The following is a 461249-nucleotide window of genomic DNA, read 5'->3' as shown; positions in this document are numbered from 1 at the left end:
CAATCCAAAACTCTTTTGTTTCATTATGTCGAAAACCAATACTTATTGATAAAATATATAGGTCATAAAACGTGTCTCATGTTTCTCCTCCACTTTTATTCGAAATATGTTTCGCCCCCGATAAATGTGTAAACAGTAAAACTCGAAGATGTTTGCAGAAACGCAAGTACATCGTCTTGAAAACAGTCGGTTTTTACTGCAGGATATCAACAGAAATTGGAATGTGTAGACAAATTTTAGTAGAATTGTCCAATGTCAGATATTACGTAAATCCTTTCTGCGGTTCCAGAGGTATAATATGCTTACTGACATACGCATAGCGAAGCTAATAAGCAATTTTTTTTGCAACTGCTTGTACACTCGCCTAAAATGCACGTGACAGCGTGACATTAGATTACGTATTTATGAACGTTTTCTTTGCATTGTTACATTTGAACTGCTAATGTTCTGAAAACAAAATATCTAGACTATAAAAAAAGCTATTCGTCCGCGCGTTTCTGCTCAGCCGCTAGCAGGAGGCGACCAGATTCAAATAACAACTTTATACAATAATGGACTCGAAACTGAAAACAAAGTGACGCCTCGGAACGGTAAGTCAGTTATCGCTCAACTTTTGTAGGGAGTGGTTGTGTTTGTAAGTGAAATATCAATTCTTATTTCAAGACAACTTTCATAGTAATTCAATAAGTACTATAATTATCAAGATTTGAATAAGTTAATTGATATAAATAATACGAAGAAAATGGAGCCTGTACCTAAAAGTCGAAATGGAAATCGATCGGCATCAGTGGGGAAATCACAACATGTCTTTGACTCTAGTTTAAAAAAAACTACAGAACGTCTGGTTAAATTAATGGAGAAAACAGGATATCAGTTGGTGCAAATAAATGGTCAGCGTCGATATGGAGGTCCACCTCCTAAGTGGGAAGGACCACCCCCACCAAGGGGAAGTGAAGTTTTCGTAGGAAAAATTCCTCGTGACTGTTTCGAAGATGAACTTGTGCCCACTTTCGAAGTGGTTGGTGAGATCTATGAATTAAGACTCATGATGGACTTTAGCGGTTCTAACCGCGGATTTGGCTTTGTGATGTATTCGTCACCCGAAATTGCTGATTTTGCTGTCAAGAAATTGAATAACTATGAAATCAGGGAAGGATGGCGAATTGGTGTCGCTAAATCTGCAAACAACTGCAGGCTTTATATTTGGGGGCTTCCTACCGATAAAAATATAACCGACATCAGATCTGTAAGTATCTCATTCAGAAATAAAACCACTCTTCAATAAATTTCTATAACGATCAAGTGTTAATACCATGTCGTAAATTGTTTAAGATAATTACGTATATTGTCTCAACGTGCAGGTGTTGTGTCGTCTCACGGAAGGGCTCTCGGATTTGTGGCTGTACAAGAGCACGGATTGTGGACCAGACAATACAGTTCATCCTCAGACAAGTGGGCAGTACGCTCTTGTAGAATATGAGAGCCACCATGCAGCTGCTATGGCGAGAAGGCGCCTTATTCCCGACAGAGTCCAGCTGTGGGGAAGGGAGATCATTGTTGAATGGGCCACACCACACATTTCCATGAAGGTAAGCTCCCCCCCACTTAAGCCACTAACACACGAAATAGTGATAGGTACTTGTTATTCATAATTATGGGGGAAAATATTAAAGTTGACCAAAATTCTGTTCGAATTTTTTTTTATTTTGGCTCGAAAACAGACATAAAATTGATTACTCTAGATTATGTTCGATTTAAAATTTTGTGCAGTAAACACGAAAAGTGAAACTGAGTGCATTTTTTATAAAATTAGACGTAATTAGGTTAGATTATGATAGATTTACGTGCAATAATAATTTTTGTATTGGAAACCGTAAGGCCGGGTTAGTTTTAAAAAGAAGTGAACAAATGGCATTTTGTGTATTTGTCTTATTAAATCATATTATTACACGAAATTGAATTGAATTGAATAATACTATCCACCGGCCGGAAGAAAATCCCTGCGAGGGGAAGTCGTTTCTGGGGCGGTACAGGGGGAATGTTTACTACCAGGTGGACAAGAGGGCTGCTATTGGTGGGAAGTGTGACACGCTACACTTTTACACTACTACACACACTGAAAACATCATGCAGTTAAGTGTAGTGTGTAGTGAGTGCATCTGTACTGGATTTGAGACTTTCGCGGCCAGTACAATCAATAAAATCTTCTCGGGCAATCAACCGCGTTAACTGGTTACCGTAGTAAACCGACGTTTCGGGAACAAACTGTCCCTATCTTCAGGATTTTGATGTGACTGGATCCTCGGAAGTCGCCTGTGTAAATGCCTGCTCGGGATCAGTGCACATCAGAATCCTGAAGATGGGGACAGTTTGTTCCCGAAACGTCGGTTTACTACGGTAACCAGTTAACGCGGTTGATTGCCCGAGAAGATTTTATTGCATGTGTATTCTTTTGTGTGGTGTTGTGATAATATTCTAGATTAAATCGCTGTGCCACTGTGAGATAATCTTAAAGCTGTATCCATTAGAACATACGAAATCCTGTTGTCTGTTGTTCGTTCAGTGGTTGTGGAACGAATGCGCGTGTATTGAATTCCTAGCAGGGATTTTCTCCTGGTCGGTGGATAGTACATTTCCCCTGTATTCCAAATCCAAGTGGTCGTCTTTGAGTGAAAGGATAAATATTATCTTGTTTTGTTTATAACATATCCAACTGACGTCTTGGGCAATAATATTACAAATATGAGTTTAAAATAATTCTCTATTTCAACGGTTACGCAATGTTTACCAGTAATACCTGCATTTGAATAATGACCTAATTTACACTTAGACTGATTCTCGAAAGCCTGATTCAGTTTTATATTAAATCCTCGCATTTTTAAGCCATAAAAAGATGCAATTTTACTTTTTAACAGTTACGTGTTTTATGCTTAGTTCTGATCGAATAATTGTTGCAAAGTTCACATAGAAACAAAATTGATTGAATATAAGTCATCATAAAACGATATTAAACATACATATTACGTCTTTTGTTGTTTGAAATGTTTTCGTCATAATATTTTGGAGCTCTTGTTAGGTTATGTTGCCACTGCGAGCAGACATGCTCAGCTGTCCACCACAACACCTGCGTGCGCTATCTTATCTCTCATTCTCCTTCTGCACGGGAATTCCGGGAACTTCTTGACTGCCCTACGTATGTCATAAGATATTTCTTCCAAATTATTCGTTGCTTCGAAAAAGAGAAGGGTACAACTAAGCAGAAATTTCTTTTGGAGAGACAAGCCTGTAGATCTCGAATTTTACAGTTTGATAATTGTTTTAAAATGAAAATCTCATTAAACTTACTTTTTTTTCTACGTATGTCAAAATAAGAGTTCATGCCGTATTCTGTTCGTGTTACGACGTTTTTAAAATTAATTTAGTTCTATAATGTCTTTGAAAGTTTTAGTACACTTAAATTATCTTCGCTGTCATATCCTCATACTAATTCCCAATTAATTATTTGCCTAATAAATTTAGCATCAGCAAGCCTGTGAAGGATTGGACAAAATGAATCAGGAAATACCAACATCACAACAACAAAATAACCAAATACAACAGAGCAGTGCCAATAATGGGACCATTTCTTCGCAGAGTTCTGACACTTGGTGTCTAGAACGAGCAATTGATGAATTTATTTATGACAACTCCTGCACAGGTCCAATCCCTCTTTCTTGTACACAGCATACCGACAATCCTATACAACTTGTCGAATCAGTCCGGCCCAATGCAAATAACATCTCACCTGACATCCAGATAGCAGATTCTGCGTCAACAAAGAATTACAGAGGCAATTCAAAGCCACTTGTAGCTGCTGATGTTAACAGAGAGCTGGTTCCGTCCGGAGCTGAAGTTACGTCAACAATGGAAAATGGAAGACGTATAACAAATTATAGTGTTCAGCTGGTAAAGCAACACACAGTTTACCAACAATGGAAAGGAAATTACATTCGTGGCAATGCTTCTGGTTCAGGAAATAATTCTGATACCGTATTTGGTATGCAAAATACACAACTACCGAACTATTCAGGCATAGATTACAGACCACAGAGGCAGGTATGTCTTAACGGGGTAGCTCACACCGAGATGTTAAACTCAGATTACATCGAAACTAATAAAGACGAGCTAAACACAAAAATGCCGTTATGTGGAACAGCTGGCCTGACCAAATTTTCTTACGACCAGATTCTTAGAAACTTTAACAAGCTTAAGTTTGGTAGAGCTGTAAGGGGACGTGTTCCAATGACAAGCGGTATCAAAACAGAACTTGCAAGCACAGGAAATCAAAATATCTCTCCTGAAGAATACGTAGGATCTTCTAAACCTGTAGAAAATTCAGCATCACCCAATGACAAAACAGGTATAAATGTTCGTGTTGGAGGTAAACAGAAATTGTCACTTGGAAAATGTTTGCCAAATATAAGATGTGGTCCAGCATCAGATGTAAATTCATCCTCGTGCGCCTCTGGTAATGCAGAAACCGACACAAATGACCACAGCCACGTCTTCAACCCAGCCCCAGGCGGTCCAGTTTATGTTCACGAAAGGAATGATATTGTGAGCGATGGAGACAAAATGAATCATGCTACTTATCCTTTTTGGAAAATACTCTAATGGGAGCGTAAGTTTTCCATCATCGGGTCAGTGCACCTGATTTTCATTTATTTTTAATTTTTTTTTTACAATTTTCACAGTTCTAAATCAATAAATGTTAAGCAAACAGTGTCTTTCTTTATATAACATTAAATAATGTAATTGTAGGTACGCATTATATATTGGCATGTCTCAATTAAGAAACTTTTTCATTTTATTATGGATTATAATAAGCAATTTTTCTTTTTCCTAAAATTACATGTGAGGTTATGTTGATAATATTATCTTTAATTTTTGTTTTTAATACATATTCACAGGTTATATGATATTTATTATGTTCTTGCGCATGGTCCTGGTATTATTAAATATTTAAAAATACCATTCATAACGAAATTGTTGACATTCTGACCAAAAGTAATTTGATAGGCATTTTTAAATACTGCGTATATGTTATGAAATTCGTATTTTTAAAGACATAATTTGACTTGTATGGCACGCAGTTTTGTGAAAGCAGCAATACTTAATGGAATTCTGCATTATATAAATACATTTCAGCGGATACTGTATTTTATTTTATGCCATCTCTTTGTTGTCTCTTTCAGTCTGATTACGGAATTTCTCTCCTAATGTTTATGTACCTATATTCTGTTGTATATCTGATAATGTGCAAATGTTGAATTACAGTAGAAGTTTGACTAGTTTCTTTTTGATATTGTCTGTACTTATTACGTTCAGAATTAAAAAAGTAAACCTAACCTAAATGGCAGTTCTGAATACGAACAAATATTTGTATTTTCTAAGTACAGTGCAACATAAGTTTGGAGAATATGAAATGAATAAATATTTAGCTTGAAAATAAAATGTTATTTTGTTAACATTTATTAATTTTGTTACCACAGCATGGATCTTTTTCAGGTTGTGGACAGATAAAAAGGTCTACAGGTGTTGAAGGGAGCTGTGAATAAAGTAACTTCGTAAAACATGAAAATATAAATTCGCTTGCAGATTCCAGAAAGAAGTATGAAACATCGGCAAACTTTTTACCATAACTAGAGCAGAGCGCTCCTTTCGGAGCTCTTCGGGGGTTTGGTCAAGTTTTTAAAATCTTGTGTAAGAGACTAAACAAGACGCAACCAACCCCCCTTTGGGGTTTAATCAAGCTTTTAAAACGCAAAAACCCCCCCTTCGGGGTGGTTGGTTGCGTTTTAAAATCTTGAGTAAGAGACTAAACCAACCCCCCCGAATGGGGGGCTAAAACACTTGACCAACCCCCCTTCAGGTGGGTTGGTCAAGTTTTCAAAACGCAACCAACCCCCCCTTTGGGGGTTTAATCAATCTTTAGAAACGCAACAAACTCCCCCTTCGGGGTGGTTGGTTGCGTTTTAAAATCTTGAGTTAGACACTAAACTTCGGGGGGGGGGGGGGGTTAGTTTAGTGTCTTACTCTAGCAGTTTATCAAGTCATTTGTTGTGTTGGTACAACAATGCCGAGTAAACAAATATAACTTAACATTGTTCGATGACGTCATTTCTTGACGACGACAAATCACAAATTTTAATAGTAAAAAAAAAAGATTCGCAGTGCAATAACCCAAAATGCAGCCATCTTCAGACTAAAACTTGAAATATGACATAAACTCATGTGATTTTTATACTGTAAGCGGAATAAATGTAGGCCTAATTAATGCTGACGTCCTCATTCTCACAATAACATTCGTCTAGCATACACGCAAATATGTCTTAACATCACGTTAAAATATTAAAGTAGTACATGTTTTGGAAAAAATCACCTTTTCCCTTTTCAGGCTGAGAGATTTTGAGACTACTGAATTTAAACGTAAAGCAAGGTTGAAACAGGTAATTTTGTTGCTCATTGGTTATGGCTTTATTAAACTAGCATAGTGCGTGGGCATGAGATTTAGACTGTAATGTACTCGCAACGTGTAACTTGCCGGTAGCTCATGTCCAACTTGTTTATTAGGTGCTTGTTTCCTCGCTAGACTATATAATGACTCGCTGCATTTACACAGTGTACACGTGTATTCACACACGGGTTAACATCTGGGTCCACCGACATTAAAAAAATCTTTTAACTATATAGGCTATAATTGCATTCACGTGCACATAGAAGACTTATTTCACGTTGTAAGTTTACACGAAACATTTTTAAAAAAACTGATGGATCAGTGAACCACGTGCTATGGGCCTACCTACAAACGAATCGTACACTAATACAATAATCAGCACTTAACCAACTTCACACAGTGTGTTAGCTGCACACGTACCACCAACGGACAACACAACACAGGGGTACGCACGATTTAAGTGCTTCATAACTATTTTTTTCCAGAATGGTGGCATAATAGAATATAGTTAACAACTTCGCCACATAAAAAAGGCCTATATTTTGTACAGTTGTGGTGTGCATGCATAGTGTCCTCATATTTTTCGTTATTTAGTTATTACTTTCATTCGTACAGTTCCTGTTTCTTATAATATATATCACAGTTCGTAAAAATATTTTATAAAGTAACAACACATTCAGAATAAGCGGGAAATAAAATATTCATGTTAATACGGGTGTCTTTTAAAATCTAAACTAACAGTAAATATTATACGAAGGCGACAGGAAATCAAAATCATCAACGAAGAAATACAATAAATAATTTCGGATTATTTACAATTTTAAGTAACTGGAAACAATACTAACATAAAGATTTCTATCTTCTAGGTTGTTGCGCTGTGTAGTCTGGTAATGTTTTCATCGCCCTGATGACTGAGGCAGTATGACCTCTGAAACGTTGGTAAACATCGACCAGACTACACGGCGCAACAACCCAAAGACAGAAATCTTCATCCCCCTGATGATGGAGGCAGTATGACCTCTGAAACGTTGGTTAACATCGACCAGACTACACAGCGCAACAACCCAGAAGAGAGAAATCTTCATACTCATCGCCCTGATGATGGAGGCAGTATGACCTCTGAAACGTTGGTAAACATCTACCAGACTACACAGCGCAACAACCCAGAAGACGGAAATCTTCATACTCATCGCCCTGATGACGGAAGCAGTATGACCTCTGAAACGTTGATTAACATTGACCAGACTACACAGCGCAACAACCCAGAAGACAGAATCTTCATACTCATCGCCCTGATGACGGAGGAAGTATGGCCTCTGAAACGTTGGTTAACATCGACCAGACTACACAGCGCAACAACCCAGAAGACAGAAATCTTCATACTCTGATTACGGAGGCAGTATGAACTCCGAAACGTTGGTAAACATCGACCAGACTACACAGCGCAACAACCCAGAAGACAGAAATCTTCATACTCATCGCCCTGATGACGGAGGCAGTATGACCTCTGAAACGTTGGTTAACATCGACCAGACTACACAGCGCAACAACCCAGAAGACAGAAATCTTCATACTCATCGCCCTGATGACAGAGGAGTATGACCTCTGAAACGTAGGCAGTATGAACTCCGAAACGTTGGTAAACATCGACCAAACTACACAGCGCAACAACCCAGAAGACAGAAATCTTCATCGCCCTGATGACGGAGGCAGTATGACCTCCGAAACGTTGGTAAACATTGACCAGACTACACAGCACAACAACCCAGAAGAGAGAAATCTTCATACTCTGATGACGGAGGCAGTATGAACTCCGAAACGTTGGTAAACATCGACCAGACTACACAGCGCAACAACCCAGAAGACAGAAATCTTCATACTCATCGCCCTGATGACGGAGGAGTATGACCTCTGAAACGTTGGTTAATATCGACCAGACTACACAGCGCAACAACCTAGAAGACAGGAATCTTCAAACTCACCGCCGTGAAAACCTCAAATCTTACACAATACTAACATACGTAACATTGTTTACGATCAGATACAGTGCGGACAAAAGTAAATTCCAGAAGTTAAAACATGAATTATTCATTTACTGCCTTAGGTACAGTAAGAATCAAGACAAAAGTAGGCTCAGATTTTTAGATTTCACTCAATCGATTCTTTTTCTGAACTAATACACATAACAGTTGTTTTGGACTTCGTCCACCGTCTAAAATATAAATTTATATTTCTAGAACGTTCGAAATGTGATAAGAAGTGGGGATGACGACAAACTTCCCATCTGTTGCTTCACGTGGTTAACTATCCTCAGACCAGCCAACTTTTTTACCTGAAGACGAATGCAGAATCCAACTTTCGGAACGTTGTAGTTTTATTATTTAGACGACGAACGAAGTTCGAAAGAACAAATTAACATATTATAACGCACCATAATAAGAAAACCTTCAAATTTACATTTTATTCAATTTAAAATTTGGTATAACTATGGTGCAGTAGTGGCTATTTCTTAATAATTACCTTATGACTTAATTATGTCACACGAGCTGGCAAATGGTTAAAGGTAACACACACATACACGTACATTCATGTTGGGACCTGCCAATTTTCAGTTCCCTATTGCATATTTGAGGAAACATGGGTACATTAAAGAAAGAAACAGGGTATTTCTGAAGAGGAAATAACTGTATATTTATTTTACACCAGAACATTACACAACATAATAATTAATTTACTTTCATGAAAAGGCAAAGTTAATCTTGCGTAATATGTAATAATATGAGTGACTAGTGTTTGATATTGTATTAAACTGTAGTCTTCTTTATACAAATACGAAACCTGGCAGAATTCTGATGTCAAGGATATAAGCCTGTGACAATATAACCACGCTATAATGTATATGAAGCCATAAGACTTGTCAACTAATTAATAAAACACGCCATACATTTAATCTGCACGTGTACTTTAAGCACATCAAAGTTCTGCCGTATTTTGTAGGACCAGGCACCGAAACACATCATTAAGTATAGCTCACTGGGTGGTAATATTCAGCATGCGAAAATCCTAAGCAAAAACGTAGAGATCACAAACTAACTGCAATAAATTATTTATTTTAAAATATAACACTCAATCATACCAATTTTATTTTTATAAATTTTAAAAAAAGGCTCGATTTATTAATGTTCTTGCTAATTAGGAATTCAGGGGATATGAAGGGGAAGGATTATGGGAGAAATCGCGTAATGGTAAGTTCCACAATTTGTAAACTCCACAAAATATCATGATCATGGGGCATAGATGGAAGGATATTGTTAAAATTGATCTTAATGAAATAGTGTGCAAAGATGATAAAAGGGACAGGTGGCGAGCTCTTGTGAGCACGATAACAATCTTCCGCCTCCATAAAAGGCGGGGAGTGGTTGAACTTCTCAAGGAGGGTTCAGCTTCATTGAGTTAGTTATCAGTAATTAATGCAGAAATCACGAGTGATATCTAATAGCTGATCATTGATTTTACATAGAGTATTTCATCAGGTGATATAAATATTATTTTTAATCTAATTTATCACTTCATTATATGATCAGACACCTACAATATCTTTGCAATGTCAACTACCTCCTCCTTTCGGACATTTCATCACGGTAGTCACTTGAGCCTCCTTCACTGTCAATTAAACAAATTAATTGTAAAAAGTGTTTAGAAACGTACTCCTGCCAAAAGTTTACTTTGTTATCACGTTTTCACAATTAAAACAACAAAATAAGTCAGAATTTGAGACAGAGTGAGGAATAAAGAATTTTTCAGCTTTAATTTATAAGAATACCTTTTGGCACTTTTTTAAAAAAAAGCCTACCGATTACTTTACAAAAGTAAGACCAGGACCTCTTCCGAAAAGTAAATGAAAGTAGAAGTTTACTGAATTCTGGGAAACACAAGAATACATTCATTTTTTGTTGTTGATATTTTGCTTATATACCCGGTTTCTGAGCGATTTAATATACTGTTACATAATGTTACTATAGGATATTAAGAAGAATTGCTCCAGGCGTGTGTGAATTTTCCGACTTCAATCAAAATGTAATAATGTTAATTTGGAATTAATAAACACTTTCTATTTCCTAAATTATCAGCTTCTGTGTACATATCATAAAAAATATGAATTTCTTTTTAATTTAACCGCTTAATTTAGCATTTAATAATGAACTTAAATTTAGATAATGTACAATTATGGAAAATTGTGCTGTTCCTAACACTATCATTTGTTATAAATTACAAATAAATTGCAAGATAGTATTATTATAAAATAAGTAAACAAATAAAAGTAGCTTCAAGGGCAAATTGATATACCACTTTTTGTTTTAACTTTATAAATGAATTGGCTCAATTATAGTTTGAAGTTCCATAAGTACATGTCAGGGATACGGAACCAAATTAACTTCATTAAAACCTGAAAGTTATTGTTTAAATATCATTCTCGAAGATAATGATTTATGCCAAATATATGTTCGTGGATTTGACGCTAGATAATTCAAATATGGAAATTTTTTTTAAAAAATATGCTTACACATTAGGCCGCAGTAAATCCTGAAATTATTTATATCTGTTAATTTTCTTTCGCGTTATTTTTGGCAATGTTAAAACCTATTTTTAACCTACAACAGTCTCGGTAATACTGCTGCAAAACACTTTACTACGCGTCCCGCGATACACTTCATACGCGATCAATAGTGCGCGCACATATTCAGCAAGAAGCAGGCTTGTGATATGTAATGACTCGGGGCTTACATGATTCGACAAAAGCACACAGAAATTCTGCATTGAAATTAAAGTCTAGTGTGTTAATACACTATTTTAAAATTACCATGAAATATACAGAATATTCGGCCCAATACTTTTCTTTAACCAGAACCAAATATTATTGAAACTGGACACTTTTCATGAATAAAACATTTAATATCTAAATTTCACTCAGTCGATAACATTGTGCGAGATTGCGTAAATTCAGTCCGTGAAGAATAACAAATTAATAGATAATTACGAACTCCAGAAAAATTTTGTAATAACTTTTATGGAACTATAGCTGCAGACGAGCTGTATATACAGTGGATTCCGATTGATTTGGACACATCGGGAATAGAAAACTTTGCCCCAATTAAGCGAAGTTCCACGTAAAGAGTTAAAAAAATTTGTTCTTTAAGATGTGTCCCAAGTAATCGGCTACCCCGATTAACCGATGGCCCAATTAACCCGAAAATACTGTATACAGAGGCTGTCTTAATTGACCAAAGACGACTCAACAAGAAAGCAAACTTCCGTGTGAGAAGCGTCTAAAGCCCAAACACTTAAATTACACTTTACGAAATACAAAGTAAGTTTTATGTTTTCAATTAATTTCCACAAATTACCTAATGCATGAAAAGAACACTACATATTTCAACTAGTGAAAATATGTGCATGAACTTAACCTGTTTCCTATGTAATGAAGTGACAACGTGGATTTAAATACTCTGGAGATAAGAGTTTTTAATTTGATGAAATTACAAATTTTAAATATTTTTAAGTTCATTTCAATCTTCAAGTTCTCATTATAAACTGGATATTTGGTTAACATTTTATTCATTATTAAACAAGTAAATTAAAAATATGTGAATTAACACCTGTTCACACGTTTCAGTGTTCCTAGAGTTTTATATATATAATTTTTAACGGACAGAAGTGACGAAAAAAAAATCGAATGTCTGCTGGACACTGAGAAGGAATGCGTCATACTCACACCCGAAACATATCGATCTGTTTATAATTATATATATTTGTCCACGTTTTGTGACGCCTGCATACAATTCACAAATTTATTGAAGTGGATATTGTGATGTCACTAGTCCATAATAAAAAATTCAAACATTAATTTTACATCAAGAGAGAATTGATCAGTTTCCTGGAGATTAATTAAATAAAAACCACGTCACTGACCTATAACAAAAGGTCAAAGGAACGTTATTTACGGTGTAAAATAAATACATTATGTAGAGATATTTTAATATAAAATGTATTAGAGAAGATAATTTCAGAATTTATTTTTAACTACAGAAAAAACATACCCCTTTGTTATATACTAGATACATGGCTTTAATTCGAGAAGATCACAAAGCAATGCAAGCGTTAATACTGCATTCAAAACCTGAATGCCACGCCTACACAATGACATCGACTGAGTTTACAATACATCATATTCGAAACAATCAAATCGCCCTTTTTTCACAGACAACAGTTTAAATTGTATGATTTGTGTTATATATTCTATGTTTTTCATCGAGGAAACTATAAACATATATTTTCATAAATTCATTTTTCGTAAGAGAAACCGATAAGCACCTTACATTTTATACCAACTATTTAAAATTATAAAGTGTATGCCACCATAAATTAATATCGTATGTTGAAATACGTTGGATTTCGTATGAAAGGGGCACACAGATAATTTAATTATAGATAGTTTAAACTGAGGTAAAAATTTATATGAAATGTGATCATAATCAACCGCCTCGTAAATCTTCCATAAATTGAGTTACTTTACGCTGCAGTCGATGAAATGGGCGAGGACTGGAATCTTCAGCTAACATTTCTTAGTATGATATAACAGCAAGACAAAGTGGACAAGTGTAGTATGGCGGAATATAGTGTTCATAATATTTATATAGAATACGTATTAAGCTCATTTCTTGAATGCATCTCGTCATATGATAACGCATCATCACAGTCACTTTCTTCGTCCTTCAAAATAAATTCAGGTTGTACAGATGTAATAAAGCATTACTACGTACACTGTGCACAATTCCTCTACTTATTCTTATTTTCACAGACTTCAGTGTGAATGCGTACACAAAATTTCGAATTTGTCGGTAGCAATATAAGCAAATATAACCGGATAATAATATTTACGTTACACTACGCTCGTGCACAGAAGCAGATAGCACACTTCCCGGAATGTAAACACAGAAGACAGAGTTGACTCTTTCAAATATAAAAAAAATGTTCTTTTTACAATAAACTTTCCAACTTCACACAAAATGACACAAAATTTTCGTAATCACAAAATGTCTGTTTTGTTAAAGAGTGAGTTTATATTACAGCACAGGAAACTACATTCCACAGACAGTTCATTCGTACATAAAAGAATCAGTAGTTTCAAATTAATTATAATTCTATACATATTTACAAGTCAGTACTTATTGGAATGTTTTATGTGTAAGGAAACTTTTAATATTCTTTTCAAGTCGTTTGAAAACTTTAGAATGTTCACGTGTTTTAATTCTAAAGGACAATGGTATTGTTAATTGATAAACTGGACGTGTTCCCTGGAGAAAGGCTGCCTTTTTTTTCTTTTTCGTTGAGACAAAACAAATTTATTTCTTTTTAACTACCATATTCTGTAACTTCGCTTCAGAGTGAAACACCGCGATTTAATCGTATTGAAGTCAAAAGGTTTGCTGTATACAACAAAACGCAGAGAATCTCTCTTATAAATATAAACAAATCTCTTTTGTTTTGGCCCCCAAATTAATGTCTGAATTTTCTCAACCTTTTTCCAAGTCCCTCGAAGGGGCTTATTTTGTGTATGCGCGAGCCCCTTGGAAATTAAAAGATCTCATCACCTAACCCTACTGAGTACCAATTCGCCTGACCTGTGTTTATCAAAATGTTTCGTAAATAGATACGTACGATTCCCGGAAATTTTGATATCTGGAATATCTCGGACTACCGGATCCAATAGAAGTTCTCTCCCTCCTATTTTTTACCTAAATACGAAACAAGATCAATCCTTTGAAAAGTAGCATTTTTTAGAATACTGAAACTAAAAAAACCAGACAATGGAATGGGCAAGTCCAAAAGAATTAAATCAGTAACTTCGTTTCTGTCGTGTCTGGATCATAAAACGCGAGATTGTTCTTGCCCTCCCAGCGAATACAAATCTGTAACACAACAACACTGACTTACACACCGTTTCTAAAATCTGAATTGTTAACTCAGTGAATTGACTTGCTACGACTGAAAGGCCTTGGTTCAATTCCAAGAAGGAATGAGATTTCTGTTGCCCTCATGAAGTCCAGACCGACTTTGAAACTCGCCAGCCTGTTAGTCAGAAACTGCTGTTTGTTTTTCGGTGGTAGAACGGCCGAACCAGAACTACTATTTCCATCTAGTGTCCAGATTAAGAAATGGGTTACGTCTACCCCCTCCCTCTTATAAGCATTGATGGTGAGTTGATTAGTCACGCGGACAAATATGATTTTTATTTACTTTGCGAAATTAGAAATTATTTCCATGAAAACACCTCCAGTTACAAACGCCCTCTACAGGAACCAAATCAACAAAAATTCTCTCTAAGTGGAATGTGCGGAATTACATCAGCCGCGTACCTTCTCCTTTGTTTTCTGAAGCACTTTGCACAATAAATACGTAACTGCAGACACAAGTTCCTTGTTCGTTGCCTTTGTTTAGAGCGGTCTTTCTTGAAAATAAACAAAAAAAGAGGACATTGTTCATCTTGACAGTTGAGTTCGTTTTTCAGGTCGTCTGCCCGAAGCCCGAGTACCAAGCGGTTGTTGTAGCCACCTCATTATAACACTTGGGGAGGGGGGGGGGGTTAAACCTGCTTGAACTCAACAGTTCGCACATAACCAAAACACTGTACGTAGTTGTGTTTTATTCAGAAAGTATATTCGAAATAATTCACCTCTGACAAGACTGGCCGGACATCATATTACCAAACACGTACCTCTAAAGTCGTTTTTGAAAACGCTATCTTCGTTTTATTTCCCGCATTGTTTCTGACGGAACATTTACTGAATTGTAATTGTAAATTCGTTACCCATGTGCCTCCTGTTTCGTTAATCCTCATTGTGTGTCTGTTCTTACACTTTTTAGGCGGAATCTTCACCGCTCGCTTCTTGTAGGTCACTAGTCCAGACATGGCGTCCGGTAATCACATGGTAGTACACACTTCTTTCCAGCGGCAACGGCCATTCCACGTCACGTGACCGCAGCTTACGACTGCAACAAAAGAAAGGAGAGACGTTATAATGACTGAATGGAGGTTGGTGTTATGATAAGTGGGGGGGGGGGGTTCTGATTCAGACGCCTGCAGAGGTAATGATTATCACTTCTCTGTTATGATTATTATGATTCTCACCTCATTTTCTACCCCTGCTCGCCACAGTATTGTGTAGGTCTACACTTAAGTGGCTGCCATTTCGATTTCAAAAGGGACAATTCTATGTGACGTCATAACAAGGTACATTTCTTACTATTAAAAATGCAACACATTCATCAGAACCGTACGGAATAAAATAACGTCCTAAAGGTGATATTATGTAAATAATTATATTCCTGTGTTGTAGCGTTTGCCACTTTTCGTACAGAAATATTTTTGATTTAAAATGTGTTTATATTCATTCTGAATAAAGTGTCAATAACATTGCGGTATTGTTCAGCCCTGTTGCTATCTCCCAGATATTTTTAAAATTTCTTTGTGTTTATAATATAAATACTTCTTTCTCAGTAGCTATTTATGTCTATTTAACTGCCATATTATTCTTGTCATTCACAGACTCGTAACTTTACTGATTAATGTTGTTATAAATCATGTCTTTTAGTATACGGGAAAACAAACTAAATGTGTTCAAAAATAACGTTCTGATACGAATATCTACAAAGCAGAAAGTAAAACGAGGGAAAAAACAATTAGAAAATAAGGAGCTTCATAACTGACACTTCTCACCAACTCTACCCATTAGGCCTGTTAGGAATAATAGATAGACAAGCATCTAGCATGCATGGGGTAGACAAGTACTTTAGTCTTAAAACATTAACAGAGTTATTCTAGCATAGATGGGAGGATAATATTAAAAACGATCTTACACTAAATAGGATATGAGGGTGGGTTGGAATAATCTCGCCCAGAAGAGTGTCTTAGGGTGGCGTGTTGTAAAAACTACAATAAACTTTCGGTTTTCATACAAAGCGTTTACAAGCTTCACCAGGTTTTAAGTAATGACTGCTTCACCGAATTAGTTACTTGGACATCACCGCTATCACGTTACCTGTTCTTAAAATATTTATTAATGAGTTAATTTTTGCGTAAACTGCAATGCACGTTACAAAGTATTAGACAATATAAATAAATAAAAAAGGAAATACAAAACATTGCATATAAAATACATATATGCATACATGTATATATTTTTTATTTATTTAGTGTTCTGTCTGACGACAGGTCCATATGAACAGGATCCTTCCATCCTTTTCTCGGACTGGGACCTGTTCATATACGTTCTTGGCAGATGATCCAGAAGTGGTTTGCCATTGCCTTCTTCTGTGTGAGTGTGAATGGAGTAATTGTTGGGATGCCACGGAGAAACCGGGGAAGCCCCCGGAGGAAAACTCCGTGTTGCCTAGACCACGGCCTTGCCCAACACAAGTTATAAATTCGGGCACCGCCGGGAATCGAACCCGACACTCCAGGATTACAGGGCCGGCGTTCTAACCGCTAGACCACCGTGGCTGTTTATATATATATATATATATATATATATATATATATATATATAATAAAAGCATACAACATATTTGCACAGACACGGTTATACGAAAACTCATCATTTGGTGTGTGACAGATAGTAACTATATTTCAGTGTCAGTATGCCGCCCTGTTGGAAAACTCGAAAAAAATGTTTCATTTCATTGTAAATCTGACACTATGAAGCTGTTCAGTGTGCTACGTGGCTTTCAACTGCGAATACGTATTTTCAAATTACAACATACCGCGCACAGAGGTGAGTGAAGATGATGGCAGACATCCTTGCAGCTTCCTGGTTCTGTCGAGTCTCCGGTAGTCCATAACCAAAGCGAAATGCCCATAAAACATCGTCTTATCTGATATTAGCTTCTACGCTTAGTGTCGCTTAGCAGTGAAGTCCACACAGCATAAGCATATTGCTTCTTCGCATACTAGAGGCATTGATTAGTAATAGATTGATAGACGACGTGCCTGATTCGTCACTTCACTTTAAGTTAGACCTATATTAACAATGATGAATAAACAGGTAGGTCTAAATGGCTTTATGCCTTCGAGTGCCTAAACTCAGTAAAATACACAACGATACATACGATACATACACACATATTTCGTGTATATATTATGCTAATTGAAGTACCCGTTCTTAAATATCACTTTAAATAAACTGTAGAGGTAAAACAACGAAACAACTTACTTCTTGAATATTTCTGTCTTCGCCCTGATGACGGAGGCAGTATGACCTCCGAAACGTTGGTAAACATCGACCAGACTACACAGCGCAACAACCCAGAAGACAGAAATCTTCATACTCATCGCCCTGATGACGGAGGCAGTATGACCTCTGAAACGTTGGTAAACATCGACCAGACTACACAGCGCAACAACCCAGAAGACAGAAATCTTCATACTCATCGCCCTGATGATGGAGGCAGTATGACCTCCGAAACGTTGGTAAACATCGACCAGACTACACAGCGCAACAACCCAGAAGACAGAAATCTTCAGACTCATCGCCCTGATGATGGAGGCAGTATGACCTCTGAAACGTTGGTAATAATCGACCAGACTACACAGCGCAACAACCCAGAAGACAGAAATCTTCATACTCATCGCCCTGATGACGGAGGCAGTATGACCTCTGAAACGTTGGTAAACATCGACCAGACTACACAGCGCAACAACCCAGAAGACAGAAATCTTCATACTCATCGCCCTGATGATGGAGGCAGTATGACCTCCGAAACGTTGGTAAACATCGACCAGACTACACAGCGCAACAACCCAGAAGACAGAAATCTTCAGACTCATCGCCCTGATGATGGAGGCAGTATGACCTCTGAAACGTTGGTAATAATCGACCAGACTACACAGCGCAACAACCCAGAAGACAGAAATCTTCATACTCATCGCCCTGATGACGGAGGCAGTATGACCTCTGAAACGTTGGTAAACATCGACCAGACTATACAGCGCAACAACCCAGAAGACAGAAATCTTCATATTCATCGCCCTGATGATGGAGGCAGTATGACCTCTGAAACGTTGGTAAACATCGACCAGACTACACAGCGCAACAACCCAGAAGACAGAAATCTTCATACTCACCGCTGTGAAAACCTCACATCAAACAACTTACTTCTTATATCATAAATATTTAATAAATACACCACGCAACAAAGAACTTACCGAGTTAAATACAGATTTAGCTCAACTCAAGGGTTTCAGGGGTCGCGACAACCCAGAAGACCACATTCTGAACAAACTGCTTAGTAAGGACGCAGAGAGACTTCTGGTGCAGTTTAATTCCTGTTATTTTTCTGTCTCTAACTTTTCCATTCACCTGGTCTACACTTGCAGGTTTACAATCATGCATATTGCACGTACTCCATAAAGCCTACTGCTACATACAGACAGTTCATTACATGACTACACACTGCACTTAAAAGCTCCCGGGTTATTCATTATTTCGTTGACACACATGATAAAAGTATCAAAAACATCCAGCAGCGAACATATCAGGGCCAAAGAGTACAAGCAATGCAATCGACTATAGCGGATAAACACATACGTCAGTGTACACACACAGTTGACATTTTTTAGATAGAGATTTTTTGTATGCAGGTGTAGTCATGAAACCACATAAAATACCTATCTTCTGGTAAAAAAGAAGATTGTTTCAGTTGATACAGTAATCCCTTTAAAATTCATTCGTAATTGAATGAGGCATGAAAAACAAAAGTCCTCTTTAATGAAAACTTGGATGTAAACTGTCTAAAAACTATTAGTCAGAAATAAAATACTTTTATTCTATGAGTGCATCACAACGTCTGCGGAATTGAAGACATTTCACGAGATTCGAAGTTGTAAATACGGAGCTCCGAGTTCTAATGTTGTGTAAACGTGTAGGTTTACCGACGTTTCGGAGAAACTTACGTCTCCGTAGTCAGGGTAAAAGTGATGGAGGTGATACCTTCCTCCGAAATCTGGTAACTACCTACAAAACTATTTGGTGTCAAAGCCTAAGGACCACGATTTAAGTGGTAGTCTACCAGCAAAAAATTAGCCTATTATGTATATCTGTTTGTCTGTAAGTAACAGGTGGCTCAAGAAAACTGCTAATGAATAAATCAAAATTCTTTATTCTTCAGGACGTATCATTACGGAGATCAAATTTTATCGAATCTGATTTAAATAATGGAAGATTACGGATAGGATATGTAGCACGAATCTGACAAATGTGAAATGCATACAAGGTTGTGGTCTGAAATCCCGAAGAGAAGAGACCAAGTTGAATGCAGAATAATATTAAAAATATCTTAAACAGAATGTGGATAAGGACCACTGACAGGTTCACGTGAACACGATAATAGACTTTCGGTTTCTATAAGAAACTATTTTTGACTAGCTGAGAGATTGGTCGGTTCTCAGTAAGCACTGTTACCTGATGTTAGTTATAGTATCCTATTGTGTCCGCATATAAAACCAGTTTCTGCCCATGTTTACTGAACATGAGTTAAATAAATGGCGTTTTAGATTCCTGTGGGGCGTACAAACCAGAAACTACCAACAGCTTGACCGGCGACCGAGAAACGCCACAGAGAATTCCTGTCGTGAAGGTTTGGAGAGATTTGTGGGTCCAGCGAATGGACAATCGAAGCCACGAGGCCTTACGCCAGAAAAGCACGATCCCAAACAAAACAATAGGAGGTATTTTGAATACTCAGTACGTTGTTAAAAGAGTAACCAGTGCTGTTGTTTGTTTTAACGAAACGCAAACATTGAACAGACGGGTTAGTTGATGTAACTCATTTGAATTGGATGGATTTGTTTTAGTTAACAGTGAACTCTAAAGAAATTCGTATAAAAGTAATGAGATTTTGAAATCGGGTAGGATAAAAGTGCTCCGTTACAATAATTTGGCTTGATAATAAGAACAGGAAAATTCACCTTTTCATCCTAGGCATAGTCTTACCACAACGCAACAATGTCAATGAAAAACATGAAAAGTTTTTATAATTTTGAATGGATTTTTTACCAACTATAAACTACCTGATATTTATCCGACATTTCAACACACCGCACTCAAGCTTTGCCTACAACACTTAACTGTAGTATTGTAACTGTTTTCAAAATATAGAAGTCTTTCACTTTTACGTTAGTTTATGGATTCCGATCCAGCCTCATGATACATTAAGCAGAACGAATGGAAAGGGCCCCATGCTAAAAGGAATTCGCTGTGAATAGCGAAAACTTGAATGTAGCAACATTCCACTATATGAAGCAGAATGTGGATATTCTGGCTAATATAAATGTTTGAGAGGGTAAGATATTTTGGTGCTGAAGCTTGTAAAGGAAATGTGCAGTGAACCTGACTTATATTGGGGCTTACACGTAGCAAAACCAAGTTCGTTTCCTGCCGACGACAAAATAATCATAACCCCATTTTTACATAAGACAGATTTAGAAATACGGTACGCAAAACTGAATCCATGGAGGAGAGTCCTTCTTGAGAAGCTGATAATCTTTTACGTGGTCAAGATATTCCCGAATGTTTATCAGAGACCCTATCCCCAGCCTATCGAGTGCAGTTCATATTCCAAAAATATTTCTTTTAGATCCGTATCATCATTCTACCATCTGTGCTTAGTTTAATCAGGTTGTCTCTTCCCTTCAGATTTTTAAACTGGAATTGTGTATATACTGTTTTTGGCTAACTCTGTACCTAATGGCAGAATGCTTTATTCTAAAAATGATTTTATAATTAGACAGCTTTTACAGGTACTTCTAAAGGAGATAAACATGCGAAATACTGTCTATTATAATCTCTGTACCAAATGGAAAAATGTTTTATATTAAAAATGATTTTGTTCTTATGCAGCTTTTAAAGACACTGTTAAAGAAAATAACGCAACAAAAAAAATATAGTAAAGAAAGTGATAAGGAAAGAAGATACATAAGAAAATATTCCTTGTTAAAGTTAAAGTAGCCTTTATAACTAATATGTTCTATTGCAATCACGCTATGAACAATTAGATCTGCCTATAACAGCTACATGTGACTGGCGGGACCCGTATTTTTAATTTATTTCAAATATTAAATGAATTCACCCTGCAAGAGTGAGTGAATTTAAGCAGGATATGGTGTGTAAAGCTTAGTGAGCGTTAAATGCAAACTGTGTTTCACACGAACAAGAAGGCGAATTATCCTAAGACCCTGCTCGCCCTGTTTTCTATTTTCCTTCTGACGCAGACATCTGCGTCCTCGGAATGACATGGTCCTTTTTAGTATGTGTCCTGTATGCGTGGAAGTGCTTCGATGGTTGTCTGTTCAGACGGGGATAAAAATGGGAAGTTGTCGATATTCAAACCCCGTATATTCATGCACTCCTCGGTATGAGGGAGGAAAAATGTGAGTAAGTAAGAAGGAGGTAACGGAGGAGTGAGTGAGGTTGGGGAAAAGAGGTCGGTCAAAGCCAAAAACCGGGTGAGAGTTAGAGGCTGTGCTAAAGGAAGATCAAAGTTGGGAAAGGGGGGTGATTCTTGGGGGAGGGGGTGGAATTCCAGGGCTTGGTAGGAGGAGGGTGGAGACGACTGCATCAGCCATCATGAAAGCAATTCCGGGGTACCATGAGCGCACGCACGAACTGCAGCCAGAAGAGCCCCTGGAATCTCTGTCTTTCTTACCCTATCCACTCCTTTGTTATAACCGCTTCCTACATCCACCCAACCCATCTCCGTGGCCACGACTAGTTCGTGGTTTGGAATACAGACTTGGGAGATTCTGTCTCCGAGAGAGGTGCACCAAACAGCAGACTTGCATTTACAAATTAAAAGGAATTATTCTATTAGAGTAACTTCTGTTACGAACCGTCCCATTGCGGATAGGATATTTTGTTTCCATAAAGTAAATTAAAGACGTGAACAGATACCCGTCGTATTTAAAACTACTGAGAATACATCAATCTCACTTTGATTTTAGGAATTTTTAACGAACTATTGTCCGGTGGATTTAAATATTGGATCGTATCGGTATAATACCGTCCTTAATTTACAAGACGCTGATGTTTAACTTAATTAATTAATTAAATAAACTTACGAAATGTACATACAATGCAACAAATCTGATTCTTTCGCCACATACTGACCTCTGACCTATAAAGCAGACAAACAAGGATGCCTGGTGATTCCGCTCCCAGTCAATTCGGTGCGCAAAAACGCATGTAAATCTTCGTGTAAAGTGTCCCTTTTTGTTATCTGGTTTTAACGTAAACTGGAATTCATCGACAAATTATAACGAAACTCCACAGTATTAAATTCCACCAGTTCTCGAGTTGTTTCATCCTTACGGACGGACAGAGAGACGGATGAAAAATATTTTAATATCCCCTACACAGTTACGTGGACGCAGCAGAAAACAAGTTGTCGTTCAACGTGTAAGAAATTGTTGTATGATATAATATAAATCTCGCCGAGATAAGTTTCTCAATTCTCAACAAAAAACGTATCTATACATGAGAGAAATTTTTACTCTTATTTGTGCCACAAGAGTGCAGAGTAAGGAAAGAGTATTTAAACACAAGTTGTACTTTTATGTAATCGGAGCTTTCTAAAAAGTTACCTATTTCTGGTATCTTTTTTCCGACATGTTTTATGAAACGCAATAACAACAATATCTTTACATATTATTGATCATTTTAATTTGCGGTACAATCTTTTGCGTTATGAATCCCTCCTTTGCACTGTGTTCTGTCAAAATGACTGTGACGAAAGACGAGCATACATTAATTTATTTCTGAAATAATGTCACATCAAAACACGAAACAAATTGGATTTCTTAACGAACGCATTTTTAAACTACGTGTATTCCAATGAAGGACACATTTCCACTTTTGTTCTGCTTTTGAAACTAATATCTCGCTGCCAGCTGGTGCAAGAGAAGAGAAGGTTTGCGATTGCATAAATAACTAATTGCTCTGGGTTGGCAGAACTATAATAACATGGCGGAATGTTCTGCCGACTTTACAAATGTTTTCTATTGCTGCTATGTGTGAGAATTGCATCGTAATGGCTCGCCTGAAATTTTCACGAGGAACGTTCTTGAATAATAAATACATCAGTCTCTTACTGCCTCAAATAAAAACGGGCGCACTGTCAAATTAAGGGCTTTATGGTGGACATACGGACGAGAATGAAATCTATGCGCTAACTATGCCAATATAATCGCATAAGTACTGGAATCAGGTATTCTAATGACACCTTTCGTATGTGACATACAATTGCTTAGTGCAATGTTTCTGAATCTTGACACATGGTGTCACACATCAGTACATTTCAGTGTGTGGCACATCTATGTATGGTCATAAAGTCTGTGAGTGTATAGTGCGTTTTCCTTTAACTATACGAGGCTTTAATTATAAGATTACTTATACTTATTTATACATGAGCCGGGATAGCTCAGTCAGTATAGTGACTAGCTACGGGCTGGACGACCGGGGTTCAATCCCCGATGGGGGCAGAGGATTTTTCCTCTAGCCTCTGCGTCCAGACCGGCTCTGGGGCCCACCCAGCCTCCTCTACAATGGGTACCAGGGTCCTTTCCTGGGAGTAAAACCAGCCGGGGCGTGATGCTGACCACTCACCCCCATCTAGTGCCGAGGTCAAGGAAGAGAGGAGCTATACCTCCACTCACCCCAAACGCCTACAAGGCGTATAGTGGGACAAACTTTACTTTACTTACTTATTTATACTGTAAATAATTCCGTAAGAGTACACGCTTAGTTTAACACAGAACTTCTGGAAGATACTTACATTAGAGACGCTCTGTGTGGTAAAATGTGTTTATGGTTGTAATGGCTAAATTGTGGGGGGAGGACCCAAGATCTCGTTACAGCGGCTGCTCCCCCCCCCCCCCGATCAATGATAGACCAGAGATTCACGAGAGGGGATATGCACCCCTATTTTTACCAACTGATGGAAGGAAAATGTGGAGAAATTGTAATCTTTACTGTCAATCTCGAGATATATCGGCGTGTCCAATGACATAGCCAGCTTCAAGCACGAGATAAATTAGTGTGTTATTACTCAGTTACACTTTGGTGTCAAACATTAACAAATGTCGAACATTTATATAGAATGGCCAAAAAGTCATGCAATCCCTATTAAAACATTTATTCATGACTGCATTTCAGTATAACTCGACTGGATTAACAAACGCATAATATCTCTTTAACTACAGTTCATCAATTGTTTTCAAACAGTTGAAGTGCAAGGACGTATCGAGTCGTCCAACACTAACCGCCATCTCGTTTTCTCTCTTAAGAATAAGTTTAGAGACGCGTTTCCAGCTTCTCCTGTGCTAAACAAACAGTATCACGTCTGACGAACCGTTTCCGTGTACAGGAGCCGTTTCGGTCGATCGTCTGCGTTAATGCACGCATCGGTGAGGGCGGTGGTCATTTAACATTCCTTTATGTTTTCCGATTTCGATGTCATTTATTTTTTGACAAATATAACATGTGTCAGGAATGGGTTGCGTGACTTTTCTATCAACCTATATTTATTTTGTCTTGAGATGACTCTTTTATTTACTGAAATCAAATTAATTTAGCGGGCATAGTTACTTTTAAATAAATGTTTCTTCCAAAACAAAAGAAAGATTATTTAAAAGTGTCAGACACATTATATTACGAGACAAACATAAAATTTCTTTATGCAACTCTGATGTTAAGGGCATCTGGATATTTATTTCCAAGTCTATTACGTATATGGTTAAACGGCGTTGAACGTGTGCAGAGAAATTACACTGCGAATAACATTAACTGAAAATAATGGTTGAACTTATATGTCTATGTTAAGAAATCACGTTCCTTGTACTTCTTTTGACAATGGAGAATTCCAGAAGACCTTATAAGCTACCATTGCCCGCCGCCTGGGTTTAGCGCTAGTTTGATAGCTTTTCTTTCTGCAACCCCGTCCACTCCTTTCAAATTGAATAAAGCAGTGGAAGAAAGAAAGAAAGAAAGAAAGAAAGAAAGAAAGAAAGAAAGAAAGAAAGAAATACAAGAGAGAAGGAGGAGGTTATTTGTTGTTGAGTGAAGTTTAAAACATTGGTAAGGTTCCTTTGGGTATCGGTGGCAGAAATAAAAATAAACTGATAGCATTTAAGTGATGACGTGGAAAGAGAGAGAGAGAAAAGACGAAAAGTATTTCCTTACAACAAACAAAAAATAAAACACACTAACAAAAGAAACATCAAAAGCTTTTTATAAAGCAAAGGTGAAACAATAGACATTATCTACTGCGCCTGAAAGAAAACATCACTTTAAGGACAACAAAAGGGGAGAGAGAGAAAGAGAGAGGTCTGACAGTAAGCTTCTCTCTTAGTCTATCGACAACCGATAGACTCAGCGTTACAAGGTACGCGAGAAAATGTACCGGTGCTATTGAACGCCAATGATAATAAAATGTACCCATTCAGATTCCGGGTAAAACATAAATATCCGACCGTGACCACGTTGAATCGTCCTGACTGGGTGTATAGAAATCGAAGATACCTTTCGCCTGCAATTTCAGTCTGGCGTAAAAGCAACATAATCATCACAGGTTTGTTCCCACGACGACGGCTCTAGTTCCGGTAGACTTGAGGCGAAGTGCGGTTATCAGCTGCGTGAATACGGAATAAAATTCCGAAGTTTAGAAAACTGCCAGCCTCTACCATCAGATGATGATGCGTGCGCACCGAGAGGGCCTTGCCAACAGGAAAATAATGATCGCGGTCATGCTGTCACCAACACAGAACTGGGCTAATTTAATATTGCTCAATATTTACCTTATGAGGAGACAGGCTAAAGAAGCGGTAACGTGTCCACTAGGCGGGAGGGACGATATTTGATTTCATTTCTTGGCGGAGGAAATTTCAGATAATGTGGGTCATCTCATGATTCGCTGATCGTAGCTCTTTTCTATTTAAGATTTGAGGTTTTCACAGCGGTGAGTATGAAGATTTCTGTTTTCTGGGTTGTTGCGCTGTGTAGTATGAAATCATCGCCATGATGACGGAGGCAGTATGACCTCTGAAACGTTGGTAAACATCGACCAGACTACACAGCGTAACCACCCAGAAGACGGAAATCTTCATACTCATCGCCCTGATGATGGAGGCAATATGACTTCCGAAACTTTGTAAACATCAACCAGACTACACAGCGCAACAACCCAGAAGACAGAAATCTTAATACTCATCGCCCTGATAACGGAGGCAGTATGACCTCTGAAACGCTGGTCAACATCGACCAGACTACACGGCGCAACAACCCAGAAGACAGAAATCTTCATACTCATCGCCCTGATGACGGAGGCGGTATGACCTCTGAAACGTTGGTTAACATCGACTAGACTACACAGCGCAACAACCCAGAAGACAGAAATTTTGATACTCATCGCCCTGATGATGGAGGCAGTATGACCTCTGAAACGTTGGTTAACATCGACTAGACTACACAGCGCAACAACCCAGAAGACAGAAATCTTCATACTCATCGCCCTGATGACGGAGGCAGTATGACCTCTGAAACGTTGGTTAACATCGACTAGACTACACAGCGCAACAACCCAGAAGACAGAAATTTTGATACTCATCGCCCTGATGATGGAGGCAGTATGACCTCTGAAACGTTGGTTAACATCGACCAGACTACACGGCGCAACAACCCAGAAGACAGAAATCTTCATACTCATCGCCCTGATGACGGAGGCAGTATGACCTCTGAAACGTTGGTTAACATCGACTAGACTACTCAGCGCAACAACCCAGAAGACAGAAATCTTCATACTCATCGCCCTGATGACGGAGGCAGTATAACCTCTGAAACGTTGGTTAACATCGACTAGACAACACAGCGCAACAACCCAGAAGACAGAAATCTTCATACTCATCGCCCTGATGACGGAGGCAGTATGACCTCTGAAACGTTGGTTAACATCGACTAGACTACACAGCGCAACAACCCAGAAGACAGAAATCTTCATACTCATCGCCCTGATGACGGAGGCAGTATAACCTCTGAAACGTTGGTTATCATCGACCAGACTACACAGCGCAACAACCCAGAAGACAGAAATTTTGATACTCATCGCCCTGATGATGGAGGCAGTATGACCTCTGAAACGTTGGTTAACATCGACCAGACTACACAGCGCAACAACCCAGAAGACAGAAATCTTCATACTCATCGCCGTGATGACGGAGGCAGTATGACCTCTGAAACGTTGGTTATCATCGACCAGACTACACAGCGCAACAACCCAGAAGACAGAAATTTTGATACTCATCGCCCTGATGATGGAGGCAGTATGACCTCTGAAACGTTGGTTAACATCGACCAGACTACACAGCGCAACAACCCAGAAGACAGAAATCTTCATACTCATCGCCCTGATGACGGAGGCAGTATGACCTCTGAAACGTTGGTTATCATCGACCAGACTGCACAGCGCGACAACCCAGAAGACAGAAATTTTGATACTGATCGCCCTGATGATGGAGGCAGTATGACCTCTGAAACGTTGGTTAACATCGACCAGACTACACAGCGCAACAACCCAGAAGACAGAAATCTTCATACTCATCGCCCTGATGACGGAGGCAGTATGACCTCTGAAACGTTGGTTATCATCGACCAGACTACACAGCGCAACAACCCAGAAGACAGAAATTTTGATACTCATCGCCCTGATGATGGAGGCAGTATGACCTCTGAAACGTTGGTTAACATCGACCAGACTACACAGCGCAACAACCCAGAAGACAGAAATCTTCATACTCATCGCCCTGATGACGGAGGCAGTATGACCTCTGAAACGTTGGTTAACATCGACTAGACTACACAGCGCAACAACCCAGAAGACAGAAATCTTCATACTCATCGCCCTGATGACGGAGGCAGTATAACCTCTGAAACGTTGGTTATCATCGACCAGACTACACAGCGCAACAACCCAGAAGACAGAAATTTTGATACTCATCGCCCTGATGATGGAGGCAGTATGACCTCTGAAACGTTGGTTAACATCGACCAGACTACACAGCGCAACAACCCAGAAGACAGAAATCTTCATACTCATCGCCCTGATGACGGAGGCAGTATGACCTCTGAAACGTTGGTTAACATCGACTAGACTACACAGCGCAACAACCCAGAAGACAGAAGTCTTCATACTCATCGCCCTGATGACGGAGGCAGTATGACCTCTGAAATGTTGGTTAACATTGACCAGTCAGTTTTCTATTGTTCTAAACTAATTTTGTTTCTTAATTTCCTGATAACTCGCTACTTTCTTAATCAACGAATCTGCATTCAGCAGAAAATCGTAGAAATAGGTTAAAGTACACAAAACTAATACTGTAAACACCCCCACCTGTTGCTTTAGATGGAAGTGAAACTTACTCTTCACTTCAATAAAAAGAAATACAGATGAAGGGTGAGTAGTATCTGAAATGCCGCAGATAACATTCGGACGTAAGAGAGGTAAAACAAGGTAAGGCCGTAAATAATTTCATAACGACAAGCCTCATAATTCCTGATCAGAAATAGTACGAACTTCGAGTGTAAACCTATATTTCAGATCTGTTATTCATATTGATCGTTAAATAATTCTCTGAGCGTCACAATAATAGAACATAAGCCATAAATAGTAGAGAAATTATAAAGCTGCAGTACATGAAAATGAACTTTAGGTAGACCAAGGGGGAAGAACCACAGTCAAGGGCAACACGGGATACAGGTCAATAATTAAGCAGAGGCAAGATGAAAATGCTTTCGGACACACACATTGGAGAAACGTAGGTACAGTCATTTTTGACAACGGAGTGCCAGAAACTGTCTTGAGCTGTACATGTGAAAACGAAGAGTAAACGAGACAACCTATTGTTATTATACCGCACACTATCGAATTGTGGTGAGAAAAAAGTGTATCATTCGAAACGGAACATCTGAAGAAAAGTTATAATGGCGAGTCACTTGATTGGATACAAACAAGATGCCTCCTAACGAGAACACGCGTTACCACTGTGCCAACCCGCCTTAATAATTATAAATATCAATTAAGCTACTCACAAGGAAGTGGCGCTACAGCAATCTCCAATTCTGTTTTTAACGAAGATTTTTCAGTAGCTCAGACTATACAGAGTCATATGAGAGGACGACAGTTAATAATGAATTGGAAAGGACCTGGAAGGAAGCGGCCGTGGACAAATTTAAGGTACTGGAGTGACTCAGGAAAACTACGAAAAAATGCAGTCGGGATAGCCGGCCTCCAGGCCGAGACTTTAACCCGGACCTCCCACATACGAAGCAGGAGTCTTAACCACTCGACCATGACGTTCGGTTTCCGATTTTGAACTGACTATTTACGTGATATGTAATTAGATTATTTAAATTTAAAAACAGGAACGCCAAATTCCCGCTCGCACGTATTATATATAGCCAGACATAACAGAACCATTTCATTCACCAAAAAATTCAAATTTATCAGTCCCTTTGAATTACATACAAACTAGGCTAAATTCATCTCGAAATGTGACAGTGCGGTGACAAATCAGTTTTCACGTGACCGTTTTAAGATGGATAATTTCGAGATGCACTCTTTATCTAAGCACAGTTGTAATCATTTGAAACCGATTTTCCTTGTATTTAGTTAAGTATTCGACATATCGAAACGTGTTTCAAATAAGAACATAAAAGACTTTATATTGGGTCCTTTTTTTTAATTAACCGTTTTTAAGAACTTTGATGAAGATACAAAGTAGAGGTTTTAATTGGTTGGTGAGCACCAAAATTAAATTAGTCGGCTTGATTCAGTGTGTAAACTCCCTCCCCATCAATAAAAAATAGTGGAAATCTCATCAAATAATTTCGGGTATTGGACATTCAGGCATGAGGGAATTCGGAATTTGGCCTTAACGTTATGCTTTTCATGTTCAGCAGGAACACATAATGAAACATATGTCTGCATTCGGGAACCGCAATTTGGGAAACAGCAAAGCTCAGTTCAGCTGGCGAACAGACATTCATCATCACTTCCCCTCTGGTCCTTTATTATGGAAATAGCCTGGATGTTATGAGCTGGCTAACACGGGACCAAGTGTCGCCTCCAGCGCCAGGATGTGTCCGAGGCCACATATAACATTCTGAATGTCCTCTGTATCTACTGCGCGTTTTTACTACACCGCCATGTTCATTCTTTAACACGTGACGTTGGTCAGTGGTTTTATAGGAGTCTCGGATTGTGGTCCACGACCATCGTTTCACGAACGCAGGCAAAACATCTCAAACCTTCATGCTTCCGGAAACTTGAATCTGTGGTGATTAAAAACGTGTGGATACAGTGGTAAAACACACAAATGTGTTTTAACACAGAGCTGACTTGCCTCGCCTCTCGGCCACCATCAAGCACGCACAAACTGTGTTTTATAGCCCAATTTAGACCGCTGCTTCCAAGAATTCTCATGATCTGTCGATGGGTATTTTCAAATCGACTCTTTAATCGATTAGGCTAACCAGAGAAGATTTACCAACAAACTCAGAGTGAAATATTTAGATTAAAATAATATGTACAGATGGCTCTTATTATACAAGTGAGCCGCGTTTCTGAGAATCGCCGCGTATAACGAAAACACGTAAAATGGGAAATGTATAACCACCATCTTGTAGTTAAACTGGCACCAGAATTATCTGACGCAACGCTTATCATTTGCATCACATTTACCGACAAGTCTGGAGGAAGTTCGACACAGGTTAGAGGCTTTAAAATTCTGCCGCAGATGGCAAAAGCGCGGTCATTTTCTGTGCTCATGTTTTGTTGCCATATGTTAACAATTATTAATATTTAACATCAGAGCGTGCCCGTATTACAAGCACTACATAATTAAAACGTGTTCTGAAATGTATTTTGGTTTATATTTCAGATTACACATGTTACTATTATATAAATAAACAGGTAAAAGTATTTTTCGTAGTGCCTTCCTAATAATCATGTGATTTAATTGTTAATGGCAGTAGATCAAGTTTTAATCCACTGCAAAAGTTCATGAAATAAATAAACTAAGAATGGGAATGAATAATGTTTTGTGTTGAACACGTCTGCCTCACAGGGAATAAAACGAAATTTATATTTATTCCAACAAATTTTATGGTCACCTTTCGATCTACAAACAGACACCACAGTTTCTTAGAACATGATTGGTGAATATAAACTTTACATATGGATTGGGGCTCTCTGCCCTGTTTCGTCTTAATATTAATTTTCGTGTATAATAGACATGCGGTACGACTTCTTAAATGGCGCATAAGAGCAATACATGACCAAAACGAATAATAAAACCTAACAAACACAGCGACGAAGGTTAAAACCATTATAACCGGTCTGGAATCGTATAATATTTGAATTTAGTTTGATTACACATGTAGGTTAGACATATGGCAACGGCGTAACAGAACAAATGCGGTGGACGTAAACAGTTGTACAACGAATCTGGCGTACTGACCAAGTAATCATGTAACAGCTGTAATAATGGGAAGTTCTGACTAAGGAAGGTCGTAAGGGAGTAAAACAACAGACCTATCGATTCGGACGTTAATTATTGTTTAAGGACATTTCCATCCCAAGGACAGAGTATTCTGGCCACCAAAATATCTTAAAATTAAGGATTCTTCATACTATGAAACAGGAATCGATCAGGTCATTTTAGACAAAATAAAAAAAAGTCCTTTCAACACTGATCCTATGGGTAGCTCGAAAAGCATTCACACTGGAAGGACTGGTCCCTGGTCAGGTCAAGGACATACCACACTGGATTACTCAAGAAGACAACTTTTATCCATGTCCCACGTCTCTCGGCTGCGGTAATGAAGATTATAACTGTCGCCTTGACGATGGAAGTAGAAACCATCGCTGAAACGTCGGCAAACTTCTATTACACTACATGACGCAACAACTCAGAAGACAAGTCATTTGGATCTCTAAAGTCAGAATTACTTAAAATAAATTCATTATTTGGCCAGACAAAATAACCGCCAACTTATCAAGAAAAAATACTGAGCCTTAAGCTATTCTTATTCTCTTATGTATTAACAAGAAAATCGTAAGTAATATTTCGTGTTTTCTAATCTGAATTTGGATACAGTGTGGATGTCTTATCTCCTCATACCTGGCGTATCGATAACAAGGGAAAACTTGTATCATGTGTTGGTTACTTTATAGGTTACTGCCTTACATTTAAACAAATATTTAATTTCATCCGTACGAGTAAATTAGCTTCCTAATAACTAACTTACTAATTAATTAACTCCAAGGAGAAGAGTCTTTCTTGAATAAATAATACTCGCTCAGATAATGACGAAATTTTCCACGTTTTAAGGAACATATGTTCATTACCGTGTTCACAAGAGCTCCTCAGCCAGTTAACACCTTTCCATCCTACTTTCGTAAGATAAAAAAACATAGCTGCAGAACTAAAATCCCGACACCTCTACAGCCTTATCCGCTTCTGAAAAAAGAGATTGAATTGTGGAAAGGAATGATTCTTCTGTTTGCACTTTCATATCAGTGACACTCCAACACAGTTTCCTTCCAAAAGGAACCACTATCTATTTTCGAGAAAAATCAGACATTACTTTCTGATGTTCTTTCGACGGTCTAAACATTTCGGGCAAGTACAGAAAGAAACTAAACAGTGCTATTTCTTAGTGAAAGAACGTTCAACCCAAAACTTTGATAAGCGAAGTTGTTGTTTTGTTTTGTAGGCCTATAAGAAGTCAGATCCAAATAGTTTAATTAACGAGTCACTAAGGTTTCATCTAGTAGGCCTATGTTCTTTCTCATTCAATAATGCAGATTCAGTTTTAGACATGAAATAATGCAAAATTATGAGTAGGCCTATGGCCATGCGGAAAAGTGCTCTATTATTAACACTCCTGACACTAACTGCAACATGGTAACACGGCCAGTGCTTCTGTGGGACACACGGGTTGTAACAATACGTGCCGCCATCAGATGAGTGGGGTTTCCCACCTGTACAAAACAGAATTTGTAATCCCAGGGTTACGAACACTCGCACAGGATCTACACAGTTGAAAAGAGGGGATAGATAATTTCCTTTAAATTTCAACGGAAACTTTTTACACCAGTTAAGATGTGAGGTGAATTATAGGGCAGCTGATATTTTACGACACGTAACACGAAATGATAATAAAGTTTCTTGTTCTTCATTTGCAGTTCCAGTGACATCAATTTTGTTTTCGCCAAATAGTGCGTAACTCTGAGTGTAATGTTCTCCTCTCTGTGATCTCATACGAAACATATCAGGTTTATAGGTACGAACAGCAACAAATCTGTGGTCCCCTGAGTACCGCTGTTCTATACTGTAAGTTTGATCTTCAAAGATGTTAATACTGTTGCAGTGCAATGAAGTGTTTCCCACTTGGACAGCCTGAGAGCGACTCCTATATGAATTATCAATTACGACTTTGTATAATTAACGTGATTTAGTGTCAGCGGGTCAGTATATGTTCCTCTCTGATGACATTTGAACTGACGGATTTTAATGAAACTATGTATTAACATCGTGCCAATAACAGCCAGGAAACATGAGTACTTAACAATTTTCTATCATAAATATTATTGTCGTGTCGGAAAGGCAAACGTTTAAGGTGAATGCGACATCACCGTATAATTTGGGGCCCTGAAGTCTGGTGTTGTAATTTATCTGTTAATGTCTTTTTAGGTTATATAATGTATAAAAAATATGGATGTACAAAAGTTATACACAGCTTTCGTTATGAGGGAAAAAATTAATGAAGCATCAGATGGAATTTTGTATGCAGATTATAAAATGCATAGATTTATTAGATATGTCAAAAGTACAAACAGGATACGGTTCGACGGTTTGAGGTTATATACAATTTAACATAGCCATTATACTGATAAAAATTTTGCACGAAAATCCATAACACCTTATCTTGGTGTCATTTTACAATAGTATCAGAAATATATAAACACAGATGATAAATAACATTTTTTCCTTAATATACACTGTTTGATACGTAGTTAAGTCATCAGAAGAGGTTAGACAAAACGTTAGAGAGGAGAATAGGGTAAGAGCTCGTTTTTCAGAAGGTTCCAGGTTAGATCTAAACGTTGTCAATAATATTTAAAAAAACTAGAATATTTATCTGTATAATGATAATAAATCAACTGAAAACTGAGTAGAACAAAGCTCTGAAATGTGATTACCAAATATACCTCACACAGTGGGTAATATTTAATATAATATTCACATAATCAATCAACCATTTTCACAGAATAAAACAATTATTATGCGATGAATTAGTAAACGATACAAAATATAAATTTATGGATCAATTTTAAGATCTAAAATCTGTATTTAAAACTTTTTCGATGTGGTGTATAGGGGTATATAGAGGAATGAAGAAAGAAAATAGACCTCCACTCTATTGCTAGTTTTAGTTATCAATATTTTCTTTAAATACGTCAGCATTTTATTCTTGTATTAATATTCAAAATTCTATACGCGGCGCTACTATAAAATTGGCCATCTCTGTGATGAGTAAAAAACAGAATATGAACATAAACAGTTTGGCACACACGCACATTGCAAACTTTAATGGCTGCACGGATTTTATCAATGTGTCCTCTGCAACACGGAATTTCAACGCTGGTATATCACTCTCTTTCAATGAACTGCCACCATATTCAGGGGTTTGGTTTCTATAAATCGATTCACTGCCCGACACCCCAATCTAAAACACAGTCATTTCATATCTCGTACTCCCACCTATATCATAGAAATACATTGTATAATTGTATACTGGCCACCATTACATGTTTTCAAAATTAAATTCTCGCTCTCAAAAAAATTCTGCGTTATGAATTATTTATAAACGAACATTTAAAAGTCTGTGGATAAAGGGCACAACAGAGCCATAAACTGGCATTGATATTTGTTATTAATCGAGTCAGTGCTTGGACCGTCATAAAACTCACATCAATGGTCCGTTGATTTATGATAGAGAAGCCAAGTAATCACAAAGCCAACAAATTTAACTTATATCTTAAGCATTAACAATTAATTATGAATCACGAATACGCAGAATGATTCTCCTGGTTTCTCTGCCTGATCAAACGCTTTCAGTTACAACCTACCAACAGTACATAACCTAACGATGCTGTGTAATGTGTATGGTAATAGACCGATTGCGAGATCAAAACATTATATGCCAAAGGAGGATAATATTAAAATTGATCTAAGAAATATGGTGGGGAGATGTGAAATGGGCTGAAATTGCTCAGATTATGGTACAATGTTGTGCTTATATCAATGCAGTGATAAACCTTAGCGGTCTGTAACAGATACCGATAATAAATTGCACAAGGAAAGAAATGGGCGTGGCCTACATAAAGGTAGGAAGGACCTAGGAAAAATGTCTTCTGATCTGTTAGATCTACCTTCATGTTGCACTCGAGTACTATCGATTATCGTAACGAGAAAGAATTTGCTGAGTGAAATATTGTAATATTTTGCTTCTCCCCCTAGGCATATCTGCATCAGATCAGTGAAACTATTTTTAAGACTGATTACAAGAGCCAAAGTTTTGAGATTTAATTAACACACTGCATCTGGTTCTATCGTAATAAGTTAATAGGCTCATATAGTCAAGACATTCGCCACCTTTTACTGAATGCCGAGAATCAATTCCGTGTTAACTAGAGCCCCCCCCCCCCACACACATAAATCGTGTCCTAAGTCAGAAGAATCCGAAAAACTTAAACCAAATTTGAAAGATACAGTTTAATTACAATTTAAGCTACATTAACTTGCGAGTTCTCGTAGGGGGGCAAATGCACTGTACCTCTGCAACGGACAGACCAAGGCCGTGTTCATCCTAACAAATGAGCCTTCTGTACCCATTTGGTTCTAGAATCGATCTGTATATGGGACCGAAAGAAATTTTTCTGATCCTCCCCATTTCTACCTCTCTCAGAATGACAGCTCAATTTACATACAAAATACGTATAAGAGTGGATACACACGTATACACAAACAGAAATGCATTCATATATACAAATTTTCTACATGCATTCTTTGTGAATTTGCATATATCATTGGCCTTTTTTGTTCGCTGCAGATTCTTGGAGGTCTATATCAGCGAACATAAAATACTCTATTTAAAACTCTCAAGGGTTATGGTCATGTATTACTCGTTCGTATTCCGTTAAATATTCTCCACTTATAATAATGTTACAAATAACTGTATCTTACATTTCAAGTCTTCTATATTTGATATCTTGAATTTTTTTTGTACGATGAGCTTTTCATCTGTTGATACATTTGATATAGCCAAATTTTGGCTTTATGTATTACAACTCACCCGTAAGCACTATATTAGCATCCGTCAGATAATTTATAGAAAATACCCACAATACGAAATATAATCGAAATCAGATTGATACATCAGAGATAAGTTTGACATTTTGGCTGCTCTACCCCGAGAAAGAAAGTCGAAACATTTGCTAGGTGCGCGCCAGAATCGGTCTAGACGTCGTGGTTTGTTTGTACATTCGAGTATAGAAACGGGAAAAGATCATAAGAGTTCTCCTTTTATGTGTTCCTTTAAACTCGACAGAATTTCTCCCTTAGGAAATGAATAGCAACATATGACGGACCGGGATAGCTCAGTCAGTATGGCAGCTGACAATGGGATAAAGAACTGGGATTTGATCCTCAACAGAGACCTCTGGGGAAAACTTCTGATGTGCTTAATGAAATGCATAAAATAGAAACCATAATGGCCTTTCACACGATTCTATACTTGAATAGACAAATTATAACCGTAGGATGTGAAATGACCCCTGTTATCGCAATCTCTCTGAATTTAATCGAAGTCAAACAACAGAAACGAAAGATGGCCTCAGGTCTATAGCAACAAGCTATTTGTGGATGGTTACACAGGCATACATTATTTCAGGACAACAGTAGTTACCACATCATTACGAGGGAGGCTGAATAATGTACCGGTACACCTGACTAATGTGTATGCGTGGTGCGTGCAGCAGGGTCATTTGACAGCCTTGGGTCTCAACTTGTCCCTTGTCACTCAGTAACTTCTCACACCCACACCGAAACGAAACTAATCTGTACTAATCCTATGCATCCAGTATCCTACTTTGACTATAAACACTCTATCGATCGACGATCAAGTATTCTATTCAGAACTTTAAAACAACAAATTGCTCAGGAAGGTATACGAGGTGCTATGAATTTAATACCTGAGATAAGTGTACGGGTTTTTATAGGCGCAGTCTGAAAGCTTTCCGCCCCACACACACACACAGACACAGAAAATATTTCTTAGTATTTTAACCTGCGTATTTTGATCTACTAAAAGACCATTTCTGGGTTATTCTTAAATATAACGGAAATAATGTGATGTTTGTTGTTACACTCTTAAAGTCTACCAAGATACTGAAATTGTACAATCATCTGTGTGGATATAAAATATTTTCTGGTTACATTTTAAAATAAGAGGTTGTTGCGAGATGAAATATTGTATCTAGTTTACAGTACCTGTAAAACGGGTGAGAATATTTATTGTACTTTTATTTTGTTCGCGGAGTGACTTTTATTCTACACACGGAAGGAACAAGAAGGGCCCTAGTTCCGATGTCCAGTTGGTAATATCGTGGAATGCAGAAAATGGAGGTATATTCGGGCGGAGGACTACAAAATTAAACATATTATTATTACTTAGGAGACCTATTATATGTTATGGAAATCATTGAATGATAACATTCCTATAACGGATAATAGTTCATCGGAAAGGAGTACGACTAATTTAAATTATTGTATAAATACACTCCATAGAATCATTACGTAGGAAATGCAACTCGCTCCATAGGTTAGGAACGTAATAGAAAACTTGATAATCAGACGACGATGTTCACTAAACCTCAGAGAAATAAGCCCAGTTCTCAGTCAATGCCTTGTGAACTCAGCTACCAAGTCGATCAAACATGTTTCCTTCTTCGTCTTCACTTTCCCAAACTTTCAAGTCGACCTTTTTCAAGAGGCTTCCCTACAAAATTTCTGTATGATTTTCTAGCCTTCCCCGTGTCAGGTAAGTGTCCAGCCCATCTAAGCCCCATAAATTTCAAAGTCTTCTTTAATATACAGCAATATACGTCATAGTTGGCCAACAAATCACACAGCCCCAAGAGTGTGCGGTAGAATGAAAGATTAACAGAAGAAAAAAGACAAAGAACTAACCACTTTTCCCACCAGGTTCCAAAACTCGCACAGAAGCGGCACTTTCTTTGTTGGCCGAATTAATTACAATTTTTGCCACCCTCCGAAGCCGCGACAATTAATATTCGATTCGCGGTGAAAGTATTCCTGTTAAACTACACTGTTTCCTTATTGCTTTATCTAATGATTCTTAGGTTTTTTAACAGTGGTTTGTCTGGGGGTTGAACTCAGAAAGGTCGAGATCGCATTTGCCTAGGGCCTCTGTGACTGGGGATAAGGAAAAATAGTTTTGAAGGCATCCATGACTTGACGAAACGGATCGTATCCCTTCCATATATTCTGGCCTTACAGCAGAAAATACCAATTACAGGCAACTCTCGGTTTACGAACGAGCTCCGTTCCATGACGACGTTCGTTACACGTTTTTGTTCGTTACGTATATCTTGAATTCCTGAGCTTTTACGATACGTATCATATACATTAGCAGCCATTTTAAAGCATTGAAATCAGGTACTAAACATCGAATGGTCTATACAACACGTTTTATTATAATGTATGTATGCGTTATGGTTTATCGTAACCAAACCGTATCGTATCGAAAACTTTCTACGCGGCCTGGCATGTAAACAAACGTTTCTTTTACTGACTAGATTAGTTTTATTAACTATGAACAGTTCAGTATAATTATCATACAATAATTTTGTGATAATTATTGTAATAAATCCATTTTTTAAAAGTTTATTTATTTCAATCTTACAATTATGGCATTTCGTTTTATAAGAAACTCTATCTATTGGCGACTTTAAGAAATTTTGAGTGAATTGTGACGTTCGTTATAGGGAATGTTCGTAAATCGAACGTTCGTAAACCGAGAGTTGCCAAACAATATTTGTTGCTTCTACTTGGCCGCCTTATTAGGGGAAGTCTCGACTGATCTGCTAAGGATCATTCATCCTAGCTTAACCGTGGGTATATGCTTAGAATTACACAAAGACTTGCTAGTTTATGATTTTGCAACGAAAATCGATTCAACTCGCTTACAACACTGTTTCGAGCGGATAGACGCTACGGGATTCCAAGCGGTTGCTTTTATCTTTTTTATAGCGACTAATGACCTCCCCGCGCACGCCTTCTATTTTTAGTTGGCACACGCTCATTTTATAACGACCCAATCTACTCTGGAAGGGACAGTAGGAATGGTAAGCCTTTCTGCTGGTATCACCTTATTACACTTTCCGTTATAACTTTTAAACACAAATAATGTATTCGTCGGTATATGGTTCTAACCAGACCAGACGTCAGATGATTGACTGTACCATAGTGAGAGAGAGAAAGACAGCTATAAGATGGCGGCGTTGAGAATAGGATTCCACTTAAACGTCGTGAAAATTATCATATTATTAATTATCAAGAGGCACTTTATTATGATTATCACAACTTATCACTACGTGAAGATTTCTGTCTTCTAGGTTGTTGCGCTGTGTAGTCTGGTCGATGTTTACCAACGTTTCAGAGGTCATACTGCCTCCGTCATCAGGGCGATGAAGATTTCTGTCTTCTGGGTTGTTGCGCTGTGTAGTATGGTCGATGTTTACCAACGTTTCAGAGGTCATACTGCCTCCGTCATCAGGGCGATGACTACACAGCGCAACCCAGAAATCTTCATAATCGCCGCTGTGAAAACCTCAAATCTTACTTATCACTGCGTGTTTATTCCAGTTACATTGACCCTCACTAATAATACCTTGCATCGCCCTAGGTCCAACATCACTTGCTTCAATCGTTTGACATGGAAAATTGATGCGATAGCGAGAGGGACTTACAGTATCGATAGCAAAGGCTGACTGACACAGAGTTGTGTAGTTCTCACCAGGTGACAATAAGCTCTGCTTCGCTACTGTCGCCCTCTAGCTTGTGCGATTTTTAGTAAACGTAAAAAAATGACACTCGGCAATTTGTGAAAAGGAAGTGTAGTCTGTTGACCCCACGTGTCTGGAGACAATGAATTATTCTGATGGTGGCGAATGATTTCGTACTGGCGTATATCAGACCCTTTCACAAAAACGCTTTCTGCTATTAACCCGAAAATGTATGTTACCGTCGGAGTGTAGATAAATTAGTCATTAAAGGAGTCCCAGTAACACACCTAAAAAAACCCCACATGTTTCACGTACGCACGCCAACCGATTAGATAACTACAGTGATGTGTCATCTAAGTAAAATTTGAAATATATTCGATTCGAATAATTTCGTCGATGAAGCGGCCATCTTGGCTGAGGTGCTCGTAATGCCCCTCAGTACCTGCATTCGGTTTCCGTGATGGCACCTTAAACAACGACCGATCTGTCTTACATCCCACCTGGGTTGTCATCTAATTATACAACCTTCTTTCATTCGAAACTACATAAACGCAGAAGCTGATACTGCGTCGTTAAATAACAGATCCATCGATAATATCGATACTATGACCTCCCAGAATATTGACCTTTCCTTCTGGGACACTGCATTATATTGGCCACTGCTGCCCGTTCTGAAAAAGTCGTTTGTTTATTCGAAAATGAATTGGTTCGCAGTTCGGTTTATAACAGGAGAGAAGTCTTGAGGGCTCATTCATTAATATTAGTCATTGCTGAAGGTGGATCTGTACGAACCGACGAAGAGGAAGTTTACGAGCAGCCGAAATTGCATTTCTCTTTCCCTTTTTATATTCCTTGTATTTCAGAGTGGAACGCAAAGTAGATTCTCAATAGTGATCATTAGGGAAAAGGGTTTTCCACTGACTGGAAATGGAATTCTTCTGTCGATCTGGAAGGCAGCGGAAGGGATCAATCACGAGGGCTCAAAATGTACGAGTATATGACAATAGGTCTCCCCTAAACGAACACGCACACAGCGAGACCATAAATTTCGACCTTCCCACAAATAAGAACGGAGGTATTAATTAGTAAGAATCCAGTGTGAACATTATAGTACCTTTACGTCATATTACTACAGCAGAATTTTTAATCGGTTTCAGCAAATAAAAAACATAAACTGTTTCAACTTTGCTGCCAGAATGGTTTATTTATTCACGTCATATTTTATCATGTTTGTTTCTACTACACTACTGTAAAGATACACACAGAACCAGAAATATACAATACGTAGGATTTTTGTCTATAAACGCAGGACAAATCTGGAAGGACTTCAGATTTTCGTGTTCTGGGTTGTTGCCATCTAGTATCTAAGAGTTTCGGAGGATTATGCTGTCTCCACCGTCAGGGTTGTAAGATATAAACACTTTCATATCTCGTTAACAGAATGAAATCATAACATAAAGAAGGTAAATCTGTTCATTCAAGTATGTACACACTTGTCCCATTGACTGAAATTACTTTAAAAATGATACTGATCCAAATTGTTGTTGACAAAGGCAATAATTTCAGGTCACATGAAATGGTCTTGTTCTTGTACACCTTATTCGACTTTGGTAACTTTTTGGATCATGGTTTATCGTTGTGCGAACTTCTCTTATCCCCTTAAAGCCTTCGGATATAAAGCCCGAGGTCATTGGGGCCAAGAATCCTCAAAACCAAGTCCAATGGACTATATGTATCGATAAATGCGATAGTGTATAAATGACTGTCTTCTGAGTTGTTTCTCTGTGTAGTCTGGTGCAATGTTGTAAAATCAGTGAAAAGAAGACATGTCCACATAAAAATACACTCATGACAGAACGGCAACAATGCTGAAATGCTTTCCACTTAGCGCATGGTTTTGCTTTGAGAAACAATTGCGTAATTATTTATTTGCAGAACATTGTAGATCATGCCATAGTACTGAAACTAAATATTGTTTAAAACTTCAGTTCTTACTTAAATAAAGTACAACGCATTTCGATTACAAATATCAAATGGTCATTGTTGTTTAGAGAAACTGATTACTCTGATATCTGTGGAAAAACAATTCTTAGTTTTATTTATTTATTTATTTAGTGTTCTGTCTGACGACAGGTCCATATGAACAGGATCCTTCCATCCTTTTCTCGGACTGGGACCTGTTCATATACGTTCTTGGCAGATGATCCAGAAATGGTTTGCCATTGCCTTCTTCTGTGTGTGAATGGAGTAATTGTTGGGATGCCATGGAGAAACCGGGGAAGCCCCCGGAGGAAAACTCCGTGTTTCCTAGACAACGGCTTTGCCTAACACAAGTTATAAATTCGGGCACCGCCTGGAATCGAACCCGGGACCCCAGGATTACAAGGCCAGCGTTCTAACCGCTAGGTAATAATTCTTAGTTGTTAAAGCAAGTGGTAAATATAGTTCCTGCTGTGTTTTATATTCTTAATTAGCAGCACATATTTCAGCTTGGTTTATTTTTCTTCAACTTCTTTCCTTTTCATTTACGTCCCTTTTTCGTTTGTCTTCCTCTCTTTCCTACTTCCTTTTACCAGCAGCCCGTTAACATGTTCTGCACGTATAGTTGACAGACGAACTTAGCCTTTTAGGATGTAGGGCCCGCCATTTCAACACGAGAATTTCTGCCTACGGTCATATAAGTCCGCGCTGCACGGCCTGTTTATGTGGTGAATTCTTTTCCCATCACGTAAAGGGGTGATCTCGCTATCCTAAAAAGAGGAGTCTATCATACATCTATGACCTAGAAGGATTCCCGAAACATACATCCTAGCCCTCTGTATTATTATCTCGAGTTGTCTGAGCAGAGCGCTTCTTTTTTGAACACTGTTTTCGAATATTTATTCAGTTTTATTATTATTCATTTGCTACTTATACAACATTTACTGCGGAAAAACAGATACATGTTTCGTCACACACGTACCATTATCAGGGCACAATGTTTCCTTTCTTTAGCTACCATTTGCACTGCTATAGTTGAAATAGACCATGTTGATACTGCTTGTAATCTAGTCAAACTGATCTATTTTTATATTTTATTTTATGTTGCTGTATGTAGTATTTCATACTGTTCTAAGTGTTTTATAAATACATATACATGATGTTTTAATTACTTTAAACTGGTAAATTTACTATATTAATAAATATCTTAATTACGTAGGCGTATTTCAATAGGCTACTATTAATTTCTATTTGAAATTCCTTACAATTACAACCAAGTTTTTTCTTAAAAAGCATTTCCCTTTATTTGTATTATTACATGTACACAGTGTGTTGAATATTTGGCGTCGACATGATTTGTTTTTGTGTTTTCTTCTATCTCGGATCTGATGTCCTTTAATGTGTCTATGTTGTGTGTGTGTCTGATACTCGCTCAGTTAACTGAGATATTCTCCGCCTTTTGGGTACCTTAGGGTTCATCACAGTCTTCACAAGAGCCCGCCAATGGTCCCTATATCCAGTCACACGAACCATTGCACACACTACCACCAGATTTCCTTAAGATCCATTTTGCTCTTATCTACGCTTAGGTCTTTCGAGTTGTCGCTTTCCTTCAGGCTTTCCAAAAAAGAATTTTGCAAATTCCCTGCATATCAGACCCTACGTCTTAATGATTCTTATCATAATGAGTCCATGAAGCATAAAAATTAGATAAATCGTAAACAAACATAGCAACAATTGCAAGTAAATATGTATTTCTCTTCCGTGTTTACGATAAAGATTTCTAATTTATTATTAATAGTAGGAATATTAGAAGCTGCAATTTCGGATACTAAATGTATTTTTGCGCTAGAGCGAACATTAAGCTTACGACGTAATTACAGGTTCGATGTGTGCCGACGTACAAAAGGAGTTCATATCTAAACAGTGGACCCACAATAAAAATATTGTTATTATTAATCATACTTTTACAATACCTTCATGTTCAGCATTAAGATATTTAAATGTTAAATTATGTAATTTTTTACCACCGTGAAAACGTCGGATTTCATAGTCGCTCACGTGTTATATTGTTTCTTTTAGTACACCATTGGCGAACATGTAACTTCCTTTGCTGTTAAACGTGTTAACAAATTCCGGAGGTATATTTTTAGAACATTACCCACTTTAAGTTCACATTGTTTTGGATAATGTGTAAGCCTGTAGTCTGGAGAATATGATGTGCCGACCTGGGGAATTTGTTTCGGGTCTGTGTGGAGGGTCGACTGGGAGAGGGGAGGTGCTTTGAGTCGCATAAATCCGTGGCCAGCAACACGATAATGTATGCAACATTACACAAAGACAAATGAGATCCATTTGTATTCTGTGACAACATTGACGATGGAATCAACAAAAGGTCTGGCGGGTGGGTGGAGGTGAAAGCACGCCCCTCATCGCCGACCTTCTCCTGCCTAATGAGCAGTCCGCTCATCATTTCTCTAAAGTTTCTGCATCTCAGTTTTTTATGGCCTTTCTCTTCTGACTAGCTCGATCTATACCCATGACTGTAACTCAATTGAGTAAGGAAAAGATTGGATCCCAGCTTCATCTCACTTGTTTCCGGAGTATGATGAATGTAGGGATGTCAAGGGTGAAATAAAGTCTGTTCTGGAAGGAAGTCGAAAGACTCTATCCAAACGGTTAACCAAATGACCTGAATTTTCCCTTGAGAACTTTTGGATTAGCCTGACGTAAACGAATTATATGACAAATTGATCAGGGTCTCTTGTGACGTAATGGATTACAGGTTGTATTTTCAACCCATGAAGTAATTAATCTCCTTGTCATTGACATATTTTATTTTAGTGCTATTGTATTTTGGATTATATTAATATATTCTGTTGTAGTGTTCGTAATAGCATCAAAAGTTGTTTTAAATACCAGTGCCCTACAAAATACATTTTTATATCAAATTTTAACTACTAGGGATGTGGCACTTCTACGAACCTGTCCTATGATATAAATAATATATAGGCCTACTTATATGTCATAGGACCGAAAACTATGGTGAATAGACGTATTTAGATTTGAGGGTTTGAAATTTACGTTATTCCCGAACTGAAATATGTTGCATTTCATATCCATGCAACAAAGTGGCAAAATTTTTATTTTAAAATCAAATTCTTCTGTGACTCCACCCCCTCCCCCGTTTGGGGTTGCTACGAAACCAACCAAACGATTAATGCAGTAAGGTTTCTATGGTTATCCCTTTTTCATTATTACGCATACGTAAATGGTTCATTGTAAAAACCGATCTGACAAACGAGTTAAAGTTAATACATCGTTCAATTTCCTCTCTTATAGTATAGTAAAACTGTCCCACTATACGTCATGTAGGCGCTTGGGGGGAGAGGGGTATAGCTAAATGCTATCAAAACCTTACAAACGTTTCTTGCTAAAGTATGAAGAAACTAAAATTATTTGATTCGTAAGTCTTCATTCGTAAATGCATGTGTTTGTGAAGCAATTAGTATCATGATTATATTTAGTGGTGAACACTAAGCCACTTATCTAGCGCACGCTTCTTTGCTTTGTTGGGAAGTTTAGTAGAGAATCAGCTTCATTAGCGTGGGAGGGGTTGGCAACACTGGGACGTAGCCAAAGATGCTTGTTTGAAGATAAAGTCAAAACACGATAACGCCGCAGGAAAGTTCAGTAAAACAGAAGAAGAAGGAGAAGGAATGAACAGCGTCTCTTCATAAGAGACCGAATTAGGAACAATGCTATAATTACTATAGAAGGTCTGCTTGAGATTGTAGAGATTACGTCCCTTGTCGTAAAAAGTACAGTTACTTAAGACTAAGGAAAGAATACGAAACGCTAATTTCTTTGCTGCTACAATAATAATGGAAGCCTGAAATAACGGAAACCCGTGTTTATTGGGAAATTTCTGTGGATCAGAGAATATTGACTGAAGACTAGTGGAAAATTATCTTTAACTGTTAAAGAGACGTCATTTTTGGGAGCCACACTTTGTTTTAAACACACACACACCTTTAATAATGTCTGACAGACTGCGGTTAGGTGAACGGGGAGGCCAACAAATCGATCTCACTTCCTTAGAATTACATCAGCTGTGAAGTAGAAGTTTATGGGGCGTCGTGTAAATACACATTTCCTTATGCACTTCAGTACACAGATTCTGTGTATTGTTATTTGCAAAAGTACAAGCCGGGTAACATTACAGCGAAAAACAAACGTTTCAAAGCCACAAATCCTAGTAAAAATATGCCTCTTGATGTATCTTTCCGCTTCTACCACCCCTTTGCATTTCCTTGTACGTACAACACACTCAGAGCCTACTGCTTTGGCCTCTCTTCAAGTTATTTGGTATTTTCATCCTTTATTTCTTATGTTGCACGGAATAGTTTTATTGGATATCGTGATGTGGAGTGAAAAGAGGAGCTGATTTACAACAAGGAAAACATTTCCAACTGAGATGTCTGTGTGATTTCGGGTCCCAGTTCCGACAGCTTGGGAAATGGAGCGTGGATAATATCCACTTCGAAAACTTCGATCTTTACTCAAGTCTTGACTTCTCAAAATTGTTTAGAACGTCGAGCAAAGTGATACTTTTTTGTGCAATCACGAAAGAGTGTGTGTATGTGTGTGTATATATATATATATATATATATAGAGAGAGAGAGAGAGAGAGAGATGCTATATCATGCTGTGTCATGAAGACATTAAAGAAAATAACCGGTGATAACCTGCTGTTTTAACTTTAGATATATCGTAGAAATATAAACACAAAAAGACGAAACACGAACTTATTCGAATACTTCTTGGAATAATATACTTTCCTGACGATTTTCTCTTTATCTTCTTTCTGATAATTTTACCCATGACATTAACATAATCAACACAGAACAGAAGCTGTTGTGTCCCATTAAGTTCCTGGTGGCATATACTATGCAAAGTTGAAAAGCATATTTTTTTTTCAGATCATTATAAACACAAAATACATTAGACAAAAGCATATCTACGACAGCTTTCATTTAAGCACATTTTGATTAGTCTAATGTCGTTAGTATACAGAATTAAATGAGAATGTTCTGAAATATTTTCCTCCTAAACGAATAATAGGATTTCTTGAAGTCTATATATTGATCAGGCACTGTCTCACTGTAGTCCCATATTTTCTCCAATATGTGACAAATGCAGAATATCTCATCAGTAGCTGATCTATTACGGCGAAATCAAGACTGATCAATAATTGAATCTACGAATGGTGTCAAACTTCACAGAAGAATATTGTATACAATTTTGTACCTAGTTGGTGACCTGTGACTTTACTCGATAACTTATTTAAATGACCTTTCTTATAAACATGTACAACAATAAATTCATTTCACTACACCAGAAATTCTTTATGCCAGATACATTAAATATATTTCTGATCTGCGAACTTAATGTATTACACCCTGCTTGAATCTATTCTGCCTCAATATGATTCATACTTCGCAAAATTTACTAGTTAATTCCATTATCATTAATAGTTTCGTGTCAACTCACATTAATAACTGTCGGTTTGAAAATATCTTCCCTACCCACATCTGCATCGAAATATCATAACAAAATGTTCACGTGATATTTTGAAAATTGATCAAATACACGCTCCAGTTCCTCATAAAAGCTGTCCTTTGTACCAACGTATTTGTCCTCTGATGGTGAATGCACATTTATAACAACTGTATCAAACAAACGGCCTCTTAGTACCACTGACAGATTCTAAACTCGTGACCGCTGACGCCATCACCTTGTTTAAAAAAAAGACTGTCTCTGAGTTATGATCAGCATTCACAAACCCACCTTAGAATGTATAATAGTTCGCTGGTTCAGTATCACAACTGCCCCATCTGACTTCACGTACTCCCACAAAATCTGACATATTTTGTTAATTCACCGATTTCAATGAAACGACCTACAGAGACCCTTGACATGCCAAGTTTCAAATCTGATGTCCATTTTCCGTTTCTTAGGTTATTCCAAAGAATCCAAACAGTTTACAAACAGCATTCATTTCCAACAAAAATCCTTTTACCTAATACATATCAAATTTTTGCAGCAAGACTTAATTAATTTTCATTAATCAAAGCTTATTTTGTATCTATATCGAATTATCATCCTTTAAATGACACGACTGTTTAAACGAAAATTAATATAAATGTCACAATTTATTTCGCTTATTAATTTATATAACCGACGGTACTGACAAAGGCATTCATTAACAAAATTTAAAGCTTATAAAATCAGATGCATAAATAAAAAAATAATTAAAAATTCAAAGACAAATTCATTTTAAATGTCTGTCAGTGTAATAACATACAGGAATCATCGTAATATATTGAGAAACTGATTGACAGCTTGTTACGAAGAACTGTAATCCATGCAGACAGAATTGGACAGACGTACTCCTTCTAGGTTCGTAGCAAATGACCATTAATTTGGGCCAACAAATTTAACATTTTACAGCTGAGTACTGTTAAGAACTGTTAAGTCTATAATGAAAATGTGTAACATAATCTCACATCGGATGGAATCAATCAAGATAAAGTGTGTGAACTCTCGAAATTGAAATTGTAATTACGAACTTGAGTAAGACAGCAGTAATTTACATAGTTGCCATGATTTGCAGACTCTGAGGAAATAAGGAGCTTTGTAAATTGTTCACTGACCGTGTGCAATTACGTTGTTGCACTCGGTTCACAGTTCACTTCGCTCTCAGCACTCGCTCGTTTGCGTTTTGGACATGCTTAGAACAAACAGTTGGTGTAGATGTGGAATGTTACGACCACACTGTGCGGACGGAATCACAAACTGATTTTACCAAGTAGTCTCCGACTTGCCAGTATTCTAAAGCAGTTCAAATGGAAAGTAGCAAAGTTAATTTCATAAACTGGACAATAAGTCCAGCGTAGAGTTTGTAATACACTTTGCTTCAAACAGCTGCAGTCTCCATTTTGAATTTAATTGAAATATTAATGGTTACTTAACTGTTCAATGAATTTCTGTGTAAATATGTCAAGTTTAATTTACGTTTTCACAAAACCCTGTAATTTTACCTCTATAATCTCACTCAACAATTTCATACAGCTTCTGATAACCAGTTTTAATGTAAACCTCCGATCTACAGTAAGGTTTCCCAAGTGACTTCTTCCATGAAGTTTTCAAATAACATTTTTTGTATGCATGAATGAACTCTCCCTCTTATGCGTGCTACATGTCCGTTCCGTATTACCCTCCTTGTTTAATCAGTGTAATAATAATTGCAGGGTAGAATTTAAGCATCATCTCATTATTTATCTAACAGTCCTCCTATTATACAAGATCCAAATATTCTTTGTAGTACCCTGGTCTCAAAAGCCATCACACACCAAGATGACTGTCTTCTGGGTTGTTGCGCCGTGTTGTCTGGCAGAAATTTACCGACGTTTCAGATGCTGCTGGTTCCATCAATATCGCCCCTGATGATGAAGGCAGCAAGGACCTCTGAAACGTAGGGAACCTTATACCAAACTACACGACAGAAAAACCCAGAAGACAGCCATCTTCATAATCGCCGCCGTGAGACCCTAAAACGTTCCCTCATCTATGTCTTTCGAATAGGGTGAAAGACCATGTTCCCCACTCGTATTAATTTTGAGCAATTTAAGTGTGTTGGGGTAAAGATAACGTACGTGAATACGCAATGACAGCTCTGTCGTTGGAACGGGTGTCATTTAAATCAGTGTTTTACAAAGGGGGGTCCTCAAGTTGTGCTGGGTGAGTTGAATAGATTATACTCAAAATTATTTTGTGCATTTCATTGAAAAAGTTTCAAGCTTTATTCAATCATGTTTCTTACTTGTACGTTGGAATAAAAAATATGACGAAACAATTATGACTTTTATCTATATTTTAGTTGGTCTATTCTGTTTAATTAAAATATAGATATTTTAGGGAGGGGGTAAACGGTATCAGAAACACTGAGAAAATTTTTTATATGACAGACATGGCCATTTTCAAGTATAAAACAAAGTATTGCACATTTTCAATGAATAGTCGTTTAACAGGGGCATATGAAGGTGAAAACGAATATATATAAATACAAATCATATATAAGTTCCGCAGCCTAAAATATTAACTGATCACAATGTTTAAACTTTTACAACATCTAATGAGACAGGAAAAAGTCCATGAAATGCGAAAATATATAAATCCTTAAGGTCGCAGTAGTGGCCTATTTAAAGATACTGGACAGACTTGAGGAAACTACTAAAATTCTGTCAGGATATCCTGTGCTTCGCCCGGGATATGAGCCGGTTTGAACCTAAATTAAAACCTAAAGCATTTACCGCCATACCAACCTACATGGTAACTAAAAAACAGTAACAATTTATGTATTTAAGATATCTGTCGATGAAGTTCCTAAGAGTAATACCATCACAATATTAAATCAACTGAAGATGGAAGTACAGTCAGCTCGCGAAACGTCGGTTTTTAAAAATACCACAGATGATGGACAATGTCCAAATGACGCTCTTGTGATGAACAAACCATTGTCACAAACCGTTAGAGAATCATTAAGTTCTTCGAGGATGAAACGGTCAGACATCTACTTCGTACGTTCATTTTATGGACGTCGTACACGTACAGACTTGTGTCGAAAATGGATTGGGTCGTGGACTCCGAGACGACCACAGAATCTGGTTCTCCTACGTTTCCCTTTTCTTATATCTCGGTATCTCCACTGTGAACTGATATCTGCTCTGTTAGCTACATGCGAGTTTTATTTGTTATATTTGTGGGGACGTAACGTTACAAATGCAACTCTTTTATTAACATAGCTTTAATTAACAAAAGTGAAAAGTAAAACTAGGGGTTTCGTAACCCTGCTATATGGATTTAGCCAAACCGCATCTGGCATTCGAGGGGGGAGGTTAACACTAGCCATATTCGTAATGAAAATTCAATATAAATGTACTTCCCCGTTCTCATCCCAGGAGTGTGTTCATAAAAACCGCCAAAGTATCGGTTTTTAGTATTTTGTTCAATCGATAATTGAAATGAAAGTGTGGCAGGGATAATGTTTTTATATTTAATTGAAGATACTTCTTCTCATTGTAAAAAATATTAATACGATAATATTTCAAAGGACACTTATGTGTATGAATATTGGTACGATAATAATGTTGAACGCTTATTTCATTTTAAGATGCAACAATGTAAACGATTCCTCGAAATTATTACATAAATATTAAATAACCCTTTTCGTACTATACATGGGACATCTATTTTAAAAGCAACTGGATTTAAGTGAGAGAAACTTATCTTGTCATCTCTCTCGAAAGTTAATGCTTACTATTCGTGGCGTTTCAGAATTACGAATAATGAAAGTAGGAATAGTTTTGGTTAATATTTTGGGAATTATCCATCGTCTGTTGTTTCTCATAACACAACGTTTCGGGGACTGGATATGTCTCCAACTTCAGGTAAAATAAGAGTGGCAAGGGATTGGTACTCTGTGGGGTCCCTTATAAGGAGCTAATCTCCATAACTGGGCAACCTATGAAGTCCTTATGCCACATTTTATCCGCGGCATAAAGTGTCGACGCTTGATTGGAAGAATGCGATTTAAAAAAAAAACAAATTGGCACAGAAATATTTAATTTATTTTAGGAATAATGAATCACATCAACAAATTTTACAGGCGGAACCTCAAGAACGGGTAAGCGACATTAATGGTTAATTAATGAAACTTACAAACCTAATGATTTAGATTACATTAATGGAACGTACAGCCAGAAAATATGATTTCGTGGCGTAATAGTCACAATCCTACAATTTTCTCGTAAGTTAACTGGGCACACATGAGAAGCCTTGATGTCTACTATAGTCGGCATGAAACTTTAAAACAGACATACATTAAATTCTGTAATAAACACAATATAAACATCTCGCTGATGTGGGCTAACCGACAGTTGTAAAATATATTAGAACTAATATTTTGAAATTATATCGAGCTTGCATGCGTTCTGGCGAAAACACGAGATTTATGTTAACACCGAATACTGCAATTCTGTCGGAGAACTGACAAGCAAATTCTCCCTCTCCAAACTACGCGGCACATGTAGAATAACTAATGTTTGTCGACTGTCAGCACCAGTCACATATTCCTTTGAGGTAACTGACAGCTGTATAGCTAAAGTATTGAGAATCATACTCACCTGGTTTAGTGACTATTGTTGGCACCACACACCAATCAAATAATGAGCTACTTGATGAACGAAACAAACAAAAAATATTGAAACCCACAAAATTAAATATATACCATGATACAGAATTTCAGGTCCTGGAACGTTCGTCTAGATTTGTCGTAAACTAGGAACAGAAATTGTTGTACGTTACGTATTGGTACGTTTAAGGGGCCACATGAAGAGGTGCCCTGTGCCGCATCCGACCCGCTGACCGTAAACTGATTACCCCTATGGTATATAATGTAGAACAATTACAATGCACTATATTCAGTATCATGTACTCATCTATTATGTAAACTTCCTCAAAAAATTAAAAATGCAGAATTTTTATTCTTACTAGTGCACATTATTAATTTTCGGATATTACTTGAGACGGGGGGCGGAGGGGTGGCGGCTTATGGTTCGCCTGGGATGCCAAACACCACTGCAACGGCCCTGTGTGTTGTAAATGTATAAGTGAATTGATTTGAGGAGCATACTTAAACGCTGTAAAGAATATTCTGATTCTACAGGAGCGATAATTTATTAACCAAATCATTAACTATAAATCATTATAAAATTATCGACATAGGTGAAGAAGAGACGTTAGTGAATATTTTATTCAAATTAGTTGCTTGTGTTCATGGTGGGCATTTTTTGAAATTCCCAATGCTTTCACATATAACGCATACCGATATAAGAACTGGGGTCACAGCCGACTAGCGTCACTGCTAGTCTGAACCAGACCTTATCTAGAAGCTCTTGAAAACAGACACGGTGGAGGTGTCCTTTGGGATTAACGTCAGTCCTGACTTGTTCCACGGAATCTCTGCAAGTGAAACTTGACTCTCGGCACAGTGTTAAAAAAAAAAACAGAAAACAGCAAGGCTTTTCTTAACCTTTTACAGTTAACTTTTTTTATTTATATTTCCTTTTTCATTCCTTTTCAGTATAACATTTCGTAAACACGCCGTTTCATTTTTATCAAGAATTCGTTATAAAGGCAAACATGAAACCCTAGGGACTGCGTCTGACCCTAGGGTTTACCATTGCTTATTCATACGCAAAGAACATAAAAAGTAGCTGTACGAAATGCCACCGTTTTATATTCCTGCGTGATGTGCTATTTTTTATGTCTACTCCCATGGAATTTTGGGTCGAGATTTCGTTTTGCATATATACTCATATACAGGTGTGCGATACCTTATTTTTCTTGCAGAACATGTATGGTTAAAACCGATGCATTATTGATGTGATTTAGTAAACTTTAAAGTTGGTGCAGTTTCTATTCCAGAATTGTGGTCTACAAACACTGGACCATGTATTTGGTATGATGAGGAGTCACTACAGAAAACCAGACTTGCCTCTAGTTCAAACATGTACTGCTTTTGGAAGCTTCCTCCGTGTTGCCATTGAAAGATGGAGGTAACATTTACAGCCTGCAGGTCCAATTTACGCTAAATAATAACGTTATCGTTTCACTGTGCGCATGCTCAATACTGGAGGATTTTAGAGGACTTAGAGTTTAATTTATCTCTGAGTGGCAAGTCCAGTTTGATAAATTGCAAAACATTTGAGAAAAACCACCAACATTAAATAGAAAGATTTCAAAGTGTCGTGCTTCAGGGAAGTGCGAATTTAATCGTTTCAAAGCTGCAAAAGAGAATTTCTTGTCACAACCAGAAGCTATTTATCGTTTGAAAACTTTAGGTACTCCATAATATGGCTAAAAATAAAATTCCCTTCTATATTCTGACTCTTCAGACTATCAGTTTAAGATTAACTTGTTTTTGCTATTTTCTCCTTAATGTGAGTATTATACAAAACGTATAAAATACAAAATTCCTAAATGTTGAAGAAGGCGATGCACATAAATACCATTGCACTTTAAGGGTCAGGTACGTGGACAACTTTAGCCTTGTTAATGATGAATAAACTTCTACCCAGGTCGTAACTTTAAATTTGATTATAAATGTGGATCTTTTACATAAAATCAGACCATCCAGACGGCTAGTACGCTCTGTAGGAATTTGTAGTTCTCGTCAGGTTTTTCTTTTGAGGCGCCGACAGCGCTACTTCACACTTCTACCTTCGACTGTTAAGAATCTGCATTTCCCTAGGGTCACCGATAGGAGGAGGGATGCGAATATCCTCGCACAGCTACCAGGTGGCAATGCTGTAGATTTGTGATTCATACATATCAGCAGATGTATGATCACACGGGTTCAACCCAGATTTAGAGATAAATGCAGATTCTTAGTGACAACCGATTTCCATTTATAGGTACAAAATTACATCCAGGAACATATTACCAAAACATTAATATCGTTAAATTTTTATTACAATTCATTTCAACAATTTTAATTTTCCATTTTCCTAAACAGACATCTAAATATTAAAAGATAGAAAAAAGTTTATTAATGTAAAACTTGGTTGACCACCCTTAGGACAAATACGTATTGTGGTAATGTCTCTAGGGTAATTTTGAGCCTGGTGGAAGTATAGGGGATAATACTAACGCCCATTAAAAAGTGTATAATTTGTACTTTTCACCAAATTTTAGAGTAAAGAAATGAAGGATGATGAGATAAGCGGGGCTTGTAGCACGAATGGAGAAGATAAGTCATGCAAAAGAAATATTAATCTGGATATCTGAAGGGCAAATACGACTCGCCTGATATACACATACGTGTGTGGCTAATATTAATATATATTTTAAAAACTTGTGAAGGATATTTTAACTGGACTCATCTGGTTGAAGACAAGGTCCCGTAGCGGGGTCTTGCACATCCAATGATTAGTCCTCGGACTGCATAAGGGAATGAGCGACTATCGATTTCTGAAGAATGACTCTGTTCATTGACTTCATATCTATAGTGAGACCTACTGTTCATAATATGCTTGGCGAGAAAATAATGCTGTTGAAGCAATTACGCATTAATTATTTATTTGGTCGAGCTCTGTAGATATAGAAAATTGTGTGTAACACTGTTTTTGTGGACCGCAGACTAATCTCCTATCTTTAATGGCGTTATACACTTACACAGACATTATTAGCACAACCAGAAACCTACCTCCCCCTTTCACCAACCCCTGTGATATCTTGCTAATTTTGTTCTTTCCTTTAACAGAGATTTACATAAGTATTTTGAGAAATTATAGATAATGAACTAAACAGAATTATGAAGAAATCGATTGTGGATAAATGCAACGAATGATACCGGAATGTTTATGGACAAAGACCGTGGACAGTGACTAGAAGGCTTTCAGGTTAAGAGTTTGGACAGCCTTTGACAAAATTTAGGCCAGTGATCATTCAAAGCAAATCTCTATGCATTATTTAAAACTTCGAAATACATGGGTTTTAGCATGTCACTGCTTTTGTCAGTCACAAAACAGACTTAAGCCTGCAATCAGGACACTGATTACATGTTCAACCCATTGAAAGTTCCATGCAATCAGAACGAGTAGCGTTGAACTCTTGTCACAGAAAACTGGAACCGTGTTGATATAACAGGCCTATCCAGTCCGTGTACATTTTTGTGGTTTCAATGATTGTAAAACTCAAACTTCATCTTATAGACAAAGGAAACATTTATGTGTTTGTCGTTTATGTGTGTTTCTGGAAATTCTGTTCTTCATTTTAGTACAGAACCCACAAAAGTACTTTTAAAACTAATATAAATAGTATAATAATTCTCCGTATCTATAAAGTGGTTTTATAATAGGCCTTCATTTTTAAGAAATCTTGAATGTCGTCAATGCAAAAGCACATCACAAATTGTATATGACTTTCAGATATTATGGCTTCAAATACTGATGATTACAGTTTTATATTAAACATGGAGAGTATAACAGAATAAGTGTAATTATGTTCTAAATGTCCTTAATATAAACGTATTATTTATTTACATTTTCGGTTTCCGCAATTCTACTTCCGTTTCAATGTACACAAAAATAACGCAATGTATTTATAAAATATATCTCACGCTTCGGGCCGGTGCGCCATAGAGACAGTCAGCTGCGTAATACATTACTTTACTTACAGACTGGACCCAGCGTACTCACAAATTCAAAAACTGCAATTAATTATTAATTTCAGAAAAGAAAAAGTAATTAGAGGAAATTTGTGAACGTCAAAGTAAAGATACATAAATTACATATATTTTTTCTGCTTTGATTGTGTTGTTTTATACCGCTGTATAATTTCCTATACCAGATGCGTATAGTACGGTATAAACATATCAAATTTTACCTGTTGTATGCATGAGTGTGAATCTTGGTCTCTTATCAAAGGGAGAGGACAGATTGAGAGTGTATGAGAACGAAGTACTACGAAAATATTCGAAATCAAGAGTGAGGAAATGATTACAGGATGCAGAAAATGACATGTGGAGGCCATTATTTGTAGTTTCAGATTCTCACGATGACAAGTGTAAATATTTAGTAAAATTTTTGGTTATCACGGCGGTGAATACAAATACAGCTGTCTCGTGGATTGTAGTACCTTGTAGTCTCGTAGAAGTAGACAGACGTTTCAGAGGTGCTTATTGCCTTCATCAAGGTGATGGGCTTACACGGAGCAAAACCCCACAAGACCGTCATCTTCATAATTGTCAGTTTTCACTATTATTAATAGATTATACATGACTTGAAGCATTCGCGCCGACTAAATGTGACAAAATCTTCTCGGGCGACTGGCCGCATCAGTAGGAACGTTGGACTAAGGATCGAAATTGACGCGGCTAGTCTCCCGAGAAAATGTTATCGTATTATTACGTTCATCGCATAAAGGAGACTGAGATGAACAGGTAGCAAACATGGGACAGAAAAAAATGCACATAAAATATTAGTCAGAAAAGGACGACTTTGAACATCTAGACATAAATATGAGAAGAGTCTAGTATTAAAATTGCTCTCAAAAACAACACAACGTAAGACTGTTGTGGATTAAAATAGCTCATGACAAGTGTCAACTAACGATCTCTTGTGAACCATCTGTTTCTATTAAAGACGTACATTTCTTGACCAGGTGAACGATTATCGGTTTTTCAAGAATACACAATGACTGGGGTCTAACCTGTGGCATTTTAGATTTCTTTTTATTCCTCTTGAAACTGGGCAGATTGTTGGCTATCTCATGTCTAGTTCAGACAGCCTTAGCATTATCCTAGCGTAACACGTGGTGTAACCGACCGCATTACTCTTAATGATGACTACAGCTGTTCAGTTTAATAAAAGGGGACAGACATTAGTTGGAAAATTTAATTAAAATTGAACATCTATTACGTCGTTTAAATATGAACTAAAGAATGGAAGAACCCTGCAACACCACAATGACTACTACGCCTTCATAAATAGATCACATTGTTATTAAAACTAACCTAAATGCATTTCCCGGGACATGGTTTATATATCATACATTTTTGCAATTCAATAGCCTATGCTGGAAATATAAATAATGCGTTCCATCAATAGTAATACCCCATAATGTCACGCCAAATGGACTCGTAAGTATATGGCTCCATTAATCCTGTGGGATTCGTTATTGACAGCAGGTCTCTGAAGGCATCTACCATGAAATTAACTTTTTGACGAAGTTCCTTTATAGTTTGAATCAAGTTCACTATCATTTTGTGGTTAGGATCTTGTATTTTGTATTTTTGGGCGTATGTGGTTAAAACCAGTAGTTAATTACGAGGCTCGTCCACAAAGTAAGTTTCCCTGGGGCCGTTTACAGAAACAAAACACAATTTCATGGAAATATTTATTGCAACAGATACAGCAAGTGTCCAGCTATTTTTCAACATATTCGCCACCGGAATTGAGACATTTGTCATACCGTGGGACCAACTTTTGAATACCTGTGTCGTAGAAGTCTGCCGCCTGGGATTGGAACCACTGTGTGACAACCATCTCCGCCTCTCTGTCATTCTCAAAACGCTGACGCTGACCGGACAGGAATTTCTTGAGGTGTAGGAAAAGATGGAAATCACTGGGAGCGAGGTCCGGGCTGTAGGGTGAATGATTAAACACCTCCCAGCTGAACTCCTGCAGGAGACTTGCTGTCCGTCGAGCCGTGTGCGGCCTAGCGTTATCGTGCAGGAAGACAATACCGGCACTAAGCATCCCGCGCCGCTTGTTCTGAATGGCCCGTCGCAATTTCTGCAGTGTTTCGCAGTAACGCTCAGCATTCACCGTCTCACCTCTGGTCAGGAAGTCGACGTGGAGAACGCCCCGTCTGTCCCAGAACACCGTGCACATCACTTTCCGCGCCGACAACGTCTGCTTAAATTTCGTCTTACAGGGAGATCCACTGTGACGCCAATGCATTGACTGCTGCTTGGTTTCTGGGGTAATGTGTGCAATCCACGTTTCATCACCTGTGATGATCCGGTCCAGAAACTCGTCGCCGTCATCATGGTACCGCTGCAGAAATGTCAATGCTGACTCCATGCGCTTTGTTTTGTGTTCTGGTGTCAGTTGCTTCGGCACCCACCTGGAGCACAATTTCCTGAACAACAGGTGCTCTGTGACAATTTCGTGCAACAAGGAGCGGGAAATGACTGCTGAGTTCCGTAATTGTGAATTTCGATCGGCGCTATGCTCTGTGCATTCAAAAACTTTATCACTGACCGCACTTCACAGTCGGCGGGAGCTGGAATAAGAACCTCCATCTTCAACAGCTGCAACGATGCTACTGTGAGAACGCGGGAAGTGCCGTTAGTGCATGCGCCATGTTACGTCATTGCTCTATCACGTACGCACAGTCGCTTCGCGCAATATAAGGTTTGCTAGCTGTGGGACGAGTGGGAAACTTACTTTGTGGACGCGCACAAATAATGAAAAACTTTATTAGTATTTAAAGTATTAAATCTTCCTTTGTCCAATTGTTTCATTCGTAATGAACCACTGTAACCACAAAAAGCGTGGCAGGGTATATTATAAATCATATTACTTTTCACAACCTTGGTATCCGCGTGAGAATATTTTAGGTACGCCATAAACTTAACCAAAGATGTAGAATGTTTACCGTCGCAGATTTTTAGATGCAGATGCCAGCACAACCAGCTGAGATTATTAATATTATTCAATTTCAAAATCACAATTTACAAAAAATATGAGGAAAAATGGTCAGTAGGTTGCCGACACTTAACATTTCGCATGTACAAAATGTCTCAGGGCACAATACTAGAATGAGATAATTGTTAAAATGAAATTAAAGATATTTCAACAGTTTCGTCGACTTCTAACAATAAGATGTACAATAACAAAGAAATGCCTGAAAGGAATAGTACAAATAGAAACTTAATAAATAAAGTACCGATGGTTTAAAATTATCCATATCTTGGACGTTAACGAAAGAACAAATGAGATGAACTGAGGCGGTAGAAATGCGTTTCCTCGAAGCGGTTGTAGGAGAGAAAATGAATTACAAATTTCATTAAGATTTTAGAGAAGAAAGAGGAATGGCAGACATAAACTCAGTAACAAAAGAAACCATCAAAAGAAATAGTAATTCAAATAACTGGATGGAATTCAGAAGCTGTTAAGCCAATATAAACCAAAAAGAGTAAAAGACGCCAAGGACATAGGCGCAAGATTCCAGGGAAGTCCGAATTATAAACCGAAGGGAGAAAGCTAAAAGGGACATCCGACTTACAGAGGAAGGGTGGAAGATACCAAGAACAAGCGACTAAATGAAGGAAGACACATTTTTAATGTGAAATATCGGAACAGGAATAGAGATTTTGATGAAGACCAGGCCCATTAATTTAAAGAAAACAATGATTCTGAATACTGTTTTATATTCATGACATCAATTCTACCACAGAAAACAAAAAAATAACTGTAGGTCAGATCACGCACATAGTAGTTGGATGTAGCCCAGTTTGTACAGGAGCCAAGCTGAGTGGGGGTTGTTTATGGCATTTACTCGTAATTAAAAATAATAATATCCACTTCAAAATGTAATGTTACCCTATAATCACCGCCCTCGCATAAACCCACTCGATATCGCATTGCAATAAAAAAGTATAAGTAATGAAATATTAATTCACTGTATTGCGAACTGGATTTAACAGACTCAGGAGTCTTACGAACATGGAAATCAATTATAAATTTCCGTAAACACCTCCTGACCGGATTAGCGATTATCAGCTTCTCAATAATGACTACTTCACGGAGTTAAATGGAAACCACAGTTTAATGGTTCTGTGTCGAAAGTAAACAGAACGGAGTTAATGAAATTCAGCAAATGAGAATTCTTTTGTTTCAATGGACACCCGTTTTACAATTATTTGTCCATTACATTTTCGTAAATCGATATGATAAAAGGCGGTATTCTGTGTTACATTAAACCTAAGATGTTTCGGTATAGAAGGAAACTGCAACGTTCAAGAAGTAGGCGCTGTCTGCCATAAGAAGGTGGCGTATAAAGCAGGAACTAGATATTCTGTTCAAGCCTTCAGATTAGTGAAAGTGGTTTTCTTATCGGTGCTTGCAGATCTCTGCAAATTTATGGCCCGTGGTAGACTGCGCTGTGTAAAATCGAAGTTTTAGTACAGCGCCCTCTACAAACTCCGGCGCCAGTGTCGCACGTCTGTACCAACTACTCCTAACCACATTCCCCTAAAATACGCGCGTCCTAACATTTGACTCCAAATTCAACAGTAATCTCGTTATTGCTGAAGGACAGAAAAGCTGACCGTTGCAGTCGAGTGTTTAGGAATTCTTCTTCGTATTAGGAATGTCCAACGTCCAAAATTAAAACCGGATATCGATTATTGTGAGGATTTTCTCAAACTTTTCTCAGTCACTGCAGGCAAATATTACGAAACTACACACAATACACTACTGTCTCCTTCTTATAACTCGGAAATAAACCTATCATTCGAAACTTAAAACCTAGAGAGTTAAACAGTGTCCTTAAATAAATCAATAATTATTTTATAGTATAACCTAAGCTACACTGAAGATATTAATTTATCTATTAGCCCATTGTTTAATACAGCTGAAAAATCTTGGAAATCAAGTATGACACACTATTCACGTTTTTAAATCAAAATTCAGTATACGCTCTAGGCGTAGAATGGATGGGAATATGAAAATTGTGAATGTGAGCTGCACTCATCTGTCTCAGAATATGAATCAGTACTCGTTAACACAAGAATGAAAGTTAGAGTTTCACAAAAGGCGAAAACTTTTCTGACTAGCTGAGCGACTATCGGATTCTTAATAAGGACTCAGCTCCATGGAGTTAGTACAAGACTTAAACATAATTTTTCACAATAGATTGTCAGGATCATACTTGAAAACTGGACACAAGTAAGCTTAGTTTGATTTGCATCTTTAAATAAACGTATGTATCTAATACAGTTTTAAACTGTTCAGATGATACAGCGTTGAATGACAAAATGATTAGTGAAAACTGGAAATTAAAGAATGCAGAAGAAACAGTAGTGTAAATTCTATTGCAATTCTGGGCAGACACGAGAACTGAGCTTTTCTGTTTTAAGAAATACTATTTCCCTCTTACAAATCTTACCCAGTTCTCACTACAGTTTAAATAATTCATAAACTCATGCATCTTGCATACGGAAGTAAGAAGTGGGATATTGTACTGAAAATCGGAGACAAAAGTTTGTGCAAGAAAAGGCATATAGGAGTATTCCAAGTAGCTTTTAGTATGGCCAGATAACAGATGTATTAACTTAGTGACTAATTAACATCATGCATAACCTCCTACAAGATCACATGGCGCGGCGTCACAACCCAAAAAACCACAACCCACATGTTACAAATGTATAAGGCTTGGAGGGGCATAACGCCTCCTTGACACGTGCCTCCAAAACCGACAATAAAACATGGCGTCACAACCTAGAAGACCATAATTCACAGATAATACAGAGATGAAGACTTTTGCCTCATGCAACCCAAAGGATCATCGTAATGTTCGTAGAAGCCTGTTATTAGAACTCTCTTGAACCACCAGAATCCTTTATACTCAAAATCATTTGTATCAAAACTACTTTAATATTATCCTTTCATATACGACTAAGAGACTCATATAGTTTGTGCGTGTGTGCGCATATATTTTGTGGTAAGAAATTCTATTAATAAACATGTCCAAAAATTCACATAAAAATAGGGCATATTTAATACACATCCGATTAATTTGATAGGTGCATAATAAAAAGTTCTTGATAAAACACAGCTCTTACGTTCTTCAAATGTTTCAGCCTATACGCTGAGGCTAAGAAGCACAAAACGTTAATAATTAAACAATTTAGGGATCCATATATGTACATAATTTACAGTCGTAGAGATTACCACTAGGGAAAGTTTGTCAGATATAATGCAAAATTTCGTAAAGTTGCCATGTTTGTAATTTTAATTTAAGACGAATGTTTTTTACAAAGCTTGTAAATATATTTAATTTCTATCTTCCACTTCCACTTCCCTTCAAATTCAAAATTCATAACTTACCCTACTATTCGACGCTACGTGAATTACGTGGTTAAATAACGTCGGTAAAGAAACCAAGATTCAATAGTGTGCTACACAAACTATGATACGGTATAATATGTGCCACGTCAGAAAATGTTAAATTTGAAGGGCAACGGATGACCAAGGATTTGCACCAAGGACCGGCAACATTAATGACCAGTCTTGCAGAAATTTCCGCAGTACTTCACACTCGCACTCACTTCGCTATAACAAACGGCTTTGTTCGTATTTGACTACCAATTGTCGATGGAGTTTACCCCCTTCATTCCTTCGCAAACCACCATGTTGTTTGTCCTTGGTTCAAACCTCTGATGGAGCAGCTTTTCGCCATGCTCACTCAATAAGAACGGACAAATGAACCACACTCGCAGCAAGCCACAGTCTGGACTTTACCTTCAGCATGAACTGGTGTCCGCAATGTTGCCAACCACACAACGAAAATGTCACAGTACCGCCCTTAATTCCTTAATATCCCTCGTAATATAGCACAATCATGTGAGAAGATAGTGTGTTATATGAGAAAATATTTTTAGTAAAACGTATCTACAAATATAAAAATTCTATGTAGGATTTGAGGTTTTCACAGCGGTGAGTATGAAGATTTCTGTCTTCTGGGTTGTTGCGCTGTGTAGTCTGGTCGATGTTTACCAACGTTTCAGAGGTCATACTGCCTCCGTCATCAGGGCGATGAGTATGAAGATTTCTGTCTTCTGGGTTGTTGTGCAGTGTAGTCTGGTCGGTGTTAACCAACGTTTCAGAGGTCATACTGCCTCCGTCATCAGGGATATTTATCACCCTGATGACGGAGGCAGTATGACCTCTGAAACGTTGGTTAACATCGACCAGACTACACAGTGCAACAACCCAGAAGACGGAAATCTTCATAAAAATTCTATTTAATACAAATAAATTTCGTTTAAGTTATTTTAGAATTATGATAAAAATTAGTGACTTGGCTTGAGTTAGCTGTAATATTCGTAATAACTAAAATAAAAATATTATGTAGGCAAGGCTTCTAGTATATTAAATACGCACTAAAATATAGAAATCTAGAAAGTTAAATCTAAATCTGAAGGCTGCTGGTAATAGTCCTTAAAAGTGATATTTTGTGATTTCTTTATCGTATATATTTCAATGGAATTACAAATTAAAATTACAGGTCTGAGGCTAGCTCAAACACGGGGTCCAAGTACTCATGTTTCTATCCTTCCTATTTTTATCTGAATACAGAAGAAGATCGTCTTCCGAAACGCTGTAATTTTATTGAAACAGAGAAAATGTAAAAAGTCCAAAATAACACTTTTATAGACTAATTATCATTCTAAAGCCTGTGACACTTTCTATATTGGTTTGAACAACAGAACAATTATATTTTATTGGCCAATAGACTCTAGACATAAAAGAGAGGGAAGCAATTCTGTTTGAATTGCTCCTTTGTTTCTTCAATGGGTAATCGTAAATGTAGGTGTGAGAAATGGGGTATCTCCTTGAAGTGTATACTACCCTGAATTACATGGAACTTTTATGTTAAAAACAGTCAATAAAACCCAACTGACGATCACAGTAAGAACATGTAAACCTATATGAACGCATAAAGAGTCTCTTGGAAACTTGAGCAATAAAAGTCTTCGGTCTCTTATAATTCTCTGTCCCCATAACATTGTCTGAAGATGAACATAATAAAAGATAAAGGCCAATTCTTGCTGCGGTGGGTTGTAAAAACTCAGAGTCACTATTCAGTGTTCAAAAACAATAAACATATACCATAATGTTTAACAGCAACAGTACAGAATCGCATATATATCTAAAGATTTTACGGATCGAGCAGCGATTTAATTATTTGAAACCGAATTTCGTTTAAATAATGTATAATTACATCAAACACGACACTTCACCGTTACAAATATCAGATGGTTAATGCTGTTTGAGAAAAAAATATCTGTTCACATTGAGAATAATACAAAATGCATAATTACAGATTGTTAAAGCAGCTGGTTTTAAATAGTGAAGTTTAGGTGGAGTGTTCTGATGGATATTGATGACGGTGTATTGAATTAGTTTGAGCCAAAATGTTGTCCAGCGATGTGGACTAACTCCTTCTAAGGGAACCCACAGAGTAGAAACCCTCTTATCCATCTCATTTTACCTGATAACGGAGACAGATCCAATCCCCAAAACGACGTGTTATAAGGAACAACACCATGAATAATGTCCAATATATTAGCCGAACTCTATAGTGAAGTGATAATTTTTAACTGAAAAATTGTACTATATGATGAGGGTAGAGACGGTCGTCGCCTAATTTAAGGCACCAAAACCGTATATTATTTGAGAGTGAGGTAGAAGACACTACTACCTTGGTCAGGGTAACCGGTGTCCAGGAAGAGATTTGAACCCGGAATCACGGCTACGAAACGCAAATCACGAGGTTCCACATATAAAATCCGCAACAGTTCTTGTTACATTACAACGCATCTGCGCTGGAAAGTGTCTAGCTTATCACGTGTATTTGATACACACTATTCTACATTTATATTACACGCTTCGAATGATAAGCAGCCATCATCAAGGCTAAAAACTATACAGAAGTTAATGCACGGTTTTTAATTTTACACAAAAAAAAAACGCGTACAGTAAATCCAATAACGGATGTAGAGCCATCGTCAGACACAATTAAGCTTTTTAACCAGTATTCGAAGAGAACTGTTCAAGAACATGAAACACTTTTTACGGGAGAGAGGTTTAAACAATTATCATAAATTTAATTAATCAATTAATCGGCGTAATATGAGTTATTAATGGGATTACTTTTCGAATTGGTCGTTTCTTCCTGTTTATAGTCTACCATCCTTCTATTAGGCGCCTTGGAAATAAGAACAGTAAACAAAACATAAAATGTTCAACCTACAAAAGAGAACTGGTGATCTTCTCTTCGTACAAAATTCGTCTAGAAGCAGACTTGTATGTCTTTCTTAATCTCAAGAAAAGAGAACTTTTCGAGCTACTGCGCAAATTACCAACACATTAAACTACAAAGCTGCTAATAAAAGCATATTAACGTTCTTATATGCACTGAGTAAAAGTAAGAGAAGGGTGAAACGGATGGATATTGCAGTATAATGACAACAAATTGTTGCATTCATTACACGAGTTCTGCCAAGAAGTACGTAATTAGAGCCATATAAATTAATGTATTTAACAAAGATTTGTGAATCTTTCTGTTACGCGATTTCTACCACACTGTTACTTCTTTATAAGGAGTTTGACCAAGGCCATGTGTTTGGATTTATATCAATGAAAAAACATACAGTACCTAAATGAAGGTATAGTTATTTCATGTCCGCACTGCTGTATAGTTTAATACCAATATCTGCGTAAGCAGCTCTATCACACTCACCTGGAAAGAAAAGAACATTATGTTTAATTGAAACGTATTAAAGCTCTAAAGAATTTAAATGACACGATCGATCGTAGTTTGCAACTACACAACTTCATGGTGTGTTCCGTTTACTGGATTAAAAAATATTTGTCTAGAAGATGCTTATTAATATTATAATTCAAGTCACATGTTGCAAATAGATTTAAAACTGACTGAATATGCATGACAACAAAATGAAGAGAATCTGAGGTTCTCTGTCTTCTGGGTTGTTGCGTCGTGTAGTCTGGTCGAAGTTTAGCCTGGAGCAGACGGCTCAAACTAACGAGAGTGGTACATCTTTTTTATAAATGCATTTATTTGCGAATTTACAGACGTAACTAGCCTCAGATATAAAACTACAGATGCACAATTATTTTTTTATATTTTATTTATTTAGTGTTCTGTCTGACGACAGGTCCATATGAACAGGATCCTTCCATCCTTTTCTCGGACTGAGGCCTGCTCATATACGTTCTTGGCAGATGATCTAGAAGTGGTTTGCCATTGCCTTCTTCTGTGTGTGAATGGAGTAATTATTGGTATGCCACGGAGAAACCGGGGAAGCTCCCGGAGGAAAACTCCGTGTTGCCTAGACCACGGCCTTGCCCAACACAAGTTATAAATTCGGTCACCGCCGGGAATTGAACCCGGGACCCCAGGATTACAATAACACAGCATTTTTCTCTACATTTCGGCACGTATTAACTTCTGCGAAAAATGCCTGAAGGCATTCGTAGGCAACAAACAGATCTGTAGCGTGTTTTAAATTATATGCCAATTATCGTGTAGATGAAATTTTTTTATAAACAAATGTAAAGATGAGCTTTGTGTAAAATAGAACATTACATCTGTCAAATAAATTTTACTCTGAACACTTAATACCAAATTTTAAAGATGTTACATACGGACGAATGAAATAGAAACATTTTTCCATGGTGATTTTATTTTACGCACTTTGGCCAATAAACTAATGAGAATACACTTTTCTGAAAACCGTAAATTATTTGCCAATTCGCCAGAAAGGTAAATAATTTCGCTGAGTGCTAACAGTGAGTTACTACAAACGTGCTGTCCAATAAATTATCGGGTACCAAACACTTGATCTTTTTTATTTAAATTCCGGATTTGAACATACAATCGTCCTGACAAGAAGCAAGCAGCTACTGTATTAAACAAGCGGCGACAGACAATGTGCTAGCGAAGCAGGTTAAACACTGAAGCATCACTATCGCCGTGGCAATCAGACAAGTCCCAATGAAGAAATAAAACTGGAAACACCAGTAAACTCCTCCCAATATTTATACTCTTTCGACAGAAAGCACTCCGGTCAAATGGAGTCCTTCAGCTATGTATGCCATTTGTCGCCTGAATCTCATTTCAAATAAAATACAACGAAAGACAGTAAATGTCCCTAGAACCAGTCTTTAAGGAGAAGGAATCAGAGGAGTGTTGACAGTTTCCAGCCTGTAAGAGACTTGTTACCCATACAGGAAATCAAAATAAAACTAGGAAAAAGTCCGAATTTAATTACTTTACTCGGGAGAGATGTTTATCCATCACGTTTCTCAATTATAACTGTAATATTTATTGACTTCACTGTCTATATAGGTTGCACACTCTGCACTGTATTCTGAGGCACAAGACAAGAAGAATAAGAGGAATTAAAGCTAAATGCAAAAGCAGTGAAGTTAGTGTTGATAAGAAATCAGCAGCGATAAATAAGATTTATGAGACAGCTATTTTTTTTTAAACCACTTGTCCTCTACGGATCTAAAATATCTTTTTTTTCGTGCAAAAAGTTAAGGGCACATTCATCATTTTCCTTTTCTTTGTTAAATCTCTCTACCCAATCTAGAGCAGTTACAACAGCGATCACACAATACTGCAAGGGTGAGCCTAGAAGCAGTAAAAGCTTAGATCGAAACCCAGCTACACTGTGTGAGGGAGTCCATGCCACACCCCAGGGCAAAATCAGCCTCAGATATAAAATGTGAACAGGCGAAACGAAGTTCGATACACTTCCCAATTTTTGTCTGCCGGACTCCATTTTTGTGACGAAGTTATATCGCTGGAGTTACTTCTTTTCCTACACAACGCGACTTTCAGATTAGACACAAGTCGCTATTTCGGTGAATCAGATTCTATTAAAATTCCTTTACCTAACATCAAAATATTTTGTACTACCGGACTCGAAAAATCCGTTCCTGTCCTCAATGCCTTAACAAATAGCAATAATTTTGTTCTGCATGCCATTAAAGTGAACAGTAATTTTATCCATCAAAACAAAGTATTAATTGTTTGCTGAAAACAGCCATTTCAATAAAACAATCCACTCCCATCCGTCGTTCAATCATTTCGTTGTTACTCACTTCAAGTGTCCTTTGTGCAGCCTCTAAGGATTATATTTTAAATATGGGGAGGATTATTAACGTGTTTCTTAGTTTTTATATGTATGTAGTAGTATATTATTACACATATTGTATTGAAATGATTATAGTTAAATTCTTACTATTCATCATTTTAGCCGTGGTGTTAATAATACATCATTCTTAAACCATTAATATACACAGTCAACCGCGCATACAATTTTAATTTCGTACGTTACTGAATGTTTTGACGTGTGAATGGTTTTATTCAGGTGACCACAATAGCATTTCATGTACACTGCTAGAATAATATTCAACTGTGAAAGTGACAGTTTATTGAACCAGCAGCCCATAGGAAACAGAACAGTGTGTCGCGTTTGTAAGGCCGTGTAATAATAATGATTTAGGAATCAAAATTATGCTCTTGAAGTGGAATGGTGCATACATTTACTAGCCTAACCACATAAAATAGTGACATGAATTAACAATAACAAAACATGAATAAACTAGATAAGACTCAAAACATTTCATTCTGAGTGGAATAATTTGCATTATCTGTAAATTAGTTTCAAGACTGTGTGATCTAAAGTCGTCATGATTACTAACAATAATAAAAACCTCCTGGGTTATATATAAGTGGTCATTTAGTCAAAATCACCAACGCTTCAGGGACCATGTCAGTCATAACAATGGCTCAATATTTTATTTATTACGAGAAGATTATATAAAACACTGGTAAACATTGGTAAATTATGATAACGATATTAAGATGAAAAAATTACAGAAATGGCTATAACATGAAATACAAAATATATCACTGCATAAAATAAGCAATGAAAGGATCCTAAAATCCATAACGAGTAATTTCGTGGTTTAAATATAGTAGATTACCGAAAATACTGAGTTCTGGGAGGCGCCGATGGTGTGGGTACGTGGTTAGGATAGGGGGAAATAAGAGCATCGGAGGGCAAGTGTTTTGGTGGTCAAGATGGAGAAAGTGCGATACATTTAAGGTGCATTCTAGGGGAACAAGTTTTGATAGGAGATGACTTTCGGTGGTGTCCAGTTGCGTGCTTTGATTCTGAACATTTTGGGGTCTAATCCCAGAGAAGCAGGGTACAATAAGTACAGAAACGTACGGAAATGGAAGAAATAGTCGAATTTGTGTCATTTAACTGATAATGTTTTTGGACATATTTCTTTGTCTTAGTTTAAATACAATATTTCGGTAGCTGTCTTTGCTTCCGTGTTCAGGTGAGCAACATAGGTATGGTCTATTAAAAAAAAAATCTTGAACCCCAACTGATTAGGTGTCTCACCTAAAGATGGAAGCAGTGCCAACTTCCGAAACGCTGTGTGGTTTTTAAACCAAGACAATATAAATAAAATGTCCAAAAACATGCATCATCTTGGATAAGAAATATTTCGTTCAATCTGGGTACTATAATACCACATATTATGACTAGAATAATCACAAACCACGTATCTACTGAATGTGAACGTCTCAGTGTGTTCTCTGCAAACAAGTTCATATCCGCTACATGCGAAATTGTTCTGTGATTTCCATACCATCGCATTTCTAGCCAAGTGATGACATCCTTTTAAATTATTAATAAGTTGTAAAGTTCTGTTTTCATCAAGTTGTGCGGACTGCATAAAACATTCATCAGGTAGTCGTGTTTGACTTGTACTCTGTTCCTGCGACACAGTCTGATGCCACGTTACGACTCTCTCTGAATTTAACTCTTCTTGTATTCTATTTTCAGCCATACACGACTCAGTTATTTCCTCTAACATGGTGACATGAGACACAGATCTGTACTTCAATGATTAATAAGATCGGAATAAAGCTCTGTCTATAACGTATAGTGCTCAGTAAGTTAGCAATAACTGTGGGCAAACCGACGGACCTACGGGTGAAGACATTCACTGGTTAGAGAGTTAACATCGCGCTAATATCTGTAAAAATCAGGGTTTTGCCTTCAACTGCTAAATTACGCTATGTCGGATTAAAACAGATAAGCGTTAACACTTTACTTGATTATAATTAAAGAATCTGTTTTGCGCATTGTGTAAGAGCATTTAAAGAGCGAACAGTTTTTTCTTCCAGTGTAATATCCAAATTCTGTGATAGCTGATATTCGAAAGTAAAGCCACTGTTTTATCGTGATAGATGAATTGGCTGAAAGATTTGGAAGATTTTTCTCTTCAAAACAGGTACATAGAATATATCCACACGGTTCACTAAAAATCGTCTAAACTGAAACTAATAGGATAGCCTAAATAAATGTGGTTATACCTAGGCCAAAAACTTCTGGAGTAAACATATATATAAATATCGTATGTCCGGTCTCTGTTCCTCCGTGTCTGTTGCTATTTCAAATGTGATGCATAAAAAAAAAGATCGAGTTTTGAATGCGTATACAGTGGCATTATCACCTAGATGCAACTACGGTATTAATTCGTAGGCATATATTCGGAATTCCTTTACTGTGTACATAATATGAAAAAAATATATAAACAGGATCTTTCCAGCATCATCAGTAGTGAGGCAATACGTACAAGTTGTTCTGGATCGGAAATTATATGAAACAGTGTTGATAAAACTCTAAAAGTTATGTTCATAATGTCTCTTTGTTATAGACCAATGTAAATGTATGATATATTTGTGGTTACCATTATTCTGTTCTGTCAACCATGACAACAATTACGAGGCAGTCTGAAAATTCATCAGTTACCATTGCTAATAGCAATAGTAACATCGCGTATGTAAACACACAAAAATTTCATATCGTACAACCTACCAAACATTTGCTGAAACATGGGAATTAAAATTGTTTTACAGATTTGATACTCACAGCGTAATATTTACATGACGGTTGTCGGTTAATTACAACTACATAAACAGAAAGTTTTAGTATAACATGTTATGGAATGGATTAACTCACAGAGCCTACTTACTTCATGGGGAAAAAATTCCTCCTTAAAAGAGTGTGATAGTCACTTATCTGATTAATGAAATGTCGGCCTTTTCTGGAATCACAGAGCTTACAAAGTGTTCATAAAACAAAGTCACTGTACCGAACTGTAAACCAGATTAATTCAGGAAATGAAGATCGCTATCTTTTGGGTTGTTGCGATGTGTAGTCTGGTAGAAATTTACGGACGCTTCAGAGATGCTTGCTGTAACTGATAAAGTCAGCAGGCACTTCTAAAACTTCGGTAAACGTCTACGAGACTGCAAGGGACAAAAACCCAGAAGACAACCAGTAATCTCCACACTCAAAGCCGTGAGAACCTCAGATCGCACAGATAAATTCAGTCCACAGCCTGACACCGTACATAACGAACCACAAAGAAATATTTTAACAATGGCCCTATTAAAGAGCAGGTGAAGTTATCTCAAAACATACAGCTGCCCATCTAAGGTCTTATACACGATTTTAATGCTAAAAGTATTACAGATATTTCACCCTGATGGCCTGTACAGAAATATGAGTTTTTTTATTTTTGTTGTAACCTATCTACTTTAGCGGTCTATTCTATTTATGACCATTAAAATTCTAACGTAGGCTATATATATATATATATAATGGATGTACGAATTCTAGCAAAGAAGTCGTCTCTCCGGCTTTGATGGAAGCCAAAGGTGCATTATCGTGTTTAGAACTAATTCTAATCCAGCTAAACACACTCTTACACCTTATTTATTTACAATCCACTGCAAAACCACTCCTACGCCTCGGTCTCCCAAACAGCCTCTTTACGGATTACGAACCTGGGGTTGGGCGATTTGTTTATCCAGTTAAGTTTCATAGCCAATGCCCACTGTTTGAAATTCGCCCCGATGGACACAATATGTCTGCTTCACCATACGTGTGGACTGATGCGGATACCACTGTATCGACAGAGGCGATGTTTGGAGGGTAGATTGGATGTTCGCTTGGTACAGACACCTTCTCTGCGCGTGAGGGGGCGAATGTGGGAGGTGGGACTTGCATGGTTCTCGTATAAATCATCAACAACTGTGCTGTGGCAAAGAGAGCTAATTACTGGTATTCGTTCCGTTCAGTTCAGCCACCGAGGCACACCAACAGTCACATGCAAAAATGACGTACATCGTGGAAAGAATTATGACGTCTGACATCAGAGTAGCCCTAACAAAATGAATAACCGCTTTTACATTATAACAGTGGTATTAAACCTGGGGTACGCGTACCCCCGGGGGTACGTGAATTTTTTAAAAAAATATATTATTTTATGATAAACACTGAATAATCAGTAACGTAATGTATTTAATTTATTTTAGATGTAGATTATATACCATGTATAACTTGAATTATACACCAACAACTTTGAGGGGTACAAAGTTGAAGAGAAATTATATCTGGGGGTACGCGAACAAAAAAGGTTGAATACCACTGCATTATAAGACCAGTTACGATCACATACTAGATAAGAGACTGAAAGAAATGGAGGAATCGGATGGCAGTGTAACAAAGGATCTTCTATAAAATGGCTAAATAACAATAACACATTGTTAGTATACAACATTATCCAGCACTAAGATTTCTTATTGTTTAATAAGTTGTCTGACGTAAAAATCTGTTTGTATGGTGTTATCTGTGATATTTCAAAGATATCTGTAATGTTAATAGTAAATTTTGGTATGTTACAGCGTTGTAATATATACTGTGGTACAGGTTCTAAGCTCTTGTTCACTTATACTTCCATATCAACATCATTAGTCATTGTCTATCCACACTCATTTAATTTCACTGTTATAACACAGATAACACAGAGAATCGTTTGTAGCACGAGAGAAGACACGTAACAATGGAAAATGGTGTTCTGCTAAGAGTCCTCATAATCTAAATTAGAAATACATAATTTTTTAAAGTATATCTAAAATTAAAATGGCTGTCAGGGGGATGATGAATGTAGTAGGGACCTCTGAAACGTTGGTAAACTTCTATCACATTACATAACGGTACAACCCAGAAGGCAGACGTTTTAGGACTCACCGCAGTGAAAACCTTAAATCTTACTAAATTTAAAATATTTACCAAAGGGAATATTGCTTTGATCTAAGGTAGCAAACATAATTAAAATTGCATTTCAGTGTAGTAAAACTGAAATGGGGAATTTAACTTCGCACAGGTGATGGAATTGATAGTTAAAGCCCAGAACACGGCCCAGTCTTCTTACCGGATACAGGCGCATTGTACTTTAACACAACAACGCAATATAATAACGAATGCGTAAATGTGTACGTTATTATTAATACAGTAACCGGCACTTACTTGCGTAATTCAGAATTCTAAACCTGAGGGAGAGATTAATTCATTCCTCAGATAGAAACAAGGCCTTATTTGGATGCTGGATTTGAAAGCAATGGGAGTAATTACTACTAAATCTAAAGTTTACAGAAGAGTGTTGTGATTGTTAACGTTTACTATGCTAACTACGACTTTCCTACACCGTTAGGTAATTCATAGTTAAATGAATTTATGATACAGAATAAATAAACATTTGCATTGAGAACCCTTGTACTCGTGAGATATGTCGATCTATTATCGGTTGGATTTGCAAATGCACACAAAGAATTATGCCTAGTTACATTGCAGACAGAGAGACAGACACAATAATAATTCGTTAATAAAACAGACTTGAGCATTCGACATGGCAGGTAATATCTGTATTCTGTACTGCATTGCCATGTTGTGCTATAACTTTATTTATCTTAGGTGATTTACTATACAACATTTTCAATTGTCTATTGTGCTTATGTATACTGGGCTCAGTATAACTAGAAATGTATATTACGTCAGTCTAACCGCAGCACGCATGCTCAGAACAATTCTGCTTTCAATGGCGCGAAGTTTTGTAACGGTTATGATACGCACTTATCGTCCTGATGGTAGATACAGCAAGGACCTCTGAAACGTCGGTAAAATTCTATCAAATTACAAATGTTGAACAAACCATAAGAGACAGGCACTTCATACTTGCCGCCATCAATAATACTCTTTAGTTTCGCACACCGCGTTACACGCTAGTGAATATTGTAGTAAAATATGTAAATTTTTCGTTCCTGAACATTGTAACTGTTGTATTATTAACAAAAGGGAAATTAATAATATTGTAAACGAGTTGTGAAGTTAATTGACGGAACTCTGGAAAGCACTAAATACAATTTAATCGCTTATTTAAAATCACACGAGTCCATATTTTGACCTAATTGAACTATTACTATGATGAAAGTCACTGGGGAAATATGCGTCGTTTTTTTACAACAATCACATCGGTCCAAGCCCTTATTGCACGTGGGACGCTGTTTCTATAGACTGTTTCACTTAAATGACACGAGTCCTGGACTCATGTTAATTCATTTCTAAACTAACTCTGCTTTCTCACAATAAAACTCACAGCGACTAAACTTGTCACCCGTGAGTGACAATAGACAAATAACAAAATGAGTTACGTAATATTACTTCAGTATTATATGAATAACTATATAAAGAAAGTGAGTCCAAATAACTTTATATTACACCTCTACACGCAAAAGATTTTTGTGGAAGAACTATAACTGTATAAAAAATCAGATACTTGCCAATTATTCTTGTCTGCTCAAAAGAGACTTGTGAAGACTCGTGTGGTTTTGCAAATGACCGATTCAATTCCACTAAACATGATATTGCGGTTTACACTCGAAATAGGTTAATTGTGTCATAATAATCGTAATATCTGGTATATAATACTGTAATCAATAACGTTTTAGTGCCTGAAACCACGTTTGGAGGTCGTGACAACCATAAGCCCATGCGTAAAACGACCTACACTATTAGGACTATTACTGAAGCAGTCTGTGGGCTCCCAACGACAAGATTCAGCTTTCATTACAAGACACAGGATATCCTTTCGCCATGACAGGCAACAACACAGTGATGGATGTACAGGAAACCTTTGTCAGGGTGATTAAGCCGGTGATTGACAGTCGTGTTGCCTGCCGCAAGGAGCATCCACAACACGCACTGCGGTGTGGAAACTAAACAACATGACAGATGGGTAATATCACGTATGGATAAAGGAACCTCCCGTGGGGTTTACTGCTCTTTACGTAACGGGCTGTTTCTTGCATCCAACAAGATTAGAAAAGTCTACTCTTAGGAGAACACTGACATTCCAAAGCTGTTTTAACACGTCACTGGTGGTGACAGTAGGGCAACCGATAACAATGATATCACGGGGGAAATTTGTATCCAAGGTCACTGTTGTAATAATGCCAACCAAGGAGTAACAATTTGATGAGAGATGCGAGTGTCACACACGTGCGCGTTAACAAGGTGTTATTCTCCTACGCAAAAACGTAAGGAACTTCATCATTACCATCACCGCCGTCAAAACCTCAAATATCACGTAATAAATTGGGTTTATAATATGTCCCTTTAACATTTTGAAAACAAGGTCCTCAGGAACATAATTCGTCCTAGTTAGGATAAAGTAAGTGGGGAATTTAAAATATTATATAACAAGAAGATGCATGAATTGTACAGGTCACCTAGCATAGTGAGGATAGTGAAATGTATGAGGCTGTGATGGGCTTGGCATGCAGAACGAATGCGGGGGGGTGCATGCAGAATTTTTGGTGGGAAATCATTCTGGGAAAAATCCACTGGGCAGACGACGAAGAAAATGGGTAGACAATACCAAGATGGAGGTGGTCTCTGAGAGGGGTAAATGAATGGAGTTGGGTCAGGATTGTGTCCGGTGACGGTCTTTCGTGTTGTCGCTGTTGGACCTGCTGGTTATTCTACCAGGGAGTTAGTTCGTTATTTTGTTAGTCCCTATAACATACGGTCACAGCCTCCTGCAAAGTATTTTAACACCCCTGGTAGGCCTCATGTTTTATGTCGGGCTCAAGACCAAAATCTACATCAGAGTGATCAAATTAACGAAAATGCGATGGACAAACCTTGTAACACGTATGGGAGGGATAAAAAATACAAAATAAATGGACAAACTGAAAGAAAGAGACCACTTGGGACGCCTATTACTAATGTAAAGTACAATATTAAAAAAGATTGCTTAGAATTATGGTGTGACAGTGTGGACTGGATTCATTTGACTACGATGAGATTCAGCGGTGGATTTTGTGAACGCGGTAATGAAACTTCGGTTTCTGTATAAGGCTAGGAGTTACTTGGTGTAATCGACTGTTAGCTTCTCAAGAAGGAATCTTCCACACAACAACCACAATTCGCCATTAACTGTCTAATCAACCATATTCATAAGACAAACTTTTGGGCCATCGTGTGAGTTATATAAAACGCAGAACAAGAGTAGAAATTGTGTAGAGGCAGTGGGCTTGTCACTCATCACTCAAAAATACACTCTTCAAAGATTAATAAGGACAATAGCCTTGAGCAACTGTCCTGGTACAGGCTAATGAGCCTAATCCATGAAGATAAGAAGAAGAAGAACAAGACGCCTGGTCATCCGCCCTTCATATCCACGAAACAGCATCCTTCTTAAAAAAACTGATAATCACTTAGGTTGTCAAAAGCTTCAGCGTCTTTTGTGTAAACAGTTTTCCCAAGAATGCATCATTTGAACCTTATTCTGTGCCAACTGAATCCAGTCCACATACATTATAATAATTTAAGATAAAGTTTAATATCATCCTCCCATTAATCATCAAATCTATCAGGTATTCACTTCATTTCACATGTTATGACCAAAACTCTGTACCCACATCCCATCTCCCATTCGTGCTACATATTCGGCCCATTCCATACTTCTTGGTTCTTTCAACGCAATAAAATTTGGTGATAGTAAGAGATTAAGAACTGAACCGCAGGAATCATTCTTGAATGAATCTTATTAATTTGTTCGTGATATAATTTCGATTTTTACCATCGTTCCAAAATAGTTGAACTTTGCTACATTTAGGAAGAATTTATTATGTACCCTCAGAGAATAATATTTCCCTGCATTCTGGTGACGAGACATGCACACAAACGCCTACTCAATTTTTAACTGTTTTATTCTTTGTCCAGCCTCTTTGGAAATATAAATGTTCCTGGTATCCTGATCAACATGGTGTACTCGTGGGAATTTGCAGTAGATTGTGTATGAACGTGTTAGGACTAGCGTTCAGAGCTGGATCCATTATGTTAGCACACCATGCTCGACAGTGTTTGAACAATATTGTTTGAAGGTCTGTAATGTATGCAGATTTTGATGGCGTTACTGCAGTGGAAGGGAGAGTTTGTATTGATTTAGGGAAGATGTACAACGCCAGCACAGCACAAAACAATCAAACAGAATAGAGAATTATGTAGGGATATCGTAGGGGCAAATTTAAGATGATATCGTGGGCCTATAATATTATGTTATGTAATGTAACCTGCACTTTGCTTGTCAGGTAATGTTCGCCGGGGTATGGACACAGCAAACAGGTACTCAGGCTATAGCAAATGGTAAGGACGTCGAAACAGGAAGAACAGCAAGAGTACAGCTGAACCATGTATGCCTCCGGCAGTAATGTTAATGTTGACGACCAAAGGAGGCAGTAGGTCGAGGGGTAGAAAGTGATAGGTAGACCATAAAGCTAGTTAAGAAACTACTAACCTAGTATGAAACCAAAAGTTTCATGTCGTGTTCACAACAGCTCACCATTGATCCCTAACCTGAGCTAATAGGGTAACACATAGGCATAAAGCGATCTATACCTACCGCTATTTTGTCTCTACACACCCTTATACGATACCTAAAGGAATCTACTGTGTAATTACAAGATTTATAAACACGACGTACCACAGCATTAGATAATAAAATCTATGTATGATTGTATACGCTTTCGTTTTTAGAGCTTATCTTTAATCATAAACAAGAGTGGGTTTAATTTAAGTCTGTTCCTTGTAGTGAACTTTAATATGCCAGTTACGAGATTAAAATTTCTTGTTATTTTATTTGTCATCTTCAGGGTAAATATCTAGTGATTGCGCGAAAGGAAGACATAAGCATTAAGCAGGAATTTATTGCAGGTGTGATGAAATAAATAATTGCATTATTTCAATAAAATGTATCGTAAGAAAATCACTGACGTAAAATGGGTACTTCAGCTAGTTACATTATAAGGAAAGCACGCTCTACCCAAAACCTATGAAACATCTGTGGTCAGCTGAAACCAATCATTATTCAACATTACTTACACAGTTCCTACGACATCTGTCTTTACTTGAGTCTAATCATATTTTGCTTTCATTTCCTACCCTAAATCAACTCTTTACTCCATTTCCCAATTCCGTATACGCCAAAAATTGCAGTCTTGTTTTTGAGGAAAATGTATCTCAAACATCTTCAGTCTCAAGAAATACACAGAATACAATTTGAATTACAAAGCGCACAGCATTAAACTTGTATACTGTTAACAATTACATCAACTTCCTTGCATATATATTTACCATATAAGCCTACAACCATCACGACTGTATGTAATTTGCATTCAGTAGTAAAGCAAGTCTGGTTTAGAAACAGCATTTGGATGCTAATGTTACAGTACTGCGAGCGTTAGTGCATTGGCTTCATTCAGAAATCATCTGATTCTAATCACGGCCTTAGGGCCGTTATAGTTAGAAGCTATGACGTGAGTTTCCTCAATCAACCAAATATTAAGAAAAACTTCGGTTATGTTTTCAGGAGTTCCCTCACTGTGAGATGGACTAAATTGCATTATTGTCAGACGCAGTCTACATTCTAATGATACTGTTCTCCATGTCGCCCTTACGTGCTCCTTTCATCATGACACTTTGAAGCAAAGTGACTATATGACAGCTGTGTGCAGCGGCTAAGTAGAGAGTAAGCAGAAGTAGTATCACGATATTAGTGTTTAAATTTTCGTCGTCTGTGTCGTATCTGAGATGTTTGGAGAAAAATTTACGTACTCGAAAACCTGCCAGAAACACTTTCTCTCTGAAATTTTTGAGTTATGAAAAGAACAGAAAAATTTCTGTAACATCGGCAACTGAAATATGTGAGAAGAATTTGAAAAATGTATCTTGCAACTTGGAAAGAATGGTTCACTTACGGTTCATTATAACGAAGATTTTAACAAATTACACTGATGAATAGTGAATAATGAAAAAGAATGGCTGTGGAAGGAAGAAGTCGTGGCAGATAATATTCTGACATTTATCTGGAGAGACTGAAGTAAACACAAGAAATCAGGATAGCTGATCTTCAAGACGAGATCTGAACCTTATATTTTCTGAATTTCTAACCACTCCTCCACGACGTTTGGTCCAATTTGTCGCACTTATAATCTATGTGATTGCAAAGAAACTCTTGGATTAACCAAATTACTTCACAAGTAGGCCACTTGATCAGTAAACTCTATGATTGACCCTTTGTAATGTTGGTATAAATCCGGGCTGTTTTAATCTTAAAAGTTAGGGTAAATTACGATTATTCCTGATTATTTTCTAATATGTCCAGTTTGATATTTTTTTCACCGGACATGAATCCTAATTAGACATAAACAGATGGTAGGCTCTATGGGTAAATACGATTATATACTTCGTTGCACATCATTCGAATTTATAGGTACTTGATTTATCGAAACTGTAATTCCTGACCGCCTTTCTTGTTATATACATTAAGAAAACCATTCTGAGTAAAAACATTGAAGACTTGTTTCAGGTTCGAGAGCCGTACATAGGACAGCCCAAATCCAACACTGTAATTAGATTCGTCAAATTTTTACAAACAGAAACAACTTGGGGCAGTAATAACTATTGGTGTTCTTGTTGCGAGAAAGGTTATTGACCCTAATGAGGTTAGCTGAGCGGATTTGAAATAAGCTATTTCAGTTTCGACTGTTAAATTATAGGTTTGGCTGTCTGTTAGTCCTACTGTTAGTTAGTGTACACTTGTTATCCGGTTCTATAACAACGTATACGATGACTGTCTGAAGGCCTGTGACACTGATTGATTGCACATCCCAGCTCCAGAGTGAAGAGTACTCACTTCTGCCCGTGAACACGCAGCGCCTTTGTAAGTGATGTTCACCATCAAATGAACATTAGTAATGTGACTGACAATGAAGAATGTTCATATTCCCTTTACGTATTTGTCATATGCTTCTACTGTGTGACAAATGTTTTGTTTTGCATTTTTCAGGAACAAGTAATCAGGAATAATATTTTTAGGTAGTAAAATTTACAGAACAAGAATAGTAACAAGGTAATGTTATTAAATAAAACTGTCCCACTATAAGGCATTTAAGCGCTTGGGGGAGAGGGGATATAGATCCCACACTTTCTTGACCTCGGCACTAGATGGGGGTGAGTGGTCAGCATCACGCCCCGGCCGGCTTTACCCCCGGGAAAGGACCCCCGGTACCCATTGGATAGGACGCCGGGTGGACCCCAGAGCCGGTCTGGACGCAGAGGCTAGAGGAAAAATTCTATACCCCTGTCGAGGATCGAACCCCCGGCTCATATTATTAAATGTGAAACTAAATAAATTGACGCTACATTGTCGTAGGGTTAAATAAACCACAAACATAGTCCCATATAATGCCAGATACACTAGCACAAAATGCATTCTGGATGTCGCAAACAAACACTGCAAGCCCATCCTACCTTCTAATACCGAACGTACGATAAGATGTTAGCATAAACGAAGATTATTATTAATTATTTAAATTAATGCAGAACGGTATGATTTAATTTAGAGGCTGACTCGTTAATAATTCTGCTTCGTATTTGGAAGGTTTGAAATTCAAATCTCGGTATGGAGTATGGCTAAAGACGAACAGACAGACGCGTTTCGGGGATTTTATAAGTTTCTCCGGATACATTTTGTGATACTGCTTTGAACACTTTATTGCCGTCTATTTCACAAATAATCCTAACATTCCACGTTAAACAGCGCAGTTTCAAATCGCAAGAATCGATCAAAAAGCATCTAGAACACACTTCATCATTCTCATGCGACTAAACTCCACTTGGGAACAGAAATGGCCCGGTTTTCCAGACAGACATTAATTTTGGATATGTATGTCACGTAATTCAGCCACCAGGGTTAGGAGCCTTGGTAGGATGGTAAGCCAGGCAAAGCCCTGCGATGTGATAAGTTGTTAAAACATTTATCAAAACTGTACACCATACTACTAAGAGTGTAGTACATACATTTTTTAAAATTAGTTTAATTTAATCAAACTCTTCTTAACCTAAATGGTCATCGAGTTAATTTATTTCAAATACCAACTCCAATGACCCTACAAAAATCACGTTGCACAACAATAAATTATTTTCCCTTGCAGATTCTTAAACATTCACCACTTTAATGAACGTTTCTAAGAAAAGGCTTAGACTTAAGAACATCATATTGTATGTAGCTAAAGGAGTGGTTTTCTTCTACGTTGGGCCATGTTTTAGAAACTCAAATTTAAGTTTTATTTAATTTTGATTAATAAGCGCTAAAATTAAATCAGTTCGATAACTATTAACATCTACTTAAGAGTCAAATTTAATCCAAATTCATTAAGTGTTTCGGAGATGAAATGTGCAAACAGCCGAACACACGGATTTTCCATCACGCGTTAACTGCGTGCAAAGAACTCATAAATATTGAGCGTCGAAGTTCACAGTAGAAATCCCAAATCTGGTTCTCCTTTGATGTAGTGTCAAAAGTTTTATTCATGTATTGGGTTACTTGTGCGTATCTCAACGACTGACGTGTGCGTTCGCATGTGTGCGTAGGCAACACAAGAAGAAACTATTTCATTCTGTCATCTGACTAACGTATGAATCCATGGAATGTGATATATATGCATGTATGAACCACCTGTGTGTATGTAAGATCTTCAGCCAGAAATTGGTTGAAGGAAGAGTATTAAATGAACATGGTGTTTACTGTGATTGCTGCTTTCCTTAAATTCCACTGCTGGAGTACATTCTTCAAAGGTTGCAGTTGAAACTGTTTTTTTCAGGCAGCATTCAAAGGACTCTGAAAACAAGAATTTCCAATGACAAAGAGTTACTGGGAAAAGTAAGTGTCTTGTGATGAAATTTGTTCGACAAGATGGCAAAGTTTCCGTTTTAAAGTGGATGGACGACTGATCTGTTATGGAAACTTACACATCTGTTGGTGCTTATCCTACAAATCTTGTGAGGTGTGGCAAAATGGAAAAGAAGTACACGTGTGTGGCAGCCAATATCCATTTCTACCTACGATACAACGGGTGGAGTGGACTCGAATGATAGATTGATTTCATTCCATCATATTTCCATGAGTAACAGAAAGTGGCCTGTCCAAGTCTTCTTCCACTTCATTGACTTGGTTATTTTAAATTCATGGACAGAATACAGGCTGGTTAAAAAAGCTTTGGGTTAGAGAAGAAGGCATATCATCGATCTCTTTGAGTTCGAGGTATATATTGGTGAGTCTCTGAAGTTTGCTGCAACAGCTAAGAGGCAGGCTGTTTACACATCCTCTGGTTGTAAGGCTGGTAATATGAAGCCAAGACCCATAAGAAAAGAACAAGTACAAATCTCGACCAGGATGCAGAAGGAAATGGCAGCAGGTACCTCCCACTGTGTGCAATCAACGTGATGCAACAAAATTGAATGAAATGCAAAAACAAGAATTGCAACACAAGGTCAAAGTTAAAGAGCACTATGTGTAATGAATTTCTCTGCATAACGAGTGAAAGACAATGTTTCGTAGAGATTCATATACCTAGTGAGGTCTACATGGGAATTTTTTGTTTCGTGAGAAATCTGTCATCTTTGGTTCGTATCAAATTGTTTTCTTTTCGTAGTAATTCAGTCAAATATTCACACCCAAAGAACAAATATTTCGATAACACTGATTTATTTTTGATTTGTCTATTTATATAGATGCACTTTTCTAATTATCAGTTCAGCACCAAAATATTCTAATATTTAGACCGTTAATTTTTTTTAATTTCTATCAATATTTTTTTCCACATTTGTGTAGTCATAATCAACTTGTTCAGCTTGGAAATGTAATGTAAGAAATAAATTTTATTACAGTTTCCACATACGGTGTTTATCTTTAGAGCGCCTATTTAGCGCACTTTAGACCTGAAGTCGAGACTGCTGTACCTCTAATTGAATTATAAAGAACCAAATTAAACAAACTGCGATTAACGGCATTTCGCTTGCCGACTGACAGAACACATCATCAACCGCTTTCCATTGATTAAAACAACTTAAAGAGCACATTAAAGCAGTCGGTGCAACTGAGAGAAAAGAAAATACGAAGGTTGCAAGGAAAAAATGGGTTTTGACGGCACAGACCAAGTAGGCGATAATTCATAGCACGAAAACCTTTGCTCCGAAGGAGAGACGTGTTCGCCTCACGCCTCATCGGAGCGGCGGGAGGTGGCGTATGAGTTCGCATACTTCTGGAATGAACACACACACACATATATATCGGAAAGTGTCGGGTTATTTCGTATGCACAAAGCATACAAGAAAGTATAATTCAACTTCTTTAATAATATCCTTACTACTGGAGGTTATTACAGACACAGGCAGTTTATGTCATTGAGAAGGTTCATTAGAATATTTAGTTCCCTTAACTCAGAAATTACAGTATTTGGCCAAAAATGGGAGAAAGATTTTGTGATGGTTCTACTTCTTCCAAACGACATCCATATCTTTTGAATACCCTTTCAATAGCCTATCCACAACTTAAATCTTTGAAAATGATGTTTAAAATACATTTCAGGTCAGTACGAATGTGAGGAAACATATAAACACTCGTAAGCTTATCACTCTAGTCTAATCTGTTACGTCACAACATCTATACGTCATTAATTTTGGTGTAGTTTAAAGCCATAATTGACATGTCATTAGTCACAGGGGTTCTTTCGTTTTGTACTGAATATAAGCTAGAACATAATCTACTCTATGAGAAACTTTATATTTACGTCACTAACAGTAAATATGTGAAGACAGTCGTCTTTTTAGATGTTGAATCGTAGAGGATGTAAATTTTTTACAGATGTTTCAGAGGTGCTTAATCACCCTGATGATGGAGGTAGCAAGAACCACGAATACAGCTATTTCATACTTGTAGCTGTGAGAACCGCAAATCTCACTAAAAATGTCTTGTTCCAGTGTTCATAATAATCCTGTATTAGTAAGTTAAAACTAATATTTGTACTGTGCACGTAATTCTTATAACCTGCTACTACTTACGACAAATTTCGGAGAGAAAAAAAACAGAATGGTTCGCCTCGTTTTACCCGACGAGAAAATGTAAGGTTAGGTTCTCTTACAGCGATTGAGGCTGCTACGAGGAAATAAGGATATGGGGAGATTGTGAACGGGGTGTATTACTACCCCCAACTCATACGGAACACACTCTGAATGAAAATGGCGTTTCCTTCCTGTGACGTGGCACTGTCTTGGACAGACAAACCTCTTTTTTCCTGTGAAGTCAGTAGGCACGGCTTGGCACATGCCAGCTTCTCGAAGCAGCAAGGCGAAGAGCCAAGAAATAATATGCAAATGGACGTTATAAAAGTCTGAAAGAGCTAGAGAATAAAGAACAGAGGTGGACCCTTGTTGACGTAAGACGTAAAATGAAAGGGGTACATCATTTAACAACACGGAAAGACTTCTATTAACTTGTAGGCCCCGATTATTTGTTTTATAATGTTTACACGAAGTCAAAGGCTTCGTTTTAAGTGTAGCGTTGGCATGCTTTGCAAAAAGGCTGCAAATAATCAATTTTGATCTTACCCGGTACAGTGAGAGTGGTCAAAGAGGCTGGCCTAATGCCACTAGAAGAACAAGCCACAGACGTCTGACGATGGATAACAGTCTTACGTAATATACAATAGGCTACATGTTATACGAGTATTTACTATAGAATATGTGATTACAGGCCTGTATATTCACAGAAATTCGCAGTCATTGCCAGCACAACGGAAACCTCGAGTAGTGATGTCCTTTTTGTAAAAGAAAGAAAATCAAAACTAATATAAAACTGTTAAACTTTAAATATGATCTTTTATAAAAATCCTAAAAGATATGACCCAAATGACCGGTGTAATAAAAAGACTGTTTTCGTATATTGATTAATTTAAATTTAAAAAATCTGTATTATTTCAACAATGGCAGGAAAATCGATTCTCCCTTTCTCTGAAAATTTTCGATGTACTCTGTAACTTCACGAGTGGAGCCACACAAATATAATAGTGATCTCAGCTCAGTCACTGCGTAACATAAAATTATGTTTCTGAAAGTAATTATTATGTTTATTAACCTGATAATGATCCCAGAAACCTGAATTAATACAGAACGTATAATAAATTAAATGGTTTCCCAACATATGTTAATTCATAATTAAATAAATATGTTATAGTAAAAGTGAAACTACGAAACTGGATGAGAATTAACTGGGGACACGGGGAAATGAGAAGACGAATTTCATTCTTCCGTACGAAAAGTCGACTTAATTTTTCTTTCTACGTACGCCTTGTAAAAAGACGGTGGGTACCGAACGAAATGATAATGAAAATGTCTCTTCTGGAATATTGCGCTGTGTAGTCTGGTACTTTAACGACGTTTCAGAGGTGCTTACTGCCTCCATCATTATGGCAATGAGTATTCATGACGGAGGTGTCTACATTTCTGTACAGTAATCGACATAACTTTGTTTTATATCGATCCAAATGTTGGACGTAGACAAACTCACAAATTATAAGAATACAGGCCGCAGAAATGGGGGTTCTCATAGCGGTTGCAACATACAGAATGGCGGATCATGAGCTCAATAATAAACGTAAATAAAAGAGATATCATTGCAGTAACACATCACTCATATAAGAAGTAACTAAAACACTGAAGACCAAATCTGGAAAATGTTCTGTCATAAAGTATTTGAATGCTAATGACGTCCAAAACGCAGATGGAACAGTGATTAGTCTTTGTAATGTATGATTTGAGGTTTTCTCAGCGGTGAGTATGAAGATTACTGTCTTCTGGGTTGTTGCGCTGAAGACGGAGGCAGTATGACCTCTGAAACGTTGGTAAACCTCTACCATACTATACAACGCAACAACCCATAAGACAGAAATCTAGTCTTTGTAACTTTGTAACAGAACAACAGCGTAATCCGCAAAGTTTCTGTTGACGATAACTACGAAATATAACATGGAAATTTCTGCTGGACTTAAAACTCTGTTAATAAAATAAGTAATTGAGGTAACTTGCAGTAGTTACCTGTATCTTAGCTTTATGTGTGTTCTACGGTGAGAGAAAAGGGTGTAATGTTCCTGCAGAGGCCAACTGGCTGCAGACTTCATAATATATGCTATTAACGTTACAATCGGTTGTTACACTTCATTACATTGCAATTCCGAGATTTACATACTTATAACAAATTAATTTAATTCTTTCTGTAGCTGTGTTTTGTTCTGTCATACTAAGTTTCGTAACTTCCTCAAGTATGCTTGAAATTGATGGTATCAAAATTAGAAACGTACCTTGTACTCCAATACTTCCTCAATCCTGGTCCATAGTTTATTTACCACTAATTTTGCGAAGAGAGTCATTCACTCACCTGGAAAGAAAATTGTATCAATTTTAATAATTTCTCTAAACTCTGACAACTGTAAGTTCATGACCAACTTCAAAGAAGGTCTACATAGTTCTATGATATAGGAATTGCGTATTTATTAATAGTCTACAATAGTCTGCCTTCTTGCAAATAAAATAAAAAGCTCATATTCACATGGAAGATAGAACTCTGTAGATATACGACACGTAGGCCTAGCTATAAAGTTAAGAATAACAAAAACAAACATAATAATATTAAAAATACAGCAAAACCCGAAATGAATAGAAAACGCGGGCGAGATGAGAAGATAACATTGAAGAGTGTCTGAAGGACAAAGCGTGTGAAGTCGATTTAGGATACGCCGATAAAGATTCTATCCGATGGCGGGCTCTTGTGAACCTCGTAATGAAAGTCTCAATTCCGTAAAAGATGGCTGGGAAATTCATTTTTCAGTTTAAATACTCTAAGCTTTTAATAAAGAATTTCTGGATTAATTTTACAATAATAAACAAATTAGAAAAAGTACCAATTCGTTCTAGGAAGCACTTCTAATATCAAATGTTATTCAAATTCTTTTAATACGTTTACCTCTTTAATTAAATGCAAGGGAAACATTCTTCGGAAGCTAAATAGCTGACTCGATCAGCTAGTTCGCCAATTACAGACCAAGAAAGTTTATGGTCCGTGTTCACAAGGCCCCACCAACGTTGAGTAAGATGAATCCAATCCATATCACACCATATTTCTCTAGCATGCATTTTAATATTATCCTCCGATCTACGCTTAGGTTTTATGTTCAGATATTCTAAATAAAATTTTGCATATTTTCGCTTCTGGTGTATCATTTATGTGGGCTGAAAATAACGAAATATTAATGTGAATGATTAATAAACTGAGGGGAACAATTTAATAAATCCCATATACTCACTCAGACCTAACACATTTTGAGATTCCCAACTGAAATCCTAAGGTTTAAAAAGTCATTGTAAACAGATTCTACTACCAGGAGGGTACCACTTTAATGATTAGGTTTACTTAAAGATGACTTACTGGCCCGTGGCATTGAAAGTGACAAACAGTTCATAATATTGCAGGAGTGCAATATGAATAAAACGAGAGTCAGTGTCACAGTCCAACACGACAGCTTTGTATCTTCTCTTTCATGCGCTGTTTCAGAACACATTAATTAATCTCTGAACAAAAGAGAATCTAGTATGGGGAGACAGGAATAAAAGCAATTATATCTGTCTGACCTTCATTTAACCTTCCTCTTTCACGCTGCATTACCAGGTCCCGGGGTCTTAATATTTACTAACCACTTCTGGAATTCATTCTTCCTTCGGTGTACAACTGCCGACGTTGGTCTCCTTGGTTGTAAAGCCGTTTGTACGTTGAAGGTGGGTACGAACGTTTCAGAGAAAAATACTGCCACCACATTCAGGGATGACGATGAAGACTGGTTTCTACCTACAAGTCCATGCGGTTTTACAACCCAGAAGATGAAGATCCGCATCTTTACCACTGAGAGACCATCTACTCATATACATAACTGCTTCCACAAGCGTGTTCGTACAAGTTCAAGATGACTGTCTTCTGAGTTTTAGGGCCTTGTAGTCTGGTTTACCAAAGTTTCAGGGGTCTCTCCTGCCTCCATCATCATGGCGATGATCACTTTCCTGACGGTAAACTTCTACCAGACTACACGGCCCTAAAACTCAGAAGAGAGTCATCTTCGGACTCACCGTCGTGAAAACCTCAAATCCTGAAACGAACTTCTTCCAGCGAAATCTAAATCTCCAGTTTGGCGTAATTACGAATCACCCTATATCAGACTTTAAAGACTATATTTTAACATGCCTGTTTGTTGTAAATAAAAAAAATAACTGTTAGGATCTTAAATGTACATATAGGGCAGGGATCACAACCGATGGTTCGCGAACTGCATGGGTCTCTTCAAGGAATACCTGGTGTTCTATATTAGTAAGAGACGGATCAAATGACAGTCTGTACATGTGTGTTCAATAACCCCACTAACGATCAAACGTGTGTCGTACCACGATGTGTAATTTTAATACATAATACAGTATGAAATGTAGGACTATATTTAACTAATTAGATTACGACATTGTTTCATGTACGGTATATGAAACAAATAGGATTAATAATTATCTGGTCATTCTATTCAGCACTTCATAGTTCATTGCGATGGTTTTGCTTGGACATTATAATAAACGGCACTCTTTTTTCAAAAGGTTGCCAACCCTGGTAAAGGGCTTCATAGCGTATTTCACGTGTCAAATGGCACGAATATTCTCAAGTATGACGACAAAATACATTTGAATTTAGTGGTTAATACACTATCATGAAGTTCAGTGATATATGCTGTCCAGATGTCAAGTGGTTTAAAATACAGTTTAATTTTTTATTGCACGTTCCATTTTCTAAACTGAAAGTGGTACAGTTGAAATGAAACAACAATGCATTCAACTTTCCACTTTATTTGGTGCTGACAACGATTTATGGACGCAGTTCCATCACTATTTCGGGGAACTGTTTTAAATTAACTTTACGATTCTGGGCTACTTTATTAACTATAACATCCTGTTATGGTCATAACATTAGCTTTAAACATAGTGTTTAGTTTTTAAATTCATCTATTTTTTTTAGGGTTTTGGTTGTGTAGTTCGTTATAAAACCACAAGCGACACTAAAATTGTTGTAGTTTAAAATTGGACGTTCCATATTGCAGTATTTTGCTACTAGCCTACGCCAGTAAACTATTTTATATAGTTTAATAAGTTATAACAAACTCCGTACAGAATAATCCTTTTTAAGGATCTTTCAGTCGCTGAGCTGGTCAAAATATTCCACTCCTTTTGTGCAGTCGAATGTTCATAATGTAAATGTGTAAAAGATTTTAAAATTAGTGATAATGACCAATTTTAAGTAGGAAGGAGGTGCTGAGTAATATCACAAAATACGTTAGGATGCCTGGTATTCGTCTCACGATTACGAAGCGTGTGCACTAACAACACGCAGACAGATAAAACAACTGAAGAATGTAAAAGAAAGATGAATTTTAATCACATAATTCACACAATTCCTTTCCTGTAATGTTTGAGGTATTGTTTCTCGGAATGCAGCTCAAGATATTAGGTCCATACAATTGGAGTGGCCGAGAGGAGAACACAGAATTCTCTGCGCTTGACAGAGCACATGACTTGAGTGATTGATGACCATTCAGAGAATCAGAATTACGAGAGACTAATTGAATCACAGTGCAAAGAACAGCAGTTACTTTCATTTTTCGGTTCTTCCTACACACATTTCAGTCAAAATGCTTAAATTTTACTTTCCACAAATTGTGAGGAGGAAAAATCACAATTAACTAATTCTCTCGTACTGAACGCTTAGATTCAACATCATTCATACCAAAATCCGCCATTGAACACAACCCAGAGTCACCCATGCACAACATATCTATCTAAAATGAATCGAAATGTTATCATCCTACATCCTCATAGGTCAACCAAATGGTAGGATAATTCTTTTTCGATACGGCAGGTTTTCGATTAACTAACTGTCCCGGGTTCAATTCCCGGTGGTGCTCAAATTTATAACTTGTGTTGGGCAAGGCCGTGGTCTAGGCATCACGGAGTTTTCCTCCGGGGGCTTCCCCGGTTTCTCCGTGGCATCCCAACAATTACTCCACTCACACACAGAAGAAGGCAATGGCAAACCACTTCTGATCATCTCTGCCAAGAATGTATATATGTATGAGCAGGTCCCTGACAACCTGAAGAGGTTGGAAGGATCCTGTTCATAATATATGGACCTGTCGTCAGACAGAACACTACAAATAAAAATAAATGGACCAAGATAGTTTCATGAGAAGCTGATAGTCATTGAGATAATCAAGAAATCCCTTTCTTCTTATATAACACAAAGGTATTTTAGTAAGTTCATAACAGCTAGCCACCAGATCCTAACCTGAACCAGCCAAATCCAATCCATACGTCCTCACACAATTTCCCACAAGATCGAAGTAGTCTATACTTATCAGGCTTAAAAAATGTAAGAATTTATAATTTCCAGGAAGCACACTACATCTTCCGCCCATTTAACCCTCCTTTACGTGACAAACCATCTATAAATATTTTGGAAAGAGTACCTATAAAACTGCTCGTTGTACATTTTTATAAAACGTTGGTAAACATCGACCAGACTACACAGCGCAACAACCCAGAAGACAGAAATCTTCATACTCATCGCCCTGATGACGGAGGCAGTATGACCTCTGAAACGTTGGTTAACATCGACCATACTACACAGCGCAACAACCCAGAAGACAGAAATCTTCATACTCATCGCCCTGATGACGGAGGCAGTATGACCTCGGAAACGTTGGTTAACATCGACCATACTACACAGCGCAACAACCCAGAAGAGGGAAATCTTCATATTTGAACACGTTTCCGTTTTACTCGAATTGTTTCATTCAAGCACTGTGGATGCGTGGTCTACAGATAATGATAATGCATATCGCGGACGAAGCGTGAACACTACCGCCCACTCACTACGAAGGCGTGGAATTCCAGTGAATTTTCTTCCAATCTTTCAACATTTTTATTACTAGCAGGTTACGCCTTAAGCAAATCGCCTTGATGTCGTTTCAACATTACTCTTAATTTACAGTCCATTTCGTATGATGGCGCTGCGTGCCAAGCTAACATATGTAACGATGTCTGTGTCGAAATGCCACACACACAGAATTTCCCAAAAATATGCATACTCCTAAGGTTAATATTCCGAATTATTGGAACAGTGTACACATGTTCATAAATCTAGAAAATTAATTTCGAAACTTTGACGTGAGGTCGTTAGAGCTCACAGCGGTTCTATTGATACTGGCTTATAGTTTAGTCCAATGTAAACCTTGTATAAGGACTATCATATGGAGTATTTCAACGTAATGTTAGTCACCGCTGTTTCATACCCTATATGTCGGAGGATGAATATGGTGTAATAAATATTACATTTCTGCTCAAGATATATGAGCTTCTTCATATAGTTATTTATTTTCATCCGTCTTATCACAATATTTAAAATTTCATATAATTAAGATAATAAAATATTATTGATGTTCCATATCGATTGATCGATTTACATTTTGGAACATCCTTTACACAACATGTTTCAGTTTTTATAAAACCATCTTCAGGTGTATAAGATTTACGAACTTAAAACTCAAATATTATTCCATTTGGTGATGTTTTATGCCATTTGTTTTTCGAATTTGGGTGAGGTGTTGTCTTTTCTTAAATTTGATCAGATGTACATATCGGTCTTAGATGTAGGATTGATTGTTTGTTCCGATATATCCAGAAGTACGACTGTACGATGACAGTCGTACTTCTGGATATATCGGAACAAACAATCAATCCTACATCTAAGACCGATATGTACATCTGATCAAATTTAAGAAAAGACAACACCTCACCCAAATTCGAAAAACAAATGGCATAAAACATCACCAAATGGAATAATATTTGAGTTTTAAGTTCGTAAATCTTATACACCTGAAGATGGTTTTATAAAAACTGAAACATGTTGTGTAAAGGATGTTCCAAAATGTAAATCGATCAATCGATATGGAACATCAATAATATTTTATTATCTTAATTATAAGAAATTTTAAATATTGTGATAAGACGGATGAAAAGAAATAATTGTTAGAATATTCACAATATGACGCAATTACACTATCTTCTTCATATAGATCGAATTCGATTAGAATCTGAAAGGTGCATTCCAGTCAAGGCCTACATAGTATACAGCGTGGGAAGTGAGAATGTGAAGTATTTCACATCGCTAGCCTACGGAAAATCATCTGTTTTTTATGCCCCACTCTGTATCTTCCAAATGCTTACTTTACGAGTTTACAAACCTCATTAACTTAAAGCTAATTTACTGGAGATAGAAATTTACTGTAGTAAAATAAATCACATTACAGATATCACAATGAACAGGCCAAGAAATTACTTTTCATTTCATTTCGTTAAACATTCACTAGACCAAAATAAATTTCCGTGAACATATGTATTATATATCCATCAGACTTTCAACAAGGCGAGTTGCTCTTGAGAGAATGGATTAAGTTTGATGTGCTTCATGAAAATCAAGGGTTATAAGAAACGAAATCATATTCAACCGAAAACTTCAAGTACAAAGTCCCAAATGGCGAATGCTGAATTTCCTCTGGTTCCGGATACACTGACTGAACTCATCCTTTACTTAAACACATTTTACAGTCGACAGGTTTTCAGAACGCGCAATATCAAAGACTCGGCAATCACTTTCAGCCTCCCATCTATTGTAAAGCTTAATCTGGCTTTTAGATTCGTCGTCATACTAACTTTGTAATTAAAATTTTGCAAATTCCACTAGTATTCGGATCACAGATTCTTTCTTCTTTTGTGTATTTTGTCAATTAAGTACTAACGATAAATGCACCATATTATTATCACTACTGAAAAGGCAACGAAAATCAAATATGATAAACTCAGACAAGTTCATGTTCGTATTCTTCATAACCAATAATTTCTTTGTTACTTGCAACATCACCATTGAGAGAATAAAAATATTATTTTTAATTTTTGTCGTAATATAAACGTAAATAATTAAACAATAATTATTCGTTATGTGACTTCGTCTCCAAATTGTGCAATTACGGTTTTGGTCATTAAGTTTAAAAAAAATTCACTTCACAGTGTAAGAAATAAAAGTACGATTGAATAATTTTATGCCAGGCCTAATGATATTCGCGATGCATTTCTTTAAATCTACACGAGACAACGTCTTACGAAGCAACTCGGATACGACGTACGATAACAATTCTGACGCTGCGTTGACGGTACTTTGATGACGCACGATGAGAAGTATTCCGAAATATAAACAGGTTTATCAATTCCACCTTATTTAATACCTTTCAGCCGTGAAAAAACATATTTTACTCTTCACAGCTATATAATGTCATTCACATGCTTTGTTAACATATATGTTTGTATTTTTCTAGAAACTAGACCCAAGAGAATTTTTTCTTGTGTCATACATACTACCTTAAGCTTTTCTAGAAATATCATAAATAAGAAACTTTTAGTAGATTTATATGCCAATGATATCATCTGGATTTTTTTATTAGTGGGGGGGAAAAGTGCTGTAAACATTTTTAACTTCAACTATCAAACTTTCAGCTGTAATCATTTATCATCAGATTCGTAAAGTAACGCACGGTAAACCCACCGTATTATTTAACTGACTACAGCGCTAGCTACTGGTCTTGGGACAAATTGATCAATACTTTTTATACGCAAACATAAAACAGTCTACTGCTTGAGGGAATATGTGTGGTTTGTCCAGACGTTATTGCTTTAGAGAGAGAGACATTCCTACTGAATGACCACAAACCACGCCAGTGGGACTCTGTTTACTTAAGCATGTTCTAGGCCATAAAATTATACGTAACATTCTATTCTGGTACGACTTTAACATAGCCTAGCCGACGAGGCGCCAACAGAGGAAATATTCTTTTATTAGATTTTTCATTTTGCTTCCGACAAACTATTTGTTTTGGCAAAAGTTTCATCAATATAACTAATAATATTGTAATAATATTATAAGATTTGTCTTATTCTTATCAGCCGTACAGTTCTGAATGAAGATTACCACATAAACAAAAAAATACTGGTACAACATATAAAAACAAATGAATATCTGTGGTATATTATCAATAAGTATTAAACTACTATAACAAAAGTACAATAACAAATAAAAATTACACATCGTTTGTCCACAGGTTGCGATGGAAAAGACGATTTCTAGGTACACAAAGCAGTTAAGAATATATTAAACAAGCCTGGAAAGTACCATATTCCATACCGGAACACACATAGTATCCTCCTTTGCAATATTCATTCAGAGGTATCAAATCGATAGTTCGTACCAGATCTCAGCACATCAATGTCTACTTCACGACTTTTCTAATCCATAATTTTGTTATAACCATTCGAAGGATATTCAAAAGTAAGACTTTGAGGTCGTATAGAATATGCAGAACAGCGCATAAAAAGCAGTCATAGACAGCCGATAGTGGGTAGTCATCAAGTTTATGTGCTGAGAGGGATGGACTAAGTACTCAACGTAAACAACAGACATGTTACGAAGTTTTGTCGGATTCTTTGGAAAGGCCCCAGCAACGAGAAGTCGGACTTCATTAATTTGACTCACGATATGGACCAGTGGCAGGCTCTGCTGAATACATTAATTAACCTTTAATTTTAATGAAAGACGGCGAACGTCTTGACAAGCATTCTGCTTCATAAAGTTAGTATTGCACGTCATCACATTTAATATAAATCCATGTCCAACATGGCATCCAAACATTTAAAGCCTTACTTTCATAGGTTCATTATCTTACTGAGCGTTTGTGAGTGTGACGAGATCTTAACAAATAACCAAGCAAATGGGTGTAGTTCTACTTTAGCAAACTCGGGCAAGAGATGATGCGTTTAAACCTCATCTATAATACCGGCATATCCTGACTTATATTCTTCGTGGTTTACTCTCTACAGCAAATGCTTGGAATGTCTCTAGTCGAAAATGATAAGTCACAGCCATATCTATGCTTTCTCCGTATACATTTTCATCTTCATCTTATCCGACATGACATGTTCGACGTTAATAACCTAAATTTGCTCTCATGGAAATAGAGTGACAACGTTTAGCGAGATAATGCAACACGTCCAGTTACAGTACACAACACAAATTAAGCGCATGGTTAATAAGCAGCCACGAGTCTTATTATACACATAAAATAGTAAATTTGCTCTTACGTGAGGAAACATAAATACATAAATCATACGTATGCACCACAAAGATATTACCACTTTCACTCAAATTAAATATCTGGAAATGAATACAGCTTCCTTGGTTTCAATAGCAATGCAACTTATAATTTTATCCGCATTTTTACGTTTAATACGATTTAATAAAATTAAAAAGAAAATGTTGCTTTTTGCTCCTTGCTTCACAGAAGCAGTATCAGCAATTCTCTGCCTAAAGCACTGTCAAACAGAAAGAAAATGTTAAATGTACTGGAATGACCCTGTAAGCTACGGCTAGAGTGGCGAAAGCTGATTGGTGGGGCGACCATGATGACAACAGGTTTAGTATATACGCACAGACATTTTGGAATTGAGAGATCTATGCTCATATTCTACGAGACTGTTGAGGAAATAATTTGGAGCAGCAAATGTTTGTACACTGTTGTTCGATTCATCACCATTTTCAAGTTGTAGCGTTTTACCAGCTCCCAAGATTATTAAATAATTGTAAATTCGTATATGCATTCAAATAAAACGAATGAGAAACAATGATTCCGAACATAGCTCTTTCAGTTTGAATGTTACATCACGCTTAAAACATATGTCTGATCGTGTAGTGGGGACTTGCTGCTATCACTACTTTGCTGTCGGAAGTAATGCGAGCCATAACCGAATGTTCTTTGGCCTCCGCGTTGCGAGGTTATGAAGGCTCCACCACACGAACGTGCAAAAAATATAAAGACCAAACATTCAAAACAGTAACTCTGAAACGATGGTGATTCGGGAGACTGTTTGTTTTTCATCTTTCTGCTACCAACAACCTCCTAAATTGCTACCACACTAGTCTCATGTGTACACACAAGATGGAAATTCATTGCCTCGGACCTTCTTATGTTACGAAGTCTCGCAGAACCTATTCAAGTCTTCTAAGCTGGTCTATTACGAAGCTCTTGGCATACAAATAAAGCGGTACCACGATGTATGATGTGCATTAACCGACTACTAGCCAGTTGATGATTTCACTGTGTGCAGTCTCTGTAAAAACATTTTAAAGGTGTGCAGTTATCGTCAAAATAAATGTATGAATAAGGCACAGAATATAAGAAAGAAAGCGATCATAAGGAAAGAAAAAAGAAAGAAAGAAAAATAAAACAAGACCTGCTCTTAAGGAAATAAATACATGTATTCAAAGTAAGAATGTATTATACAATGACTGTCGTGCGGGACTGCATAACTTTAAAAAATTCGAAGGCAGTATATAATATAAAATGTTGGAGCAAATATAATGTTAGTCTGAACTAGTTAATTAAGATAGAAATTTTGTTACAATTTTGTTTTGGGGAGAAACAGAAATCTTTGCTTCTCTTGGATACTGACGTCGAATGTGAGGCCCATACGACAACGTATCCTTTTCTCAAAATTACGTATAAGTAATTTAAAATCATTAATACGGAAACGCGAAGTCAGAGTAGTAAGTACAATATTCTGATTGAATATTTATTTCTAGCAGTGTTTTATTCTGTCGGTACCGACCAATGAACAGAACTACCACTTCTGAACAAAGAAACCATGATTAAAAAAATTGCTTTCTTAGAAAATAATATCATATCGATCGCTTAAATTAAACGTTTTATTTTCAAAACTCATAATTATTACACGAGTACAGAATTTATGTAAATATTGTTGAAAACAACCTCAAAGCACAGCCATCATTCTTTAGTGAAAGATCACTACCGTTTGCTGTCCATGCAACTCTGTTCCGAAATGTAATTCCTGGAATTTATCAAACAGGCCAAGTTCTCGTAACAAGTACTTATCAAGTAACTACATAATGTGTGCGTAGTAGCTGCTTTAATAGGTTACAGTAAAACAGCGAAAAAGGAAGAATTGACGGAACAAAGAAAACAAAGAAGACACAAAGGAAACAGAAATTGTGTAGTCTACTCTCTGGTAGCAACGTAAGGCAGGCAGGCAGGCAGTTTCCAAACCGGGCAGCAAATAAACCTACAACTCAGCATTGCACTCACACACAAATATAGTCTATTGCTAAAACAGAAAAAAAATGCATTTTTCAATTAGCGACTCTTTGCTTGTCCTTCCCTTTTAGCGACTAATGTGTCTCGAAATTTCTACTTTTCTTCATCCATCCATTTGGCAGCGTTTAACGATCTGATGAAGTGACTCACAAAAGAAATCAGATCTTTTCAGAACTTGACGTATACACCTACCGCAAAGAAATAATTTTTTTTTCACATCGCATTTAGTGCACAGAATAAAGATTCGTTCCATGTCTACTCCAGATAGCTTTCCATCCGATACACAATGCTCGCATCGCTTCAAGGTAAGTGATATTGGATTCAACGTCCTTTCCGTGGCATTCGAGCAGGTTTCTGCCACAGAAAGTGAGTTAGTTTCGTCGGTCCTTCGGCCCCGAAGCCTTGTGTGGCTCGTCCTATATCGACCACGGCACATTTCTACCTCAATGTTAGCTAAGCCGACCAGTCGGTCCAGTTCCATATTAAATTGTACGCTCTATGGACTTAGCCTGAGTAAACAAAAGTGGTGGGGGGGGGGGGGGGCGTAAGGCAGAAAGGGACAAAAGGTACAGTACTAAACGCAATGAAAGAGGGTTGTTAAAGGAGGTTTATAGTCTCGCTGCTTGGAAAACAGAAAGATACAGGGGGGGGGGGGGGGGGAAAGAAATGAAATGCATAAAGCAAAGGACTGGGGAAGCGGGGGGAGGGGAGTATACCACGTTCACAAATCCGTGCATTTTTAACATTCACTTGCTCCAGTGAGCACAAGTTACAATACAGACCACTGACCCATTACACAGAGATTACTGCGACATCTTCTGACATTTTTATACATTTCCAAGCTACCGCCCGACAAAACATATACGGTAGGCAGTAAGTTTCCCAGGAATAAAAAAAGATAATAATAACTACTATTATAGAATGAACATAGACAAAAAACAATGAAACTTGATATCCACAGAGACCAACAAATGTGAATAGTTTTACTGTTCCACTAATATGAACAATATTGTTGTTACATTTAACGTAGTACCACTGCGTTCTCATGTTTCTTTTATTGGAACTTTAACTTTGCTCCTACATTTGGAATTACGTCACAAAATGCATGAGAGAATGGACTAATTATAAACCCAGGAACCACATACATTTCAGTACTCAGATTCACGTCCCGGCCGCTTTATCCCCAGGGAAAGATCCTCCTGAGTGGACTTTGTGGCGAGGAAAAAATCTCCACCCCAGTCGTCCAGACCACGGTCCAGTAATTATACTGAATGAGCTACGTCGACTACCAAACTATGGTAACATTTTAAATAAACTCCAAAAATCATGGCACATTTAGTATGTAGTCTCCTTGGGCATATTTTTTTTTAAATTACACAATCTGACCCCAAACGGAAGTGTTATGAAACAAAGTTTCAAAACGAAAACAGCAGTCGATTAGCCTGAAGTCTTATCTCCTGCAATAACTTAACCTCTTAATATATGCCAAAGACAGGAGATCTGATAAATACTTGGTCTATACGTCATAATGCAAAATTATGTTCCACAATAATTTCATTAGCGTATAGTAAAAAAGTGAGATAAATTGTATGAAGTTGATAAAAGTTAGGTATACCAAAAAAAAAAAATATATATATATATACACGTACAATTTTGCGCATTTTGAAACGTATTGGTTTTCTTCTTGCTTAGATTAAACAGTATTCTGGAATTTAATTAATGCTAGACGATTATGTATTTTTTAATTTTTTAGAGCCATATCAACTTAGTTACAGCGATTCCATTCATCCATAATATTTCGAGAATTAGCAGGTAATATATCATTCATCCTTACCAAGTAATATATTCTAGGTTGATGCCTCTTCTTAAATTCTTTGTTTCTACAAAGGCTTCTTCACATATTCGTTGCAATCGGCTGTTTGTTTGAAGCTCATTAACTCTCTTTCTAATATTCCCTTTCTATTTCAAACACTTCACAGTAATTGCCTCGTGATAAACTGTTGTTATATTCATCGGCTGTAATTACAAAGTTCACCGAAGACATAACCGAATCTCCTTCCAGCAGAAGTCAGAATATTTAGACCTTACTAGACTCCCTTCATCAACTCTAATTAATGACAAGTGCTAATTTAAAGGTAATGTTATTTTAAAATTACAGGATAAAAGATATTTTGTTGCAGGATTAAAAATAGGCGAATAACGTGATTATATTAAATTTATGAAGCTATATAAACAGCAAGGAAAGGAAAAATATTGGCGGGACATACAGCACACAAAATGTAATCGAAAACAAATTGTTTGTCAGAAAATTCAAAGGAAATGTACCACTCGGAATAACTAGGTATAGATGGTGAAAATATTCAAACAAAACTTGATCATGGATAAATAGGGTGTGTAAGAGTGAACTGGGTTCATCTGAGCCCAATGGCGGGTTTCTGTGAAAACCATGAAACATTGGATCCCATAAAGCAGTACATTTCTTGATCAACTCAACAACCCAAGCAAAAATCCTTTACAACGGAGTTCATAGACCAGGTTTAATGGTCTTTTAATAATGAGATTTTCTGACATTCATAATATTAATGTAAAACAATGCGTGCTGAATCATAACAATCGCTTACCATATCTGCAGGTAGCACAGTTGGCCACAAAGCATTTGCCGTTCATGTCAGCAACGGGTTCTAAAACGCTGACCATAAGAGACCCACAGCATCATAATGACCACGACCAAAATAGCAATGGAAATTTCATACATGTTTCATTTCAAATTAAGTGTCAAGTCGTTTGCTCTAGTAGGCTATATGTTGCAGGTTCTTTCAATATTCAAGAACAAGTGTAACAATGCGATCGTCTGGGCACACCATAGAGTCGACACGAGACTACACGAGACATCAGAGCTTTATTACGAGAACAGAAGACAAGTTCTGTGCTGCAGAGGACACATAAAGGACTTCATTTGAAAGTTAAATGACGGGATATGTAGTAGCTTAAATGTTTAGAAGCTTCTAGACGGAAACAGAAATTCTAACAGAGGTGCCAGGGGAATTTCTTGACAAAGATTGTACTTACCTACCATGGAGTTTAGAGGTCAAATGACTATGTCATTTTCATTACACTTCCGCGAGATTGCATTTAAAACACGGTTTAATACTACGATCACGATGTAAGTAAAATACGAGCTGTTTAAGTGTCAGGACTCCTGAGTCATATCTGGGAAGTCCTGGGTTACAATTACGAAACGTAAGTTAAAGTTCTATCGTAAGCGATAAGAATAGCGTAGGGCCTGTCCTGTCCGTCCGTCTTGAAACCGAGTTCCTGCTGCCATCTATCTACGACCCTAGAAACACATGGTCTGCCATGAGAACTCATGATCGGATTTTTATGATGCCAGTATCGAAGTTATGCCATTAGAGGCCATCTCAAAATCATTCCTTTTTAAATTTCTTATTAATCTTTGTTATTTTCGCCAGTCGCTGCAGGTAAATATTAGGATGCTGTCTTCGAATACTCATTGGCCTCTACATTCCAGTTTTTAGAATACATCGGCATTTATACGAAAAATCATGACATGAGAATCACACAAATGTCTTCCATCATTTAATCTTCTACATTCTATGAATGAAATGTCACGCTCAGAAGCTGTGGTCTGTATTTGATGTGTGCAAATATCAGGGAAATAAATAAATTAATTTCGTCTCCATTTGATGGCTATAAACACGCTAACAATTTCTGCGTTGTGGATGTTAATCGTCTGGGTTGTAACGCCATTTGGACTTTCCGGTAGGAAGCGATGTTTTGGAGAAGCATACAATCTATGAGCACCGAAGATGCAGACGTGTTTTTGCGAAACGTTGATATGTAAGTGCAAGTCCAAACGGCGTTTTAACCCTAATTACCAACATCAACATCTTAACCGCTGTCAGAACCTCAAGCCTCTTTATGACCTTTTATCACAAATTACTAGTGGAAACAGCCTATTGATATTAACCGGCGAATGATTTTATTCGTATTTCATCCCTCGCCCATTTTTCCTCTTTTACATTCTTCGTCTCTCTATATTTTTCTCCATTCTCCCGTGTTTCTTTCTCATCTCTCCTGTTTCAGTGTTTTCGACACCCACATTAGAAGTGCTTCTAAAAGCTGGCTAACGGCAATAACACTTGTTAAACAGATCAGTTTGCCATCTACCGTCATTACCGGAAACTTTTCAGCCCTGTTAGCAGACAACATACACAGCCAATTACAAATAGTATCCTAAGATATGTTATCAGTGAAAGAACCCTACTAAGAAAGAGGGTTTCTTTAAATAAATATCAGAACGGAAAGGGCAAATCTTCCGTTCAACTGCTACACCGAAGAATTCAGATCCAGATGCATGCGTTACAATGCTAAGAATATACATACTCATTATTTTGAACATAACTGTATTGCGAATAGCTTCGTGAAGAATTTTTGAGAGGGGGGGGGGAGTTTATTCGGATTCCCCAGTTGTCGCCAAGGGGGTTTCGCATAGACCCATTTCATTTCTTTATACAGAGCTCAATAAGAACTATAAGGTCGTTTGTTTGTTTGGAAAGAGAGGGAGGTAAGACACCGAGAAAGCGAAATGCGCAGACAAAATAAGTTAGGTTTTGTGCAATGCAGCTTCTAGTTAGATTTAGTCTAACACTAAGGCGAACCCCAGTCCCAGCTCTTGAACAATATATTAGGCCTAACTGCAAGTTATGAAATATGGTGTGTGTTCTGTGCTTTTAGAACAATCTAAATAACAAAGTAACCAACTAACTTACTTTGTAGTAACACCAGGAGATTCAACACTTGCAAGTAAAAGTTAATTCAACTTCCTTCATTTACTCAGTGTGTTAATTATGGCTTGGAGGGATTGTACAAACCCCATAAAAATTCATACAGATTTTTGTGCGGTCACGTGTAGCAAATACAATGAAAATAATTATAATCACGAAAAATACACATTATGAGCATGGACACAAACACCTACTTAACTTAACAACTGCCAACTTGTAACTGCTTGTAATAGTTAACCGTGTGTCTGTGATAAAATCCAGTAGCCATCGTCGATTTAAAAAAAAGAGTAATTTCCTCTTTCCTGAGCCAGTTAAAACCAGTAAATTAATTATAAACCCATTTTAATATTGTTATCTTAATTAGTCAGTTGCCAGGTCTGTAAGTAAAGTAAGCAGTCCATTACGCACGCCTAATTTAAGAAAGGGAGCAACTATTTCTTAAAGTACTGTTGTAGAATAATGTGGTAATTTCATCTTTATGACCACCTTTCTAAGAAGCTGGTTATTATTATTGTCTGGTATGGAAACGCAAATATAAGTCGCCTGCGAAGTGCTGTCACTCAACTGCCTTGGCCCCTCGCAGGCGGCGTACTTGAAACAAACGAAGCTCACGAATCCAATTTTCTTCAACGACGAAAGCAATTTGAAGAGACTGCTCGCTCGTCACAGCCACTACATAAGTTTCATACAAATAGGTGTGAAATTTATGATAATTTTCACTACAGTGCATAAGACTCGTTTTCAACAGATAGACTCCATCATTACTAAGGCAGTCCGTGCAGACCCGGTCGTTAACTGCTTGCGATTCTAATAACTGAAGTCATTTGCCTCCAGGTTTAAGATGAAAGGATAATATGTTTTAAAATAAAACGCGTTTGAAACTTTGTATAAGTACTGCTAATAATATGACTAACAGACGAATCAACTTGATGAAGCAAGTGTATTTTAGAAGCTCATAGTAGCTCAGCTAGGAAATAAATTTCAAGACTTTTACAGAACTCGATGACTGCCTTATTCGCAAGAACCCAAACTGGGAAATTGAATCCTGTCTACTCTGAAACTCTTATTCCTTCAATATTCATCTTAATATCCTGTCTTCCAAGAGGTATTTCTCTTTCAGGATTCCCGATTAAAAATGTACGACTATTTCTCATCTCTCTGTCTCTGTCGTACGTTAACAGGTACATTTCATCCTTAACTTGATTATCTTATTATCAGACTTCTGGTTTACACTATGATAACACTATGTAAATCCGGTCGAAACGTCAGTAAAATAGCCCGCATGTATACGTTGCCATCATACCAAAACAGTATAAACATTATCGTCCAAGTAATATTCACTGGCAAGTACCAAGTTGCTAAACTCTTCATTATGAAATTTTCATTTTTATCTTCCTGTAGATGAAGAAGAAACTAGTGAAGTGTTACGTATGGAGTGTCGCGCTGTATGGAGCAGAGACTTGGACACTCAGGAAGAAGGAACAGAAATACCTGGATAGTTTCGAAATGTGGTGTTGGAGAAGAATAGAGAAGATCAGGTGGACGGATCGAGTGACCAACGAAGAAGTATTGAGGAGAGTCAACGAGCAAAGAAACATTCTGCAGGCGATTACACGAAGGAAAGCTAACTGGCTGGGACATATTATGAGAAGGAATGGGTTACTGAGTGATATCATCGAAGACCATGTTGAAGGAAAGCGAGGACTGGGAAGAAGACTGATACAGCTAACCGACGACCTTAAACAAGGAAAGAAGATGACGTTCCAGGAATTAAAACGAGAAGCCGAGAATAGGGAAAACTGGAGAGCTCTTTTTGGGCAGAGCAATGGACCTGTCGTAAGACAGAACACTGAATAATAATAATAATAATAATCTTCCTCTCTTATATCCAGCCTTATTTTAATGAGCATCATATTCTCAAGAATCTTTAATATACGAGTAAAAACACAAAATTTCACATACAAACCAACAGGAAGAAATACATTTATATAGTGGTCGTCTGAGTTAAAATTCAAAATAGAAAAATGAAACTAGTAAAAATAATTGACACACGATTTACAACCTAAGATAATTACAAGTATTATAACACGTATTCCAAATGTCGTGACCATCCGATCAGGTACCAGCTCTTTAAGGAGAACTCTATAGAATATGGAGTTCGCTCACTATAAGCACTAACTGTATCAGTATAATAGCATTAGTAACCCTTTCCACTTTAATCACTTATCTACGTACGGAAGGCTTCATATCTCTCTCACACTTGCCTGATCTGGTAGGCCTAATTTTATTGATCTATGTATTAAAACCTTCCTAATAGCGTTATTCACTACTACCCTAGCGGTTTAGTCGAATAACACCGAACACACAGCAGGTAATCGCTTCACTAATATTAGGTGAAGTTATTGAACATGCCTTCTGCATGTGGGTTCGTATAAATAGCAATGGAATATTTCCTGATACAACAACAATTGTTGTCCAAGTGAAAAACATATGAATAAACCCGAAGAACGAATTAAAATAACAACAAACATTTAAAAATGCAATAAACAAATGAAAGAGACAAATCACAGATTTTATTAGCCATTAACCCTTTCCACGCTTCCTTTCAGTTGATAAACTATATTCTGTTTCTAAATTTGATGTTCTCACAGCGGAAAATATGTCCTTTGGTCTTCTGGGTTTCAATGCAGGTACGTTTTCGAGAAAAATTTGGTCTCCATCTTCTACTAATTTTTTTTTTTGGGGGGGGGGGCAGTGTGCTCCTCCGAAACGTCGGTATTTACATACAAGTCCACATCGCATTGGAACCGAAAAGACCATTATGGATATCTTCTGTTAGTATACATTCATAGTAGTTCATAATTTCTGCTGTTGACAAAGTCACAAACTATTATCTTTGAATACTGAAAGAAAGAGGGAGAAGTTTCTATCATTTTTATTTTAAAAACCGTGTCTAACCCAATGTGAAGCATTAAGGGATTATGGTGATATTTTCAAATTAGAAATCATCACGTCGCAGACAAGAAACTTATGTTTCGATCTCATGCCCTGTTTTACTGCGAAACAGCAATGATATTACAAAAATTACATATGAATTCAGAAATATTGAGAAAAATTTCTCAATATACCGCAGTTGGCATAGAATATAATTGTCATTATAACAGTATAAAACAGAAGCAACACGACCATTCCGTAGGTCTGAAACTATCTCCGGCTCCAAATGTCGTCATTTTACTCCTAAGTTGTTAAGCAATTATCGTTCAGGCATTTTAATAACAAAAGCATAAGCCATGAGGAAAGTTTCTCTGGAAATAATGGTATGATGTATAACTACACATCCTGGGTGACGGATTTGATTATAGTTAAGTCTACCCCGACACTTCCCAGACGCCGGGGCCCCATGAAACAAATTCGTATACAAACGACCCTCACGAATCCAATTTTCTACAGAGACGCAAGCAATTTAGACGCAGGAGACAGATGATACGCAGCTGCAGCAGGGAAGCTGGCCAGGACATGTTGTGCGGCATAAAGCCGGTTTCCCTCTAGCGAGATGCTTCATTCATTTGAAAAGTGATGGAGGAGTGTTAAGCAACTTGTGATGCACGTACCTCTGACTTATAACAGATGGCTGCTTTCGCGGCCGTGAGAACCTCAGATCACACTTACTAAAGCTGACTAAGAACTAATTAAATCAATGTCTGACTAAACGATTTACTAGGATGTTTATTTTTGAAATGTATTTTTCTCAGTTTTGATAAACAGCAAGCGAGTCTTGTGTTCGAGTTTTCTTTCTCGCAGAACTAAATGCAAACCATAATTACTAATTTGAAAAATTTTAGGACGAACTCTGAGAACAGAAAATCTACGTGTTTAAAAGACCTCGCCAGTGGTTGCTATTTTCATTCATACAAATCCATGTAGGATTTGAGGTTTCTCACGGTGGTGAGTCTGATGATGGCTGTATTCTGGGTTGTTGCGCCGTGTAGTCTGGTAGATATCTACAACGTTTCAGTTGTCCAAGCTGCCTCCATCATCAGGGCGATGATATCAGACTATACAGCGCAACAACCCAGAAGACAGCAATCAATCTTCATATAAATCTAGTTTACATCCTCAACCTATTCTTTTGAGATCAAGTGGTCTCTTCTATTCAGATTGTATGAACAAATGTAGGTATTAATCATCACCTCTCTTATGCGTGTTACATACTCCGCCCATCTCATATTTATTGATCTGATTAACCTAACAATATCTGGCGAATATTAAAAGCTTCGAAAAGTGCCATTATGCAGTTTTCTCCACGGATTAGAATCCTACGGCCTCCAGAAATGTATCACTTTAAGAAGACACATGACTGTGAACGCGAATCCGCGTAAGAAACATAGCAATTTACCTCTGAGTTAATGGCAAACGAAATAAATGGAGAAAGTACCGAACAAAATTACATTGAAGTCAACTGCGTAAACTAATAATCATACTATTGCAGTGCCCCAGAAAACATATTTCTTAATGCTACAAATCCCAACTGCTTACCGCCCTTACGCTACAACAGCAGTTTCCATTCGATTGTAATTAGAAACAACTAAATACAATCTGCATTATCGTAGTCAGTAGAAGTATTTTTGACGTCACATCGAATAGTATTAGAACGATTTAATCACAGAATTTAAATCAACATAACAGTTGAATTTAAATGACTTATAGAGCAGAAATACAAGACCCATAACTCCTAAACAAGTTAATAAGATAGTGTAATTGCGTCATATTGTGAATATTATATCAATTATTTATTTTAATCCGTCTGATCACAATATAATTTTATTTAAAATTTCTTATAATTAAGATAATAAAATATCATTCATGTTCCTTATTTATTGATCGATTTACATTTCGGAACATTTACACAACATGTTTCAGTTTTTATAAAACCATCATCAGGTGTAAAATATATCTAAGAGCTTAAAACTCAATTATGATTTCTGTAATTTTTTGGTGATGTTTCATTACATTTGTTTTTCCATATTTGGGCGAAGGTGTTGTTTTTCTTAAATGTTATTAGATGTACATATCGGCCTGTAAGTAAATGATTGAAAGAAACACTAAAGAATTTGAAAGAATTTATAGAATTATAGAGAATAAAATGCAAAATATATAAATTATAGTTAGAAAATATCAATATAAAAATAAATATAAAACATACCAAAGATGTAGGAGTGATTGTGATCAGACGGATTAAAATAAATAATTAAACAAGTTAAATGAAACAGAGAATATTTGGACATTTAAAAGTAGACGAATGTATATTTCGATATAACATTTTACCTGATAAAAAATGTTCATAATTTATAATTTAATATTATCACATCTCATATGACACGACTTTTAAGAAGCACTAATATAAATTTGGTGCGAAAAATAACGTAGCAAAAGCTTAACAGGTCAGAATATATATTTTCTTGAACTGTGACACTAGCTTTGTTCCACCTTCGCAACTAGAAGTCATTATTATTTTACGTTCATTATTATATACATTTCTGAGAAGAAGCTGGGCAGAGAGACACAGAGTTTTAATAAAAGCAACGTTTTAATTTTTAAAAGAGTTGTCTCTTAGGGCAGCGTCTTGACGGCTGAAGTAGTAAACCGTCATGGAGAGGCTTAGGTCATCATTCGAACGGTCCATTACTGTCGGTAAAAAAATATTGATGTAGGGTTAAAAGCTAAAACAGATGGCGCATTGCAGTTGGTTAGAGGACGATAGTCAATGGCGAGTCCTGGATTAGAATTAATGCCATGTGGAAGTGCATTATTAAATTCAACTAAATTTGTACCAAAATGCTAAGGTATTATTTAAATAATAATAATATTCCGCCATTCTGTTATATACACATTACTTTTCTCTCATATTCATACAAACACGGCGTGTTTCTTGTATTAAAAATAACAAATCATTAGAAAGAAAGTTACGAAGTAAACTTGGCGATACATTACACACGTTTTATGTTTTACAAGCCGATGACAGTGGCCACGCGGTCTGGAACTCGTATCGTTTTGAACATCTCGTGTCCTGGAATATCGAATTCGAATTACTCTCGGGGTGTTGATGCTACCTACGTCTTTCATTGCAGGTAGAGGTCTTCGATGAGCAGATTACCCTTCCAAGGAGTGTTGCCAAATATCTGAAGGAGTTAATTACTTCATAACTTGTGAATCTGAACAAACAATGTTTTTTATTATTATTATTTAGTGTTCTGTGTGACGACAGGTCCATATGAACAGGATCCTTCCGTCCTTTTCTCGGACTGGGACCTCTTCATATACGTTCTTGGCAGATGATCCAGAAGTGGTTTGCCATTGCCTTCTTCTGTGTGTGAATGTAGTAATTGTTGGGATGCCACGGAGAAACCGGGGAAGCCCCCGGAGGAAAACTCCGTGTTGCCTAGACCACGGCCTTGCCCAACACAAGTTATAAATTCGGGCACCGCCGGGAATCGAACCCGAGACCCCAGGTTTACAAGGCCAGCGTTCTTACCGCTAGACCACCGTGGCTTCTAATGAATATAATATTTCTTCATAACTCGAGAAAGACTGTCATTTAGAAAATGATTTATGAACAGTTTGCGACAGATAGCGTTCTGAATTTCGGAATTCTTTTGTTGCAACTTTCGGCTCATTGTGAACTAGGTTTTACGCTTGTCGGCGACCCTAACGCTTTGTTCGTGTTCGGAATATATAGTTCAAAAGGCATCGTGAACGAAGTATAATGATCTTCTTAGAGTTATCCTATTCGGTAACGCGTATGTTATGGCTGCAATAAATTCAAAAAAGCATTCATAAAAGGTTACTGTCCGACATGAAGTCCGTTTCTTCTGCTTAGTAAAGACGTTCATTTGAAGTCCATCATCAGCTTCAATGTATTCACGGTGTAAGAGTGACAGACAGGTCGGCCTTCAACTACGACTGCAATCCATTTCACACGAACCGAATGTGAGGATTCTCATGCGTTTACCAATGGACGTGAATGCTAACATCCATATACAATAGTCCATAGTTTAACATCTCGATCATTTCAGCCAGATGTATACGACTGAGAACGTAGAAATGGACACGAAATGAAATACAGGATCATCATTATTACTGCTTCTCAACTGGTGACCCGAGGATCGCTGCAGGTCCGAAAAAAATCTAACATTAAATAGGCACAGAGACAAACAGGTAGACAGATGGACAGACCTTGTTAAATAAATTAACAGACAGTCACAATTTAGATAATACCTTCCTAGTAGAGAATGTTTTCATGTTTAATTTACTTCTAACAATCACATACCTTTTTGCAGAGAGGTCTTACTCAGTAAGAAAAACACAATTATTCCTTTTTTTGACGTTATAAAACGTTTATATAAAACATATTTGCCCTCACGCAAGAATTTTAATTCTATATATTCGCTGTAGAACAAGACTTGACTATAATACTAAATAAAAAATATAATTCTAATACTATAAATAAACAGGCGAAGACGTGTTGGTCATAATTACACATTCAGATTATAATTTGTACTGTGCAATTCGAGATATATAGGATATCATGAGCTTCTTTCTCAGCAGTAAAGCGGTCGGAGCGTGAAGCTAATTGCTTGCGTCCATGTACCACCTAATGCCTACATTAAAAAAATGCACGGAATTATAGTCCTTCTCTCCATTACGTCTTTATGGCGTCGCGTAATTAAACACAGAGAAATGTCTTCTAAGTGGGATGCTTTTTTAAGCACGGCGACTACTTTAGGTTTTAGACCTTACAAATTATGAAACTCGAAACAAACGGCTCGCTGAAACGTTAAGCAAGTCCTACCATAGTGTGCCTTTATGTATATTTAAAGCTTGATCTCACACGATACAAAAATCACGGTACACAGCGCGATTAATGTATACGTGGGAGTTTTGTGAACTATCTTCTTTAAATACAATCATCTCCATCCTTTTCACTTTCGTTCTGGAATCGTAAGCTCCAGTGTCGACGATAGATCACGGTGGTCGACAGGCGAACTACCTCCACACAACATTTTACACCGAACTACAGCTCCTTTGCCTCTGGCTAAATGAGACTTCTGGACTACTGGTTCGTGTTCAAATTTAGTACTGTCAGGCAGTGACAGTTGCCTGGGGGGGGGGGGGGGAGAGACTGATTGTCAAGTTCTTGGTTATCACTTTACCATAACAGACGTAAATATAGTGAGAAAATAATTCGTAATTTTATTTGCAGGTATCTAAAATATGGGATCAAATTTCTCTTCGAAACACAGCAACTTCGGGTCTTGTGTTTTTTTAAACAAAGTATTGGTTCGCGACATGATAGTCGGTTGTGTGTAAGAGCCCATACGCCGCGTTTTAAGGAACTCGGTAGGTTTAAACTGTGTTCACAAGAGCCCGCCACGTCACTCTGTTCTGAATTATAAGAATTTAGTTAGCATCCTCACAACCCGTTCTTTTAAGACTGTTACAAGAAACGTCCCTACGGGAATACGGGACAAAGCAGTCTATGTCGGGGCCCCTCCTTAAGATTTCAAGGTTCAAAACAAATAAATATAAAATTAAAAACAATGTCGGTAACTTGTGCGTTTAATATTATTGTGACAAAGCTGCAGATTTATTAAAGAGCATATTCTTAGCTCTGTTATGGGATTACAATGCTATTAATAGGCTTTAACATACTTTGTGTTACACTTTTACTTCTCGAGCGCTTAAGGTGTCGCTGTGCATGAGGTAAGTGGTACATCGTAATGTCGATGTGTGAGGCCACCCCGAATACATCGACTTTCTAAATGATCTACTGTCTTCAGTGTCTCAGTCTAAGGTTTTTTTTTTACATTTAACGTCTCACGTGTCTGTACTACATGTCGTATTCATCACATACTCCTTGGTCTGTTTATCCCAATAATACGGCGTTTGACAAAGAGTACAAAATATGAAATTCCTCATGAAATCTGTCCAGTCTCTCGTTACTTCGCCTCTGTCGCTTATGTCCAGAGCTGTAATACGCGGATTTCATTCGCATAGGGGCAGCTACGAACTGAATATCATCTAAAAGGTTCGAGTTCGACCCCCGGCAGTAAAGACAGTATTTTAACCTCGCAATAACGTCCAGATTGATTCTTTGATACACCCAACATCCTGTCAAATTGTATAAAGTGAAGCTTTCGCGGCGACTGAATTTGACGAAAGATTCTCGCATCAACGAGCGCGCAACAAAGGAACAGATTTGTTACATAGCAGCCCTGAGGATGAGAACAGAGATTGTTCTCGAAACGTTGGCAGAAGATATGGTTTATTCACCGTTCAGCCACGTGACGCGGCTTGTAACCCGAGAAACTTTCATCAATCCAATCAAATTGCTACAGGCTAAAACGAATTTAAATTCGATCCCCGACGGGGGCAGAGGATTTTTCCTCTAGCCTCTGCGTCCAGACCGACTCTGGGGCCCACCCAGCCTCCTCTACAATGGGTACCGGGGTCCTTTCCCGGGGGTAAAGCCGGCCGGGGCGTGATGCTGACCACTCACCCCCATCTAGTGCCGGGGTCAAGGAAGAGAGGAGCTATACCTCCACTCCCCCCAAGCGCCTACATGGCGTATAGTGGGACAAACTTTACTTACTTATAGGAGAACACGTATTTGTCTCTAGGAAATGAGAATAATTACGAGACGCCTCGCGTATTAAAGCCAGCATCCGAGCTGAGATCTGAAGCCCGGACGCCCAGAATAAAAATTAAAAGTCGTAATATTTGAACCTTCACATTCTACCAATGTGTAACGACAGCAATGCAAGATATTCCACAAAATGAGGAACGTATTATGTGAAGCAGATCTGTTAACGCGGCTACTTGCTATTGTGAGGCTCAGAATTTATGAGACTTTAATATGGCGACATATATAACGATAAGAGACGTGACTCTGCGACGTATAACACATAAAAGTTAGCTGGTGGCATTAATTATACGAGGACTTCGATACACAAAGAAGGGGTAATTCAAGTTCTCATTAAGCCGCTTTTGTGGGATCGGGTCATTTACGAGGCCTAGAACACGTTAATTTCATGTTGATGGGACAGGCTTCAGCTTGTGGTGGCTGCAGCCCTGCACCCAGCGCATCGATTCTCCTCCTCCCCTGTGCCTTCTCACACACTGCAATGGAGTTTAATTATGGTCGTACAGTGGGACAAAATTACTCGCATTCAGTTCCATATAAGCTGTTTCATATGTATTAACGAAATGTGCTTTGCCGGTTTGGTGCTTCAGAATATACGAAACGCTATATTACTCTCCGAGCTCAAAACCTTGGTGTTATAAAAACACTTTTAGTTACAGGGCGAGAATAATCATGTAGGATAAGAACTTCCCTTTGAATAATATTAGAACATTCGTGATATCTTTGTTTCTCACGGCAGCGACTAAAAAAATTACTGTCTTCTGGAATGTGTACTTTGGTGGACGTTTACAGACGTTTCGGAGCCGCTTGTTGGCTCTATCATCATAAATCATGACCCTGATGATGGAAGCACCTCTTAAGCGTAGGCCAACTTTTACTGGACTACATAAAACAAGAACCCAGAAGGCAGCTATCTGGTTTGGAATGGGACAGAATCGTATCGATATGGCAAATTCAGGCACTGAAGGTATTGAATTTCCGAATTCTGTTATCAAAAATATTTTAGTTAATTAGACATTGGAAATTAATTAGATACAAATTGTAACATAATACGAGGAAATGAGATTCTACTAAAAGGGGAGTTTGTGTTTTCAATGTCCATTCCGGATCATATTAACCCTTTAAAGGCCAGTAATAACTGTAACTATAATACATGTACTGCCTGCTTTTTTAAATCAATAGGCCTGCATTGTGTATTTTTGGGGTTTCGTAAGATTCTCAGAATAAACAGCGATTATTTCCTTAAACGGTTAAAACAACTGCTCTCTGTAATGGAGACGAACTGTGTCTTCTTTCAAATACGTTCTAAATTCTTAAACATTTACACGCATTTAGGCTTCAGAGGGTTTAGAAATATTTTTTAACATTCTACATTATTTTCTAATAGCGAAAAGGTACGTAGTATTTCACATACCGTATTTTACGACGTATCTATTCCAGTTACATTTCAATGCCGTGTGTCTAACAACGCATCTGTTCTGAAGAATCACAAATACTGCTTAATTTATATTATGATGTGGTATTAGGTTAGTGGTTCTATTTTCCTATTGACTGCAGACTGTCTGTGACGATTTCCCTTACGCCGTTTTAAGTCTCTTTGACGTCCAACTCCTTTGGAGGTCGTGCACAAAATTCTGTCTTTAACGTATATGTCTCCTTTGTAGCCAAATGTTTCAAGACAAAGGAAAACTCTGCATAAAAACTAAGTTTCATAATTCGTATGAACTCCTCACAGAATATTTTTAGGATAATCAAGTCAAGGACTAGCAGATGGATGGAGCGTGCAGCACGCATTGGAAAGATAAGTAACCTTAAAATGTTAGCTCAGTATATGAGGAAATGTTTAGATGAAGAGTAATATTAAGGAAATTGGGTACGACGTTTTGAACTGGATTTTTATCGTATAAAATAGGGTACAGTCGGGGTTCCTTGTAATTATGTTTATAAATTTTCGGGTTTCATAAAAGGAGGGAAATTTATTGACCAGGCACTATCAGCTTCTCAACAGAGTTAGTAAAAGTTTTCAGCATTTCAATGCATGGAAATAAAATATTTTTTATTCTGTCACAATACATTATGTGATACAGCACCGGGCACATTTACCATTGTTTAGTGCATTAAAAACTTAGAAAATGTACATATAGCATAAAATTGTCATTTCGCCAGATTCTGACCTCTGAACTTTCGGAATGGCGACCGTGAAGTCAGACTTGTAGCCAGACCGCCTGGTTGGATGATGGCGTCATCACAGACGATTCCCCAACTAGGGATTCCCGACACGTATATTCTCCTTCTTATCGCTTCTGCGCGCATATAAATGTTCGTGTCACATGCCCGTAATTTTTTTTAGATTTTTATCAAATTTGAATATTGTCGATAAATTTGAGTAACATTTCTCAATGTCGAACTCAGTTAAAATCCGTTCAGCTGTTATGTATTTGGTTGTGTATAGACAGATATGACGGAGATAATACGCATTTTTGAAATTTCTGGCTGCAAACGCGAGCGTACAAGATATTTTATTGCCGTTGTGGTCTATAACGAATAAAGTCCTGTCGCCCAGAAACTTTTGATTACTATTCCAGCGATGCTTTTTCAATGGAAATTCTCTGTGGGTGTGTGTTATTAATTTTGAAACTATGTATGCAGAGGAATCAACTTCATTCTCTTGTCTCCAACCATTACAAAACCTTTAAACCACGGTATACGCTATGCAAATTTAAGTCTCTCGGAGTTGAGTTGGCAGCCACGGAAAATAATATTAGCAAAGGCATTATGAATACATAGGCCTGTATCACAAACGAGGTCAGTTCGCATTAGTCACATAGCGGAATTATTAATAACTTCAGCTACAGACCGAGCACTCATTCGTGTGCCAGTTTTTTATTCAGGAAGCACACTGTTCGAAACTCGGCCAGGCTATCAGCTATATTGAGAAATATTTCTCTGAAAGGTGATCTATCGCACATTAAATGTATTTGTCAATTAAATCAATTAAATTGATACTGAAATTGAGATATCTTGTGTACGAGAAATTTTTTCATCCAAGCACCATTCATCATCTAAACATGGATAAACTGTTAAGCCAATATTAACATAAATCATAGTACTTCACTGAGTTATGGTTCCTACATTTTATTTAGTTCGTAAAGTTTCAACTTTTATTCTCCTGGCATCTACACAGAAGCGTTTTGTGACTTTAAAACTGCCTAACTAAATTTATCAGAAACCTATTCAGAAGCCAATAACCGTCCAGCCGATCAGCAAATTTCCCTCCTTTTATTTAAACTAAAGGTCGGTTTCCGTGTTTACAAGGACCTACCACTGGATCCTACTCTTAGTCAGATCAAACCAGTCCACATCTTCATTTAATATTCGCTTAAGATATATTTTAATATTATCTTAGTCTCCCTAGAACGGTCTTCAGTTTAATTTGTACTGTCAGAATTATGCATGAACTTCTCATCTCTCCTATGCGTGCTACATGTCTTACTCATCTCTTCGTCCTTTCGACTGCCCTAATAATAATAAAAACAATATGAAGAAGAATAATTTCTTAACGAGTACCAATTAAGAATTTCCTCGTATGCTAGAATGCTTCGGGACAACCTACTTACTGCACGCCAAGTTAGCCTTGCCTATGCAGAGAATTTAATCTGTTTGCTTCCTTAGGAACGTCTCTAATAGGCTACACGTCAGTAGCGTAGAAACGATATTTCTGTTTAAAATTGGTTTGTTGTGTTATATAGCCTTTAATCAAAAAGATAGTTTACATAGCACGGAATTTCGAAATTGATACATGTTTTCAACTTAAAACGTTTGACTTAAGGGACTGACGAAAACCTTAATTAAGAACAGCTAATTTCTGAATCAAAATTCTAACCCAGAATCTCCCGAATGCAAAAAAAGAAAAAGAATGTTTATTACTCAATTGTATGACTGTTATACAGTGATTAATTAAGGAAAGTGTCTGGATAATGCTAGGATAAAAGAAACTGTTGCTTGTTAGAGATTATACTGTATACAGCCTACAATTAATAAGAACTACAAGCTTTAAATCCAAATCCTAATTTTCCAGTTCATCTTGTACAAAATTAAACGTACGACAGAGTGTATGGACCTCTTTTAATGGAATTAAACTCAGTTTCCTACCTTCTTAAACTATAAAAGCGAATGAAAATGACTTTCCTTGTTTGCTACCAAATCCGTTGGAGCTTTGAATACGTTAATAAGAGGTAAAAAAGAGGAACGTTCATCGTCTACCCCACCCGGAAGGAGAAAACAGTAAAACGTAAATTTGTCAGGTTTCACTCAAAATCATGATGAAATTCAGGCTTACCAAAACTTCCACTTCAGTCGAAACCTCCATAGTTCCTTTTTCCTAAGCAACGTTTTATTTTTCGGAACAGCGGGGGGTCCTTCCAGCACAAGACCTCGCCAAATAGCCTTGTTATATTTGCCTCTGAGGGGAAATACTGAGTACGCGGAGGGTTTGTAGTGGAACCGTTTAAAGACCAACCTCTTCCTCCTCATTGTATTCTCGACACCTCAACTGGACTGACACTTTACTCATTTGTCCTCTGACCCTCTGCTTATATTTCTATCGTTCTACTATTTCCATTCTTTAATTCAGTTCTTTTGTAACGTCCGAGGAAGGAGATGGAAATTGAAAGAGACGCGGCTTATCTCGTATTTCGTTCACCTGCTGGCAAGTAGCACAAAACAGTTGTGACGAGAAAGTACATCCTTACCTTTCTGTGTGTACCAGCGCTGTCATAAGCAAGAAGGCGGTTTCTGCGAACAAGACCAATTGAAAACAGTCTGTGGTCTTTCTCATTGAGAGAAGTGGACAGAAACCGAATTGAGGATGTCAAATACATCAAATCTAACAAAAATAGCTACATTTCAAGGGCAGACAATCGATACCAAATTTAATCTGAATCCACTGAGTAATTTCGGGGACGAAACGCGAAGAGTTTAAAGAAAAACATAATTGCCTCATCGCCCGTTATTTTGAACAGACTCCGCAAGGTACGTAACCAGTGTAATAGATCCCATGAAAACTGTCATGAATATCAACACGAAATTTCCGTGTAGGTTGGCGCCATGTTTATTAGTGTTGCACTGAACAACGCTTTCCGTTTTCCTTTGTTACTTTAATGACAACAAGACATCAGTACGGATTCCGCTATTAAATTAAATATAAAGGGGCATTTAATTTGTTTTAGAGTGGCACTCCTGTTTGTACAAAGAAACTGCGTGCCCGGAACTCGTTGATGCACGTGAAATATTTTGCTGTAAACAGATTACATCAATAAATTATATTAATAAAATAATTTTATCTGACAATGTGGGATCAATTACAAAGACGTGCTAATGTAACGAGGAACTTAAAAACTGTGTTTAAAGAGACGACAAGAAAATTTCCACCTTTGGAAACTGTACTTCACAGAAAAAAATCAAAGTTAACAACAACAAAAATCTACACTGCGCTCCTGTAAATTTGAAACAATTTCATGAGTGCGTACACTCACTACAACCCTCGCCTTCCTCTTCTTCCAGCTCTTTGGCTAATTCTTTCCTTTCTCTTTACTTTCTTTTTGTGTTTCTCTACTTCTCCGTGCTCCCTTTTTTCCTTCGTAGAAGACCTGATAACATGTTTGTTGCCTTTGCAACCCTAGAGTACCGGAATACGTGTATCTGCATGCAAGGAATAATTATGTCAAAAATTGTAGGCCCCACAAGAAAAAAGAACGCAGGACAGCCCAAAAGTAAAAACTAATATAAATATATATATTCAAAAGTTTCACGTTCTTTTACGGAATCCAAAGGGTAGTTGCCCTGCTCACAACAGCCCGCCACGTAAGACTATTCTAAACGGTCATACCCTGTTTCTTTAACATCTATTTTAACACACAAGATAAAACGAAAAGTGTTAATTGTAAATAAATTGCAGTACTGATTTTGGACACTCCTGTGTGTAGACCATCTCCTTAAATAAAGGTCAAAATTTAGCTTTATTCTGCAGTTAAAAGGGAGTAGTCGTATTTCTTGTTAGTACCTGCGCTGCAGTCTCGTTCTTTGTTTTGAAAAAGTGTGACATGGGAAGGAGTGTGTGCACAGAAACAGGTGGCGGGCGCGTCGCAGCCACATCACAGGCCTGTTGTTATGTGCCATTCTGCGAGATTTAGTATCACGCAATGTGTCGGTTTGAGAAGCCTCAAGCTTCTCTGGGCGGCACCTCCGAACACAAGAAACACGCGTTATTATTAAACCCACAGACATACGTACAGGAACCTCATCTCCAAAACAACATTAACCACCGCCTTAGGTGGTTTACGTAATTTTTTCCTCAGTTTTCTTTCATGACGATTTTGAGTGTGCAAGAGGCTGGTTGTTTCAGCCATCGGATATGGTTGAGTCCACGCACCAGTGCAGACAAAAGAACCTTTGGTCTCGTTACTCCAACTCGTCAAAACGTGTTTAATTTGCCGATCTATTCGTTCCATACTTATCGTGTCTTTTCCTTCACATGCTTCACCCTGTTGTCGTTTCTATTCCTCACGAGCTATAATTGCGACAGCAAAACAAAGATGAAAGGAAAAAAAAAGTATTCATTTACCGGTAGACGGCTGCATGTGCAGATACCAGACACATGAATAGACACACTAAATTTCACTGTTCTGCTCACCTAATATGCATCCTCGTGATATGTTCTTTCGAAGGTTATTTCACCACTCTGTATCAACAGCAGAGATTATTTATCGAATAATAAAACAATATGAGTTCTACCTGCAAATCCTTGTTGCCTCCGTCATCAGGACGAGTTTACTAACGTTTCAGGAGTACCTGCTTGTTCCTCCATAAGGCCTAATCGCTACAACCCATAACACAGCCATTTTCAGCTTTGTGCAGAAATTAAGTTACTAGTCCTAACGTTAATTTCAAATTTCTCCAGAAATACAAAATATGCATTACAAGCTCTATAAATTTACGAACTATTTCATTCTTAAAGAGGGTTAGATGGGGTGGGATAAAGCAGCGCGAATGGGGGAGATAAGAAATGGAAAAAGAATGTTTGGGTGGAGAATCTGAAGTAAATACACGTAACTTAGAAGACATTCCGATGTAGGATGTGACGGTCTGAACTTATATTGGTTACATAAAGACAGGGGAAATAACGGTCTTTTGCAAATAAGTTAATAAAAATTATGTGAGGAATTTAATGAACAACTCAGTGCCTACCAATGATTCTAGAAAAAATCCAGCAGCAAAGAGTTAGTTGGTTATCTCATAAGAATTCCTGTAGGTAAATAAAACCGAAAATAAAGTTTTAGTTACCTACAGGAAGATGTGATAACCATAGTTATTTCCTTATTAAAACCATTAGCTCTTTGTAATTTCACTGAATTATCCCAAAGAATAGACGCATAGGAAGGAATTGTTTACCCTTTTAGTAATAAAACAAGACATACAGTGAAACCAGAAAGTAACTAATAGTCCTAACTGGCGGGTGTCCCTTGTAGGTAGACGTCCTGAAACACTACCAGATACTTACGTTTTTCAAGTTTAATTAAATTAAATAGCTTGACTAGTTTTTATAATACAAAGCTTTGTGAATGCTTTGAGAGACTGGCTAATATATTAAACCGGCAAATCGTTTGTTTCTAGATTCCAGCTCTAAAAAAGGAACACATTCTTGTAGGCGGCATCCTTCTTGTAACTTCACAGCACCGCGTTTAAAAAAAACCTGTATACAACAGACTAACTCAATGATTTTAGAACACCACATAGATACAAAAAGTTCAGTTTTTATTCTAAAAAGTTAACAACTTCTATTGTTTTCGTTTATTGACAACACTCATTAGAGTTCACTGATATTGTGGTTTCCAGACAAGGCATTTTCTACGACAAAAATAAAGAAACAGCAGCATAGAACAAAAAAGATCTGACAACAATTTCCTTGGCATCGATAACACCATCTGGTGTTTCTACGACTCTGCAACAATCTCTCTGCGGCAATAATAGAGATGGTTTACAACAATACTAAACTTACGCTTTTCATATATATACATTATAACCACGCACTACGTCCTTGTGTTTACGAGGGGCATTCTGACTCAGTTCGTGGGTAGTGTCAGTCGGGTCTCACATTGCGAAACCTGGGAATATGAGCATGACAGAAACACGTATGTGTGGCTTGTGCGTGTGTGTATACACACAAAACACATACACAAAAAAAAAACACGCGCACACAGGAAGTTCCATGAAACCTGTGTCAAACTCCGACATGATAGTATGAGACATGCATGAATCGACAGGGCCTATTTAAAAGAAAACAAACATGGTCGTTTGTAAAACATCAGAAAATGTTATTTTGTGACAGAACGTTTTCTAAAATCGAAATTAATGTACAGATCTGCTCTGAAGTACCAATAATTCGCATTGTCATTAGCATAGCAGAATTAATTAAACATATCAGCTCATTTACTTATTCATAAAATAGCATACAAATACATTAAAATAAACAGTGTATCTTCAAACACCCAGAGGTGTTGGTTTTCTGATGGTAATAAAACTGTCTCCAGGGCATCCAATTTATTTTACTCTCCGGTACGATTCGAGAACATTGTTTGTGAGGGATCGACGATTCTCAGCGGTTGTCGGAAGTTTAATGCGCTTCTCCGTTTGAGTTTTGAAAAATTCAAACACGGTGATGAGTTTTCACTGAGCTCGTGATCCTTCCAATTAGCAATTAGTACGTTTTGTCTGGAACAAAACTGTAATCAAGTTAGTTCATGTGGTTGCCCAGGAAGAAGCGAAGCTCTTGTCGCAATTGAAACCGATCTAACGGTGAAAACTACATTTGGCAGTGCGACACAAACGGAAAACTGTTTCAAAATTAGCTACATTTAAAAATCATATTTACCTTAACATGATTTAAACTGTATAAACAGAATAATACAAGCCTAAATTATGTACTTAACAGTAAAAGTCTGTATATCAATCTCATTTGATTTTCCGTTATCCCTTTCGTACGTTTATCAAATTCCTTGCGTTCCCTGTACTTCTTTCTTTCTTTATCTTTTCCACGTCTTATCCTATCTCACATTTTCTGCTGTAAGTATATTTTCAGGCCCCTTTTACATATCAACATCCTAGGCCTTTATCGCCCTCATAACTGACAGATGATATTCTATATTTTTATTCTGTAAAATTATGTACATAAGCACTTGTTGAATTTCAATATCAACCACGAAGAACTTATAGGAATGAAACTATTTTTACTTAATGTCTTGTAAAAGTCTCATGAAAACAAATATCATAATTACAAAGTACTTTTTGTACCCAAATATCGAACACGTTACCATCTAGTGTCATTACTGAGAACGCCGAGGAGCCCCCCCCCCCCCCCCCCCCGGGCCGGATTATGAGAGTTAATAAATGTAAAATTTTGTTCTTCGTAGCAGACGAGTGTCAATGGAAGAAGAAAGGAGTTTTATAGACAACTTAATTATATCAGGAGCTAACAATCTGACAGCTATTTGTCATGACGAAAGGACAGGGCTTTCAAGTCATCTTAAGCCGAACGGATTAATGAGAGATGCATTTCATCTTTCTTGCAAGAATTTTACAGCAAGGGGATTACCTAAGTTAGAGCCAACTCGTTCATTAATTCACCCTTAATCTTAAGGTTACATAACCTGAATTTTCGGAATATCGTTAACACAATTAAGAGGAGTGACCAAGTCGAAGGCAATTTCAGGATGATATAAATTAGGGTCAGAGATGAAGACATTGAAAGTAACTCAGTATTGAAGGAAAGGCTTGTAACGATGGTCTAGTACATACACAGAGCGAATGTTCAATGCCTTCGAATAGTTTATATCATTCAGTCCCACGAAACCTATTAAAATCTCTTGTACCCAGGGGTAGGTTTCACGCTAATCGTGTTACCCTTGTTAGCCCGGCTAACACTATCTTACCTTCGTGGTGGAGTTTGAGGCTAGCTAAGCTTCAACCACCTGGATAACAGCGCCTGGTTGGCTGAAGCTGCCTAAATATTGCATTTTATCTCATCGGTTCTGCTGTGTGCCGTTGTACATGGGACGCCACTGAATGACGAAAGTAAGATAGAAGTCTTTTATAAGTGTTAGCCGGCGTAACACTGCTAACACAGTTGAAAGGAAAGCTCCTCCCCCATGCTGGTCGTCTTTCAACACCTGGCATAGAATATAACGCTACCTCAGTTCATGTCGTGCATTAAGCGACTAAGAGTCAGTTGCTGGTATGATTGTTCACAGCCTTTGTAATGGAGTAGTCACATTCAGAAATTAGAGTATGGAGTAAGGCACAGAACGAATGAAAATAAAAAGAAAGGAAAGAAGGCAGAGAGAAAGAATGCGAAGTGAAGACGAAGTTCTCAAGCAAACGTGTGCAAGTGAGCTTGTTTCGCGGGACAGAACATAAAATAAATGTTAAGGCAATGAACATTCCCCCTTGACAGATGTCTTCGGACACTGCCATTTCATGTGAATCAGTGTTCTCCATCTCTTTCAAGTTCCTTCACCGTCTACAGTTTTCCCTGTTTCCAGTTATTTCATTTCGCTCGGCGTCATATTCCTACTGCATTTCCCAGAATACTTTACGCCTACTTATAAATAGGAAATAACTGATTCCATGTACTTTCTAATTAACCAACTCGGAAAAAGATCAGGAAGCAGAACATTTAAATATTAATGTTATAAATAAGGATTTTTTAATAAACAGGAGTTTCGTGGAAGAACTAAAAGTTTACTTTCTTATAGTAGAAATTTCTCGTTACACAGATCGCATTCTGTTGCTTACATGTAGGTAGTACGTAAGCTTAAAATCTAGCAATGAAATGCAATGTCGCTCATGAGTTAGCGTCCTGGGTTTAATCGTAGTTGGTCAGAATGTCAAATTCCTCTCGGGATCATATTTTGTATTGTTCCTTGCAATTGTAAATATATTGCAAAATATTATTTATATTATAAGCAGGTTACTACACACTTTTTTTAAAATAACTTTTAATTTGCCTCTAGATCCATCAAGATTGTGTGTGTTAAATTTATTGGACATGAGTTGATGAGTCGATAGTTACCAATTACTCTTTGAATTAATGTAAGTTAACCAAGAAATTCGAAATCACAGATTTCAAACCTAAAGAAATTGTGCTTCAGAAACTCAATTGAATCCTGTAAGGCCAAAGCTGACTAACATTTAACGATTTAGTCCGTGCCGCAAAGAAAACGCCACACTTCACCGTTACAAAGGGACAATTTTTAACACTCTTTAAGAAAATAATTTATTTTTACAGTGAGAATCGTACGAAACAAGTTACTAAATAATATAAACATACTGATTGTTAAATCAAGTGCTATATATAATTGCCACGTGGCTTTAAAGGACAAGCACAGCCGTTCGTTTTAATAATTTTAATTGATTAATCAGAGATAATAAGAAGGGCAGAAAATTTAACAGGATTAGTGAAGTAAGGAATATAACAGAATTTTGAAATGAAATATTAAATTAAATAAAATGTACTCGTAGAAGAAATAAAATCAAGTGAGAGTATAATAATGTACACATAGCCAACTGTTTTTACAGAGAAATGGTATGAAGCTAATGAAAATTCTGCTGGTTTAGTACAGACTCGTAAGAGGAATTTGTTATAAATAGGGATTCATACCAAAATAGAATAACTTGTATAGCTGAGAGACTATCAACATTTGATGTATAACTCTGGCCACGAACATTACTAAGTGATGAAATTACCTGCAGCTCAACGTAACAAATTCGTAGGCCAACTAAATATTTAATTTTACGGATGATACTTACTCTGTTCAGTTCTTTAATCAGAACAAGCAGTTTTGATGGGTGTAACATAAGACCAACTTTAGTAAAGTGGAACGTTAATTAAATTAATTAAAACAAGTAATTTGAATAATAAAATTCACAGTGTTTACTCTGAAACAAAAGTAAGCGTAATTAACCAAACATAAAATGCCTTATAATTATATAAACAATTTTTTAAAAAAAGCCTTACTTGGCTTTCGTTGTGTAGTACGTTTAGCTGACATTAATACCACAGAATGAATTGTAAGGATTTAAAATTTATACCTTATTTCAGGCGATAATTAATTTTCTACCCCGATGTTGCTTACGTGGAGATAAAATGCTCAATCAGTCGACGTGGATAGGCAGAAACCTATCTTAAATAACGGATAAAATAACTAACTTAGAAATATTTTTATTCAGATTCCAATAACTTTAATTACACGCCTGTTTATCATAGATACTGACATTGACAAACAAGCAGTTGTCCTCTAATAGACATCGTTGGTACCAACATTCACAAATGCGTCAAATTTGTTTTAAAATTGTACACATTATATATGGATTTTGATATTTTATGTTTTAATAAAATATAGATACTGAACTGATTTTGTGCGTGTATGTGGAGTGTATGTCTTTGGAGACAGGAACCAAATCATCAAATATATAGTCGAGGCTCATGCTGTAACATTTTAAGGATTAAATTTTTGGGATAAACTTCGATTGCTTTAACGTTTATATCAACGCTGCAGAGTATATTCATTGCAAATCAACAAATGATTAACGTAATCACTGGCGGATATAATATACGGCATTATCTCCGTTTGTTGTAAGTATGCCACGCAAAAATATTTCTAATAAAGGCTACTGATATTGGTCAAGCGATGAATTTATCACGTGGGGGAGAGAAATGTGTAAACATACTTATTACAAGAACTGCATAGAAGAGATTACTGGAAAAGCCTAAGCGTAGAGGTAAGCATAATATTAAAATTTGCCATAAAAAATATGGCGCCAGGTTGTCGACTTGATTCATCTGGATCAGGACGGGGAATATTTTGGCGATTTTCTCAGAGTACCCATCACATAGCCGACCTACATGATGGACACACCGACGAAATCATGGCATGTACATATTTCCTACAGTAGCCGCCACTAAATTTCATGCTTCAACGTCACGCCAAAATCGTACAACGTTTCAAAACGAACAACGGAGCCCAGAACTCGCAGTGCAACAAAGGTACACTACCTGTGGCCTTAAGGCATGCAATCTGGTTACGGCTATTACAACTTCCCTTCAATAGCAATTTATTTAACGACGCTTTTTATAGCTTATATTTCATAGGGTCAAATAACAAATTAGATTAGATGTTGAAGAAAGTGCGTCGACATACACTAGAATTGAATGGAATGAGAAATATCAGGAAGAAGCTAAATCACGAAATCTGGTCTCCGGGCCGTGGAATCTCATTGTGGGATTTGTAATTAAACATGCGGATGGAATATCGGACGGGCATTGCCACCCTACAAGACCTTGTACGAGGAGAGCAGAAGGGATTAGGCATGTCAGTTTCACTGGGTAAAACCAGCAGTTATTTCTGTATCTGTTGTCAACAAACGCCTTCATTCCCATGGGGAATTGACCTAGTTCCAGGGTAGGAAAGTTGCAATGGAGAAGTTTATTATCGTTCGCTACACCAACAGGGATTTATATTTTATTAAGTGTGACTGATGTCTGATAAAAGTTTGAAATGTAGTATCTGAAACGTTATAACATTTTAAAGCCCTTGCTAAATAAAAATGAACACTCCAATGTAAAAAGCATGACATAGACAGCAAAAACTGATCATATTCCATGTCAGAGACGAAAGACGGAAATAAACGCCAGAGGCCCATTTCGTGTTCCGGTACATTGGTTCCTACAGCAGCGAGTAAGCCGGGCAGACTGCTTGCCAGGGACTAACATCAAGAACCACGTTCATTTGCTTTCATCTCTCTTCATTTCGGTTCTTTCATCTTTATCTCCTGCGCCTTTGAGTTTATGGGGGCATACCTTCCTCGTCTCTTAACTTCTCTGACAATCCTGGAAGTTCTTTTTTGTTAACTGTTATACCCTCTGGCCATGTTCACCCGTTGTAAACTAGCATGCATGCATTTTCTCCGTTAAAGTACGTATGATCCACCTCACAAGACCTGAAGGTTATTGTTTTGTGGGCTTAAATTTTACGGTCATTTAGCTACATGAGACCGCTGGCTACTTAATGCCTACCACCCCGTTTCACATACAAACTTAGAGTTTAACCTCCAGTAATAATGTTGAAAGGACAAAAGGCTTGCAAAATACTTTCTAACTTTTACCAAATTGTGTAAAACACAGATGTTTACACACCACGGAACACAAGGGCGAATTGCCGGCAGTCAGAAGCTGTACTACCTCACGTTGCACTTTGATATTTACAAATATAGTTACGAACTTTTATAAATAATACTTTCATGACGACGTTATATTTTCTTGTTAGGACATTATTTTAATCTGCTTTCAATGTGCAAATACCTGTGGACAATTTTAAAGACGTGAAGTTACATCATTTTACAAAGGACCTACTGGAGAAACCACACAATATATTTGCGATTATTTCATTTTGGTTAACAAATGAAAACTTTCCAAAAACGTTTATGTAAATATGTTGACAGTAATCATCCTGTGGACAGAGCAGTAACGTCAATAGTAGTAGTAGTAGTAGTTGCTGTTGTAACAGCAGTGGAGCCTTACTATCTTAGTCAGCAGTTTATAGTAAGTAGACTACGTACGAGTTTTACGATGGAGGATGGATTGTCATCAGCTTATTTCGATCTTCCCCACAACGTCCAGACCATCTCTTTAATTCACCCAGCTCAAAAAATTGGTACCGGGATACTTCCCTCTGGGATAAACCGGCCGGGGCATGAATCTAACCACACACACACCTCCATTTACATCCGAAATTAAGAATTCGTGAAGGTAAACCTCCAACTCCCTCTAGTAATACGCATTTTACGAACAATAGTTTTATTTCACACTAATTGTAACGTCTTGTGGGTCTCGAAATGGTAAAAATTATTGAAGTTTTGTATGAATTTGCTGGTTCCTCATTTTTCAGAGTTATGAGACTCAAATTTATTGGCTTTGATAATGAAGAAGAGGACAGTAAGCTTCTCCGAAACAATTTAATTTACTATCGATACTAAGCAAGCTGGTGGTGACTCGTTATTAATCCCTAACGTATCTTCAATAATTACCATCCTTGCTGAATTTCTATGAGTGACTGACTCACTGTTATTATTCCCTTATCCCCCCCCCCCCCCTGTAACTTCCAGAGACTGCGGTCACTTGATACTATCTGTCCTTTCACCCCCGACCGTCCATCTTCACCCCTAGCGGTTTGTCAACTGGTTGGATGTTGCTTACATCAAACTCCGGCGTCTGTACTGACACCCCAAAATTTTGCGAGTACTAAACAGTAGGGCTATATGCAACGCATTCTAAATCCAGCTCACAGAAAATAAAGTCTGAGGTTATCCATAGCGAATACTCATCTGCGGTTTGAGGTTCTCTCAGCGGTGAATATGTCGATTGTGGTCTTCTGGACTTTGACGCTGTGTAGTCGTGCAAGTGGTTACAAACGTTACGGAGGAACGTATCGAATGAATCTTAACTTTAACCACATACCCATTATAATAATAAGTTATATATATGCAAATAAAATCGAAACTCAACAATGGAACATAGAAGTTACTAGACAGATAAATAAATTAAAATATAATTACAGCTTGCAAACGCAAGAGCAAATATTAACCGTTGACGAGCTTGGGCAGTAAATTGATGAGTACAGAAAGCATAAAACATCTAAATTAAAATAAAAAACAAAACAAATCGTCATGTTTTAAAGTATTCTAAAAGATATTTATAAATGTAAAAAGAACCAATGTCTGTATCTTCAAGACGCATTTTAAAAGAATACAGACCTCATATACGAAAAACCTTATAACATAGATCCCTGAAAATGTGTGATACACAAACGAAACATGTAGGAACTAGAGTGGAAAGTGGATAATGATTTAGAACATCAAATGTATCAGGTCGTAGGCCGACCTATCGGTTAACAGTTATTCCGCGTTGGAAAATACAAAATGTAGCAAATTAAATAAAACATTTATATCGCCATTTTAAAAGTTTGTTACGTAAATTCCTACCTGTCGGCCTGCAAAAATTAATGAAAATGACGAAATTTACGTTGTGTATTCAAGAAGTTTGGTTATGTCGCTTTTACTGCCAATGCGTCACTCCACGGAGTTCGGTCTTATTGCCAGTGTTTAAATTCCTGACTGATTAATATTCTCCCTACATTCGCATTTTTATGCTTTACATTGTCAATAAACCGTTTATAAATTTCCATGTCATTTCAAAAATATAGCAACAATGAGGTAACCGCGAAAGCTTAGTTAAACAAGAAAGAAAAACTCCCCTGCTCTCTAATGTTCAAAAGGGATGCGAATATTCTCCTTTGGGAAATAACCCTCCTCATTCTTATATAGGGAGAGTTTCCCCCCACTAACGAACTTTTCTGTTGCAGACAGGTCGAACTCTTCAGAAGGAAAAATGTGTTTACTGTCAAAATTGCTACTCGATGACGCAACCACCAAATATTCCACCATAGGGAACTTTCACAAAGAGACCATAAGGCTACATTACGCATATGGCATCAGAAAACTAATTCAGAATTCTCCCCCTGTCGGGAGGGAGAGGCCGAATTCAGGAGAAATTAAGTAAATAATGCAAGCTTACACAAATAAGAAAAATAATTCGTGAATGCTGTGAATGAGATCTCTTAACTTTTTTTGTTTTCTCCTTCAGTTGTCCTGCAGAAAATTTATTTTATAATGCACAATGCAGGGAAAAATTGAGTGCACACTGCAGATGGTAGTAAAGTGAAAATATGTTTGTATGCGCATTTAAATATGAGCATGAATTGTAACATATAACATGCTGGCGAAGTCTCCGTTTATAAACGATCTGCTCTAAAGGCGAAGCCTATCATAAAACACCGAATTCAAGTCCTGATAAACGTCATGCGTGCTGTTTCCCAAACATTCTTACTCGGCAGTGTAGGACATCGTAAGATATTTCTCAGAGAGAACTACCCGTGTCCTCAGGTAACGCCTTGGTCTATTGGACCATCAGTTTCGTAAAGTGGGAAAAAGTGACACCTTAAGGGTGCTAAGGCGGCACGTAACGGAGAGAGAGAAGCAGTAAGAAGGAAATGGAACAGAACAGGGAGACGGGAAAGAAGAGCTGATATAAGAACCATGGGAGTAACAGCATTCACCAGCCTGCACGTGCTCATGTTTTGTAGTTCAACACTGCAGATAAAGAAACCGTGGATGATGATGATGATTATTATTATTATTATAATTGGCCACCAGGCTGTTGATACAGCACACAAATAATAAAGAATTGAATTATCAGTCTTCCGGAAGTTCTCAACTTCAATTTAACATTTACAGTCACGTATTCATGTTATATCAATGAACAATATAACTTATTAAAACTGACTATTCCGAAGTTAATTTTGTAAATACGATGATAAATATGATGATAAATACGTATGATGAATAATTATCTAGTAATTCTCTGGCCCTATGAAGCTGAAACTCGTCTGAACAGCACGTAAGATTGCAGACCATACCGCAAAGAAAACGCAACTCTTCACCATTACAAATATTAACTAGAAGAACTGTTTAATGTAATTATCACTATTTATTAAGAAAATCTTACGAAACCAACACATTCAAAATTCAAAGTTAGTTTCTTAAGCAGGTAGACACACAATTAACAGGCTTTAGTAAGTTAGTTTATAACTAAATTTATTTGCAAGCAAATAAAATTATTTAAACCAAATGCTTATAAAATGTCTCAAAGAATAAATTAATTCATTTGCGTTAACATTAGTTTCATAAATAAATAATATTATATATTTCAAACATAAATATTAACACTATAGATACACAACCATTCTGGTAGCATCAAAAAAACTGAGAGGCACAATTGTTTTACTACATAAAATAATAAAATTTGGAAAAGTTCTCAACATGACCACAGAAATACGTGTGGCGCCAACCAATCGATGGTGACTGAAAGTAGCATTATGCGAATTCTCTTCGCCGCTAGCATTCTTCGCATTTTAAACGAGCTCTGCCCCCATGATGCTCCCTAACGAAGAATTCATTTAGAACCGGCAGCTCCACGGAGTAGTGGGTAACGAACGTTGAATACGCCGCTATCGAGTCGGCTATAAAACAAATATCCAGTCTAAATATAAGCAACTGTTCCCTCAACTACTGAACAGAAATTCAAGCATGCTAAAACATTCGCGTTCCTGGAATACACAAGCCTGTATAAAGAATGAACACAAATGATCCGAGCGGTTTCGAATATTTATTTAACAAAAACGGAAAGATATAGAGAAATGAGACTAGCACCAACGGAAGTAGAACTTCGGAAAACAAATTCTGACGTAACTCCAACTGTAGCCAAGGCACTTAGTGACAAATCCAAAAGGCGTTTTGTGTACCAAAGTTCCACTCCTCAAAATATGAGTGCACATTTCAACGGGATTTTCGCTTTCTCTGCTTCAGTCGCCATTTACTGCCGTGTCAACACATGCGCTCCTGGCGGTCATCGCTGGAGTTACGCTCTTTTCCCGCCTGCTACAAAAATAATGAAGTTCTCATTCCAACGCTTTTAATTTCCATTTGATGTTTACTTTTTAAGTAAATATTTGAAACGAACAGATCATTTGTGTTCAGCTTACATTTTATCCGACAGGTTTGTTCAAATCATTCCTTGCACGTTCAAAATGAAAACGTTAACAATGATACTCATATTTATTTTCTGCAAAGACATTGGAGAGACCGAGATAGGGACACTATAATATAATTTCCCCTCCCTCCTGTCCATAAATGTCACTCTTTTTTTTTTAATTATAGTTTAACTGATGTTTCGCCATCATATTATCTGCAGACTACCGAATCTTGCTTGAGCGCTGACAACATATGAACAATGTTTGAAAGGCCACTACGGAAGTATAATTATTAGTATAATCTCATAAATTAAAAATAAAATAAAACAAGACGCCGATTAGTTGACAACTCTTATCTTTTTGGAAGTTCTTGATTTTGTAATAAGCCATTTGAAGGTTGTAAAAATCTTATACGTATTTATAGTACCCCATTTGTAGGTTCCTAATTAGGAATTCCTTGTGGTTTAACGTATATTTATTCAGGGAAAGGAAAACATAAAGTGGAATTTTGGAGGCCAACACGGATACTCTCATAAAATACATAAAACACTAAAATGCCAATCAATCAATCATTTTAGATCTGGTAAGTCTACTGACCCCCATTTGAAGGATGCGAAAATCCAGAAGGATCTTCACTCCCTTAAATATTGTACTGTTACTGTCACTGAAGTCCTTCCACTGTAAGTTTCTGACTGACGCCTGTGAAGCTCGTACTACACATTCTGGCTGACACAGCAGCCGAAGTTCATACTTCGACATTCAATATAAGTTGTCTCCCAGGACCATCGTTAGTTTAAATGCTTCTTGTTACACTACAAAGCTTTAATACGAAGTGGACTTAACCTGGTTTAAGCAACTGCGTGCTACGTGAGAATTGGAACTACTAAGCAGAGGATGGTGGTCGTGTGTTGTAGTACCCACTGAAAGGATCAGGAAAGCTCTTATGTAACGCATAAGGGGCATTGAATTTCAGCTGTTCGTATGCCTAAGTTGAGTAGTAATCCATGCCTGGTATGTGTGTGACGCATTTTTCCTTGTTGAGGTAAATGCTTTTAGGTGGTGAAACATCATGTTTGTCACATTCACAACAGAAGGGCTCCAAATGTGTTTGTATGACAAAGGAGTGGGGAATATTTGCTTCTGAAAAATGCACATATTTCTAGTAGAGGGATACCCTGCGAAGAATAAAGTGACCAAAATGGTTCTTGACAAAACATTTATAGGACTGAAGAAAATTCTGAACTTACATTCGTCCTTCTTCAGGGCTTCTCGTGGTAATATTTATTTTCTCGAGTTGTGCCTGAACAAAGCAACACGGTACTGATACATTTTATGAATGTGTTCTCAAACGTGACAATTACTCTTCAGTGTTTTGGATCTGGAAAGCCAGTAGGTCTGTATACTCAAATTTCGGAGCTGTATATGCTTCTGTAATCATTCTATTAGAAGCACTATTTTTGTTGGCTCCCTTGTTTTAAGTTATTACGTGCGTAAAATGGTAACGTACATCATATGACGAACGTGAATGTTTATTTTCCATTTGCAATATTTCTGACTGACTATTCATACGTTTTAACAATAACATTTAGGCAAAGAATATTTGACGCATGGCGATTCTTTCACGTACAGCCTCACGCAGATACATCCACATAGGAAGTGACTACGCAGCGCATTGCCAAGAACACGCCCAGCCAAATACGCTGCCAAATCCTTTTAAAATCACGGCTTAGCCTTTTAATAATCAAGTCAGAAATTTAGTAGCAACACGAATTAATGCTCTTTAGATTTTTACATAAATAAATTTTTAAACAACACACTACAATTAGCTTACTTTAACTTTTCAGCCCAAGCATTATAATTAGAGCACATTATTATTTTAATTATTATATACTTAGGCATATTATTCAGCTCATTTACTGATAATTATTTTGTAACAAATTAATGAATTGATATATTATCATTATTATATTGTACATTTATATATTTAGTTTATTGTTTGTTTGTTTGTTTTTGTATTGTTATTTTTAGTGCTTGGCTGTTATTGGCCTCTTTTGGCTGTTGTCAAGCACTCTAATAAATTAATTGAATTATTATTATTATTATTATTACAATGAATTGAACTGAATTATTATCCTCGCTGTTGGCAAACACTTTAATAAACGAATTAAATTATTTCATCTATTCACCATTTTATAGGATATTTACTTGTATGTACCTGAGACAAACCTTGCTCCTGAGGTACATAGAGCAGCAGCTATTTCTGAAATACATTTTGTTTTTAATACGTCACATGTATTATACAGATTTATTGTGAGGTATGACCTATATATTTTGAATCATGTATGATGTTTCTAGAATGGCGGTTTTCTGAAGTTCCTTAAGATCGTGTTGGCTTATTATTTTATATTATTATTATTGACGCTGCTATTACGGTTGTACGGCCAATACATTTGAGCAAATCTTTACGGTCTGTGTGAACTGGACCACATCTCTTCCCTGCAACATCCACGCTAGTGCGAAAGATCGATTGTGACGTCACCACTGGAGCGAGATGAGGGCAGAGAAAGAGATGGCCACACGAGAGATAAAAGGACCGAAACGGTGCTAGAAGTGAACCGGGGTTGACCGGGCGGAAAGTACTACCAAGAAGAAGGGGGAGAACCGCGATGGATGTAGGAGGAAGGAAGTCGGAAGGAAGTTTCAAAAGAAACAACCAGCATAAAAAGTCAAGGAGTTTCAAACGTAGCCAAAGTTTTAACGACCACGACTCTGTAAGGGAACAGTGTGATTTAAAACAGTGGCAAGCGGGCAACAGTTGAGTTATGCAGCTCACACAAATCTTTGGACGATATGTGATTATTTCACAACACAGATTTGTCCTTTTAAAGTCCGAAACAATCATGCCCTGCCAAAGCAGAACGCTCACAGAAAGAACTCCCCTTCGACACGTATCCATATCAGTAAAACTGCGATAACCAAACCCCTAGGAACACGAATTTATTTCTCACTTCGAAAACTTTCCGTTTGAGCTAGAAGCCACAAGCCGGAAATTCATGCAGCAGGAATATATTACGCTGTTTTCTATTACAGTATATGATCGATTTTAAGATGCAGTTTTAACATTTAAAAATTTCTTAAATCAAGGCGCGTCTTACATTTGACGGCGTCTAAGAAACGATATAGCGTTTATCTTTCTTAAAAGTCTATTACTAAATCAACGGTGTATCTTACAATCGATGGCATCTTGAAATCGAGGAAATAAAGAATTTCCTTCTCTCCTCCCGTTTCTCATTTTTTTTTTTTCATTCTCACTTCCTCCACGCTTCGCTGTATTTTCCAATAGGATACGTTAAAGTATTCTGAACATGTTCTGTAGACGTCCATTCTTAATTCTATTCAGTTTGTGAGAGGAATGTACCCTGTCAGAGAAATACCAAGAAATACAGCCAGAAACAAAAGTTATAAGAACAGATAACAATACGTACAGAAGAAGAATAACGCAACAAAAATATTAACATAAAATAGAACAGTTCCCATGTGCGAGATATAATTTTGCCTGGGTTTTCATTTTATAATTACAGTAAGACAATTTTTTTTACACCGAAAGTATGGCAATAAATCCAGCTTCAATTTTAAATATGTCTAATTTGTTATGGTCTATATAATCCTATTCATGATTACGAAGTAGAATGACTACACAGGGGTGAACAAATGTAACTAAAATAAGGAAATCGGTGAGTGAGATATGTAATGCTAAGCAAGAAGATGGTAAATTGCAGGAAAGCCCATATTAACAGCCATTTAACAAGAGTCTGGAAATAATATCCTTCAACACGTACAGCGTATCTACCCGTTACAGAATTCAGCGACTCTACATGCCTGCATACTCATACTAAAAAAAATTCCGTCTAAGTTAAATTTAAAATTATTTATACATAAAAAATACTCATGTTAGATTTGTAGGTTCATTCATTAGCCCACAAAAGCCACACAAAACTTCACATGTCTTTCTCCAATTTTTCATTAGTTAACGTCATCAAACAGTCATCATGTTCTTATTTTACACAGTCTTAACAAAGTTTCACATCCTTTAAAGAACAGTTAACCTAGCCTAACATTTCGGAGTCTTATGCATTCGTGCCAGCGGTGGCGTTAGTGGCGCAACCATCTCACAAGTTAGAAACATTGCCGTATCTGTAAGTTGATAAGTACAGAAGTAAAAAAAGTAGGCTAAAAAGTAAGCCTGAGCAGATGGCATAAAACCAAACGCAACCGAACTTAAAACTCGTGAATATTTCGGTCTAAGAAAGACGAAGTAACAACTGGTTTAAGGGCAATACATAGGTAAATCTGGAGTTTCGTAATTTGTGCTATTATCCTAACACTAGTAGGATAATTAAATCAACAAAGACGAGATAAACACGGTATATAGCACGCATGGAGACGAAAAATGAGCATTCTAATTACGAAATCTATTAGGAAGAGGCTGTTGTGAGACCTAGTATTACAAAACTCTGGTGTGGGACCAGCTGAGTGATTATAAAGCATTCCAAGAAGAACCTCGCATAAGGAAAGCAATCAGTCATTCGGTCAGTCAGACTGAGAATACTGTCACATCGCAAAAATAGGCCTATAACTAAAAACATTACGAAACGAAACATCAGAATTAACAGTTTTACCAAAATCGTAACCCAAAATATTTAAACATGTTTCGAACGTAAAAATATAACTATTACATTCGAAGAGTATAAACATCTTTTCTGCAAGACATCGTATGTTTGCAGAGGCATTATTACATAAGCGGTATTAAGCCTGGTCTAAGGTCATGAAGCCTATACTAGGTGTAAACCGATAATACTCCTGAGTGAGTCTACGCGTGATTTCCTTCACACACAGGTCTACACTGCGGCAGAACTATATTAAAATGAACCATGGCCGCTTCTTTCCATATCCGTTCCGCTTTATAATGCCAGTCGAAGCACACTCGTTCTGTTAAAGATGTTGAAACCTTCCTCGCCTGGAACCTGATGAGTACAACAGACAGGCATGCAGTTTCTGTAACGTGTTTAAAAATTATCATGATTAAGGATAATATTCGATATAATTTTCATATTTACGTCACGACGTCGTCAAAAACATTTGGACGTAACACCACAACTCCTAAGAGAAATCGGCCAAACGTCACAGCCAGGTCCTCTGACTGCCAGGTGTTCTAAACGACACTACAATATGCTGCAAACATTTTCAGCGTATGTCCTCCCGTCCCCTTTTGAAATTAGAAAGCAATTTATGGTTTTTAAATATAAGTGATTGATATGAAAATAAATCTAATTTTCAGGCATGGTTATTTATTTTCGTCAATGATTTAAAATTTTACCCTGCGAAATATGTGTTAGAGAAGGGATGTAAAATAATAAATCACGAATATAAACACTGATAAATTGCATACATCACTGTTCTCATACCAGTACACGCAAACCCATTGTGTTTGTGAACTAGTTTGATATGGAAGGAAATGAAAACGAAGCGGAAAGCGTGTGACCAACAATTTTAACAATAAATCACAGGAAAGAACACACAACAGGATTCATATACAAATGCCATATTTGTAGGTATTATGGAATTTGTTTTATAGATCAATTACTTTCTTACCGCAAACTTCATAATCGGTAAACAAGGAAATGTATTTCAATATCAAACACAGTATGTTTGCTCACTGAAGTTAGTAAAAATAGTCATTATAAAAAAGGGTGCAAATGTAAATGTGTCCCAACATACGTTGCTAAAGCCAGTATTTTACTGTTCTTTATACCGCGACTCGTTCGCCCTTATGTTTGTTTCTGACTATTCAAAGTGGCAATATATCCCAATTATTTTATGAAATAAACTATACTGAAATAATGAAATTACGTACTTATTATAACGATCATATAAACGCATAATGACGTTCAAAAGTGTTCTCTTATTTACCGCCGTGGTAACACATAGCCATTATTAATGCATTCAATTGATGACAAGCGATTGATACCATATAAAGCAAGTTTACGTAATAATCAGCCGGAATTACAGGAAAGGGAACCAATGAACACAAGACATAAAATGGCCTATAAAGTACCCATCGATTTTAATCGTGGCGTTTCTTAAAATAAATTTTACCTCTATGGCCCATAGTCTTGAGAAAGTTACAGGTATTTAGGTTCTGAAAAATAAAATTAATTACTTCCTATAGGTCCTACTACACTATTTAATAATCATGTTTTATGTCAGTGTTCTATGTGCATGCGTGGTACATTTCATAACCAATGTAAATAACATGTGATATTTTTACCCTAATGATGGACTCAGCAAGTATCTCTGAAACTTCAGTTAACTTCTACCACACTATACGGCATAACAACCCAGAAGACAGCCATCTTCAATGTAATTAATGTTTTAACACCTCAACAGACACATGAATGTTAGTACACTAAAAGGAACAGTCTTAATTTCGTTACATTTGCATTTAAATTACGAAGGGGTATGACACATCTTTTCTAGTATTTACTGTCGTAAGTCAGAATGGTAATAAACCTTAGAATTATCAAATACGTCGCTTTATGTATCAAGCAACATATTATTTCCTAGAAGCAAAATACATCCAATGCTGCAAGGCTAAAATCACTAGAGAAATTTCACTGCAGATATATTATCACGTTTTCAGTATTTCGTTAAATATTAATATTTTAAAAAATGTGACAAATAACATTTTTATTTCATACCAAGATCAACTGAAATGTGTCCCCAATGGCTGCCCGTCCCAAAAAACATGTAAGAATTAATGTCATAATCTGGTAAATATGGGATTCGAACTGAAATTAACTTCACACACAGGCCTATTATTATTCCAATAAATTAGTTGATCTGCCTGTGTACGCGGGTGACTGCGGAGTGTAATCAGGGTCTGCACCCGGCTTTTTGTGTGCGCGACAGGATAAACAGCTGTGGTGGTTCCCCACATTCATCTGTCTGATTCTGACAGAGACTGCAAATGAAGTGCAGCGCTGGCCCTCGATTGTGCTGCAGATTGCAGAACGCTGACGTGCTCCCAGTGACCCTTAACGACATGACAGTGTGTAGCCCATTTGATGCGCATTTTTATACCAGATTGGGTTGCTGCTCCGGTATTTCGTTGACACGAAAATGATGAATTGCCCCTGAACTTTCCACATACACACACACTAAACGCCACTCCACCCTCTGCATTTGATCATCGTATTCCTATATTTTGTAACAATACTGAAACGAGTATGAACAGCTTTGGAACTCTAAAATTCTACCTGGAACAATTCAACACATAACACTAAACTTCGCAAAGTCAATGGTTCGTCCAAGCAATATAATTATGATGAAATACAGATACGTCACTCCCTTATCACTGTTTGGGTTAATGAGTTACTTAAGTAAAATTAACCCTTTGAAGGAGGAGAAGAAGACAAAGAAGAGAAGAGAAAGTGAGGGGAAAGTTAGTGAGAGTAACTAAATTTTGATGTCAACTCAGAGTTATTTTAATATGGAAATTTGATATTAAATTTGGAGGGTACTCGAGAGGCATGCAGTGCAACGTTAAACTTTGGTACCAACTCAACATCTGCACTAGGACCGAGGAAAACCACGGGAAAACCTTGATCGAGTTGGCCACTTGCAGGACCTACCAGAGTCAGTCGTCTAGAATATTTAGGAGTTTATTCCCTGCCGCAGACAATACAGAACTTGTCTCCATTACGAAGAAGAACTTCTTCCTGCTGTTCAAAAAATTATCATTGTTTGTGCTGAGAGTCGTAAAAATCCCAAAACGCAGAGTGAGAGATTATTGAACCAGGTACAAGTTACAGTTATCACTAGATTCAAAGGGTTAATTGAACTGGCCCAAAAATTTATCTTGGACAAATAACCTTTTGCTACGTCGAGCATATATTTATAATACTGTGGCAATATTAGTCCCAACTAACTCCATGGAGTACAGTCCTTGAGAAGCTAATAGTACACAGTTTCTCTGCTTTTAAAGACTCACGAAAGATTATAACCATGTTTACAAGAGCCTGCCGTCAGTCTCTATCCTGAGCCAGATGAATCCAATCAAAATTTTCCCATTCTGTCTAGGATCCAAGTTTAATATTATCCCCCGACCTACATTAGAGTTTTCAAGTAATCTCTTCCACTTCAGGTTATCAGACTGTTGAGCGTATTTCAAATCATAGCCATCTCATTCCTCCCATTGAAAGTAATATTAGGCAAAGAGTGAAAGCAACGAAGATCCTCATTACAAGTGAACTTCAACACTGAAGGTGAGGGCAGTATTTTCCTCCAAAATGGTGGTATCTACGTACAAGTCCACAAGGCGTTAGAACGTATAAGACCTAAATCGACATTTTTAGCTCCGTGACAAATTAATCTCTTTTACCTCATTCTCTAAAAGAGAATTCTCAGTTTTTGTTCAAACATTGTTGAATATATAACTATTTTTTAATGAATATCACGTTATTATATTACGGAAAAATCGTTAAATATAGGTTGATGGTTCTCCCGTTATTTTCAGGGGGATGGTGAACGAATAAGGCAATGAAAGCATTGGTACTCCATCCACGTGTCATTCGGGATAAAATGGCGTGCGGTGTGTAATTCTTTGGCACACTCAATAAATTTCATCAGTATTTATCAGGGGAATTGAGTAAAATGCTTTTTAGATATATTTTCGGAAAATTTCATCTTTAACTTACCGGACAATTATGAACCCAAAACATGTGGAATTTAGCGATAATTGATAATTTTGAAACAATTTTTCGTAACCAAACATTTTTCATTAGTCTTCTAAAACTTACATAAGACAGCCCGCAGCCTATGCAGATTATTTATATTTCTCCCATTCTACAGAGAATACAAGATTTAATCATCTCTGTAACATTAACAGTACATTCATGTGCACGACGTAATTAAGAATCTTAAGTTCTCACTCCATCATACTTATCAAATGCTTAGGTACGCAAATCAAAATAGTTTAGAGGACATATGTTTAAAGTTATAAACATTAATATTTCGTTTGCAAACATCGCGAATAACAAATACAACAGACACACAATAAATTGAAAATCAAATAATAAACAATAAAATGTTTACATCAATTTATAATCTAAAATATAAACAGATAAAATATTTCAGCTACTCTTATTGACAGATCGTTGTAATTTGATAACAAACAATCATTAAAAGTATTTAATCGGTTAATTGTCATGACGTGTGTATTAGGCTAATAAATCACCCTACAGGTTATAAACAAAAAATTAAAATTAGGGAGAACAAAATAGTTATTATATTAATGTATAAATACGGCAATGGAAAGTTGAAATATTTGTGAAAAGTTCCACATTTTATGTAGACTAGACCCGATATCGGTAATGGCCGAATCCATAAGTAAGAACGTAAGCATATACTGACGTTCTTATCTCTCATACTTTGAATACTGACACCTCCATATAGGTTCATCATAAACAGGTATGTTGTGTGAACTCGTCTCAAATCTGGCTGTAATTTTGGTTTAAAAATAAAAAAAGGGTTTCATTTAAAAATCAGAAGGTAACCGTGATAACTTTATTGACAACGAGTCAGTAATATTTTACCGCATAACGAATACCCATTATACACTGTGTACATTTTATTTGAAACATTTAATATGAACCGTGTTTAACTTCGAGGCCGCGTATTTCACAGTGCAGGTAACACATAGCAGCATTCGTTTTGAATCCACGTCTTTCAAAAATCTACTATTTAATCTTTGTTTATAAAGCGTGGTTGAGTTAATCTGAAGCTTGGCTGAGTTAGAACCAAGGATCCTGTGGACAAGCATTAACAAAATATTCCCTAATCCGAAGTACCGCGTCCATTTGGGACACCACTCTCGACAGCTTATTTAACTAGTGCAATTTCAGACGGACTGAAGCACGTGCCTACAACTTGCGATCACCATCGTTACATAAACAGTGGTTATACTGTTCAAAGTCTGGGCCTCTAGCACGAGGACAATCCTACATTTCTCTCGAGTTTTACCAGAGGACTGCGCGTGCATCCTTACAATAACGAGGACATTCCCCCAAATGAACGTTTCTGCAATTTACATTCACATAAATCAAGTCATTTACAGGCCAGTATGCGATATGCATGTTAACTGTATCTTACGATATGAACATGACTACCGATAAAATATTATTTTTATACAGAAGAGGGAAATTGTGGGGGGGGGGGGGGGGGTTGGCGAAGGGGTCCTGAACCTGCCATTTACGCATCGCTCCAATCTGTTTTTCTAGTGTGAATTATGGGTCCATAATATTCCTCAACAGCAAAGAGAGACAGACAGGGAGCCCCACAGCTATTAATCGAACGATTGCACATTGGACACTCGAAAGCCCACGTGAGGCTCTGCTCTGTATTCCGTTTGGCCACTGCATGCAAATGTCGCGCATTCATCGTGTGACACCATTCAGTCTACGACCTAACATTAACCGCCACTTTGTTTAATTTATACCATATGGCAAATGATTTTTCTGTTCAGTTCTATTCAAAGTACAGGCTGCTTTCCATTTCAAATTCTCTGTGTAACAAAAGGTTTGAGAAATGGAGGGATGTACAGTTTCTACCTGTAGTTAAGTGCTATGTGTGAAAGCATTCCCATACACAGTAGTTCGGCATTGTGAAATATTCTGTCAATCTAACTTTATATTGTGTCATTTAAATCGAAATGAAGCAGAGGTAACCTCTTTCATAAACAGCGTTAATTTACTCACAGGGGGCTCTGTCGCCATGAAACACAGATCTGAACGACCATTCTTCTTGGAAGGCAGGGGGAATTTTAAACATAAAAATCCACTCTACTGCCACAGCAATATATTATTAAGCAAGAGGAACTGAATTAAATTTCCTGACTTATTATGAAACAGTTCAACAGCAAGTAACTAACTTCCATAGCTCTAGTAACATAATCGGGAGTTTCTGTATTTAGGTCTCAACCGGAAATCTGAGGTTTTTCCAGATTATCCTAAATCCTCTGAAGCAAATGCCGATAAAATAACTTAAATTAACTGTAACTGATCTCTTATACAGTAATCTAAATTATTATGCATTCCTTGCACGATGTGAATAGCAAAAATGAATTATGGCGTGGTCATATCTGTTCGTCCGTCTGTCTAATCGATTGAACTCGAGAACTACTGGACGACTTTGGATAAAATTTGATGCTGGTGTGCTATTCTGCACGACCTCACAAACGGATCTTGAATATAATATTAGCGGTGATAAAAAATGAAGGTGATGAAAGTCGTGATGTAGATATTACGCTGCTGGAGTCTGGTGACCAAAGTGGGAACTATCGAACAACGATAATTTATTACCTCTAAATGCACGCTGTAAAGAACGCATGAGAATTTTTTTGTGTATTCCGGCACAAAATACATTTTCTGAACTTGTTCAACAATCATCTTCATATTCGATGCTATACAATTGTAGTAATGATGTCGTTAAATGGACTACGTGTAAGGAATAAGGAAGCAATTACAAAGGTATTTTAAAAGAAGAAGTCTCGTCTGCTGCAACGAACACGACACAAAAATCACGTGACAGTTAACTTAATATAAAATTACTGAGTTGTTTCTAATCCGTTACTTTTACAAACACGTGTTACAGAACATCGTAAAAACCTAATGATTTTTGTTAACAAAACGCTCTTCTGCTTTCTCTGTCTACGTACGTATAAAAGGTGGTGTGAGTGAGCTGGTACGTAGAGGTTTATATAGCTAATTCCATTACAGAAAGTGATATATCACTTGAAGCTGCGCGTGAAGAAACACCTTAATTGAAACTGTAAAGAGGACGGGGCGGATTGTGAACAAGCGTACAATTTAGACATCGGTCTGACAAATAAGTCTGATCTTTCTCTTCAACAACCAGCAAGACTGCTGAGTTGCGCGTGTAGTCTAATCATGTAACTACACGACTCGACAAATTCCTACCAAACAGTTGTCAGGATACAGTTTGTTCCGTGGTTAGTGTTTTGTTTAGAAGAAACAAGTTAAGAAACAAAACAGACATGGCTAGTAGGCATAGTTCTGCAACTTTCAGTTGCTAACGTAAAAAAATTTTACTAAAACTATTCAACGATCTTGTCTGGAAAACCGGACCATTTGGATAAACGTAATGGAATCGATCTCTAGGTATGACCCGGAAACAATGACAAAATGTTCAATGAAAAATTACAGAGAACGCCAGACCTAAAAAGAGCGAATGCGAAGACCATTCAGATTTTATTTCTTCCACGTCAAAGGAATTTTCGATTCCAAACTTTTTGTCAAAAAGTCAACGAAGAATTTTACCTTTAAAATTTGAAACATTTCTTCTAAAACATTACATCCTTAGCTGAACGAGCGAGGTGTTTATCATGACAGTGCATATTCTAACACATTTTCAAAAAAATATATAATTTTGTTCAAAGAAAGAAAATACTGGTTTTGGAACTTCCGTCGTACTCCCGTGATTAATTTGGGTGTTGTATCATATTTCCGAATCTAAAAATCTCCTTGAAACTATATTATTCATAATTACTTTAAAACATTCAGAAGTAATGTGACAAACTGTAGAAAACAGTTTCGGAAAATGACTTGAAATATTTCCAGATAAAATATCAGAAGCCGACAGATCAGAAGGTGAAAGCACTTATTACAAGTCAGAAAAAAATATGTCTACTTCTACCAGAAATCAGCGTGATTAACTAATAATCAGATCTCGTACATATCTAGAAAATTTTCGTGAAATTGAAGTTGTTTTCGAGAAAAAAGACAAGGTGATGAATTGCTTTAGAATATAATCGATCGGCTGGATGTCGACTTCATGTTTTCAAGCAGTATAATATCGTAGATTTAAAGTTCCTTCTATGTGGTAATCTAGCACAACAAATGTGTGAGTAGGATGTGCTTTATACCAAAACAGAGAGCCTATCAGTGTATCCAACTAAACTCCAAAATGAAATCACGCAACTTTGCCGTGTTCTACAGGGCTGCCACTGTATATAGTGGTAGGCTAACCCGCCAACCTCTAACTTCGTATGACGCCTTGTTGTATGAACTGCCTGCTATACTCTGGTTTAGTAACAAGATTATCCCTTGTCTTGTTACAAGGCGGAAAGCTAATATAGTTCGAGAATAATTCAAAATGGCGACGTTATGAAATTAATAAGATTTCATTGCATGAAACCAGAATCATTATTAACATCAAAGACATTTTCTAAAATATTATGACATACATATCAAAATTGGGATTTATTAATACTTTATTCGATCGCGGATCTTAAACTAGACGCGTAAAAATATATCAATACAATTTATTACAACTTTCTGAGAAGAATATCATCACCTAAGGCAGAATTAACAGGATAATGGATAAAATTAAATGCCGAGCAGTTACACATTTGAAGTCTTCTTCAGCTTTAAGCGGACACAGTGGGCATTTCATACAGCACGTATAATGACGATGATAAATCCACCTAAAACACGAGTTGCACAAAAAAGAAAGCAGATTAGATGAAAACTATTGACATTAAGTACCTTTACTTAAATCTGTATAAATTATATTATATTTATTTAGTGTTCTGTCTGACGACAGGTCCATATGAACAGGATCCTTCCATCCTTTTCTCGGACTGGGACCTGTTCATATACGTTCTTGGCAGATGATCCAGAAGTGGTTTGTCATTGCCTTCTTCTGTGTGTAATTGTTGGGATGCCACGGAGAAACCGGGGAAGCCCCCGGAGGAAAAATCCGTGTTTCCTAGAGCACGGCCTTGCCCAACACAAGTTATAAATTCGGGCACCGCCGGTAATCGAACCCGAGACCTCAGGATTACAAGGCCAGCGTTCTAACCGCTAGACCACCGTGGCTGCTTCTGTATAAATTACCTTAAATTAATTCGCATTTCTGAAACTCGCATATAACAATTAGTATCTGTATCAGACAGGCCTAGAAAAACAAATGAGTGCTATGTCATTCATCCTGCGCAACAATACGGAAATATAAATATAAAACTGCTCTGCTTTTGTTTTACCATTTGTGGTGCATAAAGCAAGCGATAAATAGCAACAAACAGATCGAATGTCCCATTTACGCTATTCTGTACTTGCGTTATTCACATGTCAGCTAAAGCTATTATCAGGCACAGAGGTCATGGTGCAAACGGGCAGGATAATTGGTCAGAACGCTGCAGATTTAATACACGAGTCCAGCATTAATGCACAGGATGAAAACAAAGGACCTAGACGGATCCGAACCACACAACTCGTGTGGACGACAGGAACCTCAAGAGTACTCGGTTAAATAACAAAAGTTGTAATACAACGGCAAGTTAAAAAAAATCGTGTCTTAATACTATGACCACAAAGCAGATACACATATTTCATTTTCTACATAATCACCCTGTTTCTCAAAGCACGTAGTCAAAATTCCCAAATATGCGCAAAATTGTGACCATATTGCGCGAACAAAATTGTTATTAATGGTGGTTTATGCTAGTAACTTCAGATATTACATATTACTGTCATGTAACTGCGATTAAATTACTGATATCAAGTATTTAAAATGAAATTAACGCACCCAGAGTCATATCAAAACCTCTGCTTTGCCTGATATATAAAAGACAGCAGTTTGTGTCCATTATTTTGTCCGTAAAAGCATTCAAAACGTGGGCTTAGTTATATTAATTATCACACGCCATTCTATCACTTACCCTGCATCAACAGTTAAAACTAGACGTACAGGCGGTGCATAAAAGTGTGTATACATTTTTAGATTCAATGGAAAAACAGAATACATCAGTAAAATCTCGGTAATAAAGTTATCCTTTGTAATCTTGCCACATATATCGGTGTGCTGACCGAGGTTTTGATATTTTAAAATATTTTCCGTTGAGAAATGCATATGAAATCTTAGAAAACCTACAGGGAAGAGCTCTTTAAAATAACTAGGCAGACGGGATAATATTAAATAGATCTTAAATAAATAAGATGTTATGTTGTAGACTAGATTCATTTGGCTGAGGACAGGGGCCAATTATATGCTCTTGTGTACACGGTAATAAATTTTCGAAGTTCATAAAAAGGGGGAATTTGACTGAGGGACTTGAGGTCTTTAAGGACTGAACTCCAAGGAGTTAGTCCCCCGAAATACGTCTTGATGTATTTCTTCTTAATCCTCACCCAGTAGTATTCCATTACCATTTCCCATTTCATACGAGGATTATCACGAACGAAATACTTCAGATAAAAATAATATATTTGAAATAATCGCGAGACTGAATATTGCCAATAGAATAAGTTGAAACGCGTACACAATGAAGAGAAACATAATATAAAAACAAGCAAACAAACTGTGGTGGCAAATACCTAGGATAACCGACCCTAAAGTAAATGACAGATCAACTAAGCTTGAAGAGTTTAAAGCATGGAATTAGGCGTAATTCAGTGGAAGTCACGGAGAATTTGAGAATATAAAATAATTAATGTTAATTTTCATTTTTATTGTCAGCTATAACATTATTTATTGTATTAGATGAGACTTCAGGTTCTCACGGTGACGAATACTAAGATGGCTGTCTTCTAGGTTGTAGCGCCTGGTAGTCTGTTAAAAGCATGCCGGCGATTAAGAGGTGCTTGCTGCCTGCACCATCATAACGATAAACCCTGATTATGGAGACTTCAAGCAACTCTGAAACGACGTTAAACTTCTACCAGACGACATGTTACAAGAACCCAGAAGACAGCCATTATTTGTCGTACTAGTCCAGTCCTGTTTAAAGATACAGTGTGGGAAACGTTATTGAAGTTGTAATAATGTTGGATGTATATAAAATATTTTATAGGAAAATGCTTGTACAAGCTTACATGTGGATGAATGAAAAATTACTTATCAGTAAAATATAATTTGAAGGTGGGAGCGAACAGAATTACAGATACAAAAGAAGAGAAATTCTATAGCAGGAGAAAGACATTATCAAGAATACAAGCGGAGTAGTGTGGACTGCAAAAACTAGGTGTTAAGCAGAAGCGGTCTTTTGTATAAGAGAACTTTCTTTTTAAAAACATTTTTGCCAAACGTCCTCAAATTAAATCTGTTTTGAATTGTATCATTTACAATTAGAAATTAGAATGAGACTGACCGCCGTTAAACAAATATTTTCACTACTGAAAGTACTAATAAAGTAAGAGCATTTAATTTAACATTGCTTAGAAGTTCTCGGTAAAACCATCTCACTTCTGGTTACATCTACAAAACGCTTCTCAGAACACAAACAGTCGGACCGAAGTCCACCTTTGGGACGCCTTGGTGAATATTTTAATGGCTGAAAGGGATTCGAGGCTGCGGAGACGAGGCTGCTTTATTACAGGAATTGGACAGACTGTGACGACAACGCACTGCACCGGGTTTAATTAATCCGAATTAAAGCCACTACCGTCGAAATTTAGCTTCCCCTGAAGATGTATGAGAGAGGGAAGACAGACAGACAGACCTAGTATACAGCGCCGCGCATAAATAAGAGAACATAGCATTACCACCAGTTGCAAGCATCATAGGTCGTTATAATTACACGTACATGTTACATCTATAAAAATATGTTTCTAATTTTATTTTGTTTATTTATAGTTCCAAAATGCATATTTACCTGCTTAGCTTTAAGTTAAGAGCATATATTGCACCTGCGTACTATTTGTGACGATTTCAACGGTTTCAAAATCTGAACCTTACATACGGATTATAAAATAAATAAATCGCGGAATATATATAAAATACGATACTGCGTTTTATTCTAATCTATGCGGTGCGACGTTGCATTTTTGATACTTCTGAATTATCTATAATATTGGCTCACTCATTTAGAATAAAAGTAAAGTAAAGTTTGTCCCACTATACGCCATGTATGCGTTTGGGGTGAGTGGAGGTATAGCTCCTCTCTTCCTTGACCGCGGCACTAGATGGGGGTGAGTGGTCAGCATCACGCCCCGGCCGGATTTACCCCCGGGAAAGGACCCCGGTACCCATTATAGAGGAGGCTGGGTGGGCCCCAGAGCCGGTCTGGACGCAGAGGCTAGAGGAAAAATCCTGTGCCCCCGTCGGAGATCGAACCCCGGTCGTCCAGCCCGTAGCTAGTCACTATACTGACTGAGCTATCCCGGCTCATACTCATTTAGAATATCGTGTTAAAATTCTCGAAATCTTTTATTAATAATCATTGTTCTTTGCTGGAAATGGTTAAACTTACGGCTTAATGGGGGGATATATTTGTCAGTGGAGCCACATGTTTCATCTTCAAAATTAGTAAGATTAAATTTAGTACGCAGGCTTTGTCAGAAGCAAAGGCCCACGTCAGACTGGATAACACTTGAAAACAAAAATAAAAAGTCTTATGTTCGTAATTCAATGGTACTACACACACTGGGACACAACAGAACCAATCAGATGCAATGTTTCGTTGGTCAGATGCAACCAGCCAGGAAGATGTTAGCCAAACTTCGACTGTCAACACACTAGCATACTTGCGTGCTCGTGATGTTGTATCGAATTTCTCTCGATTTTAATTACATAAACTTTGTTATAAGCGTGTGCCGAATAGTGACCGTGCTTCATGGAAGATCAAAATGACAAATATTTCACGGACTCACAATTGTTATAGAGCACATTGGATTTTGTTTTCCAACAACCCAATAATCCTTCATTAACATGAAGTTAAAATACTAGTTTGTTTTCAAAATGGTTCATCATTAAAGTTGTGGTACAACCGTGTCAAAATATACATACAAATAAACTTTACAAAGCTTTCTTTATATTTTTATGTGATCTATATTTAACAAAATACGATAAAATTAATGTATTATTCTAATTAGTGTTGCCATTAACATACTTGCACAGCGTTACGAATTCTTGGTGATCATTTCTGTCACAAGAGTTCACAGCAAGATGGATGAGACAATTTAATTGAGCATATGAAATTGCAACTGTAATAAATGAACACGAAGACCAAACAGAAATGTAAATTCACACAGTACGCTTTTACAAAATATTATTCTGTTGCATCCTTAGAACTTTAATAGTAAAATTTCTGTATTTAAAAAAGAGTTGGTATTCTTACGTGATTTAGTGCAGCGGTTGCAAAATGGTTCCATACTTACATTTTGTTATCTCTCACTCGGCTGCCTTACACACCATTGTTTTATTATACGTTTAGTTCCTAATAAAATGACAGACCGGATAAACAGTCATTTCTTACTCTATTATACGTCTATATAGGGACTGATTCAAATTACACAGGTCAATATTACATATTCTTTGTGGATATGAAACATGGTCTCTCAGCCGGACGTAAGAATAAGGTTGAAAAAGTGTGAAAAAAGGTGGGGAAAAGAATATATGGACTTAGGGAAATTGAAGTAAAACTGCAAATAAGCCAATGCATAATTCAATAGGCCTACTTCACTAAATCTTGAAGGCGATAATATATAAACGAGGATGGGATGAGTGGAACATGGTCCTATGGAAATATGAAAAGATAATATTAAAATGTTTCTTAAAGAAATAGTGTGCGAAGATGAGTACTGTCTAAGGACATGATCCAACAATATATTTTTGTGAACGCGGTAATGAACATTCGGGAAGTTACTGACCCGCTGAGTGACATTTTAAGTACGTTTAAGTCGATGCGCCATGGTGATAATCACTTAGTTGATAAAGACTTCAGTCGAAACTAAGCCGAGCTATCAACAAGGTTTTGGTACGTGGTAGCAGTGTTAAGTTGATTCTAGACGTGAGAGAATAAGTCTTCTCGTAATTCACGTCAAATTCATAAAACTGTTTTAAAGTGTGCTCCAAAGTTCATAATTCACGTCCGCACAAAGATAGTCGAGGTAATTAACACAGAAGAGATAAGTACGCTCTGAGTGACACGCTGATTATGAAGAATTAAACGCTCTTTCGTTGTCTGCTATAAACCTACGGGACACGTGTTTCAGCAGCAGGAAGTTGACTGGATGAAAGATTTGGTAGACGAGAACGGAAAAACGTAAAAGCAGCATCAAACAAATATTTAAATTTATTCTGTAAGGTTAGCAGGGACTACAAATACACAATTCTAATATTTAATGGTCCACTTAGCCTATGTACATACCTTCCAATACAGCAGATACCAACTGCGTTAAATTTATTGCATCGAGGCCATGTTTACAAATATTAATATTTAAACAAAATATAATATTGAATTTGTATGTTTATGACTTACAAGTTACCCATACAACATTGTAAATACCTTAATCTAATTATTCATTAATTATAGCTCTCAAATCGAAAGAAAATATAGACTTTGCGAGGCCGAAATATTTACAATTACAATAACTATAACAACAAATTATGTATAATTATTTTAGATCCGTTATTACACATTTCGGGATCGTGCGTTTAATAACCCTTGTGTCGCACCCAGCTCAAAAGTTCACATATCTCCAATGTTGGAATTATTATCGGTAGTTCTATGATGCTCGCACAAAAAGTAATGCAAAGTGAAATCCGCCCACTTGATGCAGAAGTTATTAGGAAAATACACATAGACACTTTAATTCTTATAACATTATGAAAATAGGTTAATCACAATAGTATCCCATTGGGTGCACTGCTTACACGTTTATAAAAAATAGTTGAATATGAACATTTACGTTAGAATCTACTAGAAATTCTAATCGATAGAAGAACAACTGAAGCCAAATGAAAACCACATGGAACCAACGTAATGTCTCGTTTGAGAGCTGTAGAATCGAGACATGACCGAGATATATCACTGATTGTGAGTTTGCACCCAGTAACACGATCTCAATAATTACCAAAATAGAAGTGTAGTAGGAAATTATTTCCACTGGGGGGGGGGGGGGAGAGGAGGCTGGCTATTTTGTAACCAACATTTCATTAACGTCAGACTGTTACCCTGTTGATGGCTTGGTAACAAGCTGAAATATTCAGGCAATTAGTAAACTTAAGCATAATAAATATAACAATTTATTTATTGTGTATTGCATTGGGCGGTATCAAATAAACAACAGTAAAAACAAAATAAATAAATAAACAAACTAATATTTAGGGACAAATGTTTGTTAATTTAACTACAATGTTTTCTAGCACAAAATAAGCTAAAATTTGAATCATTAATCTCTATTGATTAAACTGATTTCCTTCATCAATAGCAAAACTCGCCTATAACAAGGCGTTGAGCTTTATTGGAAAACCTACAAATGTGCAGATGATAAAAAAATTCACTGCTTTCATAAAACCTGAAATTCATTATTACGGTTACAAAATCCGACAATGGGCCACACCCTGAGCCACTTGAATCCAGTTCATACTCTCGAATTATGATTCTCTAAAATAAAATTTAATATTACTCTACCATCTATTACAAGGTCTCTTACGCTGAGGTTTTCCGACTTTTTTTTTTGTATTTCTCAACTCAGGCACACGATCAAATTTAATCACGTTTCATTTTAGTAACAAATTGGTTTTGATTTTACTTCTGAACCGCTTATGAACATACTAAGTTACGCATACGATTAGAAAGATTTTGTTATGTTTTGCCACATATCTGAAAATCGCCATACGATGACACACTTTCTTATTTAGTTATAAAAAAACGACATTACTTTGTACGTGATGGAAGAGGTGCGATATTGATCCTGTCCACTGTCTCTGCCACTGGTCACTGATTTATGAACCTCATTTTATATAGGCTCAGACCTCCCCTAAAGTGCTCTGGAAAATACCATACCTTCAGATGAGTGCAACTTCCAACGGATGATGAAATTTATTTACTCGTGGACCATGAAAAATCAGAATCTTTTAATAACGCTAAGGCTGATATCAACTGAGGTATAATTTACATAGACGACGTTTCGGTAGTCGGCTATAATTACGTGTTTAGGTGGTTGATTATTATAATACTGACATACTTATTACTGTTTAATTAATATTACTGAAGACGGTGGGAATCAAAGCCGTTTCTATTTGAATAATCTACTGGCAGACCCACGCTCAACACTAACGCTACAGTGACTCAGGAATGAACCAATAACCTATGACAGAATCAGAGACGAAATGACAGAACAAGGAATGCAGAGCTCAGTCTGAGTGGATAATGAAATCCAGACAAGTGAGATGGATTTGCGCATATGACTAAGACGGAAACTCAAAAGAACTGGTAGGGAAATACCTTGGAAAACGACCGTTTGGAAGATCGAAAACTAGATGGTATGGTACATTAAAATTATGATTACATGCAGATAGCTTATGGGGACTGGAGGTGGGTGAAATTAACACAAGGTTGTATTTAATCCCACATGTTGGCATTAAATTCCGGATTTAGCTAATGTTGTTTATATATTCTAAAGCAAGTACAAAAACCAGCCATGTAATCATAATATAATCGTGAAGGAACAGATTCAAAATATTACTCGAAAGTTTTATTAAATAGTCATCAAAACAAATAATTCAGAATTTTCGACGTTTAATTTATATTCATAAATTATGGATAAGATATCTTTATTTTGGTGATATATTCTTAGAACATAATGCTCACACAATACTGGTCTGTAAGAGAAGGTAATTTCGTTGAACTGTGTTATATCGTTTCTATGAATACAAAAGAAATGGAAACACGGTATGTTCGAACTCTTTTGTGCCATGAAATTTCGTTCTTTGGGACTAATCATTCATAAGCGGGTAAGACCTACAACGCAGTGGCTTACTCTCTTCTTCATTATTCATTACCATGTGAAATATATTTTTATATTTCATCATTTGATACGACGTTTTCATATAAAATTACTAGACAGGTTTGTTTCATCAGTGTATGACAACATGTAGCACATTGTAGTAGATCACTTCTTCTACACATAATACCCACCCACCTCATACATCCCTACGGTTCATTTGAGCTAATATTAATTATTAATTTACCCTTCATAGCCTGCGTTATGTCCATTATGAACTAACTTGTAGGGAGTCGAGTGAGAGAGAAATGTAGGGCACAAGAGACCGGTTGAGGGAACAGAGAGCTGAAAGGGTTGGAGTGAGAGAGAAAGTTAAGGCTAGGTTTACAGCGTCTATCTCATTATTTAGGGGCCGAGATGACGTCACGAGGTCACAGGTCTGCTAAGGAGGGTGGGATGAAATGATAATACCGTCACCGCTGTATTTCCAATGGCTTTACTGAAGCGAGCGATTGTAACCTATGATCCTGTTAAAAGGACTGAGACAATGCAAGCACGTGTAGATTAAAACTTGCGATTTACAATAATCTTAGTAATTAGTGTGGAAACACAAAGGTTAGTGGTGTTTCATGGGCTACTTACACAGAACATAAATTCAAAAAAAAAAGTATTAGCCTAGATCTGGTTTAATGTCAAAAATATAACCCATTCCGAAGTCAGAAATTCAACATAAGAACAACATGGCAGTTTCAGCTAACATTTAACTATTCCAAGTGTAAGTTTATCGTAGATGTCATATTGTACTAAAGGATTAGAGAATTTTGGATTCTTATTTCTGTACGAATCCTTGTAAAGTCTGGGCTTCGAGATGGTCATGGCAAATCAGATCCTAGTCCAATTAATCATCCACTGAATGTTATTGAAATATTCTCGAACTTTGGGATCACAATGTGTTCGTTCAGAGTATTGCTGCAGGATGCATACTCATTCAATATCCCTCTTGAACAGTTGCAAAACGAATCGTGTCTAAATCATGTTCATATTTGTGATTGACATTTCCGCTAGAAAAGAAGTGCGGACCAATTAAGTCATCTGCTGAAATTCCTGCAAATTCTGCCACTGTTGGGACCTCACACAGGAACTTTTTGGACAACTTCTGGTTGATTCTTTCACGAAATTTATTGTTTCTGAAATCCAAGCCTATCACAACATTGTTTTTTTCCTGTTTTACTACTGGAACCTTATACGTAGTATGACCTCTGAAACGTTGGTTAACTTCGACCAGACTACACAGCGCAACAACCCAGAAGACGGAAATCTTCTTATACGTAGTTACTCGCTACTGTCATATTCGTGTAACGACCTAACAGACTGTCGGTAAACATGGCGCTTGTTTGAGCTCTTATTTAACTCTAAACCAAACATCTCTTATAATGGTAAGCAGTATTATTTTTCAACAGCCTTCACTATGTAACTAGAGACCCAATTAAATTTGTTGTATTATGTTCTATAGAACAGAATAGTTTCAAACAGATATTAACAGAGAGAATTTACCTTCTACAACTTTACAATGCACAAAATATAGATAAAGTGCAGATTATACATTCAATACATACAATTCAACACTGCACAATGTACTTATGTTTTAAAAACTGATTAACTTTCCGAGTTTAGTAAGTTCTTACTTGAAATATAAGTATGTGTCAATAGAAATATAACACTACATCGTAAAAGAAAGTGATTTTGAATATGGCTGTCTTCTGGATTATTGCACCGTGTAGTCTGGTGGAAATTTACCGACGTTTCGGAGGCACTTGCTGCCTGCAGCATCAGTCAAATCACTCTGTAACTTTTGTGTTAAATGTTACAAAATATAACACAACAATTAACTACCAAGTTATGTGCCTAATGTTTCTCATATTTAAGATATACCATTTATTAATAGATACATATATAATAATGAGAATTACGATGTAAAAGGGATTGCACATAACACTATTAGTTAATTCCGTCACTGACGATTATATTATAACATCTAAACGCTGAGTAATGAGAGTTAAAAGCTGCTGGTATATTAGTACGAATAAATGTTCTGCATATAAGCCTGTTTTTTGCTACTACTAATAATTAGTACCTACCTCATTAACACATGAATTTGCCTCACACGTAAGGACCTAATACATTGTCTATTTCCTTTTATCTCCACAACGGCAATTACAAGTACAGACTGTCGTAAAACCACGCCACAGACACACCGAACTTCACTGTCGAGTGGTTAGAATTCCTGTGTACTCTGAATGCTTCGCATTCAAATCTAAGCCCGGAGGCTGGCTACTCTTACCGAGAAATTTCTTGGATTTCCTCAGTTCCTCCATACAAATTCCGAGAGAACACCTTAAAACAGGTCACAACCAAATCACAAGCATATTTCACATTTTTTTACAAAACTTAATTGACAAATCATACTAAAATTGAATACTAATAACCTCTACAGTTGAGAAGCACATTTAATAACGCAATTAACAGTAAATAAAATAAAACATTATCTTGTTTTAAATATGAAACATTGGAGTACATAAAAGTATCCACGTTAAAATCAATGATGAGCATCTTTTCTGGTAACAAACTTACTTAATTTTAGTCGAGACTGTATGTAGGGGTCAAGAATCCCAAAGGGACTCTGAGGGAAACGTTCGCTGAAGTCAGTGAAAGGAGAAATAGATAATGAGATGAGCGGTTGGTCGCGTCATCCTAGCCCTCATTTTATACAGTTTGAAAATTAGGGGCGGATGTTGGCAGAGGTTGGGGGTGCTGATGGCGGCGCAGGGAACAGGAACATGTGTCTGTGTGTCTGCCTGAGCCAACCGTGACGCACAGCGTGGTCCTGTGCTACAACACTGCCGCATCCGACTTACTTTCCATCAACTGCCTGACCCATGTAAGGGTGCCGAGAAACCCAGCCGTTACATATTCACCCTGAAGATGTCAACTGTGACGTAAGCCGAAACGTAGGATAATTTTCAACATTAGACGCGGCTCATCAACGAAAACCGAAATTTTATCGGAAAACTACACAAAACGAAATACAGCAAAGCGAACACTAGATTAAAATAAGAAAGAAGCAAGCAAGGAAAGAAGAAAAAATGTTGGACTACTTTCGACATTTCGAATAGCTAGAAGAAACTTAAGTATATTTACAGAACTCATCAGCGGAGTAAACTTTATATCATTTCATAATTTGACCATTTTCGAGTTATTCTAGTTTTGCATCAGTCTTCAAATATCGACATATCTTCAAAGAGATCTGCTTAAGTTGTAACTCGACACATTCTTGATTTAATGACACTCCCTCAGACACACACTGCAGGTCAAAACAGCATTACACTGAACGACAATTTCAATTATTCTCTGAAGTGCGAAAAACTTCCAACTTCCAAGTGCGATACTGACGTAGTAGGAATGAGGTGTGTAGAATTACCACTGGAATATTGTGAACACATACCGACCTATATCACTTGTCGCAAACTGTATAGTTATTATTCAAAAATTATTGCTAATAATATTGTGTTAAATAAAGCATTTGAAAGGAAACTTTAAGATATTTCCAGAATTCCTTGTTATTTTTCATAAAACAATTTATTTTCTCATTCGGTCACATAAACATGCTTATTATGTACTATATAGAACATGAGATTTCAACATATGGTATGTCTGATATTATTTTAAGCGTAGCAGATTTTCGAAAAAAATATTTTATAATCCGATTTGTCTAGAACGTTTGTATATACTGATTTTAATCTGAATAATTCCAAGCATGATATGCAATATTAATATACTATATATAAACTACTGATGACTACATGGAATTAGTTGATGTAAGCGAGCTTAATTGTATTCTTTACCCAAATGTAAATATTTTGATTACGATGGGACAGAGTTTGGACTGAACTAATCCTGAACTCAATGAACTTTCAACTTTTAAAAGCTTAGCTACATCTCTCCCCACAAATATACATTATCGCCGCTTAGATTTTTTTCCTAAAATGAAATGCTTCAAACGAAAACAGCGTTTTCTTCTCAGTAATAGAAGTAAATCTGCTACAACACAATCTCGCTTAGTATAAAGAGAAATTCTCAACTCTAGGCCTACATAAATGCAGAGTAATATAGCATATAAAATCAGAAATAGCTTCTTTACCCAATATTATTTGTGATATATATACCTGTATGATTTTTTTAACCCAGCTTAAATGCATTACAATATTTAAATATATTTTCTTGCACAACAAAACGCAAAATATATCACCCGATTGATGTATTTAAAACCTTTTCATACTATAATGTTACCAAGTTTATAGCAATGATGGTAAATGAAAAACCGATGTTTGCTGCGTTCACTTTATCAGTAATTACCACTCTTCCACCCCACCCACCCCCCATTTCTCGGTTTTTTCAGGGAGTTACGTACAAGAAATACAGTGAGAGAGTAACATGTTGTGTGTAGCCATTTCTAATATCGTGTTATTAAAATTAAAGCCAAATTAGCTACAGTTCTCTCGTGGACGGACAGAGCTAATATTCGCTCCAATTTCACTACATATTTGTAACAGACACAAACGAACAACAGTGGCAGGGATGTATGAAAATTTGAAATGCAATATAAAGTTTCACCCTTGTATTTTTATTTGAGAAAGAAATAGATTATTCACAAGGGCATCATTTCGATGTTGATACTCTGTAGATACGCTGTTTCACCCTATCATACACACGTGTACAATTTCTTGACGGTAGTAAAGAATCTAATTAATGTCATCAGTCGGCTATTGTCCGTCCACGACCATTAAGAACTCATGTTGCGAGTTTATCTATCTTGTAACAGGTATGTTAATATTACATCAAAACCATCTTAATAATAATATAATACATTTTGTCACGTGTATTAAAGCTATAAATGCAAAATAAACTCAAAGAAGGCTCTAATACCAGTTCAGAAGGTTAATTTACCTTAAGAAACCTTCAACAGTAGTTATAAAAGACGTTATATACAGACTCTTAAACGTTATACTGAATATATGACAAGATGAATAATTCCAGGGATTCTACTGGAAAGAATTCAGTATTTTATCTGTGGCTTTGCAGACTCAGTAGGTGGTAAACTGCCCAATACATCAAGTGGCAGCTCGCAAGACGACGAGAAAGGGGGACGGAAAGAAATACACAGCAAATAACAGAGCGCTGGGGATCACAGTGGTAACAGTACGAACTTTTGCTTCGTATAAACACGTGTATTTCTAAATTACAGAAACTAACATGGCGGTTATGAGACCGCGTACTCCAGGTAAAATAACGCTTCCGTTGTACAGTAAAATGTTGGATATTGCCTAATGTCTCAGACCCATTGAAACTAAATTGGAAGAATTGTCTTCTTATTTTCATTCCTTACTTATAAAACGTCGTGTTTGTTTATTATGCCTTAAGACATGCAACCAAAAGCAACGAATTTATATAAATCCAATACAGTACCGCCAATCATGTAAATTATTGAAATCTGATCAAATTATCTTTAAAGAATCGATCAGTACGACCATCACATACCGTCAGATTATCACAATAGTCCTAATTTCAAGACAATTTTACAAATACTTTTAATCCTAGCGTGTTTAATGAAGAAAAAGAATAAGGTTCTTGTGCTTATTTCACTGATGCCTAAGATAAAATTAAATTTACAGTCATTAATATTGAATGTCACGACTGAGTGTGTAACAATGCAGTTTAGCTTTCGGAAGATTTCAGGTTCTAATCTTAAGAACAAACTAGTCAAATCCAAGAGAAAATGGTATGTTACTTACCCAAACATTTTGAATATCAGGTTCAACAGTCTCTGTAAGAAACGCACAACGGACCGATTTGAACACGACAAACATCCTCACTCCACCCCGAACGTACTGACCTACTCCTACAACAGTTTCTACCTGAAAACCAAAGAGGTTACTTATACAATTCCGCAGGGAGTGAACACAAGGCCGTCTATAGAGAGAGCTTACGTTGACTTCAAGTTTGATATCTTTCTTCAAAAGTAATTAATTTCAATATCGAAAAGAAAAAAGCTGAATAAATATCTTAGCGCATAATTTATTTAAGCTTAGGCTTAAGCGATATCAAACCTGATCCTTGAATGTCATTAAAAAACTTGGGGTGTAGGAGGTGGAGATTAAAAGAAAAGACCATCTCTAAAATCCATCTGAATGCTAACAAAACCTTCTATAACGATTTCATAGGCAGACCAATTTCTCTCCCTTGAGGTTGTGCTCATTTTCATATTTCATTTTTTGAAGCGAAACGCTTCTGGACCGAGGCTTAGAGGAGGGTGAAATGTTTGTGTGCTAATATGCATATGTGGTTTAATGTAGTATAAACCTCAGCACCGTATCTTCCGCCCTGTACTACAGCTGTTAAGTCCAGTCACAAAAGCCAATGGCATATACAATGGTACACTCAGTGCAACAAAAACTGATAGCTTAAAATTTTCCATGTCCGAAACCAGAAACCATGTACGCGTATCGGTAATGGAAGGATCAGAAAAGTCACATATGAACAAATGCAAGGAAATAATTAATGACTTGAATTACGACGCCAGTTGTACGCTAACATTGCTTCAGCTTCGGACTTAGAAAATCTAGAGTCGTTGATATTTGTTGCACAGACTGTACTCTAGGGTCAGCTCTGTTTAATTCTGTACTTCCTAGTCTCGCGAAGTTCGAAACGATTCCTGTCTTATTTTGGTGTTGTTTGTTTGCTTTCTTGCTTCATTCTTTCTTTCTTTCTTTGACTGTATCTTTTCCTTTGTACACAGAATGTCCATTCACCTACCAAGCAGAAGCTAGCCGAAGAGCGTGAATCGAACTAGCCAACCGTGTTAATACCACAAAACTAAATTGTGTCCGAAGGTATAATCTAAGAAACCACGCGGTTAAAATTGTTAAAGGATACTAAAGAACACTTTACAGGGCATACATTGACGATCATTCATATTACTTAGAATTTGTATGTCACGTTTAAGTCTGGATTCAACTGCCCTAGGACAGAGTCCATAGTAGAAACCCTGAGCGGTATTCGGGAGATCCCGGGTTCAAATTTGGCCCTGAGACTGGCTATACCACTTGATGGTGATTTTCCCCAGTCGCCTCATGCAACTACTACCATATCTCAAATTAGGCCACGACCATTTCCATTTCATTAATCGTCCTGTCGTTCTACACCAAAGTTAAATCAAACACAAACAAAATAAGACAGTGTGAAGTGAACAGCTTGGCGACTACCAGCTTCGTAGTTTGGTTTTTACTTCATGTATTTAATTCTGTTTTTAATGTTGATCGGTAAATAAACAATTACATGTGATCGAGCGGCAGAACTGTGGCCAGAATTTCCTTGAGTGTACGAACAGATTTATTTATTAGACAATGGTTTCACAGCCGTGCTTTAGGGTTGGTTCACGCTATCTGCACTACATCGTTTTTCCACCGAACAAATACACTGATACGGTTATTCTAATATTTGCGTCCAACATGATATAGGCATATTTAGTTTTCAGCAATACAGTACAATTATAATTTTCATGTAACGCACCAATCGACATCAAAGTCATTTTTGTTACTTGATGTTTGAAAATTTCTCGGTTGCCATGTTTTCAGCAACCACTGAAAGGAGTCAACCATGGAATACAAGTATTTTCAAAATATTTACGTTTATTAGTTGCAGACATAAATATATCATATTATTGCGAAACTATCAGCAAGATAGACACCACACTGCAGAGTCACGGTATTTTTTGTTGATGTTTCTCATTACAAAATAAACTCTAGTCTATCGGGACCCAAAGGTTCAACATCGCAGATACCAAATTCCGCCTTCAAATACGATTCTGATCTAAGTCCATCCAATTCCGATCTTCGAAGCAGTATGATCCATATTAATATCGTCGAATACTAGATGTAAGCCTTAAGATCTGTAATTCGTATAATTTACAAAGCATGATGCGTGCGAAATGTCGTTTTGTAGCAATGTATCAAGTCAAATATGAGTAAAGTAGAGATTATATCTATCCAACAAAAAACTGACAATCTCCAAGTAGAAAGTCTTTCTTGAGAAGACAATAAGTAATAAAATAATCCCCATCTCTTGTGGAATTTAGTGTTTCATAATCGTGCTCACAAAAGCCAGATTAACACGTCTTATAACCTTCTACTACATTTTCTTGGAAACCATAATATTATTATTGTCCGATCTATAAATGTCCCTTTCATTGACACTTTATAAAAATAAATTTTCCCGACTCAATATAAACTCCAAATGCCAAATATAAATTAAATTCATTCAACGGGTTACAATAGACTTTAAAAAATCCTCCCCATTCCGCGTCCATAGTAAAATCCACGTAATATAAATAATCTAAAATGCGTAAGTCTATCAATAAATATGACTTGTTACAGCCGTCACCGAAACGGGTGTGGATTGTGGACTCTCCTGTATTCCCAGTGTAAAAGCACAGGAAGTAGTGACTGATGAACCTATCCGATAAAACGTGAAGCTGTTAAAATTTTCCAAAGACCGGAATGCCGGTTCCCATATATTTTATTCAGGTGACAGAACACGACAGCTTCTGTTAAATTCAAACTAGCCATACATTTCCGTTACTTTCACACTGAATAAAAGTCTTATTAGACACGTTTAATTAGCTATATATATAGGCCTATAATAATTATTACAATTTGTAACTTAATATAAAATGTTATCGTACCGTAACTAAATACTCGAAATAATGATAAGCGTTTGTTACGAAATAATTTGTAATGTGATATTATCTAGAAATGGCGAGGCGTTTTTTGTAATTTTAGAGTGACTAAGTAGCCCACAAGCAAAGGTAAATCCAAGCGTGTGTTCATATTCCATCGTCGGAATCCACAGTGAAGTCGAATCAAAAATATCGATAATAAATCCGCAGATGATGTGTGAAAAACTGGGTCGACAGTATAACATATAAAAGTCGCATTCACGAAGAATTTAAGGACATGAAGTTGACTGTCTTCTGGGATGTTGTGCAGTGAACTCTCGTAGGAATTTACAGACATTTCACGGAGACATTCCTCCACTACTTCATACGCCTGTATGACGTGGTGCTAAGTTAATTACCGGAGGAAATACATTAGGTAGTGAGTCTCGAATACAAAATCATACTCCAATAGAGTACACTAACTAACTTAATAACTCCATTGAATCGGGGCGTTAATGAAACTTAAATAAACACATTCTTTAATGTATTTTTATTAAAGTATCAAAACATTTCCTGCAATAGGTGGCGGCTTTGGGATTCCAGATGACCAGAAGACGAGGGAGGCACGAGACAGAAAATAATATTTAGAAACACTGACTTCGGGGCCATGTTGCCTGACAAGTGTGCTTGTAACTTCTACAGTAATATATTACACAACGTTAAGAGTTTTCTAAGACGTTTAAACGAGTTCTTATGTAAAGGAGGGTGATTGCTGTAGTTTCAGTAAGCTATGATAACATGCAAAACTGTAGGACGGAAAAAAAATATGTAAGACATTAAAATAAAGCAGGTAAAAGATACATCTTCCCTGTTACACGAATTCATTTCTTGATACATAAATAAAGCATGAAGAAGCCTTTTGCTTCACGAAGTATCAACAATGCAACATAATACTTACAGCAGAATGTTCGAGTCGTTGTACATTAAAATTTTCATGAAGGAAGAAACAATATAAAAATGAACATGAGAGTTTTACAATATAAAACACGATGTCTTATCTCCTCAAAGCACTTTCGATGATGTCGGATTGTTTGTTGGATTCCAAGTTCAACTAAGACATGTTCAAGTAGAAACAAAGCTTCTAGTTAGTCCAGTCCATTGTTTTGTAAACATTTAGATGCTTATCTACCTCATACAGTTGGCTCAGGGGTCGCAAAACTTGCACTGAGTGCCAGGTACGTCTTCAGTTATTTCATTATTAAGCGAGGCTTTCTCAATGCCATCAGTGATACAGCATCGAACAGAAGGGTGATTATGAACGATGAATAATTAATAACGAGAGATGTGGACGGGAATGGTGAGGTACTGAGGAAAATTAGCAACAACGCAGGATAGCCAACTGCCGGACCGAGAATTGAAATGTTATAAATGTGAAGTACCAATCACTACAATGAGGAACTCCATGCTACTGAAATGATGTTAAGTAAGGTGCACTATCATTTGTAATCAGGGCTTATTTAAATCAAACAAACTCTTGTATTAATTAATGGTTTTATCAATTATAAATATAGAATTAATTAATCATGGAAAAACGCCAACTTAAAGAATTTAAAAAACGTGCCACAACGATTTGTGACCCTCGAGCCGGAATTTTGTGAACCCTACAGTAGATGTAAGATGCGCTAACTTCAAACACAATGAAGTTCATCTAAGGTGCTCGAGTATAACACAAACCAGCATCAGTAACAACGATTCTTTGACATGGAAACTGCAGCATCCGGCTGTTTCTACTTCGAATTCATTATGAGTAATGTTTGTTCCTTTTCGAATCCGGCTAGACTGCCTAACAGCCACTAGCATACAGTAAATTCCCTCAATAAGAATCACGAATTCTATTAACATAGTTTAATAGTTTATTAGTAAAGCCAGGTTTCTCACAGCTACAAGAACAGTCACTAGTTTGTATCCTTCACACGAGTTCAGAACTTCACGCCACTTACGACTAGGCTAGACTAGACTAGACTAGACTAGACTAGACTAAACTAGGCTAGACTAGGCTAGACTAGGCTAGACTAGGCTAGACTAGGCTAGACTAGGCTAGAGTAGACTAGACTAGGCTAGACTAGACTATTCTAGACTAGACTAGGCTAGATTAGACTAGGCTAGACTAGACTATGCTAGAGTAGACTGCATCCTGCGATAGATTTCTTCTTCTTTCGTATTAATTTATAGTGAACATCATCCTTGAAACAAAAGCGTATAATATGGAAAGAAAAACAAACAGTTTTAGTTTAAGTGAAGTTGGCATAACTGAAAATGTGGACAATATAAATATGAATTATTCTCTGAATTCCACTAACTTTAAGTTTTTATGGAGTTCAATTAAAATGAACAGACAATATTTAAAAAATAATTAAATGCGTATATTATAAAACATACAATTTAAATATAGCTTATATTAAAACATGCTATTTGAGAAGTGTCTTGTCCGACTACATGTTACAATTCTTATAAAAAAGTAGAATCTACCAAACTTGTACGCTAATCACTAGAACACTGCTGTAAGTATGACTTCAGGTTTTCTGAACTCACAAAATGTGCTGAAATTGTGTATATTTTAACGAACAATGTGCGATATTAGTCCTATTACACTTCAATTCCCAATAATTACTACAATGTGAGTGTATTTTAAGTACAAAACCCTTCAGTAAATACTCATCAGTACCGTTAATGGATCCTGCCTCTGTTATGCGCCATACAACAATTCTGTCGGATAAAAGTGCGAAACTTGGAAAGTGTGTGGTTCATACGTTTACTTTCGATTTTGGAATACTATGAGAGTGGGAGGGTAATCAATCAAGCACGTCACGCCTCTGACCCAGCGCCCCGCCTGACAATTCTATACTATACAATAGCTTCTAAACCATTTTTCTTGCGAGCCTATTTCCTGTTTGTGACAGTTTGGTGCATCGTCAGTGTTCCTGCCTCTTGAATGGTGACGTATATCAGTCCTGTGTTACTCGCAAGTAGCAAAGAATGTAACCATACCAGAAGGGAAGTCCCAAATGCCAGCCATTGTGCTGCGAGAAAAAGGTAGACCACTTCAGCCACAGATTCCCTAGTAGGTTTCACAAACGCGAACTGAATTTTGACAACTGAGTTCCTGTGGTATAGGAAATAAAGAGAAATAACGCAGAAGTATACCGATTAAACCTAAGCATTTTCCAAATATTTCTACTGCACAAGACAGTTGAATGAACTCCAGGCTTTCACATTTTATTTATGATAGCTTCATTTTAGTAATATCCTCTATCCACAGCAGTCTTCTAACTGACTTAATTCAATTTTCTTAAGATTCATATTACATGTTATCACACCTCCTCCTCTGATTCAAAAGTCTCCTTACATAAGAAAAAATTGCCACTATTTAACAAACTTTCACTTTATTCACAAAACATGCTCTACATGGTTGCCATTCCTTTGAAAACACATACAGATGAGTCTCTCCACTCATGGTGAACTCGCGTTAACACACCTGGTGTTATGAGCGTAATTGCATTTCGAATTCTAAAGAAACATTATTCCCTATAAATGGAGAGTTTTGAATCAGCCTGTAGATGCTGTCCAACAAGTTTCGCCATCATAATTCTGTAGGACTATATATATATTCATTGTTTATCCATCCTAAATAAATGCTCAGCCACGGTAGCCTCTTTTGATTTCACTATCCTAACAACAGTGGTGATAATTTGTTTGTTTACTCATACAGAAAACACGCGCATGTCAAAGTTACGAAGCATCTCAAAAATTAATTCCTTTCGTGGGCGACATAATTGTTTCATTCACACACAAAATTTAACCACAACACGTTAAAACAGTGGCTTATACCTACTGACTAACAAAATACTTCAGTCTTCAGAAGTTTACTAGTTGTTCCTCTTTTACAAAATTGTATTCAATTTATTCACTGAAATAAATGAAAACACATTTGTACTGCAGCTAATAGCATTTTCTAATAAGTACACCCCATTACAAACACATTCTACATTTAATATTAACGAAAAACCTCATTTTATACAACATTAAGAGAATACGGCTTATGCCACTTTAGCTTTAAGGAATTTAACTATTACCATGACAACCTCAGCGACGTGACAACTATGTGAGTCGTGCAATGAATAAGCCTGGCTCACAGACCGGACTCGACATAGTTCCCGTCGCCCCAGAAACGAACCCAGAATACAATTATGCCCTATAATCTCGTACACCAATTTCTTATATTCAGTGTATTGTTTAGCATTTATTGACATGGTCAGGGCAGAATGTAAGACGTAACGAAAGTGTAAAAGGAAAGTCAATGTGAACTATATTCGTATCAGTGCAACGTAGTTGGAAAGCGAACAACGCATTTGCCAATAGGACTGATCCCTGGAAGGAAGTCTTAATAAAAATAATGTAACAATTTAGCAGGCAACTCATATCGCAGGCAGAACTCAAGACACAATTTATATATATTCCAAGTACACCGTTCGTACTCGATTTATGACTTCGAAGCAACGCATCCCGATCAGGCCTAATATTATAAATACATTATTAAGGAAATATTTTAAAAAATTCTACTCACACAAAACCGTAAATAGGTAAGTACACATGCTTTGCATAGACTACACACATAATCAACTCAACGGAAATCATACTCTCTTAACAAGCTTGTCAATTCCTGGTCTTTCATACAATCATAAATTTCTTTGCTGTATTCACAGACGCCCACCGATGTATAATACCCTGAGCCCGTTGAATCCAGTCTACAACGTAACGTCCTATTTCTTTAACTTACATCCTTACATCCATGCCTAGATTTTGAAAATACCAAATTCCTTTCAGATTTTCAGCGAAATTTTATACTGCACACACATGTATGTATGAAACATGTTGCTTCATCCACACAACAATTTATTCATACCAAATTTGTATTTATCATACCAGACGCATTTTAGCTGAGCTCGCTTAGAACACCATAAGGCATATACATTCACGGACAGAGTTTACCGAAATATGTCACATGATCTTCACAACTAACTAGATGGCTTAGGGAACCAGAAGGTTCATCACCGAATTAACCAATGCCCTTCTGTATGTACTTAAATAACCCCTTAAACATAATATCTTCTGAGGATTGAAGGCGGGATGCGGAAAACAAGGGGTTATGAAACGAAAAAAATTAAAAAACACATCACCGTGAATGTCCAATAATTAGGCCTATAAAGGATGAATATGTACATAAGAGTTTTAGTCCACTCTTACGTAAAGTTTGTATGCTTGTATGCAACTGATACCAAGGCTCTGTCGACAACACATATCCTGTTTGAAGTAAGGGGGAGATTCTACGTTTGTCCGAGTTTAACTTCACATAAATCATTGAATGTCCAACACAAATCCATAATTCATGTATGTAATATGCCATCTGTTGCTGATGGGGGACGTTCCAAAATCTCTGTGGTAGAACCGGGATTCGAACAAATCACCATCAGATTGTATTTCCTGCATCAATGCTACACCAAGAGCGAAATGGCTGACTTTTTCTTGTTTCGCCCACACTTTGAATATACTACTTATTCTCTCTTCGTTTGTGACGCTGCAGTTGGAAACTCCAGAGGATCTTCTGGATGAAAATCTAAGGGTTCCTATTAGCATTTATACATAAATGTCGCTAACGTCACTAACCCTTTGAAACCGAACTCAGTCCGTACCGTAAAGTAAACACAACACTTCACCTTTACAGAGATCAATTTGTTAGACAAATAATGTTCAATGATATAATCCCTGTTTACACTGAGAATGATATGAAACCCATACATACAAAATAAAGAAAAACTAATTCTTGAATCAGGTAAGTCACATAGTCTCCATTGGGCTTTAAAGGGATTATCCAATGTTATACAATATTTTTTTAAACGCTGATAGTTAAAACCTACCTCGCCCTTGCTAAACGGAGTGCAGGAAAGCATTCTATAAAGCCGTGCCCTGAAAGAGTCCAATTAGCTCCATAACTTTATATATTTTTCTGTAATATGTGTAAAGACACACATAACGGATAAATTTTATAAACACTTGAAGTGACGCATAATAATTGGAAAAAACAGGTACTGATACTAAAAAGAAGAAAACTCAAGAAAAAGCAGGGTCAACTCACTACTCACCGATACTCTTTAAAAAAGCAGAGAGTATATATATATATATATAATTTTATTAAAATAATACGCATAATTTAACAGCATTTTAATAACTTTCCATTACGTTTTAATAAAATGTCCTCATTTATAATCTTGTGACACGCCAGTCGACAATAAAAAGTGATTTAGTTCCAGGTCTGGAAAGAGTTGACATGTCAAGCTCTAAAGCCAAGGTACTCGATTTAGCACCAGTTATCTTAAAATGAACTAACTACACGTACGAGGTGCGATCGGAAAGTTTCAAGACTGCGCCTATAAAAACCCGTACACTTATCTCAGGTATTAAATTCATCCATCACCCTCGAAGTAGTTCCGCTGGGAGTGAACACAACGATCCCAGCGCCGCTGCCAAGCCTGGAAGCATCCCTGGAAATCTTTCTTTGTCAGCCTGTCAAGCACCATCTGCGATTCTGCCTGAATCTCTTCTATTGTCTCAAATCTCCTTCCCTTTAGCTGAATTTTCATCTTTGGGAAGAGGAAGAAGTCACACGGCGAATAAGGAGGGTGCGGGATGACGGCCATGGTGTTTGAGGCCAAAAACTGCCGAACTTTGAGGGCGGTGTGCGCTGGCGCGTTGTCATGATGGGTCGCATGTGGAGTTCTTCCTTTAGAATCAGCTGACAGGTCCCATAGCCTATCCCAACAATGTCGCACAAGTCGTTGATGGTACGACGTCGATCTTCGTGAATGGCCTGCCGAATCTTCGTAACATTTTCGGGCGTTGTGCTCGAAGATGGTCGTCCAGAACGCTCGTCATCATCGACAGAGGTTCGGCCATTTTTAAAACGTGAATGCCACACAAAAGTTTGTGCACGACCCATTGCGGACTCCCCAAATGCTTGCTTTAGCATTTCATAGGTTTCCGTTTTGGCGAGTCTTTGGCAAAATTTGATGCACACGCCATTCCGAAATCGCAGGAGGGTCGGTGTAATGCACTACCAAAACGCCCGTAACTAAGAAACAAATGCTAATTCGATGATGCCGGCTGGCACACTGATTCACTATGAATGTAGGCCGCACCCCCTAGCGGCAGAAGCTCGTACTACATCCGGTTCGCCGTCTATTGACACAGTCTTGAAACTTTCCGATCGCACCTCGTATCTAAGTATGTATCAGACACATGAATCACTAATGAAACTTCATGAACAGTGCAAACAACCACAGGGCATGTGGGATTTGAGGTTTTCACGACGGTGAGTCTGAAGACTGCTGTCTTCTGGGTTGCTGAACCGTGTACTCTGGTAGATGTTTACCGAAGTTTCATCACCCTGATGATGAAGGCAGCAAGGACCTCTGATGAAACGTCGGTAACATCCACCAGACTACACGGTATAATAATCCATAAGACAGCAGTCTTCAACCACAGGGCACTTTAACTTCTTGGAATACAAAGTAGTCTACAAGGCAAGAAGTAAATACATAATTATTCTCGTTACTGGGTTCTGATTCTAAGAGCATAAGGCCGACACAAACTTCTTTTGTGCCTTTAATTGTCTCCATTTGTCCGTCTCTGACTGAGCTACTAAGCGGCCATAGGCGACTTTTCATTGTACACAAAACGATGTGTCTACTGCTCTTTCGATGCTTGGCAGCCGTTTAACGTATAAAGCAATTATTATACAAAGGGACGGTAGATCAGACAACAGGAATGTATATTATTTGGAATGACGTAATAAATAAGAAATTTTAATTCGTTATAATTGTCTTTATGAGAAATACGAATGAAGATTTGGCTCTTTCGCAAGTGTTTCTTATTATTTACCGCAGAGACCAGAAAGTTTGTAAATATAAACTACATCGCTTTTGTATGAAACAGTAGACAATTTGATTTATATAACGACGAAGTCGGTCAGATCGCTTTAAGCAGCAAATCGTGTCTTCTATCAGTAACCATGCAGACTGAACATCGTTTTATGCACTGAACGGTACATGGTTAGACAGCGACTTCTGTTACCAGAGATAGCTTCATGCATAAAATCTTTTATGGTCTCCTAGCAACCACGAAAAATACAGAACGGAAGGAAAGTGGGAACACGGAATGATCTTATACTGTATACTTGCAGACACTTCAAATATTGAATCATGATGGTCAAATTATTGTAATGAGTATAGGTAGGTACATTTGCTACATTCAGCTGAAAGATGGTTTCATCTTTGAATCCAACAGACCTAACTTGTGTTGGTATTCAAACTGCCTGTCTGTAAACGGGATGTCCTCGTCACAGTAGTTAATTAATTTTCTAGTTGAACGTTATATGCAGACTCAAGTCATGCCCACGTACAGCCTGAACTGTAGATAAACTAAGATGCCATTTAATTAAATTAGAAGGCTTTGATAGTTCTGCCGGTAGGAGTCTATATTTACATAGCCTATGGACACGGAAAGCACAGGCAACAAACTTATTTGGTAATGGATAGATGAACAGTCTTTACCCTTAATGATGTTGACATGAAAGGTAATTAAAAATTGAGGTCTGAAGTGGAGTTGCCCAAGTGGCATTATCGAAATTGGAAATATCTCGTATGCCTGTTTCAGATACCAACGCCATGAAATTTAAAGATTTTCATCAATATCCTGATGAAGAGGTTGAATATAATTTAAAAACATCGCGCAATTCATGTTAATTAAAGGAATAGCTATAGCGTATTAGTCTAATGAAAACGTAATTTTGAAGCAGATACTAAAACTTAACAAAACTGTGCAGAACCCTTTGGGCGGAGAGTCGCCACATTGCAAGGCATCTGCTTACACAGAATATGCATCCATGTCTCAAGCAAGATTCGAACCCGCGACTTTAGTGTTCGAAAATTATAGTGCAGGGAAGTCACTATGTAACGTTTATTTTTTTTAAATGTGCTTATGTTTAATTTTATTGTTATTTTAATGTTAAATCTTGCGGAAGTATCGAAAGGCATCCAGCAGCTGCCCAGAATAGGAAAATAATTGAAATACTCGTACTGAATCCGAAGGAACACGGAAAACAGATTTCAGAAAAGTATAATAATACATAGAGAACAGAACTGATCGTTATTTCCTACATCACGTATTTAATAAACACATTTGAAGAAAGTGATACTGTCTACGTCGATAACATAAGGTCCTGTGTTCTAAATAAAAGCTTTCGGAATTGAAATGCATTATTTTCGAAACTTTACTGAAGTAAAAAAAAAAAAAAAAAAAAAAAAACTTTGACAAGTTTCAGATTCTGTAAACAAATTATCTATAACCATACTTCATTTAATTTTACTGCAACACCTTTAAAACAAACCCACACACTCACTCAAATTTCCTTTATATATAATGACATATATTCAATAATAATTTTAATCCAAATATTCCACGAATTGGCATCAGCACTGGGCATAACAACGTTTAGCATGCACTGTACTCATCACTGAAAGTAGACAATCATTTTTTCGTGCAATTGGTTAAGAGTGTAAGCGACACAGTTTAAGATACGTACACTGTATGTAACATGTTACATCAGTGTCATTCGTGAACTAAGAAGCAATAAGGACCCACTCAACCTTCATTTTACAGTGCGTTGTGTTCGTTGGATCTGAACCCACTATCATGAACCCTATTCAACTGAACTCCCAAATTGCAGGGTTACAGAATGCTGGGAGGAAGGTTTTTTCAGTGGTTTTTTTCTGAAATGGGGTCCAATAGTGGGGGATATATGCAGTGACAAAAGAGGGTTAACTTGCTCTTTGCACTCCCCGTTCACCTCCCAACACCATTCTGGGCAAAAAATAATGTCTGGCCGGTACTGCTCAGAGCAGCTGCATAGAATAACGTACCCCCTCCTAACAGCAGCCCTTGTCCCTTTGACACAGCCGACTAATTTCTATTATGCAGAATCATGGAATGCAGAATATTGTACACTGTTACTGGCCAGACGTGAAGATAAAATTATTCAAGACACACGCACCATCTACAATCTGTGATATTAACACATGTTCTGGTGACACATGTTATTCAGTTTAAAAACTCTTTATCATCTTCCATGATGTGAGACAATCGATACGTTCCTTCAAAACGTTTCTAACCAGCTTCAAGACAACACGGCTTCACAACCCACATTTTTAGCGACGTGAGACCTTCATAAATTTATTATTCCATATGGTACACCTTACAACACGTAGGAGCTCAGGATGTATAAAACAATAATTCTGTCTGTTGGTTTGTATGGGTGTGAAATATTAGTATCTTGCATTGAAGTATGAATACCTAAAAACAAAAGCCGTTCGACAGGTAGGTGGGTGGACTCAACGTGAGTCTGAAGGAAGTTGTGAAAAGGAATCTGCTGCCCCTAAAAGACACAGCTTCTTAAGTGCGATCAGAGGTTCACAGCGGATTTATACTCCACTGGATGCCATACGGCGAGGTTTGAATCCCCAAGTTCAGTGCTTGACGAGTAGCTAAATCTCTGTATCTCAGTGTGAAATTCTTGGAGGAAGTCCATAAATGAACGGATATCACGGAGTCGTGTCTGTTCAAATCTTCAATATCCTAAACTACAAGACGGATTTCAATAAAATTTGGTATTGAAGGTCTCAACTAAAATTCAACGAAAGAACATTCTAAAATTGAAACGCTGCATTCAAAAAGAAGTCATTCCAAATTTCCTAAACCCGATAAAACCACAAAAACAGTTTACTTTACTTATTCTGCGTTATTAATATTCACAATTAACAATTACTACAAGAAATGCAGTGAATATTCTCATCATATCAATTCTTAATTTTATGGATTTATAAGTGCCCTGTGCACTTTAATTTAAATGAGAAGTGATACGAACATTTGGAACAGTTCCCTTCATCCACTCAGAGACTCAATTATTTTATCTGACATATCTCTCCACCCTGCTGAACTATATGGCAAGCCTTTGTTGTTTGCACCTTTGCATACAACATTAGCTCGGAGAACATGAAATTGGCAAAGGTTCCAAACTTTGACACGAAGTTGACGTGGAAACAGATCAACCAGCATAACGCATGGTTTCTCTGAACTTTGCGTCAACTGTTTCCACTTTCTGGTACTGTCATGTTCATCACTTCACAAACAAGAAGTCTGCCGAATCTTGACATTTAATTCATCGATTATTTTAGTATAATTACTAATTCCACTAAGAAGATTCTTCCTTAAAAAGCTGTCACCCAAGATTATATCGGAGCGTCACGCTGTGGAAGAAATTAATTTGTATTCGTATTACTAAACAACCGTCTGCGCATAAAAGGTTTTTTTTTATAAATTCGTGCACTTGAGCGTGTCTACTCATCCTTACGATATAATTTATGATTTTTTGGATATATAAGTGTGTATGATGACAATATATTTTAAGACATGATGTCCGAAATATGTCGTCATGAGTCCAAGTCTTCTTCACTCACGATAGAGAGTGAACACCACCTAAAAACAATAATTTTTAGCCTAACAGTCCTTATATGTTGAAAATTATTAATATCGAATTCTCATTTTGTTAATAGATTGACAACCTTTACTGAATCGAGCTGTTTCAATCAAACAGGTTTTATTAGAACCCCCACCTCTCTATCCCAGAAGAAGAGATTTAGGTTCCTAATGAGTGCGATCCCAATTCCAGTTAAGGATTCATTCATGTAGAAACACTAAAGAGAACTTAAGCACTTGGCACTGTGCTAAATCGTTTCCAATTAATTTTCGCTTATGAGATCGCACCGGTCGGGACCAAACTTTAGTTATTCACCAGAACACAAAGCGATAAGCTTCAGGGACCAAAGGTTAAGACGTGGCTACAGACATAAAAGTTATTAAACGCAATTTCTGAAATCAAATTGAACTATATATTCTTCCTTAGCTGTCACGGATTAATATCTTCAGAATGTTACGATGTTTATTGATTTCGAAAAGATTATTTTTTTCTGTCACTTTGAATTACTTTTTCGACCAATCTCATCATTAATCCATTCTATATGGGAAAACACACACATGTGCACACACAACGAGGCCGAACACGACATTTGTGACACGTGGAAGTCGTCATAACATTATTTAATGACGCTCAGACATTGTAGAAGTTCGTTTGCACAACAGTTATAAAAGGAAAGACAAGGCAGTGATTCATACAACAAACCCACGACGTAGCGGTTGTCGTGGAAATGTTAACACTTTCTGAGGTCGTCAAGAAATTCTGTGCGTTAATTAAATCAGAAGGAGCATCATTACAGTGTTTACAAAAGTCCGTCACTGAATCACAGGCTTATCTTGAGCCATGTAAATTTAGTCCACTACAAATGTCTCCACATATTCTCATCTCATCAGGTTTTCGGACTAAAGCTTGTATTTCTCATCTATCCCGTAGGTACTACACGTCTTATCAACTTAGAACTCCTTAGGGGTTTAATAACCCTAATAATATCAGATGCAGAGTATCAAATTGTAAAGTTTTCATCACGCAATTTTCTCCATTTCTTCCCCCTCAGATCTATATATTTTCATGAGCACTCTGATCTCTGACACCCTCAGACTATGTTTATCGCTTATTCTCAGGGCGAGAATTCAAATCTCCACATAATCTATAAGGTTTTAAGTTTGTCTAAAGCGGATTTAACCGACGTGCCTTTATCGAGGAACGTAAACCCCGCGTTGAACGAGGGTTTAGTGTATATAGAAACATATTAACAAGGTACCAGATGCGTACTCACGGCGGTGAAGATTTAAGGGCTTGTAACGCCTGTGAATTTGTACGTAAGTTGTAAGGTCTCAGGGAAAATACTGTTTCAACCTTCAGAACTGATGATGGAGGCAGAATATTTGTCCCAAACATCGGTATATTCCACAGAATTACAACCCAGAAGAGCAAAATCGACATATTTTCAAGACATTTCCTTCTACCGTTACAATTCTGTGCTAACATATCTTCTTACCAATAATTTATTTAACAAAGCTGTCCGTTTACATGCTTATAATTTAGCTACGACTTATGGTAGATAAGAAGTACACATCACAGCATTCCATAACACTAACATTTTCAAATGTTCAGCCACTTTGCAATTTCTGTTTATAAAACAAATTTAAAACGCGAAAAGTGATCCCCATTACACAAATTGATTCTTAGATTACTAAAGTGAGCTATTTCAACTGCAGAGATTATGTAGCGTGGCATCAAATGGGAAGATTCAGAGTAGCTAACGATATGAAAGAAGACACCCCATTTCTGTTTCGAAGTAATTCCATGACGTAACAAAGCATCTGGTGTAGCCGAATGCGTTAACTGCTGATAGAAAAGTCAAAATTTAAAGGTTACGGAGAACAGAGATTACGTGAATGTATCATCATTCATAGAGAACAAACACACCTCCATTCGGATAGCTAATTAACGATGATGTTTCAATTAAATAGGTCTGTCACGTCAAATTATTTCGGAATCTGATTTTGAAAGATGAATAAGCAAGGATTTGTAAACATGAGATTGGAGCTTATTTGAACCTACCTGGAGAGACTGAGAATAATTATGGATATCAGTGAGGATAGCTGGTAACACGGCCGAGATCTGAGTGAATTTCCTTCATAATACAAGCAGGTAACTATTAAAGTTTTCCAGGGCTCCTTCAATTCAGATGAAACGAACGCTACCTAAGCAAAACGTTTACATCTAACACTGGGGTTAATAAGGCGTGAAGATTTCCTCCACTTATTCCATACGCCTTCCTGGTGTAATGAATAGGCTCTAAGACAAATTTACTTTCACATTTGAATTTTAATATTTTTCATTGTCCGTACCAAAAACCGCAAATATTAAAACATGCAAAACTATAACTATAAATGTTGTTTTATATGAATGTGAATCTTGGTTTCTCATATTAAGGACTAAAAGGGGCTCTAAAAACAGGGTGCTAAGGAGAACGTGTGGACCTAAGAGAGACGAAGTGCCAGGAGGCTGAAGAAAATTGTGCAATTATGAGTTTCATAATTTCTATCCTACATCAAATATTATTACGATTATCAAATCGAGGACGATGATAATCAGGTGATGTAGCGCGCATGGAAAATCTGGAGGAAAACACCATTCCAAAGACATGGCAATATGAGGGGTGGACAATATTAAGAGGGTAGTTAGGGGAACAGGATGGGCAGGGTCAGATTGTGGCCAACTGTTCCACGATGGAGCCCAATGGCGGGCTTTTATGATCACGGCAATGGACCTCCGGATTCAACAAAAAGGTGACATATTTCTTCACGAAGTCGGGCCCCCAAAACACATCGGAGGGCTGCGATTTGATCACTCCTCTGATACAAAAATCTCACATCTAATAGGAATCAATCCCCGGTCTTCTAATCCGTAGCAAGTAACTCAAATGACTAAGCTGTCCCTACTAATGCGATATAAAATTCTTTCAGATCCAGACAGAGACATCGCTCCCCGCCGGAATAATTCGGTCTATTAGAGCTGGGCGCTCTGGTTGCATCAGCGGGCGCAGAATTCCATTCTTTCTAGCACGTCGGAGCAGTCGCCCGGAGGTCACGCTGGAAATACTCGCCGAAGGCAATGGAAACGTAATTTTCTGCTCCACATAAGCCAAGCTGAACGCAAATCCGAGGTTCGCTTTTATTTTCTATTAAAGGTTTTGATAAAATAACTACATTCATCAGTTTATTTGCAATTTTACCACATGTACGCTTATTTCGTACGTCTTTTTTTATTGATGTTACTCTTTCAGTCTACCGCATGCTTTTCAAACTCTTTGAAGTTTTGTAGTTTTAAAACAGCCAAATGGCGCCACGTACTATAAACTTTGGGTTAGTAGAAATCATTGGCTTACAAGGCCTCTCTCCCCCTCTCGTTCTTATACATACAATTCGTTCCACGTGGACTACGCACAGTTAGGAGGACTCCGGACTACATGAGCATTTCTATACTAGCCAAATAATTTTTCCATTATCACACGAAACATGTAACTACTGAATAGTCAGCTTAGGCCACCATACTGTCCATGAACGATAGTCCAGCCATTTTAATCTCCTTTAACATAATCCAAGGTAGATGAACTGCTGTAGCTGCCATGGGAATAGAAAAAAAGGTAAGTACAAAAATTGCTGATTTTCAGCCCTAAAGATGGAGTCAGATAGCTTCTCCGAAACGCTGGCATCTACTGACCAGACAACATGGTTCAAGAACCCAGAAGAACATAATCGTCATCATAGTGAAAAACTCAAATTTCACAAAACAACAAACAAAAACAGATGGTGTTAATATTTAGAAATTCAATAAAATTATTCAACAACACGATACTATGTTCTGTTTCGAATAACAGACTAATGTGGGAATAATATATTAGGGAGCTGTTTTAAGTAACTGCATAAATAAAAGTACTTGACAATCTAATGGTCGTTTAACAGATCAAGAAATTATGCGTCTTTCATGCAACCCGAAGGTATATCAACGCTTCTTATATATATATATATAAAAAAAAAACTTAGTCCCTATCCTGAGTCAAATAAAATAAAATACAATACAGTTAAAATCGTCATATGCCGTTTCTCTAAAATCCATTTTAATATTATTCTTCCATCTATTCCCGTGTCTTGTAAGAGGCATCTTAGCTACATGCGTTCCGAATAAAATTCTGTTGGCATTCCTCATGAGGTACTTGTGAATCTAAGCTTTAAGACACTTGCACAAAGCTTACATAGGCCCACACAAAAATATCCCCCAAACAATAAGTAAGTGTGAGAGTTGCACAATTTGTATCTGGCAAGGATACAGAAATCCTCGCTGACATTTAGGAAATTTTCTTCACCGGGCCGGGATAGTCCACGGTCACCTGGTTCTATAAACACCACATCACGTTGAATTTTACGCAACGTCAAATGTTAACACCGGTCCAAGTTGCGGGGTAAGACTTGGACCTTCGGAAACTGCAATCTGTATTCGAATCCCGCTCAAGGCACGGGTGTTTTTTCATCTTCTTTCTGTAGTGTGTTGTCCTGTGTCCTTCCAAAGGGCTGATCTCGTCCTCCGGGTACTGAAGTCAGTGCCCTGAGGACGAGGACGGAGATGGTTCTCGAAACTTTGGAACTTACACCTTTCAACCACGTGACACAGATGGTAGCCCGAGAAGAATTCATTTATTGTATATTTCAGTTTCGATACAGAACATTCTTACGATTTCAGTGTATTTTTAAGATTTTGTCCATTTGCGGATTTGTATTTGTTTCAATTACAGTATCATTCGATTTCATGGAAATAAAATAATCTTGCTTTTTTACTCGTTTACAAAACTTTCATTAAGGATATTCTTGTAATTTCCTGGACGACAAATATATTCAAAATTTTGTCCACTTGCCAACTTGTGGATTTGTATTTCAGCTTCGATAAAATGAAAGACATTGTCCTTATTTCAGAGGCGATAAATATTCTTATAATTTAGTCCATTTACGAATATGAAGCTTTCAGACAAAATAAGTACACTGTTACGATTTCATAAGTAATGAATTTTTTTTTCTATATTTGCAGATTTATTACGTTTCAGTTTCGATAAGAATACATTAACAATTTCAACACTATAAAGTATTATCACGACTTTACCCACGAAATATTATGAGCCGGGATAGCTCAGTCAGTATAGTGACTAGCTACGGGCTGGACGGCCGGGGTTCGATCCCCGACGGGGGCAGAGGATTTTTCCTCTAGCCTCTGCGTCCAGACCGGCTCTGGGCCCCACCCAGCCTCCTCTACGATGGGTACCGGGGTCCTTTCCCGGGGGTAAAGCCGGCCGGGGCGTGATGCTGACCACTCACCCCCATCTAGTGCCGGGGTCAAGGAAGAGAGGAGCTATACCTCCACTCACCCCAAACGCCTACATGGCGTATAGTGGGACAAACTTTACTTTACTTTACTTTACTTAATTTATCCACGAAATATTTGCATGCTTCAGTTTCCATAGGAATATTCTTACGACTTTATGGGCGATTTAAATGTTCATATAATCCTGTGGATTTAAAGATTTACTTTCATTTACGATGTTTGATACTGTGAAATATTAATAGCTGTCTTTCCGGTTCAAAATTTCGCTTCGTCGATGCGAGATCAATAAACACAGAAATGAAAACGACGAGAAACGAATTTCGAATATATAAAGTCGATGTCAAGCTCAGTTTCCAAGGTTACGAAAAAAAAAGTTGGTTGATACAGGGCATGTGTAATGTGGTAGACCCGTGGGTGCCATCCACCCATTTCTCAGGGCGTACCGTCTCTCGTCTGCCACTGTAATCTAGGTTTTAGGTAGAAGGAGGTAAGACAGCGTAAAGCTAATGACGCGTCGTACCGAATGTTCCAACAAGATAAGAACAGGACCTCTCTCGAAAAGGAAACTGACTCCGAGAATTATGTCTTTTCCCGCCCCACCGTGCTAAGAATCTCGTTTCGTAGTTTGGAATCCACTCTTTTAACACCTAGCTTCTACGTGCACAGACAGAAAACGCTCAACAGTTATCATAAAAAGTAAATTTAGCGTGATATTCCTTTTGTACACTGAAAATAAAGCCTACAGCAAAATCTTTTAAATATATTTCATGTAGCTGTTGCAATCCTCTGACAATGTAGTTTCTGTAAGTAAATATTTATCTAATATTCTGCGGAGACTGTACATCAGCTTTGAGTTGGGGCCGTGGAGATACTGACATGGGATCAAAGGACATCTTCTCTTGAACTGCACTAACTAAAGTTGTATAATTATTTCCTCTCGAAGTGGACTTCAAAAGAGCCTGTGAACACCTATATAGAAACGAATTTTCGCCTCAGTAGATTCTGCGTCCTTACAAATAGCCATCAAACTATCATTTCTTAATTGTAAAGAATCTGACAGCCGGTTTCTGTCAATACTGTCAGAGCAACCAATACTGTAGTACCCGATTCTTAATTGTTACTGCCGTGATAAATTTTCGAACTGCGTTTAAATTATAACATAGATTTTAGAGAAGGATTCTTTATGACAAGCTAGGCATGTCGTTAACATGGTGGACATAAGAAATACATACAGAAACTGGCGTGAAAACGTGTTACATTACCCACTTGGAAGTCCAAAAAGTGGATGGGACTATTATATTGCGATGGATCTTAGGAAGATGGATTGTGAGGAGATGGATGGAACTAAGAATCATGTAAAATGGAGGGCTTTTGTACTAGCGGCGATGAATATTTGGATTATGTTACCATAATGGATTATTTCGTCGTAACGACTGAGTTGAGCTCGTAATAATTTGTTAGTAAAATCGGGCAAAACTTTGACCTACTTTATAAAATTTATTTCGCCATAATAAATATGGGATAATGTATGCAAATGTAAATACAAGCTGTAATATCTCGTTTATTTATTTATTTATTTAGTGTTCTGTCTGACGACAGGTCCATATGAACAGGATCCTTCCATCCTTTTCTCGGACTGGGACCTGTTCATATACGTTCTTGGCAGATGATCCAGAAGTGGTTTGCCATTGCCTTCTTCTGTGTGTGAATGGAGTAATTGTTGGGATGCCACGGAAAACTCCGTGTTGCCTAGACCACGGCCTTGCCCAACACAAGTTATAAATTCGGGCACCGCCGGGAATCGAATCCGAGACCCCAGATTACAAGGCCAGCGTTCTAACCGCTAGACCACCGTGGCTTAATATCTCGTACATGTTAATAATTCTAACTGTAATGACAGGTTGTTTGCAGAACAAGAACCATGAGTCGATTCCGTATATTTTTGTTTCGTATAGAATTCGTAACTGCAATTCGTAATGAAGTTAGAATAATATTTCAAAACATTTATTAAAACCCTTATGCTAATAAAAACAATTGTTGGGGTAGAGGTCTCTTATATTTTTTATAGATTAAAATAAGTTTATGTACCTAAGCTAAAGTACCTAAACTGGCTTCTTGCTAATGGCCAGCGACAAACCCCCCGGCGCCCCCTCTGTCCAAGGAATTCACAAAATGACGAAAAAAGAATATGAAGTCCGGTAGAAAAATTTCCCATCAAGGTTAAATCTCAGAGTGAGTTATAATAATTGCAGGACGCATGCACTCAGGCAAACATACACAACGTTTCCGATAAATAAGATAAATAATAGAACCGCATGCAGAATCCAGTAACTAGCACAAAACAGCAAGCTTGGTAAGTGAACTAGTCAACCATATGACGAACAGCTGACAAATATCAACGTTTACGATTCAATATTTTTGCTTCTTTTTCAATCACTACCTACAAAAATTCATATAAAAATACAGTTTTCTAAAACACAACATCCGACAAAGTTCTGGCTGTTGTAAAGCCTAAGACAAAAAGTGTTCCCATTACCAGACATTCAACACAGATTAAGTCGGCGAGAAGAGCTTACCTGCGGCGGAATAGCCGCTACGCCCACAACGGCTGGGGAAGGCGCCGAGGTAACTCTCGCTCTGCACTCTGCAGGTTGTTCTGGTGGCTGTGCACGAACGGCGTTAGCAACTTCCCAGGAGAACGTTGAGGTGGCAAGGGCAGGGACCTTTGCAGACCTAGACTCCTGTCAAAACTCGGCAGCCCTGCAGACGCCGCTGAGTACACGTTCACCGACGACCTGTTGTGATGGTGTCCCCGATTGGAGCTACACGAGTCCCTCTTTTCATCCGGCATGGCGAACTTCAGCTTCTGCCAGAAAAGCCTATCTCCCCACTCAATACACGTATTTGTCTTGAGGTATAACCTCAGATCGGGGTCTAAGTCTCTCTGTGGTAACTCCCCTAATATGATAATAATTAGGCGACGTCGTCTGTTTTTAAGTACCTCATGTAGAGCCGATTTAAATTCGAAACGGCACCATTCGGAACGCAGGAAATTTTTGGACAGTACTATTATGGTTCTTCGCGATGATTCCACTGCTTCGACTATAGTATCTGCTACATAAGCATTCATGTTAAAATCACGGTAATGGAGACAGAGCCGGTAGGCGGGGTCACCTTGCTCGAGACCCGTTGCTAGTACCTGGCTTACAAAAGCATCGTCCTTAACACTGTAACTGACGTAAGCGTCGAACAACCTGTCTCGGTCTTGCTCCTCTTCGAAAGCTGTCGTCTTGTAACACATCCGTAGCCCATACCGAGAATATACCCAAACGCGAAGATCCCGTCGGTAACAGTACACCCCACAAACCACAGAGGCAGAGGCTAGAAATACACACAACGTAATCAGGAGCACGGGGAGATACCTGTTAAGAAATTGATTCCGCACAACTGAAGTAGAATCACCAGTAAACGCGGCACAAGAACTGGCGTTGAAGTCTGCAAGCGGCGGTCCCACGATGTTTGAAATATTGTTAAGTATGCAGACTATCTTATTGGCATCTACGACCTTGACAAAATTGCCCTGTAACCAGGTACGAAATCTGTGGAGAAACTGACAATCGCACGACCATTGGTTTTCGCCAAGGCCTATTTCAACGAGATACGGATTAAAAGTGAACTGCCACACTGGAAAAGTTGAAAGGCGATTTCCGTCAAGGCGCAAGACTTCAAGGTGTTCCAGATGCATGAATGTTCGGTTGTCTATAACGTGGATTTGGTTACCTTGCAGGTATAATTCACGGAGACTCGCCAGGCTGTCGAGAACAAATCCACGCAACTCCGCAATTCGATTGTTCTCCAGATGCAAAACTGCCAGTCGTTTCAGACCGCTAAACGTGTGGTTATAGATTGCCGCAATATTGGAATTATTTGCGTACAGGATTTTCAGATTTTTCCGCCCAATAAAAGAGTGACTAGAGAGTTCGCCAAAGTTGTTTCCGTCCAAGTAGACCTCGGTAGCATCCATCGGAATGCCACTCGGCATTTCCGTGTATTCTACACCAGAGCACTCGACGATATTGGCCGTCCAAGTCTGGTCGTGATAACACGTGCAGTTGGTTGGACACGTCATCTCGCAGTCACAAGCATCGAAGTCACAGCAGTGACACAAGGCAAAGCAATGCGTTTTATAGGTGCATAGGAACTGGGACGGCTCGGCTTCTATCAGAGGTATATAAGTGTGGTAGCGGTTGTGTATAAGCTTACAGTAAATGCTGTCTAGGTCCATAACTTGTGGGTGTTGACGAAGATGTCCCAGCTTATTTATCCGCTGTAGCCACTCCATGATGCAGTCGCATTGAAACGGATTTCCGCCGATGTAGAAGCTAGGCAATGGGCGACCCTCGTCAACAGCGGTTAATCTCAGGGCATTGAGGTCCATGCTGACTATCTGATTTGCATACAGATCCACACGAGTGAGGTTTGTTTTCTTCAAAAACGTTTGCTGTTCCACTGTAGTGATGAGGTTGTCATTCAGGAATAGCAGCTCCACGCTGTCGGGGATTGAAACGGCGGATACACAAGTCAACTTATTGAAACTCGCGTCCAGTGTTTGGATTCTGAGCTCCGACCCCAACTCATTGTGATTTCTCAGTTCTTTTATGTAGTTTTTGTGTAAATCCAACCACTGTAAGCCTGGTGGTACCAGCGCATAGTCAAACCTTTCTAACTGGTTGTCAGAGATGTTAAGCCAGAGTAAACTAGGTATGTCAACAAACAAGCCATTGATGTCTGTCAACAAATTATCGTCCAAACGAATAGCCTGCAAATCTGAATTCGCACTAAATGCACCATGGTCCACATTCTGAATTCTATTGCGAGCTAAATTTATTATCTGCAGGGATGGGAGGTCAGAAAATGTAGTTTTACTTATATTAGTTATCTGATTACCTATCAAGCGTAGCCCATACAAATTAGTCATGCCTTTGAAACCTGGATCTATCAGGTCGGTAATTGCATTCTCACCCAGATCCACTGTCCTAAGCAATCGCATGTCCTTCAGGGCGGACGGGACGGTGGTCAAAGCATTTCCGTTTAGGTTAAGGTCCTGCAAGCTGCTACAGTTTCTGAACGCGTCTGGATGGACGGTTTCCATCAAGTTATTGTCTAGAGACAGGAGACTCAGTACATACAAGCCGTTAAGTGAGTAAGCATCCAAGCGGCTAATTTTATTGTAAGACAAGATAAGTGTGTGTAGGTTATTCATAGGCGCGAATGTGTCCGCCAGAATGGTTTCGAGCTGGTTGCGTTTCAGGTTTAGGATCTGCAGCGTATAAAGGTCATGAAAAAATGTTGGATCCAGTTTTGAGATTCGGTTATGTGAAAGATTGAGAAGTACAAGGCGAATGAGCCCAGAGAACGTACCACTGTTGAACCACGCACTTGTCAATTGGTTGCGTGACAGATCCAAAGCCAAGAGGTGCCCTAAGTTCGCGAACAGGCCTGGTGATAAAATGCTAATAGAATTATTCTGCAGATATATTTCTTTCATAACAGGGGCAGAGTCCCGGAATAGCTCTGGTGGGAGAGCCACTACTTTGTTGTTAGACAAGTCAAATACTTGCAGATATCTGAGACTTCCTAGGGCGCGATCTGCCACCATGGATATTTCATTGTTATGCAGACGAAGTTCACGCAATCTACGCAACGTGCTAAATCCGTTGCTGGGCATCAGAACGAAATGATTCCACGAAGCGTCTAGCACCTGGATATCCAAATTGCAAGGCGAGGAAGCCGGAGATGACACGTCAGGAGCAACGTCTTCGTCGTCGTCCTGTGTACTGATCATCGGCTGAGGAGGTGGAATCGCTTTCTCACGGAAACCAATCTCGCTGATATCCTGAAGACGGTTGCGACTGATGTTTAGACTGACAAGGTTCGTTAGCTTACAAAACAGGCTTTCAGGAAAGGACCACATGTTATTGTAGCTGAGGTCCAGTCTCTCAAGTTGCCTTACGGGAGAGAAACTTTCAGGAGATAGCTCCAGACTCATGGCAGGCCAGTCCGTGTTCCAAGTACGCACCGTTAGGTTCCGAAGATCTCGGAGTCCCGTAAGAGTTCCGGCTGGCCATCGTCCTAGCTTACAGTGATCTAGGATCAACTCGCGAAGACGAGTCAAGTGCACAAAACTCCGATCATCTAATGAACTTCGAGACATCAGTATGTTGTTACATTCTATTCTCAGCGAGGTCGTATGTTCAGATGGGATCACGCTGAAGTTGGTTGTATCAAACTCACTGTTGACAGTACGAAGCTTACATGTGAGAGCCACTTCATCACCGCCGGAACTTGAAGTTTCCCGGATCCACCACTGACAGTCATCCGGGGCTTCGTACCGGAGTAGCGAAGCGGTCGGTGTCTGACGCTCCGAGGCACACCACGCGCTGTGACACAGGGTCACGCACAAAATTAGCGTTAAGGCTCGACCTAACAGGGGATCTTCCATATTCTGTCCAAAAAGATTGTAATCTGGGCCAATATGAATCGTAGCTAACTATCATAAATGCGTCGGTAAAACACAAGTTGTAGTATTAAGACACTGCTGTGATGGCATAGCTCACTCATCACACGCTATTCGAAAACCCGGTAATAAGCGAAATGCTGTTGGGTCTCCTCGTTCCTTATGCCAGAACACAACCTGCATGGACGACGTCTAGCGACGCTCTGACACAAGCCGTCACCAATCGACCCCTCATATACCACCCACCACCACAACCACTAGATACTGTAACGACTGTAAGCACATCACATCACCCGCGGAATTCAAAATATCTGCGTGAAGCGAGCGACTCGGTAGCTTTATAAACTGCAGTGACCTAGCGACACAACGCGGGTTGCAGATGCAGCAACCAGCACATCCGATGCGCACAGCGGTCGGCCCGCAACTAAGGACACATCTAAACGCGCCTCGCGTGCCAACCGGAGCACAAGACTCGCCCGACTGGAGGCGACTGGAGCCGAAACCACCGTCGGGGCGAACGAATGTTCCTTCTCTTCCCCTCTACTTGCCAGAATAGACTCTTTTTGGGTTCTGAGCCAATGAGCTCTCTTTCACAAATCGCCGACTGTGAAATACGGTCTTGGTATTGACGTGTGCAAACAAACTGCATAAAGATTTAATTGGTAAACCATAAAAACAGAGCAGAGGCGAAACTGCAGTGTCAATAACAGAACACTAAATATTTCGGTGAAGGTTTCAAATAAAAATCTAAATTAATACGCATGTTTATGTTATATGATGACTTTTATATGACGCGCCTTTTATTAAATTAGAAAATTAAACTTCAGCTTCAGTTTAATCGATATTCACCAAAACCAAACTCTCTCGACATATTTTAGCGTAGAGGAAACAGAAAAAAAAACCTTCCAAATATTTCTGGATAAATTTTTCATCGTTTAACTGTTATCGTACAACGACCCCACTACATCGGCGACTGATGGACAGGCAATAATGCTCCGTTCCATAAAAGTAGAGCCTGTGTCCCGGAAAATCGGAGCATTGTACGTCCTTCCAGCAGGGTTGCGAAATATTTTGCAACAGCAGCTACAACAGCTGCTTGGATTCAGAATCGATTACACGGCGTATACAATTAACGGTCGATACACCTGTACGCAAACCTTCACATTGACGACACACGAACCAAATGGAACTAATTAGCTGCTAACAAGCATGGTGGTGCAACTTCTCTTTTGAAGTAGAAGACCAACATGGCGAAGCTAAAGTATGTTACACGCTTAAAGAAAGATTTCGCGTTTTAATTACGCTACCGATGTTCTTATGTTTCTTATTTATTGCCCTTTTTAGAAGCCCGGGGTGCGTCGTCTTGAATCTCTTGAGATATTCGTTCTTGGTTCCCTACAGGCCTACTCTTTCACGGATACAAATCACATTTTTTAACATGTTCCAACCCTTGTGGTCTACCGACAAAATTCCTATGAATTATAGTAATTTCGTATGTGTTTACACACGATTGTGCAACCATCTTAGCGTGTCCTGGACCTACAGATATTAATAGATTCTCTATTTATTTAATTACTCTTTCCAAATTAAGCTGTTCATAGACCTATACAGTCTAATGGGAGAATGTTTCCGAATGATGAACTGGAAATGGCGGAATAAAGTGGTCGGAGCCTACTTAATATATTATCCTAGCATTTGTCTGTTAAGACTGAAGGTGGCCATGAAAAATGCGAGTTATTATGCGAATCGACACTAAAACCCAGGCCCTTTGAAAAAGGAGGCCTGGTCACTACTTCTAATAAAGTTTAAGGTAGCTTTGTCCTATACAAAGGACTTACTGTGATTTTTCTTAGTACTTCTAGGAAAATACCGGCAGTGACTAGAATGAGGTAATCATCGCTTCCTAATACATGCCCTTTCCCCTTCCAAACCATAATGTATTAATGACTCTGTCCTTCGAGGATAAATAATTAATAATTAGACGTGAAAATGCGTTTTTTTCCCGGACGAATGTTGACATTCGCTACCTTACTATTGTGCGTCCATTTCATAACTTCGAGAAGAACCAAATTTTTCGGTCCAATTGCCACAGAACTGATCTACGACGATTATAATAATCGTGTCTGTCTGGCTTATAACCCAAAATTTGAACTGAAAACTAACATCAATCTTGAGATTCACACGTCATTCACGGCTTTACAAATCGTTTCTCCTGCTGTGATTTCAGTCAGCCCCGACGTAATAATATTCCTTGTGCCTGCTCCACACAAAACAGCAGGGCAGTCATTGAGGATGTGGAACGACGGAGGCATTAAATTATTATCAAGTCGGCTGCAGTTATATTCGAAATTGGCTTTAGTTGAAGAACATCCTTCCCGTCAGCGGCGTTAGAATGGCACCCGTACACTGTGATTCTGTGATTAATTATTACGAGTTTTTTATGAGTCTTGTGAATTCTGGTGCCCTCTTTTCCTGTGAACACGCCGCTCCTTACTGGATGTACAAATTCGTGGAGCGTAACAAATGGTGTATACAAGAATATTGTTCGAAATAGAGAAGTCATCTTTTCTGGCTTAGCTACCTCCTCCAACCGCCATGACTGTAATTAGTTACGATACAACGGTGTTTTTTTTGTGTCGTTAGCCAGAGACATTTGATTCAATCGCTGAAGTCCTACAGTCTCCGTTTCTTTCATCATCTTCTGCTGGCACGATCATGCTGATAGTGTTTTATATCATACCACCACACTTCTCGCGTACTTACATTTCAGAAGGAAATTCAGTCTTATATTATCGACATATTCCACTACCATCAACTCTGTATATTTCACCATAAACACATTTGCGATGTAACTAATGAGCTTTCATAAAACTCCGTATAAACACTAATCTAATACATTCCACACCAAATATTACGTTTAATTCCCTTAATTACATCAACCTGAACATCTGAGACCCGAAAGATGCTACCCCCAACCACACAGGGTGTTGTAATTTTGTTTAGGAATGATATTCGAAAAAAAAAATTGCAATTCGTTTTAAAGTGCTTATTGTAGAACATAAATTAACAACATGGCAGCAATGCGAAATCAATGTTTAGCTTCCACTTTGCACAAGTAATTATTGTGAAACATTTCGTAGTAGACAATATCAAATTGTATGAAACAAATTTACAAACATAATTATAAATTCTGTATAAATAGTGTTTAAATGTCAACAATAGCAAATATGACGACAATGTGAAACGCTGAAGTTATCCCCATCAATTTAAGGTCCTGTCAGGACCAAAGCGACTTTTAGATGGTTTCTCGCAGAACAAGGACCGAGCGACGTCAATTAAGATTCGTGGTGGGGGAAGTTAATCAATGCAAATTACTAATATTTATTTAACAAGTTTTCTGTACATAAAGACTTATCGCGAGGGTCTGAAGCAGGTGAGAACTTTAAAATATTTCATCCAGCCCACCCGTGATCCATTTCGAAAATGTAAGTGTCAAAAAATATATTATTACTTTTTGGGACACACTGTACCTATATGTTACTGGATTTTTTTTATCAGCACTTATTTGAGGCTACGCCCGGTAGCGTAATGAACACAGCACTATAATACAAAGCGTAATTCTGTCGAACTGTTTATTTAGTAATTTTATAATGTTATATCATCTGCTAAGTTTCTGTAATGTTGTATAACACGAAATATTAAACTAAATGACGAGCTGGAAGGTACTGGATGGTATTAGGTGTTTGGTCGATTTTATGAAAGAAAATGATGAGAAGCTACAGACACGATTCTCAGCCTCTGGTTGGAATTCGCATCGAATACTTCTGCATGCTAGTCTGACGCATTGCCTCCGGTGAAATCAGCCGGGCGGACTCTCGAAGGCCAAAACCTGATCAGCGAATAAGCCTATAGGATTTGAATTCGGTATAATTCTCAGTTCTCTCGTGTTCTGTAATTTTTCTACGAGTTACACATTTATACATAACAGGTTACATTTGATGCTGATAACTTCAAAAGATAATACGGCGTTTGCAATATTGCGAGCGAATCAATCGTTCGTGAAAAAATAAAAGCCCTACACAGAAATATTAAAATACTGACAACTGAAATATCGGCTTATTAAAGTGGACATAACCAATGCTAGTATTTCACAACGATAAATATATCTATAATTACACAGAGGAGTAATAAATGTACATGTTATTATACATAACGAAAGCAGAAAAACAAACAAACGTGTACAGTAAAACTCATCCTCGTATTAAAACTCGGTATCTTTAAACCTCCACAACAATGTTATCACAAAGCTAGAATAGTCTAATAACAATATTAACAACAACAATATTATTATTTTTCGCTGATGTGCTATGTAGTAAAATATTTATTTTACATTTCTCTAATTTTATTAGTCTGGTGGTGCGCTACTAACCCGACACACGATTTCTACGTACCTAGATTCCCAATGTCCCATACCTAGGTTAATTTGTTACTGTTACTGGAATCTCATTTTATTTCTTTACTCCAAGGGATTTGAAAAAAAAATCATAATTCTTATCTCGTCTGCTGCTTTACGTACAAATGCCAAACGTGCTATTGATTTGAAACCGTATAGTAAAACCTAAGTTTTGCATATAAAAATGGTATCAGAAATAATCTATTGCATAAAAATAATATTTATCTGAACAGTAATCTGAGCATATTTTACCACACTGATTTAATTAATATACGTTTCTCTCTCTATCAGTCACCATTATTTAAAATAATGGCATTCTTATTATGGTCTTACCATCTAAAACCCCACAAGTTTAAACGTTATTTTATACAACATTCAATATTACTACATTTTGTAATCAACCAGCTCGGAACAAATTCATTCTCTACACATTTATATTCAAGAACATTTAAAACAGGGTGCACATATCCGATCTTAATTGCCTTTCATGTTATCGCAAGAAACTATCTAACTCACTGTCACTGCAGAGAAGCCTCACTTTATCCAGCACGCATCAGGTGTAGCAATAACATAATTTATTCAGAGAATTCTACGTTTAAAGAAAATTCATGTAAAAGTTAAAAATTAATACACCACGTTTAATCTTCTGATAATACTGATATAAATGATGCTTTCCCATAAATTATCCTGACATTTCAAGATCAAATTTAATTTATGTTTTCCTTTAAATGTGTCGTACCAAATATTCTCAATTTGTATGAGGACCCTTGTGATATTTAGCCGAATGTTAGTTTTAAACAATGGAAAGTTTCAGCCCCAAGTACAAATCTCAAGTCCGAGCAAAACCCAATGACTGCTCACTGTTTTAAATATTTGCAGCCACCCTCTACATATGAAGCCTGCTCCTTATGGTCACAGCGTAAGCTCGCATTATGCCGTGGTAATAAGGGAACCACTTAAAAGGTTAGGCGTAAGGCCATCAAATCAACTAGGATAAAATATCATACGTGAATAACGATTCGGGGAGCTGAGAAATAACGCAAGAAATTTTACTCACATAACCTCAAGGGATGGGGTAACTTAAGATATCGAAGATTAAATTTAGATTACAAAAACAGGCGAGAGTTCTGGCCTAATCATAGATCGAAATTTCCGTGGAAATAGAAGAATTCTGTACGCAAGATAATGAATCGATTTCTTAAAAGCAGAGAATTTCTTACCACTTGAGGAACCATCAACTTTATAAGATACCACAACATGAATTTTGATAGGTCAGACTGGAGCAGAAGTATTTAAATACTTGAGTGTCTAATGAACCACTTCACAGAGCCATTAATTAGTTCATAAGTAGTTTCCTCCTTTGTGTCTTTCTACACTGTGACTTTCTTACACTGAACGTGCCCACTTTCTTGTAACTTTAGTGACGGTTGCTGGATTCCTTGGCTGTAAGCTTCCTTCCTTGATGCCCCGCCATTTGTCTCGATTAGTCCGGGTTCTCCGTAGCCACCGCTGCTGCAGTCTCTCAGTGATTTGATGGCCCACCTGGGGTTAAGCCAGCGCTGGCTCCTATGAACAGCACTCTACAGACAGACAGACAGACAGACAGACAGACCTACATACATACACCTGGTCCAAGTCTGAATCCTACACGCAAGGCTGAATGCAACTAACACGACATAAGCAACGGAAGAAGGAAATTTAAGAGTGTCAGACGTCTCCACAACAAACAATCATTACACAAATAAGTTATGTGTGGACTGGTTCCAGAAGCCGGAGGGACAGTCGGTGTACTAAGTAAGCTGTGGGCTAAACGACCGCCCGGGTTTCGATTCCCGACAGGTGCAGTCGTTTCTCTCTTTGCCACAGCATACATATCGAATATCTGGAACTCACCCCCCACCACCAACACAAGCCCCCTATCCTCCTGTGCACTGGGGGTCTTAAAAATGTACAGTCATTCTTGTCCTAGAATGAGAAATGCAAGATGTGTAGAAATCACGTGAGAGTCGGAAAATACGTCACATTTCAGTGTGAAAATCTGAAAGTACCATTTCGCTAGAAACACATGCGTAGATTAGATAATAATATTAAATGTAATAATAAACAGGACTAAGATGTTAGTGTTCACTCTTGAACCTTCTGGTTCCATAAAATGCAGAGAATTTCTCAATCAACTATAAGTTTTATTAAAATGACTCTGCTTCATATATTTAGCCAGCGACTATTAATCTCTCGTTCGGATCCAAGATCCTCCACTGAACATCACAGAAACATATGAAATTAAAAACACCATCGACCAATCGCAAGTGTGAAATTTCATAATAGTTCACTGCTTCTAGAATATTAATGAGGACACTGAAATGCGTGTAGAAAATGTCGGGCCTCGGGGTAGAAACATTATCTGATCTGTCAACTCAAGCACTGATTGCAGTTAGGCGTACACCCAAAAATATATCACTATGAAAATTAATTTCAGTTATAACAGTCGCTAAGGGAATTAATTTAATCAGCACATCATACATTGCGGATTGCTCTTATTATGGAGTCGTATCATTTCGTATTGGACAAACTGGACGAGAATTATTCCGTTCGTGGTTTTTACGAAGCGAATACAATGATAATAACTGGCAATAATTACAGGTAAACACTATTAACTAATTAGATCAAATTGTTTATATCAACAGTTACTCATTTTTAGAAATTAATCGATTGGTATCAGCTACAGGCTGTAGTATTTTCTTGTTTAAAAACATATCTATCATCAATCTGTATTCATGACTGTACAATCATATTTAATTATAATGCTTATAGTGAAGGCCTAAATTAATTTATTATACATACTGCAGGCCTGTGTCCACAGGAGCATAGCACGAGTAGGACATTCAATTAACTGACGACAGATGCAACAATACAGAAAGACAAATTTGTTTGCAAACACGAAGGAGATTAGAAAAGCAACGGCAATACTGGAATATTTTCGTTGTGTGATGAGACCTGGTCATCCTGTTGACAGGGTCAGTCGGTGATATTCTGCGAGCGTGGTTCAGCTGTCGACTTGAGCCCGGTGAAAGATGTCCCACTACAGCTTTGAACCAAGGACAAGCAACATGCAAAAGTATTTTTGCGCCTTAATTAATGAAAGGAGCAGAAAAATCCATCGACAATCGGCTGTGAAGTATGGACAGAATTTTTTGCTACAAGGAAATGTGTAGGTTTGGATTAAAAGCAGCCGAACCAGTGTTGATGTGGACAGGTAAGGCCGCGTATCCACATCACAGATGAACAATACATGAAGTGTACTGAAGCAATGATTCTTGAATAAATAAAGCGTAAATTACTGAAAGATTGGTAACTAATGTAGCACGTCCCTGGAGCTAACCTGGAGTGCAGAAACCACCTTTACGCCACACTCAGTCGATACAGATAGACTACAAGTAAACTACACTCGCAACAAATCACTGTCCGACCCTGAGCTACATTATTAAAAATTGTCGTGTGACTTGGAAAAGTTTTACCACATGTGATTTTAATTTGTGAGATGTTAGGTTTGACTTCCGATCATGGAACACCTATCCTGACTGATAGCGTGTTTTTCTGCATCCCTCCGAGAATATATCAGAATTGTACATTAAAATAAGCCACATCCACTTGAATCAGCATCCTTCACGAGTCAACAATCTTAATAGTGCCGATGACACATAATCTCAGCAGTGAAACGACGTCGGTAAATAAATGACGGTCGAAACAAAGAATATCCCAAGAAGACGGTCTCCACCGTGTTTAATACAGAGTAAAACTAACTCTGGCTTCTTAAGAGGATGTAAAACACGTTTTGCGTTATAATATTTCTTCTCTGATTAATCACGCAGATCTTTATGTGCAGATCCTGTAAGTATTCATAAGCTATCTGGGGAATACGTACGCTTAACGTGCAGGTAGTAAGTAGCCTACAGAGTGAAGACCTACAGATACAGAATAAAGGAACAAGCCAAGGCACAGCTGCTAAAGGCGCAGGTGATTTACTGCGTTCCACTGTAGGGACATTGTAAGAAGAGAACTTCTTTACGGGACAGAATTTTAATGAGCATCACAGTTCCTTCGATAGAGAAAAAAAACCCAGGCCATTCAACACTATTGAATTCTCTAAATTTGATAGTTTTCTCTGTGCAAACCCGGAGTTTTCAGATACGTATCCACAGAAACATGAACGCAAAGCATTAAATGAAAACTCAGTTGTCAATTATCACATCTAATATCAAATACCCCTGCTTAGACTATCACGCTCAACTGTCATATTGAATTTAAGTAGGCTCATTTTATTTATTGTTGTCCCTGCTAAATGTGACTAAATTATTGTTATTATTATTATTATCTACTATTATTGTCATTTATTCTTCTTGTCCTGATTCTCTAAATGGTTCCTGTAGTTACTGAGTCACTACTTTAAAATAAAGAATTGAACTGAATTATTATTTGCTGAGATACGCAGAACGTAATATAATACATTATTATTTCGGTAGAAACATGTTTTTTTTCTGTTTCAAATGGTGGCATAAACACCAATTAATAATTCTACATGTTTGTTAGAGAGGACCACGACGCTCAGGCGCTCTGAAAACTGAAAAATCTCGGAACATCTAATGCCACAACTAATGACAAAATAAATTCTACTACACATAACTTTAAATACTTCGTCGGGCGTGAAACGGTAATGAAAATTATTTGACATTACACATGTTTTTTATATGTACATCTGAGATACAGTATACCAAACCATTCTCTATATAAATGTGTGAAACGTCCCTAAAACTTGATATGCAGTACTTGTATGACATATGTCATGTCCATACATTTTCATATAGGCCTAAACGACCTAAGGACTAAGTGGTCGTTTCAAAATTTTGTCAGGTGGTACCTTTCAGCTTTGACTGGACAAAGCAGATATCCATTTATATTTTCAGTTTGCAATAGTGGGCTCAATGTCTCCATTACAGCATTACTGAGTACAAAGTAGGCGAAACATTCAAATTCTATATTTAGATTTTCCCCCGAATTCAATAAACAACGAACCACTTGAAAAAAGATATCATTAAATGTTTACCTTCATTAATTTTCAACACAAAAACAGTTTATTTCCGTCCACTTCAACAGACCATACGACGCTAACAGAACATTAGAAGCCCGCAAAATATTCTAAAAGGTTAAAGGCTGATGGAGACACGGTGTTTTACCTTTCCTCATGTCTCGTTTCAGCAACTGTTACATTTGTATTTCAAAAATACTAACGGATGGGCTACGTTTAACAGCAACTCACCATTTCCGAGCGGCGAACTGGGTCACGGTCTCTACAATTCCTTTAGCCTCCACCCAGCACCTGCCCTCTTGGTGGTCGGATGTGCAAATTCACCAGAAAAACTGCTCATTCCGCAAAGGGATACTGTGAATCAAATAATTGAGTGTTCGTTTTAGTAAAACAAACAAGAAGCATAAAGTTTTTTAAATAAGCTTAATTCGACGTTAAGAACTGATAATATAAGTTTAAAAATGTGTCACTGTGACCGTCGCCAGCCATTTTTGGTCGCTTTTAAAGGCAGGTGAAAGGTGATTGGACACACGAAACAGGGGAGGAAATAAAAGAGAGGTTGTGTGATTCGAACGCGTACCGGAAGTCATTCGTGACTGTGATGGGCGCACGAAAACACTCCCAAGATCGTACGAAAAATAACAAGCATGATTCATTGTCGGCCATGAAACATATAGGGAGTCAGGTCTTGCGTGCTGCTTGGTGGCGAAAGTGACAAGAAAACAACAACAACAACAATAATAATAATAATAATAAATAACATAAAAACGCAATGCGTGTTTTCAAATTCACAATTAATGTTCATAAAATACATGTAATGAAGTCAGTTAGCTAATGTGAACACACTAATTACGCCCTCAAAAAAGACTTTCGAATAAACAATTCATAGTCTCAATATCAATTGAAAATAATTATTTAATTCAACTTAGGTTAGGTAAACAAAAGTAATATTTAATGTAGAACTTCGACTATCGAATACAAAACGCATTGAATGTTGAATGCATTTGCAACGTTTCGACAAACAATACAGTTGACACTTTCTATGTGAAATATTTATCGTGTTACACACTACAGGATAAAGGCGTATTGAAGGGCCTCCGTCATTAGGGCGAGAATTCGCTCATCGCCCTGATGATTGAGGCAGCAAGGACCTCTGGAACATTGGCACACTTTTACCAGAATATATGGCGCCACAACCCAGAAGACAGAGATTTTTAATTGTTTAAAATTAATATTTTCAAAGGACCAGTGAAGTAATGATAACTTTATAATTCATACCTAAGTCTGGGATGTCTAAAAACTGGGCGGGTCACATAGAAATAGAACTTTTAACAAAATAAAAAACCCACTGAACCATAAATGTAGTACACTTCCGTTGAGATTACTGTTTCTGTTTTATTTTAATGAAGAATGCTCATACGCGATGATGACTGTAACAATAGTCACTGAATTAAACAGGAGCTTACTGCAAATAGTCCCTATTGTTTACGGTTGAATAATTCTAGATTGAAATGTGAAAAATAACTATAAATACCTAAAGAATGCTATAAAGTACGTCTACTGAAAGAAATTGCATTTACTGGGCGATTAAAATATCAACTTTCAGTGTTATTCAACACAAACAAATTTCAGTAGGCAGATATCTTACACATTCTTGTACTAAATTGAAAGATTAATATTAATTATAGCCACGGTGGTCTAGCGGTTAGAACGCTGGCCTTGTAAGTCTGGGGTCTCGGGTTTGATTCCCGGCGGTGCCCGAATTTATAACTTGTGTTGGGCAAGGCCGTGTTCTAGGCAACACGGAGTTTTCCTCCGGGGGCTTCCCCGGTTTCTCCGTGGCATCCCAACAATTACTCCATTCACACACAGAAGAAGGCAATGGCAAACCACTTCTGGATCATCTGCCAAGTACAGGTCCCAGTCCGAGAAAAGGATGGAAGGACCCTGTTCATATGGACCTGTCGTCAGACAGAACAATAAATAATAATAAATAAACTCAAAAAGGTTTATGAAATACTTCAGAAAAAGTGGACAGGCGAAACATATGTTTTCTAAATGCGTTTTTTGCGACAATGATTACCTCACTGAACTTCGTGTTTATTTATTGGAGACACAAACTTAATATTGCAACGTTCATCACATTCCAGAGAACCTGCTACACGACAAAGAGCCAGAAATTATTTGTATCTTATATTTTTTAAATATTCACTCATTTATTAAATTAGCTCTGTTTTTTGTGTTACGCGCTAATCTTTCTAAGACTGAGAACAAAGGAGAAAATTCATGAATCTCCATAAACACTTTATGGTGCGCAAAGTAGTCTGGTAGTAGTTTGCCGACTTTCAGAGGTCCTTGCAGCCTCCATCATCACGGCGCGACAACCCAGAAGACAGCCATCTTGGTACAGACGCTCAATACCAACATTATTCGAAATGTGTTTAGCATTTCCGTAGATAAGAAATGGGGACACGTTCTGACTCCTCGTCCTGGACTCATCCACATTCAAAGAGTGTGCTGACGTATTCTTTATCACTTGATCTGTGGGTATTTAATGCTTTAGACACAAGATTCACGCACACTTGATAGCTAGTCTCTCACGGTTCAGCCAAACGCCTGGCTTAAATGAAATCGTCAAATATCACTACACATTCTGCATGCACCATGTCGATATTTTAATTTTCCTACAAGCACAGTGCCAGAAGTTTGAGTATTCTAAACTGGATCTGTCTATTAGTATTCATACTTTCTATACTAAATAACAAAAAAAAGTCGAAAAGAAGTTGACAACGGGTATTTCACTTAGTCGACCATTCTGTTACAGGTAAAACTGTTCGTCGGTTTTAAAGTGTATAGGCCCTCTCAAATACAAACACATAAAACAGACATTTACATTAAATATTCCTCCCATGTATCGTATTACGACAAGCTCTATGCTTTCATATGATTATGTAACTTGAAAGACATTTCTGAACTCTAAAATTTTGAATTATAACGCCGTTAAGTCTCGCAGGCGGTTACCAAATCTTCGTAGGAACTTATTGCTTCCATCTTCAAAGCAGGAGTGATAACAACGACCACGCTGGCAAGACAACATGGCGTCACCTTTTATCTATATCCTCGATAACACATAAAATTATTTTCCCACAGACAGTTCTGTTCAAAAGACTTTCTTGAAACAAATTGCAAATATAAAATTTTCCATTACTCCAATTATCCCTTTGAAGCCGATGCTCAGATTATGTATTCAGTCCCTACCGAAAAGAAAACACACCTCACCACTACAAAAATTGAATAATTAAAGCAGTTTAAAGGAATACTCCCTGTTTATTGTGAATATCATGCAAAGCCAACCAATACAAAATGAAGACTTATTGACTGTAGAGGCAGATGGGAGATACAGTTACCACTGAGCTGTAAAGTGTTAAAATTTCGAATTCCTTCTCAATTATGCGTCATACATGTATGTATGCATGTATACAGGATGAGTCAGAAGTATGTTTACAAACTTCGTGTGCGTTTTCCAAGATCAAAAATAGGAAAAATTGTTCCGATGAAAATGGGGTCTAATCTAATCTAACCAAACTTAACCTAATGTACATTTAAAAAATGGGCCTTTGGGACATTTAGACACTTTAGCCCATTTACGTGTTACGACGGTTTCACGTTCATTTCGCTTTGAATATTTTTATCGTATAACAGGGACTCCGCGTTGAGATTTCATGGAAGTTACGTGCAGGTATCAGACAGAAGTACCGGTAACCATTCTGAAAAGTCGCCACAACACGAACAGAAACGTACTCAAAATGGAATTTAAAATTTTACAAAGGATAGGATTTTTTTCTATTGCAAGGAGAAAATCAATTGGCATGTTATCTTAAACTAAACGTTTCGATTTTTTACAAATCGACAATAACAATATTAAAAGCGACATTAACGCAAATACTCAGAAAAGCGATTAAGGATTAATTTTTTCTTTTACAATTTTTGCATGAACGTATTTATGTAATTATAAATAAATGCGTGTTAAATTTGCACATTCTCCCTTCACGACCTGCTAACAGATAAACAAACCATTTAGCAACAAATTTGATGGTTCCGCCATATATCAGACCAGACAGTCCACCCCCTCACATCAAAGCATTCTGCTCTAAAACCCCTCGAAGGGGCATCAAGATCAGCCACTCGAATTACTCTCATGCACTTTAAATAATACTAACTGTGTTCCTCAACGTACGCATCTACACTTCGTTCTGAAAGCCATTAGAATAATGAGTTCTTTGTATGTAGTTTGTACAAACTGACGAGATTTTGTGTGATTCAAAAATATCATCGGTATAAAGTAGCCAGGGGAAAAGCGGTCATATGTGTAATGAGTGCTGGGATGATTAAAGTGGATACTCTTGTATCCCCAGGACCCATGCAACCAGCTCTGCGAAATATTTTTCCCAATTAGTAAACCGCTAAGAGCAATTCATTAGCATGTTTCCCCTGTAACAGATTTAAAACTACATTCAGTGGCCACAACTTGAATTTCATGCTTGAGTTCAGTACACAATTACGATATTTGTAATTCTAAATATTGTTATGTGAATTAAATACCATAGACAAACTAACTTAAGTCCTTGAACTAAACAAGGCGAGCGAAGCGTACTCAATTACAGAGTAGTATACTTTTCAATTCGTTCTTTGTAAATTTGTCATTGACCCAGTCGTACATTTGGTGCAGATAGAAATGCATATTGCAGATAAAAAAAAACCCAATGTTACAAAGCTATTTACACTACAGATGTCAGAATGCAATGTAAGACGATTTCTTAATTTGATTTCGTTCAAAATTTCCATGTCGAAAAATGTTTCGACTATACAAATAAATGTTTGTGTGCCAATCTTTCGTACAACGAGCAATACTTTTCGCAACACCGATAATTGAAGTACCCCCCTCCCACACCCCACCTTTCTCAATATCAGATTTATATGAAGGTGTCATACAGTTCTGAAGATTGAATGCATTATATCAGCATTTTTGTACATCTCATGGAAACTAATTTATGTACCACATGTAACTTGATCAGTGATTTATGATAAGTATGTGTCACAACAGAAAATAATAAACCGGTTATTATGATAATTACCGAAATCATATGCAGGAATAACACATAATAGCCTGCTATTATTCATATCTGCCAATTAATCACTATTTCTGTACAAGCATCAAGCATTCATAGGTACATACATACATACACACTTCACATTCCGGACACTTTAACTCCCATAAAAGAGACTTGGGTATTAAATTGATAAAAGTCTGTATGGACCCCAAGGGATGTAATTTAATGTCGTTGTGAATAGAAAAATCTGACTGCCAGTAACTGATTCCTGCTCGTCCAGATAAAAGGAAATTTTTTTTCGGATTCTATTTGCATTATAAGAACAAAAATCATATCAATGTGTTCCGCGTTTCCTCAAAAGTTCCATGTGTTTCTGACCAGGACACAATTTGAAAACTTCTACTGGTTATTTGGAGTGCCATAACTTCTACGTCACTATATACTTTAATGAAGTGATCTTAAGTAGACTTTTCCTAAGAAGAAAAACTCTGTAAAACACGGGCTTCTACATTTCTCCCCAGCCCATTCATAATTGGATTTATGATCTTGCTTCAGAACATTATCAGCCACGCCCTACCTTACACTAACTTGCGGTCGTCTAATAACTTTCGTTGTGTTACAACTTCTATTTTAAAACTTAAGTAGCTCACGAGGTCTTACGGCAATTTTCCACAACCTACACGCATCGACATTCTAAATGCATAGGCTATGCCTTTCCACACGTTCTCAACTACTAAGATAACTGTCTTCTATGGTGTTTCGGTGTGTAGTCTCTTTACCGACGTTTCAGAGGCGCTTGCTACATCCACTAGAACTTTCTCTCATCTCTATTCAGTACGCTTTCTCGGAATATCAGATTTAATCTTTATTTAGTAATCGTGCTTGATTTTAGTCATTCAATAATCATACCAAATACGATGTTACACACCAGGCTTATGTGTTTAAAAGAAATTATAATGCTAGACATAAAATATATTATGAAAAACCGTGTTCAAAATCGCGAGACTTCAAGTGAAATTCGTGGTACAAGAAGTGGCACTTAAGCAGGTTTTCCTCTGCTAATTATCATTCCAACACTTCTCCAGTCTCATCGATTATCGCCCCATGAGGTGTGTGATAGCCGTGACCAAGCAGCACATTATCACACCCCGGATCTTAAGTTGGGGGCTTCATTTCTGGCCAGGCATTTTGCTGCTGTCAGAGAAAATATAGTTCAGTTAATCATATTGAATTATGAAACACACATAACTTTATTTATTTTCCAGGAATGCCTTTGTACACAAACACAAAATATATAAAAAAAATTATATTCAGCATTTATGCATGCATACATTTCAGACATTGACACTCAACAATAATGGGCTACGCGGCGGATGTGCTGTTCGCGTTTCGCCACAGACGCCCGTCTAACGACTCCGTCGTCTTTGTTAGAAAGCACCAAGCCACACTTTTCTATTCTCCGCTTTCCTGAACACAGGAGTGATACAATTTGTAACAACTGTAACTATGTCATTATGAAGAATTGGCCTCAATGCGCAGTGTTTAAAAGATCCACACAGCATGTAAGAATAATGACATAACACTCAAAATATAAAAGTTAAAAATATAAACTTCTCACACGAAATACATCTTTTCACGTATCATATGCTTATGGTCTGTAAATGTGCCATAATTAAATGCCGTCCATCATTTGTCAGAGTTTAAATTATAAACATTAATCTATGTCTTCCAATTTTCAAAGTAAATTACTTCTTATTGGTTCTGCTACAGTTAAATAAAGGTGGAATTAGAAGCCATTGGTCTAATACGCTCCAAAAGCATAAACACAATAGTGTATGCTATACATGTATTGTAAATTCGTGCATCTAAACTGCTGGCCATGAAAAAGGAACTAATTTAAAAAAAAAATACATCACATGAATAAAACATTGATAACAGATCTAGAATATATTAAATCCCAGTTACAAGTTTCATAAAGGAAATCCCACAGAGGAAGCCATAAATAAAGTACTTGAAAACATGATTCGCAGTTTTGGATGTGAAAAACATACGGATTTCTGCAATCATAATTTTTATTTTTTTATTATAAACTTTGTAACCAATATATTTTAATGTATCTCTTAGTTTCGAGTCATCACTTTTTAGTCCATGTCTCGTGAGAATAAAAGACGAAGAAATGGTTTTATGCGTAGGTCTAATAAATCTCGAGTTATAGAGAAATATAAATTCACCAAGAATTCATTAGTAAAATGAGTACTCAATTTTCAGTCATAACCAAAGTAAACTGTGGGTACTTTGGGCTTACAGGTATAAAGGAAGACAGGGCTGGGCTGCAATTTCTGTTCACAATTCCGCAGTGAGTGTTTGTACACGAATGCACGGACACAGTGTACATCACGACTACGGTTTGGTGGCCCAAAGGGATTATTCCGCATGGAAATGGGTAATAGGAGCGCGTGAAGCTTTGTCTCTGCTAGAGGGATATTGACAAGTTGTTTATATCAGGGCTGAAATTGAGCCCAGGGATTTCAAAGTTTAATGGGTAGAAAACGCGGATGTGAAAATTGTCCATTCCGCGGTAAAGTTCATTGCGTGTATGAGAAGCGATGCCAGAGGATCAGACAACACAATGAGACAGCAATAAAAGAGAGTTTCCGCAGGCTCAATAAAACGGATGATTATGAAGAAGAACAAAAACGAGAGAGATAAAATGTGAACAGAAAGAAAACGGATTATGGAAATGAGAGAATGATCAACTTTATGGACAACATGAACAAAAAAATTTCAGAACAGCAGCACAGTATAAAGCGAGACATAACGCTTCAAAACGTACGAATGTTCGTGTATTAATCTTTGTTCACAACTGGACCTGAAGCGTTTAACTTTTTTCAGGTTATGCACGAGATGAAAAGATTATGGACGATGAGTAGGTAAGGATTTGTGAGGAGATAGTTGTGGCCTTTTTTTTACTCTCTATTACAGGCATTACCATGGGGGACTGACGAAAATTACAAAAAGTCTCATTATAATAGACGGTAGGTAAGTTCATGTCGATGAGACTAGAAACTATGGTTCCGAATGCAGGTCTAAAGCTTTGCTACTAGATCAGCCTCACGCTACATATAAAAATAAATAACTATATATATATATATATATATATATATATATATATACCCATATATGTACACAAAGCGACGTAAAAATAATGATGTGATGAAGAACACTTCAGTCCAGTTAAAAGGAATTATTTCTATACGCTGTTTGTATAAAATATATTATTAAGACGCCCAACCGTCCGAGGGCTTATTTCGTTTTGAAAAAAAATAATGAACTGATTTCGATTTACACATTTCGAGACATTTTCCCAAAATGGCCAATCGTACAAAAAATATTAAACCTGTTGCATGTCCTAAAATAGCAGAGCTCATTAAGATTTTGCATTAGTGTTTCAGATATTTCGGCGATTTATATAATGATATCAGAATCTGCAGTATGATTAGTGTCATTATGTATACAACAATGGCTTTGTATATGTGATAATAATTTTGTTCTTTCAGCAAACGAACAGTATTGCAACCGAAACATAAACAACGTGTAGCCGATTTGGAAAATATATTTAACCTAGGTATACTGAGAATTTGAATTTTTGGTATCTAAATGTTTCCACATTTTACAGCATAATTTGTGCCAAGGAACCATGACAAGGGGTCAAAATGTATGATTAAATCAATATCTAAAGATCGTCCGCCATTTTTAAATATTCCGTGGCAACATATAATTTGTACTGAAAAAAGTGAAATGCAGAAATGTAATTACTCTATTGACACGTTAAACGGTCCTGTGGTGGACTCTTGTGAACGTTGAAGTAAAACTCCGAGTTTTTAAAAGAATATAAATTTCTTGATCACCTAATCCACTATCAGCTTCTCAAGCACAACTATGCTTCATGGTGTCAATTAACTAGTTGCTGACAAAACTCACAAATTGTGACATACAAACCTTTGATTACAGAATTTATAAACTATCAATTATGTTTCAGTGTATATTATTAACTTTTTACTTACAAAAGTAAGTGTCTGAAGCTTTATTACTGATATTCTTTCTAACTTCATTGAAACAGCTGAGAATACGAACTTTTGTTTTAAAGTACATACATTAATCCACTTTTCTTGGCACTGGCTTAGAGTCCTCATTTACATACCAGAAGTCTATGGCTTCGAAATATAGTGTATAAAAATAGGATTTATGCAACAGACGCTTCCAAATAATTGGGCCTAACCATATTTGAACAAAGTCAAAGATAAAGAAACCGCTTGGGACTTCTAGACATCCACGAGAGGATATTTCAATGTGTCTTAAAGAAAGGATATGAGGATATCAATCTGACTCATCTTACTCAGGACTGAGGTAATTGACGGACTGTTATAAGCACTGTAATATATAATGAATGCGCTGTGTAAGATGATTATATTTTACCTTGGGTTTGGGACAAAACTAAATGAGACAGAAGTGGAGAGAAAAATATAAATGGGAAAGTTTGAGAAGCGGAAACAACTGCTGGTTCTTGGTGCTCCGCCCTCCTGCTTTCCTACAACAGTGGAACACGCAAAGGCTGAAGTTTACGTAAGCCAACAGCAAGGCTGAATGATACTTATCTTACCAGAACTACACGCGGTAACTCCTCCTTTTTCTAACTAACTAACTAACTAGATGGCTTACCGAACCCGAAGGTTCATCACCGAATTAACCAAAGCCCTCCACCGGACCCTGTCCTGGGCCAACAAAATCCAGTTTCCTTCAACTCCTATCTCGGATAGATCCCGCCTGAGATTATCCTCCCATCTACGTCTAGGTCTCCCCAGCGGTCTCTTCCCTTCAGGTTTCCCAACCAGTACCCGGTGCACACCTCTTGTCCCATCCATGCGCGCTACATGTCCCGCCCATCTCACTCTTCTCGACTTAATCACCCTCACAATACTGGGGGAGCAGTACAGATTTTTAAGCTCGTCATTGTGCAGTTTTCTCCACGCCCCATCGTCTTCCCTCTTAGGCCCAAATATCCTCCTCAACACCCGATTCTCAAACACCTGCAATCTGTGTTCCTCCCTCTGAGTGAGAGACCATGTTTCGCACCCATACAAAACAACAGGCAAGATTATTGTTTTGTATACTTTAATTTTCAGGTTCTTAGGAATCAGACGGGAAGACAAAATATTTTGGACTGAGAAGTAGCAAGCATTTCCGGAATTTAGTCTCCTCCTAACTTCCTCACAAGTATCATTTTGATTTGTTATTGTTGTTCCCAAATATTTGAACTTTGTAACCCTTTCAAAGGATTTATTAGCTACCCTAAGATAATTTTGCCCGCCTGTCTTCTGATGACGAGATACTAACATGTACTTAGTTTTTTCTGAATTTACTTCCAGCCCCACTTGTCTACCAGCCTCTAGTAAAACTTCTGCGTTCCTCTTTATTGTATTTATATCGTCCCCCAATAAATTAACATCATCAGCATATGCCAATAGCTGATGTGTCCCGTTCAATTGCAAACCCTCCTGCCTACCTTGGACCTTCCTGATGGCGTATTCTAGCGCAAAGTTAAAGAGCAAGGGAGACAAAGCATCTCCTTGTTTTAGACCGTTCTTGATGAGGAATGTCTCAGATACATATTTACCTACTCGAATTTTGCTGCAGGTTTCATTTAAGCACATTTTTATTAGACCCACTAGCTTCTTTGGTATACCAAATTCAATAAGAATATTATATAGCACTTCTCTCTTCACAGAGTCATAGGCTTTTTTGAAATCTATAAATAACTGATGTACAGTCCCACCGAACTCCCATTTTTTCTCTAGTATCTGACGAATGCAAAAGATCTGATCAATCGTTGATCTGTTTCGTCTGAACCCACACTGATGATCCCCAATAGTTTCATTCGCATATGGGGTTAATCTTGCCAAAAGAATGTTGGATAGAATTTTGTATGAGGTTGATAGCAGCGATATTCCTCGGTAATTACCACACTCAGTCTTGTCCCCCTTCTTATAAATAGGAATAATTATGGATTCCTTCCATTGATGTGGCATCTCTTCCTTATCCCAAATTAACTGAATAAGCTTATGGATCCTCATATGCAACCCTTTGCCACCTGCTTTAATTAATTCGGCCGGAATCTGATCAATTCCTGAAGATTTATAACTTTTCAACTTCCCAATGGCTAGTTCCACTTCATCTAAGCTAGGTTCTGGCACCAACAGTTCAGCTGTATGCATTTTAATCTGTCTAATATCACCAGTATTATGAACATTTAAGAGCTCGCTAAAGAAATTTTTCCACCTATTCACAATTTTTATTGGATCTGCAAGCAAATTGCCACTATCATCCTTTACCAAATTAGTCTGGGGTTGATATCCTTTCTTAAAGTTATTAATGCCTCTGTACAGGTCTCTGATGTTTTTTTCCTTATTATTTGTCTCAAGTTCAGCAATTTTGCCCTTCAGGTATTCCCTTTTCTTAGTCCTAAAGGTTCTACTAGCCTCACGTCTCACGTTACATAGATTATCCGCATTTGTTTTGTTTGGGTTCTGCAACCATTGAAATTTTGTTTGCTTCCTTCGATCTATTAATTTTGAACATTCTTCATCAAACCACGGTTTATTTTGCTTTCTCCTGTAGTATCCTAGTTTCTCTTTTGCTGAAATTTTGATGCAGTTTCTGACATTTTCCCACTCCCTGTTGATGTCCACACTTTCATTATCCTCATTTGTCTCTAAAATTTGAAACCTATTCGAAATTTCAACTTGATATTGTTCCTTTGCCTCTCCCTCACTTAATTTTTTCAAATCAAATCTTTCTGTGTCAAAATTTTGTTTAGTTCGTCTACTTACTGAAAGCCGCTCCCTCACTTTTGCTACCACCAGATAATGATCAGTGTCGCAATCTGCTCCTCTGAATGATCTCACATCAATTACATTTGTCTGCCTTCTCTTATCTACTAAAACATGATCTATTTGATTGTGTGTTCTGCCATCTGGGGAAGTCCAAGTGTATTTATGAACATCACGGTGTGGAAATTTTGTACTTTTTACAATTAAATCTTTTGACGTAGCGAAGGTCACTGCTCTGACGCCATTATCATTACTAAGTGCATGGAGACTCTCGCTGCCTATTGTGGGTTTGAAGACATCCTCCCTCCCAATTTTTGCATTGAAATCTCCTAGCAGAATTTTCATGTGATACTTGCCAAATGTATCAAATACTGATTCCAATAACTTGTAAAAATGTCGCTTGCATTACAAAATTAGTTTCACCACAGGAATGAAATCGCGTTTGCTATTACAGGTTTTATTTATTCCTATTTCTTCACAATGTGGCATGTAAATGCAGATCAGCTCGTAGCAGAACATTCTAGCTTGATTTACCTGTTTCCTTACGCTTGGGTAAATATTGTAACACAGGTTCTATGTTACAAATGGATTCCAATGATGTGCACTGAATGTACCATGTCACTCACAAAGATATGTAAAAAATTACAAATACACCTATGCAATTATTTTTACGAATTTCATTACGTTCAATTTGATTCAATGTAAAATACAAGAACGTAAATACTAATAGGATAATGTCATTTAAAAGTGTTAATTTATTATAACATACCACTACTACTATAAACATGCGTGTATTCCTTATATTATATATAATTTTATTTTCTAGAAAGCTTAATTATTTAATATAATGTTGTAATTAGGCCAAATCTAGAGTATGCCTCTGTGTTATGGAATAAACGTACAATGATTAACACTAATAAAATAGAAACTATATACATACAAAGAAATTTTACCAATTTCTTTTATCGTCTTTTTCGTTTGATATTTTACGTGATTAAATTTTATTTTTTAAAAATTTGTAACATTTTATTCCAGAAGACGACAACTTTATAACTTATTACTCATTAATTCTTTTAAATTCAGAACAAACTTCCATTCCATTATGAACACTGTTAGTATTCACGTGTCTACGCCACAAGTAAGAGAAATGTCTACTTTCTGCGTGAGCAGTGCGTGAAGGCAGTTCTTCAGCTAAATTCGTTATAGCTGCAAATGCATTATCTAGATTTTCTGTCTCTTAAAAATATTTCAAACACGTTCTCCAATTACCTCCTTCACTTTGAATTCTTACTACGTTGGCTACCATCGACGAGTATCATGAGAATTAATTTCATCACCATGAAAGACACAGGTGGGTCACATGACTGCATCCGTAGAGTGAAATGATGTTTTTCTAACACCACAGCTGTGACAGGGAAAATACGTGAAATCTGTGACAGTCACCGAAGTGACACAAACGGTTTATGCAGTACGACTTCTGATCTATTTTAGGGTCACCGGTTGGTCCAGGAAAAACTTGTACCTGCCTAAAAATCGCTTGAGACACACCGTGTTAAATGCATGTGGTGAGGCTAGTAAGATATAAAAATATTAATAATAAATCTGTATAATGCATGTAGCGCGCATTAAAAAAATTTATTTCCGAAATAGCTGCCGCACTACCATCTCAGGGGCAAGGTTTGTCTCAGGTACATAGAAGTTAATACCCTGTAAAATGGTGAATAAATTAAATAATAAAAAAATAAACTGTTCGATGTAGTGACCCATTCGTGTTCGTAATTTTCATTACCATACATTTTAACCATGTTAATTTTGTAAGACATAATATAAAATTTTCGGGCACTCAAATTTGGCAACGTTTTAGATAATTTTTAAACAATATTTCATACACAATTTCCAGGTTTTTTATTATTTATTTCCATACTTACAACCCAGTCCCTATGAGCCGGGATAGCTCAGTCAGTATAGTGACTAGCTACGGGCTGGACGACCGGGGTTCGATCCCCGACGGGGGCAGAGGATTTTTCCTCTAGCCTCTGCGTCCAGACCGGCTCTGGGGCCCACCCAGCCTCCTCTACAATGGGTACCGGGGTCCTTTCCCGGGGGTAAAGCTGGCCGGGGCGTGATGCTGACCACTCACCCATCTAGTGCCGAGGTCAAGGAAGAGAGGAGCTATACCTCCTCTCACCCCAAACGCCTACATGGCGTATAGTGGGACAAACTTTACTTTACTTTTACAACCCAGTCCCTACATACAACGGTGCATCAAATTTTGGGTGAAACCGGCAAAACGAAATGTAGATTTCGTGAGGCAGATAAGCTGCTTTAATTTCTACACAAAAACTACCTTACCAAACCTTTCATATTTTGCTAATGTTTAGTGTCACGCAAAGTCTGACGGCCTCAACATTAAGTATCAATAATATTGTTCCCTCTAAATTTAAGATGGCTGTCTTCTGGGTTGTTGCGCGGTGGTCTGGTAGAAGTTTCCTTACGTTTCAGAGGCCCTTACTGCCTCTGTCATCAGGGATATGTTGGTGATGATCACCCCACATACGGAAGCAGAAAACACATTTGAAACGTCGATAAACGTCTAGCAGCCTACATAGCGCAACAACCCAGAAGACAACCATCTTTATACTGATCGCAGAGATTAACTCAAATATCGCCCAGAAACCGTGTTCATATCAGTAACAATTAAAAAAAGATAGTCTGGTGGCGTCTATTAACATGATGTTCATACCAAATTTAATGAAAATCCATGAAAATTATTGTGAACAGACATATGGACATAATGATACCATAAGTCTGCCTTTAATTCTGAGTTGTGATAAGTGAAGATCTGTAATTGTTTATCAACGTTTACACTACAGATGGAGATAGTATGGTCCTCAGAAAAGTTCGTAACCACCTTCAATAACAGTGTTACAGCTCAAAAGACCATGATCTGAATTCTGTCCACAGCGCAAAATAATAATCTCAGAAAAAAATATATTCCAAATTTTGAAATATTTACTTGGAGGTCAGTCAGTAAATTCTTGCTATGCGGTCTAATAACTGAAATACGATAATGTATACATGGGTATTTGTCTACATTTCAACTCTAGACCTAACAAGGGGCTTCAGTTTCGTCAGTTCAGGTTCAAGTATTGCTGGTTTTGTATTGGACAGATATAAACCATTTGGGGTTTTCCCTGGAACGTTTAGTGTACACAAAAAGACCAAATTCAGTAGAAATAAATTACATAGTTTCGGAAACTTAACATTCGGACACTATCTCAAGAGTTATCTCTCATTTCCAGTACTTTATGCAAAGAATGCGTAACGAGTTTCAGATTCAAATTCGTAAATTATAGGCTGATTGGATTCATTAAACTCTTAAGTAACTAAATATTAATAAACAGCTTTGTTCTGACGACATTCTATGTTTGTCAATGTTACGAATTAGAAGCAACGATAAAATATAAATCAATGTGTTGCATAGATATTTATGTTAAACCATTAAGGTTATAATATCAATATAAAGAAAGCCGCCTTCAGTTTATCATCCATCAATAAGATGATAGAATATTTCAAATCTTAAACAAGGTCCATCCAATGTAATATTTATGAGTTAAACTACTACTTGTCATTCTCTGCATATAAAACTCCACACTTAAATTATGTGTTTTATTTTCAAAATTCAATTTTAGAGCAAAATAACCTCTTGTAGAGAATATTATCTTCAAATAAAATCACATATTTTATTTTCTCATTCAATTTATCAGGCTGAAAAACTGGAATAAACGCAATATGAAAAAATGCTGTAACATCCAACGAAAATGATCCTTATTTAAATTCAGAGATTATGAGCCAGATATTTCCTCTGTTTTTTTCTCTTTTCATGCATATATCTATGCAAAGTCACAGAACATGTAATCAAGTTTTTCTTGAACAAATTTATGTCCTTGAATGCTGACCGCACTCGGTGTCAGCCGCTCCGAGTCGGCAGTTATCAGACGTTATAATATCTCTGCTTCTTGTACTAATAATATTAATGCTAGCTGTAAATGTCTTACCTAGTTACAGGTTAATTTGAAACACGAAAGGAATTCATAAACATTTCATGGTATAATCTTCATGTTTTGAGAAAGAAGAATTCAGAACGCGGCAAACGAAAATATTTGTTTTATACCTGGCGGCAGAACCCGAATGCTCAACGCTGTTAATACAGAGGACAGCCACTAGATACGATCCTACGCCAGTTCCATTGACCTCTTATTTTCACAAAATATTTCTAGTATTGGTCTTAATGTTATCTTCCATCTCCTCCCCATTCCAAGAGGTTTCATCATCAAAAATCTGTCTGTATTTCTGGTCCACCCTACCCTAACCCCATATGAAGCCCTAGCCCCTATATTTCACTGTTCTGACAATCCTATGCGCCTGTAGGCTATAAACCGTGAGTTTGTCTGTTATGTAATATCATAAATTGCTCACGTACCATTTCATTCTTCCTACGCACAAATATTTTCCTGGGTAATGTGAATTCATTTTACTTCCTGGCCCTTTGACAAACACGGACTTTTGTCGTTTCATAAAATGTATTGCATGTCTTCAGCAGCTGAGTGACTGGAATCAATTCAGAAAGGCTCTGCTCGATGGACTTGCATTTAGTTGACAAAGGACAATCAGTTAATTCGTATATTTATGTTCAATGTCGCTCATATAAGTGTTAATATATAAGCCTATACACTTATTCCGTTATGGACGTTAAGCCTATATGTGTAGTTAGTTAAAATAGACTACTATAAAACTACTGATAAGTACATGTCGAACGATATGAAGAGATGGGGCTATAGACTGGATTTGTATAAATGAAATGGTACACGTTTCCAGAATAAAATCACTTTTGCTTCTACTTACAGCCTGTAGCAGGTAAACCTGACAGCACTACAAGGTATCTACTGGCTATGTTGTAGTGAGTTACGACCTCGTTAAATGTACACCAATTACAAATAAAGAGACGAGAAAGAAAGATGAAGGCGAGTGGCCAGTGATTTTCGAAAAAGAAACGAATATTCTATGATCAGTATTTGTCTTTGAACTTATTCGCGTCACTGATGAGTTAACACGTTATTATCGAGGAAGTTTGGACGCGTCTCAATTCAGTTAGAAGTATCTAATACACATCTTTGCTTAACTCTCAGTTACTTATTGTCAGCTGTTGACGTTGTAGGTCCGAATCATTGACGATGATAGTTTTCTGAGATTATGAGTCATGCTGTCGCTTAGAAATTAACAAACGTTTCGGAGGTGCTCATCATCGCCCTGATGATAGAAGCAGTAATTAACTCCGAAACGTCGGTATACTTCTGTAAGACTACACGGCGCAACAACTCAAAAGACAGCTATCTTCATATTAGTTCCCGTGAGAAACTTAATTAAAATTTTGTAAACTATTTCTATTTAATTTCATACACAGTTTAATTACACATGTGTTTCTCATCTACCGAAATTGATTTGCACATTAATAGTATTTAGACCTGACTTATGGCACGGGGCGGAAAACCATAATCATAAGCCCTTGAGAGAACTTACGCTCCTGGGCAAGGATTTAATTGGCGGGATTTGGAATAATGGCCTTAAAACACCCCCAGTTTTAATTTTCTCTCCTTTAATTAGAAACTTGCAAAATTATTTCACAATTAAATGAAACAACTCAACTGTAATGAGTCGTTACTTGCAGACCCAGTAGTTCTACGCCGATATTAATATGTCTGCGTAGTTTCAGTGACTGCAAGCCTTTTTTTAACGAAGGGCAGGCAGAAGTAAGTTTACTAGTCACGCAAACTACTGATTTCTCACCGCAGGGACCACTTTCAATCATGGGTGACTACGAGTGATTTTCGCAGTAGACAAAGTAGCGATGGACCAGGTTTTATCCAAGTTCTTCGGTTTCACCCTGGTATTATTAATATTTGTCTATATTCGACTATCACCGTCCCACCAGGCGGGCAAGCAAAACATTGAGGTATTCCTCGTCCAAAACCAGAGCTTTGGTCTGTTGTCAGACTCTTGGCTGCTTTAGAAGTAAAAGTGGGATACTTTATTCATATGATTTGTAAACCAAATTGTCAGTACATACTTCTTTAATTGTGATTTTCACTTTATTACGAGCTGACTAGTGACAATTAATTAATCTTTCTAATATAAGATATCGTATCATATTTTATATCGCATATAATTTATTGAGATCTCTTTACAGAATATTTTATCCGCCTACTACAATGAATTTAAGATTCACAACTCTAATAGAACTACATATAAAAGTGGTAGTCTCCCACTGTAAAACAGAAACATAATTTAATAAATATGTCCCTACTGAATGTGATTTGAGGTTTGTTGAATGTTATGGTTTGGTTTTATTGTTATTAAATTATAATCATCTGCATATCTAGCCGAAGGCTAAAGTTTTGCAAGATCATAATGACTGTAAATTCGATTCATAAAGAATGTTGCATGTTATATAATTTAAATGAATGTTTATGATCTGTCTTCATACAAAATTTCATATCGCTAGCTCCAACGGTCTTTTAGTTATCGCTGTCAAACTGAAAGTTAAATTAAAATTTCTACACGGCTGACATACAGTGTACTTATATTGTAAAAAAAAAATTACCTTAACAAGAGACGGACGCAATTTCAGAACCGTACATTACATGATGCTAGTGGAGTGCCCACCTACAATGTTCGCATAACCGCGATATTCATGTTATAGACTGTAAGAAATTAAGAATTACAAGGTTCAGACGGCCATAACATGGACGTACCGTTCATGTTAAATTTTGTCAAAATCGATCATTTTGCCTAAACTTTGAAACGGAGAAACGTACGGCATTGCGATCCATGAAATGCAAGCTATTTCCGCTTAACGAAGTAAAGTGCGCTAATAATAATTAAACTAATTGAATATTTAGTAAGCTTTGAAACATATTTCACATAAACATATTTTTTGACTTCGCTCGTAAGTTTCAGAAATGATTTTACCACACAAATAACAGTATTGTACTATGTATGTTATCATCAGCAGCGGCATATTTCCTATTTTAGCTTTACAATACCCCATGGACAGTGATTGGCTGCTAGTGTGTCAAGGGATAAAGAATGATCAAATTAAATTTGTGGACACATATTTGTAATTTTTAATCTACACTTACATTCTGCGTATGCTGGAAACACAAAATAATCGTACGGTATTTCAAGATATGTTTATATACCACACATTGTTTAGCAGTCCACGACATTTATTAGGGATTTTCAAATATCTCTGAGTGTGTGTTTGAAAGGAATTTCTGTTCTTTGTTCTAAGTTGAAGATAATAAATTATATTCATACAGGCTTATAAACGAATGTGAATATTACATGCCTTCATTGTAGAGTTTTCCTGAGCTATCTAATTTCCCTGCAAACTTTCATAACTGACAAAATAACCAACAACATCTATAGAACAAGAAGGTTCAACATCGAGACCAAAACACGTCATTGGACAAGACTATAAATCATTTTTATCCAGCTCCATTTCTAGGGACCTATTTTTAACATCCATCTTAATATTATTCTCTGATCTATTCTCTAATCTTGGTCTTCCAAATGGTCACTTTCCAAGCAGTCTAAATATCAATATTAATTTTAGAGATACAGAAGCCCCCCCCCCCCCCAATCAGGTTACAGATTTAACTAATTCGGCCCAACAACTCTGCTATTGAATTATACTTCTAAATTGGTTCAAAATGTCATCCAACCTGAAAATTAATAAAATGGTATTTATTTAAATATATTTCGCTTCTAGACTCAGCATAGATCACCTTGTCTAAGAGGATGAAACAATAAATTATACATTTTGAAATGTTTAATTTAGGCCTGTAAGATATTAATTAAAACGTTTGGTCTATTATTTGTCATTTTTAAATAACTTTTCCGGGCATATTATGTTACATTTTAATTTAACATAATATTAATTATAAAACGTTATTTTTGTATCTGGTTTTATCACTTGCACTGTAATTGTGAAGTGCGCTAGAACAAAGAACTCACAAATGGAATTTCAAGTAATTACTGCTGAAAATAGTCGCTGATCCCAATTAAGTTTATTTAGCTCGAATGCCAATCACAGTGGCCGCACTGTGTAGGTAATGGCTATGCGACGGACTGAGTTTAAGCAGTGCTACCAACAGTCGAAATTACGGTTTCAAACCTTTCGCAGGCAGACTGTCTCGGTTTCAACAACTACACAGCCACGAGGTAGGTGAGAGAGTAGTTCCAGTGCAGTAGAGTCACTTCGTAGGCAACTAGGCAACTAATTTAGTTAAACATCTTTAGGTTATCTTTAAATACACAAACCTCGCAAAAAGTTACTTGGAACATGTGTGGCTGAGTGCGAATGAGAATCTATTATGTCTAAGACAAAACTAAACGCTGAAATATAGATGTGGTATTCCGCTAAAAGAAAGACAAGTTGTGATTGTAAAAGGAAGACGGAACAAGACACTATATTTTACTTTCCATTCTGTACTTCGAGTGGGGTGCCCAGAAGACCCTCTGCACAATTGTGTTGGTTGAAAGTGATTGCAGAGTGGTCTGGCCTCGACTTGAAATAACGCCAAGGCTCTTAAATTGAAATGTGTGTGCCGTTAGATTCGTAGCGAACTGTGATTGGATTTTCGTGACTCCGTTTCGTTCTGCAACTTTCGCCTTCTTGCGCAGATACCAGTGACAACGGTGCAATGATAATTTCATACATCGAAAAAAGAAGTGTGTAGCTGTTTGACGGCACTTGTAAATCAATTAATGAACTGTTGGAGTAACCGCGATTCATGAAGATGTCTATCTTCCTGGGTTTTTGGGCCGTGTAATCTGGTATATATTTACCGACGTTTCGCAGATATTTGCTACCTCCATCATCACGGCGATCCTCATATACGCCACCGTGAGAACCTCAAAGATGTATGATTCTAGAAAGCTCCACAATGGCTGGGTATAACTGCTGAGAATGGTGGAACAGTTGACACAAAATTCCGTGCGCATTACTGATTGTATCAAACACAAAATGAACAGAGATATTCGTACTGAGTTTCACCGAAATCAACCAATCAGTGTCTATAATATTCAGAAATACAAATGGTAAAATTAAATTAATGAGAACTTTAAAATACACTTCGATGGGCTATAAAAAGAAAATAAATAAAATAAAATTTTAAAGGAATATAAAATCAGGCTGATTCAGGATATCGACAGAATACAGAATGTTAACAAATTATACACCACATGGATTTATGATCCGAATTACGACCTTCACTCTGGACGATTGGGGTCGGAACGGTCTGTTACTGCTATGATGATAAATACTGATGTTTGTAACTGAGTTAGGGGACAGATGGACAGACACAGACAGGCAGCTCACTAATTGGGCCCCCGAGGAAGAAACCGTTTATTCCTTGTGATCCCCAACAAACATGAAAACATTTTTCTGATAACTGCAACGTAAAACATTTTCCGAAATTTTATAGAAAGCATGTTATGCAGGTATCATATCTACTAAAGAGTTGGGAACAAGTTTAATAACTTAGTTCTAGTATATAATACAGGGGTGTAATTTATCTGCGTTATACGATATTAAGTTAATATTGCTTCTGTAAAACTTTGCTTCATAGGAATCATTTTAACAAAAGAATTCCGGCACATCTCACTGTTATGTTGTGAAGTGCACCGCATCTTAAAAGGAACATTCATATTTGAAAGGAAGGCAAGGTCATGTCCTCTTTTCCTATTGAAGTCCTTGCTAAAATGTCGTATGCAAAAAATAGGAGTGAATAAGATGTCAGAAGGGACATGACCGAAAGGAAATTCCAAGCACATACAGCGAGAATGGAATGTTACCTTTGTGGTTATCGCGGAAACAGACACTTCTTCCACCATTTTGAGTGCACCACTGTTCTGAAAACCATTTCGTTTGTATAATAACATTGCTTTATGACGTGTTAAAATGCCCTTTCTGCGTTCCTCACATACTGTATACATAATAAAATAATCATGCAGTTATGAGCCAAATTCTGCATCAATACGTACTGTCGTTATTTCTACAGTTTCATGAGATGCAAATTTACGTCTTTACACAAGGCAGTAGAAAATCAACTTTGTAAAGGCATAAAAATTCCTTTTTCAAGAACCTTATCCGTGTACCTTCCGCGCTTTCAATCTGTGCGCGAATAAATCTTCATCGAAAGGTAGACGAAAACAAACAGGTGTCAGGCCGAGACAGCATCTTTTCGCCAAAATCTAAGCTCTTTCACAGACAGGATCATCAACCTATTTTCGTACAGCATGAAACAACGTGACTGTGACAAAATTCATTCTTGGTGAGCTGCAACACAACTCGTCTGCTGAGGATTCATGGATCCAATCTAAGGAAGATCATTTTCGTTATATTTCATCAGTTTCTCCACGCGAATGATCCACGAAAAGTCTCTATCGCAAACATACCAGTATTATGGGGCACATTCCCTATTGTGAAGCTGACAATCGCACACCTGGTAAAGAAATTAATCGTCTTTTTGTAAAACGTTCATTAACTAGTTTACGCCAACGGAACCTTTTCCCAGCTATTGATTACATTCCACAACTTCATCACGCACCACTAATTTAATATCAATATTAATCTTATCATACCATCTACGAATAGGTATATCTCAGATAATCAATGTCCTTCAGGTATTTCACACCTTGCGCATTCTACATGTCCGCTTACATCATTCTTCCTAATTTGACTAGAGTACATATTATCAGACTCTTCGTTGTTTAATTTCCTTTGTCTTTGTGTCACATCATCCTCTCTTATGTCCAGATATTTTCTTCATCATCTTGTTCTCAAACATTTAAATCTTAACGCGAACAGACCAGGTTTGATATCCATTTTTCGCCGCATGTATACCATACAATATAAATGACAAAAACGTTATAAATTAAACAGGTACAAATTATCGTACACAAACATTGAAAACTCCATCACTGCAAGGAAATATAAAATAAAAATCTCTGCAATTTTAAATTACTCTCTGGGAATGGATAATAACAATATTTAAGGAGTAAAAATGGGATGCAAGCCACTGGGCCCAAGGGATTTTCGATGCTAGAAGAAAATACGGCGAGACCCCAGTGGGTTTTGGTACAGACAATTAGGTATAACATTGCACAGTTCACGATGAAAGTGGATGATGAACTATTGAGCATTTTCGTTCGGAAACTGAAATCAGCAGATAAACACTTGAAGTTTTCTATATGTAAAAAACGGAACCATTCAGAAATTTCGCAAGAGAACCCGACAGTAGCTTCGGAAGAAGGTAGAGTTGCCCTCAAGTGTTTTCATAGGGATCTTGTTACTATGCGAAGTTAGGTTCATGTTTCCTACGTTTAATATTTAAAGTGACGTTGAGCTGCAACTCATGTGGGTCTGAGTAGGCCATTAGGATAACAACTGCAAAGCGATACGCGTACAGAATCCAGACTCGCTGCTCTGTACTTGTTAGTCTGTGAATTACTGATAAGGGACAAGAGCTGCTACACGCCCTTGTCGGAATTTAAAGCGCCTGTCGTTAAGAGGCATTGACGTCACTTTGTAGTCACTATAAATCGCTGTATGTCCATTAGGGAATTTTTTTTAAAAAAAATATTTTTTAGCTATTCGAATGCTGACGTTCATGAAAGTTCAGATGAGAACAATGAAAAATATAGGACTAAGTTTCCTCAAAGCGGTCAATGTGTACAGAATGTTTAATCGTAAATGTAACGAAGATATTATAAAATATTAAGAATAATACTTTTATGTACAACAAAAATACGCAAAACATTTGCGTTTCAAAGGTAAAAAACCGCATAAAACACAGGGATCTAACCGCATCACATGACATATTGACATTACTGAACTACAAAATTAGATGAAGAACTGACTTCTAGAGTCAATAAACGTCCACGGTAATCCGTGACTGGCTAAGAGATTACAGCACAGAGAAATCAATGATAGTAGAGTATACAGATTATTGAACTGTAAAGAACAGAAGGAAAATAATAAGCTGGACAGTGATAAAAGTGAACATTGACCGATCCTTGAATAAGGGTCCACGTCCTTGCAAGCCTTGATCGAAACAGTTGACACTGCCAGGTTGAAAAAGTTTCGTAGCAATCATAAATCATGTGTGAAGTGTCAGACGTAGCTGACGATAAGTGACGTGACCCTTGTAACGATTATATGTAATTTAATGGACTATGTTTCATCAAACGTCCTGCCTCCTCAAGACCATGAGGTGACACGTCAGGCTACTTGCCATTCGGAGCGTCGTCATTCATACAAAACCGACTGTAAATAGAAGGACAAAAGGAATTACAAGGGTTCAGTTATAGTTTGGCTATTCACGTTTGAATAAGAACTTGCACACAGAATATTTTTTGAGAGGGGAGTACTCTAGAAAACAGATACTTGGAAGATCAGGAAGGAAAATTGGAGGACAACATTAAGATAAATGTTAGAACGTTTGACTACATCAGGAAAAATGTGTGTGTTTTGAGAAGGCTTTGCCTTACACATTATATATGAAAATAACTGAACCTTTTTAAACGCCACTTTTGAATTATGAAGCAAGAGAATCCATTTTTGAAATCACTGTTATTCCCTTCTTCCATTCGTCTAAAAGATTCAGAATATTCCTCAAATTAGGCGCCTGTGATACAAGCTACTTGCTCAGAACAATGTCCATGACTTGGTTTGGAATTAGTGCTGTAGAAAATTTGCTTTATATTTTATATATCCACATGTATATACAAATTTATGAGGTGAGTTTCCATAAAAAGAAAGCTAGAAGTTAAATACTATTCAAAACAAAATAATGAAATTAGCAAATATGTTACAAGTAATTTTTATTTAATAAATGTGTTACTATAAATTTAACAGTTTCATTGTCACTGTTGGACGTTAAAGCAGGGTGATTATGTTGCGTGCCATTAATTTGCATTAGATCACACTCTATAAGAGAAAAGAAGATGGTAAAGTATACATGGATCCAAGACCTCACAAATTGGCTAGTCAGTTGATCAGTTGTGTCTATGTCTGTAAATAGCGTATTTGGTAAATATGTGTAATCCAACATGAGCAGAGCTTTGCGCCATGATGCCATAATAATTAGGATACTGACATTCGCTACTTCACTACAATAAACAGTTCTGTGGTCTGTTGGTCGGAAGCTCAGGCGAATCATGACGTGTAGAAAAACCAGGAACTAGCTACTACTAGTAATGCCTGTTGGCGTAGTACTGGCGTAGCGAAGGAAGATAGAGTGCTGTAGTTGAGGGTAATCAATTCCCATTAGCCAAGAAGCAACGAAGGAGGAAGGCAGGAAAAGAAGAAAGAGGAAACTAGCCTGAAGAGGATTCCGCAGTACGAAATCTTGTACAGGAATTGAGGTCGTTTCTTCGTCTTCTGATTTGTAATTCAAGTCCCGCGCTACACGATACGCCTAGTGAAGTTGCAACTACGAGACTTCGGGAAAGTCACTAGAAGGAAAAAGTAGGAAACGGTGATAACAAATTCTTCTTGGTTTCTTTAACAAAGCTTTCACAACCGCACAGACTACATATACAGCATCAATAGAAGGGTGATTGTGAAAGGAATTGGAAAGGATGTGGAAGAAAGAAGTGTTGGTATGTTTGTACCATTCTATTTTACGAAATAATACCTTACCGTTTCGGAAATTACTATTAACTTTTTGTTTATTTTAGATCTAAAATAAATTTCTTGAATTTTAATTGTTCGTGAATTACACGTTTATATTTTCCGCCACCGGTGGCGTGGTTTTCCTCTTTACCGCCAGGGGGCAGTAATTAACTACACAAAATGTGCAATACATGTGTCAAGACGTAGTTTTCCGACTGATAATGGCATTCAGTTCATGTTTTGCCATTAATCACGTTGATTTCAGCGCTATAATAATTCAGACTATGACGGAATTTGCCTGTAGGAACTAAAATATCCCACAAGATATGTAGTCAGGATAGCAAACACAGGGGCCTCCACAGTACGAATATCCAGTTAACTCACATGACACTAACAAATTAATATCAAGAGGATTTACATAAGAAAACTCGAAATTAGCGGTTTTGGAGTTAATCTGTACACATGGACTCAATAATTTCATTTCGGTTTCCGTAATTACATGTGGGGACTTTTTTTATTAACTGAGCGACTATCAGCTTCTCAAGAACGACCCTGCTCCATTATGCTATTTCAAAGGGAAACATAACTTCAAGTATAAACGTTGGTTCTGAGATTCGAAAGGACAATATTAAAATGCTACTATTACACAATTCATAAATACAAATATTTCAATAAATATAAAGAAGTTTATCCCGTATTTAAAATTACGTTATATCATTCTTTATAAACACACGATACGTTCTAATTAAAGTAAGCATACATGCGAGTATAACTATCTTACTTATTAACATTTCTGAACAAATTGTATTTATTTACCTATAACAATTTAAAATACGATTTGTCTTGGACCCGCCTGTTGTAGAGTGACACAATGAAAATTCTTTTGCAAGTGTAATTATAAATTGTGTGTTGCCGCACAAACAGCCTTTGTTGTTTTATTTCAGTTAGACTGAGAGTTAATTTATGGAAAATGTTTATTTTGTTTTCCTGTTTTACAAATGACTCGACGCTGCGTTTGTGCTTTAATTAGTCCTGTGCTCAAATTAAGCCTTGGGCTACAAAAACGACACAAAAATCACATTAAATTACTGTTTGATCTCTCCTTTAGGGCGTTAGGCCTGTACACTCCAAAACTTTGAACTATAAATAGGATTTAACCGAATAAACCAGAGTTTTTAATGCCCTGTTCTTTCATTTACGAAACAATATTAATCATTTATTTTGATTACAAAGGTTATATCTGGTATATTACAAACACTGATCTTTTCAATAATAACAAAGTGCTTATTCACTCTGCACGTGGGCCTCTATCAGTTATTTATCAGCCATATTCTAACAATTATTTTTAATTTACATGTGCCATGATCACAAATCGCGAGAAAAAATATGATTTAAATTATAGAGAGATTCAGGATCTAACAGCGATGCAAGTTTCAGAGTTGTTACGTAGTTTGGTCACTTTGTTGTATACCACCGTTTCGGTGGAATGTTATGCTTTCAGCTTCATGATTTGCGTGAAGCACTTTTCTCTAAAACATCGTTATACAACCAGGAGACAGACTATAACAACACAATCTAAATTATTTAATTCTGGTGTTGAAAAAACTTTGTATTTTGTATAAATACGTATAATGTAAAACCTTTAACTCGTACACCAAGAAATAATCTTACAGAATATAATTATACTGAAATAATCTTAACTGATCTTTTCTTTTTGTGTGTGTGATGGCAGTTTTCAGATTATCCGGGCATTGACAACGATGGTGTTAAAATGTCTGTTATGAAGATAACTGTCTTCCAGGATGTTGAGTCGTGTAGTATATTAAAACTTTACCAACGTTTAAAAGGTAGGTTATGCCTATATCTTCAAGGCGATTGCCCTGATGATGGAGGCAGCAGAATTCTCGTAAAGTTTGATAGTTTTTAAATTCAGTGTTACATAAAAGTCACTGTCTTCGAACAAAGGCAGACTATGATAAATCTACTAGTATTCCAAGTTATCGATATTAAATATACCGAATAAGAATGAAATAATTAGTTTATCACGTTTCTTAAAATGTAGTAGGCCTATATTACATATCTGAAATTGAGGCTGATATTATTAAATGCACAAGCTAATTTGTACATTGTAGATTACAGCTGTGGTTCCTCAACATTTCCAGACCTACGGCCACATTAACTGTCGGTTAAAAACTCGCGAGTGACACGGTTATAAATGAAGACAATTCATTAAAACTTCATGGCAGTGTATTAAAAGTCGTAATGATTTACTATTGCAATAAGATTAGTATGTTACTCAAAATCAGCTACCAGTGAGATATCTGAAACTGAATTTTCTTGACTAACCGTTCTATATCAGGCTTAATTTCCAGTGATGTGATTCGCGTACCTTCAAATATTCTGTGATACGCGTCCTAGATATTGATCTGACGTTCTTCATGAATCTAGCCAATTGCTCAATGCAACAGTTACAGCCAAATATTGACGACATTTATAAGACCTGTTCTCTGATTTCAGGTAAATATTCGTATCATCACAGTGACCACATTTTTGCAACAAAGGTTTGTTGGCCGCGGAAAGTACGTTGGTGGGCCAAATGCGACCCGATTTCCGGGGACTGAGAATCCCTGCGTTACAAATTTATGGGACACGGATGTTTGTACGTGGATGTCCGTTTTGTTTAAAGCCATCACTCACAGTTGAAAGAACGTTTCGTGGATTGATTCTTAGGTTGTTTAAACTGCAGATGTTATACAGCGTAAAATAAATCCGAAGTATGAATTGTAAATAGGAAAAGATTTTTAAAAAAGACGGCTGTGATCCACTGTAAGTTACAATCCGGCTATTAGTTTAGATAGCCAAGGAAAGTATATGAGAAACTTTTCATGAAACCGGAATCACAATGTGAGTATAATTTGTATAAATGAGATTCGAGGTTCTCAAAACGGCGAGTATTAAAAATGGCTGTATTCTTTGTTGTTGCGTCGTGTAGTCTGGTAGACGTTTATCGACGTTTTAAAATGTTTGAAAAATGTATGTGTCCGCCCGAATGTTCAAGTTAAAAAAGCAAGACTACCTAAGAGGTTTTAATAAAATTTGGAGCTAGGGACTACACTAAAATTATCAGACGAATTTAATACTATTCCTGACATATTCATTATTATTCTCTCATTTTACAAAGCTCAAAACGAAATATCCAAATCAAGGAACTAAGAGGTAAGATAACATAAATCATACCTCTTTGAAATATATTTAGATTTGGTGTGGCACATATAACGAAATATAAAGTGAAATATTTTATAGATATACAGTTTTATTAGCTTCAAAGTAGTATTTTTGTTTCAGTATTGAATTATTATTAAAGGCAGTGTGAATTATTATGCAATACTACAAAGAACAAATTTGGATAACAACCATTCCACTCTTATTAAATACATAAATAATTATACTCTAAATATAAATGCTGCTTTCTTAATTTGGAATAATTCTTCTCATAAATTCTTTTTAAAACATGACCACACGATTTTAAGCTGTCTCACTCTTTTCAGAGAAGTCCTGAACGTTTAATCGATCCTCATAAAATAAAGATAACTGTCTCATGGATTGTCGAAACGTCTCTCTGAAGACAAAAAGCCCTTTCAAGTCTATATCACAGAAGACACTGACTGTGATGGAATAGCGATAAAGATTTGGAATTGTATTCGGGTGGTACCCAGTTTAAATCCAGTCTGAGTTACAAATTTTTCGTAAGTACGTTTATTTTTGGGTTTTTTCTGATTTTCCGAGCAAATTCTGGGATATTGTCTACAAGTAGGCAATTGCCGTCTTCATTCAAATCTTTATCCACTCATCACTACATCACTGAATACTACATAAAACTCTGAATTTGAATTAACGTCTTTACATCCTGATAATCACCTTTAGCTTTAGGTAGACACTGCATTTATAAATTCCTACGCATAGAGTGTGATTCTATTAAGTCATTTTAACAGCGATATTCCTAAAGCAATAGACAGAATGATTGGTATTTTGAGGAAACAAAAAATGCTTTAGTACAGGAGTCAACAATTTGAGTCCTGGAAACATGGCGGAGTAACAAGCAAGTGTCTTAAGGTAAGATAACATTTGAAGAGACTATCACACTGAGTCTCGAGGTCGATTTTTTTCTTTAAGTTGGCAGCAGTATAATTGCAGCCTACTACAATAGACAGGTTTCCCATCTCGCTCATTCCACACCTCATCTTTCAGCACCTGCTTGGAGCTTATTTCTCCATCAGGCTACCATTCTACGTCAACAACAGAAGAAATATACTGCAGGAATGGCTTAAGTCAAAGGTTTTATTCTTGCACAAGACATGATAAATGTAAACTGCCTCAATACAAGAATTCAAGCAGTGTTTATGGGTTCAATAAATGTCACTTCCGACATAAAGAAATTTAAAAAAGTAAATAAATGAGCAACATCGTCGGTATAATACGAATAATGATTTATACTAATACAATACAATACAATTATTTTATATCTCAATCTACATTTCGGATTATGTGCTCCAAATATTTTCGCTGGAATTATGCTTTCAATATGCCAAGACCACTACCAAATTAAAAGCTTCTCACCTCTTACAGAATCTACGCAGTGAAAAATAATGTTGAAATTATCTAATTATTTCGGATTGCGTAATGTTAAAATCCCGACATAAAGGCTTCTCTGATTTGAGAACCTAATATTTTGTTCATATGATACATAATTATAGTTGTATGGGATCAGAGACATCTTTGGAATCACTGCCCTGAAGCAACATATATTCGTGTTACAACACATTTAGTTTCTACTGCCACACTGACAAGTGAATGTTTAAGGTCTTACCACATATTATTAATAGCCGTCGACCACTCTGTGTTATAATCGGAAATAGAATTATGTAAAAAAAATGGTTAAATATTAGATAAGAGCCTCGCAAAAGTCTCTTTATTTAAAGTTATTAATTGAAAATCGATTTTTGCCACTGAATGTTTAAAGACTTGACCCCATTTTCCGTAACACCACAGAAGTTTTCATGCCTTTTAAAAATATTATCCCATATAATACAGATTCTCTGTTTTATAATGAATCAATTTTATACTTCTTGCAGGAGTGATTTTTATGATAATATTTTTGTTTCATCAGCTGTAACTTGCGTTGTCTTATTTCACTTTTACAACAGTAAGAGTGCCGAAGTCTGCTGCTTAAGGGGAGTGGTAGAAGTCATTGCAATTTCCTTAATTATTGGCTTTATGTGTAACATCAATGTCAGAAAAGGTATAAAATTTAGGTACGGTGATAAAAAAGAAAACGATAATGAAAATTGAAAGCAGAGTAAAAAGTAATTTAGTAGAGGGTAATTTTAACCATCTTAAGCTATAATTTGTGAATGTGTTTCTAACAAGGATGCCTAAAGGGATAGGTTGCAATTAGACTCTTTTTCTGTGCATAACTGACGATGTGGATGTATTTTGACAAGCTGGCCGCCATTTCTACAGCTATCTTGGGACAATTATCCTTTCGTCGTACTGTGGTCAGGGCACTTCATTGCACGGAAGCTCTGATCATAAATTAAAAATCAAGTTACAATGTGCATACTTTAAACTGCAATTATTTGACAAAACAATCTTACTAACTAATTTATTCCTTTGTGCATTATTCATGCATTTTCTTATGCTTGGTAACGAACTCGTTTTTAATCGTGAAATTTAAGGTTTGCATGACAATTAAGATGATAATGTCGTTATTTTACGTTTTAGCGTTGTGTAATCTCGTTGGTAAATGACAAAGTTTCGAAGAAACATACCGCGTCCATCTTCAGGGCTAAAGTGACGATTACCACAGTAACTTGAGATGTTTTTTAGAAGTGACAGTATAGAAAATTCTTATGTCACTGGATGTTTAATTCAAAATGTTTCTGTTTATTTTGTTTTTTTGTTTCACCGCGAAAGAAATTTTTATTTTGATATAGCTCCCAAGTACGAACTTCGGCTTTTTAGAAGGGTTTATGAAAACATTTTATACTGCAAGACAGTTTGTGTGGCAGATTTAACTGCGGGCCCAAGATCAGAGAAAATTTCTGATGAAACCAGTAGAATACGGACGTAAAAATAATGCATGTCTTTTATTACCCATAGAGAGACATTGCATGCTCCTATCACAATTTCACGTTCTGAAATCAAACATAAATAATTCAACTTAAGATTCTACACAGCTAAAATATGTACTGGAATACGAAAGGAGTGCGCATGTTTAGTCTCGCTGAAAACGACTTCCCTTGTTTCGACATTGTTTAAGAAAAAAGGAGCTGTAAAAGTTAGAACCAGAAGCGGTAATTTAAAATGTCAATGGCTTGGGAATTAGCTCGTTATCATTCTTACCCTTTAAAACTCCGTCTATTAATTTTCTGCTGCGCAGCGACTCAGCTGGCTGCCTATGCCCCAAGCGAAAAGGAGCTGGTCTGACGCGTCGAAACAACTTCCCTTCAACTCCTTCGCTCTCGGTTAAAAACCGCACAAGAAACAATGATTTTATCTCCACTAGATGATAATCCCACACCCATGACCTTGCTATGGAGGACCACTCGTTCTTCTATTCTTGTAAAGACTTGTACTGTCTCTTCAAACTCCATTCACATACGGGATTTTTGTTCTCGTGGTGGTGAAGATGTTGATATTGGTCTTCTGGGCTGTAACTTCGTGTGGAGTTAAAGATAGATGCAGACGTTTCGGAAGAACATAATGCATCTACCTTCAGACTTTTCAGTCCTGACGATGGATGACATTTTTGTTAATTTAATTAATTATTTCAGTTCTCTAAACATAATACTGTGTCCGACAAACACCGGGATTTTGCGGATCGCAGCCGAATTTAACTCTTTCTTAATGGCGCTGTAAACGTACACTAACACCAATCATATAAATTGTGTCTTAAATATAATTAAAGTGTCGTATGCCAAGGTTCATTACAATCTATCAAAAAACTGCCTTGCTGGAACGTTTAATTAGACCCTTAAGCTTAATTAACTAAAAAAGACACAGGTGATACAACTCGTATAACATAAGAGTTGTATAGCAGTTCCAAACTTTACAAAGGGTTGTAAGAAAAACTTCGATTACACCCCTAAGTAAAGTGGCCCTTAAAATAAAATAAAGTAAAAGTCACATATGGCAAAATCTGTGTAGCAAGTGTCTACAACTTTATCAAATAATTAATTCAAAAAAAATATCATTCAAATACTTAAATAAAGAAGCCTCTAAAATACAGGATTTGAGGTCTTCACGACGGTGAGTCTGAAGATTGTTTTCTTCTGGGTTGTTGCGCCGTTTAGTCTGGTAGATGTCCACCATAGCCCTGATAATGGAGACAGAATGGACCTCTGAAACGTTGGTGGACATTTACCACACTACACGGCACAAAAACCTAGAAGACAGCAGTCTTTTGAATATTACAGCAATCGGCCAAGTAGTTTAAGTGCTGTTAGGATGGAAATACAGCTATGATGTTCCCTTAAAACTAAACTGCAAGTACTATGCAATGCTATCCCTACATACTGAAGTGCAGAAACATTTTGCCTACGTCGTCTGAGATACAAAGGCGATCTCATCTTCCCTTACATCCCGTATGCAGATGGAAATATGATAATGGATCCTCCATTGGCAAAGGCTATGAAGGTCAATGTCGTGACGTCATTTCAGGTATGTTTGCCGGTGGTTGTAAGAAAACTCGCAATAACTGCGCGTCCCATAATTATTGAAATGGGTTTAGATCCCCGATTTCTACAAGAAGATAGTGCCAATGAGATGTATCCGGGTGGGCGTGGCTATGTCTCTCCAATATGACACACGTGATAAGATAAATCAGAGAACTTACTTAACAAAATGGCTAATATGTTAAGTCATGAATACAAAATAGCGAAGGATACTTTCGAAAAGTGTTGGAATAAACCTATATAGTATTTACACCTGTACTTCTGATTGCAAGTGACGAGCTCCATCCTTCAGACACTATTAACAGTTCTCAAAGAATGAGTAAAAATTGTAGTGAATCCTTATTTTCGACGCACATAGTAGGCTTAAATAGATGGCGTACAGTTTACAACGTAACCCAACAAGTCACATGGTACAAAATTTAAATCACCACCATGTAACATGCTCTACGAACATCCCTCGAGACACTATACTGAAGGTCATTCTTGTTGCTAGGCCGATGTTGAATCCAATTGCTTCAATGTATCCATACCCTTGTCGAATGGTAAAATATATAGCTGACATATTGATGTTCTACGTACTAGCGTCATGTGGACCACGAACGTCGTTTTGGAGAGACATTCTCCCATCTGAAGATGGAAACAGTAATGCTTCTATGAAACGTTCGTATCTACCAACAAGTCTACACAGCGTTATCCCCCAAAGGGCCAACATCGATGACAACATATCTTTAGCTACCTTGTCCAGGAAACGTTACGTCTGAACTAATTCTGCTGCCCTGTTTCTTAATCTGGGAGAGATTCTGCCTCTTAATTGTTGGTCGGCAGGCACGAAGAATCCTGGACCTAAGACAGATTAACCAATAATCTCCATTCACAAAAGTGACTGAACAGTTACACTGCAGTTAGGCCTGCAATCGGCAATCGGTCAGCCATTACCAGGTACAGATACAGCCACTGGCAGTGAGTAAGCATGAATTCTGTCTGCACTGTACAGCTTTTTGTCTGTGTGGGCACAGAACTGACTCGACCTTGAAACAGAATTACCCATAATAATGCATCAGTTCTACATTAGTTTTATAATGTTCCGTCTCACTTCTGTGTTTTTAGTATTTCATAGTTTATACACAATTCAGTATATTTGTCGGGTTACTGGTAACACACAAATAGTATTAAACACCATGCAGATTGCTACCGTAATGAAAACATTTTCAGTAATATAATATAATAGAATTCAACATGGCGTCGTGGCTTCATAGTCTAGTGATTTCTTCGCTCAGACAGACAGTACTTCTTCAAGATCCACTGTATTACTGTCGCTCGAACTTCGCTTATATATTTCAAGGAGATTCTAACCTTCAGTTTCTCCGATCAAAATGTTGTATATATTGCTAATATCTCATGTGCTATTTGTTTCTCACATTTCGATATGACAAATAATACACAACGACAAACAGTAGATTTCCATAAAATCACTCTAGGAGGGAAATTCAAAAAAGTTCCAACAACTACCCTGAGATCCTACGACAGATACTGGTGTCACTAACACACGAGACAACAAAATCAAGCAAGCAAGAAATCTACATTTAAAAACGGTTACTTGAGACAGGCTTTAATCCATCACGATTCTCAGTTTTATCTGAGGCAATAATATTTATTGACTTCCCTGCTTGTATAGGTTTCACAATCTGCACTGTATTCTGCGGCACAAGACAAGGAAAAGAAGAAGAAGAATTATAGCGACATGCAAAGCAGTGAAGTCAGAGTTGCTAACAAATCAGTAGCGATGAATAAGATTTATGAGACAGCTATTTTTTTTAAACCACTTGTCCTCCACAGATCTAAAATATCTTCTTTTTTTCGTGCAAAAAGTTAAGGGCACATTCATCATTTTCCTTTTCATTGTTAAATCTCTCTACCCAATCTAGAGCAGTTACAACAGCGATCACACAATACTGCAAGGGTGAGCCTAGAAGCAGTAAAAGCTTAGATCGAAACCCAGCTACACTGTGTGAGGGAGTCCATGCCACACCCCAGGGCAAAATCAGCCTCAGATATAAAATGTGAACAGGCGAAACGAAGTTCGATACACTTCCCAATTTTTGTCTGTCGGACTCCATTTTTGTGACGAAGTTATAAATTAAATAAGAACTTTATCTAAACGTAGGAAACAACTGTGTTGCTCTAAATGGGGCTGATAGAAGTGTGTATTTGGGACTGAAATCTCCCGCGTTATTCTTTCCATTTCTCCCCGCATAATTCCTTGACCTCATCGCCACGTTCACCCACTTCCCTTATGTCTGGTGATCCACCCGTCTGACCCCGAGGGGCCCTACACCCCAATGGTCCGTCCAAGGCCTCGCCTTGACTGACTGGACCGATATCACGCGCGAGGCTTCCTCATCTCTCTGGAGATGGAGGCAGCAAGGACTTCTGAAACTACACGGCGCTACAACTCTTCGTACTCACCTCCATGTGAACTTTAAATCCTACATAATATAATCATAACTATCAGGTACGTCGTGCATGGAAAATTGTTTTGGGTTGATAAAATAATTCAGGTATAAAAATTTCAATGGAGCAATTAGGTGTAGGCTCCGGCCCATCAACAAATCGGCACACAACTCGCTGTGACACGCGTTGATTTTTTAAGAGACGCGTTATAACATTTAGTACAATGCATGGGGCTACAGAGGCCGCGATCAACCATTATTGTGTTGTTACAGAAAGGAAGAATAAATCACTATAAATCTCTTTACGGAAGAAGAAACAATCAGTCTGCCACATTCCATCCTCACAACTTGTTTCCTTAAGATTGAAGTAACTTCAATTCTACCTCATAATTCTCTGTCCTATAAGAGGTCTTCCCGTTAATAAACTACGGGCATTCCTCGCGTTCCCAGCTCAGTCCCTCGTAATCTCCTAGATCATCATAAAATAGGCCTACCAAGTGACAGCAACAATTAAGAATGTCCTTCTAATGATACATCCCTAATTTTCCCAGGAATGTAATATTAAAATCTGCCTTGAGCTCATAGACTGACACGTATAACTGATTATACTAGACGGGGTTGAAGACAATACAGTGTTTTGTTAACGCAAAGATTAATGTCCAGTTTCCATAATATGCTGTGAATTTTCTAACAAATTGATCAAATATCATCTTCTAAAGAAGAGTAAATTATGATCAATGCAGTTAGTTCTGAAGAAGAACTATTTTCTTAAGTATTTTTCAGACACCTGTAATTTGTGCCCTCCCCTTGAAGTAAGAGAGCACTTTTCACACCCACAGAAAAACCGTTTTATTTATATCAGATCTAAAACTTCTTGACGATGGTAAAGAGTCAATTGAATAAAAATTTTCTTGGATGTTATCCATCGTCTAGTAAATATAAAACGTAAAACGACGTTTCGGAGATGGGACTCTATCTCCGTCTTCAGGTTCCTACATAGTTGGGCCCACTAGATAGCGCTAATCCCTATCTCCGGAGATAGATAGAGTCCCATCTCCGAAACGTCGTTTTACGTTTTATATTTACTAGACGATGGATAATATCCAAGAAAATTTTTATTCAATTGACGTTTTATTTATCTCGATGTTCAGCGTTTGGTAAACTAGACACACAACAACGTATTGCAACTTTTCACTAATAAACATTTCCAGGTCAAACTTGTAAATCAATTGCAAAATAGAGAATATTACAAATCCGTGCATAATAAATTTTCTTTACACGTCACTAAATACATATGTCATTCATGGTAACATCTGTGTGTTCGAGGCTGGTTTTATAAAGGACGCACAGAATGCTCATTATTCAGTAACAGAATTCATTGTGTGGCACAGTACACAAGATACATATACTTGGCTTTCAAAGAACACGCTTACTTTAAAGAGAATATGTAATGTGCGTCTTATGCATTATGCATGAAGAAAAGAATTATCATCGCAACAAAGTATATGATTTTTGGTCTTCCGGAATTTTCTTGTCCCCGTAGGCCGAATGAATATAAGTTAGCGTTATTATTTGATAAATATCGCTTTCCACATTTAAACCGCCACGATACAGTTTGACGGCGATGACATGAAAAAAAATTGTTGTATTATCACGTTCTTTAATTTTCTTTGTGTTGTATTCCTCATTCTCTTTCTTCTCCGTTTTCTTCCCTTCTGCTTCTTTAACTTTTAGTCTCCTTTTCTCCTTTTCCTTCACCTACCTTTCCCAACCAACTTCGTATTTTATTCCTTTCATTGCTTTCATTTGAAGGACCGCTGATCAAGTGTTCATGATGTTCCAGAATTTTACGGAAATTTTCAGAAATAAATTCTGAGAACAATAACGCGTTTCTGTGATTACCTCCAGTGTAACACGCCAAATATTTCTCGGTACGAAAACCGCTACGAATTAAAGCCGTGGAGGAAAACAAAACACATGTAATTGATTTCACCTCAGGTTTTCCGATTTTCGAGATAATTAAACAAAGGGGATTATAATTTGAGAACCGTTCGACTGATTTCGATCACATTCGCCTTCAGGATTCTTGGCCATTAATCTTTCTGCCCGAATAGTTTGGTATTTATAAAACAGCATAAACTCATTTACGAAACTAAAATCTAGAGAGATAACGCGGCAGAAAAGTTGTGTTATGCGTATATTTCCTAATTAGTTTTTCTCAGTCTCTTCCGCAGGGACTGTCTCTTCAAACAGGACCGATTTCTCACACCTATGTCCCTCCAACTTTATAACTCTCAACATTTTTATTCTTTTCTCATTCGATCCTACCTGTTACAGTTGATACAGCGATGTTAATATTCAAAGAAATATTTTTTTAAGTTGTATTTGTTATGGAGGTGGTAGCAAGGAGGAAAAAATCTAACAAGACAACATAACAGGAGAAGAAGGAACAGAAGAATTAGGAGTAGAAAAAGAGGACTTGACGAGATAAAACAATTATGTTATCTGAACACCTGCAATGTCCAGAAAAAAATACGCAACGAAACTCGATTATTCCTTATGGTTAGTGATTGAATGGGTCATGATGTAGAAATCCGATGTCCATCCACTGCAGAATGACAAACTTTGATGTAGACACATTTAACATCAACTTTGTTCTGTCATTTTCGGACAACATATCTACGTGATGAACTGCTCTCCCTTACTTCCGCTTTCTCTTCATCAGCAGGATACCAGCCATAACATTTTTGTTAAAATCTGACGAGAGAAACAGACAATATCTGTAATGTGACCGCGAGATGTCCATGTCATCCGGTGTCACTGCATGACATTTTTATGATCCTCCGAATCGTAGCCACAATATGGATTCACAGGGTAATTCCAAACTCTTGAAATGATTGAAAGTGTTATGATTTCCTGTGTAAACTAAGTGATATTTTCCCTGTGCTTAATTAAGCACCATGCCATGCAGACTTATGAGAAAGTTTAAAATAGCTCCACTAATTCATAACACCAGCAGTAGATCGAAGCCAAATCTGGTCGCTTTAGGTACCAAGGTACCTAGAAAATAGAAGGATGCGTGAGTTCAGAGCCCTTCTGAACTTTGTGGAAAAAGAAAAATCCTACCCTGCCCAGAATCGAACCTCGGTCATTCAACCCGATTTGAATTGGTACAATGAAAATAGAATACTTATTAATGAATACTACTGACACGTTGGAACCTTACGTCACTGCCCTGCTATTGGCAGAACCGATTCTTGATATATCTCCAAACGGTTAACCACTGAGCCACGTGCACTAATGTTATCGGTTACCGATACAATCAGTGAGCTGACTTAACGGCTAAGTAGTTCAGTACCACAGAATCAAAGCTCCAGCGTTGATTTACCAGTCCATGCCAAGACAAAGCATGTAGATTCCTCTTCAATGAATTCTGTTTTACTTGCATGTCTGTCGATAAGTTATTTGCTTTAACCCAATATAACAAATTGTTATTAATCTTTACAAAATATTGTTACGCTGACAAAAAAGGAAGAGGATGATATTTGCCGAGAATTTGGTACGCACATGAGAGATGTGAAATAGGTACAGAGTTTGTTCTGAAGACCTGAGGTAAAGAATCCATTTGCAAGATTCAGGCGTTAATGAGATAATAATATTAAAATTAATTTTAAACTAACAGAATATGGGTATGGAATGGATTATTCTAGTTTAGGATAAGGTATAGTAGCGGGCTGTTGTCGCGCTACACTCAGATTGCAGTGGCTCTAGGTAACGCGATAATAAAGTTTCCGGGTCTATAAAAGGCGGGAAAATACTTTACTAACTAATAGAATTCGTGTTTCGTTAACATAATGGTATTTAATTGTGAAATGTACCGGTGTGGTATTCCACGTACAATTGGCAACACTATACATGACTTATTAATAAATATCTGATTAAAATTAATATTAACGAGGCCTTTATTGGTGATCAATACAGTACTGCCGTCTAGATAAAATTTTTTATGAGTACAGAATTCATTACAAACTTTATATATAAAATTTTTAAATTGTTGCTTCGTGGAATATTTGAGAAATAACTCATGTAGGCTTACATTACAATGGCAAACCGTCTGAATTAAATCGGCAGCGTACGTCACTAATTACATTTCAACATCACAGAGACACTACTCCGCTCACTGTTCGACTGTAGGGGCAACATTTCCATATTCGGCACACTGCTTTCACCACGCAGCGTTCTGACTATGAGATGATGTCACACACGTTCCGTTTCCCATTTAGCGATATGAGTCGATCACTCGAGGTTGGCTGGGCACCCGGAATGTGATCATCAGGGGTGTACGGAATGCATAAGCAGGTTGCTTCCACTCTGCAGTCCTGTTGTAAAATGACTGAATTTTAAGTGCCGTTTCATAGCGGCAAATTATAAATTATTAAATGAAAAATTAACAAGGTGACGAGTGAGAATGGTGTGACGAAAGAGAACAGGGTGACGAGTTAGAAGTGAAAATAAAATAACGAGAAGCATATTCTGACGTAACAGAGTGTGTAACAGCGAATTGGAGAATACTGCATAACAAGCCGCTTCATAATTATCAGGATTCCTCTTACCCCAAAATTAATTGAACGTGAGGGATTTTGTGTTCTCTGGCGATGATTATGAAGACGAACGTCTTTTGGGATGTTGCAGCTTCCAGTCCAGTTGATACTAATATTGACTGACGTGTCATAAGAGCTTATTGCCTCCATCATCGTTAATAAAACGATAAAATTAATTAGGAAAAGATGAGAAGGGTATGTCTAACGCATAAGAAATATGAAGTGTGTACAAAGGATTGGTCACACGAAATAGTTCATTAGGTAGATATGCAAGACAGGGCAACCTAAAATCTTTGGCATGTTAGCATGGCAATGAAACTACTGGTTCCATAAAAGGAGGGGGAATTTCTTCACTAGCTGAGCGTCTATTAGATCCACAAGAACTTGGCTCTATGGCGTTACCACAGTGCCCATGCGGGTCATTTTATGTGAATACTCTGTCACCTCACTAACGATGTTGTACATCCTTGATGCACGTGAAGGCAAAAAAAGGAGTAGGCAGGGTATAATGGCGAAGAGCTCTATCGCAAGTAGGTCTATTGATACAGAGACCCTAAAATATTCATCGAAGCTCTAGTTTGATGGTCTACAAACGATTCGAGTTCTATTTAGCAGCGTTTCATGAATCTAACTAAAGTTCCTCTTTTGGTGTTTCGATAAAATTTAACTCAAGATAAATCGATACAAGCTACGTCATAAAGATAGTTTAAAAAAATTACAGAGAAAAATTTCAATAATCAACTTAGATTTGTGACAGGAACGAAAAATCGCTTGCTAAAATCCCCCAGGGAGTATATTCCTGTGTTAACTATTCATCATATGAGGACAGAAACCCTCCCTTCTGCACTTTTAACGGCAAATGGCAGGAATGTTCCAATTCAGGCCAGTGGTACGGAAATTATGGTCGGCATATCAGGACAGCTAAGAGAATAAACTTATGTTCTAATGGTTTGTGCAATCGGAGTTCGATTTCGGGCAGGGTCACCGCACCCGTTCTGGCTTTATTTCTCACCCAGTTTCTTAACCAAATGAGTAGACCTACAGTTTATTCACGTAAACAAACCTTCAGAATGTGAAGCTTGCTACTCATGTCAGTCTAATGTAGAATTAACGATGTTTAGAGCCCTGTTTATAACTAGCTCACTGGCTTACGACTTCATGGAGTACGTGGTGCTTAAGCACGAGTAATATTCTAGTCCCGAGTAGTCTGCAATAAGATCATCATGTCAAAAGCCGTCAATCATGATCTCAGGAAGATGTGTGTTTAATATGTACGCGTTTCATTAATGCATTTAATGATATTATCTGATTGCTTATTGCTTCATGATGATTTTTTAATGTTTTATATGTTGATCATCTTGATACGGTAGAAACTTATTTTGAAAACAGAACAAGTTTTTGGATTAAAAGGGAATGTTATTGAAAATCTATTTAATTAATGTTGTTAACTAACACGAGTTTAAAATAAATATTTTTATCCCTTGAACCCAAAGATCATACGAATAATATTTAAGAACTCAATCCGTACCGCAAAGGAAACAAAACACTACATAAAACTATCATCTCATTTAATCTGTTATATATTAAGTAGGTTCATTTTCACGGGTGACTACACAATCTTAAGGACTCCATATTCACATTATGTAAGTAAACAGAAAAATAAACTGGAGCTTAAACTGGGTTCCAGGATTCAAACCAAGTTTAGAGACATACAAAACACTCTAATTCAGTGTCAGGACCGCTCTGGTTCACCTACGGCTCAATAGGAGCCGCCTCCAGGGGTCACAACTTAAAATAGAGAGTTCATGATCAAGTCTGCACCTCCCAGACATGCTATATAACTTGTGACAAACTTTTCATCAAATGGAATAAAAGTCCTTCTTTTACAATTCAGTATTGCATTTGCTTCTCCTTATATCGTATTCTACCATAAACGTTTGGCCTAATTGGCACCCCATATCGTCTAGAAAATTGTATGGACGACAATTCTGCCCTACATTTCGCCAGCCAACAAAGCAATTTAAATAGCTACACATGTATAATGTTAATTTCTTTCGCCAAACAATGAGTCGCAATTTGGCTTCTTTCAAGTTATAACACCATCTTGCTTCAAGTAACGGCCGTTTGGATGAAACAGAATTATTTAATTCACGTCAAGAAATTACTCAGTCTATACAAAATGTATTTTGCAAGAACGAATTAACATGACACTCTTGAGTTGAAAATTATATTAATTTTATTTCACTTCGACTTTACGTTACTTTTTTATCATGCTTGGCTTCACTGTGCAATGCCGAAATTTTACTATACTACAGAAGAAACCGAAATGTATATTTGATATAAGTAGAAAAATATATTTATTTATATATAAACAACTCTAATACGTTTTTATAATGTACCTATGTGCACAGAAAAGCCAAAAAAGAAAAATAAGTAATGAATTAGCGGAGGAAGTAAAAATAATGAAAGAAACTAAAATTTGAGTGAAGTCCTTGCATTTTGGATCACTTACATTCGATTTCCTGCAGACCGATACGTAGAAAAACGATATAAATAAATAAATAAAATCTTGTCAGACTATGATAATTTAAGCTTTCACAGATGTCACAGTAATAGTAATATTCGTTTTACAAATCAGCACAATTTTCATGATGCCCTTTGTTGAAAACCATAATCCTGCCCTCAAATAAAACAGAAACTTTCGCCTACATCTGAGCGACTTTGTTTTGCTTTGATAGGCTTCCCGTTTTTCGATGGCGCTTATGTTGAAAACTCTTCTTAGGTCAAAGTTCAGAAGTGGTGGTGATGTCATTATATTCGTGTGTTCCATTAGCACTGCACTAAATGAAGTCTCTATTTAAAGTCTATCCTGCAAGCATGTTTACTGTAGCTTCTAGACAGTGATCTAATTAATTTCACTAGAAAATATTTTTTTTTCAGTTTGTTTTAACATTACCGATCTCTTCGCCTGTCATGAATTAAAATCTAACAAGCTCACATTCCGCTGGAATCATGTAAAATTGTGAAACTGAAGGTTATTTGTTGATCGTTTCAGCTTCTTGTCCAAAGAGCTCAGCAGATGACACTTCTTTGAATGATTACTAACTACATTTGTCCCTGGACAAATGGTAAGAGCTGAGCAGTATGAACACATTTACGATATTAAACTCAATAAAACAGACGCATTCTGGCTTGTAGCCATCAGACTGCCCGGGGCAACAACTCATAAGACAGCCATCACCACATTCGCCGCTGTGAGAACAGCAAATTTCACCAATCATCTCAGTCTGTATAGTCACAGCTCTAGAGAATTAAATTTCTTCTGTCCACCTTTGTCCACGATCACTTTTAATTATTACTTTTCTCTTTTGTCTATACCAGAATCCATAAACATGTTGAGTCTGAAGAATGTGACGTCACTAGTCTACATTGGGTGAGTGTAATGGCGTGGCAACAGTGAAGAAGTAACTCCACGTCTGAGAGCGAATTCAATGGCATGAGAGACTTGGGTTTGGTGGCTGTTCCCTTCGAAAATGAGTAGCATTTTTCTTCTGGTGTAGGTTTCACCGCTGAAATAAAATGTCTTATCTATTCATAGAACACGTCGGTGTTCGTTGAGACTTCTTTCCTGGCGGTAAAAAGTAGCATCAAGAATTTCTACGAATGAGAAAGAAACCAAGACACATTGTGTACCTATATGTTAAGCCACGTCAATTTACAATATCCAAAATTGAATCATGGGTCAGTCATAAAACAGCAGCTAGTCCGATTTGGAATATGATTAAAATATATTTAATAAAATCATACGAAATTAATGAAACACTAACGATTTTATCAAATTAAGGAAAGTTTAAATGTAATAATAAAGTGTAACTCTTTTAAATTTGGCCCATTTCATTGTTAAAGAAAGCAAACAAAATTTTTAATGACTAAGGAAAACATCGTATACCCAAATTATGTTCTAATATGTCAGAATTAACGTGTCCGGAGGCAATGTGCTCTACATTAAACATAATATTAGAAATACTTTCAGTGATATTTGTCACGCCGTGGTTAACTGAAGGAAAAAATACAATAAAACGCGTAGAAGTGGCCAAGGCGTACTTAAAAAGGCGATGTTACACCGCAATTCAAGACACTGCCCAAGAAAATCTCTGCAGCCATATTAGCAACTGACGATCACCTACTACAAAGACGATTTTTAAAGTAAGGGCTCAAACTTAACATAGGAAAATAGGCGATAATGATGATGTACTGTATTCTATTTAAGATTCCTTTCAGAAGCTCAGCGATCGATGAAAACAAAGAACAACTTCATTAAAGGGAATCAAATCATCTTCGTAGACTCAAACTTCGTATTTCTGGATGTTACCGCTAAAATAACCCGCTCTGTAACAGCAATGCGTTGGAGCATTTGAAGTCGGAGCAGTGTTCTGTAAGATAAAGATGATGTTGGATCGAGGTCAGTTGGGTCAGAAGGCAGGAACTGACGGACCTCGGATTCCGTTCCCATTTCCGACAAGCGGCCAACAAGATGGCTCGCGGGCAGAATGGAGAACTCGTAATGGATAGCTCTGCGGTTCGTACCATTTATCACGCTCAAAACTCGGTCTACCTGAGAATCAGTCACTGGCATGCAACTAACTTGGAACTACTGCTACTGCTTAACGTGAGGAAATTCAGAGAGATAGCCAGGAGCTGTCATTTTTCTTCAACAAAAGTGTTCCTTCTTCATATAAGTTACGGATTTCGAATCGGATACATAGACAAGTCTCTTCTGAAATCCGAGTAACTTTACAGCAAGAGGTGTTGTCAGAAGAAATTAATGGAAGCTAAAACATTAAATCAGTTGAACGAGCCTTCCCTTCTCATACTTCTGTAGAAAGATAGCACGCCCATGTTTTAAATATACGCCTCAATAGGAAGGAAAAGAGGTAATTTAAATACGAAACAAGTGATAAATTATTTAAAGGAAAATTGTAATTACTTTAAGAGTGAATATCGTACTTAGATAATCATATCCTGTGTAAGCAATGCAGAACTTTCAAATAAAGCTAAGAACATATACTTAATTTTCATTGGAAAACCTCGTGGGTAGACAAATCGCCCTGATGATGCAGGTAGCAAAGACCTCCGAAACGCTGGTAAATTTCTACTAGACTACACGGCGCTTCAGCCTAGAAGACAGCCATAATCGTATTCGCCGCCGTGAAAACCTCAGATCTTCCTAATGGGTAGGGTCCATTTAGGAGACCTAAACGCAGATGGGATGGTGTAATGTAAGAAAGATCTTAAAGAAACAGGTTGTGAAGAGTGAACTGAAACGGCTTAAGTTATGGTCTCGTAACATAACAAAATGGTCTATCTACTCCTTTTTTCGGTAGAGGTTATTCGTGGATTCGCAGAAAAATGGCAAGCGTATTAATACATTTCTCTCGACACCATCAGAATGAAATCGGAACAATTTTATTATTATTGGTAACAAAAAATATTTCTGTAAAGAAGAAAATTTTAAAAAGTTATTTATGATATTTCACTCACTAGAAATAGAGTTACCGAAACGGAGGTATTCCAGTGTATGCAGGTGTATAGAACGTCATTTAGAAAGAAAGATAACTTACTACATTTGCCCAGAGAGTACTTTATAACGTTACACCGTTCAAAGTCGCATTAATTTGCACAAAAAAATTGGATTTTAACAAAATACTCGTAGACACGAGGAGGAAATCAAATATCATGTATTTAAGTGTCAAGGCCATGTTCATAAGAAGTGGCAGGAATAAAATAAATACACAGAGAAATACGACAGTTCTTACACTACGTATTTTGCAGTAAATAAAAATATCTGGACTCATTAACTCGCATATTAATCCACGGCAGTGAATCAGTTTCAGACGTCAATGTAAAGCAAGATGAAAATAAAAACACTGTCTAGTTACGTGCAAAATACTGGTAAGAATCACAGTGGCCTATCTAATTGCCATACCTTACCATAATTTTAATCTTCACTTTTATCATTTTCATTATTTAATACTAGTTTTATCAAAAATTTACCAGTTTTAACACTTCAATCTTTACCCATAATGCATTGTAAAGTATGTTTCCTTACCATTCTATTAGATACGTTATTTTAGTGCTAATATGTAAGTTTATAATATTCAAAAACACACCTGATGATGGCGGCACATATAATGTTTATATAATATCACATGTGGTGTTGCCAATCTATATTTATTCTTGTGTGATATAATACATTAGTTGTGCTGATGGTATACAAGTTTGTTTTATCTACAACCTACACAACAGGATGCAATCATTGTTGTCTGGAACAGATTAATTTTTCTGTCAAAATTGTCAATGTCTTTTCCGGGACTCAAACCCAGTACCTCACGAATCCTTTTAGAGTTGGAGATGAACCCTCAAGCCCAGTCATCTATTATTCCCAAAGAATTTCACTCTGATTGGTCATATATTAAGGTGGCAGACTTGGAATTCAGATATGATCTATATTTTGATTACTGGGTCTTGTAAGCTGGTGCCGTGATAAATCACTGGTATACCCTCCATCAAACTGCACCTGTCAGCATACTCCAGTCAAGTCAGCGGTCATCACGAACGTCATAAGTCATGTACTAGACCTCACCGATGTTAGTTTCAGGTCCGTGTGTGAAATACTTTGATGGTGAAGTAAGGTAAGACAGTCGAATAAAACATTCGTTCGCGGGCCGCTGAATTACCTCATATTCGAGATAACGTTCACAATTTTATCATAGCTCGAAAAACGAGTAATCAAAAATCCCTTCTGTTTGTGTTTGTTACCTCTTAGCTCAGTGGTTCTCAACCGGAGTGCCATGGTACCAGAGTGCAGCGATCTTTCGCTAATTACGACGCGACGCTTTTAATAGAAGAATAATTATAAAATGAAATATGGAAATTTAAAGTCAAATAATTTTAATACCACACTATTATCGGCAATTTAATACATTATGGTAATGTTACACCACTTCATCACGAATAGTAAATTTCTACGTAACTCAATCTCAAAACACTATTACTAAAGTTTAAGCATAATTATTCCTTTTCTTGGGACAGACCAACTCCAAAGAAACCTTAGATACTACATAAACACTTATGCAAGTAGACGATTCGTGAAGAGCTTATGTAACCTACAATCATTAAAATAATTTATTCTGTTTAGAGAGACTAGTATAAACTATAACATAAAAACAATAATCATCTTATATATACTATTAATAAACTTTTATATGCCTCATACACTTATCATGAAAGCAACCTATCATTTGCCCCTAAATTTTACTAGATTCAAAACAGATCTAAAACCAACAAAATGAAACAAAGTAAGATTAATAATTTTTTCTATCCTTCATCAGTTGAAGCAAACTTCGTACATTTTAGGAGATGGCTCCATTATTAGGACGATCATCGCCCTGACGATGGAGGCAGCAAGGACCTCTGAAACGTTGGTAAATGTCTACCAGACTACAAGGAGCTACAATTCAGAAGATTGAGCCGTGAGACCCTCAAATCCTACGTTTTACTTTACATTTATATATTCTATCTTTTGAAAGCATTTGTTCATACCTTTTTCTCAGTATCCTATAACTAACAAGTAATAATAGCATTAATATTACTTATAGCAATGAAATGCAGATCAATTGTTTCTTACTTGACTGGTTGGTCAATAGGAATGTTCCGATCATCAATTAATCCATAAATTTCCTATGAATTATGTTAACGCGTTTATCTCACGTTACTCACATCTGTGTGGGTACTAGATCAGAAATTCCGTAGAATAACAGAAAAAATTATATCAGAGTGTAGGAAACGAAAAAGAAGAAGTTGATGCATGTAAATCTTCTGTCACCACTCGAATTTCAATGTCGGGGCAATTTATCACCTACAGGCAACATCTTGCTGCTAACAACCCAGTGCCACTCTGTTCTCGAAAACAGCGTCCTTAAGTACGACACTACAATGTTTCACGTCTTACGTGCGAAACGGCAAACAGAACCTAACACTTATTTTGTATGCGATATCACCAACCGAGAACGTTAGCAGATAGCTAACGTAGACTCATTCAGAAGGTACTATCAAATTTTAATATCGTTTAAGTTACTGCCTAACGTACCTGAGATATCCTGGTTTTCCTCAGCCAATTCGAAAACCTGAATAATGTCCAGTAATATACGGTATTATAGAGTTGTTTCTGACTTGCTGCCCCAGAACCACACGTCAGTAATTCTTGTACATTATCAAGAATAGTTAGTACTTTCATATAACCCACGACTATCTACTTCCAAATTATTGCCTTTCATAGTATCATTATCACTGTCTGGCATGTAATCTCCATATTTTAATCAAAAATTAATACACTTGCGTAACTTCGCTAGTAGCGCAGACATCAATTCCAAGCCTAAATATGCCTGGGTTTAAGTTTTACTTTGTTCTTTTACGACGCTGTATTAATTGCACGTGGTTTCGAATGAGATGGGACACGAAAACGAGTCATGATATGTACTCAGGCTGAGGAAAAGTACGAAAGATTTCACGTAGGATACCTAAATGTTAACGCAGCTATCGGTAAAATCGGGTAGCTTCCGAACAAACTTCAGCAGTTTTATTATCGTTTAAATTGCATTTTACTGTAATTCTTTCAAAATTCTCACCGCCGTGAAAACCTCAAATCCTACAAGATTATTGAGAGTAATAACTCTGTAAATCTTTATTATGTTTCTATTATTAATGGAATTAGACCTATAATTACTATTTAGACCTCTTTGAGAATTCTGCTAAATCCAAATTAATTTCTTTCCACTAACTTATTCGTTGGAAAAGGATAAGATTATTTTAAGCAATGCTTTATTAACGAGATGAGAAAAGTCAGTCGTGGTATATTTTAAGGTTCTATCACTCGAAGAGAAACATCGGACAGGCCAGGATAATCTATTTACTGGCCACGATTCGAACCGAGGGCCTCTCTAAGCAGTAGAGTCAATCTCGACAGCGGAATGGTCAGTAACATCGTCTGGAATGTGGGAAGTGTAAAAATAATCTGAGGTGTCTGAAAACAAAATCTTCTAGACCAGGGGTTCTCACCCTTTTCCGCTTGCCTAACACTAATTCTAACTTAACACATTAAATTCACCACTAACCAAATGCGTTCAGGGAAAACTTATTTAATCTCTTGATTTTCTTACTTAGTTCGCGTATCACCAGTTGTACGCGTAACATAGTTTGAGAAACGCTGTTCTAGACAATGTTGTAATTTAAGAAACTGGATAATAAAGAGCTTTATAATTCTCACGTTATGAATAAGTCTAAGAAGATAAGGTGACCAGGTGTCGTAGCACGCTGATATGAGGAATAAATAATAAATTTTGGTCGGGACACTTCAATACAAAATAAAAATCAATTAAAGTAGCATGAAAGGAAAGGGGTGTAATTTCGGGATTGCACAGAACTGGCTCAGAACAAGTTTGAGTTTGTGAGCAAGGCAATGAACTTTTAAGCTCGTTAAATCAGGAAGTACCTTTACCGGCTAAGTAACTGTCAACTATCAAACTCTATTCCATGGAATTAATTAAGTTTACTTAGAATGTGTGTCGACAAGAAACTAGCGATAGTGGTCTCTGGTCATCTTAGTATCGCTAACGCGCTCGTATTAGGCAAGAGCCACTCCCACGAGAGCCACTCCGTGTGTTATGTTCGCTACTCCTCGTCGTTGCCTGTCTAGTTTGCATTGATGGATGGCCTGTCTTCAGTCTTCGAGCAAGTAGCGACCGACTGTCAGAGTAAATGAGATTTCGGTGAATTAAAATATCATTAATTAAGGGGTTTATCTGATTGAATAGTATTTCAGTATGGAGGACGAAGGATGGTGAACAGCTACACTGTTATTGTCAGATCCATATCGGGGTTCTAATGGTAATGTGAGTGCGCTTGTGTAAGAATGACTGAGTGACTGATTGATTGATTTCGTAGGAGGTAACAGTCGTCTAATTTTCAAACGAGATTTCTGGATTCTTCCATGTCAGAACTGTCACAATCTACAATGTCACATTTTTTAGCCTCCTTAATTTCTCCTTTAACCACTCTGATATACTTACTGGTGGGCAATAACATAGTTTTTAGTGTACGCTTACCATTGTTCCGTAACTTAGCAACCGCAAAATACTAACGAGGTACTGTAGTGGCACATAAAAGTTTTCTATGACACATACATTCATTTTTTTAGTGCATTAACCTGTGTCACGAAAAGAATTTTCTTCAGTAGGCTACAGTTTATTTCAAGACAACTTTGGATATAAATGGGTTCTTTCATTAGTGACTTCATCATCATCAGTACTGAGACATGAAACGTCATCAAAACAATCCAAAAAATACTGATAAGAACAATAAAACATCAGAAAACTTATCCTTAGAGCAACAACCAAATCAGACAAGCCAAAGGTGAACATAATATGTAAACATAATCACAATGATTTATTAGACACTTGTCATCAAATTATGCAAGAAAGCATGAAGAAGTGGCTAGATTTTAATACTGAAATATAAACTCCTGTTAGGATACTTCGCAAATACTAAATATTTATCACAAAGTCTTCATGCAGTGTTGTATTTAGTGGAACAATAGTAGATTTAAAGCAATAAATCATAATACATAAGACATAATCTCCATTAAAAGAACAGGAAGGGTGAAGACACTAGGATTTATAAAAAAATTCTATGAAATATCTAATATTTATCTTGTCATTAATTTATTTCAAAGTACGTGCCTCGGGCACACACACACACACACACTTGTTACAGTGATCCTACCAACACTGCAGACACTTCTGGAAGCCTTCTTTTAGGAAATACCCGCTGAAGGGTCGTCTTGTTATGGTGACGTCATTCACCTAACTTTTAATCAAGTAAATCTCTGTATCAAACGAAAACACCACCACTTATGAAAAGTGTATAGAGATAAAGTAATACAATATGGCCTACACCTCTAATAGACGAAATAAATAAAATGTAGCCTGTATTATTCAAACAGTTACAAACATCACTGGAATTACTCTAGAGCTACATTAAACACTTGTAACTATCAGTGATCATCTGCAGTTATCTCCAAATTTCAGTGACGAGAGACACCTGCTTAACGCCACGTCAGTTTTAAATTAGGGTGTCCATACTTCTACTCTGTACAGAAACAATTCAATACATTTCATGCGCAATTTATTACACGTATCTAACACTGTTAATATCTGTTAAAAAGCCGTTAGTAGGTCTGCTTCGTGCTCGGTATTTAAGATGTAGGTGAAAACGGTGTAAGTAAAATAAAGCCGCCCCGCTACACGCCATGGAGGCCATTTGGGGGGAGTGGCGGTATAGCTTCTACTCTTTCTTGACCTCGGCACTAGATGGGAGTGAGTGGTTAGCGTCGTGCCCCGGTCTCGCCTTACCCCCGGGTAAAGACCCCGGTACCCATTGGACAGGAGGCTGGATGGGCCCCAGAGCCGGTCATGACGCAGAGGCTAGAGAAAAAATCCTCTGCCCCCGTCGGGGATCCAACCCCGGTCGTCCAGTCTGTAGCTAGTCATTATATCTCGGTTCCTGCAAATTGTGATTTTACTTAAATATTATATCAGTCAACCCACGGAGTAGTGAGCTTTCCCTGAAAAGAGCAGAATCTTTGAACCCGTCCCATGATGCATGAATTTGTTAAATCATATTGACTTCGTGTGGTAAAATTAATTGAGACAGGAGAAAAATGGACGCCAGAGCAGAGATAGTAAAATAATCCGCTTATACCCAGTCTCTTTTCATGATGGGTTTAACTTCGCTAAGCAGAGGATTTGAACATTGTGGCAGGAAGGGGAATTCATTTGCCCACGTATTCCCTTGTGGTTGTTTGTGGTATTTAAAACATAAAGAGGAGCTTAATATTACATTGTGCGGACAAACAGCTTCCTGTGTGAACAAAGCAGCTTTCTGACGACAAGTATAAATAACTGCCCTATTGGTACTTTTATTTTCGAATGATTTCATTCAACAGTTGAATGTTGTTCATCTACATAATATTTCTACGCATTTACATTAAATTCATGGCCACAAAACAAAAATTATAAAATAAAATAATTTACGAAGTAAAAATTACTTGTCGTATGAGAAATTTTTAGGTATTCACATTACTACTACTACTACTACTACTATGGCGTAACAGCCCAAAATCGAGCCCTAGCCTCCTCTTTTTTTTAGAGGCTTCTCAACATATATAATTTTTTACAGATGTAGGGGTGTTGGCCCTACGATCCAACCCCCAACCTGGAGGACCAGGGTATTTCTCTTAGTCTGGTCCCTACCCTTGACCTGTCCGGCTTCGGAGGCCCTACCGGTAGCAAAGCTACCGCCGGCATAGCTCTCGGGGTTATCGGGACACCCCCCCACCACGCCAAGGTGGAAATAAGGTATTCACATTAAAAAAAAACAAATTTAAATTCCATTAGTTTAAAAATGAAAGATAGTGTAAGTCACCATGGTTTAACATCTAATTTTACGGTGAACTATGCCTTCCATACATTCACTATAACTTTACATTCACTATGTATATTATTAACTATTGTAGTTCTGTCCCATATAATCCCAATTTATGTCTAACTTTATCGAAATGTTCTTCTATATTTTTAAGTATTTACATGCTGGTGTTTACTTAACAAGCCTTAAGTGAGGGGTGTGGAGTGAATATCAATGTAGTTGGCATCCTACGAAAAATCTTGTGAACTGGACGGGACATAGATGGGGAAGGTAGGAAATAATTTTTTATAAACACCTTACAAGGTTAAGATTATGTAAAGAGATCTGACATGAATGGAGAAGACTTAGGGAAATTGACTGATATGTGAATTCATTCAATTGGCTCAGTATATGTTCTGAATAACTATCAATTTTTCAAGTAACTCCGTGTGTTTGGAGATACCGTATTTCGTCCATTTTAAAGACACCATCCACTGTGACTCAGTCAATATTTAAACATAAAATTTCTTTGCATTAATTAATACTTTCTGAATCTACTTTGTTGCTGTTTTTGTGTTTACTGTTCCATGACTATCTTTATGAACATAAAGATTCTCCTTGGGGTTTAGCAATAAAACATAATATTTCGAAATTTATTCTTAGACGCCATCAATTGCAAGACGCACCCCGATTTCAGATATTATAAAATGTAAAATGTGCGTCTTAAAATCGAAGAAATGCAGTAATTACATTCAGTCCTCTTTTTTGTAAAAAACACCGCACGTGATGAAGAAGTAATTTCACAGATTAAACTAGAGGACGGCCCCTTAAATCCTGCGGCAAAGGAAGGCGATTCGTAAAGCAACAAGTGTGGAGTCCCAATGGAGAAAATTTATCTACCTTTTCCCTTCTAGAGGGATCTGATGATGGTATGTTACAATTAGGATTCCTGGAATTTGTTCATCGTCAGGTACTCCGAACAGAACGCAACGTTTCAGAAACTGGACGTAAAAAAGTAAAAAAAAAACTTAATCAATTTGATCAGTCAGAGAAAATCTAACCCGTCATTTGACCGGTGACTAAGATTATCTGTTTCTAGAGATAGTAAAGAATCTCAGTTAATGACAACTAAAACAAAAGGTAACATTAATAACTCCCAGAATAAATATGTAGGATTTTTATGTATTCAGAAAGCATATATTAAGTAACTTAAATTGCGTTCAACTAACATGCACAGTAATCTCAAACGAATTAAAAATTAAAAGAAAATTGAAACACCTCTACGTGGCACATAAATGGCGTTCTTAACGATATATTAAATTTATTTTCATAGCATTATCTGGCCAAAATCACATTTTATCGAGTGAATGTGTGCGTTATGTACAACTATAGATTATTTTTACGAAATTTCTCACATAACCGAGAAACGATATATAATTTACGGCGCGAAGCCCATCCTGAGCGCTCTTTGAAGTACTGCACATCCTGTGTAATAATATGATAAGGTTACTTCAGCTCCTTCAGCGATATAAACACAAATTGACATTTAGAATAGAGAAAGAAAGCGGGAGAAGGCAGAATGCGAGAACACCCATTAGTGGTGGTCCTAGGGCCACACACGGGTACTTTCCTGAGCGCGCACATTGTCCAACTGATAACTAAGACCCTAATTAAAAACTACATGGATGGCCGCTGTTCAAACCTAAAACACACATTATAGATCGCCACGAATACAACGAGAAAGACCATCTACATGGAAGGCTTCTTTGTACAGTACTCACACACAGAAACGCAACAACACAAAGAGATTGCATTAGCCTACTATCGTCATTTTTTAACGAAACACAGGCTTGCGGTGTCAACATGTCAGTGTATATCTCTATTTTAATAACTTTAATAACTATTTAAACATTTTGGCAAAAACTTCAGACCATTATAAAGAAACTCACATTCGTAATTTCCAATTTAATTCAACCAGAAACATCAGCATCACGGCTTTAAGCATTTAAGAGCGACTATAGCACCATTGAATACAGTGTCCAGAAATTGTGCGTGGCAACAGATTTTCTAGAATGAAAACCGACATTACGGTTTTAGGCTTCTATATAAATTCAGTGATACTTTTAATCCTGATTATGTGTGCTGGTACCACGTCGAAGTTGGCTGTGTTGCCGACGTTTCGGAAAATTGGCAGAGCTAATTAAGTTTATAGCCCGAAATGTTCATGGCATAAATAAAGTAAACGTATTTAGTAAAATGGACATAGCTTCTGAGTCTGTATTTTTGTAGAGTGAAAGGTAATGAATGTAGGATTAGGAACTTTCCGTTGTATTGAGTAAATCCTTATTCAAGTGATTAATATCCCCTGTTTATGAAAAGACGGTTCATTACAATGCTGTTGTGGAACAGTCAGATTCAGTCTACAAATTCACCTAAGATCGTGTTTAATGTTATCCTGCCAGGTATGTGTTTACAGTTGTTTTCGGATCAAAATTTTGTTTCCATTTCTCTTTCCGCATGAGTGTTAAATGTAACATCCATCTTACCCTCTTTTATTTTATCACTTTAAAGCTATTAGCTACAAATTATTAAATTATTATTATCCTGCTATTTCCACTCTGAGGCACAAATATTCCCCTCTGAAAAATGAAGAGTTTTTACTAATTGTGTTTGTTTATAAAATAACGTTCCTCAGTTCAGTAACGAATTCAACCACCTTAGACAGTTCCAATTTTTATGCTCAGAACCCGCATCGCCCAAAAGTTTATGCCTGCCTCCGACTGCTAACGAATGGAAGACTTTCGGCAAGCAGATGATTAAAGACTCCAATTTCCTACCCATGTTGCTGCGATAAGACTTACCATACTTGTTCAAAGATGGGCAGCCCACATTTAACAAGAGCTCGAATGCCTTGTAAACTGAACAACGACAGTCATATAATTCGGAATTGAAAGCTTTATCGTGTCTAGAGGAACGGTTTTATGATAACGTTAACTTTTGAATGTTGTTTATGCCTTTCTTGAAGCTGCGTTGCAGAAGAGAACAAAGGTACATACGATATGAAGATAAAATAAAAACAGGGTTTTAAATTGTATTAATGTCGTCCCTAATTTGATGTAGCTGTAAACTTGAAAGAATGGCGGTAATTATTACTGATACTTTGAAGGCAGAAATGGCGTCACCTTCTTATCAGAACGTGTGAAGTGTTAACTAACTTGTGTAGACAGCTGATCAATACGGACTCTTAGTAGAGCCGTGTAGTGCGTACGAACGGATTTCCGTAACTCTGCGTTTCTTCAATTCACTGAGTTCAGTTTACAAATGGCACAATGACCCCTTTCTGCAACGATCGTGCACATGAAATTGTGGGGGCGAGCACATCGAAAGATAAGACATAAGAAGACGAAAAGCAAAACATTTGGGAGGATAACATATGAGAAGGACATTAGAGAGAAGAGGAAAATGTAAGAAAAGTATTTGACTAAAAAGATGAAAAAATTAAGGTCCTGTATATCCTGTACTTCCTTGTAAACAGAACAATTTGTAATATTTTATTTTATGTATTAATAATCAACGCGCTATTTACTTATAGGTCAGAGCAATTCAGAGTTATATAACCAATAGTTCCCTCACAAAATGTAACGTTAATCACATTGTCGAAGAATGTCGAAAAATCGCTTACGAAATTTTGTGAAATGACTGCGTTTGAAAACGAAATGATTAGAAAAGTATCTGGACCTAAGAAAGAACAAAAAGGTTGCTTATGGAGGAGATTCATAATTTGCCCCCTTCGGGAGCCAAGAGAAATGCCTGCCAAATTTCAGTCGACAAATCCAATAAAGATACCACTTGGAAAACAGGAAGCCATATTAATATTATGTTAAATAATAGTTTTAGTATTATCAGATTTTCAAGGACTGTTGCTTTAAATTTGTTTCAGTTTAAACCAGAAGTTTTTCTTTTTTCTTTATAAATTCAGCTAACATTGACTTTCAGACACATAAATATAAATGTAAAATTCTGAATTCAAGGCTGCAACTGAAAATTTGTCTTCACAGATTGCAAAGACAAAGTCTTGCTGCTATGGACTAATGTGAGACTAGTGGAAACTGAAGGGCGAAGGCGTGGGTTATGGGTGGCAACGACATTAATGGCGCGTGTAGTGTTGAAGAGGGATGCTAACGGTCATTAGTAGTCGCGTATAAAGGTTGCTCTTTGTGGGTAATTAATGCATGTGTTACTATACCACTAACTTGTGAAAGGAGAAGTTCGGGTGACCCTCCGACCTCGACTTTGTCCCAACTCACATACCAACCACATTCAGACTCCTCTTAAATGTCTGGAGATGGGGCCTGAAGGATAAAATGTCCTCTAACCAGAATTTATTTATCTTACATTAGATATCCCGTGCATATTTCTATCTTACGCTCAGCTTTGCGTACACAAGTAGGATTTGAGGTTCTCAGGACGGTGAGTTGCAGCGCCATGTAGTTTGGTAGAACACCAACATGTCAGACGTCCTCGACAAACCTACAACTTTTTGCACAAAGAAAATTGTATTTCTATTCTTAACCTTCTGAGCTTATTGTATAAAGTAACATTTCAACACGTTTATTACAAAACATCATCTTAAGACCGCATTCAAAGTGAATTTTTTCATGTTGCCGCCAAAGAACTGAATATTTTAATTTAGCATTTTTAATAGGCCAACTTTTTATACTGGTGACATAAAAACAGTACTGTAATAACCAAACGCGTACATGAATCGGTCCAACACAGCCCTTAAATAAGACTTCCACGAGTTTCAGCCTGAATTTATGGACTTGTTATTAAATAGCTGATCTTAAAATAAAGAAGTGATCGATCACATGTAATAAATTACAGAGCTGATTAGTTACCTAACTTTTATTTGAAACTATTTTTGATGAAGCGAATATTTTACTAATTAAAATAAAAAATATTTGTGACTATATGTAATGCGCAACACATGATTCATATAATAACAGATTTTTATCTGATATAATAATATATATACTACTAACTTATATCCTTTAATTATTTTTTTGATAAAAACAGCCCACATTGTGTCTCTTTTCGATTCTAGTTAAGAAATAATTCGTACTACTCACATAGCCCCTTGCTTAGGGCTCTTAATTAGTATTCCTTTGCATGTTTCATTGTATCGCAGCGTACACTAGGGGCTTTGCTTCGATTTTCAAATTTTACACTCAATTATTCCTCTACAGCCGTACTCTCACGACATACTTTTTGAGCAGACGCTCCAGTCCTTTGGCGCTTGCAGTCAGACGCCAAAGGCGACTTCGGAGGGGAGGCAGCCATTACTGGGCCGTGTGCCTTGTCCTCTTCATTCAGCCACAGTAACGAAATGTTTCCCTGAAGTCGAAAAGTGGCAACAAATAGCCTATTGTTCACCAATAGCAGTACAGCATGAAACGCCGGACTTGGATCACATTGATCAACAAGCAGCTAACTAAACAGGAAAAATGTTCATGTCCCTTGTAATTTCAGAAGCACGTTTCAGTGTAAACGAAGCAGTTAACTCCCACACAATTGTTGTAAGGCTACGCGTATTTTCCGTGCGATTTTTCCAATATGATATAGGTCTAGCTCATTGTCCTTCGTATTTATTTACTGCTGAAACGTATTTGTGACGTCGATATCATAATCTTCCATATCGTATATCCCTTCCGACCAAGGATTGCAGATTTCGTCGGAGGGCGCTCGTGAATGTTCACATCGTACGTAAGCCCTAGAGGGTGCAGAGAGGGTAAGGGATAAACTGAATATACAGTACTGTATAGCTATGTAGCTGACGTCACACGATAACAAAGCAGTGTTTCCAAAGTTCGCAACCTGCAGTCCTTGGTCGGGATCTAATTATATATTTTCTGCAACAACAAATAGAATACAAATGAATACCAGTAGTTCGTTTCGTTAAGTTACAGATAAAACCAATTGTAAAGTTTATTCACAGGGTAAAAAGTCGGAAATTTAATTTTCTTGTATTTCTTTAAATACTTATTGAAAACAAATATTTTAGAGAAAAGCTGAAACTCGATGACGCGTATATTTAGTGTAAAGCACAAATTGTGTGTATGATGAGCCCAATTGTGTTGCGGACTAATTAAATTCGCTGGACAGCTTTTAGAGCAGACGACAGTACGAAGTTTTGCTAATATCCGTCGTGGCTTCGGAGATGAAACAACAGGCAAGACTTAATATGAGTCCATTTAATGCGTTTTGCGTAAAGAACGCCTACAAAAGATTGTGTAATTCTACCTGTTATTATAAACAGATGTGACACTAGGTCTCTCTCACTCTAAGAAAATAACACAATTTAAGGTTATCTATTTACTTGAATGACAATAATATTTATTTTAATAACCCTATCTTTAATTCCCTTCAAATACTTAACTCCACCCCCAACAACCTCCTTTCACTTACCACCCCCCCTACAAACAACCACGATCAATAATGAACACTATTCAGTTCAAACACGGCAACACTTCCAGACGGACGTACTCCTCCACAACTTCATTTCTGGTATGTTTCAAAAATTAAATTATCATATATATTATTTTATTTTCTATTTCTAATTTATTAATATTCATTTAGTCTTTATATTATTTACTTTACAGGATGATACAAAAACAACAACAAAACGTTCACCCACACAAAATCATGTTAAGCACGACGTACATATACAGAACAACTTCGAATACGATATTTAAAAAAAACAAAAAAAAACAATAAAATCTGGAAGAAAACATCATTTGAAATCTGATAAACATCTCACTAAAAGTTGCATTTAAGAAATTACATTTAAGTTTATATAATTTTATACACCTGAAGATGGTTCTTTTAGAACTGAAACATGTCGTGTAAAAAAGTGATGATCTAATGTAAATCGAACATTTCGATAGAGAACATCATTTAATATATTTTAAATATTTAAATGTTAATTATGGTAATATTTTAATATTTAATAGGAATTTTATTGTGATTAGACTGACAAGATTTAAACAAATATATATATTTATCACGATATGACGTAACTTTATCATCTCATTTATCATCTTAAGGTTATCTACAAAAAACTGCTGGGAAGAAAATTTGGACATTAAAAGGAAAAAGCAGCCACAGGATGAAGAAAATTACATGTTAATAAGCTTTATAATTTCTGCTCCTCACCAAATATTATCAGGGTTTAATAAAAAAATGGGACAGGCAGTGCATATAGCATGAATTCCAGACATAGAATTCATGCTATATTTTTGTGGTAAGGTTCAAGATAGTAAGCAGTCCACTTAAAAGGCTTTGGCACAGAGGTAAGAATAAAGTTAAAATGAATGTATACGGTGTGAACTGGATTTAGATGCTTTAAGATGGTGTCTGCTGACTCTTTGTCTTATGAGAATCCGATAATGAGACTTCACGTTTCATAAGAGCAGAGAATTTTTGACGACCTGTGTAATTATAAACTTTTCAGGAAAGACCGTGTTCATTGAGTTCTGACACATTATTAAAATACCCAACGGTCACTAAAGTAAAAAAGAATTCTAGCCGCGCTGTGTCAAAATTCTGCTGGTTTGACGATCAAGCAGAGTCAGAATAGCAGGACGTAACGACAGTCCACAGCCTGGTTAAGTCCAGTTTGCCCGCGTTACGGCCGCAACTTTCATAGATGACATCAGCCTTTCAGCGACATGAGATGTAGTAAAGGGCCCCATGTATGGGGGGAGGGGGTCTTACAAAGAATGGGATATGTTGTAATTCTGGATGATACTGCTGGCGTATGTTCTCAGAGCAGCCTGAACTACACTAGATAGGCCTTCTGAAAGCAGCCCAACCTCTGCGCGAGTACCAACATTATTATATACGCTCTGGACTAGAACAAGCGACTGGCTTTTAGCGTCTCGTATTTTGGCGTATGAGAAAGAAGAACAAAACTGGGAAAAAGTACCCTGTGGGTTATTTTTTATGATCACGTCTCATACTGTTTATTTTCTTTGTCTCTTTTGGCTATGTTTTCCTTTGTTTAGTTCCCTTATGTTTCTCTTTTAGTGATTCTAACCGAACTTGTAAGCTTCTCAAAATCGATGAAGTCAGGCACACTGGACTGGTTTGTACAGTAGGAAGATACCCGCTTCTTAACATTAAAATTAAAACACATATGAAAAATTATTAGGCATTGACTTAAAAGTTCCTGAAAAGTATATTTTTGTTTAGTCTATTTTACTTCAAGAAGTGGGGTGTAGGCTTATGAAATAGCCATTCCGTGTGTCTGAGTCGCCTAGTTCGGTTTTTGTATCAGTTGACATATTTAATAAATTTAAAATGAACGATTTGGTGATTAAAACAATTCCCTACCACCGAAATTCGTACATTAAATTTAATTCAATCTCTTATAACAACCTAACCTACCAAGCTAATTGTTAAGTGAGAACGACGTTTACTTCAACAATATTGTCACCCAAGAATAAAATTTCTAACTCATTAAACCTGTGTTACAGGATGAGTTCTGCCACATGCGCATCATTAGCAGAACATTAACGAATATGACTCATGTTAAATCTGATAAAAATATCTTTAACACACTGTAGCATTTGATTTGAAGCTCATCTTGATCAGCCACAGGCGTCAGATTATGGTGATCAGGGCGAAGCACATACTCACCACCAATCATCCCACTTGGTGCATTAATAAAGATTAACTGAAGATAACACGGAACAAGAATGGACTATCATGAGGACATGACAGGTGGAATCATTTGTCAGACGATATGAACTTCCCATTGAAAGGATCTGAATATGCCCCGTCATTACTAGCACCACCTGCACGTACTGTCTGCATCCGAACAACGATGCGTCCGGTGGCTGCACGGTCAATAGGTCATATTATTCGTTTGTGTCATCCAACGCTTTATTTCCCGTCAGCCCTGTTGCGATGAGACGTAACCTCGCCGCTTACAAACGCGCGTTTTCAACCGGACATTGCCAATTGCAGCCGCTGGAATCCGATCAGTAACGGAGCAATTGACTGCCAGGTGTGAACATATCTGTACTTTAGAAAGTTACTCCCGAGCCTTATTCTCATGTATTACTTTTTATTTCCTTCCTCAATTTTACTTACACTCAGTTCTTTCTTCCCATATCTCTTAATTTTTCTGTAATCTATTTATTTAATTTACATATTCATTCATTCTTCTGTTTTTTGTTTTATATATCTCATCTGTCCTCTTATTTATTTATCCATCTTTCTTCTTCTCTTAATCTCTCTGCTTTAATCTTTTTATCAGGTTCTCTTTATTTATCCCATCTATTTGTTCTCTTCTCTCGATACTCTGTTTCAGCCTTTTTCTCCTTGTATTCTATTTTATTCTTTCTTCCACTTGTCCTCCCTGAAATTATTTTGTCTACTTGCCTACAAACGTGTATCCCCATTCCCCTCCACCGCTTCTTTATTTCATCTCGCACTTTAATATTCTTATTTTATATTTTCAGAATAAGTTCTTGCTTTAATTATTGTGGTTTGTTCTACGCAATGAGTTTCTCACATAATATCAGCATATTCCAACGGAATTTCATGAATTCAGAGCACAGAGCATTCCACTGCACACATTTCGGGGCCTTTGGCCGACTTCCGTAGTCGACAATCCGGTCTACGTGATTTCATGCCAACAAATTTGTAGAGATGTACGTTACGAGGCATGCAAGCCTACAATGTTTCATGCACTGTTGCTCCAACTTAGCAGAGAACGTATAATATGAAGCAAATTATTGGAAGTTATTATTATATAAATACCACTTTTGCGATTTTGATATATACTGACCTCGATGTACATTTATTACAAATTAAATTCTATTAAAATATGTACAGACCCATTATTACGAAGCTAACCACACTGCGTACTATAAGAAATTATTTTCCTCCTACTTCACTAAGTGTTTAAAATAACGGATACAAGCCTCACTGAGATCTGTAGGCCTATTTTAGCTTATGTATTAATGTTTTGTGGGATTAGTCATTTTCCTTTCGTAAATCATAAAGTTCAATATGAGTTAAATTCGCCCTACACCTTTTAGTGTAGACCACCAATAATATGCGAATGAACGGACATACCTTCACATTATATTTTTATTTTATAAATTTCCTGCAAACAAAAAATAACAACAGAATTTTGTGCTGTATTTGACTGATACTTTCGGATAAATAAATATAGTTCCTTGGTTGTGAGGTTCTTCAACATCCGGTTGTACTGTATTAAAATAATTTAATAACACAAGTGTCTAGATCTTTATCTTCCAGAAGGCAACAAAAACTCATTAATAATACTCTTCCAATATGCCATCAGCTGTCCAGATGACGAAACAATTTGCTCCATTGTCCTGGGATCATAAGGCAGATGGTCTGTATATGGGGATAGAGGTGGACTGATTCCCTGTTCAGAAAAATGCCCTCTCTCAGACACCATAAATCACCCTCACAATGCTTTGTTTTGAAATGTATGGAAAACCTTATTAACAGAATCCGAAATTGTATACGGACCTTCCAAAGAAGATTTTAATACTCTCTGTGTAGAGTTTTATAGCTAGTTCTCTGTTTCTAACTGCGAGTACTTGAAATGTTTTCATTATTCCTTCTCTATTCATGTAATAAATGCTCATTACGCTTTATCATCCACGAGATATAAAAGACATCCCACTCTAGACAAAATCTAACTTTACAAGCTGTGCTGTTTGTATACACATTCAGGCGCAGTATTGGCAAACTCCCATTCACATTTGAGAAGCAGCCTGTCACTTTAGTAAATGCTCACAGAGTTAGTACAAAGTCGTAATTTTGATCCTGAAGCAAGAGTCGAAAAGAGCATTAAGTAGTCTGCACTGTGTACCATCTGCTACAAACATACAGAAGAAGCTAATGACCAAGCAAGGATCCATCTGTAGTAGGGCGTAGAAAAGGGTGTAATAAACGAAAGGGTGAGTAAGAAAAGGGATACGTCACAGCTGGTACGCTGTCAGTAAAATAATATAAAGACGACTCAGCTTTTTGCCATAATTTTGTTTTGTATAGATTCTGTCTCAGGAATGGATTCAAGTCATCGATGATTACTGCTATAAAACCCAGTTACACGAGGACTTCAATGTTTGGTCAGATTGTAATGTTTGCTCTCATATGCAGTGCATTTGCCAGACCAATTTCGTCGCTTTTGACACGAAAAGGGCTTATAAAATAACTTCTTTAGGATATTGAAGTCTATTCGAATTGCAAAAGAACATTATGCAAACTAATTATTTGTTTCATTGTACTTCTGTATTTTTATTCCAAACATAGACGAAACAGATTCTGGCCCTAACTAATCAACATTTTATTTCCCCCGAAAGGTAACCTAAGAATAATAATTTAATATAATTCTTCTTATTCATGCCAGTTTCTTTACCTTCAACCCCACATGAAGCTGGAGGACCACATCGTGTTTATTCGCAATTGATTAAATACATTCTTAGATACCTTCGAAATATGGACGCCGTCACTGCATCCGCAACTTGAGAAAGCACCACACCGTGGTGAAAAGTAACCAATAACAAGCAGTCCAAATGTATACCATGTTTTACTTGAAAAGGTACTTGAAGCTGGTTACCTCGTAAAAGAGGTACTTAATGTCAGAAGGAACACATCTTGTATAAATGGATACTCCAATAACATGAAAACTGACAGAGAATTTAAATTAAACTATATCAGATCAAATAATGTATGGATAAAGATAACACACTAGTAACAATTCGTACATTATAAGTTATAAAATATGCATTAAACTTCTATTATAGGGGTAATGAAATAAATACGTGAGCAGGACTAAAAATATATACTAAGGTTTAATTTAACCCTCTGAAGCTAGAGGGGGGGGGGGAAATTGGTGGGGGGGGAAAATTGGTGGGGGGAGAAGTGAGAGACACTTCGATTTCAGGGGGGGAGAAAGAGCATCTTATAGTTAGAAGGTCCCAAGGAAATGCCCGCTCGTCCTTCTGTTAAGGATAAAGTAAGAGCGAAGACGTTAGTGCGATAGCTGGCAGAGAAGACGAAATTTTGAATTTTGTATTAGAGAAAGCTGAGGCTATTGATTTGGAAGTTTAGTACATAATTTAGAAGTTCCTACTGGGGGGGGGGGGGGTAAATTTTGACGGCTTTAAGGGGTGGTAAATTTTGATTAATTTAAATCGGGAGGGCTGCATGAGAAGCATGCAGTGGCAACTTGAAACTTGGGAACCATCTCAGCATTTGCTTGAAGACAGAGGAATACCAAGGAAAACCTGTGTCGAGATGGCCGGTCGCAGGACCTTCCGGATGCGCACTGACTACTAGCCAGCGGTCCGGCAGACAAAAGAGGAATTTGTACGACCCCTAGGTGTCCCTAACTTGTGCCATGAGCTTTATTGATAAAGTCATTTGAACCTAAAGTTCGCCTAAATTATATTTAAGTATTCAGTCCTTACCGCAAAGAAAACACTACACTTCACCATTACGCGACTGAATTTGTTAATGTTGTTTAAGGAAATAATCGCTTTTTACACTCTTGATCACATGAAACACACAGCAAAAATTGCAGACTTATTGATTGTGGGATACGTAGTTAAAGCTCTAACTTTCGCCGAAATATAAGGGTTGTCCACTTACTTACTGAACACTCCTTTTACTTTGTTTTTGATCCCCTGAGGGACAAAAAGTTTATTTGAAGCCCGTCAACCGCTCAACAGGATTTTGCTAACGATTCCAGGTACAGTGGCATTAGAAGAACAAAGTTTCTTCAAAACTTATAAAGAGATAAGGAACCCCGCATTGGACCTGCTGCAGCTTAGAATGGACTGTGCTTATAAGAATAAAGTATTTCGACGAGCGACGACCATGAATTAGAACGATGAGTGGGGAAGTACGTGGACTTCCAATCCGGATTCAAGAGAACGCTCGATAGTGGAGTTATCACATCGTGTTCTGTTTATAAGATATGTATTACTATCACGCGTCTTTTAAAATAAGTTCATAAAACAAAACCTAAATGTGTAGATCATGGCGAGATTTCGTTTTCTGACGGCAGCTCATCGTCCTGATGACGAAGACAGTAAACACATCAGAAACAAGGCGCAACATTCCAGAAGACGCCTGTATTTATATCCAGTTAATTCTGTCGTCTCAAAGAACTACTCAATGAATTACGATGCCATTAAGCAAAACTTGCACTGTATGAAACTATAATTGCACAATTGAATCCCACTAACCTAATAAATAATAGCCTACTGCACATTTAATTCATTTCATAACTTGATTCTAATTTATGTTTAAGTAGCTTTTTCTAGTTCTAAAATTTTGTTAGCAATAATAATTTCTGTGTTTCTTATCTCTCCCATCATCTAAATTTCGCCATCCTTTATTATTTAGCACATCTAGTCTGTAACATCATTTTATTTTAACTTTTTAATAATGCGAAGAGTATGAGACACAAAAATTATTAAAATATAGAGTGAACAAACCAACAACTATTAACACTATAATGGACACTATTGCCATGCGTTTCGACCTCAAGAAGTCATCATCAGTGACATCAGGGAAATTAATACATATGCTCGAACCATTTGACTATATGTATTAATTTCCCTGATGCCACTGATGATGACATATTGAGGTCGAAACGCGTATGGCAATAGTGTCTATTATAGTGTTAATAGTTGTTGGTTTGTTCACTCTATATTCTAATACACTACATGGTATGCAAAGTTTTAAAAAAATTATTAAATTTCACCGAAGGGTTATATTGACCTGAAGAAGCAAGAAAACCATAGTCTCCACTTTACACTGCACAATCGCCTTTTATTCAGGGTTCTGGAACATACTTTTAGTTAGAAAACATAAATACACATAATAAATTAGAACGCATTTCTCATATTTTGTTTCGAAAATAGAAAAAAAGTTAGAAAGTTTCGACGTATATTTAGATAAATAACACTAAAACAGAAGAAGCGTTGAAATGCAATAAAAGTATTACTTGCTCGCAGTTATGTTAATACATACATGATATGTTAAAAAGTGTATTTTAGTTGAATTATGGCCAAAGTTTCAAAACTTTGTCTCTGCTACCATGCCCAACAAAACATAAACTTGACTACCGTACCTTCATCTAGTTCCGTCGCTGTGAATTATATGCCTCGACTCCTTTATGTACATCTTCACGGCGTGGTACTTAATGAATCGTAGCGCAAACTCTAACCATTTTCTTTAAGAGGTATCAGATAGGTCTTCAGAACTCAAAGATGAGGAACTTGAGAGTATACATTTTTTCCACACAAAATTATACATTAACTTTTCAGTAACTTACATTGGAATTATAATTTCTACATTGGTCTGTTTATTTCATGGCTGGTCAGTGGCCAGAAACCTGAGAGCCGAGTTCCATTTGCCTGTGATGTAATGATCTTGGGCCATCTTCAAGCACGTACCATGAGCAGTTAAGAGAGTCTTCCGCTAGTAGGTGCTTTAACCCCATATCCCTAATGGAGATTCCGGAACCGTCTCCCAACATCTTCTCCTGTAGCATGGAAAGAGGGAGAGAATTACTTGATCTTGTTTGTTCCAGCAGCCGGAGAAGACCTGGGTACAGCTTTCTCAGCTCTTCAAATATTTAAGGCAAGTGAAAAGAAACGAACAGTGAAGGGCGACTATGCTCTTCCCTGCACTTTCATCACATTCCCCTGCGCACGTATACAGCTTCAGAAATGAGATACAGGCTGTTCATAATCCTATACGGGCTTTGGATCCCTTGGGATAAAAAATGAAAGCCAAGTTGTATGAATCCAAGTATATGGTGGAGGAGGAAGTGGACCTCTACAGTAAACCATGGTACCAGGTCGGCTCTGTTCATAAATGAGCTTCAGGTGTGACCAAGAAGCAAGACTTCTCTACTCTACGGGTTCTCGTCATGTTTGGAAAAGGCGTCATTTCCTACATCGTTTCCCTACATTCTGGTCCTCATGCTACGAAGAACACGAAGAAATAAAGCTACCGGGCGACTCTACAGCCAATGTACATGTGCCAAGTTGAGGTTAAAAACATTTTTCTATAAGAAACTCAAGACGTTTTATGAAAACTATTTACACGTCTTTCGAGGTGATACTTATCCGTTCACTGAAGTTTTAAATTCGAACAAGATCAACTTTGAAAAACTTATCTAATCCCATGAAAGTATAATTAGCTCTATAAGCAATATTGTAATAAACGATCATATAGATTAAACATGAAAACTATAACTTTATCAATGTTTTGTATGGCTGTAAATCGTAGTCTCACACCTTCAGGGAAGGACACAGATTAAAGATTAGTTCATGGGAAGCATTTTGTTGTGTTCTGAACGTTACGTTCACACACACCGTTATAATCGGCGCATTAGTTTTTGGCCGGTGGAGAAGCTAGCGTAGCTGGCGGACGGGCCTACTCTTGTGTACCCGAGGTGGCACGGTTAGCGTATTTCTTTTGTTTGGCCGTTCCGTCCGATAAGCTCCTCCGTGCAATCAGCATTATACTATCGCAAAAGAGACTCGCTCCTAGCCTCCCCCTTGAAAATTCCACCGGCCAAAAACTACTGCGCCGACTATAACACAAAGTTCTTGATTATAGTTTCAATGTTCATTAAGAATCCACTACATGACTCGACATTAATTTGTCATCTTAAGGCTCTACTAAGATAGGTACATTACGCATTTTCTGTTGTTGTCTTTACTATATAATGAACTGTGCTTTGCGCTGCTTATCTTTTATAGCAGAGTGGACTGTGTAGGTCATACATAGTCCACTCTACTATTACCATTACCCTACCAACACATGGTAAAGTCAACAAAAGAAACTGTATATAAATTAGCAGTCATGTCTATTAATTTTGAAGACATATGGAGAACCGACTAAGAAGACCAATTAAGGTAAAAACATGTATTGGATTATTAAAAAAACAATAAAAATATAATCAATAATTGCTGTGTTGACGGACTGTCATCGTAAAGTAGATTAAACATGTTTGAGAATGGTGCTTCGAGGAATATTTAAACGAACGAGGCAGGAAGTTAGCAAGGAAAACACGATGAAAAGCTTCATAATTTTTCCTCTTTGCCAAACAGCATTTGGGTGTCACGTCAAAGGATTAGGAGACGGTCAAGGTATTTAGCACTCCTGGAACCAATAACAGGTCAACGCAGAATTATAATAACATAACATAACAAGATGGGAATTTATCGACCAGTTGAGAGACTCATAGATTTTAAAGAAAGTAAATGACAATTAGAATCAGAGTAGGGAAATGACTGCTCTCAAGAAGCTCTTTATAATTAAGGAACTCCGCGGATCAGAGTCCTATTAAAATGAAGGTCCTGCATATTTATGTAGTTATATGAGATTATTGTTAAAATAACTTTAGAAGAAAAGCGAAGTATTGGTGTGATTATCTAAGAATTGCGAGTCATTGTAAATTTACGTATCAAAATTTTATGACGACTTGTCTCCTAATAGTAGGTATATAATGCCTACTAGTGGTATTCAAGCCTACAAAAGCGTATAGAGGACGCTTTTAAAGGTTTTTATTAGATTCTGTGGGGTTTTCCAGAAGCTTTTATGTTTCAAGCAGTTTCCCTAGGGACTGTAATACTCAAAATACTTTCATAAAATACAGTCGTAAAATGAAAAAAAAATCGAAACTACTATTTGATGGTATCTAACAAACATAAAGGTGCTTCTTGAATTAATAATAAATTGAAATGAAAAACCAAATGATAAAACGATATATTACAACACTCATTAGCTCTCCTTTTCGACAGATCTCTAATGAGCAGACCACTCCATTCATAATAAGCATTAAGAGCATTCGAGGCTACTGTGGTCATTTTTACGGTACAGATGGATCAGAACTTGCATAAAAAATAAAATCCCATTGAAACAAACCCTGTGATAGCTTAACTTGCAGGTTTAACACCGCTAATGATAAGTGCCATCACTGGGCATAACTCCATTGCTGTTCTGCCCACCAAAAAATAATCTTAACCTGATCCTCCTCTGCCTGTCTTCTATGTAGAAGACATGTCACAAGTACATCATGTTTCTCTCCAATAGCCACATGACAATCACAATAACCTCCTAGATTTCTCTATCATATCAATACAAGAGGATCTTTAGTGTTAAATATAAACATTCTTTACATCTAATATAAAAAACATCGACTTAAGACCGAGTTACGATGTAACACTGTGGGTTTCGATGCAAGGACACCACATCTAGAGCCATGAGACCACCATGGTGGGGTCAGATTCAGGCACACGCTGAGACCTCACACTAAAGATACAATTTGACTCCGAGGGAGAACACTTTGAAACTTGTTTCCACCCTCAAGTAAACAAATGTGAGTTTCTTCTTATTGAGGCAGGCATCTCGTTTTCGTCCGGCAGTGACTCCAGACAGTTCGCTGTGTGGTCTTCCCTCTGTGATGCGCTGGAGGGGGCATAGAACCTGTTGTTTATATGCAGCTACTGTTCACAACTTTTCTTTGAACGAACTTACCACAGTTTCTTTAAAACTCCACAGTATATGTTCTGACTGGATTTCTTTGTTGGCTGCTGTAATGTTCTGAAAATTGTGGTAGTCGGTATAAGCCCTTGTTATAGGTACAATGTAGAAGCAAACGGAAGAAATCGATTGCCTCTTGGCTTATTTTTTCTTAACTGCATGTGTTACATGACAACCATCGCCAATCTTCTGTGCAGAGCACCAAGTCGAAACGTTAAAACGTGTATTTGCTAAGGAAAAACTTCCTGCTTCGTTGTACACAGTCTTTTGGGCGCAGGGCCCAGTCTAAACGGTAAAATTTACGAATGTTTCAGAGTAAACTCTTGCTGAATTGTTCTCACATTTTCAGATATATCTCTGTCAGTAAACAGCACAAATCAAGGACGTTTCGGAGTAATAAATTTCTGCCGAATTCTGAATTTAAACGGCTTCATCACAGCGCTTTAATCAGAAAATCCACAATAAAGTTGTAAAAATGTAAATAATTCATTATTGTTAACAACTCTACTTCAAGTCCACTGGTCTTGTCGATGTTAATATTCTCCGTCGTAGTGCCGCGTTGATTTTTCTATGCAGACACCGACGTTTCGGAGGAGACCATCGACGTCTTCACCGTCGTTAGTATCGGCTACATTGGTCACACTGGTTAATATATTTGACAGGAAAATGATAATAAACAGTGGATAGAGTTTGTAGACATTATTCGAGCATTCGTCTGGAGGTCTGAGAAAAACACGAAAGTACTCAGTTAAGAAAACCACTCTCAGATTAAAACCGGGCAAACGTACATCCGAACTAAACATCCGAGACATAACCACTACAACACCCTGTTCAATAATTATGTTCTTATAAGTTTCCGCTGTGTAATATCGTAAAACTATTGTCTTCTTTCCAATCTAGTGTCATACTTTGGAGACGGTGGCGCCATGTAATAACGTCCCCTGCACTCATTCGTGGTCTACTGCTTAGATTCACGGACAGATTTACTTTTACCCTACGAGACTGCATTTGTTTTGAAGAGACCTAAAAATTATTACTTAATACTTCTTTAAAATGTGAGATTTTTATCTGTGCAAGTTAACCCATGATTGTAAAACCTGAGAGTTTTAGTCTTTTGAAGTTCGTAGAACTGAAGGCAAGCTTACAAAATCATTTAAACTCGTGATGTATACAAACACTGCAATCTTTCCACCAGTCGAAAGAAGAATTTACTTCTGTGAGTCTAAAAAGAGAAACAACCAACGCCTAGCGGGGATGAATACGGGGAAGCTTCCATGATGGAGGAGGTTGGAGGTTATAAGTTTAAATTGGAAAATTGACAAGAGGGGAGCAGCTACTTGTGACAGCTCCATTACAGCATCCAATTGGAAGTCACGTGGTGACACAGCGGGAAATGGCACTGTATCTCATGATAAGTTCCTACTGTTGTGAAACTAGTTGCTCAGAGTGGATCACTCTGACTCTACAGTCTGTGTCCGCCCGTCCGCCCGTCCGTCCCTCAACTATTTTCTATGAAATTTAATATTAAGATTTTATTTTTAAGTTATCGGCTGCTTAATTCTTCAATTATTTGAAGCTGTTAGTAGCTCAGTTTATAGGCATGCATTGTCGAAAGACAGGATCATTGCTTAATAATAAATTGTTATTTAAAGCACGTACACATTAAATTACTACGGATTCATATTTGAATTTCAATTCAATCATTTAAAAACGACGAAGCCCTTACTGAAGTCAGTTTAATATGAAGCTGTATTTCTGGAATTTAAAAAAATCACTGACTAGAAGTGGCTGTCCATCGTAATAATATAAGCAACATGCATATTTATAAATTTATAAAGGGGTGGTGTCGACCTATTACTTACCTCCGACCTCTAAAAAGGTTTTCTACAAGTTTCTCACGAGTTCATAATCTGAACCCAAAACTGGCCCCTGGCCCCTATCCCCAGTTACAGTAGTTTAATCTAGTCTAGAACCCCACGTCTCATTTCTTTAATCTGAACTGTGAGGTCGTTTCTGGAATTAGATAACATGCAAATTTCACACGTATTTCCCCTTCCTCAAGAAATAAAGGTTTATTATGGCATTACCGCGCTGTATGGGTGAGTCCCATTACAATTCTAAGCCACTTGATACATAATCACGAAATTTGGTATGGGTGTTATGCCACCGGATACTAAGGTGGTGTTTCTCATTATCGTACAAATTTGTTAAAGGATGCACAAAATTCTGAGGTGGTAGCATCACTAGCGTCAATATATTGCCCTGAAATAATGTTCGTATCAAACTTTTATTAAATGTTATTTTGCAGAATGTAAAATACTAATATTACTTATGCATCATATTTATATTTACGATTTATAGTCTATAGCCTACAGTGGCATTATTGCAGCTCAAAACTACGGTAGTTTCTGGCGTATCACAAAAGAATTTGTCGTCATATCTAAGGAGTTATTGTAAACTGTATTTTTAAAGACTCAGGAAATCGCACATTAGATATTTTAATGAATAACAAGGAACATATCCTTCTATAAGCACCAGCTAATGAAGACTAATTAATTAGGTACATCCATGGGACAGAGAACCTGCTACTCTCTCAACTGGTCAAGAGTTATCCTTTGTTTATGGGACCCGAAAATATTATCGTGTTTCTCAGCATCGCACTTTAAATCAGATGTATTCGGTCTAAACCCTCACATCATCTATCCTACAGCACATTTTAATATTATCCTACTATCTACGTCAGGTCTCTCACAACCTTTCCCTTCCGAATTTATGGCCAGAATTCTGTACGTAGGTCCATTATTATGACAGAAGTTCAATATTATGAAGTTCTTAAGTAAAGTAAAGTTTGTCCCACTATACGCCATGTAGGCGTTTGGGGTGAGTGGAGGTATAGCTCCTCTCTTCCTTGACCTCGGCACTAGATGGTGGTGAGTGGTCAGCATCACGCCCCGGCCGGGTTTACCCCCGGGAAAGGACTCCGGTACCCATTGTAGAGGAGGCTGGGTGGGCCCCAGAGCCGGTCTGGACGCAGAGGCTACAGGAAAAATCGTCCGCCCCCGTCGGGGATCGAACCCCGGTCGTCCAGCCCGTAGCTAGTTACTATACTGATTGAGCTATCCCGGCTCATATTATGAAGTTCTTACTTTTTTCAATTTTCATTGTTCATCTATTTCTCTCTTATTCTCGGTACCAAATACTCTAAAAAAATTTCTCTCTTCTCTTATACAATTTACGTTCCCGGGTGACAGGTCAATACTTTCTTAATCCAGGTGCTACATGAAGGTGGGGGCTATTTTACTGTATACAGAAAGTAAATCCAATTTATTAACTTCATTTAACGTGTCTTTGTTTCATATATGTGCACAAGCTGTTGTGTCTGGACCCCAGCTTGCGTGACGTACCACGCACGCAGGCAATTTCTTTTATTCGCTCTTCATGTTTGTGTGTCTTTATTTTGGTCATACTTTTCTGTATGCCGAGGAGGCACTGCGTATCATTGTTCTGTCTGAGTCCGTCTCTAAGTTAGCTGAAAGTAGTTGTTTTATATGTAACTGTCTTGCCTGAGACAAAGATGGAAAGTGTAACAAGCAGGGAACGTGACAGTCGACATTATACAGGCTGGCCCAAAAAGTTGTATACGCACAAAATATTATTATTCCGTATTATGGGTACAAGTCTTTTTGGGACACTCTGTATACCACTATTAAAGAAAGAAAAAGAAGAAATTTAAATAAAACAGGTGTACATAAAGTATTTGCGGCACCATGCGTATACACTATAAACTTTTAACAAAACATCGTATCTGTTTCGTGTTCGAGTGTTCCCACATTCAAATGCCGGCCCGGAAACGGGCTGTAATGACTAATGCTTTCGTGGTTTTCCTCGTAGACATTGGGCTAGACACTATACTATGACGTTTGTTGTGTTCTTTTTCCGATTAATTTCCACATGAGCTACAAATTTGTATCTTAGTATTTCTCCATGTGAAAGGGTAGAGATAAAGCACCAAGCATTTTTAACCTCGGTACTAGATGGAGGTCAGTTATTAGCTTCAAGCTCCGACTACTTTTCCCAACACGAAATGGCCCTCGGCTTACCATGGATACGACTCTGAGATGATGGGCGTAGGGATAAAGATGCAGTTCTCAGTTTGGAAAGTTTAGTGTTATTTGTTTTGTTGTGTTCCACCCTGTCATTTACAAAACTGCACCAAAAGATGAACTTGGAAGAAAGAACTGTGAGGACAGTGTCAAACACAAATGCAGAAGAATGCTGTTTATGGAAGACATGACAGGCATGTAGGGAACGTCAAGTTTTATGGTTCTGAGATGCTGACTTGTGGTAAGAGCTCGACCTGGGAAATAGCTTCCATGACTTTCCGCTAGGACATGTTGACTCACGACGTAAGGACATAAACCAACGGCTAGTGTATCTCCTCTACGCGTTCATTTCAAAAGACGAGAACATGAGTTTCCCGTATCACAGATTTTGTGCACATGGAATACCGCAGTCGGTAACACAGTATTTTATTATCATATTCACTTACGGCACTTTTGCTTCGAACTTTAGAATCGTAATAATTATTAATGCTGAGGCAGAGAAACAAAATGGAGTAATTTCCTTCTTCAGATGATTTATCACGGAGACTGAAGAAAACTATGGAGTATTTCTCCGAATGTTCATTTTCTAGATGTTGTAAGACTAACAAAAAAGTCACGTCGCAGTGGTTAGTATTATTGCAATGTATTGTATTGTATTGTATTGTACAGGCTCTGGCTTCCATTCTTGGCTTGATTTTCTTTACCTGTGTGTCTCACGAGACTAATATTATACATTCACCTGGGCGAAGGACACTTGTCACATAATTATCTATTCAATATTAATTACAATCTAATTGCATCACTGTACTTTATATAATCAATGCACTTGGAATAGCGTCATTAAATGGAAAGAAATGATCATGGGCAATAATTGTACTGCACATAATAAGGCATATAAAAGGAAAAGGCTGACATGTGTCATTTAAAACGACATGAATTATAATTGTTGCTTTCAATTAACTGTGAGTGACAAGCACATTTACTGTTAGCTATACGTGACTTTGTCACGCGCAGTGGAAAATAAGGACGTGTCCGAACCATGCGAAATCTTAAAGTCTTTTTGAAACCCCGATGAAATTTTATAAGGGAAACAATAACATTCTGAAAATTTAGTTTTAAACGTAGTTAGGACACTATTAAAATGGATCTAAAAGAAATATCGTTTGAAGTTGTGGATTGTATAAATCTTACTCGGTATGCGACAAGCTGTTGGCTCTTCTAAATATCGCTAAGAAATTTCGGAGTTTATAAAAAGGGACAAATTTCTTGAAGATCCAAGCGACTTTCGCATTCTCAAGAACTTTTCTTCACGGAGTTAGTTAAAAACATCTCCAAAATGACTTTTTGTGTTGCACATCAAATAGTTTGTATTCAAGGTCCCTAATTTGAATAGTAACATTCTTTTGTAAAGTGTTCTCCGGTTCATTTAACATTTCTTTTCGTATCTGACATGGTTGTTAGGCAATCATTACCACTTACATAGTGAAAAAGCGACGTATGTCCTCCGCTCCTTCGTTGCCTGGAAACGGTTTTAGGCACAAAGCGATCAGTAAGCTTGGCGTGGAGATAAATTCAAGGAAAACGGCAAACGTGAATATCTAGGTCCATTGACACATTGTAACAAACGACCTGTATTATTTTGTTTTATTAAAGGTTTTTCTTAAGATAATCCTGAAGAATAACGCAAAGTTTTAATACACTATAGGTACAACAAGAAATTTAATTATTTCAATAAGAAGAATCCACAATTTAAATTTGACTTCATGAATGTTAACACAATAATTAATATATACGCCACTGGCCACTTGCTGGGAAGTTGCAGTTCCCCGCAACGGGTCGAGGCTTCTCGACACTACATCGAGACCTGTTCTGGGCCTAGCCAGTCGTCTCTTCAGCAGAAATGAGTAAACTCTTTCTCGGAGCTAAAACGATCGGATTGAAAAGCTAACAATTCCGTACATCTAGCGCTTGTGAACCTAAAATGTCTGGAAATTCTTCACGCAGTACAGAACTTCATACCGTTTTGCGTTACGTATCGGTACCGTTAGTTTATATTGAGCACTTCTTCTTCTTCTTTTTCCGGTTTAACAATGTTTCTACATTTTCCGGTACCTTTTACGGGTCCCCAACTTTTCGTTGGCTTGATTTATGGACATTCGGTAGGACTCTTTGGAAGAGGGATCGGCCCGTCGCAAGGCCTCTACCTATTTACAGGACAGCACAACACAGAAAGACATCCATGGCTTGAGTGGGATTCGAACCGACGGTTGCAGTGACCAAGCGCCTTAGACCGCGCGGCCACCGCGGACCCCATATTGAGCACTGACATTTTTTTTTTAAAAAATGGTAAAATTATACGTAGTTATGTGTGACTGGACTAGTGTAATTTTGTAATAAGAATTAGCCGTTTTATAATGAAAGAATATTTCCTGAATGTGGATTTCATGGCGAATCTTGAAATCACGTGCTTTCACGCCGACAAACACCGAAAACAGTAGGAATATGGATATTCACCAAGTAATATATAACGTCAGTTTATGTTCTAGTGGTAGTGGAACGAATTGGCTCCTGGCATTTTCATTTTCTTCAAGAGTCTGTGGAACAGAAGGAAGACAAGGGAAGAAAGTAAGAGGAGGAGGAGACGAGGACTGGGAAATAAAGAAACGGAATTTGCTTCCGAAATCCCCACAGAGTTACCAACCGTATGTTGTGTGTTTGGAACGATGAATTCCATTCCATCCAAAACCATGGAACGAGAACCTTCATCCTCTGATGCCTTTCTCGCCTTTTCTCATTTTCCATCCCAAGCCCTTACCAGACCAAATTCCACTTCCTTCTACTCGTTACGGGGCCGTCTTTCTCTACCTGTCTTACCCAATTCACTTTTCAATGCATATCTTTACTTTTTCCGCAAGGTCCCTGTGGATACTTCTCTGGCTTTATAGCGTGTTCTGCGCCTTTCATTTCGCAATGAACGAAGAAATTTTGCAATGCCGCCAGATGAGATTTCTTAGCCCCACAATGGCTCTAAAGAAGGGCGATGTCACAGAACAATGAAACAAAGACATACATTAATGCAGACTCAAACAAACATAACCGGAAACAATCAATTTACACAAAGGATATTGTTTTTCTTTTATACCTTACAAAATAAAGTTAAGATCTAAAGTTCAGTTATTGAAAAGTCGTCTAAAATGTTGAATTGCTTTTCACAAAATTTGACACTGAGCATTTGCACTAAACATATTAGGTAACGTCTACCACAAATAAAGCTCAAAGCGGTCTTGCAGCTTCTCAAAGCGTCTCACAGTACAACAATTACGACATGAAAAGCATATAACTCTTTATGATAATCAATTTTAATTTTAAATATTCTTTGTAAGGGAGAATAAAAAAAATATATAAGATAGCTGTCTTCTGGGTTGTAGTGCCGCGTAGTCTGGTAGAAGTATACCAAAGTTTCAGAGGTACTTGCTGTCTCTACCATCATGACCATAATTATCAAGACAGTAAGGCCCTCTGTAACACCGTTTAACACCAGTCCACACGGCGCTACAACTCAGAAGACAGTCATCTTCATAAAAATTCGTACAAGAAACATTAAAATTATTTGTAACACCTCACTCCTTCTCGTCTATCACTTTATTCCCTTAAGCTGTACCGAATGTTACTTTATGGCGTGTATAAACATGATCTATTTCCGATACTTTCTTCGTGATATGACACTGACATTATGCTGAGTCTTGGCAAAAACCATCTCATCTCCGCCATACATTTTTAGAAACTACGACCACGAACAAATCCTTTAATCAATATCAGATCCACATTACAGCCTTACGTATAAGCGCACAATTTCTGACATCATAGCAACATCTTGGACACCAATACCACATTCTGTTCATAAGGCTAAAGTTTATTACCCATATAATACACAAAGAAGGTAATTATTTCGATGAAGATTGATTTGTGTATTTGTGGATTCTGGCCTTATAGTCTGTTAATTAATGTAGTCATGTAAACGGTTACTAGCTTTTGTAAGGACTCTAAGGACTGCATATTTAGTGTAGATTGTTTATATTTATTTATTTTTAAAAAGGCTTGCAATAAATTATTTCGAAAATTATTTATCAATAAGACACAGAAATTAAATATAAAACAGGTTTTGAAACGTTACTAATCAAATGACGCTTGGTACTTTAACGGCTTTGATTATCCAAGAAGTAGAAGTTAATGCTAAGATGTTATATAAGTATTGCAGAATTTTCATTTATATCAAGTAAAGTAAGCGGATCTGTAACAATAACCACTTAAAAACAATGGGCTCTTACATAATTTACGTTCTCATACAGTATTTTCAAAACCATTCAAAATAACCGGTGAAAGTGTTAATTTGTGAAGAAATGTTTAGCAAAACAAATGCAAAAGTTACAGTTTTCAAGTGAATAGTATTCCCCAAAATTCGTCTTCTCTTAATTTAATCATAAAAATTAGTTATATTTTATTCCCCTCTTAAATACATGTCTAAACATTTAAAATGAAATTATTATATTTCCGTCGTCTTATTATGGATCTATTAGAGATTTAAGTGTCATATATATTAATTTGTAAGCCTCCTTAAATTTGTCTAAATTTATTCTTTGACAACCTGTCACAAATTCTGAACAGTTCCCTACGATATTTAAATTCACCATGATTAAGTCATTCCATTCAAGTATTTCCTGATTTTCTCGGACTTCTCTGATTATTCAAGGCAAAATTACATCTGCCATTAATTTTACAAACTTCCTATGTAACGTTGATTAAAACTTTCCTGATATCCATCTGTTAAAAGTTGCGCTACTAATATCGGGAAAGCAATAGGACCGGACTGTCGCGTGCTGAAAGATTTATGCTAACCCTTTTACATATAAAGAGAAACCTGCATCTACGTAAAGCTCTCTTATGGCTCGAATGCTCGTTGGAGGTGGCAATTAATCCTAAGTGAATTATGTTTCAACATGAAAGAAGATAATGCCAGATGAGAAGGACGGATACTGCAAATAGCATGATTAAATGCAAGTTTATGAAGAAGTTTATAGACAGTACGACTTGCGCCATGTTACTTTTTTACTGAATGAGACAAACACATAATGTAATTTTTTAATACTTATTAAATAGAAGAATATAGTCCTTTGGTGCCTCTATGTCGGCGTAGCCTTTTACGTTCGACCCCTCTTATTTTAAAACCAAATGACAGATTTTCATCAAAATTCGTATGGACATAATACATCTAATGCTCCCAACATCCGTACTTTTAATTTCATACTGTTTTCCGAAGTTAGAAGAACACAAACAGCGTTTTACTAAGGAACTTTAAGTTATGTATAGACTTTCTGAAAGTATTTTTGATCAGAAATAGCTTCGTTATAAATCGTTCAATCACGAATGGGACATATTTTCTACTCCCACAGAAAACGTTTGGGTACAGATTAGGTACACTTTCGGACAGAGCCCGATAATACAGAAGACATATTCACAAAAATAGAGAATCTGTTGTATTTATAGTGTGGCTATTCATGGGACTTAAATCTGAGTTTTACATAGTTTTAAAACACTTTTTACGACCAGGAGTCATATAAATGAATTAGCACGAGAGTTATAAACCGCAAAGAATTACTATGAATGTGTTTATAGACCATATCCACTGTGCTCCAGTAGTTTGGATTTGAAGCCTGATAGATATTTAAATTGGAGTGTAGTGAAACATTGATAAAGCTTTTCTATACATAGGCCTATTATTCCAGTTCGGTAGTAAATAGCTTTACAGATAAATGTTACTTTCATTTGTGAATATTCCACCATGTAAAACTTATTTTAGAGCAGTGTTGATGGTAGCCTATAAAGTGTAAAATCATAAATCACATTTTCAGAGTTTGTATGATATTCTCATAACATTCATTAATACTGTACAACATGTATCACAGAATAATGGTATAATGGTATAGAAAGCTAACATCAACGCACACATTTTAGTAATAAAACACGGCATCTCAAAAGAACAAAATAACATAAACTAAGAATGTTTGAGAAGACAGGAAATATTTGGATTTAAGAAGACGGAAATAACATTAATATAGACAAAATTACATAACGAGAAGCTACAGAAATATCTGAATCCCTCCGACGAATAGCTTAAAATAGTCCACGATCCTTACCGATGCCTTCCAACTAATCATCACCTATCTTTGTCTCATTCAACATTTTATAAAATGTAGTCTCGAATCATCATTCCTTACACACTCTTTCAACTTCTCACGTTAGATAAGGTCCAATGGTGGATTAGCTGTGAATTATGAACTAGAAAGTGTCTAGAAGCGGTCTATTTCTAAGTATCATGCCAGATTTAACCTAGAGGAACAGAGGAATACCACGAGAAACCTCTGTCATGGTAGCCGGTCACTGAACCTACAGCCTAATCCGAGATCTCTAGAACACAAAGCGGAAATTCCACAAACTTAACAGCGATGGTGATGCAACCAGTGAGACGTACAGCGCGTATTTAAAAAACAACAACACAGAAACAAAACAAAAAATTCAAATTTGGACAATATTGTTGGTTCCAATCTGTTTGAGACAGTGATTTGAGAGCAACATTGCAGCAACTACAGGTTTTATTTATTTATTCATTCACTCATTCTTCAATAATTTGCAAAGTTGCGTTCTCTATACAGAATACTGCGTCCGTATAGATTTTTCTCGAATCCTGAGTCACAAAAAATTAGTATTCCATATAAAATAATTGTATGAAAATGTTTCCATATATATATATATATATATATATATATATATATATATATATAGATTAAAAACATAAATTCTACAGCCACTTTCTACGTAATATTTTATTTCATTTACTAACAGAATTACGCAAAATTCGGAATAATATTTTATAATGTTGTTCCCACTGGATAGGAAGTGTAATTCCACGTCCAATTTTGAATGGTAACATAAAAAGTGAAAGATCTCGTAAAAAGTAGACTTACAAAGCATATGAAATATGGTCTAGCGGTTAGAACGCTGGCCTTGTAATCCTGGGGTCTCGGGTTCGATTCCTGGCGGTGCCCGAATTTATAACTTGTGTTGGGCAAGGCCGTGGTCTAGGCAACACGGAGTTTTCCTCCGGGGGCTTCCCCGTTTTCTCCGTGGCATCCCAACAATTACTCCATTCACACACAGAAGAAGGCAATGGAAAACCACTTCTGGATCATTTGCCAAGAACGTATATGAACAGGTCCCAGTCCGAGAAAAGGATGGAAGGATCCTGTTCATATGGACCTGTCGTCAGACAGAACACTAAATAAATAATAATAAAAGTATAAGCACACATTTCGTAATCCACGTGCATTTATACACATTAGATACGAGGGTGAAATTTAATGTAAGGTTGGTGCGAGATGTGGGAAAATGTATTCCCCTGAAATGTAAGGGACTGATGAAACACACGGTATAAACTAAATGCCTGTCTATATACGAGTAAGTAGAGAATCGGATACAGATACAAGAAGCTATTAATTTTTTTTCTTTTTCTGTATACATGAAGACTCCGAAATCTCGTGCCAGGTTCTAGAGTCATTAGTCAAGGCAGCGACAATGTGCGGTTGACGTGCACAGAATAAACCAGTGGCCAAAAGAATTTACGGCAAGGATTGGTCGTCTGACGTCACAGAGATAAACGTCAAGATAGAAACCGAACCTCTGCAATGTAGGCAACAAACTGGAACACTAAAGTTTTCCCGTAGGGAGCAACTGCGTCTGCTTAAGGCTTAACGACAAACCGTCGAAACTGACACAATTAGGTTTTAATGCCCTTGCTGATAACTGGTTTTAAAGAATTCCATCGGAGGAAAGGTAAACTGGTTGTGCAGACTACAAGATGAACCATTTAAACTCTTCGTAATATCACAGCTTATTAACTTTAGTGGTCTGTTCAAGTAATATTTGCTTATAGACGAACAGAGGCTTATTGCAGGCAAATATGTAGCAATACAATCGCACAGGATTTAGGAACGCCGTACGTTTCTAAATAATCGACCTGATATCCAAAGAATTTAATCAAACCTTCCACATGTTTTCTAATATTATCAGAATAAAATGTTCTCGGTGTGGTTTCAGGGTCTCACGGCGACGGATATGAAGACTTCCGGGATTTTTAAGCCACACAGTCTGGTAAACGTTTACTTACGTTTCAAAGGTACTTACTGTACCACAGCCCTAATGATGGAGGCAGTAAACACTTTCTAAACGTCAGTTAATTTCTATCAGACTATATGTCTCAACATACCAGAATAGTCATTTTTAAAATGGTCTCGATCTGGCCTTAAGCCATTCTTGCACAGAATTTTCTTAAAATTTCACAAAATCTAAAACCATTCGACTGAAAAGAACGATACATCCAATCATTGTAGTTTCTTGTGATTTCTACGAATAGCGGAGCCATGTAGCAGTATTATATTTACAATGAAAATGAAGTAGGTGTAAATAAAGACACAAGCTTATTATTTACATCGAGAGTTGTTTTCTATAATGTTTTGAGGATCATTAAGACACTTCTTGCACTATCGTGTATACTCATACACAAAATATGAAAACATACATATTACGTTTAAAATTTAATTATTCTGTTATATTCATTATTGTTTGTTGGTGACATTAACGATTAAATAGTTATTTATGTAATTGAAGATAAATCAGTTTTTCAAATTAATTATTTCGCTTCGTGTAACTACAACCATATATAGGATATTAAACAGACTATCAAACCAAGGCTTCACTGTAGGCTGAAATAATATTTTTGGAATTTCTCAGGTTTCTGTAGATGAGGAACAAAACTTTTCTAATTTCCCTTCTGTTTCCTTTCCCTTTACAAGTCCCGAGTCTTCATCACGCCACGGGCCTACTTCGTATTTCATTCTTATTACAGCATTTCCTTTATTCCATTCTATTTCCAATTATTTTAAGGCCATAGTAAAATTTAGTTGTGACATCTTATTCTTAGAAATGAACACCTTTCCGCCGTTACAGTAAGTGTACACAAATATAAATAAAAATATATAATTAACTGACTTATCGTAAATAATGAATTAGATCCTCAGCTAATAAACTTCGGAATATGATCTGTTATAAAACAAGCTAGAACCCCAAAAAGCTGTTAGTAAAGTAGCAGACCCGATGGTTCAAAATCGAAATTTCAAAATTAAACTACTACACCCGACCCTGATAACACTTTATGACGTGTTCTTCATATAATTTCTGTAGGCCGGGGAACTGTCTTCCCATATTTCTTTGACGAGACGGCAGACCAAGACAGAAAAAATGTTAGGTTCTTCTTTAAACTACAAACGTAAGCGGTCTCTGAAAACGACAGTGTGCGCGCAAACAATAGCAAATATTAACATTATGCTGGCCAAATATTTTCGTTGACACCACGTGGTGAACATGACGATGCAATAAATTAACAACTCTTCATATTTCATTTATATTAATTTACGTTAATCAATGTAATCAATACCTTGCCTTAACTGATACGTAACAATTTCTCCAGGCTTGGCAGTAATTTTGTCCCAGGGTCCTTCACTTGAAAGCAAAGGTCTTCATAATTGTTTCCAACATCGCTTATTATCAACTTTGGAGATGCAGTTAGCAGCTACTAAGATGTTTATTCGGTCTGTTTCTTTCTTCAAAGAAGATACGAAGTCCTCACAGCAATAAACACTTTTGGTTAAAGCAAGAAAACTTGTATTGGAAACCTCCTTGTGGTAGTTATACATGTTTTAAGGCCATAAATAAATTTTAAACATTCATGGTTGTTTGAAATAATTTGTGAAATTTTACGTTAAAGAATTGTTAAAAGTTAAAGTGTTAAATCATCTCTTCATGAAAATTTGGCGACAGCATTTTTTTTAATGTCGGGGGCAGTCAAAAAGAACGCTACTTACATAGTAACGGTGCTAGTACGCCAACCGACCGCCGGCCATGAATAAAATATGTGAGTGTGTTAGTCAGAGGGAGTACCGTCTATAAATTACAAATGCTGGTCATGGGGGCGAAGTGGCAAGGGAACCCTCGCCACCAGGTGCCACCGTTAAAGCGCCAAGCGTCAGAAGGTTCAAGATTGTGTATTAACTGTGCATTGGATTCATAATGCAAATATATTTCACCACGGAATCATTATCATTATTAATAATATTAACCTATATTATTCTAAAAATTCAGAAAATTAATGTTTTTTTTTAATCACAAAACTAACAGTGGCTTTTTCAATTACTTTATTAGTGACATTTTAATTTTGCAAACTAATTCGGCAAACGATCTGGAAGCTATGACAGAGAGTAAATTATTTGCATCAGTATTTTCATTATATTTCTCCTCATGGTCCTAACATAATTCGTTTTATAATTTACGTTGGAATTACTCCTCCTATAAATTATAACTTTTCTACACTGGACAGCTTTATAGTTTTGTAGATTTTTCTAATTAGATCTCTTGCTTAGAACAATTTTACACCAGCAGAAAAAATAAACACACTTGAGAATATATAACACACACTTTAAATCTGTTTTACAGTCGATTTATTCAGCCTGATTGTTGTCGTAAATGTCATCTAATATTGGTACGTTTAAATTTAAGAAATCTATAACAAAGGAGATAATCTTGGGGCTCTATTTCTTAATAACAACTTTCAGGACAAAATAAGTATATTGTCCCCCATGAAGGATACTGGTAGTCTTCGTAAAGCACTTCGGAAATTTTGTAATTTTTCTGTAAACAAATTCTTAAGATTTAGTCTGTTCAGATAGATGTTAAAACTAGAAAAATTAACAAATTTGCCATTTAGTTAAGTGCTCGCCTATTACTATAAGCTTATGCACCTGACAGGCACTTAAATAGGTAAATTTAATTAGTGTATTATTACTATTATTAATGGGTGTAAATAATGATATTGGCACTGAACAGTAAGTCAAGTATAATAACGGGTCTAAGAAGTAGGCCTGATATTGGTGAAGAACTGGGAATAAAATACACGAATATATTAATGTATATTAATCAAAATAAATGGTGAAACATCTGGATGAAAACATTATCGAAGTTGCTGTACCAATATAAAACGAGTTGTCGTGACTTGGAGATTCTTATTTTTGTGACAGGGTGAGACTATGTATCTGCAGAAATGCGGTTACTAATGATCCCTTTTTCTATCCCCCAGATTATACAAGAGCCTTGGTGGAATAATATTGAAAGGGGAAAACACGTAAAACTCGAAGATAAACCTATCTCAGCGCCAATTCGACCACCACAAATCCCACTTGAACTAACCTGGCAGCGCATCCCAGACTTCGCGGTGAATAATTGGCAACTGTGCGTGGCCATTACGATGCAAAGGACGTCTGCCAAGAATACTGAGAAGTTTTAATCATATCAAACGACACAGGCCTAAAATTTAATCAGTAGTAGTGATAATTATGGTTATCACCATTATAATAACAATATACACAACAATATCCCCAGAATAAATAATACCAAAATATATCTATTTCTAAACAGATATTTTGGATATCCAACAGCTAGAATTTACGCAGATTTTTATGATGTCATATGTTTTATAAAAATACTTTCAATCACACCAAATCATAAGTTTGTACCAACATATATAAATAATCTGAGGTTATTTGGTCTAAGAACATAAAATAGTAGGATTTATGTCATTTCAGAAGGGGATAATGCTAATGTTGCTGTACGCGGAAGTATAAAAACTATGCACATTTGTCAAACAAAATAAACAAACGAATTTACTCTTCCGTAAATCAGTTTGTTTATATGCTCTTCTCGCACGATGTCCTCGATATGCATCAAAATTTTGTTGATCTAAAGCATGAAATATATTGTTACAGAGAAGGAATAATTTTATTCTTGTTGTGTGGCAGCTCACTGGTCAGTCAGTAACTGCTGTCTGGTAGCTCACTATCAAACTTGAATAAATAAAGAGTCATCAATTGATCTGTTAATATTATCAGTGTGGCTGACATCAACCGAAACAGCTCAAAGAAACCTTAACCACATTCTTAAAGTTATGTAATGACCAGAGTAACTTACCTTGACGAATGTTTTATTTTCTTCAACACTAGTATTGTTAGTGGATTCCTAGAAGCAAAGAGGACATTTAGGTTAGAACGAGTGTGTTCTTATTTAATCCAACAATTAATAGAATAATAACAGCCACAACGTCAAAAAGCGCGATATGACCACAAGAAATTAGAATTTAAAAGCCTTAAAGACGAGTATGAAGATAGCAGAGTTGCAAACTGAAAACGGGAAATGTTGCAACATTTCAAATCAGGTAATTTAAGGTATTATCCAGTCAAATACCTGAAAGGACGAAGGGCTTTTTGTGAACACAATAATGAACCTTGGGGGTTCCATAAAAATCGGGTAATTTCTAGACTTCCTCATCATTTTATATTGTGAAAGATTTTTCCACTAAGTCAGTTTAGTTTGTTACAGATTACGTCAGTATTTCGATGCATAATAAATTCACATGTGACGTAACGATCATTTGTATAAATAATTTTAATACTTACAACTAAATTTCAATCCTTTCCGGTAATATTTCAACACGTATCTCATATATATATATATATATATATATATATATATATGTATATGTATATATATATATATATACACATATCGGTTAGAACCTTGGAACGAAAAAGACTGAATGAAAATGTACCATTATTTAATTTCAGCATGACATGCTAATGCACGAGTAGCTAAGCTCGTGGCAAGTGCGTAAGCATTTGAAGAAAACTGTGAAAATATAAAGTACAATTTGTGATAAAACTATGAATATTGTGCACAGACGGTAGGAGAAACTGTTTGAAATTTTTCACATCCTCATGAACCTTCAGGTAAAAAAATTACAAAAAAAGATATTTAAAGCTTTCTAGCAGCAGAAACTTATTTTTTCAAAGCTAAAAAATTAACTGCCTCTAGATACATAAATAATTTATTTATGTTATTTTGTTAAACATTCACTGTATGAAAAATGTCTTAATAAAAATTATAGGCTTATATTTTGCCTTATATAAAACATTTGTATGTTTAACCGTTTTTGAGAAAATGTACAGATTTATATTTGAGTTTCCCTGAATGTGTGTATTTTACCACATTAAAGTGACCTAAAATTAAATTAATTTATTTAGAGCCACAGCACCAAACTGTAGATGCAACAAGCGGTCTCAATAATACATTTTCTGTTGAAGGACAGACATTACTTCGCCATTATGTCTTCATGTATTTTACAAATAACGTGTAGGAAATGACTTCTGAAATTTTATATAATAGCATGCAATGTATCTCTCCTTTTGAAAAAGGAAAACGTTTACGTGAAAGATAGAGTGTGCTACAACTATTTTTCATCCACTCACCCATCAAGCACATACACGAACGCACGCACATACATACGAGGTGCGATCGAAAGGTTTCCAGACTGCGCGTATAAAAACCCGTACACTTATCTCAGGTATTAAATTCATCCATCACCCTCGAAGTAGTTCCCCTGGGAGTGAACACAACGATCCCAGCGCCGCTGCCAAGGATGGAAGCATCCCTGGAAATCTTTTTTTGTCAGCCTGTCAAGCACCATCTGCGATTCTGCCTGAATCTCTTCTATCGTCTCAAATCTCCTTCCCTTTAGCTGAATTTTCATCTTTGGGAAGAGGAAGAAGTCACACGGAGCTTAGAAAAAAAGTTGGGGTCGGTTCTTGCAAGATCTTTGAGCTCCTGACAAACGAGAAGTCGATTCTGCTTCTGGTCCTCAGACAGGATGCGTCGCATGTGGAGTTCTTCCTTTAGAATCAGCTGACAGGTCCCAACAATGTCGCACAAGTCGTTGATGGTACGACGTCGATCTTCGTGAATGGCCTGCCAAATCTTCGTAACATTTTCGGGCGTTGTGCTCGAAGATGTTCGTCCAGAACGCTCGTCATCATCGACAGAGGTTCGGCCATTTTTAAAACGTGAATGCCACACAAACGTTTGTGCACGACCCATTGCGGACTCCCCAAATGCTTGCTTTAGCATTTCATAGGTTTCCGTAGCCGTTTTGGCGAGTCTTTGGCAAAATTTAATGCACACGCCATTCCGAAATCGCAGGAGGGTCGGTGTAATGCACTACCAAAACGCCCGTAACTAAGAAACAAATGCTAATTCGATGATGCCGGCTGGCACACTGATTCATTATGAATGTAGGCCGCACCCCGTAGCGGCAGAAGCTCGTACTACATCCGGTTCGCCCTCTATTGACACAGTCTTGAAACTTTCCGATCGCACCTCGTACATACACATATATACACACATAAATACCAGCTTTCATGTTAAAGATGTTCGCTGAGGTCAAACTTAGAAAATTTAAAAAAAAAAATCTGTTTTGCTTTCGTGGTTCAGTGCAATTCCATAAAACAGTTGGCCAAGACGCTTCGTCGGGCTTCATGAGAAGCACTACTGTGCCAGTCTAACGAGCTGTGTGTGAGAATTCCTCTGGGGTTTTGGCGTGTGAGTGGGATCAGGGCTAGACTTACACAGGGTGACAGATCGGATTTCGGTCACTTTAAAGACGAGATCACGCCAACTGATTATAAAACATTGTTACCGTGCCGTTGAAATACTTGAATCGAAGCGCATTCAGAACATCTAAGACAAGTTATGACCAAGATAGTCCGATAAACAGGAGATATCTTATCTAAGGAAGAACGTACAATCATCATATGCGACATTATTCACCTTCGTCTACCTGAGAACCGGCTACCTTTCGTAACAACCAATTCACAACTCTGCTGCCCTCCACGTCTACATTCAACAACCAGCCCCCAAGTTGCTTCCTGCCCGCACCACAGCAAACTTCAGATTACCTTTCACAGCTGCAATTTTTGGCTTCCATACCAAATAGCAATTTATTTCACCTTTAATAATTGACAAACCAAGCATTTCGAGTTTGGACGATTATAATACACTAAAAAAAACAGCACAGCCGATCAGATGATATGCATCGTTAGACATCTTCTGCGAGCAAGGCTCTCGCCTGGAGCGCAAATCCTAATCTAACAACGTCTAAGTGGTTGAAGCTGGGTAACGATGCATTTTATGTATGCATACAAGCACGCATTTATACATACATAACATATATACAGGCCTACGTACAGACATACATCAGACATACAGACAGACATACGTACCTACGTTAAGTACAAACATAGTCTACATACACACGTACGTGGCCACGCCCTATCGCACAGGTTGTAATTTGTTTCTGGTTCTGCTGTAATAAATGTGTGTGTGCAGTTCGAATTAAGGACACATTTTCTTAAGTTCTGTTTCAATTTACCCGGCAATAACTAATAAAACTTATTCTATCAGGAAGACTTGGCAATGGAATGAACGGAGCATATCCGGGAAGAGATTAAACGTCTTTACTTCTGCGCTTGGGGGACCAGAAATTAAAAAAAAAAAAAAGGCCGAGCGATTGGCTTCGAAAATTGGAAGGATGGAAGGATATTGAGAAGTTGAGGCTTAATTAATTGTCAGACGGATGGTAGGGTGTGAGAATTCGGAGACTTGATGTAGTATTAAAGACGTTGTACATTCTGCTGCAGACAAGTGTAGAGCAGGGCTGGTAGATGAAAGGCCGTAAATGATTCTGAAATGTTCCCCGTGTACGATAGACACATCGAGAAAAGGCCTGACTTCAGAGGGCAAAGACTAAAAATCAATATTTGAAAAGAACAAGATAAATAACAACAAAAATAAAAAAAATTGTCTTCTGGGTTATTGCGCTGTGTAATCTGGTCGATGTAACCAACGTTCCAGAGATCATACTCCCTCCGTCATCAGGGCGATGAGTATGAAGATTTCTGTCTTCTGGGTTGCTGCGCTGTAATCTGGTCGATGTAACCAACGTTACAGAGGTCATACTGCCTCCGTCATCAGGGCGATGAGTATGAAGATTTCTGTCTTCTGGGTTGTTGCGCTGTGTAGTCTGGTCGATGTTTACCAACGTTCCAGAGATCATACTCCCTCCGTCATCAGGGCGATGAGTATGAAGATTTCCGTCTTCTGGGTTGTTGCGCTGTGTAGTCTGGTCGATGTTAACCAACGTTTCAGAGGTCATACTGCCCCCGTCATCAGAGTATGAAGATTTCCGTCTTCTGGGTTGTTGCGCTGTGTAGTCTGGTCGATGTTTACCAACGTTTCAGAGGTCATACTGCCTCCGTCATCAGGGCGATGAGTATGAAGATTTCTGTCTTCTGGGTTGTTGCGCTGTGTAGTCTGGTCGATGTTTACCAACGTTCCAGAGATCATACTCTCTCCGTCATCAGGGCGATGAGTATGAAGATTTCTGTCTTCTGGGTTGCTGCGCTGTAATCTGGTCGATGTAACCAACGTTACAGAGGTCATACTGCCTCCGTCATCAGAGCGATGGTTAACATCGTCCAGTCTACACAGCGCAACAACCCAGAAGACAGAAATCTTCATACTCATCGCTGTGAAAACCTCAAATCTTACAAGAACAGGAATATTTGTACAATTATTATCAAACATTCACCTCGATCTGAAACAGCTTGTGCTTTTTGTCCTGACCACATTTCCGGTGACCTTAAATCATTTGTTTGCAAATGACCAGCAGAAATGATGAAAGGCATCGGAACTTGCACATTATTTCCAAATTCCTTGTCCACCATTCCTCACATATTTGTATTTTATTGTTATAATTAAATATATTTACATAAATACCGTCAGCAAGTTTCATGCATATATTTTATGGATTTCTCCATGACCTAAGCGTTCCACTCAAAATGTTTCGTTGAAGACATCTCCATCGGTATTAAAATTTTGGTATGTCAAAATATCTGATTTCCTAAATAATCCCTTGTTAAACTATCCATTGCTCCTATTTTGAGAGTCTAATGCCAGACTGCTTACGATAACGCATCATTATAAGAGGCCATCAGCAGAAGAGTCTATCAGAAATGCAGTTAAATTTCCCACAACGTAAACTCTACTGAAATTACAAAACTGAAATTAAGAAAAAAAAGATAGAGAAGTGAAGTTTATACCTGTTACATAAATAAATAAGAAATCTATGTTATGTTTATGTGACTAAACTTTAAAATTTAGTTATTCCAGTTATTGTTACGTAATGTCATACAAAGTTAAGTTATCATGAGACCCAGAAAGGCATCCCTTTTACTCTGTCATCACAAAAGCATTCTAACCTTTCTGATGTTTTCAAAGTAGTACATCGTAGTCTTCTGAGTTGTGACGGCGTGTTGTCTTGTAAATGGTTATCAATGTTTCGGGCGCAGTCTGCTAATCACTCATTAGACCACAAGGTGTCACAACCCAGACGACCGCCTCCTTCACCACCGTTAGAACCTCAAATCTAAGATCTTTTAACTTCCTGGACCCTTACAGTGAGTGACTTATATTCACTTTGCTGACAGGTAATCTAAGTGACCACAACTTGTCTGACGCCAGCGATGCTTAGTAAATACAATTTTATTCGCAATTACCCCCATCCTCCCCCCATGACTGGTTGCTGCCACCTTTGTCTTCAAAGGGTACGCCATGGTAACAAGGGGGACTCCAAGCACGTCAGTACTAATAGAATATGAACTTATCGCTGAAGCTAGTTGTAAGGCTCATAACAGCCAAATCCTTTGACTAGATGAAGCAGAAACATGGGTACAAGACGCGGACACTTTCGTTCACATGCAGTACACTTATACAAAGTGATTACAAGAATGAGACACATGGAACACAGAGTGTTCTCTGCACGGATTTCAATCTGTTCGGCTCTTTAAAAGACAGCAGTTGATGCAAGTCATTCGAGAATATAGACTACATATTAACATAGTGCAGAATATTCAGAAGGCCATAGAGAATGTGGCTATAATCAAAATACACATTTCAAAAAAGCACTTTTGTCTGTGCATGCTTTGTAGGGTTCACTATTTATTTACAGCACATACACACTTCATTTTCTTCAATAGTTTCTAATTTATGTCGTTTTATGTTCATAATATCAAAGAATGTTTCAATAAAAATTATTTCAGACAGAAGTACATTTTGTGTTATTCAATAATTCTTTTATAGCGATCTGTTTGGAAAGAATATGAAGTGAAGATGGTAAGAAATGTGTATAAAGCGTTATAATTCTGATGCATTCGCCAGATTTTGGCACCAGTAACCTCAGAATTGAGAACGGTCAAAGGTTCTTTGTGGGTGGAGTGTCTGGCGCCCATCTGCCGTGTCAATGACCTCATCAAGCTGGATTACCTCTCAAGTTTGAGCGGCTGATTGGGGACTCCCTGCGTGGGATTCTCTCCAGAAACGGAATTCCTAATCTGGGGTTCTCATGTTGCGAATTCCTCTTCTAGTCACTTCAGCGAACAAAAACTCATTTAAGTCCTGATTTAAAATATCCACTATTTTATACATAGAACCCAAACTGAAATGTATAGACAAAATTTATCAAAATGTGAATAAATAAAAATTTAAATACGTTCAGTGGTTTTCGAGTTGTCACATGCGGGCAGACTGACAGACAGATAGATATAACGAAACTAATAGATGAACATGTTTTTGCAAGTTTAGTACCAAATGCGCTTAAAACCGTGTCCACGTGAAGCATATAAGTATACGAACACAATACTGAATCATTTCGAAATAAATTTATTCGCCATTTGGTGTAGCACTCAGCCACCATAATAGATATCAGTTATGTATTTCCGTATATGAATGACTTTTGCAGGTACACAGATATTCTATCCTCATTTCATGTGCTTTGGGGAAAGAACGCCTATAAGCTTCCTGCTCTATTATGTTTCTAATAATTCTGGGAAACTGTGGCCAATGTTCTGAAAAAGGAACACTAGAATCCATTTTGGATTTAACTTGGTTATACACACTGTGAGTTATCATTCGGTAATTTAAGATGAAAGGCAGGGTGATGAAAAACCCTACTGAGGAAACGAGGCATCCAATCAAGATGGCCTTGGAAGTTGAGAGAAATTATTTCTGTTGCCTGCTGTTTCTCGTCGTTTATTTAACGATTACGCGTTCTAGAAGGAGCGTTAGGTTATTTTCTTCGACGTATCTTGCGGTTTAATCCATTGTTTTCGCTAAGTTTCCATTTTTTCTTCATTAATGTTTCCAGTGTTGATACACGAATAAAAGTTTCTTGCTTGTTCTGTAGTTATCTTTGTTTAATTTGCATATGTAACTTAATGTGAGTAAGATTTTTGTTTTATCTATTACGATCGTTGTAATAATAATGTTTAAGGTGTTTTAAATGACCAATGAAGTTATTTTATCGTATCACAGCTCGCTTAAAATGTACATATTACCATGCTTGTATAAATCAGAGTGTTGAAATTTAAAATTTGAATGCCAGAAGACAAACAACATGACATTTATTGAGACGGCTACTTGTAAAAACTAAAATACATATTATGCATTGAACAAACAGAAACCATACCAAACTCTACATAGTAAAGAACATGTATGTTATTAGTTACACTGAAGACGAAACTGTAACGAGACAGCAAAATACGTCATCCCCAAAATTACATCTATGCATATTTTCCCAGAAGAAAGAATAAGAACACTGTCGAATGAGTAATAAATGAAACAAAGCAAAAATTTAAGTTGTGGAAACTAAGTCGCTATTCCCACATGAAATGCTATAGAAATATAGAATTTCTCGATAACAAATATTAAGTTCGCTGTGTATGCTTCAGTTCTAAAAGTGAAAAGCACACCAAATAAGTAAATAATAATTATTATTATTATTATTATTCATTATTAGTGTGTTGTATCAACCGCCAGAAGGCCAATTACAGATACAGCACAAGAGAATAACACAGTAAAACAAATTTGAAACCAGAAAGGTAACTACAAAGAGATTCATTAAAATAACATGACTGTAGGCAACTTCCTACAGAATATATATCTTTGTACTAATAATGTAAATAAATCAAATAACTTAAGTCATTTAGAGTAACATGAGAAAGAACTACGCAAAACATACAAGGTACTAGATCAGAGAATTTACATGATTAGAATTATAACACACTGTTGGTCAAAGGAGGACAGAAAGGGGAAGAATGTATACATTTGCTAAGTGTAATTAATATCTAATATATGAATAGCAGCACAGTTATTGTAGTATGTAATTAAGGGAAACAATTTTTTTTAAATATATCCAAGTCCCTGCAGACAACATTAGAAGCTAATGCTTTTAATCGGAGGGTTAAAACTGAACATAAAAAATCTCTGATTCCAGCAGGAATGCAGAGACCGACAGCTTCCAGAAGGGAAGGACACCATTTAAGACCGAGGTAAACCTGCGCAAGGAACAGTGCATCACTACAATGCCTTCTCTTACGCAGGGTATGGAGTTTTAAATAATAATAATAATTAAATGTAAGTATATTATTCAAGACCTGCAAATAAGTGCCAATTCTTTACGCTAATAAAATTTAACTATTAAAGATAAGCTTTCATTACTGGAATACGTCCAATATCTTGTCTTAATACGCCACACAAAGTCTTATATCTGTTATGTGACAATCTGGCTCTGTGATTTGGCAGCAGCTAAGGTTATCAGAAGAAGTATACTAGTTCAGAGTGAGAAATACGTTATGGCTTTACTGGATAGAATTTCATTACGGATACGTGGTGTCTCAATTTATTACAGGATGGCATAAATCCTACAATTGTAAGATCCCGGTGTCATTCTGCTTCAGTCGCTATGGATATTCAGAATTTCCGGTCCAGATACTAACTGGATTTTCCATTAAGGTCAAGATGTCTGGCTACTTTAAATGCTCACCCTTTTCGAATTCAACACAGTTTAGAATTTATGCACTTGGCACAGCTTGGATATAGCCCAACAAAAAACAAGCTTCCGTGGATTATAAAGGCACTAACAGGTCACCTCTAATTACATTCAGGAAAATACTTAAGGGCAGATTACGTTCAGAAAAATCTTGCTACCGTAACTTTTAAAGGCCTACACTAGTCCTGATTAGCTCTATTGATTGGGCCCAACTGAATAGGCTTTTCCAGAGGACGCAGACAGATTAAATTCTCCGAAACACTGTTTCTAATTTTAATCAAATTATGACGATAGATAATGTCTAAGACATTTGTTATTTTAATAATGTACCATTGTCACAAATATTTAAATCCAATTTATAGCATTATGTTGTGCTGTATATCGCCTTGAAAATCCCTGTTTTTATTGAAAAAGAATTATCCATTAAAAACGCCGGAAGTAGCTACCGGTTACAGCCAACATAACCACACTTTATTTTAAGAAATTGTACTTCTATCGAAAATTTTAGGGTAAAGTCGTAAAGTTCTAAAAGTTCACGAAACGAAAAAGATTTTTCGAAAAGAAAATTTCTCACAGATCAGTTTATTAATTATTTTAAAATACACTCAAATAATAATATTATATCATTAACACATGAATATGGAACTGAAGTGAATTTGGCTACATTATAGGCAACATGAAACGTACTTCGACTGTAATTTTTGGTCTTACATCCCTTCACCCTGGTACCACCTATAGGCCTATACCTGTTTCGTCAATACTTTTTTCTTCCTGTTCTCTCTCCATTTTCCTCTTATTATTCTTTACTTTATTCTTTCTGTTTCTCAACCACACGGGTTAAACGTAGAGACCAACGTTGCTTTGCCACAAGATATCTGCAGAAGAGAAACACACTGAATCTAGCGAAAGGACGAGCAGATAGTGTGACGCCTCAGAGTCTGGGACGTGTGGCGTCGACAGTGCTTAGAGCTTGCAGAGTGAAATGCACTTCCTGGAAACAGAGCAAGGTTCAAGAAGACAGGAAGCGATATGACAAGTGTGTATTGATTTCCTCATATAGAAAATCCCTTTAAAATTAAACAGTTACAGTGTGATAAGATAAATATTATTTCAATTATAGTCTGAAATATTTATAACCATTATAGACTAAATGAAAAGAGTTGGCATAATACGTGTATACCTGTATCAATTATGTTCCGGTACTCTATACACTCGTAGTCCGTATCCGTGTATTATCTTGCCAACTGCGCCTAGGTTAGCCAAGCGATTTATCACTTCAAATTTTTGGACTAAAACCGTGCATCACTTTCTTACCTATACCAAGCTTGCTAAATGTCCTGCCCATTTTATCCTCATTGAATACATAACCCTAATAATATTAGGTGAGGATCACAAATTATTCAATTTCATATTAAGTAGCCATTATTTTGTCACTTCGTCTTCAGAGCAAATATTACCTAATCTTGGATCAAGCCGCTCATACGAACGCAGTTGGACGAGCAGGAAGATACAGTGTTTATTATCAGCTTGTAGCCGAACCATCCAGTAAACAGATTGATGCATCACGGGGAAAAATAATAAAAAAACAAGAGCTTAGAGCTTTACACCAATGATTACACTGATGCCCTTTTATGTACTCGTACTTAATCGAGCAGTGTTGGCCGGAAGCTATCATGTTGGGAAAATCCGGGCAGCCGGAAATTGAGCAAGGGAATTTATACCGGAGGTTCCACCCTCCCTTTTCCGCACCCCTATATGCTATAAGACCACCCCTAAAGCAAACAAACAGTATAAACTTCTAACAGCAAATTTCCACCTTACAATACCTCCCCTATGCCATGAAATGTTACAAATAAAACTAAATAAGTAAAAAAAAATCTTCCTGTTTCTGTTGCTAAATACATTCTCCCCCGTTCCACTGTAATAGTCCGATCAAACCTTCAAACACAAGTCTGGAGAATATTTAGTGATTGTACTTCCGCACACAGGAAGCCCACAGGGCCATAGGATGTGGGAGTGTATTCAGAGCGAGAAAAAATTGCTCATAAATTAATATTGAAACAGGATACCAGTTCTGGGTTAGTGGCTTCAGGCTACGTATGAATGTTGTATGACGCCCCAGGCTTAAGATCGATGTATCACTAGACTCACGCACAAGAAAACTGTTCCGGTAATTATCGTAAAACAATACAGAAATGAAATGTTCCCTCAGGGAACAACATAACTCTTGCCAAAGTTTTCTCTCGAAATGCCAACAACCCGCAAGAAAGCAACATGCTCATTACAATCAATACTGTTTTCATTTTCATCAGCCATTACGAACGGCGTAGTGGCGCTAGACTTACACAGTGGATTCTTACTGAATAAATCTCGCTTTCAAGCGACCTCTGGCGAAAGGGAACAAAAATTCAAGATCCCGCCACCGCCACACATACACACACAGGTAATTAATTATGACATTAATAAAAATCACCACTGACGTTATTATTTCATTTCAGTAGAGTGATGACGAAGGATATTTGAACAAAAAAGTATTATTTGCGGCTTATGTAATCGATTATAACATAGAAATGCTCTTACAGATCAATACCGTAGTTAGAGGAAAGATTGCGCATATAAAACTGAATGGGCCTATTCAATACACCGACAGGATCGTAATATATCTGTGTATTGAGTGATTTTATTATGTATGAAACGTAAAATTCTGGCAAACAAAAAATATAACAAATAGCAATGTGATTCATTGCGAAATTAAAGCAAGAATAAATTTATAAATGTTTTTATTAGTCAATTCAAAATCTGTAGTCATAATGTCTCATTTCAACGACACTTATAAATTACGATTCATAGATTAGTGATATTCTAAACTACGAATCTGATATAAACATGTATCTCCGGTAATGGACACATGAAATGCATACAGAACTTCGGTGAGGAAACCTGCAGAAAAGCAGCAAGTATTAAGGCCTCGAAAAACATAGAAGGAAATCATGAAGAATTCTCTTCGCCTTGTTTAAAACCAAGAAGGCTGAGGCTGGCCGGTAATGTAGCAACCATAGTGGAAATGTAAAATACACAGAGCTTTTTGGATAGAAAACTTCACGAAAATAATTATCTCCTTGTAGACTCGTTATATCGGATGTTAAAAGAATTTATATTTGAAGGTATGAACAGGCCTGAAGTGGTTTAAGGCAAACCCAATTTTTTTTAATGCGGTTATAAACATTCGGCTTCCACAGAATGAAGAAATTTCAGGATCAGATAAGCAACAATCATTTGCTCAAAACAATCTGAACCGTATACTTTGTTAGGTACACATTTAATTCCCAATTTAAATAGTATGCTATTCAGACAAGTCAATTATACGACGCAGTGTTTCTGCATTAAAGAAAATGTGTGAATATGTACAGTTGTGAAATACGAATGTTTTGTCATAGGCATCGAATAAAACAGAATCTATGTGGTCCCCATTTGAAGACGCGCCATGAAGCAAGAACAGATTTATGTTAGTACCAAAACTGTAAAACAGACCAAGCGTAACTCATTCCTCAAGTCATTTAAAACGAAACCGTCTTTCGAAGAACGTCGTCAGTAGATTGTTCCAAAGTTTCATGACACATACGAAATTGCTTCTCTTCAGACTATAAAATCTAGGAACTTAAAATGAGAACCACACTCAAGTAAAGTGGCTTCGGTCATAACACACCCAAGACTTACCACTTTTAAAAGTTTTTGCCTCATTCGAGAACATGACATATGTGGGACATGAGGAATGTATACAAAATTTTGTTTCGAAAGTCTAAAGAAAAGTGACGACTCGGATGACCTAGACGTAGATGAGAGGGTGTAATATAATGTATCATGGAAAAATAGAATTCTAAGACGCACTCGTTCGACTTTCCAATACAAACTGCCCACTGCCACCTTCTGTTGAGGTTTAATGTGTGTGGAAATTACTCCACTTAGACAGGGCAATAACATTACCTTTCACGTGTTATTTCTACCAGAAAGTAGCAGGCATATATAAAGATGACAGGCAGCGAAAACGTAAGGGGAAAGCAGTTTGCGTTCTTACATTTCGAAAACAGCAGTTGTCTTATATGATATTCGCAGAGAGTGCGTGAAATTAACACATCATACTCGTATGATGGCCCTGTGATTCAGCGTTTCATCTGTGAAACTACAGGATGAATTTCTATAAATTTCGTGTCGAGAGTGTACATACATATTGCAGTGGTCCAATATCCTCCTTTATTTAATGCATTTTACTTAAACTAAACGATATCACTGTTCTAAAAACTGTATCAAGCAAAAAATGCCAAGACTGCATAACAAAAAACTACAGCTTTTAGCTTATTTATTTAAAATATATAGAATATTTTGTTAAGACTGATATTTAAACAAATACAAATAAAATTAACTTCCGAAAGTGTGCAAAGACGTATATTTCATCTATAGAAAACTAAATTCAAATCCAACAAGGTATGTATATGAATAACACAGAAGCATTTACAAATATGAATTGCGTTTTCCCACTCATACTTTTGTGTGTGTGTATGCATGTACAAGTTCTTTATTCGATATCGAACGTCGCTACGGAGGGGTTAGAACTTTAACCTGGTCACAATCGTCTCCTTCCTTTTCTTTCCATTTCACTAACTTTCTTATTAATCAACAGAATATATTACAATCTCAGCTACAGACAGCGTAGTTAATCAAATCATAACAAAAATACACTCTTGTACGTAATTCAAATAGTATTTCCAGGTTGCAGAGGTTTAAACCGATCAATAATTATATTAAGCGAAGACGCGAGTTAAATGTTATTTTTAGTAAACTATACAAATAGCATTCACATTTTTGAGTGCGATTAGTTTTATGAACTTCGGCAGAAATCCACGCGTGGCTCTGTGACTCAGGCTCAAATTGAGATGCTTAACTCGTAATTGAACTGGGACATGTTGCTCAGCATCAATTTAGGGTTCTAAACTGCTGCGATGAGGCATGGCAGATTCCTTAATCGAAGTTGTCAAGTATCATCAGAATCGAGAGTGACATTTCCGAGATCCAGTTTCATCAAACCATCGATCGAGACTGTATTTGCTTCTTAACCCCTGTCTAAAGCGATGACTGTGTGTGTTTAAACTGCTGCATGATGCCAATATCAAGTCTGAATTCTTCTGTGTACGCCTACATTTCACGAAGTGAGCAAAGTAAATCCATATTTTGCAGATTGTCTGAGACATTAATTTTTCTAATAAATCAGGTGTAAGTCAAAATCAGCAGGGAAATTTAATTTTTGTATCCATATGTTTATGCCAATCCCCTGCTTTAAATAAGGTTCAAATCATACTTCACAAAATATTTAAAAAGAGGATCATTACCCAAATAATGCCCGTACGCACATCATAAAAATTTTAGAGCGTTTACTCTTTTATTTCCTATGCGCGATCAAATCGTGAATTTTAACTTTTCATGCTCTTATAAACAGCGTAAAACAGGGCGGACGGACTGCAAGATGATTCACTAATTTTGTAGACAATAAAATGTATTTCTCAACCAGAATTGTCAAAAACATTGGATAAGCCAGCAGGGCCCTGTTTCTTGGTTACTGACGTCACCTGGCCTAATTCCTTTGGACTGCTGTCTTCGGGGATGTAAGAAGTCACTGTTGTATGCAAAGTCGAGCATAAGATCTGAGCTCCTGAATCGCATGATCGATGCTTCCGCTCATAAAAGAAACGACCTACACTTTCTTCCAATGTCTGCTAATCCCATTTCACGAAAGTCCACAATGTGCAAAGGTAATCAGGGAGGCCATTTCCAGCACTTACGAGGTGCGATCGGAAAGTTTCAAGACTGCGCGTATAAAAACCCGTACACATTACACTAGCATTAACATTAGTTACTACTTCATAACATTTCCTTCTTTATAAATTTATATAAGTTAAATTCAATACAATAAAACATAAATTACTCGTACAATTATTGTCAGCAACCCAAATTCTTAAAACACTCATATTTTCCAAATGACTCTGAGCCCAGAAAGGCAACAAAGAGCTATGGACGTCTTATTGAGGGGAAAGTTTTGTGAAGTAATATAAATATATAAAAACACATCTTAACTTCCGTATTACTCTCCGGGTAACTGCGAGGAAAATCCGAACAGCTCTTGCACCGATGTTAGTTGACAGAAGGCTCCCTAATACACCTGCTACATGTTCTGAGCGGGTGAAATTTCTGCAGACAAGGAGCTAAATATACATACAGCATTCTAAGGTAAATATTCATGTAACCATGAAGGAACATTAGTAGTAGTTGGGGTGGAAAATGCAGGTAACAGGAAAAACTTTGTAATAATATCCTACTACGGCCACAAGTGAAATATCTGAACAGGCAGAGTGAAATCTGGCAATGCTAACACCTGCATAAACAATCTGAATATTCTGTGTTAAAACAACGTACCTAATGCTGAAATAACTCCGGGTTAAAATAAATGTAATTGCCACACTTTGTGGGCTACAGGGTCTTGGGAAAGTACGCTGATGGCGTTGTAAGAAAGAATAATATTAATCAACCGAAAATTTAAAAAAATACCAACCAAGTATAAATTTTTTTTACGTGTTTTTAATTTGTTAACGTTCCTATACGCAGATAACTGTGCCGTCTGGGTAAAAAATATTCGCGCTCTTATGGGCAAAGAGTTACTTCAAAATACACTGATTTAAAAATAGAATCATGCAATATGTTTAGTCTCCATCAACAGTGTGATGAGTCGCCCTGATGATGGAGGCAGAAGGGACCTCTACCAGACTACGCGGCGCTACAACCCAGAAGACAGCCACCCTCGTACTCACCGTTTAATTGATTTTGTTTATTTCATTTTAATTAATTTTTCATTAATAATATATTACTATATTTAATATATTTGTAAATGGAATTAATTAAATTATGTAAAGCTTAATTAGTATTTTAATACGGCATGAAAACGTTGTTGAAACCAAACCTAGAAGAGCATTCGACTGTGATAAAATGCAGCATAATTTTGTGTTTTCAGTGAGCGAGTGGGATGTATTTACCAAACTGCCTTGTGAGTGACATCAATATAACGGGTGAGTTGAACTGTTATTCATGAGTCCCAACGCAGTGCATTGATGATGACCGGAACAGAAGAATATATATTTATTGGGCTATTTTAAAACCTATAACCCAAAACTTCAGTTCAACTGCGCCTGCTAAAAGAGAGTTGAATACCTTCTTAGATTCAATTCTAAAGGGTTTTGACGACGGTAGTTTACATTTAAAATTATTCTTTGTCAGGACGTTTTCCATCGTCTGTTCTTTAAAATCACGACGTTTCGGAGGCTGGTTGTCTTCGTCTTCAGGTGAGAGGTACCTACTCTGTTTGTTCCCTTAGATAGAGCTAGTCTCTGTCACTGGACCCTAAGGGACCCAACAGAGTAGGTACCTCTCACCTGAAGACGGAGACAACCAGCCTCCGAAACGTTGTGATTTTAAAGAACAGACAATGGAAAAAGTCCTGACAAAGAATAATTTTAAACCTTCTTAGATGGTTATAGGTGAATCGCTAAAGGGATTCCCGATCTAAGAACACCGAAGTGCTGTGTTTTGAACACTCAAACAAATGTATATGATTTAACAAAGGAAATTACAGGGCTATTGAGAAACACACATTTTAAGGAGATTCATAATTAATGCTTTTCTCCAAATACTTTTTATCATCATCATCATCCATACACAAAGTTAAGCCGATATGTTGATTCTTAGAATTCGAGTTGTCCAGAATTCCTTCATGAAGCTTTCAATCCGTCGTCTTCGTTTTGTGTGGTATCTTAAAATTTGTTTTGAGAGTTTCTTATCTTTCATTCCCAGAAAGCGACGAAGAAGATTAATATTTTAATGTCAGAAAATCAAGTACGTAAGACATGTAGTGCGCATGGAAAGATGAAAAATGCATAAAATGTAATAGAAAACCTTAAAGGAAGATACACCACAGGCGCACATGGGAGTTTAATATTAAAATAGTTGCTAAAGGAAAAACTTGTATGGGTGTGGACTGCATTAAACTGTTCACAAAAGGATTCAGTCATACGCTTCTATAAAGACAGAAGCGACACTCCGGGTTGGCTGTTCCTGTAGCTAAGGAATTAAGCGCGGTAGAATAACGGCACAAAGAACAAAAATTATTTTGCGGGTGAGGAGATTATGGGAAGTAAGTCCACAAACCCTAAAACTGCCCCGGGTTCAAGTCTCAATGAAAAAACAGGGTTTAGTGGTTAATAATAATGACAATAATAATTTTCCATGATATTCAACTCCATATGTCGAATAATCAGGACTATGTTAAATTTCTTTGATAAGAAAATGTTACTCCCAGAATTTCTTTGCAGTAACACTGCGGGTATTCTGCTAGTTTTATAATACAAACACGACCCATAAACAAGCGCAGAGGTTTTAGTAAATTTCGCGCCACAGCGACCACAACACGACCCCCGAGCTGATTTAAACGCGCAATGCACACTCCGCGGCCCGGTCGGTTACCTTTGCTTATGAATTCATGAATAAATACGTGCACACATGAATTCCAACAGTTACACTTCCATGGCAGATGCAGCCCGTTCTACGAGTAATTCATGTTTGTCGCTAGTGAAATCACTAATTACGTGACATGATTTGCCATGATAAAACGATCGAGTCAGCGGTAACTTACAATGCGTTTCTGATTCGCAGCTGTTTATTACCGAAGCCCCCGTTTAAACAAACAATCCACGCGTGTTATTTGACCCTTGTTGTACTCCGTTCCAAGGTTTGTCAGTTGTTTAGGTCAAGTTATAAATAACAAATGGCTGTGCCAAAATTAAAGCCATCCATCCACCCTATAACATACGAGCAACGTGTTGCTTATTTATCCTCGGCTGTAGCATCAAATCACGCTCATGATGACATGTGTGACACATTGCAATTCTGTGCACGAAATATAACGACTCGGATTTCATCCGGGAAACGTGTTTCAACCAAGTCGATGTACAAGTCGACGCAGAAATAATTTTAAATAATGAAAGTGGTTATTTATTTTGAAATACTTGCGAAATATATTAACTTAGAATTATTAAGTCTGCATGATAGCTATGATTTAAGCGAATAATTCGGGCCAAATGAAGGTGTGTTTGGGCCCTAAGCTATATCAAGCTTCAGAGCCCTACTATAACAAAGGAAATAATAGGTAAAACCACGTAAAAAGGAATAAAAAAGTCTATTAAAGTTTTAAACATGAAGTAATAACTAACAATTAAAAGTGTTATTTTTCAGTTCTGTAATTTATTAAATATCAATTAATTTTTAAATAATATAATTAAAATAAATATATAATTTTTAGAATGATCAGAACGTGAGGTACCTCACTTAGATTAGACCAAATTCCGACATTTAACATAATGAAAATCACATCAAAGATTACTCAATGGAGCACAACCATGTCCGTTATAGCAGTGTGATAACTGTGATTAATGTGTTGGCGAAATTCAATTAATTTATTTACGTGTTTGCCAACAGCAAGATGCCAATAACAGGCAAACACTGATAATAAATACAATAATAATAAAATAATAATGCAAATTATAACACAAACAGATTAACTAAACTTATACATGTACAGTATTAAATATAACAGCCAAATGCAGGGAAACCCGAAAAAGAAACAATATTAAACACAAAGCAAAATAAACGAAGAAATACAAATTTATTACGATGTTAATATAGAGTCCATAATAATGTATCACTTTTGTTTTTGTTGCCCAATGCATATCGGCCCAGTAAAAGCATCCCTGTACACAAATGAAATTCTAACCAAACTCCACCATGTTGTGTACAAAGTATTGGCACAACCTAAAACGAACTCATAAAGCATCCAAGGACTCATAAAAATAGCCAACTCTTACATGCATAAAATTAGGCATAAATCAAATTTAACGAAATTCAAGCAGATAGTGGCGTTCTAGGATGTGAAAATGTGTGGCCCTGTAGGCGGCACAAAAGTTTCGGACGAACATATCGCCTCCATCTTCAGCATACACTGGTAAATATTTCAGTTTCACGCAACCAAGAAAACTGCTATCCGCACTTTCCCCGCAGTAAATAACCCAGAAAACAAAACTAATAATAATAACCATTTAAAATAATTTGTTCCGTCAATAATTATGTATTTGTACTCTAAACTATAGATTTCTACCTCAAGAGTTCAGCACTAGATGGATAAGACAAAAGAGTAAACAAATTAATCTTAATGTACACAATGAAACAAAGATAAATGTAAAGTCGCTAAGCACGTATGAAACATGGGACCATGTAAATAAAATATACGTATTACTATTTGGGAATAAACATTTTCAGACTTGTTTCTTTAGCATGCGACCATCATAACTGAATTCGTCTTAAGATTCCTCTCTAGTAAATGTGTTAAGAGCATTTCAAAATGGTAATGTTCGTACGATGTGAACTGCATGTGCTTTGGGTACAGCAACTTGAGCCTCAGTTAAGTAAAACGGACTAAGGCAGTCGCGGGAGGTAACGTCGGGTTGAATCATGGTGTTGGCTACCGACTGTAATGACCCCTCTGGGCTAAATTTCGGCTTGCAGGTTTTCTAACTTGATTCTGGCACCACAGAAGGATATAGAGGTTGAACCTGTTAGCCTCCAGCCTGACCGCCATCCACCCAACACACGCCAGAAGTGTGGAGGAAAAGGTGAGGTCCCGCATACGAAAGTCAATCTCTCCATCTTCTGTAACCACTTCCTTTATGGAATGGCGTAAAAGGGGAAGGTAAAACGCCCAAAAAAAGAAATGAAGGAGAGAAAAATCTAACCGCCACTTTAAAATACATTTTACCGAATTCGCCTTTCCTTAAAGGCAATGCGTGACCGGAGTTGTCAAGTGATAAAAACATTTCCTTTAAAAGGTTACGAAATAATTTAATCAGAATCAAAAGTATTGCTTTTTGGCTAGACTATTTTTTAAAGTCAACATAAACGGTAAATAAGAATGTTATGCAAGTTCCTCTTTTCATGTGATGCACGTTTGGTGAAGTGGTCAGGTTTGTCCAAGTTTTAGTTAAAATTGGACGTAGACTGCTCCCCGCAATATTTCCTGACAACACACTCTGAATTAAAACAAACCACCTGGGTCAGTTGCAGACTGGACGCATGAGGGCTATCTAGTATATCCTCAGCAGACACTGGGGAATTCCTCTCACGAACTAATGTACAGCCACTTCTAGCATAGCTATGCGTCTGACGTTTAATCAAGACTGTACATAATTTAGAACGTAAATAATAAAACATTATAATAACAAAGCTTAAGACGAGAAAATAAGCCAAGTATGTTACAAATGGTTGGTTTAAATGTTAAGAGATAATAAAACAGGTTTCTTGTGACCTATAATAATATCACAATACCAAAAATTATCAAAAAAGTACCAGTTTTCAATACTATGTATTTCGTTCGAAATATGGAACGCGTAAAATTACTATATAATTTCAGGAAAAAGAACACATACATATATAGATGTTCAGTTGTACTCAAACACAGCGGATTTTGAATATTACAGCAGAGATTAACATATTGGACTATTTATTATACGACAATAATTTTCTAGGGCGTTATTTCCTGAATATTGTAAGTCCTGTCAAATCTGGGAATATCACCTTAGAAGCCCTAGGACATATACATTTTGCCTGCATGATACATATTCATTCTGGACGCCAATGACAAGTGTGGCGAAAAGTCAACACACATAACCTTTCAGGATCTGAAGCCACGATCTCATCGTCCTTAAAGCAGCGCGGTCAACGGGATCATCACATCCGTGTATAACCAGATGTAAATTAAAATAGCTATTAACATATATAAATACCCCCAATTCTCTGTAAGAGAAAAAACTTACTGTCTCTTTCTTAGAAGATAACAGAAAAAGGGTAATGGCGAATATTTAACTAAGTATACATTTCATGATTTGTCCTAGTCCCCGCCTATCGACGATTATAAACTATGAAGGGCAACCATACTTTTATTCTCGGTAAGCTGAAAAAGATTGTAATTTTGTGGAAATTACCTCATTGAAAAGTGATTAGTTGCTTAACTGTACTGCATAAAACTTCCGTCTTTCTTGACAGCGATTAAGAAGGGATACAATCACGCAGAGACATAAACTTAGGTAACAGGATAATATTAGAATAGATCTTAGAGAAACACCTGTGAATAGTCGAACTGTATCCAGGATAAGCAGTTAAGCATAGATTCGACTTAAAATTATTTGTTGTCAAGACTTTTTCCATCGTCTGTTTTTTAAAATTCACGACGTTGCACGGTTTATATTGTCCAGTGACAGATACTAGCTCTTTCTAAGGGACCCAACAGAGTAGGTACCTCTCACCTGAAGACGGAGACAGAACCAGCCATGGAAACGTCGTAAATTTTAAAAAAAACAGACGGTGGAAAAAGTTCTGACAACAAATAATTTTAAGTGTAAACTACCGTCGTCAAAACCCTTTAGAATTGAATAGATTCGACTAGTAAGTATTTCTGAACACAGCAAAGAACATTCAAGTTTCACTAAAGTAGGAGAGATTTTTGCAGCTGAGCAATGGTAATAATCTAAAAAAAAGTGTCCGCACCATGGTGTTAACAGCACTTAGGTAGGCGTACACTCCAGACAAGGAATTACATAGAAAATGTAGCTTGCCATTATTATAGTTGTGATTTCGAGACGCTGGTGCCTAGCCGTTGCGTCTTTGTAACATGAAAACGTTTTTCAGTTTGGATCTGATTTGCCGAAAGACATGCGAAACAACAAAAAAGAAACTGGGTTACATTTGATGAATTGTTAATGACGACTTTGGAAGCATTTGTTAGAAAGAGACCGCGGTGCAATTTAAGGTATAATCGCAGTAGAAAATTTACTTTAATGCCTCCAAAATACGATGGAGAATGTACTTGTAATCATTCGTTCGCATATCAGTATATGAGATTTAACCAGAAAGGTTTCATTTAGCAAAGTATTGCAAAGTACCGGAGTTAATCCTACTGACAATTTATATAGCTATAAAATACAGAATATGGTTAGAACTCTTACTTCGTATTAGGCATGTTGAGGTTCAAATCTCGTCCCAAGGACCGGCTACAGTGACTGAAGTTTTCTGGATTTCTTCAGACCTTCCGGAAAATTTCCGGGACAGTTCTTTAAAATAGGCCACGACCGCTTCCTTGCACATCCTTTCCAATTCATTATTCATTAGTCATCGTATCACTCGACGTTTTGTAGTCGACTGAGCTACTGACATCGTCGTAAAATAAATAAAATGTATCCTCTATAGAAAGATAGTTTTATGTTGACATGGTAACCGCGTGTCTGTTTCTTGAGCCTTCGACGGATTTTACTGAATCTTATTTGAAACAGAACGCCTTTGTAGTTTTCGACGTCCTACCATAAGCTTAAATGAGCCGGGATAGCTCAGTCAGTATAGTGACTAGCTACGGGCTGGACGGCCGGGGTTCGATCCCCGACGGGGGCAGGGGATTTTCCCTCTAGCCTCTGGGGCCCACCCAGCCTCCTCTACAATGGGTACCGGGGTCCTTTCCTGGGGGTAAAGCCGGCCGGGGCGTGATGCCGACCACTCACCCCCATCTAATGCCGAGGTCAAGGAAGAGAGGAGCTATACCTCCACTCAACCCAAACGCAGAGGCTAGAGGAAAAATCCTCTGCCCCCGTCGGGGATCGATCTCCGGTCGCCCAGCCCGTAGCTAGTCACTATACTGACTGAGCTATCCCGGCTCACATATATATATATTTATATATATATTTATATATATATTTATGTATGTATATATATTTATATATATATATACTATTCCATGTAACAGTAATACATAGGTCAGTGATTAAAGATTTGAAGTACGAACAAGTCTAAGCAATATTTAAAATTCCATTTCCCTACTTGACAGAAAAAACAACATTTTCCATCACACAGATGAAATATTTATGCTGTTTACGGTAATAATTACTGTTTGCCCTGAAAATTACACTAACCCAGTGCACACTCCGTGGAATACATAACGCAGAGTTACTGACGTTAAAGAAGATGGTATATACATCAATGGACTTCAAAGCGTTTATAGTCTGTTCATGAATAATAGTACAGTATATCATTAACTATAATAAATTAATAAATGGGATATTCAGAATTACAAAACATTTTAAAATAGGTTATATTAACTATTGCTAGAAAATCATTTCAAAAAGTTGTGATAACATTTTTATTCCCTTCAAACGATATATTGAGCCACGTGTTGTTAGTTTCTTCCTCAGGGTAAGATAGAAGTTTCTGGCTTGGGAACGTGTTCTTACTTGTCATGTCTTTATCAAGAGTTACAGCTCTCAAAGGGAGAGCGGAAGATAATCTGAAGTTATTTCACAAACATTTCCAGCCTGTACGCATTCTGGTTGCTCCCTTACAAACCCTCCACCCTCGTGTTGAACCACACGTGTGGAAGTTCGAAGTTCACATCTTTAAAAAAATTTCGCTATGTTTCAAGACACAGGAACACGGGTGGAAAATCCAGGTAACTACTGTCTGGTCCAAAAGCCAAACTACGATATTCTGTCTTGGGAAAATACGTTCGCTTATTAAGTATTGTATCTTGTATCCAAGAAACCATCGAAGGTGTTACAAATTTTGAACATCAGAAAACTACAGTACCAAATGAAAATTACAACCAACAAAAATAGTTAAAAACAGATTAAATTCGATAAACAAAAGCTTCGATCTAGTTCATAATTATTTTCATGTCTCCAAATAGAAAACCAAAGGATTCAAAAATAAGAAAGTATTATTTTCCTTGTTGTTTTATGTTGACGTTGAACTTATGTCTCTCGCCTTAATGGAGCGGTTTTAACTTTCTCTGCTGCAGAGGCTGCAATGGTACTTGACTGTAACTTCATTGGAGTTTATTAAACAGGCTAACAACTTGCTGTTCATATGTTGCTGTATAATTATCTTTAACAAACCCAGTTACTGGCAAGATATTTAACACAGCTTTTGCTCGAGTATTGTTTCAATATCATGCATGGTTCGGATGTTGCGTTTTGCATGCATTCATACTCATGCTGATCAGAAAGACGAATTCTAATTCATGATAAGACATTCTTCATCAAGCTATAGTTGCTTTACCCAAAGAAGCCAAGTACTAAAGACTAATTAACACAGTGTTACTTTCTGGAATCAGGTACCGGTAACAATTTGTCATCATACAGAATAACACAGTATTACAGAAAAATATTGGTGGACAGCGAGTGTAAAATTATGCTTTAAGGAAAGAACGCAGATTAAATATCTGTACCCCGAACGAGGGCTGAAATGACAAAGAATATTGCTTCTCGAATAGAACACGATAGAAAAGTATTACCCGAAATTGGAATGCATATTTTCTTGTATAAAAAGTTTTAAACAAAACAAAACCTCGAATTATGCATTTACGTACACACTTTGTGACGAAAAACCAAAGCTCACGCAAAATTCAAAGAATTAACTGAACATTTCTTAAATATTTAACATTTGCCTTTCAAAGTAAAAGAGTGTGGTGTGAGGTCTACGCATTTCATTTCAAGCCTGGGCTATCTGCAGGGTTATACTACGATGTTACATCACTGACAGTCCCTCTCGTCAGACCCTTTCAAACAAATCTCGATTCGTTCTGCTTGTCCCGTCGTATTGGAATATTGACGTTGCAAAGTGAGGGTCAGGCAGATTGCCGAATGTCGTCTGCCACAACACGTCCACCTTTGAACACACTCGCGCTGTGATATGGCTACTGCCCCCATACGTCATTAATCTTTGTTGGAATAATCTGGTTCTTTGCCAACGAAATGCCAGGAGCGACGTAATATCATTTGAGATGGCGCTGCAATTACTGTAACCGAAGCAAATATTTTGTCTTCTTCCTTCAAGGAGGATGAGTTCTGCTCTGTTTAATCACATGTGCTAAATTTCAAGCACAAAAACATATGGAGTGAGAAGACCTGTTTCTCAGAGTGACGCATAACTCAACAAATAATTTCGCTGTGAGGGGAAACGTATAAGAAATACTTTTCTTGTGACTGTTGTAAATAAAATTCAGAAGACAATAATAATAAGAAGAAGAAGAACCAAACGTTTAGGACACTAAAGCAAATAGAGACTCGGGGCTTCCATCATTATCCAAAAACAAAACTTTGAATTCTCAAATCTAAAATTTCTAAGACGGAAAAGCGCAAATATCAAAATCGAATTACAAAACAAAACAAATTGTCTATTACGAAAGTTGTAATATTAGAACAGTCGACATTTTGAATGTTTACGATAACCTGTTCGTTTAAAAAGGACAGTGCATTCCCACACAGAACTTTCAGTAAAATAATTTTGATCAACCAATATCCCAGTGTAGGCCAGCTTTGTCAGCGTGACTTACTTTTTAAAAAGTCAGAATTTATACTGCTTGAAGAAAATCGGGACAATGTGATGGCAACAGCCTGAAATACTTTCGAAAAATTGTGTCCAGCCAAATTGTCAGGCAAACGTGTGTAATCCCAAGTCGAGTAATTTGAAGGTTAGAGGTAACATTTTTCTTCTACAGAAATAGCCAACAACAAAGCTCTGAAGGGGCCAGACACAAATAGAAGCACACAAAGTTCATTATACTCTAAACAACAACGTAAACGAACTTATATTTGCTTTCAATTTTAATAAATCAATCTATTCAATAACATAATCTCACCAAGAAGATTCAAAGATTTAATTTTTATGTATGACTTATGAATTTCAATAGACCGAGATCAATAAAAAATAAATAAATTTCGCTGCAATGTTATCTGTGATATAATACCGAGTTTGAAAGACTACAACTTTCAAATTTCTGAACAAGCGCTTCCACGAATATTACGTATGAAGATGACTGTCTTCTGGCTTGTTGCGCAGTGTAACCCTTTAGAAGTTTACCAAAGTTTCAGAAGTCCTTGCTGCCTCCATCATCAGGGCCCCGAAACGTCGGTAAACATCTACCAGATTACACGGCGCAACAACCCAGAAGACAGCCATCTTCAGACTCTCCGCCGTGAAAACCTAAAATACTACAATGTTGTGTATGTTTATGTACGAGAGTTATAATTAGCCTGGGTTCTCCCCCGCATCAAATTAGTATTATTTCAACGAAACATACAAAGCGTTTAGCGTTTCTCGTCTCCACTCGTAGCACTGTGGAACACAACAACCAAATTGCACGTTTAGTACGTTTCAGTTGCTAAGAGACGTTTCCTAACTGCAGTTGCAGTCAGTCCAGCGACTGCACGATGGTCTCTTCTGTACTACACGACAAACCGTAACGGAGAGGCATGACAAGATAGCAGATCCCTAGGGTGTCGTTGACTGGCCGATCTCAGCATATCGTGGCAATTAAGAGGGGCAAGCAAACACAATTACGGATAAACTGCCAATAAAATTAGGGCGTGATTCAAAACCAGATCTATAATACCACCCACAAAGAAGCCGTTCTTATTCTAATTGCCACCAAACTGAAGGGTAAAGCAGACTAAAATTATCCTTTAATGTTTTCAAATTTGCCGAGTGCTATCCCTTTATACAAAACATGCTCTCGCCCTTGGTGGGTGAAGAACTAAAGAAACTTGACAACACAAAAAGGGCTGAAAAAAGAAAGGTCTGAAACAGCGAGAGGAAAAAAAATAGAAGGAAATTAAAAAATAAAGAGACAAAGAAAGAAGTCGTACTGTATGCTAGACATTTTAGGACGTACGATTTAGTTTAATTGATGATTTTGTAAGCATGTGAAAAGTCGGTTTAACTGATTGGTTAACCGAGTCAAGATTTTACGAGCCCGAGTGTAACGGCAAAGTGTTGTTCTTTCGTCTATCAGCAAGATACAAAATCAAGTCCGGATCAGATAAAATTTTAAAACTCCATGAGTCCTCCAAAGAGATATCGATTCCAATCCTAAAGAATTATTTTCTTCATGTGTATTTTTCTTCGTATAAAAAGTCCTATGGCTTGTTCTTTTGTCCACATTTTACAGTAAATTACTTCATATCAAAATCGTTTCCTGCTGTTTATAAAGGAATTAGCAATGCGTGTCTTGATAAAGAACTGTCGAATAAGACAACAAGATTTTAAATGTGCGCCCATTGTAGTGCACTGACATTTCGAAGACATTCTTTACGTCACATAATATAGGTGGTTGTTGCATTAATACTAGTGTTGCGTCTTAGATCATTTTTGTACTAATGTGATGCCAGCAAAGGTTACGCAACAGCAGAAATAACGTTCGCTAATTATTGAAACAATGTGACCCGAGTTCACGTTGTTTTTAAACAATGTAAACCCATTGATCCCACTGTTACGCGACATCGGGTTCTAACAGTGAAACTTCTGATTCCATTGTTGCAAAAAACGCGACAGACAAACACAGAATGGCCCACAAGATGTTCTTTGTTCACGCTAAACTGTAACGAACATACACCGACTGGTAATAAAACATTCGACACTCGACTCATCATCCTTTGTGGTGGAAAGACCGACTAGAGCGATATTTTCAGAAAAGGTATTATGTGTATACTTCAGTCTCTCGCTTATCGTTTCTTTGAGTTTGTTAGGGGACGCGCAGTGTACATTTGTCTCCTTTACAACAATTGTAATTTACTGTACGATATAAATTCAGATAATTCGTCAGTGGGCATTATGTTCAGCTTTTGTACGTTCTGAGACGACAATAAATCCTGACGTCACGGATTTAAGCTGTGCATGTCGTAACTCTATCACTACTGTCATATTAGTCTTACGTAAAAGAAAAGACACTTTCTTTGGCCTGTATCCTTAACGTCAGTTGAATATATGAGGAGCCCCCTGCCAGTTAAGGAAGAAACTACGATCTAGGAGCAGCAAAGCAATTCCTATAAGCCCTTCCAACTTCTTGCATGTCTTCGCTTACCCCAGATATACCCTCAACCCTCTGTCTAAGGGTTGTCTCAGTCAGCGCCTATAAATCCCGCGGACAGGTTGAGTGGTCCTATGTGACGGAGGAGTCCACCCAGTAACTACCTGTAATACCGGCCAACTGGGAGATAAAACTAGAACCACAACTTCGGGCGTGTAGCATGGCTGCCTAAGCTAATAAACAGTACTTTACGGGTATTCAAGTGATCTTTTGTCTGTTGAACTCAATTTTCGAATCCTCGGCAGGTAAGATAGTCCGTCTCTTTACCTTTTGATTTGTTCGATTTTTATTATTTAGTGTTCTGTCTGACGACAGGTCCATATGAACAGGATCCTTCCATCCTTTTCTCTTCTCGGACTGGGACCTGTTCATATACGTTCTTGGCAGATGATCCAGAAGTGGTTTGCCATTGCCTTCTTCTGTGTGTGAATGGAGCAATTGTTGGGATGCCACGGAGACACCGGGGAAGCCCCCGGAGGAAAGCTCTGTGTTGCCTAGACCACGGCCTTGCCCAACACAAGTTATAAATTCGGGCACCGCCGGGAATCGAACCCGAGACCCCAGGATTACAAGACCAGCTTTCTAACCGCTAGGCCACCGTATATGTAAAGATTCTACACGGTGGATAGAAAATGATGTGGAAGGAAGTGGTTAATTGGTTGTCACATTTCCGCCACACCAGTGTGTGTAGTAGCATGAAAAATAAAACCTCAATTCTTAGAATGAATTTCCTATTACATTATATTAAAAATAAGGTCGTATAAAGGCACTTAATCATGATATGGTTGCGTCAGTGTTTTTCAATCTAACATAAGAGAACGTAGGTTTGTAGGCTGAGGAGGGCGAAAAATAGCATTTTTAGAATCTTTATAATTTATACTTTTCATAATAGAACTATTATTATAATGATCAAATCGAGGAGGATTAGATGGGGCAAACATGTAGAATGTACGTGGGAGATGGGAAATGTTTGTCTCAGAATTTCCAAGGACGAAACAACTTAGGAGACCCAAATGTTGATGGCAGGATAACATTAATATTAATCATAGCGAAACAGGATGTGACGTTGTGGAGATAATTTAACTGACACAAAAAAGGTCCAATGGTTAGCTGAGCTACTGTCAAGTTTAAAGAAGACCTACACCATGAGGATATTACAAATTATTTGTGGAGAGACTTTTCCATACGTTTCTTACTTCTTTAATCCTCTTTGTTGGGAAGCCTGTGGGGAAGAGACCGCTGGGGAGACCTAGACGTAGATGTGAGGATAATGTCAGGCGGGATCTATGGGAGATAGGAGTTGAAAGAGACTGGAATTTGTTGGCCCAGGACAGGGTCCGGTGGAGGGCTTTGGTTAAGTCGGTGATGAACCTTCGGGTTTGTAAGCCATCTAATTGGTTAGTTGGCCGATGCGCTAGATTGAGAAGTTCAGAGCGATCTAATTAGACGCCAGTTAGAACGAGAAGCATGTAAATTGTAGAGGACAGTAAGGGAAAGATAAAAGACAGGCACATAAAGGTGAAGATTAGGAACACATGGCAGATGATAAGATCCAGTAGGCTTCAGAACTGTGGGGAGAACCTCAAATAATGTCGCAGCGAAGAACTAATGGGGAGAGAGACAAAGACTTCACGCTCTGCTGGGTAGAAATGTGATGGCGATTCTCGGTCGTAACTTTAGGGGACAGAGAACCCACCCCACAAAGCCCATTCCTATAATTGATTGACGGCCCAGACACAGGAAGTGTCTTGAAATGGTTCTTGTTGAAGACATAAAACCCATGCACGAAATTTGAAGATATTTCAGCCAGAGACCTCAGATGTTACCTGATATGGAACAAACAGTTGCTTCCCAGACTAAATCTACGCCATTCAACATATTGTGGTATATCAGACAGATTTTCTCAAGAACCGACTAACATCGATTCCAGACATAGAATTTCTATCTGAGATTTCAAGTTTGTCTTCTCAGATTATGAGCAGAGTTATCTGGTAGAAAACTGACCGACGTTTCAGAGGTGCATGCTGTCATCATCATCAGGGATGTCTTCTGGGATGTTGCGCCGTGTAGTCTGGTAGATATTGAAAAACGTTTATAACAGAAGGTTTTATCATCAATATTGTCAAAGATTATAATCGCTAATGATGCATGGATGTTCTTTAATAGTACAGATTCGAATTCGTGAAATGCTTACGTTTCTTCTCAAGAAGTTCTTTGACCATGAGAACGGTTTATAGTAGACTTATAATAAAATTTACCATTACGCATTCTTCGAATTCATTGTCTCATCATTCAAGGTAACATTTCCATCTCCTTCGACACCATAATACCTTTGCAGCTGAAAGAGTATTTAAGTAACCTGACACCCACTGCACTAAAGCAGGTAGGACCGGGCAAAGAAAATAAGCCAGGATAAAGCGAGGATCGCAATCAACATCAGATAGGCTATCAGAATTGTTCAATTACGGTAGTTAGAGACACCTACATTTTACATGGGGAAACAGTTTTTTATGACAGTTTGAAGTATATTAGGTGATGTTTTAGTTTGTATGTGTATATTAAAACGTTTTTACTGCAAGAACATGGATTTCTTTTAAACAAGTTACGAAAGATGCACAAATATTGTATTGCTGTAGGATATATGATAGAATCCCTTTTCGATCACAGTAGCTTTAGGGATTTGTCGCGAGCTATTTTTGGTGGTAATAGCCCGTTAAACCAAAATGGCAGTGCACCGAGCAAAGTGAATAAGGCGTAGTAGAGAACTGTTCAACTTCAATGGCATATTTGAAGCATTCGTTTAGAGTTGAACGACGTGTTTATATGGTTTCTTATTGGATAATCCACATTTATTTTAAGTAGTCTAGACTTCAGATAATTTCAAATGACGTACGTAAGAAAAACCAACAAGAAGTGGTGGAATGAAAATAATGTGGAGGAAGACATTCTAGTGGCTGCTTTAGGTACTTTAACTATGCAGCCGAATGTACGCAACGATGAACAGACATGTGAAAAGGAGGCTCAATTAAGACAGAACGATTTAGTGCCGTTATAATAAAGAATAAGACACATAATTCGTCGACTATTTAAAATTCGTCGGTAGTTTATTATTTCATAACACGAGGGAGTAACGAGTTGGGAGAAATTTGCATACAATGTTTCTCAGAAGAATATAATCCTAAACCCTTTTCAGAATGAAGCAGCAAGTGATAAATGATACCGGCATTCTATTAATTAGATCGGTCGCCTTTAACTCGCAAGTTTCTCAACAGCTTACAAACTCTAATGGCAGTGTTATTGACGATTTCCCTATAAATGATATTCCCTACATTATTTTTATTTATTTCACTAAACAAACTAGATTTTTCAAATTTCAAATGTCACATTAACAACAAGTTCTTGTAATTTGTTTCTTGATAAATATAACGTATCAGAAATGGGATGCGTGACGTTTTGATTATCCTGTAGTAGTCATACTTGAAGATACTGTGATACTATTGCACTACTGACTCTCTGGACTTGTCTAGAACGGAATACTGGACATATTACCGTCATCAGGTGAAAGGGTAGGAGGTGTCTATTCATATGGGTCCGTTGAAAAGTGCTAAATTCATAAGGCCGTACAATATTTTCAGATTGCCAGACTCTAGTGTTTTACCTTGGAGAAATGGATTAATACCCGAGCGGCTTAAATTGATATTCGTGACGAACCGAAGTAGGAATGGAGCAGATTTCTGTCTTGAGTTCTTTGGTTTTCCCTATTAATAATTCCACCACTGCTCCATACTCATCAATCAACGCCCTATGAGATGTGCGATAAACCTGACCAAGAAGCACACTGCATATCCTCGGTCTGAAGTTTGGAGGTTCATTATCTCTGACCCAGAACATGGCTTATCTTGGAGTAAAGGTGATTTATAATTACAGAAATTACACAAAAGTCTGAGTTAAGAATGACATAACACACATGACACGTTTTGGTGAAAAGATACATGACTAAATGAAACTGAAAGGCGGTAACAATGATAATGACGAATATCTCTAGACACAAACCAACCCAAGAACAACAAAATATTCTATATGTGAGCAATTTGGTAACAGACATAATCAAAGTGCAGAATGGCAAGAGATTACAACCCAGGAAAATTCAATGTATAGTCTTTGAAAACTTATTTCTGATTTCATAGGCATTTCCTCACAGTCGCATACTTAAACCAAGTTTGCTGTACATTTCGTTCTTCTATGCTGCAATAATGAATTCACGTCAGACAGGAGGAAAAGAGGAAAGAGGATGGGATTAAAGTTTTATATATTTACCACTCCACACCACCTTCAACTTCAGCTCCAACACGATAGCACATAACCAATAGGAGTCAAATATCTTTTATAAATGATACCAAAGAATTCGTGAAGGCGAAGGAAAATTTTTACATTTTCTGGTGCACTGTCTCATATGACTCTGCATTTTGGTGGGCTATATAAATATTCACCTGATTTGTCATTAAAATTGATATTGAATTTCATAATTTTTTAAATCGTCGAGAAAGTTATCTGACCTACAAATGCATTGTTTTATACGTATAAACAAACATTGCGATGAATTTGATACCTTCCTTCAGCGGATCTTTCATTTCTGTAGGGAAACTGCTTATATCATTGATGATGATGATGATGATAAATTGAACGTAAAGGAAAGAGAGATACAGAAAATGTTTATAAATGCGTATGTACTGTAATAGCACAGATAGTTACTACAAAATAAACATATGACTGTAGAACTTACTCCTAAAACATTCAGCGATACAAAACTACGTATATATTATCCCTCTAATATATTTAACGCTAGTGGTCACTATGTCTACCACTTAATTCAATGTTAGTCGGCCTGTCGCCCACATCATTCCATTATTTAATTCATCTGGTTCTTAAAATATACTGCAAAACTACTATGAAACATAAATAAAAACTTTATACGTTAACGGTGATGCAGTGTTTTCTTGGAGGTACGACTAGAATTATTAAATATATACCGTTTCAAGCATATATATCATACATGGCTTTTATCTTAATTTTCTTATTCTGTCAAAAACCAATGTTTTCTTCTAATTCCTATGTTTTTGGGCGGGTTACAATAGCAACGAACTTTCGAACGTCGGTAGGCCATATTTTTAGGATTGTTGAGGTCAGAAAGTTAAAATATTGTGTGTTAAATGTATGAATTTAACAGTTTTGTTTAAAGAATTTATGTGTTTTACGTGTATCCTTTCGACGTGTGAGAACGTGTTTCATTCATTGTTATAATCCGAGAGTTAATGCCCGTTGGGATAATGTTTTACAACAAAAACGTGTTTTATATGTGCGTGTACGGATGTATTTTGGGAGTGCATTTTAGTATCAGAACAGTTTGTGTATTACAGGCCTATGAATGTGAATTTATAGAAAATACTTCGAAAAATGGACATATTACTTCAGATCTACAATGGATGCATTTTTGATTACTAGGAGTAACAAGCATGGATAGAAAATGTTTATTTAAGAAGCTTTATTAATTTGTTAAGGGAATAATAAAAGTTTGCAACCAGAACTCTAAAAGCAGACAGCGAACTAAGTAAGTTAATTTCATCTCTTACTTAGTCCTATTAATGGTTTAATCGACGTGATCCAAGAAAACACTAGCCTATTTAAAATGGAAGGAAAGTCTATTGTGAAGACAGGTGAAGATTTAGTGTAAGGTGAAAATTTGGACACAGAAGCAATTATCAGAATGTTTTATATGATGTTATAATTTCACATCAATTTATAACATCAGCAGACAACTAGGCGTATCGTTACTTTACGTGGAATTCCCAAGAGATTTGTACAGACAGATGAAAATAAACAGCAACACAAATTATCATCTACGACTCATGCCACTTTTTTATAATAACTGTATAGAATATTTTAAAAATTTCCGGATTAAAAATGGTTTCTTAAATGCAGACTGCTAAATTCTGGTTTCTGAAATACAGAATGACGAAGCTGTAATTTTGATCGGGACTTCAAGAGATTTTAAGAAAACCGATGCGGAATTTATTACAGACGATACGGGACTGTTTAAATCCTCTCTCAGCAAAGTACATCGGAGTCACACCGAATCGAAGCTTAAACATTTTGAAGCTTTGCGTATAAAACGAGCGCATTTGCATGGTTTGTCACGGGAATACGTAGGCCCAGATGTGTCATACTAGAACCGGTTTCGTATTTCATGTTTGAACTGGCAGATTCTGCTCTAGCCTAAACGTTAAATACGAGAGTAACATCAGCTAACTCAGCTGCTTATTTGCGCGAGTAACACACCTTAGAAATGTAGCAGAACAACTGAGGTAAAGCTTAACGGTTGGCATAGGAAGATGAATGAATAACTCATCTTCAGCCTTTTGGGATGTTGCGCCCTGATGATGGAGGTAACAAGTACTTCTGAAACGTCAATAAACTTCTATCAGACTACCTACCTGGCGGAATTATGAAATATTAATCTAAGCATAATTTCTTTGTCACGAAAATTAAAAAGGGGTGAAAATAAACACAATTTTTCTTTCTAAAACACTTTTAATAAATTATTAATTTCACACGTTTCATTCTTCACTTGGTTTCCTAACAACTGTGGTCGAGTCAGAAGCGAATTTCCACACAATGGAATATCATCGCCCTCCCCCCACCACCAGAACACGACACTGCATCACAGTGCAATAATACGAAACAGATCTGACGGAAGAGATTCGCGCCTGGCGCAATGAGGATGCAAATTACACGCTTCTGTGTCTAGGATGTGCTGAGGCGGAAGTGAGAGGGCAGGTAACGTACCGTCGACTGTTCGCCGATGCCACAGACGTACGAAATTCCTCTCTGAGGAGTAATTCAACGTCATAGTTTTTAAACTGTTTCAGGCCAGTGGTGAACTGTAGGAGCGATCAGTTTACACTCTGTCGTGGAAGGGCATCTCGTCAACTGCTCCTTGATGTCCATTAAAACTTCTCGTGTCCCATTAAACGTGGCAAAGTTCTGTTTTCGATTGCTATGCCAGAACACGAGGGGTAAATTTTACAGCTACACACCTAGTATGTTAGCACAGGCTTACATTCGGGACATAATAACTAAAGTATCTAAGAGGATGAATCTCGGTATTCATAATTAAAGAATTCGTGGATTTTCTGTCCACAATAGGTATTAAGATGAAAAAAGATTTCTGTCTTCTGGGTTGTTGCGCTGTGTAGTCTGGTCGATGTTAACCAACGTTTCAGAGGTCATACTGCCTCCGTCTTCAGGGCGATGAGTATGAAGATTTCTGTCTTCTGGGTTGTTGCGCTGTGTAGTCTGGTCGATGTCAACCAACGTTTCAGAGGTCATACTGCCTCCGTCATCAGGGCGATGAGTATGAAGATTTCTGTCTTCTGGGTTGTTGTGCCATGTAGTCTGGTCGATGTTTACCAACGTTTCAGAGGTCATACTGCCTCCGTCATCAGGGTGATGAAGATTTCCGTCTTCTGGGTTGTTGCACTGTATAGTCTGGTCGATGTTTACCAACGTTTCAGAGGTCATACTGCCTCCGTCATCAGGGCGATGAAGATTTCTGTCTTCTGGGTTGTTGCGCTGTGTAGTCTGGTAGATGTTTACCAACGTTTCAGAGGTTATACTGCCTCCGTCATCAGGGCAATGAATTCATCATACTTTACAACAAGCATCTCAGCTTAATACAGCTCCCTCACAACATTTTACTTTACCCAAACCGGGGTTTCCCAGAAATAGGCCCACACATTACAAAATCTAAAAATCCTATAAATGTTTATTTTCCACTGGACTGACAATTTTTAATTAATAATTCCTACGCATATATTTCCTGTGAATTTAAAACCAATGTAGCGCAGTAGGTAAAGTGATAACATGTTAGATGAGCGGTTTTCAACCCCCGGCAGTGGCAGAAATTCCTGAGATCAACAGAGTACCATTAACATTCATACATCATCGATAAAGTTTAACCTCCACGCCCCCTATACATCTTCATGTTGCATGCCTAGGCGCATATACGGCTTTCACTTATTACGCGCTACGTCAAATAGCCGGAAATAAGTAACAGTCTGTAATTTACAGAAAAATAAGAAAAAATTGTCTTCTTTATACGTTACGTCACTCTAACTTAATTATGTTTGCAATGCGCAGTGGCCTAACTAGCTCCTTGGTTGTCACATATTTTACCACGAGGTTTATACGATTAGAGAGATAATTTTGTTGTGAGGTGCTGTTATTTTTGTGCTGTTGATCCGTTTCACATTTGTACATTGACTGGCGTTATGATACCACATTTTTCTGCTATTTTAATCCTTTTGCGTCAAATTATGGCAGGGCATCGGTTTTAAAAAATGACCAATAAATTATCAAATACGTTAAAAGAGTTGTTTTCATAACGTATTACTATTATGGACAAAAGCGTAATTGGAATTAATTGACTCACTTGTCGGTTTTTTGTTTATTTAACTATGTTTTCCAAATTCACAAATTATATTTAGTCGAACAACAGATTTTAAATGATAAATTGAAAAAGGTGTTGGGACATATTTTAGACTCCAAAATATTCCAGCATTCTCGTGCAGGAACTAAAAAAGACCACAGACAGACGGTCAATATCCTGACCACTAATTTTCCACTACTTAATCAATCATCTTAGCTATATTAGATAAACAGAAGGTTCCTCAAATATCACAAGATTAGAGAAGTTCCTGATTATATAACATATATCATTTCATATCTCTTCGTATGTTTCCATCCGTAGTCTGCTCCAGACACAAAAAAGCAGTGCACTTTACACCTGCTGGGATAGTACATAATTGGAATGTTATCTTTCTGTGTTCATACATTGCTTTGATCATTGACAACATTCATTTTGAAACGACATTAAACGAATTATCAGGAAAATATGGGGGTAATTTGAGAACAAAGGCGCAGGGAAATAGAATACTTCGTGGGTGTGTTATAAACAAAATTTCACGCATGTAAACACGGTGTTTGCAAAAAGTAAGTTTGTTTTTAATTCTGTAATGACAGTGTTACTCAAATCTGTAGTCGAATAGTAACCCGTCAGTAAACCTCAGTATCTTTAAAGCTAATGTTTTGTGGACTTGATGGCTTATTCATAACTTGTTTCAGTTATAAAGGTTAACCGAGGATGAAGACTGCATTTTAGTTATCGTAATAAGGTTTATATGGGAATACAAAGATATCGCGCTGTAGGATTTAGGATGTCAAGTGTTCTGGAGGCCTCATTTCCAAAGCCAATGTTAACTGTCTCGAATGACAATTAAATATTTAAGCTATAAACCCCTTTTATTCACACAGAAAGTGACAAATACCGAGATTATTTACACACTCGTAAAGAACAATGATCCTGAAAGAGAATATTCATTATAAAAATACACAAGTAGTTTAATAACATAACTTAGGCATGTATTTCAATATAATATTTAAAGTGAAAACCTATTTTAATTATAAGCCCATAGGCCAAAATGTATACAACTACAGACTAGTAATGAATGGGGGGGTTATCTCTGCTTCCAATATCTCTAATTTTCGGAATATTTTTGTTTTTTTCTTTTTAAACATTAATGAATGGTAACTATTACATTGGTCCGCGTAATTCGATGGTTGCCTTCTTCCTTGTAATACCAGCGTTTCAGAGGTCCTTGTTGCCTTCATTATCAGGGAGGTAAGTAAGAAATCGGTTTGAGATATAGAAACGAATCAGTCTCAAACTGAATTCTCGAGCACGCTCGGCTTACTGATCGCCCTGATGATGGAGGCAGAAATCTTCATTTTAAGCATTACGTATTGAGAGGATGACAATTTATACTCTTCACCAGACAATTGTATAATTTGTGTGGACAATTAGAACAAGAGTAGACAAGAATCTACGGCATGTGGAACGTACAGGGGACGTGAGAAATACTTGTAATATTTAAGTCTTAAAACCAGAAGGGAAGAATCCGTTTCGGATGCATTAATAATATTAATATTCTGTTTTATCAAGAATCCATTTCCGATAAACAACTGAGTTTGTAAAGAAAAAAAACGTTTAGAACTTCTGTTGGTGTATTTCGATAAAAAATGGGATAATATATAACAGACTTCAATTCGCTCGCTTGTTCTTTTAATAAAACTATCACTATATCTTATGTCGAATAAATACCGTATAGTATATGTGTGATATGGTATTATTTTTATTTAAAATTAAAGTTATCTTCTTTTATGTTGAGCAATTACTATTATTACTTCATCTCAACTTCTAGTTTTATATGAACGACTTCTAGTCATTTTACTTTTGTGTTAAGTGTACGAATATAATCCTCTTAGCTCTCACCAAGCTCTTTCTGAGTGGCTATGTTATTTATCACTCGAATGAGAATGAACTTCATAATGCTATTCAGTATTAAGAAACACGGCTCCAGTCAGCAACTTCTATTCTGACAATTGTTCTTTGTTGGAAATAGGACTTTCTGCGGTAGAAACGCTCTGCGACACAAACAGAAGTAAATGTTTCGCCCCTGTCTTTCTCGAGAAATAAACATATAATTCTTAGGGCGTTACTATACGCGTTCTTCTTTTGGCGGATATTAAAATGTGGAGGATTTACATTGAACGGGACACATCAGCTTTTGGTCTACGCTGATGTTAATTTAATTGATGAACAGATAACAAGTACCATAATTGAAAACACAGAGGCTCTATTACACGTTTATAGGGACGCTCTAGCAGTAAAAGCAGATAGTCAAATGCATGCTCATTTCTCGTCACCAAACTACACCACAAAACTATTATATAAAGATGGTTAATAAATCCTTTGAAAACGTGAGGAATATCAAACATTTTTGAACGCTGTTAAACTAGAATTGAATTCATGAGGAAATTAAAGGCAGACTAAATTCGGGAACTGTTTGCTACATTTCAGTTCACAATCTTTTGTCTCCCACTTTCCTAACCAAAAACGTTAATATTAGAGAATACAAAACTATGATTTTAACTGTTTGTTCGTAAGTCACTGTATAACCTCATAGTGTCACGTAATGTGCAATTAAAATAAAATGTAAAACAAAATAAACTTTCCATAATAGTTACCAACAGTTTAACTACACTTTATACAGATTTGTCTAAAATAATATTGAATAGGTAATAATTTCACTGCAATTTTCTAGCAGAATTCAAACTTAGATCCACTAACGGAGTTTATGCATGAAAAGGTTTCAAAAGACGCAGTAGCAAACAACGTTTTATTTGAAAAACTTCCTCTCCTTTCTTGCTTCCGGTTGACTCCAGAACTTAAATACGGAAGAAAATGTAGATAAAAAATATAGGACAATATTTTGCACAAGTGGTCCTTGATTTCTTTACTGCAATTGTATTGACAACCAGCAACAAGCCTCTTAATGCAGACTATGATACGATATAACACTGGTAAGGCGTAGACAAATGTTCATTATATTTCGTTACATATTTTTATTTAAGAAATCATTAATAGGAAAACTGCAGATCGTAAAGAGATCGTATTTTGTGTCGGTAGGCCGAGACCGACTAATATTTTTTCAATGAGTTTCTTTCTGTAAACTGAGTTTGTTTTAGTGTTTCGTGTAAATTAGTGATAATTTTGATTCAAAAGATTTAAAACTTAATTGGCTATGTTTACAGCAGACCGGCAATAATAAATTTTATAAATTTTTACCGACAATTAATTCATAGTCATCAGTTAAAAGTATAATTTACCTGCTGTAAAATATTACGATCTGCATCTTTCATTGGAAATATTTATAATATAGCTAATGACGAAGTTACGTATGTAGGCCTACGTGCTAAATAAAATTTCTTGTAAACAAAGTACGCTGGCTAATCTTTGGGAACAACTGACTAACATTTCAACGCTCTTCAATAATAAAACAATTCCAGCGTTCTATAAAAATAAGATAAAATTTGATATTGTCATTACCGATCGTGAATTTACAATCAAACCTATAAATTTTTCATTATCACTGACTGTTCGAGTTGGATGCAATGTTCAAAGGCAGTGGAGATTATTTTACCCTTCTCCTTTGACGTGTCATAACGGGAATGGGGTTACCACCCACTTCGCATTACAAATAATTTCACGCGCCGTATGCACTGTGCCTGTGGTGTATATGTCTACTCAACCAGGATTAATTGGAAGGTGATGATGAAGCTCTGTTTACAGAGGGGGACGTCACATCACCATGACGAGTGATGGTATCATTTATGTCCACTCTCTTCCCCCCATACAAAACAGTATAAAGCCTTGCTTCAAGGCATTATGGGTCTAAATGCAAAGGGTTGGACATGAAAGGCTAGCAAAAGTCGAAACGAGAGACTCGAGGGTTGTGTTTGGGGTATGGAGCACCGAGGTGAGATTTAGCAGGAAATGAGTTTTGTGCGTGTGTGCCTAGCAATATACAGCAATACGACATATAAGACATAACAGTTTTCTTCCTGCTAAGCTACGCTGATGGATGCGTCAGACCAGTTGTGTACTGACCGTTTCAAAAATACAAACTCCATATTTAATTTCTGCTGGGAAAATAACGGCCTTGAGTCAGACAAGCGGGAGTTTGTTCCTGATCTAGTTTCCACCATATCTACACTAACTTCTGAAACGTCAGCTTTGTGTCAACAGGGTAATCTGGACTCTCTCGCCGAATGTCAAGGCAGCAGGAGATTATAATTCCGTAGACACGTATCTCTACGTCCCCGATAGTCATTAATACGTGAAAAACACCATTCAAATTTCATACTAAAGGAATAAATGACAATAAATAAATATATAAATATAACGTTCGTGATATATGTTTAAACATCATGTTATTATACACGATACAAGTTCATGTTAAGTGGATGTTTGTTACCACATGCGGATAGAGAAGACATGGAGGGTTGTTGGCGACAATACTGAATAAGAAATCGCGGACAGCAGACAAGCGGTGGTCCCCCAAGTTTTTCATAAACATATATGATCATATCCTATTTGAGTGTCACTCTTGGCCCATATGACATCATGTAAACCCACTGAATCTATCGTAATAATTACTTTTATACTGTTCATACAATAAGTATTAGATTGTCTAGATATGTTCAGACAAATTTAAGAAGGATTGGTAAAATACGAGAACGGTTATCTGCTTGCATATTCCCATAACAATTTTAGCATATGAAAGAAATTACTTTAGTCAGCTATTCAATAGGGTTTGGCAGCCACTGGTATTTGAGATTAGTTTTAATAAGGTTTATCTGGATGTTAAAAAGCTGAAAACACGTAAATAACTCTGTACTGATCAAAGTTTGGCAGAAATGACAAAAATGAAGTCAATACATTACGTTCTGAGATACATCACCTTATTTACTCCTTGTGGAACAAAGAGGAATTTCTACAACTCTGTAAGTCATCTACGTATTTTCGTATTACTGAACCTGTCAAGAATGGCGATAAATACTGGATAGTTTTTATCGTGCAATATCACTGTTATCAACTAAATACAGCAGGATAATTGATCCAACATTTTTGTATCGAGGTTAAATCTCTAAGGCACTACTGTGCATTACCAGTGTGGACTTCGATGTAACAGGCCCAGCGTAGGAAAAATGATAGTAAAATGGGACTGTACATCAGCTGTTTATAAACTTCAAGAAAGAAAATAATTCAGTTAGATGGGACGTAATAAATAACATTCTTTAGTTTTATACACGAAATTAAACTAGCCAGGCTAATTAAAATGTGTATATTTTTCAATTCTAAAGAGTTTTGACGACGGAAGTTTACACTTAAAATTATTCGTTGTCAGGATTTATTCCATCGTCTATTTATTTAAAATCACGACGTATTGTGGTACGTGTGGGTTATCGGGACACATCGATTTAAAAATAGGTTAGGTTAAGTTAGGTTAGTTGTCATTTATTGAAATAAAATATAATAACTTTCAAGTATATGTCATTTATCCACACACATTAACCTAACCTAACTTAAACTAACCTATTTTTAAAACGATGTGTCCCGATAACCCACAAGTACCTATATTGTCCAGTGACAGAGACTAGCTCTATCAAAGGGATCCAACAGAGTAGGTACCTCTCATCTGAAGACGGTGACAGAACCAGCCTCCGAAACGTCGTGATTTAAAAAAAACAAGACGATAGAAAAAGTCCTGACAACGAATAATTTTATGTGTATATTTTTAACCTTGAAAAGGTAAACACTTTTTTCTGATGCATTTACTCTTTAGAACGATTTGAAACATGGAACTTCTCAAATTTGTTGAATAAAGTGTCATAAGGAAGGTCCAAGAAAACAAACAATGGTTGGAATTAAATGCGACACATCAGCTTCTGGTATATGCTGATAGTGCTACTTTGTTAGGCGAAAACGAAGAAAAATACTGAAGCTCCATTAGGTGCCAGTAAATACGTTGTTCGAGAAGTAAACACAGACAAATCTGGGTTTATCCTCGGTTCTCGTCACCAGACTAAATGAAAAATCATTAACAAAACCTTTGAGAATGTAGGAAAGTTAAAATATTTGGTAACGATAGTAAGAGATCAAAATTTAATTTACGAAGAAACGACGAGCAGATTGAATTAGAGGAATTTGTGGAACCGTGCAATAAAAAATATTTTATCTTAAAAGTCTGCTATATAAAATCATGAAAAATTAAAAACATACAATTTTAACTATTGTACTGTGTGGGTGTAAAACTTGATATTTCTTGTTCATTAGAGGACACAGAGTGAGGGTACTAGGGAATATTTGGACCTAAGAGAAATGAAGTGATAGTAGGGTAGAGAATGTTGCATAATCACGTGATCCATAAATTGTGCTTTTCGCCAAATATTGTTTCGATGATCAGCTTAAGGAGGATAAAATTGGCTACGCACAGAGCACTCAAGGTTATATGAAAATGCTTCCAAATTCTGGCTAGAAGTCGTGAAGGGAAGATTCTAATCGGACGATCTAGGCATAGTTCCGTAACAGTTGAGTATTTCTCAAACTCATGGTTGGACAATTTTCCATGTCTATTAAATTAAGAACGTTAAGAACTTTTTAAAATTCACGACGTTTCGTAACCGGGCTTTGCTATTATATTCGTACCTATGCACTGACAGTACAAAACTTACGCTCCATTCTTAGGTGCCATTTTGAATTTGTTAAAAAACTGAAGTAAACTGAATAACAGAAAGAGGTTATAACCTGTCCACACATAGTACGTAGACACATACATACATACATATATTACACACACAAACACATACTTTGATATACAAGAACATAAATGGTAAGATATTTGGACACACTACCACGATCACAATGCTTCGTAAGAACATTATTTATTTGGCATGACGTTTAACGTGTTGGTTCAGTGCCTTAAGCAACAAAGAGCGATACAGTTAACCTCACATTCTACTAAAAACCAATCTCTTACCTTCCGTCGGTGGCTTCAATGCCGCTGCATTACGCTTTACCACGTCACGAAGTTCATAAATAGGTCCACTTTAAGTTGGGAACAACCACTGGATTCTATTCGAAGGTAAATATTGCAACATAGCTTATATACTCCAGAATTTAAAACGTTCACACGTACAAAGCTGACCGCGGATTTATTACGTAGCTTTTGTTAACATGCAACACTTTACGCAATACGAAATACTTTCAATTACATTCACAAGAACACCAAACGCTTTCACTGCTGACGAGAAACAGCGCTTCACTCGACCGGAACTATCTTTTGAATGATGGGTAATGAAGAGACAGGTGGGGGTTTGGCTGCTTGATTTGTCATACCACCACCACAATGACAGAGCTAGCTTATGAACGTACATCATCGCTCTCTATTAGAGGAATACGAAACCTAAGCTAGGATGTTTATCGTGGTCTACTGAGTAGAACGTGTGATCAAATGTCAGGTATGAGTCAACGAAAAATCCTATGTCGGAGAAAAATACTTACGTTTATAAACTGCCTGCAATCCATTTCTCCGCTTAGGTTGTTACTATTATGCCATATTTACGGTATGGTATTTTTTATTTCAGCAACGAGAGTTTCGAAAACTGAGTCTACAAAGAACGCGTGTGGAAACTGTGTATTTCAATGCGGGTTAACCTTTCCGGTATTGATACATACTGTATTTCACCGGGTCCAATTTGTTTTGTTTGAATTTCAAAGCAATACAACATACACGATGGACAGAACCGTGAATTTGCAGATGTTGACTAAATCCGACAGATGAATATTTTTAGGCTCACAAGAGAAACCACAGTGGCTAAACATTTTCTTTTCATTCTTAACTTTTTTCCTTCATCCCTCCATGTCATTTCATCTCTTTATTACTTTTTCGTCTCTTCTTTGTTTATTTCTTTTCGTTTTAATTTCCTGATTATCGACCAAGTGAACAGAAACTTGCTTTGCACGAATGTCGAAGCAAGTCCTGAGAGGTTTAATAAATTCGGTCATGACAAACTTCTGTCAAGATCTCTTTTTTTTAAAAGAAATTTAATAACGCCTTAGCAAATTTCCGGTTAAACGTTCCCTTTATTACACAGTCAGCTGCAGAACACTATTATACGATCACTTAGAACATAAGTTAATATTTGCTAAGATGGAATAATAACCTATACAGAAGGAAATTTGAGCAGTCCCTGCCTCGTGTTGGGATATGAAATCGCGTAAGGGTGTGCTTAAATTAACGCTTAGAAATTATTTCGTTATTTGAAGTAATTAATTGCAAAAAGTAAGTACCCGACGGTAGGCGAAGTCTGGTGAAGCAGAGAGACATATTTGTTTATTATTCAGCATTTAAATAAACAAGGTTATTTACCTTCTAAACCACAAAACGAAGAAAATTTACTGACTAACTAAGCGACTACTAGCTTATCAAGAATAATTCTGCTTCACAGAATATAGTAGTTATTTTGGAGTCTTCTATCCATCTATCTCTTGGTCTTCCTGTGTTTCTTCTGGTGGAATTTATTCGAGCACTAGTTCGAGACATCTGCTGTGCTATTTTTTGGACGTGTTCGTGTCAAATAGTTTTGTTTTAATTTCAACAGAAAGATCATTTTAAACCCATGTTTTAGTTAATTATAGGGTTTAGTCATTCCTTGATAATCTTGTCAATTTTATAAAAAAAAATCCACTGTCAAAATTCTGAAGTTCTTTTGACTTGAACCATATAACATTTGCAAAAGATTTAGTTTGTTTTAAAGATTAAAGATTAAATAATACCGTCTGGAAGTAAGACAAAAATTAAGAATTCTTTACCATTGTACGTACACTGTAGCAGCTTATAAGATCAGAAAAAGCGGTACGTCTCTATAAGACGAAACCATGTTACGATAGCTGAGTTTATTGTTATAATTTCCTGGAAGATAAATGTAGGTTCCTCTCGTTCAGTAACGTGAGATGGCTAAATACACGTTAAAACTAAACACTTTATCTAATCCGTGTCACTAAGAGTGAAGTTTTCGTTAATAACAGACTCAACATAAAACTCATAATATATCCCTGAAATAAACATATCTTAATTCAAATACGGGTTTTTAAATAATTCGTAAAAAAACCAAAGCAGCGAGTCCCAACCACAAGACATGTGGATAGAAATAAAATTGCATAATTTAATCGTAAAGCGTGCATACATTCACAGATTCCATTCCTATCCAGTTGATCTGACATCAATATGTCATCCAGAATGCGTTGTTAGTTTTCAATTTTCGCAGACTCTCTCAAAACTCTTAGTAAGCCAATGAAAATCGTCGTAGAGCGTTTGGAATATGCCATTCATGAATCTCGGTAATACCAGAGTGTCTGGGCCTTTGACACAGACGGCACTCGGTTTAAAAACAAACACTTCATATCACTGCATATCACGTCTCTGTACACATATTTTACTTTTATGTATCTAAAAATTATAAATTTTCGTATTATTTAAATATTCTTTTTAAATTTTATATGTACGGATAAATACGCGAGGAAACATCGGAGGACATGTTATTCAAAGGATTTAAACGTAACAAATGGTAATTTTAACAGACTTATCTTCTATAAAACAACTGTTTTTAACTCACAATTATAATTATTTATTAACTCCAAAGCATTTTAACTGTAAAGACGTTTAGTTACTTTCAGGTCAATGAAATTTGAAATAGTAATTATAGGGAGGATATTTCAATATCCCTTCATCTTAATACAGAAATGAACTTGTATGAAATGTGAAGACATTATCTGAAATGTTAGTATCCGTCTGCCATCAAAGCTTTGCGCGAATAGGAAACCAAATTGTGGATAAGAGAGAACGTATGATCAAACAAGGAGAAACAGAGACAAGAGGAGTATAAAGTTTTGAGCAAATTACTAAAATTAAGCAATTACTTCTCCTAATGCGTTTTCGTCGCTCTGTCTTTGTCACGTTTCGGTTACCGGATGGTTCCTTTCAAGGAGTATAAAATCTTGCTTTTCAATGTGAAGATAAGTAGCATCAGAACTACGATGTTGGTTAACTTAGAAGATTAAGTTTTAGTGAATCCTCGACATTCTGTAGCTCTGCTAAAGCAAAGATAACGCTGAAATGGGAACCATACATCATTCTGATTTCTCACTATAGAATAAATTTGTACCATATCCATTCACTATCACTGGATTCTGCACACGTGATTTTCGGTTGATACTTCAGGGAAAATAGAAAAATGAAGAGCATGACATAATTTTTATGAAGTTAGAAAAGTCCAGTTAGAAATTTCAGTAGGTCGGTAAGTGGGTGGGGACGGACTTCATTGAAAACGTTTTGATGAGCGGTGTTTTAAAGAAGTCAATGCTAATGACCGGTAGTATTAACTTAGACTTAAAATAAAAATAAGGCCGTTTTGTGTGTGCTGTTTGCAGAATGTGTCATGGTATTACAATCCAGTACGAAGTAGTACGCATATTGACCAAAGCGAAGACCTCAAATCTCATAAGGCCTATTGTTATCTGTTCTTTAAAGGTATTTTTAACTCAAGTAGAACAATGGATGTATGGTGTTTGAGTAAAAAATGTTGAAGTGGATGCTTGAACCTTAAAGAAACGCTGTATCAGGATGCTGCAGAAACTTGTATGACGAGGATTGAAAGTTTTGTGTTTTGTCATTTGGGTAATAAAATCAAGGAGGCTTAAATATGCGTGGTATGTTCGAGTTGAACACGAGAAATGACCACAGAATTTCAGTTGGATAACCTCAAGCTGAGAGACCGCTACAGAATCTTAGACGAATACAGAATAATACAATTAAAATGAAACTTAAGGAAATAGGTTGTAAATATATAAACTGAATCCCTGTGGCTCAGGATAGAGACGGGCTCTTGTGAACTCGGTAATATACCTTCGGGTTCTATAAAAATGCATCATCAATGTGTCTAGATAATTATGCGAGTTGCATAAGATCTTATGTTACTTTCCTTAAAGAGTGGTAATTTAATCAGTGTGTTTTTAAAACATTTATTCTCTAAGCAATGTATATGGTCCTTTAAAATTCAGCGGGGCATATTTTCTTTTGTATTTTTATCTTTTAACCTCCACCCTTTTTTACCATCTTCGTCCTCTTTTCTATTCTCCACTTCCTCCCAATTTATTTCTCTTCCATGTTATTTCAACGCGTCCATAACTCACATTAGAAGTATTTCTAAAACCTGCCTAACTATAGCAGCATTTGGGAGATAATTATGGCACCATCTAGCTTCATAATTCAGAATATTTGGGCGTCTGCGAGCTAAATGGAACACGTTACTGTCTAGTGTTGTAACTCTGAAACTTCAGGCCTCTGTTAGTGCAAGCAAAAACGAAGAGCACACCAAACTGTCTTCCACAGAGCCCAATAAAAACGATTTCACACACACTGGATATCTTTCAACCTTACTTTGTTTCGGAGGACACACGACTAACGCCAAGACGCGAGTGTGCTGTCTTACGTAATGTGATACGCAAAGACAAATAAATCCTCGCACTATAAGAAATTACAGATCAAGGAACGTAACTTCCTTTCTCGGACTGTAACTTCCCTAATAGCCACCTACAAAAATTTCCTTTTCTCCTCTCCCTTTTGCCTTCATTTTTAGAGTGCAATGAAATTATGCAAGAAGTGACGCATGAATAATTTATAAGCTTTCCTCGCCAGAGGGAACTGTCTCTTATTCCGACCCATCCACCCCACATCATGTCTCCCCTGTCTCGGTTCTTCTTACCCTCTTTCCTTATTTTCTGTTTCTTATTCTTCCTTATTTCCCCTGTTGCTTGTCATCTGCTCCGTCCTTCCTACAGATATTGCCTACTTGCACGTTTTATGATGCTTTTTTTCTGTTCGCACACCTTCTCCCTGCATGATGTCCCGAGTGAGGGGCTGTGAGTGGAGGACAGAGGGTTCTCCCTCAAGGGATAGACAGTTTGACACTAATTTGGATTTAGACGAGGCGGTGTAAGGAAAAATTGGAGAACACCCATCGAAAATACCAAGTAGACCTCACAAGCCTACGTAGAAAGAAGGCGTGACAAGGTATTGATTACCGTCTGAAGACAGGTCACACTTAAAATAAAGTATGCAAGATCTGTCAAGAGGCTACTGCATTAAATTTCCTTCCGTACTGAGAAATTTGAATTCCAATAAAATAAATTATCAGAGTTTGCCAAAATAATAATGTAACAGATTTCATCAACGGAAAGTTAACACCTGAATTAAAATAAAGTAACAATAGTGTTTGTCAAACTTTCTCTCGTTCCCGTACAGTGGAATATGTCCCAAGGCACATTAAAATCATAGTCTTGTATTATTTAAAATTTGTAATAAAAATATTTCTTGTTTGTATACGTACGCACGGTGTACGACAATATTCGTTTGTATGACACTTTTATCTGCACTAGTTTGAAAACCATGATGAATTTCAAACGATATAGGAGATGGTCGTGATATATTTTAAGATAATATTCTACCATAAAACAGGAACGACTAAGTGTAACCTCGACAACTATAAATTTATGCAATCGATCTAAAGATCGATTTACGAACTCACTCCACCCTAAATACGAAGTAAGAGTAACAAAACACTGGAATTACTTTCGATATGTACGTGTGAATGTATGTACAAAATGTGTTAATATTGTTCTTCAGACTTGTTTATGTATCACACCAATATAATATGTTATATAATAGCAAATGTATTTATTAGAGTCCACAAAAACATTTGCAAGATATCAGAAAGCAGCAACATAAGAACATTAGAACAGCTTTCGTAAGAAATCGTAGAAAATATAAAGAACACGAAAAATGTCGGCATGTAAATTTAACAAAGAAGCAGCTACATAGGTCGATGAGAGGATAAAATTGGACAAGATGTCACTGGCATATGACACTTTGTTGACTGTTGATAAATGCACAGAAATGCCTCTGAATTCAAATCATTTGAGAAACACGTAATTAAATGGAAACTATATCGGACTTTTCGAAGTGCAAACTTAGCGCTGATATAGGATAAAATTTGAAGATGAGTCATCGCCCTGATGATGGAGGCAGCAAGGACCTCTGAAACGTTGGCAAGCCTTCTACCAGACTACGCGGCGCTACAAGCAAGAGGATAGCCCGGCGCCGTGAAAACCTCAAATCATATTTAGGATAAAATTTACTTTCTAAACTAAATAATTCAAGTACAAAAGGTAATTAGAAATTGCATCCCATTGTTTGGTAAATACAGAAACTCGAGACTGAATTTTATAAGCAACTGTTACGTATTTTCTGGACTTGTGTTAAAAATGTCTGTAACCGGAGGGTTTTCTTGGCTCTGCCCGTCCTCTGCAGAAAGATGTGACGTAATAATCCGCTACATCCGTTACTTCAACATCCTTTCCATTTTATGAAGCTCATATAACCTTACCATTTGACGCTGCATTGAAGTTTGGAAACACTTCTTATTTTCTGCATTAAATTAAACTCTGTGTGTACGTGTGTTCGCTTGTAGCTCGAGAACGAAAACACCGATTTGAACCAAAACTTTCATAATTATTTCTTGAAACCAAAAGGAGAATTTACGAAAGCCAAAATCCCGTGAGTATCCTGGGTTCGAAACTCGGTAACGGTTGTTTCCAAATCTCTGAAATTAAAATAGGAAACGAATGTCGTTAAGATCGAAAGTATCTCGACAAGGGGACTGCAGAAATAAAGACCACAAACTCCATAAAGAGCCCTTGGTTCGAATACCAAAGACGGTATCTGTAGCTCGGTAAATTATTGCCCTGATGATTGGGGTAGCAGGAACCTCTGAAATTTTTGAGAGAAAATCGGACAAGTTTCTTCTTATGATGTTCTCAAACACAAAAAAACTATACCGAAATCGCTATATCTTGTGAATAGCACGAAGTGGGTTAACAAAACACTAATATACATAAAGGGACTTCAAATATTACGACAGTACCGGACTCCTATATTTTTATCAACTGGAATACTTGAAATGAGACAAAAAGCCTTAAACTCTCGTCAGAACTAAATTCTGGGTCACCGAATTTAACTTCTTTGTAGCAACTTTCCAAGTCTAAAGTTCACATAAAAGTATAAGATTGTCGTGACCCAGTATTATTACATGTTTTCAAAATGCAAGTCTAATTGGCTCCTTATTCTGTATTATTCATAACAAACCATAAAACATATAACTGTAGTTGAGAGAAACGCCGCTAGAAATTGTAACCGTCTCTGTCTTACTATTACTGCGAAAAGTTTAAATTAGTTTCACGATGAGCCACAAGTTGAAATGATTGCCGGGTGTACCACGATTTTTCTGTGACTTCCACCCTACCCTTTTCTCCGCCCTTCATACCATCACCTCATTTCCATCCATATATTATCCAGAGGAATGTCTTATCCGTCTTTTCCATTTGCACTGGATTAAAAGTAATAATAACTATGGTAAACTAAAATCTACCCGAGCAAAAGCTTAAGAGTGCGGTGCAGAACGTCATTTGTTGAAATGAGATGTTGTGTGCATAGCAAGATGTTAAAGTTTATATAGGTTGCACTGAAACTTGTTGGGGAAATTCAATGTTTCTCTCCCTCCGTAAGGAATTGCACTGGGATGTAGAGTTCAACTGTTTCATCTTGAGAGCGTAAAACGTGTTGTAACTTAACTGTATTGAAGTTCAATAAAGTGTGATTCCCTGTGCTGTGCTGTAATTCGATCAGAAATGCTATTTTCAGTACCGAAGTTAAATTTTGTCAGTATTAGTAATACGTGATTGAGATTTGAGGTCCTGAAGTTGGCGAGAATGTAGATGGCTTCTGGGTTCTTATGCAGTATAGTCTGGTAACAATTTACTAACGTTTCAGACTTGCTTGCTGCCTCCGTTAACATGACGATCGCATAATGTAACTAGCCAACCACGTTGTTTTCCGAAAAACTATGCGTCGTATAAAACTTGTAAAGAAATACATGTTAATCTTCACTTCCGCCTGCTGTTTTATTTGGATGTGACACTTGGTCTTTCATATTAAGGGAAGACCACAGTTTGAGATTTTTGGTAATGTGCTGACAAATTCAGTTATACATAGAATATGAATTTCATTGCCGTTTGTCTACGTAAAACTGATGGTAATCTGTGTGAAACATCCAAAGTTTAGATTTGTAAGAACAATTACAAAACTTACCAAAAATATACATCTAATAAGTGACCTATTTTTAGAAATACATAACAACTACAGAAAGGCATGTCTCTTCTCCGTTCTTGGAGAAAAATTCAGCACTAACTATAGTTAAATATCAGTGAACAAGAACTTACTAAACTCGTTTTCAGAAGAGCACTGTATTGTAATTACTTACAACACATTTTTGTAATACTTATCATTTTAACACGTGTTACTACTTAAAAACATCTTTTCATTATAAGAAAAGACGAACATATTTTTAATTTCTCGCATCACGTACATTTATATATTTCTGCTTACATTTCGTATTTGCCTTCTTCGGAACTTCTCAATTTCAATTTCACAGTACTTCAATGAAAAGAATGGTGATCATATTGTAACATGATAACGCTAAGATCTTCTGACAAGAGAATGGTTAGGTTGGTCATGCCGAAACCTCACCTGAAAATTTGCTCATCTACAGAGCCCATCTAGTAATGATTGTACACAAGATGTCAGCTGCTGATGCGCTGTGCAAGGGTGCGAAAATATTGCTCAAAATTGGTATGTATATTTAAAATTCGCTCCACCACGCATGCGCGTGACAGCAGCGCGCCATTCACCGGTACATTGCAGCGGAAGGCGTGGGCCAGGCGCTGGTGAGAAGGCAGTGAAAGACTTGAGAAATGTCTTTCTTCTCTCACACACATACACGCGCGCGCGTAGTTTATTGAATAAGTACATAGGAACCATCTATATGTACGTATATGTATATAATACGCAGGTGTTTTATATGCTTCTTTGTGGAAACAATGTTCACTCATCCATGGCTGCTATGTACATGTACTAATATACAGTAAAACCTCTCAAGTTGGACACCCCTATATATTGGACACTATTAATTGGAACTGGCGGATATCCTATAATTTTACATGTCCACAATACTCTATATCTTGGACACCCCTTTTGTTGTAAGTTGGACAAGTTCATGCAGTTAGGCTTCAATACTTTTCAGGGAAACGTTTACAGTTACATATTTTGTTGTTTTGAATTATTGACTGATGAATGTCTTCTGTCTGGAGGATTAGCCTATGGTTCAGGGGGTAAGAGACATGAACCCATCGTTGAAATGCAGTGAGTGTTTAGTTATTCTTTCTTTGAACCCTCCACAGAACTACGAAATTGCAGATACATTTTAAACTCCACCAGCACTGTGTTTGAATTTTTTGTTCAGTCTTTGTTAGCAGAAACGGGATTTTCTTTTTGCGACAGGGAAGGGAAAATTGATGGAATTCACTTTATAAAATTTCATTGAGTCTGGGGTGTAATGTGCAATGAATGGGAATGGGTTTCAAAAGATCATTGTTGTTGCTACTTTTGACGGCTATTTCTCCAGTATATTTTATATTAGGAATCAAGCAGAGCTCGCAGAATGCGTACAAAAAATAATGTGCAAAATTATGCACTATAATTGTGACAGAAATGTGAAGCATCAATGGAATGTTTGAAGCAGATATTCAGTTTGGCTGTAATATTGCGTCCTTCATAGACCTGCATTGCAAGTCGCAAAACGTTGACAGCCTTCCACATTGCATTGAAAGATCTGGTAATAACAATGTCATTAAAACATCTCCTCTACTATGCGCAAACAACAATAGTTACGCTTCTAGCCACCCGGAGACTAATCTTTCACTGCCCGCTTAGCGCCTGGCCCACGCCCTCCGCTGCAATGGACAATCATTACTAGATGGGCTCTGTAGATGAGCAAAATTTCAGGTGAGGTTTCGGCATGACCAACCTAACCATTCCCTTGTGAGAGAACAAGCAAAAGACAAACCTTGAACAGGACTTACAAGCAACGTTTTCCTCCCAATGTTTCCACATCATGATAATGTCAAATTCCGTCTTCTGGATAGACGAATTATTAAACTCCGAAACATTAGTAACGACCTAAAAGCCTAAGCTTCATCACAGCCTAGAAGACACAACTCATGCTAAAAAACTCCTTTTCCACTAACACCAAGCATAAATCCTCCAGTTAACACGATTATGATTTCCATCCACCTGATCCTCAAAATCCACTTCCACTAGAACCTTTTTAATATTATCTTCCTATCTCATTTCCAGTCATTCACTTAGCCATATAAGTACACCATTTAGTTACCCTTTCTACGCAAAAGCTGCCGCGCTACACATCATGTAGGAACTTGGGGGGAGAGTTACATCTCCTACTCATTCTTAACCTCGGCACTAGATAGGGGTAAGAGGTCAGCGTCACGCTCGGCCGCGCTTTACCACCATGAAAGGACTTCGGTATCCACTGGATAGGAGGCTCGGTTGGCCCCAGAGGCGGTCTGAACTCAAGAGACTAGAAGGAAAATTCTGCCTCCGTCGAGGATCGAGCCCCGGTCGTCAAGTTTGTAGTCAGTCAATACGCTATATATATATAATGGTGTCAGAAACATGAACGCGCTTATAACTGTAAAGTATTAACGATCACAACTGAAGTTTCCATTCTAGTACATTTAAATGTAATACAAGAATTTTAAATTTATAACAGTTTATCTGCATTATCCATAATGAGACAAGATTCGAACCCTGGTCTCCTGTGTGGCAATGTAACAGCTGTCGAATCACGAAGCACCGACATCCTGCAGTACCATGTGTTACATTGTGGTCTAGAGGCTGGTGTCAGTTGGGAGGTGGCTTACATGACGGTCTGTGGTCCACACGCTGAGAATAATGACAGATGACTGCGGTACATTTACTGCACAGTTTCCCAACAATTACCTGCGTACAACACAATGGTCATGTCAAATAGTCCATAATAAACCTTTTTTTCTCATCTACATATATTGTACAGAGCACCTTGTTGGTTGTAGTATTACAAAAAGCATAGAAATAATATTTAAACCACACAAATTCTTGGTACCCAGACAAATTAATCTACATGGAATACTAGCAACTGGTGTGTTAAGAACGTGAACAACATTCGAATAAAATTCCATGTTCTATGAAAGTATCTCGGACATTAAGAAACGTGTACTAGTGTGAACCCAAATATTTCAACGCCTATGTGAAAAGAAAGGGCTGATTTAGTAACCAACCACCTAACTGACTAACCAATTAACCAAATAACCACGTACGTCACTCCAGAGCGCAGACTCTGGCGACATGCGGACCATATCCGGCTCGAGACAACTTGTTTTCAGTTATATGTTAATTTGTTCTTAGTTATACAACTCATTTGATTTCTTAAACTCAAATTATTTGAGAAAATCTTGATTCTTAACTCGTCTGCTGATTTATTTTCAAGTTCCACATATGCTAATGACTTTAAAACTCTACCTTAGAACGAAAGTTTTCCAAGGAAAATTTGTGCCAGATACAAGATATTTCAGGAGGAAATTTTAAATAATATGTAACTACTAATTTCAAAACGTTTCAATTAAATGTATGCTATAATTCTATAATAATATGTATAATTTTTGCATTTCTGAATAGAAGCTGTTAAAATCAAAGCGAATTGGCTACTGGCTTTCAAAAATGGTACCAGGAATGGTTTCTTGGCCCTTGGGTCCAAATGGCAACTATTCTGGCCCGCAGGACGAAAAAAATAAGATTACCCTGCTCAAAAGAAAATTTGAGGGTCGTTTGTTCCTTTCAGAAGCTGAACTTAGCATACGGTCAGTATTTATTCACCTAACACGTAACGTTAAGTCCAGTAGGTATTGGTTTGTGGGCACGTTACAATTTTGTACATTCAACGAAGAGGAAGGAAAAAATAATATAATATATATGATATATTTTTAACGTCAGGGGGCGTTCATAAAGGTTGGCCTGCCTATTTATAATTATCTTTCTTGAGTCAGTATGGAATTTCACAGAACCCTCATATTTCAGCCCCATTTGACACCAGTGTGTAAGAAGCCTCTTTATCCGGGTATTTTAATGGAATATACAAATTCCCATAGTTTTCAAAAGTTAAAACAACTCTTTGTTGTATCACCAGAATAAACATTTCGTTATTAACGAATTTTCTCTCGGTGAAAAAGCAATGTTTCCAACTTTGCGTCTTCCTAAACTGAGTAGGTCTCTCAAAATCAACTGACACAATATAACGTTTGCTCCATATAATTCTTATGTCAATTGATACAAAATAAAAAACACTGGCTTGGACATCCGTTTATATGGGATGTCTCTCTCTACTGTTCCAAGTACAAGTAAAAGGAGATTTATTTTGTAAGATTTAAAATTTTCACAGCGAATAAATGTACTAAAATTTTCTGTATCAAAGCTGCGTATAAGGTGAATAAGAAATAAACATTTTTGCGACCTACACAGTCTCCATCATCAGGGTTGACACTGGCGATAATAATTATAAAATAATAATAATGATACACATGTTAGTCTAACAATAACCAATCATCTAAGACGAGGGTAATTAATTCCGGAAACGTTGTGTATATATGTATAAAACATCCTGTACATCAGACAGTGGTCAATATTCAATATAATAATAATGTAAGGTTATGAAGCACTTGCTCGGAAGATATAATCTTGCGGCACTAGTAAATACAGGATACTCGAAAAAAAAATCGTGTTGTGTGTGTGTTGCAAGTACATAGTCCAGTAATCAGTTTATGTAGAGATCAATCACGCTTCGTTTGTTATCCACATAATTATCGAGCTTGATATATTAACTTAGAATTTCCAAATAGATCAACTGTACACCTAACAAGAAACTTTAATTTTGTAAAGCAAAGTAAACTTTACATAAATTTGTTTTATTAACGTTCACGCGATGTTAACTAATGGTTATGCAAACGCTTATTGTATGCATAGTAACTATGGTCCTATATTTCTAGACTTATTCACCCGACATGTAGCTCGTGTTTGTCATACAACCAAAATCTGTCTCTGCTGTTTGTTTCACCAGACGCCGCACACTAATGGCGTAGTGGGTGTGGCGTGAATGTTTACTCGCACCAGTCAGATATACGCACTTGCGTGTACGTATCAGCCAACTCTGAGAAATGAAAGAGCTCCATCCACAGCAAATAATGTAAAACCGATTAAATGCGTTCATCCGTCTAGTTATTGTGTCTGTACACAATGGAAGTATGAAAAATTTACGGAAATTTTGAACGATAACAGCTGACGGCGAACACGTAAAATACAAAACTCCATATCCCAAATAGCGCGCTCGTTATAAAATATTTTACACAGAGGGGCTTATGGACAAATGCATAAAAATATAAATGGTAACAGCAGCACATCTATCCGTGCGCTTTTCATTTCAGACACAGCACTAACTACATAATTAAAATGTTTACATTATAATTAAAATTTATAGGCCTATTATTAATGGAAGAAAAGCCTAGGGCATCGATAACGGAACATTGGCACGCGTGACACATAAGGCACGTCGAAAAATGTACTGTGCCTGCACAATTTTGTTTCAAATAAACATCTGAAGAAAATTAGTCAAAGTATTACTACGTAAATAATGATTTATGTCTGAATATCTGTGGCTGAGAACGAGAATGAATGTGTGTTACTATCAAAAGTGTACTAAAGAATGGTCTTCAACCAAATCATGAGTTAAAATTAAAGATTATTTGTACTTTGGTACCAAAATGTTGTTCTATGAAAAATGTTGCGTGATTTTGTTAGCAATTTTTAATCTACGTTTACTTGTAAAGTTTAATTTGCAGTAATAAGTTTAATGAAGTACGGTAGAAGCTGTGCCACCTGCCTGATTCTGAAGTGGACTAATTACTAAACTGATATACGAGGGTGAGTCAAATGAAAACCGTAATTTTTTTTAAAATTTAATTTATTGAGTGAAAGCGGTACACAACTATATCATTTTTCTACATAGTCTCCATTTCGTTCAATAGCGTTTACGAAGTGTATGGATTCCTCTAGAAAAAAATTCTTGTGGTTGTCTGCGCAACCACTCATGCACCGCCTGCTGTATCTCTTCGTCAGAACGGAACTTCTTTCCTCCCATCGCCTCTTTGAGTGGCCCAAACATGTGGTAATCACTTGGGGCTAGGTCTAGTGAGTATGGCGGATGTGGAAGACACTCAAAGTGCAAGTCTTGGATTGTTGCAACTGTTGCACGGGCAGTATGGGGGCGAGCATTGTCATGTCAAGGACACCTCTAGTCAAAAGTCCACGTCGCTTTGATCTGACTGCAGGTCGAAGATGATTCTTCAAGATTCTTCACTGATCAAAAAACGAATTACAGAAAGTTGTTCTTCTTTCGTGCACGTAACTAGTGGAGCAGCCATTTTCAAATTGGCACTGTGATGGCGATATGTTTGTCTGAATTATACTGCCAGCTATAGGATACTCTTTATAGCATTGGTAACATGTCTGCCAACTTACAGGACAATGGCGCGATATTTCGAATTTTTATCTCAGTTTTACGGTTTTCATTTGACTCACCCTCGTAACAACATAGCAGCTAATATATAACAATAACCTTCTCATTAACCCGACAAGTAATAATTCGTTTCAAACATGCCATGTTGTCACAGAAATAAACATTTTTAAAAAGTCATTAAACGTTATGGAAACTCAAAACTATCAACCCTAACGCTATGGCACACGACCTTTAAACGGGTCATTATCCTTTCTCTAAGGTAACACAGAAAATCAATTGTGATTTATACAGATCGCATGAGATTAATTAAACTGACTTTACAATGGATCAAACGTGTACTTCAAATGGGGTACACAATAAATACATAAAGCTGCAGAACTGTGGTAGTGAAAGTTATGAAAAGTGACCACTTACAAAACCGTGAAGGAAATGAGGAATTTGTTAAAATATTTTGTGGGAATGGAAGACAAATGTAAATGACTCATTATAGGCCCGGAATTGGCGCCTACGTTAGTATTGTTAATCCTTTGGCTTCTGATATTTTCGTGTCAAACCTTAAAGGAGACATGGGCGTAGACAAAAAGATAATATTAAAATATATATTTGTTACACAATTTATAAGGCCATAGGTAGGACTATTCTGTACCAGAATTTGGTCCAGTGACATTGTAATTAAACTTTGGACCCAACTACACGATCAGCTAAGTAACCATTGGTCATTCAACAAATGGCCTGTATTATCATTAATTAATTATAAAATATTTTCTCAGAATGTGTTTTGAGTTACGTCAAAATGCACCCACGATTATTTAATCTCAGCTAACAGGTCCCATCTAAAACAGGTCGCGTATATTAAATTTGTTTTATGTCGCATTATGAGTTGGGAGTGATTACGCTGCCATTAATTTAATGACCAAATCAATGAGTTTTCGTATGTACAAATATTCACTTTCATTAGAACTACACAGAGCGAAATGCGTTTCATTTGCATTAATGTGCCCTGACTAAAATTGGTGTAAATACAGAACTCTGTTTTATAATTTAGACAGAGTGAAATGAAATGTTTGTTGATTGTTAACTGAATCTACTACAGTCGGGATTTTGGTTTGTACATTGCTATAGGCCTGTGATATGTATTTCAAGTTTATTTTTGGTTAAATGTAAGAGTCTGTTTTGCTCTTGAATAAATAAGGATTTGTTTGTGACTGATCTGTTCACTGGATACAATACTACTATACAATTATGCAGCCTAAGACTATAATTATCCCACATACTTTATCATACTTTGATGAAAATACATTCCTTAACACTAGTAATTTGATATTCGTCTGTCGTAATAAAAAGCCTCGTGTCATAACCATGGAAAAGGACCAGAAAATTTATTGCTTGACATATTATAACTGTTAACATTTCAAAAAGCAGAATGAATAATAAAATGTTGTAACTGAACAAAAAAAATAATTTCTAGAATAATTTTTTCCTAATTTCAGCATGACTCTAATTTGTATGTCATTCTTTGGTGCTGTTTACAGATTCCTTGGCATATAAATATTCTCAAATGATTACTAATACGATTGTTATATCATAGCTTTGTTACTTATTTTTGTTTATAGTTCTAACTATATTTACTTACTATTTCCAACTAGACTGTAGGAATATTTCAGTGGTATAATTCTGAAACTAATAGTGGTAAGAGAATTTCTGTCTTCTGGGTTGTTGCGCTGTGTAGTCTGGTCGATGTTTACCAACGTTTCAGAGGTCATACTGCCTCCGTCATCAGGGCGATCTGTCTTCTGGGTTGTTGCGCTGTGAATATTCATCGTCCTGATGACGGAGGCAGTATGACCTCTGAAACGCTGGTAAACATCGACCAGACTACACAACGCAACAACCCAGAAGACAGAAATCTTCATTGCCCTGATGACGGAGGCAGAATGACCCCTGAAACGTTGGTAAACATCGACCAGACTACACATCGCAACAACCCAGAAGACAGAAATCTTCATCGCCCTGATGACGGAGGCAGTATGATCCCTGAAACGTTTCTAAACATCGACCAGACTACACATCGCAACAACCCAGAAGATAGAAATCTTCATCGCCCTGATGACGGAGGCAGTATGACCTCTGAAACGCTGGTAAACATCGACCAGACTACACAGCGCAACAGCCCAGAAGACAGAAATCTTCATCGCCCTGATGACGGAGGCAGTATGACCTCTGAAACGCTGGTAAACATCGACCAGACTACACAGCGCAACAGCCCAGAAGACAGAGATCTTCATCGCCCTGATGACGGAGGCAGTATGACCCCTGAAACGTTGGTAAACATAGACCAGACTACACAGCGCAACAACCCAGAAGACAGAAATCTTCATCGCCCTGATGATGGTGGCAGTATGACCTCTGAAACGTTAGTTAACATCGACCAGACTACACGGCGCAACAACCCAGAAGACAGAAAGCTTCATACTCACCGCTGTGAAAACCTCAAATCTTACATAATAGTGTTAAATTTGTCGTAGACAAAAGATGTATTTGAACAGGTCTACAACCCTATTTCACCCCGGTTCATGTATATGTTCCTCTGCAACTGAGAATCACTTTTTGAAAGGCTGAGTTTCCATTTACAGTGAACGATGAAAAACAAAAGTTTAAATGGCAAAAGGTCTTGTATCCATAAAGTGTACTTTGTATGCCGTCGGTCTAAGAAAGAAAGACCTGTCAAAGCGCTGACTTAATAACATCTTGTAAAAAGGATCGTAGACACTAGCCGACAGTTGCAGAGATAAAACCTTTCAATTAACTCCCAATAAACAAGAGACGAATAGATACCGTTCAAGTGAAACATATGCTGACACCAAAGACCTTAGATATTAATGAGAAACACGTTTCTGCTTTAAAGACACAGCGCGGTTACACACACAAAAAATGCAACGTAATTCTGTGTTAAGAATTTTAATTTTATTTTTCAAAAGAAGTATTATTCAATACGCTGAACCGCATTCACTTTTATTGCTCAGTACAATCTGCTTAAAACACAAACTGAATTCAACAGAAACTTTATCGGAAAATGTTATTGCTTCAAGAAATATGAAGTGAAAAACAATGACAATTTTATCTACTAAAAGGAAATTGTTATAAGAGAAACTGAAGGTAAATAATCCGCCCAAAGTTCTATTGTTACCCTCTCCGTAGAACTATAAAATTGTTTCGAATTCCACCGCCTTTATTTTACACGTGAAAGAACATTCGTATCACAAACTGCAAGAACTGGAATTGAGCCCGACACTGACAAATATGCGCCCACTACTTTAGAAACAAAACAAGAAAAAGAAAGAAATTTTATCGTTGTCCTACTAAGAACTACATTAAAAGTCCGTTCTGTCGTCAGTTATTCTAAATCCCATAAAACCCGTCATATTCTTCGAGAATCTATTACAAAGATTAGGTTGCGCTAAAGCCATACCCGTGTCATAAGTCATATTGTTATTGCTGATTGGGAAATTATGAAATAGCCTACTGTATAAAGTTGGGGTAATCTCCGGTAACAACGTTCATTCCAAATTTTGAAGAAAACGGTCAACTGGTTTCAAAAGTTTAAAGGCGTGTTATACAGGCACACATAGGTAATACCATGAGACTACCTTGTTCCTTTGGACAGGAAATTAGGTTAAGATAAATAAAATATGCCTACTTTATAATATAACGCTGGCCTTGTAATCCTGGGGTCTCGGGTTCGATTCCCGGCGGTGCCCGAATTTATAAATTGTGTTGGGCAAGGCCGTGGTCTAGGCAACACGAAGTTTTTCTCCGGGGGCTTCCCCGGTTTCTCCGTGGCATCCCAACAATATTCCATTCACACACAGAAGAAGGCAATGGCACACCACTTCTGGATCATCTGCCAAGAACGTATATGAACAGGTCCCAGTCCGAGAAAAGGATGGAAGGATCCTGTTCATATGGACCTGTCGTCAGACAGAACACTAAATAAATATAATAGAGATATTTAACCCAGTTCCACACACAGTTTAAAAACAAATAATAATACTTGCTCTATTTGGCTATTCTTTCTCGTATAAAAATAAGGTGGCTTACTGAAATTAATGGACCTTTCACTCGGTGAGTGCATCTCCCTGGGACATCCACAAGCTGCATACATTATATATAGTCTTGTAACTGGATATCAAGCGTACATGTTTTATTCCGTTCATAAATATCGATTTAAAGACGCACGAGTTTTACGTTTTAATTTTTACGAAATCTGGGTGCGTTTTATATCAGATAGCATCCATGAAATTATACAGCGTCTTTCTTCATGAAGAACTACTACTAAATCAAAGGGTGCGTTTTAGGATGTTGTCTCAAAACTGATAAAATACGATGATTGATTGTTTATGCTAAAAATTCATTGGCACCCTGTACCTCGTTATTTTACTTTTTGCTTCATCACTTTTCTTTATTTCTGAGTTGTCTATGGGGAAAATAGCGCACATTAACACAGCATGACTGAGAGAGCAAGGAAAACGCATAAAGCTTTATGAGAAAAAATAACTGACACTGAGTTGATTTCGAGGCAGACTTTTGTTTCTTACGTTCATATTCTCATATCACGGACACTACATGAGTGATTCTTTTTACACAAATTAGAAAAGGCTTGGAGCAGAAACGACTACTAAATCATTCATAACTGCTTTTGAATTAATGATAAAATGCGACACAAATATACGCAGAAAGATGATGCAGACTTGATCTGTTTTACTTAAATCACGTATCATGGAGACAGTCTCCTTTAAAACATCTAAGAGGTAATAGCCCTAAAATTAGTCCCTATTTTGATGTGGCATAGATCTAACTCATTCATGATACTAAATATTTAACTATCTTCCTTCATATATGTGAACAAAATATGAAACTAGATAGTTTAGTCTTCACTTGAAATAAAGTTAAACTTGTTCCCGGGCTTAAATACCACTTAATAAAGACATATGGGACAGTGGAGGTTAACTCCACTCAATCTTATAATCGCCAACGGCTAAGGCAAGTATTTAGATTATTTATTTGGCTGTTTTACCATCCCCTAGGGAGTCAGCCCCTCGTATGCATTAAATCTTTAAATGACGTGGATGGGTGGGCCTAAGAACCGATCTAGATGGAATGACAAAAATAAAAATCACGGCCTTGCCGGAGATAGTAGGGACCTATGAAACGTTGGTAAACTTCTACACGGCGCTACAACCCAGGTGACAGCCATATTCGAACTCACCGCAGTGAGAACTTGGCATATTCTCACTGAAAATTATGAATATTTTTTATCATGACGTATGTGCTTATTTAACGAAATGCTTTCAAAACAGTGCCCTCCCCTGTTACGAAAAGTTTTGTCAAAAAGAACATCTCTGCGTTACAAATATCTAACTTTTATTTCTGTCACAATAATTTATCACAAAACAGAAACACGAAAGACACGTGTAACGTTAAGATAATTTCTGCCTTCTGGGTTGTTGCGCTGTGTAGTCTGGTCGATGTTAACCAACGTTTCAGAGGTCAGGCCCTGATGACGGAGGCAGTATGACCTCTGAAACGTTGGTTAACATCGACCAGACAACACAGCGCAACAACCCAGAAGACAGAAATCTTCATACTCATCGCCCTGATGATGGAGGCAGTATGACCTCTGAAACGTTGGTAAACATCTACCAGACTACACAGCGCAACAACCCAGAAGACAGAAATCTTCATCGCCCTGATGACGGAGGCAGTATGACCTCTGAAACGTTGGTTAACATCTACCAGACTACACAGCGCAACAACCCAGAAGGCAGAAATCTTCATACTCAAATCTTACACGTATAATGTTACTTCTATCTGAAATAAATAAAAATAAAGATCGCTGAGGAATTCAGATTCGCAAAAAAGAACCGTCTTAAAATAATTACAGCTACCGGTACTCGATTTGATTATTTCTATCGCCTGTTTGATATTTCTTAAAAGACTTCTATCTCTGGTTGGGATCGCATTGCCCCGACGTTACAACGGCCAGTCTAACCGCGCCTACAGAACAATTTCGATCTCTAAATTAACTGAAAGGACGAGTGCTGTAAGTCATCTTGGTCTGTGATGACAGTTCTAGGAATTATATTCAATTAACTTTCTTACTTGCTTTCATCTGCTGATGGCGATACTGTCACACCATACAGACTTGTAAGACAGCCGCTAAGGGAAGTGTCTATAACGTAATTTGGACATGATATACGGCCCCATTATTTTATGGATTCCACTGTGCAGAACATTTGATCCAATGCACTCTCAGGAGATGTTTCTCTCAGATACCCGTTCGGCAAGAGAGGTGGGAGAAATGGAAGCATCGGCCATTTATGCTGTTTGCACGAAGTAAAGTGCAAAGCAAATTCCTAGAGCCGAAGAAGAACGTAATGGATAGATAGGGGTCTATTGACGCAATGGTAAAAGTGCTATATAAGACTAAATATATTTTTCTCAACATATCTGCACTAACGCATAAACGCGCAGTCTTACTTTCTTCTGACATTATTTCATTGTATTTTCAAATAAACCATCTTACGGGATATTATCTCTGTTATCCTTGTCCCTAAGGTTCATCACATGTTTGTTATTATCATCATCACCATTGCCATCATCACCACCATCGTCATTGTCATTATTATTATAAGCAGAGTTCCCGTAATGTTACTGTAGACCAATTCGACAAATGCCTACTTTCTTATTGATATGTATTGCAAAGAAGTTTATCGTAGGCGAATCATTCCATACGTATCGTTGAATAATTTAAAAATACCAGAACTCACGAACATTTGTCTTCACAGTATCATCAACAGTAATTGGTTTGAAAATAAGTTCCTCAGGATTGTTCCGATTCCTTTTGTTTGAATATAAATAGCAGTTTGGTTTGGTCATCCTTCGCGGGTTAGTTGCACCACATATTTGTTGAATTCTCAAATGCAATATACTTCAGCAAACTCAGATGAGTATTTAAATATTTGCACGAAAGTTTCATTTATAAGAGTACGTTTAAATGATAATTTATATTTAATACCTTTTAAGGTTGATTCATAACATAAGACATTAAAATCTCTTATTAACAAGAATGCAAGTGTATTTTCTTATGAAGAAAACAAAGAGAAACCACTTTTTTTAAAAAAATATTAATGGGTTTCACGAGTAACTTATCTCATATTTAAAAATAACATCAAACTGCAAACTGGTTGTTTTTCTGTAGGCTTCCATTTTAGCTTCCAAAGGAACTAATGAACTTTCAGTGATGAAAATCACAAAGCCGAGAATCCCTTAACAGAATCACCATGGCAACGATATGACACATAAAATCGTATAATAATTATCCCATGATGTCGAAAACCACTTAGCATCATTACAAGGTAAGAGAACGGTACACACAATCCTGAAGGAAGTTGCTCATTATATATATATTTTAATTATCATCGTCTTTCTTGCAATCCCGAGCGGGCCGGAGGCCATAAAATTGATAAGAATCTTTCTTTTGTGTTTGAATAAGAGTTCAAAACACAGGACAGTGTAAGTAATGAAATAAATGAAAATTGTGCATGCAGACATATCTCATTAAACCGGAGGTAACACGGTGCAAGAGTTGTTGTGGTTTATATTTAATTGGATGTTCATGATTAAAATACTCAGAGAAAAACAGGTTAAATTGGTATATAAGAAATTTCATCGTATAAAAATACACGTTGAATGACCACGTGCACGTTTGGCTTCAGAGACCCCAAACATGGGCTTTGAAATCTTGAAGTAAGACGTTACGAGGGGAAAAGATCTTTAAAGTAGCTTGATCTTAGTGACCGTATTCTTTGATACTATATGGTTGCAAGAGCAAAAACATGTTATAGACGATCACGGCATCCCGCTGGTTCAGGGTTAACCCTCTGTACCCTTCCATTTTCGTCTGTAGATGAACAGACAGCTTATCTAAAACTGCCATCCCAGCACGAATGAAATATAAAGCTACAAGTGGAGACACATATTTTTTTACTGTAGTGTTGCCAATTGCTATACGAGAAAACCTCGATATACCAGTAGTGGTCTTCGGTTTCATCTGATACGAATGCATCTTTGACTCTGACACCCATTTCCCTTCTTGGAGATACGATAGTGATACATTATAATGATAATAAAGGAGAAATATATTTCGGGCCTTCTGAACTGTAAAACCGAATAGAGATTTTGATCTCTTTACGAATTTTGTTCTCAGTTTATTCTTGAGACGTCAGAGGCGAAAGGTTAAATGATTTTATAAGGGGCATAGGTTGTTTGTTACTTTGTAGTTTAACTTCCTTTTATGAGCAACAGAAGGCATTCAACGTCAAACGGGATGAAATGAGAGAAGATGGCTTTATTCTCTGACGTTGCGCCTTGTAACTTTTGTCACTGATGATGGAGGTAGCAAGTATTTCTGAAACGTCGGTAAATTAGACCATACGGCGCAACATCCCAGAAGACAATCAGCTTCAGCGAGAAACTGAAATCTCAAAAATGTGACACACACTAAGTGAAATAAAAGTTATAAAATATTTCCCATACTTGTATTTCGCACAAGATTTTTCATCATAATGATCATCGTCGTCGTGAACTATACACCATTAGGCTTCAGTGTTTGCTTCTAAACCTTCTAGGTGTATTTAGAATTTGGTTGTCTTCCGGGCTGAAGCTTCGTACAGTTTGGTAAACGTTTACCACGGAAATACATCATCAGGGCAACGAGTCATCGCCCTGGTAATTATGGCAGCAAGGAAGTCTACAATGTTGGTAAACTTGTACCAGACTACACGGCGCTACAACCCAGAAGATAGCCATCCCCGTTGTCACCGCCATGAGAATCTCAAATCCTAACATTAGTATTTACTCTCCATGTCTTCTTCAGGTGCCCAGGATTTCTCCACAATGGTTTGCATTCCAGAGCTTGCTTTAGTATTATGTTTGCCTACGTGATATAGTAGGCTTCAGATATACAAATAGTTTTAAAACATTTTTTTAAAACTGCAGTTCTTTATAGCTTTGTAAAGGTAGTAGATACGTAAATCATATGTTCTCTTTTCCAGTCTTTCGGTTTTTCTTTAAAAATATGCTTGAATATATATTATTTTTTAAAACTACAACTATGAAGACAATGTGAATGTTTGAAGGAAAAAAAACTTTTTGTAAATTATAGTGTAGGAATTAATTGGGGTTATCGAATTTATAAATTTCAGATTTATTGTTAGTTTACAGTTCCTGTTGGTCTGCCCATACGATTTTAAGCACTTGCAGAAAACGAAGCGCCATAAGTTTCCCCAAAACTTCTAGCTCTCTTTTCGTTATTAAGGCAATAAATTAACAACTTAGTACAAATCAGTAATTCCAGATAATTGAAAATATTCGGTGCGCAGTGCCACATTTACAACGTGTGAGTATTTCAAGCATATGAGGTACAGCCAGCGAGAACGCCGGATTCTCTTCAAACGCGGCGTGCATCGTCGGATAAACATATTCGGCGTTACTTCCAAACGTTAAACAAGGTTCCTCAAACCTCTTTAAGATCTGTTCGTGTTCATTCCTGCTGTAAATGGATAAAGGTGAGAATAAAGGGTATTACTATGACTTCGTGAACTCAGCGGGATGCTGAGAAGACATGTACTTTGTCGCCGTCAGTCAACTATGTTTAGTCGCCGGTAGCGCCCCAGGAGGCCCGCCTTTCATGTTACTTACACATATGGAACTTCAAAACATAACCCTCAACGTCTGTACGTCTCCTTACGTACATTTCAAAAGAACGAAATTGTACTAATAAAAGGAATAAGGTTGAAAGGAAAGCAGTAAACCGAGTGGGGTGTGTATAAATAAAGATCTAAGCAGATTAACGTGCCTTTGTAAACGGAAGGAAGAAAGGTAATTTATAAATTTATCAGCTCGTACCTCAGCTGCTGATCTTTTGAGGTTTAGTTAAACAGAATCAGGACGGAAACTATCAATGCTTAATTTCTACATTGACTCGCTGAGTGTCATCTCATATTCTACGTAACCTTTTGTTACGTTTCAGCATTGGCTGTGTATTAATAGGAACTGGCATTTTTATTCACTGCTAATAAGTCTATGTAATTTATTTCGGAAGATAACATAACGAGTCCACGCAATACAATATGTCCTAAAGGTTTAAAATGTTTTGTTAAAGTGAAAGAAATTTTTCAGTTTGCAGTAACCAGTGACAACAAAGAACTCCTGTTACCTCAGTAAGTCTGTGGTTTAACGTTCTTCGTCTTATGTTTGTTTTTGAACATTATTTTCGAAGCCGGCCACATAAAGCAATTAAACTCGCATATCAAGTGCACTTTCCTGGTGATGCTGTACTGAAGAAGTCAAGATTAGTTTTCATTGTTAATGGTTTTAACTATTGATAAATAACGAAAGGTTCTACCAATGTATTGAAACGGTTGAGTTATCTCTACAACAGAGTGACAGACACATCCTAATACTTCATACATGCGTTCAGCTTTGGGTTGCATGGTTTTTGGTACCTACTGTATTAAGCTGAGTGCTCTTTATAACGACAGAATTGCCCCTGTGCGTCAGCACCACGCCATGATAGCACACAGCGTGTGTGTAGGCGAAATTCAAAGCACTGGCCTTTGGTAACAGATAACAATAACTTAATGGTACGTACAACAGAGTGGATTCCAAAGTAATATATAAATTACTATCACAAATTCTGCATTCGTCAGATGTTACTGGTAGAAACGGCGAGTACAACAGGGCAGTACATAATTCAAGAGAGACTTCAGAACGTACAACAATCGTATTGAATTTTGTACGTCCACTAGGCTAACTGAAGTATGGTTAATCCAAATCTATACTTTAATCCGTATAAATAAACATTGTATGATAAATTTCCTACTCATAGCAGACAAAAATAGGAGGTTATTTATGGTTGTTTCTATACAACTTCGCTTTAGAGTAAGCCTGTCCCATCAAGAAAGTTCAAGAAAATGTCGAGTTGCCTGAATGGACTGGAACACTCCACGGTATTAATTTGTTGGATAAACATAGAATATCCTGAGTAAAAATACAGGAAGTCTTTAATATGCAAAAAAAGAGTTATCTATTATAATTTGACAATAAATCCTTCAAAGCTGAAAGAGGGATTAAAATAGTACTGCGATATATTTGGCAATAGAACGACAACATCTGTTTGTCAACATAGGAGAAAAAAGTATGTGATTCTTTATTATGAAATAAAACTGGAGTGGGAAGAGATGTAATACATTTGTTTGCTATGCGAGAAATGAGAGGAGTAAGTCAGTACGTTTTAAGACCCGTATTAGGAAACTGAGAGGGGTGAAGAATGGATATGAGGAAGGAAGTCACCCTCTATGTAGAGAGAAGGTAGATATTACACAACTATTATTAAAATATACGGGGACGAAGAAGTAAAATGAACAACTTTTGAGTAGCAAAAGTCATAATATCCATTAAGATGTAGATTATAAGAAAATATTAAATTATACTAATGTTGCATATTTACGAAATATACAACATACCTGTATACAATTAGATTCAAATGATACAATAAAACTAGTAACATATAATTAGAAGTTGGGAGGTGGCAGTAGAATTATGGGTACAAGAATAATGATTGTGTAGCGAGAGAGTTTCACAATTGATTGCAGACCGAAAAAAATTGGTGTTAGACGGAAGCAGTCTTTTGTTTTCGACAGTTCAAATTAATAAAAAAAATATTTTCGATTAGATTGTAAAATCTTAAAAAGAATGTGAAGAGGTATTTGTGAATGACGGTAATTTATAAAAGTTGCATTTACAATGGTTCATACCATTCAATTCAGAGTTTTATCTTCTCGTCTGATACCCGAATAACAAAAGAACAAAACACCTAAAACAAAGCAGAAACCGTGTTCCCGCCAAATATATGACAGTGATGAGAACAAAGACAACGTCCAATACTCGAATTTGATCTAACTGGTTTTAAACCAAGACCCTCCTCCGTGGAAGGCGATTACCTCACACTCAGACTTCATGGAATCTACGAGCCAAGTATTTGTCCCGCAAGCACTAAGACTGTCCGACAAAACTACAACCCCTGAGGTCACTCCTATTACTCAGGGAATGGTTAATGTATTATCGTTAGATCACAGACAGCCAGCACCACAGTAGGTTGATATTGAAACTAACTCCATGTCTCATATAAGAAAGCCGGCCCTCGGCAAGATACAGAGACGATAAACCAGACTAACGTATTGCCTTTCGGATGCACTGTCGTAGGTGTTGAAGCCGGGAACCTGTCGAGATAATATCGATGTGTTGAATGAAAGACAAGACCTATGGACCATCGAACTGATAGCACTTCAAACGACACCGACAAACGAGGAACGTTGGTATACTCACTTTCTTGTAACAAGTAAACCTCATTTTACAAATGTACAATTGTAAGCGTACAGTATTTCTGCACTGCGTGCATCCGTTATCAACGATTTCACTACATTCTTAGCAAGTTGTGGTTGAAGGGGATATTATTTATGTACGTAATGAATTTGTATTTTCCAATACTATGATTCTGTCTTAATGACCTTCATACAGAATGGATACATTTCGATGAGTGCCATGTGAATTATAAGTTCATCCTTTCACCAAATTGAATAAATTAGTTTATTATCTTGAATGATACTGTACGAGATTTCCTACTTATTTTCTTAATTTCACGCAATAGGAGTTGTTCGCCCTATACAGTTTTAGTAATTTCGTCAGTCCATTCTTCTTCGGTCTAGCAATGTCTCTTCCTTCTTTTGACGTAAAATTCCATATTTGTTTTTGCATTATATCATTTTTTTAGGTATATTGTAACAATTAGCTACTCTTAATCTTCGAAATAAATACATATAGTTCCAGCATATTTTCAGATGCGTCTTCGTCCATTCCACAGAGTTTACACATCCTGCAGTATGTAGTAAACGCTTCAAATATACAATATCTTAAATATCCAGTATTTTTGTCTCATTTATTTGTAATTCCTATAGTAGGAGATGTACCTTAAAGAAACAATTGTTGTTCAAGTGCAGAACTCGTTACACGCACGTCCTAATGATAATAAATAACTTAGTTTCCACGCTGCCTAGAAGTTAAAGGTTATTGATGATAAAAATAAAAACTTATTTAGTTTTTAACAATAGCTGAAAGTCAAATGGAGACAAGAAAATAAAGTACAGAACTTGTATGTTTCAGGACATATCGCTTTTCAGGAGAACATAAGTCTAAAGAATATTAAAATACAGTAATTTCCTTATTAAGTCCTTCAACTATTAGTGTTAATTTATGCGACTGAAAGAAAATCAGACTGCAGTTAAGTTTATTTTTGTCGCAAGTGTCATGTGACTCAGGACTCTCCTATTTTCCGTCTAAAACAGCCAGACTTCGACTAGGCAAAAGCCTTTGTTAAACGATAAACGAAGTGGACATTAATCTTATATGCTGTAGGTATTCGTATAATTAATACTGACCATCAATTACACTTTTTGCAAAAATTCCAGCATTTAGCATTTGAGGTATCTGTAATACGGATAAGTGTGGTTGATAACGGTTTGGGTATTGGTAGGGATTATAATGCAACCGATCACTCTGGGACTAATTAATATTAGTAACTTGGCGTGTTTAATACACTATCAAGTGGTAGTAGGTTCTAGTGGAAAGAAGTGCAGTTTTATAAGCGTAAAATCCATTCATATGTTGTGGTTAGGTTTTAAATTAGATTCGCCACCATAGGTAATTAATGAACATGGCCGGTGTGTCGTCCGCGAAATTCTGGCTACAGGCAGGCAGCGTAACGACCTGTAGCGATTATTCGCCTGTGCTATAAACCAGATTTAAAAATTTAGTCAGTATCTGTTATAATATTACAGATATGGCAGGTGTTACAAATACTTCAATAAACAAGGCCGTACATTTGTTGTACAATTTCGTATCTGTCTGTCACTATGATTTCTTTTTTCGACTTCACACGATGGCGAGTATGAAGGGATGTTGCGCCCTGTAGTCTGGAAGATCGTGACCGACGTTTCAGAGGTGTTTGCTACATCCATCATCGCCTTGATGATGGAGGAAGATTATACACAACCCAGAACACAATCACAAAATTTTAGAAATATAACAGTGATTACGTTTTGTATTGGAGAGTTTACAATGAAAAATTTCGACTAAAATTACTTTGATTGCTTCCTGTCTATGTAACCCATAATCTAAATGGTTAAACCTAACTTCATCAATATTTTAAAAAAACGGTTCATCGATAAATATTAGTACGCTAAATCACATAAAATATTCGTAACAACTTCAATTTGAAACACTTTTTACTTCAATTGAATAAAAATTTTCTTGGATATTATCCATCGTCTAGTAAATATAAAACGTAAAACGACGTTTCGGAGATGGGACTCTATCTCCGTCTTCAGGTTCCTACACAGTTGGGCCCACTAGATAGAGCTAATCCCTATCTCCGGACTACCTCTATCTAGTGGGCCCAACTGTGTAGGAACCTGAAGACGGAGATAGAGTCCCATCTCCGAAACGTCGTTTTACGTTTTATATTTACTAGACGATGGATAATATCCAAGAAAATTTTTATTCAATTGACTCTTCGCCATCTTCAAGAAGTTTTAGATTTGATATACTTTTTACTTCGGTAAATAATAAAACAAAGTGAGGAAAATAATTTTTGACTTCACAGTCTACAAATGTGGATTTATAACCGCAATTAAAGAATAATAATGACCAAGAATGTACTAAAACTAGTAATGAGAGCATTAAAAATGTGTACTCCATCGGAGCATGACTTTCACGGTTTTTGATGACGATTTTCGGTTTACCTAGGCGAATTCCTTGGAGTAACACACGATCCGTCCTTTCTAATCGTTACTATTCATGATCTTCCAATCACATTAACTCTATGAAACAATTGCAATTTATGCAGCTTCGTTACAGAACCCACAGACCAATTATTCCAGCTGTGCGGTATAAGTAAACTTATTCCGGCCACATCATTGGACTATTTTCAGAATCCCGGGCCCTATACAAATTATAGAATGTTTAAGGAGAAAATACAGATGAAGTTTATTTTTATACTAGTTATACAGAGAGACGTCTATCGATTGTAATGATAAAACATCAATCACATAGGTCACAAAATTAGTCAAATTATTTATTTTAAGAAAGGCAAGAAATAAATTCTTCGCGAAAGACGTGCTAACACGAAATCAAGAAGGGTAGATAAATTAAATTTGTAACTTTGGAAGCTTTTTTTCTGATGCACAGTTCAAATATGTAATGAATAATACATTTAATGCAATGACCTGGTTCATCTTAACTGAATTTTGTTAAATCCGGTGATTGAATGGAAATTTTAAAATTAATCTTACTCAAAACTGTAGATGATCAGAACAATTTCAGTGGCGTGCTATGTAGTCAAAGGATAAAGTTTAACAGCTGTGTATAACAATAATTTCAAACTATATTAAATAGAAAACTAAGGTCTGAATGTATTCATTTTTCGACTAATTTTAGCCTCGCCTACCGTAGTCCAGGTTGCGTATTAAATGGAACGGTTCTATCCAGAAAATAAAATTTAAATATGTTACCTAGAATTAAAATATTTTGGACATAAATTTGCCTTATTTAGAAAGAGCGTTGAATCTCTTTGGATATGTTACAGACAGTACATTTGAACCCTTTTGGATATAAGGACACTGATTCCTATACGAAGGGGCAAAAGTGTCTTGCCGGGGGCAAAAATGTTCGAATCGATGCTCTTCTGTTTCTACTCGGAACCAAAAGAAAGAATTCAAATAAAACCAGTACCACGCACAAACATATGAAAGACAAACAAATATAAGAAAGGATGGGGGTCAAACGCGAAGATAAAAGACGGGAAAACGACTGTTTCCTCCCCCTCCAGCCATACTTGCAGACATCTTGAAAGGAGAGACCTCTATATGTAATAGCATGATGGAACCTGTTTGTATCTGAGAAAGCAATTTACAGAGAGACAAAATCTGGTATGCGAATATGAAATCTTATATTAAGGTGTTCATATATATGTACCTAGAATTCTTTTGCCGAACTATGCAGCATATGCCACAAAAAAACAAAAGAAATTGTCAAGAAAACATAAATACAATAAAACACAAGAAGGAGTAATATTCCATACGATATTGTAAAAGACAGTACAAGCTGCAAGAAGATGGCGGAAGAAGTTTTCTCGAAAATACTTTAAGGACGCGCAGTCCCTAGGGGTCTTCATAAATGCTATGGCAAAGGCATGTGTACTGGAAATGAGAAATAAAAAAAAAAGGAAAAAGATAATACAAGATTTCTGCATTGAGGAGATGGAGGAACGGTGAAGAAGGGCAAAGCTTTGGGGTATTAAATTAGCATTTCTGTGTGCATAAGCCGGATGGATGAGCAATATTCTTCTTTCGTCTCTTTCTTCTGCGTTCCACTGTAAACCTTATTTCTTCATCTTACCGCCAACCCAAACCGCTCATAAGCAGAAGTTTGCCTTCGTCATGTGTATCAACAAGGAAAGAAATAGCCACGCTTTAAAGAAAAAAGCTTTCCGTAGGCCTATACGTTTTATACCTACTGCATTTCTCCATGTATCGTGTGTGCTTTAACATCTGTGTTCACGTACAGGACCTACGACCTACTGTTAGTGTTGGTAAACTGTATTTTGTCAGAATAGACGTTTCTCAACTGTTCACTGAGTTACAGAAGTGCTAAATTCAAAATTCTGAATACAGTACCCATGGAATTGATTGCACATTCTTGACATAGAGTTATGAGAGCCAAGAGCTCAACAGGTAACGACTATCGACATGCTAAATTACCTCGGATCTATTCCTGACACACACAAGAAATATTATTTTAGCCCTAACGGTCCGCAGCCCATATAATGTCCTAAACGATGTTTACCAGGAACTAAGTGGTCAGAGCGTAACGTGAAGCTGGTAAGTCCTTTTCATGTAACGAATGTGTGGTACTTGAACACAGGGACAAATTTTGTATTTGACTTGTCAACAAGCTTCTTAACACCGAAAAAAATGTGGTCAATATTACCATGTCTCGTCGAAAGGTATCTTACGTGAAACATTGAAACTATAATTAATTTTACTTGTTCTTTTGTATCGGTGTATGGCTCTATCTCTTACCCTCAAGGACAAAAACAGATTTGGGCTGTCTGATAAAATGCTGTGAAATATATTTTACCTACAAAAAAGCAGAACCTTGATCGCTCAAGGAGAAGACAAAGGGACAAATAATTTATCCTCGGAAAGCGTCGTCTACCAGAGTCTTGATGAAAAAAAAAGAAGATGAGGACAGAGACAAACGTAACGAGGAGATTCACCCTTCACCAAGATATTAGAAGAGAGATCAAATGTGCAGGTTCTGTATTACGCGTAAGAGAAGTGACAAATACGTGTTTTAATCGGAAGACAAAAAAGTAGAAGACCACTAGTGAGTTAGTATGGTAGATGCGAGAATAATATTACTATGGAGCTTAGATGAACAAGTTGTGAGGGTACGGACTGGATTCATGTAGCTCAGGATAGACTTTAGTTAATGAACATTCGGGTCTCAAGACCGGGAATTTCTTGATCGCTCTACAGTTAGAAATGTGGGATATTCAGATAGAATTGCTCTACATAAAACATCAGTCGAACAATTAATTATTATTCTGTGTCTTCAGAGGCACCTTTCTGTATCTACTTGTTAAGGTCATTAAAATTCGCACATTAACTTCATATTAAGGCGGCGGAAGGTTCGAACCTCGGCTCAATACGTCAGATGTTCAATCTTTCATTTCATTTTCAGTAGCCCAAGGAAAATGCTTATGCAATACCTCACAAGGGCCTCGAATGTTTTTACTGCATCATTTCTAGTCCATCATTGACAATCAACCAACCAACTGGAATTTTATCAACTATGTAGTTGGAAATCCGACCTTAAAATAACAGAAATGTTCTGAGTTAAAAGTATGACAAAAAGGGTTTTAATGTAAATATGATCGTATTTTAAATATGAAACGCTGTTTTATAGCGTATTAAACAACAAAGAGTTAACAACGTTGAAATTCGTGATTGACGATGTAACAGAAGGAATATAAAAAAGTACATACTTCATAATTTGTGAGAGTACGCTTTATGTAATATTGCTACAGTAAGAAGATAAAATGGAGTGAGGTGAAGATACATGTAGCACGCATGGTAAAGGTGAGAAGTGCTTACAACGACTAAGTTACGAAACCTCACATAAGTCTGCTTGATAGACCTAAACGTAGATGTTAGTATAATAATAAAATAAACCCTGCAGGAATATAGTGTACATTGGATTACACTGACATAAAATAAAGCCCAATTACAGCGAATGTTTATAACAACTGTAATTTTCATAAGTTTTATATAGAGAAAAATGTCTTAATCAGGTGGTTAACTATCAGGTGTTTACAAAACGTCAGGCACTATAAAGCATAGAACGGGCCGAAGCACCATAGATGATGATGATGATGATGATGATGATGATGATGATTTGTAAAACTTCATATACCAGGGTTGTTTGGAGATATTTACTACCCTTTTAAGTCACATTTTCAACCCCATTTTATTAACATAGAAGTTTCCTTCAGTATCGAAGAATTATTGATTTATATTAAGGTAGTGTCTCAGTATTTTCCGGGAGAAAAAATAAAAGTCACGAAAACCATCTTTGACAATAGCTGATATTCAGGCTAAGATTCAAACCCAGGACTACCATAACAGAAGACGTCAACGTTCCGTAGTTGGTTAATTATTGTATGTTAAATTAAAGTTTAGAACCAGTGAAGAGACGGTTCAGTCTGATCACATTCTATGGCATTTTTACTGTTGCTCGTGTTACGGATGCCTTGGTGTTTTACCACACCATCCTCTGTAATTCTGTCCGAATGGCTGTTCTCCTCACCGTCCGTCACCGACTGACTTCGACCTTCTCAATTTGTCGCGGGTGAGACAGAATGAAATCGAATTGCCGCTCTCGTGTTGCGAGGCAACCCAAAGCCAGCAAGCCAGCCAGCCAACATGACAACATAAGAGGGACATCTGAGAATTCAGGGGGAGAATAGAAATAAATAACACGAAGAACTGACGGCATTCGTTTCGTCTCCCGTCGGGCAGAGCTAGGGTCGGATGGCGGTGTTCACAGCGGGCGGTTGCCCAGAAAAGTGAGTGACGTACGGACCTACAGCGTCTCGGTCAGAGTGTTGCGAGATGAATGTTTCCTACTCTTTCACTGAACTAGAACACGCACAAACACCAGCCTGTGAAACTTGTACCACCTGTGTTTAACTGTAGTACTCCTACGTAACCTAATTCATGTTGGCAGAAGCCAACTTCTACTTTTACTCTGGAATTTAAAAACTCCACTTTGTGTAGCGACCGTCTAAAGAAGCAATTCAGTTGTTGCGTCAAAGACAAAGGGGTGTGATTTAGTAAAAAAAACGTAAACAAAGGAAGGAAAGAGCTTAAGACACGGATTAAAGAAAACAAGCTAACGAAATTATGAGGCATGAAAGAAAGGAAGAAGGAAAGAGAGAAACAAGCAAAGTAATCAAGAATAAGGTTCCAATTATCATTCTCACATACATATCAAGTTAGATTTTAATATTATACTGCCACTAACCCATTAGCGTCGAAAGTGGACCCTCTGATAATATTTTCGACAAATTATTTTCACTGTGAAAGCATGAGGTAAATGAAAACATCGATGGAGATATGTACTCCAATTTGGAAATGATAGTTCGTTGTCATCTAAACTGGTAGAAATAACAAATGCAAAAAAAAAACATATCTGTCAGAAATCGTTAAGGCAGAATAGAACAGAGGCGCTCAGATATAGGAAAGGAATATTAAAATGCGTCATGTAAAAATGTGGACATCATTCTGCTGGCTCAGGATAAGACAAAATGTAGAACTCATAAGGACGGAAATGAATCTTCGAGTTCCATACAATATGAAGAATTTCTTGATCAGCCGTGCGATCATTAGCTTCTACAAAAAGATTACTCTTCCATGGAGTTAGTTTTGCTCCGTTAAAACAGTTCAAGAAGCCACCAGTCGCCGAATTCAATTTCCTACTCACACCATTAATCACTTCTTCGAGCGACTGCCCACAACAAATTCTTCTGTAAAAAAGAAACTGCTCTTCGCACAGACACACCTGCAAATATATTTCACTCTACAGACGATCTGCATGATTATGGACTATCGCCATTTGGTGCGGATGAGAAGCCACGGACTGTTTGCAGAAAAATACTTGGAGAAGGATCAAGTTTATGTTCGTATGCACAATCGAGCACGGCTGTGGAGTCGGTACCAAAATCTACTACTCCTTCATAAAATCTCAACAATAACAAGGGAAAACCTACTAAATTGGTAAATGGCACCTTAAGAGAATTCATCACCACGACGTGAATCATCAGCCTACTTTTTAGATTTACAACCTATATTTAAGTATACGTTTAATGGTCATTGCAGAAATCGGTTGATTTGTAGACATTTTATATAAAATATTTAAAATATCATTTCACGTTCCGCATCGAATATATTACTCCATATTTATTAATGTTTTTATTTAAATCATTGCTTTACAGACTAATATTGAACATCAGATGAACCACGCCATATAAAAAACAATACCTTCGTTCTAATATATAAGAGTAATCTGATAAGAACATTTCAATAAACTGCATAACATTGTAAATGATTGTAATTCGAGTTTTAAATTTACCAATCTAATTTATACCTGAGGACGGTTAAATATAACCGAAACATGTCGTAAGAGACGTTCCAATTTGTAAATCGATCATTCGATGCGGAACGTGAAATGATATTTTAAATATTTTATATTTTATTATCTTATTAAAATTGTGATTTGACGGAAAATATTAAAATATTAAAAATATACAATGTTATATTATTTTTCCTGTGACATCATACATGTTCATGATTGTCGCTCAAGATATTTGCCGTGTTACAGTTTGCTTTTAATTAGTTTTTATTTCTTCGACGGAACTACCCTTTAATTTTTAGGGTTTCAAACGCGAACGTATTTTTTATGAATTATTGTACATTGTGCCAATTCTTATCCTTCCCTTGTAATATGTAAAGAATCTGAAGATGCTGATAACCGATTTATGACCTTATGGAATAATAGTTGGCTAATATGATCATATATTTTTATTGCAATATCAGTATAAGGTCATACGTGAGACTGCACTATATTAAGTCGTATTATATATTTTAATTAAGGAAAGACAATAATTTTAATTTCTTTTTGTTATTAACATTGCTTAATTTTAACATTTTCAAGCACCTTCGTCAACCAAAAGACTGTTTAGTGAATCATGGCCTATTATGCACATATACTTTTAAACAAGGCAACAGAGATTTATAAATCCTATATTTTTTTTTTTTTTTTTTGCAAAACGTTATTCAGTTATGCAGAATAAGCAGTGCTTTTAATTTTTGATTAGGCTACACATCACTAATTAATTTGAATATTATACGCTGCGTTGTGGAAACAATCCATTGAAACAAAACACTGTACACTCATCCATATCCTGCTATGTACGTGTACTTTTACGCAAGTAAAGCAGTAGAAAAGTAGGTTTTTATATGTTAACGAACCATAGTATTCGTAATTAAGCAAGGATAAGTAACGATTTTAAATTTAAATTTACTGTGTTGCTCTTTTCGATAAAATTAGTCTACACACAACAAACTGAATATAATCGGGGATAAAGAGCCTTGGCCTATTGCAAGAGTGTCACTACATTCGACAGCAGAGACTGAGAACACTCGTGAAACTTTTATTTAGGATTGCCGGCTACATCCGAATTAGAGTCGCCATCAGAATGGTAACCCGCTGGCTAATCATTAGTATAATAAATCTTAGTAAAATCGGTACGAGACAGTGAGTACAAGCAACAGAAATCCGTTGTGTAAATTCTATATCTGACTAGCATAGCTTACCAAAAATGTTAAATAATCGAAATCTGAATGCACAGTCTGAATAAATTTAACACGTCTGACTTGTATTCTGGAGGTAACACATTCGAATCCCCTACACGTACCAGCTATCCTAACGTATGTCGTGGTTTTCTTTACTCATTCCTAACAAATTCTGGATAATGCATTGAAACAGCCATGGACCACTCCTTTCCGTATCCTTCCCCACTCTAATTTTTCTTATCTAACGTAATTTACATATTGTTCTTAAGTATAAACAATTTTACATTCAAATAAAATAAATCCGATTTATCGAGGTGCACTACGTCACAGTACTTAGAGTACATAATTTGAATCTCACTGATATTAGTAATAATATGTAAACTACGTATCACATATAAACTTGTCTCTTTGTATGATTGCTGTAAGTCTGACTCTATAACGCTCAGAGTACTTGATAAACACTTTAGTTTCCTGGCAGCCATTTTAAAATGTATGTGCATACAAGTTTAATTGAAATAATTCACTGGAGTGGTACGAAATGTATTAACATGTCGTTGAGAGTGGATATTACAGCGGTGAATACAGACAAGACCGAGTACCGTTTGCTATAGAAGCCATACGTGAGTACAAAATACCGATGGCTACTTAATATAGCAACATAATGGAAAGTAAATTACTATTAGTAAAACCAACAAACTGTTCTTGATTGCGTATACAGAGAGTGTATTAATTCTAATTCAATGGATCATTTATTAATCTCCAAAAAATAATTTAATGATAAAGAGAACTGCCATTAAAAATTTGTTAAAAATGTTATATAATTATAAATTTATTTATAGCATTAGGCTCTTTCCCCATACACTTAATTCTTGTAATTACTGTAATCGAGGCAAATGCCACTTTTAAAGAAGGCTGTCACTTTTAGTGTGATAGTTGTCGCTCTCTGCCAAACGGCTGTAATCAAAATGTGGAATGAGAGGCGAATGAAAGCTATAGCACACAATCGATTATCCGGGTCAATACTTTCCCGGCTAATTGAAACACCGGATAACGAATGAAAAGGAAATAAAACACACAAATGTAACAAATAGGTAAGTTACAGACATGCAATACTAAAATCTCTTAAGATTTATTAATAAAGTAAATTGAAGTAAAGTCGTCCCGCTACGACCTATGTAGGTGTTTAAGGGGCGGGGGGGGGGAGAGAGAGAGAGAAAAGGCGGTATAGCTCCTACTCATTCTTAAACTCGGAACTAAATGGGGTGAGTGGTAGATTTATATAAAATTTAATACAGTACATAACTATTTTTATGAAGAATTCAGACGGATAGTAATAACGTTATATGCAGTAAAATTCAGGATTAATGAACAACTGATTTACTTTCATGTTGATCTTCTATGTCGGTTTGAAGACAAATTCTATTTAGATAATATCAGGACTGACAATAAAATCAGCCCTCAAACTACAAATTACATGCGATTACACATGTTAAGTCCTTTCCGTTGCAAGGAACAAAACTTGTCTCTAGCACCATTTATAGTCTGAAATTTGATTTAATGACACTGTTGCAAGTTTCCTAACTATCTGCCTTGACTATTTGGTGTCTGTTATTGAGAGCTCTTCATTAAGATTGCGATTCGATATTCTGTATTCTGCGACTATTCCAACGAAACGTGCTAGCTCAAATGATTCATCGACCGAAAACCTAAATAGACCTAAAAGTATCACAGCCGACATACAGTTTTTAAATCGCACAGTTTACGACGTTATAAACCTAACAACACATCTAAACATCAGTATCTACATAAAATATGAATGCCTTCTATTAAACCGCCACGCTATTTTACTTACGTTAATAAATTTGGAAAATGCAAACGCTGGTTGGCCTCTAATTTCATGATATTTATACCAAGTTTCATACATATCCGTCCAGTGTTTCTAAAGTAATTAGGGGTGACAGCCACATGGACACAAGACATGGTACCAAAAACATATCTTCTCTTAAAAGGGAGTTTAAATAAGGAGAAATTTGTAAGTGAAATTAAGACAAATGCTCCCCATTTTATAGGCTGTTTTTTTTTTTTTTTTGCAGAGGACATAACAAGCACTTCCCCGTGTAAATTTGTGAATCAATTAATTTGCACAGACGTCATTTGCAACGCGGTCAGTTTCGCTTTATTTTCTCGTGGCTCTACGGTTATTCGAGAACCAACGTCGACTATCTCTTAGAAAAAATTATTTTTGACAGATGGTAGGAATTTTAAAATCCCCCGCCCCCCGTTACAGGTTCTCATTGCTGACATTTTGGTAGGTAAGTCGAGTGTCGAAAGCAGTACTGTGATCGAGTAATCTCCACTGGCATTATTTTAATACCGAATTTTATGAAAATCGGACATACAGTATCTATATGTTCCTATCCCAATTTGTATTCTGGGGACGGACAGAGAAACAGACAGACATACGTATCTCCCTAATGTGGCAACAAATGTGTTACGTTAATCTGTAAACTGGAAATATCTCATTACACCACTCTATTACATTTCATGTTACAATTTGTAGGTTATTTAATGTTAAATTTCCATAACTCTTTCACTTATTACTCAAATAATTGCATCTGTCAACTGAGGTCCATAAATGTAAGCCAAAATTTGATTCATAGCCTATTTGTGGTTCATGTTTAAAATTCAATAAACAATATAATTTCCGTAACTTGAATTAAACTTTTAGTCGTCATAATTTTCAAGTATCCCTCTATTGTAGCTACTTGGTTCTGATAGGAAGCAAATTACGTTTGAGAAATACGAGACCAAGACACATTTAACTCGGTTGTTTAGAATCTCTGTTACTACAGCCAAAGTAAATGCAATAAACAAAGAGTTGTAAAATTGCAATTGGCGCAGAAAGTGTACTTGTGGAAATTTTAGAAGTCAGAATTTAATTGTGTGAGGCACTGAAATGAACTTTTAATAACGTATGTGGTTCTAAATCCGACAGAAAATAATTTATATTAATGTCCCTTTTACAGGAACAATTTCTCATACCACTGCACATAGGAAATAAAATTTCTCCCTGCATATATGAGTATTTTATAACCAGGGTCGACTTTTCTCATTCTCTGGATTTATGGCGGTTTCAGACGGCTCTAGATCAGGGCTTCAAAAAATTATTAACTATACAAAGTTCTTGATGCCTACGTGCGGTACGGTGATTTACGATAAAGAACATGGATGAATGTGAAGGGTGGCTACTTTAAAACATCCTAGCATCCACCTAGAGCAGCAGAAACAATCACAAGTAACTTCAGGTTAGTATTTATCTCGGCTGCCTTTCATACCGACTACTGATCACTCCTTGTATTGAATTTTACGTTGCAGAAAATCATGGCGTTCGGGGAGATTCATTTTGATGATGATGATGACGGCGACTGATGATAAGCAGAGATGTACGTGGAATTATGAAGACGGTGTTTGGGTCGTCCTAATGTTGAGAAGGCTCAAGATACAGAGGGATAATTTGTTATGCATTTCTCTAACCGCACAATTGATTAAAAATTTTCATAAAGAATCCAATACAAGCATACCCCGGAGATATTGCGGGTTCGGTTCCATACCACCGCAATAAAGCGAGTCACACGAATTTTTTGGTTTTTCAGTGCATATTAGAGTTATGTTCACACTATACTGTAGTCTATTAAGTGTGTAATAGCATTATGTATAAAAAACAATGCGAGAACATTGCGAGAATTACCAAAATGTGACATAGAAACACGAAGTGAGCACATGCTGTTGGAAAAATGGCGCCGATAGACTTGCTCGACGCAGGGTCACCACAAAACCTTCAATTTGTAAAAACGCAATATCTGCGAAGCGCAATAAAACGAGGCATCCCTGTATAGGTTTTTGTTCCATTAACAGAGACCCTGTTTCTTTCAGGATAGTAGCCAATAAGACAAAATAATTTAATTGTATTTAATTTATCTGTACGTAAAATTACTCGGAATCTGTAGTTTTTATTTCAAAACAGAAAAGCAAACAAACACGAATTTCACTCACTACTTTTAAACTTTCGAAGCCAGTCTTCCTTTCCTCGCGTCGTCTGACACGTCAACAAAATGGCATTTCCTTGTCGCGGCGTGGCATTGCTTTTCCACAACATTGTCCCCTCCTATCTCAACTACAGACTTGTAATGAAATTGCTTGGTATCTAGGATGAGATGAAAAGGAGCGAACGTAACTGCTTTTGTTCAGGGACGATGTTCTAAACTTCAGTAAGCTGGACACCGCGGTCTACAATCCTCTGTGCTTTGTCCACACGAGACTTTTAATCTTATTGCACTGTGAGCAGTAAAACCGGGCCTTTCATCCAGAGCGCTGTTTTGAGGCAAATTACTGCCGAGGTGACATGTCCAGCCTATTCATTGTTTGATTAAATTTGCTGCTGAGGTACAAACATCTTTCAATACGACTTTTTACTTTTCTGGCTTAGCTTATTTAAGGCTGTCTACTCAGTGAAAAACCGCCACGGTGGTCTAGCGGTTAGAACGCTGGCCTTGTAATCCTGGGGTCTCGGGTTCGATTCCCGGCGGTGCCCGAATTTATATATTGTGTTGGGCAAGGCCGTGGTCTAGGCAACACAGAGCTTTCCTCCGGGGGCTTCTCCGATTTCTCCATGGCATCCCAATAATTACTCCATTCACACACAGAAGAAGGCAATGGCAAACCACTTCTGGATCATCTGCCAAGAACGTATATGAACAGGTCCCAGTCCGAGAAAAGGATGGAAGGATCCTGTTCATATGGACCTGTCGTCAGACAGAACACTAAATAAAAATAATACTCAGTGAAAAATAAGTAATTAATTGCACAAGTATAAAGTAAATCGATCACAGGTACTTATAATTGCTTCTGGTCTCAAGTTGAACAGTTCTGCTGTTTCAACTGCATATTTAACAGTGTCGAATCGAACGATTCAGGACACGTTTTTCGCCTAATTAAAGGCAATGTCCTGGCATTCGAAAGGGAAAACTATGTAGACAATGCACTGCATCGTCAAAGTGCGGGCCAAGTATTGAAAAATGAAAGTTCCAGAAAGACACAAAACGATGACTAGTGATTCGCTGTAATCGGCCCGATAGTACTCCTGATGATATTTAATTTGTATGTAGACAATAAAACCGAAATGGAAACAAATCCAGAGTGACCAGCAATGTGACAAAAGTATGCAATACTTCAGTCAGAAAATATAAAAGCAAGAAACTGTTTGTCAGACACAGACAAAGATGGAAGAATAATATTAAAATGTTCATTAATTAAATGTACTCGGACGCGAAATTTTTTTAACTAGTCCAGGACACACTCCAATGTTGTACTCTAGTGAAGAATACAATGAATGAAACTTTAGGCTTTCGCTGCGGCTAAATTCAATAAAAATCTTCTAGGGCGACAAGCCGCGTACTGTTTGGTATGTATCAGTTTCTGTAACTGCTGAAGCTGTAATTAAATGCATGTTTGTTCGAAGTGCGTAAACATAAAAATAATGAACGCAAAATACAGCTATAGGAAATCACACGTATAAGTTTTAATTCAAACACTTCGAAGTCAATTCCGTGCTTGCTTGAATAATATATTGATGGATATGCTTCTAAAATTGGTGGTCACTATAACTGCTTCTATTGCACGATTTTAGTAATCGGGCATCTCGGGCCACGATGTCATTCGCTGTTATCATTATTATTTTAGACATTAGTGTAGCTGATATAGTTGATCGCAACTGTCACTATGGAACTGCATGACTCACAACTAAGCGCTACAAGGCTTTCCCCTACACGAGACAGGTATAATGTAAAACAGTTACTTCATTTCTTAGTAGCAACTGCTATAATTTAAAAAAAAAATTATAACGCTTATGGATAGTCGATAATTTTATCGTGATCTCCAAATTTTTTAGTAGTTCACTAAAAATAAAGCGTAAGTTCATAGTACATGATAACTTAATTGAATAATATCCTGAGGAATAAATATCTTTAAAAAATTAACTTTTTTCGTGTATCGGAATAGAATTTTGCGTAGTACTTATATTTTCTACGCACTCTAACGTCTGCTGTAAAAAAAATCCACATGTCCCTCAGTTTTCATCGTGATCTTGGCTCCTAGAAGCCATATGAGTGTATATAATACATAAACAACCTGACATGTTGTGTCGCTAGGCAGCCGCCTATAGTCCATAAAGCGATCCCATGCAGAACAATGGCGCGATGTAGCATAATTCCTTAGAACCTGAATTTAATATTAAGTAATGATATGCAGTGTTCGTTTCATATAGTGGACTAACGTTCACATGCCAGTTAAGAGATTAAAGTACAGTACATAGTGGTGTTATAAGATTGGGTAATTCTTTTCTTGTTTTAGTTATCGGAAGTATTGCAAATGTTGTCCTAATAAAAGAATTCTATTTCCTCAGTAACCATAAAGTTTATTTAAAAAAATATATGGATAAGTAACCGACGCTTTCGGTAATCGTCTATAAAACCTTAAGTTAATCCCCGGTGGAGGTTTGGCGGGGAGGGGAGAAGTTCTCGTGACGTATCGCAAATAAAACTTTGTGCCACAACTTCAGTCAGTGGATACTATTCTGTGTTTCAGTCAGTAAATAAAACTGAATGAATGGCGTCTCAGCTGTTTGTTTAGACGCTTAAAAACTGTAAAACTCTGCAAAAAAGTTTAAAAAAAAGAGAGAAAGCACTGAGCATATTATCTAAGAGTGTAGTCCAAGTTTGGTCACGTACCGTGAAGCTTATAGACAGCTTATTATCATGTTTACGGGAAACGCACAGCTTCTGAACGTTTTGTAAATTATTATGCAGTTTCTGTCTCTGTGATTCCACCCCCAACTACTCTTCAAAAATCTTCCTCTCATGTATTATGTATGAAATTTTATACACGAATGAAACTTTATTCTGCATCGAGGGAATTGTAAGTTGGCTGACGTCATAGAACATATTTATATATAAGCAAAGACAGAGAAATCCATTCTGTGGGAGCGAGACGTACATGGAATGGACATTACAACTGCCAGGCTTTTAAAATCGATGGGGGCAAAGTCCATGTTTCTTTTTGTATATACGTTGTAATTTATCTGTAAGAGAGAATCCTGCAGTTCAGTGACTTATTCAACAGCTTAAAACGCTGCCAGAGGACCGGTCACTTCAATGCGTATGACCAAAAATATTGCGTCAATTGTACTCGGCAGTGATATTGTTATATAGTTACATTAAACCAGCGTTATTCTGAATGGATATTCTTGAAAAACTTCGTAGTCACTTCAAGTATCTTCTTACTCTGGGAAAAGCGTGATTTTTTACATGTTTGATACAATGGCTGATTACTGTCCGCGTCTGTTTATCTGGCGACTGCACTACACTGTTCTGATCTGGGCTGTAATGCGACACCAAAGAAGGTATTCAACGATCAAATTACATTCTCTTCGGCGGTGTTCTCGCCATTATTACGTTCACACTACGTATACTCTGAGTACAATGTTTTTGTTTTATTATCGACGATTGTACTGAGAATAGCATGCGAAGAGTAATACCAATCTGAAGATTTCTGTCTTCTGGGTTGTTGCGCTGTGTAGTCTGGTAGATGTTTACAACGTTTCAGAGGTCATACTGCCTCCGTCATCAGGGCGATGAGTATGAATATTTCTGTCTTCTGGGTTGTTGCGCTGTGTAGTCTGGTCGATGTAACCAACGTTTCAGAGGTCATACTGCCTCCGTCATCAGGGCGATGAAGATTTCTGTCTTCTGGGTTGTTGCACTGTGTAGTCTGGTCGATGTAACCAACGTTTCAGAGGTCATACTGCCTCCGTCATCAGGGCGATGAAGATTTCTGTCTTCTGGGTTGTTGCGCTGTGTAGTCTGGTAGATGTTTACAACGTTTCAGAGGTCATACTGCCTCCGTCATCAGGGCGATTCACCCAGAAGACAGAAATCTTCATACTCACCGCTGTAAAAACCTCAAATCATAATACTAACCTCCCTCCCAACACCCTTTTGCAAAGAGAGATACCAATACCAATATTATACTGGGAATTGTCTAATGTATTAAATATATTTTGTATGAGACAAGATATTTCGGGGATAGCTCTAGTTATTTTGCGAATGTTAAAACTTTATCTGTTTTAATGTAAATTGGGACTGTTAGGATCAATGAATACCTGACTAGTACGTTAAACACTAGGCCAACGCCCGTAAAATCAGAAAAAAAGAAAGCAATAAATAACTAAAATGACAAACAACAACTTTACTGAGAAAGTGAAGGTAATTACCGAAGAGGCATGCAGTCTAATATGAAATACAGGTCCACCTCAGAAAATGAGCAGTGACCAACATAACATATGCATATACTAGACGTAGGCAGAGATAGGAAGATAATATTAAAGTAGATCATTGATAAACAGAGGGTGAAGGGGTGGGGAATTAGTTGAACGGTTCAAAGCTCTTGTGAACTAGACATTGACTTTTGAGTTGCGTAAAATATGCTGATGAAATAAATGACAGTCAGTCAGAAAAGTCTGTGTAACAAGTCTTTCCATTTTGGTGACTGTATAATCATACATGGAGAGTGTAAAATAATTATTTAATTTCTTCAAATAGATATTTTGCATGAACTGTAACTATTATAATCACCAATGTACAAATTTAAAACGCAGCAATTCAATAAAATCCATCATAAAGGGAAGTAAAAACAAGTAAATTAAAACCTAATTTCCCTGCAACTAAAATTGGTTTTCATAAAATTAGGTAATTACAATAACGAACAATGCGCAAATTAGTCTCTATTAGTTTGACTAAATTGCATTTCGCAGTTTGATGTGAGTAGACCTGGCGCCCTACAAAAACAGGATTACTGGGCATATTATTAACATCGCTATCCCACCTACTAAACCATGACTTTGGTAAGAAACGCACTTCTCACCAGGGTTATTTATCGGTACCACCAGAGCATCGCCTCATTTACGAAAGATGATACGTCAGGCTCAACAAAGGACAATAGTCGGCTCATGTGGCAATTTGAGAACCGACCATAAAGGCTTGGATGTGTCCGACACACGTATATAGCAGGCGAAGCTCATTCTACGGGGACAGGAGAGAGGGCTTCACCATTAAATCCATCATCAAAGGATGTAATCAGCGCTCTCTGCTTGCTAATTAGGTAATTACAATGACGAGGTGTAATGGCCTATGTCTGGGCGCTGCGAGAGAAGCCGGATTCTCTTGATGTCAGGGGGTTATAGCCGGCGAAACACACTCCCCGATCTTTTTTTTTCATATAAACGTGTGTGTGCGCGCGTATACAAGTCTTTGGGAGATATCACAGCATTATTTTCACTCAATACTTTGAATTGACGAAATTCCATTTTCACTCTCCCTGTGTTTCTATGCGTGCCAAATATTTACAGTTGAGAAGACACATTAAATTAACAGCATAATCGCTTTGGATCTCACTCCTGTGAAGTTTCAAGCTACGATGACCTTGTACGCCGCCTGTAGAGACATGATTCATCATGAGCAATGATACGTAATGGTTGAAACCCCAGCAAACTTCCTGGTCCATACACATCCCAGTCCTCGTTTTGAGTTGCTGGTAAAAGGACAGAGATATTAACATTTCAGCGGTACACCGTCACATCATTGGTTCCGTATCTTTGTCTTTATAGACCATTTATTTCTATTCGGGAGCAAAAATTTCAGATGTACAGAACTACCTTAATTATGACTTTTCAGTTTAACAAGAAAGATTATCAAGAGAAATTTCGACAACCAAATGTTAACAAAGACTTTAATATTAATAAGCAAGACCGTTGCAAAATAAACTTTAAAATACGATAATCAGATCTGATACTAAACATAAGTTGAAAATAAAGGTAGGAAGCAGCACATTCACATGTAGTTTATTTATTTAGACAACGTTTAAGTTTCGTTTCTCTACGCATAATCACCACGCAGTGAAAACCTATAGTAAACTATTAATGCGTATTTCCAAGAGCTCTTGAAACCTGTTCAACGGAGATAAATTATCAGTATCAAATTCCGGCCGCTTTAGCCTGGTTACATAAGGGAGTACCATAGTAACGTAAACATTTTGAATTAGCGACCAAAGGCTTACAGTCGCACTGCAGTCATTTTAAAAATTAAAGTTATGTCTGTCTGAGTAGATAATTCATTAGATCTTGAAGTACCTAGGGCGCATGTGCAAAGCCATTCTGATAATCGTCCAAAAAACATCAGCTGACACTCAGTTAGCTACTACTTATCTATTAATAGTAATCTAACATTTTTCAAGTATTCTTCTTACAAGTACTGGAGAGTAGAGGCTCAGTAAACATTTAGTTATTGAGGTTTGCTCGGCGGCGAGTCTGAAGATGGCTGTCTTCTGGGTTGTTGAACCGTGTAGTCGGTAAACTTCTACCAGACTACAAGGCGCAACAACCCAGAAGACAGTCATCTTCAGTTCAGCAAACATATCTGACAAAGAGAAAAATATAATTGACAGCAAAAAGTAAATTATTCGCTACGGTGTTGTTTGCTGCAGTAAAGAATAAAAAAAATGACTGCCAATTCAGAATCAGTAAATGTTCAAACATGGCGGCTGGGTCACTAGTAAAGATTACACTTTGTACTAAATAGCAGGCTGGTTACTACAACGGGTACAAAGTTATCAATATTTGGGCAATGTTTTTAGGACGGCTTCAAGACCGAATAAATTCTCTTCTCAGACGGTCAGTATATGCAGCAAAAACGGCGCCCCAAGAGTAAAGGTAGCAAGAACGTGATTCAGAAAAGTTGCCGGTGCATCACGTGAAGTACAGACTCGTGGAAATAATAATAAAAAAATTGCCATCTCCAAAAAAAAAATACACTGCGTGAGAGAATAAGTGAAATGGTAATGACGCAGGGTATAAGTGTACCTGCTGGTCGTTCTTAGTGCAGAAGCGTTCGATTACATTTGCACCGAGACTAGAATTGACCGTGAATTGGCCGCGCTGCACCGTGTAGGAGACCGTGTGTGTACTGTGGTCGCTCCGTCTGTAACCAGTTTAACTCTCCAGGACAGAGTTTTCGTTTCACATTAGATATGTACATGTGGTCCTCAAAGGCGTTGTGGACTGTGGTGAAGAGAGAAATTGCCATAACCCCGCCGGGAATTTAAACTTTGCCAACCATACCTCAAGTCAATTTGCGGACGGAGATAGCTCGAACAGCGAACTAATTTGCTTCACAATCATAAATTTTCTTGCGGCAATAAGTTATATTGCACAGTTCATGCAAGCGTTAAGGGGTCTCTCTGCGGTGGTAAGTTGGCAGCATTCTGAACACGTCCGCTTGTTTCTAGGTTTAGAAAACGCTGAGTATTAGAAGATCCCAGGTTCAATTTTGGATCCAAACAAATCTTGGAAGAGTTCATTAAAACAGCCCGTAACCGTTTCCTCTCATATCCATTCAAATTCATCATTTACTATAATATTTTCATTAGATTCTATATAGCCTAAACTATTCAATGAGATAACGTTGTGGACAGATTCTTAGTTTATTTAGAGATGTCTTCTCAAATACTATATCACATGTTAAATTGTTGTATAATTTGTAAAGCAAGTGAAAAAAGTAGGTAGTGGTCTATTTTAAACTAACATCTCAGTACTGACCGAGGGGACTGAATAAGACTACGCAGTCTATCAGAATAGTCTGACAGCCGAGATTTTAACACGATACCTGTCAAATAAGAAGCAGGAATTTTAACAACTCCAAATCTTTGTAATAAATAAAGAAAAAGTAAGGTATTACGTCTTGTCGTCCTTTAAATCTTTTTGATATAACACCGAAGAGCCAGTTTCATTACTTCTGCTTTTAATGTTAACTTCACAGTAGATGGCTTAATTGTACAGCCTGCCTTGGCAAACATCTCGTCTCTCTTTAAACCCAGATCTATTTAACCGTTTATAGCGTGGTCCGAACAACGATTACAACCTGATTTATCATTAAACAGCTTCATATTTTGTGCATATAATGTATTTGTGGGCTTTGTACGATTGTCAGAATAAACAGAGGTCACTTCCCTAAGCAGCAGTGACGAATGATTTTTGTATTGGAGATATGCTGTTTTATTTTGGGTATGAACTTAATTCCTAAATATTGCTCGGATAAATTTTGTGCTTGAAAGTGCTAACAAAGCTAATTGGGCTTTCCTGAAACAGTAAGTGATTAAAGACGTTTGGGCCTATGTAGAAACATTAAGTATCACGAAGATTATTTTATGTACAGCAATTTGCCCCCCCCCCCCCTTGAAAGCAGAGACTTTCCGCAATGTACGCGACACCGTAACACAGATGTGTTAGCACGTATAATCATAGGTAATAACACTGTTTCCGTTACTGTATTGTGTCATTAGCCTATGTTTAATGAGCATTTATGATAACGACTAGATGCATTTCATTCCATAGTGTTAATTAGTGCCGGTATAATTTACGTTAGAGGCGCTGGCGTTGCTACAAAGACACTCCTGACATTTTAGAAACTCTAATGATAATGCCAATTTTCTTTTTCAACATACGTCGCCAAACAAAATTTCAGCCTGTAGCTTCAATGGCGTTGTTAAATTCGAACGATGGCATTATTGGTATTTTTGCTGAACACAGAAACTTAATATATAGGTCCACTAACATCAGGATGTCCAAAGTTTCATTGAATTTCGGTCTCTTGGCATTTTTAGTATTGATGTTTGGACATACACATCTCTCGTGGGTTCTAAATTATAATTCAGAGATCTAATATCAAGTACTGTCCTCCCAACTGCATTTCGACTTTCGTGAAAAGCAAAGAAAAACACCTCTCAGCAAAAGACACAGGTTCAATAAAAAACTTTTTAGGTATTTCGTTGAAGATCGAACATTAGCATTTTCAATGCTGTGTGGAGATATACAAATCCTATATAAATAACATATAATGGCTCGGCACCTACTTTCAATACAGCTCTCGGCATCAGGTGCTAAGTTTAGTATTTCAATGATGGCCAAAAAATAATTTACTGTTTACGGTGAGACCAAAGTTATATTCATGAAGATTGTATCTGGGCGACATGCAGAGTTTTTGAACGTCAAAGTAGGTGGTATATATATAGCAAGTAACTATAACGGGTTGACGGACTCCGGAAACTGTAAATATGATAAACAGTGAACAGAGCTTGCACTACTCATCAACGGTGTAGCCCTACCACATGTTTTCTTGTATGTTATTAGGTCTATAAACACATAACAGCACGAGATATGTACTACGTACTTCTTTCATTTAGAAAATTTTACTTGTTATAACATAATGTCATGTGAAACAGAAAAATATCCAATTCCATTAGAATTTCACAGGTATTAAGACTTTTCAGATCATTAAAATGCACCACAAGAAGCAGTGCCCCTAACACTTGTTAAATTACATGTAATGTTAATTTAGAAGGTTCATGTGAGCAAAACATCAAGTCTTTAATGATCCTTCAGCCCGTAGGCTATAATGACCAGGGTTTGATTCTCTGTAGTGGAAGAGATTTTCTGTTTCGCCACCAAGCAGCTATTAATTGGGCAACGGAGGCTATTCACTCGGGGTAAAGCAACTAGAGCGTGAAGCTGGCTCCTCTTGGTGTGGTGTTAAGCAAACGGCAAAACTCTCCCTTGAAGTGACAAGTGTGTTGTGGCATTCTTGCATGCATAACTCCGTGTCTTAGTAACGAGGAACAACAGGTTTTTAAGAACTAAGGCAGGTGTCCGTGGTCGCTTATATCGGTTAAGCTAAGGAATGACGTTCAAAAATGTAAAGTATAAAAAGAAAAGACGAGGACTGGATATTTTTTACGACCTTAGAATTATGAACTGCAAGTTGTTTTAACGCCTGGGGTTCGGCTCAAAGTACCTGTGGGATGTAAATGGTGGGGGGGGGGGGGGAACGTAACAAGATAGGTACGACAGGTGTGAACCAGAGTCAGGCAGGATAACAATTGGCCTGATGGTACTGCTTAAGTCGCCTTAAGGTAGGTACAGAGTGACCAAATGTTTTGAATCAAATTTCGTGGAAGTATTTTTGTAAAGATTATTTGAACATTTTTAAAACAATCTGTAAAAAAGTATCCATTTATCCTTCAGTCGGCAAATTTCGTTTTTGAAATAAGTGGACAGATTTTACTGATATTTCATATTGGACATTACGTATATCAAAAGTTACTTAGGAAATTTATTTTGTGAGATTTCAGGCACTGACGGCCGCTTGTATGATCTTGACTGTCTTCTGGGATGTTCTGAATTGTAGCCTGGTAGAAATTTACCGACGTTATTAATATGAGCACTCCAATTCCAAGATTAACTTGAATCAAACAGGTCCGTTACTAAGCGAATCTTACTAAAACTTCATCAAGTATAATATTCAAACCTATGCAACAGTAGATATGTTTAAAATGCATTGATAGAACATTTGGAAATGAAACTCGTTCCTCGGTACATCGCTAAACGGACAGGTATAATGTACAAGAAAATTTGGTCATAAAGATTGAAGGAACAACTTTAATCCCTGTAATCGGAATAGAATATGTTTAGAAAGATACAGCCAACATATTAACACCACTTTAACAGGACACGGAAAACTAAAACAAGTATGTTAACGCCCACTGTTGTCTGGTGATAATTTCATATTGCCAGTTCCTAAAAAGAGCACAAATCAGACCATTCTGAAGCATAACTATCAAGTGCGTGTGTTATTACACTTATCGTACATTAAATTTACGTTCAACGAATTTTAACCAAACCTTACATAAATCTCTTGACTTCCCCAGCATAGCCACTCAGCCCTGAAGATGGAGTCAGTATGTTTCTCAGAAACGTTGACCCGTCCACATGTCGCCAGAACCCAGAAGAACACCATTGTGATCGTCGTGAAAAACTCCGATCTCACTACTTTTAGTTGATTTTACTAACGTCAACCTAACCGACCTTTATCCAGCAAAAGAACTGCGTTTTATAGTCTACGCAGCCTATAATCTATCTGTGAGGATGGGACTACATTTAACCTGTCAAAATGAACTACCCGTTCCTGACCGTAGCAATCATCGAGCTATTTAACCGATTAAAAACTTGTCCTACAGTAGCAATAACCACATTCCCCGAGGAAATCAATAAACAAACAGCGATTCTCCTTGAAATTCAGGGGCGGATTTAAAATATAACCATACAAAATACCACCTTCAAGAACTATAACAAGTTTAACAAGACTTCGATTTCAAGACAAGCTCATATACATTATTTCCATTCGTTATTAATGTACCGACCTCCTGGGGCGTAATAGTGCCAATCAAGGAGTGTAGAATATTTGGAAGTTGTTAAGGGTACTTATTGACTAATAGTTTAGATCCTACTTCATGACTATTCCAATTAAAAAAATGAATCAGTCTATCCATAAGCGTTATAGAAGACAGGCGAAAAGGTAGAATGATATTAAAATGAATCATCACTAAATGAGGGTATCAAATGTATTCATCTGTCTCAAGACAGGAATTAGTAGCTGTATTTTGTGAACTCGGCAACAAATCTGATTCCATAAAAGGGGGAGAATTTCTTGACTTGCAGAGTCAACTAGATTCTCACGAGGCACTCTAAGAAGGGAACTGACGTTTACGACGAAGGGCAGAACTTGAATGTAAATACGTCCATACCAAGTTTCATAAAAAAATCAATGCATTGGTTTAAAAGATTTGAGAGGAATTAGACAGAAGGGCAGACGACACGGGAACAGGATTTACAGGGAATATTTTATATGCCCTCACAGAATTTTACATTTTGATGTAAGAATAACAAGTTTACTAAACCTTGTACGGCAAAGTTTGCATTTTATTAACTACGTGTATATTAATAGAAGCCAATGACTACAGAATAATCATAATGAGCCTATAGTATAACTAGATATTAAGAATAACTTTTCAGCTATTGCAAAATATTCTTCTCAGATAATTAACGAGCTAAACGTAAAGTTATTTAATTAGCTGAATGTGCTCTGCTGGGGAAGCCAGTTTTAAGGATTAATACAAACTCTGTATCTCGAAGCAATTAAGAAGAGAGTAAATCCATGTAGCAAGTTTTTTCCTTCCCTGCTTTATTTATTTATCACTACTTCACCTTCATCCTTATTTACGAAAGTTCAGTTTTTCCACCCATTACATTTCACTCGTATCCTGGATAAATTCAAAGGCATGGCTCCGTCACCGCGTGACTAGCAGAAAAGTATAGAGCAGATGTCAGTCAAACGCTCTTTTCTGGATCTTTTATATTCAAAATTAACATGTATAAAAGAATACAATTCGGAAATATTTGCTAAAAGCTGAAAGTCTTTATGTATAAGCTCAAACCGAAAAGAAAATTTTACTTTAAATCAAGAAAGTTAATCAGACATTTGATAATCAGGCCAACTTATATTTTTATGTATATTTAAGATGTATTTTATAGGCTTATGGACTTTTTCGTTGCATAAAGTGCATTAACGAATCCATCCATCCACACGATATCGTATTCACACTGCTCAAATGTCGAATTGGGTTTCTTTACTAAATGTGTTTGGGCGAATTTTACCTGGGGTTAAATTGGTTCAATACAGGCTGGATATCCAATACCTTAGAATACAATACGCAGTGTTGCACAACAACCGTTATACACACTTAATTGAAAACATCGGGGTTTTTTTATACTACGTAACGTGTGGTGAACTTTCTTTCTTTCTTCATTTCTTTCTTTCCTCCTTTATTCTATGTTTTAATCAACAACTCCATTACTTTACAAATGCTGTATACAATGAAACCAACAATTGGCTCTTAGTCTGTTAATGCACAACATACATTGTGGTGCCGCTATATTATCGTATCAAGCGCTTGGAACAAGATCAGCACAAGAGACTGTAATAGATTGTGTATTAGTGAATAACAGAGAGTTCGAAGTCATTGCACATTCAGTCTGTGTAGTTGAACGCCTACTTAAAATATCTAATTATATGAATTTTATAAATAATGGCAAATCAGACAAACAGTGGTTAACGAGAAACTACAGATCCAGTTATGATGTAAGCATTTTACGTATATGAACATTGTACATACACTGCATGGCTCATGGAATACAAGGGGAGAATAATGTCGCTCAAAAACAAACTCACATGTTCCGCTTCGTTAGTAAAGATTTGTGCTCACTTCTGCCTCAAGAGCTCAGAAAAAGGGAAGGGAATAGAAGGGAGGGGAAGACTGACATTTTAAAATTTCTGTCATAACCAAATTAGAAACGTTATGGCAGAGCAACCCCCCTGTGTTCCTTAAAGAAGGAGGGTTTCGCTTGCTCTTGAAATTGCCATTCACATACAGTAGGAACGGAGCCGAAAGTTGCACTAAAATTGACTAGTACGATTTTAATTACATTCATAAGAATCTCTGTAAAAACAACGTATATTTAAGAACTGAATAATTTGAATATCCTGCTATAAAGGGTTGATAATTACCGACAGAATTCTAAATTTTATTTTATAACTTTTTTCATTACTAATATCTATAGGCATATATTACAAAGTACCTTAGCCCTGAGCTGGTATACAGATGCGATATACGAACAGACCTGAGGCATTCTGAATGTTCAGTAAAACATGAATTGTTTTCAAGAGTTTGTTAATTTTTTGACTGATAGAACCTGCTCTACAAAATATACACATCATTGCATTTTATCTCAAAATAAATTACATTACGCAAATGCTGATAGCATAATGTATCTTCGTGCATAGACGTGAAATAATATATTTATTAAAGACACACTCGGGTGGAAAAAAAATGTTGATGAACTTTGTTTTCAAAGCAAAAATTATACTTTACTGTTGTAGAGTTGCAAAGTTTTCTAGCCAGTCCCAGGTTCTAAACAACACGGCGCTGTTCGCAAGTGGTTATTCTCAAGTACCACTTGAATCCATTTCATTTACATTCGGATGACTAACAGTGTATTCATGCATGAAATTTCTGGATTTCAATTGCGCAAAAAGAGATAAAATTAAAAAGAAGAAATCTGACAACTTCAATGGCACTTCCGTACGTCCTTTTCCTCCTGTTCAAAACCATATTTGAATATTTACCAGCTGTTGTTATGTTTCGCATTGGGGGAAAGAAATGTGTGTGTATTTTTTATGTCTCAGGGCGGTACGCTAAACGTGCGACATAGATTCTATACATTTCCACATTCTCCCATGCAAGTTCATTGTGTGTTTAAACACATTCACCCACACACAAACTGAAAAACGGGGCTCGGATTGCGTCCTGGAGCTACAGTAAGCGAGCAGGAACACTGTATTGACACAAAACGAACGCCCTCTAGGGAAATAACATGCTTTTATTTTCTCGCTTCCTAAAAGTGCACTAAAACTGTGTGAATATAGGCTGTTCACGAGGATTTCGATTTTAGGTTTTTAATGAGATCGTACAGGAACTAGGTACGAATATATCAGTTTTACAGTTTTTATATAATACAGAGTGTGAAACAATGAATGCAGAAGACTTTTTATACACTTACAACTGAAGGTCTGGCGCTGTGAAAATACGAATAATGATGATGATGATGATGATAATAATGATGTTGTTGATGATGATGATGATGATTTTTATTATAACAAATAGGAGCAGCTTGAACTGTTTCCAAGTCACTCAAAACATATTTGGCCAACATCCCGGGCAAACGTATTAGGAGACTTCAGAAAACTGCCATTCTAGGGTCATCATTCACCATTCGAAAGACGCTGATTTAAAATATATAGGTCATATCTCACAATAAATCTGTATAATACACGTGACACGTATTAAAAACAAAATGTATTTCAGAAATAGTTGCTGCACTGTGTATTTCAGGGGCAAGGTTTGTCTCAGGTACCTAGAATTAAATACCCTGTTAAATGGTGAATAGATGGAATAATGACAATAATAGCAACAGCAATAATAGTATGCCTAGTTAATTTATTGAGGACGGATGGTTATTACCTCCGTGCAACCTATTTGCCTCACTAACGTGAAGTGTACACACGAGAATTTTGTTAGGATTACATTTTCCCTTCAGAATAACAACAAAAATTACAATTAGAACAACAAAAGCAATCTTAGTCAATAAAGTGACTGGCTATGGGTCGCGCGGTAGGGGTTTGATCCACGACATAGACAGACGGTGCACTTCTAGGTTAGAACCGGCTCTAGAGCTCACCCAGCCTCCTGTCCTATGGGTACCGGAGGGCTTTGCCGCCGGGGTAAAGCCCGACCGGGGCAGGACGCTAACCACTCACCCCCATCTAGTGCTGAGTATGAGAATGATTAGGAGCTATACCTCCTCTCCCCTAAGTGCCAACACGCAAGGGGATGGCTTTAGAGCAACAAAATAGCAGTAATAAGATTATAATTACACTGCAAAACAATTAAGAGTCTTGACTACATAAAGTCTGGTAGAACTGCTGACGCTTCCAGAAATGCACATCACGTTTCATAATAGGCCTCGACCATATAGTATATGAAGGTAGTTACATAAGTACGCCTAATTGTATGTGCATTAATTAACACTCTACTGATCTTAAATGACTTGGGCACAGAAGGAGATGGAAGATAAAATACTTAATTATTAAGAGGACAGAATTATTATTTAATTGGACTTCTGCAGATGAACAATACAAATGCAAATTAAGTGACGGTTTCCGACGTAAACTGCCGAGAAGAAGATGAGGCAAATACAGTTTTAGTATGACGTCTAAAACGTGTGTTTCGTTTGTTTGCTAACTATGTAAAAGTTACAATTCTCTGTGGTGTTAAAGTAACACCATGACATGAAGACGTACTGGGAAGATGGCTAGGCCCACACCTTCACGCTCCACCGGTACCCATTGTACAATACAATATACTGCATGAGACCCAGAGCCAGTAGGGACCTTGTAACGAGAAGGAAAATGCCCGACCCTCCCGGGAATCTAACCCCAGTCGTCCAGGCCAAAATACCCGTCATGAGATTGCTAAGGACTCGATTCTGTCATTCAGTTGGGTTACACGCCAATATATGCCTGTGAAGAAGTGGAGGTAAACATCCACGTATTCCTAACATCGGCACTGGATGTATATGAATGGATAATAGCTTCATGCTACCGTCCCATCCTCTGTCACTTTGTGGCGTCAGATCGGGTTTGGAACCGGAACATTTTCTGCTCTTACCACGAATAAAACTCAGCCAGACAGTTTGCTGTCTCGTCTTATGCAAAATGACCAGTCTGGATTCTTTTCGCTTAAAATACTGAACGTAGCCATTGTCCGCTGGAGTACAGGTCCTGAGGGGAGAAACATGGAGTACAAATGATGAGATATTCCGTTAGCGAACTCATTAAAGCTGAAGTTTCAGTTGTAAAAAATCTACAGAGTTCCGAATGCCCCTTCTATTTTCACGAAATTTTTAAACGTGCCCTGTGGGAAACCAGTGAGTTGGAGGTATTATCATAGTACAAAATATTCCGTACTTTGCGAATCTCTGTGAAGTATTTGTTCTGCAAAACTTTTCTGTCTACGGATTTATTTTCTCTTTTCCTGAATACTAGCTATACGACGAAGCACTTCAATTCCAACACTACAGACTGGACGTATTGAGCTCTTTCAAAATAAACAGCACATAAACTTTTAGGGACGATTAACCGACATTACAGTATTTCTTTTCAGGAAACCTTGCCTTTTGAAAAGTGTTCTCGCAGTATAACGTGCGTCTATGTGACATGTGTCTATTCACACCAACACATTCACGCAAGAGCATTGTGCCTGAAGAGCTTGTTATTGCAGGCATTGTCTTCAGCTCTCGCATCGTTACGAACAAACCCTCTAGCTTTCTTTTTTTTCTTTCTGACGTCATTATTGTTAGAAATCGCAAAGTTAACGGGGTTGCTATAGCTACAAAACTTCCCTTCCAGCCTCCAGCATTTGTCTCTTGCTTCCCCAATCCCTCAGCTCCACGGCTGAGCCCTTGCCAGTAGTTTTTAACATTCGTACGCCTACTCATTCGTTCATTTGCCCATTCCTTTAGCTCCGATCTTCAGAAGGGTGGCATGCATCATTTGCAAGTTATTACTTATTCCTAACATCCTAAGAGAGCTTGAAGACATTGCTATCTCAACTGACACGCATCGTAATACTACACCGAGCTCATATCTCCTCATTTTTCTTCCTTTATTTTTATCATCGTATCCTCCTCCTCCTCCTCTCGTCCTTCTTTTTTCCACTTTTACTTCCTTTATTCTCCGTTCGTCAGTGTCCTCTTCTCTTTATCCACCATCTTCTGCTGGGATCTCCTTATTTCTTAACTGACTGTTCAAACCTTGAAATTCTTTAATCTTAGTTACATTCTGGTAGGTAGTGATAACACTTAGATTTATAATCACTACGTCTCTAGGCTTCTATTTCATAGGTCAATATTATTCAAACATCCGCTTGAAAACCTCTATGTTCGAGTGTAATTCAAACCTACAACCCCACAGTAGGCAGCTTAAAGTCGTGAAGGTAACAATGAAGTATTGAAAAGTTCTAATTTCGACGTCCTGTCAACGAAATCATATCGTAGCTAGATAAAATCCGTAACTAATTGGCTGGGCATGGAAGTGCTATGAAATGGCTTGTAGATCACCAAGTCTTACATTAATGTATCATTTATTTCTGGACTTCGTAGAGAATGAAGCCTACGTCCCGTGTTGAAGACGACGATGGAAGAGCTCAAGACGCATTAGAGTGTCATCTGCAGAAGTTAACCGCGGCAGACATACGCTCTCAGAATTATGGTAGAAGGCAGAATATCGACTTGATACTCCCTCTACCACCCACAGTACACCCATGTGACTTTAATAAATCTCTGTTGTATTTTATGTAGAACTGAGTTTAAGGGCAGTTCATATTGCTCTTACAGTTTTTTTAAATTTATTCAATGATAGGACACAAAAGTCGTCAAGGTTATTTAAACAAAACATAGTAAGCTTTTATATGAACATATATTGTTTATAGAAGAAAACAAACTATGAAAATCTGAGTGGAGACGAGTATAATAGATTTCGCAAAGGGCGATCATGTTGTGATGACTACTTTTCACTAAAACTTACTCTTGAAAAACAGATAATTCAATAACGAACTCAACTGGACTTTACAAACTTTAAGAAGGCATTTGATAAAGTTAACAGGAGCAAACTAATGGAAATTTTAAAGGCAGATAACATACCCAATCAACTTATTGAAGAAATTTATAACATTTATAAAAACAACCTCATCGCAATAAAAATGGAATCTAAACTTTCAGAATGGGAACATATTACTGGAGGCGATCGACAAAGATTTTCTATTCCACCGCTGCTATTTATTATATACATGAACACAATAACAAAAGAATGGAGAGAGACTAGACACGGTAATATTCTAACAAACCGAACCTTTGCTACGGATACAATGCTATTTGCAGGTGACCAGGTACTCAAAGCTAAATCAGAATCACATTTACAATATTATTATTATTATTATTATTTATTATTAACCGCAAATGGGTTCTTACCCGGTGGCAGTGCACAAATTAAATAAAATAGCCCCAAAATATTATTTGCAGCTAAACACAGAAGAAACTAAAGTAACGGCTTTCAAAGGAAGAGAATGAGTTAAGTAGAAAAATCTGTATTTATAATAAAACCCTAGAACAAGTTAATACTTTCAATTATTTCGTGTATCACCTGTCGTATGAGTGACAAATATCTCAATGTTAAAATAACAAGCTTTTGGAAAATAACAGGTAGCATAAACCAAATTTTCAAACTAAACCTAGTATCAAATAAACAGGAATTAAAATTTATAAGATTCTTGCTAGACCAACTCTCATTTATGGTATGGAATCATGGACTATTCGAAGTAATGACAGAAGAAGGTTATCTGCAGAAACGCATTTCATAAGAACAACCTTGCGTTACACACTTTTTGATCACTAAGGAAATGAAGAACTTACGAACGTTATGGAAAAGCAACTAAACATTACACCAATAATACATTTTATAAAACAATACTGGAAAGGACTTGTACATAGAATGATTTGAGGCAGGACACCAAAAATGATTTTAGGATATCACCCGAAAGGAAAAAGATATTTGGGCCGACCACTCAAAAGATGGAAGGATTCTGTTATGTAATGCCCGTAACAGGCCATAAGACCTATAATGTAAAGTAAGAAGAAGATATTTAGTTGGGTGGAGTACGTAGCACGCATGGGAGAGATGACAAAAGCTTCCAAAGTTTTCCTCGAGAGACATAGGCGTTGAACAGAAAATAATACTGACATGGATTTTAAGAAAATAATACGGAAGGGTAAAGATTAGATTCGTTTGACTCAGAATACGATTTAGGATAATGAAATTTCGGTTCCGTTAAAGAGAACTGCTCGAATTTTACTGACATCCTATAGAAACTAAAACTCCATACTGCGGGACCTTTAACAAAAAGTTTAGAGTTACTCATTTGATCAAAAAATTGTCAGCTTTTACTGAGTCCAAAAGCTTATTATTTTGTTGGGCCTTGTCCTAATACCTGTAATCCACTTAAAATACGCTCCTAATAAAAAGCAAAAGTGTTGCCAATTATTTCCTAAGGTTCTCAGACATTTTCTCTGAGACTGAAAAAGCATAAGTTTAATATGCGTAAAAACAAAACGACAGGAATAGTAAAGACTTTAGGATATTGTATAACGAAGAACTTGGTTTGTAAAAACAGCGTTCTTTTGTTAATACATTGATAACGAGGCTACTACCTTGGACATAGGAAACCACAAATGTCTGCAGAACATTCATGGGGAATCCTTTAGAACAGTGAATATTTCGGAAACCATGAAATTATTGGAGTATAATATTTAGATGCTTCTTATGGAAACAGGATGTGAAGACTGGGAGGGACAGAATTCGCTAATTATAGAGCCCAATTACCGGGATTTCGTATTAGCGGTGTTGAATCTCCGAGTCCCAGTGCTGCAAAGTTAGCTCGTTGTAAACTCATTCTTTATTTAGTTCAACAGCAACAAAAGAGACCTGACGTAGCTACCAAAAGACAGCTTTCTGTCATTCATTGTGCTACGTGAAGTCTATATACACGTTTAATGGGATTTTAATAACAAGCGCTTCGCATAGTGAGAAAAAATGCCCCGTCGCTCTGTCTGGTTTCGATACTTATGCTCTGGAATGTAAAGCAGCTCGAAGGAAGCCGAATGTGGTCCTGAGTAAAGATTTTTACAGCAAATTATAGCATATAAATATAACTGTACGCTACTTAGGAAATGATGGCTATTGTTTGTTAATGCTCATTCAAATTTCTTATCCTCGCCCAGTTTACTTTCCAAAACAAATACTATTATATTAAATTTATATAAAACATACAGTGACATGTGTAACTGCATAAAGATTTTTACGTTCAAGTCATCGTCTGTTATCGTTTATAACCGGAAAATAGCGGTATATATTTACAGCCTATGATTAAAACCACCATTTGTGACACTAGTCACAAATAATTAACAAGACGAAATACAGCTAATTAGCAATATTGTCTGTCCTCTGATAGTATAAAGTTTCACGAAACTCAGTCAAATTATGTGGAATTATGTATTAGTGATGATGATGACGATTATAATTCAATTAATTTATTATTAGTGTGCTGTATCAACAGCCAGAAGGGCAATTACAGATGCAGCACGAGAGGAGGATACAATAATAAATATAACAAAGTAACAACAATCAGATTATATAGAAATTACATGTTTGTACAAAATGTTAATACATAAAAAAAACTTTTTATTGAACACATGAATATCTTTAAAATACTAATCAAATTAAATAAATTACTAGGTTAGAAGAAGAAGAAGAAGAAGAAGAAGAAAATGTGTAAAACTAATTATTATTATTAGTGTTCTGTCTGACGACAGGTCCATATGAACAGGATCCTTCCATCCTTTTCTCGGACTGGGACCTGTTCATATACGTTCTTGGCAGATGATCCAGAAGTGGTTTGCCATTGCCTTCTTCTGTGTGTGAATGGAGTAATTGTTGGGATACCACGGAGAAACCGGAGGAAAACTCCGTGTTGCCTAGACCACGGCCTTGCCCAACACAAGTTATAAATTCGGGCACCGCCGGGAATCAAACCCGAGACCCCAGGATTACAAGGCCAGCGATCTAACCGCTAGACTATTTTATTATTTAGTGTTTTGTCTGACGACAGGTCCATATGAACAGGATCCTTCCATCCTTTTCTCGGACTGGGACCTGTTCATATACGTTCTTGGCAGATGATCCAGAAGTGGTTTGCCATTGCCTTCTTCTCTGTGTGAATGGGGTAATTGTTGGGATGCCACGGAGGAAAACTCCGTGTTGCCTAGACCACGGCCTTGCCCAACACAAGTTATAAATTCGGGCACCGCCGGGAATCGAACCAGAGACCCCAGAATTACAAGGCCAGCGTTCTAACCGCTAGACCACCGTGGTAGCCTTTTGTAAGGTACAAATTTTTAAACGCTATAGAGCTGGGGTTCTCACCTTTTTTCGCTGGAGTACCACTAATTCTAATTTTACACATTAAAAGTACTACTAATCAAATGTGTTCAGGGAAAACTTATTTACGTTAATATTATCTTTCGATTTTCTTAATTAGTTCGCGTACCACCAGTGGTACGCGTACCATGTTTTGATAAACGCTGCTCTAGAGCGTTAGCTTAGCTCAAATTGACAAATGAAAGGAAAATAATAATAATAATAATAATAATACCTCCCGCGTCATCTTGGCGGTAGAGGTCTCTTGGGTCTGAGAATCTTCACAACAGGATAGTTCTGGGTACAGCTCATTCCATCATCGATAGCTCTGATCCCGTCTTGACATTCGTATGTTCGCATGAGTCTGCGGGTGTAGGGGCGTTTATATTTCAGGCGGCAAAGAGAGCAGCAAATGACCTCGGATTTGACTTCGACACCAGCTCAGTTGGACGGCGAAGACAGTTGCCCCTCTTGACACTGACGTCAGATCAATTCAAAGGCACTGTTAAGAAGGCTGAGCAAACTTTGTTGCTCAAGCAACATGCAGATAAACCCATGCATGGGGCCTTCTTCAAAAATGTAGATAAAATGGGCTTGTCAAAAGACCTGACGTTCGCCTTTCTACGGTCGGCTGGACTAAAGTCTGAAACCGAGGGTTCCTTCTTAGCGTGCCAAGATGGTGTGGTAAACACACTTGTGTACCGCCGAATGGTGATGGGTGTGGGGGTAGCGGATACTGTCTGTAGGGCATGCCGAATGCAACCAGAGACGTTGATGCATCTTTTGTCTGCATGTAAACATTACGCCAGCTGTGCCCACATTCATCGACATAACTCTGCTTTACGTATACTCTATTACCACCTGAGACACTTTTACGGCATAGATAAGACACCCGTTTTGCCGTACGCTCCTGGGGACATTGAGTCCGTCGTTGAGAACGACAAATGTAAAATTTATTGAAACTATTCGTTCCCCACTACCATGCAGTTAACAGCCACTAAGCCTGACATCGTTCTCATCGATGCCTCTGGATGCACTATGTATGTCATCGAGTTTTCGGCCCCGGCTGAAACCAACATAGTTCTGAAGGAGGCTGAAAAACGGACCAAGTATCAAGACCTTGTGTTTGAGCTAAGACAGCTGTACCCAGGATTCACTGTCAAATTAATCGTCCTTATAATTGGAGTTCTTGGAGGAGTCAAGTCGTCACTGCTGGCTAACATCAAGCTTATTCCGGCCTGCCAGCATAACGCTGAAGCATTAGGCCCGTTTCATACATACACGGCGACCGTCCAAACGGCTCCGTTTACACGGTTAAAGGTCGAAGATTATACGAGAGCTTTCACACGCACCGGTGCCGTCTATACGGTAACGGTCTACTGTGAAGTCGCCGTGTGTTCCCACTACAAAACCCGGCGCCGTGACCGTCCTAACGGCGCACCACTTGGTAGTCGGGTGAACAGTTGAATGGCTTCCTTCACACGTGCCGTGTGTAATGCCCGGTTCCGTGACTTAAGTACTAACCTTGTGAAGTAATAATCAGTGAATGTGAATTTATTAAACTTTCTACAATGAAATGAATTATGAATTGTTCTACAATTAAATATAGGTATAATAACAAAAATATGATTAACGTTCATGAAATTAAATCTTTGAAAGCTGCCATTTCAGAGAGCCAACAGGTGTTAAGAAGTAGTCAGCTAAAAGATTTCTCACACTCTTTGCTGATATTCCCCCGCGCACTACTTCTTCACCACGTATTTTATCAAGTCCTGTGATTGTCAATGTATCCTCTGCCTCGTAGCCGTCTCTCTCCCGAACAAAGTTGTATAAAACAACACAAGCCTTGACAATGTCTACAGCAAAATCAGGTTGCAAGTTTATAGCTCGATGAAAGATCCTCCATTTATTACTTAATATTCCAAACGAGCATTCTATGTACCTTCGGGCTCTAGAGCGACGATAACTGAAAACTTTTTGTTTTACTGTCAAGTTATGTTGGCAACAAACAACAGAATAACCGGCTCCGGGTATGATCGGTTGTGTGTGAAATGTTCACCGTTCCGTGTAAACGGTGCCGTTTGGACGGTCGCCGTGTATGTGTAAAACGGGCCTTACTCAGCCGGATGCAAAAGGCCGTGCTTCTTGGGTCGCTCCGACTACTGCGCGTGCGCACGACCCCAACTCACTGTAGCCGCCCATCTCGTGGTTCGAGTCGTGGCTACAGTTTCACCTGGCCTGCAAGCATCCGAGTTATGACGGCAACACGCCTGAAGTTTTTGGCTGCTTGTGGACCAATTAAACAATTTATCATAATAATAATAATAACAGGAACATCACACATTTTAAGGCAAATGCAACAATCAGAAACTCGAAGCCTCGGTGGTGGGGTTCAGCATTAGTTCAAGAAGGAAAGCAGAACGAAACCCCCGTAAAAAGAGAGAAATAATTATAATGACTGTAATCAAATCACGGGGCGAAGAGTGGACAGATCCATCCGACTCACTGGTTCCGGAGAAAAAACTCCAAACCCCAGACTGGGTAAATATACCGCTCTTATTATCGCTGAATGTTTGTTCAGTTCATGTAACGACTATGTATGTATACTACTGATGGCGTATGATCTGTCTCTCTCTCCCCCTTGCAACATGTCATATTCTTTCTATTGATGTCAGATGAACATACGGTGCACTCGAGGGATGAGCTCCATACAACGGGCTTTAATTCTAAGCATGTGCCACAGACTCATTAACTGTTCATGGACTAGTGGGAATTGTTCAGGGAGTCACATATGGTTCTAGGCTGACGTAATACATCACACATGTAAAACGATCCTTCAACTAACAAAAAAGAAAAGTTACACTAATTTTCTCTAAACAAAAGAGGGTAGAGTGGTTAAAATCAAAACTAGAATTTGAACAAATTTGAAACTCTGAAATGACAAGTACGTTAGACGCCAATAGATTTACCGTCCTATTCTCTCCCATTATTTTGTAAATTTGTAATATAGTAACGAGAAACGTTGGACCTGCTACCAATTAACTGATCGCGTAACTAACACAATCGATGACTAGCTACTTCATTCTGAATCTACCTCAATCAACTGGCAGTAAATCAGTTGTTTGAGAAATTATCTCTAATGAAGTCCAAAGTTCATAATTTTCATCACAAAAACCCACGTAGCTATCTACCCATAAAAATGTTAATCAACACACAGTAATTATCTCCTATTAATGTAATAATAATTCACGGAAAATCCCCAACACACTTTTATGCGTTCCGGACAGCATATTGATCTTTTCAAAGCGATAAAATACGTTCTAGGTTTTATATACCATATATTGTTACCGAAATTGTTTGCAACGAGTAGAATTTTATCATGATCTATAATGATCGTAACTCAATTCTGTGAGCTGCAAAAAAACTTCTTCACATCTGCCGACAAACAATTATTTACGTATATTTAATTCATTACCTAATTAAAGCAGTTTCTGAATCTCCAATATTTATAAATCTGTGGTGCGTTTAGCATTGGATCGATAGATTTGTATCCGCAATAAACTAATATCAATGTTATTGATATAAATTATGTAAAATAGTACAGAACGTGTTTGCAAACACTGATTAATTACGTAACCGAAATCATTTTATACTCCGAGTTGTACTTTATCAGTACTAGTTTAACATTACGATAGGAGATATATATTCGCAGTAAAGAAATATTAATGCCAATATGTATAACGCATGGCAAGAAACGTATTTTTAAACACATTTAAATTCATTTTATAAAGTGATTTCTGTCGTGTTCGGCATCACAGATTCTGAAATTGCATCCTAAAGATATAGGTCAGAAAACAAAATACACAAGCCGCATTTGAGGTCAGAAGCCTCTAGTGTGATAATCCCACATTGTTTAATAGAATTTGTTGCAGGTATAAATTTAGACTCAAACCGAAAAGTGTATAAAATCTATCAAAAACTTTCGACATGCTGTTTTTTTTTTGTTAACAGCTATCATTCATAATCGTCGATTCTTGGTTTATTTAAGGACGATATTAAACTAACTAACTAACTAGATGGCTTACAGAACCCGATGGTTCATCACCGAATTAACCAAAGCCCTCCACCGGACCCTGTCCTGGGCCAACAAAATCCTGTCTCCTTCGATTCCTATCTCCCATAGATCCCGCATGAGATTATCTTCCCATCTATGTCTAGGTCTCCCCAGCGGTCTCTTCCCCTCAGGCTTCCCGACCAATACCCGGTGCACACCTCTTGTCCCATCCATGCGCGCTACATGCCCCGCCCATCTCATTCTTCTCGACTTAATCATCCTGACAATACTGGGGGAGCAGTACAGATTTTTAAGCTCTTTTAACTGCAAATTTAACAATTTCCATGTTTCTGGATGACCGTAAATGATGAATTCGAAGAGATTAAGAAGGAATAGGACGTGATTTATTTTAATACTAATTCTGTGGAAAGACTGCGAGTTTCCACAAAAATCCTCAGCCATTGAACCCTACAGCCAGCCTCCGGACAGAGTCTCAAACACAGGGTATCCTGATATGAAATAGTGGCGATAACTATTGCACCTGTAACAGACTATGTCGACCTCAAAGCCATACATCTTCCATCATGTTGTGTGTTTTGTCAGAGTAACGAGAATGGGGCAGTCCTCGTTATATTACAACAGTGGTGGTCGGGCTGGCTGGTTCGAGGAGTCTCCTCTGGGAGTCTGACAACCCAGACCATCATTTTATCCCCCCCTTTTTTGAGCTCCCTTGTTCATTTCCGCTAGTTCCTGTGGCTCTGCCGATGGTCAGCAAACTCTATGAGAATTGCTATCCTGTGCATTCGCTCCCTTTTTTTGTTAATTCTATTGTTTGTCTATTTGCCCTCTTGAGACCCCAGTAAGCCAAACAAACACGGAAGCACTGTACAGTATGTCCACAATTATTGGATGTTTATATTTGTTTCCCCATCCCCATTCACTAAATATACCAACACTGGCTCAAGATATTTATTGAAAAGTTGACGGCTATTCAACTGATCAAGATATTCCCTGCTTTTATTGAACCCGGATCATTACGATTATTGCAATATGCTCGCCTATGGACGACTAACTACGAGGGTCGCTCATTAAGTAATGCCCCACATTTTTTTCCTCAGAACATATTTATTCAAGATGGCTCAAATTTAGTGACAATATAAATCAATGTTTTCTTTACACATACTATTTTTCCACATAGTCCCCATCAACTTGTACGGTTTTACGCCAGCGTGGAACAAGTGCATGCATGCCTTGCCGGTACCAGCTCTTGTCCTGTGCACGTAGCCATGTCCTCACTGCTTGAATCACGCTCTCGTCATCTTCAAATCTTGTTCCGCGGATAGCATCTTTAAGTGGCCCAAAGAGATGGAAGTCGGAGGGTGCCAGATCTGGACTGTAGGGTGGATGGGGTAGCACCGTCCAACCCAATTTGGTGATTTCTTCCCGGGTTCTCAGACTTGTGTGAGGGCGTGCATTGTCGTGCAGGAGCAAAATTTCTGCTGGATGCTTGTGAGGCCGAACTCGTCGAAAACGCTTCTTGAGGGTTTTCAGGGTCCTGATGTACGCGTCTGAATTGATGGTCGCACCTCTTGGCATCACATCCACAAGAATGACCCCATCACTGTCCCAAAAGACAGTCATCATGACTTTTCCGGCGGAGGGAGTTGTCTTGAATTTCTTCTTTCTCGGTGATTGAGGATGATGCCACTCCATTGACTGCCTTTTTGTCTCTGGCTCAAAGTGGTGTATCCAGGTTTCGTCACCTGTAATGATCCGGGACAGAAAGACCTCTCCCTCAGCATCAAAACGCTCCAACAATTCAGAAGAAATCGTTTTCCTTTGAATCCTGTGGTCTGCTGTGAGACTTCGTGGAACCCATCTTGCGCACACCTTCGAATATGCGAGAGCCTGGATAATTGCAATCACACTTCCATTGCTGACTGAAAGCTGTTGGGCCAATTGTCGAGTTGTGACGCGCCGATCCTCACGAATAATGGCATCCGCGCGGTTCAACATGTCTGGAGTGGTGGCTGTGGCAGGACGCCCAGAGCGCGGCAGATCACGGAGCTCGGTTTCTTCACTTCCTGAAGCTTTAACTCTCTTAGCCCAGCGACCAACGGTGCTCCTATCGACTGCACAGCTTCCATACACAGCACACAAACGTTTATGAATGTTCACCACCGTTTCTTTTTCAGCAACAAGGAATTCAATTACAGCTCGTTGCTTGTAACGAGAGTCGTTCACAGACGCCATTTTAACAGTTCACTACAGCTCCGCTATCGGTTGGAATCATTTGAAACTCCGTACACGAACGCGGGAAACATCAAATCTCAAGCATGTAAAAGTACACTTTTCTATCTTCATTATTGGCTGAGAAAAAAAATGTGGGGCATTACTTAATGAGCGACCCTCGTATATACTGAATTCATATTATTTGGGAAACAATGACTTGAATGTGAGAATACCATTACATGGATCTTCTAGTGTCAAAGTGTAGAATGGATTAATTTTATACAGCTTAAGGCAGAAAGTCTGGTTTTCTTTAACAGGTTCACGTATCATACGATTCTAGATAATTAGGATTTTTCTTGACACATTTAATGTTACGAATTCCATAAGGGAAGCTTATAACATGAAATGTATTATACTATGTTAATAAGTTTGGTAATTATGAAAAAAAACAACTATTATAATCCATCTGTGGCATCCCCCCCCCCCCCCCCCAAATCACCGTATAGGAGAAGTCGAAGAGATTGTAATTGCCTAACTGAATAAGACTCTAATAGAAAGTTTATGATTGCTTAGATTATCAAGATATTCTCTACTTTAATTGCACCCGCAACAATTCATCACTTAACACTAACCTGAGCCAGATAAATCCATTTAATGCTCTCGTACTTTCTTTATGATTCTTTCAATATTATTCTCCCATCTATACGTAAATCTCTTATTTTCACTAGAGACTTCTGAACTAAAATCTTTCTCATCTCGCTCATACAAGTTACATTAACCACCCACCGTAGTCTCGTTATTTATTGAACCAAATAATATCAAGTAAATAGAGGATACAAATTACGGAATGCTTCAGTGTATAATTTCATCTTCCGTTTACGTCACCTTCTTAGGTCCAAATATTCTGTTCAGCAGTTTGTTCTCAACACTTCCAAATGTTTCACAATTAGAGTAACTGCAAACTGCCTTCAATTAAGAAGATTACGTGAAGTGTAACTTGCGAGGGAATGGAAAATGTAGCTTTCTCATCCAGAATGTGTGGAGTTTCTAAATGAGATGCTTGGGACAACGATAAACGAAGATGCTGAAGACAGTGTAAGGAGGAGCAGAAGCGAGGAAATGAAACCAGAAAACAAGGGGAGTATCTGGTGTTCCCATACTTGAATTTCCTCGTGGGACCAACAACACGTGAACAAAGTTTAGTTGCCCTCCGTGGTCCAACTTCTTCCCCTGCAATTTCCACTGTCGTTGTACACCAGAGATGAGAAGTTACTCTTCATGGTAACAGTAACAATCTGATCCGGTTATGTGAAATTTTCTGCTCTTTTACTCGTTATCGTACAAAGAGATTGTCGAAGAAATTCACGTGACCGCAAGAGAAATAGTTTCTGTCAGATTTACTGCATAAACATTTAAAACAAATTTGTTTATATGTCACTGCAGAGATCTTCTGAAATAATTAATTTCAGCTTCTCGTACGATCCTATTACACTTAGAAACCACGAATGGAATAAAGTCATATTTTCTACTCTACACAGACCGAGCAATCCTTGAAAATAATCCAACTCTTTTAAAATAAATATCACAAATTTGTTACTGATATTCTCATAGCTGTATAATATTGCTGTTTATAATTTTCTTTCATTGTTTTATGAGGCAAAAGAAGAACGAAGTATAGGCTTAATGTTTATGTACCTTATTTTCAAGAAAATGCAAGACAAAATCATAATGACAATAGGCAAGAAATCCCTTAAAAATGTTGCAAAGTATTTGTAAACGACAATAATATATTGTAATTATTTGAAGGCGAAATTTAAGACCAAATTTAATTCGTGGAAGTGACCATCAACTTAAGTCCCAGTACATGAAAAGTAAAACAAGGAAATATAATTTAATTTTACCATTTTGTGTGGACATTGTGTGGTCTCTCACATTAAAAAACGTAGACTGACGATGTCTGACAGCAAAGTGCCGCAGAAAATACTGGACGAAACAAAATATTAATATTGGTATTTTCCTTTCTCTCCTCTTCCGAGGCTTCTCGATTTAAATTGTTACACATATTTATTTATTCGCGTGCTATATATCTTTTCATCTTAAGAATATTAGGTGAAGAGTACAATAATAATGCTCTGCATCGTGTAATTGTCTGATTCTTCCTTTCACCCTCACGAGATCGCGCAAAGTGGAAGTCAGAGACTTATTCGAACTATGACCACCTACTGCTTGCTTCTGTCCAGTTTAAATGATGTTTGTTGCCTGGGGAGCTACAGGTTTCTTAAAACCTCACCATATGTTTTATGTTCCCCTATTTCCTATTTACAGATTCAGAAAAGGGAATTCATGACGTATCTCGCAACGTATAGTTAGTACAGGACTCGTTTCCGGCCAGGGGACATTAAACGTATTGTACACGCCAATCCTTTCCAGCGTACAATTAACGATTATTTTGCGTTGCTGTTAGAGGTATAATTTACATTTATTGGTTTCTAAATATTGATTTACAATGTCAGCAAATGTTTTGTGTCTAGCTACTCAAATTATACAAATCCACTTGCAATGATCGGGGATTAACAAGTCCATCACTGGTATCCCCTAGCTTTAAATGGGACAGGTACTTGTGAACAGAAATGTCTCTCACCACGTTTGTAATTAAATCAAACTCTGCTTCCAATATTTCCATTTAATTTCAGCCTGTTTTCCTACCATAGCGAATATTAAGATGTGTTTGCTGTCCATAAATAATTCTTATTTGAAATGTTGCCTATTTTAATAACCACGATGGTCATTTATTCCTGACATACGCTTCTGTTACAGAATAAAAATAAATTGTCTATAGCTGCTTATATTATAAATATAATGAAAAGCTTGAAAGGACGAAGAAAGAACTCAGGAGAAAATTGTATAAAGAGGAACTTCATCATTCATAGAACTACTATTCACCAAATATTGTTAATTACATCAAGCCAAAGAACTCGCATGGAGGGTAATAAAAACACTCGGATAATTCTGATTATAAAACATACAGGAAATGGACCACTCGGGACATCTAGGTGTAGATTGGAGGATAGTACTAAAATGTATATCAAAGTAATACAATATGAAGATGGGAACTATATTCATCTAATTTATGACAGAAATCACTAGCTGGCTCTTAAACACAGAGACGAATCTTCTTGTCCCATAAATGGCGAGAAATTACGAACGAAAACTCTGCTCCACAGTTATTTATCATTCTAACAGTACAGATATTTTATATTCAGTAAAACAAACTGATTTGAGTTTCATGAAAATTAGGCGAGATTTACCAACTAAATTTCGTCTAACTCCTTTAAACGTATATTCTATTAACAAATATAATTTAAATCCAATCTAAAGTTTCAGTGATGAAACATGCTTAATTTACATACATCTTCCCAGTTAACATTAATTATGTTCACTTTTTCTAGACACATCCATATCAAAAGAACGGCGAACTGCCTTTCCGAACTTTCAAAACACATCTGTAAGTACATATACCACTTGTTTTAAATAAATCGACGTGTTTGTCTCCATGAATGTTCCAGATTAATAAACTAAAGTAATTAAATGTTTTAGTAATTCCAAGTCTTCAGCATCAATCGTGCAATCGACTCGGAAACTGCGTTCCAGAGCAGAGCACAGCAAATCTGTCTTGAACTCAATAATAACACAAAAAAGTGGATGATGGATGGATTATTGCTGGCAGGTCGGAGCAGCTCTTTTTATTTTCATCGTCGACTTATCACAATCCAAAGACGTTCATTATAAGAAACGAATCGATGAAGCTCTGTGCCATGATCAATCACCTCGAAGATGACGTAAGAAATGGGGCCTGTGGTTACTTTGGTTACAGCTAGAGCATACGACGAATGGAACTTGTCCAAGCTGATTGAATTCTTTCGACGTCGGATTTTCAATGTTTAGAATGCCTCCAATACTAGGCTGCCACATTCGAAAAACGTTCTATCGATTACGATATCTTACAGATATAATGATGTAACACAGTTTTGCCACACAACGAAGTGGTTAGAATTCCAGGTAAGTATTCAAGAAATCCAGAATTTGAATCTGAACCCTAATATTGGCCACCCAGATGTTTTCACTGATGGTTTTATTCAGTCCCCTCCACGAAAATGCCAGGACATGATTAATGCTAAATCAGATTTCTATCACTTCATTCCGTATACTTTTGAATTTATTAATCATAGAATTATTCGATGCAATTGGAATATATTCTTAGTTACTGTATGCGTCGTTAAATAAAACAGAATATATGACGGGCAAATTGTAGTCTACTTCAGTTCTATAACGAATTATATGGCTCTCATAACACAAATCCGTCAGCACAGTAATCTGTGTAATATTAATATTATATTGTAGCCTACTTAAAGATTTAAATTTTAAGTGAGTTTAAAGACAGTAATACAACGGAAGAAAGAGACGTATTGTCTGTGTGGCTGGTCAGATGGCAAGAGCATGAGCATAAAGACTTAATAGTTTCTGGCAAGTAGGACTTTTAACGGAGCGGACTCCCCGAGATAGATATTCAAATCTTATTTCGAATATTTTTCGGTTTTGGATGTATAAACCACCACAGATGATACTTGACTCTTAAACATGTTAAAACATTTCATAATACTGATGGGTTCTCATGGAGGCGAGTTTGAAGATGGCTGTCTTCTGAGATGTTACGCCGTCTAGTCTGGTAGAAGTTTACCGACGTGTCATAGGTGCTTACTGCCTCGAAAATCAGGGCGATGAGTCACCGATCTGACAATGTAGGCAATAAGCACTTATAACACGTCGGTAAACTTCTACCAGACTAGACGGCGTAACATCTCAGAAGACAGTCATCTTCAAGACTGATACACTCACGGTACAAAAATCCATATTTTCAGAGGTTTGTTTAAAACATCTACAATCACCTTTATCTTCGCTTTTTCCTTTATTTTTCTTACAGTTTACAGAGTTTAACGTGTGGTGAGTAAATTGTAGTTATTTTTCTTCAATGTCGAATGGCTTTTCAATGTTTCATATAGTGTAAGGTTACTCTTAGCCGTCAACAAGTTTGTTTAATGTAAGATTTTAGATCCCGCTTTTTTGTCAGTCCTCTAATCCAGTGGTGTTCAACTTGAAGTAGGCGTACCCCCGGGGGTACGCGAAGACATCTTAGGGGGTACGTGAAATTTAAAAATTATATATATATATTATTTTATGATAAACACTGAATAATCAGTAATGTAATTTATTTAATTTATTTTAGATGTAGATTATATACTACGTATAACTTGAATTATACACCAACAACTTTGGGGGTACAAAGTTCAAGAAAAATTATATCTGGGGGTACGCGAACAAGAAAGGTTGAATACCACTGCTCTAATCTACCATTTACTTAAGTTTTTCCGTTTAATATACAAGTATGACGTTATAATAAGTAGCAACACGTGCTCGGACTCGCACCGCCTTTACTGTAGAGAAAATATTTGTTTACGATAGTGGCATTTCAAATATATATTTAAATAGTTAGTTAAATATTTTGATGAAATAAAAAGGTATGCTATTTGTAAAATGCATAGAAGAATAACCTTTAAAAATATGGAACAGAATTCGGAGAACAGTATTAAATGTTCATATATGGATGTAGGAAACGTGTATTTTTTATGTCTGCATATTCTGCTCAGAAACAGATTTGTAGAGGGATAGTTTGAAATAGTTATATAGTGTCTGATGTGATATTATTGCCTTAATCGCATTACATTTCAGTGGTTATTTTTATGTACATCCAAAAAAAATATGCAATCACGAGTTTTAGTATAATCATTAAATACTTAGAGGGACAGAATAAAATCTGAATTTTGAGGCAGCGTGCACTGGATTCAAACCATAAAAATGAGATGCCCCGTCACAATGACGTAGAGCTAATAAATGTGACGTCCACACTCATGTAACCGAAGTATAAAATCTGAACAACATAAAATGAATGACATAACATACAATTTTAAAAGTGGCATGGAAAAGACCGTGAGCGGTTGGATAAAAAATGGCTTATTTTAATTTGCGATATTAAATTTTATACAGTGATAAAATTTTTGAAGTATGCAACTTCGACCACAGCTACTGAGCGGCTTGACAGCTTGAACACTAGGACCGCAATTCGAATCCTTCTCGAGGCACAGATATGTGTCCACAATTCAAGTTTATAAAGAGTTGTAAAACTTGTCAGAAAAGTTTCGAAAAGGTGACTAAAATTTCTTCATAAAAGGTAACAACTTCCAGTGGGCTGTGTCGTCTGTGAATACTATACATATAATGAAATATAAAATGGATTAAGCAAGCTGAAAGCTAGTGCAAATGGTGTACATTTATTTTGGCTTATGACACGAGTAAAAAAATATATAGCCTTTATTAGGAAAAACTCAATATTTTTACTTTTGAAGATTTCTGTCTTCTGGGTTGTTGCGCCGTGTAGTATGGTAGATGTTTACCAACTGCGTCCGTGATCAGGGCAATTCAGAAATCTTCATACTCACCGCTGTGAAAACCTCAAATAATAACACTTTTACATTTATTTTCAAAGTTTCAATCAGTAATGGTGTAAATAATGAATTGTTATAAAGTATATAGACATTCTAGGAGAATAAAATGCATTATTGACGTTATAAATCGGATATGTTCTATAATCCAGTATCTGAAGTGTGTGCCATGTCAGTGTCGCAAAACTGCCGTAATTTACTGATCGTATGAAAAAACGTAACATTGTAACAGCTCGTCGCAGCTACCAAATCCCAACACATGAGACCGAAAACACATTATTTGAAAGAACGTTTCCCTCTCAATATTTTTCCATGTTTTGAAAATAACCGAGATCTCCTATAACCCTGACTTACGTTACACACCGTATTTTAAAAAAATTAATTACAAACAGTTCTTGAACTTTCTGTCTAACATTTACAATACCCCCTTTTTATGCTTTGTTTGATATCACATTTTTCACCGTTATTAACGTTTAAATCTGAACGTAATTCTAAAGATAACATTCATATAATACTAAATGGTAATGTCACGGTTGCTCAAAACTTCAACAGGGTTTCAAGATGAAACAAGATATGTGTAACGATAAGTTAGCTCACGGCCCGAAATTGCCGTATACGAGAACAATTATTTCACTTCAGAATTAGTTACTGAGCTACTTAAACACACTTCAGAACTAGCAGTCAAGTAGTTAACACGCCAAGATGATTTCTCGGAGTTAGCGAAAAAAGTTTCTCACCCTGAAACGTGATTCTGAATTATCCAGTTTCTTAATTACGTACATAATAACTTCTCCGACTTGAAATATTAACGAGATATATTCTCGTAATATGTCAACACAGTGTGACATACTTCTCTCTTTCAGACGACTACAAGCATCTGACTACATGGTTAATTTGTTCATAAATTACAGGATATCGTTTTTAAATTGTATTTTATGAAGTTCTGTAAGACTTGCAGGAAGAATATCTTAACTTCTCAACACACCATTCATTTATAACAAATGACATATGTACAATTAAATCTGAATCTACTAGAAAATTGTCTTTATTTTATCCCAACAATATACAGTGCAAAAACAATATAAAACCGCATTCAACAAACGAAGATTCTTTAATGTTGAAACAAATATAAAACATGGACCTGAGAAATTAATGGAAAATCTTCTGCGGAAAAGCACAATTTCCTCCGGAAAGAAAAACAATGAGAAACAAAACGAAATACAGACATAAACAAAGAAAAAGCAAGAATGCAATTAACTTTCGAAGCCGAATCTCTTATGAACAACATTTAAGAACTCAGTCAGTGCCTCAAATAAAACGCCACGCGTTTCCATTACAAAGCTGGATTGGTGAGTGCTGTTAGGGAAATAATCCCTGTTTAAACTGAAAATTATATGAAACGCTTAATTACAAAACGCAGAGTTACTGACTGTTAGAGCAGGTGGTACATATACTTACCACTCGGCTTCAAAAGCTTTAACTAAACCTAACTGAATATTTCTCATACTTACGAAAACATTTATGAAAGAGACGACAGATTCGGATGAAACTTGGTACGAATATCATCCTTTCAACAGTAATATCAGTATGGCGGCAGTTCGAAATTCTGATGCGGGAGAGATATTATCACCACTTAGTGTAAGTTCTTGGAAATACGTGTGGCAAAATCCCATGTCTTCGATCAAAATATAGACAAAAATTTATATCACGGTGGCTACATTAGGGAATTATATCACCGAGTCCGATAAACGTATGTACTGAAATTCGATATATTGTTTCCGTCTCAAAACTTTTTACACTTCCATTCACATTCATAGCATCACCTTCCATTTTTTTGGGAGTCATGGATGTGTACAAAATACAGAAAAGAGACGCTAAACTTCGTAATATTTTTCCGATAGCTTACATCAGCAATAAGTTGAATGAGGCGGACCGCAATGTAGCGCCCGTGGATTACATGATGAGAAGTTGCGCTATGTTTCTGAAGAAATAACACAACAAACTTTTTAAAGAAAATTAATGATAATGAATTGTTGACAGCATGTCTTCGGCCTTGTTATGTGTATACACACTGTAACATAACTTGAAACACAAATACAAGGGTAATTTCGACACAGCAAAGTAATGAAAAGTTTAAAAAAACATGGATCCCACAAAGCCTCGTATACAGGTTACGGCGCTGTTTTCGAAATTTTATACACTCTGTGCTAGAAATTAATCTGGACAGTGGTGGCAATAGAAGAAAAAATGGACGTTGTAGGAAGGGCGCATGGCAGTGCCAGATGAACTTGCCACTGCGCGCTTCGGTACCTACATCAGAAACCCCACCAATATCGTTTTTAATTAAGCGTAGCCCACAACTTCCAAATCCCGCGTCTCTGACAATGCGGCTCTATCACCATTGAAAATCAAATAAATTTTTGCGAAGTGTTTCGTGAAAATAATTTTTATGCCATTTAAAAATTAGAAGACATGCATATCTTTTATGGGCACGCGAATGGTAACAGTGAGAAGGCCAAGAGTTTATGTAAGACATTTGAGCATGTTCTATGAAATTTCTACTCACAGCATTTAAGAGAAGTAACTTTGTAGAGTATGGAGCCCGCAGGAATGTTTTTTAAATTAAAGAAGGCCGAAAGAGGCCTATGAAATTTGTTATGCAGACAAGTCATAAGCTTATATGTCTGGACAAACAATTACATCATGGCAAATGCAAGATGCTATTTATTGTTACAACGATCAATTATAATATAGTCGACATTTGCAGACCTACTATTACAATTATTCACAGAAATGGGTAACTACTTTAAGCAGTCAATACATTAAATATCTTAATAATCTAACACAACGGGGAATCGGAGGTTATAAATCCTTGCCAGAACTACTTATTATTTCATTGCTGTTAAGAAGCTCTGAGTCCTTTTTAATATCGACTACAGACAAACAATAAGACTCTCACAATGTAGCCGATGAAGTTTATTACAGTGCTACAGTAACCGTGAAACCAAGAGTTGCAACTGTTGGGGATGAGGGAGAAATGCGGTAGAAGATTTGATTAGTGATTCATCAGCGCTATATCGCACACGTTAATGGAATCACTCACAGCTGATCGCGTCTAGTAGCGAGCAGCAACTGCTCCGTAGCACGTCAACAATCATAATGACGGCGGGCAAGTCGGAGGGAGACTTTGGGGTTGTAGCGGTACAAGATTCCTTCAGGGGATGGGGAATTTGTCTTGACACAAGTCTAAGATCTCAAGTTCTGGATGACTGGTCTCCATGTGACTGCGCTTTGGGATTTGTCAAGTGCATGCGACGTTTGACAAATAACCGGACTGATTGTGTGAAGAAATATCTCTAGTCATGAAGCTGTAATGAATGTGTTGTCGTCTTAAAACTTCGTGACTTTTCAATCCACATATGCAATCAAAACTAGACATCTCTAGGACACACGTAATTTTGTAAACACAGAAGTCACGAGGAGATCAAATACAATGGATGTTCCAACACTGGTATTACTTCACCAGAATTTCTGTTTGGAGAGGCAAATTATCAAGAATAAAATTTCGCTTATCCGGTGAAATAACTGTCCTTTTACAAATAAACTGCCTAAACATTTCAAAAACTTGAATTTTATAATATATTGGCATATCGATGAACAAACATTCACTCAAATTAAAATACACATTTCATTGTAATATGAAATTATTATTTGAAATGTTTGTTTGTTCAAATAATAATGGCGGTATTAACAGACATACAAGGTAAATTGATTTATAAATTTTCACATACATATTTTAAGTGTGATGAGCTATAAAAATATAGTGTACTCAATAATATGTATCGCCTTCAGATATACATTAACTACAACGAATTATAGAACATCGCAAAATACGCATTCGGGAAATATTGAAATTTGGTTTTGAAAATAACCTTCAAATCCCGAATTTATATTTCACGTAACATTAAACATTCGCTATAAAGACAGCCGCCAGAACACATGAGCACGACAGGCGTGCATATTTTCACCATAGTAGATTTATTATATAACTTCGCAGTGAAACAGGCACGATGTTTTGCTATCACTGGTTATTCCATACACACCACATCGAAATTGCAAGACGCGACTCACTGCTAACTGAATATAAATTACGCTATTACAGTACAGGGGTAAGCAATCTATTTAATTTCGGGGCCAGATGCGTCTATTTCGAAAATAAATAAATAATTCGAAAATACCGCACAATTTCACAGAAAATAGTACACAGTTTAAAATCTTTATTATCTACAAGATATTCGTGCTTACACAACACAATTTATAGCATTACGAAATATTATAATTGCATCTGTCCTGTTAATAATTAATCCAAACAATTTGTCCCAAACTCTGGCTATTGTTCTGTGGAAGTTAGGGTTGGCATTAAAACTTATTTGGGGTGATCCAAACTGAACTTTCCCATACCAGTTGTAAATATAGTAAATGAGAATGCAGATAACAGGTGGGGAATGGAATATGATTTTTTTAGACAGTATAATAGTTTGGATAGCCCTGTATGGAAGCTGTATGCCTTGTTAGTCTACCATTTGTTGATTCAAATTTCGTACATTCTTAATTTTATTCGTAGTGGATGAACTCACTTAATATTTTACTACTAATAATACTAACATAATAATTCAATGAATTCAATTCAATTAATTTATTTACGTGTTTGCCAACAGCAAGAAGCCAATAACAGGCAAACACTGATAATATATACAATAATAGTGAAATAATAATGGATAATATTACACAAACGGATTAACTAAACTTATACATGTACTGTATTAAATATAACTGCCAAGTACAGGCAAACCCAAAATAGAAACAATATTAACACAAAGCAAAATAAATGAAGAAATATAAATAATAACAATAATAGTCTAATCAGCGTTTATTTTCATTTCATACATTTGAGTCACTACCGAGAAATATGACGGAAATCCATATAATTGGGAATTATAGTAACAAATCAAAATAGCACACTTGAAGTAGTTTATAACAGATAAAATTATAAGAATAACTCCTAGTATTCAGTTCATAATTCCTTAAATTCCTGTCTCCTTTTCACAAATAAAGACTGCAATATAAAAATCTAATCAAATCTGTTTGCCACTGGTGATGACCTCTTGAGGTCGAAACACGTTTGGCACTAAGTGTCTTTTCAAAGTGTAAACAGTTTTGTTTGTATGAATGATTGTATATATTACAAATGCCGCAAAATGATTAAATCTAGACCGACGTTGGATTTCAGCAAACTGGTTGGTTCGACGTACCACCAACAAACGAACCTTCTCTCACAAATCGTCGCTCAGAAAATCCTCACCTTCACTACCTGCTGTCCGAAGATGGAGCGAGTTCACGACAGGCGTGACGCGGTGCGTGAAACTGCTCTGTAACTTATGCACATTTCTTCCTTTGAGGTACTTTTTTACTGAAGGTCTGAGAGAAGTGAACTCCAGAGGTAATTATATCGTGAAAGGATGTAATGAAAGACTTAATTAAAACGAATTGTTCATATTAGCTTCCTCTTTGTTTGCAGCAGTGTACACTGACAACTCACTGTGCTATGGTAGTGCAATTAATTACGAAGCCAACGCCCCAACTATCGAATGGACCGGAGAACGCTCCTCTGTATTCATTTTATCTTACGCGGTTTCATAACAAAGCACATATTTGCGCTAAAAGTCCTTTTCGGCACACCCCAGTGAACCGCATACACATCGCAAACCTTCCTTTTTCTTGTTATAACGCAACTAGTTACACCAAGTTAACGAATTTAATATTGATAAATGTTAAGAGTTTCGCGAGTTGAGTAATTATTATATAATTGTACATCTAAATTAAATATTATTAATATAATCAAATAATGGAGAATGAGATTGGCGGAGCATGTAGAGCGCATGGGGGAAGGAATGCGTAAAATACGTTGCATTGAAAGCTACTACTTGGAACACGAGGTTTAGATGGAGAATAATATTAAAATGTATCTTAGAAAAATATTGTTGAATTTGCACATTTATTTCATAGCTCAGGACAAGGACCAGTAGTGGGCCATTGTGAATACGATAATGGACGTTCAGTTTCCATAAAATACGGGGGATTTCTTGATTAGCTAAGCATACTATTAATTTCCCAAGAAAGACTCTGTTCCACGTAGATACTACATATGTAACTGCATAAAAGAATAAAATTATATTCATTGGAATAGGATCTATAGCAGATCTCCTTAACAGTTCGTTCTTATACTTAGTTCCCGGAATAGGAAGAAACTTCTTGAGTTACTTATAAGAATCGGCAGTGCTGACGGCGGGGCTCGAAACTATCTTACCACTACACGCGAACACTGCGTCGGTTGCCGCTTTTTCTAGTACAAGCGGCACAGCTGTCAAAAATTTATTGCTGTAGATAACTCCACGTTCTATCATATTACTGAAAAACTTTATTATAACTGAGCTGACCAAGAAATTGTATGTTTCTACGGAACTCTGAGATTCATTAACATAATTACAAAACACAGAGATTGAATCCCTAACCTGAGCCAGTTGAACCCTGTAACCAATTTCGCTTTTTTTTGTTACCCCAAGACCTATCTATTGACTATGCCTTCATGTAAGCCGACAAAATGGGATTTTCTCTCGATGTTTTTAGACTACAATTTTGTGAAAATTTTTTATTTACTTCATGTGTCCTACATTCCATTCTTCTTTAAGTGATCAACCTAATAATACTGCGTGAACAGCGCACAATGTAAAATTATAATGTAGAACAGATACATAGACGACGGGATTTCTTTTATGAATAAAAATGGCTGAAAAATGTTCTGTACACAAATTGTTGAATCAGATACAATTTACGAGGATTATATCACCTGTAAACTACCTATTCTTATTTCGCAATTAATACTACATAATCTACTTACGATATCATGTCAGTATATCTGTTCCCTTGTAGTATTTTTTGATCTAATAAGGGTCATGAAATTTTGTGTTGACATCCTCACTCGTGAGGTCGTGGGTACTGAAATGGAGCGAAACTAGCACCACTTACTCCCAAATACATATTTTACAAAATGTTATGTAAAACACCTAATTGAAACTCATGCAGGTATTTTTAAAACAGACTGTTTTAGAATGAAAAGCAGACTGCTTGCCATGAAATAGGCTGTCTATAAGCGATAACCAATGGGCCGTCAGAAACAGGTATGTGAAACTTTGCATAAAGATAATTTATGAAACACCTACAAATTTACTATTAAATAGTTGCTTTGTCTTGACAATTACATATGACTATATGTAACTCTGAGGTTAGACTACATAAAAAACGTATTGGGTCCGATAGCGTAGTTATTCTGTTTTTAAGGACGCTTTCAGTAGCTCATACTATATAGCGTAATTGATAGGACGATTAATGAATAACAAATTTGGGAGGTTTCTGTAGGGAAAACGTCGTGGTCTGACTTAAGGCACTATCCCGGGATATTCCTGGAGGGAATAAAAAAACATCACGAAAAACTTGTCAGGATTGTCAAGAAATCGGTCTCCGGGCTGATTTAAACTCAAGGCCTCCCGAGCACTGACATTTCTGTTGAATTTTTTTGTATTGGAAGTTATAAACAGAAATTTGTTACTAAATTGTATAATTACTTATTCTTAACTCCTGCTCTCCTCATCAACTTAATGCAAGTAACATTAATTGAAGAGCAGTAAGTGTCATAAGTTCTTTCCAGAACCTATTATAGTCTAATTTAATTCTTCCTTAACGTAATTCTGCAACCGTTGAGTGGCGCTTTGAAGTCCACCTTCTTACTACAGAAATATTTCAACTTACGAATTTATGAAACAATTTATTAGTCTTGTCATACATCTTCCTCATCCTTGCCTTCTCGTTATGGAATTCAGAGAGACATGCCTTGTTAGATAACACAACGACATTTTCTTGCGTCATTCATCTCCTCTTTAGTTTCCATAGCAACGAAAAGAACAAAGGGAAATAACAATTTTAATACGAGTTTAATCATCTCTCTCTGTGCTGTTCAGCTTTCCACTTACCCATACTCCCTCCGGAGTACAGGCCGTCCGTTAGTAATCTGTTTCACACAGTGTAACTCTGTACATGCTTGCGATGTGCCTTATTAATTATAGCACAGTAAAAAAGAAACACATCTGTCGTAATTTTCTAGTTGTTCCTAAGCAACAATCTATCGAGCGCATGTAAAATGCTCCAGGCAGTGGGAGACCTTTGTTTCGAAACAAGTAACGTTAAGTAAAAACACTAATTTAAAAATAAAGTACATTTCTAATAGTTTAACGTAATCTCTGTTCTCTGAAAATACAAATGATGTTAGACGAGTACCTTGTCACCACGTGGATCATAATTGCCAATACAGGCAACTCTCGGTTTACGAACGCCACAATTCATTCAAAATTTCTTGTCGCCAATAGATAGATCTCCTTATAAAACGAAATTGTACGGAAACCGGGAGGTGGAGGAAACAGCTCCTGAGGAACAAGTGGTTCACCGTTGGTGAGGAGTTGGCCTTCAAGAAAATTTTAAGCACTACGAATGACACGGAGGTCAGGGATGTAGGAAAATTTCTGTACAAAGTAAGATGCAAAAGACAGGTCAAAATTAGGAATTTAGAACTGCCACTGGGGTAGAAGGCACGAGAACAATAAGAAATAGTTATGTAAATAGTATTAGGAATTAAGGAATAGTCATGTAGAATAGCATTAGTGAATAGTTGTAGTAAGGAGTAGTGCGAATAGTGCTACGTATGTAAGGACTGTGGCCGTGAAAACCTGGTGTTAGGCGGCCACAGATCTCTGTATATAGTTCTAAACCAAATATATTATTATTATTATTATACTAACGAGGTAATACAGTAACTTTCAAAACTTGTTACAACGAATAAAAATTGAATTAATGTTGAATTAATAAAACGAAATGCCAAAAGTATAGTGAACATAATTGTAAGATTTAAATAAATAAACTTTTAAAAAATGTATTTATTACAATACATTATAATAAAACGTGTTGTATAGACCATTCGATGTTTAGTGCATGGTTTCAATGCTTTAAAATGGCTGCTAACGTATACGATACGTACCGTAAAAGCTCAGGAATGCAAGATACACATAACGAACACAAACATATAACAAACAACGTCTTGGAACGGTACTCGTTCGTAAACCGAGAGTTGCCTGTATACTGAATAAGCAGTAGGGACAGCCGATAAGGGGTGGTAAGTTACCTGATCTTGTAAGTTGAATGGGGCTAACAAAACCACGATGTGAAATTACTATCATCGTTTATCGGTTTAAATAACAGCACAAGAGACGCGGGCCAATACGATGCCTCAACTTTGATTGATTTTACATCAAGGAAAAGAGATCCGGAGTCATTTTGTGGAAATACATCACGCTCAGCAAGTTATACGTATTTACATAATCCGTTATCCATGTCCATGCCATCTACCCGTATTCTGTAGAAGAAATAAACTACGCTGCTTCATGTGGGATAAAGAGTGAAGATTTAACTTCCTTGTATTCGTAATAAGATATACCAATAAGAACAACCAATTTCAAAATAACGCACATATTTCGAATAAATGGAAGATTTTGAATAACTCTTGACAATGCAGTTTTATTTTCTAAATTCGATCCTTGATATTTGCATTTTACTGACTTACATTCACTTACAAACATGGAGTAAAATTCTGTTCTAGGGTCAGAAACGTGCACTTGATCTAAGAGATGGGTTAAATTAAGCAATGGAAGAAGAAACAACCATTTTAACAAATCGTTAAGATAAAATCACTGTTAACACGTGTGGTCTGGAGTACTTACATTGCCTCGTTGTACCATCAGGAAGGAGTTTCAAGGGCGGGTAATCATCTCCTTCTGCCCACGCCAGGAACAAAGTTCTTCTGTTCCAAAGCTCGAAATAAACTGGAATCAGAAATATTTTATCGAACATTACAAATGACCGAGACAGAATAAATAAACTGTCTGAAGACATAATTCAGAGACTTCACACTTAAGCGAATCATACATGTTAACTAAAATACATATCCAGTGACTAATGTCACGTGTTGTGCAACGAAAGTAAGCCGAGTATGTGAGAAGAGTTTCTACAAATAAAATTTGTGGCATGTCTGAAACGTTTCTTTTCTTATATCACCCAGGCTTTTAAGTCAATTTTCACCACGTATTTTCTCTCTCTGTACTCAGCAATATATCACAACACTCTCTTTCTAGAGTTGAAACGAATTTCTCAATCCAGAACATTACGTTCGTAAAATAATAAATATCAACAACAGCGTATTCAAACGCAATATCCTGGTACAATTGTTAAAGCAGCAACAAGTGTTTGTCCACTACAACTGTGTTCAAAAGTCTATTGCTCATTATCTGCACCATACTTCACGGAGGACAATGTTTCAGAAGGAGATTTGTCTCCGTTCCTCAGGTGGTTGGTTTTTTCTGCCATATTTTTATTTACTTCATTTTTAAAAATACTGGCAATGGTAAGGACGAAATCAGAAGGCGGTTAGCGCACAAGTTTTGTGTTCAAAGGGTTCCGTGCTCGACTCCGACCACTGTCTCTTTTGCAGAAAATGAAATAAATACGAAAACTCTCAGTAAAATTCCAAAGCGTCACCTGAAGACTGAAATAGAAACGACTGGCGAAACGTCAATAGGCTGTGCGCCCATGGAGAGTAATTAATAGTCTTTAGTGTTTGGAACATGTTACTTTGCATAACGTTTCAGCTATGGGATTTAAACAGATACGATCAGCATTGAATTTTTTATATTTCCCACAAACAGTAAGTAACAATGGACTTCTTTCTTCGTTCATTGGTAACATAAAACATTCGTCTTACCATTCTTCTAAATGAGTCTATCGACTCAGTCCCCTTAAATTATTGTGCCAACCGAAGAATCCCACTTACTTCAAAATCACACCAAAGCCTTTCATCCATTCCTTTACAGCATTAGCCTCATTACTTAGTCTCCCCTTCTATTCGCATCTATGACGTACGGCATCACCATAACCATCAACCATTCCTCCATAGATGAACATCACCCCAGCTCGTCCATCACTACCACATCATCATTTAAGGTTTAAGCGGCTAAGTAAACTTTCTTCCGCTGTTCTTCATGACTTCGCAAATATGGGCCATATATCACGATCCATATGTGCAGCCTTCTGCTTCATAAAGCAGTGGGTATCTTGTCGTGGAAGGTTTATTCGGAACACTTCCACGCAGTGGATCCCAAAACTCCATTCAAGAGATTTCTTATAAATTGCTAGTCATATATTGAGCATTCTAGCTGATGCTATTAATTTATTGACAGGAGCTGAGTCTATAAAACATATACCCCAATCCGTTATGGGACTATCTACACCATATTAAGGCAGCATTTCGAGTTACTTCAATCTGTATTCAACTTTTTTTGCATCGAATCTTCTAAAACCTGAAAACACTAGCAAGTGTCACGCCGAGTGTTTAACACTCCTGCTTCTGTCCTCTTAGGAAGGTACAGGTTCAAACATCGACCTGGGGACCAGCTATCTTAATTTCTTTCTGTCCCACGAAGCAAATGGTGGGATTGCGTTTTACATTAGGCCACGACCGCTTTCTTCCACATACTTTCCAGTTCATTATCCATTAATCGTCATCTCATTGGATAGCATATAATCTGAACTATTAATAGCATCAGTAAGATTTGAGGTTTTCAAGGCGGTGAGTCAGAAGATGGCTGTCTGTCTACTGGGTTGTAGCGACGTGGTCTGGTAGATATCCACCAGCGTTTCAGACGTCCTTCCTGCCTCCATCATCAGGGCGATATGAACTCAATAGTTCTAAGAATCTAGCTTTCATTTAATATGATTAAGCTTATGCATTGCTCAATTGCCGAGGTACCCTGGTTATGCCAAGTTGTTCGTTCAGTTGTGATGGATGTCTTGCGGAAATCACAGACGATCAACTCAGAACACGAATCATCGTCACTCGCCTCCCGTCAGGACCACCCACGCCGCATGAAGACTCATATCCTCAGCATTGATGAATTCATTAGACACCCTCCACTAACTCCAGCACACAGACAGGATACAGCCGGCGCTCCAGTAAACCGTCAGTCATCACTTCGATTCGAATGTTGACTGATCCAAGTGTGTGGGACACAGAAACAAGGGTGATAATGTGATACGCTAAAAATTAACCAGGTTTCTAAGTCTTTATGTGGGCGGACAATGAAGATAGAATTTTCAAAAAAAAAAAAACTTTGGCTGATAGAAACGTTAAATATGTTTGATAATTTCATGATAGAAAACGCCAGAGTAAACAGCACATGCCGGATTGAGGAATGATTTTATAATCACATGTTATGATTCATATTGCTGATGTCATAAGTTAGAAATCTAAAATACAAACTTAGAAATACATATATGCAATTGCCATCAATCTGTCAAGAGCAATTACTTACACTCTTCTTTGTTATGATAAAATTCCCATTTGTCTTACGTTTTATGTCACTGCACCTAATAACCAGAGGACAGGATTCACTAGGTCATTAAACAGTCAGAAAGCAGGAAACAAAAAGACATTCTCTGTATTTTAAAAGCTCAGGAATATCGTAACATGACAACAACACGAGAGAAATTGGCCCTCCCAAATGGCCCCCATAGCGTTCAGTCTTGTCACCCCAACGAAGTTCGCCTTACTCCTAACACACAAAAAAGTCAGACGATGTCTACCCCTCCCCTTTTCGCCACTCTCTAGTGAAATGAAGCGTCACTTATTCGCTTTACCTCCTTTTGTTAGGAGGAAGCTGACTCGCTCCAGGGGCGGTTCGTTTGACGTGTCGGAGAAGCAGAACACGTGACACAAAACCACCCCTATGCCATCCTATCTCAAACGTCACCAGCAATCACCCCCACTGGATTAGATTCATCATCGTGTATAAATGTACAGTTGCACACAGAAAATAGAACTCCACTGTCATTGTTACAAAAATACGGTAAAACGTGTCTACACCAGAAATTTACCTTTATCGGACATTTTCTCTGGTTACCATAGTTCTTTGAGTGAAAATCAGTGTAGAATTATCTGCAAGTTTTCAATACCGAGACCGAAGTATTTGCATCAAATTCACGTGATATATTCTGCTTGAATGTTTATTGCCTTCTAACAAAATACTTCTTCGATGTGTTACAGCCCAATATCTGAGAAATAACATCCCTGCCACAAAAGTGGAAAATGGAAGTCACAAAAAGATGTGTGGAACAAATTAACGAACTTCTACTAAATTAAAAGAGTTCAGAAGTATTAAACAGTTCTCAAGTATTTAAAACTAAAAATTTAAATCAGATCTATATAAAATCCCTTGGAGTTCGTCACTTCAACGATTTTTCTTCATTTGCTTTACTGTTTCTAAACTGTATCGACTTTCATACCACGTGGTATTTTAATCATGAATAAATTACGTAAATATTCTTTCATATAAACTGTAATTATATTTCCAGGAACACCTCCACCATTAAAAATTATTTTAATATACATATACATAAATAAATCATAACTTGTTTAGGAATGATTTAATCATAAAATTTCACACTGAAATGCAGAACGACATACGTGTAAAGTTAATCATGGTTTAATAACAATTAATACTTTAATGATGCCAATTACGTCTGGTAGTAATTACACAATCAGGAATAACGGCTGTGAGCAGTTCATTTGTCACGCTTCAATGGAAATCCCTCACAATATAAGCATTGATTTGAGCTTAATGTTCCACAAAGGGTAATGTAAAACGCATCACATGACAAATAATTTGCTTTGACAACACCAACGAACAAAGCTACAAGCAACAACCAATCAACAAAATTTGCAAATAACTGCATAGATATTTACAAAGTTTTTGGTTTTTGTCTTCTGAATTAAAACATTCTGAAGTCTTGTTAGTTATTACCAACGTTTCAGAGGAACGTACAGCCTCCATATTCAAGGTAGTAAGAAATGTGTTCATCGGAAACGTTAGTAACCACCTATAAGACTCTACGGCTTCACAGCTGGAGACATCACAATCAAACCTTCACCACATTCAGAAACTACAAGCTCACAAATTAACTAACGCGATTCGTTAGATTTACTAATAAAAACACGACTTTTTAATCTGGACCACTTTAGTAATGTGATATTGTACTACTAAATAATTTATTTTTAGTGTAATTAATTGGTGTAATTATCTCTCTTGTACACCCATGCGTGTTGTAGCAGTAACAAATCCACGTAAACCTAGTAAGACTACTAACTTTCACTCTGTTAACAACAGGTCAAACAAATGGCTAACAATCTTTTGTTTGGCACATGGCATCATGTGCATGTCTCTGTTTACTCAGTAGCTAGCGATGACACTTAAGTTACAGTTAGTATATAAGGAATAAAAGAGTAGTCATAGTATGACACTGATCGATTTATTTGAAATATTATTACCTTCTGAAAGAAAAATCATAATTTTATAATCCTTACAGACTTTTACATGGTAGAAATAATATAATTTATTATCTAGTAACTTTAAGTCACAGAAAGGAATACATAATCGACTTTTCTAATTGGAGTGTCACTTGATTCTCCCTTGTCATTTGATATTCCGCGTAGGGTGTCCCTAACGTCAATCTTTGTCGGAAGTGCTTTCATGAATCAGATTAAATATAATTATTGTCTGGAAAATCTAATGTTGACATTAAAGGCACTTCATAATTTAAGCATAATATTAAACCTAAGTAAGAAACAGAAGTTAGAAAGCAAGTTTTATGCTGGAAAGGAATTCGCCCTTTCCGAAGTTAAGAGTCCGTACGACCAGCTGACTTGGCTAGGGACCCACTGGCGCGACTAGCCGTGTGCGGCGTGTCGAGTGTTGTCGCGCGCGGCTGTTATTTGTATTGCTTTTTATGGGTGCGAAACCCACTGACGCGGCGCGGCTGCCGCGCCGCGTCAGTGGGTTTCGCACCCATAAAAAGCAATACAAATAACAGCCGCGCGCGACAACACTCGACACGCCGCACACGGCTAGTCGCGCCAGTGGGTCCCTAGCCGAGAGCTCGAATTATCACAAGGAATTGAAGAAAAGTAGAATATATTTAAAACTGAAAGAATACTGCTTGTTTCTTAAACCTGTGTTTTCTGCAATACTTCCAGGCGGGCCGTGTGCATCTTCCTAGTCTTATATTTCTCATGGCCACAGAAACTACAGTAGCCGTCACCAAATTAAAAATGTGAAGGCCACGGAATGACCTCACTTCACTTGCCGCGCGGCTCGAAGTCTGCAGTACAACATTGCTTGCTTTGCTACGCTGCGTGTTCTGAGCTGTCTTCACTTGCCTATACTCTACTGTTTGTCCTGCAACTTTGAAAGATTTTAATGTGATCATGAAGCACGCAATTTTTCAACCTTTTCCTCTCGTCATCTACATTTAATAAAATTAGGCATTTGATGGAAAATATTTACATTGATATAATCGTCCTTCTTCTGGGTGGAAGGTTGAGGTGGGAACAAAATGAACTAATATTACATTTAGTTTCCGTTTGATACCTTATACAAAGTAGACGATTTTTGGTCAATTATGTATTCAGACTGATTTACAAGTAAATCGAATACTTTATCCTCTGACATTATACGTTTTACGCTCCTTGTTTAATTCAGCTTACTGTGTCATGAACTGAAACATCTTACGCATAATCCAATGATATAATTCCTTCACTAAATAGAAACAATAACGCATCTTTGCTTATTGGTAAAAGCTTCTTGCTTATCAGTAGCTGATTGGCTATGCAAGAAGTATTTTCTAGGACCCTGAAATATAGACACCGGAGAAACGTGTCGACTACGAAAGGAAGGCAGGGGCTTACAGTAATTTACATCGAGGTCCGCCTCTAGTTGTCCTGACAATTCAACTCAGCGTCATAAATAATATTTTACAGCTAACGTTCCGCACAGATTACTTTCGCTTTTAAAACAGAGATTATCAGGTCAGAGATGATAACAACTAGTATTTCTATATAAGTCTATACCCTGTAGTTATGACGTTTGCTAAAGCAAGGAATATATCCAAGTACTAATGTTTGGTAGAACTTGAATTTCTAAATATAATTTTTGAACCAAAGTGAGTGAGCTGTACACACAGATGTATATAACGAACAGCTTTGTAGTTGAAAATGTGAATCATCGCTTTACGACAACCTAATATCATTGTGTGTTACTGTACAAGCGTGCGAATTGATTAACCCCCGGTGAATCGAAGCTGTACTCCATCGTCGAACCTCGCTAACTCACTCTGCTTCTCGCAGTCTAACTCACGGTTTTGTCACTGCCCTGTGAGACACCCTCATCTGCATTCAATGATTCATCGCAAGCTTCGGCTTTTATCAGCTGCAGTTCCCCCCTTCCATTCATTTGTCTTTCAAATGAAACAAACGCCAGACTTACAACACAGATTCAAGAACCAAGAAATAATATGATATATTGCAAATTACATATCGATTTTATTACAACTTGTGTTTTGAAAACTGCAGTGAAATTTTTTAAGATGTGCACTTACAACATATCTAAGTTTATAATTACAATACAGGTAGCCCTCGATTTGCACCGGTCCAATTTGCGCCGATTCAGAATAACGCCGATTTTGAAACCGGAAAGTCAAAAAGTGAAAAAAAAAAATTACTATTATTACTAACGTTTTACAATGTATCTCGTACTGCTTCTTATACTAAATCGTAATTATTACATCGCTGATTTTGAATAAAAATTATAAACGCAGTCATCTCTGCAATTACGTATGTTTCGTTAACGCGAATTTGCTCCAATGAGATCGATGAATCGGTAAAAGCTGTTTGTGAAATGCAAACTTTTGTATATGCGAGTTTGCTCTTATGCAATTTCATTCCTGGCGCTTTAAACTTTCAAACGACTAATTTAATCTCTGCGGAGTTACCGGGGTTATTTTTACTACGCGATTTTCTATAGGTCGGCGTCTTACATGAATGCAACTATCGCATAACAGCAGAGATGACTGTACACATCAATCACATGAAAGAATCGCAGTCAATCGCGGGGACCAACGAATTGCCGATTGTACGTGTATGAAATATATTTTTTTAAATTCCCTTTATTTTATTTATGTTATTTCAGAACTTTAAATGTAATGTCATTATAGTACTCGCCAATATTTGGGTGCTGGGAACGCATGTCATTGACTTCCCATTCATTTACATTATAAAAGAGTTTCAGTTTACGCCGAGTCCGATTACGTCGGTTCGTCCAGGAACACATCCCCGGCGTAAATCGAGGGCTACCTGTACCTTTAAAAGTTTAGACTTTCAAATTTGCATCCTTACTCTAATGAAGAGATTGCATGTGTGCGATCACACTCTCTGTAGTGAGGTTTCCGGTTCTCAAGGCTGCGAGTAGAAATTAACAGACCTATCAGTGGTGTTTGCTGTCTTCATATCGAGGTTCACGGCTCAGCAACCTAGAAGACAGTCATCTTCGCTCTCTCTCTGTTACAGAAAGTACACTAACGGCCAAAAATTGTAATACTGAATTTATGTAAGATTTATTGAAAGAAGACTTCAACAATGTGTTTATGTTTCCATACTGCAGCGTTTGCTAGTTTGTTTGTCTGTATACATGCTGTCTCTTAAAATACGTCATCAAATAATAACACAAATGTACTATTTTATAAAGCACTCCGTTTATTATGTTACAGTAAGTCTGGCCCTAATTCAACCCATAACAAAGCAGTTTTAAGTGAATAACGCATGATATTACCGTTAAAACCTTCTGTTGATTTGTTTGGAAGGTTATTCAACGACGTTACTTCAACTGCAGATTTGATGTACTAAGATATACCGATTTTGATCAGAATGAAACAAAGACAAACCTCGATATGACTGGTCCTTGACACAATGTCGAACAGTGAACTTTAAGCATACAAGATAACATTTTAAGCGAACTTGTTTAATTCCAACTTGAGTTTCCGAAGAGTTAGTTTGTTAGTCAGACATATATTTATTTACCTAGCTTGTTACTTACTTAATTGTCAGTTAATTAGTGTGTAATTAGTTTAGTTGTTATTTAATATCTTAGGTTGTTAGTTAAATAGTAGGTTGTTGCTTAGTTTACCATATAATTAGTTGGATGTTCAGTTAGTCGATAGTAACTGGTTAGGTTGGTTTTATCTGCTATTTTACTTAATTGACTTAACTGGTTGGTTGGTTTATCAGTCAGAGAGCTAGATAGTCAGCCAGCCAGATGGATAGCTTCCAGTTACGTATACCATAACATTGTCCATATACTGTAAAAAACGTTTGTCCTAAATTTATGTTTCCTGTAAATTGTCGCTCAAGAATAAAGCCACTTTTTCATGACTGAATCATCACTTTCAAAAAATTTCATGGAGACGCACAGCTCTTTCCTTTGCACGCTAAATCTATATATTTTCATTTCGAAAAGAGGGGTGGAGATTCTTTCAGCCTTTGAGTACGCAGTTCCTTTCTTCCTGATTAATTGACTGAGTCTGCGAAATTAAGAATATTTTACTAAATATAAAGCTGGTACCGTCTCCATATTACTCCAAGTTGTAATGTTCTTTTCAAAACGAAAAGTGGCTGTTCTATTGCAGTCAGCTATTCAATAAGACGACGCATCTAATTACTTCCAATCGAATTGATCCCTCGTCACAAAGACCCTTTGTTAGGCAGCTAAGTCATTTATTTGATCCTTTCATTATTTTATGAATCAACTTCCGCATGAATTCATGTTCCTCAATCTGAAGTCATTTAATTATACAGATCTAGATATTTAAAATTAAAATCAAATTTCACTCTGCTAGCATTATGTGCAAAATGCGTTAAATTCTGTTTATATCCACTACTGCCAAGATAGGACACTAAATCCGCTTTCAGATGTAATTTACCTTTACAACGTTCCTCTAAATTACACAGTCCATTTTGAGAAAAGCGCTCCATTGAGCAAACCAACAGGTAAACATGAAAGGAATCAGAGATGGGGACTTAAAATTAAAATCCGATTTTAAAATTAAAACATTTTTGTAGAGAAATTTTGTTCAACGCGATTTTTGAAAGACCAATACAAATAAAATACAGGTCAGATGTTAAAATATGTTAGAGGAACAGATTGAATAAAATATAAAATGCATTAAAGGTAGCATAAAGGGGAAGTTGTGCGAGTCTATAAGTTATCAGCGGAATAACATCTGAATACACTTTGATTTTATACAAGAAATTTAAAAATCGATAGAGATTTGAGAACAGTACAATTAAAATATCTGAAACAGGATGATACTTACTCAGATCGAATAAGGTTAATAAATTAACGAACTGAAACGAGTTAAGGGGCCTAAATTCTTGTAAAGTTTATTTGTGTCGATAAATTAAGTAAATTGAAAGAAATTAGATACTGCTATAAGCAGTTGAGTGTATTGTCTAGTTGATCCTACGACACTACTAGACAGATATTTATCAAGTTTTAAACAGTGTATGTAGTCACACTGAATTTTGTCGAGTGGATACAATTTCGTTACCTACTTATCAGTAGTATGATTACGTTTCTAAAAATGGGTTTGTGTATGCAACAAAGGCCAACGGAATATAATAAAAATAATACGAAGAACGGATTTGAAGCACAAACTTCCATTTCACGTTCTTGCGCTTTCGGAACTAAAATTTACAAAAAGTTTCTATGGAATTCTACATACCTACTTGTCCTCCGTTTGTCCGCATATAACAACTCTAAAACCGACGAAATGATATTCGTGAAAATTCATATTGCGGAGTTCCATTAAACTTTGCCAATGCATGCAAAATTTGGTTAAAATAGGACAACGATAACGAATACTTTACATTCAATACTCCATGCGTTTCTACGCGAATTTCGAATGTAACTTTTACATATTTACCGAGAGCAAAAATTTTTCGAAACAAAGTTGTAAATATTTTATATTGACTCCACACCCCGCCTGTTTAAGTCTATTTATAAGGTAGCATCAAAAGTTAGCATACACGGATTGAAAACTTAGAGACAATAACATCCAGAAGTGGCCTATTAAGCTGTGCGTAGAATTCCAACAGCAAATTAGGTATATCAAATCTAAAACTTCTTGACGATGGTGAAGAGTCATTTGAATAAAAATTTCCTTGGATGTTATCCATCGTCTAGTAAAATAAAAAATATAAAACGTAAAACGACGTATCGGAGATGGGACTCTATCTCCGTCTTCAGGTTCCTACACAGTTGGGCCCACTAGACAGAGCTAATCCCTATCTCCGGACGCAGACAGACGGAGATAGGGATTAGCTCTATCTAGTGGGCCCAACTGTGTAGGAACCTGAAGACGGAGATAGAGTCCCATCTCCGAAACGTCGTTTTACGTTTTATATTTTATATTTTACTAGACGATGGATAACATTCAAGGAAATTTTTATTCAAACAAGCAAATTAGGTTTTCCGTAATAAGTATCCTAAGAAGAAATCATAAGAATACAAAGCTAGAGACAGGATAATGTTCTTAAACCTATATATTTTCATTTTAAATGCCAGTATCAGAAAGAATTCATGATTAATGATGTATTTAAGTAATGAAGAAAATGTTTAAAAAATTTAAGAGTCGTTTTTATTGTGGGAAATGTCAAATCGCGTATTGAAACTTCTGTTGGTGACTCTGATACTATAATGAAGTAATGAAGATAAATCATTATTTTTAATTTCGTAGAACTAGACCCCATTTTGGGGGAAATGCGACACATCTACGTGTATTAAGCAGGTTTATAACATGAATCATAATGTAAGAGAACCGTTTGGGATAAAACATCAATTCACTCAGCACTTTTGAATATTTCATGGTCATGCTTAATTAGTACATTTAGTATTAAACTTCAAAACAGAAGTATACAGACGATAATAATTTACATATCAGCTGACCATAACAGCGAAACCGGGAAGGAAAATGATTCCTACATTTCACTCCGATGTGAAGTCGTGTGTGGGGGGTGGACACGGTCAGCGTCATTCCATTTTTCGCCCCTATTTCTTGGAAGGAATGGCTAGCATTTCCTGCTGGTCTCTTTCTAGTTTTATCCAGGGAGTTCAAAAGTGGAACTCATATTTTGTACGTGTTCTAGATATTGAAATCCTTACCATTCCTCGGAATAAACTGTGACTCGCGTATCACAAAAACACAGTCGGACTCATGAGGTGTGAAAACTTTCAGGAAATGAAAAACGTATTTCCGTATACATCCGCAATGTGGCGCAATCCGATTGTAGCAAACTGTACCAAGCAACTCCTCTTTTCAAGATTTTATAACACTTCAGATCTGAGTAAACGTACGCAGTGCATTTATTTGAACAATCTTGGAGAAGTTTTTGTTGTATTATGTAGGTTACTGGCTAAATTCATAGTATACATGACACTGTATGTAGCAAGCTTACCTTTATACCGAAGTCCCCAACATAAATAGCATATTAGCGCGTTAGATATAATGATTCTTGAAAATATATAAATTTTTGACAAATTACGCTCTGGACGAAAGCGGAAACATGTAGGTCTTGGACGAACATACACAAACAGACACGGTGAAGATGATAAACGTATTTTGCGACACTTCGTTCAAAGCGCGTTGAAGTGCTTCAAGCAATGTAAAAAGTAAAAAAAGTAAAGTTTGTCCCACTATACGCCATGTAGGCGTTTGGAGTGAGTGGAGGTATAGCTCCTCTCTTTTTTGACCTCGGCACTAGATGGGAGTGAGTGGTCAGCATCACGCCCCGGCCGGCTTTACCCCCGGGAAAGGACCCCGGTACCCATTGTAGAGGAGGCTGGGTGGGCCCCAGAGCCGGTCTGGACGCAGAGGCTAGAGGAAAAATCCTCTGCCCCCGTCGGGGATCGAACCCCGGTCGTCCAGCCCGTAGCCAGTCACTATACTGACTGAGCTATCCCGGCTCATGCTTCAAGCAATGTAAGTTTTAAAAATATGACAGACTTCGGAATGTTGCGCCGTGTAGTCTGGTATAAATTGAGGGATGTTTCAGACATGCTTACTACCTTATATTAACAAGGAAATCAGTAATAACTTCTGTAACGTCGCTCTGTTTACACCAGACTACATGGCGCAACATTCAAGAAGACAGACATCTTCAAATTCGTGAAAGTCTAAAATCTCACAAAGTAGATTTGTCATGTGCCTTGACTAGAAAATGATTTGAAAGACGACGTTCATGGTCCATTTGAAGTAACTTTACGCCTACCGATAGGTCGAAAATATCGGGAAAGACCACAGAAAACCTGCCAAGAACAGTCCGTAATGCGATTATATTCAGAATCATAGTACAGAGCGTTACTTCTAGACTAACCTGATTGGGGCAACTTAAATTATTATTCGACCAAATTTATTTTTCTATTTATATGTATATTTATGTCCCATTTGTCAGTGTTTATGCCACCTAAATTATCATTATTCTTGTAGATAACATCCCACTGCAAAATACGTTACTTTTTTACTCATTGCTATTGTATATGCATCCGTAAGTAGAACTCGTAAGAAGCACAAAACTGACTAATCCCCAGGTGTGATGTTATCACAGAATCGAGCGGAAATATCAACGAAACAACTCACACTGCAGTGGATATTGTATTGTAAGTCACGTCATACATTTTTAACTAAAAACAAATCGTATTCAGTCACGAATCTACGTCACATGTTTGTAAATAGCTTCAAGGGATGTGCGGTGAAATCACGTTGCTGAAATTGTCAGTTTTGTTGTTATTTATGTATGCATAGTTCGTAGCGATAACAAGTCTGAAAATTCAGCTTTCTGATTCAAATTTTTATTCATCGAATATCACTGTTCTCCAGAGGGTACGGTGACATCAAATGCACTTTTAATCCTAATTTTAAACAAATCTGTTAACGTAATTAGGAATTTTGACAGTTGTCTCTGAGCGATAAAGTTTGCGGGGAATGAGTTTTAAAAGAACGTTTTCTAAGCAAAGAATATAAAAATTTCTGAATGACAATATAGTACAGTAATTCCATCTTTAGTGCATATGCGTTCAACATTAAGGAATTGTTCTTCGTTAGTGTTGCGTCGTGATTCCTGAGCTGATTGATTTAAATAAGGAAAAATTATGAGCCCTATTCACTAAAGCGAGGTTACAATGGACTCATAGTAAAACAGCACATAAATACACGGAAAACATCCGTGCTCCTGAAGGGATTGGAACCTATAATCACAATGACAGATAACCTTTTATGACTTCACTCTATTAAAAAAATCGGCTACCGGAATGCCCAACAAGCAACAGAATAGAGCGTGGAAAGAAAGTGGTCCAACCGCCCAGTTACAATACCTGATCAACAATCCTCAGCACATAAATAAAGAATTTCATGGCGGATACATTTCCCCCATCTATTTAGTCACTGGCAAGGAACACAGTATTAGCCGCGGTATTTATTATAAGTTTCGTTCTTCATAACACACGTCATATAGGAAACGTGGCGTATTACATCAACGTTCCTATGTTTAGTTTCCATGAGTAATTTTTTTTACTGTTAAAGATAAATTAGTTTCTGTGTTTCATTATTTCTAAAAACCTAGAACTCCGCAAGGATACTATATTGACTTCTTTACTTTGAGTCCAACAAATGCCGTGTCGGAGTTCAAGCTCCAAATAAGTGCCGAGATCTTGACAACACGCTGTCTGACCAGGCCCGTGGTACACCACAGACGCGGTTAGTATTAGAAATTATTGAAATAATAGCTGGCAAAGAAGCTAATGCACTCATATCCCAGAGAAACTTGTCTTTCACATAGACTGCCGTGAATTAATTATGACGATGTCTTCATTTCGGAAACCTGAGTAGCGTAATGAGCAAAAAAAGTAGTAAGCCTAATACAAACAGAAGCAGTACAGCGGTGCTTTAACACAGAAAACATCGGCTGTACATCAAGTAGTTTTCAATTAACATCTTCCTTCCGTTGTATAGTTTTTAAATTTATATCCTCACTACGAGGCAGAACCAGTCAGTATAGTGACTAGCTACGGGCTGGACGACCGGGGTTCGATCCCCGACGGGGGCAGAGGATATTTTTCCTCTAGCCTCTGCGTCCAGACCGGCTCTGGGGCCCGCCCAGCCTCCTCTACAATGGGTACCGGATCCTTTCTCGGGGGTAAAGCCGGCCGGGGCGTGATGCTGACCACTCACCCCAATCTATTGCCGAGGTCAAGGAAGATAGGAGCTATACCTCCACTCACCCCAAACGCCTACATGGCGTATAGTGGGACAAACTTTACTTTACTTTTACTACGAGGCAGAACAAATTTATTAAATTAGAAACAAACTGCATTTAAGCAGAAAGGAAGTTAAAATCCTAGAAGAAGAGGGAAAACAATTACTTCTTTGCTTTACATCTGAAGACAAGAAAGCGATCTGTTAGCATGTCCTTGGAAGGACTGAGATCCGGTAATTAAAAGGCTTCGCTAATTCCGACACAGCTCAGACATCCGTCAGTCCCGGAGAATGAAGGTCCCACGCCTTTGTCTTGTCTAATGACTCTGCCCTGGTTTTGTCCACGAAAAACACACGCAAAATGTTACTCACAATTAGGAATGAGTAATTTCCGTCGTCAGGGAGTTGATGGTCCCCAGTATTCTTAAACATAGAGGAGAAATTTCAGAATTTAACTCGCTTTGTTTCGTCCTTCACTTCATTACACAGAAGCAACATTCGTAGTTTCATAGCTAACAACCATGTAAAATGTAACTAGACATCAATCATCAAGTCCTGTCTGAATGCGGAGGAAGCAGCCAGTATTCCTACGACACGTTGGCAACCATCTACCGTCAATACACGACCTCAGAACCCGGAACTTCACAATTCGAATTATCCATTATATATGCGACTTAATTTTATGACCCTTGAAAGATTCAGAACAATTCTTTTATAAAACCGTTACCTCATCGCTACTGAACCCAAACATTCTCCTCAGAACGTTATCACAAACAAAAGAAAATAAGTTAAGCATCATATTGACCAAACAGGTAAAACTGACAAATCCTATTTAAAGCCCTTCGTAGTTTTACATTGTTCAAAATTTAGCCAAAGTCAATAGCATTAAAACTATAATTTTATATATAGAACGACCCTAAAAATGCATACACACATGCAATAAATGAAACGAATAAATTTTAATGAAATGAATCATTACATTGGCACTTAGTGAATCAGCGAATCTATTCAAGTGCTCAATATTACTTCTCTTAGCTTCGTGACATAATCGACAACGTGAACAACTGACTGACAAGCAGCCACTGTTTTATAATGTGTATACATCTTTTTTCTAACAACTTGCATACAAAATTGCAAATTTAGATGACAGACGAAAGAAAAGATGGCTTTTATGTGTCCTTAAATTCTATGTGAATGTAATTGGTATTTATTACTGTCTTTCTATATGTGAGCTTTGCGCAGTTTGAAATGATTTATTGAATACTTTTATATCGTAAGTTAGTTATGCATTTGTTTATTTTTGTGTTTACTTCTAGGCCAAACATAAACAATGTTCTATAAAATTGCGTTGCAAATAAAATGTATTGTAATATCTGCACTTAACCATCACGGTTACACAGAGGCACTTCTAAAAATCACACGCAGACCTCGTATCAGAAGATAAAGACGGTTGAATATCTTGTCTCGACATTACCACATCGTTAATTACGCATTATAACACTATTATCCTGTTTATAAAGTGTTTATTTGCCTATCGCTTGAGGCACATGTCTTCTTGTACGCCATTCAGAAGTCTAGTCATAGTGGTTAACCAAACAACAGCCACGTGACTGTGACAAGTTGTCGACATGTTATTGGTGTGATACAGAAAAACGTTAGCGTAAAGAACGTTCAGTAACGTGGTAACACCATTACAAAACATGGGATGATCGGTTTTCGTTCCTAATTTAATCTTTATACAGAGGATTTCCGCTGCTCTAGGAAATGATATGCCATCTGTCATGATGTTTCAGAAACTCTTCATTATTGCACAAAAACTGTCAGAATACAAAATGGGATAATGAAGTATTAAATATGTTTTACATTTTATTATTTTCGGTTTTTAACGAAAACGCTACAGTACCTAGATCTGTTATGGAAGACGATCGAAGCACATGAATAGATAATGCGATATTTTCAATGTTAAATTTACAAACCGGATTTGGAAACGCAATATGGAATGCGTATGAGATACAAGTTCGGTGAGTGGTTCGTTCAGACTGCATTAAATAATAGAAATGAAAATAACTGGAAGCCAAATGTAATATTAACGTAGTTATATGGACCCACCACTCCTGAGGAGTGGCGGGCCATGTCCATCCTCACGAAGCAGTGACAGATTAATTCATGAAATCAGCAGATGTTTGCTACTAAGTTACTGCATCTAAAACATTTTTAAAAATCCGTAAAATTCTCTAAGATTATTTATAAAATTTCTGCTGCGTCAAAACAAATAACATCAAGGACGGATTATAATTAAGTACTGGAACTGAACTTATACGTCCATATAATCTCCAAACACATATTGGATTAGAAATTTCTTGAATTCTGTTATATGCAGCACAATGTAAAATGTTTGTCATAAATACTGCAAAGAAAACAGTCCGTCAATCATGATAATCATATGTTGGTAAATACGAAAGTTATAAATCTACGTCTCATGTACATCACTTTTGGAATATTATAAAGTCCAGTAATTCCATGCTTACATCGGAATTAACAAAAACAGGCCTAAAAATGTTATCACTAACGTCTTCTTTACCAATTTTGCAGGCATCATTCGCGTTGAAGACAATTTATTTGCATATATAAATATATATCATGCCCACAGTACATAGTCTTAAAATATTATCATTAAATTATATTTATTTAAATATTCATAACTAATAAAAGTTGTTACCTGTAAATGCGGTTCGTATTTTGTGTTCTATAGCTCACCACCTCAGTAATAAACATATAATTAGATTTGAGACTCGCGTAAATTAAGGGCTATATTACACTTGTATATGCGAAAATTTAATACAGCCAGCAACTGTTAATGTAGTGATTCATCGAGATCAACAAATTTCGGAGATGGATCGTCGGACGTGACCTCCCTAACGAGATTTAGATTTGGATCCTCGATCTAGCATTACAGAAGCCTGCAAAGTGGGTTACGAACTACGCAAGTGCAGTCTGCTTACGTTCTGCCGTCTGCAATCAGTTCACACAGCATTTACAAAAGTCATTTCCCGCCTGGAGTCAATCTACAGAGGTACGTCGTCTGATTGATACCAATAGATACTTCGAATAATGTAGACGTAATGTAGTTGACAGACTACTCAAATAATAATATGAAAGTACTAAAAATGAGGGAGCTAAAACACGTGGTTTGTACCGTTCTATACGATTTCACATACATTATTGGCCATGATATTAATTTGCTGAACGTGAAAATATATCGTTGGAATGGTAATCATAGTACAGCAACCACACTCCAAAATAAGGATTTCTTATTTATGATTTTAGGTTTTCACAGTGGTGTGTATGAAGATTTCTGTGTAGTATGGTAAATATCTACCATACTACTCAGCGCAACAACCCAGAAGACAGAAATATTCATACTCATCGCCCTGATGACGGAGGCAGTATGACCTCTGAAACGTTGGTTAACATCGACCAGACTACACAGCGCAACAACCCAGAAGACAGAAATTTTCATACTCATCGCCCTGATGATGGAGGCAGTATGACCTCTGAAACGTTGGTTAACCTCGACCAGACTACTAGGCGCAACAACCCAGAAGACAGAAATCTTCATACTCATCGCCCTGAAGATGGAGGCAGTATGACCTCTGAAACGTTGGTAAACATCGACCAGACTACACAGCGCAACAACCCAGAAGACAGAAATCTTCTACCATTTCTTAGTTTTCTTTGCTAAATATTTACAACACCAAAAATATAACGAAAAAAGTTGTGCTACATAATGTCCTCTAGGGTTATGTAATACAATTTATTTGTACAGTAATTTGTTTAGGACACAATCGATGGGGCTATATTTCAGGTCCATATAAATTTGAGGTTATGTATGATGGAAAATAACTAAAATGAAACTTGAAACACAACGTCAAGTATAAAGCCCTGACATCATATGTCATGGATACGCATTTCGGAGATGAAACAAGGGGATGGGTAGCTGAAAATTAAGATAAACTACGTAATGAAGTATAACCTCCAACGCAAACAAAGAATAGTGATGAGTAAATTATTTCTTCTGAAGCGAATACATCTACCATACTACTTACAGTGAGGAATCTATTGGACGCGAGTATAATATTTATTCATGAAGTAAGCTGATAGAATATTTTATTCCAGTGTGTACGTTCAATATCGGATTAGACAGGCTCGTATTTGTCGGTTGCGGAAAGAGAAGTTTGATATAACTAGAATCTGCTCCTCTATTGCGTTCGCGATGTCGTGTTGGGAACCATAGAGCGTGTTGGAGTAAGGTTTGGGTAGCGCAAGTAGGATTGTGGTAATCCTCAAACATCTTCATGCAAATAGAAAGGTTAATCACGTATGTTACAGAGAAGGTATCAGGGAAGGATTTGCATTTTACTGAAATAGATTTGTAAAGTAAAAATATTGTAGTTTATAGTTAGAATGAAGCCGCATTCTCATTTTTCGCTTGAAGTAAAATTGACGATCTAAGGATATATTCTAATGTACTTGAAACGGGACTGGAAAACACTTATTTTACATTCCTTATTGAGCTTCAGGGACTTGTTTATTATTTAAATACTCTTATACATAGGCCTACACAGCTTTCAAAGCGTGGTAATGTTATCTGCTATTCATTATTCGGTTTGTTTATTTTCCTTTGTTATGACGTATAATAATGTCGCTTCGTGTATAAGATAATGTGCAATCAAACTGACCAGATCAAAAACCGAGAAATAATTAGTACCTGTGCTAGCATAAGGCTATACAAAGCGAAGATTGCCTGAAATTAGCATAACTTTGAAGCAAATTTCCATAAAGTTAATGTTCCTAAAGCAATGATACCGGGGTGGAAAGAATCGATCTTTTGAGCAGAAAGATACGAGTCTTTGAACGTGCTCTGTTCATATACGTTCCGACTTCGACATTTATCCCATAACCATATTTTCAATGATTCTGTTCAACTTCTAACGCGAAGAGAACTACAAAGTAATTTTCAAACAAAAATTTTCAACAATAGGATTGAAACATAAGGTGCATTGAAATCCCTACGAGTTAATTCTGCGCTGTATTTAAACTTCATAAATATCGCGTATATCCCAAATTCAGTTTTTCATATTTTTTGCTATGATCCTAGCCATAATATCTTTTCTAACTGAAATCGTAAAATGAATACTACTTTATGTAATCACAGCATGTGTCAGTCTGTCCAGAAGACAGTTAGGTAATGAATGTCCGTTCAGCTAACGCTATGGTGGAATCAGAAACTACAGTTCTACTAAGTGCTGGTTGTGTAGAACCAGCAGTAGTGTAACAACAGGAACATTCCAGAGGGAATCATTTGAAAAGTACTGTCATATCCATGGCCCCTTGGGACTAGCCAAATGTTCAACGTAAAAGTGAATATATTCGTATTTAACGTAGGTGATCTACTAAAATTTCAAGAAATGTAAGAATAAAGGGTATGTATATACGCCTAATACAAACACAGTCATAGATCACAATGAAATGAAAGAAAAGGTTAAAATTACATCTCTGGTTGCAATTAAAATAAAATATTAACCTACAAAAATATAACGAAAATTTTAAATTTAAATAAAGTAGAAGTCCCCGAACTGTAAGAATTACAGCAAAAGTAATGCAAACCTTAAGAATGATACAGCATCAATAGTTTACATCAGTGGTATTCAAACGTTTTTGTTCGCGTACCCCCAGATATAATTTCTCTTCAACTTTGTACCCCCAAAGTTGTTGGTGTATAATTCAACTTATACATAGTATATAATCTACATCTGAATTAATTTATATAAATTACATTACTGATTTTTCAGCCTATTAGCACAGTTGCAACAATAATTTTAATTTTTATATTAATATTAACTCCAAACACATTTTGGATTTATATATAACATGTTACGTTATATATACTTTCTAATATATATATATATATAAGGTAACTTGTAATAGATTCTGAAAACTTGTATACTTTGATAGTGATCGTTTGTATTTTATGTTATAATAAATTGTGTTTGACTGTAAAAATAAAAAAATGATCCAGCTATTGCAAAGTTATTTTAAAATAGGGAATACCGGAAGATTTTTTTAAGATATCTCACAAATGAGTAGACAAAGGCGCTGCTGGAATAAAGGAAAATATTTTACGGTTCAGTGATTAAAGACCTGCAGTGAATGGTTTCCTTTCAGTTCTATAAGCCGTTACAAATTGAAGTTTAAAGTTTAAAGTCTTCATTATCGACTCTGAAGAACTTAATGGGCGTTTGTCGGGATATCTCAGATCCTTTTAAATGTTCGCCCAATGTGCTCGCTGCAAATCCTCATACCTTTCCGGTTATCACGAATGTTGCTGGAAATTCGTTTGTGGAAGGGATTAAACTTTCGTCCTCCAACCCCTCCGAAAAAAAAAACAGAAATTGAAGGAAATCTGGTAATTTTAAACGGCTCGCTATGAATAAAGAAACGTAAGGTTGAATTAGAGGGAAGTAGAATCTTATAATGTGGTTTTAAATCCCATTATTTTGATTAGAGAACGGTAACAGTAATTTTAAAACCTTATAATGAATGAGTAAGCTCAAAATATCATTATTGTACTTTGTTAGAAAATTTTAGGGTTGAGTGATGATTGTGCTTCGTATTCTTGACATACCAGGTTTGAATCTCGGTCAGCAGACAGAGTCTGATAGCCTGTTTTCATTCATAAGACGCTGGAACCATAGGTCTAGCGTTAAAAGCGATGTGGTGGCTGTATTCGTATTTTTACTAAATGATTGTTCAAATTATATTTTAAATCTGAACTACAGAATTAATAACTTATGTAGCTGGAAACATTTGTTAAATAAATCAATAATCTGTCATTGTCGATATATTTTTCCGACTTTACGTACGGAGTGGGTAAGTCTAAATGTAGATCACAATCAATCGACGGTTTTAGGAACAGATTTTAAAAACTGTGAAGTCAGTTTTCATAATTACCCTAATTCTCTTTTAGTAACAAAATAACAAAAACTGTATCGCTCTACTGTAGTCGGGGCGAATCTGTGCTCTCTAAATCCGTTAGAAGTATGAGAAAGCATGTACAGTCCACGACTTCAATCTTGAGACTTGTAAGGAATGCAGGAAGTCCGTAGCGTTAAAGGCAGACTCTATCTTTTCTCCTTCTCCCTTCACCCCAATTCCTCACCCCGCAAGTCTCAAGATTACAGTCGTGGACTGTACTGTCCATGCCATAAAGATTATTTCCCAGCAGAATTATTTTGTAGCTCGCCGTCTCAGTTCCTACGTCGCTAATGCCTTTGCTTTACACAGTGTGTATACGTGTTTTCCTTCTACCAGGAAGCTAATAACGTAGGAAAAACGGATTACGTTTCTTCCGGACTACGGTACTTGAACGAAGGATGTTTCTCTAGTTTTTCAACGTCGAAATCTACAGGCGTGATTCGCATCATGTCCAGATAGATACCGTCTGGATGGGGAACTTCAAATATTTTTATTTGTCATATATATATTGAACTTCAGCTATTTTCGTTTTGAATTATGTACTTTAGATATTATCAGTCTTACAACCTTCCTATAACGTGGCAAGTATATTGCTCCGGATCTATATAATATTTCACATTTTACTTTTAAAACTGCATCGGAGGAAGAGTTTGTATCCATTCAAACAATACATCACTTAACTATTCTGTAATCAACTGTGAACACTGCGGAATGAAACCATTGATGTAATAATAACTTCATTTCGCTATGATATCGGCTCTTCGTATATCCGATTCTTTCAAAGTTAAAAACCTGTTATTACATCCGTGTGCTGTACCTCTACCACACACCGTTGGCTAACACAACACGTGTAACCTTGAAATAAATACTGCTTCTCCCTGAGGCTCTACACGGTCATATCGAACACACGGCCTTTAGCCAGCCCCTGGTTTAAGATTTAAGGATCTTAATGCATGTAAGGCGGCACAGTAGCACTGCCAGACAATGAATTAAAATTACGAATCTCGTGTTTATATACTTTTCGTAGTTTCTGGAAGGAAGTAAATGAAAAGACGAGGCTCTTTGTTGACAAAATGTCCACATACAGGATGATTCAAAAGGTTAGGGCCAAACTGAAGGAGCGTATACAGAGACTCAAAGAGAACAACTTTCGAATAGGAATCCATGTCCTCCGAAGTTATCCTGAGTCAGTCCAGGCCATTGAAGGTAGGGAAGTCTGATAACATACCGCTGAAATAATCGTACTTTGCTATTCTCCTACTAGCTTAATTTGGTTTTTTATTAATGTACAAGGATTACATTAGGAATCTTACAAACCAAATTATTTCAGCGGTTTATTATCAGACTTCCCTACCTTCAATGGCCTCAACTGACTCAGGATAACTTCGGAGGACGTGGATTCCTATTCGAAAGTTGTTCTCTCTGAGTCCCTCTATACGCTCCTTCAGTTTGGCCCTAACCTTTTGAATCACCCTGTGTATATATATATATATATATATATATATATATATACATAGTAGATATTATAAACATAATTGTATTAAAGTCTATGAAAATAAACTTATTACAAAGTTCTTTAAATCTAAGGATACGGTGCACATGGTAGATGTTAAAAATACCAACTACGTCACTTTAAATCAAACCTCTTTTGTGAATTCCTTTTGGTATCTCGTTTAATTTGAGCATTGTTGTAACCTGATTATCATTCGTATGTAAATTTTATTGGAAAATGCGAGGAAAGGAAGCGATGCAATGATTATGCATACGAGAATCACTTCGGCGGAAATATGCAAAATGGTGAAACACGGACCAATATTCTGTAATTATACCCAACGAGTGCTTTACGTAGCCACACTTTGGGCATTGAAGGACATTTTCCACCACGGCGCTCAGTTTTTATTCCACATTCCCACGTACTAATTATTTGCCTATCGGCGTTCCTGAAACCTTGGTTATCAGCTTTTAAATAATTCGATTATAAATTTCACAAAAATGAATATCTTCATAAGTATTTATCGTTTTATTAACGTCCCTGGCATCTTCGATCTCCCAATCGGCATTCATCTCTATCTACTGTCCTCCTCCTCCTGCTACCCCTCTGCCGTTTCTTCCTGGATTCCTTTCATCCATTTAGCCCTCGGTCTTCTTTTCGCCCTCCTTCCTTGTGACATCAACTCCAGCGTTCCTATGTGCGTACAACTGTTGCGTGCGATTCTTTGGAAGTGTCGATATTAATCCTTTTCTCTCTAATTACAAAGTCTGCGATTATTTCGCGGCGAGTATGGCTGTTTTCTGGAATGTTGCACTGAGCAGTCTGGCACAAGTTTACCAACGTTTCAGGGTGGCTTACTGCCTCCATAATTATTTCGATATAAACACAGGGACATAACAAGAAAGATCATCCTTTCTTACACAATATGAAAAGCAGGGTGAAATTCGAGCTCGCACATTTTTCTTGTTTGACTCTACAAGCCATTTCCAACAATATCGAGACTTTGGCAAAGAAACGATACTTCAAAACTTGCATGACACTTTTTGTTCAATTAGTGTTAATTGATATATCGGGTTGGCTTAATACAAATTACTTTACGAAAGTCAACCACTGATTTTAAAAACCTCATATTGCAGTATTTGTTCCGAATGCATACACCATATCCCTTTCTGAATGTTTTGGCAGAGTAAAGTATGAAAAATACAGGGCTTATTAGTGACAACCCGCCAAACTCTCAACGTGAAAGTCGTGTATAAAAGAAATGTCACAGATGTATTCCACAGGGAATGTCTTCAAGTGCATGCAGTATGTAGAAGCCCGTCGTAATTCATCCAAAACAGTTAAATGAAAGCAAAAGTGATGTTAAATTTACAGTTGTTTAGCGGAATTATTCACTGAAATTAACAACATATGACGTCCCAGAAGAGTTCGTAGCCTTCATCATCAGGGCGATGTCATCTTCATATTCCATCAGCATTGTAAAATTAAGGTTATGTTAATTATACGACAAAACAAACATTTTAAATGAACTACGTCTAGTCAAAGAGGTAAACAGGGTGTTTACATACAATATAATACTAAAAGTAATATAAGCCACTAAAGCTGATGTTTTTACATTTATTATGCATTATTTGCTTAATGTCTATCAAATAAACATGTGACAACAAATTTATATACATATTTCATTTCCAAAGTATTTAATAGATCAAGATTGAGATATTTAATGAGAGTATAGGATGAATTTAATTTTAGCTCACTTTACCCGATATGCTTCAAAAAATGTCAAATCGAACTTCAACCAAGTACCAAAAATCGGTTCATCAAAATGTAATCATCATGAATCTAATTTCACTTTGATAGAAACGAAGTTATACAGCTCGGCGACTCCTATATGTGATATTTCAGAATGAATTGAAATATACCGAGTTTTCAAAAAAAAAAAAAAAAACTCACGATTTTACGAATGCTAGGTCATATAAATTTCCTGAATTAATTATAAAAAAGTGATTTTTTTACTATATAATGCAGGACTCCTAGAAAGAATAATAACTTATTAACAAATCTGTCTCACTAAAACGAACCCAGAAATGCGGAGAACCTTGTCACATTCAATTCTCGAACCCATGATACACGTTTGCGTCCCATTTCGGATATACAAATATGAAGGGATTCGATGTGCTGTGTAGGACCTCCCAAATTTCCTCCGACCCATAATTTGGACAGATAGGCGTAGAGTACCTTATTCCATTTCAGTGGACAATATAGTACCTGATTTCTTCTCCCGTCAGCTGCTTTTCTTTAGAACTCCCAAGATGAATAGGTAAGCCTAGAAGCAAAATGGGACACTAAAGCCACTGCCTATTCATCATAAAGCAGACAAGTTTCCTTTCTCAATACTCGGAAGACGTCGTTTTTGTCTTCGATGCAGAACGAATCAAATCGAACTTTCTTTGCCGGTAGCATTTTGCAACCACGTATAGATTCATGGCCAGATGTCTGCAGATGGTCAACGGTTCCAGCTAAAAAATTGCCCACAAACATTCATAACGGGGTTAAACGCGTACGAGTTTAAAGGTTATAGAACATTTTCATGAAGATTCAAGCACATCGATAAGCAATCCGTAAAAATCTGTTGATTTCTGTCACCACAATCATTATCAGCATTATCACCACGTTAGTCAATAACAGTTTCACGAAACAAAATACTGTTGAACCTATCCATAGCCATATGATTCCAGCCCACATTCTTCTCACTCCGTTTATTTAACATCCACTTTAATATTATACACTGATTTTCCCACATAGGCCATTGAATTATTATTGGTATATTATTTATATAAGGGATATAAAACAATATAATTACTGATTGCTCAGTAGAAAATAATAATGAATTTCGTGTTAACAATTTTTTTCGAAAAATGAATTCTCTTATCATCCTCGTATCTCAGTTTCTCTTTGACTGTCTATTTAGCTCTTTTTTCCGTCTATCCGTCACAGAAATTCAACATATTTTAACCTTCTTTATTTCACTACATTAGTACCACTAGATTTACTGTACACGTTACCAACCTAACTCATTAAGCAATGTCTTAAGTTCCTTGTTAATTAAATAAAAGTGAGTAAATATTTTCACAAGCAATGATTTTTCGACACTTCCAAGTTCTTCCCTCAAAGAAAGGGATCAAGTTTCATAACTGATAAAGTGATTTTCACGAATCATATCCTACAGAAATTTTAAAATGTGACACTAATCGAGCTAGTTTTTGGAGCGGTAATATTCTAGACTTGTGTCTGGGTGGCCATTGGTTCTAATTTCGGTCATGCTACCAGCTATTTTGAAGTTTTTCGTGTTTTTCTTTAGACTTCAAAGGCGATTTCTTTAATGGTATTTAAATAAACCACGACTGTCTGTCACGTGTGTTTAAATTTTGAAATTCCATTTCATACATCTGTAGTGTTAATGTGCGCAGTGTGTAACACACAGTCATAAGGTTCTGCTACATTTCCTTCGAAAAGTAAGAAAACCAGTCTGACGGAAATATCGAAAAATAAAAATACCGAGAATTGTTCTTTGCACATCTGCGGGTAAGGAACTGAAGTCACAGCATGCAAGTCATAGCGCTTGGCAACGTTCATCCTTAAACGGAATAAAGCAAATGTCGCTGATGTGACGCTCATCATTGTTGTGGTAATTGTTGGAAGCGAATTGGATACGGGTCCCGACGTTTCGTCACGGTACCCCGGGGAGAGAAATTAGATTCGCTCCTAGGTTATCTGCAGCCTGATTTCAGACTGGCAGACAAAGAAGTTGCCTTCTTTTCATAACAATGTTGTGGCAATCCCTCCTTTGGGAGATCGACAATAACAATGGTTAGGACTTAGTTCTTCCCAGCGCGCATGTACTGGGGCGTTCTTTTAATGCAGAATAATGTAATGCTAAAAGTTTAAACTCTTAACTGCAAAGCTGAGGAAAGAAATTGTGTTTATGCACCACGAATTCTAACTTCGGCTCTAAAAGAGCTGAACAATCATCTTTATGCTCCGACTGCCTTAACACCGAAGAAAAATCTCGCGGTTTCGGTTAGAGTAGCTGAATAGACCCTAGGCACGGCAACGAATTGAAAGCTTCGTAATTTGGTAGGACTGTCATCATCATCACGACGGCGAAATCTGAATACTGTTCATTAATATTTTTAAAACACTGTTAATTGATCTTTCTTTCTTTAGATTATGTTATTTGTCTATGCATAGGAACCCTTGAGTAATTAGAGTATTATATTCCAATTAAATAAACACCATTACCTCAGCCAAATATGTTTCTATCGTTAATGCTATTTGAAACAATTCTGACGATTTTATGAAAGATTCTTTTCCACTTACTGATATTTTTTAATGTTAATTAAATTCAATATTCTTTGGGATCATTCTTTTCACCTCACTATTCAGGTTTTATATTTTAAATTTGGACCCTTTTCCCTGTGTTAGCTGGTCCTGTACTTTTTGTTTTATCATTCGCACTTCTTAAATTGCAATTATTTTGTCCCTGCCTGCAATTGGCTTTATTTGGTGTTTTCAAGCACATTAAATTTTCTAATTTAAACATTTTTTTGCAATGAATTCGGAGAATCGGGTATGCTTGTTACCGCTCGTATCAAAAAGTTTTCTAAATTATGTTTACTATATGCAAGATAATAATTAAAATTAGAATATAAATAATCTATAATGGTTCCTCGTTTTATGGGTGTGATACTTGGTATCTAGCCCGGAGGGAGTAGCACATACTTAAGGTGTTTAAAGTATAATACACCTATTGGCCCTATTTGATAACAAATAACAGAAATAGGAGACAAGATCCAGGTAGAAAGGAGGATAATATTAAAAGGGTTCTTAATAGATAATGTGGGAAGTGTTGGCTGAATTCAATTTATTTGGAGAAACAATGGGCTCTCAATAATACGGCAATGAAGGTGACAAAGTTGTCGGCCATTTGAATTACTTTCAGATATTCAAGACTGATTTATTTATATTATAATATTAAGAATTACCTCTATTGATTTAACAGCTGATAATGAGTTATTCATGAAACGTTCTGTTTTTATGAAGCCAGTATTAAATCATGGTGTTCGCAATGAAATATTTTTAACAACTGAAAAGCACGTAGTCCAAGACTTCCCTTGCTGTTTCTATGAGATCCAATTCAATACTAGCCTCCCACTTACACGCAGGTCTACCAGAGGCTTTGCTCGTTTCTTTTCATCCTATTTTCCTTGTCTTCAAGCTGGTACCTTGGTGCCAGCCCCGGCTTAGACTACGAAGGCCCAGAACTGAATTCCATCTGGAAATGCTTAATGGGAGATGCAGCAGAACTTGAGTACTCGTATATATAGCCCAGACATCATACGCAGAGTTTAACGCGCCTCTGGAAATAAACTTAGGAGAAAAATACAGCGGCCAGGAAACATAACCACAACTCGACGGAATGTTTCCCCATTCCTGCATTGTAACGCTTTATATAAGTGATAAAAATAACAGACACTCAAAATAAAGCTTTTAACTAAAGGCAATTGTATTAACAAAATAGTTGCTGAAGCATCTTAAAGAAGCACGTTCTCAAAATACTGCAAATATAATGAATAGATAATTTTGTTAGTTTATTCCTTTATACAGAAAGTGGCCACAGGTGTTCACCACAGATAAAAAAAATTCAAACTGTTCTTTGCTATTCTACCTATCTCATTGGCATTATTGCTAATTTAATGAACATAAAAATGCATCGTTGGGAAATCTGATAGCCCTACAATTACTGTTACAAAAGACTCGCTTACACAGAACTCAGAAATTTATAAACGTTCTTAAAAACGGCTCACCATAAACCGACAAGTAAGCTAATTAATGCATAATATAAGGTGCAGGCCTACATTCCATGAAAGTTTACATTAAGTACTTGATTATATTTTATATGGTAATTATTTAACGAATTACACGTAAGGAGCTAAACTGTACGTCTATTGCCACACGTGAAGACAGTTGCCTGCTAATAAAACAGTTTAGTATGGAAAAAAATTCAATTTGGTTTAAAATCTGACAATATCTTCCGAGGAACATTTTGGAAAGAACTTATGATAGTCTTGGTTTAAAACGTCTTTCGCCATTGAAACGGAAATAAAGTGAAGAACATATTCTTGCAAAAAACATTTTTATGATTAACACGACAGGCGTATCTGATCTCAATTAAGTTCCTTTGTATTGAAGTTAGGGATATGAAACAACCAACATCTTCGCAATCGTGTGTCATAAGGAACAGAAACCACTTCTGCAAGACAGGTTTCCTCATCAGACAAAGCGGGAACCACGGAAAAGAAATGTCAGAACTTACTTCTTAACAAAGATTCAGAAATTGTTTTCCATGCTTACATTCGGTTTATTGCAAGTATTTTTGTGTCCCTCATAAAGACAAAAAGAGTTCCCCCTTCTTCCTCGAATTCTAGAAGGAAATAAATGAGTGCGATCCCATGCGGTTATTTTATTGGGCACCTAACGCGAAATCCTCTTTACTTTGAAACTTACAACAAGGAGTCGTGAAGCACAATATACAATTACTTATTTTCTTCTGGAAAAAGAAACTAAGTAAAAGGAATAAAAAAGGGCATGAACAACATTCATTTTGGGAATTTTACCCCGTTTATCTTCATCTTGGTATGGTGACTGCATTCCGAATTTTGCGGTCTAGTTGTTAGCACTTTTTCGTATTCGGGAAGTCAGGGCTTCAAATATGATCTGGAAACAGGAAATCTTAACTGAAGTGCTTCACTTTTTCCTCAGTTACTTTCGGAATATTCCGGGACTGGCCAAGCCAACTTTGTTAAACATATTTTCCAACTCATCATTCAAACAGCAAACTTTAGGTCGACTTTAAAATACGAGGCACTTGATAATGCGTCATTTAATAATCGAAGAACAATACAATCGATAAAGGTTGAAGATAGGCTGAAGAGGCTTTGAGAGCTTCACTTACTGAAAGGGATGATTTACATATGCAACTTAATAGTATTTTAATATTAGTCTCAATTCTTTGTACAGAAAATCGAACTCTTCATTGCGGCGCGTTGATGTAAAAGTTGTAAAAATAAGCCTATTCGCTTCGCGACATCTGCCTGTGTCTTTCTAAAACAAATAAATTGAATTTCTTTACATTTTACTTGAGGAATTTTACTAAAATTTGTCGATACATTTCAATTTTGGTTCATACCAAACGTCAATGATGGACATTTTACATAAAGACATCCATGGTCGTGTAGATTTCTAAGCTTGTTGATTCTTAAAACAATGTTTTATATATCTTTGAGTGAACATAAGTTTGCACTATGTGACGATCTTAAAGAAGATAGTCGTAGTCTATTGCATGGTCCTAAATCCGCCTGAAAAGACAGAGAAAATCCATGGAAAACTACAATAAGGCTAGCTGTTGATTGTCCCAGGATTCGTATCTGGTTATTTTCCAACAAAAAAGACTGTTACAACGATATAATTTGATTGTATGCGTTTCATGTATGAGACAAAGCGTAACTTATCTTGGTGATGCACTTGTGGTGCACGAAGTTTTGATGAATAGAACTTCGGTGACAGAATAATTTCAGCATAAATATTAAGTTCTACGTCTGACGTGTAAAAGTGTCACTATAGAAATTAAGTTGATTTAAAATTAGTTTTAAGTTTTAATATGATTTGTTTAATTCGCTGGCAGCCTCAAGTTATTGATGCGGCTGAGTAGACATCAAACCCACCAAACTATTAATCAACTTACCATATCTATGCTATTGGAATCTAAGGGGTTTAATAACATTAACAGAAATTCTACCTATGACGAATAATTTGTGGATTCAATGAGACGTGTCACTTATTACATAATGAGGGCCGACCTCAGGATTGAATGCATGAATACCTCTGAATTCCCAAATAATTACGTCCTTTGCTGAGTTACTGGCAACGTGTTGCTCAGTTGCATAGAAACAAAGTCCTGTGCTTATATTCCGTACCGGAAATTAGAACCCATTTACGTAATATTTTCAGTGGAATCCTGACAGTGTTCAACGCTGGTGACACCCCATGAAAACGCCATGGCACCATTCCCGAACATTACGGTTTTATCCTCATAATCGGGAGATCTGACAGGACCGGGAAATCCCCTCAGGATCATCCTAAAATGTATTACAATAGTAACTGGGAATATGAAAAATGCCGAAGATTAAAATAAGTCCACCAAGTAGGATAACTGTAGTGGCTTACAAACATCAAGACTATTGACACATAAAATAAATTTTGTATGATTTGAGGTTTTCACAGCGGTGAGTATGAAGATTTCTGTCTTCTGGGTTGTTGCGCTGTGTAGTCTGGTCGATGTTTACCAACGTTTCAGAGGTCATACTGTCGTCAGACCTCCGAAACGTTGGTTAACTTCGACCAGACTACACAGTGCAACAACCCAGAAGACAGAACTCTTCAAAATAAATTTTATTAACGTTGGAAAGTTAACGGAAACTACTAGATAACATTTACTGACTTATAAAATTAGATTAATGAACATTATAGAACCCGTTGAAAATTATATTTACCGCCTGCTTTAACAATCAGTAACTGTGGGTTTTGTAAAAATTGACTGTTTACTTAAATATCATTTATAAATTGATAATTGTAACGGTAAAGTGCTGCGTTTTATTTGAGGTACGTACTGAATCCTTAAACAACATTTTTATTAGCTTCGTCTTTAAAAATTTCATATAATTTATTCTTTATGTATACATACGCATCGTCTACTAAGCTGCAACCTAGAGGAAAAACTATCAACACGCTTGTTAACTGTACTTCAATTACAAGAACTTCGTAAATTCACGTATAAGTTCATAGTAAGGTGGAAACTGATTCCTTATTAGAACTGAGTAAGACGAGATGGCAAAAAGATTTCAAGTTACATTTAAGAACTCGAAGTTTGTTCGAACTGAAGCTTTTCGGCATATTAGAAGGAACTTTTAATCTGTTTGGTGAAGTTCTTCACAAGCATTCGTCCTTTGCGATGCTCACGCAATTTTCATTCACCGCGTCCAAACCCCACGCACTGCCTTAGTTTTCTTGCAGTAGCTACGAACCTCGCTGAAGCTATTCTTCAAGGAGTGCGTTGGGAACTTCCCAAATCGCGTCTTCCACCCGGTTGAGCGCCTTAATAGAAGCTTCTCCTCTGATAATGAAGAAGACGCGGGGAATGTTAAGGCCGTTCTATGTGGGGAGGAACGCAACCAGCCAGTAGACAGGCGAGCAACTGCAAAGCAAAGATTAGACCAAAGGCTGTAGCTCCCCCCCAACTCATACCAAAACCATCATCTAAGACTCTCATTTCCGGAATCAGAATAAAAAAGTGGACCAAAAAAACAAGAGTTATTTATTTAAAAAAACAAATTACATTCTCTTTTAGTGTTCAAGTTACCTTGTAACTTGAACAAAGTTTATGAGGCTCACGTATTAACACACAAAAGTATTCTTCTTTCTTCTGCGACACACACACACACACACTGCTCACTTGTCTAAGTAATACTGAACAGAAATTGAACAGTTTGTGTGAATAGCGGAGTGCAGATAAACCAAGAATCAACATGACACACATGAATCCTACACTACAGACCACGAAATTTTAAAACTATTTCAAAATATATCTTCATATATCACGTGACGCGGATTATTGCCCGGTCACCGGGAAAGCCCCACTTTATACAACACCTTATGGACCCGTTCATACATGTCTATCTGACACATCACTTTTTGCACAAGAATTGTAGCCTATTACAGTTTTCTCGATGTTATTCCTGGGCATTTCCTTCCCTGTTTTTGACACCCCTGGGCCTCTACCATATAGGTTAGATCATCCAGGTCTCAAGAGAATCTTTACTGCCCCCGAGGAACTACAACACTTTCGGTGGAAAAGCCCGCAACACCAACTACAAATCAGTATTTCATAACCGCATTACACTTTGCCACCTTGACCCTTCCGCAAGAAACTTGATTCTTTGGGCCAGGACAAAGGGATTGTTGCTCCAGAGGCTTTTCCCCACCGGCCAATTACCACTACCCCCGCCTTGGTCACCGGACCTGGACACCCCTGTGATTTCAACCTTCCCGGTCGTAACACTGGAAAAATAATGACTTAAAAACTTTGTTAGAAAACGATGTTGTGAAATAATGATTTTGGATGAAATTATTGCAACAGTGGCCTACGTAATTTGGCGTGAAAAACGCCTTTGGAATATTAGTGTACTCCAAAGAGTACACCATTCGAATCTTGTCAGGTATGAGACATCTTCGAAAGTTAATCAGCTCTGAGTAAAAGTAAAAGTAAAGCTGTCCCACTATACGCCATGTAGGCGTTTGGGGTGAGTGGAGGTATAGCTCCTCTCTTCCTTGACCTCGGCACTAGATGGGAGTGAGTGGTCAGCATCTCGCCCCGGCCGGCTTTACCCCCGGGAAAGGACCCCGGTACCCATTGTAGAGGAGGCTGGGTGGGCCCCAGAGCCGGTCTGGACGCAGAGGCTAGAGGAAAAATCCTCTGCCCCCGTCGGGGATCGAACCCCGGTCGCCCAGCCCGTAGCTAGTCATTATACTGACTGAGCTATCCCGACTCGATCAGCTCGTGAGTAATTTTCCTAATATAAACCTGATTTGTTACTCCACTCTACGACATTTACGAAAGTTTTATTAGCTGAATTATTATAACTTTCTTCTGTAATCTGTACATGAACAAATAAGCTTAAACATACTTAATGATCTCTGCATTTCCTTCATACCAAGTGCTTTTAGTATTACAGTCTGCATCGTTCCTTATATTTTCGCTCAATATTATTATCATTAGCACAAATCAGAAGCTGGCTTGTCCCATCTGCTTTCATGTACCAATATAATGAGGTATTCTAAAGCAAAGTCGGAAAGCAATTGCAATAAGTCATCTCCTTGTTTCAGACAATTCTGAATAGGAAATAATCACACAAATGAACTCTATAAGGACTTTACCAAGGATTCTAAGATTTTAACTCGCTTAATTAGTGCCATGGGTATACAGAATTCAATGAGAACATCGTACAATACAAAAGACCTATTTATCTACTAGGCATATATATATATATATATATATATATATGGCTAATACACCGTCCCATTGTGGTATGATTATTTGCCAGTTACTGACGAATTAGAACAACAAACGACTGACATATCACACTGATGGTGACATTAAATAATTTTGTAAAAGCTTAAATTTAAAAAAAATAGTAGATAGAATTTTGTGTGTAGTTGATAACAATGATGATCCCTGGTAACAGTTTCTACAGCAGTGAAGATAAGCCTTTGTTCTACCTGTTTATAAGAGCGACAAATCTCAATGCAGTAATTATTATTACAAATTCTGGCTGTTGATACAGCACTTTAATAAAAAGAATTGAATTGCTATTCACATCTATCGTTCTTCTTATAAAAAATGTAAAATGAAGGATTCCTTCCACTAATGTGGTAGGATATAAAAGTTTATAAAACTTCAATATTGCTATACACGTGTGAAACACGTGGTAGAACTTAGAACTGCATAAAGATCTGTCAAAAACTCTTAAAGGTATAATGGATGTCCTGATGCCTTATGTAATGATGCAGCTTCACCTGAGTCCAACTACTATCTTGTAATTGACTTTCATTATCCAAATTTCACATCCACAAATTCGGACGGAAACCAAAATTACGTTCGTGAATTACGGGAACAAAGTTTAAAGAATGACTGAATATGAGTATGATGGAGGCAACAGGGACCTCTGAAACGTTGGTAAATTTATGCCAGACTACACGGCGCTACAGCCCAGTAGAGAGCCATTATTTTAGTCGGGAAATCTGGAAACGGTAGCCCGCATGAGAACGATGATATGGAGATGATATTCAAATAAATCTTAAAGAAATTGGATGTGAGGATGTGGACTACATTAATATAACTTCCAGTGGCTGGATATTGCAAACAAGATAACAAAACTTCAGTGATTACCGACCTTTCAAGAAAGGATTCTGTGACTTGAAGTAACTACATAAGTTTGGTTAGTTACTTAAATCACTTGGTATATTTGTTCGACTACTTCAAGAATATTGTACATCTCTGACTTTCTTCAAAAATTTGTAATGTACTCATTTATTGATTACTTTACTGTTTTTAATTATTACAGTGTCTCGCGACTGGTGGGTTTATACTCTTTTTGTGATTTGATCAATTTGGTAAACGTTTGGTGTTGTTTGCTTTCACGAAAATATGTCGGCTGTGTTCGAAACTTAATTTTCCAGCCTGCAGACATATGCAAGACATACATTATTTATAAGTTGACATTTTGATGTTTTGGAACTACTGGAATCTGACGTTCTAAAAAAATTCTTCGTTTTAGCTATTGTCCTAGATTCTTCTACGTTTCGAAATTATTTTAAATTCCTGGCTTTTATTAATATTTTTTTATAAATCATAATGTTTCTAGCGTGCTTCAAAATAGTTACTTTTATGAATTCCAAAAGTGTGTATACCGTTTTATAACTTTCCGTAACTATCAACATTTGTTAATGTTCTGGATACTTTCGTATTTATTTCAACTCTCCCCTTTCTTGTTGGCTGTTTTACTGCTCCCGACTTCTATATTTCGATTCTCGTATTTTCTTAATAGCATTTCAATAACGGCAAAGTGCATACAGAAATGGAACACGAGTCATATTTTATTACATATGAACACAGAACTACTGTAATGACATCACTTAGGCTCATAAATCAAATACATTATATCCCATATGCATTATATCCCTCTATTCTGTAATTTCTATACGAAATAAACGAAGGAATATTAGAATATTTTAAAACTGTTCTCGTTTCGTGCCGAAGCAAACTGCCGTAGAGGCAGTGTTATGCTCAGTGTTCATAATAACTCATCCCCTGTTAACCCTGGTACCGAGGTTATATGGAACATTTAACCTAGCTAAACTCTCTGGCTTTTGTTGTCCTCGCCACGTTAATAATAATTTCCTACCTACCAGCAAATGAGACAGCAGAATATTCACAGTAATGACACCAAACGACGAGACATTGATTACGAAATGCATGTGACAGCTTGCGTCATATAGCTCATTGTGTGTGCAAGTAGGTCTGCGGTTAAGGTTCGTCATTGTTACATAAAGCTACTGTGCCTTACTTCAGGGGTGACCAGCCTCTCAATTACACTTGCAATTGTATTTCGACAAAACTTGAAGGTAAACAATATTCTTAGAAAATAAAAGCTGATAATTACTAAGGCGTGTAGGATATTCTCTGCTTTTGAAAAAATGTGGTTCATTATCGTGTTCGGAAAATTCTAAGCCAGTTCAACCAACTCACCTATTTCACATCCTATGTCTCGGATATTCATATTGTACCCCTACTCATAAATCTTTAACGCGATCTCTTTCCCAAGTTCTACAGACCAGAAGCCGATGGTCTTATTTCTCATTTAGTGTGTATGTTTCTGCGTGCCTCAACCATGCCACAATTTTTAAATTCATTATGTAACAATATTACGTAAATATTATGTCCACAAAAGAACAAGCTGTTTATCAAGTAGGATTTGAGTACGAAGATAGCATCGTGTAGTCTGGTAGAAGTTAATCAAAATTTCAAAGGTGCTTGCTGTCTCCATCATCAGAGTGATAAGTGACTTGCCGCCTTATGTACCTAATATTTAGAATATCCTTTCAGAGCTGAGAATACACCAATCAAAACAGTGGAGTCCTGGCCGTGATTCGAAACGGGTTCCTCCCAAACGCGAGAAACATTCATAGCCTTTGTGTTTTCCTTGCTCGGATGGTACAATTTCCTGTTCATATTGTAAAAAAATTGTCGCTTTTCCACCCAAAATAACAACAGATGACACCGTATTATCATGGCTAACCGTCCAGCTCCGGTTTATTAGTAGGCTTGTAAGTAATTAGCTCTTTATTATAACATTACCAACGCGGTCATAAGCCTCGCAGCAAAATTTTCGACATTTTTGAGCTGATCTCTAGAAATGAATTCCTGGCCTTAATTTTCGTTATCAGTGATAGTTAATTACTACAGAACGTACTGTAGAACGTCGAAACACTAAATCCACAAACAATCAAATTTACAAACTATTCTAAAGGCGTCGAAATTTGTAAGCAACAAAGGTTCTTGACAGACTAGCAGCAGCTAAATCAGAACAATAAATTGGTATATTCCAGACGAACACAATTTGTTTTTTCTTGTAGAAAAATACTGATGTAGCAAACTACGTAAGACATATTTATTATAATTTTCCTTAAAGTTTAATTGGTATACACAATTACAAACTTAACAAACCAAAGAAAGAAACATGTTTTCATATAATGGGCCAACACTTACGTATTTGCAAAAAAATAATTACAACTAACATAAATTCAAATTAACCCCATGATTGCTCAGTCATTCAGTCACTGTCCAGTGACTACAGCATGGGACTGGTAATCCACCCCCGTTGAAACCACAACGGATACCAACTTATCCGGTTTGATATAATAACTTAGGATAGCCAGTCCGAGATATGGACCGGAAGTGCGCTGTTAGAGCCGGATAACACGTTAGGAGACTGGAAATGTTGAAAATTTGTGGCATTTGCAATCGTAATGGTGGTCGAATAACGGTGTATTTAATTGATTGGAGACATTCTTAATATTTTGTGTCACATGTGACTCGCGTGACACAATTTGGCCACCTACACCCAATATATAGGATAATAAAGCTACGGACTATGAGGAGGAGCCCGGTGGCGCAATAAAGCGCCTTCGGTGTGGGTGTGTATAGTCAAGGAAGTAGGTCGCCCCATAATGAAGATTCCTGGTAGACGGGGGTGGCTGACGGTGACGATGATGAAGACACAGGAGTCGCACGTTGTAATTTGCTTTCTGAATCTTCTCTATTCAAGACCTAGTCTTATTATCATCTTAAGCTTGTAACCCTAGTTGTTATGAGCAGTTGCGTTGGGAGTTGCGAGGAATAGAATGCGTTATCACGTCACACAACATCGGGAACAAAACCTATGACTAGCCTTGGCGTCTACACATAATGAGGGGGTTCGTATTTAATGAATATTCTCACACAGACTGAGTCTCAGCGTTCAATAAAACCGTATGTTCCGTAAATCGTCCTCTGCCACACTATTCTTGTACAAAAAAGAATTTTAACCTATATGTAATAGGCTATTTTAACAGATGTGCGACATTAACTATATTGACGATTACAAACGATAATAAATTGATGTAAAAAAGTGTAACGCTTCACGTAAAGATGATGTTTGGCGGGAGAGGTGATATAGGTCCTACTCGTTCTTGCCGTCAGCACTAGATGGGGTGAGTGGTCAGAGTCACGACCCTACCAGGATCAGGCAGTCAATAAAGACGAATGATACCTTTGTTAGATTACACATTTATATGACTAAAAAAAATGTATACATTATAATAATAGTACAATATTACTGCTATATATCAAATTTCATTAAAATCGGTCAAATACAAAAAATACATAAATAAAACATATATGCCCTTCAGTAAATTGGTTAAGAAAATTAGAGAAACTAAACAAAAATTAAAAATCACTCGACAAAACATAGTGTTTTATATCATATCGACTTGCATCGAAATTTATCGATACTTAGGGCACTGTTAGTTGTGGAGGAACGAAAAGGGAATTTCACCATTTCTAAGAACATCTAAAAAGGGACATCCAAATTATTTGCTCAGTAAATAAGATATATGAATATACAGAACACAAGACACTGCAAAAAAATTGAGTATTTTCCTTCTAGTTATTTCATGTTTAAATTCTTGTAATAAAAAGAGGAGAAGTGTTATTGGGTCACTCACCCCTCGCTGCACACAGAAATAAAATAGCTCCAGACTACAAAACATCTGCTCTCCATAAATTATCGCGACTGGTTTGAACATCACAATCAATTACAAAATGAAAATTGTAATTTCGGCCCATGTGAAGCAATACCGTGTAGAGTGATAATTGTTATTGCTTTGTGTCGGTTCTGTTTATACGCGCCCTCTTTTGTCAGTCTGGCCAACATCAGTGTTGATGCTGATTTCATAATATTCACGCTTCCGTCGTCATAGAGCGCCAAACAAATGTAAAAAACCTTTTGTTGAACGGACAGACTATTTTCGTCATCAGATACATTATTTCATTCAAATGCTGGAATTCTAATATGGAGGGGGGAGATATTTGAGACCCTCGGGATCTATTTGTTGGCATCACTGAAATGAGTGACAGAAATTGTATTTTGGTGACGCAAAAAAAATATTCGACTTTTTTTAAGGCCATTAGGTCTGCGTAGCTTTGACGCTCTGGACTTGATATTCGTGACACACAAGATCCAGTCTTTAGCTGGACTATAACGTGTTCTGGCTGATTTATGCTCTCGTCATTATCTTTTGGCTGCTTGAACAGTGCATTCAATTAACTCGCGACATTTTCGGTCCTATTCAATTCGACACTACATTTTCTACATGAGAAAGTACTTCGTTAATTAACCAAAAAGTTATCAGTGGAACCATGGTTCCGGATAATTTGACGTAAATACGTCATACCTGCTTTACAATTGAGTAAAGTTTGATTAAGACATTGCTTATTTAACTTGAATTAGTTACGCTTAAGATTGATCTGTGGTAGATGAATGTAATGTAATGTAATGTTTATTATTATTATTAGTGTTCTGTCTGGCGACAGGTCCATATGAACAGGATCCTTCCATCCATTTCTCAGACTGGGACCTGTTCATATACGTTCTTGGCAGATGATCCAGAAGTGGTTTGCCATTGCCTTCTTCTGTGTGTGAATGGAGTAATTGTTGGGATGCCACGGAGAAACCGGGGAAGGTAATGTAAGGTAAGGTAATGTAATCTAACTATGTAGGTAACCACTGTTGTTTATTTGTTGATAAACGGATGACGTTTCCAAGGTAACATAACAATGAAGTTACACTTTTTCGTTTCCCAGGTAACATAACAATGAAGTTTGACATTTCCTAGGTAACATAACAATGTAGTTACACTTTTTCGTTTCACTTTTTGCCGAATGACACTGACCCGAAAATATAGACGTATTTACGTCAAAAATTAAGCACCTTAATTTCGAAACGAATCACAACGAAAGTTATATATGAAATATTCTAAAGATGCATTATTGACGGCAGTTAGAACTTACACTGCAACATTCACTCGACTTCGTAATAATGTTATATGCCTAAATAGAGGGATTGGGGCGTAGCCTACTTGACTAGGAGTAAAAACAAGAGGACGTATATCGTATGCTAAAATAGGGGTGAATTCCAGGGACCAGTGCATGCATGTGTATTTTGTAAGGTCACTAAAAACGTAAAGTTTAATCTGATGTAGATGTGGTGATAAACGTTAGTTTGGGTGTAATGTATTACTATGTCACAGTCACATGAGGATTTCTTGAATTGTAAGTTGCTAAGACTGGTTGTCAATATAATTTGATTCACTCTGTCAATCAACGTGTCAGTGAATATGGCTGCCTTTTGGATTATTGTACCGAATAATCTGGTAGGAGTTTACCGACGTTTTAGATGTAACTGCCGCTTACATCATCAGGGCGATGTGTAACTTGTCAGTGAATACATTTCAACTATTAGCATCAACGAATTAAACTTACAATTATCTGTCTGACGTATTCTTATATCTAACTCAATGAACCATAGTTCTTAAGGAGTTGATAATCGGTCAGCTAGGCACGAAATTCTTCACCTTTTATGAAACCTGAATATTAATTACCGTGCCCGCCACTTGTCTCTATCCTAAGCCACATGAAATCAGTAATTTTCTCATCTACCTTATTTTACTCCATTTAACTCGTAACCAGCTGATTATCCCAGCGATAATATAATTTAATGTGAAATTTTTATTGAAAATATAATAACCATAAACCTCAAATCAAATATTGATTTAAGCACACATTTATTACCCACGCTGCTAATCTAACTTCTAACATAAAAGTTGTGTTTTGGAATCTACAGCGCTCTTTTATGTCTCCCTGTGCCATATTATTACAAGATAACTTTCTTTAGAATTCTTTCCTCAAGAGTTTACATGAATCGTATCACGAACGCTACCCAGCATCTCTCCCATATAATAACATCATAACCGTTACAACTGCAACATAAAATTTCATTGCGAAACACTTCAGAAACTTAATGTATTAATATTTACATGCAATCTACGATAAGAAGCGAAGTCCCTCCCACTCCGCGTTGTGTTATGACTGTGTGCACACTTGTTCTGTGTAGCTACTGAAGATGAAAGCTGCAAGTGCATGGGAACAAAGCAAAGCCACAATACGCACAGAAGTTGGTACAAGAACAGACGAATGAGAGATGGAATTTTTGGAATTCAATGGCAAATAATAATAATATCAGAACACGATTGCAAGTTGCAGCCTATAACAAGTAAATGATAATAGCCAACAACAGACAGTAAGACTTAAAAAGTCAGAATAACGGTATACAAAATTTAAAAACATATTCTTGTTAAGGGGACCATTCTAAATTAGCAGTTATAAAAATATTTTTATAAAACTTTAAACAAAATTTAAAAAAAAAACCAATAACGATGTATTAATTATTATTTTTAAAACAATTGGTAAACTTAAGTTGGAAGGAAGTTAAAAATGTAAATCTCTGATGATGTTTGAAGAACAGGAGAAACATTTTAGACGGAAAACAAACAAAATAAGATTTTATAGAATCATAAAATTGGCTGTAAACAACGTCGGCATAACAGCACACTTGTAAAAATAATATTTAAACGAGCAAGCTACTTGAAAAATCTTAATTTTTTATTAGACTCACATGTCTACCATGAGGAATACGACGAAAGACAACCTCTCATTACACTCTCATTAGGCAGTACAGTCAGTACGTGTATCAGAATTTAACTTGTAAAGGACAGGCTATATTATTATTTAACGAAGCATATTACGTAACTTTGACAGATAAGAAAAACATATCGTCTTACTCAAAATTTCAAGTCCATAAGTAGATTTTATATCGCAAGTACTATTTCAGAGTATTGTACTATTGATTAAATATGTTACGAGCATTGATATAGAGCCCGAAATAATCTTATTGGTGCAGAACAGAACAATACTAAACGATTTTGAAAGCAGATTGTAGTAAGTGTGGGCTTAACAGTAAAGCAATAGAATAGACATGCTTTCGTTTCACATCTGCCACTTAACTATTTCTGTGTTCTCTGTCTACGGTTTGTATTTCCAACCAGGTTTATAAGCCGATTTTCTATAGCTTGTCACACAAAGAAATCTTCCTTCCAAGAAGCTGGTGTGCGTGGTAAGAAGAAGAATAACAAGGAATGGATATTAAGTACATCTTCTCTTCAGTTTCGATGTAGTTTATGATTATTGTACGTGTGTAGGCAGAATGTGGTTTACATTTGTGACGTAAACTACAACCGTGCAGTGATAAAACTTATATAAAGCTAGAAAAAGTACTGGGATTTTATAGAAATTTGAAACCTTAAGTTATACTCTTATTTATGACTTATTTTTATAACAAAGAAAATTGGAACTTATTTTATAAACTTATTTGTGACTCCTCTGTCCTAATTCTCGAATTAATATTTTAGAGCATCACATAAGTTATGATATACTTCAACCAAGCAGCCACTGTGGTCTAGCGGTTAGAACGCTGGCCTTGTAATCCTGGGGTCTCGGTTTCGATTCCCGGTGGTGCTCAGATTTATAACTTGTGTTGGGCAAGGTCGTGGTCTTGGCAACACGGAGTTTTCCTCCGGGTGCTTCCCCGGTTTCTCCGTGGCATCCCAACAATTACTCCATTCACACACAGAAGAAGGCAATGGCAAACCACTTCTGGATCATCTGCCAAGAACGTATATGAACAGGTCCCAGTCCGAGAAAAGGATGGAAGGATCCTGTTCATATGGACCTGTCGTCAGACAGAACACTAAATAAATAAATACTTCAACCAAACCTCATGTTAGCTTTATGTCTCGTTTTTGTTATAGGCCTACTTCCTCCTTCCTTGTTTCCTTATTTTTCATCTTCAGCACCTCCTATTTCTTCGTTCACATCCTCGCAGTAATTGAGAACGAAATTATCCTGTATCCTCCATTCTGTTCCTATTAGGGAAAAAATGAATTTATCAAAATGTCATGGGCGTTAACCACTGATTTAGCGCAGTACGTTTTAGGATGAAACCCATCAACAGAGTCTCGATTAACTTCACATGTAGAACGCGTGGGCTTTTATACCTCATCGCATAGTAATAAACAAGCCGGTATCGTAGAAAACCTATGGCCAGCAACGACACGGCCCTGTATTAAATTTGCTTTCTCGCACGTAAGAGTACTATAGAAAAAAAATGCCATCGTAATTCATAACTGATTTGTTGAGGAAAATTTACATTTTGGGGTCCTTTGCACGAGTGTTTACGACTTTAATTTACTGTAAACTACAATTGGTAATTAAAAAATAGGGTGGGGCCCACTCCACGTTCGGTTTAATGCATGCTTAATATAACAAGACATTAATGGCAGTTCGGGGTTTCGTAGTTGAATTAATAGTTGGTAATCTTAAGTGCATATCTCTTGATATTGTGATACCTATTACGAATACTCAGTTTTATGTGAATAATTAAGAGCTAGCTTACCCCGCCCGACCTTAAAGATGGAGGAGATTAGTTCCTTTATAACGCTGATAAACGCCTACAAGTCTACACGGCGTTATAACCCCGAAGACCATATTTCAATTCAGTCCTAAGTTAGATTTCAGGATTTCATGGCGACGAATATTAAGATGGTTGTCTTCTGGATTGTTGCGCTGGGTAGTCTGGTAGAAATTGACCGACGTTTCAGAGGTGCTTACTGCCTCAACCATCGCCATGACGACGGAGGCAGCAAGCAACAACCCAGAAGACAGCCATCTTCAGTTTAATCGTAGTTAAAAAAACAAAAACAAATTACGTTGAGGCTATCGAGTCAGCAGTCACTTTGAAATAGATTCGTTTCACAAGTACAAATAATTTCCCGCTCCTTGTATAAGATATAAGTCCAGCTCGTGTAGCTGAAGTATGTTTTCACTGTTAAAACTATCCACCATTAACCGTAATGTCAGTTTCCCCCTTGATTCTTTCGACCCAATAAACCAACCCAATAGGTTTAACGGAGGACATCAGGGTTCAGAATGCGTGCGAGGAGCAGTGCAAAGACAGAGGAAAACCTGTAGGCCTTTTTAAGCTCGGTTGGGAAAGTAATTAAGGCTGCAAGGGGAGATGCTGGTTCTACCCCCGTTTTTATCACTGACATTTTCTTTCTTTCGTTCTTTAGGAAATTAACTCAAGCATTATTACATGAAATGGAAAAGCCGAAACCGTAAAAATTAAGAATAGGTCCTTAAATCCTTCGTATGTGTTCTTTGAAATTCTCCTTCAGTTTTACACTGAATAATGATGATCTATAAAAGTTCAAGTACCATGCCTAAACTGCAAATTTATTACCAATGCATTGTTACGTAAGGCAATTACCAATCTTTAGCATCGAGCTGTATTCATAATTATTTACAACTAAATGTAAATTGTGTAACCAGTAGATAGTATTTTTCTTCTCCAAGTTTACACAACTAAAATTTTGTGTACATTTGTCATATCCCACACGCTTATAGCAAGCCTCACCCAACTTATGCTTTGTCTTGAAGACTAATAAAATACGGTGGACAAAAGATTATGAAGCTCCTTATCCTGAATTTGTCTCCATTTCCTCGTTAGTTCTGTCTTATACCGTGGTCAGTGTAATAATTTGAAGTATTTATTACTCGCAGTGCACAGATGTACTACAAATCACGTTCAAGTAGGCTAATTAAAGTTTTTACGAACATAAATAAATGATGTTCTTCAGATGCCACTTAGAGATGCAACTTATTTGTGTCCGGAGTTCAAGCAACGCTCTGAATTCTTCAACTACATTTGTGTAACTTGAGGGGTGACTCAACATTTCTGAAAGGGCAAGAAGCAGGTGGGGCCCCAGGAGGGGGGGGGGTTGTGTGCCGGGGTTGAACAGCGTTTCAATTAACTCTATTCAAAGTTACAGGAACACAGCCGCCATACAATCGCTTTGTAAGGGACATATGCCATAATGGGAACTCATTGACTGACTGACGTTAGAAGTTAATTGCTTTGGTACTTTATTTCCTTCTTCCTTCTCTACAACTTTTTGTTTACTTTAATTTCATGCAAAAGAGAACTCAGAAAAGGATGAAAAGAAAAGATTTGCTAGCTATTAATCCTGATAAAAGACTTCTAAAGACGAATAATTATCCTTTAATGCAGTTTCAGCGCAATCAGCATAACGTGAATTGGACAAGTGGCTGAAAAACTCTGAAATTCTCTCACTCTTATTCTTCTGTTAACAAATGAATGTCACAATGTGAAAATATCTCCACGAAAATTAGAAATTCAAATATTCTTCATACAAGCTGAGACTCTGCTGGATAAGACGTTAACGTTACTTCGAACCTAACGATGACATCAGGACCGTAGCGGGACTGACATTTGGGAACAATTTTCCATTTTCAGCAAGCTACAGACACTTAAAAAGAGAAAAAATACAAACAGTCGATATGCATTAGTAGTCTGGACATGAAACTATTGCACGCTGTTGTGTGTTTTTCCAAGCGTTCGGAGTCATGTCGACCATTCCTCACAATATCTGCAGAAAAACGTGAAGCGCAAATTAAAACGATTCTACACATTGCTGGCTGTCACATGAAGCGAATCGGGAACAAAAGCGGGTAATTACGTAAATTAAGAAACATTTTTTACCTGGTAAACTAGACAAAAGAGCTGTATTTCTGCACGAAGAGACATCAAATGCAGAACAGTGACTGCCAACGTGTTGGACGATCGTGTTTTGATTCCTGACAGACACAAAACACTTTCTCTGTGCAACCAAGTCAGAAACCACTGAACCTCATATCGGAGGATACGCAGGGAGGGAGTGGGAGTACAAATTTTCTGCTACTATTGTTTCTCAGGTATGAAGAAGCGAACAGGATTAACAATAAATAATCATAGAAGATATTACAGAAGAAATTCAGACAGACTATGTGTAATTTCCGCACAATAATAACAAACTGCAAGACAATAAACAAGAGTAGCCAAAATTAAAAATTACTGAAAGAGAGAACGAAGCGGAAAATCTTCAGTTGATATTAACGCTTATGGTACTATCTACGACGGAGTTTTCAACTCGTCTTTTTATGAGTAAACGTTCCGAATACAATACAAGAATTGTATAATTTTAAAGAAGTGACAGGTTGAAGTGAGTTGAAAATAGATTTCTGTGCAAGCTATAGAATACAATTTCAAAGTGCAAATGAAAGCACAGAGTAGCGTCTAATGAGAACATCCCACTGCTGCTTGATGTATCCACTGGGAATAATTAAAGAAACTGAGCATGTTTTAGGGCTTGATTCCTCACTTCTTAACCCAGTTACTTCCCGTTTTCGCATTTTAAAGACAATTTAGAATTCTAATTTGTCAATGTAAAGTGAAGGAACATATAACACAAATATGCATACAAGACTCATAAAATATTGCCAAAGATGGAATTTATAAGTAGGCTATGTTAGAATTTAATTTATTATTTGTGTATTGACAGGAAGGACACTTACACAAAACACTGGACACTAATTTTACTTTACGCAAGTTCTTGGGTTCGCCCTCGGTAGACTAGTGGTCAGCGTGCTCGCCACTGGACCCAAGGTTAGCGGGTTTCAGATATAGTTTATACGCAATGGTAAAATGTTTAATACAACAACTAATTAAAGTCTGTGAAATCTGATACACGTTCAGGCCCCTTATCACATTAAATTTCAACAAAGCCTGTCCAAATAATGTCGGAGATGAAACGTGCGGGCCGACACGATACTTCTTCACGCGTTCATTTTAACTGTTTAGTACAAAAATTGTATCATTTCGTTACTTGCAAGGCTTGGTAACATATTTTCATCAATTATTATTTGAAATTTAAAAATATCCCTGTGATAGCTGCAGAATCATTGAAACAGGTCGGGCCTGTCTGAATTCTTCATTGTATTTAGAACAGCAAGAGTATTTATCTTCGTCTTTCTCCGACCTTAACCAATAATTGGCTATATTTTACCTTCTGTTTATTTATTCCTTCAGAAGAATATATATTTCGAACATATCTTCACATGTCCATTGCATACAAGTAATTACGCCACTCGAGTCTTGTTATTTTGTGGTCTGTCCTGATCTCTGTGACGCGCCTACAGAAATAACTTCGCCCGTATGTAACAACTCTACAACAAATGAATGGATTTTCATAAAATTTTATTTTGACTAAAAATTGTCTGCACATTCTAATTTTGGTCAATGGTAACGAGTGTTTTCCGCGATCAAGAGGTGACTGGTTGGGGAATCCCCTACTCGCTTGGGAACTCCACAACGGGGAACTTCCTTAACCATTCAGGAAGGTCAAATGCCAAATTTTGTCAATAAACTGACACGCTGTAAGTACATTTAATAACTCATTACCTCCTAGCTTATACAAATAAGTAAAATACTAAATCATGTCAGATGGCAGTCAGCACCTAACAGTAGCTTCTTAACTCTCGTTAAATCTCTAGAATCATTCCTTTTTCTAGGTTCTAATGTAAGATTACGAATACTAATCAAGCGTGCTGGACTTCCATTAAAATGCCAACAGTTACACAAATAGTTATTAATACGCTGATACAAAAGTCAAAATTACAAGACAAATATATTGCTGTGTTAGGGAAGACATGCAATATCATCCTGCAATTTAGCAAAATTAGCGCTTTGACCTCAATTTAATGTCCAAGCTCTATAATAATATTTACAAAACGATTGATTAATAAAACAATTTAAAACTTAAAATCGTATATAGCCGAAGCCCTAAAAACTTAATATCGGCGCTGAAGATATCAAATACAGACCCAAAAATAATAATACATTTCAAAAGTTGCTTTCGGGTGCAAATATTAAGATAAATATGTCTGCTTTTACTTACTCCAGGAGTTTAAGACAAAGGTATATCACATTTCCGAAAATACATAAATTCCTGTTTGAAATTAATAACTGAAATCGAAAATGGTAATTAATGTTTACCGGCTCGTAATTAAATATTGGTAAATTTTCTGATTAATAATAAACATTAAATGGTGGCTCAAAGTCAATATATTTCACATTGCATTACGTTGTAGTTACATAAATCAGACGCACTGCTTCTGGGTATGCTGACAGCCATTCATGGATCACCATCGCGTACACAACATCCCGCCAATAGTCTCTAATCTGAGTTCAATTAAATCAATCCGCATCCATTTATTCTATTTTTTAATCCATTTTAATATTGTCCTATCATCAAGCGAATGTCTTCTAAATCGTCTCTTCTCTTTATGTTTCCCAATAAAAATCTTATTATTTATGCCGCATCTATCCTTGCATGCTACATACAGCTCTCATCACATTTCTCTTTTTAATAAAAAATTATGTTCGAATCACTATTTAAATAATTATAATTTCTCAAACATTGTGTTTTACAAAAAATACATATGTCCTACAGCCGAAGATGGCACTAAGAAAACATACAGTGGGCACACGATTCTGCAATTACTTCCGGATTGCACAGCGCACGTACGTACAATAACATATAATACAAACAGTGATAAAAAATTTTCACTCACCAACTGCTCCATCTGTCTGTTGTTTCAAGAAAGACTGATTTCATTCCACATAACCTCTACTCTGTGTAGCGCGCACTTGTTTAGACAAAAATCTGGGTATGTAAACTATTCACTCAGTATATGAACACTATTTATTATGCTGTTACAACTGTAATCACACAGTTCATGTAAATACCAAAGTAGTTATGTAACTCGTTCTGTTCCAACTTGACTCTCCCTTCATCTGTAAGCACACTGAACACTTTCCTCGCTAAAACAAATGAATCACCATACAGCGCTGTAGTACGTCACTGTGCACTGCAAGACAGGATGAAACTAGAAGCTATCAACCTAAAAAAGGAAAGGCGATTTCAATACTCTTAATAGGGAAGATATTTCACTAAACTCCTACAAGAAAGAGGCACGTATTAAAGCAAACTTGTAAGAAAATTTTCGTACAATTGAACTAATTCCAAACTCACTTGCTTTGTCGGTAGCATTATTTCAGAGCATTAAATGTTATTAATCACGGATAATTATGATTATATAAGCTCTGTGGTTTGTTTCTTGGCACTTGGACTCAGTGTATCGCCATCAGAACAGATGTACACATTCCAGAATCGAAATTTTACAATCGCATGAGTATAAAGGAAAACGCCATTTTACAATTTAAGTTCCAGATACCATTCGATATCAAATGTTCCGTTTTCTGTCTTTCGCTATGTTAAAATAAAACGAGAAGACTACTTTTAGTAGAATAAAAAAAAAGGAAATACACATCGCGAATCCAAGTCATTGGTTGTCGAGACAGAGTCCCGACGGACTTAAAAAACTTTTATCAATCCATAACAAGCTGGACTGGCATATAAAATAAGATAATAGTTGTAGGTTCATAAGAGACAAGTGAACAAATCAAACAGATGTGACAGCTGAACGTGTGGGATTGACATCTAATCAGCTAGCATTGTCCTTGCCCTATCGTATACTTTTATAAAAATAAGAGGAACGAGGAAAAAAAAGAACAGAAAAATTACCCTCAAATGCTGTTTGAGTTGCACTTTTGCAGTCATAGCACGAACTTCAATATCACCACTGTCCATATATAGATCCCAACTGAAATCCTATTTTCAAGGGGTCATTAAATCTAGTTGGAAATGCTGGATGGATTGCCAATTAATTCTTTGAACAGTTTCTGGCTTGCACTTTAGATTACCACATTACAACGATCGATCTATTCCATCCTCCGATTCGTGCGTACAACTTTTTAATGGGAAGCCCAAAGGGTGGTTGGGGGGGGGGGGATTTCTTGGTTCTGTGAGGTTATGTTCCTAATAACTAACAGTTACAGTGTAAAGTAATATAAGTTGGCGTTACATGATACACACGCAGTTTGTAAGTGTTCTTTGCACAAAATACACTAAATTAGCGCATAATAAGGAGGTCTTTTGTACCTGTCTGTCCGCAA

General features: G+C 37.0%; 2 protein-coding genes across 12 annotated transcripts; one reads left to right on the top strand and one right to left on the bottom strand.

Moving 5' to 3' along the window:
- Window positions 1-616: 616 nt before the first annotated feature.
- On the top strand, window positions 617-5443 carry LOC110841466 (uncharacterized). The gene is made up of 3 exons (XM_022087041.2): window positions 617-1246; window positions 1362-1589; window positions 3520-5443. The coding sequence occupies exons 1-3, from the start codon at window positions 743-745 to the stop codon at window positions 4651-4653; spliced, it is 1866 nt and encodes a 621-aa protein (XP_021942733.1). The 5' UTR covers window positions 617-742; the 3' UTR covers window positions 4654-5443.
- Window positions 5444-9162: 3719 nt separating this feature from the next.
- On the bottom strand, window positions 9163-460462 carry Toll-6 (Toll-like receptor 6). 11 transcript variants are annotated; one of them, XR_015534547.1, is made up of 7 exons: window positions 459806-460457; window positions 410957-411058; window positions 282549-282596; window positions 195890-196012; window positions 159662-159784; window positions 87812-87888; window positions 9163-15547 (listed from the first exon to the last, which is right to left on the bottom strand). XR_015534547.1 is itself a non-coding variant. In XM_087346522.1 (2 exons), the coding sequence occupies exon 1, from the start codon at window positions 186105-186107 to the stop codon at window positions 182199-182201; it is 3909 nt and encodes a 1302-aa protein (XP_087202648.1). In that variant the 5' UTR covers window positions 186108-186569; the 3' UTR covers window positions 9163-15547; window positions 182182-182198. The 11 variants fall into 11 exon arrangements, 1 of the variants encoding a protein (XP_087202648.1); XR_015534550.1 differs by lacking the exon at window positions 87812-87888; XR_015534548.1 differs by lacking the exons at window positions 410957-411058; window positions 459806-460457 and adding an exon at window positions 325900-326249.
- Between the last annotated feature and the right edge of the window lie 787 nt (window positions 460463-461249).

The sequence above is a fragment of the Zootermopsis nevadensis genome, unplaced genomic scaffold (genome assembly GCF_977971745.1).
Source record: "Zootermopsis nevadensis isolate Lab colony 2312 unplaced genomic scaffold, Znev_1.0 Znev_ptg000010l, whole genome shotgun sequence".
In the NCBI taxonomy this organism is placed as follows: domain Eukaryota; kingdom Metazoa; phylum Arthropoda; class Insecta; order Blattodea; family Termopsidae; genus Zootermopsis; species Zootermopsis nevadensis.
This window is presented reverse-complemented; position numbering and strand designations above follow the sequence as displayed.

Bases quoted from the DNA above. Each gene is read 5' to 3' on its own strand.
- Toll-6 (XM_087346522.1), bottom strand. From the start codon at position 186,107: ATGGAAGATCCCCTGTTAGGTCGAGCCTTAACGCTAATTTTGTGCGTG.
- LOC110841466 (XM_022087041.2), top strand. From the start codon at position 743: ATGGAGCCTGTACCTAAAAGTCGAAATGGAAATCGATCGGCATCAGTG. The intron at 1,247-1,361 runs GTAAGTATCTCA...CTCAACGTGCAG, and splicing joins ATATAACCGACATCAGATCT to GTGTTGTGTCGTCTCACGGA. The intron at 1,590-3,519 runs GTAAGCTCCCCC...TAATAAATTTAG, and splicing joins CACCACACATTTCCATGAAG to CATCAGCAAGCCTGTGAAGG.